Source organism: Homo sapiens, chromosome 10, assembly GCF_000001405.40.
Source record: "Homo sapiens chromosome 10, GRCh38.p14 Primary Assembly".
Lineage (NCBI taxonomy): Eukaryota > Metazoa > Chordata > Mammalia > Primates > Hominidae > Homo > Homo sapiens.
This window is the reverse complement of record NC_000010.11, coordinates 5341494-5836164: the sequence shown is the minus strand read 5'-3', so window position 1 is coordinate 5836164 and position 494671 is coordinate 5341494. Positions and strand designations below refer to the sequence as shown.

The 494671-nt window shown below is 45.0% G+C and overlaps 8 protein-coding genes, 8 long non-coding RNA genes and 2 pseudogenes across 29 annotated transcripts, besides 54 other annotated features; 12 read left to right on the top strand and 6 right to left on the bottom strand.

Moving 5' to 3' along the window:
* Nucleotides 17243–17292: an enhancer, noted in NCBI's record as "active region_2931". NCBI's record gives its function as "activates an Ori minimal core promoter by ATAC-STARR-seq in GM12878 lymphoblastoid cells {active_cell/tissue: GM12878}" and the evidence as "EXISTENCE:reporter gene assay evidence [ECO:0000049][PMID:35858748]".
* Nucleotides 18391–18510: an enhancer, noted in NCBI's record as "active region_2930". NCBI's record gives its function as "activates an Ori minimal core promoter by ATAC-STARR-seq in GM12878 lymphoblastoid cells {active_cell/tissue: GM12878}" and the evidence as "EXISTENCE:reporter gene assay evidence [ECO:0000049][PMID:35858748]".
* Nucleotides 18531–18600: an enhancer, noted in NCBI's record as "active region_2929". NCBI's record gives its function as "activates an Ori minimal core promoter by ATAC-STARR-seq in GM12878 lymphoblastoid cells {active_cell/tissue: GM12878}" and the evidence as "EXISTENCE:reporter gene assay evidence [ECO:0000049][PMID:35858748]".
* Nucleotides 21961–22060: an enhancer, noted in NCBI's record as "active region_2928". NCBI's record gives its function as "activates an Ori minimal core promoter by ATAC-STARR-seq in GM12878 lymphoblastoid cells {active_cell/tissue: GM12878}" and the evidence as "EXISTENCE:reporter gene assay evidence [ECO:0000049][PMID:35858748]".
* Nucleotides 22124–22716: an enhancer, noted in NCBI's record as "NANOG-H3K27ac-H3K4me1 hESC enhancer chr10:5855412-5856004 (GRCh37/hg19 assembly coordinates)". NCBI's record gives its function as "activates a minimal SCP1, AML or CMV promoter by ChIP-STARR-seq in primed H9 embryonic stem cells {active_cell/tissue: H9 hESC(primed)}" and the evidence as "EXISTENCE:reporter gene assay evidence [ECO:0000049][PMID:30033119]".
* Nucleotides 22124–22770: a biological region, named in NCBI's record as "NANOG-H3K27ac-H3K4me1 hESC enhancer GRCh37_chr10:5855412-5856004".
* Nucleotides 22261–22440: a silencer, noted in NCBI's record as "silent region_2088". NCBI's record gives its function as "represses an Ori minimal core promoter by ATAC-STARR-seq in GM12878 lymphoblastoid cells {active_cell/tissue: GM12878}" and the evidence as "EXISTENCE:reporter gene assay evidence [ECO:0000049][PMID:35858748]".
* Nucleotides 22501–22770: a silencer, noted in NCBI's record as "silent region_2087". NCBI's record gives its function as "represses an Ori minimal core promoter by ATAC-STARR-seq in GM12878 lymphoblastoid cells {active_cell/tissue: GM12878}" and the evidence as "EXISTENCE:reporter gene assay evidence [ECO:0000049][PMID:35858748]".
* Nucleotides 22717–23309: an enhancer, noted in NCBI's record as "H3K27ac hESC enhancer chr10:5854819-5855411 (GRCh37/hg19 assembly coordinates)". NCBI's record gives its function as "activates a minimal SCP1, AML or CMV promoter by ChIP-STARR-seq in naive H9 embryonic stem cells {active_cell/tissue: H9 hESC(naive)}" and the evidence as "EXISTENCE:reporter gene assay evidence [ECO:0000049][PMID:30033119]".
* Nucleotides 22717–23450: a biological region, named in NCBI's record as "H3K27ac hESC enhancer GRCh37_chr10:5854819-5855411".
* Nucleotides 22731–70942, top strand: GDI2 (GDP dissociation inhibitor 2). Of its 2 annotated transcripts, NM_001494.4 has the most exons (11): nt 22731–22951; nt 35460–35567; nt 39303–39402; nt 41146–41280; nt 50115–50313; nt 50892–51023; nt 62224–62323; nt 67781–67952; nt 69527–69671; nt 69870–69924; nt 70013–70942. In NM_001494.4, the coding sequence occupies exons 1-11, from the start codon at nt 22907–22909 to the stop codon at nt 70157–70159; spliced, it is 1338 nt and encodes a 445-aa protein (NP_001485.2). In that variant the 5' UTR covers nt 22731–22906; the 3' UTR covers nt 70160–70942. The 2 variants fall into 2 exon arrangements, with proteins under 2 accessions (NP_001485.2, NP_001108628.1); NM_001115156.2 differs by lacking the exon at nt 41146–41280.
* Nucleotides 22911–23450: a silencer, noted in NCBI's record as "silent region_2086". NCBI's record gives its function as "represses an Ori minimal core promoter by ATAC-STARR-seq in GM12878 lymphoblastoid cells {active_cell/tissue: GM12878}" and the evidence as "EXISTENCE:reporter gene assay evidence [ECO:0000049][PMID:35858748]".
* Nucleotides 22968–33074, top strand: LOC124902367 (uncharacterized). The gene is made up of 2 exons (XR_007062041.1): nt 22968–23850; nt 24209–33074. It is a non-coding gene; the product is annotated as an uncharacterized LOC124902367 (long non-coding RNA).
* Nucleotides 53632–53832: a silencer, noted in NCBI's record as "peak855 fragment used in MPRA reporter construct". NCBI's record gives its function as "represses an SCP1 promoter by STARR-seq MPRAs in K562 erythroleukemia cells {active_cell/tissue: K562}" and the evidence as "EXISTENCE:reporter gene assay evidence [ECO:0000049][PMID:32103011]".
* NRBF2P5 (nuclear receptor binding factor 2 pseudogene 5) lies at nt 57391–60250 on the bottom strand (annotated as a pseudogene).
* On the bottom strand, nt 72425–151327 carry TASOR2 (transcription activation suppressor family member 2). 6 transcript variants are annotated; one of them, NM_001387328.1, is made up of 24 exons: nt 143247–143367; nt 126502–126635; nt 123626–123771; nt 123247–123342; nt 121958–122030; nt 118415–118506; nt 115497–115621; nt 115391–115410; nt 115195–115294; nt 112388–112488; nt 111632–111735; nt 109208–109280; nt 109042–109104; nt 104962–105678; nt 100619–100861; nt 95668–96547; nt 93639–94068; nt 86138–89986; nt 79427–79552; nt 78492–78645; nt 77173–77278; nt 74694–74875; nt 73519–73633; nt 72425–73136 (listed from the first exon to the last, which is right to left on the bottom strand). In NM_001387328.1, exons 1-24 carry the CDS (start codon nt 143249–143251, stop codon nt 73133–73135), a joined length of 7938 nt encoding a protein of 2645 aa, NP_001374257.1. In that variant the 5' UTR covers nt 143252–143367; the 3' UTR covers nt 72425–73132. The 6 variants fall into 6 exon arrangements, 5 of the variants coding, with proteins under 5 accessions (NP_001374257.1, NP_001308712.2, NP_001308713.2 ...); NM_001321783.2 differs by lacking the exons at nt 123626–123771; nt 126502–126635; nt 143247–143367 and adding an exon at nt 150990–151327; NM_001321784.2 differs by lacking the exons at nt 118415–118506; nt 123626–123771; nt 126502–126635; nt 143247–143367 and adding exons at nt 115768–115905; nt 150990–151327.
* Nucleotides 83670–84284: an enhancer, noted in NCBI's record as "H3K27ac-H3K4me1 hESC enhancer chr10:5793844-5794458 (GRCh37/hg19 assembly coordinates)". NCBI's record gives its function as "activates a minimal SCP1, AML or CMV promoter by ChIP-STARR-seq in naive H9 embryonic stem cells {active_cell/tissue: H9 hESC(naive)}" and the evidence as "EXISTENCE:reporter gene assay evidence [ECO:0000049][PMID:30033119]".
* Nucleotides 87355–87649: a silencer, noted in NCBI's record as "tiled region #2494; K562 Repressive non-DNase unmatched - State 17:Gen3'". NCBI's record gives its function as "represses a minimal TATA promoter and a strong SV40 promoter by Sharpr-MPRA in K562 cells {active_cell/tissue: K562}" and the evidence as "EXISTENCE:reporter gene assay evidence [ECO:0000049][PMID:27701403]".
* Nucleotides 143272–143501: a silencer, noted in NCBI's record as "silent region_2085". NCBI's record gives its function as "represses an Ori minimal core promoter by ATAC-STARR-seq in GM12878 lymphoblastoid cells {active_cell/tissue: GM12878}" and the evidence as "EXISTENCE:reporter gene assay evidence [ECO:0000049][PMID:35858748]".
* Nucleotides 150484–150663: an enhancer, noted in NCBI's record as "active region_2927". NCBI's record gives its function as "activates an Ori minimal core promoter by ATAC-STARR-seq in GM12878 lymphoblastoid cells {active_cell/tissue: GM12878}" and the evidence as "EXISTENCE:reporter gene assay evidence [ECO:0000049][PMID:35858748]".
* Nucleotides 150884–150933: a silencer, noted in NCBI's record as "silent region_2084". NCBI's record gives its function as "represses an Ori minimal core promoter by ATAC-STARR-seq in GM12878 lymphoblastoid cells {active_cell/tissue: GM12878}" and the evidence as "EXISTENCE:reporter gene assay evidence [ECO:0000049][PMID:35858748]".
* Nucleotides 150974–151233: a silencer, noted in NCBI's record as "silent region_2083". NCBI's record gives its function as "represses an Ori minimal core promoter by ATAC-STARR-seq in GM12878 lymphoblastoid cells {active_cell/tissue: GM12878}" and the evidence as "EXISTENCE:reporter gene assay evidence [ECO:0000049][PMID:35858748]".
* Nucleotides 151284–151393: an enhancer, noted in NCBI's record as "active region_2926". NCBI's record gives its function as "activates an Ori minimal core promoter by ATAC-STARR-seq in GM12878 lymphoblastoid cells {active_cell/tissue: GM12878}" and the evidence as "EXISTENCE:reporter gene assay evidence [ECO:0000049][PMID:35858748]".
* Nucleotides 151534–151773: an enhancer, noted in NCBI's record as "active region_2925". NCBI's record gives its function as "activates an Ori minimal core promoter by ATAC-STARR-seq in GM12878 lymphoblastoid cells {active_cell/tissue: GM12878}" and the evidence as "EXISTENCE:reporter gene assay evidence [ECO:0000049][PMID:35858748]".
* Nucleotides 169567–169636: a silencer, noted in NCBI's record as "silent region_2082". NCBI's record gives its function as "represses an Ori minimal core promoter by ATAC-STARR-seq in GM12878 lymphoblastoid cells {active_cell/tissue: GM12878}" and the evidence as "EXISTENCE:reporter gene assay evidence [ECO:0000049][PMID:35858748]".
* Nucleotides 169570–197298, top strand: ASB13 (ankyrin repeat and SOCS box containing 13). Of its 3 annotated transcripts, NR_037164.2 has the most exons (7): nt 169570–169656; nt 183115–183302; nt 184802–184952; nt 187061–187195; nt 193612–193692; nt 194204–194395; nt 195335–197298. NR_037164.2 is itself a non-coding variant. In NM_024701.4 (6 exons), the coding sequence occupies exons 1-6, from the start codon at nt 169614–169616 to the stop codon at nt 195460–195462; spliced, it is 837 nt and encodes a 278-aa protein (NP_078977.2). In that variant the 5' UTR covers nt 169570–169613; the 3' UTR covers nt 195463–197298. The 3 variants fall into 3 exon arrangements, 1 of the variants encoding a protein (NP_078977.2); NM_024701.4 differs by lacking the exon at nt 193612–193692; NR_024581.2 differs by lacking the exons at nt 184802–184952; nt 193612–193692.
* Nucleotides 169937–169986: a silencer, noted in NCBI's record as "silent region_2081". NCBI's record gives its function as "represses an Ori minimal core promoter by ATAC-STARR-seq in GM12878 lymphoblastoid cells {active_cell/tissue: GM12878}" and the evidence as "EXISTENCE:reporter gene assay evidence [ECO:0000049][PMID:35858748]".
* Nucleotides 174421–175157: an enhancer, noted in NCBI's record as "H3K27ac-H3K4me1 hESC enhancer chr10:5702971-5703707 (GRCh37/hg19 assembly coordinates)". NCBI's record gives its function as "activates a minimal SCP1, AML or CMV promoter by ChIP-STARR-seq in primed H9 embryonic stem cells {active_cell/tissue: H9 hESC(primed)}" and the evidence as "EXISTENCE:reporter gene assay evidence [ECO:0000049][PMID:30033119]".
* A 5841-nt stretch (nt 197299–203139) lies between the features above and the next one.
* Nucleotides 203140–211768, top strand: LOC107984199 (uncharacterized). Its single transcript, XR_001747344.2, has 2 exons — nt 203140–203938; nt 211340–211768. It is a non-coding gene; the product is annotated as an uncharacterized LOC107984199 (long non-coding RNA).
* On the bottom strand, nt 204410–204688 carry RN7SL445P (RNA, 7SL, cytoplasmic 445, pseudogene; annotated as a pseudogene).
* Nucleotides 211769–217956: 6188 nt separating the features above from the next.
* Nucleotides 217957–219547, top strand: LINC02677 (long intergenic non-protein coding RNA 2677). Of its 2 annotated transcripts, NR_184031.1 has the most exons (3): nt 217957–218234; nt 218765–218864; nt 218978–219547. It is a non-coding gene; the product is annotated as a long intergenic non-protein coding RNA 2677 (long non-coding RNA). The 2 variants fall into 2 exon arrangements; NR_184032.1 differs by having other exon boundaries at nt 218765–219547.
* A 5952-nt stretch (nt 219548–225499) lies between these two features.
* On the top strand, nt 225500–228561 carry LINC02678 (long intergenic non-protein coding RNA 2678). Its single transcript, XR_001747275.2, has 3 exons — nt 225500–226057; nt 226368–226478; nt 227434–228561. It is a non-coding gene; the product is annotated as a long intergenic non-protein coding RNA 2678 (long non-coding RNA).
* Nucleotides 238687–239559: an enhancer, noted in NCBI's record as "H3K4me1 hESC enhancer chr10:5638569-5639441 (GRCh37/hg19 assembly coordinates)". NCBI's record gives its function as "activates a minimal SCP1, AML or CMV promoter by ChIP-STARR-seq in primed H9 embryonic stem cells {active_cell/tissue: H9 hESC(primed)}" and the evidence as "EXISTENCE:reporter gene assay evidence [ECO:0000049][PMID:30033119]".
* Nucleotides 239845–240139: an enhancer, noted in NCBI's record as "tiled region #6566; K562 Activating DNase unmatched - State 8:EnhW". NCBI's record gives its function as "activates a minimal TATA promoter and a strong SV40 promoter by Sharpr-MPRA in K562 cells {active_cell/tissue: K562}" and the evidence as "EXISTENCE:reporter gene assay evidence [ECO:0000049][PMID:27701403]".
* LASTR (lncRNA associated with SART3 regulation of splicing) lies at nt 240047–241181 on the top strand. The gene is made up of 2 exons (NR_134491.1): nt 240047–240154; nt 240586–241181. It is a non-coding gene; the product is annotated as a lncRNA associated with SART3 regulation of splicing (long non-coding RNA).
* Nucleotides 246642–246811: an enhancer, noted in NCBI's record as "experimental_13345 CRE fragment used in MPRA reporter constructs". NCBI's record gives its function as "activates a minimal promoter by MPRAs in K562 erythroleukemia cells, with activity observed for the introgressed 10:5631402 variant allele {active_cell/tissue: K562}" and the evidence as "EXISTENCE:reporter gene assay evidence [ECO:0000049][PMID:34662402]".
* Nucleotides 247937–248744: an enhancer, noted in NCBI's record as "H3K27ac-H3K4me1 hESC enhancer chr10:5629384-5630191 (GRCh37/hg19 assembly coordinates)". NCBI's record gives its function as "activates a minimal SCP1, AML or CMV promoter by ChIP-STARR-seq in primed H9 embryonic stem cells {active_cell/tissue: H9 hESC(primed)}" and the evidence as "EXISTENCE:reporter gene assay evidence [ECO:0000049][PMID:30033119]".
* Nucleotides 250427–251626: an enhancer, noted in NCBI's record as "CDK7 strongly-dependent group 2 enhancer chr10:5626502-5627701 (GRCh37/hg19 assembly coordinates)". NCBI's record gives its function as "activates an origin of replication core promoter dependent on BRD2, BRD4, P300/CBP, MED14 and CDK7 cofactors, with strong dependence on CDK7, by STARR-seq in HCT116 cells {active_cell/tissue: HCT116}" and the evidence as "EXISTENCE:reporter gene assay evidence [ECO:0000049][PMID:35650434]".
* Nucleotides 252233–252761: an enhancer, noted in NCBI's record as "H3K27ac-H3K4me1 hESC enhancer chr10:5625367-5625895 (GRCh37/hg19 assembly coordinates)". NCBI's record gives its function as "activates a minimal SCP1, AML or CMV promoter by ChIP-STARR-seq in naive H9 embryonic stem cells {active_cell/tissue: H9 hESC(naive)}" and the evidence as "EXISTENCE:reporter gene assay evidence [ECO:0000049][PMID:30033119]".
* Nucleotides 261440–262055: an enhancer, noted in NCBI's record as "H3K4me1 hESC enhancer chr10:5616073-5616688 (GRCh37/hg19 assembly coordinates)". NCBI's record gives its function as "activates a minimal SCP1, AML or CMV promoter by ChIP-STARR-seq in primed H9 embryonic stem cells {active_cell/tissue: H9 hESC(primed)}" and the evidence as "EXISTENCE:reporter gene assay evidence [ECO:0000049][PMID:30033119]".
* Nucleotides 262498–262667: an enhancer, noted in NCBI's record as "experimental_13268 CRE fragment used in MPRA reporter constructs". NCBI's record gives its function as "activates a minimal promoter by MPRAs in K562 erythroleukemia cells, with activity observed for both the introgressed and non-introgressed 10:5615546 variant alleles {active_cell/tissue: K562}" and the evidence as "EXISTENCE:reporter gene assay evidence [ECO:0000049][PMID:34662402]".
* LOC105376381 (uncharacterized) lies at nt 269284–273004 on the top strand. Its single transcript, XR_001747274.2, has 2 exons — nt 269284–269629; nt 270860–273004. It is a non-coding gene; the product is annotated as an uncharacterized LOC105376381 (long non-coding RNA).
* Nucleotides 271995–272221: a silencer, noted in NCBI's record as "fragment chr10:5605907-5606133 (GRCh37/hg19 assembly coordinates)". NCBI's record gives its function as "represses an EF-1alpha promoter that drives an FKBP-Casp9 reporter gene in an ReSE screen in HepG2 liver carcinoma cells {active_cell/tissue: HepG2}" and the evidence as "EXISTENCE:reporter gene assay evidence [ECO:0000049][PMID:32094911]".
* Nucleotides 274934–275435: an enhancer, noted in NCBI's record as "H3K4me1 hESC enhancer chr10:5602693-5603194 (GRCh37/hg19 assembly coordinates)". NCBI's record gives its function as "activates a minimal SCP1, AML or CMV promoter by ChIP-STARR-seq in naive H9 embryonic stem cells {active_cell/tissue: H9 hESC(naive)}" and the evidence as "EXISTENCE:reporter gene assay evidence [ECO:0000049][PMID:30033119]".
* Nucleotides 278092–278414: a silencer, noted in NCBI's record as "fragment chr10:5599714-5600036 (GRCh37/hg19 assembly coordinates)". NCBI's record gives its function as "represses an EF-1alpha promoter that drives an FKBP-Casp9 reporter gene in an ReSE screen in HepG2 liver carcinoma cells {active_cell/tissue: HepG2}" and the evidence as "EXISTENCE:reporter gene assay evidence [ECO:0000049][PMID:32094911]".
* Nucleotides 281618–282140: an enhancer, noted in NCBI's record as "H3K27ac-H3K4me1 hESC enhancer chr10:5595988-5596510 (GRCh37/hg19 assembly coordinates)". NCBI's record gives its function as "activates a minimal SCP1, AML or CMV promoter by ChIP-STARR-seq in primed H9 embryonic stem cells {active_cell/tissue: H9 hESC(primed)}" and the evidence as "EXISTENCE:reporter gene assay evidence [ECO:0000049][PMID:30033119]".
* Nucleotides 282141–282664: an enhancer, noted in NCBI's record as "H3K27ac-H3K4me1 hESC enhancer chr10:5595464-5595987 (GRCh37/hg19 assembly coordinates)". NCBI's record gives its function as "activates a minimal SCP1, AML or CMV promoter by ChIP-STARR-seq in primed H9 embryonic stem cells {active_cell/tissue: H9 hESC(primed)}" and the evidence as "EXISTENCE:reporter gene assay evidence [ECO:0000049][PMID:30033119]".
* On the top strand, nt 284088–286547 carry LOC105376380 (uncharacterized). The gene is made up of 4 exons (XR_930611.3): nt 284088–284135; nt 285023–285164; nt 285355–285521; nt 285784–286547. It is a non-coding gene; the product is annotated as an uncharacterized LOC105376380 (long non-coding RNA).
* Nucleotides 289294–289793: an enhancer, noted in NCBI's record as "H3K4me1 hESC enhancer chr10:5588335-5588834 (GRCh37/hg19 assembly coordinates)". NCBI's record gives its function as "activates a minimal SCP1, AML or CMV promoter by ChIP-STARR-seq in primed H9 embryonic stem cells {active_cell/tissue: H9 hESC(primed)}" and the evidence as "EXISTENCE:reporter gene assay evidence [ECO:0000049][PMID:30033119]".
* Nucleotides 296530–297029: an enhancer, noted in NCBI's record as "H3K4me1 hESC enhancer chr10:5581099-5581598 (GRCh37/hg19 assembly coordinates)". NCBI's record gives its function as "activates a minimal SCP1, AML or CMV promoter by ChIP-STARR-seq in primed H9 embryonic stem cells {active_cell/tissue: H9 hESC(primed)}" and the evidence as "EXISTENCE:reporter gene assay evidence [ECO:0000049][PMID:30033119]".
* CALML3 (calmodulin like 3) lies at nt 309394–311204 on the bottom strand. Its single transcript, NM_005185.4, has one exon. The coding sequence runs from the start codon at nt 311077–311079 to the stop codon at nt 310630–310632; it is 450 nt and encodes a 149-aa protein (NP_005176.1). The 5' UTR covers nt 311080–311204; the 3' UTR covers nt 309394–310629.
* Nucleotides 309499–310199: an enhancer, noted in NCBI's record as "H3K4me1 hESC enhancer chr10:5567929-5568629 (GRCh37/hg19 assembly coordinates)". NCBI's record gives its function as "activates a minimal SCP1, AML or CMV promoter by ChIP-STARR-seq in primed H9 embryonic stem cells {active_cell/tissue: H9 hESC(primed)}" and the evidence as "EXISTENCE:reporter gene assay evidence [ECO:0000049][PMID:30033119]".
* Nucleotides 309919–321921, top strand: CALML3-AS1 (CALML3 antisense RNA 1). 2 transcript variants are annotated; one of them, NR_120496.1, is made up of 4 exons: nt 309919–310032; nt 311745–311856; nt 314036–314249; nt 318653–321921. It is a non-coding gene; the product is annotated as a CALML3 antisense RNA 1 (long non-coding RNA). The 2 variants fall into 2 exon arrangements; NR_120497.1 differs by lacking the exon at nt 311745–311856.
* Nucleotides 310200–310899: an enhancer, noted in NCBI's record as "H3K27ac-H3K4me1 hESC enhancer chr10:5567229-5567928 (GRCh37/hg19 assembly coordinates)". NCBI's record gives its function as "activates a minimal SCP1, AML or CMV promoter by ChIP-STARR-seq in primed H9 embryonic stem cells {active_cell/tissue: H9 hESC(primed)}" and the evidence as "EXISTENCE:reporter gene assay evidence [ECO:0000049][PMID:30033119]".
* Nucleotides 321922–336594: 14673 nt separating the features above from the next.
* CALML5 (calmodulin like 5) lies at nt 336595–337468 on the top strand. The gene has a single exon (NM_017422.5). The coding sequence runs from the start codon at nt 336727–336729 to the stop codon at nt 337165–337167; it is 441 nt and encodes a 146-aa protein (NP_059118.2). The 5' UTR covers nt 336595–336726; the 3' UTR covers nt 337168–337468.
* Nucleotides 342145–342439: an enhancer, noted in NCBI's record as "tiled region #10902; HepG2 Activating DNase matched - State 8:EnhW". NCBI's record gives its function as "activates a minimal TATA promoter and a strong SV40 promoter by Sharpr-MPRA in HepG2 cells {active_cell/tissue: HepG2}" and the evidence as "EXISTENCE:reporter gene assay evidence [ECO:0000049][PMID:27701403]".
* Nucleotides 342739–342917: a silencer, noted in NCBI's record as "fragment chr10:5535211-5535389 (GRCh37/hg19 assembly coordinates)". NCBI's record gives its function as "represses an EF-1alpha promoter that drives an FKBP-Casp9 reporter gene in an ReSE screen in HepG2 liver carcinoma cells {active_cell/tissue: HepG2}" and the evidence as "EXISTENCE:reporter gene assay evidence [ECO:0000049][PMID:32094911]".
* Nucleotides 355897–356725: a transcriptional cis regulatory region, noted in NCBI's record as "candidate enhancer chr10.222 targeted for multiplex CRISPR interference". NCBI's record gives its function as "positively regulates NET1 gene expression with high confidence in K562 cells {active_cell/tissue: K562}" and the evidence as "EXISTENCE:mutant phenotype evidence [ECO:0000015][PMID:30612741]".
* Nucleotides 355994–356043: an enhancer, noted in NCBI's record as "active region_2924". NCBI's record gives its function as "activates an Ori minimal core promoter by ATAC-STARR-seq in GM12878 lymphoblastoid cells {active_cell/tissue: GM12878}" and the evidence as "EXISTENCE:reporter gene assay evidence [ECO:0000049][PMID:35858748]".
* Nucleotides 363557–363808: a transcriptional cis regulatory region, noted in NCBI's record as "candidate enhancer chr10.219 targeted for multiplex CRISPR interference". NCBI's record gives its function as "positively regulates NET1 gene expression with high confidence in K562 cells {active_cell/tissue: K562}" and the evidence as "EXISTENCE:mutant phenotype evidence [ECO:0000015][PMID:30612741]".
* Nucleotides 364922–365493: an enhancer, noted in NCBI's record as "NANOG-H3K27ac-H3K4me1 hESC enhancer chr10:5512635-5513206 (GRCh37/hg19 assembly coordinates)". NCBI's record gives its function as "activates a minimal SCP1, AML or CMV promoter by ChIP-STARR-seq in primed H9 embryonic stem cells {active_cell/tissue: H9 hESC(primed)}" and the evidence as "EXISTENCE:reporter gene assay evidence [ECO:0000049][PMID:30033119]".
* Nucleotides 365494–366065: an enhancer, noted in NCBI's record as "H3K27ac-H3K4me1 hESC enhancer chr10:5512063-5512634 (GRCh37/hg19 assembly coordinates)". NCBI's record gives its function as "activates a minimal SCP1, AML or CMV promoter by ChIP-STARR-seq in primed H9 embryonic stem cells {active_cell/tissue: H9 hESC(primed)}" and the evidence as "EXISTENCE:reporter gene assay evidence [ECO:0000049][PMID:30033119]".
* Nucleotides 366066–366637: an enhancer, noted in NCBI's record as "NANOG-H3K27ac-H3K4me1 hESC enhancer chr10:5511491-5512062 (GRCh37/hg19 assembly coordinates)". NCBI's record gives its function as "activates a minimal SCP1, AML or CMV promoter by ChIP-STARR-seq in naive H9 embryonic stem cells {active_cell/tissue: H9 hESC(naive)}" and the evidence as "EXISTENCE:reporter gene assay evidence [ECO:0000049][PMID:30033119]".
* Nucleotides 368467–369103: an enhancer, noted in NCBI's record as "H3K27ac-H3K4me1 hESC enhancer chr10:5509025-5509661 (GRCh37/hg19 assembly coordinates)". NCBI's record gives its function as "activates a minimal SCP1, AML or CMV promoter by ChIP-STARR-seq in primed H9 embryonic stem cells {active_cell/tissue: H9 hESC(primed)}" and the evidence as "EXISTENCE:reporter gene assay evidence [ECO:0000049][PMID:30033119]".
* Nucleotides 377109–423608, bottom strand: NET1 (neuroepithelial cell transforming 1). Of its 3 annotated transcripts, NM_001047160.3 has the most exons (12): nt 423345–423608; nt 409444–409510; nt 406936–406995; nt 384228–384335; nt 383640–383807; nt 383245–383307; nt 382819–382915; nt 382605–382681; nt 381643–381900; nt 381047–381217; nt 379892–380078; nt 377109–379577 (listed from the first exon to the last, which is right to left on the bottom strand). In NM_001047160.3, the coding sequence occupies exons 1-12, from the start codon at nt 423470–423472 to the stop codon at nt 379171–379173; spliced, it is 1791 nt and encodes a 596-aa protein (NP_001040625.1). In that variant the 5' UTR covers nt 423473–423608; the 3' UTR covers nt 377109–379170.
* Nucleotides 389518–389747: a silencer, noted in NCBI's record as "silent region_2080". NCBI's record gives its function as "represses an Ori minimal core promoter by ATAC-STARR-seq in GM12878 lymphoblastoid cells {active_cell/tissue: GM12878}" and the evidence as "EXISTENCE:reporter gene assay evidence [ECO:0000049][PMID:35858748]".
* Nucleotides 393742–393911: an enhancer, noted in NCBI's record as "experimental_13225 CRE fragment used in MPRA reporter constructs". NCBI's record gives its function as "activates a minimal promoter by MPRAs in K562 erythroleukemia cells, with activity observed for both the introgressed and non-introgressed 10:5484302 variant alleles {active_cell/tissue: K562}" and the evidence as "EXISTENCE:reporter gene assay evidence [ECO:0000049][PMID:34662402]".
* Nucleotides 414782–414951: an enhancer, noted in NCBI's record as "experimental_13203 CRE fragment used in MPRA reporter constructs". NCBI's record gives its function as "activates a minimal promoter by MPRAs in K562 erythroleukemia cells, with activity observed for both the introgressed and non-introgressed 10:5463262 variant alleles {active_cell/tissue: K562}" and the evidence as "EXISTENCE:reporter gene assay evidence [ECO:0000049][PMID:34662402]".
* Nucleotides 423267–423696: a silencer, noted in NCBI's record as "silent region_2079". NCBI's record gives its function as "represses an Ori minimal core promoter by ATAC-STARR-seq in GM12878 lymphoblastoid cells {active_cell/tissue: GM12878}" and the evidence as "EXISTENCE:reporter gene assay evidence [ECO:0000049][PMID:35858748]".
* On the top strand, nt 431337–443064 carry TUBAL3 (tubulin alpha like 3). 2 transcript variants are annotated; one of them, NM_001171864.2, is made up of 4 exons: nt 431337–431375; nt 435198–435321; nt 440690–440838; nt 441704–443064. In NM_001171864.2, exons 1-4 carry the CDS (start codon nt 431373–431375, stop codon nt 442646–442648), a joined length of 1221 nt encoding a protein of 406 aa, NP_001165335.1. In that variant the 5' UTR covers nt 431337–431372; the 3' UTR covers nt 442649–443064. The 2 variants fall into 2 exon arrangements, with proteins under 2 accessions (NP_001165335.1, NP_079079.1); NM_024803.3 differs by having other exon boundaries at nt 435078–435321.
* Nucleotides 450478–451096: an enhancer, noted in NCBI's record as "OCT4-NANOG hESC enhancer chr10:5427032-5427650 (GRCh37/hg19 assembly coordinates)". NCBI's record gives its function as "activates a minimal SCP1, AML or CMV promoter by ChIP-STARR-seq in naive H9 embryonic stem cells {active_cell/tissue: H9 hESC(naive)}" and the evidence as "EXISTENCE:reporter gene assay evidence [ECO:0000049][PMID:30033119]".
* UCN3 (urocortin 3) lies at nt 461473–471199 on the bottom strand. Its single transcript, NM_053049.4, has 2 exons — nt 470935–471199; nt 461473–462450 (listed from the first exon to the last, which is right to left on the bottom strand). Exon 2 carries the CDS (start codon nt 462442–462444, stop codon nt 461959–461961), a length of 486 nt encoding a protein of 161 aa, NP_444277.2. The 5' UTR covers nt 462445–462450; nt 470935–471199; the 3' UTR covers nt 461473–461958.
* Between the last annotated feature and the right edge of the window lie 23472 nt (nt 471200–494671).

Genomic DNA, 494671 nt, shown 5'->3' with positions numbered 1-494671 from the left:
CCCAGGAGGTCGAGTGAGCCCGGGAGGCTGCAGTGAGCCATGTTCCTGCTACTGTGCTCCAGCCTGGGCAACAGAGTGAGACTCTGTCTTAAAAAAAAAAAGAAAGCAAAAAGACCGCTAGTCCCAGGGCCTTGCCCAGAGAGTAGCTTAAGCAATGTGTGCAAAGTAATTCATGTCATGAATAAATACTAGTTGTTAGGTGATCTTGTGACGCAAAATGGGATTCGCCCGCAGCGTTCATTGCATTCTCTCCTACCTGCACCAACTCTTAGCACTCTGAGCCCTAGGGCTCGGCACAGGGAATAGGCGGACTGGACAGGCAATGGCATGGAGAGCAGGGTGGCTTACGCTGACTCTGTGTGGTTCGGGTGGGGCTGCCCAAGGGTGATCATTGGCCAGGCTTGGGTCATCAAATGCTCCCTGATGGGTTTAATGATATGACCCAAACAAGGTCAGCCAAAGCCCTCTCCAGGCCACACAGCAGAAGCTCTTTCTAGGCCGGATGTGGTGGCTAATGCCTGTAATCCCAGGACTTTGGGAGGCCAAGGTGGGCGGAGTTGGAGACTAGCCTGGCCAACATGGCGAAACCTCATCTCTACTAAAAATGGAAAAATCAGCCGGGTGTGGTGGCGTGCCTCTGTAATCCCAGCTATAGGAGTCTGAGGCAGGAGAATCACTTGGACTCAGGAGGCAGAGGCTGCAGTGAGTCGAGATCATGCCACTGCATTCCAGCCTGGGAATCAGAGTGAGACTCCTCAAAACAAACAAGCAAACAAACAAACAAAACTCTTTCTAGTTGGGTGGCTGGCATAGTCCTGAGCTGGGGTGACCGTGAAGCCTGCATCTTGAGAGAGCAGAGGGACATCTGCAGATGACAGAGCCCCAGCGGCGTCATCTCAGCCTTTGCATTTACATAGCCATGTTTGAAGCGTACATGTAGACTTTGCAGTTCTGGGATCCCCAACATTCTCCTCCTTGTTTAAGATGCATTGAGTTGATTGGTTGATTGAGTTAGATTTACTTTTTTACTTTTTTTGGAGACAGGGTCTTGCTCTGTTGCCCAGGATGGAGTGCAGTGGCGTGATCCTGGCTGGCTGCAGCCTCGACCTCCTGGGCTTAAGCAATCCTCCTGCCTCAGCCTCCCTAGTACCTGGGACCACAGGCACATGCCACCACGCCCAGCTAATTTTTGTATTTTCTGTAGAAACGGGGTTTCACCATCCAGCCTAGGCTGGTCTCAAACTCCTGAGCTCAAGCAATCCTCCAGCCTCGGCCTCCCAAAGGGCTGGGATTACAGGCATGAGTCACCGTGTGCGGCAGGTTTGAGTTAGATTTCCGTTATTTTCAACAAAAAGATTAAAGAGCCCATATTTGGATGTCACACACAGCTCTGTTTGAATCCCAGCCCTGCCATGTATTGGTGGTGTTACCTTGGGCAAGGCACTTCACCTGTCAAGGATCCAGTTTGTTCATTGGAAGAACAAGGATGATCGCGAAGCCCACCCTATCAGAGCACCGTGTAGAGTGCACGAGTGTATGGGAACCCTGAGTGTGGACCCACCCAGCACTTCCATCATAGGCTCCTGTCACACATGTGCCATTTCCAGTTGCTTATGCCATGTCTGGCTGTCATGTTAGACTGTGGACCCTTGAAGGCAGGGCCTGCAACCGCCGTGTTCACCACTCTGCTTGTGTCCTGAGCACAGTCCCTGGCACGTTGTAGTCACACAGTGTTAGTTGAATGACTTTTCCATTCACTGACTGAATGACCGTAGCACATTGCTTACTCCCACTGAAGTCAAAGTCTCTGATGTCCCCACCTGCCCATAAGGAAGGTCACACTGAGCAGCTGGTGGAATCCCAGTGCATGGAAATGCAGTTGGTTTGTTTCCTCCTTTCCTTTTGTCCCATGAAAACTTACCAGCTACCTGTCCTGGAATATCCATCTTTCTCCCAAATCCCTCCTGAAAAAAGTGGTCAGTCTCCTGTTAATTTTGCATTGATTCCTAAATTCTTTCCCTTTCCTGGGAATCTCCTGGGGTCACCCTCGCTGGCCACCTGAACGTGGTCCCTGCTTTCATGAGAGTCCTTCAAGTGTTGCTGGCCTAATTCCCCACACAAGCTTGCTAAGTGCTGGGACCTGGCTTGGCTATAAATATCCTCAGATGTAAGTGACCTCAGAGCTCGGACCCCAGCCCCTCCCTCTGCAGATAACAAAACGTATTTCTCAGAGCCTCCTTTGGAGGCTGCCCCTGGGGAAAAAGCAGGTCCCCTCTGCCCTCCCGATTACATGGAAAATGCAGTCCCAGCTGACGCCTGAAATTCTTTCCTTAGGGTTTAATCTCTTTGATTTAACCAAGTGATCCCTATCAAAATGTCAATGCCCAAGGAAAGGTTTCCGCTCTCTGGTCTGTCCCTCACATTCTAAAGTGAAAGGAGGATCCAGACAGACACACATTAGCGGCTAGGGGTGGCTCCTTTTCAGATTCCTTTTCTCTTTCTTTTTTTTTTTGAGACGGAGTCTTGCTCTGTCGCCCAGGCTGGAGTGCAGTGGTGCCATCTCGGCTCACTGCAACCTCCGCCTCCCGGGTTCACGCCATTCTCCTGCCTCAGCCTCCCGAGCAGCTGGGACTACAGGCGCCCGCCACCACGCCCAGCTACTTGTTTGTATTTTTAGTAGAGACGGGGTTTCACCATGTTAGCCAGGATGGTCTCAATCTCCTGACCTTGTGATCCACTCACCTCGGTCTCCCAAAGGGCTGGGATTACAGGCGTGAGCCACTGCGCCCGGCCCCTTTTCTCTTTCATCTGATGCCATCAGCACAAAAACGTGGCAACAAAGTACTGGGGAAATTGCTCTGTCTCCGTGCACCCCCGCAAGTCTTGTCTGCATCCCAGGAGCTCGTGGTCCCTGCCGTGCCTGCCTGCCCCTGCTCCCTGCAGCCTCCATCCTGGCTCCCTCCGCCTCTGCGCACCCTCCTCTGAGCACCTCCCTGCCAGCACCTCATGGACTCACAGCACCTTTGGCCAGGACTCCAGTTTGCCGGGTGTGGTCAGGGGCCTGTCCTGGTCCGACTGGTTCTCAGGGAACTGGCTTGAGTGGCAGCGCCTTGTTCTACAGGGTGGCAGGGGTGGGGGAGCGGGAATCTTAAATCCCCACCCGGCGCAGTGTGGGGCTTTGTGACCTGACACTGGTGGGATGGGGCAGGGGGTGCCATGAGAAGGAGCTGGCATCAGGAGTTATTCTCTGAGGCTGTGGGTTTTTAATTTGCTTTTGATGTCTGTAATGTTACCTTTTACTGACCTCAAGGCCTGCTTGTACTGGCAGGTCAGCACGGTTTTGAACTGCTGAAATGGGTCAAAAAATGCATCTGGGGATCATCAAGCTCTTTCTGAGTGGTTCCACGCTCGCTCCTTTCAACTTAAACAGCCATGACCTAGTATGGGCTCAGCTCATCCACCAATACTTAGGACACCCAGTCTGGGCCCATGAGGAATACAGTTTAGAAAGTGTGATGCCAGCCAGGTGCGGTGGCTCATGCCTGTAATCCCAGCACTTTGGGAGGCCGAGGTGGGCAGATCACCTGAGGTTGGGAGTTCAAGACCAGCCTAACCAATATGGAGAAACCCCGTCTCTACTAAAAATACAAAATTAACCGGGCATGGTGGCACATGCCTGTAATCCCAGCTACTAGGGAGGCTGAGGCAGGAGAATAGCCTGAACCTGGGAGGCGGAGGTTTCGGTGAGCCGAGATCGTGCCATTGCACTCTAGCCTGCAACAAGAGTGAAACTCTGTCTCAAAAAAAAGAAGAAAGAAAGAAAGTGTGATGCTGACTGGGGTAGTGGCTCACGCCTGTAATCCCAGCACTTTGGGAGGCTGAGGCAGGCCGATCACTTGAGTCCAGGAGTTCATGACCAGCCTGGCCAACATGGTGAAACCCTGTCTCTACTAAAAAATACAAAGATTACAAGGCCGGATTTGGTGGCTCACGCCTGTAATCCTAGCGCTTTGGGAGGCCGAGGCGGGTGGATCACGAGGTCAGGAGATTGAGACCAACCTGGCCAATATGGTGAAACCCCGTTGCTACTAAAAATACAAAAAATTAGCCAGGCGTGGTGGCAGGCACCTGTAATCCCAGCTACTTGGGAGGCTGAGGCAGGAGAATCACTTGAACTTGGGAGGTGGAGGTTGCAGAGAGCCAAGATCACGCCATTGCACTCCAGCCCAGGTGAGTGTGAGACTCCGTCTCAAAAAAAAAAAAAAATTACAAGCAAATACAAAAATTTGCTGGGCGTGGTGGCCTGTGCCTGTTATTCCCAGCTACTCCAGAGGCTGAGGCACAAGAATTGCTTGAATCTGGGAGGTGGAGGCTGCAGTGAGCCAAAATTGCGACACTGTACTCCATCCTGGGAAACAGAGTGAGACGCTGTCTCAAAAAAAAAAATAGATCTTGGCTTCACAGAGCTCCGAACCCATCGGAGAAACAAGATGTCCACACTGCCATGCAACAGGTGGACCACTAGCATCATCAAAGTCACCGTCCCCCACGGACGGGTATAGGACTGGGCTGGGGTCAAAAGGGCTTCCTAGGTACACAGGAAGCAGCGATGAGAGGGGGTGCTGTCTGGCAGCCCACAGCATCTGGCAGCCCATTGATTTGTCTGCTCTGGAATCCTCTCCTGCTCTTGTTAGGTCTGGCCATGGTCTCTCCTGCTTCCAAACAGATGGCTGACAGGGGTGGCATGGTGTAGGCCGGAGCCAGGCCCATCAGAGGCCTTCCCAAATCCAGTGTCCAGCCCAGGGACAGAGGCAGGAGTGAAGCCTAGTTTCTCTGGTGGTGGGGCCCTGAGGCCGCTGCGCGCTGCTTCACCAGTGGTTTAGCTACAGAAGCCAGCAGCTTCCCTGCCCCAGCATGGGATGGTCGTGGGCTTAGCAGGCAGGAGGTTATTAGGGAGTGTCTTGGGGTCCACAACCGTGGAAGGGAAGGTGAGGAGGCAGGAGTGGGTCAGGGAGAAGCTGTGCTGCCAAGGAGGCCAAGGCCAGCCCAAGGACACTTTGCAGAGCTAGAGGAGTCCTTCAGCACAGTAGCGGGAGAGCCCTGGGGCTTAGTACTCCTGGGATGTACTTAGTACTCCACAGTGATGGCTGTGGCCCGGGAAGAGCTCGGCCTTGCACCAGTGACTCTCTGCAGCTGAGGGCCTGCCAGCTGCACTTCCAGCATCGGGGTGAGAGGTTGCTTCTGGGTGGCATATCCTAACACCCAGCACTTTTTCAACTGAATTTTATTCCCAAGAGTCCTGACCTTTTGAAGGCAAAATTGCTCTTTCTGGTTCAAAGCAGTCATGGTGTTTCATGCTGACTGTCACAGAAAAGCACCAGGTGACCACAAGAAAAGAAGTGAGCTGACTTTGGGCACACTACATATAAGAAGCAGAGTGCAGTGGCGTGATCTTGGCTCACTGCAACCTGTCCCTTCCGTGCTCACGCAATCCTCCAGCCTCAGCCTCCCAAGTAGCTAAGGCTGCAGGCTCGGGCCACCACACCCAGCTAATTTTTGTATTTTTGTTTGTAGAGGCGGGGTTTCACCATGTTGCCCAGGCTGGACTTGAACTCGAGCTTGAATGATCCACCTGCCTTTGCCTCCCAAAGTGCTAAGATTACCACACCTGGCCTGGAAATTCTTAATTATGCCACATTTCCAAACAACATGCCTTCTCATGCCAACAGTCTGGAAACTGTCAAAGGTGGTAGGGATGGTGGGGCTGTGGGGGTAAATGTCCCAAGGAAAGGGGCAGAAAGAAGGCAAGTAAAGTAGGGAAGGGAGATGGGCGCGGTGGCTCATGCCTGTAATCCCAGCACTTTGGGAGGACGAGGCTGTTGGATCACCTGAGGTCAGGAGTTCCAGATCAGCCTGGCCAACACTGCGAAACCCTGTCTCTACTAAAAATACAAAAATTAGCTGTGTGTGGTGGTGTGCACCTGTAGTCCCAGCTACTTGGGAGGCTGAGGCAGAAGAATTGCTTGAACCTGGGAGGCAGAGGTTGCAGTGAGCCAAGATTGTGCCATTGCACTCCAGCCTGGGCAACAGAGCAAGATTCTGTCTTAAAAAATAAATACATAAAAAATGAAATAGGAAAGGAGGAGAACAAGAGAAAGTGTGGGAAACAGATGAGGAGAGGAAACAGGATTTGTCTTAATAATTCCAGGACAAACTGAGTGGCCCACTGACCTATCTTTTAATCTCCCAGCCATCTGCTCCTATCAGTTACTGCTGCCTAAATGCTTATGTGAAAAATAAAGTTTTGCTTAAAATAATAAAAGAATGCTATACAGAAAAGCTATAGGCATCAAGCATACAGAGTCAGTGCATATATTTAACTTGTATTTTGGCTGTTTTCTTTTTTTGCTGCCCAGGCTGGAGTGCAGTGGTGCGATCTCGGCTCACTGCAACTTCTACCTCCTGCATCCAAGTGATTCTCCGTACCTCAGTCTCCTGAGTGGCTGGGACTACAGGCGCGCACCACTACGCCTGGCTGATTTTTGTATTTTTAGTAGAGACAGGGTTTCACCATGCTGGACAGGCTCGTCTTGAACTCCTGACTTCAGGTGATCCGCCCGCCTTGGCTTCCCAAAGTGCTGGACTTACAGGCATGAACCACCATGCCTGGCCATTGGCTGTTTTCTTGCTGTGCCAACAAATAAGATAACAAGTAAAGCACACAAGCTAGTCGGGCCAACCTATCAGTTTGGTCTCCTGCAAAACAAAGATAAAGCCCACTGACAGCTTTTCTGTGTGAATAGTGGCTCGGAAGTCATAGGACTGAATGTTGAAGAAATTCTCTGGGTCTAACTTTCAACCTTCAAAACATAAAGCAAGGCTTCACGAAAACACAAAGTTGACAGGATCCCACCGGAAGAGAAATTTAATTTAATTAACCAAGAGATGACAGTTTAGGAGACAAGTTATGTAAACTTCTTTAGCTATAGGTTTCCTAGTGGAGAGATTAAATGGGATCTCAAAAGTGCTTTCTGGTCTCTTTCTAGAGTCTAGTGGTTCTAAATTGTTTGACGATTTGGAGTTGCAGAGGTGAACTAGGAACAGCAACTCGACAAGCCAGCACTGCAACTGTGACGGGAAGACTGTCCGTCTCATGACAGCACAGAAACACGAGGGTGGGCTCATCTGCGTTGGAAGAACGGCGAGTAGAAGGGCCACAGCGTAGGTCCACAGGTTAACGCAACAGGCTTTGAAGCACGTCTTTCAAACTAACACAGGCCCGGGTCAGTCCCTGTCTGGAAGGTGCTTTCATTTTCATGGAAGAGAGGAGGTCTCTTGCTTTTAGATACGCTTGCTTGAGAAGCCAGGTGTGCCCCTCTGACCATAGCAAGTCAGAGCAGCCAGGGAGGCCTTTTCACTCCCAGGATCGCGGACGTGCTCAGAGCTCCTGCAGCCAGGGAGGTCCGCACAGTGCCTTTCACCGTCCTCCATCTCAGTTTCTATGGGCCAGGTTCGTTCTCTGTGCTGGAGTCCTTGGATCCAGGGACTTTCTTATTTAATTGTTTTTTTTTAACTTTTTTTTTTGGTTTGAGACAAAGTTTTACTCTTGTTGCCCAAACTAGAGTGTAGTGGCACAATCTCGGCTCACTGCAACCTCCACCCCCCCGGGTTCAAGTGATTCTCCTGCCTCCCAAGTAGTTGAGACTACAGGCCTGCACCACCATGCCTGGCTAATTTTTGTATTTTTAGTAGAGACAGGGTTTCACCATGTTGGCCAGGCTGGTCTCGAACTCCTGGCCTCAGGTGATGTGCCCGCCTCAGCCTCCCAAAGTGCTGGGATTTTAGGCATGAGCCACCATGCCCAGCCTTTTTAAAACTTATTATTTTTTACTTTTTTAAATCTTCCTGTCTGCTATCGAAGGATCCAGGGACTTTCTTATTTAATTTTTTTTTAAATATTCCTGTCTGCTATTGAAGGATCCAGGGACTTTCTAACTCTACCTCCCCACTGGCAATGCCTGCCCTTGGGGGTGGGGAGTGAGGGTTGCAGGAGAGCTCCTGGACCCCAGCTGCTCTTTGTACACACCTTCAGCTAGCGCCCCGTGTCTACCCTAGCTCAAGCCTGTCCAGCAGAGACAGCTGCTCCCTCAGGCCCCCTGTTTTTTCTGGGGTCCTGCAGCTCCAACGAGTTTGCTTCTTACGCCTCTCCTCTATGCTGGCCTTCAGATGCTAACGTTCTCTGGTCTGTCATAGTTGACCGTCTACCTTCTGTCTTTCAGGATTCTATCAGCTTCTTTCAACTGCAGAATCTCCTTGTCTCTTTGAATTCATTGGTTAATTTTTAAAAAAAAAATTCCTTTAATGCCATTTTAGCAGACTTTTGGGAGAGAATCAAGATAAAGCCACGTGTTCAATCTGCAAAATGTCATCTCAAGATCAGTTTTGTATGTTGTTACTGTTTTCTTACTGCTTCCTCACCCCCACTACACATTCAATGTCTTCACAATTAAACTTGACTCATGTACTTAAACATAAGTGTATTTTGAAAATGTATGTAACTGCCGGGCGCAGTGGCTCATGCCTGTAATCCCAGCACTTTGTGAGGCTGAGGCGGGCATACCACTTGAGGTCAGGAGTTCGAGACCAGCCTGACCAACATGGATAAACCCCGTCTCTACTAAAAATACAAAATTAGCCGGGCGTGGTGGCAGGCACCTGTAATCCCAGCTACTGGGGAGGCTGAGGCAGGAGAATCGCTTGAACCCAGGAGGTAGAGGTTGCCGTGACCCAAGATTGCACCATTGCACTCCAGCCTGGGCAACGAGCAAAACTCTGTCTGAAAACAAAAACAAAAACAAAACAAAACATAAAATGTATGCATCTTAAAATTTTACAATAACATTATTGTAAATACATCTCATTCAGCTTCTTGTCTCATTCAGTAACTATTTTCCAGCTTTCTCCTACACTTCTGCTATGTCGTGCTTTAGTCCTGATTGCTACAGGATTGTACATCTTATTTCACTTATCCATCCTTTTAGGAGGGACAAGTAGCTTACCTTTAACTCTGCTACGATATGTTACAATAGAGTAAACATTTTAGCGTGTCTTCTTATGTGTCAGGAAATTTATTATTATTATTTTTTTTTTGAGATGGAGCCTGGCTCTGTCGCTCAGGCTGGAGTACAGCGGCACAATCTGGGTTCACTGCAACCTCCGCCTTCCAGGTTCAAGCCATTTTTCCACCTCAGCCTCCCAAGTAGCTGGGATTAGAGGCATTTGCCACCATGCCCAGCTAATTTTTGTATTTTTGGTAGAGACAGGGTTTTGACATGTTGGCCAGGCTGGTCTCAAACTCCTGACCTCAGGTGATCCGCAAGCCTCGGCTCCCAAAGTGCTAGGATTACAGGTGTAAGCCGCCCCACCCAGCCTATTTCTTTTTTATTTTTGAGACAAGTTCTTGCTGTGTCGCTCAGGTTGGAGTGCAGTGGTACAATCACAGCTCACTAAAGCTTTGACCTCCGGGGCTCCAGTGATCTTCCTACTTCAGCCTCCTCAATAGCTGGGACTACAGGCATGTGCCACCATGCCTGGCTAATTTTTGTATTTTTTGTAGAGATGGGGTTTTGCCATGTTGCTCAGGCTGGTCTCGAACCATCTACCTGCCTCAGCCTCCCAAAGTGCTGGGATTATAGGCATGAACCACCACACCCAGCTAGAAAATTTATATTAGATATATACCCAAGAATAGGTTGTGGGGACATAGGATTTACACATATTAAATTTAAACTACCAGATTTATTTCCAAAACGGCCATGGCAATGAACATTTCTGAACCCTTAACATGATAATTGGCGCTGGGACTCTCCCAGAGGAGAACGGAATATGCAAATTTATATGACCGTGGAACTCTTTCCTTGGAAAGCATCCTGAGGCTCTACTTCCTCACAGAATGCTGGGAGATACTGCTGTTGATTAAGCAGGAATGGAGCACTGTTTGGGAGATGGGGAAAGATTAGTTTCTATTGAACCATCTTTTTTTTTTTTTTTTTTGGAGACGGCATCTCGCTGGCTAGAGTGCAGTGGCGCCATCTCGGCTCACTGCAACCTCCGCCTCCCAGGTTCAGTTCAAGCGATTCTCCTGCCTCAACCTCCTGAGTAGCTGGGATTATAGGCATGCACCATCACACCTGGCTAATTTTTGTATTTTTAGTAGAGATGGAGTTTCACCATGTTGGCCAGGCTGGTCTCGAACTCCTGACCTCGTGATCCACCCGCCTTGGCCTCCCAAAGTGCTGGGCTTACAGGCGTGAGCCACTGCGCCTGGCCTGGAAAGATTAGTTTCTATTGAGCCATCTTTTCTTTTTTTTTTATTCATTCTTTTTTTTTTTTTTTTTTTTGAGATGGGGTCTTGCTCTGTCACCCAGCCTGGGGTGCAGTGGCACGATCTTGGCTCACTGCAACCTCTACCTCCTGGGTTCAAGCGATTCTCCTGCCTCAGCCTCCCGAGTAGCTGGGACTGCAGGCACACGCCACTACGCCCAACTAATTTTTGTAGTTTTAGTAGAGATGGGGTTTCACCATGTTGGCCAGGATGGTCTCCATCTCTTGACCTTGTGATCCACCCAGCTCGGCCTCCCAAAGTGCTGGGGTTACAGGCGTGAGCCACTGTGCCTGCTCGGAGCCATCTTGTTTTCAACCTAACAGGGTCGTGCTATATAACCCTCACTGCAGAGCGAGTCCTTATTTGCTGCCTAATGCAAAAACTTGCTTTTCTGTTATCTGGGAAAAGACAAAATGTCCTTTCTAATACTTTGTTGTTAATTTCTAACATGAGTCGAGACTCACCCTGGGATTTTTTTTCCACAGCTATGAGCAGGTGAGATTCAGTGATCAAAACTGTGACTATTCCAGTAAAACAGGCGCATTTGTTCACCAACTACTGATAAGAACAACAAGACTAGCATTCAGTTTAGACAAGCAGATAACACTATATTGTTACAAAGAAGAGGACTGATTTTAACTTTTTTTTTTTTTTTTTTAAGCCAGGGCCTTACTCTGTCACCCAGGCTGGGGTGCGGTGATCTTGGTTCACTGCAACCTCCACCTCCAAGGCTCATGCCATCCTCAAGTGATCTTTCCAACTCAGCCACCACACCCGGCTAATTTTTGTATTTTTTGTAGAGACGAGGTTTCATCATGTTGCCCAGGCTGGTCTTGAACTTCTGGGCTCGGTGATCCACCCACCTTGGCCTCCCAGAGTGCTGGGATTATAGGCATGCGCTACTGCACTTGACCTGATTTTAAGATTTTTTTTTTTGAGACTGAGTCTCGCTCTGTTGCCCAGGCTGGAGTGCAGTGGTGCAATCTCGGCTCACTGCAACTTCCGCCTCCCGGGTTCAAGTGATTCTCCTGCCTCAGCCTCCCGAGTAGCTGGGATTATAGGCATGCGCCACTATGCCCGGCTAATTTTTTGTCTCGAACTGCTGACCTCAAGTGATCCGCCCACCTTGGCCTCCCAAAGTGCTGGGATTACAGGCGTGAGGCACTGCACCTGGCCTGATTTTAATATTTTTACATAAAAAATAATAATTAGCTATCGAAGGTAAAATGGCTTTGAAAATGTATCAATCCAAAGTAGGGTATGTGGAAGATAACCTGTCCTAACCATGAAACAGAACCTCTGTGAAGACAGGGCCCAATTCTCCTAGTTCAGAAAGGCCTAGCCCAGCACCTGGCACAGAGGAGACATGATAACACAGTGTCAAACAAATACATTTAAAAATTGCATATTTTCAGTTTAAAGCCCTTATAGTGGAAGATTTTCAATTAAAAATTGTCTTCTCATCTTCTGCTTATGTAAGATTAAATTTTTTTTTTTTTTTTTTTGAGACAGAGTTTCGCTCTTTCGCCCAGGCTGGAGTGCAGGGGCGCTATCTCGGCTCACTGCAACCTCCGCCTTCTGGTTTCAAGTGATTCTCCTGCCTCAGCCTCCCGAGTAGCTGGGATTACAGGTGCCTGCCACCCTGCCCAGCTATTTTTTTTTTGTATTTTTAGTAGAGACGGGGTTTCACCATGTTGGCCAGCCTGGTACTGAACTCCTGACCTCATGATCCGCCTGCCTTGGCCTCCCAAAGTGCTGGGATTACAGGCATGAGCCAACGCGCCCAGCTGGATTAAATTTTTTTTTTTTTTTTTTTTTTTTTTGAGACAGAGTCTCGTCCTGTTGCCCAGGCTGGAGTGCAGTGGCAGGATCTGTACTCACTGCAACCTCCACCTCCTGGACTCAAGCAATTCTCAATTCTCCTGCCTCAGCGTCCCGAGTAACTGGGATTACAGGCACTCACCACAAAGCCCGGCTAATGTTTGTATTTTTGGTAGAGACGGGGTTTCACCATGTTGGCCAGGCTGATTTCGAACTCCTGACCTCAAGTGACCCACCCACCTCGGCCTTCTAAAGTGCTGGGATTGCAGGCATGAGCCACCATGTCTGGCCTGGATTAAATTTTTTTAAAGGTATGTAGATATCCTAAATACATCTCTGGGAAAATGTCCCCTAAACCACCCAAGAGTCAGGGTACATAGAATCAGGATAGAAAGCTTCATGTCTAGGATTAAGGACATGGAACTGACACCTGTATTAGGGTATCTGTCCATCCTTTCCACAGGCGTGGATTTCCGGCAGCCATATTTCTGTCACATAATACTGTTAATACCGGACTGATTAATTGAATCAAGTTGGATGCAGGCCCCAAGTTGGGCCAATCAGATTATCTCCTCTGGAAATTTGATACTGAATGATGAAAACCAAGCTAGTCTAGCTCAGTGGTTCTCCACCAAAGGCAATTTTTGCCCACAGGGGACACTGGCAATGTCTGGAGCCATGACGATTTTCACGACTTGGAGGTGAAGTAGAGTGGCTGCTACTGGCATCCAGTGGGTAGAGGCCAGAGGTGCTGCTAAACACCCTACAATGCGCAGGACAGCCCCACGACAAAGAATGACCTGGCCTAAAATGTCAATTGTGTGAGGCTGAGAGACTTGGCTCTAGGTTTGAGCTCTAGGTTTGAGCAAGGGAAGCCAACAAAGTCAACCATAGAGAGAGAAAAAAATCAAGAAGTTGCACAGAGGGGCTGAGCTTAGACACAGCGAGTTTTCTAGTGCCTGATTCCAGTTCCTTCCAGAGACCGGACTACATTTTTGCCCCTTTATTCTTCTAATAAATTGTCCTTTATACCTAAGATAGCTGGATGTGGTTTTAGTTAACTTGTAATCAAAATCACTTTATTTATCTATTTATTTGTTTGTTTGTTTATTTAGAGACGGAGTCTTGTTCTGTCGCCCAGGCTGGAGTGCAGTGGCATGATCTCAGCTCACTGCAACCTCCACCTCCTGGGTTCAAGTGATTCTCCTGCCTCAGCCTTCCGAGTGGCTAGGACTACAGGCGCCCGCCACCATGCAGGCCTAATTTTTGTATTTTTAGTAGAGACGGGGTTTCACCATGTTAGCCAGGTTGGTCTTGAATTCCTGACCTCAGGTGATCTGCCCACCTTGGCCTCCCAGAATGCTGGGATTACAGGCGTGAACCACGGCGCCTGGCCCAAAATCACTTTAATTAACACAAGAAGTATTCAAGTGAATGACTAAAGTGACCTAAGAAACACTAAGGCCTGGGCAGCTTAGAGATCACTCTAGTCTTTAAGATGATACAAAGAAATTAAATGAAATAGTCAGTGGTCATTGCTTATCCATGATAGTCGTGCTAGAATGAGTTGAAGCTTTTTGAAGAGCAAATGCATGTAAGACATGCCTGCACCATGCTTACCAGCCTTTTGGGAATCAGGACACCTGGCTGACTTGCTCTGCCACTATGCACAAGCCCCACTCAATGCCACCAACTCCGAGTCCTTCTATACAAAGCGCCTCACAGAGCTGCTACTAATTACACACTTCCAAGTGATTTCTATTGGAATTGTATTTTCTATTTCCATGTGTATATCAGGTTAGGTGCTGATTTCATTCCCCCACGTACAGAAATTCAATAAACGTTGTGTTCTATGGCAAATAATATAGTTTGGATATTTGTCCCCTCCAAATCTCATGTGGAAATTTGGTCCCCAGTGTTGGAAGTGGGGCCTGGTGGGAGGTGTTTTTGGATTGTGGGAACAGATCCATCATGCATGTCTCAGGGCCGTCCTCACGATCATGAATGAGTTCTTGTTATTAGTTCCTGCAAGAACTGGTTGTTGAAAAGAGACTGGCACCTTTGTCTTTCCCTTCCTTCCTCTCTCACTATGTGATCTCTGCACATGGCACCCCTTTGCCTTCTCCCAGGAGTGGAAGCTTCCTGAGGCTTCACCAGAAGCAAATGCTGGTGCCATGTTTCTTGTACAGCCTGTAGAACCATGAGCCAAATAAACCTCTTTTCTTTATAAATTACCCAGCTTCAGGTGTTCCTTCATAACAACATAAGTGGACTAGAACTGCAAGCCACTGGAAATGGTCTTTAAAAAAAAAAAAATTCAAGTGTAAAAAAATTTATCAGGCAGCCTCCTGAACCAGAATAGGTTCAGAGCAACTCCTGGAAATGGTCTTTGATACTCAATTTTTTCCCACAAGTTATTTTTTCCTTTATCTAAATTGAAGAAATATTGTGAATGAATTCATTTGTCTACATGTATGTTTTCTTAATCATTTCGGAGTCATTGACCCTTTTGGGACAATGGAGCCTGTCTCTGAAAATAATGCCCATCCAGTACAATTATACTCGAGTTAGGAACCCCTGCATTAAATACTTTTTCTTTTTCTTTTTCTTTTTTTTTTTTTTTTTTTTTTTGAGACAGAGTCTTGCTCTGTCACCCAGGCTGGAGTGCAGTGGCACGATCTTGGTTCACTGCAACCTCCGCCTCCTGGGTTCAAGCGATTCTCGTGCCTCAGCCTCTCAAGTAGCTGAGACTACAGGGGTACACCACTGCACCTGAGTAATTTTTTGTATTTTTAGTAGAGATGGGGTTTCACCCTATTGGCCAGGCCGGTCTCAAATTCCTGACCTCAGGTGATCTGCCTGCCTTGGCCTCTGAAAGTGCTGGGATTGCAGGTGTGAGCTACTGTTTCCGGCCCACTAAATACTTATTAACTGCCTACTCTGAGCTAGATGGTGATGGAAAAAAAAAAAAAGATGAATAATGTAGAGTTCTACCCCAGAGCAGCAAACACCCAGTTACAAGCCAGGGTGATACATGGTAAGAGAATACTATGGGAACCCGGCATAAAGGAATTTCATCCAGATTAGGGGATCCAGGAAAGATCCCTGGGGGCTGTGACATGTATACTGAGACTTCAAGCAAGTAGGAGAAAGCAAGGCCCACCCGAAGGATGGGGGCAGGGGTGGGTACATTCCAGACAGAGGGGAAAAGCATGCAGAAGGGAAAGAGCATGGCAGGTGCATGGAACACAGAAATGTTTGGTGTAGCCCAGCCAGTCATTGGTCTGTTAGTTCCCAGCTCCATTCTTGGTTTCGTCTGTATATCTGGGACTGAGAGCCTGCAAAACACATTTCCCAGATCCCTTTGCTAACTGGCTTCTGGCTAGGTGCTGCCAATGGAAGGTACTGGTGGAAGACTGGAGCCAGGAGGAGGAGAGACACTAAGTCCCCTGCTTTGGTGGCACTGCCACCAGTGGTAGTAGCCACCCCAATGAGTGGGGACCCCGGGGCCCAGCAATAGCTGTGGCAGGAGTCACTTCAGTAGCTTCAGAGACAGAAGGACTCTGGCAGTGGCAGTAATGGTGGTGGATGACTTCAGGTTCCACTGGCCTCAGCAGCACAAATCATTGGGAAACACAAGCGCAGGGCAACAGCAGTTTCCCTCTTGCTTCAGCCTAGAGTTTCAGGTAGTTCTACATCTGTGGGCAATGTTATTTTTTGCCACTCCAGCTCTTTCAACAGTTTTGAAATCAATTCCCTACATTATCTCTGTGTAAAATACTTAAAGTAGTTCATGTCTTTCTGACTGGATGCTGACTAATACAGCAACTGAATCAGAAACTATGATGAGTAGTTCCAGCTACTTGGGAGGCTGAGGTGGGAGGATCACTTAAGCCCAGGAGTTCAAGGCCAGCCTGGAAAACATAGTGAAACCCCATCTCAAAAAAAAGAAAAAGAAAAAAATGAACATGGTGAGGGGTGGAAGAGGGTTGCAGTGAGAGATTTGGTGGAATAGGTAATTCACTCAAGTTCATGTTAGGAAACGACCAGGTGTATGGACTTTATCCTAACAGCAGTGGAGACCCATGAAAGATCTTAAAGACATGGTCAACTTGGTCACTTTTGATTTTTATAAAGATCACTTGAGCTATAATACAGAGAACAGGTTTGAGCCACCTGAACTGAACACCAAATGTCCCAATAGGAAGCTGGGGCCAGGATCTAGGAGAGAACTTGCTGGTCTGCACTCGGGTTGTGGCAGTGAGGTTGAAGAGAAGGGACTGGAAGGATTTTTATGAGGTGGAATGGCCAAAATTTAATGGGGTACTGTGGCAGATTAAAGATGGCTACCACTGGACATGGTGGCTCACGCCTGTAATCTCACCACTTTGGGAGGCTGCGGCTGGCAGATCACTTGAGGTTAGGAGTTTGAGACCAGCCTGGCCAACATGGTGAAACCCCATCTCTACTAAAAATATAAACATTAGCTGGGTGTGGTGGTGTGTGCCTGTAATCCCAGCTACTCAGGAGGCTGAGGCACGAGAATTGCTTGAACTTGGGAGAAGGAGGTTGCAGTGAGCCGAGATTGTGCCACTGCACTCCAACCTGGACAACAGAGCAAGACTCCATCTCAAAAAAAAAAAAAGATGGCTACCAATTTATTAATACTCTTCCAACGGAGAGACAGGCTCTACAGTTCTTCCATCTGAATTTTGGTGTGCTCTGTGATTGCACTGACAAACAGAACAAGACAGAAGTGACTCTGGGCCAGTTTCTGGGCCCAGGCCTTAAGAGACAAGCAACTTCCACTTCTTGTTTCTTTCAACACAACCACTCTGAGAAGTGCAAGCCAAACAGAGAGGCCACGCATAGCTGCTCTGGTTGACAGCCCCAGCTGAGCTCCCAGCCGATGGCCAGCCTCAGCTGTCAGCCACGTGGTTGTGCCATCTTGGATGTCCAGTCCAGTAAAACCTTCAGATGACTGCAGCCCAGCCACTAACTGAAGCCATCTGAAAGCCCAGGCAATTACCACCTGGGTGACCCATTCGATCCGTAAGAGATAATAATATGTTTTTTTTTTAAGCTGCTATTTTTTTTTTCAACTTAAGCCACTAAATTTTGGGGGTGGTTTGTACACTAGAATAGAAAACCAGAATAGATGTGGAAGGAGAGAGAGACAGCAGAACCAAGGATGATATCTAGAATTCTGGTTTGAGCAGAAATAAAGACTGGAAGTAGGGCTGGGTGCTGTGCTCCCACCTGTAATGCCAGCACTCTGGGAGGCTGAGGTGGGCGGATCACTTGAGGCCAGGAGTTCAAGACCAGCCTGGACAACATGGTGAAATCCTGTCTCTACTAAAAATATAAAAATTAGCTGGCCATGGTAGCTGGCGCCTGTAATCCCAGCTACTCGGGAGGCTGAGGCAGAAGAATCACTTGAACCCGGGAAGCGGAGGTTGCAGTGAGCCAAGATCCTGCCATTGCACTCCATCCTGGGCGACAAGAGAAAAACTCTGTCTCAAAAATAAATAAATAAATAAATAAAATAAAGACTGGGAGCAGACAAACAGTTTTTAGGGGATGGTTCTGGGTGAATGATCATAAGCTAGGAAATATATATTTTTGGAACTATATTAAAATTCCTTTCTAGAGATCCCACTATGTTCCCTCTGCAGCATTAGCTATCCAGGTTTTACACAGGTTTATGTTTTATAGATACCTATCTCTAAGACTCTTTAAAATATTAGTTTTAATATCTCTTCCTAGAAGAAAAGTTGTATTTCTCCAAAGTATCAAGAGGAACTGGGGCCTGGCGTGGTGGCTCACACCAGTAACCACAGCACCTACGGAGGTTGTGGTGGGCAGACTGCTTGAGCCCAGGAATTCAAGACTAGTCTGGGCAACAAGGTGACACTCCATCTCTACCAAAAATACAAAAATTAGCTGAGCATGGTGGGCACATGCCTGTACTCCTAGCTACTCAGGAGGCTGCGGAGGGAGGATCACTTCAGCCCGGGAGGCTGAGGCTGCACAGAGCTATGGTTGTGCCACTGCACTCTGGCCTGGGCAACAGAGTGAGACCCTGTCTTAAAAAAGAAAAAAGGAAACTAGTACCAATATCATCATATTCAGTCCTTGTTGATCTAGGGCTCAACTTCCAAGTCCCCTATTCATTTGTCAAATATTTACTCATCCTCTACTAGTTGCTCAGCCCTTTACTGGCTGTCCAGGCTTCATATCCCTGCCCCTATGGAGTTTACATCCAATTTGAAAAGCAAAGAACAAGTGAAGAAAATAATTACCCCCTCTAATAAGAGCAGTGAGAAACAAGCAGGGTACTGATAGAGAATGATGGTTGAGGGGAAAGCTGAGACCTAAGGAAGTGGAAAAAGTTAGCTGTATGAAGAAGTGCAGGGGGAAGTGAGGGGTGGTAGCCATGGAACCAAGAGTACAAAGGCCCTCGGGTGGTTGAAAGCTTGACCAGATTCTAGGAACCGAAACACATGCATGTTTGGGGTTTAATGATCAAGGAGCCAAGGAGCACTAAAAAATAGAGTTGGAGAGACATACAGAGGCTAGATTAAGGTATTAGGTCATATTTAAGGATTTACAATGTATCCCTTTTTTTTTTTTTTTTTTTTTTGAGATGGAGTCTTGCTCTGTCTCCCGGGCTGGAGTGCAGTGGCGCCATCTTGGCTCACTGCAACCTCTGCCTCCCAGGTTCCAGCAATTCTCCTGCCTCAGCCTCCTGAGTAGCTGGAATTACAGATGTGCACCACCACACCAGGCTAATTTTTGTATTTTTAGTAGAGACGGGGTTTCACCATGTTGGTCAGGCTGGTCTCGAACTCCTGACCTCAGGTGATCTGCCTCAGCCTCCCAAAGCACTGGGATTACAGGCGTTAGCCACCATGCCTGGCTAGGATCTACAATGTATTCTAAGTACAAAAGATATACAGAAGCCTGAACATGATCTGATGCGTGTTTTTAGAAGATAATGGACAGAACAGATAGGAGAAGAGGAAAAAGAGAGGGAAAAAAGCCTGTTGAGAAACTGCCACAGTGATGCAGGAGAGAAAAAGATGGTCTGGGCTGAGGTTCGCTCTCATTTTCTTTCCTTAGATTAAATCTCTCCTTTTCAAAGGGCAGATGGATGCTTAGTAAAAACAGATCAGCAAACAATTATTCCCATGTACCCAAGTATAAATAAGACTCCATGGATTCCTGCTTTGCATAAAGGTTTGAAATATTTTATTTTATTTTTTTTTTGAGACGGAGTCTGGCTCTGTCACTCAGGCTGGAGTGTAGTGGCGCGATCTTGGCTGACTGCAACCTCAGCCTCTCGGGTTCCACTGATTCTCCTGCCTGTCTCCCGAGTAGCTGGGACTACAGGCATGTGCCACCACACCTGGCTGATTTCAAGATTTGAAATATTTTAAAGATTGATGGTGTCCTGGTTTGATCTTGGGTTTTGGCACCAAAAAATAAAATTAAAAATAAAGATTGATGTTTACCACTCATCTTCACCAACCAACCTACTTCCCCTAAACCTAAGGTTTCACTGTAGCAGGAACTACCATCTGTGGCATGAGATCAACTCAACCAATTAGTGGCTTTCAAGCCTCTTCACCTTAAGCAGTATTTGTCATCTACAAGTTCCCTTGCAACTGGAATGGGTGGGGTGGAAGATCCAAGAAAAGCACAGAATTTTCTTTTTTTGAGACAGGGTTTTGCTCTGTTGCCCAGGCTAGAGTGCAGTGGCATCATCATGGCTTGACCTTCCTGGGCTCAAGTGATCCTCCCAGCTCAGCCTCCTGAGTAGCCAGGACTGCAGGCTCATGCCACCATGCCCAGCTGATTTTTTTTTTGAGACTGAGTCTCGCTTTGTCACCCAAGCTGGAGTGCAGTGGCACGATCTTGGCTCACTGCAACCTCTGCCTCCTGGGTTCAAGCAATTCTCTGCCTCAGACTCCTGAGTAGCTGGGATTACAGACGCCTGACACCACGCCCAACTAATTTTTGTAGTTTTCGTAGAGACGGGGTTTCACCATCTTGGGACGGGTTGGTCTTGAACTCCTGACCTCGTGATTCACCCGCCTTGGCCTCCCAAAGTGCTGGGATTACAAGCGTGAGCCACTGCACCCAGCCTGCCCAGTTTTTTTTTTTTTTTTTTTGAGACGGAGTCTCACTCTGTTGCCCAGGCGGGAGTGGAGTGGCGCGATCTCGGCTCACTTCAGCCTCCGTCTCCCGGGTTCAAGCGATTGCTCTGCCTCAGCTTCCCGGGTAGCTGGGACTACAGGCACGTGCCACCATGCCCGGCTAATTTTTGTATTTTTAGTAGAGATGGGGTTTCACCATATTGGCCAGGCTGGTCTCAAACTCCAAACTCCTGACCTTGTGATCCGCCTACCTCAGCCTCCCAAAGTGCTGGGATTACAGGCATCAATCACCGTGCCCGGCCTCCAGCTAATTTTTTTTATAGGGACAGTGTCTCTGTTACCTAGGCTCTACAGCACAGGCTGGTCCCAAGTGATTCTCCCATCTCCCACTCCTGGCCCCAAGTGATCCTCCCATCTCAGCCTCCCAAAGTGTTAGGATTACAGGTGTGAAGCACTGTGCCTGGCTCAGGTACAACATTTTAGATGCACTCAGTCCGTTAAGGCTTAGTCCAGGTTTGATTGTTATTGTCCTTCTGTTGGGCCATAGGGCCTGTACTGTGAACTAAAATGAACTTCAGTGTTAAGTAAGGAAGGGATCCTTATTAGCCTTAAATTCAATTCCCTTATCTCAGTGTCTTCAAGTTTCTCACAACTCTTGAGTATCGATAAAATAGTCTTCACCTAAAACATGGTTAACATAATTCAGTTGACATGCTTAAATTTCTCTTCAAGAGCCAGAGGCTGATGGCAATTGTGAAAAAAGCTCTTTATTGTTATTGCTAATAAAAAAAAAAGGGCCAATAGTCAGGTGTGGTGGCCTGTACCTCTTGTCCCTGCTACTGGGGAGACTGAGGTGGGAGGATGGCTTGAGCCCAGGAGATCAAGGCTGCAGTGAGGCATGATTACACCGCTGCACTCCAGCCTGGACGACAGGGTGAGATTGTCTCAGAAAAATAAAGAAAAAGGGTTATTTCATATTGGTTCAAAAATATAGGTAGTATGACCCCCTGATGACTTGAAGACAGAGCAACAGAAGGACCTTCTTTAGTCATCATTAGCTTAGCCAAAAGAAAAGTCAGTTACACTCACTGTTGCATAATCAGTTGTATGGTCAACTGTGCACTAATTCATTTGGTCACAAATATATACAATCAAATTAAGGTTGAATGTAAATTTAAACTTTACTTTTGCTTTCTTCTCCCCTCCCCCCCAGAAAGATCCATGGTCCAATATAACATATCTTCTTCAAGTATTTATGGGGTAAGAAACATTTTAAAAAGTTGTTACATTCTTTCCTCTATCTTAATGATTTAAATATGAGCAAGTTCGGTCTATCAAGGCAGGCTCTGAATAGCTACTATCGAGAAGTATTTGAGGAGTTCTTGAATGCCAAATCTTCATTGTCTGCTGACTCTGCAGATTTATCACGTGCTGAAAGCACAGGTTTTCCAACTGTCAACGTCTTTACGAAATTCACCTGCTTAGGCTTTCGTGGGGTCGGCCTCTTGGAGCTGAGAACACAGCTTCTGCTTACACCTGTGTCCTCAATGAAGCCAGAGATTCCTAAGAGAATTCTAGAAAAAGAGGAGCGGGGTAGAAGGCAAGCAAGGAACAGTTTCTAAGCTTAGGGCCTAAACCTTTGCATACAAGGATCAGCTACCACGTTTACAGCGGCTTTAAGTTACAGCCCTCGGTAGGTGCAGATCGGCTTCCCAATGAAACCTGGCTTTCACTTTCATCTCTGTTAAGGGTTACCTTTTCAAAAGAAGCCGCTTTTCCTCCTACCAATTTCCTAAAGCGCCCACCGGCAACGCACTAAACAAGGAGGGCACAGAGCGGGAAAAAGGACACGTGTGATTTCCGAACTCTTCCCGGCGGGCTCCGGGCCCCGGCAAGCCCAGCCCCGCGGGAGGAACCAAGGCCGCCACCCCCGAGAGGCAGCCCGGCCCGCGCTCCTCGCCCACGTGGCCGCCGCACGCGCCCGCTCAAAGTCCAAGGGCGGCGATCCGGCTCTGGGACCTTGGACCGAGCGAGCTCCCGCCCCGACGGCGGGAGTCAGAACGGTGGTGGCCAGCAGTCCCCGCCCGCGGCTCCGTGCACCTCCACCCCGGCCCGCGCGCCGCCTCCCGAACCACCGTGGCAGAGGCCGCAAGGGGAACCGGAAGCCAAAATGGCGACGCCCCGCCCTTTTCCTCTCGCGAGAGGCGGGGAAGGAAAAAAAGTTGTGCGAGCGACGGGGACGTAACCAATTAGAGTGCCGGGAGCGCCTGATTGGCGGCCCTCCCGGCGCCTGCAGGCCCCGCCCCGGCTGCGGAGGCTCAGTCACAGCCCTCCCCTCCTCGCTCCCTCCCCTCCTCTCCCCGCCCAGTTCTTCTCTTCCCGTCTGAGGTGGCGGTCGGTCTCGCCTTGTCGCCAGCTCCATTTTCCTCTCTTTCTCTTCCCCTTTCCTTCGCGCCCAAGAGCGCCTCCCAGCCTCGTAGGGTGGTCACGGAGCCCCTGCGCCTTTTCCTTGCTCGGGTCCTGCGTCCGCGCCTGCCCCGCCATGAATGAGGAGTACGACGTGATCGTGCTGGGCACCGGCCTGACGGTGGGCGCCAGGGCTGAGGGGCCGGGGCTGAGCAGCCGGGGCGGGCGCACCCCCGGCTCCTGCACGGCCCGCGGGTCGCAGCTCCTCGGGGGTCTCGTTCTGCCGTCAGCCGTAGTTTTCGGGACGGGAGTCGTGGCTAGGGGCGCGGGCGGGTTCAGGGGCGCCCCGCGTCCCGGGGCGAGCGGGCGGCTCCCAGTGTGAGGGGCAGGCGGGGAAATGGAGATGCGGGCCGTGAGGCTCGGGGCGGGGTGACGGCCGAGCCCGGCCTCTGCGCTTGCCCCCAGCGGAAGCGGAGGGGAGGGGAGAAGGCCGCCCGGGCCAAGGGTCCCGCTCCCCGGTTTGGGCCGGTGACCTCGCCCGGTTGGAAACCAGCACCCGAGGCGGAGGGGACGGTGCAGGCCTCGCGGTTGCATTTCCTATTCCGCCTCGGCCGCTGCCCCGGGTCAGTCTGGCTGCCAAAGCCGAGTACGGGGTTTCCTGACAAGTCTTGGATAATCACTGCTTCGGAACTGCTAGGGCTTGATTAACTTATATTTTTGGCGAAAACGTGGAAATTAGTCTTTTAATCCTTTCTCCCCCCTGCTAATGAGAAGTATTATTGAATCCTTTTAGCCACCCTCCCTTCTCACTTACTGAGCATCTGTAGAATTGGAATTGAGTTTTTTCAAAACTTGTCCGTCAAATGCTTTCGCACCTGACCTTCGCCGCCTTTTCCTTTTGTTTGGTGGGTTCTCTGCCTCCTTTGTCTCTTCTGGACTGTTTTCCCCTAAGAATTGGGTTGGTGATGGATTGCTAAAAGCCAAGTTCTCTGTACTCCGAAGCTTTCTTCAGGGAGTTGGAAGATAATAACATGAAGAATGCATTGTAATATATGAATGCAAGGTGTACCTAATATCATGGTATATTGATTTTCCTGGTTATCTGTTTCTAAGGGAACTTTAGGTAATCTGTAGATAACGCAGGCAGGTTCTGTAGTTTGTACTTTTTCTGTTCTTTTTTTTTTTTTTTTAAATGTTCATCTTGCAAAAGAATTCACTTTGGAGAAAACCATTTTAACTATCAATTTTTGGGGAAATTTGAAATTCTAACTTTGGGCTGCTTGATCATAATTAAGATGAATACTGATGTAAATCTTGTGTATCCTATGTACTCTGACTTCAAATTCCTGAGTCATTTAATGTAGACTTCCACTTCAAATTTTTTGAAATTTATTATAATCTCTCAGGGTCAAACCAATTTTTTTTTTTTTTTTTACAGGTAACATCCCAAAATAACACTTTTAGATGTCTCTAGGCAAGAGAAAACCTTCGAACTTTTATTTGGCTAATTTTTTAGGAAAGGTTTGTGAAGAATTAGAATCGTGTTTTTCTGGTCTGTCATTTTTCTGTTTATAGTTATATGCAATTATTAGAGAATATTCATTCTGAATACTTCGTTATGTTTGACCAATCCAGGAATAATCCTGTGTCTGTCTTTGAAAAGCTGGAAGACTGTTGGATGCCTAAATGAATAGGCCCTACCCACTGCAGGTTTTGTGCTTTTTTTTTTTTTTTTTTAAGTGCCTAATTGGGATTCCAAGCTGAGCTTAGTAGTTTGTGGTGGATTTTGCCTGTTGGAATGGGTAGTGTTGCTGCCAGCGTGTTTTAAGAGCCGGTTAGTTCCACCGTTTTTCTATGGTTGTTGCTGGTCTTTCAGATTTGCTCACAATTGAGGTCAGTTAAGCATGCACGAGTGAGTGCAAATCCACCATCATGCAGGCTTCCACAAGCCTCGTTCACATCACTTTGTATCAAAGATGGTGAAAGTGTTTTTATATAACAAGTTAAGATAATGAGCTTTGTTTAAATTTTCATTCGGATTGTGAACTCTTTGATGAATGGTAGATGCATACTTAACTAGAAATCAGACCTGTTTCTGCTGTCATTTTGTAGCTGTGATAACTTTAATCTCTGTGAGCCTTCCTAAGTTTTCTGAGATGTTCTTTGATAATTATATCAATTCAGGACAATCACATTATTACCATCATTGATAGGAGTAGTGATGACAGGATGATTTTGATAATGAGAAATCATATATCCTTATTTTTAGTGTTACCAGGAATTAGATGATTAAAAATTAGAAGAAGAGAAAACCAAAGTTAGCACTCAGAATTAACTTTTGAATGTCTGGAGTTAATTAATTTTCTTAAAATTTACTTTAGTGCCTGAGACTTAAGAACCTAAAAAAAGGCAAGTACTTTCAGTGTTAGGAACTTGTTACTTTTAAAGAAGTGTAAGGAAGTGCTGGAGTTGCTGTGTTGCTTAGTGCTGCCATTGTTTGTATGAGTTGTTAAGTCTAAGCTCATAATCACAAATATTGATAGTTATCTTAATCAAGAAGATACAAAACGATTTGGTATAAAGGAGTAAAATCTTCATTCTGTGTGTAAAAGAAATGGAATATTCCACACAATTGAATTTTCTGAGGAACTAAAGGTTATCTCTAAAGAGCACAGCTTTTGGATAATGCCTTTCTAAATGCTGTCACAACTTCTTTAACAAACTAAGAAACATAATTTACTTGATAACCAAGTTTTCACATAGTGAAGATTAACTATTGTGTTATGCTGTAACATGGTGAAGCCATGAAGACCCCGCCAGCTTTGTAGGAACTTTTGCCCCCTTTACTCTCAGGCTGCTATGCTTTTTGAGCTCTTCAGTTTACTCTTCATATTTTTTCCCTCTATCTTACTTTACTGTTAGGCTGGCAACATTTACTTTTCTCTGCTTTCAGCATGTGTAGGCAGCCTCTCACCACATAATTTGCACATAGTTCACTATGGACTTGGAAATAAATTCACGAGTCTTGTTAGACATAGTAGATTAAAACAATAAGAGTAACTAGTTCCACAGCTGTTTGTGCTTCCCAGAGGTTTTTTTCTTCCCATTTTTTGTTCTACACAGTAAGAATTTATGAATAGAAATATATACTTTAGTGATGTATACCAGATGATTCTCAGCATCATATGTTTAAAAACTTGCTTTACATCCCAGATACTTTTCCTCATTTCTCTTTATCAGAATTTTGTGATTTCAGATTCAGAGAAGGTTTTATACTTGATTTTAAAATTCTGAACTAAAATTCAGATTGCCTCTTGGATTTGCTTAATCTTTGATTTGCTCTTTGAGAGTTCTTGCTTATAGCTGTGTTAGAGTTCTGTAGACAAAGGACTTTCTATTCACTACAGTAGTGAGCATAGGATCAATATTTGCAAATGCTGTTACACTTGGGAGCTGTGTTGTAGGCAGTTTAAACCAGCGTTAAGCATCCTGGCCAAAAGAAAATATAAGTGAAATTAGACATATTTTAGCATGTAGAGATGACAATAGTGTGACATTGGTTTTTAAAGACCACTGGTAGATGTTCACATGCGTGATACACTGCAATTACCTCTGTCTTCCCTCCCATGGTACCTGATTGGAGACTCTTACTGGAGTAATAGTTTCAGTTTCAGTTATTTAAACCCAGTGACTATTGTGATCAGTTATGGGCAGTAAAAAGGTAAACACAGAACCTGTCTATAAGTAGCTTGTTCTCGTGTTGGAGAGTAACTAATAAGAATTAGTATGAGAAAGCATTAAGTCCCCTAAGAGGTGCACTTATATGAGTTCAGTCAGGGAATCAGGAAAACCTTCGTAAAGAAGGAGATATTTAGCTGGCTTTAAAAAAATATTGGCAAGGTTTGAATGGAGGAATGATTTTTTAGGCAGAGAGCAGTCAGTGTAAGTCAATGCTAAGTCAAGGATGTATGTAGGGAATGGGGAGTGGTTTGTTTTGCTTGAAACAGAAGCTTTGGAGAGAGATTCTAGGCTAAGAAATGTGAAAATTATCTTCAAGGCAGTGAGAGAGGACTTTGAGCAGGAGAGTGATATAATTAGCCACATTTCAAGAGAAGGTATCTTTTGACAGTTTTTTTTTTTGTTTTTTTTTGAGATGGAGTCTCACTCTGTTGCCCAGGCTGGAGTACAGTGATGTGATCTCGGCTCACCGCAACCTCTGCTTCCCAGGTTCAAGCAGTTCTCCTGTCTCAGCCTCCCGGGTAGCTGGGATTACAGGTGCCTGCCACCATGCCCAGCTAATATTTGTATTTTTAGTAGAGATGGGGTTTCACCATATTGATCAGGCTGGTCTCGAACTCCTAACCTCAGGTGATCCACCCGCCTAGGCCTCCCAAAGTGCTGGGATTATAGGCATGAGCCACCGCGCCTGGCTGACAGTTTTTAATGAGATGCATTAGAGGGGCAGAGTCATTTAAAGAAACATTCTTCATAAAACAGCCATTTTTATTATGTTGCTGTAAGATACTTGCCATTGAAATGAACTGATTTAAAATTTTTCTGGTTAATTTCTCATGTTTCTAGGTAAGTAGTTTTGAAAAGGCACTTTAATATTAGTTATTAGATACTTTGTACTCCTGATCACATTTGTGTGTGTGTGTGTGTGTGTGTATTTGTAGTTTTTTTTTTTTTTTTTTTTTAATAACAACAATACTTTTTATTTCTGAGACAGAGCTCTCTGTTACCCAGGCTGGAGTGCGGTGGTTCAATCTCAGCTCACTACAACCTCTGCCTCCCCGGTTCAAGTAATTCTCCTGCCTCAGGCTCCCAAGTGGTTGGAATTACAGGTGCTCACCACCACGCCCGGCTAATTTTTTTGTATGTTTAGTAGCGATGGGGTTTCACCATGTTGGCCAGGCTGGTTTTGAACTCCTGACCTCAGGTGATCTGCCTGCCTCAGCCTCCCAAAGTGCTGGGATTACAGGCGAGAGCCACCGCACCCAGCCCATAACAGAACTTTAAAATGCAGTAGGATTTGATAGGGTGTAGAGGATTTTTTGTTTGTTTGTTTTTGAGACAGGGTCTCGGTCTCTTACCCAGGCTGGAGTGCAGTTGTGTGATCACAGCTCACTGTAGCCTCAACCTTCCAGGCTCAAATGATCCTCCCACTTCAGCTTCCCAAGTTAGCTGGAACTACAGGAGGCATGTAGTTTGGGTATTTTTTGTAGAAATGGGGTTTTGCCATGTTGTCCAGGCTGGTCTCAAACTCCTGGGCTCAAGCAGTTCTTCTGCCTCGTCCTCCCAAAGTGTTAGGATTACAGGCGTGAGCCACCTTGCCCAGCCAGGGTATAGAGTTTAGTTTGTCACTAGGAAGGTATATCAAAATATTAATAAATTTTGGCTCTATTCCCTTCCAAGTCTAAATTGCTCTGTAATCGGGGTTGGGGAGTGGGCATTAATTTTTCAGCATACCATTGTTACTGGCCGTGGAAACACCATGTAGGTGTAACAATTCATATATAGAAATTTCATTCAGCCTCTTCAGGTGCTTTGTCTAATATATTTGGGTGTTGTCCAAATGAGTTATTCTGTTTTTGATGATTGCAACTCTGGTGGTATGTGTAGGGTGCTGAAGGAAGAGAACGTCAGTATCGCTGATGGTTCTGTCCCCCAGCCCCACATCCACATATCTACACGTACTAGCACTTTGGTGCAATTAAATATTAAAAACCATTTTGGTTGGTTACCTGTTTTTATGTAGGAGAACGTCAAGTGCCAGGTGGGTGGCAGATGCTAGTGTCATACAGAACTTGGATTCTGAAGATGGTTTTATAGTCTTAGTGATTTTGGATGTGAATATGTATTCTTATCCTGCTTAGGTCATTTGTAGGTGAGTTTGAAGTTACAGTGGGTACTCTTACCTGTTACATTTACAACTCATGTTGGTGAATATTCATTCACATACAAGTTTCGTGGTTAAAGTTACTTGATGTACATGATAGATGGACCAGCTTTTCTAGTGTGAAAAAGAGAAGCTTAGTTTTTATGGCTTTAATGTGCTTTGCTTGTGAATATTGTGTATTCATCAGATAGGTTGTAGTAGAATTTAATTTTGAGCTGGTAATTTTGGAAAAATATTAAAATTTTAGGATCATTAATATATACTGTGCCCAGATATGACTGATAAATTCTATCAATTAATGACTTCACCCATGTTTTAAAACAAAGCTTATTATGTTTGTGCTATTATATATTCTTTTAGCAGTGTGGAAGCAGTCTTTTATAATAGTTGGGTATAGAGGAACTAGTGGGCCTGCAGATTTTTTATTAGCTTTAGTTAGCTCTTGTCATATTTGCTCCAAGTGGTGCCTTTGAAGGTAGTTGCTGTCAGCTCTTTGGACTCGGCCACATCTTTAAATTACTGGGCCCTTTATTTTAGGCCTCAGTGCTTGCTTTACGGCCATAGTCCAGTGGGTCATGCTTAGTGTGAAAGGTTATATATAGAAGCTGTGCAACACTCCAATTTGCTTGCTGAGATTTTGCTTTCAAAAGTCTGCAGTCTACTTTTGTCAGCTGGGAATGTAACTGTCTTCCTCTGCTGTGTCATAACTTATTTTTAAGATAGTAAATATTTTATTTTCATATGTGGAACTATATGTTGGTGCTGCTTTAGGTTGTTTTCTTCCCCCACCCCCCAAAAGTAAATTGTTTTAGTCAGTATTAGGGTTGATTTTTGTAGTTGTTAAAATACCTTCATTTCCTTTTATGAAGACATAATGAAGAAAGTGAAAAGGCAGGCCACAGAATGGAAGAAGATAATTGCAGTACATGTAACTAATAAAGGATTTATATATAGTATATAAAGTACTTTTATAAAGCAGCGAGAAAAAGCCCATTTAAAAAATGGGGAAAAATTTTGAATAGGCACTTATCATAAGTGCCTTATCACTTAGCTTGATCATCAGTAAACGTTTTTTTGTTTTTTTTTTTTTAAATTTTCTTTTGTAGAGATGGGGGTCTCACTGTGTTACCTGGGCTTAAGCGATTCTCCCACCTTGGCCTCCCAAAGGGCTGAGATTATAGGCATGAGCCACCATGCCCGGTCCCTAATCATTAATCAACTATTTAAAAAGTGTTCAACCTTATTTGTCCTCAGGAAATGCAAATTAAATCACTTCTTAACTAGAATGGCTAAAATTAAAAAGGCAACAGTGTAAGTGGTCAAGGATTTGAAACAGTGGGGACTCACTGCGGACAAAAGTGTAAATTGGTACAACCGTTTTTGGAAAGCTGTTTGGTAATATCTGTTGAAGTTGAATGTATTTATACTCTTCTTGATATATAACAGAAATGCACACTTAGAAGACACATGCGAGAATGTTGATAGAGCATTATTTGTAATAGTGAAAAACTGGAAACTATCCAAATATCCACCAGGAGTAAAATGGAGAAGTAAATTGTGGTATAGTCATTCAGTGGAATCGTCTACAGCTGTGTTACCCAAAGTGTGCTGCATAGATCAGCTGCATCTGCAACACCTGAGAATTTACCAGAAATGCGGAAGTTTAGGCCCCAACTCGGATATTACACAGAATCAGAATCTACAGTTTAACAGGATCTCCAGGTTATTCTTATATATAATAAAATTTGCAAACACAGCTTTAGTAATTCTTGAAATTGGTCCTGGACCAGCATCATCAGTATCACCTCATCAGCATCAGTGGTGGCTGACACCTGTAATCCCAGCACTTTGGGAGGACAAGGCAGGAGGATTGCTTGAGCAAACCTTGCTTTGCAAGGCCAAGGCTGGGCTACATAGTGATATCCTGTTGCTACAAAAAATTAAAAAATTTGGCAGGCGTGGTGGCACATGTCTGTAGTTCCAGCTTCTCAGGAGGCTGAGGTTAGAGGATCTCTTGAGCCTGGAGGTTGAGGCTGCAGTGAGCCATGATCACACCACTGCACTCCAGGCTGGGCAACGGAGTGAGACCCTGTCTGCATCCTGCCAACCTTTTTTTTTTTTTTTTTTTTTTTAAAGAGCAAATTCTCAGATCCAACCTCAGACCTACTAACTCAGAAGCTCTGTAGATGGGGCCTAGCAGTCTGTGTTTTCAAGCCCTCCAGGTGATTTGGATACAACCTGAAGTTTGGAAATCTGGGTAGAATTTACATTTCTAACAAGTTGGCAGGTGATGCCAAGTCAGGAACCACACTGAGATGCCCTGCTTGCAGGGTTAGCCATACACTCTGAAAAGCTCCCGATAGTAGCCGGGTGCCATGGCTCACCCCTGTAATCACAGCACTTTGGGAGGCTGATGCGGGTGGATCATGAGGTCAGGAGTTTGAGACCAGCCTGTCCAAGATGGTGAAACCCCATCTGTACTAAAAATACAAAAATTAGCTGGGCGTGGTGGCGCACACCTGTAGTCCCAGCTACTTGGGAGGCCGAGGCAGGAGAATCGCTTGAACCCAGGAGGCAGAGGTTGTGGTGAGCTGAGATCGTGCCATTGCACTCCAGCCTGGGCAACAAGAGAGAAACTCTGTCTTTAATAAAAAAAAAAAAAAGCTCCAGATAGTAAATATTTTAGGTTATGTAGACGTTCTGGTCTCTGTCACAGCTGCCCAACTCTGCTGTGGTACTAGGAAAACAGCCATAAACAGTATGTACATGAACAGATATGGGTATTTACCAATAAAACTTCACAGAAATAGCCTTCAGGCTGGATTTGTCTCATCTCTGGGGACCTTTGCTCTATAGCAATGATAATAAATAGACCATGCACAAAACATGAAAGAATCTTAAAACGTGTTGCATAATGTCAGACGCAGAAAGTTAATACACATGATTAGATTTTTAGAGTTCAGAAGCGGGCAGAACAAATCTTTGCTATTAGAAATTATGAGAGTGCTGGGGGATGGTGGTGGTTATGATTGGAATACGGCATGAGGGCCTTCTGGAGTGCTCAGAATGTTTTGTTTCTTGAGCTAAAGAAAGAATGATTCAGGCTGGGCGTAGTGGTTCATGCCTGTAATCCCAGCACTTTGGGAGGCCAAGGTGGGCAGATCACTTGAGGCCAGGAGTTCAAGACCAACCTGGCCAACACGGTGAAACCCCATCTCTACTAAAAATACAAAAATTAGCCAGGCGTGATGGTGCATGCCTGTAATCCCAGCTATTTAGGAGGCTGAGGCAGGAGAATAGCTTGAACCTGGGAGGTGAAGGTTGCATTGAGCCAAGATCGCGCCACTGCACTCCAGTCTGGGCAACAGGGTGAGACTCCTATCTCAATAAAAAAAAAAAGAAAGAATGATTCACACTCCTATAGTGAAATTTGAACCTCATGGTAAGTAATTTAAGACATTTAAGAAATACTAAATGAATAGATATATTATGGAAGAAAACTTGAAATTTGTGTGAATTTTAAAAATACGGGTTTCAAAGTCAAATAGACTTGTAGAGAATAAGATTGTTCTTTGACATCTAGGGTCCTTTGGATAAATTTGAGAAATATTAAAGATTTATAAAGATACATGGAATTTCCTTTGTCTCTTTAAGAAATAAAGCACTGATCACTCAAACCCTTTTTGAGTGATTATATGCCCCATCTCTGTGTTTCTTCACATTAATTGTATTAATTTTTTCCCTCTTCTTAATTTGGTTTGTCTTAGTGTATTCATGCTTGCTTTATCTTTTTCCTGAGAGTGGTCATTTATACTTTTCGGTTGATGGTCAATTTATTGGTGGTTGTCCTATATGCTTTGCTTAGGGCTCTAGTTTTCAAACTTTTTAGTCTCAGGATCTGTTCACGTGCTAAAAAATTCAGGACCTTGAGCTTTTGTTTATAAAGGTTGTAGCTATTGATATTTATCATATTAGAAATGGAGGAATAAATAAATCACTGACAAATAATAAACCGATTACATGTTAACATGTATAACAATTTTAACTGTATATGTACTTTTTTTTTGTTATTGAGATAGGATCTCACTTTGTCACCCAGGCTGAAGTGCAGTGGCCTTATCACGGCTCACTGCACCTTTGCCCTCATGGGTTCAAGTAATCCTCCCACCTCTCAGCCTCTTGAGTAGCAGGGACTACAGGTGCTCACCACCACACCCAGCTAATTTTTGTATTTTTTGCAGAGATAGGGTTTTGCCCTGTTGCCCAGACTGGTCTCCATCCAACTCCTGGGCTTAAGCCATCTGCCTGAGTATATTTTCTAAAACAAAATTGTGAGAAGACTATCAATATTTCACGTTTTCTGCAAATCCTTTAATGTCTGGCTTAATAAAACTGAATTCACATACATGCTTCTGTGTTCAGTTCTGTTGCGATATATTGTCTAGGCTGAAGTATATGAAAACAGGTCTCACACAGACATGTAATTGGAAAAGGGAGGAGTAATTTAAATATAGCCTTTCAGGTTATTGTAGATATTCTTTGGTTTACACAAAAGCACAAGTGGTAGTTTTTAAGAGATAGCAGTATGAAATCTGAAGCCACATTAATGAATGTTTTATATTCTGATATATTAACACCCACTGATCTAGCTTGCACTTTGAATTCCTCTTTTTTCCTCCTGTGTGATTTTGTAATTTCATTCACCCGTTATTTGGAAAACAAGGTTTACTCTGAGTAAAGTGGGTCTTAATGTTGACATGTTTCATTTTACATTATCAAAACATCATATTTGTTAGTATTGTCACTGATAATGTTAGAAAAGTTCTTCATGTATTGGGGAACCTGACGTGTGCCCATGGTGGTAGTTGTAAGTTTTCCATAATTCTTTTTTTTTTTTTGAGATGGAGTCTTGCTCTGACACCAGGCTGGAGTGCAGTGGCGCGATCTCGGCTCACTGCAGCCTCCAACTCCCTGGTTCAAGCGATTCTCCTGCCTCAGCCTCCCGAGTAGCTGGGATTACAGGCATGCGCCACCATGCCCAGCTAAGTTTTGTATTTTTAGTAGAGATGGGGTTTCACCATGTTGGCCAGGATGGTCTCAATCTCCTGACCTTGTGATCCACCCGCCTCGGCCTCTCAAAGTGCTTGGATTACAGGTGTGAGCAGCTGTGCCCGGCCAAGTTTTCGGTAATTCTAATTTTCATTTAAAATTTGACTTATTGGCAGCACGTGTCAGTTATTTTCCTTTAGGTTTTCTTTGAGAAAATGTCAAATACCTAAATCTGAATAATCATAGTTTGTTGGTCAGTTCTTTCAAATAAAAATGATTATTCATAAAAAAAAGCGGCTAGTTCAGCTTACAGATCAGTGGCACAGGTTTTCCCTGAGCTGAAGTGCTGTCTGTATTCTTCCCATTTTTTCACACACAATGTTTAAAAGATGACTATTGAAGGGTATATGTTTATTAAATAACTTTATTAATTCTTTTTGCTACTCAGTCTTGCTCTGTCACCCAGGCTGGAGTGCAGTGGCGTGGTCTCAGCTCACAGCAGCCTCTGCCTCCTGGGTTCAAGCAGTTCTGCCTCAGCCTCCTGAGTTGCTGGAATTACAGGCATGCACCACCATGCCCTGCTAATTTTTGTGTATTTAGTAGAGACAGGGTTTCACCGTATTGCCCAGGCTGGTCTGAAATTCCTGGGTTCAAGCATTACACCCACCTCGGCCTCCCGAAGTGCTGGGATTGCAGGTGTGAGCCACCATGCCTGGCCAATAAAGTTACTTTTTAATGCTTTTATCAAGGACATCCTTTTTTTTGTTCTTGAGATGGAGTTTAGCTCTTGTTGCCCAGGCTGGAGTGCAGTGGTGTGATCTTGGTTCACCACAACCTCTGCCTCCCAGGTTCAAGCAATTCACCTGCCTTGGCCTCTTGAATAGCTAGGATTACAGGCATGTGCCACCATGCCCGGCTAATTTTGTATTTTTACTAGAGATGTGGTTTCTCCATGTTGGTGAGGCTGGTCTTGCTCTTCTGACCTCAGGTGATCCACCTCCCCTGGCTTCCCAAAGTGCTGGGGATTACAGGCGTGAGCCACTGTGCCCACCCTATCAAGGACATCCTTAAATGAATGCCTGGCGATGAAGACTGTAATGATGACTAGTATAGTTTAGAGCCCTGTCTTAATTTGTTTTATCCACCATTGATTTTACATCATCAGTGGAAGTGTCAACACTGAAAAGGTGACTAGGCTGGGCACGATGGCTTACGCCTGTAATCCCAGCACTTTGGGAGGCTGAGGCGGGAGGATCACCTGAGGTCAGGAGTTCAAGACCAGCCTGGCCAACATGGTGAAACCCTGTCTCTGCTAAAAATACAAAAAATTAGCCGGGTGTGGTGGCGGGCACCTGTAATCCCACTTACTCAAGAGGCTGAGGCAGGAGAACTGCTTGAATCCTTGGAGGTAGAGGTTGCAATGAGCTGAGATTGCGCCATTGCACTCCTGCCTGGGCAAGAAGAGTGAAACTCTATCTCAAAAAATAAATAAAAAAAAAAAATTAAAAGGTGACTAATGTCTTAGTGTTATTATGAAACAGTTTTAATCTTGGGATGCATAGGAGCCCACAGACCACACCTGGACCCCTGGTTTCTTAAGGGCTTTCTTCATAAATTATGTCATGTTGCATGAATATAAGTGTAATTACTAAGAGAATGTGTAATGGCAGGCTTGAAAAAAATGATCTGTTTTAAATATGCTGTAGAACTTTCTTTTCAAGGTACTATGCTTTTTCTATAGGAATGTATCCTGTCAGGTATAATGTCAGTGAATGGCAAGAAAGTTCTTCATATGGATCGAAACCCTTACTACGGAGGAGAGAGTGCATCTATAACACCATTGGAAGATGTAAGTGTTAGTCAAATTTCATACGCCTCTCACACTTTGTGAGTATTTCACTTGTGAATCTCTACCTTATTCCTTAGAGATGGTCTTAATTTTGTTTTGTTAAATGGAATATCTGGAGCACTGTTTTTCAGGAGCTTCTGGTTTGAAGCTCATAGAAATTTACATTTTGACTTTTGTTGCTATGTGGAGCAGTTATCTCTTAGCATTAACAGAGAATAGTCTAGGAAGGGAGGGTAGAGGATCGTCTGATGTGCCAGCGCAAGTCCAGTGCTTTCCTCATGGCTTTATTTATTTTCTCAGTCCCTCAAAGATTTTTTTTTTAATCTCCATTTAACATAGTCTCTGTGGGGTTAAAATCTGAGATGGGTTGTAAACCCAAGTTACATGACTACAAAGCTTAGTTCCTTTTGCTATACTGCCTTGTTTCCTACTTTTTTTGAACGTGGACACATAGCATTTCCACAGTGTGTTTTAATATATTGATTGTTTTTCTGCGTGAGGTTTGTTGAACACCTACGTATATGGATATGATGTGTACTGTGTCTTATGGGAGATAGATATCATCAATGACTTTAATCAGTGACTTATTAGACAATACTTACCAAAAAGGATTTTTTTCTATATTCAGTAATACTGAAAAGTTTAAAGAATAATACGATGTATAAAAAAATCTTCCATCAGAGTTCAGCAGTTAAAGTTTGCTGTATTTTTTTCATGTCTCTTTTTTTGTTACTGGTTTTGATCCATTGAAAGTGATAAGACATCATGAGGCTTGAGCAAAATATTTCAGCATTCATCTGCTAAGAATAACATTCTCCTGCATAAGCATAATACCATTATATCATATCCAGAACCATATTCAAATTTCCCAGTGGTCCCAGTAATCTCTTACGTAGCTGTTTGTATTTGGTATAATTTTCTCTTTATTCTCTTATTTATTTTTCTGGAGACAGAATCTTGCTCTGCCGCCCAGGCTGGAGTGCAGTGGCACAGTCTCGCCTCCCTATGGCTTCCACCTTCTGGGTTCAGGTGATTCTTCTGCCTCAGCCTCCCAAGTAGCTGGGATTAAAGGCGTGCACCACCATGCCTGGCTAATTTTTGTATTTTTAGTAGAGACGGGGTTCCACCATGATGGCCAGGCTGGTCTGGAACCCCTGACCTCATGTGATCTGTCTGCCTTGGCCTCCCAAACTGCTGGGATTACAGGCATGAGCCACCACGCCCGAGCGCTTTATTCTTTGTTGTTGTTGTTTGTTTTTAAGAGACAGGGCCTTGCCCTGTTGCCCAGGCTGAAGTGCAGCAGTGCGATCGTAGCTTGCTGTAGCCTTGAACTCCTGGGCTCAAACGATCCTCCTGTATCAGCCTCCTAAGTAGCGGGGCTAAAGATGCATACCACCTGCCTGGCTTATTTTATTTTTTGTAGAGATGGGGTCTCTCTGTGTTGCCCAGGCTGGTCTCAAACTCCTGGCCTCAAGTGATCCTCCTACCTTGGTTTCCCAAAGTGTTGGGATTATAGGTGAGAGCCACCATGCCTGGGCACCTCTTTATTTTCTTAATCTACAAATCTCCTCACAATTTTTTTCTTTTCTTAATTTTGTTTTATTTTATTTTTATTTTTATTTTTTTGAGACAGTCTTGCTCTGTTGTCCAAGCTGATGTGTAGTGGTGCAGTCTCGGCTCACTGCAACCTCCATCTCTTGGGTTCAAGTGATTTTCATGCTCAGCCTTCTGAGTAGCTGGGATTACAGGTGTGGACCACCATGCCTGGCTAATTTTTTGTATTTTTAGTAGAGATGGGGATTTCTTCTTGTTGGCCATGCTGGTCTCGAACTCCTCAAATGATCTGCCTGCCTTGGCCTTCCAAAGTGCTGCGGTTACAGGTGTGAGCCTCTGTGCCTGGCCTAGTATATTTCTTAGCTGATCTTCAATACAATGAGTAAGATTTCTTTTCTTTTTTTTCTCCCCAGATGTATTGAGGGAGTCATGAATTTTTTCTTTTTTTTTTTTTTGAGATGGAGTCTTTCTCTGTCACCCAGGCTGCAGTGCAGTGGCACGATCTTAGCTCAGTGCAACCTCCACCTCCTAGGCTCAAACGATTCTCGTGCCTCAGCCTCCCGAGTAGCTGGAATTACAGGCGTACATCATCACGTCTGGCTAATTTTTTGTATTTCTGGTAGAGGTGGGGTTTCACCATGTTGATCAGGCTGGTCTCGATCTCCTGGTCTCAGGTGATCTGCCTGCCTTGGCCTCACAAAGTGCTGGAATTACAGGCATGAGCCACCGCACCCAGCCAGAATTTTTATTGAATAAATACTTACTAATTTTGCTTATTCTTTTCCACCTTAGCAGTAGGATTCATGAGCTCAAGTGACTGTTCTCTAACTTTATAAGCTTTTTGAAATCTGAGCTTCATTTCAATTCATGTGAATTATAAATTAATTTGAGTATTCTTACCACAAAACATCATAAAAGAACAAAAGGACAATTTTGGAGGTGATGGATATGATTGGTACCTTATGGTGATGTTATGGGTGTACCTTGTGTCTAGACTCACCAAAATGTATGCAGGAAGTAGGCAGTTCTTTATGTATCAGTTATACCTCAGTAAAGCTCAAAAATTATAAATGAACTAGAACTAATTTTAATTATCTTTTCTGATTAGGAAGAATCTAAGGTTTATTTTGAATTCCTTACATAATACAAAAGCAAAATTAAGCCTTTGATAGCTTTTTATTTGGGAGAGAATGAATTTAGATGATTGCTATTTGTCAGTGACACCCTAGTTCTGCATATACAGTCCGTATAGAGAACTATACAGTGTCATTGACAAATAATCTTGTTTTATTTATTTATTTCTTGAGATGGAGTCTTGCTTTGTCACTCAGGCTGGAGTACAGTGGTGCCATCCCAGCTCACTGCAACCTCCACCTCCCAGATTCATGTGATTCTCCACCTCCCAGATTCATGTGATTCTCCTGCCTCAGCCTCTCGAGTAGCTGGGCTTACAGGCACACACCACACCCCGCTAATTTTTTTTTTTTTTTTTTTTTTTTTGAGATGGAGTCTCACTCTGTCACTAGGCTGGAGTGCAGTCACGCTATCTCGGCTCACTGCAACCTCTGCCTCGCATGTTGAAACGATTCTCCTGCCTCAGCCTCCCGAGTAGCTGGGATTACAGGCATCTGCCACCATACCTGGCTAATTTTTGTATTTTCAGTAGAGATGGGGTTTCACCATCTTGGCCTGGCTTTTCTTGTACTCCTGACCTCCTGATCCACCCGCCTCGGCCTCCCAAAGTGTTTGGGATTACAGGCATGAGCCACCATGCTTGGCCAATTTTTGTATTTTTAGTAGAGACGGGGTTTCACTATGTTGGTCAGGCTGGTCTCAAACTCCTGACCTCAAGGGATCCACCCGCCTCATGGATTACAAAGTGCTGGGATTACAGGCATGAGCCATTGCGTCTGGCCTTGTTTTATATTCTTTCTTTTCTGCTAGTGAAAAACCTTACTTCTGCCATATTTGTTAATTTTAACATTTATGAGTTTAGTAATTAATTTACATATATATTGGACCTTGCTAAAAATTTTATCTGATAAAAGATGAAATGCCCTTATACTTTACTAGCATGGTGGTGTTTAGTTATACTAAAAGCACTTAATAAAAAATATGTACATATTGTAATAAAAAATTAAATTTTGTTAACATTATGGCTATGTTTTTCCTTGCTTTTAGTTATACAAAAGATTTAAAATACCAGGATCACCACCCGAGTCAATGGGGAGAGGAAGAGACTGGAATGTTGACTTGATTCCCAAGTTCCTTATGGCTAATGGTAAAGAATTTCTAACTTAAATTTATGACAGTACTTTGATTACAATTTTAATATCAAAACTAACTTTTGACAGAGTACTATTCTGGGTATGAGGAACTGGATTTTGTTGAATGAAACAGCATGGTGAGTAACATGGTCCATTAGATGTCTGGAGTCAATAAGTTAGGAAAGGAAGGAAGGGGTTGTGACTTACTAGTAATTGGTTCTGGAGAAACAAATGATGCTGTGGCATAATACATAACAAGATTGTAAGCCTTTGGCACAGACTTACCTGTTGATGCTTATGACAGTCTTAAATAACTGGGCCTTTTGAAACAGCATTATTTTAATGTTTTTCTAGTTTGTAGGGTTTTAAAATTTTCACATTTTTTTAATTTTAGAGGATCTAAGTTTTCTTTTTCTTTTTTTTTTTTTGAGACGGAGTCTCGCTCTGTCACCCAGGCTGGAGTGCAGTGGCATGATCTTGGCTCACTACAACCTCCGCCTTCTGGTTCAAGCAATTCTCCTGCCTCAGCCTCCCAAGTAGCTGGGATTACAGGTGCGTGCCACCACGCCCAGCTAATTTTTGTATTTTTAGTACAGACAGGGTTTTACCATGTTGGCCAGGCTGGTCTTGAACTCCTGACATCAAGTGACCTGCTCGCCTCAGCCTCCCAAGTACTGTGATTACAGGCTAAGTATTTTTTTAAATTGCTGTAATATTAGTACTTTTTTCTGAGATGACATTGAAAAACTAAATTTTTGGTTATAGGTCTGTTTGTGCACATGAAATAAAGCATCTGCTATCCTTTTTCCTTGTTTGAGTTTATATTCTATTGTTTGTTTTTATTAATTTTTTTTAGAGACAGGGGTTTCACTCTGTCACCCAGGCTGGAGTGTAGTAATGCAATCATAGCTTACTGAAGCCTTGACTTCTAGGTTCAAGTGATCCTCTCACTTCAGTGTCCCACCACACCTGGGTGTTCCACCACACCTGGCTAATTTTTTTGTGTTATGGTAGAGATGAGGTCTCACTGTGTTGTGTGGGTTGGTCTTGGACTCTTGGGCTCAAACAATCCTCCCTCCTTGGCCTCCCAAAGTGCTGGGATTACAGGTGTGAGCCACCTGTGCCTGGCCAATAATACTATAATTCCAAACCTCATATCTCTAATAAATTTTTCATTGCTTTTGCAAAAGCAAGTTGATAGAATTATTAACCTTTAAGTTGTAACATTAAAAAAACCTATGTATTCAACCTTGAATAGGAAAAAAAGATAAAAAATAACAAAAACGTGTAATATGCAGTGCAATAAGTTTGCATTCTGGTTGTCCTATTTAAAATACAGCTTTGGAGGTTATTTTGGGCCAGGCGCGGTGCCTCGTGCCTATAATCCCAGCACTTGGGAGGCCAAGGTGGGTGGATTGTTTGAGCTTAGGAGTTTGAGACCAGCCTGGGCAACATGGCAAAACCCTGTCTCTACAAAACAATACAAAAAAAAATTAGCCAGGCATAGTAGTGCCAGGTACTCAGGAGCGTCAGGCTGGAAGCTTGCATGAGCCCAGGAGGCTGAGGTTGCAGTGAGCTCGTGATTGTGCCACTGCACTGTAGCCTGGGCAACAGAGGGAGACTGTGTCTCAAAAAAAAATTATTTTGTTGGAGTTATTGAACATCGTTAGAAAAAATTTTAGAAGCTGTTAGTATTAGTAAATGTTCTTTATAATTTATAGACTTAAGTTATAGTTTGAATTATGTGACTTTTCTAGGTCAGCTGGTTAAGATGCTGCTTTATACAGAGGTAACTCGCTATCTGGATTTTAAAGTGACTGAAGGGAGCTTTGTCTATAAGGGTGGAAAAATCTACAAGGTTCCTTCCACTGAAGCAGAAGCCCTGGCATCTAGTAAGTAGTTTTATTTTCTCTAGTAACTAGTTTTATTTTCTCAGAATAATGAGATTTTATACTGGAAAAGAGTCTTAGAGAGGACCCAGTCAACAAATATTTATTGAATGTCTATCATGTGCCAGACACTGTTCTAGGCAGTTGGGAACACATCAGTGAACAAAATGTTCAAAAATTCCTACCCGTTTGAAGCTTAGAGTTTAAATGATCATCTATAGATCATGTACCTTGTGGCTGGTGGATCTGAGCTTATCTAGGGTTAATAGTGTTCTTTTCACAGTAATTCATAATAGCTATGCTTTCTGTTGAGTATTTCCTGTGTCTAAAGGCTCTGTACTGAACACTCCATATTGTTTTCTTATTTGACTTCTGAAACATCTCTATGACATAGGGTCTCCATTTTATAGGTGATGAAACTCAGGCCTAAAATTGCATACGTAATAAGTAGCTGGGATAAGTAGCTGGGTTGGAAGTGAAATGCTGGTAGTGTGGCTCCAGAGCCCTGGTGCTTAATCATGTTACTAAGCTTACCCTACGCTATATTACCCAACGTGCCAACAGGAGAAGTACTCATTCTGATGATGCTCATCTTCTAATTGGTCTTGTTAGTAATTCCCAATATCTTTGATTTTAGGAACTCCTGGTGAGTTTTATATATATATATATATATATATATATATATATATATATATATATTTTTTTTTTTTTTTTTCTTTTAAAGACAGAGTCTCGCTCTGTCACCCAGGCTGGAGTGTGATGGCGCGATCTCAGAGGCTCACTGCAACCTCTACCTCCCAGGTTCAAGCGATTCTCCTGCCTCAGCCTCCTGAGTAGCTGGGACTATAGGCATGTACCAACACGCCCGGCTAATTTTTGTATTTTTAGTAGAGATGGTGTTTCACCATGTTGGCCAGGCTGGTCTTGAACTCCTGACCTCAGGTGTTTCACCTGCCTTGGCCTCCCAAAGTGCTGAGATTACAGGCATGAGCCACCGCGCCCAGCCTTGGAGTGATCTTATTCTCTGCCCAACATTATTTCCTCTGTTGCCTCACCAAAGAGTTCTGGTTAACATTTCCTATTTCAGCGTCTCTCTTAAATAGCAAACAGTCCAGAAAAGACCTTTTTGTTCTTCAAGATGTTTTAGTCCTTGTATGGAGCAGTTTGGAGAAGGATAAATTTGTATAACTAAGGGTAGGTGAGGGCTCTAGGAGCTTAGAAGAGGGAAAGTGCTCATAAGTTCTCTCATAATTATTTTGGCATCAGCGCTGAAAAGTTTTCTCATCTGTAAACCTAATTTGAATTATTTTGGCAGTTTCCTCTATTAACTTCTGATTAGGGGAGAAAATATTGGGTATAAAATATTAAAGACATAGCCAGAAAGTAAAAAATACTGCAAAGAATCAGGGCTAGGTTAGGACTGATAATTGGGGAAGGGAAGGAACAGTTTCTCATTCAGTTGCGGGTAGTTAGTAGTGTAATCATGGGTTCGAAATTATTTTAAATCTTTTAAATGACTATGAAAATTTAATCCAAATAAAGTATCTTCATAGAAGTAGGAGTTTGAGTTTGAATAGAATCCTTTTTAACAGTGGTGTGGTGTGGTGGCTCACGCTTGTGATCCCATTGCTTTGGGAAGCCGTGGTAGGAGGATTGATTTAGGCCAGGAGTTGAAGACCAGCCTGGGCAACATAGCAGGACCCTGTCTCTTCAAAAAATAAGAAAATTAGCCAGATGTGGTGGTACATTACTGTAGTCCCAGGTATTGTGGAGGCTGAGGCAGGAGGATCGCTTGAGTCCAGGAAATCAAAGCTGCAGTGAGCTGTGATTGCATCACTGCGCTCCAACCTGGGTGACAGAGGGGGACCCTGTCTCAAAATTTTTTTTAGATAAAAATAAGAAATAGAATTTTTTTTTTTTTTTTTTTTGGACAAAGGTCGTGGGTTCTTTCTTTTACATTTTCTTTCTTGGAGCTCTTACTTATATTAAAGCTTCAGTTACCTCCTTCATCTAATAGAAATTATCGTTTGGCAGTTTTATTTTCTCTGATTTTTTCAGATATATAAAACATTTACAGAGCTTGAAAGTTAAAAGGTATATTTCGAGTCTTGGTCTCATTCTTACTTTTCTACTTCCATTCTTTCTGACCTGTTAGGTAATCATTTTCTGGCTTATCCTTCTTCTGTTTTTTTTTTTTTTGAATAAGCGCATATGCTTCTGTATATATTTTTAAGGCTAGGTTTATTGAGGTATAATTTATGTACAGTAGAAATCACTTGTTTTAGTAAACACTTTTATGCATTTTGACCAAATCACTACCTTATCAGCATCTCCTTATATTAATGGAAAGGATTTTGAAATCTTGAGTTGCAGGCAAGAAAATTCTAGGCAGAATGAAGGAATGGGGTAAGGAAAGGTGGAGAGGTGGCAAAGTTCAAGAGATGGGTGGATAAGTACCAGTTGTTTTATAATTTTAATAAGAACTCAGTTTTTTGAGCACTTACATGCTAGGCATATATGTATTAAGTACTTCATGTGTATTATCTAACTTTACATAGTTCTTCACTGCAATCGTGTGAGATGCAGGTGCTATTACTATTTTTTATTTTACAGATGGGAAAGCTGAGGTATAAAAGGAAAGCACAAAGTAGTATAGCTAGTAACTGGTTTGGAGCCAGGTCTGTCTGACTTTAGAATCCCACACTCTTAACCACAAGAAATACTATATTCTTACGGTATATAAAGCTATTAATATATTGCTTTTTAGATATTTTAACAATGATTACATACCTTCTAATTCTTTTTTTTCCAAAGTAAATACTTGAGTCTCCTTAGTTGTTTCTCATATAATATGCTATCTAGATCTCTTGGCCACTCCTTGGAAATTCTCTAATTAGTCAAGATCCTATATATAATATGGCAGCCAGACCAGAGACAGTATCCCAGATGTTTTCTGCTCATTCAGTGTAAACAGGACTGTTTTTTTCTTTGTCCCCCAGGCTAGAGTGCGGTGGCACAATTTTGGCTCACTGCAACCTCTGTCTCCTGAGTTGAAGCAATTCTCCTGCCTCAGCCTCCTGAATAGCTGGGATTACAGGCGCACGCCACCACACCTGGCTTATTTTTTTTTTTTTTTTCTTTTTTTTTGAGACGGAGTTTCGCTCTTGTTGCCCAGGCTGGAGTGCAATGGTGCGCTCACTGCAACCTCCGCCTCCTGGGTTCAAGCAATTCTCCTGTCTCAGCCTCCCGAGTAGTTGGGATTACAGGCATGCACCACCACGCCTGGCTAATTTTGTATTTTTAGTAGAGACGGGGTTTCTCCATGTTGGTCAGGCTGGTCTCAAACTCCCGACCTCAGATGATCCGTCCGCCTTGGCCTCCCAAAGACCTGGGGTTACAGGCGTGAACCACTGTGCCTGGCCATAATTTTTGTATGTTTTAGTAGAGACCGGGTTTCGCCATGTTGGCCAGGCTGGTCTTAAACTCCTAGCCTCAAGTGATCTGCCCACCTTGGCCTCCCAAAGTGCTGGGGTTACAGGTGTGAGCCACTGTGCCCGGCCCCAGAACATTTATTATTTTATGTATTTATTTTTTTGAAACAGGGTCTCACTCTTGCTCTGGCTGGAGTGCAGTGGCATGATCACGGCTCAATGTAGCCTTGACCTCCTGGGCTCAAGTGATCCTCCTGCCTTAGCCTCCTGAGTAGCTGGGACTATAGGGATACACATGCCTATAATGGTGCAATTTAAAAAATTTTTTGTAGAAGTGAGGTCTTGCTATGCTGCCCAGGTTGGTCTTGAACTCCCGGACTCAAGCAGTTACCTCTCCTCAGCCTCCCAAAAGAGGCATATCCCACCATGCATGCCTATAGTGGTATAATTTTTTAAATTTTTTGTATAAATGGGGTCTTGCTATAATTGTCTAGGCTGGTCTTGAATTCCTGGGCTCAAGCAGTCATCTCTCCTCAGTGTCCCAAAGTCTTAGCACTACAGGCGTGAGCCACTGCACCCAGCCAAGAACATTTATAATTCATGGGAGGAGGTCAAAATACCAACATTAAAAAGAGTTTGGAAGAAGTGAGTTTTAACCCTCTTAGATCACTTTCAGAGATTAAGACTTCAAGACTTTTGACACTTCTGAAACTACTAATAGCCTGTTGTTGAATGGAGGCCATACGGATAACATAAATAGCTAAGTAGTTGATTAACATTTATTTTGTATGTGATTTTTTTTTGTTTTTTGAGACTGAGCTTTGCTCTTGTTGCCCAGGCTGGAGTTCAATGGTGTAATCTTGGCTCACTGCAACTTCCACCTCCCAAGTTCAAGCGATTCTCCTGCCTCAGCCTCCCCAAGTATCTGGGATAACAGGCATGCACCACCACACCTGGCTAATTTTTTGTATTTTTAATAGAGATAGGGTTTTACCGTGTTGGTCAGGCTGGTCTTGAACTTCTGATTTCAGGTGATCCACCTGCCTCGTTCTCCCAACGTGCTGGGATTACAGGTGTGAGCCACCGCACCTGGCCTTGTGATAATGTATTATATACTGTGTTCTTACAATCAAGTAAGCTATAGAAAAGACAGTGCCCTTAAGAAGATGATAAGGAAGAGAAAGTACATTTACAGTACCATACTGGACTTATTGGTACCAAAAGTTTAGGTTGTATGTGTATGAGATGAATTGTCTGTCTGAAATGGCGGGCAACTGCAGCCGCAGACCTGAAGTCAGTTGGTACGTTTCAAGGAATTCAACTTTTTCTTGTAATGTCATGACTTTGCTTCTTGGGAGCACTTCCAGCATCAGTGGCATTCCCTGTGGGTCCTACGTTTTACTCAGTGTTTATGGTGTTGCACTAAACACGATGAAAAATATGTGAGAACAAGGAGAGATCACTTTTTACTGTGACAGATAATTTACTGGAGAGGTGAACTGCTCATGCAGAGATGATTATTGTCACATAGAGTTTTAAGATATTCAAACACTTGAGCTCACCACATTAGCAACAAAAGGTGGCTCCAGAGTTATTACAGTAGTACAGTATGTACTGCAGTTAATCTTACGCAGTTAAGACTTAATACTACATCTTTCTTTGTTTACAGTGGCACCGTGTATGGTCTGTGTTTGTGTGCCTAAGTTTTGTGATTAAATTTTAACTTTGAAATAGAATTGCATATATTTATGATAGTAAATAATATCTACATATATTTTAGCATTCATGACATACATAACTTTTTTCTAATTTTTTTGGTATTTCTAGGCTATGCGGTTCATCTGCAAGTTTTTTCAAATTGTCACAAATCTGCTGGGCATGTTGCTGTGCACCTGTAATCCTAGCCACTTGGTAGGCCAAGGCAGGAGGATTGCTTGAACCCAGGCATTTGAGGCTGTACTGTGCTATGTTCACACCTGGGAATAGTCACTGCACCTCTAGCCTGGACGATATATCCTTATATAGCAAGACCCTATCTCTTAAAAAAAAAATCATTTGGCCGGCTACTGTGGCTCATGGCTGTAATCCTAGCACTTTGGGAGGTTGAGGTGGGTGGATCACTTGAGCCCGAGAGTTCGAGATCAGCCTGGGCAACATAGTAAGACCCCTGTATCTACAAGAAATAGAAGAAAAATTAGCTGAATACCCTGTAGTCCCAGCTACTCAGGAGGCTGATGCAGGAAGATTGCTTGAGCCCAGGAAGTTGGTGGCTGCAGTGAGCTGTGGTTGCGCCACTGCACTCTAGTCTGGGTGACAGAGATCTCATCTCAAAAAGGAAAAAAAAAAAATCAAGTAAAATAAAACGTAGAACTGAAAGAAAAAACAAACCTGGCTGGGCATAGTGGCTCATGCCTGTCATCCCAGCACTTTGGGAGGCTGAGGCAGGCGGATCACTTGAGGTCAGGAGTTTGACACCAGCCTGTCCAACATGGTGAAACCCCATCTCTACTAAAAATACAAAAAAAAATTAGCCAGGTCTGATGGTGCATGCCTTTAATCCTAGCTACTCGGGATGCTTAGGTGGGAGTATTGCTTGAACCTCAGGGGCAGAGGTTGCAGTGAGCCGAAATCGCGCCACTGCGCACTCTAGCCTGGGCGACAGAGTGAGACTCCTTTTAAAAAAAAAAAAACATGCAAACCTCCAAAAATTTTTTCAGTACATTTATTGACAAGAAAAAATCTACATCAAGCTTGTCCTGTCTGTGGCCTATGGGCTGCATGTGGTCCAGGGTAGCTTTGAATGCAGCCCAACAGAAATTTGTTAACTTTCTTAAAACATGAGATTTTTTTTCACAATTTTTTTAAAGCTCATTAGCTATCGTTAGTGTATTTTATGTGTGGCCCAAGGCAATTCTTTTTCTTCCAACGTGGCCCAGGGAAGCCAAAAAATTGGACACCTCTGATCTACATAAAAAGTGGCAGTTCAGATGTGTTATTCAAGGGACAACTGTAAATACAGAAAGGCATATCCCATGGTGATCCATTGCTGTGGGGGAAAGAGGAAGGAGGGAGTGTGAGAAGGACGCTTTAAATAAAGTGATCTGGGAAGGCATCAGCATAGATAAATAGTAGTTGTAAAAAATTATCTACCTAGTAGGGACTAGGTGCAGTGGCTCACACCTGTGATTCCACACTTTAGGAGCCTGGGAGTTTGAGACCAGCCTGGGCAACATGGCGAGACCTTGTTTCTATGGAAAAAAAAAAAACACAGTAGGAAACACGTTATTGATTTGAACTTTTTCAATTAGGAGTTTTTCAGAATGAGCACTGGGTGTTTGAAGTATTTGTAATACAATTATATCTGGTTCTCATGCTGTTAACAGCTAGTCATTGAGATCACTATTTGGCGCCATGCATAGCAACATGGAATTAAGGGATGGAAAAACAGCCAGGACGTCTCTACTGTGCTGTGTAAAACAGGAGTGGCACTGATTTCTATCCCTCTCTGGGTAAGGATCAGGTAATGGAGGAAAATAAAGGAGAGGAAAGAGAAGGAAACATGATAGATTTTTATTTTGATTAAAACAAAAGTTGGTAACAGCAACTCAGGTTTCTATTAAATAAACAAAAGTTGGGAGATACTCCAAAATAACTGTTAGTAATAGCTTTAAGTTCTGACAGGCTGTGCCGACCGGAATATGATACCTAAGTTTTAAGTGCATTGAAATAGTGATTCATGTTTCCTTTTGCCTGTCTTATACCCAGCTCTTACAACTACACTTGTGTCTTAAGTATAGTGCTGATGTGGTAATAGGATATTTCTATTCAGCCTTATGCCTTTACTGTGTGTACATTCTGTCCATTTAAAAGGCTGAATTGTAAATCTTAATTTTAAAAAATTAAATGTAGTCAGTTGTCATTAATAGCCTCATGTTTCTTTTTTTTTTTTGAGACGGAGTCTCACTCTTGTTGCCCAGGCTGGAGTACAATGGTGCAATCTCGGCTCAGTGCAATCTCTGACTCCTGGGTTTATCAAGCGATTCTCCTGCTCCAGCCTTCCAAGTAGTTGGGATTACAGGCGTGCGCCACCACACCCAGCTAATTTTGTATTTTTAGTAGAGATGGGGTTTCACCATGTTGGTCAGGCTGGTCTTGAACTCCTGACCTCAAGCGATCCACCCTCCTCAGCCTTCCAAAGTGCTGGGATTATAGGCGTGAGCCACTACGACCTGACCAGCCTCATGGTTTTAATTTTCAGTTTTGTTGGCTGGAAAATGATCTTGGATGTAATATTAAATCTATCAAAACATTAAGCTGTCAATAGAAACATTTGAGAGTTTGTTTTTAAAACTGTAGTTGTATTTTAAAAATAGCTGTACAGCTTAGGAATGGGGGGAGAAGGGAGATAAAATCAGAAAATTTTCTTTTTTGTTGGCTATTTGTCTATCATCTATGATTAGTTGAAATACAGCCTAGTAATAAAAGCTGAGGATTTATAAAGTGGTAATTTGTAGCTTCTTCATCTGTTTTTTAGTGTAAAATGCAGCGAATTGGTTGCTTATGTAGGACTTCAGTAAAATAAGTGACTAGCAGCAGTAGCAGCAGCATCGAAATTTTATCGAGGTCAATTTGTTCTTGTTATCTTAAGCTGTTATCATTAAGTGCCCGGTTGTATCTTAGCATACAGAGGCGGAAAAGCAAGAGCATTCAGAATTTAGGCAATTGGCTGAGTGTAGATCAGAGTTGTCAAAGGGAGACTCTTCAGATGGGTGGCTTCATGGATACTTGTTCAGAGTCACATTTACCTTGTACCTAGTAAGAAACATAATTTGACATTTTTCATTCAGTTAAGTAGTAGTTTTAATTACTTGTAATTGTATGGTAGAATTGAAGACTTTATAAGTAACCTGTTATAATCGTGTCAGTTTAAGGTGTTGTGAAACTGGAAGCCATGCTGTCCAAACTCCCATATCTTAAATTGCATCCTGCATTTTAGGCGCGGTGGCTCATGCCTGTAATCTCAGCACTTTGGGAGGCCGTGGTGGGCGGATCACCTGAGGTCAGGAGTTTGAGACCAGCCTAACATGGTGAAACCTTGTTTCTACCAAAAGTACAAAAATTAGCTGGGCGTAATGGCGGTTGCCTATAATCCCAGCTACTCGGGAGGCTGAGACAGGAGAATCGCTTGAACACGGGAGGCAGAGGTTGCAGTGAGCTGAGATTGCGTCATTGCACTCCAGTCTAGGCGACAGAGCAAGACTCTGTCTCAAAAAAAAAAAAAAAAAAAAAAATTGCATCCTGCATTCCGCAGTTGATAACAAGGCATGTTTAAACTTTGCTCTCATACTTCGTTCTCCTCAATGTCTGATTGTGAGTGTGCTTTTTGAAAAATTCTTTTTTATTTAGGCCTAATGGGATTGTTTGAAAAACGTCGCTTCAGGAAATTCCTAGTGTATGTTGCCAACTTCGATGAAAAAGATCCAAGAACTTTTGAAGGCATTGATCCTAAGAAGACCACAATGCGAGATGTGTATAAGAAATTTGATTTGGGTCAAGACGTTATAGATTTTACTGGTCATGCTCTTGCACTTTACAGAACTGATGAGTAAGTATTTTGGTTTTTAGATTTGTATTTTTCTTGAAATTCTCACTAAATTTCCCAAGTCTTCCAAGTGGAAATTCTAACAAAACAAATACTTAGCCATATTGCACTATGAATGAAGAGGTTCTAGTTGAAATTAGTGTTGGGACCTTTTAAGTGATTTAAATATAAAGGTAGTGGGCCAGGTGTGGTGGCTCACGCCTGTGATCCCAGCACTTTGGGAGGCCAAGTTGGGTGGATCATTTGAGGTCAGGAGTTCAAGACCAGCCTGGCCAACATGGTGAAACCCCCTCTCTACTAAAAATGCAAAAATTAGTTGGGCGGTAGTGGTGCGTCCCTGTAATTCCAGCCACTTGGGAGGCTGAGGCAGAAGAATCACTTGAGCCTGGGAGGTGGAAGTTGTGGGGAGCCGAGATTGCACCACTGCACTCCAGTCTGGGCGACAGAGTGAGACCCTGTCTCAAAAAACAAAAAAACAAAAAAGAAGATAGCGGATTGAAATCGCTTCAAAAAAAATTATAAATTGAACACCATGAATGAAAACTAAAGCCCTTTCCTAATACTCATTTCCTTTCTTCCAGTTACTTAGATCAACCGTGTTATGAAACCATTAATAGAATTAAACTTTACAGTGAATCTTTGGCAAGATATGGCAAAAGCCCATACCTTTATCCACTCTATGGCCTTGGAGAACTGCCCCAAGGATTTGCAAGGTAAGAGCCTGTGTTTAAAACCTCAGTGATCCAAAACCTCATCTTCAACATAATGTGTATATGAGATATAGTTTAAATAATGAGATGAGATCAGTCTATGAGTAATAAGATGCTTTTTATTTTTATTGAAATAAAATTAACATATAATGATATGCATGGATCTTCAGTTAAAAAAAATCCAGTTTTATACAACTGTAGCTGATGTGCTCTTGTAAGTGCCAACTCCTGGCTGGAGGCCAGCCAATACAAAACCAGCGCACTTAACAAAAATACAACCAAGGACCTTCACAGAATCTACTTCACACCCCTGTTACCTCCACCAGAGTAAGTGCTGGTATCCACGCCTGAGAGACCTGGAGACAGATCACATCACAGGACTCTTTGCAGACACTCTCCAGTACCAGCTTAGAGCCTGATTATCTCCACTGGGCGGCTAGATCAAGAAGAGAAATAACAATCACTGCAGTTTGGCTCTCAGGAAGCCCCATCCCTAGGGGAAAGGGGAGAGCACCACATCAAGGGAGCATCCCTGTGGGACAAAAGAATCTGAACAGCAGCCCTTGAGTTCCAGATCTTCCCTCTGACATAGTCTATCCAGATGAGAAGGAACTGGAAAAACAACTGGGGTAATATGACAAAACAGGGTTCTTTGACACTCTGAAAAGGTCACACTAGCTTACCAGCAATGGATCTAAACCAAGACAAAAATCTCTGAATTGCCAGAAAAAGAATTCACAAGGTCATTATTACGCCAATCAAGGAGGCACGAGAGAAAGGTGAAGTCCAACTTAGCAAAACAAAAAAAGTGATACAGGATATGAATGGAAAAATTTCCAGGAAAATAGCATAAATAAATAATCACAACTTCTGAAAATCAAGGGACACACTTAGAGACATGCAAAATGCACTGGAAAGTCTCAGCAATAGAATTGAATAAGTAGAAGAAAGAAATTTCAGAGTTCGAAGACAAGGCTTTTGAATTAGCCCAATCTGACAAAGACAAAAAAGAATTTAAAAAAATGAACGCAGCCTCCAATAAGTTTGTTAAACAACCAAGCCTAAGAATAATTGGTGTTCCCAAGGAAGAAGAAGAATCTAAAAGTTTGGAAAACAAATTTGAGGGATTAATTGAGGAAAACTTCCCCGGCCTTGCTAGAGATCTAGACATCCAAATACAAGAAGCTTAAAGAACACCTGGGAAATTCATCACAAAAAGATCATCACCTAGGCACATAGTCATCAGGTTAACTAAAGTCAAGATGAAGGAAAGAATCTTAAGAGCTGTGAGTCAAAAGCCTCAGGTAACCTATAAAGGAAAACCTATCAGATTAACAGATTTCTCAGCAGAAACTCTAAAAGCTAGAAGGGATTGGGATCCTATCTTGAGCCTCCTTAAGTTATCAGCCAGTAATTTTGTATCCAGTGAAACAGAGCTTCATAAATGAAGGAAAGTAGTCTTTTTCACACAAACAAGTGCTGAGAGAATTTGCCACTACCAAGCCAGCACTACAAGAACTGCTAAAAGGAGCTCCAAATCTTGAAACAAATTCTCAAAATACCAAAATTGTATCTCCTTAAAGCATAAATCACACAGGACCTATAAAACAATAACACAATGAAGAAAAAAAACAAGGTGTTCAGGCAAACAAATAGCACGATGAATAGAATAGTACCTCAAATCTCAATACTAATGTTGAATGTAAATGGCCTACATGCTCCACTTTAAAGATACAGAATAGCAGAATGGATAAGAACTCATCAACCAAGTATCTGCTGTCTTCAAGAGATTCACCAGACACAAAAGGACTCAAATTTAAGGTAAAGGGGTGGAAAAATATATTTCATGTAAATGGACACCAGAAGCGAGCAGAAGTAGCTATTCTTATATTTTTTATTTTATAACTATATATATTTTAAAAAAAATCAGTTTGATAAATTTATAGACCTATCCCTGTCCTGGGTTTAACTAAAACCTGAGTGAAGGTATAGAACATTTTCCTCACCCCATAAAGTTCCCTTGTGTCACCTCATAATGAATACTGCCCCCCATCCCCAGCAACCACCTCTGTGATTTCTGTCACTATAGATTACTTTTGCTTGTTTTCAAAGTTCATGTAAAAGGAATAATACAATATGTTCTCATTTGTGTCTTTTTCATTTTTTGAGATTCATCCATATTGATGCATGTGTCAGTAATTCTTTTTTTTGGAGATGGAGTTCCACTCTTGTTGCCCAGGCTGGAGTGCTGTGGTGCAGTCTCAGCTCACTGCAACCTCCACCCCCTGGGTTCCAGTGATTCTCCTGCCTCAGCCTCCCAAGGAGCTGGGATTACAGGCATGCACCACCACATCCGGCTAATTTTTTATATTTAGTAGTGATGGGGTTTCACCATGTTGGTCAGTCTGGTCTTGAACTCCTGACCTCAAGTGATCCACCCACCTTGGCCTCCCAATGTGCTGGGATTACAGGTGTGAGCCATTGTGCCTGGCCAATTCTTTTTTTTTAATTGTTGAGTAGAATTCCTTTGTATGAATTATATGAGCATATAATTCTCCTTTTGGTGGACATCTAGTTAGTTTTCAGTTTTTGGCTATTATGAATGAAGGCACTGTGAAATTTTTATGTAAAACACTTTCTGTGGGGATATAGGTTTTCATTTCCTTTTGGGTAAATACTGGGAGTGAAATTGCTGACTAATGTGGCAGATAGAAGTCTGAATTCATAAGAAACTGTAAAACAGTGTTCTGGAGTGGTTGTGTCATTGTGTATACACTCAGCAGTGTATGAGAGTTCTCGTTGCTCCACATCCTTGTCAACATTTAGTATTGTAAGTTTTTAATTTTAATTGCCCAAGTGGGTGTGAAATGCTATCTCATTATGGTTTTAATTTGTATTTCTTGACTCATGTTGCTCACCTTTTCATGAGCTTATTGACCATTTGTATAATTTTGTGCTGTGATTGTTCAAGTCTTTTGCACATTTCTAAAGATTGGATTGTCTTTCTGTTTTTGACTTGTAGGAGATCTTGGTGTATGATGGTGGCAAGTCTTTTGTCATATATGTATTAAGAATATTTTCTCCCAGTTTATGGCTGGTCTTTTGATAAGCATAAGTGTTAACTTTTTTTTTGAGATAGAGTCTTGCTCTGTTGCCCAGGCTAGACTGCACTGGCATGATCTTGGCTCACTACAACCTCTGCCTCCCAGGTTCAAGCAATTCTCATGCCTCAGCCTCCCGAGTAGCTGGGACTACAGGCATGTGCCACCACGCCTGGCTAATTTTTGTATTTTGGGTAGACGGGGTTTTGCCGTTATTGAACAGGCTGGTCTCTAACTCCTGACCTCAAGTGATCCACCTGCCTTGGCTTCCCAAAGTGCTGGGATTACAGGCAGGAGCCACAGTGCCTGGCCTAGAAGTGTTACATTTTGATGAAGTCCAGTATATCAAAGAAAAAATTTTTTTAATGTTTATAGCTTTTTGGGTCCTATTTTAGAAGTCTTTTTTTTTTTTTTTTTTGGAGACAGAGTCTGGGTGTTTTGCCCAGGCCGGATTGCAGTGGCACTGTCTCGGCTCACTGCAAGCTCTGCCTCCTGGGTTCACGCCATTCTCCTGCCTCAGCCTCCTGAGTAGCTGGGACTACAGGCGCCTGCCACCGCGCCCGGCTAATTTTTTGTATTTTTAGTAGAGACGGGGTTTCACTGTTAGCCGGGATGGTGTCGATCTGCTGACTTCATGATCCGCCTGCCTTGGCCTCCCAAAGTGCTGGGATTACAAGCGTGAGCCACTGCGCCTGGCCCTATTTTAGAAGTCTTTTACTTGCCCCCAAGGGCACAGAAATACTCTCCTATTGTCTTTTTTTTTTTTTTTTTAGAAGTTTTATAATTTTATCTGTGCATTTAAATCTGATTCATCTTGAGACAGTGTTGGTGTGTGGGATGAGGTAAGACTTGAGGTTCTTTTTTTTTTTTACATACGAATATTTAGTTGTTTTAGCTGCATTTGTTGGAAAGACTTCCTTTTCTAGGTAGTCGTGGTGCCTTTGTGGGAGATCAGTTGGCTACATATGAGTTTGTTTTGGGACTCAGTTTTGTTTCAGTGATTTGTATTTCCTATGCCAGTACTACACTGTCTGGATAATTATAGTTTTATATTAAGTCTTGAAGTAGGTGATAACACTTTCGCCAACTTTTTCTTCAGAATTTGTTTTGGGTGTTCGCATTTCCATATACGTTTTTAAAATCAGGTTGTCAATTTCTAGAAAACATGCTTGTTGGGATTTTGATATTGAGTTAAATTTGTAGATGAGTTTGGAGAAAATGATCATCTTAATTATGCTGAGTCTGCCAGTCCATAAATATGATTGTTCTCCATGTGGTTTTCTTCTCAGCAGTGTTTTACAGCTTTCACTGTAGAGATCTATCACATTTTTGTTCAATCTCTTTGTACTGATGCCGCTGTTAATGTATTTTGTATTGATGCTGCTGTTAATGAAATTGTCTTAATTTTATGTTGAAATTGTTTGCTGCTGGTATACAGAAATGTAATTGTATGTTGACGTTGTATCCTATGATCTTGTACTTAAGTTTTACTAGTTCACTTACTAGTTTTTCTAGTTTTATATATTTCTTAGAATTATCCTTCTACACAGTCATGTCATCTGTGAATAAAGAGATTCTTCTTTTATAACTTTTATGTGTTTTTCCCCCACTTACCTTTATTGCACTTGTTAGGACTTCCTGATAATGTCGCAGGGATGAGAATGGACGTCCTTGCTTTGTTCCCAGTTTTACGGGGAATCTAGTAAATATTTTACTATTAAATATGTTTTCTATAGTTTTTTTTTTTTTTGTAGATGGTTTTGTCACATTAAGTTCACTTATATTTATAGTTTGGTCTGTTTTTTTGTTTGTTTGTTTGTTTGTTTTTTTTTTTGGAGACACGATCTTACTCTGTCACCCATGCTAGAGTGCAGTGGCATGATCTTGGCTCATTGCAACCTCTGCCTCCTGGGCTAAAGGGATCTTCCCATCTCAGCCTCTTGAGTAGTAGGGACTACAGGCATGCACCACCCCACCTGGCTAACTTTTGTATTTTGGTAGAGATGGAGTCTCACCATGTTGCCCAGGCTGGTGTTGAACTTCTGGGCTTAAGTGAGCATGGTGGCTCATGCCTGTAATTGCAGCACTTTGGGAGGGTGAGGTGGGTGGATCGCTTGAAGCCCAGGAGTTGGAGACCAGCCTAGGCAACCTGGTGAAACCCTGTCTCTAGAAAAACACAAAAAATTAGCTGGGTGTGGTGATGCATGCCTGTAGTCCCAGCTATTCGGGAGGCTGAGTGGGAGGATCCCTTGAGCCTGAGAGGTTGAGACTGCAGTGAGCCGTGATCATACCACTGCATTTCAGTGTGGGTGACAGAGCAGGACCCTGTCTCTTACAAAAAAAAAAAAAGCATCAAACTTTTTTTTTTCCCCCTCTCTGTGCTTCATATCGGAGAATGCCTGTTCATGTGGCTTCAAGTTTACTGACCTTTTCTGCTATTTTCAATAGGCTGTTAATCTCATTCAGTGAATTTTAATTTTTTTATACTGTCTAGATCTAGAGTTCTCATTTTCTATAGTTTTATTTTTTCTTATTTTTTTTTTTTCGAGACGGAGTCACCCAGGCTGAAGTGCAGTGGCGCGATCTCAGCTCACTGCAACCTCTGCCTCCCGGGTTCAAGCGATTCTCCTGCCTCAGCCTCCCAAGTAGCTGGGATTACAGGCACATGCCACCACACTCGGGTGATTTTTGTATTTTTAGTAGAGATGGGGTTTCACCATGTTGGCCAGGATGGTCTCATCTCCTGACCTTGTGATCCGCCCGCCTCAGCCTCCCAAACTGCTGCTTTACAGGCATGAGTCACCGTTCCCGGCCTATAGTTTTCATTTTTGTGATATTCTCTATTTACTTGACTGTTTTGAGTACATTTATAACAACATATTTATCCTTGAATATGTATCTTTGAACAAGGATATTTGTTCTGGAACATATTCTTGAACATATAATATCCTTGAACGTATTTATAATAGCTGCTTTTAAACTGCGTATTTTAACATTTGGGCATCTGTTTCTGTTGTTTGTTTTTCTGTTTTCTTTGGATCACAGTTTTCTGTTTCTTCCCATGTCTAGTAATGTTGGATTGTATACTGGACACATGAATTGATAGTTTGTTGAGATGCCGGATTCTTCCTCTGAAAAGTTGGTTTTGGTTTGAGTAGGCAGTTACATTTTTTTATTGACTGTTCATCTTGCATTTGTGGAGACTGGATTTTACACCTTGTTAAAGTGGGTCCTTTTAGTTTTTCCTTTTGTTGTTTGCTGATTTGTTTTAAATCACAATTTATTGATTTCTTACAATCAAATACTGCCAACTAGCATTACTTCCACTCATGCATCATTAAAAGCAAAGGATATTTCCTCCTTGGTATTTTTAAATGGTACATTATACAATAAACAAAGTTAGAACTTAAAATGCACCCTTATTAATTATGTAAACTGGTAATTTGTTTAAAAAAGCATAACTAATAATTTGGTTCCTTTCTTCATAAAATGGAAATTTAAATATTTCTCCTGATAGTCTTGAGGTGATCATTAGTAGTGCAAAGTGTGGCACACACGTATAGTTTCATCTAGAAAGGTGTGTCTCTTACACAACTTATTTAAACAAAATGCACATTAACAAAATGCATATAGTCAATGCATGAAAGAAAGCATGTTTCAATTACAAGGCAGCCCCTCGGGCCACCATATTATTTAAGTTTTGCATGATCATTTATGGCATTATAGATTAATTATGCATAACATACTTTTATACTTTTTTTTAAATTATACTTTAAGTTCTGGGGTACATGTGCAGAACGTGCAGGTTTGTTACATAGGTATACATGTGCCATGGTGTTTTGCTGTGCTCATCAACCCATCATCTACATTAGGTACTTCTAGTGCTATCCCTCCCTAGCCCCCATCCCCTGACAGGCCCCGGTGTGTGATGTTCCTCTCCCTGTGTCCATGTGTTGTCATTGTTCAACTCCCACTTATGAGTGAGAACATGCGGTATTTGGTTTTCTGTTCCTGTGTTAGTTAACTGAGAATGATGGTTTCCAGCTTCATCCATGTCCCTGCAAAGGACATGAACTCATCCTTTTTTATGGCTGCATAGTATTCCATGGTGTATATGTGCCACATTTTCTTTATCCCGTCTACCATTGATGGATATTTGGGTTGGTTCCAAGTCTTTGCTATTGTGAACAGTGCTGCAGTAAACATAAGTGTGCATGTGTCCTTATAGTAGCATGATTTATAATCCTTTGGGTATATACCCAGTAATGGGATTGCTGGGTCAGATGGTATTTCTGGTTCTAGATCCTTGAGGAATCACCACACTGTCTTCCACAGTGGTTGAACTAATTTACACTCCCACCAACAGCGTAAAAGTATTCCTATTTCTCCACATCCTCTCCAGCATCTGCTGTTTCCTGGCTTTTTAACGATCACCATTCCAGCTGGCGTGAGACGGTTTCTCACATGGTTTTGTGGTTTTGATTTGTATTTCTCTAATGACCAGTGATGATGAGCTTTTTTTCATGTTTCTTGGCTGCATAAATGTTTTCTTTTGAGAAATGACTGTGTTGAGATGGAGTCTCACTCTGTCACCCAGGCTGGAGTTGGAATGGCATGATCTTGGCTCACTGCAGCCTCCGCCTCCTGGGTTCAAGCGATTCTCTCACTTCAGCCTCCTGAGTAGCTGGGATTTCAGGCACCTGCCATCATGCCCGGCTAATTTTTGTATTTTTTGTGGAGATAGTGTTTCACCATGTTGGCCAGGCTGGTCTTGAACTCCTGACCTCAGGTGATCCACCCGCCTCGGCCTTTCAAAGTGCTGGGATTACAGGCATGAGCCACCGTGCCTGGCATAACTTTTATGCATTTTAACCCTGAAGACAAGACAAGTAATTGTTGCTTGAAAAAATTATTCTATGTAGCCATTTGGTTTGTATCTGGAGAAACTGAACCTCCATGAATTTAGTGTGTACTAAGTTGGAATCATTAGCTCGAGTCAGTGAATCAGATACATTTCACAGTGACTGTTTGCCAAGTCCTGGCAATGCCTCTTCTCCCACAGTCTGCCAGATGAAGCATTTCCGGGATTACCCTTCTATGTGGTTTTCCCTTTTAATTTTTTTGCTGGATTAACTGTTTTCGCATTATTTCCTCTTCTCCCCTCTTCTCTGGCCTTCCATTTTAATTATTCATAAATCCTTTCAGAATATCCTCAGCTCCATAAGGGGAAGTTCTGGAGATGGAAAATCCAAGGGAGGAAGATTGGGGATTGGAATGTCCTTGGCTTTCCTGGTATTTGCTGCAAACTTCTGCCAGGTTAAAGAGGCTGTAGCAGTTTCTGAATGTGGCGGCAAGCTCCATAACTCTGACTTTTCTACAAAATCAGCATCTACATCCAGCTCCTTTTCTATTGGACCATTTAGAAGTCTGCCCTTTTCAGCCTTGAGTTGTTTATTTTCTTTCCTTAATCTTTCATTCTCAGCCACAAGGAATTCCACATGCCTCTTCAAATCTGCTTCTCTATAATTGTTTTATCTTTCGGGCCTTTGCTTCTAATACATGGCTCTGCTGGCTCACTCTTTTGCTAAAGTAAAAATAGTAGCGTGTCTGGATCCCTGTCAAAGATCCCTTGAATCTCAGGCAGGCATTTCTCTGTGAAAGGGCTGTGCTTCTGAGAAAGGGGGCTCTGGCTCTCTGCATCCTCAGCAGAGGGTTTGTGAGATGGGCAGCTACATCCTATGTTCTGCTGGGCTTTCAGTCTTTTCACGCTGGGCCCTTTTCCACCTGTCTTGGATGAGGAGGCGCTGTTTCCTATTCCTTTGCAATTCCAGTGAAAAATGAGCCTGCTCAGACTGTCAGCTTCACGGCTTCTGAAGGATATGCCGCAGCCTTTTTGTGACAAGAAATAGCTTCTTTGTAGTTGCTGATAAATGGTCTGTTCATCTGCTCTGTTGATGAGCCAGGTTGAGGGATCCATTATTTTCATAGACTCCGGGGTAAGTGGCAGCCTTAGGAAGGGGAGCAGTGGCGCAGGGGAACATGGAGGGGACTGCAGGGAAGCGCGATGCAGCCGCAGGGACTGTGGCCCCTCTCTGCGTTCAAGAGCCAGCAGCGGGGCGCAGAGGGAGCAACAACCTCACCACTTCCTCCTCCAGCACTGCTCCACGGGCCTGCCACCTGCGCTGCTGCTGCTGCCACGCACGGTGCCATGACGTCACACGCGCAAGTGGCCTCTGCTTATTCTTAAACGTTACTCCTCTGGAGTAAGCAAGCTCCTTTGAACATGGCAATTTTAAACTTCAGACACATTTTTTCTTCTGTCCTTCCTCTATAATCTCTGCTAACCTCTTTGAGCCTTTCAGCTGTTTATTTCTGGTGGATTCCTTCGCTTTTCCCTCCTGTGTGAGCACTTCTGGAGGTAGTTAAGGATTTGAAGATATTTTATCATAGATTTGTTGGCTCCTTCTTTTGAGGCTCCCTCTTTTGTGAAACTTTCCCCTACAATTTTCATCTCCTCTGGCCGCCCCAAATTCTGTCACATCTCAAATCAATAGGACTGCAGGCATTGTGCTTCTGTTGTAGCTGTACCATGTTGCAAGGACTAGGGAAGTTGCTGCCTGAGGGGAAAACCATATAAACTACATAAAGCTCTCACCCACTTGGTTCCTTTCAAGAGTTTCTTCAGTCTCTGGTTTTTGCTGCTTTAAGTCATTCTCCAGTGCTGCCTTTCCCCCCACTTTATTACTATCTTTTTTTGAGACAGCATTTTGCTTTGTTACCCGGGCTGGAGTGCAGTGGTGTGATCACGACTTACTGCAGCCTCGACCTCTCAGGCTCAAGTGATGCTGCCACTTCAGCATTCCGGGTAGCTGGGACTACAGATGAGTGCCACCATGCCTGGTTAATTTTTCTATTTGTTGTAGAAACAGGGTTTCAGCATGTTGCCAAGGCTGGTCTTAAACTCCTGCGTTCAAGCCATCTGCTGGCCTCGGCTTCCCAAAGTGGTGGCATTAGGCGTGAACCACTGCCTTCAGTTCCTTCTGATAGTGTTTTAAGTCCATAGTTTTATTTATATGCCAGAGGATTAGACTAATATAGCTATTACTGGTCAACCCTTCCCTTGGCCTTGCCCTTGCCCTTGCCCTTCCCCTTCCCCTGGGTGTGAATCCAGAGAAATGGCAGATTTGCCTCTGATGTGGATAGTCCCGCGACTGCACAAGGCCATTTTAGAACACACACACAAGGAAAAACAGGAGAATAGACAGTGTGGGGTTTTGGGAAAGAGCCGATTTTAGTTGAAGAAGCAGAGTAAAACCCAGACATCGCATGGCTTTAGGCTTTAGCCTCACCACACTCACGAGCCTCCTGTCCAGGAGGGCCATTAGTGTCTCAGGTCTGCTCAGTGTGGACCCCGAAGAGCCATCCATCAGGGTGAGCGAGGAGGGATAAGCTATGGATGCAGAGCCGCTGCGGCCGAGAGGAACTGTTCCGGTGATTGGTTAGCAAGCGGGAGAGTGGAAAGGGGAGAAGAAAACCGTGTATGGGGGTTGAACGCCTCCAGCCAAAGAAAATGAGGTGTAGAGGTCTCTTACTACTAGGGAATGTATCCGAGTCACACAGCACCAAATGTGTTGCTGGTGGAAGGTAGCCGAGTCACAGGCACCAAAATATGTTACCGTGCTGAGATGAATCCGTACGGGTCTGCAGCAACCTCAGTTCTTTTCTCCTCAGAAGAAAGAATGACCAAGGGGCATAAGGTAGAAGGAGAGACTGAGGCAAGTTTTAGAGCAGGAGTGGACGTTTATTGAAAAGCTTTAGGGCAGGAATGAAAGGAAGGAAAGAAAGTACACTTGGAGGAGGGCCGAGTGGGCAGCTCGAAAGACAAGTGCCTGGTTAGTGATTTTTTTTGACTTCGTATTTATAACTGATTATGTTTGTGTTTTTGACTCTGTTTTCTTGCTTTAATCACTTCTAAGCTGACATCTTTCTAGAAGGAAATTGAACAAATGTATATTGTCTGTAACTCATTAAGATCTAAGAAAGGGGACTTTAGGAGTTGAAACAACTATATATTATTAATTGGGATTTTAAAAATTTTCCAGGCTAAGTGCTATTTATGGAGGTACCTATATGCTGAATAAACCCATTGAAGAAATCATTGTACAGAATGGAAAAGTAATTGGTGTAAAATCTGAAGGAGAAGTAAGTAGCTTTTAAAATGAAAAAAATTACTATGTTCTTGTGAAGAAAGTTGTGTATTCTAAATATTGATTTTGGTGTGGACACTGATGCATATGATTTCTGTATGGGAAGTTAGTATTTATTGTGACTAAGGACTAATTACAGTTGCTGTGCTTTGTTTTAAAAGCATCTTTTTTGTTGTCAGTTGTTGATTATTTTAATATTGAAATATGCATTATGGGTGAGCTCTAAATAGTAAGTATTCTGTATTTATAGAGTTTGGGTTGTGCCTGTCTCCCAAATTTTCATTGAAATTGAACTGTACTTGCAGGCCACCTACACGGGTGGGGTTTTGAGCAGCATTTCTCAAATGTGAATTATATATAAAGCATCATTAATCTGGTTCTAGTGCATGTTCTAATCAGTAGGTCTGAGAAGGCTCTGCATTTTCTTGAAACCTCTTAGGTGATGTGGATGCTACTGAAAAAAAAAATCACAAGGAAAAAAAGATCGTTTCCCTTTATCACCATATGAATTAATTCTTCTGCCATTTGACACTGTTACTATCTGCAACAGTTCTTGCAGTAGAGGATGCACTTCAAAGTGCACTGCTTTACTGTCTCACTGGAATTCTAAAAATCTAAGCTTTATCTTTTTAACATTAAGCTGTGTGGGAATGTAGCAACCTCCTGGGTGGTGGGGTGGGGGGCATCTTCAGTTATTTAGGTCTCACTGGAAAGTTTGAGATCAGAGTTTGGTAGGTGGTGTAAGGGGACAATGAGTAAGGGAGAGAAAATACAGGACTGACTTGGGGCAAAAAACGCCTGATAATAATTTGTGAAGCACATTTTCAAACTCATTTATTCCTTACAAGGATCCTAAGAGGCGGGTATTATGTCCAGGTTATACCTGGAGGCTTAAATGAAGAAACATCTACAAGGGCACACAGTTTAATGAATGGCTGAGGTAGAATTGGAATTAAGGTGTTCCGCACCCACAGCCCTCAGTCGTTATACACCTGAGGATGTAAATTCCTGTGCTGGGTGATGTTAGATTTGTGTGTTTTATCTACTAAAATGTTATTTATTTATTTATTTATTTGAGACATCAAATCGTTTTGCTCTGTCGCCGAGGCTGGAGTGCAGTGGCGTGATCTCAGCTCACTTCACCCTCCACCTTCCAGGTTCAAGTGATTCTCCTACCTCAGCCTCCCGAGTAGCTGGAATTACAGATGCATGCCACCATGCCTGGCTAATTTATGTATTTTTAGTAGAGATGGGGTTTCACCATGTTGGCCAGGCTGGTCTCGAACTCCCGGCCCCAAGTGATCCGCCCGCCTCAGCCTCCCAAAGTGTTGGGATTACAGGCATGAGCCACTGTGCCTGGCCTTCTAGACTGTTACTTAATTGGGTCTTTTGAACATATATTTTAGGCAACTTCTTTATAACCCTGTTTCATCTTGACTGTCGTAGTGTGATTGGCTTATCTGCTTTAAATGAAGTTACAAAGCACAAAAGAAGTCATATTTTGTTTGACATGTACATTACTAGGTTTTGTTAATGCTAACTTAATTCTCAGGTATATCAGCACAAATAGCACTGTTTACCATCCAGGTCCAACAAACTTCACTCAGCCACCTTTGTGGGGTTGGGGTCATCAGTATCACTGTCTTCCATCTCCACATCGTGTTCCACTGGAAGATCTTCATCAGGGACAGTAACACTGCTTGTACTTTCAGCATAATAGTTGTTTAGGAGATAGAGATAAATGGTGTGTTTTTTTTTTTCTTCTCAGTCACCAGGCTGGAGTGCAGTGGCACGATCTTGGTTACTGCAACTTCTGCCTTCCGGGTTCAAGTGATTCTCCTGCCTCAGCCTCCCAAGTAGCTGGGACTACAGGCATGTGCCACCATGCCCAGCTAATTTTTGTATTTTTAGTAGAGATGGGGTTTCACCATGTTGGCCAGGCTGGTCTTGGTTTCTTGACCTCGTGATCTGCCTGCCTCGGCCTCCCAAAGTGCTGGGATTACAGGTGTGAGCCACCGCGCTCGGCCAGGGATAAATGTTTTAATCTGTCTTCTGAAAGTTACTTTTATTCTGTATTTTTCTTTTGTTTCATTCTTTGTGTTTCTGAAACTTCAGGGCTTTGATATGAAAGGGAAGGAGGCTATAATACATTTATCTTGCAATTCAAGTTTTTCTTAGGAAGCATAGCCTTAAGATGATAAGGATTTTAGTCTATGTAGAGTACATTTACTGAGCATTTATTTTTTGTCAGGACACCCACCTATAATGACAGACTTTTTTACACCATTTCATTTAGTTCACTAATGTCCAACCTTTTGGCTTCCCTGTGCCACATTGGAAGAGGAAGAATTGTCTTGGGTCACACATAAAATATGCTAACAGTAATGATAGCTGGAAAAAGGGTCTGTGCATAATTTCGTGATGTCTGCCACCACAAATAAGCAAAAATGTCCTTGCATTCAAGGGGCTGGACGTGGCTGAATTTTAGTACTAACAACAATCCTTTGAGGTTAGGTAGAGCCAGGATTTGAACCCTGATCTGCCCAATTCTAAAACTTATACTTCTGAATACTGTGCAACACAGTTTTCCTAGTATTTGAACAGGATTTACAGTTCATATATCTGTTCAAGGAGAAAATAGTAGGGATAATTGGCAAAGCTAGTTTCAGTAGTTACCGACAGTTTAATAATTACCTTGACTTTTATATTCATTAGATTATGAAGATAACAGATTATATTCAAGGGAAAATTACATTAATATACTGTTTAAAACATTATAGACACTGAATATTAGTCTTTTTCCCTCCATTTTTTTTTTTTGTGATAAAGTACCCATAAAATTTACCATCTTTTTTTTTTTTTTTTTTTTTTTTGAGACAGTCTCACTTTGTTGCCCAGGCTGGAGTGCAGTGGCGTGATCTTGGCTCACTGCAACCTCTGCCTCCTAGGTTCAAGCAATTCTCCTGCCTCAACCTCCTGAGTAGCTGGGATTACAGGTGCCCACCACCACACCCAGCTAATTTTTGTATTTTTAGTAGAGATGGGGTTTCACCAGGTTGGCCAGGCTGGTCTCAAACTCCTGACCTCAGGTGATCTGCCTGCCTCGGCCTCCCAAAGTGCTGGGATTACAGGCGTCAGCCACTGCGCCCGGCCAGAATTTACCATCTTAACCATTGTTAAGTGTACAGTTCAGTGGTATTAAATATATTCACATCATTATACAACCACCACAACCACCATTCATCTCCATAACACTTTTCCTCTTCTTTTTTTTTGAGATGGAGTCTCACTCTGTCGCCCAAGCTGGAGTGCAGTGGCATGATCTTGGCTCACTGCAATCTCTGCCTCCCGTATTCAAGTGATTCTCCTGCCTCAGCCTCCCCAGGTAGCTGGGATTATAGATGCATACCACCACGCCCGGCTAGTTTTTGTATTTTTAGTAGAGACAGGGTTTCCCCATGTTGGCCAGGCTGGTCTTGAACTCCTAACCTCAAATGATCCACCCACCTTGGCCTCCCAAAGTGCTGGGATTTTATAGGTGTGAGCCACTGTGCCCACACTCACTTTTCCTCTTCTAAAGGAAACTACCAATTAAGTAATAACTCCTCGTTCTCTGCTTCCAGCCACTGGCAAGCACCATTCTACTTTCTTTCTCTATGATTTTAACTACTATATTTTATATAAACGGAATAATATAGTATTTGCCTTCTTGTGACTAGTTTATTTCACTTAGCATGATGTCCATGGTTCATCTGTGTTGTAGCATGTGTCAGAATTTCCTTTTTAAGGCTGAATAATATTCCAATGTATGGAAAGATAGACCATAGTTTGCTTATCCATTCATCGATACCTGGATTGCTTCCATGTTTTTGTGAATGTATTGTGAATAATGCTACTCTGAAAATGGGTGTACAAATGTCTCATCAAGACCATGCGTTTAGTTCTTTTGGGTGTGTACCCAGAAGTGGAATTGCTAGATCATATGGTAATTCTGTTTTTAATGTTTGAGAAACTGCCATACCATTTTCCATAGTGGCTGGACCATTTTACATTCCTGTCAGTAGTGGACAAGAAGTTCCAGTTTCTCCATATCCTTGACACTTAATTTTGTTTTGATAGTAGCAATCTTAACGGTTGTGAGGTAGTAGCTCACTGAAGTTATGATTAGTGATGTTGAACATCTTTGCATGTGCTTATTGGCCACTTACATATCTTCTTTGGAAAAATGTCTATTCAAGTCCTTCGATTTTTTTTTTTTTTTTCTTTTGAGACGGAGTTTTGCTCATTGCCCAGCCTGGAGTGCAATGGCGTGATCTCGGCTTACCATAACCTCCATCTCCCAGATTCAAGCGATTCTCCTGCCTCAGCCTCCCGAGTAGCTGGGACTACAGGCATGCGCCACCGTGCCCAGCTAATTTTGTATTTTTAGTAGAGACGAGGTATCTCCATGTTGGTCAGGCTGGTCTCCAACTCCTGACCTCTGGTGATCCGCCTGTCTTGGCCTCCCGAAGTGCTGGGATTACAGACGTGAGCCACCGCGCCCAGCCCTTTGATCATTTTTGAATCAGGGTTTTTTTTGTTGTTGTTTTAGGAGTTCTTGATGTATTGTGGATATTAATCCCTTATTTGCAGATATTTTCTCTCATTCTGTGAGTTGCCTCAACTCTTGATTAGTGTCTTCTGATGCAAAAATTTCTTTATTGTTTTTTTAAAAGAGACAGTGTCTTGCTGTGTGTTGCCCAAGCTGGACTCAAAGTCTTGGGCTCAAGCAATTCTCCTGCCTCAGCCTCCCAAGTAGCTGGGGTTACAGGCACATGCCACCATGCCTGGCTATGCACAAGATTTTTAAAATTTTCATGAAATCCTGTTTTCATGAATTCTTTCCTTTGTTGCCTGTGTCTTTGGTTTTAGATACAAGGAATTACTGCCAACTCCAATGTCATGAAGCTTTTGCACTGTTTTCTCCTAAGAGTTTTATAGTTTTAGATACCACATTTAGGTCTTTGTTCCATTTTTAGTTTTTGTGGATGGTGTCAGGTAGGGTCCAACTTCATTCTTTTGCATGTGGATAGTTTTCCCAGGACGGTTTGTTGAAATGACTTTTTTTCCCCTCATTGAATGGTCTTTGCAACTTTGTCAAAAATCACTGTACTGTGGATGCGAGGGTTTATTTCTGGCTCTCTCCTCGTTTCATTGGTCCATACGTTTGTCATTATGCCAGTACCACACTGAATTGATCACTGTAGCTTTTTAGTGAGTGAGTCCTCCAGCTTTGCTGTTCTTCTTTTAAGATTGTTTTGGTTGTTCCAGAATTCAATCCCTTGGGAACCAATATGAACTTGAGGATGGTTTTTGATATCTTAACAATACTAAGTCTTCCAAACTATGAACATGGGATGTGTTTCCCTATATCCTTGTCCGCTTCAGTGTCTTCTTAAATGCTTTGTTATAGATTGCTCGCTGTAAGCAGCTCATCTGTGACCCCAGCTACGTAAAAGATCGGGTAGAAAAAGTGGGCCAGGTGATCAGAGTTATTTGCATCCTCAGCCACCCCATCAAGAACACCAATGATGCCAACTCCTGCCAGATCATTATTCCACAGAACCAAGTCAATCGAAAGTCAGGTGAGGTTTGAAGACCAGCAGATGTTGGTAGAATTTTGTAAGATATAATTTGCTTTGTGTTTTATCCCAAATTCCTAATTTTGTATGCTGTATTAGTGAACAGACCTTGGTTTACATATGGGGGAAAAAAATCTTTGTACCTCCTCCTGCTCCGGCAGCATTGTGTCAACGCGGACAGATTCAACTCGGAGCCAGCCTTGGACTTGTGTCCATCACCTGTAGAATGAACAGACTGGGCTTGGTGAACCCTGCGTCTCCCAGCTCTAACTAACAGTAGGTTCCTGTGGAGGTTTATGCTTAATAGTTAACTGACCCGAGTATATTCTTGAGCTAATGACATAGCTGCTTCTGTGTCCTTATTTGTAATCCTAGTACCTACATTTGATTCTAGCAGTGTCCACCTTTCATTTCTGTGATCAGGACATGGCTCTAAAATTGCAAGTCCTAACTTATTTGTCTTAGCCAGTTGTTTGTAACCCTTCGATGTTCCCATTTTCCTTTCAACTAGAAGCCCCAAATCTTTTTATTTATCTAAAATTCAGCTTAAAAAGGGTAATCAGGCTTTATGGGACAGGTAAGAGCTATCTGTATAATGATTTTTTTTCCCCCATATAAGAAATGAAATCATGGGAGGCCAAGGCAGGAGGCTTGCTTGAGGCCAGGGGTTCAAGACCAGCCTGGGTAACATAGTGAGAGCTCGTCTCTACAAAAACAAAAAACAAACAAACAAAAATGGCTAGGTGTGGTGGCACACACCTGTAGTCCTAGCTACTTGGGAGGCTGCGGTGGGAGAGGATCACTTGAGCTCAGGAGTTTGAGGTTACTGTAAGCTGTGATTGCATCCCTGTCTCCAACCTGGGTGACAGAGCCAGACTGTTAAAACACAAAAAAAAACCAATCACAAAAGATGATCTGTAGAACAAAGGGACTGGACTTAATCTTCCACAAGGTTCCCAGGCGGGTCCTGGGTCCTTGCAAGTCTGAAAAGAATAAAGGAGGTCCCAGAGTTTTTTTTTTTTGGCCTTTAAATGCTCTCCTATCCAAATGATTTTCTATCCTGGAAATGACACAGTTAACTGGATGAGTGGTATACAGACCAAGTCTAATCGAGAATTCTATCGTTATGCCAACTCAAAAGTGGTTTATGTGGATTCTGCAGTTTTACATTACTGTAATAAGTAAATGAGGACGTCAGTACTAAGTACATCCTTTCTTAGCCATTCAGAACCTTTCTAAATGCAAGGTCCAGAATGGAAGAATCTCCCAGAATAGTTAATATGGTTTGGCAGGTTTTTTAGTTAGGTATGACAGAGCTGTTAAGAGATCTCATTCCAAACTTCAGCAGTTCGCTACCACTTCAATTCTTAATCTCTAGTAGGTTAAAAGAAATTCCTATTGTTAAATATCTGTGTACTTTACATCCAACTCTGTCACCATTTAGAACTTAAGTGTAGAAGATCTTGCCTATTGAGAGTAATTTTAACTCACACCTCATGACATATGGGTGATACCTGAGTATGTTGGGTCCCAGATGGAGACACTTGAGGCAGTGAGCTGGTATCATTTGTTTCTAGATATCTACGTCTGCATGATCTCCTTTGCGCACAATGTAGCAGCACAAGGGAAGTACATTGCTATAGTTAGTACAACTGTGGAAACCAAGGAGCCTGAGAAGGAAATCAGACCAGCTTTGGAGCTCTTGGAACCAATTGAACAGAAGTGAGTTGTGTTCTTTTATATCTGCCGAGATGCAAACTGAGGCCTTTGATTGTGGCTCCATGGTGGGACGAATGTGAGGGCAAGGCAGGTAGCTGCTGGCTGCTCTGTGGGATTCATCTGTACCTCTCAGTTGACCTCAGGCAGAGCCATGGTCAGGTGTGGGACCAGCTCACCTGACTGAATTCTCTCTCCCTCCAGATTTGTTAGCATCAGTGACCTCCTGGTACCAAAAGACTTGGGAACAGAAAGCCAGGTGAGTATGGAAGTGTGAAAGGATATGGGCAGGTTTCACTGGAAGACATCCCTCCATGGTCTTAAGTCTTCGTAATTTTTGTTTTCAGATCTTTATTTCCCGCACATATGATGCCACCACTCATTTTGAGACAACGTGTGATGACATTAAAAACATCTATAAGAGGATGACAGGATCAGAGTTTGACTTTGAGGAAATGAAGCGCAAGAAGAATGACATCTATGGGGAAGACTAACAGCAGTACATGTTATTATGTAATTAGGACACATTTAAAATTTGGCAAATAATGCATATAATGAAATCAATATTGTAAGGCCTGCTTTTGTAATGAAAATGGAGAGAATGAAGAGCGCTGTGCCAGTAAATACTCCCCTTCACCTTTCTAATTATTAACTTGTTTTCATGGAGTGGCTATTCAGCATTGGCAGTTACCACATTCTGTTCAATTTAACCAAACTGGCTTTTTTTTTTTCTAGTGAAGTTAAACAAACATTGGGATACCGACACAGACAACTTGAGACAGTTTTTTTAATCTTTTAATCAGTGTAGCTATGTGCTGCTGCTGCTCAAGAGCTGGATCCATACAGGTTGTGTGTCATCTGTCCTCTTGAGGTTCAGGAGATTCTAAATTGAATATTCCACGGTTTGGGACAGCATCCGGAAGTTTTCCCTATGACTTTATATTTTGTATTATGTCAAATGTTATGGCAGGGCCCAAATAGCATAGCCACAAGTTTGGTTTATGTGGGCATAAAATTCTAACCAAACCCCAGACATAGGGAGTCATTTGGAGAAAGCCTGTATGTGGTGTTTTAACCTAATAAAGTTGATGAGAGAGAAGGGGAGAGGAAGCGAACATAAAGCGGGTCAAGTGTAGTGCATCTTTTGTATCTCAGGCGTGGCTTCTTCAGTGGACCAAGCTGCAATGCAGTATTGACTTGACAGAGCCTCTACTTCTGTCTCAAAATGGCTCCAAATGATTTCTGTACTGCAAAATAAAGCCAAATTCTGGAAACTACTGCCCGGTGTTGGTTTGTGTGTCCTGATTGCAAGGGTCACAGCTGCCGTGCTTCCTTTGGTAGCACTGGAGTCAATGCCAGTCAGAATGCTCAGCAGCGGAAAGCGTGGGTGTCTTCTGATCTGGAAGGATCACAGCAGGTCCTGTCGTCTGGCTTCCCTGTGAGTAGACCTCGAGTTTTATTCTTGACACAGTACCATTACTAGACCTATCATCTTTGTGCAGAAAAAATAGTGTTTAATGATTTTGCTTGTAGCAGCAGTTATAAGGGAGTAAGTGAACTGTCAGGTAGAGTAGGTGCTTTAGTAAATAATTTTTGTGTAGTTGAAATGATAAAGTGTTTACATATAAGGCCCTTTCCCCTGACAGTGATGAGCCTCACGGCAGATGCTGTTGTTTACCACAGATAAACACTGACTCTTCAGAGTATGAAGGAGACAGACTAAGGTAGATGATGTGTTAAAGGAACTAGGGTGGTGATTTAGATTGTTATTCATATTGCCAAAATGATGGAGCTTCTCGACTTCAGTTGATGTTTTGGGCTGGATCATTCTCTGTTGATAGGGTTGATTGTAGCAGCATCCCTGGCCTCCACACACTAGATGGCAACAGCACCATCTTGGAATGACAACCAAAAATGTCTCCAGATGTTGAGAACCACTGCTTTACCTGTATGATAAAATTATCTGAAGTCCCAGCAAGCCTTTTTCTCTTCCCATGCAAAGGCCCAAGCTGGGTTAGTAATAAGTGAAAAAAGAAAAACCACGCATCTTCATATTCTTCATTCAACGTATTTACTGAATACCTTGTGTGCCAGGCCAGTGGAGACAAAGATGATAATGGTAGTTACTGGGATAACTCAGTTTGGTGAACACATGATGTGGTTTGGTTATTAGTAGAGTTACAGAAAAGGTAGCATGGAAACTGAGATGGCCTCGTGGGTGTTGGAAGGCTTTTCAGCAAGGGGAGGTGAATGTTATTAGGTCCAACCTGAAAGGTGCATATTTCAGGCAGATAGATAGGTGTTTGGCATCTTATAACTGCTCACTTTCCTTTTCCTTAGTAATCTGAAAGTAATTCACTGTACTGAATAGTTAATGGTTCCCTTAATAGACTCTTGTCCTTGGAAAAATAAAATGAAATGACTGGGGTTCTATTAGTAACTGAAAAATTGTCAACAATTAAAACTCTAAAACCTACTCATGAGAAAATAAAGCTCTTTTGTTTAGGAATAATAAAAGCCGACTTAATGACTTCTGAAAGAAGTAAGTGTCCCTGTAAAGGCCAGGTGAAACTGCCATTCTTTAACCTGTTACTCGGTGTACTTGACTGCGGAAAGAACCCAGAAACAGAACAGGCCAGGCCCAAAGGATAGAAGTGTAGGTTTCCTCTGGAAGCTTACTGTTCTGCTAAATGACCTAAAAATTGCTAGAACACTCCAGATAAGTCAATTTCTGCTATAAAAATCATTGCAGAAAGAGATTATTTTTAGTTGTCTTTATTTAAAAAATGAAACACATTAGTTACAAAAACCGTTGCTCCAAATAGATACCGTGTATCTTACAAATGTTTTTTGCTTGGTTTTGAGTGTTTACTGTAGAAATTTTCAATATCATAAATAAATGATTATTTCTTTCTCAGAAAGCTGATTTTTGTAGTGTAGTATTTACAAATACCGTAAGTGAAAAATGATAGTTTATAAATTTGTACCATTTAGGAAAAAATGTTTTATGTAGTGTTGTTTGTGTAACAGCAAATAAAACCATTTAAGATTATAGTTTTTACAAGGGTGGTAAAACCTTTAAAACAGAGCATAATGTGCATCGTATGCCTTTCTGACATTAGCATGCAAAAACAAAGCTATTTGTTAAAATAGACTTATTTTTGCTCCAACTAAGTAAACATGTAAAATTATTTTTAATAAGCTCAATAGCTTAGAAGGCATCTTGTTTAAAATGAAAATAATTTAAAACAATATCTAGCACTGCAACCCAAAGCTAACAGACAACTGCAATGCCACTGTGACATATTTCAGCAAAATATAAAAAATGAAAACTTTCCAAGTTGTAGAACATTGGTTTTTCAAATGTAAGACTGTTCACATGTGTATTCACATGTTCACAAGTTTTCCAAAGGGAAAATACTAATTTTTTATTGGCATCATCCATATCCAGGCAGGCTGTAGTTGAGTCACCTGAAGAAACACAAAATTGATAAAGAACTTCTTAAAATAATACGAACAAGAAATATTTTATAAGCGGGATGCTCTAATGGGGAAAACGCCTATGCATTCTAAGGTTACATTATGTTCTGTACTGACGATCCAAGTTAACAGCAAGTGAAAATGCACATTAGATAAAATAGGTAATTTTAGTAGATGGTTACTTCATTTAGTGATAATTTAGGAATTCCTATTTATGCCAAATAGCAATTCCACCCCTAAACAAACACTTTAAATTTATAGCATGAAGTATGTAAACAACAGTTTCCCAACTGTTTCCCTTAGACACAAATGTCAATATTTGCCATCAACAACTCCAACTCACATGGGAAAGTTACATAAAAAGTGTTCTTACCAATAGCTACTCCTAAATGGAGCTGCTATTTTTTCTATGTTTTCTATAAAGTTATTTACATCTGTAACAAGGATTCCACTATTTTCAAAGACTTCTCTGGGGATAGTAGGCTTGTCTGTTAAAAAAAAAAAAAAACAACTTTTGGTTAATATAATTAATGTACTTTTATATAACAGGACCTGGTTTTTTATTTTAAAAAATCTGTGGAACTTCCTCGTGTGAGGGGTAGGGGGAGAAAAGGTGTTGGGTTCCAAATTAAGAAAAGATTTGAAGCTTTGGAAATAGATGCCTCCATCGGGGGTGGTGGTTAAAGTACTGAAAAAAAATCCCTGAAAAATGATAACTATGGTTCTTTACGTAAATTTTTCTTAACACTTTTTTTTTTTTTTTTTTAAAGATAGATAGGGTCTTGTTCTGCCACCCAGGTTACAGTGCAGTGGTGTGATGACGGCTCACTGCAGCCTCGAGCAATCCTTCTGCCTTAACCCAAGTAGCTAGGACTATAGGCACACATCACCACACCTGCCAACTTCTGTAGAGATGAGGTCTCGCTAAGTTGCCCAGGCTGGCCTCAAATTCCTGGGCTCAGTGATCCACCTGCTTCAGCCTCCCAAAGTGCTGGCATTACAGGCGTGAGCCACTGTCCCTGGCTGCCCCACAAATTTTTTAAAAGCAACCTCTGCCTCCGGGGTTCAAGCCATTCTCCTGCCTCGGCCTCCCAAGTAGCTGGGACTACTGGCATGAACCACCACACCTGACTAATTTTTGTATTTTTAGTAGAGATGGGGTTTCACCATGTTGGCTAGGCTGGTCTCTAACTCCTGACCTCAAGTGATCCGCCCGCCTCGGCCTCCCAAAGTGCTGGGATTACAGGTGTGAGCCACTGCACCCAGCCCCAGTATTGATTTAAAAAATAATACGGTATAACTACTTATACTGTATTGAGTATTATAAGTAATCTAGAACTGACTTACATACATAGGAGGATTGTGTAGTTACCTGCAAATACTACATTTTATATAAGGGCTTCAGCTTCAGCAGATTTGGGTGATTCTGGTATCCATGGGATGCCAAGCCATTTAGATACCTGATACTCTTCATCAGGTATCTAACTTTGACATTCCTAGAGCTGACCAATTTTGGCATTAACTGAGTAAAATGCGCCTGTGAATTACCTGTTAGGAGGACAGCAAACCTGGCATCAATATGCTGAATTTGCAGGTTTAGCAAACATTTCAGAATTTCTGCTTTTGTTGATGATCGAGAGTCACACTGGTGATAATGAAGCAATTCAATGATATTTGCACTCTGAAATGACTTCAACATTATGTTCTTCTTATGTGCAGTTGAATCCACTCTGTGAAAGATACATAGGCATATTAAAATATTTTTCAGTTTTATTCTTAGGACTTTTTCTTGCCTTCAGTTTAACCATTCAAACTCATGAGTTCCTCTGCCTTTCTTCTTGACGTTCTTTTTCATGACACACTTTGGTTACCTCAAAACATCACAATTGTACCTACTCCTTTTGTAAATGTGGATTTTAAACATGGGCCTCATTCTAAGAGGGACATCATGCATCTACCTACGACCAATCAAGCCATGTGGCTTGGCAAGCCTTTCATGAATTTCGAGTGGGCCTTATTGCGTTGTATATTTGTAGAGCAATGCACATCTATACTTCTCATACCTTGTGGGCAGATAATCGCCAACTTCATTAAAATTAGGTAGCAGCCAGAATTTTCTTGGTTTCTTGCTTCCCTGAAAATTCTATCACTACTAGGAAAATGTGTTAACTCAGTATGTTTAAATTTTTAGCATTTCTGTCTCTGCTCGACTCCCGTCTCTCTAGTTTTCATCACTTACATTCTCATGCTTGTTGGAGAAAACCCAAATCACACCCATTCCCATAACCCTAGTGATAATCACTCTTAACATCATGAATTAATTTCCTTTCACTTTTTCCTGTATAAATTTTTTATGACATCATACTGAACATAGTTACATGATACCAACTTTTATGCCATCCCTCTTTCTATGAATAGAAACTTTTTACATGCTTCTATTGTGTAAGTTTTGGGTGGGCATTATTTTGTATAAACTTTAAAATATTTAACTGTAGTCTGCATATCTCCCTCCTAGAGATGGAACTGAGGTTGGTTTTGCAATGACTGATAACCACCTAGAATTTTGGGTAAATTCCACAAAAGGTCAAAGGATATGAAGAGTTTTCTAATGAGTTCTCAATAATACATAACGCCTGTTACATAATGCCAGAGTGGTATAATATGAAGAGCATACTGCAGCGCCAACAGCAGTGAGTACGGGCATGTACCACATAATGATGTTTCAGTCAATGACGGACCACATATACAATGGTGGTCCCATAAAATTATACTACTGTAATTTACTGAACCTTTTTTGTGTTTAGACACACAGATACCACCATTGCATTAAATCTGCCTACAGTATTCAGTACAGTCACATGTACAGGTTTGCAATCTAGGAGTAGGCTCTACCATATCAGTTTGTGTAAGTACACTCTATGTCTGCACATAGACAAAATCGTCTTATGACGTTTCTCAGGCTGTATCCCCGTCGTTAAGTGACATGACTTTCTCTACCCAAAGCCCTAGAAGTGCTAGATTGATTTATGCTTATTTTATAGGTGTGCTGTGGTACATCAGAACCTTAAATGTGCTTCTCTACTTACCGAAGTTGACGTTTTTCCCCTCAAGTGCTGGTTACTGAAGTCCGCTGTGAATGGTCATACCCTTGACCTGCTGAAGCCTTTGCACCCTCCTTTCCTGCCAAGGAAACCTCTGTGCTCCTTCTCTCCTTTGCTAGCTCCACTTCAAGAGAAAAGCTTTCTGAGATTCTGTTCCTCAAAGGTCACATACAGCTAACAGTCGTTTCGTCTTTCTGGGATTGAAACCCAGCTTCATAACTTACTACTTGTTTGACCTTGGTCATGTTTGTTATCTACTCTGCTTCAGTTCTGCATTATAAAAGTGAGGATTTGCTATCTAGCTCCTGGGGATGAAGTCTGAATGAAAATGGATGCACCTAACAGTGCCTGAAATCCTTATTTCACAAGGGCTTGTCAGGTCTGCTTTTCCAATTGGTCCTGCTTGTGAGAATGTGGAGGAATCTCTCAGCCCCAGCTCTCTTCAGCCAAGGAATCAAACATGTATTTTTTTCTTTTATAAATTACAGCTTTAGACTTAGTGAAGTTTGCGTATTTATAAGCCTCTTCTTTTAGGGTACAACTGAATTAAGGATAGATTATGGTCTTAATTTTTCCATTCTCCTTAAAGTGGTGGCAACTTATAAGTATCCAAAAAAGCATTAATGGTACAAGTTCCATATATTTTTTAAAGTTTGTAGTAGTAGGGCTTAAATAGAATATGGACATTTCATGACTGCTAAGTTTGACTCCCTTACTTCTGTTAGTCTAGATAAGTACATGCCTCATACTGTTGGCTACGGTCACAGCACATAGCTTCCTTCATTGAATACAGAGCCAGCAGCCCTCATGCTCTTTACTGATGAAGGCCATTCCACTGCAGCACTAGGCTAGAGCCCATGGAACATGAGGCGTTTCTCTGCTACCCCAGCAGGGCAGGAGGAACCATACACACAGCAAGTCCTTACCTTTCATCTTCTTTTAGCTTTTTATTTTCCCTGTAGTGAAGCAACCACTTCCATCTTCCATTTCCATTTAGTTTTTCCAGGATTTTGATAATTTCCTTCAGTTGAACTACAAAACAATAAATGTAGCAAAAGAAGATGACAAGTTTAAGGTACTTTTGGCTCATGCCAAGCCCAGTGATAATTATTTGTAAAACAAGAAAAAAACAGACTAAGACCCATGGTTGAGTACACACCATCACTGTCACTTATGTGGTTGGGCAGCATCCTGCTCTCACAAGCCCCTCAGCCTGGTCCCACCTGCTCACACTATGGTGGGAGATAACTCTGTAGACACGAACACAGTGGAGTGGTCACCAGCAACTAGAGTTCTGTGTACAAATTGTGTGACAGAAGAGAAGCAGGAGGCCCCGATGCAGTAGAGAAATGAAGTTTCTAAATACAGAATCCTTTTTTTTTGAGACAGGGTTTCGGCTGTCACCCAGGCTGGAGTGTGGTGGCATGATCTCAGCTCACTATAGCCTCAACCTCCTGGGCTCAAGTAATCCTCCATCCTTAGTCTCCTTAGCTGGGACTACAGGCACACACTACCACAGCTGGCTAGTATTTTTATTTTTTGTAGAGATGGGATCTCACTATGTTGCCCAGGCTGGTCTTGAACTCCTGATCTCCAGGGATCCTCCTGCCTTGGCCTCCCAAAGTGTTGGGATTACAGACGTGTGCCTACAAATATTTAAAATCCCAGGTTCTGTGTAGAAGTCACACTGGTTAAGGTACATGCTGCTTTTGATCTAGAAGTGGTATCACTTCCAATGTGATCAGAGCCGGGGCAGGTTTTATACATAAAAGTGCCCTGAGAGAAGTAAAGTATGAGTTTTCAAGTAGATGATTAAATAAGCTGACTTAGTAGCCATTTTTTAGATTTTTGTGACATCAAGATGGTAGGGGTGTTGACATCAGAAATGGAGAAGGTTGACTTTAAGCAAACAATTTAATATGGAGCTGCTCTGACTTGGCAAGTGAAGAGACTAAATATAATAAAATCCTGAATTTGTGTTACTAGGAGCTTAGCTGCACTACCGAGAGGGAGGGAACTCAGAAGCAAGTGTGGTGGTAAGAATCAGTTAAAAGAGGTGAAAAGCATTGCTATAAGAGAATCACTGTATGAAAAGAGCACAGCAGACAGCAGAAATTATGCCTCAGTAGGGGGCAACTGATATTCCTTAGAGTTGATCATTTCTTTTGGATGAAACAGTATTTAGGTCACTGGGTGAGAAGTTGATCTGACTTCAAAGAAACAGGAAAAGAAAATAAAGACCAACCTAATGTTACAGCTTCTAGTATCTTGTCATCTGATATCACAAAGCCTCCTGCACGAAACAGTTCTTGGTAGGTGTGATCAAGAACATCTCCAGGGCTGTCTACTCCAGCAAAGATGACACTGGGGAAATGCTTCAGCTTCAGCAAAGAAGGAATCTGCATGACACAAAAAGGACCCCGGTGAAGAGAGGCTCACTGGGCACATTTTCTTAGACACTCCCTTGCTTTTCTATCCAAGAGAGTCAAGGTTCAGGAACAACTGAAAATATTTCAACCTGGATTACCGACTGGTCATTCTGCCCTGCATGAGGCATATTAACTGAGCTCATCATCACCAGGGGCTGCAAACTCAACAAAATTAGTTCATTAAAAAAAGGTCTCAAACTCCCAAAGGTTGGAAATAACACGTCATGAGGGAAGAGGACACATCTGAGGTTGTGGGCACTGAAAAGTGAGGTCACCTCACTTCGCCGTCATTCGTCTCCAGCTCCCCTTGGTGCCAGCACCGACGACTGCCTGCTGATGACGGCAGGTTTATGCACCCAGCCTTTGTCCGTAGTTGGGTCTTCTTGAGACAAGCAATTACTTTGATTCAACTAGCTGGTAAATATAATGGTTCAGAAAATTTCCAAAAGGTCTTTTAAGGCAAGATTTCTTATTGTTAGACATCAAGTGATGCAGATTTATATCTCAGATGAAAAAATTTAGCAACCTCTCACCTAAGTCTCCCTTAGTTAATATGATTTTTTTAACCATCTGCCCTACAAATAACTTGGTAATATTGCAGTATTCTATAATACACCATCTTCCCACTTAAAGGCCCAACAGTAATGTCTGTTAGCTTCTCTTCTACATAAAAAAAGAGGGATGAGTCTGAGCATTACAGAACAACTTATGTGCCTGGAATACGTTTCTTTGTAAGGTATTTCCAACCGACCTGATGCAAATGTGATGATATATCTTCATTTCTGATGATGATGATTAGTGTATCATTCTCTCTGTGGAAAGCTTGACAGAAGTGCTGAGGTTCAATTTCTGTATGGCCTCCTTTCCTCAGAAGGTTCTGAAAGATTTACAAATAGCCATTATTAAAAAAAGGGTACTTCCACAGAACTACCTGTATAGTTTATTAAAATAATGAAAAGCAGTATAGTCTAATAAGGCAACCATAAATGACAATTTGTCTTATTACTAAATAAGCACCTTTTATATATAAAATAAATGAATCAGGTATTGTTAACAACTGGACTTAGAAGTTGATTTCAAAGGTAAATAAAGTATCAAAGGCTGATTTTCTTTTAGAACATCAGAATAATCTACATAAATGAGTTTCATCTGCTTCAAGGCATGAGCTACCTTGAGAATACCAGATATATACTTTAAAAATGCTACCTGTAGTTAAAGCATTTCTAGAGCTTTAAAAAACAATACCCATGTATTTCTTTACCATTAAAGGGGACTGATTTTGGAGTCAGCAGTCCCTTGGGTCTACGTCTCAGAATAAGACAGGTGATGCAGTTGAAACAGCATGCGATTGTACGGTGCCACTGCAGTGCAGCCCAGTACAATCAACACACAGAATGGCTCCCTAATCATCCTGACTGGGAGGGTAAATTTGTGTAATTAAATAAATTCTATAATCCTACACTCCCTATGACTTTGACATTTCTTTGCTTTTTTTTTTGAGACATGGTCTCACTCTGTCACCCAGGCTGCAGTAAAGTGAAACGAACATAGCTCACTGCAGCTTTGACCTCCCGGGCTCAAGCAATCCTCCTACCTCAGCCTCCCAGGTAGCTAGGGCTACAGGTGCACATCACTGGGCCCGGCTTTTTTTTTCTTTTTGGTAGAAATGGAGGTCTATGTTGCTCAGGCTGGCCTCAAGCAGTGTTGCCCAAGCTAGTCTCAAGCAGTTCTCTTACCTCAGCCTCCCAAAGTACTAGGATTCCGGGCATGAACCGTGGCACCTGGCCTTGACATTGACTATCTGGCTGAAGGATTCTGGGTTTCTGTTATGCCCAGAAGACTGCCTGACCATCACTTATTTCCTTCATAAAAGTGAAGTGTTACTTTGATCTGTTTCCCTTGGATCTTTTTTTTTTGAGATGTTGTCTTACTCTGTCACCCAGGCTGGAGTGCAGTGGTGAAATCTCGGCTCACTGCAACCCCTGCCTCCTGGGTTCAAGTGATTCACCTCCCTGAGCCTCCCTAGTAGCTGGGATTACAGGTGCCCGCCACCACGCCTGGCTTATTTTTGTCATTTTTAGTAGAGATGGGGTTTCACCATGTTGGCCAGGCTGGTCTCAAACTCCTGACTTCAAGCGATCCGCCTGCCTTGGCCTCCCAAAGTGCTGGGATTACAGGCGAGAGCCACTGTGTGGCTCCCTTGGATCTTTAAACAACTCAAATTCTGACTATTTCAATTCATTCAAAGTATATGGTATGATTTTCAAAAAAATTCTTATGAGATTTAACGAAGAGCTTACTGAAATATCTAGGCATAAATCTCTAGTCTTCATTTATTTGACTAACAAATTATTTGAATGAATACATTTTCATCAAATCCTGTGGTGGTCTGACCTATTCTGTCACACCCTCAGATTTCTCTTTTTTTTTTTTTTTTTTTTTTGAGACAAGAGTCTTGCTCTGTTGCCCAGGCTGGAGTGCAGTGGCGCGATCTCGGCTCACTGCAAGCTCTGCCTCCCGGGTTCACGCCATTCTCCTGCCTCAGCCTCCCGAGTAGCTGGGACTACAGGCACCCGCCACCACGCCCAGCTAATTTCTTTTTGTATTTTTAGTAGAGATGGGGTTTCACGGTGTTAGCCAGGAAGGTCTCAATCTCCTGACCTTGTGATCCGCCCACCTCGGCCTCCCAAAGTGCTGGGATTACAGGCGTGAGCCACCGCGCCCGGCCGTGTCCACTTTCTCAGTTGACAAGTAGTTTTACCTTTGCACATTTGTTATTTTCTGTTGTAAACAGTGACACCACGTGATAAAATATTATGAAACAATACATTCACTATAGAAACAAGCAAGATATCTAGAAGAACTCCTGCTATGGAGTTCGAGACCAGCCTGGCCAACATGGTGAAACCCCATCTCTACTAAAAATACAAAAATTAGCCAGGCATGGTGGCACGCACCTGTAATCCCAGCTATTCGAGAAGGTGAGGCAGGAGAATCACTTGAAACCAGAAGACGGAGGCTGCAGTGAGCTGAGATCGCGCCACTGCACTCCAGCCTGGGCGACAAGAGCAAAACTTCATCTCAATTAAAAAAAAAAAAGTACTTCTGCTATGAATAAAACTTAGCATTGCCATGCTCTCTTCTTCATGAAAATCATTATCACTTCATCTGGAAAGGAAGTGAGAACTAAGATTACTGCTCTGTTGTGGAGTCTCACTCTGTCGGGCAGGCTGGGAGCACAGTGGCTTACTACAACCTCCACATCCTGGGTTCAAGTGATTCTCCTGCCTTAGCCTCCCGAGTACCACAAGCGCGCGCCGCCACACCCGGCTAATTTTTTTATTTTTAGTAGAGACGGGGTTTCACTATATTGGCTAGGCTGGTCTCCAACTCCTGACTTCAGGTGATCCACCTGCCTCGGCCTCCCAAAGTGCTGGGATTACAGGCATGAGCACTGCACCCTCTGTTGCTTTTTGAGAAGATGGAAGCTGAAAGAAACCAAGTATTTTGCTCACTGTGCCAAAACGTGTACGTGACCAAGATGCTGACTTGGTTGATTCTAGAGTCACTCTATCTCATGTCAGGGTAGAGGATGTATAATTAATCAAATAAAATTAACCTGAATTCAAGGTAAAAGAAAAAAACTAAACTGATTTCCAGATTGCTTTTGGAGGCTGAGGGCCTTCCCAAAGACTGAAGAGAGTGAAGACCATTCAATAACTTTTCAACTACAGTGCTGCTTACCGAAATGGCAAGGAACTTGGAGCAAAGACAACAGAGGGAATATAAAACCAAATCCGGCAACCATTCATTAAGAATCTCGGCAAACAGGCTGGGCGGAGTGGCTCATGCCTGTAATCCCAGCACTTTGGGAGGCCAAGGTAGGCGGATCACAAGGTCAGGAGATTGAGACCATCCTAACACGGTGAAACTCCATCTCTACTAAAAAACACAAAAAAATTAGCTGGGCATGGTGGCGGGCGCCTGTAGTCCCAGCTACTCCGGAGGCAGAGGCAGGAGAATGGTGTGAATGCGGGAGACAGAGCTTGCAGTGAGCCGAGATCGCGCCACTGCACTCCAGTCTGGGTGACAGAGCGAGACTCTGTCTCAAAAAACAAACAAACAAACAAACAAACCTTGGCAAACAAAAGGATCCTCAGCCAGGGAAAAAGAATACAATTAGGCTAAAGAGCAGCTTCCACAAGTTTGAAGAAAACATTTACAGTCATAGTTAGTTGACTCAAAATAGGAGCCACCTTGCAGAACAGAGCTGTGACTCTAGCAACAATGGAGTTTCACGTTAAGGCAGTGACTGTCATTTTTCCAATCTCTTCTCCATCCGCTAAGATATCGTCCTAAAATGCAAATATGATGCTACTTCTTTCTTAAAGGATCTTTTACAACAAATCACAACCAGTTTTTAAAGAATTTAAAAAATCCTTCCCTACTCCGCCTGCTTCACTTGAAAAAAAAACCTTTAAAAACATCTTTTAGAAAACTTCATCTCTGGCGGTCTAGTGGTTAGGAGGAAAAAACCTAACAGAACCTTTCCAGTGGCTCCCAGCGACCTCAGGATGAAGTCTAAATAGCTCAGTGTGACTTAAGGCCCTGCCACTGCCATATGAGGCGTGAGGCTGTTCTCTCCCACAGCCCAGCCTGAGCCTCTGGCTGACATGGCTCACTCACTCTGACCAGCCCTCTGGCACAAGGAGGCTGTTCCCTGTGGTGTTTGCCAGCTACACACCTCCATATGAGAAGAGCAGGGCAGACCAAGAAATCTTTATGCAGCTCTGTGGTTTCTGCAGTGGCCTTAGTACTCCAGATGAGAAGTGGTCTTGTGACCCTGCACCCAGGGGACACTGTGACAATAAGGGACACGTGTCCTTCATTACTAAGTAACTCGTTACTCAGTAATCCAGCCCCCATGGACTCGCCACGTGACATTCTGGAGTTAGCGCAGGAAATCAGCAGAAGTGATGTAAGTGAAGTCTGAGACAGACCCAGTGGGCATGTGGAGCCGACACACGGCCTGCACGTGGCCTGCAGGCCCCTCATGTGTGGAACCGACACACGGCACGTCCAGTTTTGCACGCGGCCTGCAGGCCCCTATGCTCTGCTTTCTGTGCTGCAGCACTTCCTGAGCAAAGACCTCCCCGGCCAGGCCAATCACCCTCAATGCGTCCTCGTGGCACCTGCGTCACATTTACCATCACTTTCATTTCACATTTATTTGTGTGACTCTTTTAATCAGTGTTTTCCTTGTCCCATTAGACTATAAGAATCATGACAAAAAAGCAACATCCCCCCCACCTGCACATGTTGGGGCTCTGAGGTAGATACTAAACAGGACTGCTGACATCTGAATGGAGCTTTCTGCTGCAAGGGTAGGGGGAGGGCAGCTGGCCCGCGCTCAGGTCAGGGAGTTTCGGGAGGTCAGGATTAGTGCCTCAGTGAGGGGTCTCATTATACCTGGGGTTGGGAGGAGGATGGGGGAGGGGGACTTGGGAGGGACAATAAGTCAAAACACTGAGGATAAACAGAGTCAACCTCAGAGAAGGGAGCTCCACACATGGAGAAGGAGGCTAGCACAAACCTGGCAGTACTGGACTAGAATTGGGGATGAGTGTGAACTCCTCTGTTTTTGCTTTTTATACATAAATAGAGATGTAGATATACGTATGTACATATGTATATTTCTTGGCTTTATGTGCTGAGAGGACCTAGAAGCAAAGACACCAAGTGACACTGAGTTCATTCACGCAGTGCCTAGATGGTGGTTCTAAATGCCATTCTTCACTAAAGAGTCACAGCTCCTTGGAGAAATGCTTGACTTCAAGACTAGGGCAAGGAAAATACACGATAAGCCTGGAACATTATGTTACACCCCAAAGTAAAGAAGTGCCCGAAGAATTATGGCGAATTGTCAAAAGGACACAGAAGCCAACTTAAAGGGACTCCCACTGGCTGGGTCTGGGACAATCTAAGTATTAAAATAATGAAGAAACAGATGATAACCCTTTAAGTAAAACAAAATGTGCCATGGTCCATAGTGATACAGATAAGCAAATGAATAGATGAATGGAAAATAAGGGAAAGCTCTATTCTACAGCCGAATACCAACTAATAAATGCAGAAGGAATCTGGTGGAATTTCAGTATCACTATTTGGCAATCATCATAGTAATAACTGATTCAGATAAGAATCACCAGTCGATGTTAAATCTAGTGGATAAAAGTCTGATAAGGAATAGGATTTTACACAGTCTCAAGTTAGCTCCCAACTTATTACTAAGTTCAACATAACTTTACACTGGAGAAACCTGGCAGAAATCATCTTAACCAAGTGAAAAGGTTAATATACCAGTAAGGGGATAAATCAACATCGGGTGCCTCCTGATACAATGAATGCACTGACAAGAGCACTACATGATATCTGAGTATTCTCATCTAAAATGCCTAAGTCATGGAGAAACAACACATGAACACAAACGGAAGGAAATTCCACCAAATAACTGGCCTACAGTCTTCAAAACTGTTAAGGTCATAAAAGACAAGGAATAACAGAGGAACTATTGCAGACTGAAGACATGACAATTCTAGACACCTATGATCCTAGACCTAGATGAGGTTAATGGAGATGGTCACTTTAATTAATATTATATGAACTTCCTGATGCACAGGGTTGTTCTGTGGTTAAAAAGATGAGGATCCTTGAACTCAGGTAATACACATTTAAGTATCAAGAGGTAATGGGACACTGTGTGTGCAACACATTTGCAAATGGTTCAGAAATGTTAATATTGGGGTATCTGGGTAAAGGGTACTATTTCTGCAACCTTTATGTAAATTTGAAATTAAAAACAATTAAATTTTTAAAAATACTGTCTATGCCCGAAATAGAAGAGAAATAAATTCTGGGAGGATAAAACAATGAAGTTAATGGTGAATCAAGACAGGTTCAATCAAGACAGGCTCCGCCCATGCCAGAATTTCACCATGGTTCCATTACTTAAATTTAAGGACTATGTACTCCATGTACTCACCGTAACATCAGTTATCCTAACATTCAAATTCAAATTAAAAATATATCCAAAACCAAAAGAGGTCCTACTTGACCACCCACACTAACGGACAATCTACAACCACTTTTCAAAAAATCTGTATTTTAACATCGGAATGTGTTTGTATTTACACTTGAAGTATGGGCATGTCTACACTGGTAACTTTTTGTGAAAAAAAATTAGTCATTGCCCTAATTCTGGAACATAATACTAATTTTCAAATATAGTACAAATGGCAGATCCTGCAGGAAAACATTTAGTATGCAGATAAAGACTAAGCTGTGAAATTTAAATACTATGTCATACCATGATTTCTTTTTGATGGCTAATATGCTAAATTTATTATTTCTAAAACTAAAATCAGCAATTAAAATAATACGTAAGACGTGGCTGGCACTTTACCTTTGTTCTTACAAAGAATGATTTGTCTTCTGTTTCGACAAGGTAGAACAGGAAGGTACTTTTACAAGCCTCTTTCACAACACTTCTTAGTTTGACGTGCAAATTGGTGCACACGTCTATGATTATGTCTTCATAGGAGGCTGACCGTCCTGGGAAAGGCAGATACATCTCTTGAGCAGTGGCTTCTCCAGAAACATCATTTAGCTCTTTGTCTTGGAAAATGAATTGGTTGCTATTCTTCATCACCTTGTTGAATTCAGCATACTCATTGAGAATAAGTGAAATATCATTCCGAGATTCCTTCACAGTACTGTTGTATTTCAGTTTGTTGAGGTGGAATGAAACAGTGTGATTTCTTTGAGAATTTCTAAGATCTCTATTATGACTACATCTCTCTCTCCAAGAGGAAGAGCTGTCCAGACTGCTGGCTGTGTAGCCTCTCCTGGGCTGCCCCTGTGGTCTGGGATCTGACTCCACAACTGTTACCAGAAGGGGGCTTCTGCTCCTAGGTGCAGGATGCAGAAATGGGGCCTCAGAGATTTTTGTCGAAGGGAAAGCACCAATGGAGATCTGGGTTGGTGACTCCTTTGGAAAGACATTGGCAGAGGAGGCAGAATGCTGAGAATCCCCATTCTTTATGGTCTGTTTTAGTTTATGTGCAAAACGCAGATACTCCAGGTCTAAAGTGTTCTGGGTGAGGTCGTCTGCCACCTGCCAAGTGCTTGTCCAGGAGCTGGGCAGGCCACAGTTTGCACTGAAACTCGGGTGCCTCCTCAGGCCGTGTGAAGTTCTCATGGTATCTTTGAGTTCTTTTGTTATAGAGAAGTTGGCGTAAGTCCTGAGGATCCCGTGGAGATCTCGGATTTGGACGTAAGGCGGCACACACTTCTCTTCTTTCTTTACCGCAGCAGTCCAGTGCCCGGGAGGGAGGCTCGTCTCCATGCCTGGAACCCAGCTAGAGCAGCCCCAGTCCTCTTGGTTGTTGTTGTGGAAGTTCAACGACGACTCATAGCCATCTGTGGGAACATCTTTTTTCCTGGTGTAACTACCTCTTAAAGTATAAGAATCCTCCAAATCCAGTCTGGGATTTCTACAATCACCAAGCAGGTCTAGATCAGAATCTCCAGAGAGTTCATAGTGCATGTCGGAATTCACACCGACCTCTCCATCTCTGCCTAGGGTTTCAGAACCAGCCTCAGCCCTGAGCCCCTCCCCACTGTTCTCAATTTCTACGTGCTCTGTGGCTATTCCACAAACAGAAGTATCAAAGGATTCTGAAACAAAGGAGGCCAAAGGCTCTTTACTGAGGTTTTCCTTGGTGTCTGCTGTATTTTGGTAGGGACCAGCACAAAGGGAGGAAACCCCGACATTCAATAGCTCCTTTGTTTCACATGTTGACACATCTTGCAGCGTGTGGATGGCTTTGCGTTCACCTTTTAGAGAAGATGTGGTGTTGGACTGAGGGCCAGCAGTGCCTGGACCTGTGGTTTCTTTATGTAACTCAGCTTCAGGCTCACCATTCTTAAGCAAACTGGCCATTCTGCCTGCTGGTATTTCCTGTGCTTGAAACACTGGCTCTGCATTTATTGGTCTTACATAATGGGTTAATGTAGCATTGTCTGAGGAAGAACAAAGCGTGGGGACCACTGAGCACATGCATCCCTGTGTAGAATAAGCTCCATCAACCGAGGCAGCTGTCAAGGACTTCACCTGCAGATAAATGCCTTCATCTGTTTTCAAATCACCGGGAAAGAGATGGTTCTGACTGCTTTTAGGGCTAGTCTGCTGTTTTACTGACACATTCACTATACCACTTGGTGCAGTTGTGGAAACCAATGTGTCAGACAAAGACTTATTTTCAATAACATTTCTAGGACCAAATGGAGGTTCACTGGACTCCAAGACAAGATGTTTTAAGTCCAAATTTCTATTCTCTATACTAACTGGCTGCAATGGATTTCCTGATTTTACCAGTTTTTCAGGAGAAGGACTGAAGTCACCTGTGCATTTGGCAGCTGAGGCAGGCTGGTTTAACTCCCTACCATAGCACTGCACCTTTCCTGAGAAAGATAAACCCTCATCATGCTCACTTGAGACAATTTCCTCAGTTACTTTACCAGGAAGGGTTGGTCTACCTGTTCTTCCTGGATGATCAGTTAATATTAGAGGCATTTCGGCAGAGACCTGCATTTGTTGTACCTGGGTAAAGTTATCTTGCCCCACTGGATGGGTAGGACCAACAAAAACATTTTCTTTTTCTGTTATGCCTAAGTCTTCTGACTCACATTGGGAGATTTGGTTGCTCTTCTCACACTGTGTACCATGAAGTTTTAAAATGCATGGAGTCACAGCCTGATATGGTCGTGTCTCTTTAACTGGTACTGGAGGTTCAGGACTAGACGCTGGTGATACTTCTTCAATTACAGAATCAAAGGGAAAATCAGAGGTCACATTAATTTCCTCTGCAATCTCAAGGGTGCAATTTTCTTTAGAAAGTATTAAAGTAACTGGTTGTAAATTATCCCCCTTTCTCTCCTTATTTTCTACTGGTTCTTCTGACACTGAGGGATATACTGACACATTGTCAGCAGAACTCACTTCTCTGCTTTCTGTGAGAGCCACCTCTTCCGGTTCACCTATTTCCTCAGCTACATCCTGAAGTTCTAAATTTGAGAATGGGGCCTCCTCAAATTGCTCTATTTCACCAGCTGGCATTTCTTCTCTGGGACTTGTAGGTGGTGATATTGTTAGAGCTAAGTCAATGTCAGAATCTTCCTCTGATAACTCTAGGCTGACCTCTCTACTCACAGACAGGCTTGTTTGTTTGATAAATACTGAATCAAACGCTTCCAAATTCATATTTTCAGTGTTTGGACCATTCTTGTGATTCTTCCTTAGTTCTAAAGAGTCACCTGATGTGTGGCATCCTGACGAAATGCAGTTAAGTGAACACTGCCTTCCCAAGGTGGTAGAGGCTGATGATGAGTCCACTTCAACCTGTGTCAGTTCTAGAAGCCCTTCTGAAGATAGGCCGAGGAGACTCTGAGTCTGTGAAAGGAAATCCTGAGTGCATCTCACTTCTTCACTGGGTGATAGATGACTAGAACTTTTAGCTAATGATAGTGCCTCCATGACCATTGTTTTATCAGATGGTAGAGAGACTGGAAGGGGCGTCTCCTTCTGTAATGAACACACTGCTTTATCAAGTGTCTCTCCACCTACTGACGAGGCACAAAGGTACTTAGTGCCCTTCTGTCCTGCAACTACTAGAGAGGGAATGTCCCTCAGGCCTTGTGTTCGTGCATTTTCCGAGGTGGATACAGGATGTCTAAGGCTTGCAGCAGGTGATACTTGCTTAATCAACTCCTTCTTAAAGGTTGTACGTTCATCAGCAGTATTTACACCTTCTGTCTGTATTGGTACATGTGCATTTTTTTCAAAGGTGAGAGTAATTGGTTCCGGGTTAATCACTGCACACCCCATATTATCATCCTTTCTTTCCAAGGAAGGGTGACATTCATTGTTTATGGGGCTGCCATGTTGGATAAGGTCCTGTAAAGTACCTGTTTTTGTTTGCACTGCTGCATCAAGAATATCCACTTTGTTTTCAAGGGTGCCGTACACAGAGCTCTGACATATCACTGGCTGACTGCCAGGCCCATCGTAAGTCCTGGTGAATGTGGCTTGAGTAACAGTGCCACTGTAAGAAGCCACTCTTGTGCTATCCAGTGGCTGAACAATTTCTTCTTCACTAGGAACAGAAGGTCCATTAGTTTGTGTACTTCCAATACCCGAAAGCACAAGATTAGAAGTCTCCAATGATTCTTGTTTAGCTTCTTCCCCAGTTACCTGAAACGGCCAAAGTAAAAAAAAAAAAAAATCAGTCATATAAAATGTTTTTTATACGATTATATGTACATGTGAAGAACAGAAAAGATAAAAATTAATTTTAGTTTGTGAATGTTCTTCTGAATTTTCTAGCTAAAAGAATATCACAGGGTACAAATCAAGCAAGTCCCTCTTTTAAAGGCAGACTTAAAATACCCCCCAGTGGGATTTGTTTTCTTTAAAACCACACACAGAAGAGAGCTCCAAGCTTTTTGGAAGAAAAATAACTAGACCACTGACAATTTAAAAGACTTTAAATGCAGCCTGTTTGCTACTTAGCACCGCTTAATCCAGAAGTGTAGCACTAGAGAAAAAGCATTCAATTTTGTTTTTAATAAATGAGATTAATTTTTTTTTTTTCAAGACAGCGTCTTGCTTTATCGAACAGGCTGCAGTGCAGTGGAGTGATCTTGGCTCACTGCAACCTCTGCCTCCCGGGTTTAAGTGACTCTCTGCCTCAGCCTCCCGAGTAGCTGGGATTACAGGTACATGCCACCATGCCCGGCTAATTTTTGTATTTTTAGTAGAGATGAGGTTTAGCCACGTTGGCCAGGCTGGTCTCAAACTCCTGACCTCAAGTGATCCACCCACCTCGGCCTCCCAAAGTGCTGGGATTACAGGTGTGAGCCACTGTGCCCAGCCTAAAAGATAATTTTTAAAAAGCAAATAACATTTTTAACATCCGTTTTCAATTAGACCATAAGTACACCATCATCTGAAACTTTCCCATGAGGCAACAGAGTAAATTAATTACTACCCCCTGTACTCAGAATACATTGATTCTAGTCAACAAAGGCCCCTCATCCCTTAGCTATCTTCTTTGCATGAAACTGGAGATTCTTTCTCATTTGAATACCTATTGTACATGGCAATTGAAAACTTTATCAATGCAGTTTGCAATCATAAACTGAACTAAAGGCACTGATTTAAACAGTAGCAAGCAGGATTTAGGTTAAACATTAGCAGAGCTATCATCTCAGGACAGTTCTCATAACCTCATAAACAGGGTGGTATTTGTTTTTTGTTTTATTTAAAGCCTCAAGCATGGCCTTGTCGAGCATATAATAAAATGAACTGATTATACAACTGATCACACCCCTCTGCAATGCTGGGAACACCATGCTCACAAACTGCGTGCCATGTCTTGAAGCATACATGTTGGAAATCAGGAACTGTGTTCCAAATCTCTTGTTAAAAACATTTCTGTCTTAGGTAGGGCACGGCTTCTCACGCCTGTAATCTCAGAACTTTGGGAGGCTGTGGTGGGCGGATCACTATAGGCCAGAAGTTCGAGACCAGCCTGGCCAACATGGCGAAACCTAGTCTCTACTAAAAATACAAAAATTACCCAGGAGTGGTGGCATGCACCTGTAATCCCAGCTACTCGGGAGGCTGAGGCAGAGTCACTTGAACCCGGGAGGCGGAGGCTGCAGTCTCAAAAAAACCAAACCAAACAAACTCATTTCTGGCTGGAGCAGTGGCTCACGAGACTCTGTCTCAAACAAAACAAAACAAACAAACCAACCAACCATTTCTGGCTGGGGGCAGTGGCTCACGCCTGTAATCCCCAGCACTTTGGGAGGCTGAGGCAGGTGGATTGCCTAAGGTTAGGAGTTATAGACCAGCTTGGCCAACATGGTGAAACCCTGTCTCTACTAAAAATACAAAAATCAGCCAGGTGTGGTGGCAGGCGCCTATAATCCCAGCTACTAGGGAGGCTGAGGCAGGAGAATCAGTTGAACCAGGGAGGTGAAGCTTGCAGTGAGCCGAGATCGTGCCATTGTACTCCAGCCTGGGAGACAAGAGTGAGACTTCTCAAAACAAAACAAAACAAAACAAAACAAAAAAACAGAGTCAACAGTGTGGGGCTGAGACAACAGAGTTTTAAGAGAACAAAGTATTAGAAAAGTCTTGAGAGTCAGTGTCCTTCTGAGAACTTTAATGGCCCTCCCAATCATGTGGCTGGTAACGTTTAGCCTCAGTCCTAAATCTCACCATGACTGTAGTCTTAGTGAAATGCAAATAGTGACAATCTTGATATATTTCTATTTCGATATATTTTTACTACAGGTAAAGTGTAATGCTTCTAAAATAAAGTCTGACAATTCAGAAAGAGTGCTCAACTCAACACATGACTAGCAGCAACATGCTTTTGGTTTCTAGTGCCTATCATGCTAGAATCCTCTTCTTCACATTCCAGTGTGCCAACTGGTGGAGGGAGTGCGATAGCACACGTGTGCCTTTCAAGTACAGGCACAGCATTCAACAAGATGACAAAAAAACAAAAGCCTACGTAAGTACATACTAAGGAGATTGTTAGGAATCACTGATTTGAACAGTCAGGCTTGCCAAAATCATTGCTAAAATTAGTACTGATGATAGTTAATTACATATTACCACGACAAATGGTATTTTATAAGAAACTAGCATGTATATATGTATTAATTTAAATCTCCCTGACTAGACTATATTTTCTTATTCTAAGGTGGTGATTCTTAACTGGATTTTATGTAATTCTTTGAGAATAGGATGGAACTGCTGAACCCCATCTTTAGGGGAAAAAAAAAGCACATACATAGTTAACATTTAGGTTTTCTAGACTGGAATCTTGGCTTGACAATTTTCTATGTGACTTTAGGCAATTTCTTTACTTCTCTATGCTTTAGTCTCGTCATCTATGTAATGGGGAGATTAATAGTCTTTAACTTATTTGAGAATGAACTGAGTTAATATGAGTGAAGGGCTTAGAACTCTTACTTTCTGGCACACAGTGACCCAGAAATCTTTAATTCTCATGATGATGACAATCACTTGAAGATATTCACGGGTTCTATGAGGCTCACCCAAGGACCTCCAAGTCCCCGGTGACCCCGGGTATAGGAACACTGTCTACTCTTTCTTAAGACAGGAATCAGAGATGCTGCCCAAACCCAAGCAATATTATTCTAGAATAAATTTGGGCGGAAAACTTTAAAAGGTAGGTAATTTTGTCAATTCATTTGCTTAGAATTTTGTTAACAACTTTTAGATTTGCTCCAGGTAAAATTTGGATTATCTGGCCTGGTTGAATGTCAGTTGAGAACAAGGAACAAAACAAAGTATATTTTCCATATTTACAAATAGTTATTTGCAATGGGTCTTCTTTCACAGGTCTGGCATTTTACTATTCCAGCATCTGTCTTCAAAAATAATTTTAATACAATTAATTTTAGTTTACTTTAAGGTTTATCAAAGTATATCTAAGATTTATTATTGCTATATTTGATCCTTAAACAATATTCTACATAAGACTTGATAGGTATTAAGTCACCTCTTTTAAAAATTAGGCAAAGAAGCAATTTGCCCCAAATTATGCTGGGCTCCCAGATCATGTGGACCCTGTGACATTTTTCTACTCTGGTTTTTTTCAATCGGGATGGCAGGTAAGCTCTACCTGCAGACAATTCAAGGACACTTCATGAAAACTAGGTTTTTGGTGTAATAGTTCTTTACATACCTTGAGAATTCACTGTCCTAAAATTTAAAAATGCCTTGTTTTGAATGTGATTTTACATATAAACATTTTTTTCTTCAAAAATAATGCCAACATTTAACGGTATTCAGCTTTACATACCTCATTATTGTAAGAACAGATGAAATTCTGGTCTTCTTGGGTGTCTGGATCACACTCTCTTGCAAAAGTTTTTTTCTGTTCATTTTGTACACAGAGTTCCAAGCCTTGGGTAAGTGGTGTTTTAATGAAAGGAAGCAAGCAGTTAGGATCACGGAAGGATACTTCAGCAGCATGAGCCCTGGAAATTTCGTTAGTCTCCAACAGAGAGTCTGCAGAACATTTTTCCAAACCAAGGGACTCCTCAATTTCACGGAGCTCACAAGATTCTAACGTGCTATTTATAGACACATATTTTGCTGGGTTGCTGTGTTCTACAACCTTTCGGGAAGATCGTATGATTTTGTTCTGATTGCTGTAAAACAGAGCTACCCACATATGAAGTAAAAGCTTCACTTCTTCCACATTATCAGGCAAATCAGTATTCCAGGGCCTAAGAGTTTACAGAAAGAACACATGAAAATCATTGAAAATGGTTATTTTAGTTGATTACCTTATCATAAGCAAGTGCCTCCAATATTCCTTAGTTTTTGTTTTTATTTTTAAAATTTACAGATATGAAACATGAATGAGTAAATATGTAGTTGACTTAACAAATAATTATCCATCTAACCCACTCATTTTACAGAGACGGGAACTGAGAATCAGAACATGTAATTGCCTTCTTTCAAATCACAAAACCTGTATGGCAGAACCATGATCTGAACATGGGTAGCACGTGTCTTTTACACCATACAAATTCACTCTGGACACAGAATACTTATTATAGAAATGGTTTCGCCAATACCCAAATCCTCATCACCATGCTTTTGCTAAGTCTGGCTGATTCATTTATTTTCCATTTTTGTGTCTCTCTTCTAATAATTGAGAAAGTCTGAAGATAAAATATCTCTCTGGGCAATTCAACAGAACTATACTATTTTCAGACTACAGTTCTGCAAAATATCCTGAAACAGTAAGGGGAAATAGAAAACATTTCTGGCCACCTGGCAGGCAAAAGGATGGCAGATCGCTGGAGTACCATAAGTCAGGGGGGCTGCAGAGTTGGGCAATAGCTAAACAGGAAGTTCTAAGGAAATGACCCTTATGAGTATATATGAACAGGTGTATAGAAGAAAGCCTGACAGCTGTAGAGTCCATATAGTCAGATGTGAAACAGTTCATTAATAGGGAGCTGAATGTCAATTCATATAGCTAATGAATGCTTGCTAACAGTGATGGTTACCATTTATTACTACTACTGGCCAGTCACTGTGCATCTCAATATATGTAACCTCAGGACACAGCTACATAATTAAATGTTGGCCACAGACTGTCATCCACCATTGATATCACCTGAAAATTTGTTAGAAATGCAGAATGTCAGGCCTCTCCCAAGGAGAATGCATCAAAATCTGCAGTTCAGTGAAATCTCTAGATGAGCAGCACACACAATTAAGAAGCACTGTCCAGAAGCAAGAAACTTGCCCAGGATCACAGGAGGTAAGAAAGGGAAAGAACCCGGGTTCAAATCTAGGTTAGTCTACACTCCAAAGCCTGTGCTGTTCACCACTCTGTTATTACTGACTTGATTCCTTCTTAAGGGAGATCTATAGAACAATCTTATGTGAAACTGCTTACTCCTATCAATCTGACCAATTTACCAAGCTACAGTGATTTTTAAAATGTTTCTTCTGGAATTCAGTCTGTAAAGCATTATTTCTAAATCTCACACTATTTTACATTAAGATCTCATCTAAAAATTGAAATTCAAAAGCCACAAGGGCTTACGAGGGAGCATTGCAAAATGGAAAGCTATTCATTAGGCTAAAATTATCTTTAAAAACTTCTCCACATGAGCACAGGGGGAAAACCAGCCTGTTACTCTTAATTGCCAGGAAACATGTTTGCTTGATGTTATTATCAAATTACTGGTTTTAAACACAACACTTCTTTCTCCTTCTCCAGAGTTTGGCATAAGTTTCCCCATCTCACTACATTCATCTCAACAGAAAAGTTTCATCCATTTTCACTAAGTTTCACTCATACTCACCCATGTAATGCTCTTACTACAGTTTTCTCCAGTGGGTTGTTGGTATATTTGCTGTCTAAACTGAATGCATATTCTGTTTCACATTTGAAAGTGATCTTAACGGAGTCATCACAGCTAAGCACTATACGAGAGCAAGAAGATTTTTTCACACGGGCAGACGGTGGTCGATCCTTGGGCTTCACCACGGGGTCGTCAGGAGGCTTTTGCTGAAGCAAAAGGCCGGGCTGATGCCGAAATGGCATGACTTTCCCCACTGGGGTTGCTGCTTCAGGGCTTTTTGTCCCATTCCTGGGAAACAGAGGGCTTAGTATCTCTCTCTCCTGTAGATGTTTCTTTGAATGTTCTGTAAGGAGCAGGGCATATGAATGTTCCACAGAAACAGAAGAGCTTTGGCTTGCATCTGAAGATTCTAGCATTTCCTCAGTAAGTGCTGACTGGGCTTTAGCAGGGGCCTGACTACAAGGAACCAAGCTTTCTTCATCTTGGCTAACTGTTAAGTCTGATCCAGAATTACTCTTCCTATCAGAAGATGGGTTAGGTAGTAATTCACCTTTTTGAGTTTTAACTCCTCTATGATATTCATGGTCAGATGTACCTCGCAAAGAATTTTCTTTAGAGAGCAAAACATCATTTTGTGGCAATTCAGAGGAACAGTGAAGATTTCTAGCCTCAGATACTGGTGTGGAAGAAGTAGCAGAGCTTAATGCTAGATCGGCTAACATATTTAGGGCCTGGGAGTCATAGTTGACGATGGAGTTTTCAGGAAGATCATTGTGAGCCGCTGTGGTATTTTCTGGTTGAACACTATTTATGCTAATCCCATCTTCTTGACAACCTCTTGAAATTTCTGATTGAAGCTTTGAAGCAGTTTCTCCTTTGACTTCAGTATAAAAGAAAAAAAAAAGAGAGATGTTTGCTTGTCATAGAATTAACTCTCTGCCATATTACTATGATGGTTAATTCAACATGTCTGAGAAAAACTTATGTAACATATATTGCATATTAAAATTTTCTATTAGATTAAGGTCTCTTCCAACCCTCAGATAAAACTTATGTTATACATATTGCATATTAAAATTTTCTATTGGATTAAGGTCTCTTTCAACCCTCAGATTATAATGTGTTAAACCAGAGGGACAAGTCTTAAGGAATGTGTACATTAATTTAGAAAGAAATTATCCTTCAAAAACATATGAACTGATCTACACAGAAGACATACAGCTCAGCTCAAAAAATGTACAAACAAAAAAACCCAAAAAAGATGAGAGTCCTGCCCTTGGGAGCTTACAATCTAATAAGGACAGGAATGTAGAAGTTTCAAGTGTGTATGAGTTTGCTAACATACTTTCTCAGGAACCATTTCCCTGAACAAGCGATTTATTAGAGAAACTACCTAAGTTCAAATGATTTTAACTATATTGATCTTTAATTACATGATGTGATAGAAATAAAAAATTAGAAAAGTCCTAAGAGTATTCAGAATCATCAATTAATTCCATTACCTTTTAAAATTTTACTTTCATTACCAAAAACATTGACCTTTTACATTATCCAAGAAAGAGCAAATCTACTGACAATGTTCCCTTTTACAGATAATCAAATCTATCCATATGCCCTTAATCAGAACATTTACATTTGCCAGTGGTTTCCCTTGGTATTTTCAACGTATTCATTATTCCTTCCTAAATGCTGTTATTATGAAGGATAAACTTCACAACTCTGCTAGGCAATGATTCCCTGCTGCAGGTAGACAGATGACCAGAAAAGCCAACTATGTTCCTCTTTATCATAGTAGCAGGTCCAAAATGAATTAACAACCTGCCAGCCAAGGCCAATGAGTAACACATTTAAAGAGAAGACAGCTCCAGCCTATGATGTCATCAATTAGAACGACAAGGGCATGCACATACATGGGGAAAGGGTTAAACTGATCAACGACTGCCCAGTTTTTATTTAAAACAGCAAACTCAAAGGGGACAGGTGGATGAAAAGGACCCAAAGCAGATAATTGTCTTGTTAGTCCCACAGGTATACTGGAAACATAAAATTAATTTTGTGATCTGATGCTAATTTCATTCTTTGTTAATATTATGGCCTCCATCTACTTATCCCTTACACAAAATATTACTTACCAGTAAGGCCTAATATAAAAGATACTGTATTAAAATAAAGAAAAATGGTAGTTTAACATATTATAGTCTCACATAAATCACCCAGTTATTAACGTGTTACAGGTTCCCAATTAAAAAAACACCACCCATAATTTCTATTTAAGACATACATAAGACAATGCCAAAGGAACTACATTAAAAAAAAGTTCAGTGAATAAAAAGGACAGAAAATCATGTTTCATTAACAAAAGGACTGTCTGACTTCAAAATTATCATTTGATTCTAATTTAAATCAGTAATTTGCAAACTGAGGTCAATGTGGCTATGTTTCATCTGCCTTCTTAAACGTTGATATTTTAAGTATAAGAAGTAAAATGATTAACATAGGTGCTTAAGAAAAAAATTCAGAGATTTAAATGTAGTCATTCAAAAATGTTAACTTGGAATGTGGCTGCACAATACCTACAGACATTTGCAATACAAATCAGCCTGTATTTGAACACACATTTTGAAACTTTAAATTTTCTGGGCTCACTTTTCTGCCAGTATGCAATTATATACCTCCTCGCATTAATCAATTTGTCAATAAACATCTGAAGCCAATTCAGTACAAAGAATGCAAATGACACTGCTAGGAACACAAGATGTTACCTATTCTCATGTTTACAAATTGGAAAGATTGGACCAAGACATGTCAGATGAATTGAAAACAGTATGAATTAAATTATAGAATGTTCTCAAATATCCCAAAGAAGTGAGAGATTAGTTACAGTCACAACATGAGAAAACGCCTCCCTGTGGGGATAAATCTAGCTGCAGGCCCCTGAAGGGCAGAGGTTGCCTGGGGGAGGCACAGAGGGCCGCAGGGGAAGGAGCACGGTGGCAACAGCAGAGGCACAACGCAGAGAGGGGAGGTACAGCCACACCATAAACTCCCGAGAGGGACAAGCAGAAGAGCTCAAATCTGGTATGGAAGCCAAAACTGCAGCATATGGGTTTTTGAATGACATGATGAGCTTTTAAAAAAATCTTCAGTCATAAAACAATCTGAAAAAACTTAAAGAATCTCAGGGTATGCTTAAGTTGAAAAAAAAAACAAAAAAACTAAAAAAAACAAACCTGGCTGGGCGTGGTGGCTCACACCTGTAATCCCAGCACTTTGGGAGGCCGAGGCAGGCAGAGCATGAGGTCAAGAGGTCAAGAAGTTGAGACTATCCTGGCCAAAATGGTTAAACCCCATCTCTACTAAAAATACAAAAATTAGCCAGGCGTGGTGGCATGCACCTGTAGTCCTAGCTACTCGGGAGACTGAGGCAGGAAAACTGCTTGAACCTGGGAGGCAGAGGTTGCAGTGAGCCGAGATCGTGCTACTGCACTCCAGCCTGGTGACAGAGTGAGATTCTATCTCAAAACAAAACAAAACAAAACAACAATCCAATTTCTTTCTCTGAATTCTCACTCTCTGTGAGATAGTAACATCTAGTAATAGATGAGGGAGAAAGTAGAATCAGGAAAACCAGACAGAAAACTCATAGAAAGATAGGAGAGAATGAAGTCTCTCCGTTAAACAAAACAAAAAAAATACACACACACCACAAAAAAATCAATACCAAAGGGAAAAAAAATTAAGGAAAGTAGATCCAGGAGGAAAGCTGGTATTTGTCTCACTAAGGTGACAACAAAACTTTCTAGTACAGAGGTTATATCTAGCAGTTGAAAATACAAAACTGGAGCAGTTCATGTGACTAAACTTGATTCTTTACTTAAGCAAAGTTAAATCAGTAAAACTACTTTTAAAATTAATGCCTTTTAAAACCAAATACAGGATTCTCAGCCAGGCATGGTAGCTCATGCCTGTAATCCTAACACTTTGGGAGGCTGAGCCAGGCAGGATCACTTGAGCTCAGGAGTTCAAGACCAGCCTAGGCAACATGGTGAAACCCCGTCTCTCTCTCTTTTTTTTTTTTCTGAGACGGAGTCTCGCTCTGTCGCCCAGACTGGAGTGCAGTGGCGCGATCTCGGCTCACCACAACCTCTGCCCCCCAGGTTCAAGCGATTCTCCTGCCTCAGCCTCCCGAGTAGCTGGGATTACAGGCATGTGCCACCACGCCTGGCTAATTTTGTATTTTTAGTAGAGACAGGGTTTCTCCATGTTGGTCAGGCTGGTCTGGAACTCCTGACCTCAAGATCCACCCACCTCGGCCTCACAAAGTGCTGGGATTACAGGCGTGAGACACCGCGCCTGGCCAAAACCTGGTCTCTGTAAAAAAATACAAAAAAATTAGCTGAGCATGGTGGTACGTGCTTGTAGTCCCAGCTATTTGAGGGGGCTGAGGTGGGAGGAGCCCTTGAGCCCAGGAGGTCAAGGTTGCAGTGATTGTAAAGTGAGACCCTGTCTCTAAATAAATAAAACTAAATACAGGATTCTGGATTACTGACAGTTTTGGACAGTCTGTTTATAATTCCCTTTAGATAAACTTATAATCTTCTATTTTTATAATTGATAATGGTCTAGAAAAATAATGCCAGATACTACTTGCTTCTGCATTTAGTCATAAATAAGGCCATTTATACTTTAATGCTTGTAGACAATTCATGTTCAGGCTTTTTGCAAAGTAAAAAGTAGGCTCTATGTTTTTGAAGGTTTGAGCTTTTGTACCTTCCTAATTTATTTACATTAGGAAACCAGTTTACTTAGTTTTTTTAATGTCTGAACTGAAAAACACAGAAAAAATTATTGGGACATTGCAACTGCTCTTACACTATTTCAATAAATTATCTTGCACTCTCTGTTAGATCTGTATTGGGGTGTTTAAATTTATAGGAAGAGTATTTCTTACCAGGTTGTAGCTGCTTTCTGTTTCTGGGGTTCTCATTGCCTTTTACTATATTTACTCTCTGTTTTTGTGGAGATTTCTTCACAGGTGGCTTAGCCCTTGGAACAGTTTTGACTGGAGATTTCTCTTGTTTCCTTGCCCTTTTAGCATTTGTTGGCACTGGAACATCTTTAGAAATAGGAGCTTCTTGGTTTTTCCTATCCAATTTGGTTTTCTGTACAAACTGTGCAGTCAGCACTTCCGCACCTTATGTAGAAAAGACATCATTTTTGTAAGGGGTAGGGGCCCAGATACTTAGCATAGCTTTTCCATTTTTTGTTTTGTTTTGTTTTTATTTTGGGGACAGTAACTTTAGTAATGGGGAATAAACTATGAAGTTTCAGGTATTTAATTAAAAGATTTTAACAAATCAAAAGTTAAACATTCTCACATAAATATAATATGAACTTGCTAAGTGTCTGCCTATATCCCTATCAGATGAAGAAGAAAAAGATCAGAGTAATAACTTTGTAACAACTGAAAAAAAAAGAAAAACAAACAAACAAACAAAACTTTGGGCTGGGAGTGGTGGCTCACACTTGTAATCCCAGTATGTTGGGGGGCCATGACGGACGGACTGCTTGAGCCCAGGAGTAGGAGACCAACCTGGGCAACATGGCAAGACACTGTACAAAAAAATAAACAAATTAGCAAGGAGTGGTGGCATGTGCCCATAGTCCCAGCTATTCGAGAGGCTGGGGTGGGAGGATAACTGGAGCCCACACCACTGTACTCCAGGCTGGGCAAGAGTGAGACCCTGTCTCAAAAAAAAAAAAAAAAAAAAAAAAAAAAAATCTTCATAACCTTTCCTGACTAATGTGACAGGTAAGACTGAATATGCTAGATCACAGCCCCAGGATATAGATATTTCTGTTTAAACAAACAGCAGCACAGCTTCCATAAGGTGAAGTGGTTAAAACTATAACCACACTGCAGAGAAGAGTTGTATAGACAGCAATATATTTGGAGAGCCATATTATATATTTTACGTTACTACTTGTAAACATCTAAATTTTAATACCATCTGAAAAACAATCTTTTAAAAGATGGGAAGCCTGAGGAAAGTGTGCACCTGGTTTTATTTCTAACAAATCTGCTATCTTACACAATGATGACTCTTAGAAGCGCTCTGGGAAGCCTGAGGAAAGTGTGCACCTGGTTTTATTTCTAACAAATCTACTATCTTACACAATGGTGTCTCTTAGAAGCGCTCTGCTTTGCTTCTCACATGGCATAAAAATAGCTAAAGGTGGAGCTAAAGGATGGGAAGAAAAAGGAAATACTAAACACCTGCTTATAATGCACAACAGAAAGTGTTTCAATCTTTTAAGAGTTAAAATTAAGCCTCAAAGATATCATATGAAATAATCACACATTTAATGTTGGCAAATATTTTTAAATTACATTATACAGAAGACGCTACTTCTCACTAAGGACACTAAAAATGATATTAAACAGTTTAAGAAACTGATCAGTGTTAGTGAAATGTAGGAGAAAAAAGGAGACCCATTTCATTTCATTCTTTTGGGGGTTAGCGAAATGAATAGTTTTAAAAATGTTTTCAGAATATCTTAATGCTGTACATTTCAAGTCTGATTATCTTCCTCCCTACCAAATTATTATATTAATAAGTACTAAAGCAGCGTATTTTTTTTTAACAATAAGACTTCTTATTACACTCTAATTACATTTTCTAAAATCTTCAGCATAGGGAAGAGCAAAATAAAAATAAATCAGGAAAACAGTTAAGACTAAATTAAAAAGAAAAAGATTAGACAACCAAGACCCAGGGGGAAACTTTCTAATATTTGTACAAACAGAAAAGGAAGATATTCCCAAGTACTCCCAGGTGTTGGGAGAAAAAAGAAAAATGAAACAAAGTGATCCTGCATAGATTGTTTTGTTTACATGTAACATTCAATACCATGCTTCTCAAACTGAATGCAATTAATCCACTGGTGGGTTGTAAAATAAATTCAATGTGTCACAACTAGAATTCTTTCTTTTTTTTTGAGATGCAGTCTTGCTCTGTCACCCAGGCTGGAGTGCAGTGCAGCTCACTGCAACCTCTCCCTCCCAGGTTCAAGAGATTCTCGTGTCTCAGCCTCCCAAGTTGCTGGGATTACAGGCAAGTGCCCCCATACCTGGCTATTTTTTGTGTTTTTAGTAGAGACGGGGTTTCACCATGTTGGCCAGGCAGGTCTCGAACTCCTGGCCTCAAGTGATCCACCCGCCTCAGCCTCCCAAAGTGTTAGGATTATAGGCATGAGCCACCACACCCAGCCCAGAACTCTTAAATGAAACAGAATAGAAGGTATCAGACTGTATTACACATAATTTTTTTTTGAAATTTTTGTTCCAGTCATGTATGAACTTGTAGGTACCGGAATATAATATCAAACATATTTCTTACAGTGGATATAATTAAAAACATCTGAGAAACAGTGACAATTTATGTTGAGTTATAGATAACTGATTCAATACCTTAAATTGGTTCATGCAGAACAGTATGGTTGGCCTGGAATCTGTTTTACAGATAGTTGTATAGTCTGGTGCACTGCTTTATACTACCATACTTTCCACTTACCCTCCTAAGTACGCACATCTCCACCCCGTTCCTCAAGCCACAATAAGCCAGAAACCACTATTTATGAAGCCACAGGATAAAACCAAGGTTGGGTACAGTGGCTGACGCCTGTAATCCCAACACTTTGGGAGGCTGAGGCAGGAGCATCAGTTCAAAGTCTAGCTTGGGAAACATAGCAAGACGTCATCTCTACAAAAAAATTTTAAAAATTAGTGGGGCACCCCTGTAGTTCCAGCTACTCCAGAGGCTGAGGCAGGAAGATCACTTGAGCCCAGGAGTTTGAGACTGCAGTGAGCTATGATCATGTCACTCAACTCCAGCCTGGCTGACAGAGAGATCCTGTTTCTAAACAAAAACAGAAAACTCCAAACAAAAAAAACTCCATAGGGTAAACTCTGAATTATTTAGAATCCTGGGATTACCATACCCTAGACGTTTCTTCTTTAGGCACCAACATTTCCAAATTCAAAATATTACAGATTGGCTTGGCAAACTTTTCTGTGAGGGGCCATAGAGTACATACTTTCAGCTTTGAAGGTCATGTGGCTTCTGTCACAGCTGCTCAGCTCTGCCAACACGGCATGAGAGCAGCCAGAGACGACACAGGCACAACCGAGTGGCCCCTTGGCCATAATGTGCTGCCTTCTTCTCCAAAGGAGTCACCCATATACTTCCCTACTCTTTTAGAGAAAATAGAGTAAAACACAATTTGAGATGACTCTAAACCAAAGTCATATGATTTGCTGTCCTATGTTCACTGAAATACATTTGCCAATACATTAAGTGGCTAGGCCAAAGTCATATGGTTTGCTGTGCTATGTTCACTGAAATACATCTGCCAATACACTAAGTAGCTCAAGACTCTAATTCTCACTCAATTTTTCAGGGAGCATCAAAACCACACGAATAATCCAGGTGCTCACGTAAAAACTCTGTGATACACATAAAGGATTAGAAACTCTGCCCCAGACTATTTTACTTTTGGAGGTCCCAGGCATTTCCCTCCTCTCGATAGGTGTTGAGGCTGTCAGCTATCACGGTTTGCTGGTACTGATGTGCCTGATTTTAGAAGAACCTTTTCTACCTCCATTTGTGAAGAGGATGGCACAGAAACTAGATGGTTGTCTTTCTTAGAATGGAACATACACGTGTGGGTGGTTTTACATGTGGAACATAACATGTTGGTGGTGGGTAGGCTTTTGAGGTATCTTGGTCTTTCCTATTTCTTGGTTTTCAGTTGCTATCTCAATCAGAGCTTGTCAGGCATTAGGAGGCACACAAATTGCCTGGAGAGAAATGATGGTGATTCTAACAATCTTCTAACTGATGCTGCAAAGCTGCAGTCCACAGGGACCAAGACAGCAGAGGGATCGAATACAACAACTATTATTATTATTGAGATGGAGATTTGCTCGTCACCCAGGCGGGAGCGCAATGGCGTGATCTCGGCTCACTGCAACCTCTGTCTCTTGGGTTCAAATGATTCTTGTGCCTCAACCTTCCGAGTAGCTAGGACTACAGGCACGCACCGCCACACCCAACTAATTTTGTATTTTTAGTAGAGACAGGGTGTCACCGTATTGGTCAGACTGGTCTCAAACTCCTGACCTTAGGTGATCCACCCACTTGGTTTCCCAAAGTGCTGGGATTACAGGCATGAGCCACCAACGCCTGGCCACAACTATTATTATAATAACCCACATAAATAAATCGTGCTTACCTCTTTTTCTTTTCTGAGGAAACTGTCCTTTAACTAACTTAAGAGTTGTTGGAGAGTCCGAGCTGTTGTCTGCTCTGGAAGCAGTTCTTTTGGGAAAGGGGCGGCACAAGTTCACCTTTTTACTCTGCACCATGTGGGGCATGCTGGCCTTCCTCTTAGGCTGCACTCTCAGATTTGACGCTGGACTCAATGGAAAAACTCTCTTCTTTGCTTTCAACATTTCTTCAGAATCCTTTTTTGTTTCAGTTTCTTTTCTCACTTCTGCCTCTGAGACAAGAAATTCAGGATCTGGAGTCATAACTAAGGAAAATCCAGCATCACAAATTCCGTCTGAAACACAAGGAGACTGAGGATGCTCTGCTAGCAAGTCCAAAGCAGTAGACACTTCCAAAATGTAAGCACTAGGGTCTGAAAAATAAGAGTTCAACTGAGTTAAAGACTCTGAAGGGCACTTTTCAGCTGGAGGAATCAAGTCAAAACCACTGGGCAGTTTCCCCAAGAATGTAGGGTCTTTCATTCTATCCTGAGGAGCAACACTCAATGAAGGGCTTCTGTCCGCCTTGTACAATTCTTGGAAATGACGCTTTACTAATGTGTTTGGATGGATTCTTTCTTCAGGAAGTGATTTCTTTGTTTCTAGCAGGGCACAATTAAGGGTAGATAAAATAGGTATCACCTTCATTGAGATGTCATCTTCAACTTTCAAATCTTTCACCCCTAGAATATATACACACGTATTAAACATCTGAAGTTTATTTTTTAAAAACAAAACATTCTGGAAAAAAAAGCTTTAGATTTCAAAATTATGTGATGGTTAAATATGTTATAGTATTTCAAATGACAACCTAAATGGCAATTAATAGAAGACTTAGAGGTACATTTAACAAATGTATCTCCATATACTTGAAATTACATACACACACACACTGAACTGAAAAAGAATCATCTGACATGCAATCACTAGGTTAGAACAAGTAAACTAAACCCTGCCTCCAGCTCCATCTCACCTAACAAGGAGCTCATGAGCTCAATGGTTCATCACAGCAGTACCACTGGTCTTTAGAGCTGGCAGATTTGCTTTCGTACTTTTTCTTATTTTGTTTTAAAATTTATTTTACTGTAGCTGTACCTTACTGAACTCACTTCAAATTCTTTTCAGAAGTTAGTGCAAGTCAACTGAACTGAAAAAAGTAGAAGCCCTAAATAATGCTGGAATCTCACTGGAATGATTATTGCTAACTTTATCACCTTTTCTAGCAAATGAAATAAAAACTTCTAAAACTGACTAGTCTATGTTTCACCTCCTCTCCTGCTTTGACTGAAGTGCTAATTTTTCCTTTTTTTTGAAAATGAATAAAGGAAACAGTAAAAGGGAAAAAAAAAGAGAAAAGGTCTGGTCCCTATGAACTGGGTAATAAAATCCTATAAAATTTCAGAGTTGTCAGTAATATAAAGCCACAAGAAACAACAGCCTTCAGGGCCTAGTAAGTGAAAATAAAAATTGTACCATTCTTTTTAAAGAAAAGTAACTTCAGAATGAAACACAAAGTTAGTTCTAGTTAAATACATTAGCACTAAAGCAGTTATTAGAAAAAGGAAATGAAGGACAAATAACAGTAAAAAGGAAAATGTGGCCAGATATCAAAATAAAAATTTTTGTATTTTTTGTAGACATGGGATTTGTCATGTTGCTCAGGCTGGTCTTGAACGAGTGGGCTCAAGTGATCTACCTGCCTCAGCCTCCTGGAGTGCTGGGATTACAGGCGTGAGCCACCACTCCGGGCACAACGTTTTTATAAACCAAATTGTTTTAAAGTTATTGCTCTGGTCTTTTTGTTGTTTTGTTTTGTTTTGTTTTAACTCAGTCTTGCTCTGTCACCCAGGCTGGAGTGCAGTGGTGTGATCTCATCTCACTGCAACCTCCGCCTCCTGGGTTCAAGCAATTCTGTGTCTCAGTCTCCCGAGTAGCTGGAATTATATGCATGTGCCACCACACCTAACTAATTTTTGTATTTTTAGTAGAGATGGGGTTTCACCATGTTGGCCAGGCTAGTCTCCAACTCCTGGCCTCAAGTGATCCGCCCGCCTTGGCCTCCCAAAGTGCTGGGATTACAGGCGTGAGCCACTATGCCCGGCCACTCTTTTTCTTCTTCACCTGATACAAATATAGGCAAAAAGTTAGCAAGTTCATATCATATTTATGTGAGAATTTTAAACTTGCGCTTTGTTAAAATCTTTTAATGAAATACCTGAAACTTTATAGTTTACAACTAAAAAACAAAAATAAAATAAAATGAAATTAGAAATCTTACAGGAGCCAGATCTGAAGTTAGCTGTTAGACCCTGAACAAGTTCAACTCTGAGTTTCTTCATCTTTGAAATCGTTATAGGAGTACTTATTTTATGGATTGCTAAGTCCATTACTTCCACCACAAAACCTGACATGATAAATGCTTGAAAAATGCAAACGGTCGCTGCCAATTATGTTATTATCATGGGTAATGTTTTGCTTATTCCAAAGATGTGATGCCTAGGAAAGCACAGCGTTCTGCTTCAAGTAACTGAATTGTTTTGTTTTTTTTTTTAATTTTTTTGAGACAGAATCTCCCTCTGTCACCAGGCTCACTGTAATCTCTGCCTCCCGGGTTCCAATGATTCCCCTGCCTCAGCCTCCTGAGTAGCTGGAACTAGAGGCACATACCACCAAGCCCAGCTAATTTTTTGTATTTTAGTAGAGACGGGGTTTCACCATGTTGGCCAGGATGGTCTTGATCTCCTGACCTCGTGATCCACCCGCCTCAGCCTCCCAAAGTGCTGGGATTACAGGCGTGAGCCACCCTGCCTAGCCAGTAACTGAATTTTTTAAAAAAACTTTAAAAACATGTTTATATTGGTTATAGCTTTATAAATACTATATAGAGTTTTATGTTTAAACACACACATTGTGATTATACAACAAAGTGACTTTTTTTTTTTTTTTTTTGAAACAGGGTCTCACTCTGTTGCCCAGGCTGGAGGGCAGTGACACAGTCTTGGCTCGCTGCAACCTCCACGTCTCGGGCTCAAGCGATCCTCCCACCTGAGCCTCCCAAGGAGATTGGACCACAGGTGCAAGCCACCACGCCTAATTTTTCTCTATTTTTTGTAGAAACAGGGTCTCAACATGTTGCCTAGGCTGGTCTCAGAACGCCTGAACTCAAGAAATCTACCTGCCTCGGCCTCCCAGAGTGCTGGGATTACAGGTGTGAGCTGCCGTGACTGGTCAACTCTCATTTATTTATTTGTTTAGCAAATATTTATTATTTTATAGGTGCCTGGCATTGCTAGGCACTAGGGATACAGTAGAATACAAGAAGGGTAGGCATTAAATAATTATACAAATAAATATTTAAACTATATGAATGATAAATAAGCATAGGAGTCTAAGGTGAGCAAAGAGTGTTGACGGGAACAAAGAAAGTGATAGTGAAGCCGAGTTTGACAGATAGGAGGAAGAATAAGCTAGATTAGTGTTTCTCAATCTTTTTAGTCATCCTCCTTCCCAGCCCTCTTAGAGTCATTTTTCCCCCATATTGACCTCCAAAATTTTAATACCAGATATACACTGCATATCTGTTTATGCACTGTATGAGTAATTTTTTTTGCCCCCAGGAGCCAAATTTTGGTCCTCTGGGTGGATCAACATCACAATAAAAATGTATGGGCTTGATATGAAAAGGACTAACAGATAAGGTCCAGATAAGGAGAACAGCACCTATGAAGACTCTGAGACATATTTACAGGAGAGACGATGGCAAAATTTAATAATAAATGAATTCAGTTTTAGACATGCTGAATTTAAGGCACCTTTGAGATATCTCAGTGGCAATGTCAGTAGACAAGTGGAGATATGGGACTGAGGCTCAGAGGGAAGCATAAACCTACAAGGGAGGTCAAGAAGGGTGAACCAGTGATGTTAAGAAAAGAGGTATTTAAGAGGAAAAAACAGTCAACAGTGTCACGTGCTGCTGAGAGGTCAAGTCAGATGAGGACTAAATATATCCAACAGACAGAGTGAGCTGGAAACCATTGTATCCTCACCTGTTGACAGGGGTGAACGAAATAAATGTAACCCATGCAGACCCATCTGCTTGCCTCCAAAATCTATGCAGAATGAGAATCAGAAGAAGAAAAGTTAGGTTGTTGATCTTATAAAGCAAAAGTAAACATAATGAAAAATATTTTTTCCCAAAACAGTTCTCCATACCTGGTTCTGATAGTAAGGCTGATGATGTAAGTAAAATGAAAAACCCTCGATCTTCTAAGCATTTGATGATTGCCTTAAATAAAAAGGAAAAATTCAACTGAAGGAATATTCTGCAATCCCTCTCTTCTCCCTCTACCCATACTCATTAGTGAATATTGACCTCAAGAAAAGAAAAAATTCTGCAAATGTTATGGGAATCAGGGTAATTCTGTCCCCAGTATCAGAAACTTCAAGTTCCTTAGCTGAAATAATCTTGGCCCTGTTGGGTCTATATAAAATAACCAGAACATGAAAGGTTAGTTTTAGAACAGTGCTCAAGAACATGGCAGATCAATCAGAAAAGACTTATTTTTTTCACTGAGACAGCTGACATTTCATACCACTGCCTAAACAGCCAATATGTTACCATGTAGTCATTATAAACTCACGATGAATCAAACCTATAAGTAGCATCTTAAGCTCATATTTACATGAAAATTATCCCAAAACGCTGAATCTAAAAAGACTGCAAGATACCATCCAATAGAATACTTCTTTCTATGCATCTTAAGAAATGGAAAATAACAGAAAATAATCAAGTTCCAGGGCAACAAGAAATACAGATGAAAATAAATTCTTCCTCTCTTTTGTTCCCCTCTATTAGAGTCTTCAGTGGACTCTTGAGCTCAAGAAAAAAGTCTTGAAATTTTAATGCTTTCAGTAACTGGGGCAGTTTTGTCCCCAGGCAGCAGAAGTTGTCTAAAAGCTGTTGTTCTAAATCATGAATTTAATAGTTTTTCTTTTCCACTGCTTACCATTTCAAAAATCTATATACACATAAAAGATAAAATCCAATATTAGTACAATAATTTTTCAGTTAAACCACCTAAATAAAATATACCATTTTACAGAACATTTTATTTCAAAACTGAGAGGTGATAAGGCTACAAATATAAATCAATATATTATTTAATCACAATGAATATACAAAATAAGACTTTTTAAATTATTACATTACAATTAAGGTATGACACTAATATCTCACTCTCAAAAAGAATCACTGCTTTGAGTTTCAACAAGATTCTATGAGAGCCCCTATGTGTTGTATGTCACATGATGACTTACATATTTGTCTCCTCCATAGTCTCCTAAGCTCCTTGACTTACAGGAGCTATGATTTAAGAGCCTATTTCTTTAAGAGACAGGGTATCACTCTGTTACCCAGCCTGCAGCACAGTGGCACAGTAACAGCTCACTGCATCCTTGAACTCCCAGGCTCAAGCTATCCTCCCACCTCAGCCTTCGGAGTAGCCAGGACTACAGGTGCAGGCCATTATGCCTGGCTAGTTTAAAAAAAAAAAGTTTTTTAATTTTGGTAGAGATAAGATCTTGCTATGTTGCCCAGGCTGGTCTCAAACTCCTGGCCTCAAGCGATCCTCCCACCTTGGCCTCCCAAAGTAATGGGATTACAGATGTGTTCCACCATGCCAGACTTTAGGGACTACACTACTTTGTATCCTTGCTTCTTGCCCCTCCTGCCCAGTATGTGAATCAATCTTTTTTTTTTTTTTTTTTTTTTTTTTTTTTTGAGATGGAGTCTTGCTCTATCGCCCAGGCTGGAGTGCAGCTGCGCGATCTAGGCTCACTGCAAGCTCCGCCTCCTGGGTTCATGCCATTCTCCTGCCTCAGCCTCCCAAGTAGCTGGGACTACAGGCGCCCATCACCACACCCAGATAATTTTTTAGTACAGACAGGGTTTCACCATGTTAGTCAGGATGGTCTCGATCTCCTGACCTCGTGATCCGCCCGCCTTGGTCTCCCAAAGTGCTGGGATTACAGGCGTGAACCACCACGCCTGGCCGTGAATCATCCCTTTGTCCAGTGTATCTATGCTGTAGATGCTACCCACCCTCTGGGGCAATAGTAGTACTTCATAATGCCTGCACCACCTACCTCATTCATCACAAGGAGTACTCAAGTATAGCATAATAAATAAAATATTTTGAGATGGACAGTCCACACTCACATAACTTTTCTTACAGTATATTGTTGTAACTATTCCATTTTATTATTGTTGTTAATCTCTTACTGTGCCTAATTTATAAATTAAACTTTATCATAAGTATGCATGTATAGAAAAAAACACAGTATACATAGGGTTCAGTACTATCCACAGTTTCAGGCATCCACTGGGGGTCTTGGAACATATACCCCACAGATACTGTATTACATTAATAATATATAAATAAATATTAAACATGAAACTCCTTTCAGCACAACTAATATATATCTATATCGATCTATATCTATATATCTATATCTATATCTATCTATCTATCTATCTATATATATATATAATATATATATATGTGCCATCTAGGCACAACTAATATATATCAATTAAAGAAAAACATAATAATTATATTTTAAATTAGTGATGCTTACCAATTGCTTGTTTTTAATACATTCTGTTAATTTATCTATATTTTCCCCTTGTCTGTTTGACAGTTCTACCTCATACAAATTGAAGCACAAATCTTGAAAACAGACTGTAGAGAAAACCAGAAAAACATTTCTTATTTTTAATACGCTATTATGTACTTACAGTCAATTTGTTCATTTTATATGTTGCAAAAATGAAAGAATAGAAATACTACTCAGAAACCTTTATCATTTACTGTTCTTGGTTATAAAACTCCCTCATAAAACATCACCAAAATAGTTATTTTAAAACAATGCTCTTATTTATACTGACACTGCTATAGGATTAACAAGACAAATACAAATACTACATGAATAAACATCAGTGCTCCATGAATTAACCTAAATGACCAAGAAATTTCCTTCTCATGGTTTTTCTTTGAGTTTAAAAGTACCTCTATAAATAAAACCAACAAAAACTCTGTCCTCGAGAGGAATAGTTACAAGTTTCCAAATGCTTTTAATATCTGCTTGCTTAATTGCATCAGTATTTCTATATTAAAGCTAGCCTTTGTCATCTTAGATGAAACTACCTTTCAGTTTCTAGTTGGCCTCCAAGGAACTGAAGAAAATAGTAACTCTACAGCTTTCTTACAAAAGACTCTTTTAAGAGTCACTTATGATGAAACAGAAGTGTGCATGTGTGAGTGTTTGGAAGAGAGCAGAAAATAACCAGAACAAAGCCCAGGACAAGTAGCGTGTTATTACATTTCAACAGACCTTTCTCCTCCAAGTAATTCTGTTTTCTGAAGGCAGCCTCTGGTAGTCTTTTTTTCAAGGAAGACACTTTCATTACATATTTAAAATCTAGTTCCTGCGGTCTGAAAAACAACACAACAGTATCAAGCAGAATAATAAACAGTGGATCTAAATTTTCTTAAGTTTTGGTTTTCTAATATAAATGTAAACAAAAATATAACCACAAAAAAGACCTTAAGTTGATAAGCTCCAGGTTAAATAATATGTGTATTTTTAAGTAGTACAGATTTTCAAATATATGACCCATAAACCATGGTCTGCAAATATGTTCACATCTTCTCAATACATGTATTTTCAGTACAGACAAAGTATCTAGATGTGTCAAAAAAATTATGTATACAGGAATAAGGAATTAAAAAAAATTATGCTATTTATGAGTTATTTGCCAGGCACGGTGGCTCACGCCTGTAATCCCAGCAACTTTGGGAGGCTGAGGCGGGTGGATCAGAAGGTCAGGAGATGGAGACCATCCTGGCTAACTCGGTGAAACCCCGTCTCTACTAAAAATACAAAAAATTAGCCGGATGTGGTGGTGGGCGCCTGTAGTCCCACCCAGCTACTCGGGAGGCTGAGGCAGGAGAATGGCGTGAACCCAGGAGGTGGAGCTTGCAGTGAGCTGAGATTGTGCCGCTGCACTCTAGCCTGGGCGACAGAGCGAGACTCCGTCTCAAAAAAAAAAAAAAAAAAAAAAAAAAGTTATTTCCTGACTACTTTTTCCTTTTTTTGTGTGTGAGATGGAGTCTGGCTCTGTCACCCAGGCTGGAGTGCAGTGGTGCGATCTCAGCTCACTGCAACCTCTGACTCCCGGGTTCAAGTGATTACCCTGCCTCAGCCTCCCGAATAGCTGGGATTACAAGCATGCCGCACCATGCCCAGCTAATTTTTGTATTTTCAGTGGAGACAGCGTTTCACCGTATTGGCCAGGCTGGTTTCCAACTCCTGACCTCAGGCAATCTGCTCACCTCGGCCTCCCAAAGTGCTGGGACTACAGGTGTAAGCCACTGTGCCCGGCACTCTGTTTCCTTTTTAAAAACTCATTTTAAAATGCTTTTACACTTATACAAAAGTTGCAAACATAGGACAAAGAACTCTTTAATACCCTTCATCCAGATTTCCCAAATATTAACAGTATACCATGTTTGCTTTGTCATTCTCTCTCTCTATACACACGCATTATTTTTTTCTGAACCTTTTGGGAGTAAGATGCAAACCTGATGCCCTTTTATGTCACATACCTCTCTGTGTGATTCCTTTAAACAGGAAATTTTTTCTTTTCTTTTTTTGAGATAAGGTTTCACTCTGTCGCCCAGGCTGGAGTGTAGTGGCGCGATCTCAGCTCAATGCAACCTCCACCTCCCAGGTTCAAGTGATTCTCCTGCCTCAGCGTCCCCAGTAGCTAGGATCACAGGCACGTGCCACCACGCCCGGCTAATTTTTTGTATTTTTATTAGGGAGAGGGTTTCGCCATGTTGCCCAGGTTGGTCTCAAACTCCTGGACTCAAGCAATCCTCCTGCCTTGGCCTCCCAAAGTGCTAGCATTACAGACAGGAGCCACTGTGCCTGGCCCCTAGCAAATTTTCTTATACAACCCCAAAGCAATAAGCAAAATCAACACATTCACAATGATAACGATACTATGACTTAACCTACATCTTATTCAAATGCTGCCAACTGTCTCACTAAGTTCCTTCACAAAAAAAGAAAACAATTTCCAATCCAAGATGCCACAATGCATTCAGTAATCACGTCTCTTTAGTCTCCTTTAATCTGGAACAGTTTTTCAGTCTTTTCTTTACTTCAATGACTAGGGTATTTTGAAAAATATAGACGATTTTGCAGAATGCTCCTGAATCAGGATAGGTCTATCATTAACTTAACTGCTGAGTTAAGATGGTATCTGCCAGTTTACTCCACTGGTAAGTCTGCATTGTTTCCTTTGTGATTAATAAGCAAGTAGTGGGGAAATGTTGTAAGATATGCAAATACTATTAAACTTTCACCTGTTTTTAGCACACACTGGTTGATTATTATGGTGTTGTCAAATGCTGATCTTCTAATTTATCAATCTTTCCACATTTATTAGTTGCACTCTATAATGAGGAAGAACTTTCCCTTCTCTATTTGCTTATTCACATAATTTTTATGTTGTGGGTTATTATACTCCTACCTCTTCTTAAAAAAGGCCGATAGGAAAAAAAAAAATGAATCCTCACAACACATCAGTTTTCACCTTATAATTCAATTAAACTATGACTATTTCTTAATGGTTTTGGGTACAAACTAAGAACAGGATGAACCAAAAAGATTTCCTAAGATGTTCTTCACAGTTCCCCAGGAGAAAATATTAATCATGATAATTGCTTTTAATGTAAATACATGTAACAGCTATTCTAACATTTTTCTAAGAAAATCATGTTAAAATTTGAAAATCAGATACTGCAAATGTTAATAAAAATAATACGATTAAGTGGCTATAATCTGCTATATTTGCTATCAGGCAAATCTGATTTATTTCTTGGGGAAGGTCAAATTTCTAGTATCTAATAGTTTAATTTATCCCAAGAGGTCATTTTCCCATTAATAAATTAGAATTTAGGTTTACTATGTCATACCCTGTGTGCTATACATTTACCCAAATATACCCTCATCTAAAATCAAGAACAGTTGCTGTATTTTACACCAATGCCACCCTTGAAATGAGGTGAGGAAAAAAAACCCCAAAACTTGTAATATAAGCATTAGTAAAGGACATAACATTTAATACTTACAGCTGTGTTGGAATCATTGCACCGTAAGTGGACCAAAGAGCTATATCACATAGCATACGGTCTTGAACAATTAATTTCCCTTTCCATGGAGACATGAGAACTGAAGAAATGAAGGTAAAAAAGAAACTGATTATTTATGATGAAACATTTACTCAAGAAAAAAAAAACCTAAAAGAATCAATGAACTATTTCTTACCATTTTCACTGCGTTCAAGTCTAGCAGAAAAAGAAAGAAAAAGAACATGTTTACAAGAGTAAAAGGAACAAATTCAGTAAAACAAAGCATGCACATAATTACTTACATGCTTTTATGAGCTGGTGGTGCCATAGTTTTAGATTCCCTGTATCGAAAAGCTACAATTACATAAGGACAGATCTGTCTGGGTCGTTCAATAACGGTGTTGCCTGAAAGTTCGTAAAAGTAATACTGAAAGAGGAAAAATAAGTATTATCAGGGTAGCACTATGGAACTGCATATGTACCAAGTTTTTCTCAACCCCACCGAGCCCTGAAATTTAACACATTAGAGTCAGAAATATATCTTGGGTGTTACTCATTCACAGGTAACTATACCTGACTCAGTTCAAAGGCACGAAAATGACTCGTCTTGTTAGAAACCTTGTTAGTATTTTCAGACACGTGGCAATCATAGCCAGAAGATGGCTTAGTATAGTTAGTTGTATAATTCTCAGACACAAACTTGACTTTTCCCTAGAATGAAAATATTAAAACTAATCAGATGCCTTCGAATAGCAATAACCTTTACTCTAGGATTCATTTAGAAGTAGTCTAACAAGGATGCAGATATGTGTCCCCTAACAGTAACTGTATTAAGAACTATACTTCTTAGAAAAACAATTATCTTAAGGCCAAAAATAGTTTTGATTATCCATGAACCCTTAAAAATGGACTCAAAAATTTTGGACATTTGGGCGTCTGAGACAAATATCCATAGTTTTTATCACAATATCAAAGAAATATACGAATCACCCTAAATTTAAGAGAGCCATTTCCTTAAAAGAAAAACTATAGCCCACCATCTTTTATGTTACGGTCACTGAATGGCTCTTTGGTGACTGTAATGTAAAAGAGGACAAAATCTAAAATTTCAAAAGATGAGTTTCCAATCTGAACTATGATCAGTTGTAAATTATAAACTGAGATACTTCTATTATGACAGGGCCCAGCAAGTTAACAAGGAGCAAATATGTAGCAAAGTTCTTAGCAGGCAGCTGGTCCTGGTTGCTGAACAGTCAGCAGTATTTTCCATTACAGAGTTCTCTCCATCAAGGGTTACATGTCTCTCCAAAAAAAAAGAAAAAAGCAAGCAGCTGGGCACAGTGGCTCACAACTGTAACCCAGCACTTTGGGAGGCCGAGGCGGGCAGATCATGAGATCAAGAGATCAAGACCATCCTGGCCAACATGGTGAAACCCTGCCTTTACTAAAAATACAAAAAAATTAGCTGGGTGTGGTAGCGCGCGCCTGTAGTCCCAGCCACTTGGGAGGCTGAGGTAGGAAAATTGCTTGAACCCGGGAGGTGGAGGTTGCAGTGAGCTGAGATTGTGTCACTACACTCCAGCCTGGCAACAGAGCAAGACTCTGTCTCAAAAAACAAACAAACAAAAAAATAAAAAGCAAGTAAGCCAAGTTTACCATTATGATGAAATATGCAATGATTTTAAAAGCTGTTTTGAATAATACAATGACATAAGACAATGTTCACAAGATGTTATTAACTTATATCAAAATGGGATATGGGACTATAGGCAATTTTAATTTTTATAAGAAGAATATAGTTACTTTTTAAAAAAGAAGATGTTTTGTTGTTGTTTAAGTCCTGCCTCTTCATTTACAGACCCACCAAAGGCCAAACCACCAAGCCAAAAAATGTAAATAGTACTTATCAGTAACCAATCATCTCTACCATCTCCTCATCAAACATTTTATGGTTCTGGGTGCGGCTCGATTTTGTGAAATAAAATGAAGATTGAGAGCACAGAGGCCAAAACAGCAATCTCCAGCTAGTGGCAAGAAATCAAGGCTGAGGCATAATCTAAGTAAAAAACGAAATGCTTATTATCTGCATTAGTAGGCATACTTTCTGCAGCACTCATCGCAGAGCAAGAAAAGAAAGATTAAGGGAGGAAAACTAGTGATTGTACCTCAAAGCAATGTTACTCCCCCACCACTTTTTTTTTTTTTTTTTGAGACAGAGTTTTTTGTTCTTGTTACCCAGGATGGAGTGCAGTGGCGTGATCTTGGCTCACTGCAACCTCCGCCTTCCAGGTTCAAGTGATTCTCCTGCCTCAGCCTCCCAAGTAGCTGGGATTACAGGCACCCGCCACCACGTCAGGCTAATTTTTTTATACTTTTAGTATAAAAAGTGGAGACAGGGTTTCGCCATGTTGGCTAGGCTGGTCTCAAACTCCTGACCTCAGGTGATCCACCCGCCTCGGCCTCCCAAAGTGCTGGGATTACAGGCATGAGCCACAGAGCCTGGCCTCTCCCTCCGCTTTTTTGAGAACAAACTTTACAATATTAAGAATTCACAGGCTCTTGTTTTTTTTTTTTTTTTAATTAAAGGTCATTTAGTGCTAGGCTGATAACCAAAGAATTTAAGATAGTAACAAAGCTAAAAAAAAAAACAATAAAACGAGACCACAGAAATGTCCTCAAGAAGCCCAATCACATCTAAAATCAGTTTCCCTTCTGTTTGGGTGAAAATTCTAATTGCACGATTCACTTAACAGTACCATTTAGGACATTTAAGGATTTGTGGCATCATCAGTTCTAGGTAGCACATGAAGCTGTGAAGCTGGATGTCTTATGGAGAAAGAAAATAAAGATTCTATTGACCATTTAAATTAGACAATGAATGTTGTTTTCTAAATTCATCTTTTATAAGTGTAATCACATCACCTTATAAGCAGCTACTTGTTTTCTCTTATTTCATATTTAAAAAGTAGCTCTGACAGGTGAGAGGAAGATTTTTCCCTGCATACCCTTTTATTATTTTTGAAGTTAAAAAAAAGTTTACAATCTAGTAAATGAATCAAAGTTTTCTTTTTAAAGAAAAGGAAAAATAGTTTTGCTTTTCCTGAATTTGGATAGCTAACTTTGGTGAGAACTATGTTCAACTAATATCTACAGAGAATATCAAAGGTAGATAACCTTAAACTTTAAAAGGAAATCACGTAACAGCACATTTAAGCTTTACCTTAATTATATTAAAAATTACAACATAACCAGATTTCCCATGATACCATGGTCTTGAATGAAGACAGTCGGAGTATTTGGAAATGTATACACCTGTAAAAGTATAAAATATAGATTAAGCAGCAGATTGCCCATCAGACAGGAGAAAGTAGAAGCAAGAAGACCAATTAGAAAGAAAGCTACTGTGATAGTTGAGACAGGAGAGGAGGATTCCAACAAGGCAGCAGCAGTGAAAAACGAGGAAGAAAGGACAGGCTTCAGGGCTATTCCTCAACTGAGGCAACTCTTTCGAAACATAAGAGACAATGAGTGAGAAAACTGATACAGTGGAAGAGAGCGCTAATTCTGTGGTCAGAAGCTTGGGTTCCAGGTAAGAATAAGTCACTCAGGTAGGGAGGGTGGGCCTGGGTCACAGACACAAAGACCACAGGGTGCTCATGAAGATATAAAAGATCAATAAGCTTTAAAAACTATTATTAATTGAAAGTATTATTATACACAAAATTATCCAGTTCTAGTCAAGCCAAAAATTACAAAAGACATACAAGTAGTAGTGTTAATTTTACTATCAACCCCAGTGTATGTGTTTTTGAAGAATGTGTATTTGTCAGGAAAAATCCAGTTTCTACTTCCACCACTCTACTGAAGCCAGCCTCTCAAACATCAGCAATGAAATCGTAAGATTGTAGCAATGTAGGAAAACGTCTTTTTTTTTTTTTTTTTTGAGATGTAAGCTGCAGTGGTTATTTGTAATTTACTTTCAGATTCTCCAGAAAAAAAATTAAACAAATGAAGCAAATAATGCAATGTGTATGTTTATATTTATATATATATATATTTATATTTATATACATTTATATTTAGAGACAGTCTCGCTCTGTTGATCTCGGCTCACTGCAACCTCTGCCTCCCAAGTTCAAGCAACTCTCGAGTCTTGGCCACCTGAGTAGCTGGGATTACAGGTGCATGCCACCATGCCTGGCTAATTTTTGTATTTTTAGTAGAGACGGGGTTTGGCCATGTTGGTCAGGCTGGTCTGGAACTCCTGGCCTCAAGGGATACACCTGCCGTGGCCTCCAAAAGAGCTACGATTACAGGCATGAGCCACCGTACCCAGCCAATAATGTATAATATTATCTGCTAAACTTCGGTGGTAGGTATATTATGGTATGCTCTTTACTTTTATGTCTGAATTTTTCATAATGAAATGAGGGTGGGGTGAAAAAATAGGAGAGAAGAAAAAAAGCTGTATGCAGTGTTATCAGCGTTATGAATTTATCACTTTTAACGTCCCTTAGAAGATGAGTTGAATGTAAACTTTAAATTTTTTTGTTTTATAGTTATCATATGACCCAGTGGTTCCACTCATTATATATCGAAGATATATATAATTATGTCCACCCAAAAACTTGTACATGTATGTTCATAGGACCATTATTCATAATAGCCCAAAAGTAGAAATAACCCGTATGTCCATGAATTGATGAATGGATAAAGAAAATATGGTATGGCCACATAACAGAATACACCATTGTATAATATAACATTTTGGTCAACAACAGACTGCATAAAGTTTGGACAGTGATCCCGTAAGTTTGTAATACCATATTTTTACTGTACTTTTTCTGTTTTGATACACAAACACACACCACTATTTTATAACTGCCTGAAGTATTCCGTACAGTAACCTGCTGTACAGGTTTGTAGCCTAGGGGCAATAGGCTACACCATACAGCCTAGGTGTGTAGTAGGCTATGCCCTCTAGGTGTCTCTAAGTACGCTCTGTGATGTTCACATGAGTAAAAAATTGCGGCCAGGCAGGGTAGCTCACACCTGTAATCCCAGCACTTTGGGAGGCCAAGGAGGGCTGACCATGAGGTCAGGAGATCGAGACCATCCTGGCCAACATGGTGAAACCCAGTCGCTACTAAAAATACAAAAATTAGTTATGCATGGTGATGTGTGCCTGTAATCTCAGCTACTCAGGAGGCTGAGGCAGGAGAATCACTTGAACCAAGGAGTCGAAGGTTGCAGAGAGCTGAGATTGCGCCATTGCACTCCAGCCTGGTGACAGAGCGAAACTCCGTACCCCGCCACCAAAAAAAAAACCAAAACTGCCTACCAATGCAATTCTTGGAATGTATCCCCATTGTTAAGTGCTGCAGGACTGTATTATTCAATCATAAAAAGGAATGAAGTACTACTGGTTCATGCTACAATATGCCTTAAAAACATGCTAAAAGAAGTTACTCAAAAAATACCATATATGATATGATTCCACTTATATGAAATGTCTAGAATAGACAAATCTATAAAGGCAGAAAATAGACTGGTGGTTGCCTAGAGCAGAGATGGTAGAGAATGGGGAGTCACTGCTAATGGCCATGGGATTTCTTTTTTGGGTGAAAAAAATGGTCTAAAATTGACTGTTATGATGGTTACCCAACTATGGGACTACACTAAACAATGGGTGAATTCTATAATTGTGAATTATATCTCAATAAAGCAGTTTTTTTTTAAAAAAAAAAAAGGTCAGCAGGAATCTAGCCATGAAGCCCGATAATCTTTCTCAGTTCTGATCTCCACATTCTACATAGCACCTGGCACTAATAAAAAATACCCCTCTTCGTGAGATCTTTCTGCTTTCCGTGAAACTCTATTTCCTAAGTCTCCAGGTAACAGACTGCTCTTGACAATTCCTCGTTCTATCCTCGCTGTACCTCCCCACACCCTGGTCCCATTAATGACCCAAAAGTTCTGTTTTTGCCATCTTCTCTTTCCATGCCATCCCACTAACAATGTCTTAGCTTCAATTCACACCCCACTCCCACAACCCTAGCCCCAAATCTAGTTCTGATCCCTTTCCCAACTATATTTATGACCTATAGGCTATCTTTCAGAAACACTTATGAAAATCTCACTTTTTCTCAAATTCAACTCATAAAAGTAGTACTGTCCATTTACTGAGAACTTACTAGGTGCAAACTCCTGGGCTAAACACTTTCCAGTCTCACTGAATCCTCTCAACAACTCTATAAAGTAGTTTAATCTGTTTTACACATGAAGAAACTGAATCTTCAAAAAAGTTAGTGCTAATTCATTGTTCTTGACAATTAGATAATATTTTTATTTTTAACTCATCAGCTTCTCTACCAATCTGCTTCTCTTCTTATGTACCTCTTTTCTATTAATAATTATCACTGTAGTGTAAGTTTAAAAGCTTATATTTGATTATTTCCTCTCTTACCCCTCACATTCCATAGTTGCCAAGTTCGGTCAGCTCTATTTTCTATTCTTATTGCCATTGTGACAATTTAGAAGAGATTCTCAAGACAATACCAATCTCTTGACACTGAAAAATACTGTTAAGTTTTAGACTCAAATCTCATTCATATGTTTAAAGTTAGAAATCTAAACATTATGAACTGTTTGACATTTAATGAAACTGGCTTTTAATATACATATCTTATAAAACTAATGAAACCTCACTTCATCTTGTAAAAGAAGATTTTTTTTTAAGATTCTTTTTGCTTTACGGACTTACCTTTGGCTGGATCACCCAGAGTGGTAACAGCACTGCTGCCAACACGGAGTCCACACTGACATACCAATTTTGCCTTTAAACAAAAGATTACTTTGCTTCAGTCTTTGAAGCAATGAAAAAATGCTATAATCTGTAAGGTTTTTTTTTTTAATTTTATTTTTTATTATACAATAGAGACAAGGTCTCACTATATTGCCCAGGCTGATCTCAAATTCCTGGGCTCAAGCAATCCTCCCACCTCAGCCTCCCAAAATGCTGAGATTACAGGCATGAGGCACAACTGCATCTGGCCTAATCCATAAGCTTTAAAATAAATAGTCTGCTCACTGTAGGTATTCGGGGCACAAAGAAAACTTATGCAAAGCAATCTGTATTTTGATTAATGGCCCAAACTTTTCATAGAATTTTACCATTTCAATCAACAAAAATGTCAGGAAAACCAAACTAAGCAGGGTCACAGGTAAGTCCACTAGAAGATTTATTTTCCAACTACAGCTTTAGAAGCATGAAATTTCAAAATGTCTTGTTGCCAAATGTCATTTTTAGTAAGAACCCAGAGCGTGTTATTTGAATTCAGACGATTAAATTTCAAAAGGGATAAACTCTTCTGGTATTACTATATAGTCCTTATTATATGTTAGTGCTAATTATCCGCTAAACAAATCTGCCCCCCTTCTTTATAAACCATTAACCTAATCGAAGCACTAACTTTGAATTATTTTAGATCTCTGGTATTGTTTAAAATGTATCTCGGAAGCCATACATATCTTTGGAGACCTACCCTGTACACGGTCCTTTCCTTCTCCCATAATTTAGGTACAGGCAACAATACAGATTTCAGTCTTCAAATATTGAATGAAGCAATTTCAGTTAACCAGGATGCCAAAGTTTATTAAGTTACATGATTTATCTCCCAAATCAAATAACTTAAACCAGAAAAATTTCCACAGGAAACAAAGTTTCGATTAAACGATAATCCAGAATGGAAAAATATCCATTCACTCTAGTAAAGGCCATTATTGACACTAAAGAAAACTGTTTTAATCCAAATTGCACCCTAAGCTTACAAATGTATTTCAGATAAAACTAAAGAGAAACCGTGAAAAGTTGTAGAAATCAAATCAAATCTCCTTCATGACTGGCTTTTTTGTTGCTGTCATTTACATGCCACCAAACTAAGCAACAAAAAACACTGATGAATTGGTAATCTTACAACTCTTACAGAACTGAAGTACCACAATACTTAAGACTAATGATACCATTAATTTTCTACAACCTAATTCCCTTACCTGCTTTTCAGTATCAAACAGAAGAAACCCGTAAGTGTCTTGAAGTTCTTCCTGAGTATAACTACTTGCTTTTTTTTGTTGGTAAAAAGTTTTGTACTGTATAAAGAGAGAACAGAATAACCAAACGCTATAAACATACTATTTTGTCTTGCAAATTTTTAAAAATGCATCATTTGAATTCTTCCTGCCATTAAGACTAAACATAAATGCATTATTTTTCTATTCCCTAGAATAATTACCTTCCAAGTGACTATTTCCAAGGATCTGCTGCGTCTGAAAAATTATAGCTAAAAAGTGCTAGGCTTATATACCAAAAATGATGGGTTTACCTCTTTTAAAACTAAAACAAAACCATCATAGTGTGTACCAAGCACCTCACCTCATTTAAGAAAATGTCATTTTTCACCAAAGTCACTTGACTGTACTGAAAACCATGCTCAGATGAAGAGTCCAAGTAAGAAGTATGGAGGAGTGAAACTGCCCTCTGGAAGAGAGAGTCTGAACTCAAGGACACTGTCTCAAAAACTGTAAAACACAAACAAAAATAACGCAGCTATTTAAGATTCCAAAGGATGGGGTTAAGGGAGACACACTGAATATCACTCAAAACATCACCTATTCCTTTCCTATATAACTAAGAAATATTTGTACTGTCTTAACAAAATTTAAAAGACCTCTGATGTAAAGAAAATAACCTAAATAAATTAGAACTGAAGCTGAATTACTTTTAGTACAGGAGCTAAAATATGTCCTGCCAGACCTGGTATGTCTTTTGGTTGAAAGCTGTGTACTATAACTGTAGTTGGTCAAAAGTGGATACAACTGTAGTGTCAAGGTGGTGGTCAGGAGCTGCTTAGACTTTTAGAGCAATTTCTCATTCTTTAGTTTTTTTCATCCTTTGTTTCTATTCTTTTTTTTTTAAATATATACGCCACACTTGATAAACTTACTCTTTACATATTTTCATTAAATCCCTAAGTCAGCTAGGTCCCTTTTAAGGGACCTACTATTGCCCACTCACCAGACACAATAGAAATCATTGTATCTCTGGGATTTCCTCACCCGTCAAGAAGAGTCTATTGAGTTTTACTTCCTGTGAGTTGTATTATAAAATCACTTTCTTTCATTTTATACAACAGAGCTGTACTTACAATTTTTTGAAGGTGCTTTTTTCAAACCATACCCATGTGAGATAGCTTTGAGGGACTGTGATACACCCTTCCCATGAGAGGCACGTTTCCTAATTGAGAATTACCGACTGGATCCAGTAATTATGTTGACTGACTCTTTGTGCCTTTTGATTTTACAAGTCTCTACTTTAGCAAGAACTGAGCCTAATGACCTACGGACACTCTTGCATCTAACCATTTTAACTGTTCACTCTCCTATTTGTACTCTTTCTATTCTCTTTATTAAGGTTGGGGGGTTTTACAAACCTAGTATTTATAAACAATAAGGAGAAGAGAATGATTTATATAGCACTGGAAGTACTGGTCATATAGTATAAATGTTATGAAGTACAGTAATATGGCTTCCTACTTTTACCAAAACTGCCAAATGTATTAAAGTTCAAAAATTAAAGAGAAAAAAGAATCTCAATTAAAACTAACTTGTAAGTAACCAATATACAAAAACTAGACTATCTCAGAAATGAAAGCAAACATTTTAGTAAGCTAAATTTAGACTAAATTGTCCTAATACTTTAATTATCAAGGCATTTAAAAAATCTTTTAATAAACTTCCAAGTATCAAAATGAAAGACTGTAAATAGAAAAGAATGAAATGTTTACGAATATTCTGAAGTTGATATACATGATTTATATATTCATTCTAAGTTTTACTTTTACTTTTGCTCAGTTTCACTTTCTCCTTCAATATACCAGTGCTTTAAAAAATAGGGATATTCTGAATAGATGCAAATAGCAAAACACCAGTTATAAGAGTTAAAATTAAAGCTTTATTAGCTGCATTACTCAAAACAAACTGGCAAACCTGAGCATTTTCAAATTCATTTTACAAATAATCTGTACTGCTAGCCTAAACACAAATCAAGATTTCTTTAGAAACAATAATTTTGGGAACTTTATATTTGATATTTATAAAAAAGCAAGAAAGTTTCAAAATTGAATTACCTATAGACCAATATTTGAGAAACACATTGTTTACACTGAAAGAAATATTTTAAAAAGTAACTCTGGAAATGAAGACTGTGATTATCAACTTCTCTAAATTCTGTAAGTCATTAATAGGTAGGCACAGATTTAAGTTACATACGTCCTCATTTTTGAGCATCATAATGCACAATAATGAACTGAAAACTGAAGAGATGGTGCAATTAAAAACACTAATACAGGGTTTCCCAAATACATGGTCAGAGAACACTTCATTAACACCAGTGTGGGGAATACTGTTCCCTATATAGCTATAAATAAAGCCAATGATTTAAAACGAAGGAGGAGGAACAAGTACCAAATTATTTTTTGCTTATATATATTTTTATTTCCAGAACTATTTATTTATGGTTAAAAATGCTTCCACTTTAGGCCAGTATTCTTCAATATATAGCAGTATATGCATAAAAGCAGTGATTTTATGGTTAGCAGAGGTATGTTAAAAACAAAGTTGTTGGAAAATCATAGCTAATCTTAAATCTTTCATGGGTTCATAATGACATCAATTACACTCTCAAGAAAGCACAAGTTTCCTGTTCAGTAAATGAGGAGACAGATGAAAATTTCATCTAGAAATTTGACGCTCTCCCTTCTTTACAAAATACACTTTCATTTGAGAGTCCAATCAGTGCACCAAACAATACAAACACTTTATGAATGAATGGTCTCATAACTGCTGAGCAATGCTCAAGCTTTATTTAAACATTCAAGATTACCAGACTATGAAAATGAAGAGGGGGCTATACCACAAAGAAACCTAAAAATCTAAGACGGTAAAACTTGAAAAGTGCTTGCCTATAAAGCATTAAGTATATCCCTTAGGGCTTAAGTGATGAATAAAGAGCATGTGAGAAAGGTTAAATTCAATCACAACAGAGGAACATACGTGTTTTATGTTGCAATTTGAAAAGTTAATCACCTATTACTTTTGGACTAATGATTATTTTAAAAAATATAGGTACTGGAAATCATAATTTTTTAAAGTCTTTTTGTTTTACATGATCTAAATTAAAACTAAAAACATTTTAATCATTCTATTCTGGATTCATTAGTTATGACTTATAGCACTTAGTTTAATACCCACTCTTTTCTGATAGGGACCCTGTCTCGATCTTCTCTAAGAGAGAATGTAGCTGGGAGGGTGGTCTTAATTCATTTTCACCAAGTATACCCTCAGAATTCTTGACATAGTCCTGTTCTCTGTTAATGTCATAAATGCTAAAATGAAGAAAGAAAAAAAATCATAAAGTGAACAATTCTATTTATAGCATATTTACTATAGAAACAAATGTTCGCTGAGTAATTTGTATTAGGAATAATTATGTAATATTTATTTACCTCCTTTGACAAGTATTCTCAGCTAAGGACTTAATTTGTTCTATAAGCTATAACACATAATCTGAAATGTTTTTCCTCCAAAAGTCTTTAACTTCTAAAGAAAATTTTGTACACAGAAATATATTATGCTTAATCGCTTTTGCCTTACTGAAAAAAAATCTTTCAAAATGAAGAGATCACAGAACCACATCTTTATTCCACTAGTTGAAAATAACGGAATCAAGCAGAACACAATTTACAAAAATCTCTCTCCTCCCCCAAATTAGTTGTATATATATTCATTAAACAAAACTATTAGTGGTGACTATTATGCATCCAATATCATGCTAAATCTTGGATTTATCAAGACAAATGGCAAACAGTCTCTATTACAGGGAAACAGGCTCTACATTAAAAAAGTTCAGATTAGGCTGGGCGAGGTGGCTCATGCCTGTAATCCCAGCACGCCGGGAAGCTAAGGCAGGCAGATTGTTTGAACTCAGGAGCTTGAGACCAGCCAGGGCAACAAAGTGAGACCCCACCTCTATAAAAAATACAAAAATTAGCCAGGCATGGTGGAGTGCACCTGTAGTCCCAGCTACTTTGGAGGCTGAGGTGGGACGATGGCTTGAGTCTGGGGGGAAGAAGTTGCAGTGAGCTGAGATTGCACCCCTGAACTCCAGCCTGGGTAACAGAGCCAGACCATGTCAGAAAGAGAGAAAGAGAGGAAAGGAAAGAAAGGAAGGAAAGGAAGGAAGGAAGAAAGGAAGGAAAGGAAGGAAGGAAGGAAGGAAGGGAGGAAGGGAGGGAGGGAGGGAGGGAGGAAGGAAGAGATAGAGAAAGAGAGAGAAAAGGAGAGAAAGAAAGAAAAAGAAAGAAAGAAAGAGAAAGAAAGGAAAGAAAGAGAAAGCAAGCAAGTTAGCTCAGAATAGACAAGGAAGAAAAATCTGCAAAGAAATTAGTACTATAAATGTGTAGGAGTATCTAAAACATGATATAGTGGATGTACAGTGATACAACCAATTTTATGGAGATGGAGCTATGTCAAGAAAGATTTCATGGAGGCACAGATACTTGAAATCTGGAAGATATTCCAATGAGGAAGCCAAAAAAGGAAACTAGTGTACATTTTCTAGATAGCAGAAATAGTATGAGCAAATGAACAGCGGTTTAAACATGATACATTAAAGGAACTGCAAATAGTTTAATATGACTGATTAAGGGAAGAAGGGAGAGAAGAATAAGAACGAAGAAAAAGATTACAAAGGTGGTCAAGTTTTCAGTTTTTATCATGAGTCTGTGGAATAAGGATTTTCATATGCTTCACAAAAACAGCATGTATAGTTTTACAGCACATTTTCCCCCCAAAAAGAACTGGAGGTAGAATTGTGTGGATACATTCAAAATTTTTTAGGAAAAGTAGCTATGTTGATAATAATTCATGAAGGAGGTTGTTTATGTAGGGGAAAATTAGGAATAGGGAGACCAGGGTTCTGGTCTACCTATTGAACTCACTAGGTGCTACCACTAATGTGTTTTGAGACAGTGGTTAAAGACACATTGGATTGACTTCCCAACAATCATGTCCCTTTTACTTCCCTTCCATAAAACCACAATTTTGTTCAGGTATCAGGTTATCCCATGGTTCAGAAGAAGTGTGTGTGTGTGTGTGTGTGTGTGTGTGTGTGTGTGTGTGTGTGTGTGAAAATGAGTGAGGGAGAGTGAGTATGTGTGTGTGTGGGGTTGGGGGGGGAGACAGAGAGAGAGAGAGAGAGAAAGAGAATGAGAATCTTAATTACTCTAAGATCATTATGGTAATTCCACTCCCTTTGAATAGTGTTTGTTTTAGGAATAAACATGTGACTCAGTTCTGGCCAGTGAGATATAAATGGAAGTCTACAGAGAGAGTTCTGGGAAACCTTTCTTAGAAAAGGACTCCATCTTCTAGCCTAGGATCTTGTCTGAAGATGTGTTGCCTGGATCTCCTTGCAACCAAGATGGCAGCCAACATAGAACGGAACAGAACAGAAAGAAACTAGATCCCTGAACTGATGAAATAAACTAACCTGGGGGCTGCCTCATCTTTGGGCTTTATACATGAAATAATAAATGTTCCTTATTGTTTAAACTTTTATTGGAAGCTGAAGACATACTAACTGATGGATTTTGTTAAATTTATACTCTCTAAGGCCTCCTTTAGTTATAATTGCCTTTCTAAAGCTCCTTTCAGTTGTGACTCTACAAGGAACTTTACTGAAGGCTTGCTGTGCATGAGGCATGGTGCACTGGCATCAGATAACTTAGCAAATTCCTTTTTTCTTTGCTGCCATGGATAGAGACGTTATCCTAGTATTTGTTAGCAAGGAAGCTATTGTTATTAATGATAACAATGGCTAACATTTGTTGGGTGCTTACTTTTTTTTTTTTGAGACGGAGTCTTGCTCCGTGGCCCAGGCTGGAGCGTAAGTGGCTTGATTCTGGTTCACTGCAACCTCCACCTCCCGGGTTCAAGCAACTCTCTTGCCTCGGCCTCCCGTGTAGCTGGGATTACAAGTGCCCAGCAACATGCCCGGCTAATTTTTGTATTTTTAGTAGAGATGGGATTTCACCATGTTAGCCAGGTTGGTCTCGAACTCCTGGCCTCAAGTGATCTGCATACCTCGGCCTCCCAAAGTGCTGGAATTACAGGCATGAGCCACCGTGCTAGGCCTAGGTTTCACTACTTAACTGTATGTATTAATCATTGCTGAGCCATACTGTGTAGTCAAGTTCTTTCCTTATACCGTGTTTTGCTTTTCTGAATTTAAAATAGCTTAATTTTCAGTTACCAATCATTATTTCAGCTTGAAATTCTAGAGAACTAACAATATCCTCTGGATAAAGATAGATCAAAGATTTTGTCTGTTTTGAGCAGCTTCTTTTCTTTTTTTTGGAAGGACCTTTCTGGAGCACTATGTCTTCCAGCTTCAATCTGGGCTTGTGCCCTCTGATATTACTGCCTGGCTTTCTAACTTTGCTGGGGGATGTTAAGACACAAAATTGATCTACAGATTCAACACAATCTCAGTTTGCAGAAACTGATGATCTGATTCTAAAATTTATATAAGAAAGATATAAGCCAAAACAATTTTGAAAAAGAACAAAGCTGAAGGACTCACTACCTGATTTTGAGAATTACTACAAAGCTAAAGTAGTCAAGACAAGGTGGTAATGATACAAAGAAAATGCATATAGATCAATGGAACAGAATAGAGTCCAGATAACAGATTTTCAATATTGCCAGTATAATTCCATTGAGAAAGAATATCTTTGCAATAAATGCTGCTACAGAACAACTAAAACGGAGGAAAAAAACATGAACCTCAAACCTCTACCTTAAACCATAAAATTTAACTCAAAATGAATCACAGACCTAAACATAAAAACTATAACTATTTGGCTAAAATTATAAAATTTAAAAAATCATAGGAAAAAATGTACTTGACTATGGGGTACATAAAGTTTTCATAGGGCACAAAATTAGTGACCTAGAAAAATGTATACATCAGACTTCCTAAAAATTAAAACCATCTGATCTTCCAAGGTATCATTATTAAGAAATGGGAAATATTTGTAAAGTACCTGTACCTAGAATATATAAAAAACTCATAGACACATTTCACAAAATAAAGCATATAATAAAAAGAAACATGGGAAATGGGTCAATATTATTAGTTATCAGGGAAGTGCTAATTAAAACCACAATAAAATACTACTGCTCCAGTAGAATGGCTAAAAAGACTGAAAATACCAAGCGTTGGCAAGGATGAGGAGCCTCTGGAACACTCCTAGTAGAAATATAAAGCCAACTGAAAAATTATATAGCCAATTTAAAAAATAACATCAGTTTCTTATAAACACATACTTACCATATGACCCAAAATTCTATTCCTAGATATTTACCCAAGAGAATAAAACATATCCACAAAAACACTTGCACATGAATGTTCAGAGCAGCTTTTTCACAGTAGCCTAAAACTGGAAGCAACTCCAATATTCATCAATAGGTGAATGGATAAACTTGTATATTCACACATAATAATAATCAGCAATTAAAAAAAGTAAAACTGATATATGCATGCATCTCAAAACATTAAACTGGGCAAAAGTCATCAGACACAAGAGTACATACTGTAAAATTCTATACATATACAGTTCAAGAAGCAGCAAAATTAATCTATAGTGATAAAAAGCATTTCATTAGTTGCCTACAGCAGGGGGCAGGAATAGGAAAATTGACTACAAGTGGGGTATGCACAAGGGAACTTTCTGGGGTGATGGACACACACTATTTTTATTGGTGTAGTCATCACATGGTATATACATTTACCAAAATTCACTGAACTATATACTTAAATTATGTTCATTTTATTGTATGAAAATTAGACCTCAATGAAGTTGAGCTGAAAGCCCCAAAACAAAACCTAATGGTTATGAATTTGGCCACAAAGGAAATTCCAAGAGTACTAAAAAACAACTGATCTCTGACCAAAATCAAGTAAAATGACAATGTAACCATAAAAAGTTAATCTCAAAAGCCTCATGTTTGGAAATTTAAATTTTAAAAATCCTACATATAAATGGTTCATAAGTTAAAGAGTAACATGATCTAAGCTTAAGATATTATCTAAAATAGCTATAAGAAACTGTTCATTTCAAATGTATACACTACAAAAGAAAAACATTTAAAGAATCAATAAGCTACGGTCAATTCAAGAACTCAGAAAATGGAACAACACAGTAAACCCAAAGCAAATAAGAGGAGGAAATAAAAAGAGAAGATCAGATATTAATTAAACCGAAGAAAAAATAGCTGAAAAAAGATTAGCTTTTTGACAAAAAATATTGATATATCTTTAGTCAAATTAATCAAGGACAAAACAAGGCACTGAAAACCAACATTACAAATAAAAAGGAGTGTGATTTATATGTACTATAAATTATAAGGGTAATAGAAACAATTTTTATAGAAAAAATTGAAATCATAGAGAAAACAGGGGAATTTTCCAGAAATAATTTATCAAAACCTACTTAAGAAAACAGAATATACCTACAACTATTAAATAAGTGGTAGAGTTAGTTGTTATAGGTATGTAAGTCTCAAGCCCAGAAGTTTTCCCACATAAACATTATTCTCAAGAATAAAAACTTTCTTTTTTTTTTTTTTTGAGATGGAGTCTCACTCTGTCACCCAGGCTGGAGTGCAATGGTGTGATCTCGGCTCACGGCAACTTTCGCCTCCCAGGTTCAAGTGATTCTCCTGCCTCAGCCTCCCGAGTAACTGGGATGACAGGCGCCCACTACCAGGCCCAGCTAATTTTTGTATTTTTAGTAGAGATGGGGTTTCACCATCTTGGCCAGGCTGGTCTCAAACTCCTGACCTCAGGTGGATCCACCCACCTGGGCCCCCCAAAGTGCTGGGATTACAGGTGTGAGCCACCACGCCTGGCCAAGAATGAAAACTTTCTCAAATTATAAGTCTAGCACAACCTTGAATGAAAACCCAGAAAGGAACAACTATAAAAGAACATTTTAAGGTAACATCACCAATGACAACACATGCAAAAAAATCTTAAATAAAAACATCAGAGGCCGGGCGCGGTGGCTCACGCCTGTAATCCCGCACTTTGGGAGGCAGAGGCGGGCGGATCACGAGGTCAGGAGATCGAGACCATCGTGGCTAACACAGTGAAACCCCGTCTCTACTAAAAATACAAAAAATTAGCCGGGCGTGGTGGCGGGCGCCTGTAGTCCCAGATACTCGGGAGGCTGAGGCAGGAGAATGGCATGAACCCGGGAGGCGGAGCTTGCAGTGAGCCGAGATTGTGCCACTGCACTCCAGCCTGGGTGACAGAGTGAGACTGTCTCAAAAAAAAAAAAAAAAAAAATCAGAAAAACCTAAACTAGCAATATATATAAAATATAAAACAACATGATTGAGATAAAGCTTATGCCAGGAATTCAAGGAAGGAAGGTGTAACATTAGACAATTTATTCATAAAATTAATCATACTGAGAGATTTAAAAAAACCTATGCCTTATTAGACATAAAATTCAACAGCCACTTGTGACTAAAAAGAGAATTCATAGTAAATAGATTACCTGATAAACAGATATCTAGAAAGCAGCCTATATATATAATGGTGAGACATTAAAGTACTCCCTTTAAAATTAGGAAGACTATGATCCCTAATATGATCTTCTAGTTAATTATTGAGAATTTAGCAGTTCATTCCTTTGCTGAAGTTTCCTTTTTCATTTACTGATTAGCTGGTATCTGTCTTCTAGATGTTTCCTCAAGAAAGGCTCATATAAAAAGATGTAAAACCCTGAATGTTTAAAACTACCAGCCAGTACATAGTCTTTATACCCAAAGGACACCTTGGCAGCACAAAAAAATATTTGGCTCACATGTTCTTTGAGTAGCTGACATGTAGTTCCTCTACTATTTTCTGGTATTGAATGTTTCTGTTATTCTGCACCAACCTGATTTTCTTTATATGATCTTTTGCCAGTTGAAATTTTTTACCAGAATATGTCTCAATGTTGCGCCAGTTTTCCCTGGAGCATGTTGTGTCTTTTCAATAGATTTAAGTCCTTTCTTTAAGGAAAAGAAACATCTTAAATTATACTTTAAATTATGTATTCTACGGAATCGGTTTTCTTTTTTGGGGCTCCAGTTTTGCCCGTTTTGGATCTCTTTTGGCTGTCGTATCTATCCTTACTTACCAAAAAAAAAAAAAAAAAAAAAAAAAATGACCATTTTAGTAATGAGATCAAAGCTATAATAAAAACTCTTCCATTAAAGAAAAGCCCAAGACCTTATAGCTTCACTGCTGGATTCTACCAAACATTTAAAGAGGAACTAATATAAATTTCTATTTGAACTCTTCAAAAAATTGAAGAGGAGGAAATATTTCCAAACTCATTCTACAAGGTCAACATTACTCTGATACTAACACCAGAGGAGACAATGAAGAGAAAACTACAGGCCAATATCACAGATAAACATAGATGCAAAAATTCTCAATATACTAGTAAATCAAATTTAAAAACACAGTAAAAAGATATTTGCCATGATCAAGTGGGATTCATCCCAGGGATGCAAGGATGGTCCAACATGTGCAAATCAATAAATGTGATATATTAACAGAACTAAGAACAAAAACCATGATTACTTCAACAGATGCTGAAAACGCATTTAATAAGATTTAACATCTGTTTATGATTTTAAAAAACCCTCATCAAACTGGGTATGGAAGGAACGTATCTCAAGTAATAAAGGCCATATATGACAAACCAATAGCAAACATCATCCTGAACAAGGAACAATTGAAAGCCCTTCCTCTAAGATATGGAACAAGACAAGGATGCCTACTTTCACCACTTTTATTCAATATAGTACTGGAAGTACTGGGCAGAGCAATTAGGCAAGAGAAAGAAATAGAGGGCATCCAAATCAGAAAAGAAGAAGTCAAATAAGCCTGTTCACAGATAACGTGATCTTATACTTAGAAAAACCTGGACTCCACCAAAAAAATTGTTAGAACTGATAAACAAATTCAGTAAAGTTGCAGGATACAAAATCAACATACAAAAATCGGTAGCGTTGGTATACACCAACTGCAAGCAATCTGAAAAAGAAATCAAGAAAGCAATCCCATTTACAATAGCTACAAAGAATATAACATACCTAGGAATCAATTTAGCCAAAGAAGTGAAAGATCTATACAAGAAAAACTATAAAACAATGATGAAAGAAATTGAAGTGGACATTAAAAAATAGAAAGATACTCTATGCTCAGGGACTGGAAGAATTCATATTGTTGAATACTACCCAAAGCCAATTTACAGATTCAATGCAATCAATCCCTATCAAAATTCCAATGACATTCTTCTTCACAGAAATAGAAAACAAATCCTAAAATGTATATGGAACCACAAAAGATCCTGAATAGCCAAACCAATACTAAGCAAAAACAACAAAGCTGGAGGCATCACACTACCTGACTTCAAAATTTACTACAAAGCTACAGCACTGGCATAAAAACAAAACACAGACCAAAGGAACAGAACAGGGAACCCAGGTGTAAATCCATATAGAGCCAACTCATCATCGACAAAGGAGCTAAAACATACAATGGGAAAAGGACAGTCTCTTTGATAAACGGTGGTGGGAAAACTGGATAACTACATGCAGAAGAACAAAACAATCTGACCATATACAAAATTCAAATCAAAATGGATTTAAGACTTACATCTAAGCATCTAAGACCCAAAACTATGAAACTACCAGAAGAAAACACTGGGAAAACACTCCAGGATACTAGTCTGGCCAAACTTTTTTTGTTTAAGGCCTCAAAGGCACAGGCAACCAAAGCAAAAATAGACAAATGGGATTACATCAAGCTAAAAAAAAAGCTTCTGCACAGCAAAGGAAACAATGAAGTAAAGAGACAACCCACAGAATGGGAGAAAATATTTGCAAACTACTCACCCGCCAAAAGATTAACAACCAGAATATATAAGGAGCTCAAACAACTCAACAGCAAGGAAGCAAGCAAGCAAGCAAGCAAACACACACACACACACACACAGACACACCCCCACAAATAATCCAATTAAAAAACAGGCAAAAGATCTGAATAAACATTTTTCAAAAGAAGACATAAAAATGGCCAAGAGGTGTATGAAAAAATCCTCAACATCATGAATGATCAGAGAAAAGCAAATCAAAACTACGAGACATCATCTCGCCCCAGTTAAAATGGCTTTTACTAAAAGGACAAGCAATAATGAATGCCGGCGAAGATATGGAGAAGGGGGAACCCTTATACACTGCTGGTAGAAATTTAAGTTAGTACAGCCACTATGGAAAAGAGTACAGAGCTTTCTCAAAAAAATAAAAACAGAACTACCATATGATCCAGCAATTCCACTACTGGGTATATATCCAAAAGAAAGAAAATCAACATATCAAAAAGACATCTGCACTCCCGTATTTACTGCAACACTATTCACAACAGCCAAAATATAAAATCAACCTCAGTGTCCATCAACAGATGAATAAAGAAAATGTAGTATACACAATGCAATATTATTCAGCCATAAAAAAAAAATAAAATCCTGCTATTTTCAGCAACACTGATGCAACTGTAGGTCTTTATGTTAAGTGAAATAAGCCAAGCACACAGAGACAAATATCACATACTCTCACTCATATGTGGAAGCTACAAAAGTGGATTTCATGAAAATAGAGAGTAGATTTGGTGGTTATGAGAGGCTGGAAAGGGTAGGAGGAAGGAAGGAATAAAGAGAAGTTGATTAATGGGTATAAATATATGGTTTGATAGAAGACCTAGTGTTAGATCAGTAGGTTGACTGTAGTTTACAATCTATTATATATTTCAAAATGAATAGAATTTGAGTGGTTCTAGCACAAAGAAAAGAGAAATATTTAAGGTAACAGATGACCCAACTACACTGACTTGATCTCTACAAATTATATGACTGTATTATCACATGTATCCTAAAACTGTGTACATCTATTACGCATCAATAAAAATAAATGTGTACCTGTTTTACTCATTTTTCTCCTGTCTATCTTTTGTTTTCTTTCTTTGCATTATCAAAATTGTGGTAAAATATACTTACCATAAAATTTCATTTCTACTTTTATGATCTTTGCCATGGTGTCTAGTCTCCCTTGTGTACTTCTGAAATGGCTTGATCATTTTTCTCTATTTCTTTTTTTCTGCTGGTTCCCATTTCACACTCTACTGTTGTCTGGCTGTCTCTTCCTTGAGTTCTTGTATTTCTTCTTTCCAGTAGTTCTCCGTAACTTCTATGCTTCATTAATTTTATTTTCTAATACAATGTTGAGATATAATTCATACGGCATACAATTCACCCACATAAAGTGTACAATTCAATTGCTTTTAGTATATCCACAGAATTGTGCTTAGTATATCCACAGAATTGTGCAACCTTCACCACAATCAATTTTAGAGTATTTTCATTATCCCCAAAGAAACCTTCTACCCCTTAGCTATCCTCCTCACCCCTCACTGGTTCCTAGGCCTAGGAAACCATAATTTACTTTCGGTCTCTACAGATTTGCCTATTCCAGACCATTTCCTATAAACAGAGTCATACAGCACGCGGTCCTTCATGATTGGCTTCTTTCACTTAGCCTGTTTTTGAAGTTCATCCATGTTAAAGCATATATCAATATTTCATACCTTTTTATGCCAAATAATATTCCACTTTGTGGATATACTACATTTTGTTTATCCATCAACTGATGCACATTTGGGTTGTTTCTACATTTTGGCTATTATGAATAATTATGCTATGAGCATTCATGTATAAGTTTTTATGTGAACATGTTTTCATTTCTCTTACGTATATACCTTAGAGTAGAATGGCTTGCTCTTCCAGTAAATCTGTGTCTGCTCATCTGAGAAACTGCCAGGCTGATTTCAAAGTGGCTGCACCATTTTATATTCCCACCAGCAGTATACAGAAGGTTCCAATTTTTTCACAGCATTACCAACACTTGTTATTATCTGTCTTTTTGATTACAGCTATCTTAATGGGTATGATGTGGTATATAAATTTATTTTAAAATTTGTATTAAAACCTTAGGTCACATTTTCCATCTACTTCAAAAGGTCAGCAAACTTTTTCATAAAGGGTCAGAAAATAAATACTTTAGGATTATGAACCACACGGTCTCTGTCACAACTACTCATCTCTACCGGTAGAGCATAAAAACAGCCATAGAAAATGCATAAATAGGAATGACCATGTCCCCATATAACTTTATTTACAAAAATAGGCAAGACCACAGGCAGTAGCTTGACCACTTGTGATTTATTTTCTGCTAATATTGTTTTGAAAAATATCGTCTGTAGAAAATTGTGGTTTTTCTCTCTCTTTTTTTATTTTTAATCATATAACTGTTCGGTTAACTAATGTTTATTAACAGACCATCCTGAAGTTCACTGGCTTACAACCACAATCATTTTTTTATCACTCACATCTCTACAGTGTTCATTGAATTCAGCTTAACTCAGCTGGGGTGGCCCTCACTCTCCTATCTCTCATCTTCCCTCAACCAATGAGCTAGCAGAGACATGTTTTTCTCATGGAAATGGCACAGATAGAAAGAGAACAAATAAAAATACCCAAGGCCTCTTAAGGCTTAGGCTTGAAACTGATATGTTATCACTTTTACCTTAGCAAGTCACATAGCCAAACACAAAGTCAAGGAGTAGGGAAATATCTCTGTCACTTTAATGAAAGGAACTGCATAGGGTCATGGAGTGAACATAAGGAAAAGTAAAGCACTAGGGTCAATAATGCAATTGGTAGTGGTGATCATTGCACAACCTTGGGAATAAATTAAAAGCCAGTCAACTGTACACTTTAAAATGGTGAATTTTATGGCATGTGAATTATATCTTCAATAATAAAAATAATATAAAAGAACAAAAAACCAACATAAAACATAAAAAATACCATCTACCAGACAGTCACTGTATGGATGCTGTACATACTATTTTTGTTATACATGTCTGAATGAGATGAATTATCCTGGACTGTTATCAGAAGATTCAGGGTGTAGGGAGGGGTAGGGCACTTGTCATGTTTCTTTAGGGTTCCCTCTGTTCCTAAATCAGAGGACTGCTGTTTTATAATATGGTGCCTTGTTCCTTATCTAATCTCCAAATGTAATCTGGTTCAGGAGGGCCTTTATTGCCAGCTCTGCTTGCCTCTTAGAGACACAACCCTTGCTTTCCAAGGTTATGCACTCATTTCTAGGAGTACTTTATTAGCACTAAGATCTCTGCCTCCCCCATGCCCCACCCAGGCACTTTCTCATTCTGCTTTCTCCTTCCTTGATACCATATGGCTCCTCAGTCTTAGCCAGGTATACGAGACTTCTCTCTTTGGATAGGGCTGATTCTGGATATGAATAAGTTGCTGGAGATACCTGAAATATGCTTCTTCTGCGCAACTTTATCTTTGTCACAGAACTGTTGGAACTTCCCACTGGGGATACCTAACAGCACTTGCATACAATTTAAAGTTAAGGTTTCCTTTTTCCCTGAATTTGTTAAAATGCAGTTTAAGAGCTAGCACCTCGTTCTCTGCCCCCATTCTTCTTTTCAGAAGTAGGAAGAAAATCAATCTGGTCTTGTTCCTTTTGGAACTATACATTCGGTACAATGAAGTTTTGTTTATTTTTTGTTTGTTTCTGTTTTATTGATCAGGGCGCTTAATAGGCCCTTTCAACCTAGAAAGTCACCTTCTTCAGTTCTGGGACACAGATAGTTTCCTTCCACTGTATTAGATGAAGAACCTCCTTGGTTGGCCCTCTAATTTTCTCATCATTTCACTCTTATTTTCTAATTCTTGTGCTCTTCTGGTTTTTTGGGGAGAATTCTTCAGCTTTATTATCTAAACCTTGTATTAAATTTTTAAGAAATTTCTTCTGTCGCAGCAGTTTTTTTTATATAAACTTTTTCATCTTTCACAGATGTAATATCTTCTCTTTAAAGATACTAGTTTTATTTGTTGAAGTTTCTTCTGTTCCCTGAAGTAAATCTATTTATACTCAGCTCCTTTTATTTCCTACTTGGTCTCTTTTTCATTAGAGACTTTCATTCTATGGCAGGCGACCCTTGGCTGTACATTTATACTCAAATGTGAGGCATTTAAAAGCTGACTAGGGCCAGGCACCAGTGGCTCACACCTGTAATCCCAGTACTTTGGGAAGCCAAGGCAGGAAGATCACAAGCCCAGGAGTTGAAGACCAGCCTGGCAACATAGTGAGACCCCATCTCTACAAAAAATAAAAATATCAGCTGGACGTGGGGGCATACGCCTGTATTCCCGGCTACCCAGGAGGCTGAGGTGGGAGGATGGCTTGAGCCCAGGAGTTCAACGCTATAGTGAGTTATGATGGCGCTACTGCACTTCAATCTGGGTGACAGAGTGAGGCCCTGTCTCAAAAAATGAAATAAAAGTTGACTAGAAGCTGTGGTACGTGAACAATGCTTCCTGACCAGCGGCTGTACTCTCCAGGTGATCTGATGGATCCAACTGTTCAATCGGGTGAATTTCCATAGTTCATATCTGTTAAATACTGTGCCATGGGCTGGTAAGTTTCCCCAGCTAAGAATCCGTTAATGTTTTGTTGAGGGGCACGTAAGCCTGATAGTTTGGAAGCCAATCAAAAAAAGACAACCGCTCTAGGTTCAGCATGTTGACCTGACTTTCACTCAATCCTCATTTTCATTTAGGTGCTTCACCCCCACCTTAACCATCTGGAGCCTCCTAGTCTCCTGGGTATAAACCTTCAGTCTTCCGTCAAGGTAGAGGAGAGAGTAGTTGTCTGGGTGTGTGGGAGTGGAGAAGGGGTTCCAGGGTATCAAAATGATAAAGACCATCAACCAACCCTTCTATTCCCACCCCATCCTGTAATTCTTGACTTCAGAAGTCCTGTACTTGATACCCCCAATTCCTAAAACTTTTCCAGATTCTGTGGAAAGAATCTGCTTGCTCCTTGCTGGGTTACCTCTCTTCAGCTTTCAGCATTCTCTAATTCATGAAATCATTTATTACTTGCCCATCTCCTTTCTAGTTTCCCAAATACTGATTTCAGCTATATCTTCCTCTCACCTCCTCTTGATCTTTGTGGATTTATATCCTTATTCTTTTACTATAATCTTAAGAGAGACTTCCAAAGAGTGTATACAATTGAACATGTTAGACTAAAAGTGTCTACTTAACCTGTCTTAATTTCTACCATTAAAAAATGATGCAGCTACCTCCTACAATGGTAGCTACTATTGCCATTATTTTATATTTTGTGTAATTATGAAGACCTCATTTTACTAATGCACCCACCACAGCCCTAATTACACACCAAATCAATACATACTAATTTAAATAATTAGCTGTTAGTGTATATGTATGTACTCAATAGTCATTTACTCAAATGCATAAAAAGCACAATCTAAAGATCTTCAATGATATTATCTCAAAGCATCCTGTCCTTTTCTTGCATGATTTATAATTACATATGTGTAGTTTCTTCATTAATGTCATTTTCCTTAATGAGCCAAGCAATATCACGGCAGGAACCATATCTGTTTTGTTTACTACTGATTACTCAGCATCCAGTCCAATTCCTAGCACATAGTGTTTAGTAAATATGAATTTGGTAACTGAAGAATAAATAATACTTGGCTATTTAATCTGTTCCGAAACTCAGAAAAAGAAATGAAACTTCTCAATTGTTTTTACAAAGCAATCAGATGCGAATACCAAAACTAGACAAAACACATTAAAAAACAACAACTATAGACTGATCTCTTATGAATATTGATATAAAAATCCTAAATATATGCATTGGCAAAGTAAATCCATCAGGACATTAAAATAATAACAGATCAATTAGGGCTCATTCCAAGATGCAAAAATGGTTCAATAAATAGTAAATCCATAAATTTAACCATACTAATAGGTCAAAATAAAAAACCACAAAGGGGCAGCTGGGGTCTGGGATGGGGGTAGGAGAGCCACATGTCAGACTGTCAAAAGGAAGTTACTATATAACGTTCACCAGATGCTTTGTAACATGCAAATTTTTGTTGCTGCACAGTATTTCTTCATTTATGCATGCTATTTTTTACCATACTTAATCCAAAAACAAATTAAGATGCCCCCAAAGAAAACTATTTAGTAACAGTGAAAAATGTCCTACCATAAATTATTCAGGAGAAAGTTCCAAAAGAAGTATATGTGTAATATACCATATCTTAAAGAATATAAACCACAATTTAAACAATGGTCATCTTCTGCACACTTATCAATATCTGGTATTTTTTCTTGTTTATCTGATTGTCCTCCAACCACTAGATTAGTTTCATGAATACAGGGCTTTGTCCTTTTCATTGTTGTATGCCAGTGCTCAGAACAGTGCCTGTTATACAGTAGGGTTTCAATAAATATTTACTTAACAAATTAATCAATTAGTTTTCCAGATCACTTTATTTCTAATTAAAGCCCCTCAGTACCCTCTCACTGCCCTCAGAACACAAAACACACCCTCCTGGCCATGGACAAGTAAAATTTGGTCCCTGCCAATTTCCTATACCTCATCTTGCTCTACTTTTCCCTGACTTACTACTGAGTGGCAGCTACATGGATTTTTCTTTTTATAGCTTTTTCCTCTTTTAAGGCCTTTGTGCATGCTGTTATTTCTGACCAGAATTCTTTTTTTTTTCTCCCCATTCCTCCCATGGTTGAGCTCTTTCTGTTCCTTTAGTGACATCTATTTAAGTCATCCACTCAGATAAACCTCGGATTACCCTGCTGCAAGTGTTTTCTTTAAAGCATTAGAACATGGAATTATTATAAATTTACTTTTTGGTGGGTTGGGAGAGGTCTATTTTCCCCAGCAGAATGTAAGGTTTATAGAGGCAGGCATTGTCTGTTCACCAAAGTCCCCAGGGTCCAACAGAGCTCCTAGCACCACAGTAGATAATCAAATATTCTATGAAGTTATCTTTGGATGGGACAAGTACAGGTAGTTTTTGCTTTACTTTTTACAGCTTTATATATTATCTGAAATTTTAAATAAACATAATCTGGGTGAAATAAAGCTATTTCCACTTTGGAAAAAAGATCTCCTGTAGTCCTAAGTAGCAGCCAGTTATAGTTGTGGTTTTGTGGGGGTTCCCCCCTCCTCCAGGGATGAGGTTGCCCAGGTTGGTCTTGAACTCCTGAAGTTACAGGTTTTTTTTAAATGAAGAAAATGTAGAGAAAACAAATAGCATTTCCCGTAAGTCAAAACAGAGACCCAGAAAACAAAGTGACCCTATTAAAAGCCAAAAAATACAATTTGAGAAATACACAATTTTCACAGAAACTTAAACATTCATTAAAAAATTTCTTGCCACATACGAGTTTAAACCAAGATAATCACGGCACGCACAAAGGGAGTAAAAACTAAGGTAATAACCTGCAAATACTTGAAGCGCAAAGTCAATGTGCAATCCCTGTTCTACATTTCAAAAGATGACCTTAGCTATTGTAGGTTTACATAGGCACACACACAACTAGCACCGTCTCTCTGGCGGTTCTGCAAGGGCTCCACCACTACCACACACAATCCACTCACAATCAGGAGTGAAGTTAAGCCTTCGGGTACCATACAAAAGTGTCTTTCATCACCAGGGCTCTGCTGCGGGGCCTCACTGACCCTGCCAAAGCTTCTCTCCCCACACCCTCACCAGAAGGTAAAACGTTACTAGACAGAATAGGCCCATTTTCTCGGGTCTCCTTCGCACTCAGCGCTGTATTAACAGTCACCTCCGTGGGTGAGCCCGCCCCAGGCACAGCGGGGGTCAGAGCTTCCCACAACAGCATGTGGGAGACCTAGGCCCCTCCCCGACTCACCTCATGGTGTGTTGGGGAGGGTGGCTGTGTCTCTGCTCCGCCGGCAGCCCCTCCGGCCCCCTCCCGCCAGCCAAGGCCAGTGCGCCAGAGCGGGGAACTCCGCGCAGGGCGTGCTGAGCGTGTAGGGCGCGGGGCCGGCGGCGCCTTTTGAAAGTCAACAAGGGCGACGCCGGCTCCGCGAGCGGAGCCCAGGGGCATGGCCCTGACTCGGCGCCCACGGACCCCACAGAACGAGGGGATCCCTGCAAACCCCACTGAGCCCGTACAGCCAACAGGGCTGGGAGATCCCCGCACACTCCGTAGACCCAACGGAGCTTGTAGCGGGTAGGGACTCCACACACCAGGGAACCCTACAGAACCCGCAGGACCCCAGGACCCTGCAGACCTGGGCGGGCTCAGTCGTCAGAACGGAGCACAGGACAGCAAGCCAACTGCCCCCGAGTTCTTGGACGTCACACAGTAACCCCACTAGGAGGATGGTTTTAGTATTATTTTACAAAGCTCACTCCAAGCTCCAATTTCCTTAAGTGTCCTACCCGCAAGCCCCTAGTAAGGATATCTATCAATCTCAGGTCTAATCTAAAATACACGTTCTTTTCACTACAGTGATCTCAAGTTATTATAACTCTTCGTCCCACATCATTTATGCAGCCTCACCGGCTACAGTTTGATGCAGCTTTTTAAATTTACTATGTAGATAATAAAAAATGTATTTATACATGTCACAAAATTAAAAAGTCATAATGAATATGGCTTTTTTTTTTTTTTTGAGACAGAGTGCAGTGGCACAATCTGGGCTCACTGCAACCTCTGCCTCCTGGTTTCAAGCGATTCCCCTGCCTCAGCCTTCTGAGTAGCTGGAATTACAGGTATGGGCCGCCACGCCTAGCTAATTTTTGTATTTTTAGTAAAGGCGTTTCACCGTGTTAACCTGGCTGGTCTCAAACTCCTGACCTCAACTGATCAGCCCGCCTCTGTCTCTCTAAATGCTCAGATTACAGGCGTGAGCCAACATGCCAGGCCTGAATATGGTTTTTTAATACTTCACATAGCTTCAGGAAAATTGATACCAATGCCTGGGGTAGGGATGAGGTCCCTTCCCAATAAGCCATGCAGCCCTAACAAAATTTACGAAAAATTTAATCAAACGGAGGTGCAGGGGGAAGATGAAGTGTTTGGCCTGATCTAAGGACATCTTTACTCATTATGTTTTAACTAAGCAATCTAAGATACCCACATGCATTGCCCAGAAGAAAGCCTAATTAGTAGATCTTATTCATCATTACCATTAGTGTGTTGTATAGCATATAGGATAATTTGAACTTATAAAGCAAGTTAAATTCATAAACAATTATGTAGATTAACAAAGAGCTATTCAAAATAAAAAATTCACTAAGGTATTTAGTATATCCAGTAGGAGACAAATTACCTTTTTTAAAAACTTTTTTTTTGGAATTACACCCCTTGAGTAAAGTGTATTACACCTATGTACTATGACTTTTTCATTTAGCTGTGGCTTGCTTATTTTTGGATTTAATATTCAATTTTTGAAGATTGTTTTAACATTCTCAAAATCCAGTCTACCACAAAAAGTATTTTTGGTAATCAGGCTGATGCTTATAAACACCACAATTTTTTTCCTCCTACATTATGTAAAAACAACAACAAATTCTTTAGAGACCATACTTTTTATATTCAAGATCATATAACTTTCTTTTTTTTTTTTTTTGAGACGGAGTCTCACTCTGTCGTCAGGCTGGAGTGCAGTGGCGTGATCTCGGCTCGCTGCAATCTCTGCCTCCCAGGTTCAAGCGATTCCCCCACCTCAGCCTCCCAAGAAGCTGGGACTACAGGCATGCACCATCATGCCCGGCTAATTTTTTGTATTTTAGTAGTGACAGGGTTTCACCATGTTGGCCAGGATGGTCTCGATCTCCTGACCTTGTGATCCACCCACCTCGGCCTCCCAAAGTGCTGGGATTACAGGCATGAGCCACCGCGCCCAGCCTCAAGGTCATATAATTTTCATTAGAATTATTTCAAAGCTTATATGGTGACTTTTTAAAACATCTCTATACAGTAATGACCATTGTTCTGGCTCCTCATCAACTGGGTTTATGAGTTTGTGCTTTGGCATTAAACCATCTTTTGCCTGTATAAAATGGTTGTATCGTATTCATTAATATACTTATTGCAAGGATACACACTGTTAAGTAGTTTTGTCCCTCTTACAAAAATATCCTGAGAATAAGTTCCTCTCAGAAACAATTATATTTCAAGACCCACTTTTGGGTACTCTTGATTATTACATATGGCAAAAGAGAACGTGACATCTGATTTATGCCAGAATAAAGATAACTATGTATGGCCACCACCTCTACACGTAGCCCACGCAAAATGTCCTGGGCACAGATAAATAGGGGATATGCACAAGGGTAAAGTAGGTGCCCCAACTGGACAAACCTCAGGCATTGGGATCTTGAATATTCCTTCTCCTAATGAGGGAGCAGGTGTACATGAAAGGTTCTAAACAGGGTCTATTTCACCATGCCAAGGAGGGTAGTGAATCTTTATACAAAATATTAGCAAGGGATTTAGTTCTCCGATTAAATGTAATTAAAATCTTACTAAGAGAAAACAAAGTACACTCCAGATACATTTCTTATGATAAAAACAGTAATTTTAAAAAGCAAATTAAAAAAGCCAACTAAGCCAAGCAATAAAAGCAAAAGCTGGTTATTTGTAGAGTAATAATAAAGTAGGTAATCTTTTAGCAAATATAAATAAGTAAAAAGGAAAAAATTAAATATTGAAAGCAAAGACGATACAACCACAAATACAAGGAAGATATTTCTAAAATTATAAATCACCATGTATAATTTATATCAATAAATCTGAAAACTATAAAAATATAATTTACCAACATTGGTCTAAATGGAAGAAACATTTAAATAAACCAATAATGATGAAGAAAATGAAAAGAGTAGTCAAAAACTCTACCCCCTCTTCCAAAAGACTAGTTCCAGAGATTTCCTGTTTTACTTTTAACTTATCAAAAATTATCAAAAATCCACAAGTTTGGCAATGTATGTCTGTTGGGGAAGCTGTGGGAAACAAAGTGAAAGAAGAGTAAAAGACCAGAAGAGAATATTTACTATGTAGATAATTTAAAAAATTATTTATACATTAAGATAAATAACACGAATGGAAATCACATTTAATAAATTATGAATAAACACATTTAAAAACATCTCCAATTTACAGATTTAAGAAGACAATCCCAAGCAAGATACATACATGCTTGTTTTTTTGTTTTTTTGAGATGGAGTCTTGCTCTGTCGCCCAGGCTGGAGTGCAGTGGCGTGATCTCTGCTCACTGCAACCTCTGCCTCCCGAGTTCAAGCAATTCTTCTGCCTCAGCCTCCCGAGTAGCTGGGACTACAGGCGCGCACCCCCATGCCGGGATAATTTTTGTATTTTTAGTAGAGACAGAGTTTCACCATATTGGTCAGGCTGGTCTTGAACTCCTGACCTCTTGATCCGCCCACCTCGGCCACCCAAAGTGCTGGGATTACAGGCGTGAGCCACCGCACCCGGCCAATACATACAAGTTAACAGCAAAGCAGCAAAAAGCTAAAGATCAAAACAAACAACAAAAGAACCCACAAAAAACAGTCAGAACAAAATGAATTGATAGACTGATAGGTGACTTTTCAATAGCAATAATGAAAGCCAAAAGACAGAGGAATAAGAGCTTCAGCATGTTAAAAGAAAACAATTGCCAACTTTTGTATTCAGCAAAAACATCATTCAAGAATGGCTGCAAAATAAAGACATTTTCAGGTGAACAAAAACTGAGTGTTCATCATCAATAGATCTTCAATAAAAGCCATTCCAAAAACTGTACTTTTTAAAGGAGACAGGGTCTTGCTCTGTCACCCAGGAAGGTGTGCAGTGGCATGATGATGGCTCACTGCAATATCAACCTTCTGGGCTCAAGCAATCCTCCCACCTCAGCCTCCCAAGTAGCTGGGAACACAGGTGTGTGCTACCACGCTCCACTAATTTTTTTTTTTTTGTAAAGATGGGGTCTCACTATGTTGCCCAGGCTGGTCTCAAACCTGGCTGAAGCAATCCTCCCAGCTCAACTTCCCAAAGTGCTAGCATCACACGCATGAGCCCACGCACCCAACCAATTTTCTGAAATTATATAATGAAATGTGTCATGTGAAAGAGCTGCACAATTCAGTGAACCAATGTTTTCCAAATGACACATGTGTAGGTAAAAGAGCCCTTGAAAGTGCATGGTAGGCCAATGTTAATGTCAGAGCATGAGAAGTTCATTCATATGATTTGCAATTCTACACTGCAGCTAACGTTTAACAAATTGTTAGGGGCTGGATGTTATAGTCCCAGTGCTTTGAGAGGCGAGGCAGGGGGACTGCTAGAGGCCAGCAGTTCGAGACTAGCTTGGGCAACATAGCAATACTGTCTCTACAAAAAAAAAAAAAAAAAAAAAAAAATTAAAAATTAGCTGGGCCTGGTGGTGTGTGCCTGTAGCCCTAGTTACTCAGGAGGCTGAGGCAGGATTGTTTGAACCCAGGAGTTGGAGGCTGTAGTGAGCTATGATCACATCACTGCACTCTAGCCTGGGCGACAGAGCAAGACACTGTCCTAAAAAACAAAACAGAAACAAAAACACAAAACTGTTAGGTTTTGATGAGTATCAAAAAAGAACATAATCATCTGAAAAGATTATTAAAATATTCATCTCTTTTCTAACTACTCAGCTGAATGACGCTGGATTTTCTTCATGCACTTCAACCAAAATAATACATGGCAACACAATGAATACAAAAGCAGATGAGACTCTAGTCATTAAAGGAGACCTTCAGCGTATTTGCAAAAATGTACAAAAATCCCATTCTTGTCACTAATTTTGGGGAGATAAAATATGTTAAGATGTAATGGGTTATTATATTTAAAGGTACCAATAAATAAACATACATTTCAAATTTATCAGTTTTAATATCTAATACGGTAATTATCAATTGATATAATCCAATAAACAAAAGATCTTTGGGATCTTCAGCAGTCTTTTGAGACGGAGTCTCACTCTGTCACCCAGGCTGCCGTAGAGTGACACAACCTTGGCTCACTGCAACCTGTCTCCCAGGTTCAAGTGATTCTCTTGTCTCGGCCTCCCGAGTAGCTGGGACTACCTGCACCTGCCACCACACCTGGCTAATTTTTGTATTTTTAGTAGAGATGGTGTTTCACCATGTTGGCCAGGCTGGTCCCTAACTCCTGACCTCAAGTGATCCACCTGCCTTGGCCTCCCAAAGTGCTGGGATTACAGGCGTGGGCCACCGTACCTGGCCCCCTCAATGGTTCTTAAAAAGTGTAGAGGGGTCCTGGGAATAAAGTTTCTAAATTGCTAAACTATAGGCACGTGCTTTAACATGAGTGAATCTCAGAAACAATGTTTAACAAAAGTAACTCATAGAATACAGAATGACTTTATTTAAATAAAGTTCAAAAACAGGTAAGAGTAAACAATGCTAGTTAAGGATATCTATATAGGTGATAAAACTGTTTAAAAAGGCAAGGGAATAATTAACACAAAATTAATAATGGCCAGGGTAACGGGGGGCAGGGAACGCATTCCTCCTGGGGTAGAAACACACAAAAGGTTTCCAAACTAACTAAAGTTTCTAAAGCTTTTATTAATTTTTGTTATGAAATATACCATTAACATGTACTGACAAAAAGCATATTTATTACACAGATACGCTTTGTCAGTACATATTAATGACATATTTCACAATAAAAAATTTTTAAAGAAAAGGGAGATGTACATATTCTCTTAGAAGGAAAAACTCAAATAAATGTCTCTTCTCAGATTATATATTCAACACCATCACAAACAATATCCCAAGATTTTCTATAGGACTTAAAAAGATAGTTTTAATTTCTTCTGGAAGAAAAAATGCAAAAGAAAAACCCAAAGCTCTTTTTCAAAAGAAAGTACCAAAATATATTATAAAACTATGATAATTAAAATGCTACAGTAATAGTTACATGGGCGAAAGAAAAGAGAGCTCAGACTCAATAAAAACATCAGCAAATGATATGACCTGCCTAAAAAGATTTAACTTTTGTATTCACCAAGGAAGATAAAAATTAAAACAGAATGTTACTTTCAATTACTAGGTGGCTAAGATATTTTAAAAATACCATTATCATCCAGTGCTGGCTAGCATGGAGATAAAAACACATCTTTTGAGCGAGTGAACATAAAAAGGTACAATCATTTCAGGGCAATTTAGCAACATGGTTATCCAGCACTCTCATAAGGAGTCAATTCTACAGAAATACTATCATGACCACCTGAAGCACTGTTTATAACAGCAAGAGATAATCACTGCAGTATTGTCAGTTATAGGGATATCTTGAAAATAACTTGAATGTCTACCAACAGAAAAATGAAATTCACTTGATAAATACATGCCATATTGATCTATTTTTACTGAATAGATAGTATACTGTATTTAACAAACACCATGTCTCAGTCAAGTTCTTAGGCACTTCACCGATTTTAACCCATTTTAACAACTATGTTTGGACCACAGGAGATGCTTATAATCTCCCTTTAAAAAAATTAGTTACATTTGGGCAAATGTTCTGTATACACAAAACTTCAAATATACCGTCTTGGTCTTCCTTAACATAATTGTGGACCTTTTGTCACCCTTTTTCTGGCCTGGCTTAGTTATTTATTGATGTACAGTACAGGACATACCGCATACAGTCACCCATTCCTATAAGGCAGTTTTTCGACAGAAGGGTATTCTTGCACCGTTAGGGGACACTGCTTTGCTATAAACCTCCTAGGCAGGATTACCGCCAGGCTCACCCCTAGTTTTATTCAGGGAACACTGTAGACTCTAGGATCGCGAATGCCATTCCAATAATACCATACACTTGTACGCCACATATTTAAGTTTTGGATACACTTTCATAAACTTTTCTATTCTAATTGTACCTTACAGGGAGAATAAGGAAGAGTAAGCGTGGTTTGTTTAAAGTTACAGATTTCAAATAGACAAGAAGCGACTAAGAGAAACTTGAGAATTCCCAAAGTAATCTTCCTCAAAATTTCAGTCATCAACCCAGTTCTCCCACGAAACGCTGCTTGGCGCCGCCTTCAGACAAACTTCTGTGTTGCTCGCACCAAGTTATCCCAACGCGGCTTGCGCTTGCTGCTGAAATGACCCTCCCTTCGGAGAGACCTGTTTTACCCTAAAAAGAAAAGGTGGCGCATTGCCATGAAGTCTCGAGTAGCAGCAGGCTTCACGCAGAACCCGCAGGAAATGATTTCCCAGCCGGTGCAAACCCGAAGACGGAAACTTCAGCCAAGAACTTATCAGCATATCCCTGAGGACGCAGCTGTCCCCTGACAGGCGACGCAAACGAAACGCCTCAGAAAGGGGCAAGATGACACGGTTAGGATCTCCCTGCCGGCGACACCGAGCGCGGCCACAGGTTGTAGCGCAGGACAGAAGGTTGAGTCATCTAGAAGGCGCCGACCCCTCCCACCCCCTCACCCGGAGCGCGGCAAAAGGCAAGGAGAACGCGTCGACCCTCGCAGCCAAGCCCCGGCAGCTGCCCGAGCGCTCGGCCTCGGGGACCCGCCGTCCTCCTCGCAGGGTTCCCGGGCGCCCAGGCCGAGGAGGGACTTACCCGTCCTTGGCGTGGCCGCCGCCCCCGAGGACCTGAGATCCCGGCTCGGCCTCCTTCCCATGCTTCTCCCGGCCGTGCTCTGCGTCCTCCCGGGCCCTCGCGACACCGGCGCACGTGGGAAGCACCAGTCGCCGGCTCCGCGCTCCCGCGGGGACCCCCCTCAGGGGCACGCCGTCCGCCCCAGCCCCGGGGTCCTCGCCGCGGGCGCTGACAGGGACGCCGCGGCCGCCCGCGCTCTGTCTCCCGTCAGGGTCACGGGCAAGAGGCAACCCCGGGACGCCCGGCAGCCTGCGAGAACATGCCGACTTTCTCTCTGACCGGCGCTAGCAACCGGAAGCAAAACCTCGCGGCCAAAGGAAAAGAAAAGGGGAGGGGGGGGCAAAAAAAGAAAGTGAAAACTGAAGTGAGGCGTCTCCCTCAGAGATGGGAACCAATCGCCGGGAAGAAACCAAGGCGCAGGCGCGGACCGAGGTCAGCGTCCACGCGGCGCTCGCGTCTCCCCTCTGCGCAGGCGTAAGGCCACAGCTCGCTCCTGATTAGGCGGCCGATCCCAACGAGCGCGTGGTGTCTCGCGTTGCCGACCCTTGACAGGAGGCGGAAGATGCCCTTGGGAAGAGGCGGGAGACGCTCTCTCGGCTGACCTACAGTGCTGTGGCTGTGGCCCACGTGGTCGCCTTCGGGCGCCTTCTCCCTTCTCAGCGTTTCATTCCCCAGGTGCTGCTGCAAGAACAGTTTATTTGTCTGGCCCGAATGCGACATTTTGGAAATTTTGCCCTTGTTTTAATCCATATAGTAGGTGTGGCTGTTACCCCCTAGGAAAGCATCTCTAGAAATTTATAACACATGCACAGAGAGCTAAGGTGACCATCAATAAATTCAGGTTTACCCTTGCCCATGATAAATAGTCATGCAAACATCATTTAACTGTAGGGACACCTTATGAGAGAGATGCCTCATTAGGCAATTTGGTCCTTGAGTGAACATCACAGAAACCTAGAAGCATAACCTACTACATACTTACACCATAAGCCATAGCCCATTACTCCTGGCTACAAACCCATGCTATATGTTATTGTACTGAATACTGTGGACAATTATAACACAATGGTAAGTATTTGTATAAGCATATCTAGACATAGAAAAGGTACAATAAAAATACAGTATGAAAAATAATGGTACACCTGTGTAAGGCATTCTCACGAATGGACCTTGCAGTACTGGGAGTTGCTCTGGGTGAGTCTGTGAGTGAGCAATGAGAATGTGAAGGTCTGGGACATTACTGTACACTCTTGTAGACTTTATAAACACTGTACACCTAAGCTACACTGAATTTATTTTTTTAAATTTTTTCATAATTAACCTTAGCTTACTGTAACTTTTTAACTTTTTAAAACTTTTAAAAAACTTTTTAAGACTCTTTTGTAATAACACTTAGCTTAAAACAAACACATTGTACACAAATATTTTCTTTATATCCTTAATCTGTAAGTTTTTTTCTATTTAAAAATTTTTTTAATTTACTTTTTAAACTTTTTTGTTAAAAACTAAGACACAAACACACATTAACCTGGGCCTACACAGGGTCAGGATCATCAACATCATTGTCTTCACCTCCATTTTGTCCCACTGGGGGGCTGGGATTACGGTGGAGCCACTGCGCCTGGCCATGTGTGCTGTACTTTTATATGACTGGCAGTGCAGTAGATTCATTTACACCAGCATCACCACAAACATATGAGTAATGTGTTGCTGTACGAAATTAAGATGGCTACGACATCACTAGGCAATAGAACTCTTCAGCTCTATTATAATCATATAAGATCACTGTTGGATATGTGGTCTGTTGTTAACTGAAACATTAAGTGACATATGACTGTACCAATGAGAGAGATTAAGTGCTAATGAACATGTATCATGAGTCAAGCACTGTGCTGGTAATACCAAGAGATTCAGTCATTGTGTTTACTGTTTACTGTAACCAGGTGCTGTAATAGACACTGGTTTTACAATCATGAACAAGCTAGATAAGGACCCTGCCTATAATGGAATTTATTCCAGAGGTGAGTGACAAACACAGGTAAATCACCACGACAAGAAAATAGAATCTCAGATAACAATACATGCTGTGAAAACTCACTGGAAATGCTAGTGGATGGGACTGGGGGCTGGAGGCCAAGGGCAGAAGTAGTGGAGCTACAAGATCTTACTGAAATGGGCACATCTGAGGTCAAACCCTAAAGATCAAAACTGATAGAACCAAAGCTTGGAATACGTGGAGGAAGAGCTTTCCAGGCAGAAGGGAAAGCAAGTGCAAAGGACTTGAGAAGTGAAATGAAACCTATTCAAGAACAGAAGAAGGCTGACTGTGGAAGTAGAGAGTGAAGTACAACAACATTTTAATAGTGCACAAAACCGGAATGTACAACTCCATGATTTATCACAAGGCAAATATTCATGAAACCAACACCCCCATCAAGAAATAGAACATTGCCAGTACCCCATCCCTCTTCCCTAGCCTAAGCACTATTCTGACTTCCATGGTACTCTCTTCTTTGCTTTTAAAAGTAAGTTTGCCAACTAAATATGCACCCTGAAACTTTATCATTTAGTTTGCTTGTGGTTTGAACTGTATATAAAGTGAATAATTTTGTGCCTGCTTGTGAGACTCACTGTGTTTTTGGGTGTACTTGTTCTTTCGTTTTCATTGCTGTATATGTAGGCGTGAATGTAACACATTTGCTTTACCCATTGTATTATTGATGGACATTTGGGCTGTGTCCAGTTCTTGGCTATTATAAATAATACTTTTGTGATCATTCTCATTTACATCTCTTGGTGTACATGGGCACTCATTTCTGTTGGATGAAAACCTAGGATTGGGATTTTGGAATGCTAGACATGATAATTTAGATTTTTGTTTCTGCAAATATTTATGCCCTTATTCCCCACGGTTGGCCAAGTTTCCTTCTCTACTTCATTGACGTTGGGCTTGGTCTAAGAGAGGTCTTTTGGCTGATAGAATATCAGCAGACATGACACAGCAGGATTCTTCAGTGTGCTCGTGCTGTTTGAGTTGGCTCCTGTGCTCAGGTGATTCATATGTGGAGAAAATATCTCGCGTAGCTGTTGTCTCTTCAGCCTGAGTCTCCAGAACAAACCTATGTGGAACAGATGTGACACCAACCCACAGTCCAACACACTTTGGATTAACAGAGCCTTAGACATCCTGAAGATCAAGGATTCTGAAAGTTAATGCTGTTATCAAAAGCTAACCGAGTTTGGGGTGATTTATTATAGGGCATTATTGTGGCAATAACAAGGGCATATGTTCAACTTTAGCAGATCATTTCAAACTTTTTGCAAGCTGGTTTTACTAAGTTATACAGTTCCACAAAGATAATTCTAGTTCGTCTACATCCCTGCCAATACTTTTGAATTGTAGCCACTCTGAAGGGTGTGTCATGGTTTGAATTTGCATAGTATACAATGTTGTTCTTTTTCAAGTATGTTTGGCTATTCTAAGTCTTTTTTTTTTTTTTTTGAGACGGAACGTCACTCTTGTTGCCCAGCCTAGAGTGCAGTGGTGCAATCTTGGCTCACTACAACCTCCGCCCCCCACCCCCAGCCCCTGTTCAAGCAATTCTCCTGCCTCAACCTCCCTAGTAACTGGGATAACAGGTGTCTGCCACCACGCCTGGCTAATTTTTTATATTTTTAGTAGAGATGGGGTTTCGCCATTTTGGCCAGGCTGGTCTCAAACTCCTGACCTCAGGTGATCCACCCGCCTCGGCCTCCCAAACTGCTGCGATTACAGGCATGAGTCACTGCACCCGGCCCATCTATTCTAAGTCTTTTAAGTTTCTGTATACATTTTAGAACCAGCTTATTTTCTACCTCAAAAACAACCTGTTGGGATTTTGGTTGGGATTGTGCTGAATGTACATATCAATCTGGGAGAGAATTAACATCTTACTAATTGTCAAATTCTACTTATTCAGGTCTTTAAAAATTTCCTTCAGCAATATTTATAGTTTTCAGTGTACAGCTCTTGCACATATTTTGTCATATTTATCTCTTTGTTTTTGATGTTATTCTTAATAGTACTAAAAATTTTTGCAATAATTTGTTGCTAGTATATAGAAATAAAATTGATTTTTCCATATTAACTTTATATCTTGTAGCTTGCCGAAATCACTTATTATATCCAGTAGCTATTTGTTTGCACATGTGTGCATTCTTTATGCTTTTTTAGGACATTTTCTGCAAATAAAAATAGTTTTACTTCATTGTTTCTAATTCGTATTTCTTTTCTCCTTATTGCATCAAGGCCATTCCATTAATGTAATGTTCAATATAAGGAGTGAAATAAAATATCCCTGACTCAAAAAAAAAAATCCTTGTCTTGTCTCTCATCTTAGTGCAAAAGCATTTAGTTTGTAACCATTAAGCATAATGTTAGCTTTGGTGTTTTGTACCCTTTTTTAGATTTATGAATTTCCCTTCTGTTCCTACTTTTTGAAAGTTTTTCTCATAAACGGGTGTTGAATTTGGTCAAATACTTTTCTGCATCTATTGAGGTGATTATATAGTTTTTCTTTTCTGATCTACTAATATGGTGAATTACATCAATTGATTTTTCAAATGTTAAATCAACAGTGAATTCCTGAGATAAACCCAATTTATTCTGGATTCATTATCCTTTTCATATATTATACTGGATATGAATTGCTGATATTTTGTTAAGGATTCTGGCATTTGTATTCATACAAGATATTGGTCTATGTTTTTGTTTTATTTTTCTTGTGAGGTCTTCAGTTTGGGTATGAAGGTAACTCTGGCCTCATCCAATGAGTTGGGAAGTTTTCTTTCTTAATTTTCAAAATACTTTGATTTAAATTGGCAGTATTTCTTCATAAATGTTTAATATAATTAATCAGTGAAACAATCAGGGCCTGTGTTTTTTATAGCAAGGTTTTTAAGTGCAGGATGTTATATCTTTAGTAGATATAGACCTATAAAGACCTAATATCTATTTCAGAGAAAGAGAGTTCTACCAATGCCACTGTCGTACCAGAGTGATGGTGGGCATATTTAAAGTTGTGTCATCATGAGAAGCACGATCAGAAGCTTAACACTATGTGTGTGGGGAAATATTACACAGAGTTGCGTCAATTTATTATCTAAACTCTAGTTGCCAATCAAGAATTATAAGGCATGCAAAGAAATGGGAAAGTATAACCCATACAATGAGAAAAAAACAAGCAGCAGAAACTGCCCAGAAGATGACCAGATGTCAGATCTAACAGAAAGGATTTCAAAGTAACCATTGTCCATGACTGTATTCCCATCACTTAGTGTGACTCAGAGAATGGAAATCCATGTGCTGAATACACAGACTCCCTCTTCTGGGCTTTCCATATCTGCAGAATGAGAAGGTCGGAGAGGAAAACTCCAATTCCTGACAATCCTACTCTTATTCTCCATTGTATACAATTTTAATAACTAACATGGAAATAAAAGTTCAAGAGAACGACAAGACTGCTTGACACAAAATAATATGGAGCTATCCTCTGTCCTGTCCTCTACCTGATTCCTCCTTGGAGACAAGCACTTCCAATTCTTTTAGCTGTTTCTTCTGCTATTTACTCAATTATTTTTTCCTGCCACTCTTGACTTCTCAATTTCATTCTTCTTATTACTATATTAAATAGAGATGGGGGTCTCACTATGTTGCCCAAGCTGGTCTCGAGCTACTGGGCTCAAGCAATCCTCCTGCCTTAGCCTCCCAAAGTGTTGGGATTACAGGCATGAGCTACTGTCTCCAGTTGACTTCTCAGTTTTAGATAAAATCTTCCTAAAATGGCTAATGAGGACTGAGCTATTTCAGGCAACACCCCGCAAGTGTACATTTGCTTTCCTCCATGCTTTCTATATAGTCATGTCATCATTTTTTATTGTGTGTTTACAGCTAAGCCATAAAAAACATTTGTACAAATTTTGTTTTACTTGATATTAGCAACTGCATCATTTTTAATCTCTGTATCTATCAAAAATATCACCCCAAGTTCTTTAACCACACACACACAGACACAGACACATACACACGTTATATTAGGAGTATGAGGGAGAGAAAATGTGTGTGTATAAAAATGGGGGAAGAGTAAAAGGGGTTAAATCATCTGTAATAATAAGTAGGAAACCAAGAATGTCTCTGTTTTAAGAGTATCCCATTGCCCAATTTATAAAACTTAGCAATACTGCAGGACTTCCTCCAAAAAATGCCGTAAGAAAAATACAAAGTGCTGTGTTTAGAAATTTTTTAAAAAAAGAAGCGCTATGGAAGTGGAGAGAAGTGCAGGATGAAATCTGCTGCCCTCAGGCTGTTCTCAGCCAGGGCCTGAGCGTGGTGGAGGAGGAGTTTGGGTCATTCCTGCCCAGAGCAGGGCTTCTCTCACGGAGAACCTTCATGCTGAGGTGCACATCTCCCAGCTGAGACTTTCCTAGAGCTCCATGGTGGTCTGAGACTCTCCCTACCCAATTCTTCCTCCTCGTTTCCATGCACAAGTGTCAGGTCTGCACCACAATCTGAGACTCTCCCCGCCTACTCTTGCTCTTTCCCGGTTTATTCTTTACAGGCATTTCCCCCAATAAATCGCCTGTATGTCTGCTTTTCAGAGACCAGGAACTGATACAAGTAAATACTAAGAGTGGTCCAAGAAAACAGAAGGCCAGCTGGGGTTTTGGAATTGGGTGACTCACGGTCCTGATGGCAAAAAGGGGCTCATTCCAAGAGGAATGTGAGGTATAGGACAGACCTTGGTAACAAGTGGTGGCCTGAATGGTGACGATTTCACCAGAGTTAACCCAGGAGAAGTGACGATTATGCAGGTGTGAGCTCACAATAAGAGAGGTGGTGACAGAGCTGAGGTACTAGAGGCAGGCGGTCTCCAGGGGCAGGCAGGATCTAGGGTAATAGAGGCAGGCGGGGTCTGATAGAAGCTGTCAGAAGTCATTACTCTAATGACTGGCAGAGGTGGAGAGACAGCCCACGGGGCCTGGCCCTTAGAGGGGGCAGATAGGACATAGTATTCCAAAATAAATAGGCAGCTAGGGAGGGTTCTACATAATATCTGCAACTAGGAGAAGGCCAGGAAGGAGGAGAGGGAAGCTGGAGGTGGAGATGGAGCAGAAGTAGCCCCAATTCCTATCACTTCCACGGGGAGACATCCATTCCCAAACTCCCAAGTTCTGCCAGGGTGGAGATCCTGGTCTGTCTCCAAAAAAGGTGTCTCACATGTGCCAGAAAAAACAAAAAGAAAAAATTAAATAACCCTAAAATGTGTCCTCTTCCCAGGAGACTCAGCACCTGCCCTTCGAATCCCAAGCTAAAGCTGCTGCCAGGGCACTTAGACTCTTGTGTCAAGGCAGCAGCAGGTGCGAACAGCTGTGACTTTCTTGACAGTAGTGATTGCTGCCGATGGGTAGGAGGAGGTAGAGCTGTCTTTGAACACGGGAAGGAACACTTGTACAATCCAGGGGTGCACTTGGGGGCCTCTTGGTACTCCCTTGTCCCATTGTAACTGTTGATGGACACAGGCAGCAATTCCAGCCTTAGAAATGTATGATGATTATGAGTTCAGGCCCCTTGAGTGTCAAGGTTTGAGTCATGTTACAAGGTGAGCCATGAAGACTTATTGAGGTGATAGCTAAGAGGGATAGGAAAATTTAAAATATGGTGGAGGAAGAAGAGGATGAATGCCCATTGAAGCCCTGAGACTAACTGCAGAGAGAGATCCTATTTGTACCACTGACCTTCTGTTTCTAAGTTCCCCATTGAGAGGCTCTTGGGAATCATAAGGAAACTGCTCCCCTAAATATGTACGGAGAAATAGATTTATCTGGTGGAAGGAGGTAGACTGTGGTAGTGATGGAAGTGATCTTTCTAAAGAGAAGCTGCTCTGGGAGCAGAGTTGACTCACAGATTCCAACTTCCACCCCACTGGAGCCACCATGCCTCTCACACTTCCTCCAGGATGTTCCCAGACAGTGGCTGAGCACAGCGGGGATACGAGTGCTGGTCCAAGCCTGCCTGGACCCTCCAATGGGCAACCTTTGCTCAGGCACTCTCCATCAGCCTGGCAAAACTACACTCAGACCTGAGCTGTGATCTGAGACTCCTTATATCCAGACCTTCCTTATTGCTCTTCCTTCACAGATACCAGGCTTTTATCTCCATCTGCGCGTTCTCCCACAATACCCCTGCACCTCCCCGTTTACTCTTCATGGAATTTTCCCTAATAAATCTATTGCACGTCTAGCCCATCTTGGTGTCTGTTTCTTGGAGAACTGAAACTGACACACTGCCCAATAAGCCTTTGGGGAGCACTCCTAACCCTGGCTTATTTCATTGTTTGCTTCCCAGAGAACATAGCAGCACTCTTGTAATCTTACTAAAAATGCAAATGCTGGGCCCCACACCTGAAGTTTCTTTTTTTTTTTTGAGACAGAGTCTCACTCCATTGCCCAGGCTGGAGTGCAGTGGCATGATCTTGGCTCACTGCAACCTCTGCCTCCCAGGTTCAAGCAATTCTCCTGCCTCAGCCTCCCAAGTAGCTGGGACTACAGGCACCCGTCATCATGCCTGGATAATTTTAGTATTTTTAGTAGAGACAGGGTTTCACCATGTTGGCCAGGCTGGTCTTCAACTCCTGACCTTAACTGATTTGCCTGCCTCGGCCTCCCAAAGTGCTGGGATTTCAGGTGTGAGCCACTGTGCCTGGCCTTGAAGTTCTTTTTAACTAGGTAAGGGTGGGGGCCCAGGAACTGGTTTTTCTTATTGGTGTCTCAGGTACCTGTGTTGCAGTTAAAATTAGATGATAGATACTATTTAATTTTCAACACTCATTACTCTAACACTATCAAACTAATATAAGAGTACTGAAATTAATCTTTATATTTAAAAGAAAACAAAAGAAGAAATTCCAGCCAAAAGGCACATGCTTACCCAAAGGGATCTATGGATTCAATGCAATCTGTGCCAAAATACTGATGATATTCTTCATAGAAATGGAATTAAAAACCCTAAAATTTATATGGAACCACAAAAGTTCACAAATAGCCAATACAATCTTGATCAAAAAGAACAAAGCTAAGGCCAGGCTGATGCCTGTAATCCCAGCACTTTGACAGGCCAAGGCAGGTGAATTGCTTGAGTCCAGGAGTTTGAGACCTGCCTGGGTGACATGGTGAAACCCCATCTCTACAAAAAATACAAAAATTAAGCCGTCATGGTGGTGCTTGCCTGTAGTCCCAGCTACTCAGGAGGCTGAGGTGGGAGGATTGCTTGGGCATGGGAGGATCTCTTGAGACAGTGAGGTGGAGGTTGCAGTGAGCCAAGATTGCATCACTGTACTCCAGCCTGGGTGACAGAGCAAGACCATGTCTCAAAAAAACAAAACAAAACAGGCTGGGTGCAGTGGCTCACGCCTGTAATCCCAGCACTTTGGGAGGCTGAGGCAGACGGATCACGAAGTTAGGAGATGAAGACCATCCTGGCCAACATGGTGAAACCCCGTCTCTACTAAAAATACAAAAATTAGCTAGGCGTGATGGTGTGCACCTGTAGTCCTAACTACTCAGGAGGTTGAGGTAGGAGAATTGCTTGAACCCGGGAGGCAGAGGTTGCAGTGAGCTGAGATCGTGCCACTGCACTCCAGCCTGGTCAAAAAAAAAAAAAAAAAAAAGAAATGATAAATGTTTGAGGTGATAAATATGTTAATTACCCTAATTTTGTTATTACTCATTGTATGCATGTATCAAACAATCATACCATACACCATAAATATAGATAATTATTGTGTCAATTTAAAATAAAACCTAAAAAGGTCATGTGCTGTAATATTACAAGAAAGAGCAAAACTTTTAAGAGCTAAGGATGAACTGAAAACATTGATAGAATGTATAAAGAGTGGAATTAATGCCATAAAGCAGGGTTGTCACACTGTGCCCCTTGGTCAAATCTGGTTTGCTGCCTGTTTTTATGAGTTTGTTTGTTTGTTTGTTTTTTTGAGACAGAGTCTTGCTCTGTTGCCCAGGCTGGAGTGCAGTGGCGCGATCTCGGCTCACTGCAAGCTCCGGCTCCTGGGTTCATGCCATTCTCCTGCCTCAGCCTCCCGAGTTTTTATGAGGTTTTATTGGAACTCAGTCATACACATGGATCATGTATTATGTATGGCTCAGTAAACATAAGGAGGCTCTGTAGCCAGACCACTTGGATTCCAATTCCAATTATGCCACTCACTGGTTGGGTGCTCTTGGGCAGGTAATTTAGCCTCTCTGTGCTTAAGTATTGTTATCTGCAAAATGGAGATAGTAACAGGACCTACCTCATAGGGTTAATATGAGGATCAAATGTGATCATGTATATACCATAATTTCTTAGCACATGGCCTGAGAGGTGTTAAAAGAGTTAAAAAAGTGTTATTTTAATGGATCGGTTTGATCATCCCTAGACCAACTCATCAAATTTATTATCACAAAAAGAAGGAAAGCCAGACATCATAGGCTTCCAGATTTAATGCAATTGGAAGTTTACAATCTATGAAGTCTTCTTACCAAAAAACCTGGATCTAATTAAGCATCTACACTATAGATCCACCTTCCAGTGTACAGAAAATACGGGGAACGAAGAACATGTTACATGACACCACAAGGATGCAATCAGCAAAATCTAGAATTTCTTTAAAAAATACATCACAAGTTTGGCACAGTGGTGCGTGCCTGTAGTCTGTTACTCAGGAGGCTGAGACAGGAGGTGATATGGTTTGGATTTGTGTCCCCACCCAAATTTCATGTCGAATTGTAATCCCCAATGTTGGAGGAGGAGGGGCCTGGTAGGAGGTGATTGGATCATGGGGGCAGATTTCCCTCTTGCTGTTCTCATGATGGTGAGTTCTCACGAGATCTGATTGTTCAAACGTGTGTAGCACCTCCCCTTCTTTCTCTTCCCTGCTTCCCCTTTACCTTCTGCCGTGATTATAAGTTTCCTAAGGCCTCCCACCCATGATTCCTGTACAGCCTGCAGAACTGTGAGCCAATTAAACCTCTTTTGTTTATATATTACCCAGTCTCAGGTATTTCTTTTCTTTTTTTTTTTTTTGAGACGGAGTCTCGATCTGTCGCCCATGCTGGAGTGCAGTGGCGCGATCTCGGCTCACTGCAAGCTCCGCCTTCCGGGTTCACGCCATTCTCCTGCCTCAGCCTCCTGAGTAGCTGGGACTACAGGCGCCCGCCACCGCGCCTGGCTAATTTTTTTTTTATTTTTTTTATTTTTAGTAGAGACGGGGTTTCACCGTGTTAGCCAGGATGGTCTTGATCACCTGACGTCGTGATCCACCTGCCTCGGCCTCGTAAAGTGCTGGGATTACAGGAATGAGCCACCGTGCCCGGTCCAGTCCCAGGTATTTCTTTATAGCAGTGAGAGAACGGACCTAATACAACAGGATTGCTTGAGCCCAGGAGTTCAAGGCTGTAGTGTGGGAGGATAGTGCTTATGAATAGCCACTAAACTCCAGTCTGGGCAACATCGGGAGACCCTTTCTGTAAAAAAACAAAAACAAAAACAAAAAAAGGGTGGAGACTGTCAGATTCCAAGTACAGGTGAGGTAGAAGGGATGTGCTGTAAATATAAAAAAACACAGGATGGAAGCAAAAGAATGAAAAAATCCATACATGCAAACATTAATTGTAAGAAAGCTGAAGTGGCCATATTTACATCAGACAATGTAGACATTCTAGCAAAAATATTACTAAAAATTTTACTAAATATTACTAAAAATTTACTAAATTACTAAAATTTACTAAATTACTAAAAATTTACTAAATTACTAAAAATTTGCTAAAAAATTTACTGCAATATTACTAAAAAAAGATAAAGAGGGACATTTAGTAATGATCAAAGGATCAATTTATCAAGAAGATACGGTATTAATAGTGTATGAATTTAGTAAAAAAGCTTCAATAAACATACGGAAAAATGTGACAGAACTGAAAAAGAAAAACACAAATTCAGATTCACAGTTGGAAACTGGCCTCAGTCTCTCAGGAAATTATAGAAGAATATAGAAAATCAGAAGGGTAGAGAAGACTTGAGTAACGTTGTCAAACAATTTGCCCTGACTAAAATTTATAGACAGTTCACCTGACTGCCAAATATATGTTCTATTAGTGTGTATAGGGAACATTCAGTAAGATAGACCATATGCTGCACTATAATATAAATCTTAATAAACTTAAAAGGATTGAAATACTATAGAGTATATTATGTATAGATTCTGTATTAAATTAGAACTCAATGACAAGATGATATCTGGAAAATTTCCAAATACTTGGAAATTAGAACACACATGTCTATATAAGCCACAGATCCAAGAAGAGATCATAAGAAATGTTAGAAAATGTTTTATACCGAATGAAAATGAAATCATAACATTGAACTTGTGGGATGCAGCTAAAGCAGTGATTAGAGGGAAATTTATGCCTTTGTCCACTTTATCAATGCCCAACCTCACTGGCATGACTAACTAGCAGGAAAGCTGATGTTCTTCACCCTGGAGCCAAACACACACCTAAGACTTTGAGAAGCTGAAAATAGGGAGCCAGTGACAGCCAATGGCTGCTTATATTAGAAAACGAAAAAACGTTTGAAATGAGGTATATGTTGCCTTGAAAATCCAAGGAAGCCTGTTTGGTGCCATGTTTCTTTCTTAGTGGCTGGAGGGGTCAGATGCAGCCCCTTCCCTTTACTTTGGGAGGTGTATCTTGACATGCCCCAGATCAATAGAAATTTGAATTTCTGTCCCACCCTCTGGCATGCATGCGTCTTACTGAAATGCTGACAGTAGACACTAATTCCTGCTCATCAGATCCAATCAGCTTGGTATCATCAAAACACTCGATGGGAGTCATAGCCTGGTGAATGGAGAGGCAGCCAAGATTTCTGCAGATCAGATTATGACATAAAATCAGAAGGTTGATAAAGTTCTGAGGTGAGAGAGTGATGGTGAATTGCTGCCCCAGCCAGCTGGAAGCAAACTGTTCCTCATGGTCTTCACTAACCACGTGTAACCACGTAGCCAGAGAACGCATTCATCAGACCAATAGCTGAATACCAGCAATGAAACCGTTTCTGAAACAGCAGCTTCACCTCTGATGAAGTTTATAATAATCCACTGTCATTCTCCCAGAAACTGCCTGTCTTCTGCACAGGCAAAATTATGTAATTTGAATGGAAATGGGGTGGGTGGGAGCAGGGGGAGTCACCATCCTGCATCTTTCATGCTTTTTTTTTTGTTTTTTTGTTTTTGTTTTTTGTTTTTTTATTTTTGAGACAGAGTCTCACTCTGTCGCCAGGCTGGAGTGTAGTGGCGTGATCTCGGTTCACTGCAACCTCTACCTCCTGGGTTCAAGCGATTGTCCTGCCTCAGCCTCCCGAGTAGCTGGGACTACAGGCTTGCGGCACCACGCCCAGCTAATTTTTGTAGTTTTAGTAGAGACGGGGTTTTACCATGTTGGCAAGGATGGTCTTGATCTCTTGACCTCGTGATCCGTCTGCCTCAGCCTCCCAAAGTGCTGGGATTACAGGCACGGTGGTTCATGTTCTTGATGGTAGCACTAAACTCTGCAATTCCTCCAGCAATGTGAAATGCCTTTTTCCTATGTTGGTAGATAGAGGCAGTTTCAGTGCCTTCTGCTTGGCTCAGAGAATCCATGTAGGGACTCTGCCAGTTTCTAGTAGATATATTCAAATGATGCATTCTGGAACTGAAGAAATAACTACAGGATTCAAGAACCCACTGGCTTATCTGAGACGAACCTATGCCCAAACTCGACTGATCATTTTTTCTATCAACTAGTATTCTAGCTGATAGACATAGTGGTATTTTAGCTCTCCAGGAATTAGTGTCAGTTCAGAGCCATTGACCCGCAATTGCTGAGTAGTCGTTATTTCCCTTTCTTCAGTGCATAGTCAATATACAACCTAGTAAATATCCATGAGATTCTTTGGGAAGGTCAGGAGGACGAGTTACAGTACAAACTCTGTGGCTCAGAGTTCAGGTGTACCTGGACCCACTTTCATTCAAGGAGCTCTGGGTCTGTGAACTGGCTCAACTCTAGGAATTGGTTGGGAGGCTGAAACTCCCTATTAAAATGATTTTTCTTTACTGCTCTTCGCCAGACCTAGAGCTTTCCTGCTTGTAAAAATCAAGTAAGGCTTCAGTAGGCTGCCATGTGTTTCAGCTCTAGGGATGCTGTCACTGACTAATCATTGCCCAAGATCTCTGAGGACAGACCATCTGGATGACTGTGCCAGTTCTGCTGCCCATGATGGCAGCTGGTCCCACACTGGCTTTGGCAATTAAGTGCCACCACTCAGTCATCAGATTCTATCATTCCCAGTGAATTCAGCGAGTAAAGCTTAATGACAGCAACTTCCCCACCATCATTACCGACCTAGACTCCCCAAGGATTAAGAAGCCCCCACCCCCGACCCCCACCGTCCTGACAAATGGACTTCTCAGTCTTGTGAGGGGGTTTTCTTCAGATTCTGAGAGCCAGAGTTAGGCGATGGGTGGACAGGTTTTACATGAAAAATCTACTCCAGCATTCTAAGCCTTTAGGAGACATTTTTCCAAAGTGTACTGAGAAAGTTCTGGCATTTCACCTGTAGAAACATGCCTAGCCATTTGAACAAGCAAACTGACTTTAGAATTGTGATGTGGTAAACCTGATTAAAAATTTTGGCCTGATCCAACATTATTTTCCTTCCAATCTAATCCAGTATCCCTTTGATCCATTCCTATATAAGTTCTACAGATTTCTGCCAATGTCACTTGGCAAAAATCTTGCAACTTTTATGGTGCGTGTTGTGCCTTATTAGGCCTCAAACCCCTCTGAACCTTACTTACCTTTCAGGGCCGGGCAGGCCGAGTCTGGGTTACAGGTCTAGAAGCAGTGACAGGTGAGGTGGGGGGTAGATCCTGAGGAGGATCCCCAGCTCTTTGCAAATCAGCTTCCACTGGTGAGGCCATCATAGATTCATCAGGCAAGATTAACCCTCTGAGTAAGCACAGGTGGATTCCTTCTACTGGCCAAAGAAGGCTCAGCAGAATTCAGGGGTTTAAGGTCTTCAGCTTCATGAAAATCTGCCCATTTGCTCCCATTCCATTCTTCAGCATCCCACTCCTTTCCAATTAGTTCTCTACCTTTACCATGAGAGACTCTGCAGAGTTGAGAATAGAATCTGCATTGTTTCAGTCACCTGCAAGCTTATACTTTGAGTTTAGCTTTCAGAAATCTTGGCTGTGTGGCTACGAGAGATAAGGGTTTCTTGCAGGGTGGCCATATAAGATTTCTGGTCCCTGGCCTGGTCTTTGAGCTGGAGAAAACCCTAAACTGATGACTTTGTTTTCCTTAAATCCAATCAGATCAGGATTTCTTGTGCCAGCCAAGATGGTGACAGCCCATTACAGTCTCTGTCTGCCACAGCTACAAATAAAAACCAGACAAGCTACCAAAAACAACTTCCTAAGGGCTTTGTTTTTTTTTTTTTAATTTTTTTTAGAGATGGGGGACTCACTTTGTTGTCCAGGCTGGTCTCAAACTCCTGGGTTTAAGCGATTTTCACAAGTAGCTGGGATTACAGGTGTGTGCCACTGCACCCAGCAACTTCCTAAGGACTCGGAAAAGTTAACAATGGCAGGAAGATTGGAGAGAGGAACCAAAACTTGAAGAACCCTATATATTTTTCAATACTCTTATATTTAGGAATAGAATCAGTCAATATAAATTGTAAATGAAATGCTTCTTCACAGCCTTTGGAGGATGGGTTATACCAGTGATTGCCAAACTTGCAGCAATAGTTAAAAAAAATTATAGGGCTGCCTCCCCGTCTCTCCCTGGAGCCCAGAATCTCCAGGAGAAACCCAGAAATATACATGTTTAACAAAACCTTGATTTCTCGAGTTAGTAAATTTAGGAAAAATGGCTTATCCAAGCAAATAGAATTGGATTTCCTAAAAATTTAGTCCTCACCCAAGCTATTTATTTTGGAGGCAAAAGAAGAGTATCTTATGACCTAGAAGACTCTAAAAATGTGGTATGAAGACTGTCTTTATTAGAAAAACCAGGGGTTAACACATCTCATTTAACAATGTGTAGGGGGTCCCCAACTACACCACTTTCCAAATAGCGGTCTTATCAGATTTTAAAATGCTGATACAAAAGTTATGATCTTATAAAATGACATTTACTTCCAACATGGTGAAACCCCATCTTTACTAAAAATATTTTAAAAACCAGCTGGGTGTGGTGGTGGGCACCTGTAATCCCAGCTACTCTGGAGGCTGAGGCCAGAGAATTGCTTGAACCCAGGAGACGGAGATGGCAGTGAGACAACACGGTGCCACTGCACTCTAGCCTCGGGGACAGAGTGAGACTCCGTCTCAAAAAACAACAACAACAAAAAACCACATGTGGTAGTTAGTTTAAAAATCACAGACCTTAGGCTAGGTAATCAGCAAATATTTGCTAAATGAGTAATAGAAACTTTGTCAATATCATAGAGGTTCTTACAATAGATTCAAAAGGTAATTGGAACCAACATGCAATAAAAAGAGATTAACACAAAAATAGATAAGTGGATTACTATTTAATGAATATTTTTGGAAAAACTCTATTTCAGTTTAGAAAAGAATGAACTGAGCTCCTATATTTTCATTCTACACATTGCAGTGAATTCCAGATGGGACTCAAAGACTTAGCAACAACAACAGAACAGAACAGAATAATTTATATTTTCTGGCTCTTGCTGGGGAAATACATTCTAAATATTGAAGAAAAAGGAAATACTTTCAGGGAATGCATTTCTGAATATATATGTAAACTTTGCAAAGCTTTTTCTGTAATGAAATCTTTTAATATTTTGGTCAAGCAACAGAATGGAGGAAAAACAAATAATAAGCAAATACTTGCTTATTAATATGTTTAGGAAACACTTGGATAACACACATACACATATGAATATATACACACACACATATATATATATGTTCTACATGATCATACTAAAATTTAGATGACACTTCGTCCAGGAAGAAATATTGAAGAAAATGCAATCATACAAACACGACATTGCCACAGGGGAAAACATAACATCCATGGTAAATATAACGATACAAAAATCTGTTACATTTAGTAAAAAGTGCAGAAAACCGGCAAGAAAAATGCAGGAGCCTGATTTTGGTAGAAAGTGGCAAAAAGGCTCTAAATGCCCAGTGCAAATGGCTTGAAATTCCATTCCCAGGCCTGGGGCTCCACATTTCCAGGGGCTCTGCTTTCCAAAAGATATGGTTCAATGTCCCCTAGGTATAGTGCCTTCGGTCTGGACTGCAGATGGAGACCTGGGTCATCCCAGAAGCTTTGTAGTGTGAGAGATCAAACTGGCTGCTCTGCCAGGCCTCACCTATTTCCAGACTGGATGATTCCTGATACTTTTACTTTTGAGCCCAAACTAACTTCTGCATGGAGGTTCAGTACAGGTCAGGTGAGTGACGAATCTCCTGACAGGGCTACAGTGAACTTTCACAAGGTTAAACCTTCTAAACTTGGGAAGCTGCTTTGCAAAAATAAATAAATAAAATAAAAATCCCTTACTCAATTGTTGACTGGGTATTATTCCGGAAACAGGAAACAGGTTTTTCATTTCTGCCAGGTTGTGCCCCAGCTTCCATTTGCTAAGCAGCTTAGGGGAACATTGGATTAAAAACCACCCGTAAAGAAAAGGCATTAAGAAATTGATTTGAACGATTTGAAATTATTATCTTGAAAGATCAAAGAAACAGTGATTATGAACACCGGCTCTGGTGGGAAGCGGTTCTTGAAAGTTAAAGCATGGGGGAACTCGAGTACTCTGGAGCATCATCAGCATCTGTACAATGCAAGTGAACTCTGGAAGCTAGACGCATGCTTTGCACGTGGACACAGACACATGCTTGCACAGGACACATTTGCAATACATACATGTTTATACATGGACACATGTTTTGCACACGCTTGCACAGGACACGCTTGCACAGGACACATGCACAGGATGCATGTTTTGTACAGGACACATGTTTTGCACATGGAAACACATATCCATGCTTTGCAAAGGGACACAGGGAAGCATGCTTACAATGGATACAAGTTTACACACGGACGCATGTTTTGCACAGGACATATGCACAGGATGCATGTTTTGCACACGGACACACACGTTTACATAGGACAAGTGCACAGGACACGTTTTGCACCGGACGTATTCTGTGCACGGGACGCACGGTTTGCAGATGCAAGCACACACACTCCTCGGCGCGACGGGCGAAGCGGGGTGGGCAGCGACAGCGGAGTCCGGACCCAGGGACAGCGCCTCCGGGAACCTCGCCAAGGCGGCGGGAACTACAACTCCCGGCTCGGTCGCCTCGGGACGACGCGCGGCCCAGCGCAGACTGGCCCCGCCCAGCGGCCCCGCGCGGCCCGGCCCAGGTCCCGGCGCCCAGAGTCGCCGCGCGGCCGCCGGTGAGCCGCATGGAGCCCCGGGCGGCGGACGGCTGCTTCCTGGGCGACGTGGGTACGTGCGGGCGCCGCGGAGGTCAGAGCGAGGCAGCGGCGCCGGCTCCTGAGGCCGGCCGCGTATCCGATGGCCTGCGCCGGGGAGGTGGTGGCGCGCCCCGCGCTGGCTCCGTGGGCGGGGGCGTTTGGCGGGGTGGGCCGCGGTGAAAGCAGGGTCCCAGTGGTGCCGCGCATCCCAGACGGGCTCTCATGTCTGGTGCCTTGTCCCAGGCCAGCGCACTGCGGGGTTGCAGTCCGTGCGGCTCGCCAGGTGTGGGGTTTCGCAACCGCAAACCCACCGAGCGCCGCGCGCCCTGGGGAAGGTGCGGGACGCGTGCGGGGCCGTTGCCCAGTGGCGGGGGAGAGCCTGGGAAACGCCCACGGTGCTCCCTCTCGGGGAAGCCAGGCGCGAGCCCACGGTAAGAGCTAAACCCCCCTCCACTGGCGCGGGTGAGGCCGTGGCGCAGTGTCCGAGCATCCTGCAGAGGCGTCCGCGTGACCCCGACTCCGCTCCAGTGAAGGTGGCCTTGGGGCACCCCGGCACACTCCGAAAAGTGCCATCCCAGTTCGCAGCCTACTTTACCAAAATCCGAGCAGCCCAAGAATGAAATGGATTTGAGGGAAGGACACTCTTTGGGGAAGCAAATTTTTTTGCTGCCTATGAAGCAATAATATGGTCACTGAAATGAGCGACGGAAGCACTATGAAAGCCTAAAAAGAAAAAAAAAATCTAAAGCATATTCATCCTGGTAAAAACAGTAGTGCACCTAAGAGGGAAAAGTCTTAAGGGTAAATTTAGCTGAAGAGGAAGTTGCAGTCATAGCAAGGCAAAGATATTTTAATTGACTTTGCAAAATAACCACCTTTGACATGATCAAAGGTATCTAATAAGCATGTGTTTTTACTTGGCATTCCAGTCCAGGCAAGCACAAGACTTTGACCCTGACACTGTGATCTGCATTTGATTAGCTTAATTGAGTAAGCAGTGAATAGCTAACGGCAGAAGCTTATTTAAACACATATTTTAATATTTCTGTTCATGGCATCACTTCTGAGCATGTCTTCTGCATCGTTTGTTATGGAATGCATCTGTAGAAGAAAGGCACATTTTAAACTAATGAATCCGCAACTTTTGAGGTTCACTGGTATTTTTGACATTGTCATTTTTTATTTAATATATTTCTCCCCAAATAAGTTCTGCTGATGTTTTTTATTCCCAGTGTAATGAATAAGCTGAATGTGTTGGATCCAAAACAATACTGCCATTCCAGCAGCACCAGAGGCGAACCGTAGGAGCTTTAGACAATTTTAACATTCTGACCTCAAATTCTGGATGTGTGGTGTACCGCGACCAAAACATTTAGGTTTTGGGCTGTTGCGCAGTCTCTCATGCCTGTAATGCCAGCACTTTGGGAGGCCGAGGCAGGTGGATCACTTGAAGTCAGGAGTTCGAGACCAGCCTGGCCAACATGGCGAAACCCCGTCTCTACTAAAAATACAAAAATTAGCCGAGCATTGTGGCGGGTGCCTGTAGTTCCAGCTACTTGGGAGACTGAGGCAGAAGAATCACTCGAACCTGGAAGGCAGAGGTTGCAGTAAGCCGAGATTGGGCCATTGCACTCCAGCCTGGGTGACAAGAGCAAAACTCTGTCTCAAAATAAATAAATAAAAATACAAAAATTAGCCAAGCATAGTGGCGGGCACCTGTAATCTCAGCTACTGGGGAGGCTGAGGCAGGAGAATCACTTGAACCTGATAGGCAGAGGTTGTAGTGAGCTGAGATCATGCCATTGCACTCCAGCCTGGGCGACAGAGTGAGACTCCGTCTCAAAAATAAATAAAATAAATAAATAAAGAAATAAAGAAATTCTGCATTCCCTATGGACGTCCTTCTGTGGTAGATGAACCTCTAACCTACTGGCTGCTCCCCCACTCCCCCGTACGTTCCCCCCAGGGTCCTCCAGTAGAATTGTTTTTGTTTAAATCAGATTTCAGTGTTGACATTATTGTGACTGTGAATATTGCAGCTGAGCCACTTGCTATGTGGGGACTATGTTTCTCTTTTTGTGTAATGTCTTGCTTTTCTTGGACATGGCGGGTGTTCTTTTTGTTTACCTGTGGGTTCGGTGTTCTCCATGCCTAATCCCTAATTTATCCCCAGACAGTCTTCTTAGGCCCCTCAGGTAAGCAATGAGTCCTGTGTTCTCTCTCTCCTGGTTCAGTGTTTGGAGACGTGTGCCCTGCAGCCTTGGGTCTTCCAGCTCTGCCTGCTGCTGCTCTGGGAAGCCGGGGTGGGGGTGGGGCAGGGGTGTCTTCCTGTTGTTTATGGGGATTTGCGCATCCCTTTGCGTTCAGTGCCCTCCCAGGGGTAGTTCAGATTCCCTGCTCTTTGCTGGTCCCAACCCCGGGTGCCAAGCCCGCCTTCTGTATCCTGGTTAGCCACTGCACCAGCCTGCTCTCCAGCTCCCCCGATGGTCTGGAAATCACTCCCCAGCCTGTTTGTTTTCTACTTGTTTATATGGATTTATGTCTCCCCATCCAGGTACTCTCAGTTGAGTGAGATCTTTGCTGAGGGGCAGAGAAGATCCTCCGTGTTTAATCAGAAACACAGCTCTATCGCTCTTGATTTCAGTGTCAGAGCGGGGAGAGGGAGAATCCACTAGGGTAGCAGTCCAGGGCATTTCTAAAGGGTAGAGAGTTACTTGGAGTGGGCGGCTATTTTATCCTAAAATAGGAATTCAAAGAGGGCCTGTTGACACACCAGAAAAGCCTATTTAGGGCCAATGGAAGTATCAGAGGAAATTAGCAAGTTACAAAGGCTTAGGAAGCATGTTTATGGGCAAAACAGTACCTCTATCCTCCTCCTCGACTCGGCAGCCCTGGGAGACATTGCCTGCTGTCCTAAGGAAACTGAGGCTTAGGTGATTTAGGGTGAAAAGCGTCCCTCAGGTCCCTTAACTGAGACAGGGAGGATGCAGGATCAGAGCTCAGGGGTCCTGAGTCAGGGCCTGAGCTCCCACAGTGCCTTGAGGGTGGGACTGGGGGACCCTCCCCATGCTCCCTGGGCCATAGCCTTTGGGGTGGACCAGGGGCAAGGGAGGAGTCGGGGTAGCAGATAATTGGGTGAGTGATGAGGGAGTCAGGGGAGGAGACATTGAAGGATAATGCAGCGAATCCAGTGTGGTTTTAGCGTCCTGCAGGTGGAAGGAAATGCCTGTTATTCACCAAGCTCTCCTGACACCTTCGGTCCTTTCTCCCAGTTCCTTTACTCCTTAGCCCACCTATTTTCACCTCTTTTCTCCTTGTCTTCTGCTTTCATTTATTCTTTCCCTTTCTTTTCTCCACTCTTACTGAGTTTTGACCATTTTGTCCCTCTAAGAAGGCAAATACTGGCATTTTTGCTTCATTGAACACATCTTAAAATCAGTCTGCTGTTTGACCTCAAGTTTACCGACAAACTATATTTTGGGGATTCATAATGAAAACATTTAAAAAGACATGGTTGAAAAATATCACTGTAGCAACAAAACACTGAGCCCAGACTTGTAAGTGGGAGTTTCTACATAGAAAAATAAAGATCCATATTTTTTTTCCTTGGGTTTCAAGGACACTAAAACTGAAATTTGAGCTGCGCTATTAAAATTTGGTGATAGTGGTTAAGTGCCATGCGTTAGGCACCCTCTTTGTGCTGGGGTTGTCACGTACACTGTCTTTAGTTGTCACCATGAGATCCTTCATTTATCTTTTCCTCTGTGGTCTCTTTGTCTTTGTGGATTTAGCCCCCATTTTATTCCCTTACCGTCACTTGTGTGTGGTTTGGACAGCAGGCAGAGATGAATGGATGCTACATTTGGCTTTTTCTGGGAGTGTTAATCATCCAGGATCTCATCTCTTCTCTTCTCTTCTCTTCTCTTCTCTTCTCTTCTCTTCTCTTCTCTTCTCTTCTCTTCTCTTCTCTTCTCCCCTCCCCTCCCCTCCCCTCCCCTCCCCCCCCCTTCTCGACAGAGTCTCAGTCTGTCGCCCAGGCTGGAGTGCAGTGGCACGATCTCAGCTCACTGCAGTCTCCACTGCTTGGTTCAAGCGATTCTCCTGTCTCAGCCTCCTGAGTAGCTGGGATTATTACTGGGATTACAGGTGCATGCCACCACACCCAGCTAATTTTTGTATTTTTAGTAGAGATGGGGTTTTGCCATGTTGGCCAGGCTGATCTCGAACTCTTGACCTCAGGTGATCCGCCTGCCTCAGCCTCCCGAAGTGCTGGGATTACAGGCGTGAGCCACTGCGCCCAGCCCATCGTCCAGCATTTCTAAGGCCTTTTCAGTTCTGACAGTCAGCGCGTGTTCATGAATCCTTAGCTTTCTGGGACCCTGGGGGGCTATGTCACTCAGGACTCTTGACTTTTCCCTGAGAGCTGAGGATGAGCCCATTGAGAGCAGCATCAGAAAACCCTCCCTGGGGGCTTCCGGTGCCTGCCTTGGTTCTTCCAGGGTGGGTTCCCCAAGTGTGTGCTCGCCCGCCCCAGCCCGGCTTTATGGGTGGGTCAGGGTGGAGGGCCCACCCTCACCATTTCAAGAATGCTTACTGGGGTTTTGCAGGGAGGGCTTCTTACAGAGGCTGCTGGTTGTTTTTGACGCAGAAATGACATTTCTGCAGCCAGGACCCCAGACTCCCCTTGGTGATTTACTCGGAACAAAATTTCTGACTCCAGCAACATTTAAGAGTGCATTCTGGGCTGGGCCTGGGGCTCATGCCTGTAATCCCAGCACTTAGGGAGGCCAAGGCGGGAGGATCACTTGAACCCAGGAGTTTGAGACCAGCCTGGGCAACATGGTGAAACCCTGTCTCTACAGAAAATACAAAAATTATCCAGTGTGGTGGTGGTGCATGGGCCTGTAGTCCCAGCTACTTGGGAGGCTGAGGTGGGAGGATCACTTGAACCTAGGAGGTTGAGGCTGCAGTGAGCCCTGATCACACCACTGCACTTCAGCTTGGGTGACAGCGAGACCCTGTTTCAAAAATAAATAAATAAACAATAAGAAAACAAAATAGGAAAAAAGGTGCATCTTGGGTATTTGACCTGGATTCAAAGCCAGCATGCTACTGGATCAGCTTTGTCTGGAAGGTGTCCCTGGTGGCATTTGAGAATGCTCTTTGTTGGAGTGGGCCCTGACCCTGGAGAGGCCCCAGGCTCGGCGGGGCGGGGTTGGGGGCAAGTGGCTCTGCTGCTTTTATGGTTGCAGTCCCTGTGTGGGTCAAGTGAGGCCCGCCAGTGTGGGTGCAGGCAGGGCAGTGTGGAGGATGGGCTCTGGAGGTGCCCAGCTCTGCAGTGTGCAGGGGCCAGCAGGCCAGCTGCCTCCTAGACACAGGCTCTCTAGGGGGTGGCCGGGCCTGGGCACAGAGCTGCCACTTGGGCCCAACGAGTGGGGCTCTGGCTCTGGGATGACTGAGGAGATACTGGCAAACCAGCTGCCTAGGGGGAAAATAAAGAAAAAGAAACAAAAATAAAAGTCTGCTTTGCTGCTTTCCCTGGTCTAAATACTCACATCCTGGCTGCTTTCAAGCTGCTGGTGGTCTCCGGCCAGCAGAACCTGGCTGTGCAGCAGCCAGCTGGCGAGATGGCCCGGCACACTGCTGGGTGGCTTGCAAGGCAGGGAGCGATGGAGGGGCTCTGGTCTCAGAGGGCCCGGGAACTGAGCAGAAAAATTGGGCAGAGACTCAATCAGTCACCCGACTTAGGTAAGGATTGAGTTACTGGAGCTGGAATGCAAGATTGGGGGGCTTGCTATGGAACAAAGATGAGATGGTAGAACCCGCACCTGCCCTCCCCACAGGACTGGTAGGGTAATAATGACAGCAATGATCCTGGAGCCATGGCAGTGCCTGTTACTCACAGCATTTACAGGTGGCCAGGCACGATTTTCTTCAGTCTTCACAGCACCCATTTGAGGAGAGAGGAGGCCGAGGTTTGGAGAGGGTAAGCTGTGAGACGAGCTTTGAACTCACGAGCAGGGTGGTTCCTGCAGCTTGCCCCTGTAGAGTCTGCTCCCTGAGGGTAGGCTGACCCTGAGCCACTTGACCTGTTCAGCCAGGGCTTCCTAATCTCAAAGGACAGGTCAGTCCTGGGGCAGGGCACAGCCTTAGATGGGAGGGTGTCGGGGCCCCAGCAAAGGGGCAAGAGAGGGGAAGAGGAGCTGGGGTCCAGAAAGGTCCACACCTGGCACACGGTCCTAGCCAGTAAGGTCGTATCGTGGGTGGAAGAGTGGAGAGAACGTTCTGAAGCACGTGTCATTCCTTCTCAAGGTGACGTCTGCCGTAGTCTGCAGTAGATACATAGGTGACATCTGTGAAACTCTAGTTTTCAGGGCAAAGGCTTTTGCTTGGCTATTCATGAGCTCAGGCCTGCAGGCGGCAGGTAAACAGGAGGAGCCATAGTGTGTAACACCGTGACCCTGACCTGAAGCAGAGGAGGAAGTGGGTAGAATCCAGCCATCAGGACTGGGTCATGAGTCACCAGGGCTGCAGCCTTGGCTCTTGTTGCAACACAAGTTCTTCATTTAATGGATGCACGAGCCCCCGCTTGGCCAGAGTGTGCAAGCATCATGTTAGGTCTCAGGCCACTGTCCTGGGCTGGAAAGTGGAGCAGGGGACAGAACCTAGCGGCAGGGGTCCAAGTTCAGTCTGGCAGGGGAAGATGCGTCTGGGGAGTGCTTATTCATTCAGATACCTGCACGAGCAGCCTGTGTGGGGAGGCTGGCTAGCTGTGGTACTATTCCCAAGGTGACAGGGGATGGCCTTAGGGAAGGCCCAGGGAAGGGAGAATGCTGATCAGCTGGTGGTGGGGCAATAGTGTGGAGATGGCGTGGGGGGGTGGGCTGCATGCTCGGGAGGCTTCCTGAAGGAGCAGGGGTCCCCTCAGTCGAGGAATTTCAGCCGGAAGCAAGGTGGGGAATGGGGCTGAGAAGAGCTTTCCAGGCAGGGGAAGGAACAGCATACGCAAAGCATGGGACTTGCAGCCACTGGACTCTGTGTGAGTCGGTAGAGTTTGGTGTCACTGGACACGGCTGTGTGCATGACGGGGAGCCTGGGGACAGGGCCTGTGACTGCATGGTCGTGGACCTTGTTCCTTGCCTGGGTTCCACCCTGGAGGAGGGAGCCCTTGTGAGCAGGCCCTGTCAGACTGGCTTGTCAATCATCTGCATTAGGGAGGGGGCAACCTATTATGTGGCAGCAGTGGGTGGGATTTAGGGGCAGAACGTGAGTCCCGGAGGGAACTCGCCAGCACGGCATGGAGTCTCGGGTTTCCAAGGCGGTGCTCCGCCAAGGGAGAGGGTGCAGGGATTGGGGAGGGGGGGCGTCTTGCCACCACAGGGAGCCTGGCACAGGGGCTGGAAGCAGCCTGCAATCCATCCTGGCCAGTCCATTCACTAACAGACAGCATTTCCTGTGCTCACTCCTCATCCATTTAAGGTCCGTGACCATAAGCTGTCCTTCCCGATTCTTTTCACCTGGGACACTGACCCTGCCATTGCAGGGCTGAGTCACATTGCTCTGTGGTGGTGGGTGCTGGGGGCTGATGTTTATGAAGAGAGTGGGTCTCTTCGCCCCCTGGAAGGGCCATCGGTGGTTTGGGGGTGTCAGGAAAGGTGACGAGGTGCACCCCAGGCACCTGCTGTCCTCTAGCCTTCTATCCCTCCCTTCCCCACTGTAAATCTCCTATGAGGACAGCCTGCGGGTGACAGTCCCCCCATGCTCTAGGTCCTCCAGCTTCTGGTTACTTAAAAATTTTTTTTTTCTATTTTTAATTGTAGTAGAGAGCACAGAACACAAAAGTTACCACCTTAGCCATTTCAAGTGTCCACTTCAGTAGGGTTGAGTACATTTACATTTTTGTGTAACAGATCTCTAGAACTTTTTCATCCTGTAAAACTGAAATTCTGTCCCCATGAAACACTAACTCCCCATTTCTCCTCCCCCAAGCCCCTGGCAACTACCTTTCTACTTTCCATCTCCATGAATTTGACTACTCGAGGGACCTCACATAAGTGGAATCATACAGTATTTGGCTTTTCAGAAATGGCTTATTTGGTTTTGTTTTTTTTTTTTTTTTCAGACAAAGTCACCCAGGCCGTAGTGCAATGGCACGATTTTGGCTCACTGCAACCTCCACCTCCTGGGTTCAAGTGATTCTCCTGCCTTAGCCTCCATAGTAGCTGGGATTATAGGCATGGGCCACCATGCCCAGCTAATTTTTGTAATTTTAGTAGAGATGGGGTTTCACCATATTGCCTGCCTCGGCCTCCCAAAGTGCTGGGATTAGAGTTTTGAGCCACTGCACCTGGCCAGAAATAGCGTATTTATTTATTTATTTTTGAGACAGAGTCTCTCTCTGTCACCCAGGCTGGAGTGCAGTGGTGTGATCTCAGTTCACTGCAACCTCTGTCTCCTGGGTTCATGCGATTCTCGTGCCTCAGCCTCTGAGTAGCTGGCACTACTGAAGCACCATGGATTACAGCCACCATGCCTGGCTAATTTTTGTATTCTTAGTAGAGACAGGGTTTCCCCATGTTGGCCATGCTGGTCTCGAACTCCTAACCTCAAGTGATCTGCCCGCCTCGGCCTCCCAAAGTGCTGGGATTACAGGTGTGAGCCAGCGTGCCTGGCCTAGAAATGGCTTGTTTGACTCAGCATAATGTCCTCAAGGTTCATCCATGTTGTAGCATGGGACAGGATTTCCTTCATTCCCAACGCTGAATAATATTCCACTGGACACTTGGATTGTTGAGAATAATGCTGCTATGAATGTGGGTGTACAAATGAATCTCTCCTCAAGACCCTGCTTTCAATTCTTCTGGAGATATGCCCAGCAGTGGAGTTGCTGGATCATATGATATCCTATGTTTCATTTTTTAGGAACTGCCATACAGTCTTCCACAGTGGCTAGACCATTTTATATTCCCATCATCAGTGCACAAGAGTACCACTTTCTCCACATTCTCGCCAACACGTATTTGGTTTTTTTTGATAATCCTAACAGGTGTGAGGTAGTATCTTATTGTGGTTTTGATTTGCATTTCTTTAATGATTAGTGACCTTGAATACCTTTTTTTTTTATGTTTGTGGCTGTGTGCATCCTGTTTAGAGAAATGTCTGTTCAACTCGTTTGCCCATTTTTAAACCTGGTTATTTGTTTTTTTTGTTTTTGAGTTGCAGGAGTTCTTTATATATTCTGGACTAACCCCTTTTCAGATATATGACTTGCAAATATTTTCTCCCATTCTGTGGGTTGCCATTTCACTCTGATTGTGCCCTTTGATGCACGGAAGTTTCTTTTTTCTTTTTTTCTTATCATGTCTGCTGCTAATTTTTGCCCTGAATTGCTGCAGTAAGACTACAGCAGCTGATGTGATTCACTAGAAATAAGTTGCATTTCCTTTGTAGACTGGTGATACAGAGAAATAAAATTAGATTTTCTTTTAAAAATTTTATGTCTAGTTGTAACTGAACCCAGATTTGGCTGCTTACTGCTCAAAAGCCAAATACGAGAGACAAGAGTTGGTGGCAGGTTTATCTGGAGAGCCAGCAAACCAGGAAGATGGTAGATAAGTGTCTAAAGTGCCGTCTAAGTCAGTACAGGTTTCGGGTTCTTAATTATGTTAAGGGCAGTGGGAAAAAGAGGCTGTTGGGATCAAGAGGTAACCAAGGACCAGTGACATCTGGGCACCAGTGAAGGTCCTAGGAGGTTGGGAACATCTTTGTCCTTGATCAGGTCGCAGTGCTCCTATAAATCTTTAACAAAACATAGCTAGTTGTTTACATGCTTTCCTTTTAATCCCAGAGTTAATTTCAAAGCTACACGTTTGCTCTTTTTGCATATTATCTTAATGCTCTAAAATTATCCTAGCCTCTGTGTAAGAATGGATAAAGGCCCCTCAAACAAAAATGTTAGTTCTTTTGCTGTTTCACTGCTACAGACTTTTTTTTTTTTTCTTGAGACGGAGTCTTGCTCGGTTGCCCAGGCTGGAATGCAATGGTGCGATCTCAGCTCACTGCAATCTCCGCCTCCTGGGTTCAAGCGATTCTGCTGCCTCCGCCTCCTGAGTAGCTGGGATTACAGGCACGTGCCACCACGGCCGGCTAATTCTTTGTATTTTTAGTAGAGATGGGGTTTCACCATGTTGGCCAGGCTGGTCTCAAACTCCTGACCTCGTGATCCACCCGCCTTGGCCTCCCAAAGTGCTGGGATTACAGGCTTGAACCACCTTGACCAGTCAGACTTTATAATTGGTTTTAGTAACTCCTTCCATTCATTTACTCATCCACTCACTCACTGAGCAACCACGTGGATACCAGCATCTTCTTGGACAGTGCCAGGTTCTGGGGTACAGAGGTGAATAAGCGGTGCCTGAGATAGACCCGGCTGCAGCTCTGCGGCCTCTGTGACCTTCCCTGGCCATCCCTGGGCACCGGGGCTCTTAATTCTGAGTCCCTGTCACCAGACATGATCGCAGTTGTCATGTTGTGAATTATCTGCGCATTTATTCCCTGGTCCCTGACTGTGAGCTGCCTATTGCTGCATCTTAGTCATCTTTGCGTGTGGCAGCGGAAGACGCTAAATCCACCTGGACGTCTTGTGAATGGAGGCACGTCGGGAACGCGCCTTCCCGGCTCAGGTGGCCTCCTGAGATGCACTTTCTTTTTTTGCTGCAAGACCTAGGCCTTACCCTGCCTTCCTCTTCTTTTTCAAGTGGCAGCCTCTCCTTCTACCCTTAGGATTTTGCTCCCTGCGGATTGATTTTAAAGTGACACTAAGCCACTTCTCACTAACCTCAGGAGGGCAGTGGGTTACTGTTCATTACTACTGGTGGGGCTGAGGGCCACCTGGAGACGGTGAGTAGAAAGTTCCACAAGCTTGACTTTTACATTTTGTGGGGATCGAATCTTCCTTTGTGGTTCAGTTCTCCCTAGTCCCCACTTCCACTGACATAGGGTCACCCGGGCTCTTTGGCTGTGGACAAGACAGATAGCTACAATTGGAGGCAAAAATACTACAAACAGACAGTGTTTATTGAGCACTGATTCGGTGCCAGGCCCCACCCTTTAAGTGCATCTACCTATTTCAATTCACTGAATGTTCATAGTCCACCTATGAAGAGAAACTATTGTTATCACAACTTACAGGTAAAGAAACTGACACTCAGGGAAGTTGTGTTTTGGGTAAGCTGATAAAAGGCTGAGCTGAGTTTCCACCAAGCAGTTCTGAGCAGTTGTGGCTCCAGGGAACTCTTAACCCTGTACTCAGTGCCCAAGGCAGAGGTGGGGGAAGGTGGCAATGTGGGGATCTCTAAAAGCAGAGTCGTCAGCACTAACTGATGAGGCTACCCACCTGCAGAGGAAATTCGATGCAGACACTTTTTTTTTTTTTTTAAAGACAGAGTTTCACTCTTGTTGCCCAGGCTATGGTGCAGTGGCGTGATCTGGGCTCGCTGCAACCTCCGCCTCCCGGGTTCAAGTGATTCTCCTGCCTCAGCCTCCCAAGTGGCGGGGATTACAGGCATGCACCACCACGCCCAGGTAATTTAAAAAAATATTTTTAGTAGAGACGGGGGTTTCACCATGTTGGCCAGGCTGGTTTCGAACTCCTGACCTCAAGTGATCCGCCCGCCTCAGCCTCTCAAAGTGGTGAGATTACAGGCATGAGCCACCGCACCTAGCCCAGATGCACTGTGTAAAAGTAAGATCTGGGGAAGATCCAGGTGATAGGAAGGTTTTTCAGGGACATGTCAGAATAGTAAGAGGAAACTGCTGATTGAGAAGAGGTGTGTGATGTGATCTTGTCTGCTCGAAGATGGAGAGTTGACAATAAGGATATGTCATCAGCTTTCATCCAGCACTGTTGTCATTTGTGACATTTTAAAGTGTCTGGAAGACTCCTCCGTGTCTGAGATGGGTGCTGAGAAAACACGTGCGTGGTTTCTGCATCTGGGGAGTTTACGGTCTGTACCAGTTAGCGAGCTTTTGTCTGCACCTGGTTTAGACAATAAAGAAACATGACTAAGCCCGGCCATTGTCTTGGCTCCAGGCACCTGATGGTCCTTGACTCGTCCTCCAGGTTCCAGTCCTTTCCCGGCTTTGCCATTCCTGTAGGTCCTGTCTTCAGGCAGGTAGCCAGATGGCTCAGCAGGTCCAAGTTCACATCCAGGCAGTATCCAGGGAAGGAAGGGAGACAGCCTTCCCCTGGAGCTCCTTCTTGGGAGTGAGCAGAGTGTGGAAGCTTGGAGGCCTCTTCGCAGACTCTCCCTCACCTCTGCTTAGCTAGAGTTGTGTTGGATGCTGTATGGGAAATAGGATCCCTATGATTGACTGAGACAAAAAAAAAAAAAAAGAAAAAAAGAAGAAAACCCAGTTAACATCGTCCTTAAAGGTGAATGACTAAATGCTCTCCCCCGAGACTAGAAACAAGACAAGGATGTTGGCTCTCACCCCTTTTGTTCCACATTGCACTGCAAGTCCTAGCCAGAGCAATTCAACAAGGAAAAGAAATAAAAGAGCTGGGCGTGGTGGCTCACACCTGTAATCCCAGCACTTTGAGAGGCTGAGGTGGGTGGATCACCTGAGGTCAGGAGTTTGAGACCATCCTGGCCAGTATGGTGAAACCCCATCTCTACTGAAAATAGAAAAATTAGCTGGGTGTGATGGTGTGTGCCCGTAATCCCAGCTACTTGGGAGGCTGAGGCAGGAGAATCGCTTGAACCCGGGAGGCGGAGGTTGCAGTGAGCTGAGATCACACCATTGCACTCCAGCCTGGGTGACAGAGCGAGACTCCGTCTCATAAATAAATAAATAAATAAATAAATAAATAAATAAATAAATGGCATCCACATTAGAAAGGAAGAAGTTAAATGATCTTTGTTTGCAGATGACATGACCTTGTATATAGACAAGCCTGAGGAAGCCACTAAAGTGGAATAATTAAAACAGGGATTCTCAAGGCACTCGAGTGCAGGAGACACTGTAAATGCAGGGGTCTGAGCGTGTGTGCGTGAGCATTGTGGGAAGTGTTTCCCAGAGAAGTTGTTTTACCTGGGCCCACCTGGAGGATGTAAACGTTTCACCAGGAAATTGCAGAGTGGACAATTGGCAGGGGGGCAAAGGTGGGCATGTCAGCAGAGAAGGATGTGCAACTGCAGGGGAGTGGTGAGCACCTGTGCCTGCAGAATATGCAGGGGCAGGGGTGGGAGGTGGACTGTGGAGGTGAGCGGGGTCCACAGGACGGAGCCCCTTGTAGGCCTTGCCCAGGAGCTTGGACTCCAGCTGTCAGGCAGTGGGGGTGGCTCAGGGATCTTTGTAGAAGTGCTGGGACAATTGCATGATCACGGATGGTGCCTTGGTGGCATCAGGGACCCTGGAGTCTTACGTGTGCTCATTTGTCCTGGATGGAAGTGGCAGGGTCTTAGCCTGAGGTCCCCTTCCTTTCCAGGTTTCTGGGTGGAGCGGACCCCTGTGCACGAGGCAGCCCAGCGGGGTGAGAGCCTGCAGCTGCAACAGCTGATCGAGAGCGGCGCCTGCGTGAACCAGGTCACCGTGGACTCCATCACGCCCCTGCACGCAGCCAGTCTGCAGGGCCAGGCGCGGTGTGTGCAGCTGCTGCTGGCGGCTGGGGCCCAGGTGAGTGGCCCTTCAGGGCAGACCCCCAGACTGGCTGCAGCTGCCAGAATGGAGGAGGTTGACTCAGGAGAACTTGGGAAAGAGGGGAGGATGGGGGCTGCACTGTGTCCACTGCACACAGGTACCAGGAAGCCCATGGCTGAGAAGTGCTCGTGGACCTGGCTGTTAGGAGGTCACGGTGGTGGAAGAAAGGGCAGCCTGAGCAAATTGATGATGGGAGTGCCAGCCCTGTGGTGGGCAGGAGCCAGCAGGCTGGCCGCAGCCTAGACACAGGCTCTCTCAGGGGCAGCCAGGCCTGGGTGCAGAGCTGCTGCTTGGGCCCAAAGAGCAGGTTTCCGGCTTTAGGATAACTCAGTGGGATGCTGGCCAGCCAGCTCTCTGAAAAAAGGAACAAAAACAAAACTGTGTTGCTGCTTTCCCTGGTGTAAATGTTCCCACCCTGGCTAGTATTAAGCCACCGGGGGTTTCTGGTCAGCAGAATTCCTGGCACATTGGCAGCCAGCTCTCCCGAGCTGGCAAACACTGGCCCTGCACACCCCTGGCCAATGTATAAGTGACACAGGGACCTGGTCTCAGAGTTCAAGGGGTGAGGAAGAAGGGAAGACAGTGTACTGTTTACTCTTCCCAAAAGGTTGGAATGGAACCGATTTCAGTGTGTACCCAAATAGAATTTGAATTTGGACAAATGCTAAATAAAATTTGCCAATTTGGGGAGTTGCCTTTTTCCTGGCCTCTGACTTTCTCACTAGGGGAGGCGTGGTAAGCTGTCTCAGGCATTCCTTCCATTGAGGTTAGAGTTTTGTGTGTGTGTGTGTGTGTGTGTGTGTGTGTGTGTGGTTTTTTTTTTTTTTTTTTTTTTTTGAGATAAGGTCTTTCTCTGTCGCCTAGGCTGGAATGCAGTGGCGTGATCATAGCTCACTGCAACCTCATCCTCCTTGACTCAAGTGATCCTTCCACCTCAGCCTCCTGGGTAGCTGGGACTATAGGTGCATGCCACCAAACCCAGCTAATTTTTGTATTTTTTGTAGAGACAGGGTTTCGCCATGTTGCCCAGGCTGGTCTTGAACTCCTGAGCTCAAGTGACCCTCCCTCCTCGCCTTCCGAAGTGCTGGGGTTACAGGTGTGAGCCACTGTGCCCAGCTGAGGTTAGGGTTTTTAAAACTCATTTTTAAAGCCTGCCTTTCCCAGCTTGCAGCCTAGGGTTCCCCTGTCCTGCTCTGTGCTTACTAGGTGTTTGGGGCGGGGGTGGCGAGGGGGCTGCTGAGCTTATCCTGCCCTGAGAGAAAAGAATCCTGAACGAGATGACTTCTCTACTCAGGAGGCCGTCGGTGCTCCGCAGCCACGTGCTATCTCTTTCAGTGTCGTTGCCTAGCACATAATAGCAAAGCAAACCGGTGCTTCTAAGAAGCATCTTAGCAAAGATGAACCTGCAGCAGGATGGGAAAGTGGGTTGCGTGGCATTTCTCTGCCCTTTGACACTTGTTTCTTCCTCCCGTGAGGTGGATGCTCGCAACATCGACGGCAGCACCCCGCTCTGCGATGCCTGCGCCTCGGGCAGCATCGAGTGTGTGAAGCTCTTGCTGTCCTACGGGGCCAAGGTCAACCCTCCCCTGTACACAGCGTCCCCCCTGCACGAGGCCTGCATGAGCGGTGAGTTGGCAGACGGCTGGGCTGGCCCAGCTGGGCTCTGGAAGTTTCCTCCTTTCTGGGATTAAAGGGACTTAGGGAAGGAAGCAGAGTAGACAGAATTGGGAGCCCTTGGCTGGTGAAGGAGAGTTCTGAGTCTGTTTCTGGCTCCTGGTGGCTCAGCTGCAGAGATTCTAAGCTTTCCCTTCTTGAGGTCTTCGTCCAGGGCTGGGGTGGGTGACTCTAGGGTAGGATTCTGTGTCCAAGCCAGGGTTCCCTGGGCCTCTCCACGTTAGCAGGGCCTGGGGGACTCTGCAGAGGCTCACTTGGGCTTTGCTACAGTTTGCTCTGCAGGCCCCTGATTGAGATGGGAGACGACAGAGAAACGTGTCCCAACAGCCTGGGCCAGGAGGCTGTGCGTGGTGCTCTCAAAACAGTGCTGGTCCTGCAGGCTCAGGGAGCAGGTGGGACCTCATCTGCCCCCCAAGAATAGGCAGACTGCAGATGCTGGGAAGATAAAAGGGCACCCCGAGCATGGGGAACATTCCTTGTCCTATCTTACTGCATCAGAAGCTCCCAGTGGAGCAGAGAGGACTGGAATTTAGGGTGAGACCAGCTGGTGGGAAGATGTTTAAATGACAGACTAAGGAGTTTAGATTCTACTCTTTCGAGCAGAGGTTGCAAACTGTGGCTTATATCTTGACCGGCCAGCATGGCCTTTGTCTTTGGATGCACATCTGGGGTGCAGGGTATGGGGTATGTGCCCTTCCACGGTGCTGGCAGGGCCATGGCTGCATGTGGCTCACCCCTGATTCCTGCTCGTAGGTCTTTCCATGTCTGCAGGCCATGGGACAGCTCCAGGGAGCTCTTGAAGGTTTCTGAGCAGATGTCGAGGGTCAGGAAAACAGAATTTGGGGAAGGTTCATTTAGTGGTCCTCCATGTGCAGATAGACGGAGGTGCAGTGGTGGCTGGGGTCTCCTGGAAGCAGAGGGATGAGTTGGGGACCATCGCTGAGATCAAGGTGCCCAGTGCTCAGAGTAGGCTGGTGGAGTGGGATGGTTTCATTTAGTAGGGTTGGGGAAGGAATCCATAGGATTTCGTATGAAGGGGAGGCTCAAGAGGTCAGAAATGAGTCAGGTTTGAGTCAGGAGCAAGGACCCCAGGAAAGGGAGAGGGCTCTAGAGTGGGAGACACCGGCCGGTGGCCAGCACATGGCTCTGGGGCTGGGGCTGGGTGTGAGGCTGGTGGGGAAAATTAGGGAGCTGCCAACAGTGAAGAGGTAATTGAGTGAACGGAAAGGTTGGAGCCTAGACGGAATGTGCAGGGGCGGGAGGATGGGGGGCCTGGAACCCCGCTCCAAATCCGCATTACAGACCCAGGAAGAGGAGCCACTTAAGAGGCAGGAGAGGCCGGGCGCTGTGGCTCATGCCCTTGGTAATCCCAGCACTTTGGGAGGCTGAGGTGGGCGGATCACCTGAGGTCAGGAGTTTGAGACCAGCCTGGCACATGGTGAAACCCTGTCTCTACTAAAAATACAAAAAAATTAGTCGGGCACGGTGGTGCATGCCTGTAATTCCAGCTATTTGGGAGGCTGAGGTGGGAGAATCGCTTTAACCCGGGAGATGGCGGTTGTAGTGAGCTGAGATCGCACCACTGCATTCCATCCTGGGCAACAGAATGAGACTTTGTCTAAAAAAAAAAAAGAGGCAGGAGAGGCGGCTGCCGTGGTGCACAGGAGGATGACCTGCATAAGAAAGTCTGGGGGGTTTCCTGGGAGGCTGGGCTCAGTGCTGACAGCCGCAGGTAGACACAGGGCAGGGGGGCAGCGGGGGAGTTTTCCCTGACCCATTCTAGGTGGTGCCCCATGTCTTCTGTTCTCACAGCAAGAAGCCGGCCAGGCCCGTTTCTCCCACTGCCTTGAGCCCTCCGTCCTCAGCGGGGCGCAGAGCCGTGTCCTGGCTTCCTGAGGGCCATGCGGGTCATGAACTCCTCCCTAGGTTGGGACGCAGGCCTGCCTGGCTTCCCTGCCCTGCACCAAGGATGGAGGCTGCTGCCCCTGCCGCGTCTGTGTGCTTGTTGTCTCCAGTGTCCGTATTCAAGGACATTCCCCCCCTTTTCCATTTATCTTAAGGGAGTTCCGAATGTGTGAGGCTTCTTATTGACGTCGGGGCCAATCTGGAAGCGCACGATTGCCATTTTGGGACCCCTCTGCACGTTGCCTGTGCCCGGGAGCATCTGGACTGTGTCAAAGTGCTGCTCAATGCAGGTGAGTGGGTGTTTGCCCGAGCGGGTGTTTACCTGAGTGGGTGTTTGCCCGAGCGGGTGTTTACCTGCGTGGGTGTTTGCCCAAGTGGGTGTTTGCCCGAGTGGGTGTTTACCCGAGTGGGTGTTTACCGGAGTGGATGTTTGCCCGCGTGGGTGTTTACCGGAGTGGGTGTTTGCCCGCGTGGGTGTTTACCCCAGTGGGTGTTTGCCTGAGTGGGTGTTTGCCCGTGTGGGTGTTTACCTGCGTGGGTGTTTACCCCCGGGGGTGTTTGCCCGCGTGGGTGTTTACCCGAGGGGGTGTTTGCCCGAGTGGGTGTTTGCCCGCGTGGGTGTTTACCTGCGTGGTTGTTTACCCCCGTGGGTGTTTACCCGAGGGGGTGTTTGCCTGCGTGGGTGTTTGCCTGCGTGGGTGTTTACCTGAGTGGGTGTTTACCTGAGTAGGTGTTTGCCCGCGTGGGTGTTTACCCGAGTGGGTGTTTGCCCGAGTGGGTGTTTACCTGAGTGGGTGTTTGCCTGCGTGGGTGTTTACCTGAGTGGGTGTTTGCCTGAGTGGGTGTTTACCCAAGGGGGTGTTTGCCTGAGTGGGTGTTTGCCTGCATGGGTGTTTACCCCCGTGGGTGTTGCCCACGTGGGTGTTTACCCGAGGGGGTGTTTGCCTGAGTGGGTGTTTACCTGAGTGGGTGTTTGCCCACGTGGGTGTTTACCTGAGTGGGTGTTTACCTGAGTGGGTGTTTGCCTGCGTGGGTGTTTACCTGAGTGGGTGTTTGCCTGCGTGGGTGTTTACCTGAGTGGGTGTTTACCCCCGTGAGTGTTTACCCGCGTGGTTGTTTACCTGAGTGGGTGTTTACCTGTGTGGGTGTTTACCTGAGTGGGTGTTTGCCTGCGTGGGTGTTTGCCTGCGTGGGTGTTTACCTGAGTGGGTGTTTGCCTGAGTAGGTGTTTACCTGAGTGGGTGTTTGCCTGAGTGGGTGTTTGCCTGAGTGGGTGTTTGCCTGAGTGGGTGTTTACCTGCAGAGTGTGTATTTATGGATTTATCTGAGAAGTTTGCCTGAATGGGTATATACTTGCAAGGCTGTTCACCTGAGCAGGTGTTTACTTGCACGAGCATTTACCTGAACAGGTATTTACTGTGCCTAGCAGAGAGCTGGGTAGAGGAGTCAGAGGGACCAGGGTTGGAGGCTGGCTCTCTTACTTGCCAGCTGAGACCTCGGGCCTCAGTTTACATATCTGTAACACTGGAAGAATCTATGCTGCAGGTTGCTGGGAGAACTGAGGATGTTTCCCCGGTGCCTGGTGTGTCCTAGTAGGTACTCAACAGATGCCAATGATTATTTCTAGAGATCACAGGCCACTGTCCCCACAGCTGCCTGGTGAGGTTGCTGCCTGAATCCAAGAGAGAAGGGGATGTAATGGGAAGTGGAGTTGGCAGCGTTTAGGAGAATATGGAGCATTTGGAATCCAGGCCATTGTCGGGTGTTCGAAAAGACTCAGGATTGAGATTCCCAAAGAGGGAAAAAAATCAAAACCAAAAAGACCAACCAATCGAGGATTAGGCTCAGGACCTGTCTATACCAAAAGTTTTAGCCAAAGTGACTGTTAGCACAGGGTTTTTATCAACCCAACTTAAATGTTTTGTTGAGGGAAAATTTTAGTTTCATCATCTTATCCAAATTCTGGGTGTAGTGTAGGATAAAAACAAAACTGTTTAGGATGGCTGGGCACTGTGGCTCACAGCCATAGTCTCAGCACTTTGGGAGGCTGAGGCGGGAGGATTGCTTGAGCCCGGGAGTTTCAGCCAGCCTGGGAAACATAGCAAGTCCCCTTCTCTTAACAACAAGAACAAACCTGTTTGGGAACAGGAAGATCATGAATTCCCCCTGATGACAGCCATTTGAGCTTAGTTATGTGTAGTTTTTTATTGGAGAATCTTACTCACTTTCATGTGCCACTTTTCAGTCTTTTTAGTGGAAAAGATTCGTTTTGTGTAGGAATAGTTGTTGAGGTACTTTTAATTTTTTTATACACTGTCTTAGAAGTATCTCCATTGGAAGCAGGTGTAAGCGTTTCCAGCCGAGCCGTTCCTCTGGCAGCTGGATCCGTTTCTATGAACACAGCGCAGTGCGTTCATATCAAGCCTTTATGAGCTCAGTACACACGAGTTCCATTTTTACCTTCGTTCTGTTTGGTGTGGTTGTAGGGAAAGGGATCAACTTAGTGTTTAAAGCAAACATCCTTTCTGTATCAGTTAGGACTTCATGTCAGTTGGACACCTTTGCGAGTAACAGGAAGCCACTTCCACTGGTAAACAATGGCGGGCATTTCTAGTTCAGGTGACTTCAGGGCTGAGACGCAGAGCAGGATTAGGGGCGGCTGGACCGGAGGTTCCGTGGTGTCACCCAGGCCTCAGTTTCTTTGAACGTTGCGATTCTGCTTTCCTCAGTATTGGCTTCATCCTAAGCCTCCGGCCTCCCTGAGCAAGGTCACGGGGCTGCAGTGGCTTCAGGCCTACACGCCAGACGTTTCCTGTTTTAAGCCTTCTGGAGGCTCTTTCAGCGGAGTGGAAAATCCCTTTTCACACACCCCTCCCCAGTCCCTTTGCCCAAACTTTGCCAAATTCTGATGGGCTGAAGCCTGGGTCATTAGAACTAATTACTGTGGTCAGGGGAGAGGGATTGGACTAGGCGGGACCCACGCTGGAGCTGAAGTCAGGTCTGCTCCCGCCCCCACCACATTACCAGGTGGCAGCACAGTCGGGGGTGGGGGCTGGAAAGGAAGGGGCAGCTGTGAGGCCCACTGTCGCCCTAAAGTGGGGTTCCCACAGCTCTCCCCGGGAGTTTGCATGCCCCTGGGGAGTTAGAGGTGAACGTGGCTTTCTTGGGGAAGCCTCCGCACAGTGACTGTTGGTGTTGGCTCGATGCTGTGGGTAGCATCCAGCCATCAGCTCCACGCGGGATTCCTGGTTCCCATCCTACTCTTGGGTGGTCTCCTCTAGTACCCCTTGTGAGAGCAGATGGATCATCATCTTCTTCTTAGAAACCATTTTTTCATTGCGGAAAATTTCAAACATACAGAGGAGAGAGAAACAACAGCATCCCCTACGTCCTCACAAACAGATTTTTAAAAAGTAGTGATTCTGATCTTTTGGGGTCAGGTCACAGATCCCTCGGGAAACCAAAGGAAAGCCAGGGACCGTGTCTCTAGAAAAACAGAAGAGTGGAAAGTCCCTTTTCCTGCACCCCTCCCCAGTCCCTTTGCCCAAACTTTGCCAAATTCTGATCGGCTCAAGCCTGGATCATTTGAACCAGTTACTGTGGAGAGGGGAGAGGGATTGAACCAGTCGGGGCCCACATGAGTGCAGGTGCTTTCATGTGCGGTTTGAGAGCTGAGCTGTGAGGCAGAGCCACGTTGCACCCCACGGGGGACGTGGAGACCGTTGTTCTTGTTCTTTGTAGGCAGTGAGGCGAGTCCAGGAACCAGATTGTATTTGCAAAGGAGGAGGGCTGGGGAGGGTGAAAGTCCGGTTATGATGGTGAAGTAATTTTTAATCTGATCACTGACAGTGAATGTTGAACTCTGCCAGGAGTGTTCGGAAGCGGCTCCCTGAGGACGGTCCTGCTTCCACCTTTGTTCTTAGCACTGGCCCTGGCACAATTTAAAAAATTTTTTTAAAATTGTTGTTTAATTTTTAAAAAATTTTTTAATTATAATTTTTTAAATTTAATTTTTTTTTTCAATTTCTCTTGTGGTAACAAGCACCTATTGAGCTATTTGTGTTTATGTTCCAGGATTGTGCCAGTCTTGGCGTGCTAAGGTCTTAGGCGGTCCCGTCACGTCACTGGCCACGGGTTCTCTGAATCCACTTTAATCCTATTTTGTGTTGAAAGCAGGATTTTGGTAATGAGCCTGTGTTGACCCCTTTTCTCTGAAGCACGAAGTTCAGAGCTTTTAATTCCCTGCTTGTTTCCTGGCTCCCTGTCTTTGTCTCTCTCTGTCTCTGTGTCTCTGTCTCTGCCTCAGTCTTTCTCTTGCCTCTCAGTTCAAGGTATGTTACCATCCTTGCTTCACACAAAGTTACTTTCTTTCCCTCTCCTACCCTCTTTCTCTCTTCCTTCTTTCCTCTGTATCTGTTCCCTTCTTTCTTTCTTTTTTTTCTGAGATGGAGTCTCGTTCTGTCACCCAGGCTGGAGTGCAGTGGTGTGATCTCTGCTCACTGCAGCCTCCATCTCCCTGGTTCAAGCGATTCTCATGCCTGAGCCTCCTGAGTAGCTGGGATTATAGATGTGCACCACCACGCCCAGGTAATTTTTGGATTTTTAGTAGAGACGAGGTTTCACCATATTGGCTAGGCTGGTCTTGAACTCCTGACCTCAGGTGATCTGCCCGCCTCAGGCTCTCAAAGTGCTGGGATTACAGGCATGAGCCACCGTGTCTGGCCCTGTTTTCCTCTAACGAGTACCTGTTTATGTTCTCTTTCTCACTATGGGCCTCACTCTGTCATCCAGGCTGGAGTGCAGTGGTACGATCGTGGCTTGCTGCAGCCTCAACCTCCCGGGCTCAAGTGATCCTCCTACCTCAGCCTCCAGAGTAGGTGGGACCACAGATGTGTGCCATCACGCCCCCCGGGTAATTTTTAAATTTTTGTAGAGCTAGGGTCTCACTATGTTGCGCAGGCTGGTCTCGATTTCCTGGGCCCAAGAGATCCGCTCGCCTCGAATTCCCAAAGTGCTGAGATTACAGGCGTGAGCCCTGTACCTGGCCCAAGCATATATTTTTAATGAACATAGCTGATCGAGTTTCATCTCTGACTCTCTTCTTGGCTCACTCAGTGCTATACTTTCAGGATCCATCCATGTAGCTGCCTGCACCCCTGGCCTGGTGTTTCCCTTCAATCCCTTATTCACAATTTCATTTCCTTCCTTATTCACCTTCCTTCCCTTCCACCCAATCAAATGATGCCAAACACACATTTTGAAAAGATGTACATTGGGAAGGCTGCCTCCCTGCAAGAGCCCCTGGCCAAGGCCTCGTCTGTGGAGCGTGGCAGGGAGCGTGATTTTTAGAGCTCTTTCCAGCCATGGTTTTCTCCCTGATCGTGAGAGAGTAGCTGTGCCTCCCTTGGGCCTCTTTCTCTGTTTTTCTTCTTTTGTTAAAATAGAGACCATCTCTTTCTCTCCCAATTGGCAAGAATATTGCCAGAATTAATGACATGAGAGAAAGCTACTTGAACTTTAGATTCTGTGGATGGTACAATTTGTTTTTCATTACAAGCATATGTTTAGTGTTAAAATTTACTTCGTGTTATGATTGCAACATTATACTGGAGGAAAACCCCTTATGTGAAAGAGAGGTTGAATTGTGGGGAAATATTTCTTTAATCTATTGCTTTTGAATATTATTTTTTTGTAGTACATTTCTGCCAAATTCAGGACATAGATAAGTTAGCATTTTTCCTAGTTGAGAGATCCTTTTCCTGTTCTGACTTCTGAGTTTTGGCTGCGGGAAGTGGAAAGAACTTTCTTAAATTATGTCATCACTTTGGAGGGCTGGGGCGTTCTTAGGATCCCTCCACGAATGCTGTTATGAGCATGGTTCTTATGTGCTTTTAGGGGATTAAAATATTTTAAAGCAGAAAGCGGGATTTTTCCGATGCTTTTTGAGCTAGAGGAACTAGAAAATGTAAAAGCGTTCCACCTCTCAGCTCCTCTTTTGACCCTCTGAGACTGTCGGGAAGTGATGGCATGCTAGTGTCTGATTGTTTTAAAATCCCACTTTTGATAATACTTTATGTTTGTGGTTTGAATCTATCATTTGGCGAATTATTTTACTGATGCTGGGCGATTTGCTTGGCTTCTTTAAAACACTTCTCTTTTATTTGTTTTCTCTTATAACCTCCTTTGTTACTTGAGGAACAGACTTCGAATAAAATGGCATTTTCTTTCAAAAGAATTCTGAAGCCCTGGGGGATTCCATTGTATCGGATCAGTGATGGCTGTGCCCTAAGAATGATGTGTTACAAAAATCATATTTTTATCAAAATTTTTTTTAGTGTGTTGCAAAATGCCATATGTGACCAGGTGTGGTGGCTCATGCCCGTAGCCAGGAGTTCGAGACCAACCTGGCCAACACGGCAAAACCCCGTCTCTACAAAAAATAGAAAAATTAGCCGGGCATGGTGGCACACCTGTCATCCCAGCAACTCGGGAGGCTGAGGCAGGAGAATCGCTTGAACCCTGGAGGCGGAGGTTGCAGTGAGCCGAGATCATGTCACTGCACTCCAGCCTGGGCAACAGAGTGAGACTCTGTCTCAAAAAAAAAAACCCAAAACCAGCCATATTTAGCTACTAATTCCTTGCATCTTTCTGAATGTCTGCTCTTTTTTTTAAAAAAAAATTTTTTTTTACCTTTACTTTTAATCAGCTTGATGAATGTCTGCTCTTATCGTGAGAAAGTTGAGGAGTGCAGAGCTTACTCTCTTCTCTGAATTGCCTACTGTTTTGGGTACGTTATCTGTTTTCCTTTTGTAAAAGAATATGCATTGTTAAGGAACATTTATTCTTTCATTCAACCAGTATTTCTGGAGCCTCCGTCCTGGGCCCGCAAGAGGAAGAAGCAGTGTGTGTCTGTGCTGGAGGCCAGGCGGGAGTGCTTGAGTGGCTCTGGTTTGAGCTTCCGGAAATCTCAGGACCCCTGAAGGCAGATTGATAGGGCATTAGAACGGTTGTTTAACTCAGGACATTTTTCGTTTTATTTTTCTTCTTTTCGGTTCTATTTCTAGTTATTTCTTTATTATTGCTGCCTACCTTTATCTCTCATGAGTGGGGACAGTAAGTAGTTCCTGCTTTTGGATGTTGAAAAACATTTTTGAAAGCTACGGTAGAGTCTGTCCTGATTTTGTCTTCTGGGTGGGGATTGCTTCTGCCACCGTGCTGTGTGACGAAACGGACCTGATTGTCCCCCTGACTTCAAGTTCTCTTCTTGGTGAAATCTCTTCTGCACTCTTGACCTCCAGGGGCCAACGTGAATGCGGCAAAGCTTCATGAGACTGCCCTTCACCACGCGGCCAAGGTCAAGAATGTTGACCTCATCGAGATGCTTATCGAGTTTGGCGGCAACATCTACGCCCGGGACAACCGCGGGAAGAAGCCGTCTGACTACACGTGGAGCAGCAGCGCTCCCGCCAAGTGCTTCGAGTACTACGAAAGTGAGACACCCCACCGAGCGCACCCCATCCCCTCCAGCCTTCAGCCTGGACCCCTGACGTGCCGGCTCCCTGTGGGCTTCCGCGGAGAGCTGGGCTGTTAGTCCTGGCTCCTGTCCTCTGCGCTAGGACAGACCCTTAAGCACTTTGCGGGGGCTGTTTGTGCTGTTGCCCCAGCTCTCCCTGGGTTCCCTGTGGCCCGTGGCGTGGAGCAGCAGAAGCTGTGGCCGACACCTGCCCGGGCACCAGACCTGTGCCTCCTGTGCTGGACATTTGACAGATGAGCCTCCTAGCTGCAGATTAGTTGTTTGATGACAAGTTTGGGTGCTGAAATATAATGCCGTGTCTCAAAAAACCAAAACCATGGTTTTGAAAAGGCGCAGTGGCTCACACCTGTAATCACAGCACTTTGGGAGGCTGAGGCGGGCAGATCACCTGAGGTCAGGAGTTCGAAACCAGCCTGGCCAACTTGATGAAACCCCATCTCTACTAAAAATATAAAAATTAGGCGGGCATGGTGGTGGGTGCCTGTAATCCCAGCTACTCGGGAGGTTGAGGCAGGAGAATTGCTTGAATGCAGGAGGCGGAGGTTGCAGTGAGCTGAGATTGTGCCGCTGCACTCCAGCCTGGGTGACAGAGTAAGAGATTCTTGCCTCTGTCGCTTTTTTTCTGTCTCAAAAAACAAAAAACAAAAAACCTCAAAACCAAACAAACTCCCAAAGCCCACAAAAGGCAATCCCAGTGGACATCATGCCCCGAACTTCATTTCCTGGGCTCCCTTCCTCGGGTTCCTGGCTGTCCTTCCAGAGAAGGCCTACAGGACACATCCCGGTTCCAGGGGAAAGGGAGGCGTTTCCGATTCCCTCTGAGTTTGTGTTCCATTGCAGGTGTTGTGCTTCTTCCTGAAATTAACCTCACATCCTTCCTTGCTCCCTTTTTCAGAGACACCTCTGACTCTGTCACAGCTCTGCAGGGTGAACTTGAGGAAGGCCACTGGCGTCCGAGGGCTGGAGAAGATTGCCAAGTTAAACATCCCGCCCCGGCTCATTGATTACCTCTCCTACAACTGAATTGCAGGTGGGGTCCGGACCGTGGCTGCCCCCGTTGTGCCCAGCATTGCCCGGGTGAGGGCTCTGCCTGTTCCTCTGAAGCAGCGTGATTGCTGTAGATAGAACAACGCTCCTTCGAGTCCCTTCCTGCGATCCTGTTTAGGCTTCTCTCCTGGATCCTGGATAATGTTTCCAGGGTGTTGGGAAGGCCTGCGTCTCAGGTCACAGTTGTGGGTGTGGCCCTGCGCTGTTCTACAGAACCTACCCTCTCAATGGGCATGGGCCCAACCATCCAGTTTTCCTCTTTTACGGACCATCCTCAAAGGCACTCTCAGGACAGACGGCGTGGGGAGCACAGAGGAGGCTGGCAGAGCTGGGGACTGAGGGCATTGTTGCTGATTCTCACTCACCGGGGCAGCCTGCCGCAGATGCACAGGCCCCAGGTGCAGGCCACCACCTCCGGGTCGGCACCAGGACTGCCCTCGGTGCTCATAGGGAATGGCTGGGCCCACGGAAGGTCGGCCTGGGATGTGGCCTGGGACTGCTGCTCTGCTGGCTGCTGTGTGGATGCTTTTCCTGGAGCACTTTCCAAGGCATCCCCCAGCCCCAAGCCTGCGCGCATCTGTCACTCAGGGACTTTCTATGGGTCTTTGTGGGGGAAGGCCCTGGCTTTGTATTCCCCACAAGTAGCACTGAGTTTCTTAGGAAATTTGTCTTCAGTATTAGGTCTCCAACTCTTGTAAAAAGTTTATATGTAGGATAAAAACCTTTTAGAGGACACGTAGGCGGTACCACTAAGGTTTTGGTAATGAGCCATTCAAACCGACAGCAGTGTGAAGGTGTGTCAAGGTGTATATTCTCGTGGCTCGGCATTCTCAGTGCAAAGGCCTGTTTGGAGACTCTGTGGGAATTGTTTTTCATCTGTTTCTATGGTTGTCAAATGAATTCTTCACCCACCCTACAGTTTGCTAACTCCTTGAAGCTATCAAATTAGTAAGACCATCTATCACATCCAGCATTGTCCCAGTGCTTTGAGTTGGACGGGAATGGGACTCTGCAGCCAAGGCAGGATAAGAAAATCTTGCAATCCCGTCCTGCAGTGATAGAAACAGGTCGTTCTGCATTATAAGCCATAGGTGGAGCATTCGGTAGCGTATTCAGACTGCATGGGCCGGCCTAGGAGTCTTTGCCTTCATAAATTTTAAGAACCCCGCCCACAACAGGGAGTTAAACTGGAGGACTTTGCATGATTAGTTCAGGGATGAGTGGTTTCTGGGGCATCTGAGGTCAGGAGTTTGAAACCAGCCTGGCCAACTTGATGAAACCCCATCTCTACCCATTCTGGAGAACAGGTCACGCCTGTCCTGGAGACAGTGTGCCGGGAAAAGGGAACGTGGTACTCACTGGATGCACCCAGGCCGGCCCGAGCCTCCCACCGCAGACAGTGTGGAACAGAGTGAGCCTGAGCTGCCCAAGGCGATGCCCTTTGTGCTGTATGACTGGAGGCCTCTCCGCGTGGGTACTTGGGGGTGGGGCCACAAATCTGGCGAAAAACTTCATGCTGGCCGCCGTGAGGTTTTACTCCAGCGTTCCCGCCATTGTCATGGCGGGTCTTCGTCCTAAACTGAGAAGAAAAGCATTCCTGTTTGATCACCGCCTTAGTTACCAGTTCTGGATCAGTCAGTGTTTCTGCATGGAATAACAACCATTAAAAAAAGCACTGGGTTCTGCCCTTTCATCTTTGTAAGAGATTCTTGCCTCTAGCAATGACAACCTGTGATGTCTCACAGTAGAGCACTTAGCGCAGAATCAGGTCCCCACGGCTGTTGCTCAATAAAAGTGGCGGAATAAAGTGCATCCCTGTGTTCACACGACTCTTTTCTTATGGGGCAGAAACACCAAGATGGGCGCATCCTGTGTGGATGGAGAGGGGTGGCTCTCGTCTTGCTGTGTCCCAGGTCGTTTGGCAGCGCTGTGCTTGCCAGGGAGCCACACTTTCCCATCTCTTCCCCAGGTCTCCTGATGCCAACTTCAGCACCCCCCTTATGTGGACTTTTCTTGGGGGAGACAGACGCTGTCCACGGGACCAGGTGACTGGGATTTTGGGTCCTCCCCTGCCCTTATGCAGGGCTGTGACTGCACACAGGTTTATCTGCTTCTCTACTCTGAGTTGTTCCGGAAAGCTGCAAAACCGAGATAATGGATCAGACTTGGAGCATTGAAGGGGTCTTGATGACCAACCACTGAGCCAAGCCCGTCACCTCAGGTGGACGAGATTGGGTCCCCAGCGTCAGGTTTTGTGTTTTTTTTTTTTTTTTTTGAGGTGGAGTCTCGCTCTGTCGCCCAGGCTGTAGTGCAGTGGCACGATCTCGGCTCACTGCAAGCTCCGTCTCCTGGGTTCACGCCATTCTCCTGCCTCAGCCTCCTGAGTAGCTAGGACTACAGGCACCCGCCACCACACCCGGCTAATTTTTTTTTTTGGTATTTTTAGTACAGACGAGGCTTCACCATGTTAGCAAGGATGGTCTCGATCTCCTGACCTCGTGATCCTCCTGCCTCGGCCTCCCAAAGTGCTGGGTTTACAGGTGTGAGCCACTGCGCCCGGCCGCCTCAGGTTTTTATGAGGCTGAAATTAAATGATTGAAAGATGCCTTGGCTGGGTGGGGTGGCTTATGTCTATAATCCTAGCACTTTGGGGAGCCAAGGTGGGCAGATCACTTGGGCCAGGAGTTTGAGACTAGCCTGGCCAAGATGTTGAAACCCTGTCTCTACTGAAAATACAAAAATAAGCCAGCTGTGGTGGTGTATGGTTGTAATCCCAGCTAGTCAGCAGGCCGAAGCAGGAGAATCGCTTGAACTTGGAAACGGAGGTTGCAGTGAGCCAAGATCGTGCCACTGCACTCCAGCCTGGGAGACAGAGTGAGACTCTGTCCCCACAAAAAAGAAAAAAAAAAGATGCCTTGAAAAGCCTAAAGTGGTCCCCAAATATGAAAGTTACATTGACTGTTGTGTGGTTTTGTTGATGTTTGTAGATCTTGCAGCTGTGTGAACTATTCCCGCCTTAAGATCATACCATCTATTTCAGGAGTCCTGCAGTCATAAGACTTCTCAGTTTACATTTTCAAATGCAGTGTGCAGTGGACAGATTTGGAGCAGATGTTTGCAACATATATAACAAGTAATTGGCAAGCAAAATATATAAAGATCTTATGATAGATCATTAAAATGGGCCAGGTGCTGTGGCTTATGCCTGTCATCCCAGCACTTTGGGAGGCTGAGGCTGGAGGATTGAGCTTAGGAGTTTGAGACAAGCTTGGGCAGCCTAAAGAGACCCCATTTCTACAAAAAAGAAAAGATAAACAACCCAATAGAAAAAAACTGGGCAAAGAATAAGAACAGGGCTTTATAAAAGAGGGATCTTGAAATGTCCACTCCCAGGAAAGGATGCTGAGAAGTGATCAGGGAAATTCAAATTAATATTTAATTCAACAAAGTGATTACCATTGAATGTCGCCATTGAGACAGTCATTGAAAGGTCTGAGTTTCACAGTGTGGATGGGTGGGCCATGTGGGCAAATGGAAATGCACAGGCTGCTAGTGGGGAATACATTGATGATAGGTCTGTTTTGGAGAGCTATTGGCTGATATTAATGCAATGAAAAATGTGCATACCCCTTGTCCCCAGTAATTCTACTTTATATAAATAATACCCTAAAGAAACTCTCAGGCAATATCACAAGGAGACATGTATGAGGTTGTTTACTGCAGCGATACCTGTAATAGTGAAAACCCCACCAGTTGGGAGTAAGATGTAGAATATCATATACATCTTACATGTCATACCTACACTCGATAAAAGTTAAGATGGATTAGAACTACACGTTTTAACACGAATAGATCTCAAAAATATAGTGGTCGATCAAACAATTGCCAGACTTTTCTGTGTATGGTATGAGTCAATTTGTATAATTTTTTTAAAAAGCCCATCTAATAATTCATACGTATGCAGTAAATACATAAAATCATGGAAACCACACACTGGCATCATGGGGATACCAGTGGCTTGGGGATAGGAACGCAGGGAACTTCACCTCTGTTGTATTGCATTTCTTAAAAAGTGATGTTGGCCAGGAAGAGTGGCTCACGCCTGTAATCCCAGCACTTTGGGAGGCTGAGGCGGGAGGATTGCTTGAGCTCAGAAGTTCGAGACCAGCCTCGGCAACATAGTGAGACCCTATCTCTAAAAAAAAAAAAAAAAAAAAAAAGATACGAAGCACATGATAGAATGCTACTATTTGCTCATGTTGGGGGGCAAATAGAAACATGGGGTTACTCTCCATGTGTTTTGATGTTTGATTTTTTCATAATAAAAATTGAATGCATAGAGGAACAACGAAGGGCAAAAAAACCAAAAAATTAGAAACTCGGTTGTGCTTACAAACACCTTTCAGATTCCTGTTGGCCACAACGGCATGGTTTTGGTTATAGGAGCTTGTATTCCACAGTGGGTGTTGACACTTTTTTTGGAACTACTCTCAGACAAACTAGGTATGCAAAGCCCTGTGTCCTGAGGTTTGTCTCACAGAGCCGACCCTCATCTCCTCTGTAGGAAAGTGCTGGGTAAAATGCCTCTCACTGATTGGCCTCGCTGCGCTGGTATGGCTCCCTCCCTGGACAATGGTGCGTCTTCTAGGTCTGGCTCTGGGCAAAGTCCCTGGTATCAAACCCTCCCCTTTGGAGAGGTCATAATTGAGGGGCCATTTCACAGTAAGAAAATGCAGCTGCACCCTCTGTCCCCAGCCCGTGGAGGCGGGGTGCTGCCCACCTTCTGCAGGTGGGAGGCGTCGTGAGGGAGACAGCAAGAGACCCCAGTGGGATCCCCAGTGGGATCTCTTGCTCAGCTCTGGGCTCCCCGTGGTCTTCCAGGGAGGGAGTGGAATCTCGTCTACTCCTGGACCATAGCAATGCTCCCTGTGGTATCCCATCTGTGCTACCAGGTGAGTCTGCAGAGAGCTCTGAAGTCATTTGGGATGAAAAGAATGCCTTTCCCTGTCCATTTCATGCCCTGGGCCACTTTGTTAAACTGCTTGTGCTTTCTCTCCAGTGGGCAACACCTGTTTCTTCTAGGCAGTTGAGTTCCTTTATTCGGAAAAACGAGCGTAAGACTGGCTCTGAGAACAAAGCTGGACAGCTTGCTCATCTTTCGAGCAGCTGTGCCGTGGAGAGATGAAGGTGGGGCGCACAGGGCCCTGGCAGGGGCTGTGCCCCCTGTAATGGCTGAGAAAATATTTCCAGACCCTGGAGTCTTTGCCTTTTCTCTTTTCTCCACATTAGCACCACATGACAGTGACAGCGAGGCCTCAGTGATTTTGGCTTGAAGGTCTTGTGATCTCCGACAAGTTGAATGAAAAGATGTCTTAAATTGGTCCAATCTAAAGAGTGCCTCCTTTTTCTCCAAACCATGAAAAAAGGCAGAAAAGATGGATGATAGGCCTCTCTGCCTGTCTCTGTCTCTCTCTCTCTCACGCACCTGTGTACACATTTATTCGTTCAAATACAATTTCACTCTAGCATCTGGCCTCCAGGTGTGCGGTTGTTGTGCACACGGACTTCATGGCTGGGGAGAATCTGCCACTGGACGCTGAGCCAGGATGTGCACTTAGCTTCACCATCTGCACTCTGAGTGATCAACAAAGAAAAGTCCCTCCGTTCTTGGTGTGAATCCAAATCCCGAAGCTTGTTCCACTGTGCTGGGGACAGAGGGTAAGACCAGAGGAGAAGCAGGGACATCCTCTTGCTCCTTGGTCCTCTTCCCCATCTTCCCCATCCAAGCCCACCCATCTTCTTCTTTCCTTTTTTTACCAGTTGTTCTATTTTAAGTTCTCTGCTGGGCACTAATGATATGAGAACACATAAAAGCAAATCTTGGCCCCGAGCATCTCAGAGTCTGTTTTTCAGGGAGCAGGTATAGGAACAGATGTTGCACCTCATCATGTGGTGAGCTGGGGGATGCTGTGGTCTGAATGTCTGTCTCTCCCCAGATTCCTGTGTTCAAATCCCCACCCCCACAGTGATGGTATTAGGATGTGGAGCCTCTGGGTGCTGATTAGCTATGAGGGCAGAGCTCTCTTGAAAGGGACCAGTGCCCTTAGAAAAGAGGTGCCAGGCCTGGTGCACTGGCTCACACCTGTAATCCCAGCACTTTGGGAGGCCAGGGTGGGCTGATCACTTGATGTCAGGAGTTTGAGACCAGCCTGACCAATATGGTGAGACTCCGTCTGTAGTAAAAATACACAATTAGCCAAGCATGGTGGCGGGCGCCTGTAATCCCAGCTACTTGGGAGACTGAGGCAGGAAAATCGCTTGAAGCTGGGAGGCAGAGGTTGTAGTAAGCCGAGATCGTGCCACTGCACTCCAGCCTGCACAATAAGAGTGAAACTCTGTGTCAAAAATAAAAATAGGTGCCAGAGAGCTGCCTTGCCCCTTCAGGCAGATGAGGACACAGAAAGAAGTCGCTGTCTATGGAGAAGAGAGCAGTCATCACCAGGCAGGGATCCTGGACTTCTCAGCCTCTAGAACTTTGAGAAATAGATTTCTGTTGTTTAAAAACCACCAGTGTTTAGGTTTTGTTTGCTTTTATTTGAGCCGGGGTCTTGCTCTGTTGCGCAGGCTGGAGTGCAGTGGCATGATCTCAATCTCCTAGGCTGAAGTGATCCTCCCACGTCAGCCTCCTGAGTAGCTGAGGCTACAGACGTGTGCCACCACATCTGTCTAATTTTTTAACTTTTGTAGAGACAAGTTCTCATTATGTTGCCCAGGCTGGTCTTAGGCTCAAGGATTCCTCCCTCCTCAGCCTCCTGAAGTGTTGAGATTACAGGCATGAGCCACTGTGCCCAGCCATATAGAATTTGTTTTAGCAGCCTCAGCAGACCAGGACAAGGCATGAGCAAACTTGACTCTTAACTCTGCCAAGGACACTGGAGAAGACAGAAGAGGGATGACTGCTGACCTTCTAAAGTCTTGGATTAATAAAGTCAATTACATAGCATAAAGAACAACTTCATTTTGATTCCCATGGTGCTCTGTGGTTTACAAAGCTTTATAACGACTTTGATTAATGGCAGCACTCTTCTGGGATGAGGATGAAGAAACAGAAGATTTGTTGAAGTGACTTTTCTTTTCCTTCATACTTTTTCTACCAGGCACGAAGAAGAGAGTGAGACTTAATTCCATGGAATTTTACATGTATAACAGGGCTTACTGTAATCCTTCTTATGCTTATGATTTTCAAAGACCTGGGAGAGACTTTGATCATAAAAGGCAAGATTTGGCCATCCGGAGAGCGTGGGATTTTGCCTACGAGCCTCTAGGAATCTGTGGGCGGCAGAACAGAAATAGGTCATTTATAAAACTTGACTGAGCCATAGGAAAAAAAATCCATCACAAGCTGACTTCAAAGAGTCTAATTGTTAGATTTTTTTCCTTCTTCTTTGGTGTCAGAGGGGTCCCTTGCTGCTTCTAAAATAGCATGGAGTATAAACTTGTATTCAAGAAATATAGGTAAGATACGATTTAGGTGCAGTTTTGGTTAAATACAGCATTGATGAGAGCAGTATTACTCAAGAGGCTGGGTGCTACTGAGTTCCCACATCCAGCCCCCAACCTGTGCTTGTCCCACCACATGTGGCTCCCACATCCAGCAGGCTGAATCTAAAACTGGCCTGGTCTATAAGGCCGTTCCTCAGATGATCTGACAGCCCATGGATTAATTCTGTGTCACTTTCAAACAGGGCAATAGAGTTGTCAAGACTTGATAAAGCCCAATAATATTTCTAATAACAAGTAAACTGAAAGCCCAGCTGGGCACTGATTCTTATTTTGTGTTGGGCTCCCAGGCCAGCCTACAACGATGTGTTCCTTTGCATTCAACAAACATTCACAGCCAGGCTTCCTAAGCTGGAGTCCCTGGATGTGTGCTTTGCAGATCTTGGCTGTAAAGTATCTCACTGGTCTTTCTCTCTGGCACCTCTTGTTATGCCTCCAGCTGCAGCCAAGCATCTGGGCCTTGGTCACCGAGTGCTGTGATTGCAGGCACTCTGTGCTGACAAGTGACTTGGTTGCCTCAGACCAGGTGTGACTCATTATTTTCCTCCTGACATTCCAAGCACTGAAGTAAATGATTGATGGAGGGAAAGATCCAAAGTGTCAGAGAAGTCTCTCTCTTGGCCGTGAATAACAGGCTACCTTGAATTGGTGTTTCCTTTGCGTATTTTGTTTCTAAGCAAATCGAGTCCCAGGTAGAGTTTTGCCCTTGAGCAGCTTCATGAGGTCAAGGAGGGGCGCTCACTCCACTCTGCACGGAAACACTGAGTGGAATGAAAATACAACCGGAGAGAATGTCCTCCCCACCAGAAGGTCGCCTCGAGACAGGCCTCCACGCATCGTTGCTGACCTCACACAGTGATACCTCTGCATGCCGGGGAGCAATTCCATCCAAGTAAGTGGTGGGTGGGGACAGTTTCTCTCCCTCTGGGGACATGCCAGACTGAGTCCTTGGCAGTACTCTGTTTTCCCGGGAGGCCCTTTTGCCCAAACTGGGACATCTGGTTCCATTAGGAAATCAGAATGTTCCTCTGGGCTTGTGGCGTGCTCCCAGGTGGACACTCCTCTGGGAACGCAGCTGCCTAGGGCAGGATCATTTCACAGGACCTCAGGAAATTACAGGAGGAGCTTGGACCCAAATCCTCCCCAGTGCAGTCAGGAAACACGGCTGAGAGAGTGTTCCCTGCAAGGCCAGAAATGATGGCTTTAATATTACCTCTCTTTCTCTCTCATCTATCATCATCTATTCCTTCTCTCTATCATCTATTATCCCTCTATCTACCTATCCATCCATCAGTCATCTATCTATTCATTTATCTATCCATCCATTGATTATCTATTATCTATCATCTTTCAATTTTTTTTTAGAGACAGGGCCTCACTATCTTGCCCAGGCTGGAGTGCAGTGGCTATTCACGGGAGTGATCCCGCTACTGATCATTATGGGTGTTTAGACTTGCTCCATTTCCAATCTGGGCTGGTTCACCCCTCCCTAGGCAACCTGGCAGTCCCTTGATCCTGCGAGGTCACCATATGGATGCCAAACTTAGTGTGGACCCCTGATCTGTGTAGTGTACCACAGCTTGGAACTTCTGGACTCAAGCAATCCTCCTGCCTCAGCCTCCTGAGTAGCTGGTATTACAGGTGTCAGCCACTGGCTATCTATCTGTCCATCAATCATCTATTTATCTGTTTATTATCTATTGATCTATCATTGATCATCTGTTTATATATCTATCATCAATCAATCAATATATCTGTCTCTTGAGCTATCATCCATCTATTGATCTATCATTGATCTATTATTTAATGGGCACGTGTTGAATGTCTAATACATGGCTCTGAACTGAGTCTCGGGAAGGGAAATGCAAAGATCTTGGCTTCCCTTTAAGACCCTCCCATTTAGGAGAGGATAAAAGATGCATCAGCTTTATCAACATCGTCTCAACAGAAGCCAGAATGGAGTGAATGCCACACAAGAGGAAAACAGTGCTTGAGAATTCGTTGTTTTTAAAAAATGCATCATGGAGAAAGGGAATCTGAGCTCTGTATCTCCAGTCAAGGAATGATATGAACCGAAACACACATGTTCTGGAAAATTGATCAGATTGTGGCGTGTGGTGTAAACAGGCAGCTGGCAGAGCTGGAGGCCAGATATGGAGTTGGGAGAGGCGGTGAGAGAGGAATGTGAAAGCCAGGCCGTGCCTGCCAGTGCAGAGATGGACTGGACCGGACTGGGTGCCCAGGTGGATGAAGCCTGGGTGGGCGTTCAATAGCTGGGACACAATCTTTTCTCTTCAAATAGAACACCTATCAAGGGAGATCTCAGCATCAGGTGCCCCAGCCTGAGCAGTGCTTGCTGAAGGTGTGTGGAGCAGCAATGGTTGGTTGTCTCAGCGGACACAGGGGCTGTCATGTCTTTATCCTCCAGGCCTTGGAATGATGCTATTTGCTATGTGACATTTGAATCTCTGGAGCACTGACCTCGAGCCACCATGTGGTCTATTTAAATTGTGTGTTACTTGGCTATGGCTGCCATAACAAAAGACCACAGATTGGGGGCCTTAAACAATAGAAATACATTTTCCCCAAGTTCTAGAGGCTGGAAATCCAAGATCAAACTGTCAGCAGGTTTGGTTTCCCCTGAGGCCTCTCTCCTTGATGTACAAACCACCTTCTTTCTCATGGTGTCTTCACGCGGTCTCTCCTCCGCGTGTGCGCATCCTGGGTGTCTCTTCCTCTTCTTATAAGGAACCAGACCTATTTGGTTTAGGGCCTCAGTCTTATGACCTCATGTAACCTTAATTACACCCTCGAAGGCCCCAACTCCAAATACAGTCACATTGAGGGGTAGGGCGTCCACATATGAATTTGGGTGAGGGACACAAGTTAGTCCATACCATACGGCTACTTGGTATATTTCTTTTATCCTATAAGCTTCTAAAGACCAGGGGCCATGTTGTATTCACTTTCCACAGTGTCTGACACAGAGATAATCCCCATATACTGGTTGAATTAATTGGCTGCAGGATGAAGCCAGAGATACAGGGCTGCTGCCTCCAGCTGCCCAGGCTGTGCACTGCAGAGCTCCACCTAGAGGACGCCGTGAATATTGCTGCTTGGGGTTGTGTAGGGCTATGTTCTGCTGGTTGGCGATGATTTGGAATGTGTCTTTTTTCTTAATTTTCTAAACGTTGCCATGTTCTGCTTCCACAGCTGTGTAAACTCTGAGTGCCTCGAGTGTAAACAGTATTATATCTATTAGTCTGTGAGTAACAGAAACGTTATGTTAAACACAAGAAACCTCATGTCAAACACAAGAGGATTTTTTTTTTTTTTTTTTTTTTTTTTTTTTTTTACATAATAAGTCTGGAGATAGGCAGTTACTGCCTGTGGTTTAGAGCAGAGGTTTATAATTTTTTTTTTCTGATAGTCAATATTTTTAGCATTGTGGGCCAAGTGGTCTCGGTTACAACCACTCCCCTTTGTCATAGACAGGGCAAAATTAGCTCCAGACAAATAAATGAGCATGACTGTGTTCCAACAAAACTATTTACTAAAACAAGTAGTGGGCCAGATTTGACTCATGGGCTGTAGTTTGACAGCCCTCATGTATACCACAGCCAAAGCTTTTGCAGTTTTTTTGATCTTTTGACCATGGGACCCTCATGGTCCCAAGATGGCTGCTACAGCTCTGGTCATCATGTCTATCTTCCAGGCAGGAAGAAAATGGAAAGAGCTTGGCAAAAGGAGTGTCTGCCAGCCAAGCAAGCCTTGTGTATTTTTTTTTGATGTGTTTGTTTTACTTTGGGCACAGTGCCATCCCAAGCAATATAAGGTTTCTCTTACTGAGGAAGAACAGAAGAATAGACAGTAAGTAGCACCACTCAGCCCCTAGCACCACCACTTTAAAAAAAAATCCTCCAACTCCTAGAGTAGTACTGTGCTGAGCACACTGCAGGAAATCCATGAATAACGGCTTCTCGTTTCCTCTCATACTTGTTTCTGGTCACCTCTGGTCTCTTCACTTCATTATTAAATCCTTAGAGAGGACTACAACCTTCGCAGTCTAACTTTGTAAAAAGATGACTCAAATTTTCCGATTCTTGGTAAAAAAAAAACCACACACACCTCAACAGCTCCTTTCATGCTATATAGATTTCCAGGCAGGGAACAAAAGACAGAAAGAGACGGGAAGGCAGAAAGGAGACTATTATGCATTGCTGGCTCAGCAGTAATTGTTGGCAGCTTTCGGAGAGTCGGGAGGTGAGGGCTCAGGCGGCTTTGGGGCGTGATTGATGGGTTATGATGGGGACCAGGAGGCATCTGTCCTGTGTGTTTGAGGATTTGGGGAAGCAGATCCTGTGGTGCGTCTCAAGCATGCATTCTGATGCTGCCTCCTCCAGGAGTATTTTAGGAGAAGGCAGGGATTCTCCGCAAAACTCAGGCTCTGCTCTGTTTTCCATGAGTGTTTCCAAATCCCAGAGCTCAGACCCTGATGAAACTCTTTCAGTCTTGTGAGGCGTGGGGTGTGGCAGAAAGTCCCTAAGCTCCCAGACCCAGGGAGAGCAGTGTTCTCCGGGACCTACAGCGTAATAGTTTCTCTTTCTGCTCCCTCTCCTGCCATCCCTCCCCGCTTTCCAGAATGAGTCTATGGTGAGGACTGGATAGGACAGGAAGAAAGATGCCTGGAGTTAGTGTAGAATCAAGGAGATCTGACACAGAAAAGAAGGAGACGACCCTGGACCCGTCCAGCCTCTTCCCTTGATTTGGGAGTGGCCCGGAGGATGATCTGGGTCCCTGGTTTTCGAATCTCTTTGGCAGTTCTCTCTGACACCCGTCCTGGCCACAGCCCCTCCCTTTCCGACCCTTTCCTCACTGCATTCTCTTTCCAACCTTCCGTGTTTTTTTTTTGTTGTTTTTGTTTTTTGATGCATTGCTGGGAATGCCTGCTACAGACTTAATTAGGCCTCCTCCAAATTCATATTTTGAAGCCCTAACTTCCAATGTGATTATATTTGGAGGTAGGGCCTTTAAGGGGGTGAGTAAGGTTAAAGGAAATCATAAAGGTGGGACTGTTCTCTTCAAAAAAACTGGTGTTCTTATAACAAAAGGAAAAAGACACCAGAGATCTCTGTCTCAGACAGAAAAAGCTACGGGAGGACACAGTGAGAAAGTGGCTGTCTGCACGCCAGGACAACAGCCCTCACCAGAACCCAACCACACCAGCACTTTGACCTTGGACTTCCAGCTTCCAGGACCGTGAGAAAATAAATGTCTGCCGTTTAAGCCATCCAGACTGTGGTACTCCGTTATAGTAACCAGTGAGACAGTACCCACCCCACCTGCAGTCCTGGAAGGCACAGGTCAGTGTGTGGGTTCTGGATATTTGTGGCTTTAGCAACTGGAATTTTTATTTATTTATTTGAAATAGGGTCTGACTCTGTCACCCAGGCTGGAGTTCAGTGGCGCAATCACAGTTCATAGCAGCCTTGAACTCCTGGGTCCAAGTGATCCTCCTGCCTCAGCTTCATGAAAAACTGGGACCACAGGTGTGCACCACCATGCCTGGCTATTTTTAAAAATGTTTTGTAGAGATGGGATCTCGCCATGTTTCCCAGGCTGGTCTTGATCTCCTGGGCTCAAGAAATCCTTTCACCTTGGCCTCCTAGATTGCTGCGATTATAGGCGTGAGCCGCTACGTTCGACACAACTGGAATTTTTAGATGCCAATGTAGTCTCAACACTTTCTCCAGACATCCACACTAATGTGGTGAGGTGTATTGCTGGCTTAAAACAACAACAGGCCGGGCGCGGTGGCTCACGCCTGTAATCCCAGCACTTTGGGAGGCCGAGGCAGGCGGATCACGAGGTCAGGAGATCGAGACCATCCTGGCTAACACGGTGAAACCCTGTCTGTACTAAAAATACAAAAAAATTAGCCCAGCGTGGTGGCGGGCGCCTGTAATCCCAGCTACTTGGGAGGCTGAGGCAGGAGAATGGCGTGAGCCCTGGAGGCAGAGCTTGCAGTGAGCCGAGATCATGCCACTGCACTCCAGCCTGGGCGACAGAGCAAGACTCTATCTCAAAAAAAAAAAAAAAAAAACAGCAACAACACACCACAACAACGCCAACGTGTTCCCTGCCTATCCTCCTTCTCACTGTGAAACATATTTCGGACTGTGGAGAAAGCTTTCTAGTTAAGCAGGAAATTCCTTTCCATCTTTCAGGGCCCAGCTCATTTCTGACCCTTGTGAATGTTCCTTAATTTCCTCCCAGACTGAAGAATCCTTCTCTTTCTGGGTTTCCAGGTACCTTGCTTGTAACTCTACCCAAAGCACTTTGCTTTTAATTCTATAACAGTTCCTATCTTTCTTGATTCGAATACTTTATTCACGTGCTTGTAAAGTTTCCCAGACTGCAAGGACCTTGAGGCTAGAGGCCAGGTCCTGTCTGCCCTCACCCCAGCAGCTCCATGCCCAGCACACAGCCTGGCTCAGAGAATGAGCTCCGAACATGTTTGCAGGATGAGGGCCAAGGTGAACAGTGGCCTTCAGGGGCCCTGGCTGCTGGTGCCATGTGGGAGGGACATCTGTTGGTTCCCATCCGTCATTCCGGTTGCACCTGGCTGCTGCGCTCATTCGGCACAGAAGGCTGAACCGGGCACCTCAGTCATTTTTATTTTTTAACCATCATTTCCCAGGGTGACCCTGAGCCGGGCCGCAGCAGTGGAGGGAGCCCTGTTGTGGGAGCAGGTCTGGGATGACTGTGTGCTGAGGGCAGTTGTGAGGTCAGTGGGTAAAGGGAGGAAGTTGCCCTTTGGCAGTGTTTAAAATCTGGAATCTAAGTTTTATTCATGGTGTGGTGTAGATGAGTGAATATGCAACTATCTGAGTGTGTTCCCCACACAAGGGAGTCATCCCTCCCAGCAGATTTCCAGAACCTCTCGGAATAAACCTTCTGGCCCGTGTGTGGATCAACAACAGCTGCTCTCTCACAGCTGCCACAATTGTAGCTGTCCTTTAGGGCTTCTAAACTTCCAACCAGGGTGCCCTGGCAGAAAGCACTTCATGACGAGTCCAGAGTGAGCCCAGCATTGGGAAGGCTGCAGCACCTGTCTCCAAGCCAGAGTGGTGGCAAACCCAGAGACCAAGAGGGGCAGCCTTGCCATCAATGATGTCGCCTTTGGATCCCTGGGCATCTCCAAGGGGCTTCACCTGCTGCCCATGCAGGGCTCCCCACTGGATGCGGCCTGGCTCAGGGTCCACCTGGGAAATGAGAGCAAAAGCACATTATTATGATGGCTCCACTCTTTTCATGGGAAAAAGTATATATTTAGGATTAGCCAGCTGGATGCAGTTTATTTTATTTTTTAATTAATTACTTTTAATTTTTGAGATGGGGTCTCACACGGTTACCCAGGCTGGAGTGCAGTGGTATGATCATGGCTCACTGTAGCCTCAACCTCCTGGGCTCAAGTGATTCTCCCACCTCAGCCTCCTGAGTAGCTGGGACCACAAGCGTGAGCTACCATGCTGCGCTAATTTTTAAAAATTTTTAAAAATTTTGTAGAGATGAGGTCTCACTATGTTGCCCAGGCTGGTCTTGATCTCCTGGGTCCAAGGGACCCTCCCACCTTGGCCTCCCAAAGTGCTGGGCTTACAGGTGTGAGCCACCATGCCCAGCTCTGGACACAGTTTAGATGACCCGGTTTTGTGGGCAGCATCCAAACCATCTTAGCCAGGTGCCAATTGAACCTCGGGCCTGAGCAGGGTATGGGCCTTGGGCATACCGATGTCGGAGGGCTTCTTTCCAGCCTGTTTGCCCAGCGCCTGCCAGCTTTGACATCCATAAGAAGCACGTGTGTGGTTGTCTTCTGTTAGGCTGGTGCAAAAGTAATTGCGGTTTTTGCCATCTAAAGTAATGGCAAAAACCATGATTACTTTTGCACCAATCTAATAACGTCTTTATGGCGGACTCGGGTTGGGGACGCTCCTTCGGGTGCTCTTCCGAGGATAGCTGGGCTGTCTCCGGAGCTGCAGCGTCTTGGGCCGCCGGAGGGTGGCTGACGGCGGATCTACTTTTTGTGGCTGTGGACACCTTTCAGCACCGCCTCCTTGGTCCTCAAAGCCCCTACTGTGGCTTGGGCTTTGGGAGGGGCAGGCGCTTCCTTCATTACCTTGGGCGCCATCTTGAGAAAAGGGTCCTGGCAGTTCCGTTTCCGGTGCCTCCCGCGGGTGGCGAGCCTTCGAGATGGCCGCATCGGGCAAGTGCTGCTGTCTTCTCTGCTTTACAGATGTGGGGAGGTCTGGGAGGTTAAACCGTTTCCTCCAGATCACATTCCCGGGAAGACGAACCCAGCTGTGCCTGACTGCTCCTTTCTTCTCACTGCTTCTGCGGAGGTGGAGACGCCCGCGTAGCCCGTGTTGTCTTCCTCTGCCCACTCCAGGCCAAGCATCCCCCTTCCTGTCACGCGCTCTTTGATGGCTTCACTGTCCTGGACACCCCCTCAGATCTGTGCTGTCTCAGAGAAAGCAAGCGAGAATGGGCCCACGGTGCTCCTCGTCTTTGGAAATGGATTTTACCTTTATAAGTGAGAGCTTTCAGAGGCACAGAGTCCTGGGGCTGCATAGGAACAGGGGGCCTGGTCGGGGCTCTTTTCCTTTCCGGGACCTCTTTCTCTATAAAGAAAATAAAAATGCGATTTGAGGACTGTTGGTACAAATATGAATGTAATCTAGGCTGGATTCATAACTGTATATTATTATTATATTAAAATTTGACTTGAAAAGAAGTGGGGGCTGGGCGTGGTGGCTCACGCCTGTAATCCCAACACTTTGGGAGGCTGAGGTGGGTGGATCACGAGGTCAAGAGATCGAGACCATCCCGGCTAACATGGTGAAACCTCGTCTCTACTAAAAAATACAAAAAAATTAGCTGGGCGTGGTGGCGGGCGCCTGTGGTCCCAGCTACTCGGGAGGCTGAGGCAGGAGAATCGCTTGAACCCAGGAGGCAGAGGTTGCAGTGAGCTGAGATCAAGCCAGTGCACTCCAGCCTGGGCGATAGAGCGAGACTCTGTCTCAGAATAAATAAATACATTAATTAATTAATAAGAGTGGAAGTAAGAACGTTTTCTTGGGTCCCTAAAATATTGTGGGCTCCAGACACTGGAGGATAAGTCACCCCGAGTGTCCTACCCTTTATAATGAGTGGGAATTTAGCCATGGGGCTGGGCCGAAAGGGGCTGCTTTGGGGAAGTGATCCTTCTGGGATCCTGTAACTGCTGAAGATCAGAACAAAAGGGGAGATTGTTGAGGTTAGCTTTTTAACTTTTTTGAGACAGGGTCTCACTCTGTCACCCAGGCTGGAGTGCAGTGGCGTGATCTTGGCTCACTGCAGCCTTGATTTCTCATGCTTAAGCAATTTTCATGCCTCAGCCTCCAGAGGAGCTGGGCTGGGACTACAGGTACACACCACCATGCACGGCTGATTTTTTAATTTTTTGCAGAGACAGGGTCTCCCTATGTTGCCCAGGCTGAGGTGAGCTTTTTAGTGTCACCATTAAGCTGCTTGAAGCTCGGGGTCCTCTGCATGTTCTTAGTTTTCATGAATGAGCTGCAGGTTCACCCCTAAATATTTGCCAGCCACTGCTCAGGCACAGGTTTGTGGTCTGAGTCGTTGGTGCGCAGACGTCCTGAACTCCATTGGCCCTGACCTGCGGGTGACAGGTGCAGCAGGCTCAAAAGCTGCCCAGGTCCATTTGCACCCTCCTGGTGTTTAGCGTTTGGCCACACGGGGGCACGAGCGGGACAGCCTAGATCGGCCTGCGTCCCATCTGGGCCGTGGGAGGAGCCGCGGGAGAAGCCTTGGGCCTCGCCAAGCTGACTGTGGCCTGGGCCCAGGAGGGTGTCATCTAGAAGGCCCCTGCTCCCTGCCACCATCAGTAATCCCCAGCCCTGGAGGCATTGAAGGCAACTCAGTCCCAGGGAGCCACGGGCTGGGTGGAGCTGGGCCACCCTGATTACAGGTCGTTCAGAGCTGGTGGCCTGGGGGTGTCACACCCCGGGCCTCGGACTTCTTACCTGAAACACGCAGGGTGCCTGCGAAAGGTCTCAAAGGTCACTTTATGCTCTCAATTCTTCTAAAATTAAAATTAATTTAAAAAGACTTTTTCAGCTTTATTGAGGTATAATTAACAAATAAAAATTGTATATATTTAAGGTGTACATGATGCTTTGATATATGTATAGACCGAAATGATTATCAGTCAAACTAATGAACAAACCCATCAGCTCACGTAGCGACAGTATTTCTGTGTGTGTGGTGAGAACACTTAAGATAAAATCTTTTAGCAAATTCCCAGGATACAGTATTATTAACTGTACTCATGATGCCATACATTAGATCTCAAATAACTTACTCATCCTGCATAGCTAAAATGTTATACCCTTTGACTGACTCAGATCTTAATTCTGCAGAAAATGCACCAGGGCTGAAGTGTAAGGAGACAAGGAGGGTCTCCAGGGACCACCATAGGATTTTTTTTTTTTTTTTTGAGACAGGGTCTAGCTCTGTTGCCCAGGCTGGAGTGCAGTAGTGTGATCACAGCTCACTGCAGCCTTGACCTCCTGGGTTCAAGTGATCCTCCCATCTCAGCCTCCTGAGTACAGCTGGGACCACAGGTGTGCGCCACCACATCCAGGGACCGGAGGAATTTAATCCAGTTGAGCCATCAGCCTGGGTTACAGCCTCCTGCCCTGCAGCCTACTCTTCCCAACCCTGGGTGGAATGAGGCCACCCTGTTGGTCAGAACCAGCTCCTGAAAGACCCTGGCAACTTAGACGTGAATCCCAGTGAACTTTCCTCATGACAATGCTAAGTCTCTACCCTGGAAAAGCTGCAGCTTCAGGACCATAACATGCAACCCATGTGCTGGCATGATGACAGGGTCCTGTGCCACAGAGACCCCTGCTCTACATGCGACGATGCACCCTCTGCCCTCTCCATTGCCCCATAATACCCTCCTGTCACTTTCCCTTGGAGAGACACTGCTTTGAGAATATGCCCAGTGCCCTCCTTATTGGAGCCAAGTAATAAACTCATGGATCAAAACTTGCATTCTCACAGAGAGTCATTGTTGCTTGACAGGGGAATGAACCCTGCTATTTTTCGGGTAGCAGAAGCTCATGTTTCATGGCACGGCCAGTTTCTGATACCTGCTTGGCCATTACCTTGGCTGGGTGACGTGAGGCAAGTCACCTTTCCTCTCAGATTCTCTCTTTGTGTGTTGTTGGCCCTGTCATTTCATTTTTTATTTTTGTTTTTGAGACAGTCTCATTTTGTCACCTAGGCTGGAATGCAGTGGCATGATCTCAGCTCACTGCAACCTTCGCCTCTTGGGTTCAAGCACTTCTCGTGCCTCAGCCTCCCAAGTAGCTGGCACTACAGGTACACACCACCATGCCTGGCTAATTTTTGTATACTTTGGAGAGACGGGGTTTCGCCATGTTGTCCAGGCTGGTCTTGAACTCCTGAGATCAAGTAATCCTCCTGCCTCAGCCTCCCAGAGTGCTGGGGTTACAGGCGTGAGCCACCGCACCCAGCCAGCCCTGTCCTTTCAATGGACCCTAGCTTGTCTGGGAGCATTCTTTGTGGGGTGAGAGGGGAGTCCATGTAAACTTTGTTTTCTACCTCCATCCCCCACACTGGCTGAGGAAGTTCTGGCTGGGGGCTGTCTCAGAGGAAGGGGGCTGCCTACAGGGGGCCAGGTGATTCCATCACCCGGAACCTCGAACCTTCCACTGTCCTGCTGCTGAGGCCTGGAGGGACAGTTGAGTCTGGGGAGAAAAAAAGCCAGGAGAACTGTGCCTGAAGTAGAAAGTCCACTAATTTGTCCCACAACCATAACCCTGCACCCCCGGCTCCCACGCGGCTTCGTCCGGACCCGGCAATGAACCGCTTCCCCAGGTGCTTGTTATTTAAACTGTCTCCACCATCCTGTGACTTCTCTTAAATTTAACCATCTTGGTGTCTTGCCATCCGGCCCCGAACAGGGGTGTGGAGGAGTTAGCTGGGTGCTGACGGATGAACGCAGAGTTCTGGGTCCTGCTCCGGGTTCGTTTTGTAGAAATGTATCGAGGGAATGAATCATTTTCATCAATGGGTGTTTTCCCTCCTATCTTTTCATTTCTTTTTGTTTTAGGACATCTTAGTATCTTGGAATTCTGGGAAGGAGAATGTAAACATTTTTCAGAACCAGCATTTTCCCGTCTTCTGTTTGGTCTGGGGCGTGTCTTGGCCTCTCCTGGGATGTGGTGGCTGTGGAAGGCTGGTGGGGGTGCACCTTCCACAGCACCCCGAGACCCTGGGTAGCTCCCACGTGCCTGCTCTTGCTTTCAGCCCTAAGGGCCAGCTGGTGGGGCCGCCACTCAGCTCAGGGCTGGTGCAGGGCGCTCAGGGCATGTCTTTTGTCCTGATGGGCTCTGGAGGCCGCAACCTCAATTCTGCCTTTTGGTTTTCCCAAGTGAAGGAGAAACACCCAGCCCGGGGTGGGTGGGATGACGCTCGGCTCCGAGTGGAGGCTGGAACACAAAGTGAGTTTCTCCGGAGTGTGGGTTCCTCCTCTGCCATGTGGCAGCCTCCCCATTTCTTCCTCCTCCCCCTGTCCCACGCACTCATCAACCACCTAAGCCTAAACCACTTTCCCAGCGGCTCCCTCCTCCTTCCTCTGTGGATCCTGGGACTCTGTGGCCCATGAGATACCTCCAGCTTCCCTGACCTGGAGGCCAAGGTCACCTGCCCAGTAGCCTTAACTTTGGCAGGGCAGGTGTCCCGAGACCTCCCTCCCTGGGACCCCAGCCACCTCCCCCACAGCCTGCCCATTCTCCATCCCCCCTCCCTGTAAGCCAGGCTCCAAAGCCAGTCATAACAAGGCACAAGAAAGGAAAGCGGAGAAAAGGAAAAACGTGTATCTTGGCCTCAACACAAACCTAGAGACGATTCACTTCCAAACCACTGAAAACAAGGACGTGCCAGGGCTCTGATGCAAGGGTCTGATGCCGTGCGCTCACTCCTGGCCTTGCAGAAAGGGGTCTCTGTTGGGGGTGGGGGTGAGAATGGGGAGCGACAAGGGAGGAGACAGTCCCCCCACTCCGAAGCAGGGCTGAAAGTTGAGCCCCCATAGGGCTTCCCACATGGAGCAGGCACAGGGGAGGAAGTGGCTGTCTGGAGGGCAGACTGTCAGGCAGCCTTTGCCAGTCCTGGCCCCTCTTCCCCCTCCTCAGCCCTCCATGCAACCCCAGCCTCTCCCAGAGGGCCTGACTGTGGTTTTTCCTGTTAACTCCGCCTGTTCTTCTTCTGCGGCCTTTGAAGCTCAGCTCTTTCCTTCCATGCTGTAACCTCAAATCCCGGCCCCTCCGCTTCCTTCGGTGGGGGATTGTCCTTTCTTTCCAGGTCCCTGCATCCTTGTCCAGGAGCAGCCATCAGTGTGGAGCTGGGGCTTGGAGATCTTGCTCCCCGCTGCCTCTAGGGCTCAGGGGCATGGCTGCCGACCACACAGGGGCAGGTGGGTATGTGTGCTCCCTGCAGGAGGACAGGTCTGGCATGAGTCAGATGCCTGCTACTGTGGTCTGTGGGACTTGGAGGGGTGTCCCTGACACTGAGCAGCTCCTTTCTTCTCACACAGTTCTGGAAAAGCCCATGAGGGTGGGGCAATTGCTGCTTGGAGATTGTCTCTTACGAGGGAAGAGGAGGAAGGATTCATGCATTCCTTCACTCACTCACTCATTTACTCCTTGATCATTTCAGCACTGAGTGGGCACCTGCACTGTTCCGGTCTCTTTCCATAGATTGAGAGGTGGGCTCTTCCAGATTGACAGATGGGCTTGACATAGTCTCAGGCTCTGTGCACGGGGCTCCTGGGGCAGCTCAGAGCTGCAGTGCAATCAGGTTATACCCCATAAGGAGAAGCTGCCTGGGACCTTGACCCCTGGCCAGCAGAACAGCTGCTGCAGCTGTCACTGATTACCGAGCCTGCGTGGGCCTCGGGGTCGAGTGTCATTTGTCACTCCGGAGAGGACATACTGATGCCTCTCACAGCTTGTGGAGGAAACGTGCAGGCCCGTGGGGTTTCATAGGCTAGCGAGGGCCCTGCAGGCATGACCCAGGCCAGGAGCGGCTTTCTCAGTCTGTCCGTGAGGCCCTGGTCCAGGGAGCCTTCCAGGGCCCGGGCATGTGGCCACCCACTTTCTCAACCTCCTTCCTGAACAAGACACACTTTTTAAGGCTCAGTCTGGAGCTGACCTTCTCCCTGTGATACTTGGTGATGAGAAGTCTTTCCACCTCCCGAGCCTTGCCCTTTTTGGGGGCATGAGATCCTGGGATGTTATTAACCCTCTGAGGCTCGGTTCCTCATCAGCAGCTTGGGAATCATTGTAGTTCCTACCTCCAAAATTCTTAAAAGGCCTGTTGTTATCATTCAACTCTCCAGACAGTTTAAAAGAAAAGTGCTGGAGAAACAGATCATGATAACAGCACATTTTATTGTAGTCTTCTGACGAGCCATGTAGTGAGGTACACCCACTACTTTCTAGGTGTAGAGAGTAGAGAAATCCGCTCAATCCTGAGTTTGATAATGAGGAAAGAGGCCCGGAGAAATTAAGAAATGCATATAAGGGCACACACTGTTAAACAGTAGAGCTGGGATTGCCACCTAGATGTTGGATGATGGAACCCACGCTTAACCACTACCCTGTCCCACCTCCCAGCGAGGGGAAGAGAAACAGCCACAGAGCCTCTGCCTTCTTTTAAAGCACATGGCTTCACCTTCAGAGTGGAATGCTGAGCCCTGCCTGGGCTTGCCCTGCGGCGTTTGGGCGAGGAGCTGAGGTCCTTGCAAAGAGTGGTGTGGTTGGTGCATGGTTGCGTGTGCACTGCCCAGATGCAGAGTGTGGACTTTGCTCAGAAGCACAGCATCTGTGAAGCTTTCGGAAATTATCCCTCTGGCTCCAGCCCTTTCTAGAGATCTCCACGCACATCTCTGCATGAAGGTTTCAGAGTCACTGGATTTCCCAGGGCCTTCTCTTTGCTAGGAATGTCTGAGACGCGCTCTGCAAGATGAGTTGGCAGCATCTCTGTGCCTCTGGTTTTGCCAGGCTCCACCAACATCCCGCTAAGAACTCTTCACCCTCAAGGTAAAACCCAAACTCCTTAGCACAGTATTCAAGGGCCTGCTTCCCTGCCTACCTGCCCGCCTGCCTACCTGCTTACTTGCTCACCTGCCTACCTGCTTACTTGCTCACCTGCTTACCCGCTTGCCCGCCATACTTACCTGTCCAGCTCATCTTCCCCGGCCCTCCTGCTGCTGTTCTGCGTGGGAACTGCCGCTCTCCCATCTTCTCCAGCCAGCCCTCCTCTCTACTGCCGCATCCGCGGCCCTTCACTGTCCTCACGACTGATGCATCCACCCTGGTCCACCTGCCCCAGATGCTCCTTAGGGCAGCAGCCCCGCTGAAGCATCTTCACATTCCCATAGAAAACTGTGGGATGCCAGACAGGGACAAGCACCTCCAAGATGAGGGGATCAGAACTAGAAATGAAAAGGGATTTGTCGTTCATCACCAAGAAAACCAACACGAGAGGCGGGATTGGAACCCTGTCCCATGGCATCTGGGGTCGATTTGTTTAGGGGGCCACGGGGCTTTTTCTCCCATGTCCACCTTAGTGCACTGAGGGGAACCCCAGTGAAGGCCAATGAGGGAAACCACACATCACTGAGGGCCGACGGAGGCCCCCAAAGCTCAGATCGCTGTGCTCGCCAGTAGGTAAGCATCCCCTGTGAAGAAAGCCTACCTTCTCTCTCCCTCCCCAGATCCCCATATCCAGACAGAGTGAGGAAATGCATAAAAACAAAACACAAAACACACTCCTTCCCCAGGTCCCCAGACACCCTTAACACAGCTATCTGCAGGATTGAATGATTGCTGGGACCACACAATTTACACTTGGCTCTCGTGGTCCGGAGGGGAGGACTGCGCCAGCATGAGAAGACCAGAGAGCAAGTAAATGGAAATTTGGCGAGATCCTGTGGCTGCTGTTGGTGGCTGCAGCCAGACAGGAAAACTGAGATGGTGTGAGCAGAAAGGGCTGGAAGGAGTTGGCTTTTTCCAAGAAATTACAGCGGAATCTTCTTCCAAGAGGCTGGGGGCCTCTGCAGACATGATCTCATTACTTACCCCCCAAATCCCCCAGCTTCCCTACGGACCAAGGACCAGGGGTCTCTGCCCAGTCCTAGCTCCAAGGAAACTCACACTTGGCAGATTTTCCTAATCGGAGCTGGCCTTGAAGTTTGCTCACTGATAATCACCAGAAAGTCACCCCAACAATGGGTGATGCCAGAGTGTCCTCAAGCTTCAAGGGTCCGTAAAAACACTTGACTCCCCCAGGACAAAAATGACTGGGGGAAACATGCAGTTCTTCAAAGAGAACGGTTTCATTCTGTACCAAAGGGTGTCTTAATTTGCCTTGGCAAGAGAGGCAGCACCGTGTTGTGGGTGGACAGCACTCGGGGGGTGGACGGCACTCGGGGGGTGGGCGGCACTCGGGGGGGTGGGCGGCACTCGGGGGGGTGGGCGGCACTCGGGGGGTGGGCGGCACTCGGGGGGGTGGGCGGCACTCGGGGGGTGGGCGGCACTCGGGGGGTGGGCGGCACTCGGGGGGGTGGACGGCACTCGGCTGGGTGGGCGGCACTCGGGGGGTGGGCGGCACTCGGGGGGGTGGACGGCACTCGGCTGGGTGGGCGGCACTCGGCGGGGTGGGTGGCACTCAGGGGGATGGGCGGCACTCAGCGAGGCGGGCGGCACTCCGGGGGGTGGACGGCACTCAGGGCATCGGCGGCACTCGGGGAGCCGACCACCCACATGTTGGAGCCTCTTCTCTGCCACAAGCCCTTTGCCAGACACTGACCATTGACACAAGGTGCGTCAGAGCTGGGCCTTAGCAAGCAGGGGCAGAGTTGTGCTTATGATAGGGGCTAAATGAAGTCCTGGAGTTGGTGCAGAAGAAGAGAGTCTAGGGGTCCCGGAAGGCTTTGTGGAGCTGCCGTGCTAGCTGCCATCCAGGGTGCCAGCTATGGGCAGGCACTGTGCTGAGTGACCCCTGGACATCAGCTCACTTAATCTCTGTAACAACCCGGAGTCTGCTCAGAGCATGGCCCATTGGCTACCTAAGTGCGGTGCCAGGCACGGGCCATGGACGTTCCCTGGGTGAATGGCTGACCATGATACCCACTGCAAAACAAGGAGGCTGAAACCCTGGAAGAAAAGAAGCTCATCAGCAGTCCCTGAGTCCGGGAGTCAGATGACAAACCCAGGACCCCAGGGGTTAAGAGTCCAAGCCTGGACACCAGAGAGGCCAGGCTGGATGGGGCTGGGCCTGTGAATGCATGGGTTTGGATATGGAGATAAAAATATTTCAGAGGCTGTTGGGAGAATGAAATAAAATATAAACTTGCTCAGCACAGGCCTGGCCTGCAGTCACCGTGGAATAAATTACCATTCACAGAGCTGCGCTCTGATGCTGGGTCTGTGGGTGCCTGCTGCGGTCATGGTGTGCTTTCCCTGGGCGCTTTCCAGCATCCTCCCTGAGAGCTGCTTCTTCCTAAAGCTTTGGGCTAGGTTTACACATCCTCCTGTGTCAATACAACGTGACGTGTACAGGAACCTAACTACGGCTTTTCAGTGAAGATGTTCATGTTTCTGAGAAAAACAGGCCTATTGAAGTAGCCTCTGTGTTTAAGTTAGAGCCTGGCTTTAACCTGCTGACTGTGGTCATTGAATGACAAACAGAAAAAGTGACCAAATGGTTTAGTAACTTACTCTATCTGAATACTTTGGGAAACAAAATGGACATTTGGGCTAACAATGAAAGGAAGGAAAGAAGGAAGGAAAGAAGGAAGGAAGGAAGGGCCAGGCACGGTGGCTCATGCCTGTAATCCCAGCACTTTGGGAGGCCGAGGCAGACGGATTGCCTGAGGTCAGGAGTTCGAGACCCGCCTGACCAACATGGTGAAACCCTGTCTCTACTAAAAATACAAAAATTAGCAGGGCGTGGTGGCGTGTGCCAGTATTCCCAGCTACCCAGGAGGCTGAGGCAGGAGAATTGCTTGAAGCGGGAGGCAGAGGTTGCAGTGAGCCGAGATTGCATCACTGCACTCCAGCCTGGGCGACAGAGCAAGACTCCATCACAAAAAAAAAAAAAAGAAAAAAAGAGAAAAAAAAGAAAAGAAGAAATGGCTAAAACACCACAACCAAGAAGAATGACAATGAATTGCTAATTAGGGTCCCTTCCAAATATTGGTAAGGATGGGATGTATCTGTTAACTTGGTTAAGATTCTATAGCTTGAGTTTGGTTACTTCAGGAAAGCATGGAATGAATCCCAGCTTTGGTTATGAAATCTGAGATCTGTGAAATTCCAGCACTTTATCCAGCATAGTGAAAGCAACATTCTTCCCCAAGGAAACCAAAGCCCATCCTTGATCCCCACAGGCTCAACCATGCCCTAATTAGAGTGTCTGTTAATCATTTTCCCTTGTTTCCCAGGCTGGTGGGCGGAGAGACCCACATTTGGGATGGTGGGGGAAAGACACCAGTTTCTCCATGTGTCTGTTCATTATGGCGCTCTGTGGTTTGAGATAGATGAAACACATTGGCATGTCCCAGGCTGACAATCTAAGGAAACTGGAGGAATCTTAGCAGCCAGGAGCTGGAGCTGGCCCTTAGCTCAGCTGGCGTGAGCAGCTAAAATGCAGGTGGTGGCTCTGTGGAGAAAAAGAGGCAGTGGCCGCTCCCTTGGAAAAGTCCTCCTCTGTTCCAATTCCCAGTGTTTATTTTGGCCCCAGGCAGAGGGCCCTAGTGGAACAGGGGCAGGGAGGAGGCATTTGGAAACCACAGGGTTACTGATGAGATGGTGCAAAACACACCTAACCAAAATACTGGCCCTAGGGTGGATCAGGGTGGTGCATTTCTGGACTGTTCCATGACCGTCAAGGCCAGTGTGCACAGCTAAACGCAACCAGGTTCCTGGTTCCTGGCAGACCTTGATTTCCTGAAAAACCTTCCACAGAGTGGTCCCAAGCTTTAGCTAGAAGGCCATATAAATCTCCTCCCTGCCCCCACTATGGCCTGCAGCTTCAGGGTGGGTGAATTTGCCTGTGATAAGCAAGGCTTCTGGAAGAAAGACCTGCTTAGGGGAGCAAATGCTTCCTGCCTAGGGGAAGGAGTGCCTTGTGCCCTGGCACAGATGGGAGCTGGGACCTGCGTCCCCCTCTGGCCCCTAGTCCCCCATCCAGGCGCTTAGGCTGGGGAGCAGGGGGTAGCACTTCTCTCACCCCAGCCTTTGATGTCACACAGAGCCCGGGGTTCACTGGAGTAGGGCTGCGGAGGAGGAAACCGTGTGGTCGGGGAGGGGACTGGAGACCTCTGCCCGCCCTTGGAAACGTGCATCTTTCCTTCTGTTTGCTTGCAGGGAGGAGAAGGTGAGTATAGCAGAGAACTGGAGGGGACTTCGGAGTCCGTCTCCCATGGGGCCTAGTGCTGAAGAACTTTTCCCGGTGGAGGGTGGGGTAGGCCCAGGTCATGAAACAGAGCCATTTTTTTTTTTTTTTTTTTTTTTTTGGAGACAGAGTCTTGCTCTGTCCAGGCTGGAGTGCAGTGGCACAATCTCGGCTCACTGAAACCTCTGCCTCCCGGGTTCAGGCAATTCTCCTGCCTCAGCCTCCCAAGTAGCTGGGACTACAGGCACACACCACCATGCTGGGCTAATTTTTGTATTTTTAGTAGAGACGGCGTTTTACCATGTTGTCCAGGCGGGTCTCAAACTTCTGACCTCAGGTGATCTGCCCACGTCGGCCTCCCAAAGTGCTGGGATTACAGGTGTGAGCCACCATGCCTGGCCCACAGACATACTTTTAAGATAGCAGAACCAGGACTGCTGCAGCCTCATACCCAGCTAAGCCTTCGGGTTTCCAAGTAAGACCCAAAGCAGTAAAGATTTCCCTCAATCGGCCAAGTCTTCAGACTGCTCACAGGCAAAAGAAGTGGACAGGGACTCAGCTTCTACACAGCTTCCCTGAACCCTCCCCTGCAGCTTTCTTTTCTTTCTTTCTTTTTTTTTTTTTTGAGATAGGGTCTCACTCTGTAGCCTAGGCTGGAGTGCAGTGGTGTGATCTCGGCTCACTGCAGCCTTGATCTCCTGGGCTCAGGTGATCCTCCCACCTGAGCCTCCCAAGTAGCTGAGACTACAGGCGTGTGCCACCGTGCCTGGCTTTATTTTTTTGGTTTGTTTTTGTTTTGTATTTTTTTCTAAAGACAAGGTTTTGCCATGTTGTCCAGGCTGCTCCTGAATTCTTGGGCTCAACTGATCCTCCCGCCTTGCCTCCCAAGGTGCTGGGATTTACAGGCATGAACCGCCATGCCTGGCCACCCCTGCAACTTTTGATGTCACTTGAAGGCAGGTTCTTTTCTCCCAGCTGAGCTCCAGCTTTCACCTTGAGGGCAGGGGCAATGCCTGACTCTCCTTTTGAATCCTCAGTGCCTTGAAATCTAGCCAAGATGGGTGCTCAGAATGTCCAGTGAATGATGAATAAGGGGCAGGAAAACATAGTGGGGGAGGAGGGAAGGGGACAGAAAGGTTGCCTGCAGGGAGCCTGCAGGGTGGGGAAGTGGAGATGGGAAGGGCACAGGAAATCTTGCTGGTGAGGCTGGAGGACACTTGTCTCTCAGCCTTCTGATGCCATCTGCAAACCTCACAGGTCCCCTTCTGCAGCCTTTCCTGGAGGTTTGCTTAAGAAGGTCGAGAGAGGGAATTAGCCAGAGACAACACGTTTCTCTTCGCAGTGGTTGGAAGTCAGTAGAAGCTGGATGGGGAAGGGCTGGAATGGGAACCCGACTTCAGGTACGTGCGTTCCTCATTCATGCTGAGCCCTGGGCTCTGGACGGCACCACACAGGCCTGCATGCTGGCGAGGCTGGTGCAGAGAGGTGAGTCATCCATTCTTCATGGCACAGCTGTCGCCTTCCTGAAACTCACATTAGACACGCGCTCATAGAATCAAATGTACCACATGCAGCCATTACAGACGGGCACACCAACCCCAGACTGCTGTTGCCAGGTATGTGCGTGGTTCCTCTCACTCGCTGGTCCTGCAGAGCCTGGGGATGTCTGCAAGGATGAAATGAGGTACAGATAAGGTTCACTGAGGCCACTTTTCTCTATTTTTGTGCTAAAGTGACCAAGAATAAAAACTCTGGTCACCTGGTAGCCCCTGCACTAGAGGCCAAGTGTGGTGGCTCACACCTGTAATCCCAGTACTTTGGGAGGCTGAGGTGGGCGGATCACGAGGTCAAGAGATTGAGACCATCCTGGCCAACATAGTGAAACCCCATCTCTACTAAAAATACAAAAATTAGCTGGACGTGGTGGTGCACACCTGTCATCCCAGCTACTCGGGAGGCTGAGGCAGAAGAATTGCTTGAACCTGGGAGGCAGAGGTTGCAGTGAGCCAAGATCGCGCCACTGCACTCCAGCCTCATGACAGAGAGAGGCTCCCTCTCAAAAAAAGAAAAAAAAAAAAGTAAGTCTACATATATTCCAATCAATGGATGCCTGCGAGACCGTGAACCAAACCTAAGCACCTAGAGGCTCCAGTGCATCTGTTTGGCCGGCACATTGGTTGTATCCACTTAGAGAATAACCACTCGCTTAGGAAGCATCCAGCCAGCCCTCCCTGCTGTGTGCCAGGCCTGGGCTGGGTGCTGGGGTGCAGAAAGAGGCAAGGCAGGTGGTGCCTCCCCAGGACCCCGGCTTCTCTCCATGTCCCATCGGGGGGTCTCCTGAATCTGAGCATTTCCCCAAAGCGAGTGCATTTTAAGTTCTTTTACAAATAATATTTCCAAGGACTGAAACCAAAAGGCCCCAGTGGAAAGAAGGGGTTTATATTACCACTCTCCCAGCCCTGCTGCCTAACCTAGAAGCATCAGAGGCAGATGGCTTCTTGGAGGTCACCCAGTGCAGGGTTTCTTTAGGTCAAAAGAGAGTGTGGTGACAGTGTTGTGATGTGTAATGCATTCAGGAGGTGTAACTCAGGCTCTACCTGCAAACCCAGGGTACAGTCTGCTGCTGAGAGGCTGTCAGAGTGGTGAGTAGCCACTCATACCACCTGTCATCAGAGAATGAGGAGCGAGCAGGGGAGGGGCAGGCCGTGTGGCCTCCGGAGATGGCAGCAGACGGAGATCCGGGCAGAGGCAAGTTGGACTTTGTCCCTGGCTATGCCACGGACTCTGATTCACCATTTAGAGAGGACTCACTGGTTTTCTCTTCCTGGGCCGTGCGTGCGTGCGTGCTTGCTTGCTTGATTTCTTTCTTTCTTTCTCTTTCTTTCTCTCTCTCTTTCTTTCTTTCTTTCTTTCTTTTTCTTTCTTTCTTTCTTTCTTTCTTTCTTTCTTTCTTTCCTTTCTCCTTCCTTTCTTTTGTTTTCTTTCTTTTCTCTTTCTTTTTCTTTCTCTCTCTCTCCTTCCTTCCTTCTTTCATTCTTTTTCTTTCCTTCTTCTCCTTTATTCCCTTCCCTTCCCTTCCTTCCCTCCTTCTTTCTCTCTTTATTATCCTTTCTTTCTTTTTTTTTTTTTTTTAGAAAGAAGCACCTGCCTTGCCTCCTTCCCTCCTTTGCCTGTCCAAAGGTGAATGATATGAGTCGGGCAGTGTGCATGTCTTCCCAGAAGAAAAAATGAGGCTCAGATGTGACTCGGTGTCCCCGGTGAGTGGGTGCATCATAAATGTCAGACATTGACTGCACCGAAAAGCCTTCTTGGGCTGTCTTCACCGTCTTGTTCTTGGCTTTGGACTCCTGAGCTGCACAATAAGGATGTGCATGGTGCTGCTGACCGTATGCTCCCCCGACAGTTCCAGGAAGGTGCAGAGTGCTGACAGCCACGCCCTGGAGCTTGCGCTTGCCAGTGCTTAGTGAGTAAGGAATTGTGAGACTTGTACAGCTCTGACAGCTTCTTAGGGATCACATAGCTCAGTAGGTGAGCCCAGCAGTTTCTGGGTGGGGGAGGGCGCTGAGTGAGCCAGCAGTGGAGAGGGGCTGGACAAGATCCGCTGATCACAGAAGAGGAGAGGGAGGTTCTGAGTGACCCACAGCACACTCCACACCCTTGGAAGATGGAGAACCCTTCCTAGCCCCCCACTGAGTCCTGGAGGCAGCCAGTAGAATGTTCTGGGTCTGAGACCCAAGTCATTTTTCACCCTGATCCTGCCCTCTCCTTGGTAGCTCTCAGAACTGACTCCTGAGGGAAGGCAAGTGTTTGAATTGACTTTCTCCAAGGTTCTCACTCTTAGGAAGATGCAGGTGGAGTTATCTGTGATTCTCCCTGTAGGTCAGGTGAGTCCTCAAACTGCTTCCCTCATGGTGATAAAGTGGCTGCCAACACCTTCCAGGCCACATGTGTCTTCGTTCATATCTAGGAGGGAGATGGCTTCACATCCCCCAGACATAGAACAAAGCCCCCAAAGAAGAGGACTTGCTGGTTTTCCATTCTTTGCTTTCCTAGTTCCTTAAGTCCTGGAGGTAGTGGGTTAGAGTCAGAATGGACAAGTAATTCGTTGTCCAGATCAGGCCCTTTCCAGAGTGATGGGATGGGTGGTGCATGTGATAATGGTGCTGGGATGGCAGAGGGAGCCGGTCACCTTGGCCCTTGTGGGGGACCCAGGAGAGCTGAGTGGAGGTCCAGCTCTGCCACTGGACTTCTGGGGCTCAGTTTCCTCCTCTGTCAAATGGTGTCATTTGATTGTGATACTTTTTGTCTCTAGTTTCCTAATGAATGCCAGCTGCTTGACAGAATGCATCTCATTTTGAAGGGAAATGTCCACTGCATTTGTTTTAAAATATCTCCTGGAAAAGGGAGACCTTCTTAGCAGAATTTACCATTTAAGGAGCCAAGTGGTATTGCCAGCAGCAGGCACTGGTGACATCTGCCCGCACGGCTGGCCGGGGTTTGAGAGTGAAGCATGGGAATCCTGTCTCCTCTGCCCCTGCTGCCTTGAGCAGAGAAGGAATTTCTCAGGCTCTCGTTCCCAGAAATCATCCCAGTTACGACTCGAATGCAACCTCCCCCTCCCTGCCCACCCTATCGGGCAAAACAAACCTAACAAAACTGCAAATGATCTAAGACCAAAATAGATCTTTCTGAATTTTAACCTTGAGGGCATGGTGGTTCATTGAACCCAGCTGCCAATTCGTCTTCCCAGCATGCGTGGCCTTTCGGTTTCACCCTCTTCTGTGCCCGTGACTGACATGTCCCCTTTGTCCTAATGCTGCCAGCCCTTCCTCCTTGCAGTGTCTCTGGGATGCCTTCCCCTTCCTTGACCTCCATGGGGCCTTCCTCAGCTGATCACTCACTGTTCCTGCCTCCCAGCCGATGGCTCTGATTCTCAATGGCTTCTGCATAGTGAATGCTGTCAGGCAATCTTCCTGGATATCTCCTTCACGACGTTGCTCCTTCTGCCTGAGAATCTGTAACGAGCACGGAAGGTCTCTGGATGTTGTGGGGACATGCTGGGTTGTTCTGATGGGCCTTTTGGGGGCTCCTGTCCGGTGCCCCGGGAATGTCTGTGTGGGAGGACTTGGTGTGGCAATCTGGTTGGAAGGGAGGGGTTACTGTTGTAGAAAGCACACCATCTTTACCTCCTGCGTCGTCATAAAGCCATGAAAAGAGTAAAAGTTTCTAAAGGTGATTTTATTAGAGTGCTTCACAGTCCAGCTACAGAACATCCACATCCAACGACTGTCAACAAGGGCTTTGTCAGCTCCCACAGCTAAAACACACCAAGGAAGTTCAGGCATCTGGGTTGATTTTCTCCAAAGCTCTTGATCCTATGAGGCTGCAGGTCGAGTTATCTGTGATGCTCCCTGTGGGTCAGGTTAATTCTCAGCCTGCTTCCCTCATGGTGATAAAGTGGCTGCCAGCACCTCCTGGACCATGAGCATCCTTGTTCACATGCAGGAGGAGGGAGACATCTGCCCTCACGGCAGGCCGGGGTTTGAGAGTGAACCTTCCCCTAAACATAGAGCAAAGCCCCAAGTTTCCCTCTGAAAGGATTCATTTAGGTTTTTCGTCCATCCTCGAAACCACATCTACAATAAGAGAAGTCACTGCAGGTGCCCGGGGTGCCCTCCTGGAGCCTTGGGGGTGTGAGCACCTACCCCACAGGCCATTGCTGAGTGACCGTGGGTTGGTGGGGGAGCCCTGTGTCACCACAGCGTAAGATGGAGAAACCACATCACAGGGGAGCAACGCTAAGGGATGGCCTGACCGAGAGGTAGGTGGAGACTTTGTATGTGTGGGGTACACACACCCCAGCTCCTGCCCAGCCCCAAAGGCTGTTAACTGGGCATGAAAGTGCTGGCCCAGGGCTGGGTGCAGGCTCATGTCTGTAATTCTAGCATTTTGGGAGGCCAAGGTGGATGGATTGCTTGAGCCCAGGAGTTCAAGACCAGCCTGAGCAACATAGTGAGACCATGATTCTACAAAAAATAAAAAATTAGCCAGGTGTGATGGTGCATGCCTATAGTCCCAGCTACTTGGGAGGCTGAGGTGGGAGGATCGCTTGAGCCAAGGAGGTCAAGGCTACAGAGAGCCAAGATCGCACCACTGCACTCCAGCTTGGGCAACAGAGCTCTGAATTTGTGTGATCATGGCTCTCTGCATTGATTCTGTCGCCAAAAATAAATAAACAAACAAACAAATAAATAAACTAAATAAATAGATAAATAAAGTTCTGGCCTAGAAAAGGAAGTGGGTTTGAGAAATAGTTGGGGTGGGGAAGGAGCTTTCCTGAAAGAGCCACCTTTCCTTTGAAAAAGGAGAAACGATGGCTCTGGAAGGACCCCCTCTGGAGTCAGACTTGAGTCCAAGCATACTTTTGAGGACACATCAAGTGTACGGAAAACGAAGGAGGGGGTACAGGGTGGGGCCTGTACCTCCCGGGGTTCCCCAGTTGATGGCATCCTGTGCCTGCCTTTCAGGAAGGAGCGGGTTTCCTTCTGGTGCACAGCTCTGCCTCCCTGGTTGCCTGCTGCCTTTCTGAAAGTCCCCTCTTGTGTATGCATCAGCCCCCGATTGATACGGCCACAGAGTAGGTGGACACCTGCATGCCTCAGTTTCCTCACGGAAGAAGCAGAGATGCGTTCACAGGGAACCACGTAAGGAGCTTCTAGATACAAGCCTCACCCCTGAGGACAAAACTGACTTTCCTCAGGACCCAAAAGTCCCGGGGATTTTGGTTTCTTTATGGCCGGGAGTCAGGAAAGACCCTGCCTGCCCAGTGGCGAGGACACGTGGCCTCTCCTTCTCTGCTTCCTCGGGACAGGAAATGGCAGGCAGCACCTCGCTTTAATCCATGTCCAGCCCAACACCCCTTCCTATGTTGGAAAACTCATAGAATCCATCCGGGGAAGAAAAGGTGCTGCAGTTCCAGTTGCAACGACACCCTCTGTTCACTGCTGCCCGGGCCCTGTGGCACTGGGTAAGATGGTGGGTGGTGGGAGTGGCTGTATTTTGGGAGGCTCCCATGCACGTTGTGTGACCGTGGGGTGGGGCACACAGTGGCCCCTCAGGGGCATGTGGTTTGGTGGACTCCAAGTTCACAGCAGTGAGACCCACTGAGTCAGTGGCGGCAGTGAGGTTCCAGGAGCCTGGCTTTTCAATGCCAGAAGACATATTGCTGAGGGTCACCTGAAGCTGGAATTGGACCAACCCAGGAAGGATAAATGAGACACTTGCAGAACCAGAAGGACCTTAGTGATCCCCAGTCCCCTCCTTTGAGTTTATACAGAGAGAGACAGGGAGACCCAGGGAAGGGACAGGATTTACCCACAAAACTAAGCACTAGAAAAGGTTGGAATTTGACTTGAACTCTTGAACCTATTATGTCCTCATCTCCAGTCCTGGGCCTGTTATTGCGAATACATTATGTAAATGGAGAAACTTAATGTTTTAAGGAAATTATGGCTCAAATAACATACACTATTAACTATTTTAAGGCCTAAAAAACAAAAGAAAAACAGGTTGGGCAACCTCATCACTTCTTTGTTCTTGGTTTTCACGTCTCAACAGGGTTCTTCCTAGTTGGGGTGGTCTGGAGTCAGAAAGGCCCCCAGGGTCTCCCCAGATTTTAGAATTCTAAGGCCTAACCCACAAGTCTGTGGTTTGGAGTGAATTTGTATGGGTTGGGGGTCTCCTTCAAGTCACTTAATGCTTTCAGAAAATGTGAAAAAAATTAGTGGGGCATGGTGGGGTACACCTGTGGTCCCAGCTACTCTGGAGGTTGAGGCGGGAGGATTGCTTGAATCCAGGAGGTTGAGGCTGCGGTGAGCTATGATAGCGCCACTGCACTGCAGCCTGGGCAACAGAGCGAGACCCTGTCAAAACAAACAAACACACACAAACCAACCAAACAAAAAAAGCAAGAAAATGTGACCACATGTGAGAGAGGAGAAGGAGGAATGAGGATGTTAACATGCTGGTGAGGTCTTTCGGAGGCCTTTTGGTCATCAGGGTTTACACTGGGGAAATTACGTGCATAGAATGGGAAGTAAGAGAACGAAGAGGGTCTTTCGAAGGTCAGCCCCACGAGGTCCACGCTCGCTCCTTGATCATGATTTTGGTTTTGTTTTGAAAGCCAGTCTTCCCATTTCACTGCCTTATGTAACTGCATGGGCTTGTTTTGAAGCTGGATTTAATTTTAGGTGAAGTTATACATATTTAGACTTATTAGGCCTCATGAGGAGTGAAACTCAGTCTGGCTGGTGCTTGCCCTGGGAATTAATGTGGTGTTTTCATCCGAGTTCTGGAAATCAACTGCTGCAGGAATATGTCTTGGATCCCATACTGGTGTGATCCCACCCACCCGGGACGCTGTGCAGAGCTGGCCCCGAGCCTGCACCTGTCTTTCGTTTTCCTACACTCGATGTGTCCTCAAGAGTGTATTTGGACTCAAGTCTGACTCCAGAGGCGGTCCTTCCAGAGCTACTGTTTCTCCTTTTTCAAAGAAAAGGTGGCTCTTTCAGGAAAGCCCCTTCCCCCCACCAACTACTTCTCAAACCTACTCCTTTTGCTGGGCCCAAACTAACTTTTTCTTTCCTTCCTTCCTTCCTTCCTTCCTTCCTTCCTTCCTTCCTTCCTTCCTTCCTTCCTTCCTTCCTTCTCTTTCTTTCTTGCTTTCTTGCTTTCCTTCTTTCTTTCTTTCTGTCTTGTCAATGCAGGGAGCTATGATCACACTGCTGCCCTCCACCTCTGTTGCCCCAGCTGGAGTGCAGTGGTGCAATCTCAGCTCTCTGTAGCTTTGACCTCCCTGGCTCAAGCGATCCTCCCACATCAGCCTCCCAAGTAACTGGGACTACAGGCATGCACCACCACATCTGGCTGATCCCTTGTGCCTCAGTTTTCACCTCACCTTTCAGGCCTTTCTAGGAAAAAATCCTGCAATGAAGCTTGTGGAGATCCTTGAAGATGAGACCAGTGGAGCCTGGTCTAACCCCAAGGCGAGTGGGGAGGCCCGGGCAGGGAGTGCGTGGGGGCTGCACTTGCTGTTTTCCACGCAGCACCAAGGATGGCTTCCCTCCCAGGATCCTGCCCTGGCTAATGACATTGAACCTGCATCATGCATCTGCACCGCCTCCCGGAGTCCGAGGACCGTGCTGCACAGCCTCCTTCTGGGACTGAAGTTGGAGGAGTGAGAAGGGAGGGTTCCCTCCTCCTTCTGAAGTCTGAGGACAGGCTCCTTCTGACTGAGGAAAGGAAACATCATTATTGCTTATGAGAGGATGGGAAGGGAACCACCCCCCACAGAAGGCAAACCAGTCTTGGCGTCTCCAGGAAGCTCGGCATCTGGAGAGTGGTTGGCTACGCTGGTGTCTCCTCTCTCTCTCACTTTTCCTCGACTGTACTTACAGAAAAGTGTGCATGCCGTGAGTGTTCAGCCAGTTGAAGTTTTATAAGCGGAGCCCACTCTGAAGCCATGCCCCGCCGGCATCCCAGACCCTATCCGCGCCCCTGCCCCGGGCGGCCGCCATCCGGTTCCCAGAAGCAAGGCTGGCTCTGCCTGTCCTTGGACTTCATACACTGGCAGCAAACAGCGTGTGCCCTTTTGTTTCTGGCTCTTTTGCTCAGTGGTGTTTGTCCCACCTCTTTGGAGGGATCTAAAACCCAAGCAGGGTTACCAGTGTGTGGGTCCCACAGGCAGCTTCCCAGTAGGATGTCAGGAAAAGAAAGGTGATGAGCTCAGAGGCAACTTAAGCCCAAAGCCAGAGAGACCAATGTTGTCTCCAGAGCTGGTCCCCACAATGTGGTGCAGAGCTCTGACCACTTGTCCCCAGCATGCAGGCTGCGCAAGGCTGGGGGAAGTCCTCCTGTCCTGGTGGCCCCAGAAGCCAATGGAAGAGGCGTGACTTCTCAGGGCCCCCAGCACTCTGTCACATTCACACACGCTTTCCTGGTGCTAGGAACTGAGTGTTTGTGTCTCCCCCAGATTCCCACGTTGAAATCCTCACCCGCGTGAAGATGGTGTTAGGAGGTCAGACCTTTGGAAGGTGATGAGGTCATGAGGGTGGAGCCCCAACGAATGGGATTAGTGCCCTCATGAAAGAGACACAAGAGAGATGATCTCTTTCCTCCGATTGAGGACACAGCAGGAAGCCTGCCCGTCTGCAACCAAGAAGCCAGCCTGCAGCAGAATCTGACGGTGCAGGCGCCCGGATCTCAGAACTGCCAGCCTGCAGAACTCAGAGGAGAGACATGTCTGTTGTTTGTAGGTCACCCAGTCAGCGGTTCTTTTTATAGCAGCCTGAACTGACTAAGACACTTGGGAAGGCTTGTTCCTTTTTGGTTTTGGTTCTTGTTTTGTTTTAACCTAACCAAATTCTTGACCCAGTTATTTAGAAAAGAGAAGCCATGTCTTCTGAGGCGCCAGTCTTCAACAGGGAAGGCCTCCAGTGGTCTCGGAGTCTGCTGTTTGCTAGGTTGGGAGAAGCTCCTGCACTTCTTAAAACCCTTCTAAGGCAACTTATAGATCATGAAAGCCATGAAATCATTGTTTTTTAATTGTTTCTCACACTATTAATTCAGGAGGGAGATCTTTACCTTTCATCCTATTTTGTGCACGAGGAAAAAAGTAGGAATTGAGGTCAAGTTAGGCAGGGACCTCGGAGTCCTTTTGGGAGTGTAAGGGCTGGCCATGCCAACAGATAAGATGGAGCTTTTTACAAAAATATTTATTTATTTTAAAATAGAGATGAGGACTCACTAAGTTGCCTAGGCTGGTCACGAACTCCTGGCCTCAAGCAGTCCTCCTGCCGTGGCCTCCCAAAGTGCTGGGATTACAGGCGTGAGATGGATCTTGTTGTGACACTGTCGGCATGAGTGTGCGGTCGCCACACAGTCTTGGTGACTTAGCCTTTCATGTTAGCTGTGATTAGGGTTGTGTCGTTCATGAGAACAGCTCTGGAGAAAGGCCTTGGGTAAGGCATGAAATGGTTTTTCTCTTCCTTGAGCTTCATTTATTTTTCCCCCTCAGGATGCTTGCAGATGTTAGGACTACGCCCACATGCTAAGAGCACCTGGGAAGGTGATGGGATTCCTGTGGGCTCCTTATCAGGTGGACTCAGGAAGGTGGTGGACTTCCTGTGGGCCCCTCTTCAGATGTGCCTGGGAGGGTAATGGACTTCCTGTGGTCCCCTCATCAAGTGGGCCTGGGAGGGTGATGGACTTCCTGTGGTCCCCTCATCAAGTGGGCCTGGGAGGGTGATGGACTTCCTGTGGACCCCTCATCAGGTGGGCCTGGGAGGGTGACAGACTTCCTGTGGGCCCCTCGTCAGACGGGCCTGGGAGGGTGACGGACTTCCTGTGGGCCCCTCGTCAGACGGGCTACTTGCCCACCCCGTGTCTGCATTGAGGCTGCAGCAGGAATAGCACATTGGAGCTTAAAGCAGAGTGCTGATGTGTGCACCGCATTCTTCCAGGGCGGCTGTGGTGTTGAAAGCTCATTTGGCCAGGGTTGAATTAGCAGAGTGCATTGAGAAATGGAACTCAAGCCCAGTGTGATCTTCTGGGAAAAGCTGACACCAGGTAGGCCAAAAGCCAACATCAAATCCACACAGTGGCACCACCGACTGCAGTCGGGGAGAGAGCCACATGCTCCAAATTGGGTGAAGGTGGGGTCTGGAGAAGGCAGATTAGGAACAAATGAAGGGGGCTCAGGGGCTTCTGTGGCTGCTTTGAAGATTCCAGACCAGTGTTACGGGCAGGGGGTGCAAAGCCTGGCTGGTGTTAGGACTCCTGGGTCCCATCCTGGCAAGTGAGGGCCTGGTCAGGGGAATGCCAGCTGCAAGGGGCTCCCCTCTAGAGTCCCAGGGCAGAACTCTGCTTTGCTAGTCTTTCCCAAGCAGGAGGATGGCTTTGCCAGCCTCAGCGCATGCACCCAGTTCTGAGCGCTGTCTGGCATCTCAGCAACTACTCGCTAAACGTGCCGATTTGGTTGAGTCCTAATAGCCAAGGGAGGAAGTGGTCAGAGTGGGCCAGCCCTGAGTGCAGCTCACTGGTGGGGATTTATCGGGGCTGTCTATTGCTTGTTCTCCTCCATAGCAGCATGTGGGAAACAGAGGCATTTCCGGTGTCCAGGTGACCTTGTGAAAGGGTCTTTTTAGTATTTTTTAAGATAGGGTCCGCTCAGGCTGGAGTGCAGTGGTGTGATCATAGCTCACGGCAGCCTCCAATTTCTGGGCTCCAGTGATCCTCCCGCCTCAGCCTCCAGAGTAGCTGGGATGACAGGCTCACACCACCATGCCTGGCTAAGTTTTGTATTTTTTGTAGGGATGCAGCCTCGCTATGGTGCCCAGGCTGGTCTTGAAATCCTAGCCTCTAGTGACCTGCCTGCCTTGGCCTCCCAAAGCTCTGGGATTAAATGCGTGACTCACCATACCTGGCCCCAAAACGTCTTAATTCCAGACCCTCCTTGCTCACTGGAAACTCCTTTTCTGATGCCTTGGGTGAGCTGTGGTCTTCATCGTGGCCTCCCTTTATTTTTTTTTTTCCAGCTATCTACATTTTCACTTATTATCTGATTTTGAGGAGACTTGGAAATTTATAACATTTCTCTATGGCTCACCCACCATCTTGGGTCTCTAAAATTCACTTCCAGCAGGGCCAAGGAAATATTGAAGACTACACTGTTGTTTTTCCAAATGTTATCACAGGAGCAAGAGCTGAAGACCAGAATCTTCCTCCCGTCTTCCCTTCATGCTCATTCTCTCTCTCTCCCCCTCATTCTTCCCCAGTCTCTCTCCCACCCCTCTCTTCTCTCTTTCCCTGGGCTACACAATGATAACATACAAAATAGAAACAGAAAACTAAAATTAGATGTGTGTGACCAAGGATCCTGCTTTGAGCAAAGGAAAAATAAACCATACCCACATTTCTATTTTTCCCAGGACTTGAAGAACAACCTTGGCTATTTGGGCAGTTGGCTATTCCTGGGAACATTTCAGAAATAACTCATGTTTGTTTATTATTGAGTATTTATAACAGTTTCAGAGTAGGTTTCCAATAGCCCCACGGAGGACAGCGTGGGCTCCGGGAGGGATGGGCAGGAGGGCCTCTGGCCAGGAGGCGGGAAGGGCACCATCACTGCTGGGTCTCACACCCCCACCTGCTCCTTCAAATTTCTGCTTGCTGAGGCCACAACACAGGGGTGACTTCCCGAAACACAGGGCTCGGAGCTTTGTTTCTCTGTGAGTCTTCCCTGAAAGGACGTAAGAGCCTAAATTGGATTACTTCTTGCATTTGATGGAGTGTGGTGCACACACACACACACACACACACACACACACAGGCAAACACTCTGTGCTCAGGCATGGATTAGAGGTGACATTTCTGGAGGCATGAATGGATGGCGGATTCCTGAGCAATCACCCACAGACCTGTGCGCCCAGGAATGCCGCCGGCTGCAGGGCGCTGACATCACCCCTCTCCTCCGGGCCCTGGGAGAAGTGCTCGGACCCCAGGTCTCAGGGCGGTTATTTTTCGCCAGCAGACCGATGCTGTGGCATTCTCACGGTGTGCTCCAGGGAGCCAGGCTTTCGGGGAGGGCCCCTTTGGCCTTTTGAGCTCCCAGTCTCTGCCTCTGCTGTGAAAGAACCAAGAGTTACAGGTGGTTAAAGGTGGAGGGGACTTGGGACCCGTTTGCTCAGCATCTTCCACTGGTAGATGAGGCCAGAGGTCAAACAGCCTACTCAAGGTCAAACAGCCTGTTCAAGGTCAAACAGTCAGCGACAAAGCCACTGTCCCCTTCAGCTCGCCCCTGCACTGCTCTTTGTTTATTACAGTGATCCTCAAACAAGGTAGTCTCAGGACTCACTTTGTACTCTGAAAAACCACTGAGGCTCCCGAGGAGCTCTTGTTTATATGGCCGCATCTATCAATGTATGTTGCATTAACAATTACAGCTGAGAAACTTAAAAAATATGCATGTATTAATCTATCAGTCGATTAATAAACCTGTTGCACACCAACATCAAATATTCTTATAGGAAATAATTATATTTTTTCAAGACAAAAGAATTCAGTGAAAAGAAGGGCATTATTTTACATCTTGCAAGTCCTTTTAATGTATGGCTTAATAGAGGACGTTAAGGTTGTCATATCTCCTTCCGCATTCAATCGGAATTGAACCGCGTGTCATGTAGCTTCTGGAAACTTCACTGTGAGAGAATGAGAATGAAGAAGTCAATTAGTGTCTTAGGATTATTATGAAAGGATCTGGAACCCTTCAGCTGTTCCTCGGTGACACTTTGAGAACCACTGGCCAATCGTATGTTTCTGTTGCCTCTCCGGCAGCACTCTTTTTGACTCTGGCCCACGCAGTCGTTCGATAAACATGCATTGAGGAACTACCAGGTGTTAAGCTGGGAATTTAAAAACAAATGTCGCATATGTAAATGCTGGTCCAAAAACTCAGTTGCAGAAGAAATAGAGCACACTTTATTTTCCTGTAGTAACTTGACATCTGAGTGCAGGTCCGGGTGGCAGGGTCCTGGGAAATTCCAGTCAGTCCTTCCCCGGCTTTCTCCACCCAAAGACTGTGGGGTAACCTTGGGGGTCTCAGGGCCCTCATTTCCTTGTGGGGCCTTTATGCTCTGTGTGCACGGGGGCAGCTGAGACTCCGAGGCCTGGTCTCATGGCACTCTGGCTTCCCGGGCAGGAGGTGAAGGAGGTGGGGGGGTCCATCTGCCCTCTCCAGAGTTCAGCTCTGTCCCTCAGAGGAGCTGAGAACATGGGCACAGTTCCCCAGGGTGCATGTTCTCTCTCTCCCGTCTCATTCTCTCTCGTTCTCTCTTGTTCTCTTTCTCTCTCCTCTTGTTCTCTCTGTCTTGTTCTTTCTCTCCTGTCTCTCTCTTGTTCTCTCTCCTTCTTCTTTCTCTTGTTCTCTCTCTCCTCTCTCTTGTTCTCTCTCTCTCGTTCTTCTCTCTCCTCTCTCTTACATTCTCACTCTCTCATCTCACTCTCATTCTCTCCTCTCTCTTGTTCTCTCTCTCTCGTTCTTCTCTCTCTCTCCTCTCTCTCTTGCATTCTCACTCTCTCATCTCTATCTCATTCTCTCCTCTCGTTCTTTCTCTCTCTCTCATTCTCTCTCCTCTCTCTCGCTTTCTCTCTTGTTCTCTCTCATTCTGTCTCTCTCATTCTCTCGTTCTTCTCTCTCTCTCTGCTTCTCTCTCTTGTGTTCTTGCTCTCTCTTCTCACTCTTATTCTTGCTTTCCTCTCCCTCGTTCTCTCTCTTGTTCTCTTTCTCTCTGATTCTCTCCCTCGTTCTGTCTCTCTCGTTCTTCTCTCTCTCTCCTCTCTCGTTCTCCTTTTCTCTCATTTTCTCTCTCCTCTCTCTCTTGTTCTCTCGTTCTCTTTCTCTCATTCTTCTCTCTCTCTCCTTCTCTCTCTTTCCCTCTGTTGTTGTTTCTACCTCTCCCTTGGCTGCTTCCTATCAGGCCTGATTAATCTCTTGTTGGGGAGATCCTTCTCCCCTCAAGCTTCTTCAAGCCCTCTCTGCCCACTCCACCTTCCCCTTTCTCCCAGGGGCTTGGGGTTTTAGAACCAAAAGCTAGAAAAATGTGCAGGCTGTTTCTGCCCCGGCCTGCCTCACGCCTCCCTCAGGATTAAATGAGATAATAGTACATGTGCCTGGCTCACACAAGGACCCACTGAAGCCGCTGTTGGTGTCCTTGCGATTTGTACTCAGGGATATTGAGGCAGAAAGGTAAACAGGGAAGAGGAAAGGGGAAAATTCAGGGAGAGGAAACCTGAGGCATTCACATTTCAACACAGGCCATGACAGCGGCCCCTGGTCCCTGGTCTTCTGCAGCTGCTGGGGTCCCTCAGTACTAAAGGGAGGGGTGGGGAGCATCCCCCCATGAGGGGGGCATCCCCTGCTGCCCTCTCCTCAGCCACTCTCCTTTCTCAGGTCATGGCATGGATTTCATTTCCAGGAAATCCACTTCTAGCTCACTCGTCAGCAGGCCCAGTTGAAGGGACACAGCCTCATGGGGTCTCAGCAGGCCCCATTGGTGGAATGAAGCCTTGTGGGACCAGCACTCCCGGTTGGTGGGACGCAGGCCTGTGAGCTCAGCAGGCTCATTTGGTGGGACACAGCCTCATAGGGTCTCAGCATCAGCAGAGCTTTGGAGCCTCCAGTCCCCTCTGACACTGCCCTGCTGGGACTGCCCAGCCTCTGCTCAGACGCTTCCAGGGATGGGCCCTTCCTTTCCGGCTCCTGAGTCCTCCTCCTGGTGACTCGCCTGCTGCCCCAGGCGTTTTCAGGGGTGTCAGTCCCTATGTGTCCTCATCTGTCTAGGACCAGTGCCCCTGGGAGCACATGCCTGGCCGTCTGCTGGGAGCCGCTGGGCCAGCCCTGGGTAATTTCTGTGGGACATGCAGACCACGGCGGGCGCACCCTGTAGGTAGTCAGTAATGGCTCACGGATGACGGGTGTGAGCTGGAGCAGCAGTGGGCAGGGGCAGCTCACCTCTTTGCAGGAGGCGGGTGGGGCGGCCGCTCCGGGTGGCTGAAACCGATGGGGCAGGGCTGTCTTGACCACAGCTCGGGCCCAGGCTGCTCATCATCACTCCCTTTGCCCACCTGGATGGGGCTGCTCATGCATGGCCACTACGAACTGCACTCTGCATGTGTGTATGTGTGTGTATGTGTGTATGTGCATGTGTGTATGTGTGTATGTGCATGCGTGTGCGTGTATGTGTGTATGCGTGTGTGTGTGTGTGTGTGTGTGTGTGTGTGGTGGCCTGCGCTCTGTACACACAACCGCCCAGCAGAGAGAAAGAAGAGCACGGGATGGGAGAATCTCCTTTCTTTCCTCTGACGCTGTCAAGCCTTGTGGGTAAATCTGGAAGACGTGGTTGGTGGACAGTTAAGATTCCATTAAAAATGGGAAAGAGCCCCTGCATGTTGCCTTTAGGCCGTGATGCTCACAGCTGGATGAGTGTCTCGCCTGGCTGGTGCTTGCTTCCTTTGAACTCCTTTGCGAAGCAGGCTGGTGGTCTCCCGTGTGGGGATCAGACATGGCATTGGGTCCTGGCTGCACCCCACAGCTGGACCCCGAGCTCTTGTGAGTCTGGGCAGCGTCACCCTTCTGTTCTCCTGGAGTGGAAACGGGAGATGGGTGGATATGTTGCAGAAAAGCAGGATGACGGCAAGCCCCGAGGGCCCCAGCCTGGGTTTCCTGCACAGGCAAAGCTACTTGTGGGGGCTTGAGTGAAGAAGCCACAGTATATTACAACTCAGGAAAAAATCCACATTGTCTGTCCTGAGCAGCCTCATGGGAGGTGAATTAGAGGTGAGTCAGATGCCTTCGGGGGAGGAAATGACTTATCAGGCTGAACTTCCTTCAAAGTACGTCCATCCATCACTTGCAGAAAACAAAAGAGAGCAAGAGAGAAGACAGTGGGTGAAGTCCTGGTTCCAGACTCCCCTTTTTGCCGGGATATGATGGATCTGTCAGCTGGTGAGGCCCCTCTAAGAGGGGTGGTATCTTCGGGCCAGGTCAGGCCCATCTGGGAGGCTCAGGCATTTCCTGCAAGGGTGAAGGCCGCTCTCCATGCACTTTTAGGGTCCCCTGCTCCCACAGCGTAGCCACCCTGGCTCTTCTCCTGGTGAGAGTCTGCCTTGAGGGCTGAACGGTGCCACTGAGGAGCTGGAGAAGCTATAGCTTCCCATGGCAGCTTTTGTGGCCGGGAGTCCTGGTTCAGTCCTGTGCCTAGGGATTCTTGCTATTGCATGCATGCTTGTCTTAGACGGAAAGCTGGGGGAGGCACAGGACTTTCTGTCCGAAATGTTTTGTGCAGTGCTCAGCATGGTTCACCTCTCCTCACTGCCCCAGTATGATGATTTCTGCAAGAGTTTATCCTGATGATTCTATTTCCCCACTTTATAAAGGTGCCTAGAGTCCTAGAGAGCTAGAGATGGAGGGAAATTCAGATCATCTAAACCCTTCAGCCCTTCACTGGACAGAAGAGGAAACTGAGGCTCCATCTGCATGACGTTCCCAGAGTCACGGCACAAATTCATGGAAGAAGCAGCAGGAAACTCAGTTCTCCAGTCTGGGTCCAATGTGTGTTTTAGAAATATCTCCACAGGGTTAATGACTCAATTTTTCATGCATGATTGCTAGTAATGACAATCATGTTATGTTTGTTTCTGTAGCTTTGGAAATCACTCCTTCCACTTGAGTTTCAGGTCCCAACTGTCCACACCTGCAGGAGTGAGGTTTTGCTGAGACTGATAAGGCACTCACATTTTGTGGGAGTTGAATTGTCTCTGTAGCCTAGAATCTAGATTTTTTTCCCTCCTCTGCTCTCAGTGAACGGAGAATTCCATCTCGGTACAATCTGTGAACCATTCTGCAGTAAGATTGTCATCGTCTCATTCATACTACCTGGTCGGTAACACAAAGGGCTGTAATTGATGTGGTTCAGAGACTCACATCCAAGCAATAAAAATGAATCCCTTATGGTGGTCTGCAGCAACGCAAATGGATCCAGTGTCTGGCTTTAATGGGAGTGGGGAAATTGCTAACAGATGACGGTAACTTTCAGAGACAGACAGACACAGAGAGAGAGAGAGAGACTCTGGCCTTCCAGCTGAAACCACTTCTGATGGCAGCTCTTCCTCCCACATGTGCCTCACAGACGTCGAATATTTACGGGATGCCCTGAGCCCAGCCCTGCTCAGGGTTTAACAGCAGGGGCCATGTGTGTGTGACGGCTGAGGTCACGCAGTCGTTCATTTCAAGCTGTAGAGACATTTGGTTTTAAAAACCCCAGTGCCTCCACTGGGATTGGCTTTCGGAGAAGAAAAACAGCTCCTGAGTTCTTTTCCTGTCCAAGCCCGGGTGGGATCATGCTGCATTGCCAGCCTCCATTAACCCTTTGGGGCTGAGAAAGTTCTTAAACCTTGTGACTTTCTCCCGGTGATTTTTGCCTTTTTGAGGAAGCTGTGTGAGCTGCAGTGATTTCCTGTGAGCTCAATGAAAATGTGTCTGATGTGTATGCACCTGAGCTAGAAAGCCCAAAGACTGCTAAGAAGCCATGTGAGGGCTCAGAAACAAACATGTTGGGGCTTCGAAAGCCTGTTTTTGGAACCACTTTCCCTGTCTGCAAGGCAGAGGGAGGGAGGTACTCTGTTATTTCTAAGTCTCTCTTGAGCTCTTACACTGTGCAAGCCCATGAACGTATTTAATCGTGCATTAGACAATTGTTTTTAATCTATGCCCTGCCTCTCCCAAGATCAACCTTTCCCTGAGATCGGGGCCCCCTCTGGGTGCACAGGGATATTTTTATTTTTTGAGTTGGAGTTTTGCTCTTGTCACCCAGGCTGGAGTGCAATGGCATGATCTTGACTCACTGAAACCTCTTCCTCCCGGCTTCCAGTGATTCTTCTGCCTCAGCCTCCCAAGCAGCTGAGATTACAGGCATGCACCACCACACTCGGTTAATTTTTGTATTTTTAGGAGAGATGGAGATTCACCATGTTGGCCAGGCTGGTCTTGAACTCCTGACCTCAGGTGATCCTCCCGCCTTGGCCTCCCAAAATGCTGGCATTATAGGCGTGAGGCACCGTGCCCAGCCCATAGGGATATTTTTATATACTTTCCTGCCCCATGGGTCAACTGTTCTTGAACCAAAGAAACAAGAGGCGGGGAAGTTATAGGAAGCTTTTAAAATATGCTTCTGTGCAGCACTGCTCGCAGCGTGTCACAGATGTGCGGTATTGGAAGACGAAGGTGAAACTGCATGGAGATGATTGTGTGGGGGATGAGGAGGTGGTGGGTAGGGGACTTGGCTTTCTTCACACAAAGACATCCAGGCAAATGGTAAGTCCAAAAGCCGTGTGACAGATAATGGCCATTGTTCCTGCAGGGTGACTCTTTTCTTTTCTTTTTTTTCTTTTTGAGGCGGAGTCTCACTCTGTCATCTATGCTGGAGTGCAATGGTGCGATCTTGGCTCACTGCAACTTCCGCCTCCCAGGTTCAAAGTATTCTTTTGCCTCAGCCTCCTGAGTAGCTGGGATTACAGGTGCCCACCACCACGCCCAGATAATTTTTGTATTTTTTTTAGTAGAGACAGGGTTTCACCATGTTGGCCAGGCTGCTCTTGAACTCCTGACCTCGTGATCCGCCCGCCTCAGCCTCCCAAAGTGCTGGGATTACAGGCGTGAGCCACCATGCCCGGTGACTCTTTTCAGTCCAAAGAGTCATCATTGTCACTAGACCACCTTTGAACATGGACAGCAACAGCACTATCTAATATTAACTTTCCCTGAATCAATACCCTCGTTTGACAAATTATAATTTAACAAAAATATGTTTATGTGTAGAAAAAAGACTAGAAGGATGCAGTGTCTCCGTGGGTGAGAAAACACGTGATTTCTGTTTTATTCTCACTCACTTATATTTTCTAAATTTCCTACTGAAAATGTTAATGAATTATTTAGGTAATGAGAACACAATCTTAATCATGTTTAATTGGTTCATAAGGAACGACAGAGCTTGGCAGCTTCTTGCAGGGTGCTTTCTGCCATCCCCAGCTGAGACACCAGTGGGGCTCGGAAGCTGCCCTCCAATGACAGCTGGTGATGACGGGGACACGGCCAGCTCCCTTCTCCTCCCTCTCCGTTGTGATCCGGGCAATTCCATGTACTCCTTTTCCTAAATCAAGAACACTCTTGATTTCTGGCATTAATACCAGCTCCTGACATAGGACCATGTTGCTCCCTCCTTCAAATCTTTCAGACTTCCCTGCACCGTGGCCCTGAAGGGCCCTCCCCTCCTTCCATGGCACTGAGCTTCCAAAGAGCATGGTGGACACCAGGCCACACTCTTTCTTGTGCTGTCCTCTTAATATTTCAGGTCCATTTGTCGGCCACGCCTCCCCGAACCTTCCCACATACCACCTGAGAGAGAGTGGGAATCATGCCATCTCTTCCATTAATGGTAAAGTTAGTACTAATGGTCTAGCTTGGTGCTTCATGTATATTAAGCTCTGAGAAATAAAGGCAAAATGCAGCTGTGTTTGAACTGCACAGATAGCATCGTGCCTGGATCCTGAGAATCTATAAGATGAAGACTTCAAAGCACGGTGGGCAGTTTGCCAAATATCCGAGGAAGAGAAAGTTTCCGGAAAGCAGGGGTCTAACCCCTAGGAGCAGGCATGCATGGGGGCTGGGTGGGAATCCATGCTGGCCTCCATCACCTGTTCACATGTGTCCCTGGGTGGCCGTGGAGAAGTTGTTGCTGGGTAATGGGGGGCTGGAGGTGCTCCCAGCAGGAAGCCCGACGGGAAGTGCAGGCTAGGGTTTTCCTCGGGTACAGGAGAAAGGGAATGGGAAGGATCTTCTCTGAGGTACAACAGGCAAGAACATGGTCCAAGATCCTGTGACCAGCATTGGTCCAAGCTCAGTCGACATAAGCTCCTAGCAGCGGTGGCATCTGGAGTTTGGAGGTTGTGAGTCCCTGCACCAAGTGGCTCCAGCCTGAGTCTCTGCCACGTTCTAGGGATACATCTGCCAAGGTGTGTGTTTGTGTGTGTGTGTGTGTGTAGTGTGCGCGTGCACGTGCAGAGGCCACACAGAGGCTGGGCTGGGGGCTGATGCAGCCTTCCCTTTGCTGCTAGCCCTGCTCCGGCTCACTCATCTCCCACAGCTGTCAGGAAAGAGAGCAGCAGGTGAAAGCAGGCCCGGCTCCTTGTTCCTGGGGAGGCTTAGCTACACCAGCCACCCCTCTGCCTGCCGTGTGGACCTCCAGCTCAGCATTGTCCCTGCAGGAGGCCAGCCCTTGGGGCACCTGGGCCTGGAAGGCTGAGGTACTGCACCCACCCTTGAGGGTTCCCCGCATCTATGCCAGGAACACTGCCTTGGGCTTCCTGAGGGGCGCCGTGAGATACAGGGACAGATGCGGGCAGCCCTCTGGGAGCTCAACTGGGGCCCTGCGGGCTGTGGGGTCAGAGAGCGCATTCCACCTCTGCAGGCCGCCCTGTCACCCAGCAGGGCAGCCTGCGGCACTTAGTGTCTCTGGTTGGTTTGTCAGCTGCACCTCCCTGAACCTTCCAGCGCGCCACGTGAGAGTGGCAATCACATTCTCTCTTCCCCTTTAAGTTAGCGCTAATGGCCTAGTGTAGTGCTTCATGTATATGAAGCCTCAAAAAGTAAATGCAAAATGCACCTGTGCTTGAACTGCACAGACAGCATCATGCCTGGATCCTGGGAATAAGGATCTTATTATTCCCTGGATCCTGGGAATGATAAGATGAAGACTTCCAAGCATCCTGGGCAAAGCTCGACAGATAGGACAGAGAAAAAGAAAGACATGTGAACACCAGGGCGTAGCCCCCAGGAAGGGACACATGTGCGGGAGAAGGGAGGAGCAGGCGTTAAAGCGGGGCAGCCTGGAGGGCCTGGGTGAGGAGTTGAGTCTGGATGCTGGGGCTGCACTCACCCCGCCAGTCTGAAGGGTTCCTGGGCTTTCTCACCCTCCTGACCCCGCCCTCCCCCTGGCCCCTGGAGCGGGAGGGCTTCTGGCTCTGCTTCCTGCTCGAGTGCCCTCCACTCCATCTCTTTGTCATTGCCTTACTTTTTGGGGTGAGTACGAGGACAGAGTTGTAAGACAGTAGATGAACAGTACAGTGAGGTCTGAGACTAGGGGTGCATTTTGGAGAAGGGAGGCAGTTAGGGAGGGCCTGGAGCCCCCAGATCGGGAGAAGGAGGATAGGATAGTATAGAAAGCCAGGAAAAATCTAATCAAGCATAGCATCCAGTTACACTTCAGGTAAAATTCATGAGTCCTATCAAAAAGGCCTGGGGTTGGTTGCAATTAAGGGAGAGCAGCCCCCTCCCATGTGTGGGGTCCCCCGAAACCAGCCAGAGAGCCCCACTGGCAGGAATGGGAGGGTTCCAGGGAGGGGGGGCGCGGTGGGGGCTGGGGCTTGCCTACTGCCGGGTGGAGATTTTCTTTTTCCCTCCCCTGAGGGCCTTTTTCCTTCATGCTGGGTCTCTTTGGAGCAGGTTCGGGAAGTGAGTGGTGAGATGCCACGGTTTACCCCCAAACTTCTGCCTCACCAGCATTTGGAATTCCTGGTGTCAGCCCACTGCTCACTGAACGTTTTGCAAAGACGACATTTCATGAGACTGCTTAAATCAGCCACAAGGGGCCTGCCTGGGTTTGCTTGATCAGATTCTCTAGTCTGGAAACTGTGGGGTGAGGCCCAGCTTTGTGGCCAGATCAGGGCCCTGGAGATGACTTCCTGCCTTTATTCTTTCTAGCTGTGGTCCACCCTGCCCTACATCCAGATTAATCTTTGGAAAACCCCTACCGCTGTTCCTACCGCCATCCCCCTCCCTTTAAAACCTCTGACTCACCCACTACCCACAGGATTGAGACTAAGCTCTTTCCCTGGGCTTCAAGGCTGTCCCCAATTCCTCTCCCACCTTGTGATCCCTCCAGCGCCCCCTTACAGTTCACCCAGCCAGGAAGACGTCTTCATCAGGTCCCCACGAGCCCTGCCTGCTTCCACCCTCAGACCTCTGCTTCCACGCTTTCTCCATGCTGAAGGGAAGCTCAAATTCCATTCATGTCCCAAATCCTCAATGAAGCCTGCCCCGAACAACCTCGGCTGTGATAACCCTTCCCGGAACTTCCATCCCTGCTGTTATTGCAGCAACGCCTGTTTGCTTCTTACCGTTTGTTGCACTGGAAAGCCATAGATTTTTTTGATTCACGTATTCTCTCTAACTAGATAAGAATTCTGTTTTGGTTAAGGACTGTATCTCACACATAGGAGGCTCTGGTGCATGCACTTAATAGTTTCGCAACCCTAAGTGGGGCTTAGGGACAACAAGGCCACTAGGAACCAGGGCTGAGAGGGCTCAGAGGAGGTGGCCTCACATCTCAGGCTCTGGGATGATGCCTGATGAACTGGGGGCTGACAGGAGTCCCAAAGCACTGACTCCTCAGCCGCCGCAGATCAGAGCCTCGGGCTGGGGCTGGGCCATCAGGAATTGCTACAGGTGTTAGGTTGCAGCAGACAGAACCTTTCACCTTGGTTGTTTTCCGTGGAATACTATGTCAAGGAACCTTTGGAAACCAGAAGCAGGGCTGGGAATTGGGCAATGGGAGGGGACCCGCCCACCAGTGCTGCAGATGTGGGTGATGGTGCCTCCAGGACCAGCGGTGCCTGGGCTTCCTGTGCCTCACCCGGGCGCATCTCTGCACGGGCAGAACCTGCCCTCCTGGAGACTGGGCTCACCGGTCACCAGCAAGTCACTCCCCACCCACCTCCTCCCAGCCAAACCTTTGAGTGGCAGGAGGTGTCTTGTGGTTCCGCAGAGCCAGCCAGAGGCCCTGCAGGTGGGGTGAGGGCCTCCAGTGAAATCCACCTGCTCTGCCTCCTGCTTCTCAGTATTGCAACCCCCTTCCCGGTTCCGCTTTCTCTGCTGTTCCTTTTGTTCCTACCTCTGGCTAACCCAGCTTTGTCCCAAGCTGTCAACTCCATCATCTCCCCATTCCCAAGTGCCTCCGAGGGGCACCAGGAAAGCATGTGGGACCCATCCTGGCTGCCCAATAAATGGGCTTCAAAATAGCTTTGCTTAAGCTCCCTGGGGACACTCAGCCTCCCTGGCTCCTACTCCCCCATTTCTCGGTCACACAGTCCCAGCTGTGCCCAGGGAGAGGTTGTCACTCAACAGCCTGGGGCACAAGCCTATTTTTAGGTAGCCCCTGGTCTTCCCCAGCCACCTCCCCAAGAGCCCTCAGGTCCACCCTCCTGGGCTGACAGTGGCTGCATGTCCCTGGGTCTCCTTTAGGAAAGGTGGCCTCGGCTAGAAGCGTCCCGTGCCTAGCAGAGGAAACAGACAGGGAGTAACAGGAGAGGGGTCTTCTGGACAGAGAGGAAGTACTTGCTAAGTTCTGGGTGGGTTCTATGTGGAGTGGAGTTGGGGGACAACTGAGGCTGGTGACACCTGCCTTTATTCTGACTACAGGGGGTCCCAGAAGGCTGGGAAGGGGCCCCAAATTCAAAGAGGTTCTTTCCCTCAGGGCTGTGCAATTCTGTCGAATTCCTCATGACTCTCCTCCTCGCTTCCCTCACCAGTACATGGGTGGCCTTACTTGGTGGTAGGGCATAAAAGGGAAAAGCACTTGGAATGAGCGGCAGAGTGGCTGCCCTTTGATGGATCGCTTCTCTGGGTCTCAGTTTTCACATCTGTCCAGTGGGCATAATGAAATTCCAACCCCATCTATTGTGCAGGGTTGCTGTGAAAACACAACCTCGTACCTGAGGTCACAATGCCAGTGGGACATGATGTGTTTGCGTCACCTTCAAAATGCCCTCTGGTTTCTGGACAGGGATGCAGGAACAGTCCAGCACTGGAGAGAAGCTGCCTACTAGCTGAGTGCAAAGCCACGAGGGTGGTGCCTGTCACCTCGTCATTTTTCCAGTAGAGTCACACGTCAGTCTTCACCCACCGGTCTCTGAGGGCCCCTGGGTGAGGACCCCAAGTCTACGGTAGGAGGGGGCGCCTGGCTGTCATATTCTGCAGAGCAGACCTTGCTCTAGTGAACACTGAGGGTCTCTCGAAATGAAACTCTGATGTCAGTGCTCAAAGTCAACCCCCCAACAGGGGCAAGGAGGGGAATAAACAACAGCCAGGCCTGGGGAGCGCTCGCCCCTCCTGCCATGCGTGGCGTGTGAGTGAAGCCCCTGCCAGCATCAGGCCTCTGACATTCCCGAGGACATGGCTGCAGCCCCCGGAGGTGCTCCTGGTCCTGGAGCAGCCCCACCTGGTCCCAGGGGCTCAGGCTAGGTGAGCTGTGAGAGGGGAACTCAGAGCCAGCCCGGCCAGTGCCAGCTGTTGTTCCCCCGCCAGCTTGGCATCTCGAGGAGGGGTCATAACAAAAGAGACAGGGCCACTCCCTGAGCTGCAAGTTCTGGCCGGGAATCCAGTGGCGTCTGGGGGCCCCGCAGACAGCAGCCTGCCTTTCATGTGCTGAGCTGGGGGCCTGGAGGAAACATTTTCCATGCCTGCTGCCAAATTTCCTCAAAGAACAATGCAAGAGAAGATGCTGTTTTGCAGTCAGGGAAGCTGGAAGGGGGCGGTGGTGCAGGTTTCAGGAAGGTCAGAAGTCAGGCCATGAGCCTCTGGGAAGCTGCGCCCCCTCCCCTAGTAGAACAGGCATCCTGAGACTGTTCCCCTCCCGTGCCCAGGCCCTTCTCAGGGCAGGAGCTGCCGTCATTGTCATTTGCAGGGCACTTGGGCGGGTTGTAGGAAGCGGCTGCCCCAGCAGAGATGGCTGGTTTCCCCTGCTTCCCAGAGCTGTGGTGTCTAATTAGTGAGATGGAGGTGAAGGACACCTCTCAGTCATTGCTGCTGCTGCGAACAGCTGCCAACGTCATCACAAGGCATTTGTCAGGGGCCTGCAGGACTCACTGTAAGATGTGTGAACCCAAAAGTATCTGAGACAGGTCTCAATCCATTTCGAAAGTTCATTTTGCCAAGGTTAAGGACATGCCCGTGACACAGCCTCAGGAGGTCCTGACAACAGGTGCCCAAGGTGTTTGGGACTCAGCTTGGTTTTATACATTTTAGGGAGACATGAGACATCAATCAATATGTGTGAGATGTACATTGGTTTGGTCCAGAAAGGTGGGGCAACTCAAAGTGGGGGCTCCCAGGTTATAGGTAGATAAGAGACAAACAGTTGCATTCTTTTGAGTTTCTGATTAACTCAAATTAGCCTTTCACTGAATACACAATTTACATGTGAGAGAGGGGTAGGGGAACAATCACTGATGCCTCAGTCTGGCTCAGTGAATCTGCGTTTTTACATAGACAATAGAGCAGAGGAAACCATCACATATACACTGGTCTCATATGAACAGAGGGATGACTTTGAGTTCCATCTGTTCTTTGTCCACGAGGAATTTCCTTGTGGGTAAATTGTGAGCAAGGTATGTAAATTTTTGTCTGTGTAGTGATCTTATTTACGAATAAAATAGGAGGCAGGTTTGCCTGATGCAGTTCCCAGCTTGACTTTTCCCTTTGGATTAGCGATTTTAGGGTCCCAAAATGTATTTTCCTTTCACAGATGTTTTATGAAGACACTATCTCTGCTTTCTAGAAGATTCTAGTCTACATGGAAAAGGCAAGCAAGCATGGCAGAGTGAAAGGCAGCACTGTGGGTTAAGACCATGGACTCTGGAGTTTGCTGCCTGGTCTAAATCCCTAGTTACTTATGGGTCATGTACCATGCCTCAGTTTACCCCTCCAAAAATGAGGATGAAGATAACAACAGTGTCTCCTTTATGGAGTTGTTATAAGGATGAAATGAGTCACTGTTTGCAAAGCTCTTAGAACAGCATCTGGCGTCACACACCTGCAGTGTTTGCAAAATAAATAATACAAGAGTAAAATACAAAATTGGGCCTTGACAACTGGGATGAGACCACATTTAGTTTTGAAGATGAGGTTTGGCAGTTTTCCATCATGAGGGTTTTTTTTTCTAAGCATGGTTTCCATTGCTCCAAATCTGTTTTGGGTTTGTGGGAAAGGCAAATGGGAAAGAATGTGATTCTGAAATGCAGGGAACTTTACAAAGCTTTCAAAGATCACAGCTTCACCTTCCCGAGAGCAACTCCTGAAAACAGAGACCTGTGTTTCTGCAAAGCACTGTGCAAGTCGCCTCTCCAACAAGTCTGGGTGGATGGAGAAGTTTCCAGGCTCCCCTGAAATCAACACTCTCGTGTTGATGGGGAGAAATTAAGAACAAGAGGATTTGGCTAAGGTCCCAGCGTGCGATGGCGTCTGAGCTGAAGTGCTGGGCTGCCTACAGAAATCTCTTCTAGAGATTGAGCTGGAGTAGGATTTCTCTCCTCTGAACAAGTAGATGATTATACAATGTTCCATTCTCAGGGGGTAAAGCCCTCTCCAGTCTTCCCAAGACCCAGTGAAGAAGAAGAGAGGGTTCCTAGCTAAGGAAGGGAGACAAGGGTGGTGGCTTTCCACGGCTCCCGCACGTGCTGGGTGTGAAGCTGGTAGTGGAAGTGTGTTTCCTCAGCAGCTGTGAGTCCTCAGAATACTGGGTCCCCACGGACCAGCCAGCAGAGGGACAGCCCTTCCTTAGTGGGGCTCTCCAAGGGCCATAGGAGCACCATGGGCTGGTGCATGTGGCCTCGGGCTGCTCTGGGGAGAGGGTCATTGGTCCCTCTTACTCACCTCCTGTCGGGAGTGGCCAGACACAGCCTGACCATACAAGGGTGACTAGGAGTTTAGGTTCGAGAGTATTGAGGGTGGCCAGGCATTCCGAGTCCAGGGCCCTCCAGGCAAAAACAACTCATCAACCTTTTGAAAGCAACAGCTGAGTCACTAATACCATTAGCAACCAGAATTTGCACTTTCGGTGTGCCGGCATTCTTCTGAGTGTTTTACCTAGAGTCACTGACTCAATTCTCACTGAAACCCTAGGAGGGAGGCAGTGCTATTGCCTCCATTGTATAGATGAGGCAACTGACACTCAGAGAGGTGAAGTAACTTCCTCAAGGATACACAGCTTATAAACACTGGGATTCACACCCAGTTAGTTTGGCTCCAGCATTCCTGCTTTTGACCCCAACATTACACAGCCTCTGATTTATACAATTACAAACATTTTAAATACTGGAAGCTGAATTCAAACTGCATCCACCAACTTGACTTCTAAGACCCCATACACTTTACCTGAGGGGTGCTCAGCCACCAGGCAAAGAATGGGCTGCAGTGACACACTGGCACACGTGCCTCCCGCTTGCGTCTGTGTTCTAAGCTGCTGCGTCCCTGTTGATGTGCACTGAGCTTGCGAGTGATTTGGACTCTCGAGACAATTTCTTTTTTCTTTTCTTTTTTTTTTTTTGAGACGGAGTCTCGCTCTGGCTGGAGTGAAGTGGCGTGATCTTGGCTCACTGCAACCTCCACCTCCTGGGTTCAAACAATTCTCCTGCCTCAGCCTCCCAAGTAGCTGGGATTACAGGTGCCCGCCACCATGCCTGGCCATTTGTTTTTGTATTTTTAGTACAGACGGGGTTCTACCATGTCGGTCAGGCTGGTTTCAAACTCCTAACCTCAAGTGATCCACCTGCCTCAGCCTTCCAAAGTGCTAGGATTACAGGCCTGAGCTACCGCGCCCGGCCTCTCGAGACAATTTCTGTTCAGCCAACTTTTCCTATATCTTTCTCAAAATTATTAGTTTCCGCCCACTGTTCCAATCGAATATGGTCTCTTTTATGAATACCAGCTCTGTCGCCTGCAGCACATTTGCTCTCCCTGGAAGCTTTGGGTCATTTGTGGATCTGGACAGCGTGTTTTCACTGAAGCCGCTGGGTGAGAACAGTGGAGGCGCAGGCGCAGGCTGGGGGCTGGGCAGACACTTCCTTTAGGTGCTGCTGTGTATTCAGCTATGGATCCATCCACTGTGCACTCCCATCCAGCCGGTTTGTCCCAGAGGTGGTGGTAGGGAAGTTCCAGGACATTCCTGTTTCCTCCGCTGCCTTCTCTCTTAGCTGAGCCCTTTCTCACCTTTCCTCCCAGACCCTGTTCCCTCCCCTTACTTGCGGGGCATCCTCGGGGACAGGTTCTGAAACCACAGCTGTGGGCCAGCGTTCCACCTATTGTCTGCGAGCCAGCAGAGCAGAACAAACCTGCCTGAGATTCTCATTACAGCTTGTGATTTGGGAGACGGGCCAGCTGCGGCTGTTGCCAGGGCAACCAGTGGTGCGGAAAAAGGTAACAAAAAAGAGCCTGGAGCCTCTTGACCGGACTTCAGGAGTGAAGGAGTGGAGGGGAGGGCTCGGGCTTGCCATTCAGGAGCGATTGTTGACATGTCAACTGCAATCCCTCTGCCCCTCTCCAGGCCGGGACAGCCCCCAGCACAGCGCCCTGCCATGCACCACCAGCATGTGCCTGCTCTGTGTCTGTGTTTTCAGGGGTCCACTTGGCCCTGCGTAGCCTTTTCTCTTTTATGCATTTCCCCACTCACACTTGAATGTCTTCAATTCCTTCCTCCCTTTCTCTCATTCTCTTCTGCAGCCCCTTTCCCTCTCCTTTCCCACGTACCAGAACATCAGCCTCAAAAGATTAAAAGAAAATTAGCCAGGGGTGGTGACACGTGCCTGTAATCTAGCTACTCAGGAGGCTGAGGTGGGAGGCTCTCTTGAGCTCAGGAGGTGGAGGCTGCAGTGAGCTGTGATTGTGCCACCGCACTCCAGCCTGCGCGACACAAGTCCCCATGTCTCTAAAATAAAATTTAAAAAAATAATAAAATGAAATGTAAATAAGGCACGGGAGGGAACTGATGGTCCTGTGCTGGCAGATCCTGCGGCCTCAGCACCTAAGCGGCCAATGGGCAAAGGTGGTGAATTCAGCCTGTCTAGATAACCTGTGATTCATTGGTTGGGCAGTGATTTGTGACGAGCCCTGGGACGGTTTCTTTCCAGTTACCCACTGGACGTCTTGTGCTGCCATATCCTGGGGAGCCAGAGGGGGGCATTTTCCTTTGAAGGCTTTGAGAGTCATAGCCAAGCCCTTTTCTCCATGGCGTCCCTCCCTGACCCCACCCAACATTTCAGGAGTTAACCTTCCTAAGAGCCGAGCTCTGGCCGTTTTACTCATCGAAGAGGGAATCCCCTACACATTTTAGGTACTCACGCAGCTCGCTTGCCTGAGCACAGGCTTCGACCTTTACCTCACTTCTGGTAGGAGGTCTGTTTCATTCCCATCCAATCTGCAGGTTTTTCCCTAATCCCTTAAGGAAGCAGTAACTTCATGTTTCTCAGAATATCCTGATTGGAAGAATCACTCGGCAGCTTAGAGCACAGATTCCTGAGCCGCATCTCAGACCTACTGAATCAGAAACTCTGGGGAAGTTATCTGGGAATCTGCTTTAGAAAAATTGCCCCCGGTGATGCTCATGTTAGGAGAGGTTTGGGGAACAAAGCCCAAGTGCTGATTTTCGCTTCTCGGGCTCAGCACTTGGGTTCTGTCTGGGCCTCAGGGTACTCTTTCATCTGCAAGGTGGAACTGATCCTCACAGCTCTGCTATCCTGCCCACAAACTTCCCAGACCAGGGAGGCTCTGGGGAGGCATGGCCGGCCTGGTGCTGGCCCAGTGTGGTCAGGACTAGGTCATGCCCCTGTTGCCCATGGCTCACCATGCTGTGGATATCACATCCATCCATGCCTATTGGCTCATGGCAGCTTAAGCCCTAGAAAGAACAGGTGGGAGAACTTTAGCTCTATGTGCCCACCAGGGATCTCACACCTCCTGGCTGCAGGAGCTGGACGGGAGGTCACCTGGCTTTGATGTAAGCTGCCACCTCTTTATGCATCCATCCTGCGAGCACTTGACATGCTATTGCTCTGCGGCATCGTGGCAGCGCTGTATACCGAGAGGAATGCAGGGTTTAGGGCTCAAAAGCTCTGGTTGAATCCTGGCTGCCACTTGCTACCTGTGGGGTCCTGGAGCACTTCCTTTCCTTATCTGTAAAACATGGATAACAACCAACTTCACAGGGTTGCTGTGAAAATTAAGTATGAAAAATTTCCAGCAGAGTGCTTTGCAGATAGAGAACTCGATGCATGTCAGTTCCCTTTCTGTTCATTTTCTCTCTTCCTGTTCAGGTACAGGCTGATTCATTAAACCTCTCTCACTTCTTCTTTCAGATCCCATTAAAACACTTCTGAAGAAAGGTCAAGATACAAAAATCAATTGTATTTTCATATAGTAGCACCAAACATTTGGGAACTGATATTTAAAAAACCAATTCCATTTACAATAGTGTCAAAAAACATAAGATAATTAGCAACAGATTAATAAAAGATGGGAAATATTCAATATCAATACTGAAAACACAAGATGATGCTGAGAGAAATTAAAGAAGATGTAAATACATGGAAAGATATACTATGTTCATGGATTGGACAACTCAGTATTAATATGTCAGTTCCCCCTAAGCTGAAGTATGGCTTCAACACAATCCCAATAGGCTTTCATTTAAAACAAATATAAATTGACAAATGAATTTTAAAATTTGGAAATGTAGAGACTTAGAATAGGCAAAACAATTTAGGAAAAGAAGAAAAAGTTGGAGAGCTTACACTACCTAACATCAAGTTTTACTGTAAAGCTAGCTATTTAAATAGTGTGGTATTGACCTAAGAATAGACAAATAGATGAGTGGAGCTCAGAAGTAGACCCACACTGACATGAACAATTGACTGTTGACAAAATTATCAAAGCAATTCAACAGGGAAAGGATGGCCTTTTCAACAAATGGTGGTGGTGGTCAGGCGTGGTGGCTCATCATGCCTGTAATCCCAGCACTTTGGGAGGCCAAGGCAGGCGGATCACCTGAGGTCAGGAGTTCGAGACCAGCCTGGCCAACATGGTGAAACCCCATCTCTACTAAAAATACAAAAATAAGCCAGGCCGGGGGATGGGGGCACCTGTAATCCCAGCTACTTGGGAGGCTGAGGCAGGAGAATCACTTGAACCCGGGAGGCATAGGTTGCAGTGAGCTGAGACTGCGCCATTGCACTCCAGCCTGGGCAACAAGAGAGAGACTCCATCTCAAAAAACAACAAACAAACAAACAAACAAAACATCCCCTCCCCAAAAAATGGTTCTGGAACAGCTGAATATCCATGGGAAAAACATTAACTTTGACTATTCCCTCGCCATACACAAAATTAAGTCAAGATTGGTCATAAACTCAAATATGAAAGCAAAACCCATAAAAGCTTTTTGAAGAAAATGGGAAATGAAGGATAATATCTTTGTGGTCAAGGAGCAGACAAAGATTTCTTTGTTAGAATACAGAAAACAATAACCATGAAATAAACAGTTAATGAATTAGACGTTAAAAAAATTAAAAACTTCTGCTCATCAAAGCAAGCGTCATAATGGACAAGCCACAGACTCAGAAAAATATTTGCATTTGCAAAACCTGTGTCTGACAAAGGATTTATGAGAATTTATAAAGAACTCCTACAACCTAATAATAAAAACACAAACAGCCCAATTAAAAAATGGGCAAAAGTCTTGATGGCCCCTCCTTATTTCTTTATAGAAATATATTAGGGTCAGAGGCAGTGGCTCACACTTGTAATCTCAGCACTTTGGAAGGCTGTGGTGGGCGGATCACTTGAGGTCAGGAGTTCAAGACCAGCTTGGCCAACATAGTGAAACCCTGTCTCTACTAAAAATACAAAAATTCGCCAGGTGTGGTGGCACATGCTGGTAATCCCAGCTACTTGGCAGGCTGAGGCGGGAGGATCACTTGAACTCAGGAGGCAGAGGTTGCAGTGAGCCGAGGCACTGTACTGCAGCCTGGGCTCAGAGTGAGACTCTATTTCAAAAAAAAAAAAAAATATATATATATATATATACACACACATATATTTTCAACTGGCCAATAAATAAATGAAAAGATGCTCAACATTATTACTTCTTAGAGCAATGAAATGAAAACCACAATGCAATACTACGTCCCCCACTAGAATGGCTAAACTTAAGAAGCTTTACGACATCAAGTGCTGGCAAGGACAGGGGGCAACCTGAACTCTCTCATATGTGGCTGGTTGGAGTACAGGATGGTGTAACCACCTTGGAAAAGGGTTTGGTGCTTATAAAGTTAAACAAATACCTACCCTATGACCCAGACATCTCACTGCAAGATATCTATCAAAAGGAAATGAAAGCATATGTCTACAAACAACCTGTACAAGAATGTTCATAGCAGCTTTATTTATGATAGCGAAAACCGGGAAGCAACGTCTATCAGAAAGAGAATGAATGAACGAATTCTGTTATATTCTCATAACGGACTCCTGCACCACAATGAAAAGAACTAAAAAGACATGGATGAATCCTGCAGACATGGCACCGAGCCAAAGAAGCCGGATACAGAAGAGTGCACGGATGTGTGGATGTTTTTTTTTTTTTTCGAGATGGAGTCTCACTTTGTTGCCCAGGCTGGAGTGCAGTGGCATGATCTTGGCTCACTGCAGCCTCTGCCTCCCTGGTTCAAGCAATTCTGCTGCCTCAGCCTCCTGAGTAGCTGGGGTTACAGGCGTGCACCACCATGCCCGGCTAATTTTTGTATTTTTAGTAGAGAGGGGTTTCACCATGTCGGCCAGGCTGGTCTTGAACTCCTGACCTCAGGAAATCCACCCGCCTTGGCCTCCCAAGTGCTGGGATTACAGGCATGAGCGACAAGCCTGGCCCCCTTTTTTTTTTTTGAGACAGAGTCTTGCTCTGTCTCCTAGGCTGGAGTGCAGTGGTACGATCTTGGTTCACTGCCTCCCAAGTTCAAGTGATTTTTGGTCCTCAGCCTCCCGAGTAGCTGGGATTACAGGTGCCCACCACCACACCCAGATAATTTTTGTATTTTTAGTAGAGATAGGGTTTAGCCATATTGGCTAGGCTCGTCTTGAACTCCTGATCTCAAGTGATCTGCCTGCCTCAGACTCCCAAACTGCTGGGATTACAGGCGTGAGTCACTGCGCCCAGACTTGCTTCCATTTAGATGGAGCCCCAGCTCAGCAAACCCAGTCTATATTGAGAGAAATCAGATCCGTGGCTGCTGCTGGGTGAGAACTTGGTCAGGAGGGGGCCAAATGGAGCTTTCTAGCATGGTAAACACATGCCATATGACTTGGTAGGGATGTGAGCCGCATGCATGGATTGTACATTAAAATGCACTGGACTGTACATTTCAGGTTTCATTGTGTGTAAATTTTACTTCTGAAACACTATGAACAGATATTGACCCTGGTGAGTAGGTTTGCTTTTCTCAGTGGTAGGGGTTAACAATTCTGAAACCATTTTCTGTTTACCAGAGGTTTAAGCAAGTGAGAAAACGTAATAAAATGGGAGGCAGCCTTCTGGCTGGGAAGGGGCAGAGTATCTGTGACCTTCTGCTGGTTCCCGATAATGGCCTTGGGGTCCGTCTCCCAAGCACCTCTGCTGGGGCTGCCCCTCAGCCCTCCCGCGTGTTGGGGCGGTGGTGGGGACAGTTCCCATGTGTGTTCGTGAAGCCCGCCCAGAACTTCAGCACCTTGGGCCGGGCACGGTGGCTCACACGTGTAATCCCAGCACTTTGGGAGGCTGAGGCGGGCAGATCATGAGGTCAGGAGTTCAAGACCAGCCTGAACAACTTGGTGAAACCCTGTCTCTACTAAAAATTACAAAAATTAGCCGACTAAAAATTACAAAAATTAGCCGGGCGTGGTGGTGCGTGCCTGTAATCCCAGCTACTCAGGAGGCTGAGGCAGAAGAATTGCTCGAACCTGAGAGGCGGAGATTGCAGTGATCGGAGATCGTGCCATTGCACTCCAGCCTGGGCGACAGAGTGAGACGCCATTTCAAAAAAAAACGAAGAACTTCAGCACCTTTAACATTGGGCACACGCTGAGCTGTAAGTAGGGGACGGAGGTGCCAGAGGAGGGACAAAGGATAACCAAGGCCTCCTAACACCTGGGCCATGGGGGTTTAGGCATGCATCGTTTTTAGCTTCTTGTCGTGGAGATCACGCTGTGTATTTCATTATACATACTTTGCATTCATTTAGGTTGCTTGCTTGGTTCATATACACACCCTTTACCTCTATGGGGATGATGTGCTGAGGAACAAGGCGTGTGTGGGGTGTGTGTGTGTGGGGTGTGGCTGTGGTGTGTGTGCGGGGTGTGCGTGTGTGTGGGGGTGTGTGTGCGGGGTGTGTGTGTGGGGGTGTGTGTGCGGGGTGTGTGTGTGGGGGTGTGTGTGTGCGGGGTGTGTGTGTGTGTGGGTGTGTGCAGGGTGTGCGTGTGCAGGGTGTGTGTGTGCGGGGTGTGTGTGTGCGGGGTGTGTGTGTGCGGGGTGTGTGGGTGCGGGGTGTGTGTGTGCAGGGTGTGTGGGTGCGGGGTGTGTGTGTGCGGGGTGTGTGTGTGTGCGCGGTGTGTGTGTGTGCGGGGTGTGCGTGTGCGGGGTGTGTGGGTGCGGGGTGTGTGTGCGGGGCATGTGTGTGGGGTGTGTGTGTGCGGGGTGTGTGTGTGGGGTGTGTGTGTGGGGGTGTGTGTGCGGGGCATGTGTGTGGGGCGTGTGTGCGGGGTGTGTGTGTGGGTGTGTGTGCGGGGTGTGCGTGTGCAGGGTGTGCGTGTGCGGGGTGTGCGTGCGCGGGTTGTGTGTGTGCGGGGTGTGTGTGTGCGGGGTGTGTGTGTGGGGTGTGTGTGTGGGGTATGTGTGTGCGGGGTGTGTGTGTGTGGGGGGTGTGTGTGCGGGGCATGTGTGTGGGGTGTGTGTGTGTGCGTGCGGGGTGTGTGTGTGCGGGGTGTGTGTGCGCGGGGTGTGTGGGTGCGGGGTGTGCGTGTGCGGGGTGTGTGTGTGCGCGCGGTGTGTGTGTGCAGGGTGTGTGTGCGCATGTGCATGTGTGTCTGAGTGTGTCAGCATGTGCCTGTGAGCGTATACATGTGCAGGCGTGTGCAGGCTCGGGTGTCAGCATCTGAGCATGTGCACACTCGCAGGGGAGCTCTGGGGCCCAGGGCTGCCTTCTGTTTCCCTGAGTACAAGGTCCTGAGCTCAGGGACTAGGCCCTGAGGAAACAGGAGCCCAGCTCTTGGAACGTCCCAGGAACCCCTACTAGAAACACGTGCGTTTCAAGGAAAAACTGAAGGTTTTTCTTTGGTGTCTGGCATCTGCGTCTTTCCCTCTCTTTAGCCCCTGACTGCTCCTCCTTGTCCCCACTGAGAGGGAGTGGCAGCAAAGGTCTGGGGGGACCAAGGGCAGAGAAGCTGTGTGTGTGCAGGGAGTAGGGGCTGTGGCCTCTTCACAGGAGTGAGAGACGGAGACAGAGACAAAGAGAAAGACAGAGAGAGACAGGGAGAGACACAGAGAGACAGTGAGAGAGAGTGACAGAGACACAGAAAGAGACACAGAGACAGAGACCGAAAGATGGAGACAGAGACAGAGAGAGACAGAGAGAATGAAAGAGAGTGACAGAGAGACACAGAAAGAGACACAGAGACAGAGACAGATGGAGACAGAGACAGGGAGACAGAGACAGATAGAGACAGAGAGAGACAGAGACAGAGAGACAACGAGAGTGAGAATGACAGAGAGATACACAGAAAGAGACACAGAGACAGAGGGAGAGTGAGACAGAGAGAGAGAGACAGAGAGAGAGGGAGAGACAGGTAGAGAGGGAGGGAGGGAAGGAGGGAGGGAGGGAGTGGGCACCATGGGTCTGAGGCTGTGTTTGGGGGAGGGTGGCGCAGCAGGCAGGAGAGCCCAGGAAAGGGTGGGCCTGGCCTTGGCCTGTGCTGCTCCTGTGCCCCTGCTGAGGGAGAGACCTCCTGGCATCCGCTGCGGGCGCTGGGCCCACCCCCGAGCTTGTTTCTGAGCTGCCGGGCAGAGGACATACTGGGCAGAACAGGCCTCGGTCTGGGGCAGGTGGCAGAGGGGAAAGATGCCCCTCTCACCCGGCCCCCACCCAGCTGGCCAGGAAGGCCCCTTGTCCCCTCCTGAGGCCCACCCTCAGCCACCTGGTCTGAGCAGGTGCAGGTGAGACCGCGGAACAGCCAGGTCCTCTCCAGTCACACCTCTCACCGCTCGCGTTCTGTGTGGCTCTGGCGAGCCCATTAGTGCCTGTCAAGAGCCTCCCTCGGAGCCACAGCTTCTCTCCGCCAGGTCCTGCTTTGGGGTCACAATAAAGCCCTCACCTTGTGGGGGGCTGGTTTCTGTGACATCCACGCCGTTAGATTAACGACAGAAATGAGGTAGTTCCCCCTTTAAGGAATTAGGCACAAAATCAGCATGTGACTCATCGGCCCCCACAAGTTTACAAGGGAGTTGAGTAAAAGCAACCTCACAGGGATAGAGCAGTGCCAGGAGAAAATGGAAACATCTTTCCTTTAACTCTGGAATGTGTTACGGCTCTTCCTGCTTTCTGAGCGCCGCCACCTTTCGAGGGCCTGTAATTAGGAAGGAACCTTTTCTCTTGGGGTTATTGATGCTTTCCCTTCTCACTCGGCACAAATATTCAAGAACGATCTCTCTCCTTCACCTACAGACCACCCAGTCTGTGCCGAGTGCCTGCCTCCCGGGGCCACGTGGTGGATCAGAGACCACTGCTGTGCTGGGTGAGACCAGGTGCCATCCAGCCCAGGAGCAGCGAGAGTCTCAACTGCACGGGGCTGCCACCTGCCTCACACACACACTCTAATCCCAAGGCCATGGGACTTTATAAATGGGGAACCAGAGGCACAGAGAATGAAAATGCCATGGCTAGTAAACGAGATGAGGGCCAAGCCACGCTCCTACCCCTGCCAGGATGGCCTTGTGGGAGTGACGGGTCAGAGAGGGCTCATCACAAGCAAGTGACATCCATGTGGGGGCCCAAGCAGGAGGCTTTCCAGAGAAGGAAGGCATGGAGAAGAGGGACCTGGTCCCTGCAGTGTGGGTGGGGCAGGAGGCTGTGCCCTGCAGGGGTGTGGGAGAGCAGCTTGGACCTGGGCAGGCAGCGTCCGAGCGTCTGCACGGGCTGGCTGTGCATCTGTGGACGTGCCTTTGAGTGTCCCGTAGCCTGTATTATTTAAGGTCACTGCGCGTTTACGATGACTGCCAGAAAGCAGCAGGTGCCTGTGAGTGCAGCTGGGACCCTGCCCTGTGGCCTTTGGATCCTGAAGAATGTGCTGGATCATGAACCAGGTGCAGGGGAGGGTGAAGTCCTGCAGCAGAAAGGCATGTGATGGAGAGGAGGTCTCCCTCGCGGCGGGACCCCAGGCAGGCCACTTTCTGTGAGCCTCGGTTTCCTCATCCATGACACCGGGCCCTCAGGGGTGGCTGAGAGGATGGAATGGGTTAATAGATGATCAGCATTTGTCCCATGAGCGTTCTCTGTAAGAGCTGGGGGGTGGCGTCATTGCGTTGCTGTGATAAGGGTCGGGACCCCTGGGTTCCAGCCTTACTCTTCTTACTCAGTTCCTCTCATCCCCGCAGCCTCTCTGCACCTCTCTCTTCCCCTTCTTGGTGCCTTTCACTCAGACTGTGACTGGTCCAGAGAAATCTGTGTGTGCCGGCCCTTCGAGGGGGCTCCTGCATGGGGGCAACCCCGCCGCCCCACCTGCTGACCTCATGAAGTCTCATAACCTGATTCTTCTTTCTCGGCTGGCTGTGCAGCAGGCCTGGGCAGCCCGGGAGCTTCTGCCCGTCAGATAATTAAATTCCTCGTGTATTTATCAGGCCGAGAACACCCTGTACCACTCACTCTGGTGGAGCAGCTGCCTATTGTCCTGAACCTCCTGTAAGATGACCTCGTAGCAGGCCCAGGCACTGCAGGAAGTTGCTGGGTGCGTGGAGGTGGATGCTGTTCTCAGATGTCACACACACAGAGCCAGCATCTCACGCCAGTGACAGAGCCGCTGAGGTGTGATGAAGGCCGGATTTGCAACTTAATGGGCCCTGACCTAGGAACCCAGTTTGGCTGCTAGAGGTTTCTGGTCCTCAAATAACAATAACCACCTCCTGGGGCTATCATGAGAATTTTATGAGATAATGCATCAAAAACTCTTAGCAGAGACCTTGACTCATGGCGAGTTCTCAGTAAGTTGTGAGACTATGCACCAACTTCCTTTACGGGATGAATACGGAACACTGGTTGATTTGCTCACGTTTCCAACCTGGGACACTCGATGCCACTGACTTATATATCTGCATAGCCCGCCAGCCTGCGAGTCCTTCCAGCTCTGCTTGCTAAATTGTCACATCTGCCCTAGAAGATGTCAGTCACCCAGTGGAAATGTCTCCAGGGAAGTGGATATTCCTGCTAGAAGTGGACTGGGTGGGAGTTGGGAGTCTCAGTGTATTCTCTGGCTGCTCTCGTCACTTGCCCGCTGCATGATTTCTCTTTGCTTAATGTTTAATTTCTCTCAGGGGCCTGGATGAGCTGGGTTAAATAACTCTGGTGAGGGAGCCTGGAGGATCACTGGGGAAAGTCATCGTCTTTGTCCTCAGCAGTGTATTTAATCCTCTGAACTTTAGGTTTCCCTCTCTTCCCTCCCTCCCTCCCTCCCTCCCTCCCTCCCTCCCTTCCTTCCTTCCTTCCTTCTTTCTTTCCTTCCTTCCTTCCTTCTTTCCTTGACAAGGTCTCATTCTGTCACCCAGGCTGGAGTGCAGTGGCATGATCTCAGCTCACTGCAGCCTTGACCTCCTGGGCTTAAGCGATCCTCCCACCTCAGCCTCCTGAGTAGCTGGGACTACCTGTGCACACCACCATGCCTGGCTAATTTTTGTATTTGTTGTAGAGTCAGGGTCTCACTATGTTGGCCAGGTTGGTCTTGAATTCTTGGGCTCAAGTGATCCTCCCACCTCGGCCTCCCAAAGTGCTGGGACTACAGGCATGAGCCACCACACCCAGCCAACTTTAAGTTCTTTATGCTGTCATGCAGGCCTGCATGGCCCAATGGATCAGCTCCAGACTTTGTGGCCATAAAAAGCCGCGTGAGCAAGTGCATCACAAGCACATGCCAAGGAGAGGCAGAAGGAAGCATTTTGGTGCTTGTCTGGAGAAGGCTGAATGGAACTGGGGAGGAGGTTTTTGGATCTGTGTGAGCCCATCCCAGTGAAGAAGCAAAGAGCCACTCTTTCTAGTGCTGGGCGTGTAGAGCTTGGGGCTTTGCAATCCGAATGGGTTTGAGAAGTGGGCAGGCCTACAGCTGTTGGCCGAGTGCTCAGAGGCTGCAGACATGCTTGTTCTTGTATGTGAGATGTGGCAATGACAAGAAGAGAGAGGTTAGGAGGCTGATGCGGCTCCTCCAAGCCTAGGGATGGACTCTTGGGGTTCTGCCTCCTGGAGGGGCAGGAGTGACCCAGACCCTTCTGCAACAGCTCCAGCTCCTGGAGGATGGGGCGCCAGCTGCCCTGAGTGGTGCTGGCCACTGTGCCACCTGGCTGTCGCCCTCTAAGAAGGTCCTGCTGTCATGCCTTCCTCCTGACTGCTGACAAATATTCTCGGGGGAAGAAGCTGGTACGGAGCCTACTGGTTGTGCTCTGAGAAACCTCTTCCATGGCTAAAACCAAATTTCAGGATAGATAAGAGCAGCTCCTCAGAAGAGAAAGTTGGGAATCTCTGACCTGGATCAGGAGCAAACACATCCAAGCCCCTAATGGTGCATAAGCGCGGTGTTAAACGGCTCTGTTCCCGGCCAGCCCGGACCAAACCTACAGCCCAAAGGGGGAAGAAAACCCATCAACGAAATCACTTTTAAGATCCATGGTTGTCCCCCATTCGATAACCATGAATCGACTGTCCAGGCTGCATTTATCCAGCTGCAAGAATTCTAAAGAGAATGAGTTGCCCACTGATGCCCCTGGGCTGGGCCCAAGGTGTGGGGCCAGGTGTGAGGAGCTGTACCGGCCCCAGGAGGCGCCCATGTGGAGAATCTCTGTCCTTTGCACCTGGACCTGTGGGCTTTGAGAGCTCGGGCCCCAATTATGGCCAGAGCTAGGGTTGGTCTTCCTCTGCCCTGCAAATCCCAGATGTAGTAAGCATTCAGTACATTGTGTTAATAAATATCCATAAACTTGCATCAACTTATAAAAAGTATTGATAAATTTTGCTTCCATTCACCTTAGTGAGTAGATGGTCCATGGGATGAACCTTGATCCAAGAACCCTTCCGTCTGACTCCACCATCCAACGAGTTTTGGCTGCCAGCAAACTACCTCCTCTGGACCTTTGATCTCAGGTCCAGAGAACAAAGGCTGTGATCAGGAACGCAGGGTCCCCGAGGATAAGGACCTGGGCTCCTGTAGGGGCCTGGCGCTGGGCCTGGGAAGCTCTTTGTTTGAGTGTCCAAGCCTGGAGTGTGCGGGTCCCCACCCAGTAAGCACACCACTCACACTTGTAAACAAGGCATAAAACACACATTTGTGTAAATGCATGAACAAAAATGCAAGGAGGTTCAAACTCTGTCGCTATGAATAGATAGGACTTTGTTTACAAAGCAATGGGTTCTATGAACAGAAGGGACCTGCTGAACCTCTGAGCCCTGTCCCTCCATCTGTTTGCAGCTGTGAAGGTCAAAGTTCTCTGGGACACCATGATCTTGGGATCCAGTCCCTAGGGCTAGACTGTCCCAGGATGGAGAATATTATAATACTAGTTTCTAGATATCAACCACCGCCTCTGTTCCAGTGCATTAGGTACACGAATCCTTCTAATTACTCTGCGAGGTGGGTTTTGTAAATCCATTTAGCAGTTGAGAAAACTGGCACTCAGAGAGGTTGAGCAATTTTTCTGTGATCACACAGCTGGTAGAACCGAGATGCTTCATCACCTCTTTTTGAATCAGATGAGGGCAAAACAACCCCAAATCATTTAACTTGTTTACACTTAGAGTAGAAGTTGAAAAAAGGGGAAAAGAAGGGGTCATGGTTGGGTATCTGGTATCGATGATGGCAATTACGTTCATCTGGATACACAGGAACCAAACCCACACCCGGATAAAGGGAAGAGAGTTTTGCAGATGGTCATTGCAAATCAACAAAGCCAGCATCACTGAATGCTTCCTGTGTGCAGGTGCTGGCTGGGCCAGGGTCCCTCTTTTTGTTAACAACCAGTTGATGTGAACCCCTTGATGGGGACCTCTGTCTAATGAGAGAGATGGAAGAGCTCATCTTCTCACTGAAAGGAGCATTCAGTTCAACTTAATGAATGTTTACCACATACTTATTGTAGGCCAGGCTTGACGACAGGCACTGGGTGCCTGCAAAAGCAAGGCAGGGACCCTGCCTCCAGCTAGTGAGGAGGGGGACCGATGTCCAGGAAGAAGAATTAGCACTCAAAGCCCTGGACACTGGGCTTCCCTGACACCGCCCCACCGGCCTCCTTGGGCCAGATGAGACCTGTGATGCAGCTGGACGCAGTCCCCGAAGGCTTCACAGTCTGGTCCCCATCCAGCCCTGCGCCCTCCGCCCTCTGCCCCATCTGCATGTAACGGAAACAGATGGGCGAGCTGGCTTCTGAGTCTCGTGCCCCTGCATGCAGACCCGGGCCCTGGAGGAAGTGTGCCTGCCTGGCTTCAAAGCCATGGCCCACCCTTTCCTCCAGAGCCAGCCTGGCTGTGGCGCTGCCTGGGCTGGTGGATGCCAAGTCTGTGCCTGGACATCAAAACAATGCAGCCTCCCTCTTACCTCATCTCTCCGCCTTTGTGGCGGACAGCTCACGGCCCACTCTGTGCTGGAGAGGGCAAAGCTTCACCTCTGGCGCATGTGCCCCTCCTTCAAGTGTCTCCCCGTCGTGCCGGGTTCCCAGGCAGCTCTCCTCGCAGACCACGGATTTTCCACCAGGCCTTGCCTGAGATTCCACACCTGGGCTCATCGTCAGATTCACCTGGTGGGCTTCTCGGAAGTATCTGCTTCTTGTTTGGTCCCTCAAGAATATTTCCAAAGGTTTCGGGGGAGCCTAGAGATCTGTTTTTTTGAGAGTGTCCTGGGGGATCCTGGCAGCAAACCAGGCTGTAAGATGCATGTCCCAAGCCAGGCTCCCCAAATGCACATTTTGCTGGGCTGCCGTTCTCTTGTGAAATGTTTCCCAGAAACTTTGCCTGCAAAATCTTCCTTTCCTGGAGATTTGTGATCACAGTGACACACTGAGGGACTGATGAGCCTTTACAACAGATAGCTGTTGTCTAAAGGTAAACACACTCTTTTGAGAGAAGATAATTTTTTTTCCTGGCATCACAATGGTTTTTTCTAGGACTAGAGAGGAAAGTCTTACTCCAGATGTTTTCTTACTTCTTCCCTCTTTTCCATAGACACATACCTACCTTGTGCCCATTCTTTCCACGGGTGTCATGGAATCATAAGGGAAAAATGACTGGAGAAATGAATCCTGTGCCATTCATTAACTCATTAGTGAGTTCTCACCTCCCAGGAAAGATAGTTCTGTGATCCAGTTTAAATATTTACATTTCCATGATGCTTTTTAATCGAGGATCTTAACTTTAGAAATATCAGACTTTATGACAGATGGAGAAGGGATTTGGGGGGGACTATGAGCTTTTGAGAGCAAAATTTATTAATTCATTCAACCAGCCAACAACCAATCAACGAACCAACCACACACCAACCACACACTCATTCACTCACCCACCCACCAGCCAACCAACAAATCACCAACTGCCTATAAACCACTAACCATCCAAGCAATCAACCACCAACCAGCCAACCAAGCACTCACCTACCTACCAACAAACCAACCAACCACTCACCCACCTACCAACCAACCAACCAACCACTCACCCACCTACCAACCAACCAACTAATCAACCACCAACCAACCAATTAGCCAATCACCAACCAACCAGTCAAGCACCAACCAACCACCAACTAACCAACCAACCAAAAACCACTTACCCACCAACCAGTCAGCCAACAAACCACCCGCTAACCAACCAACTACTTACCCACCAATGAATCAACACTTTATATTAAATAAGGTGCCTTTAAACAGAAACATACATAAAACAAAGTTATATATGGATTGGTTGACAAAAATGCTATGGTCAGGGCTGGTAGGAACATACCCCATATTTCTCCTGGGAACAATGGTTCAGCATAATTGTCTCTTGGTATCCTTGGGGGATTTGTTCCAGGACCATCTGCGGATACGAGAATCCAAAGATATGCAAGGCCCTGATATAAAATGGCATAGTGTTTGCATATAATCTATGCACACCCTCCTGTATACTTTAAATCATTTCTAGATTACTTATAACACCTAATACAATGTAAATACCATGTAAATAGTTGTTATACTATATTGTTTAGGGAATAATGGCAAGAAGTAAAATAGACATGTTTAGTACAGATGTAACCATCATAGGCCTAATTACATTATCAATCCAGGGTTGGTTGAATCTGAGGTTTTGGAATCCATGGATTCGGAGAGCTGACTGTATTTGCTAATTCACTGTTCTTGGTGACTTTAGAGAACAGAAGTACTGAGAATGACAAGCATTGACTGTACTTTGTCTAATACTGAGAATGAAGGAGAATAAATGAGAATTCAGGAAGCATAAAACAAATTAGTTTACAAAGTCTGAGATAAGCTGGCATTTACTGATGATTTGCTTAGATACAGATCTCCCGGCCCTTAAACGTTAACTACAGTTCACAACCGTGTTGCCTGAGCCCCTAGTTGTTCTCCCTTCTAGCTTCTCTCCATAATTTGGGAGGAATTTGACACTTTTGTGGTCAAAAGCAAGAGAAACTGAGACCCTCTCTGAGGTTCACTGATAATTTTATTCTGTTTTTAAAAATAAGGCCAAGATATAATAAAGTGCACAAATCTATACAGTTTGATGGACTTTTGTGTATGTATACAAGCATGAAATCATCCCTTGAACCAAGGTTTAGGGCATTCCTCCTTAGATTGTTGTAGGTCTGAGAGACACACCTCCTTATACCTGGTGTATTCATCAGAAATGATCCCATGTGACCTTCGGAGAGATATCGCCTCCTATAGCCACAGCAAGGATGTGGTTTTTGTCTTCAGGCTCATTAAGAAGTCCATATATTGATAAAATATATAACATTCACATCATAAAACAAAACAAACCATGCAGATGGATAGGAAAAGAAGGGGTATTGCCTTAAACTATGGTGGAAGACAACATTGTTATTTATTAGTTAATGAGCTGATTCTTTGAAAATGATTAACTTCTAGAATATAGATGTTGAACAAGGTAGCATTCCTCCTTATCACTGAGCAAATATTTGTGGATGGCTATTTGGATGCTAATAAAATGTATTGAGATCAATACCTTCTTCATAATTTTTGGCTCGTAAACATTTTGTTCATATCCTGGAGACTCATGTGTGCAGCACGTGTTTTTCACTGGATGTAGCAAAGCTTGTGGGGTGGCTTTCCTTCATAATTGTCTTCTGTGGATTTATGGTCAGCTTTTGTTTCAACAAAATCAACTACCAAAGAAGCTTGTGACCATGAGTTTGTGAGAAATCTTCAAATTCATTTTTGTTATAGGTGGTATTTAGTAGGTTTTTGTTCGTTTGTTTGTTTGTTTGTTTGAGACGGGTCTGGCTGTGTCACCCAGGCTGGAGTAGAGTGGCGCATTCTAGGCCCACTGCAACCTCCGTCTCCCTGGTTCAAACAATTCTGCTTCAGCCTCCTGAGTAGCTGGGATTACAGGCACATGCCATCATACCCAGCTAATTTTTGCATTTTTAGTGGAGACAGGGTTTCACCACGTTGGCCAGGCTGGTCTCGAACTCCTGACCTCAGGTGATCCACCCATCTCGGCCTCCCAAAGTGCTGGGATTATGGTGTGAGCCACAGCACCCAGCCTTTTTCTGAGAAAAAAAGATAGATATGTAATAATCTTGCATGATAGGTTTTTTGTTCTGTAGGGTTCTCTGGCAGCCCCTGTTTTATCCATTGGACCAACTGTCTGTAAAGGCAGGTAACTTACTTACTTCTTTCTCCTGGAGAAGGACTTTTTGCCCTAACCGAAGCACACTAGTCACAGAGTTGTCCTAGTGACAAAGACACAAATTGAAGCTGCACTCAGTACTCATGGCTGATCAAGGGAAGTGAGCTCATCTCACCTTGACTCACAGCGATGACAGGTTCAAGCCCCTGCATGTGGGCCCGTTCCTCAGAGGATGTTTGCAATGGGGGTGGGGGTTGCCATGGTGATGCCCAGTCAACAGAATGGAGAAAAGAGAAATTTGGTTTGAAATGAAATTTGAGTCTTGAGAGAGGGCTGATATGAAGGAGAATCAAACAAGCCACATGGGAGCATCTGAAGGCCTGGAGATAAGGGCCTGTTGCATGGCTGTGAAAATTTGGCCTTTAAAATAACTAGGCATGGGCCAGAAATCACAGCCGGCGGCTGCGACCACCCAAGTGAGTCAAAGGGAGCTGGATGAGAAGGTGGGGGGCACGCCTGGGTTAGGGTCCTTGACAGTTTTGTCCAGATTGGGTTTGAGTGTGGGGTGTCCTCATGGGACTCTGGTGAGTTGGGGGTGGGAAAGGCGGTTGACTCCTTGGGGGCTGGTCACCACTCAACAGCTGTTCTCCAGTGGCACTTTATGAAGCAATGTTAGCAATGGGAGCTCCCCTGCCAAGATGTGGGTGGTCGGTACCCAGTGGCTTTCAAAGCCAGCAACCCAGGGATCTCACAGAAGTCCATCAGCCTGAAGGCAGGCACGTGGGAGATGACTAAAACCAGGTGATGTAGGCAAGAGGTACCCTCAGAACGCCCTCGAGTTGCCCCATTGTTCTTTTCTGTGCTGCCTGTGTGTGCAGCCGCTGAGCTCCTTGTGTTTTCGGGAGGTGGAGTATGCACCCCTGTGGGCTCATCCATCCTCGCCCTCATCATCCTCCCTGGCACCGTGCAGACTCTGAGCTTCTGCCCGCCCCACCCAGGTGTCTCATCCCACCTGCCTCGGGGAGCCTGGCTGAACAGCAGGCACCACCCTGAGCCACCCCTTCCCAGCCAGAGCAGCTCCGGTCGGAGGCTTCCTCCCAACAGGCGGGCTTCTTAAGCCTCCTTAATCTGCACGGAGGAAATTCAGAAATCCAGTCATCCTGAAACCATCTTCCTTCGGGGCAGGACAGAACCCGTGTGTGTGGGTAGATGAGTGTGGATGGTGGGGGTGGGAGGCACATTTGTCATCGTGCTCAGCCCAGAACTTCCCAGATGTTCAGGCCAATCAGGGTGAACCCTTGAACTTCCCTGGGCCTCTGATGCCCGGCTAGTGCCTCAAAAAGCCTCATCCGCGGGTGCTTAAAAAAAAAGACTTGAGGCTTCTTTACAGACACAGCTCATTCTAGAAATCTTCCAGCCCCAACATCACCAAAGGCGAAGAGAAGAAGGAAACTCACTATTCTAGCAGTCCCTGGGCCAAGAGCCTGTTAAGCCATTTTACGAGCCGTCCCCTAAAACATGACAATTCTGCCAGGCAGGTGTGGCAGAAGCGGGGCTATGTCTTTCCCAGAACACTGCAGCTTCAGCATGTCCTGCTTGCAGCCGGGGCCCCTGGGAGTGATGCTGGAGGACACCACCTCCAGGCTGCCCCAGAAACCTCCTGCCCAATACTCACACCGTCTCTCTTCATCTGTTGACCACTTTAGGGCAGGAGATCCAGCGGGGGACTATGGAGCTCAGTGGAGCTGCGGCCTGGGAGAAGCCCACCCAAGAGAACCATGTAACTAGAAACCATCACATTCGGCTTCGTGTGAGGGAGAAGCAGGTGTTTCATTGCACGCAGTTACTGAGATCTGGGGTTGTTTGTTATTGCAGCAAGGACCCACCCTAACACACGAGGTGTTATATGCATTTTACAGATTGCCAAGATGGTACAGACAGCAGAAGTGGCAAAACAACACTTAAACTCAAACCTGCCCAACTTCAAAGTCCACGCCCTTCCCTGGGCTTCAGACTGCCGTCTTTGATGCTATCTTTCATTGAGATGTTGTTTGCATTAAATGGGGGATCTTGCGGCACACGGTGGACCTTGCCCAGCACCCACTCTTCCTAGGGCCAGCCTTACTCTGTGGGGTCAGCCTTTGACCGTCTGGGCCATGAAGGTGGCTGATGAGGCCCCTTCGACAGCCAAGTTGGGGCACAATCTCCTCCGGATGTTGTTATTCCTTCACAGTCTCATCGCAGGCGGGGAGGAAGTCAGAGGGCTGATTTAGAGGACAGAGATACAAACAGAGTGAGCAGAGGATGTTTGGCTGCAGTTGCTCCAGAGTTTCAAGGGAGAAAACACAAGCATTGCTGAGCGGCCATTAGGGGCTTGCACGCTCAGCTGGGCACATGTCCACACCGAGGCATCACGTGCGGTCTGAGCTGAGCTCTCATCTCTGGGTTTCAGGACTTTCAGCACAGTCCTGGCCCTTCACGTTTAGTCTGGGTGATCAGGGATGTAAACCAGCAATTGCAAGGTGGTGAAGCACCACCGTGGAAGGGCACCAGCCGGGCCCTGGGGTCACAGAAGTGCCCCAGGAAGTGTGGCCGTTAAGCCTGGTGAGAGGAGAGCGAGCCGGGAGGACGGTGAGAGACAGGCATGACGGGGCGGTGAGTGTGACTGCTGCTGAGCATGTCTGAGACGGCAGGCAGTCACCAAAGGCTTGTAAGCAGAGGCAACACCCTGACTTGTGGTTTGGAGAGATCATGGTGACTGCCGTGCAGGGACGGAATGGAGGCTGCTCCAGTGACTCTGGCCGTGGGCAGTGGTGGGCGGGTGAGGGGACAGAGGAAAGTGGATGGAGTTGCTGCCCCCACAACCCTGCTGAGAAAGTGCCCACGGGACCTGGCGGGGTGTGAGTCACACTTGGGCTGCTCTGCCTGGCTCTGCACCTATTTCGTGAGCTGGAAGGGACAGCCTGAGCCCCGTCCCTTGGATGGACATCAATGCAGGAGTAAGGGTCTGTCTCTGAAGCTCTCTGAGCAACGGAAGGGAAGGTGCCCACTGGGCTCAATGCAGAGATATTGGGGCTGATGTGGCAGGAGGGGTGGGTGTGCAGGCCCGGCGGGGAAGGAGACTTCCAAACAGACGGGCTGCCCCACGGGGAATCTGGCTGGGGCCAGTCATTCTCAGAGTCAAACCATCTTCATTCAACTCCGAGGCTGCCCCAGGCCAGTAGCGTCCTTCCTGAGAGCGCTTCCTGCGAGATTTATGAGGCAGGGGCCAGGCCTGGATCGTAGAAAGCTAGAGAATGCCTTGGCTGCCCAGGGAAGTCTGGAATTTCTTCCAAACCAAGCTTCCAGACGTCCCTCTGGACTCCTCTGTCTGAGAATGGGCACTTTAAAGGCCCAGGAGAGAACTCCCATGACACCGTTTTCCAACCTCCCATCTCCCCTCCCCGGCAGCTCCCCATTTCCGGCATCTCGGCTTGGCAGGACCCCTCCAGGACCTCACTCCTCTGAGACGCACTGCAGACCTCACAGGTGACAGCAGCGTTTTGCTGACTCAGAGGCAACTACCACGATGACCCTCCAGCCCGTGTCCAGACCTGGGGCAGCGACTTGGACAGGGGGCTGCAGAAGTGGGTCTGTGAGGGGGACCTGACGGGGGGCTGCAGAAGTGGGTCTGTGAGGCGGACCTGGGGGGGCAGCCCTGGGGTGGGCTCACTGGGGTTCACTCCACCTCGAAGACTTCAATTCCAGCTCTGGCTGGTTTTGTTGGATTAGGAACACACAGCCAGCCAAATCTTGGTTACTAGGGTGCCAGAGATCACGTGGAGAAATGAAATAAAGAGAGAACCCCCAAACGGTGGTGCTGCCATGCATTGGAGCCTCTCGCCCCAACAGCATTCTTACTTTATTTATTTATTTCTCATCCACATTTTGCTGGAAGATTTTGCGCATTCATAATGGCAAACAGAATATGGCGATAAGCTTCTGTGTACACTATCATCAACAGCTTTCAATTCCTAATTAACCTTATTTTATCAATATTCCCCATAATCCCCCATGCTGTTTCTTGGCAAATCTAGATGACCCACCATTCCAGCCTTAAAAATTTCAGTGTATAACTGACCAAAGCTTTTTATTAGAATTGCTAGGTAGGGAGGAAATTTAAGTTTCTATGACTATGCCTAGTAAAGTTTGAAAAGAAGACAACGGGGGAAATAGACATTGACAATTCATATTGAATAATTGCACAGAGACAGTTCCTTTGTTTGAGGCTAAACCGAGACAGAGCCTCAGATACCCTCACTCACTCCTCTCTGGCTGAGAGGGGAGGAATTTTCGTCTGGGTCAGGGAGCAATGAGGTGGGAGTTTTGTGCTTCGGTTCTGGGGTGGAGATGGAAGGTCATAGGTAGCAGTCCAGTAACTGGCCCCATAAATGGTTCTGTGAGGCAGAAGCAGCTGCTTTGTGGAGGACTTGTGAGACTCTGAGGGAGGAGGAGGGAGGGCTCACGCACACCAAGGCGGCCCCCATTGTTTGGGTTTTGGGAACCCTGGGAGACAGTGGCCGTGGTCTCTGGTTCCCCTCACTGGGGCTCCAGGAGCAGTGGCCATGTTCAGACCAGAACAAAGGGGTCAGGACCAAGAGGATAAAGAGATACAGGCATGGCTGCTGGTGGGACCTGGTGGTCTGACAACAGAACACCACAAGACATCCCTCAGGGACCGTGTGTCCTTTAGAGACACTTCCCTCCACAGGGATGTGGCCATCAGATGTCTGTCCAACCCGAGAGCTAGCTGTGCAATGGGCCCAGTGTGGAGGTATAGCCAGTGGGAGGGCTGGAGCCATGGTCGGGAGTGGAGGGGTTGCCTGCAGTGCCTGTGGACGGGAGGGGCACCAGGAGAGGAGGGTCTGGAGGGGGACACCAGGAGAGGGGGATCTGGGGGGAGATACCAGGAGAGGGGGATCTGGGGGTATACCAGGAGAGGAGGATGGCGGGGGACACCAGGAGAGGGGGACCTGGGTTTTACCAGGAGAGGGGTACCTGGGAGGATACCAGGAGAGTGCACCTGAGTGGGACACCAGGAGGTGGAGACCTGTAGGGGGAATGCCAGGCGAAGGGGACCTGGAGGGTAACACCAGGAGAGGAGGACGGGGGTGGGGGGACGCAAGGAGAGGGGCAGGGCTTGGAGTCACTCTGCCATCTTGGGCTCCTCAACTTTGGGATGCCAGCTCAGCCTTTCTGAGACTGGGTTTCCTCATCTGTAAAATAGAGGGATCTCCCCACAGAGCGTTTGTGAGGATTAAAGGATCAATTCCAGAAAAAGGCTCAAAGCAACGCCTGTCCCGCGCCCGGCCCACAGTGAAGCTGGGCGTCGTTACTCCTGCTGTGGTCACTGGTGGTGTGAGGACCGCAGCACAGGGCAGGAGGGACACGGCCCACAGGGCGTCCGGCCTCCTTGGCACCTGCTCCAGGGCCCTTCCCGTCACCTCCTGGCTCCTCCGTGCACGTCTTGCTCCAGCGCTGCGTGGCCGCCTGTCCCCATTGCTCCGGAGCCCTTTACATTCATTTCTCCTCACCTGGGACCCTCTTCCTCCCCTCTCTGCAGTGGAGGCTCCCAGCCTTGTCCAAGGGCTTCCTGGGAAGTCACTTTCCCTCCGAAGCATCTCATGCACCCTCCGGGCACCCTCACCCCTCCAGAGGTCCTGTGGCTCCCCAACTAGTGGGTGACACTGTCCTATTGCTGGACGCCATGGCTTCGAGGGCCTGTGTTACCCTTGGGCAGGGCCTTTAGTCCTGCAGGCTTGGACTCTGTCTTATTCATCCAGCCCCTGCATGCCTGGCATGGGCCAGGGCCTGGGCTGGGGGCTCAGGAGATGTAGTTGGATCTGAATGCTGGGTTGGAGAATTCTGTAAACACATAGGATGCAGGGTGAGTGGCCGTATGGGACATGAGCAAAGTCCTCTGGGAACCTGAGGCGCAAACTCTGAGTTCATTTTCACACCCTCCATGGTGCACACTGCCATATACCAGCAGGTGCCCCCAAACGCACAGCTGAATGACAGAGAGAAGTCAACCCGTGCAGGCTTCATCTGACTGTCTCCAGACGACTGGGTCCCTGGCCCTGGGCGAGCCCCTCCCGGAGGGTCTCCCTGCATTCTCTGCCAGGTCTGGGCCCAGGACCATCCTCTGGGGGATGGGTGTGTTGACTGCTGGCTGTAGAGTGTGGCCTGTATCTGCCCCTCTCTGGGTCCCACCCTTCTGGGACTGTCTCAGATTTGAGGAAAGGAAGATGGATGTTGTCTGGTCCGGTCCGTGCCTCACCGTAAGGTGTCGTGTTGTGCTTTTGGCCACTGAAGATTTTCCCTGGTCTCTGGAGCTCCAGCCAAGCTCTCTGAGCGCCAATATCATGTTTCCGTTTTCCCGCTGTTCTCAACAAGCAGCTATGGATTGACTGGTTGATCGCAAGGCTGTTTTAAACAAAATAGAATATATTTCTTTCAAGAAGTCCAAAGCTCTCAGAAGAGCATTTCCAACTTATTTCCAATAATCTCTAATCTCTGAACAATGTCAACCCATCACTCCTAGATCTTTCAGGCACTCCCCATCCCCCCACGCTGACCCTTTCCTGTCTCACACACACTGTCTGGAGATAAAACTGTGGGGGGCGGAGGTCTGGGAAAGAGAGAGAGACACATACACACAGAGAGTCAGAAAGAGAGATCAGAGAGACAGAGAGACAGAGACAGAGACAGAAAGAGTTAGTGAGATCAGAGACAGAGATTCAGAGAGATCAGAGAGAGAGTCAGAGAGACAGAGACAAGAGAGAGGGACTCAAATATGTTTCAGACAAGAACCTGAAGCAATTGAGTCAAAGTTCTGCAAAAAAAAAAACCCACGAAATTTAATTTTAGATGGAAAAAAAATGACGAACCCCTTTGAGGCCTGCCTGTTAGTTTTGGTTGTGTGTCATTGTTTAAATATTCTTTGCATTTCCCCTCGCCAAAGACTCTAGTTAAATTAGAGCCAGCTTAAAGCACGCTTTATTTATGGCCGTGCCTACCCCCAAGCCTCGGGGTTGTTTTGAGCCAGCAGGGAAGGTGTACTTAATATAGAGCAGGAGGGTATGTGTGCAATGTTCTTTGAATGATGATTGCAAGGTGCACAGAGAAGATTTGACTTTATTTAGACATTCGGTTTCTTCACAGTCTCCTCTCTGGAAGGGCTCTTGGCTTCCTCTCCAGACAGCATGTGTGTGGTAAGGAAAAAGCCTGCATGTGGAGGTCTGTGGGAGGAGGTGTGACTGCAGGATCGGGGTAAAAGATTTTCATTATGAGGGAGGGTGCGTCACCCACACTAGGAATTCCCAGGAGGTGCAGTTTGATTAAATATTTGTATGGTCCAGGTTACCCTCAGCTACCCCGATAGTGGGTGCTCCCCGAGGCAGTGTGTATTTTGGGGAACAGTAAAAAAAATCCACGCTGCTTAATCAGAGATAAAACATTCAGAGACGGCAATGATTGGTGCATACCTGCGTGGAGGGTCTACACTCTAAAATATTTGCCAGCATATTATTCTCAACTTATGAAGCAACACACCAAGGCATTCTGGGTAGAGGGGGAGACCCATAAAAAAGCTTGTGCCTTTAATAAAATGTGTACCGGCCGAGCGCGGTGGCTCACACCAGTAATCCCAGCACTTTGGGAGGCCGAGACAGGAGGATCTCTTGAGCCCAGAAGTTTGAGGCCAGCCTGGGCAACACGGTGAAACCCCATCTCTACAAAAAATACACAAATTAGGTAGGTGTGGTGGTGCATGCCTGTGGTCCCAGCTACTCAAGAGGCTGAGGCAGGAGGATCACTTGAGCCGGGGAGGTCAAGGCTGCAGTGAGCTGAGGTCGCACCATTGCACTCCAGCTGGGGTGACAGAGCAAGACACTCTGCCTCAAAAAACAAAATAAGCAAAAAAACCACGTACTTTCATAAAGCTGAGTTGTGTTTGCAAGGACACGTCTCCCCTATAAGGAAGACTTGGGAGAGAATTGATGCTGAGAACACCAGAGCTATCCTCAGACAGTGCACTCCTTGTTTTAAACTAAATTCAGTAAATATTTTGGAGGATTTTTGATGTGTCAGATACACTCACTCTTTGTCCAGGGCAACTGGGAACTGGACGAAGGGCAGGACCTGGGGTTCCTGAGTCTGCTCAGTTACTCAGGAGCAGCCCAGTACCACCCGGGCTCCAGAGAGCCTGTTCCCTCTGAGGGGACGTCGGGGGCCCTCCAGAGGAAGGCGACCTTAGAGGTGCACCTGCCAGATAGGTGGGTGCTCTTCCTGTGCCCTGGCACAGCTTGAGGGTGTGAAGGCAGCCGAGTCTCCTTCCTGGGGACAGTGGCCTCGCCTCTCCCTCCTGGGCAGCAGCTTGCCTCCAGGAAGGTGGCCGAGGGCACCGACTCCTTCCCCAGTGGTGGAGGATTGGGGCTGCAGTCAGGGGTGGGGGCAAATGGCTAAGGAGGCAGCGTGGGGGTGGCGTCCAGCCCTGTGCAGTGCCCTTGCCCCCACCGCTTGCCCTTCTAGCTTCTGGACTAACCCCTGCTGCCTCCGCCCAGGCTCCTCTGGGGGTCAGAGCAAAGAGGACAGGGTGAGGGGACATGGTGCTGCTGGTTCCGGGTGCTGCCTTCACCCTGGGAAGCTGGCGCCAGCTTTCTTGGGTGGGGGCTGCATTTACATAATGGTGAGTTCTCTGGAGGAACACCCCCAGCAGCATACGGGGTCCTCAGCACCACAGCATTCCCTGATGGGCAGATGACCCCTCCGGCCTCTCTGTGCCTCCTGCATCTTCCTGCCGTGGTCACCCTGGCCACCTCCTTCCCGATGAGCCCAGCCCTTCCCCGGCCACCTCCTTCCCGATGAGCCCAGCCCCTCCCCGGCCACCTCCTTCCCGATGAGCCCAGCTCCTCTGCAGCACCCACTCAGCTCCGGGGACCCTTGCGCTCCCCACGACATGCCACAGGGCACACTGTTGAGTGACGCTGGCCGGTTCTCCTGGTTCTGCCCAGAGACCCCCAGGGGCGCTGCTCTCAGGCCTCTTCCCTGGAGCACTGAGCTTCCCGGCCACGTGTCGCACAGCCTCCTGGCAGCCTCAGGGACAGATACCCCTCAGCCAGGCAGCCCAGCGGGGGGTCTCAGGACCTGCTCCCTTGGCTGGTAGTTGGAATGCGGGGGCAAAGAGCAACTCCTTTCCTACCCTTCCCTCGGGGAAAGGGGAAGACATGCCCTGTCCACTCCCAGACCCTCCCAAGGGAAAAGAGGCTGCAAAACACCATTTGGTGAGAGGCCTGGTGGAGCCAGGAGACGCAGGCGCTCAGGGAGAGACAGGCCCCTCCACACCGGGGCCTCCTTCTGGAAACTTAGTTAGAATTTGTCCCTGAATTATAATAAGACAGCCTCTACTTTGAAAAGAAACCGGCTTTGATGTATTGTTTGGCGGCAGCTCCCCAACACTGAGATCTGACGTGCCCCCAGATTCCCTGGGCTCAGAAAACAGGACACGCCGAGGACATAGAAGCCTGGGTGAGCAGACCCCAAGGGAAGCCCCGGTGTTAGAGAGGAACCTCCCTCCGGAAAGACGCCGGGTTCCTCAGAGGGCCGTTTTCATGTGAGATGGGGATGTTTTATTGGGTGCAGTGGCAGGACCAAGGGCTGGGAGCAGGGAACCTCTGGGCTTGCCCTGGAAGCTTCCATATGGGGGCAGCCAGGCAGAAGCCTGTGGGGTGAGTGCTGCATGCCACAGGGGTGGAGGAGTGGGCTCCCTGGAGGAAGATCTCCTGATCCTCAGGCCTCCTCCAGCACCAGGCGCAGAGCTTCCGCCACCAAGGATGTTCCAGCAGAGACCACACAGCCGCGTGGCCTGGACTCGAAGCCATCGAAGTTTTGAATCTCTAAGTCCTTATTTCTTGCCAGCCCAACTATTAATAAATCAAAAGCTCCTTGGAGCGTTGGTTTTTATTTTCTTCTCCCCTAGAACAGTGTGGAAGGAATGAGTGCCTGCTGCCCATGGCCAAGAGACCCCTGACCCCTGGTGATGAGGAAGCTCTTGCTTGTCACTCAGCCCCACATGGTCTGGCATTCACGAGCCCAGTCATCACTTTCTAATCAGGAGATGTCTTATCCTTTTATGGTTTTGTTCCCACCCTTGCGAGGTCAGCTGAGGGTTGACCCTTTGTCTCAGGAAGGTGGCAGGAGCCAGAGAGGAGCAGCCCGAGGTGCTCGGAATTGTACCTGCTCAGGAAGCCAGGCATAGAGTCCACGAAGCTTCACTCCTGAGCCCCTGGGGAGCATTCCTGGCAGCGTCGGCACAGGCAGAACCATGGAAGGAGTCGGCGTCCACCCCGGGACTTGGTGGTACCCAGTCTTCTCCTTGCACACAAATGCCACCGTGCCTGTCATTCAAGTATTGCTTTACCTAAAAGGCTTGAATTTGGAGGGGGAGGCAGGGGACATTTTCATCTCCTAAACAAGGTATTTCTATAGTATAGTCGTTGCTTATCAAAATCACACCTTACTTTTGAAATTTAAAAACATGCAAAAAATATATTTGAGCAGTTCTCCCTTGGAGTAAGGGGATCCCCATTACAAGTGCAAAATCCTCCTTGAGGGGTAGAACCAGCTCATTAACCCCGTCACTCCCTCCGAACCCTTAAGCATGGCTAGTTTGTTAGATTACATACCACAGAATGATCTGGAAAGAAGGATTGCATAACTCGTCAAGGAGAGTGTTGGTTTTGGGCATGGCATGGGGGTGGTGGGTTGGCTGGGAGGGAGATGTGTAGGTCTGAGGTCCCTGAGAAATCCCAGTGTCACAACATGGCTGAGCCCAGGGCATTTAGGAGGCTGTGGGCTAGAGGGCCAGAGTCTTCCAGCTGTGCTTCTCAGAGACCTGGGGGTCGGTGGGAGGTCTTCTCCCATCCCCTCTTCAACTGCAGCTTGGCTGCTTGGCTGTGCTTTATAGACTGGCTTAACTCATGAGAGTCCATCGGAAGGGCTCTTGGCTAAAAAAAAGTGTTGCCAGGTGCCGTGACTCACACCTGTAATCCCAGCACTTCGGGAGGCCAAGGTGGGAGGATTGCTTGAGCCCAGGAGTTTGAGACCAGCATGGGCAACATAGCGAGACCCTGTTGCTACAAAAAATCTAAAAATTAGCCTGGTGTGGTGGTGCAGGCCTGTAGTCCCGGCTACTCAGGAGGCTGAGAGGCAGGAGCATGACTTAAGCTCAGGAGTTCAAGGCTGTGGTGAGCCATGATCATGCCACTGTACTCCAGCCTGTTCAGCGTGCAATGGCACAATCATGGCTCACCACAGCCTGTGCCTGTGACAGAGACTCCAAATCTAAAACATAAAGAAAGGAAAAGAGTGTGAAGCTGCTGATGCAATCCCCTTGTCTCAAGTGATAGACAAGATGTCTGGGGTTCAAGATTGCCGATGTGTCCACGGGCATGGGGTGTTGGTGCAGCCCTGGACCTGGGGCAGGGGGCTGTGTGCAACCAGGCCTGGTCAGCATTGCTGTCGCTACTACTCTTGTGCAACAAGTGGGGACAACACAGCGCAGCACGGAGCGTTTTCTGAGAAAGGCCGGGGGGTCCGGAGTGTGAAAGGACACCTCAGGGCTGGGGCATGGCAGGGAAGGCTCTGGGTGCTGAGTGCTTGCAGTCCAGGGGGCTTCGGAGCTGCTGAGAGAGGACGAGCCTTGGGTGCTTGACAGTTCTGCGGACAGTTCAGAGGCTGCAAACGCTTCCTGACTCCCCAGGACTGGTATTCTAAACTTGGAACTCGCAGTGCGCTCTTGGCGGGCTTCAGAAAGTTCACGAACACCCTGAACTTGTACCAAAACATTATGTGCATGGGCGTTTCTCTGGAACCGCGGTCCAGGGCGAGGGAAGTTTGTGATAATTGCATTTTTGAAGGAGCAAAGGACCCCTGCTGGGGTACGTCACATGGGGACCCAGGGCCCATCCTGTCTGGCCCTTTTCTCTCCACTTCAGCAGGAAAACACACACACACACACACACACACACACGAGTCTTCAAACTTGGAATAGTGATTGCACTGCTAGAATGCTTATTTGTGTGTGCAGGTGTAGCTTTAGAGATGGAGGCAGGGAGAAGGACTATGCATTCTGAGAGAGGGAGGGATTGAGAGAGAGAGAGAGAGTGTGTGTGTGTGTGTGTGTGTGTGTGTGTGTGTGTGTATGTCAGCAGGAATCTGAAAGTACAGCTTGGTGACTGTAAGGGCTGGAGGTGTCGGTGTTTTCTTGCCTGTTCCTTCTCTCTGAACAGAGCTCTCTGTTTGGAAGACCTGTCTTAGCTGTTCCTTCAAAAGTTCTGTGTGTTCTCCTCTGATCTGAGCTGACTTTCGGGGCATGGCTCCAATGGTTTGCCAGCAACTTAGGCCAACGGCAACAGCGGAAACCGAGACAGCTCTGCAAAAATATTTGTTTAATTAGCAGAAACGATCTGTGATCAGAATCCATGTTTAACGACCTGGCTTACAGCCAAGCTCAACACATTTTCCTTCAGGACTGTTTTTGGTGTTGAACTGAGCAAATTCAGCTCTGACCTTCATCCTGGCTGGGGGAGGGGAGACGCCCCACCCTGCTCAGACCCTGGGCTTTTTATTGAAAGGCAGTGCCAGGCACACTCTGATGGGTCTTGGGGGAGACCAAGGGTGCCCTGCTCAATGTCAGCCCTGACTCTGTGCCACGTGCACTCAGCTCTGCCACGGAGGTGCATGGCTCTGTAGACGTGGACGGTGAGCTGGGGAGGAAGGTGGTCTTGGAGAGAAATGCCCCATGGGGAGCTGAGACCTGTGTGTCATGGGATCATCCTGGATTTGGCTTAAAATCCACGTGGCTGTGGAAATCCCAGGGTGCACCGAGGATCTGTGGGGGAGCAGGGGTAAGTCCAGGTGAACCTCGAGCTGTTCTCAGCCCTGAGGTTTGGGTCACTCCGAGAGCACTTGGGTCTCTGCCGAACGGCACAGATCATTCTCAGGCCCTTACAACCATCCGGGTCACTCTAGAATTCCTTTTAGGACTCCTGGGCTGGGCTGTGGCTATTCAGGACTCTGGGTAAGAGCCCTTGGAGTCACCTGGGAGGTAGAATCGCCATTTTCTAGCAGCCATCTTGAATGGCAGATTCCCTGCAGTTCAAGCTGGGGCTGCCCAAGGGGTTCTGGGGGGTCCTGGGTGCCTTCCAGTTGCCCCTCCAGGTGCACCCCCTCCTCCCCCAGGACACTGACCGGCGGGGGCCATCGTGGGGGACCTTGTGCTCTCTGGCTCTGGCTGGCTCAGCCAGTGGGAGCCTGTGGGGCTGGGAGGGAGGAGGGTGTGATGAGGCATCTCCTTCCCGCTGGGCTCCTCCCCACCTCTTTCCTCCTTTTCCAAGTCCCCTGACCATCCCTCCCCTATCTCTCCAGGTCTCTTAAATTACCACGGTGCCAGCTACATGGCCCGGGTGGGTGGTTCCCCACACTGCCTACCCCTTCATACCTCGCCCCATTACACCCTCCTGGAATCATTCTCACTGGAGGCTGCACCGTTTCCTGCTGCCCACGATGAACAAAGCAGGAAACTGTCTTTTCCAGACTTCCCCACGAAGTGAGGTTTTGACGACCTCATTCTCCAAGAGCAAACCCAGCCCCTGGAGTCCGTTCTTTCCCTGCGCGCGTGGACACCCCTGCAGCAGTGGCTCCTTTTGGTGGCCGCTCTTCAGACACGTGCTAGAGAGCAATCATTGATGACAACGTTTTCTTTCAAAAGGCCCAGAAAACAAAATTAAATCTTGGGACTCGAAGCTTCCTGGGCCTGTGCCACGAAGGCCCATGCTTAGCCGGTCTGGTGCCAGGCTCTGTGACGTGTGGAAACCAGGCCCACCGACCACACAGCAGTGGCTGAGGATGGCTCCCTCCTCGGCTACTCTCTGAAATGGTAGAGGCCACTCTCATGGCTGAGTGGTCTCCGCCGTTCTGCAGAGGTGTGGATAAGAACAGGAGTTCCTGCTTGTCTCCTAGGGGTCCGTATTGAACGTTGGCAATCAGTGGAAATCCTGTCTCAGGCCCTCTCGGGGCCCCACACTGATCATTGTATTTAAATCCTCCCAGTGTCCTGCAGACACCTACCTCCCAGACCAAAGAGGGACCTTGCTGGTGGCCAGGAAACAAGCTGAAGCACAGAGAGGAGAGAAAGAGACAGAGTTGGGTCCTCGGGTCACCTTAAAAGGCTGTGAGACTTTTTGCCAGGGCAGGGCCTGGCGGGTGGTGGAGATGCAGGATGAAGGACTTAAGGAGGGATCTTTTACTTTCAGTGTGAAAGTGACCTGTGTTTTTATGAGGGGGCTAGAGAAATACTCAGAATCTGAGAGCAGGCAGTTGGAGTGGGATCTCAGCAAACTTCCGTGTCTGCATGGTCCTGCAACCATCGCCCTGGACAGAGGTCTCAGCTGGGTAGAGATGGACGGTTGTCAGGGCACAGCCTGTCCTTAGGGGGTGCTAGGAATGGGGATTGGGGTGAAGAGGAGTTCAGGAAAGAGGGGTGAGGCATGGGGAACCTGCTGGCTTAGAGGATGCAAAGGGGCAGGTTTTATGGACGCTTTATGCAGGTCCCTTTCATAAAGATACTTGCCCAGCCTGAGCAGAAACCCACACCCTAGAGTTTGTTTCTTCCCTGTGGGCACCCCCCGCCCCCGCAGCAGCGGCTTCTTTCAGTGGCAGAGGCTGACTCTTTTTGCAGCTTCTCCAGCACTTGCAAATGCAACTTCCTTGCACCCACTTCAGACACTTTACAGCTGGAACCCCTTCCTTCAAGGTTAGGGGCCCAGGCCCACAGCCCCTACCTCCAAGTTTCCACGTTTGAAGAATCCCAACCTTTTCCCTTTGCCTCCTCAGCCTCAGGGGTGACACCTCAGAGCTCCTGTTTACCTCTTTAGCCACCAGGTTAGTAATTTTACACCCATGCAAGTGTGTACAGGAATCTTCCGGATCCAAGTGGCTGGTGTGGGCGTTGTCTTCTGTCTGAACCCTGGCCCTTGTCTGTGCAGATTCCTCCCCTCCTGTCCGGGAGAGAAGAGACAGTTTCGATGTCATGTGGAGACAGGAGGCTGTGGTCAACGAGGGGAGGCTGTGGTCAACGAGGGGAGGCTGTGGTGGGGGGTGGCGTTCTGAGTCACTTGGCTGGCTTGGGAATGTGAGCTGGGCCAGGTGCACCTTAGAGAGCCTGGGTGGTGCTGGGGACCTTCAGGCTCTGGAGTCCTGGGTGACCCTGACAGGTGCATGTACCCACATCTCCTTGGCCCCTGTCTCTGTTGCTAATGTCCCTGCACAGACCCCCCCCAGCCGTCATTTACAGATTCCCAGCAGTGAAGCACACGGGCTTAGGTTAAAATCACTGAGCCCCTTGCACAGCGGCCTTCTGGTCCCCTCTGCTGTAAGGCAGGACCACCTGTCAGCCCCTGTCTTCTGGGGACCCCACTAGGCCTAAGAGATGAGGCTGTGGGGTTCTGTCTTCTGGAGGCCCCACTAGGCCTAAGAGATGAGGCCGGCGGCGGAGGTCTGGCCTGGAAGAGAAATGTGGTGAGTCACCCCAGGCCTGACAGATTCACTCAGACCTGGTCCTTCTGCTCCTAGGCTGAGCCATCTCTCAGGGACCCTCCTGCCCTCCTTCACCTCTCACCTGGCCTGCCCCAACCAGTTCTCCAGGCAAGCCCAAACCAGTTCCACCTGGTTTGTGACTGTGTTTGGAAAGAGGGTCTTTGCCGAGGTAATTAAGTTAAAATGAGGTCATGTGAGTGGGCCCTGAGCCAGTCTGATGGGTGTCCTTACAGGAAGACATTAGGACTCCCAGAGGGTGACTCCAGGGGCAGGTGGCTTGGAGGACTGGCCGTGCAAGGAGGCAGCAAAGGGGCGGCCATCTGCAAGCTGAGGGCAGAGGCCTTGGAGGAAGCAGCCCTGCCAGTGCTGGTAACTGTGAGTGCATCTGTCTCTGTTGGTCAAGCCGGCAGCCTGGGGCATTTTGCTGAGGCCGCCCCAGCCGCCTAGCATAGTCGCCAATAAGTCCCCGAGGTTCTGGTGTGCTCTCTGGACTAGTTTCCTGGGGTGGCTGCAACAAATTGCCACAAACACAGTGGTTTAAACCACGCAAATGTCGCTCCCGCAGCCTGCAGGTCGGAAGTCCAAACCAAGGTGCTGGAAGGGCTGGTTCCTTCCGGACCCTTCAGGGGAGAATCTTTCTGCCTCTTTGGCTTCTTGAGGCCCCTTCCTGGCATTGCTTCTTTCTCCACTGACTCCTACCATCAGCGCTGAGTCCTGCCTGCCTCTTATAAGGTACTTCTTTCTCCACTGACTCTTACCATCAGCGCTGAGTCCTGCCTGCCTCTTATAAGGCGCTTCTGGGATGACTCCTGGTGCACCCAATAATCCAGGGTCATCTCTCCAGATCCAGGTTCATAACCCAATCACCCCCACAAAGGGAGGTCACGTGTTCCCAAGCTCCAGGGATCAGGAGGAGGGCATCTTTGGGGGTGATACTATGCAGCTGACCACAGCCTCTCTCCACCTGGGCTCCCACACCCACCCTATTCTGCAGATCTTCAGAGGCCACCTGGGATGTCAGAAGCTTCCAGGAACCAGGAGGTAGCTGCATCTCCTGTCCCTTCCCTGAGTCACCTTGCTGGACTCCACAGTGTGGTGCAGACAAGAAGCTGCAGGGGACAACATGGAAGGAAGCGGGGATGGAGGAGATGGAATGGGATGGGCTCTGGGCCCGGCCAAGCAGAGCAGGATAGGGCTGAGAGTCATCTGAGCACAGGTGGTTCAAATGGCAGAGAAGCTCCACGCTGGAGCGGGGAAGAGCTTGGGCTTTCCGGCCAGAAAGCGCAGGTTTTGGCCACGGCTCTTCTGCCACTCACTAGATGTGGGAGTTTGGAGGCGTTACCCGAGCTCTGAGCCTTACTTTCCTCATCTGAAAAATGGGAATAATGGTAGGGTTAAATTAAACCAAATTTGGTCTGAGGATGCCTCTGCACTTTGAGTCCAACTGCGACCTTAGCAGCAAATGAACTGCAGGCCTAGCTTAGGAGTGTACTTTTGTAAGAAATAGCCGAGTCTTAGCCAATCACAGCAGCTGAGCTTCTATAAATCGCAGGTGGCTGCTGAGTAGTCCATGTTCAAACACGGCAAACCAAGCTGTGACCAATGAGCTGTCTCTGCAGCTCACTTCCATTTTCTGTCTATAAACACTCCCTGCCCACACTGTGGAGTGGAGCTCAGCCCTTGGAACCTCTTCTGGTCTGAGGGCTGCCCACTTCATGAATCCTTTGCTTAATTAAACTCAATTCATTTCAAATGAAACTCAATTGATTGCTAGATTAATTTAAATTTAATTCGTCTAAAGTTTTCTTTTAACAGTTCCTACCTTGTTGAGTTGTCGTGGGAATCAAGTGGAAATTTCTTTTTCACATGGAAAGGGCTTAGCATAGCCTGGCACGTGCTGAGTGTTCAGTGCACACTGGTTATGATGATCACAGTTAGTGTCTCCATCTTTGGTCTGTTCAGCGCTACAGTGTTTGGGGGCCAGCTAGGCAGTGCTGCAGCTGCAGCTCTGTGTGTGTGTGTGTGTGTGTGTGTGTGTGTGTGTGTGTGTGTGTGGAGGGGGCTGTGAGATTGGCGGGCTCAGGAGAAGATGACTACTAGCTGTTGCCAAAGTTTCTTTTCTGCAAGGGAAAGCCACAAGTCACTGGCTCCAATGTGGACTTTTAAAAGGCCTTCCTTCCTTTCTCTCTTACTTCTGGGGAGCCCATGGATAGGAAATGGCACTAAACTGACTTCATCTCTGTACCCTGATGCCTCCATCGCCCTCAGAGTTTACGCCCTCGATGAATCACTTAGAGTGAACTGGGAGCTGTGTATGAGGTGACGTCACCCTGAGATAGAGCTCTGTGGTCACTGGGAGGTGGCTGTGTGCGTTATCTCCCTGTGGCATGCCAGGAGGCGTGTGTGTGTGCACGAGTGTGTGTGTGCATGCATGTGCATGTGTGTCTTTGTGTGTGTGCAAGTGTGTGTATGTGTGTGGATAAGGGAGAGGGAGGGAGGGAGCTGGGCTGTCTCCCCTTCCCCACAAGTGGACCCTGCAGCTCAGAGCCGGAGGTGTGAGCTGAGTTTGGCGTTTGTATGTTGCTTGAGTTGGAATTTGAACTCACAGGGGACAGGAAAGGATGCCTGTCCCCAGGACTGACTAACGACATCAGGCCTGGCTATTGAACTTCCTGCTCTGCAGATCCTGGGTTCTGGGAGGATGAGGAAAGGATGAGCGAAGGCTGGGGGATCTCTGGGGTGGGGGTGGACTCAGTGAGTGGAAAGAGTAAAGGTGTTGGGGGTGGACTCCCTGTCTGTGTGACCGCTGGCAAAGTCCTTGACCTCGGCCAGTCTGCGTTTCCTGATCCAGGCAGTGGGGACATGGTCCTTTCCCTCAGAGGGGTGGTGAGGATTCAATGAACTCCTTTAGGTAGAGCTTGCTCAGGAGCATCAGCTGTAACACCTGTCCTGGAAGGTTGCTAGGTGCCCTCACCCTTTGTTCTGTGCCCACCTCTCTCCACCCCCTCTTCAGCCCGGATCCAGACGAGGCCTGGGGAAAGTCTCCCAGAAAGCGCCCTGACCAGGGCGGTGCCAGCTGGGTTCCTGTTTGCCTAAACCCAAGCAGCAAGCTCTTCAAAGGAACCTAACAAACCGGACAGAGAGCTTTGTTTTTTTCCTCACAGCAAAGGAGACAGAAAAGTTTGCTGAGTAAGTCAGACACCATTAAACTCACAAAAAGGCTCTTTGTTCCGGCCTGAGAGGGGGTGAAAAAAATAAGCGAAGTGGTCGAAGGGCGTGTGTTTGCTTCCGTGTTCTTGGAGTGTTTGGGCAGGGCTCACCCAGCTCACTCTTCCTGCTCTCCCCCATCTCTGAGTCCTCTGCCCCTGGTGATCCCACCTGTTATATCAAAAAATTGCACCACGGCCCAGCCAGAAGGAACGGCTAAGGGCTGTTAGTCCAGCCAGAGTTTCACTTTTAAAATGATGCTACCTAGTACTTAAGTTAGACGCTCCCGCAGGGCTTTCCTGTGCTTTTTCTTGTTGGAAGTGATGTGACCGAGGCTCTTGCCAAAGGTCAGTTAGTTGCTGTCTGAGCTGGGCTTGGGACCAAGCCCCTCGTACCCAGCCTGTTGTCATTTACTGTCATCCCTAGTGCTAGCTGTGGAAAAGTCTGCTTGATTCTAACCCTTTTGTCTCTAGTACAGTGAGATCTATGCTAAGATTTGTTTGTCCTCATTAAATTATAAATTCTTCCAGGCAGGTCACTATGTGGCTGGTGCCCCCCTGCAGTTGTGCAGTGTGCAACCTGTCAGACTGAACATGGCAGCCCTGCTTCTGGGGTTAATACAATATTATTGATTCATTCTTCCAGCAGATGGAACAATGCCTGTGGGGGGCAATTATGCCTTTGCTTCTAAGACTCGTGCTTGTAATGCCCAAAATCCAGTGTCACTGAGCCCAGCTGTGCTGAGAGAAACCAGCAAGTGGGCCAAAAAGAAAAGGTCTCCTCCTCCCAGACACACTGGCTGCTGGAGAAAGCCTGTGTGTTCTTAGGTGGCTGGGCTAGGTGGGGGCAGGCTCATGGGCAGGGGAACCAGTCTCTTAGGTGGGCATTTCTGGGGGGCTCTCATGGGGTGGAACTAACCAGCCAGGCCCAGTTCTCTCCTTTGGCAGCCAGAGAGGGGAGAATGTCAGATGTTTGTGCCTTGACTCAGCAGGTGACGTTGTGAACATTTATGAGCTTTTCTTCCTTTGGGCTCATTTCTTTATCTGTTAAAAGCAGGCAGGGCAGTGCCCAGCCCGCACCTGCCCAGAAGGACAGACAAAACATAAAAGGGCGGGGTGATTGTGAAATATCACTGGGCATTGTTCATGTCAGAGCTCCTGGTGCAGTGCGATGCCCAGGACTTTGTGTGGGCAGGGCTGGTGCTGAAGTGCAGGAGAAGACTCAGCTCTGGCTGAGCAGGCGCTGACCCACACTGCTGCTCTGTAACTCACACCGTTAACAATGGAAAGCGTTGCCTTGTTGTCTGTTTTGTGCATCCATGTTTTCATTCCGATTTTTAGTCCACATCTCTGGAGGGCAGAAAATCTGTCTTATGCTTCTTTTTCCTTCAACTGCATCCTTGGGAGGGTGGTAGATAGAAGACAGACATTCTTTACACAGGTGAGGCCCGCAGGAAGAACCAGGGCCAGTCCTCATGGTCATCACACACCTGGAGAGGGAGGCTTCTGTGACTTTGTGTGTGGTGACAACGCTGTGCTGCTTGGTCTTCCGAATGGTTGGACAGCCTTTGGCATGTGCTCTAGGACGCCCAGAGCTGCAGGTTGGCCTTGACTCCTCTAGCCTTGCCAAGTCCCTCAGGTAGATCAGCCCACTGGTACCTTCAGCCGGCCGGCACCCTCCTGCCCAGGTGGGGCCATGCCTCTGTTGGCTGCACTGTCTTTCAGGAGGGTGTCCTTGGCTCTGGCATTCTGGGCTCCTAGAACAGAACTGCAATGGTTTTCCTCAGCCTGCGTTCCTGACTTCTGTCCAGCTTGTGGTCTGCCTTGTGGCTCCCTTCCCTGGGGACCGTCCCCTCTGTCCCCCACCAGGAGGGTCATGCCTGCCACACACTGCTCCTAACAACCCGCCCTGTGATGGCTCTGGCTGGTGACCCGCAGCTGCTGGCCAGGCTGGGCTGAACCCGGATGGCTGCGGATCAGCAGAGCACGCGCCCCACCGCGTTGGGCCTGCTCTCGGATATGCTGCTGGTGGACTGACTCATAACTAGCGCTTCCTCTCAACAAAAACAAACACCCAGGGAGAGACTCAAGGGCCCTCCTTGGCTAAACAATTCTTGAGATTGAGTTGGAAGGGAAAACCCATTACACAAAGGGCTTTGCAGGGGAAGAGGGGAGAAGGCGAGAAGCCAGAACAAACACAAGAAGGCCCAAGCCACCCAGGGACTGGGAGAGGGACTCCGGCTCAGGTGGGCGCGGCCATATCCACCTTTTTGGGACTGAGACACTGAGCACATTTGCTCACTGCTTTCCCTCCGACAGCTGTTAAAGCTGGTGCTTTGAACCCAGCCCTGGGCAGGGTCCTTGCTGGCTCCGGGAACCTCCATTCTTGCTGGGCTGACCCTTTGCACAGCGGGCTAGGGCAGCCCTGGGTGTGGGGCTCCAGCTCACAGACAGTGTGATCATGAAATGAGGAAAGTGTGGGCTTTGGAGTCTGTGAGACCTGGCTGCAAAGGCTGCTCTGCTGGCCCTAGCTTTATGGGCTCAGGCAAGTGACTTAACCTCGCAGAGTCTCAGTTTCTTTATCTGAGAAATGGGTGGTGATGCCTACTTGGGAGATTGCTGTGAGGATTAAAGATGACCTATGTACAGTGCTGGAACATAGGAGGCAGTTACTACCTAGCAGCTAATCTTACTTAATTAAATATCTTCCCCTCTCAAATAAACCTTCTGGGTCTAGCAAAGAAAGTTGAGTAAGATACAGGCCTTCTCCACTGGACACACACAGCTCCTTGGGGACCATCTGGTGGGATCTCATTCCCAGGCCCCAGGCCAGATGCTCATCAGCACCCAGTGAGGCCACAGCCAGCCCTGATTCCAGGTCACTGGCCCACCTCTGGTCATAGTGGCCTCTTCTGTCTTCTCATCATCCCACAGTTAGGCAGGACCTCCCATGAACCAATGGAAAAATGCCCAGTAGTACAGATGCCAGCATGCTGACCAGGGAACAGGCACAGGTCACCTTGGGCTCGGTGTGGAGCCATCAGCTGGCCAGGGGGACCTCACTGTCCTCCTGGTTGCAGAGGAAGGCACTGGGCTTGTGGGAAGAGTCTTAGAGAAAAACTTTGCAATGGGGCATGGCCACAGGACTGAGGGCCAAGCAAAGACTACTGATGAGAATTTCTGTGGGGGGAGAGTTTCATTTCAATGGAAGGAAGAACTTTTATCAGTAAGAACAAAAACTTCACTGTTGAAGAATAGATTCAAGGGCACCTTCACCTTCTTTGTCCCTCCTTGACTTGGCCACTGGTGGTAGTGTGTGTGCACATGTACGTGGGTGTGTGTGTGTTGTTCAGCTTAATAAATAACACATCAAAATCATGCAGTGCAGTCAAATTCATATGAGAAAAAAATTTGTTTGTTCTCAAGTTCTGTGAAAGTAGATATACCTGAACCAGCCAACCACTGACCTCCAACTACCAAGTTCTGCCAAAAGTTGTGACACTCAGAGGACAAACCAGTTAAGCAGTGTTTGTCAAAAAATATTCCCTGGACAAGACTTATTCCTGTCTGGGTGTGTCCACGTTACAAAAGCATGTCTACACCACATTGCTACATCGATCTTCAGAACGTCTGAGTGAAGTAGGCAGGAGGGTATTGTCTTCCTTTTGCAGAGGAGGAAATAACTTGCTCAAGGTTACATGGCCAGCAAGTAGCAGGCTTGGGAGAACCAGGTCTTCTGGCTGCTTCACAAAGCCTGATCTAGAAAAGGAGGGGGCTGCCTCGTGAGTCCCGTGGACCCAAACTGAGATCAGATGACAGAGGATCAGATCATGGAGACCTTCTGGAGTTCATAATTGTACCATGAAAGCATTGTCCTGCACGACAGTGAGAGCAGAAGTTGGCACAATTTTTAGATGTGTAATTTGGCAATATGAATCAGAAACCATAAAGGTGACTATGGGCTTTGACCAATTATTTTCATTTCTAGGACAGTGTCTTCAAGAAATAATCAGAAATGGGCACCAGGTTAAAAAGTTACACATAGGGTTACCGTATGACCCAGCAATTCCACTCTTGGTGTAAGCCCAAGAAAATGAAAACATGTGTCCACACAGAAAAATTGTATGTGTTTATAGCAGTACTATTTATACTAACTGAAAAGTGAAAAGACCCCAATATTCACCACTATTGAAAAAATAAAATATGATCTATCCATATAGTAGAATATTATTCTGCTGTAAAAAGGTATGAAGTAGTGATATTTGCTGCAACATGGATGACCCTTGAAAACACTGCGCTAAGTGAAAGAAGCCAGGCACAAAAGACCACATCCTATGACTTTGTTTATATAAATCCAGAATAGGCAAATTTGTAAAGCTAAAAGTAGAGTAGGGTTGCTTAAGTTTGGAGTAGGAAAGTTGGGAAGATGCAGATTCATTGCTAATGGGTATGATGTTTATTTTAGCAGAACAAAAATATTCTAAAATTAGATTGTGGTGAGGGTTGTACAACACTGAATTATTTTTAAAATGTTAAACTGTACACTTTAAATGAGTGAATTACATGGTATGTGACTTATATCTCAACAATTTTTTTTCTAAAAAAAAAGGGCACCAGGAAGTTCTTCTCATCAGTTTTCATAATAATAAAAAAATTTGAAACAATCCAAGCTCATAAGGAAAAGAAATAATCAAATAATTATAGTACACCCATAGTTGATGTATAAAGAAATCAAAAAATATAATACATAAAAATATTTTAGACAATGAGAAAATGCTCATGAAATATTAAAAATTATAAAATACAAATGTATGTTTAGTGTGATTTCCATTTTATTTTAATTTTTAAAAATTAAATGTTTTATCTTTTAAGAAAGAATTTTAAGAAAGAATGCAGAGATCCTGTGTATCTTTCACCAATTTCCCCAGATGGGAGCAGTTTGCAAAACTGTAGTACAAGACAGCAACCAGGACATTGACCTTAATATGGTCAAGCAACAAAACATTTTCACCACTGCAAGGATCACTTGTGTTGCCCTTTTATAGCCATGCCCCCTTTCTTCCTGTGCCATTCTCACCTTAATCCCAGGAAACAGCTAACCTATTCTTCATCTCTATGATTTTGTTATTTCAAGATTGTTATAAATGGAATCATATAGTGTGAAACCTTTTGGGACTGGCTTTTTTCACTCTACATAATTCACTAAGACCCATCTAGGTTGTTGCACTTATCCTTAGTTCGTATTTGTTTAAAAACCTGTACACAGCGTGTGTAGTAGTTTTATTTGTAATAGCCCAAACCTGGAAGCAATCCAGAATTCTCCAGGGAAACCATCTGGGCCTGGAGATTTCCTTTTTTAGGAGGTTAAAAATTACCAATTAAATTTCTTTAATAGTTACAGGGCTATTCAAATCATCTACTTTATATTTGATGAGTTGTTATAGTTTACATTTTTCAAGGAATTGGTCTATTTCATCTAAGTTGTCAAAATTTACGTGGATAAAGTTTTTGTGGCATTCCATGAGTATCCTTTTGATATCTGTAGGGTCTATGGTAATATCCTTGTTTTATTTCTGATATTTGTAATTTATGTCTTTCCTCTTTTTTCCTTTGTCAGTCTTACTAGAAGTTTACCAATTTTATTGATCTTATAAAAAAACTAGTTCTTGATTGATTTTCTCTATTTTTTTCTGTTTTCAATTTCATGGAGTTTGGTTTTTATTTCTTTATTTCTGCTTTCTTTGGATTTACTTTTTTTTTAGGTTCTTGAGGTGGAAGCTTAGATTATTTATTTGAATTTTTCCTTTTTCTAATATATTCATTTAGTGCTATGAATTTTCCCCTCAGCACTGCTTTAGCTGAGTGCCACAAATTTTGATATGTTGAATTTTCATTTTCATTCAGTTCAATGTATTAAAAAATTATCTGGAGACTTCCTCTTTGACCTCTGGGTTATTTAGAAGTGTGCTATTTAGTTTTCAAGTGTTATGAGATTTTCCTATCATTTCTCTGTTATTGATTTCTAGTTTGATTCCATGTGATTGGAGAACACACGCTATAAGATGTGAATTCTTTTGAATATGTTGAGGTTTGTTTTGTGGCCCTGAATATAGTCTATCTTAGTGTATATATTTTGAAGTATGGGAAAATGTTCATGATATATTATATAAAAATATAAATTATAAAATGTGTGTATAGTGTGATTCCAATTTTATGTTAACTGCCCTTTATTTTCCTCCTTATCCTCTTCTGAATTATCTAAAGTTAAGAATTCTACCTTTTATGATCAGAAAGTTTTTTTTTTTAAATGGAAAGAGCAGTGGGTAGTGTGTCATAAGATACAAGTTTAAAAACTGGGCTCTCATTTTCTAGCAATGTGACCCAGGCACTGCATCTCATTTTATCTAATTGAGCCTCATTTCTAAAATCTATAAAATGGAAATAATAAAATGCCCACTTTATAGAGTTATTGTATTAAACAATCCAAAGCCAGCATTTATTAAATGCCCAAGCAGTGTGCACACGGTATGGTGGTGTTTCTATTACAGTGAGGAAGCTGGACTCTTTTATCTCTTGGGTCCCTTGCGACTATTTGCTTTTAAGCCTCTGTGATTCTTTCACTGAGGAGCAGACAGAAGTCTGAAACATATTGTGTCTGTGGACAGAACTCTCCATAAATTGCTGTTCTCCAGATATTTCTGGAAGCCTGGGAGTATAATTGGGATGTAACAAATTTGGACTTTTTAGCAATGTTCCAATTTCAAATGTTCTGTCCTCTTGCTCCCCTAGTATAACAGTAATGTTTTCACCATGCAATTTCATTTCTGGTTAGAAAAATGTGGATATTAGGTTAAAAGATTCACCTGAAAGGAGAAGAAAAATTCTTGGTTGTCTGCCATACCCTTTACTAGAAACCTTTCCCCTCTTCTTAGGCCTGTGATTGTTCTCCAAAGCAGGTGATTGTAATCAAGCTCCCAAGAACCAGGTTATCAGTCAGTTTTACAGCCCTAATTTCTCAATGGCAGGAAAGGAGTGGGGCCTGTAAGATGAGTCAAGGAGGGACAGGGTTTCCTTGGTATTACTTAATTTTAAAGTCCTTTTCCCTGCCCATGCATGACTCCCAATCCACCGCTGGGCTGGCCTCTAGAAGAACCGCTGTAGGAGCTCTCACCCTGCCAGGGCCACCTCCGGTCTTCTCTCTGTGTCTTCCACCCTTCCTTGGCCAGCAGACAGTCTTCTGGTTTTAGAAGTGTCTTTTCTTCCTACTTGTGTGGTATTCCCTTCCAAATCCACCCTATCCATGTGGATGGAGTCTTCTTGACCAAGAGAGCCAGGGTCCAAGCTTTTCTAAGGATATTCCAGAGGATACTAGGGTCTATTCAGCCAATGAACCCTTAGCCCTGCTTCCAGACTCGGTGTACTACCATCCCTCTCAAAGCTCCCTGTTCATCCAATGTGTAGTATCTACTGATAATTCAGCATCCCGTGCCAACCAGTCATGCCCCACTCTGTGATCTTAGGGTGGCGGATGCCTATTTATACATTGCCCTTATTTTATTTTACACCCTTTATCACCTGGGTCTGTGAGTTTCTTGGGTTCAAGGACTTTTCTCATTTGTTTTTGTTTATTTTGATCAAGGTAAATATATAGCATAAAATTTACCATTTTAGGTACACAATTTGGTGGCATTAAGTGTACCATAGTCTCAATGCCTTAGTCTCAACACTAAGTCACATGAAATCAAACTAGAACTGTCACCACCATCCATTTCCAGAATTTCATCATCCCAAACGGTAACTGTCTACCCGTCAAACAACAACCCCAGCTGGGCGCAGTGGCTCATGCCTGAGGTCCTAGCATTTTAGGAGGCCGAGGTGGGCAGATCACTTGAGTCCAGGAGTTCCAGACCCGCCTGAGCAACATGGTGAAACCCTGGCTCTACAAAAAATACAAAAATTAGCCAGGAGTGGTGGTATACGCCTGTAGTCCCAGCTACTGGTGACGGGGGAGGCCTGGGAGCTGAGGTGGGAGGATGGCTTGAGCCTGGGGAGGCGGAATCTGCAGTGAGCCGAGATTGCACCATTGCACTCCAGCCTGGGTGACAGAGTGAGATACTTTCTGAAAAACAAAAAAACAAACCAAAACAAAACAAAACACCCCAACAAACCCATTTATTTTTGCATCTTCTGTCTTCTATGTGAGGACCTTTGCCTAGCACACATCCAGGCAGACATATTGTGACATTGTCCACAGACATGAGACATACTGTGAAGGTGCCCTTGAGTTGTGCAAGACAGTGGTCAAGCTCCCATCCCACTTCTTAACACATGGCGGGACCTTAAATGTTCTTAAAATTGAACCAACCGGAAAGCAGGATATTATGGGCACACTTTTAATCCTTGGCTCTTGGGGTAAACTGCCCTCAAGAAAGACCTTGACTTTCACCCTGGGGAGAAGATCTCTCTTTCATGGCCTTCCAAATTCTGCGATCTGTGGCATTAATTCTGCTCAAATTGATTTCATTTGTCTAATATTTTCAGCCTAATGAGACAGTGGGCTGTGCTACGTGACCGAACCAGCAACTAAAGCAACAGGGCCTTCCCCTTGGGGTGTCCATTCCCCAGGGTCGGGCGATAGGAACTTCCTTCCAAGCGACTGAACCAGCAGCTACAGCAACAGGGCCTTCCCCTCGGGGTGTCTGTACCCTACGGTCAGGTGATAAGAACTTCCTTCCATGCGGCTCTCGTCTTTGAAATCATGACTTTAATGGTGGTGATAAGACCACAGAAACTTTTGCTACTTGAATCCTCTCAAGGGCAGCTTAGAAAAAGTCAATTTTGCTAGAGACATGGGGAGACACAGAACTCCTCCATATGAAATACATCATCCCTGTTTTAGGACAAAAGAGCGGGTCTGTGGGTATGAAGTGGACGGCACCCTCCTCCCTTCAAGCGCAGCCCAGCCCTCCTCTCCCCTCCTCTCCTGCAAGGTGTCGGTGATTCCTCCGGCTTGCCCTGGGCTCTCCCTTCTCAGACCAGGCGCCTCTGTGGTCAGCATTGTGCGTCTGGTTGCTTACATGCCCCTGCTTGTTTACGGTGATTGTTTTGTGTCCACAGATCCTGGAGAATGAGCTATTTGAGGAACAAGACTTAACTTTGCTATGCATAGCTCATCGAGGACGTTCCAGCAGAACTTATTCCCTGAGTGATAAAGCATACAGGGTGTAGGTTTCTGTAGAAAGTCAGACAGAAACAGATGGAACTAAAGAAAACACAGTTAGAGGGGTCCCCAAATAACTGACTTGTGCTTGTCTCTTTGGCTTTTGCATTATCTCTGAGACGCAGAATGTACCTGGAACATTCCCCTGGAGGGCAGGACCTGTGAAAACAGGAGCAGGAGGAGCTGGCATCAGCTGTGCTTGCTCCCAGTTCTGCAGCCTGAAGGGAAAAGGCTCCTGAAGCTTTCTTACCACAGGAAGGAAAAACAACTTGCATTAAGGCTGTGTCCCAAGATCAAAGACATTCTTAAACAATGAATGAGTACCAGGGAAAAATATGTTAGGCCAGAGTGGAAGTTGGGTTGTATTTGGAAAGAAGTGGCGGTACCGAGCAAAGATGGGGAGAGAGGGTCAGGAGTAGAAGAAACAGGCCGGGCACGGTGGCTCACGCGTGTAATCTCAGCACTTTGGGAGGCCGAGGCGGGTGGATCACCTGAGGTCAGGAGTTTGAGACTAGCCTGGCCAACGTGGTGAAACCCCATTTCTACTAAAAATACAAAAATTAGCTGGGCATGGTGGTGCATGCCTGTAATCCCAGCTACTCAGGAGGCTGAGGCAGGAGAATCGCTCGAACCCGGGAAGCAGAGGTTTCAGTGAGCCGAGATTGTGCCATAGCACTTGAGCCTGGGCAACAAGAGTGAAACTCTGTCTCAAACAAACAAAAAAAGGAGTAGAAGAAACAGAAGACACGAAGGCAGTAGTTACGGAGAAAAAGCAAAAACAGAGAGCAGCGGAAAAGAGAGAGGGCAGAGATCTGGATGTAGAGAGATGGTGAAAGGAAGAGAGAGAGGGAGGGTGAGTGAGAAGGAGGAGGAGGACAAAGGAAAAAGAAAATGGGAGAGGAGAGCACTGGCAGAGCAACCTAGGCTTTAAAGAGCGAAGAATGGACCAGGCGCGGTGGCTCAAGCCTGTAATCCCAGCACTTTGGGAGGCCAAGGAGGGGAGGATTGCTTGAGCCCAGGAGTTTGAGACTAGCCTGGGCAACATAGTGAGACCCTGTCTGTGCAAGAAAAACTGTAAAACTAGCTGGGTGTGGTGGCAGCGGCACACACCTGTGGTCCTAGCTACTTGTGGGGCTGAGGCAGGAGGATCGCTAGAGCCTGAGAGATTGAGGCTTCAGTGAGCCAAGATTGTGCCACTGCACTCCAGCCCAGATGACGGAGCAAGACCCTATCTCAAAAAAATTAAATTACATTAAATTAAAAATTTAAAAAAGTGAAGACTGGAAAAACAAGAATGAGATTTACAAGAGAATTAAAGGCGATGAGAGTTGGAAATACAAAATGGACAGCATGAGAAGTCTGGCAGAGAAAAATTCCCATGTAGGGAAATTGAGTTGGGCCACAGAGAGGAAGGCAGGAGGTCAGATGGAAACACAGAAGAAAGGATTTAGGTCACCACATCTTTTATCGGCCATTATAAAGAAGCCTGACTTCAGTCTGTGTTTATGGCTCTTGAACACAGACCCGAGGCAGCCTCTAGGGTGCAGCATCTGGGCAGGTGAGATGACCTTTGTCCTCCACAGGGAAAATGTGGTCAAGAATATTCAAAGGGCCAGGCGCGGTGGCTCACACCTGTAATCCCAGCACTTTGGGAGGCTGAGGTGGGCGGATCACAAGGTCAGGAGTTCAAGACCAGCCTGGCCAACATGGTGAAACCCCGTCTCTACTAAAAATACAAAAAGTAGCTGAGTGTGGTGACACACACCTGTAATCCCGGCTACTTGGGAGGCTGAGGCAGGAAAATCGCTTGAACCCGGGAGGTGAGGTTGCAGTGAGCTGAGACCATGCCACTGCACTCCAGCCTGGGTGACAGAGCAAGACTCCGTCTTGGGAAAAAAAAAAAAAAAAGAATATTCAAAGGGCTGGAAATAGGGTAGACATTCACCATCCCTCCACCTGGCTATGCAGCCATCGTGATGAAAACTTGGCTTCTGTTTCAGATCTTCTTTTGTGGGACCCCTCCCTAGGCTCTGGGAGGAGCCCCACAGAGTATTCACATAGTCATATGTTTTTGTAAAATTTGCAAAACTAATGTTTCAACTGCTGTCAGCCATACTATGGTCCTGAGGCAGTCTGCAGTCTCTCCTCGTACATTTATATGATCTCTAGAAGCTCCAGTGTAGACACAGCCTCAGGAATGCTCCTACCACCCACGGGCACCGCAGCACAAGGGTCCTCTGGACCTGTGACCTTATTGCCATGGGATGCATCCCACAGTGCTGGGCCCTAGAAGGATGGTGGAAGTGGAAGAGACAGAGATTTGAAATGTAGGCAGCCAGAGGCTGGACCATGGAATTCTCACAACCATCAGACGTAAGACAGCAAGTGGAGGATGCGGTTCCTATCAAGGCCTGATAATCACAGCTGAAGTTCTCCCCTGTCAGAAAGAGCCACAATAATGGTGCTTATGCAATTACAAATGCATCGTGCACCTTTTTTGTCCTCTCTTGGATCCCACAGCCAATATTGGAGTGATTTTAGTTCCAAGATGTGTACCACGCCTGTTTGTATGTTGTATTAAACAGCCTGCCTGAAGGCAGGAGGCTCTCGGTGCCTGGTAAACAGCACAGGGCCTGGTCCACAGCAGATGCTCAACAAATAATTGTAAGACTGGCGAATGCATGAATGAATGAAATATGCATTGAAATAAATCTCTGATTTTTCATTCTCTAAATGCCATCCATATATCTTTGTGTTCATTACAGCAAAAGAGGCCATAGCAATAAAGATAGAATCACTACTTATGGGGGGGCCATTCTCTTTTCACACCTACTACCTTCCCTTCCAGAGGGCTGATGCAGGGTTAGAAATGAGAATGTGAGGCCAGCCGCAGTGGCTCACGCCTGTAATTCCAGCACTTTGGGAGGCCAAGGTGGGTGGATCACCTGAGGTCAGGAGTTCGAGACCAGCCTAGCCAACATGGCAAAAACCCCATCTCTACTAAAAATACAAAAATTAGCCGGGCATGGTGGCTGGCACCAGTAATCCCAGCTACTCTGGAGGCTGAGGCAGGAGAATCACTTGAACCTGGGAGGCAGAGGCTGCAGTGAGCTGAGATCATGCCACTGTATTCCAGCTTTGGTGACAGAACAAGACCTGTCTCACACACACACACACGCAAAAAAAAAAAAAAAAAAAAAAAAAAAAAAAAGAAAGAAAGAAAGAAAAAGAAAGAAAGAAAGAAAAGAGAATGTGGAAGGGAATAGATTCCAGCATCACGCTCTATTTTCCTTGCTGAAGCCTCTGTGTTCTAGGTTAAATAAATCTGTTTTTAGCCTTCCTTCTTTGGAGTTTCCTGAGGTCCCTGCAGGTTTTTTTTTTTTTTTTTTTTTTTCGTTTTTTTTTTTTTTTAACAGAAGGCTTGGTTATTGCAAAACCTCTTTGCATGTTTTTGTTCTCTTTCAGTGGAGACTCTGTTTGGCAATAGAACTAAAGTTTCCTCACAGGTTTTGGGTTACAGATAGGGTCTTACTCCATCCCCAAGTCTCCTTTGGGATCACAGTTTTTTAAGAATTGTGACTGTGCAGAACCAGGGCTTGCATAAGGCCACCAAGACTCTGGATTCAGAAATGGAAAATTTCCTTTTAAAATTAGGTAGGGGAGTTTGAACCAGGATTTTTATTTGGATAGCCTAATTCTTGGAAATGCAGCTGGTATCCCTTGGGATATTCCATAAAAACTTTCACGCATAGCTTCAGGCATTTACTTATTCCTTGTAAGTCTTGATGGAGAGAGGTTTCCACACAAAGTGCTGTGATCAGGACTTCAGGAAACACAAAGAGGCTTTTTTATTCTGCGCAGGCCAGGTTCCCACGCAGGTGAACTGTTCTGCAGTTTGGTTTCGCCTGCAGACATCTCCAAATCTGTGCTATGGTGAAATTCTTCCTCAGGTCGAATCAAAATCTTCTCTGTTGATGTTTAAGACCACTTTTTTGTTTAAGGCCATTTAGTTTTTACAGGAAAAGAGGAACAGCTCTTTACCTTCTGCCTAATCTCCCTTTCTGAATTGAAAGACTGTAATCTAATCGCTGTGAAGTATTTTCTTTCCCAAGCGAAAGAATCACAATTCTCTGAGCTTCTGCTCTTTGGCGCATTGATAACCACGGGCGGGAAGAGTGTTGGGCAGCGTTTAGAGTCTCTGGCAGGCTGACCACACACTCTGGGTTGTTAGAAGCTCTTTCCCGACTACATCTGTCGTCTAGGCCGGGAGAGTTCAGGGAAAAGTTCTGGGGCTTCAAGCCTGCTGTGCAGAGGGAGAAACTGAGGACCAGGTATGAGCCGAGCCCAGCCTGGCCGACGGGTCCTGCGGGTGGCGCAACGTGAGGCGTCGCTTGGTATCTGGATTCTCTCGAGTCCACAGGCAACTGGCATCGCTTATTAGTCACCCTCCATTCAGTGTGTAACCTGACAATATCAGCGGTGCTTTCCGGACAAAGAAGCTAACAGAAGAAAGCCAAAGTTGTGTCATCAGGCTGGGCGGAACGAACGCGAGCCCATCAGCAAAGAGCCTGCTTTGATCTTCATCGTGGGAGGATGGAGGGTCTGATGAAGCCGCGACAGTCTGCGTCTGGGTGGGGCGGGCCCTGCCCTGGGAGCGCAGTGGGACGTGGTGAGCAGGGCAGGCACATAATTTGGGGGGCTTAATGCAAAATGAAAATGCGGGGCGCCTTGTTCAAAACTCATTAAGAGTTCAAGGCAGCAACAGCAGAGCCTTAAGCCAAGTGTGGGGCTTTCCTGAGAAAGGGCCTGTGCGCCTGCGAGGGAGCGAGGTGGGGGCATGTGGTGACCCTCCCACCTGTGGACCGTCTCTCTCCACGCTCCGCACCCTCCCTGGGAAACTTCATCCATTCTTCTATTTGGAAATCCTATTACCTGAAAATCAACGAAAACCTAGAATTTATCATCTGATCCCCCCTCCCATGTCCTCCAACCATCAAAATGTAATTGCAACCCATTTTCCTTTTTCTGACATTGTTCCCTCCCAGTTGCTACAACCTTGCTTCAAGCCCAGATCTCTCACTTGGGCCATTCCCAGGCTTCCTAATGAGTTTCCCTGTCTCACCCTGACCCTAATCTTCATCCCCTAACAGCTGCCAGCGTGCTTCCCATCCACCTCCTTCACACGTGTGACCCATGACTGTCCACTGCCCCTGGAGTTGAGCCCAGGCTCCGCAGGATGGCAGTGGGTGGGCCTCATTGCCCAGCACGCCTATCTCCCCACCGTCCTCGCCAGCATCTCCTCCCAGAGCACACCAGGCTGCCCCATGCATCCAGTCCACACACGCACTCAAACGGCCACTAAGCCAGGTTCCGCTTTAGATCTTGGCTGTGAAGACGCTAGCAAGAGGAGCTGATGCTTCGGTGGGGAGCAAGGCGGAAAAGAAACCCTCATGGGAATGGATCGAGGTGAGTGCCCGGGTTCCGGATGTGCAGGTGCAGGGTCTCCAGACCAGCCTGAGGCCGGAGGTCAGGGCTTGGAAAGTCAGGAGGGGCTTCCTAGAGGATCTGATGTCAGGATCAAGGGCATCAGGATGGGTAGGAAGTGGTCGCTCAAGAGGAGAAGAAGGCCTGCTTCGGGCCCTGTGCCTTTTCCCACACTGTGCTTCAGCCTGGGACACCCGACACCGCCTTGGCCTGGCTTCCCTGCAGACCTGGCGGACAAGTCCCTTCCCTGTGGAGTCTTTCCCGGTACCCACTCTGCTCCCTCCATGTGCTGAGCCATGGCAGACACCTCCTCTTCTTGGCTCCAGGGCACTCTCCCAGCCCTTGTGAGTGTCTCATCCTCGTCTGTTCACTGACCTCCCCTGTTATGTGTGAGTCTTTCTCTCTTGGCATCCCCTGAAGCTCACACACATGAGCACATGCCCGGCACTCAGCAGCATCGCAGAATGTGAGTCTGCATTGAGCCACTAGCTTTATTCTTACAAATGCTGTATTATTCAGAGCAGGGGGAAGTAGCTCTGGCCACAGGCACTGGTCCCATCTTCAAGGAGGACTCTGAGAAGCTGACACGTGTCCCAAGCTGAGCCACCACTGGGGGATAAGGGAGGAACCTTACCCACTGTCAGGTAAGAACCTCTGGACAGAGCCTGGAGAGGAGAGGAGGCCATGTGGAGCATGAAGGCACCTGCTGCTGCCGGAGGCACAAATACGTGGACACATGGAGAGGGGCTGCTGCTCTAGACTCTCACAAACATAGAGAGAATAAAGGGGCCAGTGGGGGCAGTTACATGGAGGCACCTTTCAGACCTGTTTAAGGAAAAGCTTTCCGGGGATAGCAATTTTCCAACCTTTGGGCAACTTGCCTTGACCTCCCTACCATGGTCGCATTCAAGGTCGTGCACACCTGCCATTGCTTACGATGTCATCACTCATAGGCCTCTCATCCTGCATGGGAAATTAGGCCAGATAACCTCTATGATGCTGTGCAAACCTAGGCGTCTACAAGCCCAAACGTTGATCTCAGCCTGACTCTCACCCAGCCTCGGGCCCTGCGGTACCACGTCTGTGCTGTCTTCATGCCCAGGTTGCATCCCAGGCGGTTACACCCTGTGCATGGCTGTGCCGCCTCCAAGGATCCTTCACTTCCTCAGCAGAACTGGGGTTGGGAGAGCAGGGGCTTTCCTGGGATGCTCCGCTGCTCCTCGGCAGGGCCAGACTTTGAATCCCACCCACGCATCTACGGTCTGGAAAGACACACCAGAATTTGTCAAAAGACAGTTTCCCATATTCAAGGGATTATTTCCCTCCTTCTCCTTCCTTTACCCTTGGATCCTCTCCAGAATCAAGTGGATCTGACTCCCTGCATCCCCCGGGGAGTCACTATGAAGTCAGAATTGGACTCAGACAAAGGACGGCTCTGGACCAAGTCCCCAGCAGCCCTTGTGGACCTTGGAGCAGGGAGAGAGGCCGTGAATACACCTGACCCCCTTACAGTGGATGCTTGGGGGCTGCCATAACAAAGCACCACAGATCAGATGCTTCAACCACAGGAAGGTCTCATCCACAGTCCTGGAGGCTGGAAGTCCAAGGTCAAGGTGTTGGCAGGGTGGGTTCCTTCCAGAGGACTCTGGGGAGGGGCTGTTCCAGGCCTCTCTCCTGGGCCTGTGGACAGCTGTCTTCTCCCTGTGTCGTCACACTGTCTTCCCTCTGGGCATGTGTGTCCACGTGTCCCACCCTGACAAGGTTATATTGGCTGAAGGCCCACTCTCATGACCTCGTTGTAGCTTGATTATCCCTGTAAAGACTTATCTCCAAATAAGGTCATGTTCTGAGGTCCTGGTTGGTAGGACTTCAACATATGAGTTTTTGGAGGCAGGGGGCACAATTCAACCATAGTAGGGTCATGTGGCTTTTTCTGACTGCCCATCACCTGCACCCCGAGATGTGAGTTTGGATGAGAAGCTGAGAAGCCCAACACCTCCCAGCTGCTCTGCAATAATGAATGGTGAAGGTTCGTGTAGCACTTTGGCTGCAGACAGATGCGCGTGTGTGGAGCAGGGAGCGGATTGGGACCTCCTGTCGCAAAGATGTGCCCACTGCAGGATTCCCTCTTGTTTTCTGGGACTGCAGCGGCCCCAGCACCTGCATGGGGTCCAGTGCTGGGCCAGAGGGGCAGTGAGACATCACGTCTCACGTGGCAAGTGGGCAGTCCACCAGCACTCCCTCTGCAGATGCCCACACCCAGACACAAGGGGTCCTGTGGCTCCTGGATATTCCTGGCATCGATCAATTCCTTTTCTTTTCTCTAGGTCCTCTCTGCCCAGACAAATTCTGCCTGACAGCTGTTTCCCACTTCCAGGCCTTTCCTACCGAGATCTCTCCAGCACTCACCGCCTCTGTGAGCTCAGCGCCTCTCGGTTTCAGGCTCCTTGCTCTAAGAACTCCTCTCTGGCACAGTGGGAATAGTGTGAGCTTTGGGGTCGGTCAAACCCAGGGTCAAACTCTGATTCACTAGATGTATGGCCTTGGATAAGTTATTCAAAGTCTCAAAGTCTTCGTCTTTTCTTCTCTGAAACAGGCTAAAACAAGCTACTGCACTGACTTGTTTGGAGGATTAAAGGAGCTAATGAAATGCAAGACAGGTGCCTCCCGACAGTGTGCCCCAGTGAAGGCTGAGCTTCTATCATGGGGGGCCTTCAGACCAGAGTCTTCAGGTGTGCAGTAGGCTATAGGTGAGACTGGTTTGGCTAGTGATGACAGGAGATGAATTTCACCATGGGCCAGCAGGGCCACATGTGGTCAGTCTTCAGGAAGTCACTCCCTGGATGTTCAGCTCCCCAAGGTGTGCAGGGCCACCCAGTTGGCTCTCTGAGGCCTAGGCCCACCTGCTATTCACCCTTCAGATGTTCCCCTCCTTATGTTCCCTAAGAGCCTGGCTCCTTTCCCCTCCCGGGTAGTTCGCACACACTACAAGACGTGAAAGACCTGAAGAAGGTGTTTAGGGGACTGCATGTGGTTCCTTCTGTTATTATTCCGATAGGTACTTTCTCCTCCAATTATGGAAACCCTGCCATTGTTTCTAGGTCTATTTAAAGCTTCTCACTTCCCTGCACTTTGAGGAAGGTGCTTGTCCCACCCAGTACTCAGCACCCAGCCTTGTCCCTGTTAGAAAGGGCTCAGAGGAGGCCTTTCCCAGGCACTTCCCTTTCTTGCCCAGTCCAGACCCCTGAGAACCTGTTGCTATGGAAATGACTACCAGAAAAGCAAGATGGTGAGGAGATTGACACATGGTTTGGGGCCAGACCTTTCTCAGAGGTGGTTTTTGGTCTTGTTTTACTTTATGTAGCTTTGTTTTTTGGTGGAGAAACACAACTCATATTCCCCATTGCTACCATTCTTCATGGAGCAGTCTCACCCCATACACGAGTTTTGATACCACATTTCTCTAGCGGAAGCCGTGGGTCATTTTTAGCTGGCTGGTTCTGGGAGCCTTTGAACAGGCCTTTGGAATCTTTGAGGATAAACAGGAGCCGGCAGGGCTGGGCTGCATTCGATTTAAAATTGGAAACACGGGAGTCAGAGGCGAGCTTTATATAGTCTGGGAGTGCAGGAGCCCCAAGTCCTGATTTATGAGGGAGCTCAGTAAAGCACATGGAAGCCAAGGTAATATTTATAAATTCCTTTCCCCTAGGATGGCTGGAATGTTGTTTTGAGCTGCAGTCAGATTGCACCTTTTTGGGGGCTGAGGGCAGGTTGTTTAAATTAGGTTATTCAATGACTGAAAAGAAAGGGATATGCCAGTTGGGCAACTGCCTCTAAGTCTCTGCCACAGAAAAACACAGGGTGGAAGAAAGCTCCACCCGCAGGGCTGGGTCCCTCTGGAGAACCCTGTTTGCCCATTTGGGTGGCTCCTTCCTCCTGCTCCAGCCCCCAGGCCTCCCCTTGCCTATGTCCAACAGGCGAGCACCCACCCCTGGCAGCTGGAGTGACCACATTTTACCAACAAAAAAGTTTACCTTGACATCTGGGTTTGGGGCAGGCTCTTTGGAAGTGCTGACCAGGGTGGGAAAAAGGAAGGGAAAATAAGATAAGGGGAGATGGGGAGGAAGCTAAAGACAGGCCCAGGTGTGACCTAGGTAGACCTGGATCCCGAGGCTGTTGTGTGAGAGGACACACTCACTGCCGTGGGTGAACTGAGTCAGAGTAGCTGATGCCATGCCGTGGAGGTCAGCAATGCTAGCCCGGTGAGAGATGCATTCATACTGTGGGTTTGGGGTCTGCTGGTGAGGGCAGGGGGTTCCCTGGGCATCACGCCCCGTGAGGCAGAAGGAGCCGTGCCAGAGAGCACTGTCAGAGCTGCGTCCCCCTCTGGCCTGGTCTTCCTTACCCCAACACAGAAGGTTGGGAGGGGGCAGAGCCATGTGGCAGCAGACGGTGCTCACTGTGGTGAGGGCAGTGACCCAGCTTCAAGGAGAAGGGCAGACAGAAGATGTTACTGAACAATCATATTCAGGGCCGGGCACGGTGGCTTGTGCCTGTAATCCCAGCACTTTGGGAGGCCAAGGCAGGAGGATCACTTCAGGCTAGGAGTTTGGGTAAGACTGGGCAACATAGAGACCTCACCCCTCCAATTTTTTTTTTTTAATTAGTGGGTCATGGTGGCACGCGTCAGTCCCAGCTACTCTAGAGGTCGAGGTGGGATGATCACTTGAGCTCGGGAGGTTGAGGTGGGACCATCACTTGAGCTTGGGAGGTTGAAGCTGCAGTGAGCTATGATTGCACCACTGCACTCCAGCCTAGGTGACAGAGCAAGATCCTATCTCAAAAAAAAAAAAAATGTGTTTAAACACCAAGGGGGAGGGGAGGGGTCATTCACCTTTGCCACAGGACGCACTTTGACCTTGCTGCCTCTGGCTTCTGTCTGTATAAAGAAGACACCTCCGGCCAGGCGCGGTCGCTCATGCCTGTAATCCCAGCAATTTGGGAGGTTGAGGCGGGCGGATCACGAGGTCAGGAGATCGAGACCATCCTGGCTAACACGGTGAAACCCCATCTCTACTAAAAACATAAAAAGTTAGCCGGGCGTGGTGGTGGGTGCCTGTAGTCCCAGCTACTCGGGAGGCTGAGGCAGGAGAATGGCGTGAACCAGGGAGGCAGAGGTTGCAGTGAGCTGGGATCACGCCACTGCACTCCAGCCTGGGGATCAGAGCCAGACTCTGTCTCAAAAAAAAAAAAAAAAAAAAAGACACCTCCACTTACTACTCTGCTTCTGAGGACTCCCCCTCAGGGAGGATCTGGGGCTGCCAGTTCTAAGCTGAGAGCAGGTAGGACCTTTCCACCACCCCAGCCAGTGCCTGCCTGAGCACAAAGAGCTCTTGATGAAAGGCTCCCAGCACCTGCAAAATCCAGGCCCAGGTGGCTCCAGAATGACTGGTGTGTGGGGTTGCAAAAAGACCTGCCCTGGCGGAATCGCTGGGAGGCTGGGAGGAAGACAAATAAAGACACTGGCGTGCCCTCCTGGCCCAGGCATTGGCAGTGCGTAGGTCCCAACCCTTGTAAGAGCCTCAAGCCTGCACCTGGGAAGAAGGGGCTTAGATGTCAAACCTCAGCCACGTGTATGACAGTGACTACAAAGATGCCCTGTGCAGGGAGACCTTGGTTTCTCTCCTTCCTGCAGAATTTAGGAGACATTCTACAAAAGGTACTCAGGCCTGATGTACTATTCCTTTTGCCTGGCGGTCAGCAGCCATGTGGGGGCTTCTGCCTGCCCCTCCTGCTCACAGCCCCCCACCCCCTGGGGTGCTGCTGCCCAATGAACTCTAGACACTCTGTCCATGTGTTTATGAGGCTTGTTCCCAAATCTTCCCCAGGACGTGTCCAATCAACCCCGACTCCTGAGAGTGGCAGGGAGGGGTGGGGATTTGCTCAGCAAGCTGAGCCTTAGCTTGCCCTCTGCTTCTGTTCCCCTGACAGGAGTACCTGCAGTTACACCGGCCCTGGGCCAGTGCTCACCTGACACCCCACCATCCAGCATCCCCTCAGGAATCCAGCCCCAGAGCACCTGCTTCTGCCCCTTTCTGCTCTTGTCTTGTTCTCGAGCTATGGAGAGGGGTGACTACCCTGGACAGTCTTGCAGTATTAGAGCAGGAAGGGATCTTGAAGGTGATGGTAACAGTAGCTGCCATTATTAAGCACCTACTACATGCCAGGTGTGTTAAGAATGTTGTTCTGGCTCCTCACAAGTGCTGGAGAGAGGCGCTACCGTAGTTACCATGATGGAGGCACAGGTTGGTGTCAGACCTGTAGCTGAGTGGTCAGGGCACAGACCTGACTGAAATCCCAGGTCTGCCTCTTACCCACTGGTGGGACCCAGGGCTGCTTTCTAAAGCCCTCTGTGTCTCCACTTCCTCGTTTGTAAGATGAGGAAGGTAATAATAGTGGCTGCCCCATAGGGAGGTGCCAATTGTCTATGCAGGCCAAGTGCTTGATGGTGCCCTGAGCCCAAGCAGGTGGCATGAGGGTCCTGTCATCCTGGAGGTCCCAGTGGTGCAGTGATGATGGCAAGGCCGGGGCTGGGGCCCAGCTCTTTGTTTTACAAAGGAGGAAACACTGGGTGTTGGTGGGCGGGGGTGGGGTGTCAGGGAGAGAGGATACATCCACCATGGCCTTTTCTGATGAGCTCCGTCTAGTGCCCATCCCGCAAAACATACCTCCCTTTAGAATTGAAGGGATCTCTGGCAGGGCCCCTTCGACCTTCTCTAGGTGTTGCCAGCAGCTTGCAGGGCTAGTGCAGGACTAACGGCTCTGAATTGCTCTTACACTGTGTGTGCCCAACTGCCCCCCAACCCCTCACCATCTCTAGTGCCTGGCACTTCACAACCAGGGAGCACTTGCCAGGGGGAATCAAAGCAATCAGCAGGTCCCTTCTCAACGTAATGGACTCAGGTCTTTCAAGTCCTGATGGACTTTTAACCACTCTTTGCTGCCAGCGTATCCATTTGATTGAGAATATTCAATATTTCCCTCATCCAGACTTGTCTCTCTCTGAGGCACCTTTCCCGCTCCCCCGTATAGGAATTCATTGCATTTTCAAAAAGCACAAAAATGGAGATTCCTGCCTCGTTTCAACCCTGAATTTAACAAGGATCATTTCCATGGAAACCAAAAAAAAAAAGGAAATGAAATAAGGACGAATATCTCATTTATTTCCCTGCAGCTCTCATCCCCTGCTCATCCAAGCCTCCCTCCTTCCAGATGAATAGGAACAGGTTACAGCTGACCCAGTTTCACTCCCAGCTTCAGAAGATGAATCACGGTGGGTTGGCGGACAAGGAATGGGGCAAGCTGGGGCAGCGCGGAAGGCAGTGCTGTTTTCAGGAGGCCTGACCTCTGTGGCCAGAGTCCCCGTCAGCACCGCTTACTGCAGGCCAAGATGCCTCCCACCCTCCAGAATCCGACCGCGGAGGGAGCTTCCAGTCCAGGAGCCTGCGGGAATCCTGGCGGGGGCTGAGGGCTGCAGCCCCCCTGGCCTGGGCATTGGGTGCCTCTTAGGGATCTTGCCTGGGTGCCCTAAGGGGTCACCCGGTGTCCGTCCTGGAGGGCCGCAGAGTCAGCGCAACCTGCCCTGGTGCTCGGTCCTAAGGTCAGCTCTGCTTCTCCCGAGTGGGGAGGGCGTCACGGTTTGCCTGCAGTGGGAGCGTTCCGTGTCATTCAGACGAGCAGGTGGGAAGGTCGGCAGGAGTGCAGAGAAGAGACGCGGGAAGCGGGATGCAGAGAGGTGGGCTGAATCAACCAGGCGCAGGAGGAAGCCACAGTGCCCAGGGGAGGCAGGGGGATGGGGGAGGAGGCGGGAGGCCCCGGGTTCTTGCCCTGTGGGCCGCGTGGGCGCCCAGGAGCATGGTGGGCGCCGGCCTCACTTGGACACCAGCACACGGACAAACTCCTCGTAGTTCACCTGTCCGTCTCCGTCCGTGTCCGCGGCCCGGATCATCTCGTCCACCTCCTCGTCACTCAGCTTCTCCCCCAGCCGGGTCATGACGTGTCGCAGCTCGGCGGCGCTGACGAAGCCGTTGCCGTCCTTGTCGAACACGCGGAAGGCCTCGCGGATCTCCTCCTCGTTGTCCGTGTCCTTCATCTTCCTGGCCATCATGCCCAGGAACTCGGGGAAGTCCACGGTGCCGTTGCCGTCCCGGTCGATCTCACTCATCATGTCCCGCAGCTCGGCCTCCGTGGGGTTCTGGCCCAGGGACCGCATGACCGTGCCCAGCTCGCGGGTGGTGATGCAGCCGTCCCCATCCTTGTCAAACAGGGAGAAGGCCTCCTTGAATTCTGTGACCTGCTCCTCAGTCAGCTGGTCGGCCATGCCAGGGGTGGGGGCGTGGGTGGCAGAAGAGGCCACTGTGGGGTCTCCCTCCCAGTGCCGCAGCCCGGCTGCTGTCCCAGCTCTGGGGTGGCAGGTGGAGATCCGGGCGGCCGGCGGGCTGTCTCGCCCTGGCTTGAGACGCTGGAGCTTAAGAAGCAGCAGAGTCCTCCCCCATCATTGGCAGACGCCCCTGCCCTGCGGTTGCCCGGGCCTGTCCTGTTTAGACAGGAGTCCAGGGCCTGCGAATCGAGCTGACGCCAGCACCTCTGTGCCTGCTTGCACCTGGACCCAGCAGAGCCACGGGGGCCCCGAATCACACCTGCAGTCAGGGCGTGGTGGGTGAGCTTTGGAGCAATCCACGCTGGACTCCTTCCTCCTGAATTTCCCTTTCTCTCCTCCCTCCCCGTCTCCCACCTGCCGCCTGTCTCCCACTCAATAAACTCCAGTGCCCTTTCTTCCCTTGAGTGGAGGGCTTTTTGCAGGATGAAAGGCAGATGAAAGAAACGTCCTTGCCTTTGGTTTCTAAAGCCTCATATAGAACAGGAGGGTTTTTGGAGGAGGAAGGTTTTCCCTTCAGGTAGAAGCAGCGAGTTTTCTTATCTTCAGAATGGACATGAATAGGGAGGGGTTTCCTCCAACCCATTCACTCATCCACCCTTTCACAGATATTTGAGTGCCTACTAGGTGCAGTGTCACTCTGGAAGCTGGGAACACAGTGGGACCGGCAAGCCACCCCCAGTCCTCGTGAGGTTAACTAGCAAGACAGCTAGTTTGCAGGTCAACTGATCGAGGAATGCAAACAAGGTGACTAGGGATTATTGATAAATGCTGATGGACATACAAGGTGGTGATGGACAGGACCCCGAGGTCACCTTTCAGCCTGGTCAAGGACAGACCTCCTGCTGAGAAGCAGCTGTCTAGGCCGGAGTGGCCATGGCAGGGCCAAGGGCTGGAAGATGATCAGTGGGGCTGCAGGCCTGTGAGGGAGGGGACAAGGAGGAGAGACAAAGGAGACCTTGAAGGGCTCAGCCAGGAAGTCCCACTATCATTCTCTGGTCCACATTGCCCCAGGAGCTCCGGGCAGCATGGAGCTGGGGCTGTGGAGCGGCCTCTCCCAGAGGAGACCCGCTTAGGGGGATAGTGGGGTGTTCACAGCACAGACTCGGCTCCCACTCCCAGGGGGCCTGGAGACATGACCCCCAGAGAGGCAGGAGCAGGCGCTTCACCTGTGGGAATCCAAGAAATCCACACTGGGGGAGAAACATGGAGCCCACTCTATTTTTTGCTGGGTGTGTGGGGGTGGGGTAGAGACCGGAAAGGGAAAGAAAGTGTCCTTTTGAGGACCTGGACTTGCCGAGGAGAGACTATGGCAGGAGAAGGGCTCGGATATTCATTTTTTTTCTCTCTGATTTTCCTTCCCTTCTCTATTCAAGTAGAGGCAAGTGTGTCCTTCTGGTCTGGAGGGGGTCTGTGGTAGGGGGAAAATTGAAGCCACCTGCAAGACACCTTCCTTCCTACCTGAGGGCTCCCACAAAGCCTGTGTCCTGAGGGTTTGGGCAGGAGGAAGCAGGAAGGTTGAAGAATCCCTCCATCCCCATGGAATCTTTTCCTTAGAAGAGAAGTTTGTGGACCCCAGAGCAGCAGGGCTCAGGGATGTGGTGGCCACAGGCAGCCTTGGCAAAGAGCCCTGGGGCCCAGGGGTGGCGTGGAGGGAACGAGGTGATGGGCATCTTGGAAGCCACGTGTGTGGGTGACACTTTGGTGACCAGATCCCACCCTCCCCTCCTTTCTCACCCCAGAATATTCGGCCTTGCCTGAGACCTCACACCCCAACAGCTCTAGGGGAGTGGGGAGATGGGCTGGCCAGGACTCCCTGGGGTAGGAGAGGGGCTGATAATAAAGTTTAGATTTAGAGAGAAAAATGAGGCAGCATCTCCATTTGCAGGCTGGGAGCATGCCCTGGGCCCAGGTTACAGCTCTGTCCACAGGGGGCTGCGCAAGAAAGAGTGTGTGCTTTGCTCCTGGGAGCCCCGCCCTTCCTCGAATATTCTGGAGATCTCTTTTGTGGTGGGGAGACCCAGCAAAGGCTGCACACACAGCTTGCTCAAGGTCACCCCATGAAAAGTTCAGCTGGGGATCAAGGTCCCTTTTTTATTTTGGGGTTTTTTGGGGGCTAATTCTGGGACATGGGGACCTTCTGTCACCTTCTGAGAAGGGCTCTTGATTGTACACTGGTGCCTGATGCCTGAGTGTTAGAATTCATATCCCAAACGCACTTTAAAAATATTTAAATATCTCCGCTCTAGATCACCCGAATACCCAAAAATAGCAGGTTAGTAACAAATACCTGAAATTTCCTCCACACCATGAAATAATACACAGCCTTTAAAATGAGGATGAGGATATAACAATGGAAAGGTTTCCATGGAAAATTTTTAAAAAGCAGATAGAAAACTGTATATGTGATATGATTTCATGTATTAAACATTTATATATGTTTATTTATATACATTCACAGAAGAAACGCCTAGATAATCATGTACCAAACTCTTAATAGTGGATACTTTGGATAATAGGATTATAAGTGCTTTTAATTTTCTTATAAATGTAGTATCTTTGCTCATTTAAAAATGTTTTATATTTGCCATATATCATTTCTATTATTAGGGGAAATGACTGAAGATTCAAAAACCATCCCTGATAAAAAATATTCCATATCTTACTGAACTCCCAATATTCTTTCTCTTTCTCTGAGGTTAGGTAATGTGGAGGGCCTGGTAATATTGTCAGCTTTATATCTCTCAGAGATATGAGACTATGGTGAGCATAGCTATTATTATGTATAGAAAAGCAGAATAATTAATAGCCAATAACCACACCCCCTATTTGACTGCCAGAGTGACCATCTAGTGGAAAAGATGCTATGAAGCATTTTTCTTCTACTTTCCCTGCCTAGGGGCTGGAGAGACTTCTTCATGAAGGAATACAGGGACAGTCACAGGAGACAGGAGCACCAAGGGATTCGGACATGTGGCTGACACAGTCTTCTGGAGAGCCCCGGATGGCATCAGGGGGAAACCTGGCCTGAGACAGTGCCCTGATGGACAAGGACAGGAATACGGTCATACCTCCTGCCCACTTGACCAACGACCAGGATGAGAAGCCAACAGGTAACTGCTGGTTTCTGGGTCATGGCTCTGTGGCTCAAACATTAGCTTTTACCTAAATGTCCTTCTCAAAAAGGCACACTGAAAGAGGACTCAGTGCCAGGTGCAGTGGCTCACACCCATAATCCTACCACTTTGGGAGGCCGAGGCAGGCCTGAACTTGAGGTCAGGAGTTCGAGACCAGCCTGGCTGACATGGTGAAACCTCTACTAAAGGTCTCTACTAAAAGTACAAAAATTGGCCAGGCATGGTGGGTGGTGCCTGTAATCCCAGCTACAGCTACTTGGGAGGCTGAGGCAGAAGAATCACTTGAACCAGGGAGGGAGAGGTTGCAGTGAGCCAAGATCGTGCCACTGCACTCCAGCCTGGGAGACAGAGCAAGACCCTGTCTCAAAAAAAAAGAGGACTCAGAATTTTAAACAGCGTTGCTTAGTGCAAAGTGACTCACAGAGGACCAGGACCGCCTTACGATGGGCCATACTGTTGCAACTCGCTGGTTGGGAAACTGTGACAGAGGGAATGTTTTTTATTTTCTGTTTAACTCTCTCCCTGCAGCCTCTCACCCCAATATAGCAACTCCTTTCCCTACAGAATAGATATTATTTTGGTCTCAGGATACATTTAAACATTTAAAAATTATTGGGGACTCCAAAGAGCTTGTGTTTATGTGGGATATATATATATATATATATATACTGTGTTTGCAACTAAAACCAAGAAATATTTAAATATTTAAGTATATTTTTATATATTTATAACTTAATAGAAATAAACCCATTACTTGTTCACATAAAACCATATTTTTCAGCAATCCCATTACTGGGTACATACCCAAAGAAATATAAATTGCTCTATTATAAAGACACATGCACGCGTATGTTCATTGCAGCACTGTTCATAATAACAAAGTCATAGAATTAACCAAATGCCCATCAATGATAGACTGATAAAGAAAGTGTGGTACGTATACACCATGGAATACTATGCAGCCATAAGAAAGAACGAGATCATGTCCTTTGCAGGGACAGAGATGGAGCTGGAGTCCATTATTCTTTCAAACTAATGCAGGAACCAGATACTGCGTGTTCTCACTTATAAGTGGGAGTTAAATGATGAGAACACATGAACACAACACACACTGGGGCTTACTGGAGGGTGGAGGGTGGGAGGAGTGAAAGGATCAGGAGAAATGGCTAATGGTACTAGCCATTAATACTTGGGTGATCAGGCCGGGTGCGGTGGTTCACGCCTGTAATCCCAGCACTTTGGGAGACCGAGGCGGGCGGATCACGAGGTCAGGAGATCGAGACCATCCTGGCTAACACAATGAAACCCCGTCTCTACTAAAAATACAAAAAATTAGCCGGGCCTGTAGTCCCAGCTACTTGGGAGGCTGAGGCAGGAGAATGGCGTGAACCAGGGAGGCGGAGCTTGCAGTGAGCAGAGATCGTGCCACTGCACTCCAGCCTGGGCGACAGAGCAAGACTCCATCTCAAAAAAAAAAAAAAAAAAAACTTGGGTGATAAAATAATCTGTACAACAAACCCCCATGATACAAGTTTACCCACGCAGCAAACCTGCACTTGTGCCCCTCAACTTAAAATAAAAGTTAAAGAAAAACAACATTTTTAAATGAAAAATCAGTATTTTCCAAGACAAGGAATAGGGAGAAGAGTAGCGTTTTACAAAGTAGTTTTGCAAATATCTTTCATGCTTGGCTTTCCAGAAGCAAATCTGCATCTATGCTCAATCTGTGGCAAAATGTTTTGGAGTGTATGATTACCCAGCCTCACACAGGTATGCAGCTGGGGAAGGAGGGAGCATTTGAATAGTCTTGTCAAAAAATTGTGGATATTCTTCTTTGATACTACATCAAAATTTGACAAGTGGTAGTTTCTGAAAGATGAGTTGCAGTGTGGAATCTGAGACCATGTCAGAGACCTTTTCATACTGTTAAATGAAAATCCATTGGTTTCTTTTGCCCTTTGAACAGATCTGTTACCTGTGCATGGTTTTGTAATGCCATGCATTGGTCACTTGGAAAATACTGGTTCACTGGTTGAACAATTACATACATAACATTTAAAAATCCCATTCATTAGGTCAGGTATGGTGGCTCACACCTGTGATCTCAGCACTTCAGGAAGCCGAGGTGGGAGGATTGCTTGAATCTAAGAGTTCAAGACCAGCCTGGGCAACATAGTGAGATCTCGTCTCCACAAAAAATTGAAAAATTAGCCAGGTGTGGTGGTGTGTGCCTGTAGTCCCAGCTACTTGGAAGGCTGAGGCAGGAGGAGGATTGCTTGAGCATGGGAGAGAGATCGAGGCTGCAGTGAGCTGTGATCATGTCATTGAACTCCAGCCTGGGTGACAGAGTGAGACCCTGTCTCAAAAAAAAAACACACATTCATTAATGTCACCACCAATCTCATTAGAAAAGCTGCTAAGTACTGGAGAGGCTCAAGTTCACGGTGACAAATACAAAATTTCAAAAATTCCAATTTTCATTCAGAAGCTCAAAAATTTTTAATGGCCACAAATACTGTCAGTTGTTTTCCTTGAAGTGACAGGCTCACTTCATCCATTCTCGAAAAGATGTCTGCCAAATACTAGGTCTGAGTGATCATGGTTTGTCCATCCGCTGTTCTTTCCAACAAAAAAGATGTTCCATGAAAAAAGCTCACCTTGCTACTCATTTAGTCAATCACACAATGCTTTCCTCATGACAATCATCACACTTCAATATCAGCAGACTATTAAAAATGTACAAGTAAGCTTTGAAATTTAATAAAAATAATTCTGCTGCTCCAAGGATATTTTTAAGTGCAACCAGCTTTTTTGTTTGTTTGTTTGTTTAATGAGACAATGTGGAGTGGAGAGCGTCATGATGCCTAGCACAGGGTTCCTAATTCATGCTAAGGCACTGGTTTTACCCCTGTTGCTTTTGACCTCAGCGCAAATATCAACACAGTGAAAAGGGGAAAAAACACTGGTTTATTGTGAAAAAGTTTTGACCTCTCAGGCCCTCAGTAAGGGTCTTGGGACACCCTATTCCCAAAGAGATCCATGGAACAGGCTTTGAGAGCCAGGTGCCTGGGGTGCTGGGACTCAGGAGTGTGAACTGGGTGTAGAATTCCCTGGGCTGCAGGCATCAGGTAAGGACTCTGGAATTGTGGTGGGACAGTGCTGGCCTTGCAGAGAATAGTATTAACAAAGAATCCAATAGATACAGATAGAAGGAACCCCTACCCCACCCCCCACACACACCAACTGCAGCTGCTTTCTTTGAAAACTAGAAACCCTAAAGCCAGAAGGCCCAAGGTGATTTGCTTTTCCCCCCATGAAGTGGTGTTGTAATAGCCTTTGTTAAGAAGAATTTGTTAAGTGTCCTTTTAAATGTGCCTCTCCTGCTGGGTGATATAAAGATATGAAGATTCTCCAATCTTTAGCCAGTTCCATTCCTGTGTCCCTGCTGGAATGGGTGTGGCTGAGTAGTTCTGAACGCTCTCTCTTTTCCTTGATAAAGCCATCCACCAGCCCTAACACCTGCTCATCAAATTCCTTCCTCCCCAGTGTAAATATTAGCACTTTTATGTAACTGAACCCAGCTTCGGCTGCTCACCGCTTGAAAGCTGGACTCAAGAGACAAGTGCTGGTGGGAGGAAAAGCAGGTTTATCTGGAGAGCCAGCAAATAAAGGAGATGGTGGTGAGCTAGTGTTCTAAACCATTATACCATCTCAAAAATTTCAGGCTCGTCGGGGTTTGTTTTTTTTTTTTATGGGAGGGGGATATGGGGAAGAAGGGAGGATTAGCATCAAAAGGTGATTGAGGACTGCAGACATCTGGGTGCCCGTGAGGGTCCGAGGAGTTTGGGAACTTTTTTGTCCTTGGTGAGGTCACAAGGACCTGCTGTAAACCTTTAACAACACAGTTAATTGTTTATATGCTTTACTTTTAATCTCAGAGTGAGTTTCAAAAACTATAGTTTTTGAACTATATATATATACATATATATACACACATATATATGTATATATATACACACATATATACGTATATATACGTATATATACTATATATGTGTTGAAACTATATATAGTTTCAACACATAGTAAATCTTTAACAACACATGCAAGGACTCCTGTAAATCTTTAACAACACATAGTTAATTGTTTATATGCTTTACTTTTAATCTCAGAGTGAGTTTCAAAAACTACATGATTTCTGTGTTTATGTATTATCTCGGTGCTCTAAAATTATCCTAGCATCTGTGCAGGAATGGGTAAAGGCCCCTTAAACAAAAATGGAGTTAGTTATGTTCGTTCTTTTACTGTTTCACGGTTACATTTATAATGTAAGACATGGATTTGCTGACTATCCTTTGTGTTATGTCTCCATGTCACAGATGATGAATATGAATTAAAGTTGGACAACTAGCAAGTTTAAAACTTGGACTGGGACCTAGATCTTCCGATTCCTACAGCTAGCCTCCCTTTCCATCTTCTCTGTGGTCATCACTAATGCAGTTTTTGACCGTCTTGTCCAGAAGCTGCAAAACAGACAACAGAAGCCAGGACTGGCCCTGCCTTAGATGGCTTTCAGTGCAGGAAAGTATCAAGACAGTCTTGTTCGTAGCGTATATCTCTCTCCACCTTTTCTGCTAAGCACCTCATGTATGCAGCTGCCAATGTAACACCTCCATTTGCGTGTTTAATCACCATCTCAAGCTAATGTAACCAAGCAGACTTCTTGGCCTTCATCCCTGCCTCCTCTAGTCTTCTCATCTCTCTCTCTCTCTCTCTCTTTTTGAGACAGAATTTGGCTCTGTTGCCCAGGCTGGAGTGCAGTGGCACCATCTTGGCTCACTGCAACCTCTGCCTCCTGGGCTCAAGCCATCCTCCCAACTCAGCCTCCTGAGTAGCTGGGTCTTCCCATCTCTTTAAAAAACAATTCAATTGTTCAGAACAAAACCCTGGAGTCATATTTAATTCCTCCCTTCCTCTTGCACTTCTAAACCAATCATTCATCTCTACTTTGAAAATGTTTCTTTATTCATCCAGTGCACCAAGCCACCATCACCTCGAGGCAGGAATATTCAACGGCCTCATAAGTGGTCTCCCTATTTGTGTTATATTCAATGCATGTCTTTTCTTACTCAAAATCCTATAAAGGCTTCTCTTCACCATCCACGACTGTTTCCTGCCTTCCTCACTATGATCCCATCACTGACCCCTCAAGACTATGTTCCAGCCTACTTTCTGCTCCTTGACCAACACCCTTACTCTGATTCCCACTTTTGTGACTTCACATGAGTCCCCTGTCTGCCTGGACACTCTGCCCCCAACCTTGAAGTGCTCACCCTTCCCTGTCACTCAGTTGAAAGTCAAATTCCATTTCCTCATGAGGGCTTCCCTGAATACCCACTTTTAATTAACTCTCTGCCTCCTCCCATCACTTCTGTTTTACCCCCTCTTTTAGTTCCTTCCTATCTTAGTTTCATAAGAGCCAGGGCCGTTTCCGACTTCTTTCCCCGTCAAGCCTCCTTAGATAGGACAGGTCCTCTGCCTCACCGACTTTAATCAGTATTTGCTAAGTAAACAGAGCACAGGAGGATCCTGTTGTCATCAAAGAGCAGCTCTGCCTCCAATGGCGAAAGGATTGTTGGAACCTCATCCTTCCTTCAAGTTCTGGTTCAAAAAATTCCATGCTATGCCTCACATGGCCTTGCCCAGGTGCCTGTTTGATTTGCCTGGGTTGTCTGTTCTTTCTTCCCCACTGTCCTCATTTGCCATGTGGCTCGGTGGTGGCTGGAGACCTCCATGCTGGCCCCTGGGAGCAGCTGCTAAGGCTCGGCGCCTCAGGACACCTTGGCACCTGTGGATATCGACCACCAGGCTTCTCTTCTGTTCATGTCTCTGCAAGAATGAGAACCTGCCCCCATACCATTTGTGCTGTGTAGGCCTCAGGAGGCATGGACTCACGCATCCAGCTTCCTGCAAGCCCTCTGGTACATCGCAGTGTTCACCCCCAGCTTTCTATTACAGCCACCACCCAGGGACTCTGGTGCAGGCTCCTTAGAGAGAGGCCAGGAAACTGCCGAGGTGATAAGTGACAGCAGGTCTCAGGGGAAGAGAGGACTTCTCTCCTTAGTAAAGAACCTGTCGAGGTCGGAAAGACACTCCAGGCTCAAAGCCAAATTTGAAAGTTAGGCTGACAGCCCAACTAGGGCAGATTGGAGGAGCCAGGTGGAGAGAGGATGTGGGGGAGTCAGGAAAGAGGTGGAAGGAGAAGCCTGGAAGAGTGGCTCCGCTCCTGGAGTATGGCCAGCGGCACTTCGTCAGGACCTCGACCTTCACCCACTAGTGGGAGGGTGTTCCTCGCATGACTTGTAGGATCACCTGGGAAACACACAAATGGAAGAATTTAAAAATATCTGCTAGGACACCCCGTGTCCCCCACAACTCATCACAGAGCAAACCCATCACAGAGCAAACTCCTTGGCTACTTCTTGTCTTGGGCCGTCTTTTCATCTGGCCTGTTTGCCTGACTGGACTTTGGGGTCTTTGTTCCCAGCATCAAAATTTCCTACCAGCGACTTTCCATCACAGCTCCCTTCCAGTCTTCTGGAAATTGTCAGATGTGCCTGGATTTGCAGGGCCTGCACAAGATATGCTGTCGATCTGGGATTTTTGGGGATTTTTGCAGTTCACACTCCAATGTGCAACAGCAACCAAACGGAGATGGAGGACGTGAACATGAACTACTGGAGATGCTGATGAAACGTGTGTAAGGACCGCAATGGTATCTGTGTCCTGCTCGTGAAATTGACCAGATACAGCGGCTTCCTTTTGCTTCCGAAGGCCCGGATTGACCTGACAATTGATATGCTTTGCTCTATACTCCAACTCCCATTGACCATGGGGTGAAAGCACCCTTTCTCGGTCAGCCTCACTGCTTCCCCGCAGATGGAGGGATTTTCTGCAGGAGCATGGGCCCTGGGCCTTCCTTTCCCACTGTCTCTTGAAAGCCTCCTCCAGATGTGCTGCCTGGCTCAGCTCTTTGGGTGACTTTTGTTCTGTCTCATGTGACCCATCAAGATTCACACAGGGCTGTGTCCCGGGCAGGGCTGGAGTCGACATTCAGGGAGGAGATCACTGTTCTGGAACAGAGCAGTGATTGGTTTAATTGAAATCTGATAGATCATCATGTAAAAAGCTGGCATGTAAGCATGCTCCCGGAGCCTGCAGGGCCCTGCGCGGCCTCTTGCCTGGCCATCACGTAGAGGCGGTCCTCTTGCATGGTTGGGGGCCTCACCTGCACCACGGGCCCCCAAGCCAAACAGTGAGATTGTACGGAGACCATCCTGGTCAGGTCTTGCAGTTTGCACCAGGTAGCCCCAGGCTATCCTGCCGTGCAAGAGCTGCCTTCTCAGCACAGTGGAGTTCTACGGCTGCCTCGGCTGCAGAGGTCAGCTCTGGAGCCTTGCTGAGCACCTCCATGGATGCATTTTGCAAAGGGCCGAGTAAGAGGCATTAACGTGGCCTGTGCTTAGTTCCTGACAGCAAGCGGGATTAAACCCGGATTAAAGGATCAGCCCTAAACCAAAGCAGACCAGTAATAGGTCTCATGATAAAAGCAGCCAAATAATAATAGTAAAAATCTATTCTTGGACTTATTACTTTCCTGGGAAAAGGGCTATTTCTTGTGAAATATGCAGCGATTGGAACTTTCCCCGACAGCCCACCGTGAGCTCACTCACTGCCCCTGCCTGTGCTGGGGGGTGGTGGGTGGTGAGAGGTGCAAGTGAAGGGTCTGGACAGAGGCAGAGGGAGGAGAGGGGGCAGGGGGATGGGGAGGAAGAATGGGGGGTTCGCTCTGGGATAGCTTCATGATCCACTGAACCTTTCAAACTTGATGCTTGACGTTTTGAAAAAAATGACAGAAAATATGGGCTGGGCACTGTGGCTCACGCCTGTAATCCTAGCACTTTGGGAGGCTGAGGTGGGCAGATCACCTGAGGTCAGGAGTTCAAGACCAGCCTGGCCAACATGGTTAAACCCCGTCTCTACTAAAAATAAGCCAGGTGTGGTGGCACATGCCTGTAATCCCAGCTGCTTGGGAGGCTGAGGCAGAAAAATTGTTTGAATCTAGGAGACAGAGATTGCAGTCAGCCGAGATGCTGCCTCTAAACTCCAGGCTGGGTGACCAAGTGGGGCTCTGTCTCGAAAAAAAAAAAAAAAGTGTACTAGGGGGATGTCGTTGAGGGGCTTAGCCACATGCTACAGATCTTTTTATACCAAGATGCATTCAATGATTAGCTAAGTTGGACAGTTTGTTACTTTAAGCCTCCACAACCAAAGGGGCAAGATAATTATCTCCCAGAGAACAAGTTGATCTTCTTTGAAGGATAAGGAGTTCCCCAAGCAGCAGGAAGAGCTTCTGTTCCCAATTCCAGCCTTTGAAGTTTAAGCTTCAGAAGAAAACCTTAGCATTTAATACAGGAAGGCATGCACGTGTGTGTGCATGTGTTTGTACCCACACATGTGGCTCAAGCTTCCCTGTGACAATGGGTTGCCTGCGGGTAAGCGTGGGATGTGTGGAGAAGGCAGGAGGGTTTAGGGCGTGGGCTCAGTACCCTGATGAGAGATTTAAAGCAGGCAAAGGGATTCGGCAAAGTGCAGCTCCCATTTCATCATTTCTTCAGACCCTGCCTTAGTTATTTACTGCTGTGGTTTTAAACTCTGCTCTTCGAAACCCTTGGTTTCTGCAGAAGTCCTTCGAGAGGTTCGTGGGGGCAAAGGAAGGTGAGGGGCAGGAGCCCAGGCCACCCGGCCTCCTTCCTTTCCCCACGTCTGCTTTCAACTGTTTCATATGCATCATGCAAATCGCAGCTGTCATGGCTCAGGTCCTCATGTGTACAATGGGCGCCATGGCAGCGTCCAGGTCAGAGGGTGACCAGAGTGACATGAATTAAGACACGAGAGGACTCCAAAGAGTGGTCAGGCCTCTCACGTCATAAGATCTCCATAAATGGTCACTATTATTTTGTGTTATTAGGGGTACGCTTTTCATTTGTAAGATGACTTCCATGGGGCCCCACGCCTCATGACCCCGTCTCACCCCCTGCAAATACCATCCCATGGAGAGGCAGGACTTGAGCCTATGAATTTGAGGGGTACACGGTTCAGTCCAAACCTTTTGGTGTTTCTGTGTATCCATTTCTGCATGTGTAAAATGAGGAGAACAGACAGCTTCCGACCTCATCTCCAAAGGCGCACGGAGGAGGTGGAAAGGCCCTCGCCGGAGACTGAGCACTGCAGCCAGCGCAAGGCCGGATTTGCTGCTTCCGCGCGGGGACGCCCTCGGAAAGGTGGCAGGTGCCCACGGCGAGGAAGGGGCGGGAGTGAGGGGTGCGTGGCCCGAGAGAACTCAGTGAAGAAGGCCATTAGGGAGGAAATAAGGGAAACGGGGTGTGCGAAGCTCTGAGCTTTTTCTGCCCGGTTTGGCTGAGGACACGCCACGGGTGAGCATCTGCGCGAGGGGAGCTTGGTGGGTGAGGAAGGAAGAAGACACGATAGAGAACTGGAAGCAAGAAGGGAGGAAACCAAAAGGAACGGGGAGGAGAAAGGGCTTCTCTGGAGCTGCTTGCTTTTCCCAGATTCTCCTGCCATTCCTGGCTCCAGGGAGTCCTGAAGGAACGATGGTTAGGGCGGAGAATCCTGCAGAGGAAAGGAGAGAAAGGACTAGAGGTCACACACGGCTTCTTGGAGGGGAGCGGGGAGCAGGGGCTCCGAGGCTGCGGGTCGCAGGCTCCAGGGCAGGAAGCTCTCCATGGGAACCGTAGTATGAATTCCACCGAGGTGCGTCCCGGCACAGACCCGAAGGCAGCCACATTTGTGGAAATAAGATTTGACGTGCATTTCGGATCCGCAGAGAAGGTGGACTCTGTTTTGCAGAATGGACCAGCGGTGGGGGGTGGGGTGGGGGGCAGGAAAAGACTTTAAACGCTGGCAGAACTTTGTATTCCACTCATTCGTGCATGCATTCATTCAGCCATCCTTTCGCTATCATTCATCAAACTAGCGCGCACTGAGGCCACTTTGTGTCAGCGCAGCGCCTGGCCTGAGGACCTCAGGGTGGTGTCGGCAAAGTTCCGCTGCCAAGGAGTTCACGGGCCGTGTTTCCTGCCAGGCCGCAGACACTCTCTGCGTGGAGCCCGAGGAGGTTCTGTGTGAGATCTCACCCTGCGGGAAGAAAGAGGCGGAGGCTCGGGGTTGGTCCAATCACACCCCTGATGGTGAGAGACGGGCGGGCGGGGCCTGACGCCCACTCCCAGCTGGATGCCTGTCTCCCACCCCGCGTGTCCTTTCCCAGACCCCAAAGCTTCCTGCCTGGTCTCAGTTCTTCGGAGAAGAGGGATTAGAAGCTGGAACAGGTATTTCTGCTAATGGGGCGTGGCAGATCGGCATTTGCGGGGGCTCTGTCACCCCGTAAGATGTCCCAGCAGGAAGCGTGGCGGGTCTCCACTGAGAGCTCCACGGAGCAGCTTTGGCTCCCTGAGAAGTCGAGGTGTGAGCAGTAGCGGCCTTCCCTTTGCAGAGAGAAGGCTTGGGGAGAGAAGACCCTGGTGCCATCTTCATAGGAGGTGGAAAGGAAACTGTATGACAGGAGAATGAATCAGGTTTGGGGCTCAAGGTGCCGGCCACTGGGAAAAACAGCTGCCCCGAGTTGCAAAACTCTGGGTCCTATATGTATAAACTATGCCCTGAGGAAGGAATCTCAGGCGTATCTTAGGAGAAAATGTTCTAGCTTGGGAAACAAACACAACAGGACCGTGAATCCAAATATTTCAAGTGGGTTTAGAGGACTGGAGTTCTAAACGCTGCTTTTACTGTAAGTGATCACGCCCCGGAATGTGCTGAAGAAAGGAAAATGAGCCAGTATCGGCGAGGACTATGGGCAAGGAAAACGAGAGTGTGCGATGTGTCAAAGCAAGACATCTGTGTATAGTAATATAATCAAGTAATAGATAGTCATAGAATCAAGCTGATGTATTTGGCAGGGGCCGCGGGAGGATGAGGCAACTCCCATCAGATTAGAAAGATGTTAACACTGTAACAAAAGTGGGGCTCGAGGAAGGGGAAAAGCGCAGCTCTCTTTTTAAGACGCCAGAAAGTAGTCAGACATGCTAAGAACAAAACAAACACAAACGAAAACCAGCAAAGAAAGCTCTTCGAGAAGAGTAAGGCTACTGATCTTTAGGAATCAAATCATTATTTCCACACATGTCATGAAGAACACAGACATTAAAGCACAAAGGAGAAACTTAAATGAAAGTAGGAGGGAGAAGTCAAAGCTCAAGTAAAGAGATTTTTAACCTAGAGAGGCTGAGTTATCAAGGAAGAAAGAAGGCCAAGCCAGCTTGTTGCAGAATGTTCCAGAAGATAAGATAATGATAGACTTAAATAAATAGGGACTGATCAAGGTGATAGCGAGTTCTTGGTGAAATTGCTTCCAAGGATTTTATAGAAGTGTATTTCATGGAAATGTACAGTAACCGGATGACTGTATTAAAATTTTAAAACTGCTGGGTGTGGTGGCTCATGCATATAATTCCAACACTTTGGGAGGCCAAGGCGGGTGGATCACATGAGGCCAGGAGTTCGAGACCAGCCTGACCAACATGGTAAAACCCTGTCTCTATTAAAAATACAAAAATTAGCAGGGTGTGGTGGTGTGTGCCTGTAATCCCAGCTACCTGGGAGGCTGAGGCAGGAGAATCACCTGAACCTGAGAGGTTGCAGTGAGCCAAGATTGCGCCACTGCACTCCAGTCTGACTCCGTCTCAAATAAAACAAAATAAAATAAAAATCTAAAACTGACTTAGGCAGTTAAGTGTGTTTCCAAAGAACGTAATTGGTGGGAGGCAGAGCGGGCCCGAATTGCCACCTCTTCCCGGCACGGCCAGTGCTCTTCCTCCCACTCCCGGCCACCTCCGCAGGCCCCTGCCCGTGCCAGGACTGGGTGAAGCTGTGAATGTGCTTCTCCACTTGGGGGTGCGGGACAATGCTGGGGCCCTGGGCTGGGTTTCTGCCCTAGGAAGCCTCACTGTTGAGTCAGGGGCTGCTGGAGCTGAGTTTTGTCTTCAGTGGCTTATGAAGGAAAGATGAAGCTATCAGATAATGAGCAGACGCTATGGTGCCCTGGATAAGAGCCTGGGTTCTGGCATCAGGCAAACCTAGATTCGCATTTCCACCTCTTTGATGAACTGGTTTTGTGACCTCACTAAGCCTCAATTGCTTCATCTGCTTACTCTTATTTTAATAAGAATAAAAGGAGAGGAAGAATGAGGTCATGCATCAAAGCCCTCAGCACAGCGCCTGGCACATAGAAAGGGCAGGTGCACATCGCCTGTCCTCCTCAGGTAACCGGGGCAGCGGTGGCTTCGATGTGGTTCTGCCCAGTTTGGGCACCGAGGTGTGGCCGGGCTGCAGTGGATGTTTGAGTAAAGGATAAAGCTGGTGGCAGCTGACTTTACTGAGCCCTGGTGCAGGGGGTTCTCGGAAATCCCACCGCAGAGGGTGGCATGAACCCCAGGGCTGGGGTACATACAGCACAGAGTTGTTCTGTATCTAGGGAACTTGAGGACTTCACATCAGCATCCCACCCTCATGAACTAGTTATGAACTAGTGACTTCTTGTGAACTGGCGGAAGCCAACTTGAAGCTCCAGAACAGGGAAGAGCAACTTCCTGAAAGAAGGAAGCAGGAAGGAGAAACAGCTCGGTGCTAGGAAAGCCATGGTTGACTGAACCCATTGTGGGAAGGAGAGGGAAGGCAAGCTACAGTGGTGCAGAAAGGGCTGTGGGCATCTTATGCCAAGGGAGGAGGAAGGAGGAGACACGGCCAGCCAGGTCCAGGATGTCCCAGCCTCTGGGCCAGCAGAAACGCCAACGCTTCTTAAATGTCACCCAGTTGAGAAGAAGGGGGTGTGGGAGCAGAGCCTGTCATAGAAAAGAACAAAAAGAGTGAAACCGGAGTTGGGGTGAGTGGCGGAGGACATCTGGGTTCATAAGAAAGTGGGATGTAGCAGCTGGGGAAGATGTAGTGCTGGAAAAGAACAGCAAATGTGTATCTTTTACAATTAAACCTCCACCCAAGAGCCGGGGGATCCAAGAAAAGACCTGAAAACATATCTGTGGAAAAGGCGTAGAGTTCTTCGAAGTGGGGTTTTAAAGACAGCCAAGTCCAGTGGGGATGGACCCTGGGTAATGGTCAGGCGCGGGCAGAGAAAGAGGGGCCCAAGGAGCTGTCGACCCCTGGTTGCGATCAGGAGCTGAACGTGCCCGAGGAAGGGCCTGGACCCAGGGCAGCCGGTGAGGGACGAACACCACGTGAGTCCGGGGCCTGCGGGTGAGGGACGAACACCACGTGAGTCTCGGGCCTGTATTTTGATTCCAGCGTCCCTTTCCGAGGGGCAGCTCCTTCTTTTCATTCCTTGGCTTCCCAGTCTCTGAAATGGGGTTAACCATGACGGCTGCCCTGGGCCTGGCTGCAGGCCTGGGAGGAAAGTCTTGTTCATGAGTGTCTGGTGAGCACGTCCACGTCAGCCGAGGGCATGTTTACCTGGAAGCACATTCCTTCTCCTCAACCCACTCACTGCACAGTCAGAAAATCCCAGGACCAAAGAAAGGGCTGAAGGTTTTCACAGGCCACTGGCACTGAGCTCTGGGCAAATGTAGAAATTGAGCCGAGAGGAGGAGCAGGACTGGGTCTCCTGCCTGGAAGCCCTGGTTTGCCCTGCTGCACTTTCCCTGCTTCTAAGCCCAGAGCCCAGCAACTGCTGATCAGTCCACGTGCATTGGACCCTGCGAGGCTGGGCCTCCAGTCCAGGTGCATTGGACCTTGCGAGGCTGGGCCTTGGGTGAAGGGTGGCTTTGCCAGGGGCACTGTGAGGTTACTCGGTCAGTGCGCCTGACCCCTCAAAGTGTTGTCTGTGACCAGCCCCGACCAATTCAAGGGTGGCAGGGAGAACACCCCTGCATTGCGGCTGGACTTCAGCCCAGCAGGTAGGGGAGGCGACAGGTACACAGACATCCCCCCGGGAGGTTGGGGCAAAGTGCTGCGGGTGCAGGAGGGCAGTTGTGGCCCGCGGGAGGGCAGAGCTGCTTTAGGGGGCTGCTTGCATCTGGATGGCCTGAGAAGGGTGCGGTAAGGGGGTCCTGGGAGGAGAGGATGCAGCGTGGGGAGGCCCAGAGAGGGAGGCTGGGTGGGACGGCAGCAGGGTGGTTTTGGGAGCGGGATCTTCCTGCCCTCAGTCCCCCTGGCCATTGCAGGCTTCACTTCCACCAGTGGCCTCTTGTGGGACCCAAATTCATTTCCACTATAGACACGGGGCCAGACTTGCTGGTAACCCAGGTTCCTGTCTCTGGGCTCCCCTCCAAGAAGCCTGCAAGGGCAGGGCACCCCTGTCCTTTTCTCCCCCTTCCTTCTCTGGGGCAGCCATGCTCTCCTCCCAGGACGCAGCCCCACCCAGGGCACCCTGCAGCTAAGCTTGATGCCTGGACCTGCTCTGGCCTGGAGGGGACACACATCAATCCCTGCAGATGGGTTGGCTCCCACAGAACAGGTTTCCCTTGGAAAGAGCTCCTGAGAGGCGGGGAGCGGCCAACCCTCCCCTGGAACTACACTGAGGACCCTCCTGTCGAGGGGACTGAGCCTGTGGGGTCAGCAGGAGTGGAGCATAGGCACTGGGCTGCTGTCGGGCCAGAGGGAGGAGGCGGCTCTCCCAGGCTCACTGCTCTGCTGAGTCAAAGCCAGTGCCCTTCCTGTCTCTGCCAGGCCCATGTGTCCAATGGCAAGTGCAGAGGAGAGCAAGTGCCGGGGGGAGAGCACACCGTCTGGCAAGCCCTGTCCTCCACAGACGGCCCTATGGTCCTGCATGGCACCTGCCTCCTTTTCTCTCTGACCACAAACCCACATCTCTCTTGCTTTCCTGGCCCATGTCGGACCCCAGGGCTGTCGTCTCCTTGCTTGGCACTGTGACCCCAGAGCCATCGTCTCCTTGCTTGGCACCATCCGGGTATGAAGAGGCACGGCACGGAGGTGTTGCTTCCTGAAAGCCTCTGAGTGGCCACCAACTTACTGGACGGGCCACTGACCAGGCACCCGCAGCTCCTGGTGGGAGGTGGGGTCTCAAGAGGGTGGAACTCACAATGTGGGGGAAGACTGGTCCCTCGCCTTTGTAGGGTGCCTTGCAGGCTACAGGCACTTTCCCATTTGCTTCTTACAGCAGCCCCATAGCAGGAAGAGGTAGGGATTCCTAACCTCCTGTACAGTGGATGCAACCAGAGCTCCTAAGCCGAGGGCCTTCTTGTCTCCAGCTCTCCCTGGGATGGGCCCTACTCGGGAGCCTGAGGTGGGAGGATTGTTGGAGCCTGGGAGGCACAGGTTGCAGTGAGCCAAGATTGTGCCACTGCACTCCAGCTGGGGTGACAGAGCAAGACACTGTATCAAAAAAAAAAAAAAGGAAAAATAAAAATAAATAGGAAATACTTAACAAAACAAAGATCCTTTACAAATGTTTTATCCAGTTTCTCATACACACATACACACAAACACACACAATGGCCATATCATTCAGCCTTTTTCATCTTTTCACCCCCTTTTCTGCGTATTGGTATATCTGCAACCCATATTAATATCCTAGATTTTTGTTTATAGATGTATAATCCTGTTATTAGTTGTAATACATGACACATTGCCAGATTACTTAGAACAAAGCTGTCACATTTGACCTTTTCACCGGCAATGTGGAATGATAAAAATTTCTTCACATCTTCTCTAGCAGTAGGTATTTTAATGAATTCAATGTTTGCCAGCTAGATTGGGCATGAAATGACGCCTCATTATTATTTTAATTTGTACTTCCTCCTCTACGGCTGAATTTATCATCTTTACTGTTTGTTGGCCATTTGAATTTGCTCTCCTGTGAACTGGCTACTTACATCCTTGGCTTATTTTTCTATTGTTTTTGTTGTAGTTTTAACAATTTTAGAGCTCTTTATATATAAAATCATTTGTATAATTTTCATTTCCTCCAAGATCTATCATTTTGCTTTATCTAGATATAGTCTTTTTTTGCTGCTCACACAGAAGTTTTTATCTTTTTTATAGGTAGTCAAATACATCTACCTTTTCTTTGAGAACTTCTGGGTTTCCAGGATTATTTAAATAGATTTCCCTCTCGCCTCTCACTTTGCACATCCATCTACTTGCATTTAGTTGTTTGGGTCTAAACTTCCCCAAAGGGTTTTTGTACATATGTGTTATAGCAATGAACAGGATCATGATAATCCCTGATCCTGTCCAGTGTTCAGGCTCACGGCCATCTTCACGCTTCAAAATATGGTCCTGAATCCTGAAATACATCGGCAGTCCGGAGCACCACCCTCAGAACCACTGCTCTATTACTGATTTTAGACGAAAGCTGCTGATATTTTTTCCTGACAACTGAGTTATGCCTTAAGTTCTGCCAAAACTAGCTGTGAAATGAAGAGGAGCTCAGAACATACTGAGAAGACCCATGGGAGAGGGAGAGGGGCCGCCTACCCCACGACGGCAGGTGGGAAGGTCCACCTGGGAAATCACCACGAACCAGGACCGTCTCACGCATGGCAGACCCCACACAAACCTCTGCGCAGTGAATGGAGGGTCCTAATGTATCATTTTAAACCACTGGGATTATGCTCCATCTAATTTGTTTAAAATGATGGGGAACAAAACATGTAATCCACCTTAGATTTCCATCCAATACGGTCCGAGTTGAAATGTTTCAGTTCTTGGATAAGTACCTCTCTCAAGACACTTCTCCAGGAGGTGCTGGATAATCAGGGATGGGAGATGGGGACCGATAAACAGGCTCCGGGTCTGGGACACAGAGCCAGGTGTGTCCTGCCAGGTTCCCAGGTGTGTCATTGATGGGTAAGAGTCTGGGGGAGGACCGCTTTTGCCAACTAGCCCAGCAAGTCTAGACAGATTGTGGGCACTGGGTAAATAGCAACCCACACCAGCCCCAGAGCCTCTCCTCACCCGAGAACGCACAAGCATCCTCTCCAGGAGAGGGAGTCGGGGGGCCTCTGCCCTTTGTCCAGGGAACCCCCTGGCGTGACTTCAGGTTGTTGTCGCCCAAGAATCACACCATTGATTGGACAGGAATCTAGACTGGAACAGAGCTCTCCACCTTCCGAGTCCTCACCCTGTGATGGTTTCCTGTAGAATTATAAGCCTCTGTCAAGCGTGTTCCACACACGTGGAGCACGTGGGGGACCCCAGGAGTGCAGTGGACAGCAAGGTCGATGCTGTCCATGGCATCAGTGAAATCAGGCATTTCTTTACTCAGCTGAAGCCCTGAGAACTTAGAATTGCCACCCAGGTCTGCAGTGAGGATACTTCTGCTTTGCCCAGGAAGCAGCCTGGCATGTCACCCAGCAGAGAGCTGGCGCAGGCAGGGGGTGCAGGAGCTAGCAGGGGCTCTGCCTACTGAGTGCTTGCTCTCACCAGGTGCTGGGCGGAGGCTTTCCTGCAGGGCTTTGCCCCTCTCAAGTCTCCTATAAGGCAGGTGCTAGTACCATATTCTTCACCAGAGAGGCATGCAGCGTTTAGGGGTGAAACAGCTCACCCAGGCCACACAGGGAGCAAAGTGCAGAAGCCAGGAGCTCACCCCCAGTGATCTTACCACACGCTGTTGGGAAGACGTTGTGTGGTGTGTAGGGAAGGTGTGTGGTGTGTAGGGGAGGTGCGTGGTGTGTAGGGGAGGTGCGTGGTGTGTAGGGGAGGAAGGTGTGTGGTGTGTAGGGGAGGAAGGTGCGCGGTGTGCAGGGGAGGTGTGTGGTGTGTAGGGGAGGTGTGTGGTGTGTAGGGGAGGTGCGCGGTGTGCAGGGGAGGTGTGTGGTGTGTAGGGGAGGTGTGTGGTGTGCAGGGAAGGTGGATAGTGTCTAGGAGTACCCAGGAAAGGGGGCTCGGAGCCAGCTGCCTGTGCAACCAGCACAATCGCTCATCATTTCTATTTCTCATTGCTGAGGATAATCGCAAGGGAGATGAGCTCTGTGAAGCTGGGTCCCCCGTGTTCTCTTCCACAGATCACACCCTCCACACAGGCCCTTCTCATTTCCCTGGGGCTGCCCTGTCCTCAGAGAAGGTCAGGGCTGTGCCAACACTGCAGAGACAGCACAGGTGCCAGGTGAGATCAGTTTCTGCAAACACAGAAGTGTGAGGAGTTTCTGTGCTGGTTGAGGCTCCAAGGCCTGTTTGACTGGTTTCTCCACTCTGAGGAGCCAAAGTGTAGTGGAAGTGCCAGAGTGTGTTTTTGTTCCCGGGGTGAGTCTGGTGTGAAAGCTAGAGCTGGCCTTGCCTGAACAGGACAGCCACCCTACACCCTGCATATCTTCTCCCAACACACACACACATACATGCATGCACACTTGCACACACATGCAAACTTGTGCTCACATGCACACACAAACTCAAACCCACACACACATACATGCATGCACACTTGCACACACATGCAAACTTGTGCTCACATGCACACACAAACTCAAACCCACACACACATGCACACACAAATAGACATATACATACACACACAAAAACACATGTGCACACAGCTAATGCACAAGGCAGTCCCATGACTGATGATAACTCTCCCCTTCCTGCCTCTGGGGACCTGTCCAGCCACCTTGGAGAGGTTTTCATCCTTTCTATAGCAAGTTGCAGACGTCTTCAGTCCTCCTCAATGAAGGAGACTCCCTTTCTCCTCCAGGGTGGCAGGGAGAGTTGGCGTCTCCATGAGGGGCTCAGCTGACAGGCGCGGGAGAGGGGAGGAGAGCCCACCTCCAGCACTCAATCACAAAGCTGCCATCTCCCTGCAAACCCCCCCACTTCCCTCTTCTGTGCTGATCACGACCTTCTCTTTCTCACCTGGTCCCTGGATCCTTCTCTGCAAACTTCAGCCTGTCCCTCTGCTGCAGTTCTTCCCAGCCTTCTGCACCTCCCTTAGGCCCCTCGCACACAGCTCCGGGGGCAGCCACCACATTAGGGCTAGCTGGGGTATCTTCCTTCCTCTCACTTCCCTGCTGGGTTTGCTTCGCACATGGCCCCTGGGTCGGGGGAGCTCAGCTGTGGGATGTGGAGCCAGCGGCTGGGCACCCCAGCTTCAGGCTCCTTATGGAGTGGAGGACGGGTGATGCCCTTGGCCCCTGCATCACACAGGGATACACGCAGAAGGCGTCGCCTGAGAATGCACCTTAGCTAGAAAGAAGGGTTTCTCCCTCCTCAAAGCCAGGCTCTGCACCCAACTGCCGTGCTAAACCAGCCAAGGCAGAGGGGCTTGACCAAGCTTGCCTAGATTTGACAACAAATGCCATCTTGTCCCTCTTCGGGAGCCCCCATTTGGGCTGTGCCAGGCCGTCTGTGGTGCGGGTCACTCAGGCATGGCCGTCCTTGGTGTCCCTAGTGCTGAACCCAGAGGAGGGGAGTGGAAACTTCACCCACAGAGGCTGAGCCAAGGCAGCTGACGGCTTGCATACTTGCAAGCCACTTGTGGTGGGAGGCTGAGGGGAGGATGAAAAAAACAATCTCAGTGCTTGTACATGCCCTGAAAAGAGAATGTGTTAGGGAGGAAATGACCCCGGATGGGGAAACACGCAGCGGGAAGTCAGGGGACTTTCCCTATGGACACGGCCTCTCTCCATCTAGAAAACGCACATCGTGAGAATAGTGACCATCATCCTGTCTCGTGATGAGACAGCCTGAGGCTTTTTCTAAATAGGTGCTTCTGCTCTGCATGGAACTGCCTCTGTCTGGAGCTGACACTGAAAAGTCAGCTAATGCTCTGAGCCTTGGCATGTTGGACTTAACTAAACCTCGAGGTGGACGCATTTAATTTTTCCGTTCAATCAAAAGAGGTATAATCACAAAATTGTGAGATTCCCCTTCAAGTAGATGTTTTCCCGAGTGTTGGTTTACATCAAACATGAATCAGCTCGTTATTAACATGAGGTTTATCATAGAATAATAACACCTGCTGCTGGCTCTGTACTTAATATTCTGATCCTACACGCTCCGATCAGATATGGTGGGTGCATCATCCTAGTTTATAGATGTGGATATTGAGACACACGTTTCCACATCACTGACAAAACTGGAACCGGGAGCTCAAGTCTCCTAATATTGTTTGCAAAGTAGTATTTAATACCTGGGGAAAATGACATGAAATAATTATTAAGCCTTTGGATTTTAATCACAGGTCCCATCAACAAGATCAGAAGGAAAGGAAATTTCAACTATAGATTTAAATCTTCAGGTATTCTTTAAGGAAATAAAACAAGGAGCTGGGCTGAATCCAGCTATTCAGAGTCCCGCCCTCCCTGGGCCCCTCACCAGGCAGGATGCTTCTCTGTTCTCATCTCCTGGCCAGAACCACGTTCTCCACCCCAAACCGGTTGTCAATTTCATTGAGAAATTGGTTGCTCAATATTTATTGAGGCCTCTGTATTATTCCACCACTGAGGTGAGCTAGAAAATCTTCAAGCTATCTTTATAAAATGAGTTAGACAACTGGGACACTGCTCTCTGCATCTCTCTGTCTATGCTGGGTCCCCCTGAACTCCGGTGGGGTGACCCCCTTCCTTCCCTCTCCCTGCTGACCATGACCTTCCCTTTTGTACCTGGTCCACGGAGCTCCCTCTCTGCAGACCTCAGCCTCTCCCTCTGCTGTGGTGCTTCCGAGCCCTTTGCACCTCCCTCTGGCCCCTCACATGCAGCTCAGGGAGCAGCTGCCACACTAGGGCTGGCTGGGGCATCTTCCCTCCTCTCACTGCTCTGCCTGGTTTGCCCCTTGTGTGGTCCTGGGGGACTGAGCTGTGGGTCATGGAGTGCGTGGTTGGGCACCCCAGCCTCCGGCTTCCCTTGGAGAATGTGTGCAGCACCAAGGGGCTGGGAGGTGTTTGTCTGGCTGCACTTTAGGGAAGGAGAGGGCACTTGGTCTATTTGATGGGCTGAACAGGAGGGAGGTGGAATGTATAAACTTTCCCAGGGGAATAAAGGAGTTTGTTCCCTGTGTACGGGCAGGGGCTGGGGAGAAGAATGGGAATCTATGGAGATCAGAGGGGACTTGCTTGGGAAAGGCATTTTGGGGACTCCAAGGCAAATGTCCCCTCACAACTGTAGATCACATCAGTGGAAGGACTTGGGGATGGTCCCCCGAAAGCTTAGCTGTTGCTCTAAAAGTTGGTCAAGGCAAGTGGCCCTGGGGGTTTCCTTCCAGAGAACAGATCAGATTGAGGACCCCAGTAGGCTCCCAGATGGGTCTCTGTGCTTAGGGCTGATGCTTAGTAAAACCACAAGGAGGGCCAAGTTTGATGGCAGCCACCTGTTCTGCATCCTCCTGCACCTCTGCCTGCACCTTTGGGGTATGCTGGGCACTGAGGTCCCCCGTGTCTCGCTGCAGCAAAACTCCAGCTGTAACTGTTTGACGCCCTGTGAATGGAACGCCTGCCACTGAGCTCCCAGGGTGTCTGCACAGGGAACCTTGGACTTGGCGATGGAATTGAATTGTAGGAATCCCTGAGCTAGAAGGGAGTATTCTGGGGAGACAAAAAGTCTTTCCCTCTCCTCTGAAACTGCACGTCACATGTTCACTTGATAAACACCATCTCAGCACCAGCTATGGCTCTGAAGGCAGCCCTGGTCCCTTGCTTCCTTGAAGTTATAGGCAGTGAGCCCCATCCTCTGTCTCTAGACCCTGGCCTGGGAATCTCATGATACCCACAGTTGTGCCCTGGCAGAATCAACACTACCACCCACTTCCCTTCCACCAGCCCCAGCCTCAGGGCAAGAGCTAGGCAGTAGCACTGGAGAGAGGGGTACGGAAACACCAAACACTGGGGCCTGCTGTGCCCTTGAGGGAGCCCTCTTCAAGCCACCTCCCCCTCCAGTCTCAGTCTTTGTGAAGTTGCAGAAGCTGTCTTGAACCCCTTGGCTTGGTCAGGATCTCCGAGAATCAGCTGCAGGGGAAACTATCCCTTGGGCAGAATGTTCCTGGAGGGAGGTGGTTGCTATCAAGGCCAGGCGGGGTTGGCAGGCTAGCCATCCGATACCCCGACCCCATGGCAGTTCCCACCTGGCACCTGACAGCTCTCCCAACTCCCATTCCTGCATTTCCTGTCTGCAGCTGATCTGGCCCTCCCTGGGAGGAGGCTCTCACCCCAGGGCATTTGGAGGGTGGGGAGCCTCCCTCCTCCCTTTGTTCCGATTGCAGAAAAGGAGGGGGTTCCCATGCCAAGGCAGAACTGTCTGGGACAGACGCTGCCCGGATCCCTGCGGCTGCCTGCACTCTGGACCACGAGCTCTGAGAGCAGCAGGTTGAGGGCCGGTGGGCAGCAGCTCGGAGGCTCCGCGAGGTGCAGGAGACGCAGGCATGGCCGGTGAGCTGACTCCTGAGGAGGAGGCCCAGTACAAAAAGGCTTTCTCCGCGGTTGACACGGATGGAAACGGCACCATCAATGCCCAGGAGCTGGGCGCGGCGCTGAAGGCCACGGGCAAGAACCTCTCGGAGGCCCAGCTAAGGAAACTCATCTCCGAGGTTGACAGCGACGGCGACGGCGAAATCAGCTTCCAGGAGTTCCTGACGGCGGCGAAGAAGGCCAGGGCCGGCCTGGAGGACCTGCAGGTCGCCTTCCGCGCCTTCGACCAGGATGGCGACGGCCACATCACCGTGGACGAGCTCAGGCGGGCCATGGCGGGGCTGGGGCAGCCGCTGCCGCAGGAGGAGCTGGACGCCATGATCCGCGAGGCCGACGTGGACCAGGACGGGCGGGTGAACTACGAGGAGTTCGCGAGGATGCTCGCCCAGGAGTGAGGCTCCCCGCCTGTGTCCCCCTGGCTGCGCTCTGAGCCTTCAGGGCCACCGCCCGCTGCTGCTTTTGTGCTGGGACTCTCCGGGGAAACCTGGTCGGTGGATGGGAAACTGCCTCCCCCTGGGAGGAAGGCTTTGCGCTCCGGGGCCTGGATGCGGCGCCCTCGGGCCGCCTGCGAGCCCCTCTCTGCCTCCAGACCTTGGGCAGAAGGAGGCCTCCTTGGGCCTGGTCCCCCTTTGCCCTGCAGTGGAATGAGGGCCCCTCAGCCCCGCATTGATCTAAATAAAGGACTGCCGAGTTCCATGTGTGCTTGGTGTTTGTGGGGCGGCTGCCTCCGAGGGCCCCCACCTGCTTCCAGGGTTCCTTCCAGCCCACCCCTCTCACCTGCGGTGGCAGAACTGCCTGGAGCAGGCCCCAGGGGCAGCTCCTGCCTCCCCTGACGCGGAGCAGAGGGCAGGTGGGCAGAGGATGTGTGAGGATGGTGCTGGGCGGTGTCTGTGGCTCCAGGTTCTGCCTGAGCTGCTGGTGAGGACCTGGGCACGTGTCCCGCACAAACAGGAGCGGGCGCCTCGCATGGACAGACGGAGCCCAGCTGCCAGCCTCTGCACGCAGCCTGCCTCTCTTCGGCTGCAAATAATATACGTGTACGTCTGTGTGTGCATCTGTGTGTGTGTCTGTGTGTCTGTATGCGTGTCTCTGTATGTGTGCATCTGTGTGTAAGTCTCTGTATGTTTGTGTGTCTGTGTGTCCTTGTGTGCATCTGCATGTGTATGTGTGTATCTGTGTGTGTGTCTGAGTGTGTCTCTGTGTCTATGTGTCTGTGTGTGTCCATTTGTGTGTGTGTCTTATCTGTGTGTCTGTGTCTGTGTGTGGCTTTGTGTGTGTATCTGTGTGTGTGTGTCTCTGTGTCTATGTGTCTGTGTGTGTTTATCTGTGTGTGTCTGTGTCTGTGTGTGTGTCTGTGTATGTGTTTGTGTGTGTCTGTGTGCCTATCTGTGTGTGTGTGTCTCTGTGTCTATGTGTCTGTGTGTGTTTATCTGTGTGTGTCTGTGTGTGTCTGTGTATGTGTTTGTGTGTGTCTGTGTGCCTATCTGTGTGTCTGTGTGTCTGTGTGTTGTGTGTGTCTGTGTCTGTATATGTGTTTATGTCTGTGCATATGTGTCTGTGTCTGTGTATGTGTATATGTGTGTCTGTGTGTGGCTCTGTGTGTGTATCTGTGTGTCTAGGTATGTCTGTGTGTTCGTGTATGTGCCTGTGTATGTATCTGTGTGTATCTGTGTGTCTGTATATCTGTGTCTGTGTGTGTGTGTCTAGGTATGTCTTTGTCTGTGTGTCTATCTATCCGTGTGTCTGTGTGTCTATGTGTGTGTGTGTCTGTCTGTGTCTGTGTCTGTGTATCTGTGTGTCTGTCTGTGTCTATCTGTGGGTCTGCGTGAATGTCTGTGTCCATGTGTGTCTGTATGTGTCTGTGTGTCTGTGTGTCTTTGTGTGTGTCTGTGTGTGTGTCACTGTCTATGTGTGTGTGTCTGTCTGTATCCGTGAGTCTGTGTGTGTCTGTGTGTGCATGTATGTGTCTCTGTGTCTGTGTGTGTGTGTCTTTGTGTCTATGTGTCCGTGAGTCTGTGTGTGTCTGTGTGTGCATCTGTGCGTCTGTGTCTGTGTGTGTCTCTGTGTGTGTGTGTGTGTGCGTCTGTGTGGTTAGGGTTGGGGGAGGTGGGGAAAGGGCAGAGCAAGGGGGAGAAGGACGGGGCTGAGCAGGCAGGGCCCTCCACCCTGACAGGGCACAGCCCTGTATGGACTTGGGTTGTGTTGGTGCCGTGAGGTTTAGAAACGAGACCCAGGCTCGCTCATCACAGCCTGGCGTTCCCAGGGCTCCCTTTGTCCTGGGTCTCAGATGGTCGGACCCAGGCACCTTGCTTGGCAGATGTGGAAACTGAAGCCCCAGGTGGGTACAGGAGCAGCCCAGGCCAACTTATGGTAGCATTGGGTGAAATCGGGCTTTGGGGAGGTGGCGGCCCTGGCCTTGGAGTCAGGATTCGTCTCTTTCCCACCTGCCGTGCTCTCGGGCAGACCTGCGGGTGGGGGGGTGGGGCACACCTGTGGAGGAGTGAGGTGCGCCTGTCCACTTTATCTCGGCTTCAGCACAAAGCCTGGGGGGCCAGGGGTAGCCCGGGGCACTGAGGCGGGGCCTGGGCGTTTTCAGGAGTCACCATGATCTCTTGCGGTCACTCATTGCGACCTGTTCCTTCTTGCCCGGTGCTCAGAGCCTGGCCAGTGCCCTCCAGGCCCTTCCAGCCTCAGGGCTGGGGTCAGACCTTCCCTCCTCTGCCTGGGCTGTGGGCAGGGAGCACCTGGGGCTAGGGAGAGGAGAGGTGGACACCCCAGCCTCCTCCCTCAGGGCTCTGAACAGGAAGGGCTGCAGAGCGGGTGGAAGAGAGAAGATAAGGAGGTGAGAGGGTAACAGAGCAGAGGCAGCCTGAGACCTGCCTGCTCACCTGACTGAGCAGGAGGCCTGCGGCAAAGTCTATGCCCATCCTGGCTCTGCCCGGAGGTCCTCCAGGAAAGCCCCATCCTCTTAGGCACGCGGATCACAGAGGTCTGATTTCTGAAGTGATGAGTCCTCAGTGCTGAGCTGGTCAAGAAGAGGTTTTCCAGGGTCTGTGTAGGAAAATAAAATAAAATAACAAAAGAAAAATAAAGGCTTTGCGTTCACTTTTTAAATTCTGAGGATATGGTGCATTTTCACCACTGAATTCCTTTCTCTTAGGAAGCTACTGGAATCACAGGAGTTTTTTTTTTTTTTTGGTGTTTCTTTTCCTTCGTGTTCTTACTCTGCACAATGGAGAGTCTCACCATTACACAAATTTCTTTGGAAATGCTCCTGGTCCGGGAGGGTCCCAAAGTCTGAGAACAGCAGCTTAAATCTGTAGAGGGCAAAATCGATTTTCTTTTCTTTTAAAAAATACCTGATTTTGAAGACACATGCTGCTCATACATGGGGAAAATAAACTTCTAATTCAGGACTGACGCTTGCTCTGGAGCAGGCGGGAGGGGTTTGGGGAAGGCATCAGAGGGGCCTCAGCTGGTTCTGAAGGTTTCATTTCTTTAGCTGATGATGTTGATGGTTATGTGGGTGTCCTCTATGTTAGTCTCTATATTTTTATGTGTCTGAAATGTTTCATACTAAAAATAATATGGGCGCATCATGGAAGGTTAGAAATCACAGAGGAGCACACGGGGAAACTCGACCCTCCTGCATGAAGCTTTGCTGGATTTTCCCCTGTGGGAAGGCCCTGCCCCACTGGCCCTGACTCCACAGTCTGTTGACTGACTCAGGAGGAAAGGGCTTGAGTTTTCCATGGAGCTAGCATGGCACCTGACTGTCTCCATTTCTATAGTTGGGGGTTGGGACAGAATCTGGAAGGGCTGAAGAAAAACCAAAACCAAAAAGAAAAAAATAAACAAGGCATTTTTTTTTCTTTTTTTTTCGAGATGGAATCTCGCTCTGTCACCCAGGCTGGAGTGCCGTGGTGTGATCTCAGCTCACTGCAACCTCTGTCTCCCAGGTTCAAGTGATTCTCCTGCCTCAGCCTCCCGAGTAGCTGGGATTATAGGCGTGCGCCACCATGCCCAGCAATTTTTCTTGTATTTTTTAGTAGAGACAGGGTTTCGCCATGTTGGATAGGCTGGTCTCGAACTCCTGACCTCAGGTGATCCACTCGCCTCGGCCTCCCAAAGTGCCAGAATTACAGGCATGAGCCACCACACCTGGCCAAAGAAGACATTTTCTACAGTAGCGTTACCAACTCTAGGGTCAGCATATACATCCAGATTTGTGATGATGGTTAGATCTGGGCTCTCCTTGCAACCGTGGACCAAGGTCCAACCTTTGAGAAGAAAATGCACTGAAATGGAAGTTCCTGGGTCCCAGGAAGGAAGGCCCTGGCCCACCCTCAGAAACACGGTCCTGTTGCCGTCTCTGCAGGCTATGGAGGCATCCGCTAGCTCTTCCATCCCCCTCTCTATCCACTCACTTAGAAACGGAATCAGCTCCACGTGTAAGGGAGTAGGTGAGAGAAAGCAGCTCAGGCTGATTTGCTGCTGGGGGAGTAGCCAGGAGACCAGGCCTGCAGACCTGTGGTGTGGACCACACTTCTGTTCCTTTTTCTGCAGGCAATAGGGGAGCTCCCCCGTGGGCTAAGAGCTCAGGCAATGGGGTGGGCACCATCCTGACTGGCTGGGGTGTAAGGGGTCTTGGAATGCTGGGCTTGCAATGTTAGAACCGGGACAGTGGAGGGCACCAGGGCTGAGCTGATCGACCCAGATGAGGATGAGGGAATGGTGCCCGGTGGCTAAAAACCTGTCCAGAAACTCACACACTTCGAGGGAAATGGGAGTCAGGGCCCCAAAAGCCTTGGTCTGACTATTTTTTTTTTTTTGAGACGGAGTCTGGCTCTGTCACCCAAGGCTGGAATACAGCTGTGCGATCTCAGCTCACTTCAACCTCAGCCTCCTGGGTTCAAGCGATTCTCCTGCCTCAGCCTCCCAAGTAGCTGGGATTACAGGCGTGCACCATGCTGGCTTATTTTTGCATTTTAGTAAAGACGGGCTTTCTCCGTGTTGGACAGGCTGGTCTTGAACTCCTGACCTCAGGTGACCTGCCTCCCAAAGTGCTGGGATTACAGGCAGGGCGAGCCATCTGATTGACTTTTATTGGGGGATCTTTTAATGGGGCAAGGAGGAGGGTTGTAGAGGAAAGGGCAACCTTCCCTGCAGAAAAGTCCCAGGAATTGCCCAGGATGCCAGACTGAAGAAGGATCAGCCTGGTATTGAAGGAGGGCCCAGGAGACTAAAGAAGGATTGAAGGAGGGCCTGGGGAACTGAATAAGGATCAGCCTGGTACTGAAGGAGGGCCCAGGAGACTAAAGGAGGATCAGCCTGGTATTGAAGGAGGGCCCGGGGAACTGAAGAAGGATCAGCCTGGCATTGAAGGAGGGCCCAGGAGACTAAAGAAGGATCAGCCTGGCATCCTGTGCAATCCCTGGGGCCTTTTCTGCAGGGAAGGTCATCCTCTAACCCTGGGCCGTTTGCACATTCCTCACTGACAATATTTACCTTTCTCTAGGTAAACAGCAGTTTCTCAATTTTTCTTCTCCTTCAGACCCAGCCTGGAGCCCCTCAGGGCCTGCAGGGCAGTTCCTAATTCCTGTACCTCCAGGGTGTAGGCTGCTGCACACAGAACGTATGATTTGCTTTGAATAAACAGGGCCACTCCTCCCTCAGTGAATGTTTGCTGGAGGAGGGACCCCCTTGGCCTCCCTGGACTCCCCTGGAGTCTTAGCAAAGACAAGAAGTCTGAAGATGAGAGGAGGGGGCAGGAGGGAGGTCGTCAAGCAGGGAGAAAGTTCTAGAGGGAGCTTCGCCAGTCTCCTGAAGATGAGAGGTCATCGAGCAGGGAGAAAGTTCAAGAGGGAGCTTCGCCAGTCTCCTGTGCGGTGGGCGTTTCTAAGGTGAGTAGAGACCACTCACCTGCTGTTTCTGGGAATTCTGCCTGACAGCAGGAATTCGCTGTGCCTCTTGGAAGCACCCATGGGTGTATGTCTCCCACCACATTCCTGCTTAGCTTCCAGGGATGTGCCGACATTCCACACCCCCGCCCTGGGCTCTGGCTGCCCAGAACCCTCTCTCCCACCTCAGGTGTCTGCTCTCCCTGCCTTCCTGGTTTCCTGGAATCCATTTCTCCAGCTCTCCATGGAACCAAATCCTGCAAATCAGCCAACCCCCACCTCTCCCTCTTCTTGGGCAGGATCCCTGACCCAGCCATGGGTCTGATCCTTCCCGGCTCTGCATGGAGGCAGCACCAATATCAGCGCACAGTTTGGGCAGGCACAGGGGGACAGGAGAGGGTCAGGCCTGGGGAGTATCTGTCGGCCAGTCCCTCCCCAGGCCATATCAGGAGGGTATGGAGTGGACGGGAGTCAGGCATGTGCACTGAGGAAGAGACACTCACTCACACCCACTCCACACACACACCAAGAGCCGCTGGCTTGCGCTGAAGCTTCCTTGTCAGGGGGTCCTTGACTTCTTGGTCGAGCCCACCAGAACAGCTTCTAAAGAATGATGGGCTCTGGTCTTGCTTAGAGGGATGCCATAGTGGGGGTGCTTCAGGCAGCAGGGATTCCAGGTGGTGGGAGCAAAGGGGAAAGGTGAACCCTGGAGTCTCCTGCAGTGGCCAGGCCAAGCCCAGACCCTCCTCCTGGGCCACCATCAGCCTTTCTACCTAGGACTGGTATTGAAGGAGGGCCCGGGGGCAGCTGCTCACAGGCTGGGGCACATTCTCTCAGGCAGTGAAGGGTCAGAGGCCTCACTGGTCTGGTCAGGCCCCAGGCCCCCGTGAGTGTGGAGTCAAGACTCCTGGGCTCCAGGCCTGAAGCTTGGGACGTGCTCTGCTGGGTGGTTTTAGGTCAGCTGCCTCCCCTGTCTGGGCTCAGCTGTGCCTTGTGTAAGGTGGGGAGGCGAGGAGCAAGAGAAACATAGTTCTTGGGAAGGAAAAGGTCACACTGGTCATCAGGAAGGCACTTCAGAATTGTCAGTCCAATGCTCACCTACACAAGCATAGACAGCAGGATAAAATGGAAACAATTTTCTAAGCAAAGACCATGTGTAAATATTTTGGAACATACCCTGCCTTTTTTTTTTTTTCCTTTTCTATCCACTCACATACTTCTATTTCTACATACTTTTCCTTCCCAGAAATGGCATCATGCAGATGACTCTGTAACCATTCTCTATCTAATGCTGTATTGTGGACACCTTTCCTTGTGAAAATAATGGAGACCCACGCCATTGCTTTTAGTGGCTGATCATATTCCATTCAATGGTTGTGTCACCCCTGGAGCCTCCAGAATGAGATGGAGAAGGAATTAAATCCCAGATCCGCTGTCCATGTGGCCTTGAGCAAATACCTTGACTTCTCTGAGTCTCGGTTTTCTTACCTGGAAAATGAGATCAATAATAATACCTGGGCTACTGGGTGCTGTGACACTAGCACTGGGTACACTGCCTGTGGAAGGTACTAGAAAGCACTCAGAGCCCACTGAAGAGCCCAGGCTTCTGGAGCGTGCTGCTGTGAGCATGTCCCAAGGTGGCCTTTGCCTGTGGAGTCCACACGTGGCCCAGTGCAGCCCCTGCCACGTAGCAGGTGCTCAGTGCTCACAGCAGGTGTGACTCATGAGTCCCCAGCCACACACACTGCCCCGGGTATGAGGGTCTAAGTGAAGAACAGTGAAGGAGAGACAGGATCCCCGGCCTGAGTTCGGCGATTCTGTCCCTCTCAGAACATCCATCATGTCATGGGAATACAGTCTGGAATCCCAGAGCCAAGGCCTGCTCCAGGCTTGTGGCCGACTTGGCATCAGGGAGTCTGGGTGCCCATGCCAGGGCTGTGGCCTTGGCAGTTGGACCCAGGGAGGGGGGCAGGGGTGAGCCCCCTACAAAGAGGGCTGTGGCAGGAAGCTCTGTGCTGATTTGGAGGTCTGGGGAATGGGCAATCAGAGAAGCATTAAGGAAGGAGAGAAGTGAAGCCACTCAGACAGCCTAGGGAGGCAGAAGACCTGTCTGGGGCAGACAGAATAACAGAGACAGGGTGTTCTAAGCCAGTTGTTCATTGTTGTTGAGCCCATTCTTAAGAAGGGCTTTGATGGGGCCACAAAGCAATAAGAAAGCAGCAGATTCTCTGAATCTACTGTCCCAAGAGACGAAGAAGGGAACTTGAGGGACTGGAGAGGAAGTGGCTCACTTCAGGTCTTAGAGCGAGGTGCTAAGAAGGACCTGGAGTGGAATTCAAGGGCTCAGAAGGGGGTCAGGGGACTGCCTTCAAGGGGTGCTTCCTGGGCATACTCTGCCCAGGGACTGGTTTTGAGGTGGGGGTCTGGTGGTGGGGTTGGTTGGGACCCACATAGTGGAATGTCTTCCGGAAGCTGGTGACTGTGAGTTACGAGAGATGCACAGACATGGCCTCTCTGCCGACTCTGAATGGCCTTGAAGACCCTCAAGGGCAGAGACCAGGCTATGCTCCACGTCTGGGTCCACAAGGGTGCCCGGTCTCAGCTCAGAACACCAAAGAGAGTAGACAGAGCCCAGGAAGCATCCGAGCAGCTGGCGCAGCTTCAGGTCACTTAGGAAAACCCAGTTCTTTGAAAGCTGCTTCTCTGAAAATTGACTTGCCAGAAGCTTAGTTCTGCAAATGGTAAACGTGCTGGTATTTCCCAACTTACTAAAAAGTTTTTTTTAAAGGATACTTAATAAAGATCACAGAAATTCATATTGGATGAGCTATTCTAAGTTGTTGACTATTTCTTTGACGTTTTATTTACTGAGTTTAAATTTTTAGTTTTGTTCAGTTCTACTTTTAGTAAATTATTTTAGCGGCAGTCAGTTCACCTAACCATTGTACCATAACCTGACAGTGTTTAAAGTTGTCTGTTTTTGTTTTGTTGTTTCATTTTTAGCATTTTGGTTCAATGGTTTTGGAGAAAGAGAGCTTCTGGTTCATTTCAAGATTCAGCCATTGGACACGTCTTCAACGTCCAGGATTTTAGAGATTGGCAGCTTTCTTTCCCCTAATAGAATTTCAACTTAAATCTATTGCTTTAGTACTTCTTTCAATTCACTGATTTATTCACTGGCTCAATCAAATGGATATTTTGCAAGTGGTTTAAGTATTTGGTAAGTGCTTGGAGTCTGAAATATGAATCACACATGAAACTGACATTCAGCAGGGGAGAACTGCACTCATGAAGCTACTGGAGTTGACTTGGGTGGGACAGCATTGGGGAAACCAAAACTAATTTCAAGTAAAGCAAAACTTCCCCCAAATCTTCCAAGAGGTTCTTCAGTAGATTGATTTGTCGGTAGATTGAATTACTCTACTTCTGATCCAAATACATGTTTCAAATTTCATATACGAAATAATACATTTTCTTCATTGGATTGCCCCCTGGATCTTTTAAATCCTAGTTTATATCCATCCTGGTAGGCCTGGTGACCCAATCCTTCTGTTAAGTTCCACATCAAATGCCTCCTGCTTTTGGAAGCTTTCCACAGCCGGGCCTGGCGCAGAGGGGGTTCCTCTGCACCTCTTTTCCAAGCAAATGGCTGAAGGTGATCTCTCCCTATTTGTACAGTTCCTTCCAGAGTGCACCTCTTACGTCATTCCTAGTGGACAAGGCCTATTCTCCATCCTCAGAACCCTGAATAGTGAAATAAAGCCCATCAATGCTTAAACTAGATGACAGGCTCCTCAAGTGTGTTGGATTCTGCATGAAACCCTCCACATGCACTGTGATGGCACGACCTGGCAGGCTCCTTTGCCCGGGAGGCCTCATCTCCAGCATGGGGGAGATGGCTTCCGTAGTGCTGATGGGATTAAAGGAAATCTTCACAGAGTTGTACTCTGCAACAAGAGGAAGAGTCAGAAATGCAACTGCAGAGAGAGGACTCCTGTCTTGTTCTCTCTTTTTGTTGTCCAAGAACCATGAAAATAGTCCTCGTATGATCACAAAATCCCAACTCATCCCCTCTTGGTCCAAACATAGGGAGAATCAAAGGCATGTCACCCTGCCAGGTAGTCAAAGATGTGGACTCCAGACCTCTAAGACCAGCTTTTAAGAGTTCAAGCCATTGTTTCTCTCTCCACAGTGGGTCCCCCTTTTATAAAAACAACAACAACAAAACTCATCAAGAACAGATTCCCAACAGGTATGGTGATCATGTGTTCCAGAAACAATTTAGGTAGAGTATTCTATCTCAGTTTCTCTGGAAATGAGTCCAGCTTTTAGTTTTTGCATGTGAACCACGGCCGCAGTGCCTAGGCTGCGCAGGTCGCCCTCCGTTCCCGCTGGAGAAGCAGGTGAGGCCTTCCCAGCCTGGGCCCAGTGCAGTCAGGCCCTGCCCAGCCCACAGATGCCTGCACCTTGCTCCTCCCCTGGCTTCCCTCTCACGTGGCTGCAGCTGGGGCAAAGGCCCAACGACTCCTTCTGTAAGCTTCTTCTTGCTTTTGCACTGTTTACCATCTCCAGGTGTGAGCTCATCTCTTTCCCCACCACAGGTGGCCCCACCCGATCTCAGCTCTGCCTTTCCCGCCTCTCTGCTGGGTTGCATAAGCCAGCGATTCCCAACCCCGGCTGCACCTGGAAGCTACCCCAGGAGCTTCTGGAGAATGTGCCGTGTGAGCCATCCCCCTGCACTGAGCCCTGGTGGGTCAGCGGTGGGGGCGCCCAGGCGTGGGGGTCTATTTAAAGCTCCCAGGTGCTGTGCGGCCAAGATTAAGAGGCACTGCTCCAAACTGTCCTGGCAACTCTGACTGTACCCGGCACTCCCCACGCCCAACCTCCCTTCTGCCCCTGGGCAGGTTGGCATCCAGTGTCGGGGAGAACCCTGGAGGCGAACGCCAGCCTTATAGAGCCCCACTGTTGGGAGGCCTGCAGGTTGGACAAGGCGAGGTCTGAGTCACCTTGGTTGGGAGCAGATGCTGCCCTGTTGGTGGCCTGCCAGCCTCTGTCCCCACCCCACCACTCAGAGACATGGTGTGCCTGCACTTTCCTGATCCGGGAGCTCCTGCCTTGCTGCCCAGATGACCTTTGGCCTAGGAAGAAGTCAAATCTCAGTGTTTTGGACCGGGCACGGTGACTCACAACTGGAATCCCAGCACTTTGGAAACCCGAGGTAGGTGGATCACTTGAGGCCAGGAGTTCGAGACTAACCTGGCCAACATGGTGAAACCCCATCTTCACTAAAAATACAAAAATTAAGGCGTGGTGGCAGGCACCTATAATCCAAACGACTCAGGAGGCTGAGGCAGTTGAATTGCTTAAACCTGGGAGGCGGAGCTTGCAGTGAGCCGAGATCGCACCACTGTACTCCAGCCTGGGCGGCAGAGCAAGACTCCGTCTCAAACAAAAACAAAAACAAAACAAACAAAAACAAATCTCAGTGCTTTTGATGAACAGTATTTTCCTGCACCGGGAGCCTTGTGGTCGTGGCTTCATGGAGGAGGTGTTGGTGACTTTCATTCACTCACTCACTATTCTACAAGTGTTTCCTTGGGTGCTTCTCCTTACTGTGAGTCTGCAGGGACTTGGAGGGAGACGCTGCGCCGGCCTCTGGGCCCAGGAGATGTAACATAAATGGCCATGCAAAGACAGTGGGTCAGGTCCCTCGTCAGTGGATTCCCATTCGAGGAGGTGCTCAGAGAAGGGGACAGACTTCCAGGAAGTGGCACTGAGGCGGGGGCAGATTTCAACAGGGGTGGGGCGTTCTTGGTGAGGAAACTGCATGAGTGACGGTTTGGAAGTGGGAGCGTCAGTGTCTTTTGGGGAGCCCGCGCTGCCTGGGAGGTAAGGGAGAGGTCCGAATGCCGTCGCAGACAGCCTGATGGTTTGCTGAAGGAGTCTGGATCCTTTTCAAGTCCCAGTGAAGCCTGGTGATATGGCCTTGGGCAAGTCAGTGGCTCTCTCTGCCTCAGTCTCCTCAACTGTAGCTGGGGGTAACAGTGAGACCCGCCTCAACGTGGTTGTGAGGAGGGTGGGGGGTGGGGGATGTGGAGAAAGTGCTAAGAACAGCGTCTGTGGGGCCGCAGAAGTGTTTTGCATAATGTCACCAAGATTAGTGCTATTTCTTCCCCAGAAGATCAGATGGAGACTCACGGAAGGTTTTTAACCTGTGGGGACGTGCGGCCAAATTGTGCTTTAGGAAGCTTATGCTGGCAGTGATGTGTGGTATGAAGGAGGGCAAGGGAGATGGGCCCTGTAGGAGGCAGATTCGGCCACCTAAGCCTGAGCTGATTAGGACAGGAGGGAAGGTGGAGGCAGTCAGCAGAGAAAGGAAGGGACGTGGGGAGGGGAAGCAGAGAGGAAGGCGTTGGAGGGACAGGGCCTGACTTAGTAACCCCGGGGCCTTGAGCAGTTCTGGACGAGGTGGGAGGGGAGTGAGCAGGGGACGGGAGAGACTCCAGCCCCACCAGGCTGAGCCGTGTCCACACCCTGCCGGGTCAGAGTTACTGCTGGTACCATCGGGAGGGTGGGCCAACCAGGCCCATCTGGCCTCTTGCCTGTCAGATGGTGGAAGCATGTCAGAGTTCTCAGAATCCTGGAGCCACTGAGAGCCGGAGGAGCCCTTGTCCAAGACTCAGGCTGTGATCGGAACAGGGTAGAAGGTGCTGCTTCTAACCCTGGGGCCTGCCTGTCTCCAGAATTTGGAGAAAAGGAAAGTCCTGGACTCCTCTCAAGCCAGGAAGGTGCTGACCAGGAGGGGAGGGTCAGGGAGAGGGGAGTCAGCAGGGACAGCTGCCTCTCCTCCGCCTGCAGGCCCAGGCCCTTCCTAATCTCCAGCTCCACCAGCTTCAAGGCAGAATCTGAATCCACACAGAGTCTGAGGTATCTTGGAAACCCTCTCCTTCCCTCTTGGATGTGTGGACTGTCAGACATTGTGAAGAGGAGAAGAGGAAGAGGAAAGACGCTGCCCCCAGTATGCAGACAGAGAGCACCCCGTTCCAGAGAGGCCAGCGCTCCAGGAGTGACAGCTGCTAATGCCCTTCTTCCTTCAGTCTCCCTGCCCCAGCTACCCTCTCCCTCCCTCCTCTCCCTCCTTCCCTTTCTTCCCGCAGCAAAACACACGGAGCCCAGTGATCTGCAGGCACAGTGCCGGGCCCTAGCGCTCCATGGGCACAAGTGACAGCTGTGGCCGAGGTCGGGGAGGGTGCTGGACTGGAAGCCTTGGGAGGCTCTGAGCACACAGGATTTGGGGCTGATACTATTGAGGGTCAGAGGCTGCTGGACTGGGTTGTAAAGCATCTGAGGCTTTGAAGACCATTTGGATAATTGGGTGTTGCAGGCTCAGGGTGAGTTTGGGGCTTCCTGGAGACTTTGGGGTGCAGAGTAGCCCCTTCCCAGGCCGGCTCTCTGCCTGCCTTTGGACCTGGGATGTTTCTGCTGGGAAGCAAGTGGACTGGTGCCTTGGAGAGGATGCCTGTGGGGAGGGGCTGGACTGCTCACAGGGCCTCCTGATCCTCGTTTCTCAGTGTCACTGATGTTCAATTCTGAAAGTTCTGCCTTTAGAGTTATCTCAATAGCCCAATGTGCCTCCTTCCTGGCATGGTTGTCCAGGGGCAGACACCCTTCTGGGGTTGGCCTGTTTGGGAGAAGCCTGAGATCTGCAGAGAAGTCTGCCAGGCGGCCTGGGACTAAAAGCTGCAGAAGGTGGGGCATGAGGAAGCAGTGGGCAGGCAGAAGGAGTGGGCAGGTGGTCTGCTGCTGCCTCGGGGATGCAGCTTGAGCTGGACTTTCTGCCTGGCTCCGTCTTGTCACCGAGTTCGCAGCATAAACGTCATCCCTCAGAGACGCTGACTCGATCTCTAATAAAAGCTATCAGCCTGTCCCCCTTTACTACGAGACCCCTCTTAGCTCTGCAGAGCATCCATCACAGTTAGGCATTTTTGCCTTTTTTTCCATCCACCCACGCTTCCCACCCCACCAGGACGTGAGCTTGGACTTCATCTTGTCATCCCAGCAGCAAGGAGTCGATTTTGCAGGATGGATGGAAAACACAGAGAGGACCAGCTGTTTCATTTCTAGGCACCTCACTTCTAACCTGGAACCGGTTCCGAGAGGAAGGACCAGGAAGACCCATGTGTCGGGAATGGTGGACAGAAGGAGTGTGCTCAGCTGCCGCCGAGAAGACCACACGCTGGGTGCTGAAAAGATGGGGGGACCTGCTAGGAACCATGGCCCTGGGCTAAGTCGGGGATGAAGGCGGGAGCTGCTGTGCTGGACTGCAGCTCAGCACAGAGACAGTGAGCCTAGATTGCAGAGCTGCCCAGGGAGGGATGTCACCTTGGGGGATGGAGGCTGCAGGTGCTCCTCAGACCTTAGGGAAACATTTGGGAGGGAGCTTGTTGAGGAGATACAGGCACCTCAGGGTGGCTGGGCTGGATGGACTTTGATGACCCTTCCTTTTTTGAGACCTGATGGTTCTCTAATTTGGGAATCATTTCCAAAGATGGGTCTAAAAATCCTTGTTTCATTGGAAATAATGAGTTTGCTATGATGCTTAAGACCAAGCATGTCACCATTTGTTATTACTGCACTTTTCCCTGCCGTTTTCCTTTCCTTTTATTTTTAATGGATGATGTTAGGTTGCAATGACATTTTGTTTCTATATAAATATTTAAAGGTCTTCATAAACATATAAATGTCTTCATACATTTTTGTTTGCTTCTAGAACAATGTGTATCCTACTATTGTATTTTTGCTACAGTATATGAACGTGGAGGTGTGCATAAGACAGTAAAACACTATTCACCAAAAGATAAAAAAGAGATATTTGCAGGATGTGGAATTATGAACATTTTTTTGTTTTTATATGTTTTCTAATTTTGCTTCAACAAGCACATACCTGTTTTTACAAAAGAAGAAAAACAGATGATGAATAACATAGGTGCATCATTTATATCCACGATGAGCCAGAGCCAGCTCCTGACTCATGAGACTGACTTTGTGAGCTCTTCACTGCTGCAGGGATACAGCTGCATGAAATACAATGAATCAGCTGTATCACGTTGGCAACTTGAAACTGGCCCTGGTGGTAGTATTTACACCACAGCAATTGGCAAATGCTACAAATCAGGTCCTTTTTCCCTTGGAAAGCTGGTTGTTAACCATGTACCAGTCCACCGCTATTTATATTATTCATCAATCAGTAAAAAATATTTAAGCAGTAGAGGGGTATGGGGTATGGTTTTCAAAATCCGTAAATGACATGAAAAATAATTTGTTTTCGAGTTTTCCATAACTACAGAGCTTTACAGTTTCTATTCCTCCCTCACATACATGATCTCATTTAATCCTTAGGACAATGCTAAAATATTCTTATTTTATAGATGAAATACTTATTTCAGATTTTATGACAGGTAAACTCTGGTAGAATTGGATTGTTCTAGATGAACTGGATGTTCTACTAGAACATCCACATTGACTTTGAGAAATTCGGAATGCCTCTAAAAGCCACCTAGAACTGGAGTTTTCGTCTTTTCTGAGAGTTTTAAATGTGTAGGAGAACTTTTTGAAAATCCTCCATCAGTATAAAATCATTTCAATTGTGTTTCATGAGGCTGCAGTTGTGTAATTTTGACATTTCTTTCTCAGTGTCCACCCCTTCTCCGCTCAGCCTAGCACCATGTGCATCCCACCCTCGTTCCTTCAAGACCTTTCCTGTGGCCTGATTGATTGTGCTAAGGGCCCAGTTTGGTCTGGACAGGAAGACAACAGAAGGGAGTGAGGTCAGAGGGGACCGTTGGATGGAGGGTTGGAATGTGAAAAGGGGTCACCAGCAGATTTCAACACAGGTACTTTTTGCCTGGAGCATTTAGGACCTGATGCATTCCAAATAAACAATAGGTTTTTGCTTTTGTTTTTGTTTTTTTGAGACACGGTCTCTCTCTGTTGCCCATGCTGGAGTGCAGTGGCACATTCCTAGCTCTCTGCAGCCTCAAACTCCTGGGCTCAAGCAATCCTCCCACCTAGGGCTCTTGCGTACACAGGACTGCAGGTGCACACCACCAAGCCCAGCTAGTTGTTTCTTTTTTTCTTTCTTTTTTTTTGTTTTTGAGATGGAGTCTCATTCTGTCACTCAGGCTAGAGAGCAGTGGCACAGTCTTGGCTCACTGCAACCTCCTCCTCCCGGATTCAAGTGATTCTTGTACCTCAGCCTCCTGTGCAGCTGGGATTACAGGCCGGTTCATTTTTGTATTTTTAGTAGAGATGGGGTTTTGCCATGTTGGCCAGGCTGGTCTTGAACTCCTGACCTCAGGTGATCCACCCGCCTCAGCCTCCCAAAGTGCTTGGATTACAGGTGTGAACCACCGCGCCCGGCCTTGTTTCTTTTTTTTTTTTTTTTTTTTGTAGAGATAGAGTCTTGCTATGTTTCCTTTGCTGGTCTTAAACTTCTAGGCTCAAGGGATCCTCCTGCTTTGGCCTCCCAAAATGCTGGGATTATGGACCTAAGCCACCCTGCCAGGTCCAAATTTGATGTCCAAATGCAAACAATCCCAGTGACTGAAAATAAACCAACAATGTATTTGGAAAAATTAGTATGATACACAATTTAGGATAAAATGTTTGGGAAGAAATAAGCAAAAGTTGAGGATATGTTGCTGTCATTTGTGATGTTGGCATGAATATCATGGTGGGTCTCATTTTGAGTCCCTTTAAAAGCCACTTTGTTATTTTTATGCTTCTGATACTTAGATTCCCAGAGAAATAGTCATCTACTGTATTTTAGAAAGTAGAGTGGAAATTTATCTTAAACTACAGAGGAGAAAAAGGTCAAACTTCAGTATTTTGAGTTAAATGTACACATTCATTCAGTAAATGTGTTTGGATAACTGTTGCGAAGGCTCTGATGATGTGATATGAACAGGACAGAAATGGTCTCTGTCCATGCAGAACTTACCGTTCACTGGTGAGGGGGCCGTGGGTTGAAGGGGGTCTCCAAAAGGGTATGTCCAGGCTCTAACACCCAGTCATGTGAATGGGCCCTTATTTAGAAATAGGGTCTTTGCAGATGTAATTAAGGATCTCGAGGGGAGATCAGCTGGATTTAGGGTGGGCCGGAAATCCACTGACTGTTGTCCTAAGAGAAGGGGACACAAACACAGAGACCCAGAGACCGCGGTCATGTGAAGACGGAGGCAGAGACTGCACGGAGGGGTCCTGGCTGCCCTGGATGATCAGAGAGATGTGGAGGGATTCTCCCTCAGGGCCCTGCCTGTTGCAGGTGGTTAATCAGGCACCAGCCGGGCAGCAGAGGGCTCCCCTGCCACCCACCAGGAATGTCAGGGGATCATCGGGTGAGAGTTCAGCAGTTATCCCACCGCCTATCTAAAAACAATCATTGATCACAGGCTCCAGGGAGAGGTGATTCCCCAAACAGATAAAAAGTCTCGAGATGTGTAATCGGCTTCCAACAAAGTCTCAGAAATGGGGCGAGTAGGCTCGGGGATGGGCATTAAGAGACAAAACGGAGGAGTACGGCCTTTGAGGGCACTCCACTGGAAAAGGGAAGAAAGTCTCAGGGAGGGACACCCACCACTTCCTAAACTCAGGGCTCGGTGTTGGCCTCCCGGGGCTGAGGAGGGCACCGCGTGTGCAGGCGGCCCACCCTGAGGGAAAAAGCACGGAAGAGGAACGGGACCCCGGAAGGATGCCAATGTTTCCAGCCCCAAATCCAAAGGTCAAAGGCTGCACTCGTCCTTCCAGGGGTCCGCTTGGGTCTCTTCCAGTTGTTCTTCCCTTTGTTTCCTGCTCCAGAGCTTTTTAATAAACTTCCACCGCTGCTCTGAAATTTGCCTTGGTCTCTTTTTCTGCCGTATGCCCCTCTGTTGAATCCTTTCTTCTGAGGAGGCAAGAATTGAGGTTTTTGCCGACTTGCCAGTAACTCGGATATTTGCCACCCCTAACATTCCCACACCTGTGGCTCAGACTTCTGGCCCCCAGAACTGAGAAACGACACATTTCTGCTGTTTCAGGCCACCCAGTCTTGGTACCTTGCTACATAGTTGTAGGAAACCAACACAAGGGGGTAAAAAAGGGCCAGACATGTTGTTACAAGTGCATGTCCTGAGGAGAAGCACGCTGGTGCCTGTGGCGTCCTCACCGCAGAGCGACCTGCAATGAGTCCGCCGCTGCCCAGGTCTCCTCCCGTGTCCTGGATCAACACAAATTAGGAAAATGAAATGAGTGGTTACACAGCAACTGTGTTTGGTAGAAAGACATTTCAGGAACACGGGATCCTTGGCCGGAAGAGAGTTGGGAGCCGTGCACCAGATGTTCTGAGAGCCCCTCCAGCCGTGAGGACGGAGCCCACCAGATGTTCTGAGAGCCCCTCCAGCCGTGAGGACGGAGCCCACCAGATGTTCTGAGAGCCCCTCCAGCCGTGAGGACGGAGCCCACCAGATGTTCTGAGAGCCCCTCCAGCCGTGAGGACGGAGCCCCCAGGCCTCAGGGGGCGAAACGTGAGGCCCTGAAGCAAGAGCTGGGGAGTGGGGCCGGCCACGGGTTCATCTTGAGCCCAGCCCTGCTGACAGCTTCTGAGTAAGAACGGGAGATGGGGCCTCCTGTTCTGCGTGGCCTCTCAGAAAGTCCGAGAAGGATCTCAGCACAGGAGAAGCTTCATCCCTTGGTGTCCTTGGGGCTGTCACTCATGACCTGCCACCCCAGGGTTGGATAGGGTGGGTGGAGATGGGAGGTGATGACCTCGGGGCCCTCCAGGGAGGGGAAGGCAGGAGGGGTCAGCCCAACCACTGCCAGGAGGGGAAGCCTCAGGACCGCCCTGTGAGGCGGGAGGGCCTTCACCAGACTGACTCTGCCCTTCCCACTGAGGGGCTCAGATCAGCTTCATGAGTGGCAGTGGACAGCTGAGCTACTGAGTTCTAGAAGGCACCGGGCATTGGTGGGGCAGAGCCTCACGTGGACCCACGTGGGGAAAGAAGCAGAGGCTCCGTCACGGGGAGTTGTCGTGACCTTGAACTTGGCATCATCTTTGAAGAAGCTGAAGGGAAAGAAGGAATGACAGGTACGAGAGGGGGTCAAAGTGTTTTGTGCGTGTTTGAATTGGAAACACGTGCCTGGGTTCCATGTTGGGCAGAGCCTCTTGGACATGGTTTTCTCATTTGCAAAATGGAGACAGGGACACTTCTTCCTCTGCTTTATCACGCAGTCCTGGGTCAGGGCCACTCTGGGCCTGGTGGAGTGTGGTGCAGGTGCCGTGGCAGGGGACAGCTGTGGTTGGTGGAGTGTGGTGCAGGCACCATGGCAGGGGACAGCTGTGGTTGGTGGAGTGTGGTGCAGGCGCCGTGGCAGGAGACAGCAGTGGTTGGGGTAGTGCTGTGCACATGCCGTGGCAGGGGACAGCTGTGGTTGGTGGAGTGTGGTGCAGACACAGTGGCAGGGGACAGCCGTGGCTGCACCTGTGTCTTCGCAGGACAGGTCCCTGTGAGTGGGGCACTCATCTCCCGCCCATCAGGGCCCTGGGCTTCGGGGCCTGGGGCCCCGAGAAGATGGGCTGTTTTTATTTCTGTAGCTTCGGGTGGAGGCTGCCTAGTCTACCCAGGCCACTCGGCTTCCTTCTCTGGGTTTTCCATGAGGCAGAGGGGATTTCCTATCAGGAACCACCGTGGTATCTGTCAGGGCCTGTGGGGAGGGATGTTGGAAACAGAGCCCCTTATCTCTCCCAAAACACAACCCTGGTGCCTTGCTGTGGGCGGGCGCTGGAAAATAAAAAGTCTTTTTAAGCAGGTACTTTTAGACCAGAGGATTGTATTTGTGGGTGTGTTGTAATTATCACGGGGAAGTAGCTAAGGCATCTGGGGAGGAGAGGGGAGAAAGAAACAGAAGAATAGTGAAAATAGTAGCTTTGAAATGGACCACAGAGATCTCCAAGGGTTTGCCAGAATTTTGCTATGTGCCACTGATGGTGTCTGAGGGATTTCAGGGCTTGTGAGGGAAACAGAAAAGGAGACAGCAGACCCTTCTCAGAGCCAGAGAGGCCCAGGCAGCGCTTACTGACATTATTTTGTTTTCCGTATATACTTATTATCATTTCCTTCTATATAAAGCAAAGGAAGCTGGTTTTCCATTTAGAATAATCACATAAAGTGTTCATTTAAATTACGTTCACTAAAGACAGAAACTGTAGATTTGAAACTATTGAGTAGATAATGAATGAAAAAGTGCAAAACTGTGGCAGTGGCACAAAATTAGTGGGCCTGTGGGAACGCGATGTAATCCCAGCCTCTCATGTTCCTGGAGAAGAGGCCAAGACCACGGCGGGGGGCTCAGCCAGGGGCCTCCAGGAGAGAAGGACGCAGTGCAGCCAGGGTGTGAGGGGGCTGGAGGAGACGGACAGAGACATAGGCCTCAGAGGAGAATCGCGAGGGTACAGAAAGGGACCTTAACCGACCCAGACGCTCTCATGGATGGCTCTTGCCCAGCTCCAGGGGAGCCGAGGCCATAGACAGTTGCAGGTGGAGGGAGAGAGGCCCTCGGCGGCCTAGCTCTGGTCCTGCAGGCCAGGCGGCCCCCCTGCCCTGGCTCCTCAACACCTCCTGGTGAGGAGGCTCCCCTGGGAGAGGACACAGCACCGCTTACCTCCCACCCCTTGATCAAGTCCCGGGGACAGCCCCCAACCCATGCCAGAGGCAAAAACCTGGCCCCAGCCACAAAACGGACTTTCTGAAGATACAGCTTCCAAATCTTGTGATTCATTTTGCTAGAGGTTTTCAAAAATTCTTTGAGGCCTCAAAACTGCTTTTGCTTATCAAGAAAAGAGCGGGGGCCATGTTTTGTCCATGACCCATAGATTTCCAGCCTACCCAAAGGGAGGCAGAGGAGCAGGGAGACTAGAAGAGGTGGGTGCCGTCTGTCCTGAGGTAAGGAAAGAAGAGAGAGCACTCAGTGGCCTTGTGGTCTAGGACAGCTGGAGAACGGAGATAAACTTAAACAAGTCCAGGAGGAATTCAGGGTAGATGCCCAGGAAGGTCATGTGGTAAACCTGCGTGGGCTCTGCAGGGGCTTGGACTAAGTCACTTCTGGAAGCCCCTTTATGCCCCAGAAGTCTCTCTAGACAGAAGTCTCATGTGGGGGTGCAGGAAGGCAAGTGATTTTCCCAAGGCTGGTCCTTTCTCTCTGCATCTTACTGCCCGGGTATGCTTCCTGCATACAGAGGCCAGGAGCGTAGCGGCTGAGAGGTGACTCTGGCTCTGGTGGAGCCCTCTCTGCAGAGACTGCAGCAAGGACTGGCCCCCAGGGCGGGGCGGCGGAGGCCCTGCCCAGGCCCAGGGCAGGGGGTAGCTGAGTTTAGGGGTCCCCTGGGGACCACCAGGTGATACCTGCAGAAGATCACAGAGCCTCACAGGTTGGGACTTGAACCTGGGACTTTGGTGAGGTGCACGAGCTCCCCAGAGGGGTCCAAAGGACAGATGGACAAGGGAGCAATGACTGTCCTTAGAGACTAAGGATCCTCAGATGGCAGGACTCGCTCACTGGACAGTTTTCCAGGCCTGTGCTTAGCTGAGTAAATTAACACGTCTAAGGACAGAGCGTCTCTTTGTCAATGGGGCACGTGGATGAGGGGGTACCTGAGATACGGACGTGGGAGAGGGAGAGCCTGCAGGCAGCCGCGCACGCCAGTGTGCAGGGAGATGGCATCTTGGCTTAAATATTTCAGTCCCAGCAGCTGATACCTTCTCTCATGGTGTTAGCTGAGCAGCTGAGAAACTTTTCTTAAATCCGTGTAAATTCCTTTCATTTTGGTTATGCTATTTACCATTTCCATGGACTTCAAACATTTCAGCAGTGAAACACTTAAAAAAAATCAGGTCACATGAGAAGGACCCAGAGAGAAGTGGTTATGGGTTAGTATAAATTCATTTTGCTAGAGGTTTTCAAAAATTCTGAGTATGAATTTATTCCTAAATTCAGATCTGGAACACGGACTTAAGATGAGCAGCCTCCCGGCCTTTCCTGGGAGAACTGCTCAGCACAGTTAAGTCAGTTAATCCCCATGACTTCACCCCGTGGGTGTCGGAGCTGGATCACAGCCGCTCTGAGCAGAGCACTGGGGTTGCAGCTTCTGACTGGGGGCTGATATTTGAAGCCCCCATTTGCTATCTCTGTCCACGGCACCTTGACATGTAATCCTCATGTCTCCATCCCAGTCACTTGGTGAGGGACTGGGGTGCTCAGCTGCGGAGGGTCACGGCCCATCTCTTTGAGATGTCTGCTAATGCCCTCCAAGCTTCCCAGAGTAGATTTCAAAAATACCCAGCCAGCGAGTTCAGGTCAGACCATTCCAGCCTGACCCTGAAACTCAGGGAAAACATCTCTCTGGCCATTTTTTTGTGATGCAGAAACGGAGAACAGGAGCTTATTTATTTCATGCGCGTCCGTGTAAAGAGACCACCAAACAGGCTTTGTGTGAGCAACAAGGCTGTTTATTTCACCTGGGTGCAGGTGGGCTGAGTCTGAAAAGAGAGTCAGCGAAGGGAGATGGGGTGGGGCTGTTTTGTAGGATTTGGGTAGGAAAAGGAAAATTACAGTCAAAGGGGGTTGTTCTCTGGCGGGCAGGAGTGGGGGTCGCAAGGTGCTCAGTGGGGGAGCTTTTGAGCCAGGATGAGCCAAGAGAAGGAATTTCACAAGACAATGTCATCAGTTAAAGCAGGAACAGGCCATTTCACTTCTTTTGTGGTGGAATGTCATCAGTTAAGGCAGGAACCGGCCATCTGGATTGTACGTGCAGGTCACAGGGGATATGATGGCTTAGCTTGGGCTCAGAGGCCTGACATTCCTGTCTTCTTATAGTAATAAGAAAAATAAAATGAAAAGTGTTGGGACGGCGAAAATTTTGGGGGATGGCATGGAGAGATTATGGGCGATGTTACTCAGGGCTGCTTCGAGCGGGATTAGGGGCGGCGTGGGAAACTAGAGTAGCAAAGATTAAGCTGAAGGAAGATTTTGTGGTAAGGGGTGATATTGTAGGGTTGTTAGAAGAAACATTTGTCATTTAGAATTATTGGTGATGGCCTGGATACAGTTTTGGATGAATTGAAAAATGGAATAAGAAAAGGAGAAAAACAGGTATTAAAGGTCTAAGGATTGGGAGGACCTAGGACATTTCATTAGAGAGTGCCTAAGGAGATTCAGCATAGTCCTGCCAGCGAAGATTATTTATTTACTTGAAGAGTTAAGAGTGGCAGTATGGGGATAGCACCAGGAGATATCAGCTGTGATGGCTTGGAGAAACAGTGTAAACCAGCAGTGTAAACAAGAGCAGGGCATGTATGAGTAGTTGAGAACGGTGAATAGGAGTATGACTAGACAGAAGATAGTAGGGATGACAAGTTTTTTTGGGGGCACAGTCTAAGTTGGTCTGGTGTCTGGAATGAGACTGGGGCCTAATAAAAAGGAGCGTCCATACAGGAGCTCAAATGGGCTGTACCCTGTAGCATTCTGAGGACAGACCTGAATTCTGAGAAGGGAAAGTGGTAAAAGTATTGTCCAGTCCTTTATAAGTTGGTGGCTGAGCTTGGTGAGGTGTGTTTTTAAAAGATTATTAGTCTGCTCTACCTTTCCTGAAGACTGAGGACCGTAAGGGATATAAAGGTTTCACTGGATACTAAGAGCCTGAAAAACTGCTTGGCTCATTTGACTAATAAAGGCTGGTCTGCTATCAGACTGTATAGAGGTGGGAAGGCTAAACCGAGAATTGTCTGACAGAACGGAAGAAATGATGGTGGTGGCCTTCTCAGACCTTGTAGGAAAGGCCTGTACCTATCCAGTGAAAGTGTCAACCTAGACTAAGAGGTATTCTAGTTCTCTGACTCAGGGCATGTTGAGTAAAGCCAATTTGCCAGTCCTGGGCAGGGGCAAATCCCTGAGCTTGATGTGTAGGGAAGGGAGGGGGCCTGAATAATCCCTGAGGAGTAGTAGAATAGCAGATGGAACACTGAGAAGTTATTTCCTTGAGGATAGATTTCCACGATGGAAAGGAAATGAGAGGTTCTAAGAGGCGGGCTAGTGGCTTGTACTATAGCATAGCCTGCCTTTGCTGGTGTGTGGCGATTAGGCCTGGTGGAACCGCCATCAATAAACCAAGTGTGATCAGGGTGAGGAACAGGAAAGAAGGAAATAGGGGGAAATGGGGCGAATGTCAGGTGGATCAGAGAGATACAGTCATAGGGGTCAGGTGTGGTACCAGGAATAATGTGGGGGTCCGGATTGAAGTCCGGGCCAGGAACAATGGTAATTGTGGGAGACTTAACAAAGAGTGAGTACAGCTGAAGGAGCCGGACAGCAGAAAGTATATGGGTCAAGTGTGAGGAAGAAAATAGATTTTGGAAGTTATGAGAACTGTAGAGAGTGAGTTGAGCATAGTTTGTGATTTTGAGGGCCTCTAAAGTATTAGAGTGGCAGCAGCTGCTGCACGGAGACATGATGGCCAGCCTAAAACAGTAAGGTCAAGTTGTTTGGACAAAAAGGCTACAGGACGCAATCCCAGTCCTTGTGTAAGAATTCTGACTGCACAGCCCTGCACTTCGGCTGTGTGTCATGAAAAAGGTTGGGATGAGTCATGGAGAGCTAGGGTGGGGTCAGTCTCTAAAGCTGTCTTCAAGGAACAGAAAGAGGAGTGGGGAAAGGATTTAGGATCTATGGGGTCAGCTAGGTTTCCTTTTGTGAGTTTATATAATGGTTTTGTTAGGATAGCAAAACCAGGTATCTAAAGTCGAAAGTATCTAACCATGCTTAGGAAGGAAAGGAGTTGTTGTTTTGTAGAAGGGGTTGGGGTCTGAGAGATCAGCTGGACATGATCAGCAGGGAGAGCACGTGTGTTTTTATGAGAATTACACCAAAATAGGTAAGAGATGAGGAAGAAATTTGGGCTTGACTGAAGTAATGGGGGCTGTCTGTGAAGCTTTGCGGCAGTACAGCCCAGGTAATTTGCTGAGCCTGATGGGTGTCAGGGTCAGTCCAAGTGAAAGCAAAGAGAGGCTGGGATGAAGGGTGCAAAGGAATAGTAAAGAAAGCATATTTGAGATCTAGAACAGAATAATGGGTTGTGGAGGCAGGTATTGAGGATAGGAGAGTATAAGGGTTTGGCACCACGGGGTGGATAGGCAAAACAATTTGGTTGATAAGGTGCAGATCTTGAACTAACCTGTAAGGCTTGTCTGGTTCTAGGACAGGTAAAATGGGAGAATTGTAAGGAGAGTTTATAGGCTTTAAAAGGCCATGCTGTAGCAGGTGAGTGATAACAGGCTTTAATCCTTTTAAAGCGTGCTGTGGGATGGGATATTGTCAATGAGCAGGGTAAGGGTGATTAGGTTTTAATGAGATGGTAAGGGGTGCATGACCGGTCGCCAAGGAGGGAGTAGAGATATCTTATACTTGTGGGTTAAGGTGGGGGGATACAAGAGGAGGACACAAAGGAGGCTTTGGATTGGGAAGAAGGGCGGCAATGAGATGTAGCTGTAGTCCAGGAATAGTCAGGGAAGCAGATAATTTAGTTAAAGTGTCTCAGCCTAATAAGGGAACTGGGCAGGTGGGGATAACTAAAAAGGAGTGCTTAAAAGAGTATTGTCTAAGTTGGCACCAGATTTGGGGAGTTTTAAGAGGTTTAGAAGCCTGGCTGTCAATACCTACAACAGTTATGGAGGCAAGGGAAACAGGCCTTTGAAAAGAAGGTAATGTGGCATGGGTGGCCTCCATTTTGACTAAGAAGGGGACGGACTTACCCTCCACTTTGAGAGTCACCTAGAGTGTCTGTGATGGTCTTGTAGGCTTCTGAGGTGATCGGGCAGTGTCAGTCTTCAGCTGCTAAGCCGAGAAGATCTGAGAAGAAGTCAGTCAGACAGCCTTGGGCCAGAGTTCCAGGGGCTCTGGGAGTGGTTGCCCCGTGAGTTGAACAGTCTGATTTTCAGTGGGGTCCTGCACAGATGGGATGTGGCTTAGGAGGAATCCTGGGCTGTGGGCATTCCTTGGCCTGGTGGCCAGATTTCTGGCACTTGTAGCAAGCTCCTGGGGGAGGCGGGCCTGGAGGAACACCTGGCCACTGCGGTTTAGGTGTTTGGAAGTTCTTGTGTGCTGGAGATGTGGCTGGCATTTGTCTCACAGTGGAGGCAAGGAATTGCAACTCAGAAACATGTTGCTACTTGGCTGCCTCTACTCTATTGTACACTTGAAGGCTAGGTTAATGAAGTCCTTTTGTGGGGTTTGAGGGCCGGAATTTAATTTTTGGAGCTTTATTTAATGTCGGGAGCAGACTGGGTAATAAAATAAAATGTGTATTGAGAATAAGAAGGCCGGGCGCAGGGGCTCATGCTTGTAATCCCAGCACTTTGGGAGACCGAGGCGGGTGGATCATGAGGTCAGGAGATCGAGACCATGGTGAAACCCCATCTCTACTAAAAATACAAAAAAATTAGCCGGGCGTGGTGGCGGGTGCCTGTAGTCCCAGCTACTTGGAGAGGCTGAGGCAGGAGAATGGCGTGAACCCGGGAGGCGGAGCTTGCAGTGAGCCGAGACTGCGCCACTGCACTCCAGCCTGGGTGATAGAGCGAGACTCCGTATCAAAAAAAAAAAAAAAAAAAAAAAAAAAAGAGAATAAGACGGCCTTCTGACCTTTCAGGGTCTAGGGCTGTAAAGCGTCTCAGGGTTGTTGCCAAATGAGCCATGAACTGGGCTGGGTTTTTTATATTTGATGAAAAAGAGCCTAAACACTAACTGATTTGGGAGAGGTCGGATAAAGAAAAAGGAGCATTAACCTTGACTATGCCTTTAGCTCCAGCCACCTTTTTAAGAGGAAATTGCTGGGCAGGTGGGGGAGGGCTAGTCACGGAAAGAAACTGTAAGTCAGACCGGGTGTGAGGAGGGGAGGTGATAAAAGGATTATCGGGCGGAGGAGCGGAGGCTGAGGAAGAATTGGGACCTAGCTTGCCCTGGCTAGGAGGAGAGAGGTCAGATGGGTCTGTAGAAAAGGAAGATTAGAAAGACTCAGCAATGCTTGGGGTTGGGACTGAGGGGAGAGGCGGGAAGGAAAGAAGGAAGATTTGGGACCAGTTGCGTTGGGAACAGAGGCTAGGGAGGGACTGATGTGTAAAAGAATGCCTGGACGTCAGGCACCTCAGACCATTTGCTCATTTTACGACAAGAATTATTTAGACTTTGTAGGATGGAAAAAATGAAAGTGCCGTTTTCTGGCTATTCAGAGCCATTGTCAAGTTTGTATTGGGGCTAAGCAGTGTTGTAGAAGAAAATAAGACACTTAGATTTTAGGTCAGGCGAGAGTTGAAGAGGTTTTAAGTTCTTAAGAACACAGGCTAAGGGAGAAGAAGGAGGAATGGAGGGTGGAAGTTTGCCTATAGTGAAGGAGGCAAATTTAAAGAAAAGGGAGAGTAGAGACACGGAGGGAAGGGGTTTGGGGGTTCTTACCCTCTAGAAAAGCGGGAAAAGGGTCAGGGCACGGAAATAAGTGGTTGGGGCGCAGAGATAAGAGGTTGGGGCATGGAAATAAGGGGTTGGGGCACAGAGATGGGGGTTGGGGCACAGAAATAAGGGATCGGGGCACAGAGATAAGAGGTTGGGGTGTGGAAATAAGGGATTGGGGGTTCTTGGCCCCTAGAAAAGCGGGACTTGCCACTAAGGGTGAAGGAGAAGGGGTTGAGGGGTTCTTGCCCCTCCCCCAGAAAAGTGGAGAAGGGGTAGAGACACAGAGAGAACGGGTTGAGGTTCTTGCCCCTCCCCCAGAAAAGTGGGACTTGCCACTAAGGGTGAAGGACCAAGGCAGGCATCCCCGTGTGGTCAGACACCTCTGAAACGTGGGTGAATTATCAGAGAGGCATCCCTGCAATGATTAAACACCAAGGGAAGGCTGCCTTCCCAGTCCGTGACCAGCGCCGGAGTTTTGGGTCCACGGATAAAATGTGTCTCCTTTGTCTCTAACAGAAAATGAAAGGAATTGAAATTAAGAGAAGGAAGAGATTGAAGTGTGGTGCCAAGATTGAAAAGAGAAAGAGGTTGAGGGATAGTGAGGGAGGTTGGAGAAGAGAGTAAAAAGAGGCTGCTTACTGGATTTGAAATTGGTGAGATGTTTCTTGGGCTGGTTGGTCTAGACCTGAGGTCGTAGGTGGATCTTTCTCACGGAGCAAAGAGCAGGAGGACAGGGGATTGATCTCCCAAAAGGGAGGTCCCCTGATCCGAGTCACGGCACCAAATTTCATGCATGTCCATGTGAAGAGACCACCAAACAGGCTTTGTGTGAGCAACATGGCTGTTTATTTCACCTGGGTGCAGGTGGGCTGAGTCCGAAAAGAGAGTCAGCGAAGGGAGATGGGGTGGGGCTGTTTTATAGGATTTGGGTAGGTAAAGGAAAATTACAGTCAAAGGGGGTTTGTTCTCTGGCGGGCAGGAGTGGGGGTCACAAGGTGCTCAGTGGGGGAGCTTTTGAGCCAGGATGAGCCAGGAGAAGGAATTTCACAAGACTATGTCATCAGTTAAAGCAGGAACAGGCCATTTTCACTTCTTTTATGGTGGAATGTCATCAGTTAAGGCAGGAACCGGCCATCTGGATTGTATGTGCAGGTCACAGGGGATACGATGGCTTAGCTTGGGCTCAGAGGCCTGACAACTTATATTAATGAAAATAAAGTTAGTAAATGGAAGCAATGCAGCATCATGGGGAATGCATGGAATTAAAACTGGGAAAAATGTGTGATGATCACAGGCTCCTTCCAGCCACCGCGCCGCCAACATTTGCACCGAACACTCATGGGTCCTCCCTGGCACAGGCTTGGTGGGACCCACTCACCACTGTCCACTAACACGTGCCCTGGCTCCCAGCCACCTTAGGCACAGGCAGAGGAGGGTGTCCTGGCAGGTGGTGGCTGTCATCATGGACACTGCAGATGGGGGTGCTAGTTTCCTGGACTGTCCCCTTGGGCTTTGTCACTGCAGCCACTGATGCAACTCTGGGCCTTCCAAGTAAGGCAGCACCAAGCAGGGCCCTAGAAGGGCCAGAGATGCTGCTGCTCTGTCACCTCCAGGGAGCTTGCTTCTCCCTTCTAGAGCAAACACACGGCTAAACCATGGAGGAGTTTCTCCCTGGAGGCTGGCGATCTGGGGCCTTGCAGATCAGCAGCGGGAGAGAGCCCAGGAGGGCCTCCGTGAGGGGGACCCTACCTGTCTGCCCGCGGCCCCATGGTTGCCCACGCATGCTTAACCGGGATCTGAAGCAGAGTGGATCAGTAGCAGGATGGGCCAGGGGTGCTAGGCCTGGACTATCCCCCCAGTACCCTGGCTGCCTGCTTTCGCGGCTGAGAGCCCTGTCTCTGGTCCCTCTGTCCTGAGCCGTCCTGGGACTCTAGGCTTGAGTGGCATGGTAGGGCCCGGCAGTGACTCCACCCTAAGCCTCTTTCTTCTCCTCCTCTCCTCCCTTGTGGGCATGGTCCGGGCCGCCTGTCCCACTCCATTGGTCTCAGCACCTGGAAGGCTTAGCATCCGGACTGCCTGTGGGACCAGGCGTAGCTGTGTGCCGCCCCTGGCTCTGCCGCCCACCGGGCAACCTTGAGCACATCCCTGAAGCCTCAAACCTTCAATCATCATGAGGATTAAATAAAATAGTGGGTTGTGTTTAAGGTGCCTGGAAAAGTCCTCTCCTGGGACCTGGATGTTGGGCCTCTGCTCCTGATGGCCCTCACTGTGAAGACTGCGGGAGTCTCTCCAGCCCTCCCACATCCCCTGAGGCCAGAGCCTGCTGGGGCATGAGGTCATGCCAGCCAGAGCATCCACCCCACTTTTAGAATGTGTTTCTGGCGGGGGTTGAGGGGAGCTGGATTTCCCTTCCTGTGTTTGCTTCTGACTGTGGGACTAGCTGTGTGGGGTGTAGGGTATGTGGGCAGACATGGGGTTGAGGGCAGGGCATGTGCGAGGCCTCTCCGTGCAGGACAGAGCTGGGTTGGGAGGAAGGGGACAGACTGTGGGCTGCTGGCCTCCACTTACGGTTCTTTTCCTGCACCCTGCGGAGAGCAGGAGCAGGGCTGGGTGAGACAGTGGGTGTGCATCAGCGGTGGCTCTCACTGTGTTTCTATTGAACCATGATGCTCATGCATCTGACAAAGCCTACACTGTTGTTATGCATGGGGATTAGGATGATCAGAAGCATTCTGGTGTGAGAGAGATGAGGGGGAAGGAAGAAGAGACAGAGGAAGGAGGAGGGAGGGAGTGGAGGGAGAAAGGAGGAAAAGCGACTGAGCCCCACACTGTTCATTGTGTGGCCGGGGTGGCAGTGTGACCAACACTGAGCTGGAGGGAGGAACTGTGCTTGTCCCCACGTCCGAGCCACCCAGGAGCTGTTGCTAGAGATGCATTGATTCCCTCCTGGGTCTGTTTCCCCTGCCATGAAATGAAGCAAGGTTGAGTAAGATGGGGACATTCAAGGTCAGCTTATTTGCTGGTGTTCCCTGGGACATGGGATCCAGGGACAGAGGGCAGCCGGCCTCAGGCCTCAGACTGCAAGCAATGCCTGATGAGTGTTTATGTGGCCTGCTTGGCCTGCTCCTCTGTTTTGGGCCTCAGGGGATGAGGTCTTGGTGCCTTTTCTTGAGATTTGCTGCTTCTTTATTCTCTCTGGTTTGGGCCAAATTAGAGAGCTCTGATGAGTTCCTTCTGGCCTGGCTTTCCCAGTGGTGCACACCATGGTGACAACCCAGCCAACTTTCAGGACTTGGAGTCCTTACCCATTGCTGCACAACAGACTACATGAAAATCGAGGCTTCAAAGCACAATAAACAGGCATTCCCCCACATTTCTCTGGGGGCTGCTCAGCTGGATGGCTGTCTCAACATCTCCCATGAGGCTGCAGCCAGAGAGCAGCAGGTGGGGCTGCATCATCTGAAGGCTCGACTGGGGCTCCATCATCTGAAGGCTCGACTGGGGCTCCCTCCTGCAGCAGGCAGTGGGTGCTGGCTGTCTGCGGGAGGCCTCAGTTTTTCCTGTCTTGGACCTCTCTGCAGGGGAGCTCAAGTGTCCTTATGAATACTGGCTTCCTCCAGAGCAGGAGGTCCTGGACAGGGTAAGCAGAGGCAGAACTGTCTCTTATGGTGTAGCCTCCGAAATCACATTCTATCCCTTTTATCTTACTCTGTTGGCCTTGCTCTAAGTTACTGGCCCTGACACCTTGTGGGAAGGGTGTGAATCCTGGGAGGTGAGGTCCTCTGAGGCCTCCTGGAAGGCTGGCTCCTGGAATGCTGGGTCTGAGAGGCTCTGAGTCCCTGAGCAGCTTGTTCGCTGAGCCATGGACTCTGGCTCATGCAGAGCTGAAATCAGTCAGTCTTTACAGCTCACTCAGCAAACAAGTTTGAACACATTCTGTGTCACGCAAAGTGGTAGTTTAGGGGGACACACAGACCAATAGACTTGGAGACTTGTAGAGAGGGCAACACCCAACCTGGGAAGTGTTTGATGTTGGGGGCAGGAACCTAAGACCAGAGCATGGGGTGGGGCCCAGCAAGTAAAGAATGGGCTTCCCCAGGGACTCAGGGAAGGCTGCCTGGGAAAGGGAAGGCTCAGCTGCATGTGGAGGGGTACAGGGGATCCCGGCAGAGGGTGTTGGGGAGGGGGAGGCACAGCCCTGCAGGCAGGGGGACCACAGTGAGCAAAGGCACAGCCGGCCTGGCTGGTCAGAAGATTCAAGGTGCTGGGCACTGCCGGAGTTAGGGTGTCATTTCTCCACAGTATGCCCGGATTCCAGAACCTTCCAAAACAACAAAAAATTTCTCCTGCTTTGTAAAAATCCTGTTAAGTCAATGGTTAACTTGTTTGTTACTGCAACCAAGAAGCTCATTAGAAAGTTCTGGAGAGACTCAGCCCTGGAGGACCTGGGTGTAATGTTGGGCCAGCCAGAATGAAAGAAATAGTTTCCATCATGGAAAAGATTGTCTCAGGCTCCTTCGCTGCAGGCGAACATAGCTTCGTGGCTTTCGGGCCCCCTCCCCACTTGCTCTCAGCTAGGGTGTGCATGCATGTGTATTTATAGGCCCATGTGTCATTTTCCTTTGTTTTGGAAGAGCGTACTACCCACAGGGATCAGCAGAGGCTGCAAAGAACCCGAGGGACTCACGGGCCTGCTGGGGCTGGAAAGTTTAAAGGCTGCTTTGAGCTTTCGGTTCCATCTGCCACCCCATAAAATGCACATCTATGCGCATTTGATGGATGGAAAATAACACACCATCTATTCATTTGTACGCGTGGTGTGTGAGCTGCCGAGGCCTCTCCCTGTGGTCTGTCTGTTTCAGAGCTGCCTGTCTTGGATTATATATTCCTAGTGGGCAGAGACATTCTGCTAATCCTAACCCTCCTGCCCGGTGCACAGAGAGGCACGCGTGAAGTTTTGCAATGTGATAGAAAACAGGAGAGGCCTGCAGGCTACGTCAGCCCCATTGATGTCTTGTTCCCCTTTATCAGAGTTGCCCTGGGAGGCCCTGGCCCTCCCGGCCTCCCCCTCCCCTCCTTGACAGTCCCTCCTGGCTTCTTTCCTTCCCTTCCCCCACCTTGGGTAGGGAGCAGAGGGCTGAGCTCACACCTGGAAATCGCCCAAGACAAAGAGAACCTGCCTAAGAGTCTGCCTAAGGGGTGGGGACAGCGAGGCCTGTGATTGTAGTTGGCAAAGGTAAGTGATGTCAGACAGCAGACGTTTCTCCAGCCCTGCAGCAGTTTCCAGGCGTGGAGGGAGGCCTGGCGCCAACTTCTCAAGTCACGTTCTTCAATGAACAGTTGTGGTTTGAACTGTGGAGAGTGGGGCCTGCAGGGGAGAGAGAAATGCACCAGCCAAAGGCTGCAGCCCGACCCTCCTGATCTCATCGCTCAGCCCTGCTGGGGAGGAGTCTGGGGCTGCAGCTCTGGGCGACTTCAGAGTGGACTGAGAGAGGAGAGGGCTGTGTTTCTGACTGCAGCAGGCGGCCTGCTTCCTCTCTGCCATGAGGCCGGGAAGAGGAGATACAAAGACAAGGGGAATCTGTCCCCAGGTTGGTTGACTCCAGGTTACCTGGAGCAGAGCCCAGGGACACCCACAGACTTGCCTGGGGGAGGAGGGCGAGGCTGTAAGTTCCCTCATCGCCCAGATCAGGGTGCTGCTGCTGAAGGCTGTGATTTAGGAAAACGCCAGTCCTTGCCTTTTACCTGGTTCTTTTGCAACCCCGCTCCCCGCCCACCCCAGTGAAAGGTTCACCCGCACAGGCTAGGGCGGCCTGGGGTTGGGCCCTGAGGCTCCTAGGCCTCTGGATGTCGAATTTTCCTAAGTAGTTATTGTCTGAGAGTGAGAGGTTGCAGCCCAGACCTCCAGATGAAAACAGCCTGGGCCGCTTTGCTCAGCATTTAAATTCAGCGTTTGTAGAATTTGCATGGTATCATTCCAGTTTTGATCTCCATAGATATGACTTGAAGGAAGTGTACTAATGCCATCTATTTTTCTGGGTCTGGATTTTTTTTATTGACTTTATGTTTTAAAGAAGTTTTATGTTCATAGTTAAATTGAGTGCTAAGTACAGAGTTCTCAAGCCTCCTCCGCCATCAACATCCCTACCAGATGGTGCGTTTGTTACAATCGGTGAAGCTACATGGACACTTCATTGTCACCCAGAGTCGACAGTTTACCTGAAGGCTCGTTCTTGGTGTTGTACATCGTGTGGGTTTGGACAAATGTATAACGACATAGCTCCACCATGATAGCATCATACTGATCATACTGAGTTGTTTCCCTGCCCTAAAAATCCTCTGCACTCTGCCTACTCATCCCTTTCTTCCCCCAACCCCTGGCGACTACTGATCTTTGCACTGTCTCCATAGTTTTGCCTTTATCAGAATGTCCCGTAGTTGGAGTCTTATAGGAAGTAAGCTTTTCAGGTGGGCTTCTTTCACTTAGTCATATGCATTCAGTGTTCTGTGTCTTCGCACAGCTTGATAGCCCATTTCTTTTCAGTGCTGAATCGTATTCCATTGTCTGCATGTTCCACAGTTCGTTCATCCATTCACTACTGTCTTAGTCTGTTCGTGCTGCTATAATGAAACATTGGAGACTAGGTAATTTATAAAGAAAAAAAATTCATGTCTCATAGTTCTGGAGGCAGGAAAGTCCAAAATGAAGTTGTTGGCAGATTTGTTGTCTGGGGAGGGCTGCTCTCTTGTTTTCCAAGATGGTGCCTTGTTGCTGCGTCCTCTGGGGGAGGTGGACACTTTGTCCTCACATGGCAGAAGAAATGGAAAGGAAAGAACCTTCTCACTCTCCCCAGCCTTTTTATAAGGGCTCTAATCCCACCTGTGAGGGCTCTGGCCTCATCACTTAATCACCTCCTAAAGGCCCCACTTCTTACTACTATCACATTGACCATTAAGTTTCAACATACAAATTTTCATGGACACATTCAGACCATACGTAGCACCTGCTGAAGAACATCTTGGTTCCTTCCAAGTTTTGGCAAGTATGAATAAAGCTGCTATAAACATCTGTGTGCAGGTTTCTGTGTGGATATAAGTTTTCAACTCAATTGGGCAAATACCAAGGAGCAAGATTGCTGGATTGCAGGGTAAGAGCATGTTTAGTTTTTTAAAGAAGCTGCCAAACTGGCTTCCATTTTGCATTCCTACCAGCAGTGAATGAGCGTTCCTGTTGTTCCACATCCTTGCCAGCAGCTGATGTTGTCAGTGTTTTGGAACTTGACATTCTAATTGGTGTGAAGCGCGATCTCATTGTCGTTTTAATTTGCAATTCCCTAATGACATATGATGTAGAACATCTTTTCATTTGCCTATTTGCCATCCGTATATCTTCTTCTTTTTTTTTTTTTGGTTTGTTTTGAGACAGAGTTTCACTTTGTCACCTAGGTTAGAGAGCAGTAGTGCAGTCTCAGCTCACTGCAACCCGTGCCTCAGCCTTCCAAGTAGCTGGGATTAGAGGCCTGTGCCACCATGCCTGGCTAATTTTTGTATTTTTAGCAAAGAAGGGGTTTCATCATGTTGGCCAGGCTGGTCTCAAACTCCTGGCCTCAAGTGATCCACCGCCTTGGCCTCCCAAAGTATTGGGATTACAGGCGTGAGCCACTGCGCCAAGCCTGTATATCTTCTTTGGTGAGATGTCTGTTCAGGTCTTTTGTGAGTTTTTTAATTGGGTCATTTTCTTATTGTTGAGTTTTAAGAGTTCTTTGCATATTGTGGATAACTGCCCTTCATCTGGTGTGTCTTTTGCAAATATTTTCTTATAATCCGTGGCTTGTGTTCTCATTCTCTTGAAGTAACTTCTTTTTCATACTTTCCTGAATTTTCCTAATTTTCCATGATAAAAATGTATAATTTTAGCATCAGAAGAAATATGTTTAAAGCTCTAATATTTTACTAAATCGATATTTTATCATTATCTAATTTTTGCTTTAGAAAGATCATTTGGCTGCTATATGGAGGATGGATTGAAGAATGGTGAGAGTTTGGGGACCCGTGAAAGGCTAATGCTGTACTTCAGGCAAGAGCTTTCTGCAGCTAATAGTGTTTGGAACAATGAAGGCAGTGGGAAGTGGTAGAATTCTGAATGCATCACGGAGCTGACACAGCCTATGGATGGAGTGGTCAGGGAGCATGAGTAAAGTAGAGGAATCAAGAATGGGTGGAGAGTGGCGCCGTTTACTAAGATGTGGAAGACTGGGGGTGCAGAGGATTCAGGATGGAAAAGCTAGAGTCCTCTCGGGTTCTGTTAAGCATGAAGCACATCAGACTTGAAGAGGACATGTCAAGTAGGATCTGGGTAGCAAGTCAGGAGCTCAGAGGGGTGGTCAGAACTGGAGATGTAAATCTGGAAGTTGTCAGGTGTTGGTGGTTAAAGCCATGGGATGGATCAAACTCCCCAGTAGATAAAACAAGATGTCTGGGAACTAAGCCATGGCTTTCCAACATTTACAGGTCTGGAAGAACAGAGGTCCAAAGGGAGAAGAGGCGAGGGCGGTAGGAGATGAGGAGAGTGTGCTGGTACCCAAGAGCGGAGGAGGTGTTCCAGGTGCTGCCGAGGTTGAATCTGATGAATTACTCCTGGAAGCTGCCGGCTGCTGGAGATGGGAGCTGGGGTTGAGGGTGGCTTAGAGGAAGGTGGGGGTGGGGGTGGCCTAGAGAAAGCTGGGGAGTCAGCGTGCAAAGGGAGCAGGGACGTCTGGGCACGAGTGCAGTTGTGTGAGCTGATGATGGAGGGGGAAGGGGTGCAGGTTTAGGAGGCCGACCCTGGATACTGGTACTTGGGGGAGAATCGGAGGTGGGGAGCATGCATGGTAAAGAGCTGCTTTGCCCTGGGAGGGCACCACTGAGCCCAGCATTTAGAGCATGGCCTGGGAGTTTGGGGTAGGGTAGAATGGGGCAGGGGGACCACATCTCAGGCTGGAGGGAGGGCAGGCTGGACGGGAGAGGAAAAGCCGGTGCCTGGTGGGACAAGGTGAAGGAGGGAAGGAAGAACAACAAATACAGGGGCACTCAGATGCATTTAATCTCAGCTTTGCCACAAGCCAGCTGCCTGATCTTGGGCAATTCACTTGATGTTTGTAGATTTCAGGTTCCTCAGCTGGCAAAGGGGATCAGACTAAGTGATCCATGTGGGTTTCCAGGTCTAACTTGATAGATCTGTCCCTGCTTGTCCTGCCCAGTGAAAGAGGAAAACAAAAGGCTATCCCACCCGCCCCCAGCAGCAGCTGTTGAGCAATGTCGATTCTATGGGAGATTATCAGATTCCTCTGAATCTAGCTAATTTTGCCTTACTTTCCAGTCTACTCAACAGCAAACATTTCCAGGTATTGTAACGCTATCTCCTTTCTTAGAAGACGGTAATGCAGCTAGTGCACTGGCCGTTGGTGAAATTCTCAGGGCCAGGCTGGGTGGATTGCTTCCTGGGGGGCCGAGGAGCTTCCTCAGTGTCTTCTCATTGCCTCAGCTCACACGGAGTGTGGCAGCCACGTTTGTGTGGCAGAGAAAAAGGTGTTGGCAAAGGAAACAAATCATGGTAGAGAGATACAAGGAGGAGAGGAGAGGGAGGAAAGGGGCTGTATTAATGAAGCCAGAATCCAGATTAGCCTAATATGACTGCCAAGTTGTAATGGAGAGAACAGCAAGTGTGAAATTCAGGCAAAAGGTCTGCGTTTCTGTGAGACAGTAGATAGCAAATGCAGTATTTTGAAAAGCAAAGGCTGAGGGTTTGGCGAGAGTTAAGAGGCTGAGGAGCTGGAAGCATTATAGATAACTGGAATTCCACAAGTTCTTTTCTTCCTTTTCGTTTTTTAAAGCGGTGGTTTCTTCGCGTGTCGCCCAGGCTTAGTGTAGTGCTAGTCACAGGCAGGGTCATGGCTCACTGCAGCCTCAAACTCCTGGGCTCAAGCGATCCTCCCATCTCAAGTCTCCCGAGTAGCTGGGGCTACATGTGCCACCACACTTTCTTTTTAACTTCTGCTTTTTTAGTAAAGAATCTCCAATATACACACAAATGTGTGTAAAGAGTATGATGAATTTCCTGTGTGTCTGATCCAGCTTCAGTGATTCCCAACTTATGGCCAATCTTGTTTCATTTTTGTCCCAACCATTCTCCTGCCTCGTAATTTCAAAGAAAATCCCAATTGTCGTTCAATTTTACCCATAAACATTTCAGTAAATGCCTCTATGACTCTGATCACAGTGCTATTGTTAAACACGAAAATCTAACAGTAACTGCTTGACTTTAAACATACACTCAGTGCTGGATATTTTCTTATTTAAAAAGTTTGATTTAGCTCTAAATGAGGGCGATGCATTGCAATTGTCTCTTAGGTCATAGATTCCCCTCCATCTCTCCTTTTTCTGGTTTCTATTTCATTGAAGAAATTCTACTTGTCTTAGTTTCCTGGAGATCAGATTCATGTGTGACCTTGGCAGGCCTTAGCTGGGATGCGGGTCCCTCGGGAGTTAGTGGCTTGTGTGTTCTGTGCCTTTGATGATCCTTCAATGCATCAGGGCTATGAGATGGCGACACTACCATTCCTTCATTTATTAGCTGGGCTGCTGCTCCACAGACAATCTCCCCTTTGTTAGCTATTTGGTTGCTCTGATAGTCTGCAGATGAAATAGGAGGATAAATGCCTGATTCTTTTCCTTTATTTACAGTTTTCAAAGCCCTACATTCGTTCCCTGAGATACTCCAAAGGAAATCAAAGTTTTTATTTTGTGAAGAATCATTATGTAGCTATGGGCTTAAATGTGTCTGATGTTTCAATCCATGGTAGTTATTATCCTAATGAGCTCTAATTGTCTCAAGCACTTTTAAATTAATGCCCCACTCGTCATGAGACACCTGTGCGTCTCTGTACAGGACCGTGTCATTCCAGGCTTAGGAAAGGCACCTGCTTTCACTCAAGTCTGCATCCATCCGTCTCACAAGCAGCCCACCTTCTAAGAAAACAGGCACATTTCTTGACTGAACAGGTCTTAGAAGAGAGAAGTATTCTGAAGCTAAGGCTATGTGGTATCAGATTGAAAGTACTTTACAAAAGCATACTTGATACTTTTATATTATCCCAAAGAAACATATTCAGCACGGTCGAATGTGTCACAAGTGTGACTTAGCAGACCAGCGAGAAGTGTGAAAGGTTGATGTTTTTGACTCTTCTTTATATAACAAACGTGATGTCAGTGCACGGAGAACCCACAGGAACAAAGTGAATCCGTGTTCCCCGGCAGGTTCCCTGGAGTCCTGTCAGGACAGACAAGAGGATCTCAACTTGGCATCCACAGGGTGGTCTGGGGAATATCCCTGAAGTTCCAAAGTCATGTGGATGTGGATGTACATACATTTTCCTGGGGAGAGGGTCCTGGCTGTCATTAGAACCTCAAATATGCATGCTGTAAGCGTAAGTACCACTGGACTCGAATAACCGTCCCTCCGGGAGAAGTCTTTGGTCTTGCAGTTGGTCCTGGGGATTGCTGAGTGCAGACAAAATGAAAACTTCTCTGGGTCTAGGGAGATTTATTCTTGAGGACATTCCTCGCACCGGAGTTAGATTCCGTGGACAAAGGGGTATTACTCTTTCATCAGTGTTCTCTCATGCCAATTTTAGAAAGCCCATTTGGGCTGGGCACAATGGCTCATGCCTGTAATCTCAGCACTTTGGGAGGCAGAGGTGGGCTTATCACCTAAGGTCAGGAGTTCAAGACCAGCCTGGCCAACATGGTGAAACCCTGTCTCTACTGAAAATACAAAATTACCCAGGCGTGGTGGCACGTGTCTGTAATTTCAGCTACTTGGGAGGCTGAGGCAGGAGCATCAGTTGAACCCAGGAGGCAGAGGTTGCAGTGAGCTGAGTTTGCGCCATTGCACTGCAGCCTGGTAAACAAAAGCAAAACTCCATCTCAAAAAAAAAAAAAAAAGAAGAAAAAAGCCCATTTGAAGGCTGAGATATCATCTACTTTGAACCCCTAGGACTCCTAAGTGTATACTTCTTAGCCAGTTTCAGCTCTAGCGACAGGCAGGAATTTCAAGTGAGGAATATGATGAAGGCAAACTGTAACATTGCCACTTTAGGTCTTTCTGCCTCTGTCATCAACATTTACAGATGGGGGCCTTAACTAGGCATTTTCTGATGCTTGTAAAATTAATTACTAGCATTATAGCCATATATATTTGAAACAAATATCATGCTGTCTGCATACTGAGAAAAGCATTAAATACAAAGTAGACCCAGCTACCACAAAAGTCGCTGAACACATCTGATGGGTCAGTTGTGTCCTGATAGATCCCAGGGTGATTTACCTGTGATCCACGGATGGCTAATAAGATGACCTGGTTTCCCTTACCACTGTGCATACACACATCCTGAGACGGACCATGAAGTTTAAGAAGATTTTCAGGGCAGAGACTATTCTTTGCTGAAAATATGTAAGCACACCCACTGGAGAAAGGTAAAAAGGCAGGGAAATTAGACTCTCTTCAGCTCTGACTCGGAACAGGTTAAGGCAAAAACTAGGAATATGGTGGATACATGTTGACTTATTATATAGCAGTTACCCAAAGGGGGCTGATATATAATAGATGAGTGAATACTCAATGCTGATCCAAGGAATTCACAGCACTGGAATTGCTAGGAGGGATGCTTGCGAACAGAAACAATCAGCCCTCTACCCTGACGCCCCACAATCTGGATTCAGTAACATGGTGTATATGGGGTTGCAGCGGGTATGTTAGGGGGTGAGGCCCAGTTACTTTTTTTTTTTTAAAGCACCTCTAGTGATTGTGATACCCAAAGAAGTTTGAGAACTAATGTGCTAAATCACTGAATGCTCTCAAACACAGGTGCTATTTCTGAAGAACATTCATTTAATAGATTTACTCAGATTCTGGGTCTTATTTTTACCTTTGAGGGAACCAAAAGAAGATACGGTTTTAAATAAAACATAATTCCATTAACAACACTTGAACTATTACTTGCTTCTTAAACTTCAGAAGCTGATCAAGGTAACTCTGGAATAACTATTCTATACAACACCTCTGGAAATGATTAGAAATCTTGCTTTCTGGTGTTGCAGATCACAATCATTGGTGTAATATACACTTATGAATGTGAATTTCCAAAGACAAGAACCTGAGGTACTTACATTAAAATCTGAAATTAATCAGGATCCTTTGCCACTACTACCCTTACTATCCTATCCAGAAAGTAACAGGTGTTCAGTTATTTTCAATACAATTGCTGTGTCTGATTACACCATGTTCTTAAAAGATTTCCTAACACAAGACTTACCTACCTTTCGCTGATTCATCAATGATTTCAAAGGTTGAACTACAATTTTTACTAACTTTTATGAGGCTTACCACTACCTCCTTTGCCACACCAGCATATTTTGCCAAATGCCCCCAACATAGCCACCAGGCAAGAAACCTTCAGGGTGATTATGTGTGTGCTTTTTTTTTTTTTAATAGTATCATTCATTTGTACAGAGAAATCATTTGGATGGATCTATTTACAGTCTTTTCTGATTATCATTTCCACTGGCCAAATATATTTCACAGAATAGTCAACACTGACTTGAATTGATCACCATTATAATCGGGCTTTTACTCCTCCTCCCCCCTTTCAAAGATGATGATCCCATTTTAACAGAAACATTTTGTAATAAAAGATTCACCAGTCTTTTTCCATCTTATGACTAAATCCACGAAAATTTATCTAATATGGTCAAATTTTTAACACATTTCATTGTTTCTTTTCAAACTCATTATTTGCAGGTATTGCAAACCAAGGCAAATAAGTCCACGTCCCCTCGAGCCTTCTACAACTTACTACACGCCCTCAAGTTGAGCTTCTCCTATCTCCTTTCACACTTGTGAAATGTCTGGCACAACCAGACATTTTACTTGAAGACAAAACTACTCTCTTTTCCTCTCTTTTTCTTTTAACTCACTACCAATCACCTTCCCTCTTGCATTTCAGACAACACTAAAACTTTCAACAAAATCTTTGAAGTGGTTTTCTTTCAGTAGTCTAGAATACATCAAGCCATTTCATGGGTCTTTACCCTGAAATGCTACACTTTAAAAATGGCAATTTTCTTAATTGGCTCAAAAACAGTATGGCTTGGTTTCACTTGGTAAAATTAATGTGATTTAAAAATATATATATATATACACACACACACACACATACACACACATTTTTAATCAGGAAGAAAAATACTTTAAAGACATGCCAATTTGAAAAGGCATCAAAGTAAAAAAATAAAAGCAAATGCTAAAAACTACTTTACAATAAAAAAATTAAATAATCGGCAGGTTAAATGAATGTAAAATGAGGAATGTACAGTGAAAAACAAACTAATATAAAGCATTCCAGTTGATAAAAACCTCCTCAGGCTTATGGTTTGTTTTCCAAGGAAATTATGTTTCAATGTAAAGTTTGAAATACTCCAGACATACATTCCATGTAGGTTTTGGGTGCCAATGTTAAAATTTCAAATTTTGCATGCAAGGCTTAGCAAAGAAACACTGGCAGAATTCCAGCATTTGCAAAATTCTAAGTTTTGGTGAATATTGTAAATATTACAATTGGTATTAGAAAGCCATGATGAATCCAGAATTAAGAGAAAACCCATTTCATAAATATTTTGTTTGATTAAAAAATACCAGGCTTACCATGTTCTAAATAATTCAAGAAAATATCTTTAAAAAAAAAAGGACTGCAATTTAACAGTAATCTGTATATCTTTAGCTGCCATTAAAAAAAGAAAAAAGAACAACCAAAAACAATGAAAATGTTACAACTGGTATAAAGTAACCCTATGATGCTCCCCTTACGAGAAAACAAAACTGTACACATTTATAAACAAACAGTCTCTCCCATCAGTTAACACACAGAGCCTTCTCTACACCAAAGTCTCTTTCCGTTTGCCACCAGAAAGGGCTTTGTCCCTCGCTCTTCGGATGCCGGGCTGTGTCTGGTGTGTCTTTAAGCTCTTGCTGTCCTCTGCCATCTGCATGCCAGAGCCACATCTGTAAGCGTTTTCATCAACTTCTACCTGAGTAACACTGGAAACTGTGGATGCCCTCCTCTGGGCTGTGAGTTTCCTCGCAGAGGGGTGGTTCCCCTCACACTCTTCGTGCAGCTCCGGCAGGCCCTGCAGCTCAGGTGGACTGCCTGCCGACTGGAAGGGGGCAATGGCCGCTCGAATACAGTTGAACCACTGCTGCTTGTGGAACACGTCATTGGCTTGCAGAGTGTGAGACTGGGCTGGAGAGGGGTCATGGAAGCGAATTCTAAAGATATTTTTAGCTGAAAAAAAAAATTGGAAAAAAAAAAGAAATCAGGCTAAAAAAAGGTTTATTCTAGACAAAGTGGTCATACAATCTTAACGTGACTGTCAATTTATGGCAATTTATTTATGTCAATGTGAATACATTAAGCCTATGCATTATTTCTTAGATACACCTGCGGGTGTTCGAGCTGGGAAGGCCTGGACAACTCAATGGATGTAACAAGTATAGGACAATGGAGCCATTTCATCTCTAGAATTCTTAAAGGCAAAACTAAATTCACTTCAGTTCTGAGCTTCTATTTCTTTAAATTATTGAAGGCCTGCATTTTACCTTTCTCTGAGTTACTGAAAGCTCCTCGAAAGGAGCCTCCCATTCTCACATCTCCATCCTGCAGGTCTTCTAGGACTAGCTCTTGGACTGGGATTGGCTGCCGGTAAACCTGGTAAGAGTGCCGTTCGTTCCGTGTGACGGGCCGAGTCAGAACCAAGATGTCTTGAAACAGGAAAATGTAAAGTTTCTGGAGAAATGGGAAACAAACGCTAAATAGGAAACTTGTGTTTTTAAGTGACTGAAATATATTGCTAAAATAACTCGACATTATTAATTTCATCAGATTTATTTTTCGAAGATCTCTCTAAGTGACAAATCTAGTAATCCATAAAGATGGCAATTTCAAGGCTAAGCATGTTCTATTTGGAAAGTTTTTCCAATCTCAGAATAAATAAAATGTTTCTTATTGGTATGTAATATCAGATTAAGCAGCAGCTAAGTGAATGCTCTGCATCACAAAGACCTATTAGTAGCAACATGACTTGAAACACTAGCGTTGTATACCACAGTTTTCTAACACGAAGGAGGGATTAAAAATGCAAGCTGGTAAAATGTTAATGGTTCTATTTTGTCCCACACAAATTTATACCTTTATAAATTTTCCCCTCGTGAGGGAAAAATCAAAGATGTCAGATTTCAAATTTTTTTAAACAAAACTCCAACTTATAAATTGGGCTTTTGAAAATGCATGATGAAACAAAAATACCATTCCGTGACTGCACTTAGTTCTAGCAGGTACTTTTATAATTAGCATTTAAAAAATACATTTGCATTCATTCAATCTGCTTCAGAAATTTGTTATGTAGTGCGAAAAACCACTTTCATAAGCATAAGATAAACTCTTAGAAGTTTTTTTTGAAGGATGCTTTTTTATTAAGCATTATGGAACTAATACTGTATTTAGACAGGAACCCCTGGCCTAACAAGTTGATTTATGCTTCGAAACTAAAAAATAAAGTATTACTGATTCTCCACTGAGACATTTAAGGTATCTTCTTTGTTGGCTTTATCAAGCTGGTAATATAAAATTAAAATTGGCAACCTTCTTTTACTATGTCATGACTTTCCCTTTACAAGCCTGCTTCATAACAAACGTGTAAAAGTTAAAGAGGCAGGAGGGAAGGCTGCTCTGCCACGGCAGCAAAAGTCACCTACATGTCCACTCTTGCTCCGCAGCTCCCCATGGCACAGCAGCACTTTGCTCGCTTCGATTCTGGGGTCCCTCTGCTTTTCATCCAGGTACTCCAGCTTGTCGATGTAATACTGGCACTCGGATTCACCTTTCTTCAAGTTGATATCAGAGAGGACTCCCTGTATTATCAATATCTGAAAATGATAAATAAAATTGACAGAGCAGCTTCAGTTTATTAACTCATTCTGCTTCCTGCAGAGCAAAAATGTCATATGGAATGGAAGAACTTTAAAGCTTGAAGGGACTCTAGAAATCAGTTAATTCTGCCAGTCTGTTCATTTTATAGATCAAGAAACAGTCCTAGCCAAATTGAGTGATTTGTTCAAAGGTGACAAGGTGAGATCAGATGAGAATCCTGTCCCTTAAGATACAAAATGTGCGAAGTCCAGCATACACAGCTCCTTATTGCTTAGTGCACAGCGTACTAACGCACTGGGTACTTAAAACAACAAAACAATTCACTATGCTGATGTGAATCAGCATCTTCAGAAGATAACGTTCTAAAGCAGCCTAATGTATAAACTTAAAAAACAAAACAATCACTTAAGGGACTACTTACAGCATCCTCCAGAAGCTGAACATCAGGGTGCTCTTTTGGAGTGTGTTTAAGAATTTCTTTTAACAGTAAAGGGTATTTGACTAGGCGACTTCGAGGGATATCTAGGAAACTCCAAAGATCTAGTTTTCGACTGAAGGGAGACTCGAGACATCGCTGGAGGAAGTCTTGGACTCTTGGATCCTGTTTCTTTTGATCAAGAAGAGCTTTGGCTGCCAGCTGGTTACTACAGTAACCTCTGTAGGCATTCAAGCGCGGTAACTGAAGAGTAATAAAAGAAAAGGTATGATGTGTTCCTGTTATGACCGAGTGCATTAACAAGCCTGCAAACATGAAACACAAAATGTACAGCTATTCTTGAGAGTTTTAACAAGCTGTGGACATTTTCTGGCAGATAATAATGGAAGCTGAATAGCATTTTAGCAATCATCAAAATGCTCTTCAAATTTTCATAATTTGGCTAAATCCAAGTGAAGATTCATGACTTCTACTCCCCTCCAACCTCAGACACTGGCAGTCTGTGCTCCCAGGACACTTGAGTGTCCTCCATTTGCCACCAGCCCTGAGACTGTTTATGTGCTTGGCTATTCCTTCACTAGGCTATAAAGGCAGAGACTGCCTTTCATCACTGACTCCCAGCGACTCCTCCTCAAACAGTGCCCCGCATTTGGCATGCGCTTAAACATACATGACAGAATGCAACGGATAATCACACATGATGTGGGAATTCTATCCAAGCAGGAACGTATTTGTAACACAAATGAACCTATAGCATTAATGAAGGTGTTTTTTTTTTTTTTTAAACAGACTGTAACTTCTTATGTCACTGTAAATTTGTTCAGTTTTAACGCCTTATGTGTTTGTAGAACAGAGTTGTGGGATCAAATCTGTCTCATATTCATCAGAAACTGCAACATGGCACATCTGTAAGAAACTGTATCTGGGGTCAACAACTCACTACATACCCAGCTCACGAGAATGTGACCAATCTGCTCCACTGTTCCATCAGGCTTGGTTGCTTCTCCTATTCTTGTCAACAAATCTGAAGTGATAAAAAAGCATAAACACCATTAACAGGTTTATTTAAAAAATAGGTCAGCACTACATTAGAAGTTTAGACTGAAAATTACATGCACCGCTGCTCTTTAGATTTAATGACAATTAAGTGGCACATCTAACCTTCATGCAGAGGTATGTAAGAGTCCAGATCACCAAATATATGTGTGAGTTCCTCTTCTGACATGATGGACAACTTTAACATGGGGTCATGATAGGCCTGTCAGAGGGGAGAAATGTGTCACAGAGAGATCATGTGAGGAAAACATGAGGGATCTATACTTGGAAACAAAGAGAATTAATTACATAAAAGCTAGCGTGGATTCTGTTTGCTACACATAAAATAAATTAGTATGTATTAATCCCCAAATAAACTCTCTTACTAATACTTGTATTTGAGGATGTGTCTAGACCTCACCTAAAAAAAATGTATTCACCAGTAGATATTTTCTATTCTTCTACTTCTAAAGGTTAAGAAAACTATCCTTTAGATTTTGTGAAATGTAATTTTTAAAAACTAGGGCATCTGATAAAAAGTTATTTACTGACCTTTCTTGCAAGTTTGAGATCCTCAATTAAATCCTGTTCACCTCGGGACATTTCATATATTGCCTAAAAACATCCAGCAAACATCAGAGGTCATTCCTTCGAGAAAGGAAAATTATATACAACTGATAATTACATTATTTGATGTTTTGAACGGCATTTTAAAAAGTAACTCAGTCTGAAAATTGTAATTCAGAATGGAATCTCAAATACAAGGTTGCCGTATGTTTGGTAAGTTTACCCTATTAGAGTTGTTTAATTTGACCACCATCCATCATTAGGTTTTGTTCACCATGTATTAGGAATTGTTGCTCAAACACAAAAATCCAAGTTAATTTTGCCATCGGCATCAATTTGCTGTTCTTTTGGGAAAACATGTACACTGAGTGCCAGCATACCTCCTGCCGTCTGATCTCCCTGGTGGTGAGAGACTCCTTCATGGTGATGTCCAGCATCTCTGACCACAGTGCACTGCTCCTTCTCTTGGCGGGTGTTGGGACTGTTGACCTGCTAGAAAACTTCTGGGCAGAGGCTGGGGATCTGTGGTCACCACGAAGGGTAAATGACTTAAAAAAGAAAAGGTGAACAAAAGAGAAAATAAGATTTGGAAGAAATAGAATTATTCCCATTTTCTTTTTTTTTAAAGTGAAGAAAGACAAAGTTCTGAGAATTTCTCAATGCAGAAAACAATAATTTATCCAAGTTTCCACCTACCAATCTTAAATATTTATCAGCTAAAATTACATTTTTGGGAATAAAAACTAGCCAAGACTATGCATTATAAGATGCAAATTAATATAAGATGCAAATTAATATAATGAGGCTACACATTGTTCTGGAACAATATTCCTTACTAGCATATTCCAAAAAGAAAACTATGTTTAAATATAATAATGCAAACTTGTTTGTACAGCTCAAAGACAACTACAAATTCCAGGCTTCTATAAAGTCCGCTGACTACATTACTCTTCCTCCTCTCTTTTTACCTGTATTGTTTGACCAAAACGTCTGACAGCTCCATTTCTTACAGGAGAGATTAAATTTGCCAAGGACGTGACACGAGCCAGAGGTCGAACTCTTTTATTGCTTGGCTCCTATAAAAACAAACCAGATGACACTAAATATATGTCTAGGTGCAATGATTTCATACAAACTTGGACAAAGTAAAGCCCTCTCACAAAACAATTTTTGTACATTATAAAATACAGAAACATGAAAGTAAGAGTTGTTCTTCATTGTCAAAACAATAAGAACTCTATTGAGTAGCAGTAACTTTTCAAAAAATAAGTGTGTAAGAAAGGCCAGTCAAATATTTCCAATAGGGGAAAAAATTAAAATTCAAACAAGGAAATTACATCCTAAAATCTAATGAACTTTTCAGTTTAATGCAGGGAATAACTTTTTTTTTTTTTAAAAAAAAGCCTTATTGTTATGAAAATTTTCGAACATACATGAAAGTGGAGAATGGCATAATGGATCCCATGTGTCTATCGAGGGGCCTCCACAGTGTCTGGTATAACAATTTGTTTCATTTTTGTCCCTACTTAAATGTTTTAAAGCAAATCTCAGACATTGTATCATTTCATTCTTAACTACTTCCGTTAGAAAATACAACCTTTCAATCAACATGTCTGACACTGGAATGGGCTGAAAAATATTGAAGCCAAGGCAGGGAGGAGTTAAAAGAGCACCCAGGCTCTGAAATCTGACTGGGCACAAATCCCGGCTCTACCACTTGCTAGGGCACACCCTTGGCATCAGTTTTCTCATCTATAAAATGGGGCTAAAAGTAGCACTTCTCTTATGAAGTTGTTGTGAAGATTAAATGAATAATATGGCTTGAAACAGTGCCTGGCACATACTCAGTTTGAGCTATTACTAACAGATTTTAGGAATATTTCCATTTACTACATAAACACTGGGATTCATAGATAAATTAGATCCTCTCTCAAACAGTAATTTATTAACTTAAAGGAAAGATATATACAAATCGAGAAGAAATAGTTATGATTCTACATGTTATTGCTTTTAAATAATAATATAGCAAACACATCACTTATTCAAGGATTTTGAAACTTTACAAAAATTGCATTATTCTAATTTTATCGCTAGAAAAATGGAGGCATACCAGTAGGTGACTCACACAGTTACTGAAATGAAGAATGCCAGATCATAAAACTAGCAGGTCTATTCTTTATGTCTATGGAGCATAACTATTTGTATTTTGTGCTTCTGACAATTGTGGCATACTTGACAAAATAATTTTGATGAGAATCCAGGAGGATATATAATTTAAAATTATATTAAAATTATCACTGAAAAATAAGACATCATTTAAAAATAACAGAAGAAGCAACTTTTTCTAAAAATTCTTTGACATGACTAAAGTAATATAAAAAGGAAGGGGTGTAGAAAATGAGTAAAAATAATGCCTTTAAACAACTGAAGACTATATTGACCATTTTTGGTTTGGGTAAAAAAAAATTTTTTTTAATTAATTATTTAAGAATAAACTGATAGGAAAAGTTAACATTATTTGGAAAGAAATGTAAATAATTTGAATATCCAAAGAAACAATTAGACTCATTAAAGCTCCTAAATGTATACATATGTATCAGAAAGGAATGTGAACTATTAAGGAAACTTGGTAGATAATGAAAGAATTTGGAAATCTGAAGGCTTTAAGAGGCAGAGTTGTAGATCAACCCCTCATACCAAATAATCAACTCCAAAGTAAAACTTTGAATATAAACTAACTGCAAAAGAAACCTTCGCGATATGTAATAAGATGGCACACGCTGTGCTTCTGAGGACATGTGTGGATGCCTCCCCCACGTACATCTGTGCTGACTGACTGACACACGCGTGTGCAGGGGCCAGCACAGGCATTCCTTTCCATTTAGTAAAGACAGCACAAAGAGTCTCCTGTTGGACTGAAGATAGAATTACCTCACAGAGTAAGAAATGCCGACATTTCACTGGAACAAAGCAGTTGTCAGAAAGTTCTGTTCCGCTTTTTGGGAACAGAGGTTAACTCCTCTTCCTTGTTTCATGCATAACAAATTTGACTTCCCAGAAAATATAATATTTAATTTCAACTTAAAAGGTCTTTGGAAAGGTGCTTTTCCCAGTGAATATGAAAGGAAAATTTTGTTAGCAGGAAATAAATTTTTGATATCTATTTTATCACATAAAATCAAATTAATGATAAAAATTTATTATCTTTATAGGACCAGTTACTGTACAACTACTAACTTCCTGGTAACTCAAAATTATGTGATATTTTAAAACTACAGAATTTAGATTTAGATAAGTGAATGTAAATATATCTAAAGCATACTTCTGAAACGAACACGGGTTTTGTTGATGTGGTCTCTTTAGGGTGGCAGCATATTATGCCAAGTGGTATTTGGTGGTTAAATATGTTCCACAGTCCTTTAAAAATCCAACTATAATCCCACTTCTCCACAAAGGAAATGCTGCTTTTCAGAGTTTATCAAATCTAGGATGTCTTGGGAAGTATGATGCTTACTCAGGAAATACAGGTTGGGAGAGGGAGAGAAAGGAGGAGGGCACTTTGCACTTTTTCACATGCTTTTGGGGATGATGGTGGATAACTTTCCTGCCTCACTCAAAGGACATACATGAAGAATGTTTGGCAAATACAAAACAAACTTTTAGTATATATATTTTAAAAGTATGAACAATTTTAATGACTAAAATAACGAAAAGTGTGATTATGAAATGTAAAGGTATAATGCTGCTACTAATTTCAGGATACATATACTATTTGAAAACAGACTCATACATGAAACTTCTGTGGAAAAGTGACATGGTTTAGGCATTCACAGGCCACCTAAAAGATTGGGACAAAAATTTGTGTCTTTCGGAATACACGTCAGAAATTGGCCCATGTGAGCCGAAACCAAAAGTAGTTTTCTTTAGAGGTCCACATGAACTATCTTAATAATCTTGATTTGACTATTAAGAACCTAAATATTTGCAGTCACAAAACAGATTCCTAATACAATATTTAGATAGGCCAGACACAGCATTTGGAGGTGATGAAGGGGGAGTGGAACAGGCGCTTTCTATCTCACCACCACCAAATGGAAGGCACCCATAGTTCCACTGCTAGGATTGTTTATTTTTTACTTTGGAGTCCTGGAAACACGTTATGGCAAATTCAAGAAGCTTAAAGAACAGATACGAATACTGGAACCTTACTCTCCTCAAAAAAAAAAAAAAAAATCCAAAAATCCATGGGAATAAACAAAAAAATGCCAACAAGCTTTACATGCTCAATGAATTTTCTGCTGCAGGGAACCTTTCACCAGGGCTAAAGTTCACTTGGAGGGAAAAAAAGTCCAACACTCTCTAACATAAGTTTATGTTGTCAATTTAGGTTAATTTTTAATCAGACTAGGTTAGCCAGGCAGTCACATACATTATTATAGGCAATCTGTCCACAGATCAGGGTATTAATTAATGTTAGTAATCCACTTGTAGTTAGATTTTATGCCTTAAAAATTTCTCGACATCTATAAACAGAAAATTGTTGAGAATAAGTTAAAGTATTTTTCAGGTTATGCCTTACAGCTAACTGCAACGACATGGAAAAATCCTGTTGAGAAGTCAGCATTCTGTAGAAAGGCTTTTTCTTCTAATGATGCCAGTTAGAGAACATATTTTAGGAGGGTCTCTTCTATAACCAATCATATCAAGACACTGAATAAAAAAAATAGTATGCACCTGGGTCTATTCCTTTGGGTTATAATAGTTAAATAATCTTCTCTTAAAATCTTTAGCAAAACTTTAAAATCAAAAGAAAATAAAAGTTATTTTTAAAAAGATAAAAACGAGTTATGATCACATGGGATGAATTCCTTTTCTAGAAATACTCAAATTATTTAGAGCTGTGTCACTAGATCTAAAACCGTGACAACATTCCTAGTGCTTGTAACTTAGAAATAAAGGTAAGGCAGAAACACAGCCCATGCTGATACTAAACAAAGGCCAGCTTCTATGGGCCCAACAGATGATAAGCTGCAGGATTCACACTAGTGACTGTGGATGACTGCTCTACTCAAAGGAAATACTTACACATTTTGAGAAAACCGACACATAGGCAAAGACCAAAACCAAGAACAAAAACCAAAGCCAAACCACACCAAATAAAAGTGTACTTCCTGAAGACGGCAGCTATTTTAACTACCAAAAGGTGTGTGTATGTGTACACATGACAAGCAACTTTGCTGGGGTATTCAGTAAGCTTTACATATTTAAAATGCACAATTAGATAAGTTTTGACGTGTGTATAGAGACGGAAACCACTACCACAATCAAGAGATACACAGTTAACTGAATGCAGGAACACTATTCCTAGCATATAAGTGACAATGTAGTATATATTAAAGTATATAGTATAAACAGAATATCACACAATGTTAAATCAAGATTACATAAAATGGCATAAAGTAATTTGATTTATATTGATAAATGTTCATAAAGACTAAAAAAAGACTCAGACAAAGCAAGGAGGGTAAAAATAATGAGTCACTGGTTTAAATATTCTAACATGCCTCTTTCCTTCTGAAGAAAAAAGTGGCATACAATGAACTCATCAGATGGAAGAAAAATGCACACCAGGTCAGACTAAACTTTAGTTGCAATTTGTTCACTAGCATTGATTTACAAGAACGGGATTCTTTTCCTCTTGCTCCATTAAGGTAGTTTCTAAGACTGGATGATATCAATTCAAGTTAAAAAAACAATTATATTAAGCATCAGAAATGTGACAAACGTAACCCGAGTAACATATACATTTAAAATCTTTTCCTTTTTTATAAAAGCTGTGTACACTCAAGCTATGCTATGTATAAACTATTTAAACTTAGACCACAGTCCCTAAACACATTTCAAGCTTGCACATAAATCAAGAACATACATTGTAATAATAAGATCAAAAGTTTAAAATTATACTGTTAATACCTTGTTAAAAATTTTAAAAGCTCCGTGGAGTTAGAAAACATTCCTTTTGCCTAACGTTTCTCTTAAAGTCTTACCTCTTGTTCTCTGAAGGACTGGTTATTGACATCTAGGACTCGTATGGTCCTTTTAATAGGTAGGAGACCTCCAGTCTCATCATGTGCCACCATGCTTCCCAAGTACTCCCTCAAACCTTTCCAATCAATCCACACCGAGTCAGCGCTGTAGCGACGCTATGCAGAGGCACACGGGCTTTTCTTCCCAGAGCTCGGCCACCCTCGGCAGCCACGTGCCCATGCCTCTCGCCGCGGTGGAGCAGAGGCTTCTGAGAGCCGCAGGCAGCAAGCACCGACCCCAGGGCTCGGGGGCGGGGCCACAGCCAACCGGGCCCTGGGGGCGGGGTCCACCACCACGTGACTTCAGTTAACTGAGAGCTGGGCACACCTAGGCCTCTCAGCTTTCGCCCAGGAGGAGAGTGAAGCTGGGTTCAAGTAGGACAGAAACTTCTCTTCCTGATTTAAAATGCATTCCCGAAGTAAAACAAATTGTTACGTTATCTACTCTGGTGCTTAGTCACAGACAGGCAGACTTTTCCCATAAAACCCTATTGCATGGGAATAAGTTCAGTATGGACAACTTGACAACTCAAATAAGGAAATAGAAATTCTTATTCGATAGGGCTGAATCAACATATATAATGAAGAAAAGCCTAATTTTCCAGGAAACCTGCTTTTATTTTACAGAAGTGCAAGCATATTCACAATTATAAAATAGATTATCTAAGTCTTTAAATAGTTCCCACTTTTTCTTAAGACTAGCAGGGTAAATACAGCAGGTGCACTTCTGTTACCTCTCTTCCAGAAGAAAATCTCCCATGAGGTTACGGGTAAACTGGGCTACTTCAGATTTCAAAATTCAGTATTTCTTAGAGGTAGATATTTTTTCTGGATCTTTTTAAAAACTTGATTATCTGTGTACTAGATATTTTATAACAAAGGTGATTTCTGTTCTCTATATTGTATACATAGTATGTAATTGTGTATATATTATATATAAGTGTATAATATAACAGGGTCCTTCTCTAGACTGAATTAACTGATCTTGATATAGCTCGAACAGGGTCAAAAGACTGCTTAAAAAGTCTTGCATTTTACAGGTGAAGAAATGAGGCTAACAGAGGTGAAGTGACAATAATGACAGTGACCAGTGACAGTCTCCAAATTTCTAGCCTAAGTCTTTTCCTCTATGGAACAACACTACTTTTGTTGGCTTGGCAGGCCTGCTGTGAAGCAGATTTCCTTTTAAACACAAAATTCGTTATTCTATTTGGAATGGTAAAATTTTACACTATAAACTACTATAATATGATGGTAGTATGTTGGAAAAATATTTCTAGTCTGAGGATTTATAGAATCAGATAAATCTATTATATAAAAGTCACTATTCTAGATACTTGGGTAATAAAAAAAAATAGGCTTCATATCTGCTAAAGAGACCATTGTGTAAAGGTAGGCCACATGAAGAGATAACAGAAGATAGCTTTTGCAAATTCAAAACTAAGGTGTGTAGCTAATAAGTGCTACAGGAGTTCTGGAAGAGAAACCACTTCAGGTAGTTTTCTAAGCTAAGACACGGCTGGGAACAATGCCAGGAAGAGGTTTAAGATGTTATGTCTGTGCGGCCTTGAATGTAATATTTTTCATAGATTTGAACAAGAGAAAATTTCAAGGAGGACAAGGGAGTGAGCCCACACTGAGATCACGGGCTGTGCGTAAAGATGGAACAGATGGATGTACTCAATAGGTGAGAGAGATAATGAGAGCTATGTTGTAATAAGATATATGTGACTGGTGTTTAAGATGGTTGAAAGATGACTGAAAACATCATGCAAAAATCACAGTCGGGCAACAAGAACTTTGCCTAAAGTAGGACCAGTAGGGAAGAAGGAAAAGGATATAAGCAAGAAGTCACAGACGCCTACAATTCTTTAAATAGGAGGGGTAACTGTTAGTGCAAATCAAGAAATAAGAAGGAACAAGCTTTGAAAGAAAATTCTAAGTTACATTTTAGATATACTGAGTGTGAGGCGGTGGAAGAACATGCAAATGAAAATATTCTGCTGGTAGTTGGAAATGTTGGACAAAAACCTGAAAGAGGCTGGAGGCTAGATTTAGACTGGAGAGTCAGATACAGAGATAAAAATCGAAGCTATGGGAGTGAATGAGATGACTGGGAGAGAAAATTTGGACAAAAAGAACATGGTCCAAGGATCTAACTTTGGAGGAAAGCCAAGGGAAGGAAAATTCTGCAAAAGGAATAGTTAGAAGGAAAGAAACAAAGCAAAAGCCAAGGGAAGAAAAAAATGTTAATTACAGCAAAGAGGTTAAGGAGGGTATGAAAAAAGCCACGGATTTAGTGATTACAAGTTTAATGAGGATCTCAAGTGTGCTATTTCAGTGGAGTAAAGACAGAGGCAAATTACAGGGGCTGAAGAGTGAATACAGAAGAATAGTGGGTGCAGACTATTTATAAAGACAAATAATCTATAAAAAGTAATTGCCTAAGGTTTGCAGGAGAGTTGCTACTTCTTGCAGGAAGGACCACCACTGCCCTTCTGTAGCTATGTGTGTTTTATACACGAGATGTGGTAATAATTCATCTTTCTGCTTTGAGTTTATTTTTTAAAGTAATGGAGATTGGCTCTGTTTCATCATCTACTCTATTGTCCAGTCTGTCCTGGGCAGTATGTGTGATGTGGTTGGCCTTAAGAGTGGATGACTGTAGAAGATATTTCCATATAGCATGAAAGTAGAAGCACCTGAGCGATTGTGGACTCCTAATTTTACTCTTAATTTTAAGAACAGTGATCTACCTACATTCTCAGAGCTAATATGAACAGCCTAGGCTAGACCCCAGCAGTCTGGTTCAGTTAGCTTCATCAGTTAAAATATGGCGTAAGTAAGGCCAATACTTTACGGCCACATAGTTTCTAAGGGAATAAAGGATTATGTGCAGTGGGAGTTAGGAAAGAAGCAGCTAGGAGTTCTCCTGGGATTCTTACCCGATGTCTTTCTTGAAACTGTTTTTCCACTTAGTTCCAACAGAAATGAGCCAAGATAATGAGAAGGGGTATCTTTCATTCTCTCCTTCAGCTGGGGACCCAAGAGGTAAAGGTAGAAGTCTTTATATGTAAATACAGAAATAGAAAACAAATAGGGTATACTGATGACAGCCATGTTCACAAAAGCCCCAGCTCACCAACACTAAAATCTTAGTTTCATTTTGAATGTGCAGGTTTGGGGTCTAAATGTAGACAGCATCTAAAAAAGGAATGATGAACATGCGGAAGTTCAACTGGACTCAAGAATCTTGAGTCTTGTCACAATGCTGCATAAAACCAGAGGACTAAACAGGCCCTCTGAGATCATTCACCCATCCTCTTCAGTTTTCTCATAAGGAAACTTAATGGGTGGTGGTGAAAAATAGAAGAAAAATTTAAGGTCTTACTTTGTGCTAGAGTTCTATATGTTATTTAATCAACTCTATGAAGTACTTATTATCTCAATTACTTTGTGCTAGAGCTTTATACATGTTATCTTAATCAACTCTATGAAGTACTTATTATCTCAATTTTAGAGAAGGAGGAAACTAGGACTGACCAAGTTTAAGAAACTTGTCCAAAGGTACCTTGTTAATCAGTGGCTTAACAGACCTGATGACTCTGTTCTGCTCAGCTGTTGTGACACTGTCCAGATGAAGATAACCCATATAAAACCTTTAGCACATGTTCTGAGACACACTAGGTGCTCAGTATATGTTAGTGACCTAAGTTAACAGTAGACCTAAGTTTAAAACCAAAGTCTCCTGAGTCCCAGGCTAGCAGTATTCACTAAATTGCCAATACTTTTATAGAGGAGGAAACCATAAAAACGGTTGAGAGATTAGCTGCCTTATAGCCTTTTTATAACAAGACATGGGGTAGGTAAAAAGATAATAAAATAGTTCCAGTTGTGTAAGTTTAGAAGAGTTTTTTTCTTTCTTTCTTTTTTTTTTTTTTTAAAGACAGGGTCTTGCTCTGTTGTCCAGGCTGGAGTGCCATGGCACAATCTCAGCTCACTGCAACCTCTGCCTCCTGGATTCAAGTGATTCTCATGCCTCAGCCTCCCGAGTGTGCCATCACGCCTGGCTAATTTTTGTAATGTTAGTAGAGATGGGGTTTTACCATGTTGGCCAGGCTGGTCTCGAATTCCTGGTCTCAAGTGATCTGCCTGCCTTGGCCTCCCAAAGTGCTGGAATTACAGGTATGAGCCACCCTGCCTGGCCAACAGCAACTATTTGTATAACTTTCTACAAACGGCGTAACTGAGGCACAGATTGGTTAGCGTCTTTTCTTTCTATAGAACATCTAGAATTTATAAACGTAACTGAGTTATGTAAAGGTAAAGAGAAAGATGTTTCTCTTATGTATAGAAAAGGAGTGTTAGGTTACTTGTTCTCCCCTTTCAAGTGAAAAACTGCTTGGAATTTAGAAATAAATTAGAGCTTAGGAATAATCATTACTTTTTTTGGTCTAGGCATTATTATCTACTTTTACCTGGAACAATAACAAGCAATTGGAAATTAGACTAGGGAAGCCATACTACAGGCAAAGAGAAAACAAAATCTAAGCTCTCTGCTGCCCTCTACACGAGATATTGTGAAATGCAATTGTCAACCTGTTTTTCAACTTTGTAATTATATTTGTAACGACATTACATAGATGACTACATAAACAATCTCTTAATTTGTGGAAAAATATGACCAGTAAAATCTGTATTTTCAGTCTTTGTACAGCCTTCATGTCTTATATTACTAAATTAAACATATATTTTAAAATGATACAAGTATATGAAAAAGATTCCACAATTCACAAGAAATATTTTAAGAACTTTTTCTAAATATAAGAAAACTACATTCCATTTTAAAACTCTAGAATTCAAGATTACAAGCATATACTCTGTATCTCACTAAAAATAGGTTAGTTAAAAATAAAATTTTAAATCTTACTAAAAAGGAAGTATTAATTGAAAAGTGGAACTTTTGAAAAACCATAGTTCCAAAATATCTAGTAATAACTTAAAAACAAAAAGAGTTACATTTGAACTGGATAAGTACGAAAGAAATTAGTAATGAAGTTATATGTGATTTGAATCTCCAAGTTTAGTACTAAGAATTTGGTTTGGGGAAAAAACATCAGTTTAGACCAATTAAGTATTATTAGACACACTTTAAATAAAATAGTCTCATAGGCTAATAAGTTTGGTATTGTCAAAACAATGGTTCTTTTGTGCGATGACAACACAAATAGCCAATCAAATGGGGTATCAGCACTGTTAGTGGTGACTTTTTATCTCAGGTAACGAATAACTTCCAGTATAACGTAAGACCACTTAGTCTTCTGTAACAAGCTGTTGAATGGGATTCCTCCCATTTTTCCCTGAACTTCAGCTTAAGGCCCCAAACTAAAGACAAAAGGATATTGTGTCTTGTGCCCAGCCTCCTGTTTTCTCAGCCCAATTTGACATTGCCATAGCAACTGGCTCCCCACAGGAGTGACCCCACAGTCCCTTGCCTCAGCTGCACTGTGTATCTCTTGCCTTCCACCCTGGGCTTCTTGGATGCTGCTGTGTGGCACATGCACATGTGTAGCCACGGGTGTGTGGGATGGACACCCGAAAGGCCACTTGTTGACTAACGGAGCACAGAAGCTGCAGGATAAAAGCTCCCCTCTTCAGTCCGTTGAGAGGAGAAGTCTGTGGTGTGTTTTACACAGCTCTTCAGAGGGTTCCAGAGAGATCTACCCCACTGCCCACAGTAGTGACAGCTTAATTAGACACTGCACGGGCCTCCTCTCTTTCACTTCTCCAGCTTGTTCCCTGGGATCATACCTCAAGAAAGACACCTGTCAATGAGTCCTCGTTTTAGGCTCTGATTTCTGGAGGGAGAACCCAGGCTAAAATATGGACACTGAGATTGGTCCTAGAGATCAGAAACACAGGATGGGACTCTGAAACAGACTCACTCACTAGTAAAATGGTGATAAGGACTACAGGTATGAATAGGGATGAGACACAGAGTAGTGAGGCAATGCCTTACATAGTAGTGGTGGCAAATGAACAAGAGAGGGGCAGTGGTAATTGTAATGATTGTAGTGTTTACTGGCTTTGGCTAATTGCTTTAAAAGATTTGAAAAAGCAGCTGACAGAACTTTCATAATGTTCTCAGCACCATGGTGGGAATAGCTAAGTGGGAGTCCCTGAAATTTCACCCCTTACACCTGGGCCAAGATGGTAAGTCAGAAGCAGTATTGCACACCAGGAGAAAATGCAGAGATCAGCCATCAGAGTTACGGACTGCACAAGTGATAGTCTCCACTAGATCCTCATTCTGTTTATCTGAGTGCCTCTTACAATAATGAGGTGGACTGTGGTAAATGACAGTGGACCACTGTAAACTTAAGTGGTAGTTCCAACCTCAACTGTTGTGCAAGATGTAGAGTCTACTGGAGCAGACCAACAAATCATCTAGCATTTGTTACATGGTTATGGTTGTGGTTACTGATCTGGCCTATGTGTTCTTTTCAATCCTCATTAGTAAGAAGGGTCAAAAGTAGTTTGCTTTTAGGTGGGAAGGACAGCAGCCTGTGATTGCTCACGTCCTGAAGCTGTTCACTTTGTTTTCTGTCACAAAGTCGGCAAGGACCGGATATTTCACAGAACATCATACAGGCCCACTGTATTAATAACATTATACCAAAAAGACCTGGTGAATAGGAAGTGGAAAGTATTTTGGATATCCCAGTAAATCAAACGCATGCCACAAAAATTCAGAGGTTGCCATGTTGGAAAAGTTTTAATAGATCCAACGGCCTGAGGCTTTCTGGGATCTCCCCGCTACAGGAAAGGACAGGTGTTGCACCTTGCATCTTCTAGGCACAGTGCTAGCAGGACTCTTCATCTTTTGGAGGCAGTATCTGCTATATTTGGGAATGTTGCTGTGATAGTTTTGAGTAGGTCCCAGAGCAACAGAGGTCTCTGTAGCAGGTCCTCCAGGCTGTGGTGCAAACTGCCCTGCTGTTCAGGCCATGTGACCTGGTATATCACATCAAGGTTGGGTATTTATGGTAGACAAAGATGCTGTGTGATGCTCTGGCAAGGCCAGGAAGAGAACTGCAATGCAGAGCCTTAGGGTTCCAGAGCAAAGCTCTGCTTTCCACAGCAGAAAATGACTCCGGTTTGAAAAGCAGCCCCAGGTGTGGGGCAGACCTAGTTAGAGTGAGGCCCTGGCTACAGGACATCATTTAACTGTGCGATCAGAGGTGCCCAAAACAAACAGGGTCACATCAACTGAGTCAGAAGGTTGGGAGGTACAGCAGCCATCTGTTATACAAAGGAAATGGTCCATTTGTGATTGGCTTAAGGAAGACCAAAGGGCATCAGTATATAACATGAACAGATGGCCCAGACTGCCATGTAACCTAGTACATTACACTGGTACTTCTCTTTCAACTCTTCATCTAGGGGTGGAGTAGGTCTCTAAAACCACTAAGAGAAAAATTTGGCCCTCATTCACACATGAATTAGCTTCATATGTTGGTATGAGCAGAAAATGGACCACTATTGCACTGCATCCCATTCAGGGGTAATCCTAAAGAGAGCGGCAAAGGAGAACACTCCAGTGTCAGTAATGCACTTGGTTGTTCACTCTGTGTGAAGGGAGAAATGGCATGACATACAGATATACACAGGCTCCTGAGCAGTGGCAAATGGGTTGGCTGATTGGTCAGGAGCTTGGAAGGAACCAAGATTGAAAAGGTAGAAATCAATTTTGGAGAAGAGGCATATGGATGGGCCTATGAGAATGGCCACAAAGTGGAAGGAGCCTTGTCTCTCATGTTAATGCTTACTGAAGACTCTAAGGTGCTAGTGATTTACGTTGTGGATTCCAGTGCTGGTGCAATAGACCCATGAGCACAGGAGCCATGATGGCAGGCATGAAGGTTCAGTGTGCTCCAGCAGCAGGGGCGCTCTTTTACCAAGGCTGGTTTAGTCACTGCCACTGGTGAATGCCTAACCTGCCAGCAGCTGAGAAATGGTGTTGGTCTATAGTTTTCTTTTCTTGTAGTGTTGGCTTTAGTTATCAGGATAATACTGATCTCTTAGAATGGCTTAGAAAGTATTCTATTTTCTTTGATTTTCTGAAAGAGTATGAGAAGGATTAATGTTAATTCTTTTCTAAATGTTTGGTAGAATTTACCAGTAAAGCCATCTTATTCAGAGCTTTTCTTTGTTGAGAGGTTTTTGATTACAGAGTCAATCTTTTTACTAGTTATAGGTTTAGTCAGATTTTCTCTCCATGATTCAGTCTTGGTAGATTGTGTGTTTCTAGGAATTTGTCCATTTCATCTAGATTATCCATTTGTTGGCATACAATTATTCACAGTACTTTTATTAATATTACCCTTTTTATTTCTGTACAATATGGTAGTAATAGCCCCACTTTCATTTCTCATTTTACTAATTTGAGTCTTCTCTCTTTTTTTCTTAGTCTACCTAAAGGTTTGTTAATTTTGTTAATCTTTCCAAAGAACCAAATTTTGGTTTTACTCTATTGTTTTTTGATTCTATATTTTATTTATCTCCACCGTTCTTAATGAATTTCCTTCCATTTGCCAGCTTTGGGTTAAGACTGCTTTTCTTTTTATTACCTCCTTAAGGAATAAAGTTGGGGTACTGATTTGAGATATTTCTTACTTTCTAATGTAAAGTGTTTACACCTGTAAGTTTCTCTCTCAGCAATGCTTTTGTTGCATTCCATAAGTTTTAGCATGTTGTGTTTTCATTTCCATTTGAAGGTATTTTCTAATTTCCTTTGTGATTTGTTTTGACTCATTGATTGTTTAATAATGTGTTGTTTAATTTCCACATACTTATAAATTTTTTAGATTTCCTTTTGTTACTGCTTTTTAGTTTCACTCTCTGTGTTAAAAAAATTAGTCTGTATGATTTCAGTCTTTATAAATGTATTAAGACTTGTTTTGCAGCCTGACATACCGTCTATCCTGGAATGTTCTACATGCACTTGAGAAAAATGTATAATCTACTGTTGTTGGGTGAAGGGCTCTGTATGTCTGTTAGGTCCATTTGGTCTGAGTGCTGTTTAAGTCTTCTACTTCCTTATTGATTTCCTGTCAGGTTATCTATCCCAATAGTTGGTTAAAAAAAAAAATACTAGGGAAAATACAGAGTTGAAAAGGGTACTCGGTTATGAATATTATCATAAACCGATAGAAAAGTATCAATTTGGCAAACATTTTGGAAGGCAAATAGACAATATTAACAAAACTAAAACTTGCAACCCACTTCTAAACATCTATAATAGAGACACAAACATGGTCCCTCCTTGTGCACCAGAAGGTAAAGTACAGCACTGTTTTTAATATGAAAAAAATTAGAAATATACAAAAATAGCCATTCTTAAAAGACTGGTTAAATAGATTATGGTACTTTAACACACTATGGAATACAATACAGCAACCAAGAAGAATTAGGGAGCCTGCTTTATATGTACCAATAAAACATAAATTAAAAAAAGCAAGCTATAGCATATATACAGGATAATCATATATCTGTAGTCATTACACATACTGTATGAAAATAGATAAATAAAAAGAAAACAATCTGGACAAACATCAAATAATAACTGGATACTTCAGAGGCTGAAGGCAGTAAAAGAGGTCTTTAAAAAAACGGTTTCAATTTTTTGCCAGAACAATGTATTCATGTATTAAAAAGGAGACATAAGTATTTAAATACATTGCAGTCTAGGAATGATTAAGCTTAAAGATAAGTAGCTCTGTATTGCTCAATGGCTTCTCAGAGCACTAATCAGCAATAATTGTTTTGTATTTAACTTTTATTTTTGGCCAAGAACACCATTTTCTTATATCAACACCTGAACCAGCAGTTGGCTTTCTTTTTTGGACCTCTGTCACAGCAAAACAATGTTTTATTATCTTATAAGGCAACCAGTAGAAATCATAGCTAAATCAAAGTGCAGGTGGAGGGCAACAGTAAGCTAGGTAAGTCACTAGGTTTCACATGCCAGCTAGCTTCACACTATTCAAATCTGTGCTTTGCAACATGATCAAATTACCTGTCATGGTTCTAAGAGGTTGTTTCTCAAAAGTGGTATTTGGAATGTTAAATCAGAAACTGCCAAGACATTATTATAATTATAAACAATCACAATGCTTTTAAAATTATTTATCATTTATATGTTATTTATTAGGACTAAAACACTTATTATTATGTTTAATCTAAAAATGGCAGAGTATACCAATACTCAAAATATAACCCCCAGGCTGGGCGCAGTGGCTCGCACCTGTTATCTCAGCACTTTGGGAGGCCGAGGCAGGTGGATCACGTGAGGTCAGGAGTTCGATACCACTCTGACCACCAGAGTGAAACCCTGTCTACTAAAAACACAAAATTAACCCGGCTACTTGGGAGGCTGAGGCAGGAAAATCACTTGAACCTGGGAGGCAGAGGCTGCAGTGAGCAGTGAACCGAGATTGAGCCATTGCACTCCAGCCTGGGCAACAAGAGCAAAACTCCACATTAAAAAAAAAAAAAAAAAAAAAAAAAAATATATATATATATATATATATATGCACACACACACACACACACACACACACACACACACACAACACACACACACACACACACACACCTCCTTTTAACTTCTAGGAAAACGGAAAACTGAGATCCTAAATTTGAAGTTTCAGAAAAAGAACATACTTTAAAACATTTCTTTAGAAGTGTTCTAGTTTGTGTTATAATCACTAACTATCAGAGTTAAAGAAATTAAGTCACAAAAATATGCTCAGTATACTCATGCCAGTGTTATTTCACATTAACAAAGTCAACAGTCACTTTTGACTCTTCCTATCAAAATAAAAAGGAAAGATTGTAGTTGCTAACATACACAGCTGAGAAACACATTTGGAAAACTAATACTGTGTTCTTTTAAAAATGAATAATTGTATATATAATACAGAAGTAAGTCAGCCTAGTAAGACAAGGCTGAAATTTTACCTAGAGAAAAATTTGATAAACAATCACAGCTTCAAGACAAAATAGCTAATGATCCATAACATGAAAATTCAATTGACATCAGAATTAAATTCTTCATATAAGATATCCAAAGTCCAAATACGTAATACAATGATCATGTTATATGCTTATGTAAGTCCAAGGTCTTATGTCATTCATTTGACCTGTATTATTAATATTTCATTCATTAATTCAATATTTACGGAGTATCTATTTTATCTATCTATCTATCTATCTGTCTGTCTGTCTATCTATCTATCTATCTATCTATCTATCTATCTATCTATCTATCTATCTATCTATCTCAGGCACGGAGGCATATAAAGTAGAATGGCTCCTAGCAACAGGCATCAAATAATTGTACTAACAGATTATGTTTAGCTTATTACATAAAAACTGTTGTATTTAGATGTAAGTCCAAGCAAAAATCAGGGGGAGGGAGGAATAACTTTAAGAATGTCACATTCTAGTTTTTAACTCTAGCTATACATGAGAATCACCTGGTATCTTTAAAAAATAAAAAGAAAAATCAAATGTTCCTAGGTCCCAATGTCACTTATCCTCATTTCCTCCCCTATTCCTCCATTCATATATGGAATTGGTCTGGAATAGGTCCCGTAGCACACTTCTCCTGCTACACAAGCCACCCTCAGGTGACTCTGATCTGCAGCCAGGGTTGAGTATCTCTGTTTTAGCCAATCATTATTTTCAAAGTATAAATACAGCTTAATGCTACTGGGATCATCAGAACTTCAAGCCTTTTGTTTGATTCACTATTTGTACTGAGCAGGCTTTTCTATAGCTCTGAAAAAGTAAAAGTTAACTCTGTAGAAAACTCACAGCAATGCAAATAAATTTTGTAGGTAGAGATGCAGATGAGGATATTAATATTTTATATATAATTTGGTAATCTCAGTCCACCATTCTTTCCTTCAGTGACTAGTGTATGTCAGTGTTTCCTAGTCCTTTGATCAGCTTTTCTATAATGTTGGTTAACTCATTAATAAGTTAATTCTTTGACAGGTCTTTACTTTTAAAGAAAAAAAAAAACAGAGCAACTAGCATAACCAAAAAAAAAAAAAAAGAAAACCCACAAATAAAATCCACAACAAAGAGAAAGATTCCCCTTAAACCTCAAAATATGAGCAGAGTGACAAACCAGACAGTTATGAGGCCCACAAAGTATCAGCATTTGTGTATGATGAGGCAGAGGGAAGGCACGGGGTTTTTCTGATGGCCCTGGGAACAGGAGAATCCCTTCAACCTCCCCTGAAGCCTCAATGGCATACTAGTCTCAGAATAGCAGCCTCATCTGGGAAAGGCTCTGAAGGATCTTGTTCTCAGGCTGAGAACAAGAACAATGCCATGCAAATAGGTGTTAGAGCAGTCTGGGCCATGTAAACTCTTGAAACTGATACTTCTTTTAGAAAAACTCCTAGGAGTAGACTCCAGACTGAGAAGAACAGGGCAACAGAAGCAAAGACAAGAAAAGTTCCAGATAAAAGAGAAAGGGAGCAGAAAAGATCTCAGAAAGGATGAAACCATACTTTGAAAAATCACCTTGTGAACACAACACAAGAGGGAGCTCTAGAGTTATGAAGCTGAAAAGGCTATCCTGGCCTATTCCTCTCACCATACAGGAAACTTACTGCACTGAAAAATGAGCGACAGAAGTATTAAGAATTCCACTTAAAACTATTATAAGGAAACACAGACTGGAGTAGAATCATGTCTCTACAGCGTGAAGTAAATTAAGAAAATTACAGAAGCTCTGAAGAAACATAAGACTCAGAAATTAGGTGACTGGAGAAGGAATTGAAATGAGAGGTGATAGAACTAAGAATTAAAAATAAAAAAAATTATTTCAGAATGAAAAGTACAATGCTTAATGCATTAGGGAAAAAAGGAGGATGGCTTTAAAAATAAAAAGATAAAAAGTTTTGAGAAAAAGTAATAAATAGAAAAGATTTTAAAAGATGAAGATCCAAGATAATATAAAGGGTACAGAGGGGAAACAAAATACAATAAATACCAAAAGGTATAATTCAAGAAAAAAAAAGTTCCTAAAACAAAAGATGACCTGAAACTACACATTTATTATGACTTTGAAAAGACATAGTTTATGCCAGAACACAATGGAGTAAAATATTAAATATACTCAATGAAAGAAAAGGTGAGCCATGGGTTTCATATCCGTCCAAATGAACCTTCAAGTATAAAGGTTGCAAACAAACTGAAAAGAACATGCAACATGCAAGTACTTGGGGAATACCATGAACACTGCCTGAGAATCTACTCAACTCCAGGGCAGGGGTCAGCAAACTTTTTCTGTGAAGGGCCAGAGAGTCAATACTTTTGGCTTTACAGGTCCTATGGTTCCTGTCACAACTGCTCAGCCCAGATACTGCAGTGTTTACGAAGGCAGCTATAAACAAAACATAGAGAGATCAGTCACATATGGCTTGTGGGTCATGGTTGCTGACCCCTGTACTAGAGAATGAGCTTCAGAAACCAAAACAAACAAACAAAAAAACTAGAAAGGACTCAACATGAGGACTGGTGCTGAGAATTAAATATATATTTACCAGTAGAACTAAGACTACCTGATGGTTATCAGGGTCTACAGTATAGCTCGTAATGGCTAAAAGCTCTGACAAACTATTTTTAAAAATGGGAGGAAAGTGGTGAATGTACATGAAAAGTAAAATAAGCTCACTTACTGCCTTAAATGCATTAACTACAAGTCAAGCAATAGTATTTCAAATCAGAAGAGAAAGAGGGTAGGGAGAAGTGCTAGTTAACTAAATGCTCATAGGAATTAACCCATTTATAGTAGCCCAAAAGGTATTACATAAGGTATCAGTATAAAGAACCATTAGAACAAAAACACAAACCTACCTAAATATCAAAAGATATACCAAAGCAAAGAGCAAACATACAAACAAAACATTAAGAAAGACAGTAGGCTACATACAGTTCATCCAAGAAAGTGGAATACTATATATATATAGTTGCTTATATATTTTAAAAGTGGAAGGATAAACCATAAAATTAAAAAAAAAAAAGATTTCATCTGAAAGAGTGAGTAGGGTAGAAGAGTCAGGAATATGAACAAGAATCCTCTGTAGAATGACTTCAAAATTCTACATAATTCTGTCACACAATTATAAGATAAATTTAAAAAGCAGTAATTCTTAAACAATAAAATTTTTTTTAAAAACCAAATGAGCTGTTGGTGTAATTACACACAGAAGTGAGTGTAATAATTTAAAAACACAGTAATTTGACTGTACATCCCTACTATGTTATAACCTATAGGTTTAAACAAAGCTGAAAAATGCAAGAAAACATAAAACGTTTTCAGTAATCAATAATAATGCAAGCTGTTGTCTTTGAACTGTAGTATAAATCAAATGCATAATTAAATCAATGTCTCTGGACTTTTGGTGAAGTTGAAGGAACTCTACATAGTAAGACTGATAAGATTAAGTTAAATCCCTTTATCTTTGAATCTGAAATTTCAATATAAATTCATATTTTGTTTTGTTTTTCTAAAATTATATTTATCTCCTAGCTCTATTCATTAAAAAGTCCTATCAACAATGACCAATCCAGTAGAAGGGAGTATTCCCAATGCCCAGATTTTAGCCTCTACCATTTCCCAAAGCAACCAGACTCCTTTTAGAAATGACTGATTCCAGGCATAGAGCAAAAAAATAGGACCTGCAATAATTTGTCATCCTAGAAGACAAGGAGGCTATTAAGCCACTAGATGTGAGATAAAGGTCATGTCAAAAGGACACAGGAACCATCCTGAAACAGCATCCAACAGCCAAAGACAGATATGTGAGGCATCAGTAAGAATAACTGAAATGAGGCCAGGCGTGGTGGCTCATGCCTGTAATCCCAGCACTTTGGGAGGCCGAGGTAGGAGCACTGCTTGAGACTAGGAATTTGAGGCCTTCCTGGCCAACATAGTGAGACCCTGTCTTTTCTACAAAACAAAATTTAAAAAAAACTGAATCCATGTAAAACAAGTATTTATATGCATGAGTTCATAATACTAAGGAGAAAAAAAAATCATTACTTACTTTCAGAGAATGCTAATGAATAGAATTCGTTATTGTTGAAAACTGACAAAGGAAAAGAATCAAGCACTTGTTCTGCTTTTATTATAAATCAGAACTTCAGAGTAATCAAATGGCCGACAAGGTGAATTTTCTCTTTACAGATGTATTCCAGTTAATAAACAGAGGTCTGATAAAGACATGTCATCACTTTGCAACCACCAAGAAAAAAATGCATGTAGGCAATGAGCATCCATTTTGAGAGCATCACAGAAAGGCATTACATACTTTTTGAGGTAAGTACATGGCCCAAAAAACCCACACTGGATCAGCTCTCTAGATCTAATTACCAACTTGTCAGAAATACAGGGAATAGAGGAACATAGTCAATGATACCATGGGGATGCAATCATAAATATTCAGGCTATAAAAAGATCTATAGGAAAATCCTGCATGACATGTTTCTTCAACAACAAAAAATTCCAAGAAAATAGTTAGAGGGGAAACCAATGAACTAAAAGAGACTTAAGAGATATAGTTAAGGCCGGGCGCGGTGGCTCACGCCTGTAATCCCAGCACTTTGGGAGGCCGAGGCAGGCGGATCACGAGGTCAGGAGATCGAGACCATCCTGGCTAACACGGTGAAACCCCGTCTCTACTGAAAATACAAAAAATTAGCCGGGCGTGGTGGCGGGCACCTGTAATCCCAGCTACTTGGGAGGCTGAGGCAGGAGAATGGTGTGAACCCGGGAGGCGGAGCTTGCAGTGAGCAGAGATCGCGCCACTGCACTCCAGCCTGGGCAAAAGAGCGAGACTCTGTCTCAAAAAAAAAAAAAAGAGATATAGTTAATCATAATGTATGTGTCTTATTTGGACTACAAACAGGCAAAATGAACCCCAAACCAAAAAAAACCTAAACAAACAAAAAACCCCACAAAAACACACAAACAAGATCAAGAAAATGCATGAATTCTGAACTGAATCTGATATTAAGGAATTATTTGTACTGTTTTGTAGAAAGTGTATTTTATTATGTTTTTAAAAAGTTCTTATCTAAGGTCCGGCATGGTGACTCACACCTGTAATCCCAGCACTTTGTGGGGCCGAGTCTGGAATTCAAGACCAGCCTGGACAACATGGCAAAACCCTGTCTCTACTAAAAATACAAAAATTAGCCGGGCATGGTGGCACACACCTGTAATCTCAGCTACTCAGGAGGCTGAGGCAAGAGAATCTCTTGAACCCAGGAGGCGGAGGTTGCAGGGGGCCGAGATCGCACCACTGCACTCCAGCCTGGGAGACAGAGCGAGACTCCGCCTCAAAAAAAAAAAAAAAAGTTTTTATCTAAGACAATAAAGATAGTAAATGGAATATTTACAGATGAAAGGACATGACATCTAGGATTTACTTCAAAATAATTCATATATTGATAACTGCTAAAGCTTAGTTGAAGACCACGTATTTTACTGTGGCAAACTACAAATACTATTTCTGTATTTGATTTGATTTGAAACATACCTAAAAATAATCAAGGTTGTCATTTCATACTTTTTTCTTTTTTTGAATACAAGATATTTTAAATGCAACTAAAACTGTTTTGCAAAATGCTTACAACTTAAAACACATAATTCTTCTATGAAGACACTGTGTACTAAAAATAAGAAAAAAATTGACTTGCTGGATTTGTTAAAATGTTGATGAGCAGATTATAAAAATTTAATTTTTAGAAAATATCTTGTCTTTAAAAAGAAACAGCAGCTGCTGCTGTTAAACATAATATGAAACATTTTTAAAAATCACATTTAAAAATGTACAACTCTTTTATAACCTTAAAAAAAGACTCTCCAAAACCAAGATGCTACAGTAAAATTTACTAACTGGCAAAAATGATGTTAGTAATTCCAAAGATACTAGGTTTTTGGACTTAAGTACAATTTCATATAAGAAAACTTCAAGTATTTTAAAGTGTGTGCTGAGTGTTAGTTTATTCTATGTCACATACTTGAAGCCTTGAAGCCCATGGGCCACATATGACTTACAGATAAGTTATTTTGCTTGCATGTATTTTTTAAGAAAAACTGACTCAACATTTAAAATTCAGGAGATTTCACATAAAAATCCAGGTTTTGACAGTCCTACATGTGACAGTGGGCTAGAACCTGGGGCTCTCCTTTTCACCACCGGCCCTCTCTTACCTCGTTCCTTCGCACAGATTACAGCCTGTCTCCTTAGCATTTGTGTTTGTGATCAGTAGTTATAGCCTAACATTTTGAGAGTGGTTTCTCCCTCATTCTTAACAAAGAAGTAGAATAGCAAAAAAGACGGTGTCTATGAACTAATATTATTCACTTTTGCACTTACAAAATGCAAAAAACAAAAAAACAAAAAAACCCAAACCAGCATTTGTTATTCTTGCAGCACAGAAATAAAATGCTATCTGCATATTTTTAAATGCTTTTCTTTAACAGGGCAGCAGGGCTTACCTTCAGATCAAGGCTGCTAAGGCTTACAACATCATCATCTTTCTCTCTGCGTTTTCTTTTCTAAAAGAAAAATAGAGATTTCATTCTCATATAAAAGGAATGCATATTACCTCACAAAACAAAGACTCTATAAAACTAGAAAAATCAATTTAAAAAAGTTAAGCCTTTGGCTATAGTCACAAGAAAATTACTTTGAGGCCAGGCGCGGTGGCTCACGTCTGTAATTTCAGCACTTTAGGAGGCTGAGGAGGGCGGATCGTCTGAGGTCAGGAGTTCGAGACCAGCCTGGCCAACGTGGCGAAACCCTGTCTCTACTAAAAATCCAAAAAAAAAAAAAAAATTAGCTGCGCGTGGTGACACACACCTGTAGTCCCAGCTACTCAAGAGGCTGAGGCAGGAGAATCGTTTGAACCTGGGAGGCAGAGGCTGCAGTGAGCCGAGATTGCGCCACTGCACTCCAGCCTGGGTGACAGAGCAAGATTTCCTCTCAAAAAAAAAAAAAAACAAAGAAAATTATCTTGAGGAGAGACGCTCATGAATTGTCTTTGGAATAGATACTATCTGAACAGTCTCCCCTGACTAAGTCATCACTGCTGTGAAGTGGCTACCCTATTAAAATACTACTTAAGTTTTTCAGAACAGAACTCTTATGTAAATCAAGGGCTGTCTGTACTTGTTAGAGAAAAAGTAAAAATTTTTTAAATATAAAATCAGCTAGTTTTTTTTTTTTGAAAAGGAACACATTATTTATCTTGGGGGCAAGGTCTTCACTAGAAAAAAAAAATCCTTTTCTCATGGCCCAAAGTAATTAAGATTTGTTGCCTGAGGCAGGATTGATTAACTAGAAGGTGAACAGCCATGTCCCTGGAGTACTTTCCACTTACCATTTATCACTTTCATTCAGCCCTTCTGGCACCAGTAGTGGCAAAACTGTGTACATATCTACCATTTCTGGTACTTAATTAATAGTGAATAAGCACCCACGGGTAACACTTCATTTTCCCACATCTCAAAATAACTTTTCAGGTTACCTACACAGCTTACTTCTTGGTAACTCTTAAAAAGTGACTAGTTAGGGTTCCCGTCAACTTCCTGGCCCCACAGTGAGGAGAAACTGCTGGGAATTGAATCAAAATTGAACAAGATAGGGCCAATAGAGAAGAAAAAAAAAAAAAAAAAAAAAAAAAAAAAGGAACGGCAAAGTCCAGATAGAAGTGGAGAAAGTAACAGAGCCAGGCAGTCTCAGAAAGCAAGCTACCATAAAAAACAACACGAAGGAGGGTTGTGAAGTCAGAAAAGCTATCTGAACCAAGATTTTGTGTACAAGTTGAAAACTAAATTCACACTAAAATGAACAGAAAATTCTCAAAGTCAAATTCTACACAATATCATTCTATGAAAAAAGAAAACAAGGAACAGAATCTATCCCCTAGGAAATGACTGCACACCAGGAGGAAATGCTCAAAGCAGCAGAGCAAAATTATAACACACTGTTTTGAATTGAGCTAAAAGACATTAGGAAAATGATCTAAGACATGAAAGAACAATATATATCAGAATGGAGGTGTTGGAACTCAAGAAATATTTTACTGATCCCAAGGTCATACCCAGAAGATACAGAAAATTATGAATAATATGATCCCAGGTTTGAAAGGCCAACTAACCATAAATCCTGCTTGTGTATTTATCTGTGAGCCTCTTTGTGTATATTAATGATATGAGCAAAATATAGAAGGATACATATGGTACTGTTGACATGGTTAGAGCAGAGCCTGGGAATGGACTAATATGGAGAAGGAGAAGAAGTGGGGAGGAAACTGCCTAGCAATATTAGACTGTACTAAGGGGAAAAAAGCACATATATGATCATACTTATGCATTTATATGAAATTATATTTTGAATCACTTTTGCTATTTTTCCTAGATAAGCATAAGAATCATGATCTATTTGTACGTACTTTATATATGTATTATGAGCTAATAAGTTTTAAGTACAAAAAGAATCAATTTTCTGTTATCACTTCACACAAAATTAAATGCCTCTGTAAAGTCCTGCTATAAAAATAATAGAGTCCCTCTATGCTGAGATGATTAATAGCAGAAAATCATTCATTATATATATTAAATATATATACACAATGTGCAATCAAGCATTTTTATATTTTCAACCAAGAAAAAAAGGCAGTAGAGGATGTATAAAAATAATTTCATGTTTCATAATATATTATCAGATTTAACATTGAAAGGAATAAGAGAAAGGATGGCATAGAGTTAAAGATTAATAGATGTGAGTACTTTGCAAAATATGTTTTATATTTACTTGAAACAAAAAGTTATTACAGCTTGTTAGCAGAAAAGGACTAAATTAGGCTGCCAAAGATGGTTACAGGAATTCTGTTCCTCAAGACCCTCAGAAGTAAGGACCACTGATCTGTGTAACAGACTGAAAGAAACCAGGGAATTAATTCTATCTAATGTCTCGAAATAAAAACCCAGGTATCTACTCACCAAAGTGAAGTCCCAGTTGGGGCCAGGTGTTAAGAATGTGAAGGAGCTGCCTCTCCGAAGGGAACATCTATTAATGGAAAATTCAAACAATAAATAAAGAGATTGACTTTAGCATAATAGAGCATCAAACAGATAAAAAGCTATACTTTTCATACTTTCAAAACCGTTTAAAGTGGCCTGATTTGTCATTCAATCTTAGTAATATGAGAGATGGTCTATATATATATAAAAAACAAACAAACAGGGTATAGGTTTTGGTCATTCTCAGCATCTTTAGAGTGAAAAGGCCTATATAAAATTAGTGAACAGATTATTTTAAAAAGTAATTTGCCAAACTCAACAGAGTTTACCTTAGGAACATACATATAGTTCAAAAACATGAAATATATTAATAGGTTAAATAAAAAACAGCAAACAAACTTCCTAAGTGCAAAAAATTTAGCAACATATTCACGTATAGTATTTTAAAAAACAAAAATAAAAGGATACTCTTAACAAAACCTAACTTCACATTATCTGCATTTCATGTAAATCCCTAATTTTTTAAAACTGCAATTTAACAAACAAAATACAAAGCTATGAATAACTACATTTGAGACAAAGATCTCAAGATTAAAATGTGATTAGAATTTTGTTCTTTACTATTAAAAGATTTTTCTGTGTTTCTTTTCCATTCAATGTAAACACATAAAGCAAGAAAGTCTTATGACAAAACCTGTCTTCACCTTTCTAAAATATAAGCCGCCATATGTTTATAAAGTATAAACCTCTGTGTTTATAAAATATGTAGAAATTACAAAAACATAGCTAGCACAAGAGATAAAGGCAGTTTATAAAGTGTATTTATTATTAATTACTTCAGATGTAAACAAATGTAGAATGAACACATTATTTTTTTCCTTGTGGAAATAAATGAAGATCAACCAAAAGAGAAAAGCAAAGGGTATTTATTCAGTGCTTGCTACAACAAGGGAGTCATCTATCGTCATTTGCATCTTGACAGAGACTAAAAGACAGGTAGACGAGTGTGAAGTTTCATAATGGAAAAAAGAGAAGGCTCAGGTATGGCCTGATGGAGGCTGTTGGCCTGTGGAGCTGTAGGCAGGCTAACTAGAAGTGGAGGCATCCTACTGTGATTGGTTAGGGGTATATCTGGCTTTCACAGGTTGGTTATGAATTGGAAGTGTGACAAAAATTAGGAAGCTGGCAGTTATTAATGAAGTCCTGGACATTTTAGGTCAATTGTTATGGTAGTTATTTGGCTTCTTGGACTGTGAAGTCATTGTCTGTTTATACATGTGATCCTTAAGCTTCATAGTCGTTGTTCATCAAGTTATAGAAACACCACTGATGAGTGTCTTTCCTGCAAAAATGTACAAGCTTAAACCAAATCAAGGGCTTCTGGAGTTTTCTAAGCTAAATATGAAGGAGAAATTTTGTTGTTGTTGTTGTTTTTGTTTTTTTTCCGACAAGGAACACAAAGGAAACTGGCTATAAGGTAAAAGAGGAGGTCTGGAAAGCTTCACAGATGAATTAATACTTAAGTAATACAAAGTATTACTGAATCTGAAAGAAAAATAGCAATTAACAAAGCATTAAGGTGGAGTGAAATGAGTTACATTCTGGAAACTGCAAGTAGTTCCTCACATTTGAGTAAAGAAATAAGGACGGGCTAAAGCATCATGAAAGGCCTCACTTACTGCACTCAGAGAGAATGGCCTTGATCTTGAGTATGTGTGGCAGCCATTGAATCTTAAGTAACGTGAACAATAGATTGTAAGAAGGCAAGACTGCTCAGTTGGGAGGCAGCTCTAATATTGCTTACAAAAGATGACTGGGGCTCTGGCAGCAGTAACAAGATTAGAGAGGAGAAGCTGATTTGAGAGACGGTTCGATGTCAAAATTGCCAGGAAAGACTTTCCCCTTTTCCTCCCTAAACCTGTTCAGTTATTACCAAGGTTCTTGACCTGGGGAAAATATGATGCCACTAACAGAAATTAGATGCAAAGATCTTAAGATATTTAAAACAAACATTTCCTAAATAATTATTTGGAGAAGATCAAAACACAGGAAGACTACTCATGGAGCTCAAACTATTTTTGACGGCCTCTTTAGTGGCGCAAAACAATCTAAGAAGCTGATTATTCCATCTTTTCTTGCTACTGCAGAAAAGTCAAGCATCAACAAAGAAAATGGTATTTTTTTCTTGAGAAAACCCTGGAACAAAGTATTTAAACAAAAAAAGTCATCTGAAATAAATTATAATTTGTATCAAGAAATACATAGGATTACTATCATAAACAAATGGTAAAATATTATGGAAAGACAGGACCTCTCTGTCATGAGTCCACAGATCACACTTAAAAATACTGCTCTAGGAATTAATACTCTTAGTGTATTAGGTGCTACTGTATGCTACATGGTTAGCAGGAGCCATCAGTGGGCACTGGCTTAAGAAAAAACAATTATGATGTCTCAGGTTATTTTAAATCTAATACAAATCTACATTACAAAGTGGCATTAACTGTGGCACTTAAAATATTCAGTAAATACTTCCTTTCAGGTTTAAGTATTAGGGAGCATTACAAAACCAAAGCTACTAATTTCTTTATTCCCTAGAAATGACCACACTAACCTCAGAATGCATTTGGCATCTAAAAGCTGGAAAGAAAAATGGTTCTTAAGAATTTTTAAAAGGTTAACTGGAAAAATATTTCCAATCATATGATAAAATTCTTTCCAGCAGTATCTGTAACCAGCTTTACAGTAATGCTATTTTTTCCCACTTCAATAACAAGATTCTATTTATTTTGAATACCCATGGAAAAAAGGAACCCAAAAAACAAACCGTGCCCACAAAGGATGTGAGACAGTGCCAACTTTCACAAATCTTGGAAAGACATATACTCATTTTTTCACAAGCGTCAGACTCAAAATGTAATAGCTATTTTAAATCCTTGTGGGGAAAAAAATGATTTCATAAAACATTAAGATTGCAAGTTATTTTTCCAGAGGATACACAGAATAACCTCCTAAAAAGGAGGGCTTAAAGGATGAAATGTAGAGCGAAAAGTGGCAGTCCACCTTTTCAAGAATTTTTGTCCATATATCCAATGTATTTTTCTATATATCCAAATAATTACAACATTTAAGGAATAAAATAAACTAATACATTAAGGAATTAGCTTAGTGTATTAAATTAAGTTCCCGATTTGACTCCTGTAGATTTTCCTTGGCCTTTAATGTTTTCCTTTCATATCATTTGGTATGTTTTTGAACAATGTATTTACACTAAATTAGGTTTAGTCTAAAGAAATCATAATTAAAATGATAAAGCTGCTGTTCAAAAGAAAAGCATCTTGTTAATTCATTCTTAAGCCAAATTATGTTTTCAGAGTTTCTGATTTGTGTCACCACCTCCTCCATCATGCCAGATAAGACCTGACCTGAAATTATAAATATTTTCAAAAAACGTATTGAAAATTACTATTACCAACAGGAAAAAAGCATTCTTAAAAGCATAATTTACCCTCAAGATGCATTCACCATAAAAAATGGATGTAGAATGAAAACGAGTTTCAGAAAAAGATTTTAAAAAGGATAATGTTATCATTTATTGGGTGCCTACTATGTGACAAGCACTGTACATATACTCTTATCCTAAAAATAACATTTTTTCCAATTAAATAAAAAATGTAATCTGTAAATGCCAAACATATAAAAAGAATTATACCATACATGTAAAAAGAATGGTATAATTTATCCTCTGCAGTTAACACTTTTTACATTTGGGGTGTGCCAAGCAACTGAGGTTCTCAATTTCTTTGCAAATCAGGCAAAAACAAACTAAATTATTATAGAAACAATTCATTTATTTGGGTCAAATATCTGATGTAGTAGACATCCACTACTGTTTTGGCTGTTCAGCATCTTTGCTATTAAGGAGTTGTCTCTTCTTCCACTTCTGACAATCATGTAGACTATGTCTCCTATCATACTAGGGTTTTCTCATCTGCATGAGAGTCTCAACTAATACATACATCTTGGAATATCTTGTCTAGAACACAGTTGAGCATCTAGAAACCAGCAAACACCACCCCCAAAGCACCCCAGACATCCTAATGTCCTGCATTAATTCTCAGGCCTTGCCCACAGCAGCAAATTCAGGGAAGAGGGAACAGGGGATAATGACAACAGCAAGTAACAGAAGGAAAGAGAAATTCTGAAGGCTTCCATCATTAACAATCCAGTACTCTTTGGAAACAGTGTGGCAATTCCTTAAGATGTTAGTGGTAAGTTTACCGTAGGACCTGATAATTCCACCCCCAAGAATTTACCCAAGAGGAGTGAAAACGTATGTCTACACAAAGACTTTTTTTTTTTTTGAGACGGAGTTTTGCTCTGTCACCCAGGCTGGAGTGCAGTGGTACGATCTCGGCTCACTACAACCTCCGCCTCCAGGGTTCAAGCGATTCTCCTGCCTCAATCTCCCGAGTAGCTAGGATTACAGGGGCACGCCACCATGCCCAGCTAAATTTTATATTTTTAGTAGAGACAGGCCATGTTGACCAGGCTGGTCTCGAACTCCTGACCTCAGGTGATCCACCCGCCTCGGCCTCCCAAAGTGCTGGGATTATAGGCGTGAGCCACCGCGCCCAGCCTACACTAAGACTTACATGCAAATGTTCATAGCAGCATTATCCATAAAAGCACCAAACTGGAAACAAATCAAATGTACAACAGCTGGTAAATGGAGTTGACAAAATGTAGTATATTCATATAATGGAATATGGTTTGGCAATAAAATGAAATACTGATGTAAGTGAAAGAAGGCAGAAGCAGAAAGACTACACATTGTATGATTCCACTTGTATGTCCTGAAAATAGAAATTTATAGAGCTAGAAAGCAGATCAGTGGCTGCCTAGGGCTGGGGTGGGAGCAGGGATATTTGGGGTGATGAAATGTTCTAACAATGGATTGTGGTAATGACTGCACAACTCTATAAATTTACTGATAATTACTGAATTGTTCACCTACAAAGGGTGAATGTTATGATATACAAATCATATCTCAATAAACTATTTAAAAACATAGTCAACTTATTTGGGACCACATGGCCTTACAAGCTTCTGTGAGCATGCCTTTTATTTTTGGCAACTACTACTACTAATAATAAAGATCCTGGGTTGTCAAGAATTGATTTAAGGCTATACCTTTAACTGGATATCCACTGTACAAATCCATCAATTAATTTTACTGGAAAAACAAAATTCAAAGAGTAAGCCTTATCACTGTTGGTAGATCATAGGTCATACTATTATTTTTCTACCAATGGACAGCATTATTTCAAATCTGCAAAAAAGGAAAATATAAAATCCTTAAAAGGATCAGTATGTATTTATATTTCTGCCATATGGGTGATATGTAAAGTTCTATGGCTTTCCCTAAGGCCCCGAAAGACAGAAATAAAATTATTTAAACATTACTTGTGTCCAATTTTCAGGACCTTAGACATAGGTACTATGAAGTGAGATTTAGAGACTAAGTAACTTGCCCAAGGTCCTTAAGAGCCAGAATTTGAACCTAGGAAGTCTGACTGCTTTTAATGCCTAAAATCTTTAAACGTTACTCTTTGTCTATGGGTTCTAGTCTAAAAGAATGTTAAAAGAATATACATTCTCAAAGGAGAAGACAGAAAATAATTAGGTAAATCAAAGCTGAGGCCAGAACAGACTTGGTATCAAAAAAACTAGGCCAGAAAAGCAGTCCTCGTTCTGAGCTCTCAATCATGTAGTATAACCTAGGGTTCTTTAGAAAGACCCTTGCTGGCCGGGCACAGTGACTCATACTTGTAATCCCAGCACTTTGGGAGGTCAAGGTGGGCGGTTCACGAGGTCAGGAGATCAAAACCATCCTGGCCAACATGGTGAAACCCCGTCTCTACTAAAAATACAAAAATTAGCTGGGCGTGGTGGCGCTTGCCTGTAATCCCAGTTACTCGGGAGGCTGAGGAAGGAGGATCACTTGAACCAGGGAGTCGGAGGCTACAGTGAGCCGAGATCGCGCCACTGCACTCCAGCCTGGCGACAGAGCAAGACTCCATCTCAAAAATAAATAAAAAAATAAAATAAAAAAGAAAGACCTTTGCCTACTACCCAGAACTGGGAGGTGAGGAGAAAGACGTTAAGAGGCCTGTCATATTGTAGGGAATATCTACATAGAAAACATAACTGCTGCCCCAGAGAAACTTGCACAGGTGTATAGAGGAGATGTATCAACAAACAACCTAAAATCCCAAATACATCTTATACAACATACCAAATATATTCCACCTGAGTTATAAAAATTGTATATTATAATATCTCACTGTACAGAATATCATAATGTATTTAGCTTCCTCCTCCTGTTTTTTCTAACCTTTCTACTACACAAATGTGCTAGGATATACTTTCTTGTACATACATCCATGTATACTTGCCCATTACTTTAAGATAAATTTCTGTGGGTAGAACTGCTTGGTTTAAATATTTGCATTAAAATTTTGTTTTATTTGCTATATTTCCCTTCAAATACACATAATGGGAATATCAGAAAGAGAGGAAAAGAGAAAAGAGCAGAAAAAAACTTCAGAGAAACAATGGCTGAAGCTTCTCCAAATTTATTGAAAAACAACCACCTACACATTCAGAAAAAGCTCAATAAACTTCAAGTAAGATAACACAAAGATATCCACAGACAGACACATCATAGTAAAAATGGCAAAAGTTAAAGATAAGAAAATCTTAAAAGCAGCAAGAGAAAAAAACACTTGTTATTTACAAGGAACCCCAAAAAGATTCTGACTTCTTAACAGAAACAATGGAAGACAGAAGCAGTGTGATAACACATTCAAAGTGCTCAAAGAAAAAGAAAATTTCAGCAAAGAATCCTATACTATCAAAATTATCTTTCGAGAATGAAGGAGAAACAAAGACATTCCCATAAAAACAACAACAACAACAACAACAACAACAAAACAAAGAAAAAAAACAAACAGAGAATTTGTTGGTAGCGGACTTGCCTTACAAGAAATACCATAAGAATTTCTGGCTGAAAGCCAGTGACCACAGACGGTAATCTGAGTTCACATACAAAACCCAAAAAAGCCTAGTAAAAGCAGTGTCAATGAAAAAAATCAGTAAAGAAATTCAAATGCTATAAATTAGAAAATTCTCACTTAATGCAAAAGAAAGCAATAAAGGAGGAATAGAGAAACAAAAGACATATATAACACGACAAAATGGCAGACATAAATCCAACTATATCAATAAATAACGTTAAATGTGATTGGAGTAAACAACCCAATCAAAAGAAATGGACAGCCAGACAGGATCAAAACCAACCAACCAACCAACCAACCAACCAACCAACCAACCAAGATCCAACTATATGCTGTCCACAGGAGACACACTTTAGTTTCACAGATATAAACAGCTTGAAAATAAAGGGATAAACACGTATCATGCAAACAGCAAGCCACAAGAAAGCTAGAGTAGCTATATTAACATCAAACAAAATGGCCTTTCAAAGAAAAAAATGTTACCAAAGAGGGATATTTTATAGTGATAAACAGATTGATCCATCAGGAAGATACAATTACAAACATATGTGCATATAAAAACAGCACAATCTCAATAAATGTAAAAGGATAGAAATAATACATAATACAAAGTGTATTTTCCAGCTGCAATGTAATGAAATTAGAAAAAATTTGTGAAAGTCACAATTATGTGGAAATTAAACAATTCATTCCTAAATAACTAATGGCTCAAAGAAGTCAAAAAGAAATCAGAATTTGAGATTAATGATAGTGAAGACACAATATATCAAAATTTATGAGATGCAGCTAAAGCAATGCTCAGAGGGAAATTTATAGCTGTATCCCTATATTAAGAAAAAGATCTCAAATCAGTAACTTAATCTATAATCATGACACTGGAAACAAAAAGGGCCAACTAAACCTAAAGCATGCAGACTAATCTGAGCAGATTACTCAGATTACTAAGCAGGAAGAAGGAAACAATAAGGATTAAAGTGAAAATAAAACAAAGAATAGAAGAACAAAGAAAATTAATGAAGCTAAAATCACATTCTTTGGAAAGATCAAGATTGACAAGACTGTAGCTAGATTGACCATCATCATAAAAAGAAAGAAGACACAAATTACAAGAATCAGAAATAAAAGAGGGGACATTACTATTGACATTACATGAAAAGGATTATAAAGAAATACTATGAACAAGGAAGGGTACACCAACAAATTAGATAACTTTGATGAAACAAATTCCTAAAGAGATACAACCTACTGAAACTGACTTAATAAGAAACAAACTATCAGAAGACACCTACAACAAGAGATGAGATTGAATTAATAATAATAATAAACTATCCACAGAGAAAAGTCTAGGCCTAGGTGGCTTTACACTGAATTCTACCAAACATTGAAAGAATACCAATTCTTCACAAACTCTTTCAAAAAAAACAAAACAGTAGGGAATACTTCTTAACTGATTTTATGAGGCCAGTATTATCCCAATACCAAAACCAGACAAGCATAGTACAAGATAATAAAACTACAGATCAATATCTTATGAATATATATACAAAAATATTCAACAAAATATTAACAAAATGGATCCAACAATATATTTAAAAAAGCTATACACAATGACCAAGCAGGACTTATACCAGGAAGGCAAAGTTGGTTTAACATCCCAAAAAATCAATTAATGTAACACATCAGTAATAACAACAACCACATGATCATTTCAATAGACAAAAGAAAAAAAACCCTAAAACCTTTCATGATAAAAACCACTCAAAAACTAGTAACAGAATGGAACTTCCTCAACCTGATAAAGGACATCTACAAAGCTTACAACTAACATCATACTTAATGGTGAAAGATTGTATGCTTTCCCCTTAAGATCAGAAACAAGACAAGAATTTCCCGTCTCTCCACTTCTGTTCAGCGTTGTACAGGAGGCCCTACCCAGGGCAATTAGGAAAGAGAAAAAAGTAAAGGGCATCCAGAGATTGGAAAAAGAAGTAAAACTATTTTTATTTGCTGATGACATGACCCTGTACACAGAAAGTCCTAAAGAAACCACTAAAAAACTATTAGAACTAATGAGCTCAGCAAGGTAGCAGGATCCAAGATCGATATACAAAAATCAATTGTATGTATTCCTATACAATTGAAATTATTAAACTGAAAATAAAGTGATACAAAGCGGGGCAGGGAAGTGCTGCGTAGAGGAGAGCGTGGTCCCTTGCTAGGGCTCCATCCCCAGGCCTGGGCCCACGGACCTAAGTGAGGATAGGCATTTCTGTTTTCCTACCCAAATGTTGCATTTCCCAAGACCACCCTGGCTCACCACACCCCCATCCTGTGCCTATAAAAGCACGCCCCCACCTGTGCCTATAAAAACCCCCCGAGACCCTAGCAGGCAGACACACAGGTGGCTGGATGTCAAGAGGAACACATCGACGTGGGAGTACACCAGCACGCTGGCAGGCCAGCTGGCAGGCCATCGATTCGCAGAATGACGCAGAGCTTGGCCAGGGAGGTTGGAGGAGAATCGGGCAACCTGACACCAGGGCAAAACCATTTCCCTTCTGGCTCCCCCATCTGCTGAGAGCTACTTCCACTCTATAAAAGCTTGCAATCATTATCCAAGCCAACGTGTCATCTGATTGTTCCAGTACATCAAGGCAAGAACCCTGGGATACAGAAGGCCCCCTGTCCTTGAAATAAGGCAGGGGTCTAACTGAGCTGATGAATACAAGCCGCCTACGGATGGCTAAACTAAGAGTACCCTGTAACACAAGCCCACTGAGGCTTCAGCTGTAAACATTCACCCATAGACATGGCTATGGGGTTGGAGCCCCACAGCCTGCCTATCTATATGTTCCCCTAGAGGTTTGAACAGCAGGGCACCGAAGAAGCGAGCACACCTCCAGTGCACGCCCTGCGAGGGGGAAAAGGGAACTTTTCCCATTTCAAAAGAAATGAATCCATTTACAACTGCATCAAAAAGAACAAAATACTTAGGAATAAATTTAGCAAAACATGCAGAACTATACTCTGAAAACTACAAAACACTGTTGAAAATAATTAAAGATCTAAATAATTGGAAAAACATCCCTTGTCCATGGATCAGACTACTTAACTCTCTGTAGAGGGCAATACTCCTGAAAATGATCTACAAGATTTAATGCAATCTCTATCAGAATCCCTGTGGACTCCTTTGTAAAAATCGATTAAGCTGATTCTAAAATTCACATAGAATTGCAGGAGACCCAGGATAGCCACAACAATCTTGGGAAAAAAAGAACAAAGTAGGAGGACTCACATATCCCAATTTCAAAACTTACTATACAAAGCAACGGTAATCAAAACACCATGGTAATGGCATAGGGCTATTACATATAGATCAAGAGAATAAAAGTCAAAGTCTAAAAATAAACTCTCATGCTTAAGGTCAACTGATTTTTGACAAGGGTGCTAAGACTACTCAGTGGGAGAAAGAACAGTCTTCAAAAAATGGTGCTGGGGTACCTGGATAGACACATGAAAAAGAATTAAGTTGGACCGTCATCTCACATTATATACAAAAACTAACTCAAAATGGATTAAAGACCCAAATATAAAAGCTAAAATGATAAAATTCTCAGAAGAAAGCACTGGGGAAAGGATTCATAACAATGGATTTAGCAGTGATTTCTTGGATGTGACACCAAAACACAGGCAACAAAAGCAAAAATAGACAAGTAGGACTACAAACTAAAACATTTTTGTGCTTCGAAGCACATCATGAAAGTGAAAAGACAAACCACAGAATAAGAGAAAATATTTGCAAATAATCTATCTGATAAGGGACTTGTATCCAGAATAAAGAACTCTTAACAACTCAATAAAAAAGAAATTTAAAAATGAACAGGGCCAGGTGCGGTGGCTCACGCCTGTAATCCCAGCACTTTGGGAGGCCGAGGCAGGCAAATCACAAGGTCAGGAGTTCAAGACCAGCCTAGCCAACATGGTGAAACCCTGTCTTTACTAAAAATACAAAAAATTAGCCACACGTGGTGACACATGCCTGTAGTTCCAGCTACTTGGTAGGCTGAGGCAGGAGAATCACTTGAACCCGGGAGGCGGAGGTTGCAGTGAGCCGAGATCATGCCACTGTACTCCAGCCCCGGTGACAGACTGAGACTCCGTCTCAAAAGAAAAAAAAAAAAGAGCAAAGGATGGCCCACCAAAAATGGCCACACACATTACATAAATCCATTCATATGCAATGTCCAGAACAGAGAAATTCCTACAGACCGACAGATTAGGTTTTAGGGCAGAAGGGGTAGGAGAGGAACAATAGCTAAAGGGTACAAATGCTCTTTTTGAGGTGATGAAAATGTTCTAAGTAGTACAATTTAAGTGGGTAAATTGTACTGTACGTATTTGTCTTTCAAATTAGTTTATACTGAGTTTTGCCTGCAGAACGTTTTTCAATAGTCACATAATCATACACACAAATCTTTTTCCTTATGATTTCTGAATCTGATACAGTGCTTAGTTGCTTCTTGCCTCACAATTAATACTATCTTGTAATATTTTACGTATTCTTGTAGATGATCTTACATCTTTTCTGGAAAAGGAATATGTTATTTAATTCTCCATTTTCTCTCCATGGTTCTTCTAACTGTGTCTCACTCTCCTCATGCTGCCTGTGTTACTACGCTTTTCTCACAATGTATCATTTCCTACCTCACACAAAAAATAGAGGCCTGGTGGGAAAGTCCTCAAATTCCTGCTCACAACACACCCCATTCTTCAAAACTATATATCATCCATAGCTTCTTGTTAGGCTAAATCCTCTACCTTGAATTTGGATTCTGTCCTTTTCTGCCTTCTTGGATCCTTGTTCAACCATTTTTCTCCTCTACTGTCTGTTCAACCTCTCCCTCTATTTGTTAACTCAGCACAGCACATCAAGGGAATTTATTCTTTCTTAAGAGTCTATCCCACAAAATTGTGTTATTTCTCTCTATTCTTTCTTGTCTTCCTGTTGCAGTGAAACTTCTCTTCACCAATCCCATTGCCAGCTATCAGATTCGAACAATCATTTTTTCATTTAGACTACTGCAGACTGATTTCCTACCAATCCATCAGCTAAACTTGGAAATTTTAATTTGGTATACACAGCTGGGTCCACAAATCTCCTGAAATGTTTATGTATATGTGCACATTTTTGGGGAATAGTTTTCATAAAATATGAAGAGTGAGATGACTCCAAAATGTTGCTTATTTTTCTCATGGAAGGCAAACTGATCTTTTAAAATGCAAATATGTCATGCCATTGGCTCATTTAAAGTCTTTCAGTATTTCCCCATTACCATGAAGATAAAACCCAAACTCTGTCAAGGCATACAAGGTCTCTTCATGATGTGGCGCTTACCTCTTTAGCATCATCTCTCATGACTACCTCCTCCTTCTCCCCATATTGGTTTCCTCTCCTCTATACAAATATCACTGTTAATATAGTAATAAAATAGAATATATACCCAGAACTCATCAGACTCATTTGCTTCAGGGCCTTTCTACATGCTTCTCTGCCTGAAATCATCCATTTACATCTGCTCTCTAAACTGGTCCTTAAAGACTCAGGGATTACAATAGGAAATCATTTCCTATTCTCTCCAGTCAGGATTAAGTGTTCCTTTTAATCTACGGCATTCTGTGTATATCACTATAATAACTTTTATCACATATTATAATAATTATTAACCTACTTATCTTTCTTCCCCACTAGATTATAAATCTTAAATAGTAACAAGAGTATTTTTCCATTTCCATATTCCTAGTGTTGGCACTCACATTATTTTCTGAACAAATCGCACATTCTCTTCTCAACCTGTTGCAAAACACTCTAAGTTCGATATTGTAACCATTCTTGGAAACCATCTAAGATCAATACTCTCTTCTCATTACCAAATTTAATTTTCATTCCTCATCTAGCTTAATCCTCATCTTATTTTACTTAATCCTCATTTTATTTGACCTATCAATAACATCTGACATAGCTCGCCACGTCCTCTTCTTGAAATTCTTTCTTCATTTGGCCTCCTGGATACTGTTCTCACTTGGTTCCCTTCCTCCTAATTCACTAGCTATCCCCTGAGCTTCGCTTTGTGAAATTTCACTGAGCCAAACACGAGTCATACACTCTCATTTCAATGTATACTTCCACAAAAAGTAAAAAGAAAAAACACGAAAATGGTTGTGATGAACTCTCTAATAGGCATCTCATAACATATCCCGAAGTCAACTTATCCCTTAGTCTTTTCTTTCTCAGGACATGGAAGCCCATTCTCGTGGTGCTCACCATGACAGTTTCGGTCTGAGCAAAGGCATTTGGGAACGCCAGCCTACAGCCAGTTGGGTGTGCAGAACAAAACCATTGTGGTTTTTCCTAAGTCTCCCCTGAGAAACAGTCAGGAGGCGAGGAGACTCAATAAACCCGCCCCTTTGCCACAGGCAGGGAAAATCGCAGTTTGGGGTCTCAGGACCGACCTCGGTCCAAGGCCAGGCACACTGTCACTCCAGCCTGTGCCACCCTCACTTCCAGCGGCCCCCGTCCCCCCCCCCAACCCCGCGGTCACCTCCCCCACCCCCCACTCACCTCCCAGCGGCCCTCGCCTCCCCCTGGCCCTCACCAACACCCCCACTCGCCGCCCCCCACATCCAACTCCCGGCCAGCCCTCCCCTCCCCCCGGCCCTTGCCTCTCCAACACTCACCTCCCGTTCGGCCCTCCGCTCCCCTACACTCACCTCCCGTTCGGCCCTCCCCTCCCCCACACTCACCTCCCGTCCAGCTCCGACCCGGAGGTGTCGGCCGAAGGCCCCGTCGCTCCCTCCGTGCTGAGCCCAGAGGCCCGGCGGCTTCGCCTCCGCGGTCGAGGCTGCTTCTGAGCCGCCAGCTCGGGCTCCATGGCACGGAGGAGGGGGTGGGGCGGTGGCCGGGTGCCCGGGAGACCGGCAGGGACGGGCACGATGCCCGCCAGCCTCTGCCAGGCAGAAAGCGCCTGTCAGCGGACTGCAGCCGCCACCGCCGTCATCCGGGGATTTGAAAATGGCGGCTGAGCAGCGATCAGCCAATCAGTGAGCGCGCAGCGGTTCCTAGGAGACGTGGAGTCCCGCCCCTCCACCGCTCCCGGGATCTACTTGCCTAGGAAAGAACCTAGGAAAATTTGCCCTTAACTCCTGAGCGCATCCCTGAGTCCCTAAGGCCCGGTACCTCCTTCATTGTTCATTAGGACTTTCACTACAGGCCAAGGCAAATGGACTGGAAGCATTTTAATTCACCAGATCTTTCTTAGCATTTGAGGAGAAGAGAGGTCCAAACTAATGACCTGTAAACAAGGCATGTTTATTGGCCATATTCACACTGAATTATTGTGCACGTGGCCAATATGAGATATATTTCCAATTACCAAAGGTTATGCAAGTGTGTTCCCGGGACTGTCTCTAGGGAACCAGCAAAATCTAATTATGAGCCCTTATGTCTTCCAATAAGCATGACACAGTCTCTCCCTAGCAAAACAGAATGAAGTGACTTCATCCTTTGCTTGTAAAAGTCAGCAAAAGACATAATATAAAATAAAAGACCGCTTCAAGTAAAAAAAAAATTGTTAAACAAATTACACTTTCTTTGATTTTAAATATTGCTTTATATGTGTCAAAGTCTTTAAAAATAGCTTCTCCTGACCGGGCGCTGTGGCTCACGCCTGTAATCCCAGCACTTTGGGAGGCTGAGGCAGGCGGATCACGAGATCAGGAGATCAAGACCATCCTGGCCAACATGGTGAAACCCTGTCGCTACTAAAATACAAAACTTAGCTGGGCAGAGTGGCGCATGCCTGTAATCCCAGCTACTCAGGAGGCTGAGGCAGGAGAATTAGTTGAACCAGAGAGTCGGAGCTTGAATTGAGCCAAGACCGTGCCACTGCACTCCAGCCCAGTGACAGAGCGAGACTCCGTCTCCAAAAAAAAAAAAACAAAAAAACACTTCTCTTTTGCCAGTATATTTCCACTTATGGAAATTTATCCTAAAAAATAAAATTATATAAACATGAAGCTATTAATGACATTGTTTATAATAGAAACATTTAAAACAACCTAAATAAACAATGATTTATAGCTCATCCACTGAGAAGAATATTTTCAGCCAACAAAAATGAAGTGTGAAGTATGTAATAGTATACTGGTAATTTGAAATAAAAACATGAAGTATAGAGGTATATTCAGTATATTCAAAGTTATGAATTACAAGAGATTATACAAAGAAAAAAGATAATGTATTAAAATGTATTAAATGTATTAAAAAGTCAATGTATTAAAATGTCTCTAGGTAGACTTTAGGTATTCAAAATTTTTATTTTTATTTTTTGCATTTAATTTTTTTAAAAATAAGGACATATTGAATTTGCAGTACCTTTATAACATGAGGGAAAAATGTTTTTGTTTTAAAAAGAGTAAGAAATTAGGGAGTAACATTGAGATGTGAAGCCAGCTAGACTTCCTGGGTAGAGTGGGGACTTGGAGAACTTTTCTGTCTGGCAAGAGGATTGTAAAACACACCAATCAGTGCTCTGTAGCTAGCAAGAGGATTGTAAAATGCACCAATCAGTGCTCTGTAAAAAGCACCAATCAGCAGGACCCTAAAAGTAGCCAATCACAGGGAGGATTGAAAAAAGGGCACTCTGATAGGACAAAAATGGAACATGGGAGGGCACATATAAGGGAATAAAACCTGGCCACCCCAGCCAGCAGGGCAACCCACTGGGGTCCCCTTCCACACTGTGGAAGCTTTAGTTCTTTCACTCTTTACAATAAATCTTGCTGCTGCTCACTCTTTAGGTCTGTGCCACCTTTAAGAGCTGTAACACTCACCATGAAGGTCCATGGCTTCATTCTTGAAGTCAGCGAGACCATGAACCCACCGGAAGGAACCAGCTCTGAACATAAGTTGACCTTGGTCAAGAACCACTTCTGTTCTACCTTCCCCATCCCTCCCCAAAAATTAAAGAAGAAAGTACTGCTTTGTAGCAGTTAGAGTGTAAGAATACAGAAATGTTCTTAATATTTGGGGAGTTGGTCTCCACCAAGACAGAGCTTCAGAGGATGCAGATGTTTAGATTATGAACAAAAATAAACCTGTAAGAGCAATTCTTCAAGTCAGGTCCCAAGTAGGTCACAACTACTCTGTGTCCAGAAAACTCACACCCCTTTGGGATTTTCACAATTTACCCGAATTGACCAATCAGGGCTCACCTGATGTAACCGATCAGAACTCATCTGCTTTATCCAATCAGGGTTCAGCTGTATTACCCAATCTGAACTGAGCAAGTCTGAATCTTTCCTTTGCATAAACACATCTGATTGGAAACCTGGACAAGAACTTTTTCTATAGAAGCCAAACCCTCCCCTTTATTCTCTGGAATCACCTTTCTTTTACTCCGAAGGCTGTGTCTCCCTGGTTTGCAAACTGTTCACTAGAATAAAGTCTCCTTTCTCCAAACTTCCTTTTCAGAGAACTTTTGTTCACAAGATAGGACCATGTGAATCGCTGACGCTTGGTCTTTTTACCCACAGAAACAGCCGTTTCATATTAATAGTTTCAACATACTTCGGTGAGATCCTCAGAATTCAGGGTCTGTCCTCAGCTTTGCAGGTCCTGAAACTGGTTTTGATTGTGTCATCAGAGGTGGTCAGTCCTTTGGTAACTTGTAATAACTACTCACAAAATGATAGATACTGCAGGATGTCAATGTGGGGATTCCAGTGGTGGGGGTGGGCACTTCTTTCCAGTGACCTGAATACTATTGTTTTATGCAGAGCAACTGTTTCCAATTTTCATTCACTTGAGAACTTATGATTTTGTTCAATTATTCACAAGAATTTATTAAATTCCTGCTATAATATGCCAGGATCTGTGCTAGACATTAGGGAAATAAGGAATAGAAGACAAATTTTCATCAGAAAATGGCTGGGTACCATAGAAGAAGAGCAAAGAAAAGTGACCGCTCTGAGGGTTGGTCATTGAAGACCTGGGAAAGGCTGGTGACATCTCTTGATCTTACAAGAGATCAACTTTCTGGTGTCTGAATGCCATTGTCCCCATGTTCTATGTCTTACACTGTATAGAACAGTCCCAAAACCATGACAAATGTTCTCTGAATCCTCTCTCTTTCAGTTCCCCACAAATCATCCTTCTCCCTTAAAATATTCACCGGGATAGGGTTTGAGGAAATTGTTTTGATTTCAGCTTTCATATATATAAAATCAGACTCTAGAACTCCCTCTCTGAGAAGATATTCCTACTAACTTGACTAGAGCAAAGTGTAACCCAAACTTTTTCAACCATGGATTTGCAAAACAAATATTCTTTTGGGGAACTTCCTCAAAGATTATTTCCAAAACCTTCAGCCCTATGTGATGACACCAATCATTTTGCAAGTTGATATTAAATAAATTCAACAATCAATAAATGAATGTAAATTATTATGTAAATCAATAATTTAAAAACCTATTTTCTTTCATTATCTAAGTAAATCAAACTATTTTTGCAAAACTGCTTACCAAGTTTTATATATATATATATATATATATGTATATATTAGAGTACAAAGTGTTCATCAAAACACTTTATTAATTTCCAAATTATTTGATGATTTTGATGTGATATTTTGTTTGCCATTGCTATCACTAGCTAAATGATTCCCCTTTGGTCTGTAGGCTCCCATAGAAAAATGTAGCAAATTTGCAAACAATGACCTACCATTAGAAAACTAGTAGTCTTAATAACTAGAGAATTGCCCTTTGCATCAACGTTTTTCTTTTTTGTCTGAATCTTCTCATAGCTTCTCATGAACTAACAGCAATTACATTCAGGAGAATGAATGTCTGTATGTGTGCATATACATATAATTTATATATAGAATGTTATAATAAAGTCTGAAATTTTTAAAAATATATTTACTATATCTACTATTGATTAATTTACAAAACTGTTTATTAGACTGTAATTTTTAATTGGGTCAAACTTAATTGTTCCTGCCAAATGAAAGGGAGTGTAGTCCAACAGCTAAGTATGTGGACTGCATTGATTGTCATTCTGACAAGCAGAAGTGTACTTATAGGCACAATAGGGCAGAATATTTGAAATCAGGTTTGTCATCCCTTAAAATCTATCACTGTGTGTGTATGTGTGATGTGGGGGGAGGTTGTTTCATTTTTTGCCTCAATCAGTCAATCAATCAATCAATCATCTATGAATCATTTGTTTACCATATTGGTTTACTCTTAGGTATTCCAATGAGGAAAATGGAAAACTCCAAAATCTAGCTGTTGAGCTTAGAGAACAATAAAATTTGAGATGAAATATGTGTGGCCAGAGAAGGTGCTATTAATCCAAAGTAGACTGTAATTCATTTTTCTTAACGCTTAGACTATCTTCCTAAAGACATTGCAGGTCTAAAAGACTGATTTATATTAGTAGTAGGAGAGGAGAACAGAGGAGGAAGGAGAAAGGGGTTTCAGTGCAATGGTAGGGGCCAGAGAGAATGGCAAAGGACAGTGATCTGGCTGTGGTTGTGAGGCTGCCAACAGAGAATTACCAAAGAGAACTTCAGAAATGTCAGAATGTCAATCAGAATTATTGCTCAGAGTTGAATAATTTTTTTTTTTTGTAACAAATTTTCATGCTTAGAAGGTTTTGTTTGTCTCATTACTTGGCCAGTGAATTGACTGGCTCACAATGAAAAATACTTAAGAAAGGAACTTTTTTTTTTTTTTGAGATGGAGTTTTGCTCTTGTTGCCCAGGCTGGAGTGCAATGGCGTGACCTTGGTTCACTGTAACCTCCGCCTCCAGGGTTCAAGTGATTCTCCTGCTTCAGCCTCCAGAGTAGCTGGTATTACAGGTGCCTGCCACCACACCCGGCTAATTTTTTGTATTTTTAGTAGAGATGGGGTTTCACCACATTGGCCAGGCTGGTCTTGAACTCCTGACCTCAGGTGATCTGCCCACCTTGGCCTCCCAAAGTGCTGCGATTACAGGCATGAGCCACTGTGCCTGGCCAAGAAAGGAACTTTGAACAAGGACATCGTAACTATAAATACCACACTTTTATCACTCTGCCATTTTTTCACCCTCAGAACCTAAGGGTGGCCACCAAGTATGTCAGAGTCAGTATTGTGTGTGTGATTTATTTTAAGGAATAAGTTAGTGTGATTGTGGGGCTGTAAAGTCTGGAATCAGTAGGGCAGGCTGGCAGACTGGCAGGCTGGAAACTCCTGAGTAACAGCTAAAGCTGAAACTAAAGGTGCCATCCTTAGGAGAAATTTCTTCCTCAGAGAAATCTCCATTTTACTCTTATGGTCTTTCAACTGATTGGATGAGGCCCACTCACATTATTGAGGATGATGTCCTTTACTTAAAGTCAAAGTTTACTGGAGATGTTCACCACACCTCCACAATGCCTGCACAGCAATACCCAGACTAGTGTTAGATTGGATAACTGGGTGCCACAGCCTAGCCAAGTTGACACAAAAACTATCACCCCAGAAGGCCTCTTCAGACGTGAAATTCCAATTATTATCACTTGAGGAAACTTTTTTCTTTAAGACTTAGTCTTTCAAAGAAATAAGGAATTACTAAAAGATAAGATGCATTTCTTAAATTATACTACAAAAGAGATTTTTCTAGTTTCTTTCTAATTCCTACGTAAATCTAAGTTAATCATAGCTCCATGTCAGACTGACAATTTTTAAAAGTTAATGAAAGATACTGAGTACATCAGTGGACTAGAAATGAGATACTCACATTATCTGATTTTTCCCTCATCTTGTTTCAAACTGAAAATATCTGGGACCAGTGGGAGAAAATTTGATACAGCAACAAAATAAATATCATTCTGATTTTATAAAATGGAACTGGCTTAATTTTTCTTTTCATTATATGGAACTACCAGGATGCTAAACATTTGGGGAGTTATTGACAGAGACAGATAGGATTGACTTTATGAAGATCAAAATGAGAGAAAGTATAATTTATAATAAGTTCAGGAGAAAATTGCTGAAGAACACTATGGTTTCTTCATTTTCTCAAAGTTGTAAGGAAGAATTGGTAGAAACCAAGATTCTTGAGTAACAGAAATTTTGTTTTGATTACTGAATAATAAAATTGTTACTATGCTAACAAAACATGTCATTAATTCAAAAGAAGATCAGGAAGAAAAGAGAACTTAGAAAATGGAGACAAACAGAAAGCACAAAATAAAATAGTACTCTATATCTAAACCCAACTATATTAGTTATTATATTAAATGTAATGAGCTGAATTCTCCAATTCAAATACAAAAATAGAAAAAAAATTCAGTTATATCATGCATACAAAGAACACATCCAAAATATGAGAATATGGAAAGGTTTTAAGTTTCTAAGAATGTAAAACGATGGGAAAATACATCATTCAAATGTGAACCAAAAAACTGTATTAAAGTAGTAATATTAATATTTGATCATAAAAACTTTAAGGTAGGCCAAGGCGGGCAGATCACGAGGTCAGGAGATCAAGACCAGCCTGGCCAACATGGTGAAACCCTGTCTCTATCAAAAATACAAAAAAATTAGCTAGGAATAGTGGCACACACCTGTAATCCCAGCTACTTGAGAGGCTGAGGCAGAAGAATCGCTTGAACCTGGGAGGTGGAGGTTGCAGTGAGTTGAGATCGCACCATTGCACTCCAACCTGGACGACAGAGCAAGACTGCATCTCAAAAAAAAAAAAAAAAAAACTTTAAGGTAAAAATAATTAATGTATATAAGGAGGGTAATTTAAAAATAAAAAATTGTTAAAGTTTTTGAAAATATAATAATTTAAAATTTATGTGCTCTTCATAACATGGCCTCAAAATGTATAAAGGAAAAATTGACAGAAAAAGAAATAATGGGTAAATTCACAATTATAATGAAAACTTTTAATACATCTTTTGAAATAATTGATACGTAAAATTTGGACTACACAATAAATCCATTTGATTTAATAGATTGATTGATTGAATGATCGGTCTATCTAAAATATTGCATCCAACAAATGTAGAATGCACATTCTTTTCAACACTCATGGAATATTTTCAAAAATTGACCATATAGTAGAATATAAAGGAAGCTTTAGCAAATATATAAGGAGAGAACTCAGTTAAGATGTGTGATCTGATCTTAGTGCAATTAATAAAAAATAATAACATAAGTATATATTATGTATAATAATATAAAAGTTCAAAAGACAATAATAATAAAAACAGAAAATTCCCATATGTTTGGATGTGGTAGTGGTTGAGAGGCATGCATAGGACACAGATGTAAAAAGGACACTGTCTTGGTTTGCTGTATGTATTCAGGGATTGTTTAAATTTATTTAAGAAGATATTCACATAGTACTCATGCAATAGAAAAAGCTACTTTGCTGTTGCAGAAAATTTTACTCATACTCCTTCCTTTTCTCTGCCAATGCTAAATAAATTCTTAACCCAAAAGGGTGATTTTTAAAAGACACATGTTCTTTTCAACATAGTTATAAGTTGGACGCAGATTTGGATAAGCTCTCAGTAGTTCATCTGCAGCTGTGTACAAACTTTATCCCGGGTTGTTCAGGCCCAACACAGCTACTCTGAGACCAGATAACTAAAAAAACTAAAAAGAAGCTATACTGCTTTAAGTGAAGAAAGCTCCAGCCCTCAGGTGGAGTCATTTCCGGGCCCTGTGATAAAGCTCAGCTGGGAGGCTCCTCAGTCATTACTACAGGGCAGGAAGGGCACGTTCTCATCAGCATGGTAAGTGACTACACGCCTATGCATTGTTGTAGGAAATTTTACTAATCATATTTGGCCCTTTTCCCACAGCAAACAATTCTTAATAAAATTGTAATGCAAGAGAAGACATTTGTAAAGAAACATTTGTTTCTTTCAATGTCCAAGTAGATGAGTTGGGAGCAGATGTGGACAGGCTGTAATCTATTCCTCTGTAATGTTGCTTCTTTCAAGGTAAAGCTCAGTTGATTTGCAGTAGCTCACTGCCATTAATTGAAGCACTGAAGCAAAAACCTTTCCTTCCTTTAGTTTTCACCTTTGTTTTAGGCCCAGAGTGCTGATTTTTCTGTAGATATTCATTGCTTCACTTTTCGTTAGGCTGTTAAGAGTTTCTGAGGACTTCAGACTTAGGTAACCGTGGCTAACCTCATAAATGCCTGGCAGGGTAAAGTGCGCAGACATCTTCTTTGCCCTCCCTTGAGTTTAGTTCTTTGGGCACCACAATGAATAGAATAACTTACAATAATTCTGTTTTGGGATGACCTTTTCAGATCCATTTGCCCTTTATTTTTTTCTGTGCCAGTTTTTCAGTATCTTTGAATTTTTAATTCTTCAATGGAAGCAACATTTCGAACTGCTTCTTGATCTTTGATTTCTCACCCCATTGGTCTCTCTGTCCAACATTTAAAAAATTTTAAATTGTTTTGCTTTTAAAAATTATGCCTTTCAACATGAGAGAGACTTGTGATAATAGCATGTTCTGTATCTTATCACTGTCAACATTCTGGGTGTGATTTTGTATTATGGTCTTGCAAGATGTTTCCACTGCGGGAAATGGGTAACGGATGCAAGGGATCTTCCTATGTTATTTCTCACAGCTGCATATCAATCTACAAAGACCTCAAAATTGAAAGTTTAACTGAGAGTTATGCTTTTCTAGTAATTCAAATAATCCTTATAGCAGCGTTTAATAATGTGCTATGACTTATCAGTGTTGACGTTCAGTGGACATTTTATAGTCTTCTACTTTATAGTGTGACTAATATTTTCATAGAGAATTTGGAAAAAAAGGGAGAGGCTAAGAGAAGAATAAGGCAAAGATAGTCTTCTACACCCTTGGACAGAGTTATGTTATAAGCTAAGCTCCTTCAAAGACGAAGGATGCTTGTTAGTCCAGGCTATTCGTGCTGATTTCAAAAAGAACAGCATCACTCTGCTTTCTGAGTCACTTGAACAGACCACGTGAAGAGGAACAATCTTTTTTTTTTTTAATGTTAGTGATTATTTTTACTGTGACTATTATGAACAAATACCACATGTACACCTGAATTTTACTCGTCACTGTAACACAGGACTGGGTGGTAGCCAGTGGAGAAGACAGAGAAATCTACATGTAAACTTTACAAAGTAAGAGGTTTTAATGATGTAGAAACAATGAACGTTCACCCTCTCCTTTTAAAATGTTAACTTAAATTTAAGGAGCCAAGTTTTGATCAGATTACAGCAGCTGATGTATTTGCAGCACTTTAAGTCCGACAGAAGGGGAGAGGAATAAGATTAAGGTTATCTGAAGCCTGATAAGGGGTATTCGAAGCCTGTTTATAACAGAATATGCTGTCTTGAGAGGTGGAATATTAGTTTGTCCTAAATGAAGTGCTTTCTAAATTAGAGAGACTGATAGTTGCACAGAAAATAAACAAGATGGAAGCCCTACTAAGGTAGTGAACTTGAATTGGTCATGAAGCAGAGGGCTGTTATGCCTTGTGAATCACAGAGACAAAGTACAAAGGTTTGATGCCATTGAGCATGAACAGAGTCCAAGTCAGATTGCAGGGGTGTGGCCGACCAGAGCCCTCTCCTTACTTTCCTCTGACTAGTGGTCTGTGTAGACCAGTGGTCCTCAACTTTTTGGCACCAGGAACCAGTTTTGTGGGACACAATTTTTCCATGGAGTCGGCAGTGGGGATGGTTTCTGGATGAAACTGTTCCACCTCAGATCGTCAGGCATTAGTTAGATTCTCATAAGGAGCACACAACCTAGATCCCTTGCATGCGCAGTTCACAATAGGGTTAGTGCCCCTATGAGAATCTAATGCTGCCGCTGATCCGACAGGAGGCAGAGCTCAGTCAGTAATGCTCACTCACCTGCTGCTCACCTCCTTCTGTAAAGCCCAGTTCCTAACAGGGCACAGACTGGTACTGGTCTGTGGCCCGGGGGTTGGGGACCCCTGTGTAGACCACAGGTGAGGGATTGACAGGAGGCCTGAGGTCTTTCAGTAGTTGAATCTCAGGCTTTAGGGCAGTGTAGCCATGAACAAGGGCAGGGCTCCCCTCAGCTTATCTGGTCAAACAGCCCAAAGGGTCCTGATGATGCAGAAGACATGGGGGTCTCATTCTACAAGACCCTCTAAATAGATTTGTTTCAGCACCACAGTCAATCAAACCACACCAATATTAAGAACAGCGATTGCTATCACCTCAGATTTCTTAGAATTTAGCTTTTACTTTCCTTCTCATTTTTTTTCTTTCCTTCTCTTAAAAACGTAGATCATTGTCTGTTTAACAGAATAGTTGTTTGCCTTAAAAAAAAGATGATTTAAAGTGGGATGGGGGAATATGAAGGTGGAAGAAATAGTAAAGTTTAGACAAGAAAATAAAATCACTACCCAGATATTACTAAACTTAATATCTTGATGCATTTTCTTTTAGATTTTTATGCCTATTTTTGAACATATTGGACATCATACTCTATATGCAATCATGCATCTTATGTGCTTTTTACTTAATATGTTATCATAAGCATTTCCCATGTCATAAATCTTTTTTTTTTGGGAAAACGTTTAAGGGTTGCATAACATGTCATTGTGTTGATGTAACATCCTTTAAATGCTCAACAATATATAAATGGTTAGATTAAATAGATTGGTTTTTGGTTTTCATGCTTATGAATTGTGATGCTTGTGAATGCCATCAGCCTACATCCTTGCATTTTAGAGTCTTTCTTTTGTAATTTGTTTGTTTATATCATTTGCCTAGCTAGTGGATGTCTTAAGTGTTTTTTTTTAGAAAGTTGATGTATATAAAATCAATTTTTATCTCTATATGTTTGTTATAAAACTTTTACATTTTGGAACTGTTAAATCTATTGCATTTTGCCTTGTAAAATTTCCCACTAGTTTTAAGTTTAGTATATCCATCCTTATTCAGAGTGCATATGAATGGTAAAGATAACATTTTAAATTTATCTGCGATGAGTTTTAGTACTTGACAAGGCTATATATTGATTTTAGTTTTATTTCTTTCCAATAACTAGCTAATTTTATTTCTAGACAAGCCCACTTGATATATATAACTACACGCACACACACACACACACACACACATCTCACCTATATTGAAAGAATAAAGTAAAATTAGTTGTATTTTGATTTGCATTGTGTGTGTTTGTCTTAATTCAATTCTTAGCCAAGTACAGAGTAGGTGCTTAATTTATGTTGTTAAAATAAACTTTTTAATGGAATTTAAATCCCAGGTTTAATTTTCCCTGAAGCTTAGCTGTACCCTGGGTCTTGGTTTCCATGAAACGCTTTTGATTATCCTTATAACACATTCCTCCGTGGCCTTAAGCTAGCTTGGTTTCTGTCATTTGTAACCAGAAGGGCTGAGTAACAGATCTCCTGTTTTCTAAACACCTGCTCAGTTCCAACTCACCATGACTTATTTTAGAGGGAGTGCCTTTCCATCCACATCGGTCAAGCTGGCATCCAGATTGGGGACGCCTGCTGGGAACTCTATTGCCTGGAACATGGAATCCAGCCAAATGGCGTTGTTCTTGACACTCAACAGGATCAGCTGGAAAATGCAAAAATGGAGCACACAAATGCATCTTTCGATACCTTCTTCTGTGAGACAAGAGCTGGGAAGCATGTGCCTAGAGCACTCTTCGTGGACTTGGAGCCAACTGTTATAGGTACAATAAATGTTCCATTCTAGCATACTTAACTGGAGCCACACTCAAACAAATCAAGTGGATGGGATTAGCAGATTATACAGGTCTATCTGAATGGAATCACATGGACCTTTCCCAAATGTAGAGGCTTACTCAGTGGCCATGGGTGATTAACATGACAAACACACCCAAAGGGAAGACCAGATTAGTGTTTTTGAATTTAAATTTATTTATTTATTTATTTTGAGATGAGTCACTCAGGCAGGAGTGCAGTAGCGTGATCTGGGCTCACTGCAACCTCCGTCTCCTGGGTTCAAGCAATTCTCCTGCCTCAGCCTCTGAGTAGCTGGGATTACAGGCACACACCATCATGCCTGGTTAATTTTTGTATTTTTAGTAGAGATGGAGTTTCACTATGTTGGCCAGACTGGTCTTGAACTCCCGACCTCAAGTGACCCACCTGCCTTAGTCTCCCAAAGTGCTGGGATTACAGGCGTGAGCCACCACACTTGGCCTAGGTTAGCCTTCTTTACCTGTGTGATGAAATGAATTAAGACCTGCTAATTGATCCACACATATATCATAATAGAACACTAAGTCTTTTCCTGGGTTTGAGAGCCATTTGCTAGAAGGCACTGGCAAAGAATCAAAAAGTTTTTCGATAGCTGCTTAAAAAGAGTAGAATATTTGAAAAGAATCCTAAAGGAAAAAGAGGCCAAATATATACCCTAGTTATGGGAAAAACAGTACAATTTTATGATTACTAACAATAGACTTGTAGTATGTCATGCAAAAACTCTTGAAATGGAGCTAGAAAAATAAAGGAGAGAGAAGGGGCTCTTACTGACTTAAGAGAAAAGCTAGACAGTGGGGTAGATTTGGGTTTGATGTTGTGCATCCCATTATTTGTTGGCGTGTAATAAACTTCCCCTACATTTAGTGGTTTAAGGCAATAATGATTGCTGGTTTGTTCATGAATCTACAGTTTGGGTGGGGCTCAGAGGTGACAGCTCGCCTGTGCTCCATGTGGTACCAGCTTGGAAGGCTCAAGTGGGAACTGGGGCATCCACTTTGAAAGTCACTCATTTACATCGCTGCCCCTTGGTGCTGGCTGTTGACTGAGAGAGTGGGAGGGGTGGAGAAAAGGAGAGGCTGACGAATTCAAGGTCATGATAAGAAGGAATTGAATACAACCCCATAAACACTTCAGCTGGGTGATAGAAGTACAAAGATGAATAAATGTTGATTTTTGCCTTCGACGTGAAGATGCCTGTCTTGGTCAACTCGGACTGCTGTATTGGAACACCATGGACCCGGTGGCTTAGACAACAGTTGTTGATTTCTCACGATTCTGGAGGCTGGAAGTCTGAGACCAGGGTGCCTGGTGGTTGGCTTCTGGTGAAGGCTCTCTTCCCAGCTTGCAGATGGCTGCCTTCTCACTGTATTCTCATATGGCAGAGAAATAGTCTGTGTCTCTTCTTATAAGGGCCCTAATCCCATAATGAAGTCTCTACCCTTATGACCTAATTACTCACAAAGACTCACCTCCAGATACCATCACATCAGGGATTAGGGATTCAACGCATGAATTGTGGGGGGACACAGCCATTTAGTCCACAGCAGCTATTGTTTACTAGTTGGGGAACTGCACAGGTATTTTCCTCTAATTCTTTCAACACTCTGTCAGGAGACATTATTATCATCCTCAATTTATAGATGAGGAACTTTATAAATCTTGGGGAAGTCAAGGAACTTGCTTAAGATCACTGAGTTATTAGAGTAGAGCTGGGTTTGGTCCTAGGTTTGCCTTCTTATTAAATCTATTGTCTTTTAACAGGAAAGTAGCCTAATCTAGTGAATAAGAAAAAATAAATAGTTATAACAACACTGTTGAAATTGAGCCATATAAAATTGCCAGTATATGACTATTTTTTAATCTAAAAAAGTTAATTGTATTGTATATGATACAACTTAATAGACATTTCTACAACAAGTGTGTCCAATAATTTGACCTCCCTGGGACACATTGGAAGAAGAAGAATTATCTTGGGCCACACATAAAATATACTCACACTAACAACAGCTGATGAACCAAAAAAAAATATTGCAAAACGATCTCATAATGTTTTAAGAACGTTTACCAATTTGCGTGGGAATGCATTCAAAGCCATCCTGGGCTGCGGGATGGACAAGCTTGCTCTGCAAGGCAGAAGGAATGAATAACCGGGGAGTCATCCAATATGTTTGTTTGTTTGTTTGTTTTTTAGAGCGAGAGAGACTGGGTCTTGTTCTGTCACCCAGGCTGGAGTGCAGTGGCGTAATCATAGCTCAGTGAACTCCTGGGCTCAAGCAGTCTTCCCACTTTGGGGTCCTGAGTAGCTTGGACTACAGGCACATGTCACTACATGTGGATAAGTTTTTTTTTTTTTTTTTTTTTTTTTTTTGAGACAGAGTTTTGCTCTTTTTGCCCAGGCTGGAGTTCAATGGCACTATCGCTGCTCACTGCAACCTGTGCCTCCCGGGTTCAAGCAATTCCCCTGCCTCAGCCTCCTGGGTAGCTGGGATTACAGGCACATGTCACCATGCCCTGCTAATTTTGTATTTTTAGTAGAGACAGGGTTTCACCACGTTGGCCAGGCTGGTCTTGAACTCCTGACCTCCAGTAATCCACCTGCCTCGGCCTCCCAAACTACTGGGATTATAGGCAAGAGCCACTGCACCCGGCCAATTTTTTGTTTTTTATAGAGATAGGGTCTCACTATATTGCCCAGGCTAGTTTCAAACTCCTGACCTCAAACAATCCTCTCACCTTGGCCTCCCAAAGTGCTGGGATTCCAGGCATGAGCCACCACACCCAGCCTCACACACCTTCTCATGAGGTGACAGCATTTGCAAATTCAGAGTCATGAAGGAATGCCCCGCAAGTGTAACCAGGAGTTCAGCTTGGCCAGGCATAGGTGTGAGCAGGAGCTCAAAGCAGGGGATGAGTCTGGGAAGATGGTCTGGGGCAGGCTCAAGGGTGAAGTTAGGGCAAAGTGAGGAAGTTGTGGTCAGAAAAAGGAATTTGCATGTTTAAGATTTTGGAAGTGGGAGAGTTCTGAGTGATGATGATTGAAGTGGAATGCAGCTGACTGACACCGTAGTTAAGGAAGCTAAGGAGCCATCATGTAATTGTTCAAAAGCCATTGATGTCTCTGAGGATATTGATTAAGGGCACCATGCTGGGTAGTAAAGCCCCTGAGCAACCTGTGCCCGGGAAGTTAGAGTGGATGGCATGGATTACTTATGAACGGCAGGTGCTGCAACCACTATGCCCTGAGATAATGGATTTTATGGAAATAAATTATGAACCTATTGACCCTCAAGATCCCGACTCAACATTGTCATGAAGAAGGAAGCTTCCGTAAATTACCTTCTTAGCCTGAATGCAGCCTTATAGCTTCAGATAAGAAGGAAATAGTCCACCCAGAATTACACTTTCACTTATATCTTGTTTATAAATATATCTTTTAAACATCCTAGCTCTGGGGGAGGTTTGTGTGTAAGCTAGTTAAAAGTTATTTAAACTCAATTTCAATAAATATTATTTGAGAGGTTGCAAAATTGGAGTTTAGAAATTCATGGTCACGCACGGAAGGCACGGTGAATTGAAAAACAATCGTGCTCTTATTAAACAGAAACACAATGCATTTCTCCTTAGGCTGTGAGCTTCTAGGACTGGCTCAGCTATCTGCTGCCAAGGCTGGTGGTGTATAATGAGGTAAATCTGCATAAATGCATGTCATGAAGCCAGTTCTATCATTGTTACTTATAATTGCTGTTGTTATATGGGCCGTGCGTTGTGCCCTATGTTCTCGTAACAGCTCAATGGGGTAGATCTTGTTATAATCCTTATTTATGAGCTAAAATCATTGACTAAGTAACTTCTCTCTAGCTTAGTGAGGAAGGCAAGATAGGAACCCAGGAAACTGATTCTTGAAACATGCATTTAACTACTAAGCAATGCAGTATCCCACAGTAACCAGGGCAGCCGTCCCAAAGCCTACTTAGCCCTGAAACACTGCTGTTTAATCATCAGGAATAATGCTATTTGAGTAATTCTAAGGTGGAGGAGTAGGGCATGCTGCCCAGGTTTTTAAAAGGCAATGAGACCTGGCAGGGGCTACCCTCAGTTGTATTGGATACTGCCAACATCTTAACGCCAATTGTCCTGCGTCATGCATTTATGCACTCAGCATTTGGGTCGTGTGGGCATTTGAGTTTGCCGTGCCTTCCCTGTTAAATCCTCTTTTAAAGCAGATTTAAAAGATGGATATTCCTTTATTTTTTAAAATTCATTTTATTTTATTTTACTTTTTTTTGAGACAGAATTTCACTCTTGTTGCCCAGGCTGGAGTGCGATGGCGTGATCTCCACTCACTGCAACCTCCTGGGTTGAAGTGATTCTCCTGCCTCAGTCTCCCGAGTAGCTGGGATTACAGGCACCCACCACCATGCCTGGCTAATTTTCTGTACTTTTAGTAGAGACAGGGTTTCACCATGTTGGCCAGGCTGGTCTCAAGCTCCTGACCTCAAGTGATCCACCTGCCTCAGCCTCCCAAAGTGCTGGGATTACAGGTGTGAGCCACTGTGCCCTGGATATGCCTTTCTGTGTGCCTTTCCAGCACACAGTTCGCAATTTGTAGATAAAAATACTTGTCTCAAAATGCCAATGTGTCCTAGGGTGGGCAGTGGGTTGAAGTGTGTCCCCCCAAATTCATACCCATCTGCAATCCCAGAATGTGACTTTATTTGGAAACAGGGTCTTTGCTGATGTAGCTAGTTAAAATGAGGTCCTCCTGGATTAGGGTGGGCCCTAATGCTAAAGAATTGTGTCCTTATCAGAGGAGAGAGCACAGACACACATACAGGGGAAAAGGCTTGTATGCCAGAGGTAGAGATTGGAAGGGGGTAGCTAGAAGCCAAGGAGAGCTAAGAATTGTAAGTCACCCGGTGCCAGGAGAGATGTTTGGACCAGACGCTCCCTGGGGCCTCCAGCAGGAACCAAGCCTACCAACGCCTTGATGTTAGACTTCCAGCCTCTGGAGCTGTTAGGAAATAAATTCCTATTGTTTTAAGCCATGATGTTTGTTGTCATTGGTTATGGCAGCACTAGGAAACTAATAAGGGGTGCATGGTAGAAAAACATACTTTCCATGTATATGTAAAAAATTCCACTTCTCCTGGACTAAGACGGGCTAATTCAGCACTATCTAAATTCCATTCCTGGACCACAATATTGAGAGAAAGCATGGGAGTCAAGTACGGGGAGGCTCCAGGAGGACTAGCAGCAGGTGGACGGCTGAATTGCACTGGGTGAGTTGCACTGACCTCCTTTCACCCTCTGCAGATGGGATCCGGACGGGCCAGCACCGTTCACTCTTCCACCCCGAGCAGCTCCTTAGCGGAAAGGAGGATGCTGCTAACAATTACGCGCGAGGCCGTTACTCTGTGGGGTCGGAGGTCATCGACCTTGTGCTGGAGAGGACCCGGAAGCTGGCAAGTGGCTCCCCCTCTCCTCCGAGTGGGCTGTGCCTGGGGCATGTGGGGTCCTGCGGCAGAACTCACAAGCATTATCTGCTGTCACCATCGCCACCAACCGTCTCTCCCTGGGCTCTGGTCTGGGTGCTCAGAACTGGGGAGGGGTTCTCATCTTGGCTTTGATTTCCCCTTGTTACTAGGAAGGAGACAGAAACTTTTATACTTACTGGGGGGTCCCCTGATCACCTGATCATCCCTGGTTCTCCTAACACAGGGTTCATCTTGTTACGAGAGACTCCCATAGCACTCTAAAACCTGTCACTTTCCAAGAGTAACCTGTCATTTTCCAAGAGTAACTGATGTTTATGAAGTTAGCAAGAGGCACTCCCTATCTGGAGATGCGTGACTCTATTTACTGATAATTAATTCCTCTTTAGGGGCCTGAGTCTGGAGACCCTTTGCTAAGTAAGAGTTTTGGTGTTTGTCATATTTGTTAGCTACTACAACACCTTTTACACCAGCATGCCAGATGGAGCATAGACGTGGGGGGAATGTTATTTTGCTTCAGTGTTTTGTCATTTTCTTTGTTATTGATGAAGGCCTTGTTTGCGATCACATACCGATAAATGCACAGAGGTCAGTGAAAGACAGGTGGATATTTATGCTCTGCTTATAGTAAAGCTCTGAAGTGCTTTGCCTACTCCAGAAGTCCCCTTGAGAGTATTTCAAAGTAGCTATGTTTGTTGTGGAGTTAACAAAGGCAAAGGAGTCCTTTCTGAAAGATTTTGTTTTGGGGAAACCTGTTGTATCCTGCCACTACTGTCCAATTCACTGCTTCTGGATTTATTCAGCTGAATTCTCACATCTCATTTACTTTCTCCAGGCAGAACAGTGTGGTGGACTTCAGGGATTTTTGATTTTCCGAAGCTTTGGAGGAGGCACTGGTTCAGGGTTTACGTCTCTCTTAATGGAGAGGCTCACAGGAGAATATAGCAGAAAGACTAAGCTGGAGTTCTCGGTCTACCCAGCCCCCAGGATCTCCACTGCTGTGGTAGAGCCTTATAACTCTGTCCTCACCACCCACTCCACCACAGAGCACACGGACTGTACCTTCATGGTGGACAACGAGGCCGTCTATGATATATGCCATCGTAAACTCGGTGTTGAATGCCCCTCTCATGCCAGCATCAATAGATTGGTGGTTCAGGTGGTATCTTCCATCACTGCCTCCCTCCGGTTTGAAGGGCCCTTGAATGTAGACCTAATTGAATTCCAGACCAACCTGGTACCTTATCCGAGAATACATTTCCCCATGACAGCCTTCGCCCCCATCGTCTCTGCTGACAAAGCCTACCATGAGCAGTTCTCTGTGTCAGACATCACCACTGCCTGCTTTGAGTCCTCCAACCAGCTGGTCAAGTGTGATCCTCGGCTTGGGAAGTACATGGCCTGCTGCCTACTCTATAGAGGGGATGTGGTCCCCAAGGAAGTGAATGCAGCAATCGCAGCCACGAAGTCGAGGCACTCTGTTCAGTTTGTAGATTGGTGTCCAACTGGTTTCAAGGTGGGCATCAACAATCGGCCGCCCACGGTGATGCCGGGTGGGGACCTGGCCAAAGTCCACCGGTCCATCTGCATGCTGAGCAACACCACGGCGATTGTGGAGGCCTGGGCCCGCCTGGACCACAAGTTTGACCTCATGTACGCCAAGAGAGCATTTCTGCACTGGTACCTCAGAGAAGGCATGGAAGAAGCAGAGTTCTTGGAGGCCAGGGAAGATCTGGCAGCCCTGGAGAGGGACTATGAGGAAGTGGCGCAAAGTTTCTGAGGCATGTATGATGGGTGCAAATGAATGTCAAGTTAAAATGGCATGTTTTCTTTTCAAGCCGTTATATGCCTAGTGGGTAGTTCCCCTGATGAGCAGAAAAATGAACTCAAATCAGGCAAGACTCTAGGTTCCACACTAAATTAAGTGGGTCAGTACCAACAATGAACACATTATTTCCTGGTCTACTGGTACAAGTCAGCTCTGCTACCTGGGAGCCTTTGGAAGCTTAGAGTCCTTTGAACTGCTGAGTCACTTCTAGGTGGGATTTTTTTGTTTTACCAAGAGACAATGAAATCCTGAAGTTTATGCTTTTCCTTTCTGGTACCGGAAGTAGAAAACAGCACATGTTGATTACGAATGTTTTTTCCCCCATGTCTACATTTTTTACACTGATTAAATCATAAATATTTTCAGTATGATTCTTATTCTTCTTTGAAATGTGTGCCCAAAGGGCTCAGTTTGCTTTTTATGTAAACAAATTTGGGTCTTTCTAAAACTTGAATTTGGGTGTCCTGCACGTCAGAGGTGAGAGCCGTCTCTTCCACTTCCCTTTCCTGGAGGTGGTGTTCTCAAAGTGTCGCCCGCTTAACTCTGTGCCAGAGTCACTTCAGAAGTTTAGTAAAAATGCAGATCGTTGAGCTTCTCTATTGACTTGCTAAGCTAGAATCCTGGGGGCTGGAGGGCCTGTGTCCTAAGGAGTTGAGATATACAAAAACACTAAATGGAATTAATTTTTGCCACCGAATAGTTCCATTTGAGAAAATAATTTACTCTGGACAAAGCTATAAATGCATTAAAACCACTAGTGAGATTTTAAATAACCACAATATTTTGTCTCACTAATACTTGGAATTAAGGCAACTTAGATGCTGCAAAGGTACTGAGTTGGGCTGAGGTGTTGCTCTTGGACTGATGGTAGATAATCCTCAGGAGCCTCATCCACCTGCACTGTTTAACCTGTCAGCCCTCACCCTTCAGCTATACTCTTGGCCTCAACCGGGTACATGCTTTTGGCTCAGGTAGACATCGGAAGATAGGAGGCACTAAAGCCTTGGCTGGAGGCATGAAGTTGTGTATCTGTTTTGAGATTCCTCAAACTACAAGGCTACTACCTTCTTGCTTGTGCAACTGGACTCAAAAATGAATGCTCTGTATTGTTTTTTTTTTTTGGTAAGATCTATTTTTTGAGTATTTATAGGTTCTCAGCAACATTGAGTGGAAAGTATAACCCTCCATTTCTAACAGTTTCTTGGGAGATTCTTTTACATACTAAAATCACTCCCCTGAGATGTGGCCTTTAAGAGTGGTACTCAAACAATGTACCATTTTGCCTGCTTTCAGTTGAAACCATTCTCACCACGGAAGCCAATGACCACTGTTTGGTGGAAATGATATTTAGCTACTCTTCAATGCCAGTAAGGATTTTTTTTTTTTCCCAGCACAGACAACTATCGCTGAGTTTTTGCTCAGTCGCCAAGTCTCTAAGTATCTGGCTGTGTCCCCTTTGGACTCCACTTCCAAGCTTCTCTGCCAAGGGCTCAACTTCTGTTCACATGAAAACAACCTCATAGCAGGGTTGTGTTTGGAGCCTGTTAATTGAGATGTGCCAGGATTCCTGGTATAGTAACAGGGAAAGGAACATGACTGTCATTCTCATGTCTCTGACTTGATGGGATCAAACATTTGGAGGAAAGTAAGTTAAAAAAATTATTTTGTCCAAACAAAAGGAATGATTTGGTGAACTTTAGTGTGTCTTCACTATATCCAACATAGACCAACAATATCTAGAATTGGCTCTTTATTGAAGTGTGGAAGAAAACTGTTACTGAGCAAAAGGGCTTGCTGCCTAATGTGCTAGAAGCCAACAGTGTCACATTGCGTTTTTGAGAAAAGAAAGGCTTTTATTGTGAATTGACCAACAAGAAGATAGAAATTCAGCTCAAATCTGTCTCCCTGTGCTGGGTCTAAGACAGTATTTTTATTAGAAAAGCTTTAGTGGCTAGGTTCTGGGATTAGTAGGTGATTGGTGGAAGTAAAGGAAAGGTCTGGAAGGTCTTCATGCTTCCTCATGGGTTATTTCCTCATGCTTCCTCATGGGACGCATGTACAAAATGAGGAGACGTTAGTATGAAACATGGTAGAAGTTGCGGCTGCTACATCAGCAAGCTCATTCTGCACAGACTCTGGTTGGCCATATTGGTTCAAACCAATTTCAGCTAGTTAAAAAAATATCTTATAAGCAGAGGTAGTTTCAGCATTTTATCAAGTTCTTTCTTTTCTTATCTGCCATCCTGAAAACTCAATAATTTCTGTTAGTCATTGGTTTCTTCAACTCTTTGGAGCACAGTTTCAAAACCTTGTTCAATGGAAAGAATCTATACTATTATTATCATTGTTTTAAATAATGGATGTTGGCTTAGATTTAGCCTCCTAGTTTAGTTCTCTGGCACTCTTCATTCCTTCTTGCATTACTATGCTTCCATCTGGGATTATTTCCCTTTTGACAAAATAACTCATTTTAGCAATCTTTTAATGTAGATCTGCCAGCAGACAATCCTCTCTATTTTTATTTTTCTCTAAACATGTCTAGGTTACCTTCATCTTTAAATGATATTTTCTCTGGGTATAGAATTCTAGGTTGACAGTTACTTTGTTTCAGCATTTTGAAATACGCCATTCCATAGTTTTCTGGCTTTCATTATTTCTATTGAAAAGTCAGCTGTTGATCTTATTGTATCCTGGAAAGTAGTGTTTTTTGTTTTGTTTTGTTTTGTTTTTCCTTTGGTGATTTAACAGTGATGTGCTTGGGTGTGTTTTTATTATGTTCATCCTACTTGAACTTTTTAGAGCTATTAGAATCTGTGGCTTGATGTCTCCTATCAGTTTTGGAAGATGCTTGGCCAATAGTTCTTCAAATATCATTTGAGTTTTCTTTCCTTTCCTTATGTGACTTAGACTACACATATAATTCCTTTACATTGTCCCAAATGTTGCATGCACTTTTTTAAAAAAATATGTTTTATCTTTTTTCTACCTCTCTACTTCCAACTATATATTTTCTACCTTACATAAGCTTTGGAAAATACTATGTGGAAATAATTTGATCTGTTCTATTAAACCCCAAAGACATTTCAGTTATGTTTGTTGGTAGTTGTTAGATCTTTCTTTTTCATTGAAAATCCAATTGAACAGATACAGATCCATGTAATTTATGAATAATTCTATTACTGAATATTTTGCATACAGGCAAAAGTCCATTTTTTAGTAGAGTTTAAAGTAGCTATACTTTTGACAATTTATTCCAATGATAGTTGTAAAAACTATGAAGAGTTGATAAGAATGTTTGTGCTTGGCAAGACAGAAGCCCAGGGACATGAAATAACCTGCTTAATGTTATAAGTCCATAGGATGCATTAAAGCAATGAATTAAATATTGTTTTATAAATTCTATGTAACTTTCAGGGCCTTAGTTCTATTTATCTTTGGGCATTACAAATTCTCTATATTGTTTTTATTTTCATTCTTTTCTTATTTCTTCTATGACACTCTTTCAAGAGAGCAGAGCATTATTCTTAATGTTTGTAGTTTTGGCATCTGACACAGTGCCATGCATATAGTAGATAGTAATGTCTGTTGAAGATATATTGATATTCCTGAAGGATCTAGGAAGCATATTAGGGTATATATTATCCCTCTTATTGTCTTATTTTTTATGGTTCTGTACTTCTTAAATTTTGCATTTATGAGAGGTGGACCAAGGACATTTGAAAAGACTCAAGGATTTGTGAAGTAAGATATGGCAGAAGCCATATTTTATATCAGCAGTTAAATACAGGAAATGACACTATGTTCTAGCCCAATATTCATTATCAACACTGTCTGTTGAGACTTTGGCAAACTCACTTAATGTACTTTGGCTGAATATTTAACATTGGGGTTAAGAAGGAATAATATTTGCCTTTCTCCCTCAAGGAGTGAGGAGGAGGTCATTGGAATAATGGTTGAGATAACTTTGAGGACTATAAACACTAATTAAACGTGATCTTGAGGTAGGAGATACCGTATTCATCTGTGTATTTGTAGTGTCAGGCATATTGCAGGCACTCCAATATTTACTAAATTGGAAAGTACCTTATTTCCTACCCTACTGTAATCACATCTATCTGATTTTAACTTCTAATATTCCTCTTCAATCTCCTCCTTAAAATTATTTTGAATCTTCACATATCCTCTACAGTCCCTGAGGAAAAATATTCTTTCCAAGACCATTGGTTATCCATGCACCTTCTCTCCTGACTCCTGCCTTCTAGGAGGCCTTGCTCCTTTGATCTCTCTTGTACATTCCATCTCCCTTTCTCCATTGATTTATTTTCTGTCCCCTACTTATAGGTTCAGTCTCCCCATTCAGAAAACCACCTTTATTCTGGATTCTGCTATCCCTGCAATGTGCTATCACATCTCTCCACTCTACGAAACTTTTAAAAAGGATATGCGTGTGACGCCTCCAGTGCATCCTCTGTTTGCTCCCAGCCTTTGTAATTTGGTGTCTTTCCACCACTCTACTGATGCTGTTGTCTTGAAGATCACCCATAATGCCTTATTCATCAAAGCAATGACTTTCTCAGCCTTCAGGTTGCTTGACCTTAATCATTTGCTGATTCTCATGAAACCTTTCCTTTGACTCTGTGACACTACTTGGTGCTTTTCCTATGTCTGAGATCTTCCCAGACTCTCCTTCTATACTGTCTCATTTTTTAAAAAAAATGTATTATTATTATTTGACATGGGGTCTCACTCCATTGCCCAGGCTGGAGTGCAGTGGCGTGTTCATGGATCACTGCAGCCTCAACCTTCTGGGCTCAAGTGGTCCTCCTGCCTCAGCCTCCTGTGTGGCTGGGATCACAGGTGTACCCCACCACACCTAGCTAGTTTTTTTTTTTTTTTTGTATTTTTTGTAGAGACAGGGTTTTGCCATGTTGCCCAGGCTGATCTCGAACTCCTGGGCTCAAGTGATTCTCCCTCCTCAGCCTCCCAAATGCTGGGATTACAGACATCAGCCACTGCATCCGACCTTCTAAACTGCCTCCTTGTCTTCCTCTAATGGAGACACACTTGGTTCTCTCCCCTGCCCTTATTTATGTTACTCACAACCACAGTATCACTATGCGGTAACTGTTACAACTGTCTAAGTTTTCTTTCTTTCTTGAGTCTTATACTAAAATTTCCGCCCACTTGTTGGACCTATCCTCACAGATGTTTTAGCTACACTTAAATTTAACTTCCCCCTGGAAAAACTGTTTTTTCAAATGAAATCTGTTCTTCCTTCAGTGGTTATGGCATCGCTTTCCCACTTAAGCAGGTCCTAGGCAACATCATCATTTTTGACTGTGCCCCAGCCCATTGCTTGCTCTCTATGTAGTATTAGATTACGTTCAGCCTCCCTACGTATTGTAAGTTGGGTCTAAATGTTTCTCTGTACATGGTGTAAATGAAAAAAGTATCTGAGACAGGTCTCAATCAATTTAGAAGTTCATTTTGCCAGGGTAAAGGACATGCTTGAAAGAAATAAACATGGAATCACAGAAACAGTCTGCAGTCTGTGCCTTTCTGCAAAGATGACTTTGAGGGTTTCTTTTTTTGAGACAGAGTTTCACTCTTGTTGCCCAGGCTGGAGTGCAGTGGTGTGAACTCGGCTCACTGCAACCTCTGCCTCCTGGGTTCAAGTGATTCTCCTGCCTCAGCCTCCCGAGTAGCTGGGATTACAGGCGCATACCACCATGCCTGGCTAATTGTATTTTTAGTAGAGACGGCCTTTCTTCATGTTGGTCAGGCTGGTCTCGAACTCCCAACCTCAGGTGATCCGCCTGCCTTGGCCTCCCAAAGTGCTGGGATTACAGGTATGAGCCACCACACCTGTCCGAGGGTTTCAATACTTAAAAGGGAAGGGTGGGCTGGAGATGAAAGAGAGAGGGTATGGTCCCATTACCGGATCCACATGTTCAGGAGAAAGGGAGCACGTGGGCGAATAGTCACTGATATTTTCGTCTTGTGCTCAGTAAATTGCCACCTTATATAAGATAAGGTAACCCTAGAGTAGCTACCAGTGAAGGAGATATTTAACCTTTTGTCTGTAGCTGTCTGAGTAAGAACAAAAGGAAAGGCAGCTTGTTGTATGACTCAGCTTTCAGCTTAACTTTTTTCCTATGGCAGAGTGAATTGGGGTCCTATGTTTTTATTTTCTTTTCACAATTGTGAACTGTGACCTAACGGGATGTGTCAACAGTCTGTCACCTTCTCTCTCTCTTTATTATTATTATTATTATTATTATTTTGAGACAGAGTTTCACTCTTGTTGCCCAGGCTGGAGTGCAGTGGCGCTCTCTTGGCTCTCTGCAACCTCCACCTCCTGGGTTCAATCAATTCTCCTGCCTCAGCCTCCCCAGTAGCTGGGATTACAGGTGCGTGCCATGGCTGGCTAATTTGTGTCATTTTTAGTAGAGATGGGGTTTTGCCATGTTGGCCAGGCTGGTCTCGAACTCCTGACCTCAGGTGATGCACTTGCCTTGGCCTCCCAAAGTGCTGGGATTACAGGTGTGAGCCACCATGCCTGGCCTGTCACTTACTCTTATAGTTTCAGCCAACTGCATGTAGCCAACTGTTCAAACTGTGTTCAAAGAAGGCAGAGGCCGAGGTGTAATCCATCCAGCTGTACCTCACTTCCATTTTCCATATGTCACTGTCCTTTTTCTGTGCATTAAATCCAACCATGTGGCTGCTCTGGAGTCATTCTGAACCTATTCTGGTTCCAGGGCTGCCTGATTCTTGAATTGTTCTTAGCTCAATTGAACTCTGTTAAATATGATTTGTTTAAAGTTTTTATTTTAATAGAAGAATGAATTCCATCAATTCTACTTTGGTAATGTGTCCAGAACACATTCCCTTCTTTCTCTTCAACTATTCTCCCCTTCACCAGTGCACTGGGGTCTAAATGCTCTTCTGCTTTTCGTTTTGTCTTCCTGACCCAACCGACCCACTACTCTCCGACTGAACCTTCTGAAGCACAGCTTGGATTACCCTGCTCCTTCGCTCAAAGCTTTAATGATTCCCCATCGCCTGAACCTAAGGCCCAAACTCCTGTGTGTGGCACGCAGAGACTGTCCCAGCAAGCTCTGACTCAAACTTCTCTTCCATTCTTCACTGTCATTGTGTGCGTTCCATTCCAACCAGACTTGCCCCCGTTTCCCAGCATATCCTTTTTCCTCCATGATCATGTGATGTGTGGGGGCCACGGCCATTGGTCCCCTCAAGGTTTGCTGGAAAATCACTGGCATGAGGCAGATTGATTAACAGGAGAAAATGCAAACAAATTTGTTTAATGTGTATATACGGGAGCCTTCAGGATGAAGACTCAACTGTTACCGGAAAGGGGTCCTGATCCAGACCTCAAGAGAAGGTTCTTGGATCTCGCATAAAAAACAATTCAGGGTAAGTCCACAGGGCAAAGCAAAAGCAAGTTTATTAAGAAAGTAAAGTGGTGAAAGAGCGGCTACTCCATAGACAGAGGAGGATGGTCCCGAAAGTAAGAGGAGGAACCTGTCTACCCTAGGTATAATACTTGTTTATATATAATATTAAATCATCATGGGAGATATGCTCTGCTACAAGGATTTGTGATAAAGGATTAATTTTCTAATTACTATATTTTGCAAAAATTGATATTATTATCATTAAAGGAAAATTAGGAATGCTTCTGTTCTCAAGATATCGGGATATCAGGACACTCCTAAGTCTGCCTCTATTTAGTAAACATTAATTATCTGTTTCCTTGACCATAAACATCTAGAGACTACGAATATCTAACTTTCTGGGAATGCAGCCCAGCAAGTCCCAGCCTCATTTTCTAGCCCTCACTCAAGATGGAGTCGCTCTGGTTTGAACACCTCTGACACAACTTTCCAAAGAGGTACAGGAACTTATGTCCTATCTTGAGGCCACAGTAAAGAGGGCAGACTCGGAGCAGGGCCAGAAACAGGTTATGTTGGTCAATGAAGTTGAGTGGCAAGACTGTTGATGAGAGGGAGAGAGGAAGAGGCTTGGCTAGCACAGGTGGCCTTGTTATGTAGATGAAGTCTCCCTCAGAGAGAATAGATAGTAAATGCTTCTTTTAGACTTTCAAGGGTCAGAATCCCAACCTCTCCTGGATCTGGGTAAGATAAAGGAAGTGGGGTGGGGTTATGGCTGCATTCATAGAGATCCTCTACAGATGCAAAATTTCCCCCCAAAAGCCCCAACTTTGCAAGGCCACTTCCATTTGCTGGCCTAGTGGCAGTCATTTTAAAAAAAAATGTTAAATGGCTGGATGCAGTGTTTCACACCTGTAATCCCAGCACTTTGGGAGGCCGAGGCGGGTGGATCATGAGGTCAGGAGTTCAAGACCAGCCTGGCCAAGATGGTGAGACCCCTCCGTCTCTACTAAAAATACAAAAAAATTAGCCGGGCATGGTAGTGGGCATCTGTAATCCCAGCGACTTGGGAGGCTGAGGCAGGATAATTGCTTGAACCCAGGAGACGGAGGTTGCAGTGAGCCAAGGTCATGCCACTGCACTCCAGCCTAGGCGACAGAGCAAGACTCCGTTTCAAAAAAAAAAAAAAAAGTTAAATATTTTGGGGTAAAATATTTTAATTTCCTGCAGATGTAATTCCTACTTTAGAGCCCAGTTCTATTGTTACCTGCTCCATGAAACTTCCAGAATCTTCCTCCTTGTGTCCTCTCTGAGCTCCCAGAGCACCTGTCTGCTCCACCCCAGGGTTTATGGACAGTGGAGACACACCATGAAATGTCTCACTGCATTGAAAATTTGTAGTAAGTACTCACTGATGAAAAAAATGTTTAATGTGTATGTCCTACGTAGTGCCTTACATTTTTATTAGGCTTTTACTAAGTATTTAACATTTATTGGCCAGGTGCAGTGGCTCATGCCTATAATCCCAGCATTTTGGGAGGCCAAGGAGAGAGGATCACTTGATCCCAGGAATTCGAGACCAGCCTGGGCAACATAGTGAGACCCTGTCTCTGCTTAAAAAAAAAAAAAAAATTAGCCAGGCGTGGCATGCAACTTTGGTCCCAACTATTTGGGAGGATGAGGTGGGAGGACCACACGAGCCCAGGATGTTGAGGCTGCAGTGAGCCGTGATTGCACCACTGTGCTACAGCCTGAGCAACAAAACAAGACTGTCTCAAAGAAATAAAGTAAAATAAAATAAAATTTATTCTTCAACGTACATGTGTTGTTTCTCTGTTCAGCCACTGGAGGGCACTAGTGAAGTCCTTAAATAACTGATCCACTGTTGAGATGAGTTTTTCATGCTCTAGAGGTTGTGTGTGTGTGTGTGTGTGTGTGTGTGTGTGTGTGTGTGTGTGTGTGTGTGTGTGTACATGAGTACTGACGCATCGAGAAAAATACTATTTATAGATTTTCTTTTGTTTTTAAAAGTTAATAATCTACTAAAGATAATAACCACAGTCTTTCTTAAGGTTTTGCATTCAGCTTGTGAATCTTATTATTCATAAGCCTAGAAAATTTGTATAATCACTTTTAAAGGGAATACACATGAATTTTGGGTCTCTTTTACAGTCTTAGATAAATGCTCTTAAATATTTTAGGTTGCCTATAAATTTAATATATTCTATTTTCTTTTGAGGGTTTTGACAAACTTTCCCAAGTACTGTAAATAATTCTTTAAAAATCTAATAAATTAAACTATACCTATGGTAATTAAGTACTCTTCACTGTTCTAAAGCTGTCTACAAGTGATTAAGATTTGTACTTAAGATCACAAGTGTAAATTTATTGACAACATTTACACTTCTAAAATTGGAATTACATGGCTGACTACGATTGTATTAGGCCAAACACTCTTAAATATTATAAACGCTGTATTTGAAATGCCAAGTTGGCACAGCTTCCTTATCACAGCAGCTTCAGTACATCCTTATTTAATGGATTCACTTACAATTATTTATTGAGCACCCATCACGTGCTCGTCACAGTTCCAGACATGGGGGACACAGCATTGAACAAAACAGAAGAAACCCCAGTCCTCATGGAGTTTATGTTGTAGTGAAAGACAATAAACACTATAAGGTAGTAAATTATACCACAGGTTAAAAGATGGCAGGTGCTCTTGGGGAAAAGTAGAGGACACTAAGAGGGAATGGATTGCAGCTTCAAAAAAGTGGGCATTGTAGCCTCCAAAGAAAGCAGCTTTGACAAGGACTTCAAGGGAGTGACAAGGGAGGCAGCAGATATTTGAGGAGAGAACATTACTAGTAAGAGGAACTATTAGAGGAGTTCAAACCAGACCGACTCCATCCTGAGTGAGCGCTAGGAAAATGAGGCTGGGACTTGCTGGGCTGACTCCCAGAAAGTTGGGTATTCCTGGCCTCAAGATGTTTATGGTTAAGGGAACAGATTGATAACATTTACTAAACAGACTCAGACTTGGGAGTGTCCTGATGTCCTGATATCTTGAGAACAGAAGCATGCCTAAGTTTGCTTTAAATATAATAATATTGATTCTTGCAAAAAATAGTAATTAAGAAAATTAATCCTTTATCACAAACCCTTGTAGCAGGGGACATCCCCCCAATCTTCTTTTGTCCTATATATAAACTAGCATTGTACCTAGGGGGGACAGGTTCCTCCTCTTACTTTCGGGACCATCCTACTCTGTCTATGGAGTAGTTGCTCTTTCAATTCCTTTGCTTTGGCCCTTGGACTTGCCCTGGGTTCTTTTCTGCATGAGATCCAAGAACTCTCTATTGGGGTCTGAATCAGGATCCCTTTCTGGTAACAGAACCAGCAATGAAGATTTAGAAGGGGGAGCCACGGAGGGAGAAGGAAAGCAGTGGAGTGTCCTGGAAGCCCAGTTGGAAAAAAGTCTATCCAGGAGGAGGTCATGGTCGTGGTCCCATGTGTTACAGGATACTCCTAAGTCATGTGAGTGAGGGCTGGGGCTTGGGTGCTGGATTTAGGCTGACCTTGAAGAGAGGGTTCAGTGGAATGATAGGGATGCAAGCCGGATTAATGGGGGTTGAATGGAGAGAGAAAGAAGAGAGTATAGAGAAATTGTCAGAGCGTTGCTGTAAAAGAAGGCAGAGTAACGTGCTACTCTCTGGAAGAGGCGATAAGTCAAGAGTTGTTGGCTGGGTGCGGTGGCTCACACCTGTCATCCCAGCACTTTGGGAGGTGGATGCGTGAAGATTGCTTGAGCCCAGGAGTTTGAGACCAGCCTGAGCAACATAGTGGGACCCTGTCTCCATTTTTATTTTTTAAAAAGTATTGTTTCTAGCATTGGAGAAAGAAAAATGGGTTTGCTTGCTAGTGTGAATGATGCAGAGGGGGAGGTGGCATCAAAGATGTGGGAGGAAGACAGAAAGGTTGTTGGATCCATGTCTTAAGTGGGTGAGAGGGGATGGGAACTTAGAGTGTGACACAGAGGTTGTCCCTACACAGATGCACGGACAATTCAACTAACTCAATAGGAAGGAAGGCAGAGTGTGTGAGTACAGGTGCTCTCCGGGCGAAGACACGGTGGTGAGGTTTCTGTGAAATCGTGCTTCTGAAACACCCCATTTTCTTAATGAAAAGGGAGTAAAGTCAGCAGCTGAGGTTGGAAAGGGAAGGATATACTAGAGGTCTGCGGAGAGAAGAAAATGAGTGAAAGTCTAAGAAGTAGGGGCAGGAGTGGTGAAGGAAGCGTGGTGTAAACGCTGGGCCATCTGAAGAGCCCATCTGAGGAGTCCAGTGAGGATTCTAAGGAGAGATCAGTCTGTGTGTGTGTGTGTGTGTGTGTGTGTGTGTGTGTTGTGTGTATGGTGTGGTATGTGTATGTCTGTGATATATGTGGATGTGTGGTATGTGTGTGTGGTGTGTGTGGTGTGTGGTGTGTGTGGTGTGTGTGTGTGGTGTGGTGTGTGTGGTGTGTGGTTGGTGTGTGGTGTGTGTGTGGGGTGTGTGTGTGGTGGGTGTGTGTGGTGTGTGTGGGGTGTGTGGGGTGTGTGGTGTGTATGCGTGGGGTGTGTGTGTGGTGTGTGTGGTGTGTGTGTGGGGTGTGTGGTGTGTGGTGTGTGTGTGTGGTGTGTGTGGGGTGTGTGTGGGGTGTGTGTGGGGTGTGTGGTGTGTGTGGGGTGTGTGGTGTGGTGTGTGGTGTGTGTGGTGTGTGTGGGGTGTGTGGTGTAGTGTGTGCGTGGGGGGTGTGTGTGTGGTGTGGGGGGTGTGTGTGTGTGGTGTGTGGTGTGTTGTGTGTTGTGTGCATGTGTGTGGTGTGTGTGTGTGGGTTTTAAGCTGTGTTAAGCTTCAGGGTTCAAGGGCAGAATAATGGCGTGTTTGAATGAATAAAACAAGGCAAATGTGGAACGAGGGAATCTCAGGTGTGCACAGTGAGGGATGATAAAATCCACTCTGGCATTTAGACGGGCAAGGAGGGAAGAGAGGTCGGGACGTGGCGGGAGGGATGGTGGATGGTGAAAAGGTAGCAGGATCCGTGGATTATTGGCTTCGGGGAGGTTGGGAGATGGTTGGAGTTGCTGTCCTAGGAAGGGTGAGCTGGAAAGACAGGACATGGTGGTCAGAAAGTTTGTGACTTGTAATGACAAAGTCATGGGAGCGAGTGGTGAGGCAGGAGGCAGGTCAGGGTCATGGGAGTGGAAATGTTTAAGGAGCTGAGAGGCCAGGTGTGGGAGAGGTCATCTACACGTGTACTGAGATTACCACAGATTAAGACAGGAGCCCCGTGAGCGAGATTGACGAGCCAAGAGCTAAAGTGACAGAGACATGAGGTGCTGTGGGAGACCGAGGTGGGTGGAGACATGAGGTGCTGTGGGAGACCGAGGTGGGTGGAGACATGAGGTGCTGTGGGAGACCGAGGTGGGTGGAGACATGAGGTGCTGTGGGAGACCGAGGTGGGTGGATCACTTGAGCCCAGGAGCTCAAGACCAGCCTGGGCAACATGGCAAGACCTCGTCTCTACAAAAAATAGAAAAATTAGCCAGGTGTGGTGGTACACGCTCGAAGTCCCAGCTACTTGGGAGGCTGAGGTGGGAGAATCGCTTGAGCCTGGGAAGGTTTAGGCTGCACTGAGCTGTGATCACGCTGCTGCATTCCAGCCTGCATGACACAGCAAGACCCTGTCTCAAAATAAAATAGAATAAAATAAAAAAGAAATGAGGTGGACTGACCCAGGTGTTGGTAGGTGATAAAAACAATGGCAGGTGGGGAGATTCAATCTGATGACTTGAGGTTCACACTGGGGAATGATAGCTGAGGCAGGAAGGAGAGAGAATATTAAATATGCTTTCCCTTGAAGAAAACAATATGTCATCCTGTAGCTTTGGGGTTACCTTACAAAGATATATGTTTTGTCTCTTGCTTTCTTAGCTTGCTGAGGCTTCTTAATGATATTGACCAGGATCTGACTGCTTTTGGCAACTCTAATGGAGTCCCAGCAATCATCTATCACAAGAGCTTCATTCACTAAAGAATGAAGTGGTCCCTAGCCCACTCAGATTTGAGTCATGTTATTATCTAATTTTCAAGTCAGATTACATCTGTAATTCTTATGAAGTTAGCTAGCTGCATCATTTGATTAGATTTTATATTCCTTAGGCTCTTGCCATATGTAAATGTCTTTTTAGTTTAATATTAACTACTGTTGAACTTGTGTATTTCATATTTCTTGAAATTATTTAAAAAGTCTGATCAAATGCTGGGTATTTCTCAGCTTTCCCTATTTGGTTACAGCTTCCAAAATTATTGTACTGTTATGAAGCAGGAACCTTTGTTTGTTGTTGATATTTGTTTTCAGGATTCCTTGTTAGATAGAACATCTAGAGACCATGATATGGTTTGGCTCTGTGTCCCCACCCAAATCTCACCTTGAATTGTAATAATCCCCATGTGTCAAGGGTGGGACCAGGGGGAGGTAATTGAATCATGGGGGCAGATTCCGCCATGCTGCTCTTGTGGTAGTGAATAAGTCTCAGGAGATCTGATGGTTTTATAAATGTGAGTTTCCCTACGCAAGCTCTCTTGCCTGCCACCATGTAAGATGTGCCTTTGCTCCACATTCACCTCCTGCCATGATTGTGAGGCGTCCTCAGCCATGCGGAACTGTGTCAATTAACCACCTTTCTTTTATAAATTACCCAGTCTCAGGTATGTCTTTATTAGCAGTGTGAGAACAGACTAATACAGCCCATATCATCCATTCATGTGTCTTGCCTCTTTGGAGATTTACGTGCCTATTGATCCTCATTTTATTCGTAACAGAGACCTTAAACTAATTTTTAAGGGAGTTTGAACCAAAGTAAGTAATCTGACTGGGATTGTGTTTAGAATTTTCACTTACAGAAACTCATTTTTGTTCCCCAAAAAAGCACTTCCAAATTTTGTATTATGTTTCTTTTCTTTTTATTATTTATTTATTTATTTGTTTTTCTGAGATGGAGTTTTGCTCTGTCACCCAGGCTGGAGTGCAGTGGCGCAATCTCGGCCCACTGCAACCTCCGCCTCCTGGGATCAAGCAATTCTCCTGCCTCAGCCTCCTGAATAGCTGAGATTACAGGCACCTGCCCCCACGCCTGGCTAATTTTTGTATTTTCAGTAGAGACAGGGTTTCACCATGTTGGCCAGGCTGGTCTCGAACTCCTGGCCTCAAGTGATCCACCCACCTCAGCCTCCCAAAGTGCTCGGATTACAGATGTGAGTCACTGTGCCCAGCCTATTTTTTTTAATGAGCCTAATATGTCTTTATTTTCATTCTTTATTTTTATTACATACTTTTCTCTCTTCAATGGTGCAAACTCCTTTCCTGTCTGTGATTACTGGGTGCTTCCGTGTTTTTATTTTTATTTTTTAAAACTACTTTTAAAATATATATGGAGATGGGGTCCTACTATGTTGCCCAGGCTGGACTCTAACTCCTGGACTCAAGCGATCCTCCTGCCTCAGCCTCCCAAAGTGCTGGGATTACGGGTGTGAGCCACCATGCCTGGCTGCTTTAGTGTTTTGTTCGCACGCAATATCTGACTGATTCTTGACAAGGAAAAATCACCATCCCCTTTGATATCATTTATCCAAGTATTTCTACTCACAAAGCAAAACATTATTACCACCATTATTTTACTGTTACTTTACTTTAGTTAATTAATTAACTAATTTTTTTTTTTAAGGCAGAGTCTTTCTCTGTTGCCCATGCTGGAGTGCAGTGGTGCAGTCTCTGCTTACTGCAACCTACATCTCCCAGGTTCAAGCGATTCTTGTGCCTCAGCCTCCTGAGTAGCTGGGATTACAGGCATGTGCCACCATGCCTGGCTAATTTTTTGTATTTTTAGTAGAGACAGGGTTTTGTTGGCCAGGCTGGTCTCGAACTCCTGGCCTCAAGTGATCCACCTGCCTCGGTCTCCCAAAGTGCTGGGATTTCAGGTGTGAGCCACTGTGCCCAGCCTACCATTATTTTAAAATTTCTGTTGGCTTTAGAGGGAAGTCTTCAGGGCAAACATAGTCACAGTCCCTCATAAATAATTCTTTGGGGAAGTCCTCTAACTTTTGCAAGATAAATTAATCTGTTTTTAGTTTTTAATTTGAAAAAATATTTATTACACACAATATGTTAATCGAATTCAGTTCTATTAGCTTTTTCCCTCTGCCGTTCTTTTCTAGACAGTTTCTAGTGTGTCCATATATTACAGTTGCAGCGCAGAGGATCAGGTGTGGTTCTCGGATATATTCCTCAAACAGAATCAGATAGAGCCTACGTGTACAGAGCATATCTGAGAGCTTTGTGCGTTGCCACATTCGTCAGTAGTTTCCTCTGCAAAAGGCAGTCACGTCTAGCTGAAAAACCTAAGCAGTCCTCTTCAGACCTCAAATGATGTAGGACCTGTGTGGTCATTAGCAGACAGCAACGGAGTCGCTTAGAGACAGAGACGCTGGGTAATAACTGGGCCCACTCACTAAATAAATAACTTATTATAACTTATTCATGCACATCTGCCTTGCAGAGTAATTCAAAATTGTGTTTCAGAAAAATGACAAATTATTATACTCAGGAAAGTTCCAAACACAGTATTAAGTTCCGTGTACTCAGCCGGGTGCGGTGGCTCACTCCTGTAGTCCAGGCACTTTGGGGGGCTGAGGTGGGAGGATCGCTTGAGCCCAGGAGTTTGAAACCAGCCTGGGCAATACAGGGAACCTCTACTCTACAAAAATGAAAATAAAAATAAATTAGCCAGGTGTGGTGGTGCATGCCTGTGGTCTCAGCTACTTGGGAGGCTGAGGTGAGAGGATCACTTGGGCCTGGGAAGTTTAAGGCTGCAGTGAGCTGTGACCTAGCCACTCTCCTCCAGCCTGGGCCACAAAGCAAGACCCTGTCTCAAAACCAAAACCAAAACCAAAAAACCCTATGTAGTGGAACCTCACTAATTACCGGGGTTTGCCATGTTCTACAAAATTCTCTTTAGCCACAGCAGCTTGCTGTGAAATTGGATCGTTTGATTCTTACTGCTGGTGAAGCTATTCCGTTTCTCTATCCTTCCCTGACAGAGGAGGAGGGAGGGGCGTCAGAGAATTTCTTCCTTTTATGATAATAGGATCAATATTAGTTCTCCTTTCCCCCCAAAATGTGTGGTAGACTGAAACCTGGGGGGCAGATAAAGGTGGTGGAGATCTTTGGATGTGGTTGTCTCTACCTTCCACCTGTTGTTGATGTCATCGTGAACAGATGCTTAGAAGCACTGCTTGCTCCCAAATGAAGCTCTGATTCTGCAGGAGCTCAAACACAGCGGGATGCTGGACTTGCAGGCCGGTAGCTGTCCAGCAGGAAAGCTGTGCTTTCCCAGCTGCGGTGGGTGGGTTCCAGTTTTGGCCAACTCTCCCTAGTTCATTAACCATCAGAGCCTTACAGATGACACTTATGCTCATCACAGCATCATCTGTAAGGCTCTGAAAGCATTCCAAATACCAGACCCAACTGCTGGGGACAGAAAAGTCACAACCCCAATCTCTGAGCGGTGCTTTTTTGTGCATAGTTAATCTGAGCCTTGGGATAGCCCTGTGAGGCAGGGGTGGCTGGTGTTTCATGCCCTTTGTGTCAATGAAAGGTCAGCCCTTTGTGGAGGAAGGAGAGGGTTTATGACCAAATCTGATTCTTTCACTTAATAGCACAGAGACTTTGGACAAGTTCTCTGGGCCACAGTCTCCATCTTTATAAGGTAAAATATAATAACCTTGAGATATAATTGTGGCAATTAAGTGAGATGATGCTGGTGCAGCCCTTGCCATGATTTCTGGTGCATCAGCGTCTCTGGAAGTTAGAGAATTTGCTCCTGGACACACGATATGAAGAACTTAGTCATGGGTGTTCTGGGGCTCGGGACAGGATGTTTTCTGCTCTACCATGTGGTTTTTCCAGGGTGGAAACTGCTGTTGCATTTTCACTTTGTTGGAGGATAGGTCCAGTTAAGAGATGAGGACTTTTAATTTCAATCTTGACTTTTTTAACATTTAAATGTTAGCTTTTTTCGGTAAGATAATGTCTGAGAGAAGCAGGATTTCTGGATTAAAGGAAAAATGAATTTGTGATTGTAATAAGAATTGACAAATTGTCTCTCTAGGGCTCTACCCCCTCCCAAAACCAGGAATGGAGGAAAGTGGCCATCAACCTTGCCAAATGGAGTGTACTGCCACACTTACAGACTTTTGCAATGAGATGGGTAAGAAGTTGTATGTCAGTGCAGCTGTTATGAATGAAACTGAGCATCTTTTCATGTATCCGAGAGCCATCTGTAATTTTTGTGTGTGTATATGTGTGTGTGATGTATTCGTGTCCTTGCTTATTTTTCTTCTGGGTTAGTTCTTGTTCTTTTCAATTTTGAGTAGCTGTTTGTATATTTGATCAATCATCCATGTGTCTTTTATATGAGTGGCAAACATTTTTTCAACTCTATCATTCATTTTTCTTTTGACTTTGCCTCTGTTGGTGGTGGTGGTGTTAGTTGTTGGTGTGTGTGTATTTGTGTGTGTGTGTCTGCGTTGTTTTACCATGCACAAATTTGTTTTATTTACTGCTGATTTCTTACCACGCAGAAGTGAGTGGGACCACAGCCCCTCTTTTGGGAATCTGGCCTGGGCTTTGCTGCCAGGAGGCCATCAGAGCTGCTGCTGATGTTCATTTTGACGGGAACTTTGCTCATATTGAAGGTTCTCCTCTCTGCACTCCTCATATTTATATTTTTACGCTAATTGCTCTCACTTTGCAGTTCATCATCTATATGCTCCATGGCGGTGTTTGCTTCTTTTTAAGTTCTGGCTTTGTCCATCCACTGAGGTCATTGGCTGGGGGAGTGCAGAGGCCTGGCCTGGACATCAGTGTTGGCCGCAATACCCAGCTTAGCACAGGGAACTTACTGTGGGTTCAGTGCGAAAGCCATGGAGGGCTAGCGGTCCCCAGGCCCTACAAGCCATGGAGGAGTTTGAGATGTTTCAAGGGGCTAACTGAAAGCTCCCTCCTCCTTTTAGCCATGACATCCACTCTGAAACAGTTCCCAGGTTGTGTCTCTTGGTGGGACCGGGTCCCAGGGACGGGTCTAGACCGAATGACTCTTAAGTTCTCCTTTACCCCTGCTAAGGTCTCCCAGACCCATTTCCCCCCGAGAGAGAATGGGAATTGGCTCCCCAGGACCCTCCCTCATCCTCTTCCCTGTCCCAAGCTCAGAGTTTGAAGGCAGTGGGGCTGAAGGAAGAGGAACTGAGACAAGCCAGGAGTTGAAGAAGCCATTGTTTTAATGGGGTGAGGAGGTAGGGAAGGATTCGGTGGCAGGAAGGCGAGTGCTGCAGCTCCTCTTTCTGCCCTGGAAGAAGTTGATGTGTGGGAGAGGAGCCCTGAACGCTCTCTTCTCAGGCATGGGGTCAACAGAGAGAAGACTGGAGAGGAGGAATGCATGAACTTTGCCTCTTGCTGTGGGGAGGGAGGAAGGAGACGCTGAGTACAGGGAGGAACGTTAGCTGCTTTGTGTCTGGGAAGGTTGGACAATACTGCACTTCTGTGTGTACAGACAGAGCAGGAGGGAGACAGGGTCAAAGGCCAGAAGAGATCAGAGGGGCTCAGCAGTGCAGCAACCTGTAAAACTGACTGATCCCACAAAACACAAACCAGCAGACAGCACCCTCCCCCTCCCCTCCCCCCCTCGCCCTCCCCTCCCCCTCCCCTCCCCCTCCCCACCCCGCTGCCCTCCCGTCCAGCCTCCGCCTCTACTTCTTCCTCCCAATTTGCGCCATCAGGTGGGCATTGGCGGCCGCCTGGGCACGCAGGTTCTTGGCCTTGGCGATGTTGAAGAGGAGGTTCATGATGTTGGTGGGGACGTCGAGGGACAGGGTGAACTTGGTGCGGTGGGGACTCTTGGCCGTGTCCTGGCGTGGCTTTCCCCTGGGCTGTGCTTGGGACACGTATCTGTACCGGGTGCCTCTGGCTCCACCCCTGGCCCCAGAGATGGGGAAAGTCTTTTTCTCTTTGCCCTCCTCCTCCTCTCCCGAAGAGGCGTCTCTGCTGCGCAGGTAGTGGAAGCTCCTCTTGCTCAGCAGGGATGCATCCTCCCACTGGCCCTTCTCAGCCTCAGACAGGGCGGTGTTGAGGCAGCTGAAGATGGGCTTGGCTTTGTAGAACTTGTGGGGGAGGCCTGTCCTGGGGCCCCCCAGGAGCAGCAGCAGGAGCAGCAGGAAGTGGACCGGCATCAGCATCTCTCCCTGCAGCAGAAAAGAGGGATGTGGGCAGGGGCATGGGAGGGGCGTGGTGCTCTGGAGGACCTGGATTAAAATCTACTAGGGTGTTGTTAATGTTCCACTACAAGGGTTCTCCAAGTATGACCCCCAGACCAGCAGCATCAGCCCGGGCTGGGACTTTGTTAGAAATGCAAATAATTCTCAGGTCTTTTTCCAGAACGAGTAAATCAAAAGCTCTGGGGCCCAGCTGCCTGTGTTCTAACAAACCCTGCAGATGATCCCAGTGATCACTGAAGTGTGAGAACCATGACCTCATTAGTATTTATGGGTTTTATTTAATTCAGCTTTGCAGGCAGCCTCTGCCCCTGTAAAGCGAATAACTAATATACTAAGTAAGCACCTAGCAGCCTACCATAGTTGATTTTAATGGTAAGTGAATTTTATGTTCCTTCATCATTGGCAAGGCTGACTGAATATATCCCTGTTGCTTAAAGACCATGGCTGGGCGTCTAGTCAATGTTTCTAAGTCAGATCTTTAAGGCTGGTTTCTCGCTAGGCTATCCTAGTTTCTTGAGAACAATCAGATTTGTTATTAATAACTAGGTTGGTTTTACTGTAGACTTTATGATTTATGAAGCCAAAGTCAGCTTGGTCTTTTTGTCAGACCAAGTATCATCCAGGGAGCACCAACGTCCTCCAACCGCAGGACCTCAATGCCAACACTGTCTATGATCTCTAAGATGTGTGGGATCCTGGTTATCAGTCAGACTGAGTCAGGGTGATTGTCCAGGGCAAGAAGGAAACACTGAGAGCTCGGAAAGGATGCTAGTCTCTAGGGACCCATTGAATCCATTCTTTTATTTAAAAAAAGAAAAATAAAAACTGGCCAGGCACGGTGGCTCACACCTGTAATCCCAGCACTGTGGGATGCCGAGGTGGGAGGATTGTTTGAACCCAGGAGTTCAAGAGCAGTTTGGGCAACATAGTAAGACCTCATCTCTACAAAAAAAAAAAAAAAAAAATTAGCTGGGCGTGGTGGTGTGCACCTGCATTCCCAGGTACTCAGGAGGCTGAGGCAGGAGGATTGCTCGAGCTCCAGAGGTCGAGGCTACAGTGAACTGTGATTGTGCCACTGCCTCCATCCTGGGCAACAGAGCAAAACCTAGTTTCAAAAAAAGAAAAGAAAAAAACCCTAAGCATTAGCATATGGACTGTTGTGGCAATACAAACGTCCGACTCGATGACCCTCATGTTCCTTGGACTGTTCAGGCTTTAAGCGTCATAGACTCTTGCTGGTTCACTGATCAACAGTGTCAAACAAGACATCAAACTGCCATCCCCATCAGGGGAGAAGGGCTTGTGCTGAGCCACCTGCACCCTCCCGCCGGGCTCCTTCACAGTAGCAGCATCAGCTGTGCCAGAGGCCGTCAGAGTTCAGGTTGCCCATGGCCACTGTCCCTGAGGATATTGTGAAGTGGGCAGAGTTGACTTCCTGTGCCCTGAGATCAAACCCACCATTCTGCAGTCAGTCCTTTTTGCCTGGTCTGCGGGCACACACTCTCCCCAGCCCTGTAATAAGGACATCACGTTTATTTATTCATTGTTGTCCTTCATCATGCACAAGGATGAAACAGTGAGGGGCACATGTCCGGAGTGTTATCTAAACACCTAGAGAAAGCACGGCTGCCGTCTGCGGGCCCCGCTCACACCCCGACATGCCTGTTCTCTCATTGCGGTGTGAGGATGAACCATCCCCTGGGCTATCCTGTGAGATAGAAGCAGTGAAAGGCTCTGCTATTTACATTTGAGGGCTTTTCCTGAACTCGAAGTTCACTTTATTACCGAAGACATACTTGGCTTTCACAAAAGCAAGCAAGAAACATGTGGTTCACTATCAACTTGGGAGAATCCTTTTCTTACGTTAGTTTTTCAAAATAAATAAGAACAATTGGGTAAGTAAATCACCTGGTGATTCGCCTGGGCCTTCAGCAGCGTGAGGCTGGCATTGGGTCATTTTGTTCCTTGCGGTGACAGTGCAGAGCAGGGCCAGGCAGGGCTGGCAGTCGGTGCTCAAGCTCCAGTCTCTGCTCTGCAGCTCCTCATCAGTGTGGCCTTGACGAGGCCATTTCCCACACATGAGTGCAGTGGACCCAACCCAAGCCCAACCAGACAGCCTTAGGCTGTGAGCGATGGACAGAACCAGCGCTGACCCTTAGCAAAGGGAGCCTGGGTCTCTTTCTAAAGGAGGATCCTGTAAGTCCCCGCTGCTTCACTTACCCTGGAAACAGACACACACACAGGACGCACAGGAACATAGACAAGCACACATACAAACAGGTACACATACACATACACATGCACCCACATACAGATACACACATATATACATGCACACATGTGCATATACACACCTTACACGTACATACACATACATATAGACACATGCACACACATATATACATGCACATACACGCACACACACCTCACACATACATATAGACATGCATATTTATACATGCACACATATGCACACATACACACCTCACACGTACACATATGCACATACATACACATGCACACACATATACATGCACACATATGCACACACATACATACCTCACATGTACATGCATACACACAACCATACACATGCACACACATACACACCTCACACGTACATACATACACACACATACATATAGACACATGCACACACGTATATATATGCACACATATGCACACACATACATACCTCACATGTACATACATACACACACACACACCTTACACACATACACATGAACACACATATACACACGCATATACACACGCATATACACACGCATATACACACGCATATACACACACATACACACGCACACACACGCGCACACACACGCGCACACACACGCGCGCACACACACGCACACACACATATACACACGCATACACACACACACGCATATACACACGCATATACACACACATCATATACACACACATATACACACGCATATACACACACATCATATACACACACATATACACACATACACACACACATACACACACATACACACACATACACACACATATACACACACATACACACGCATATACACGCATATACACACGCATACACACACACATATACACACATATACACGCATATACACACACATATACACACATATACACGCATATACACACACACATACACACACATATACACACGCATATACACACACATACACACATATACACACGCATATACACACATATACACACACACATACACACGCATATACACACGCATATACACACACACATATACACACACATATACACACGCATATACACGCATATACACACGCATATACACACACATATACACACGCATATACACACGCATATACACACACATACACGCATATACACACGCATACACACACGCATATACACACGCATATACACACGCATATACACACGCATACACACACGCATACACACACGCACATACACACACATACACACGCATATACACACGCATATACACACGCATATACACACACATATACACACACATATACACACGCATACACACACATACACACACATACACACACATATACACACGCATATACACACGCATATACACACGCATATACACACATATACACACACATACACACGCATATACACACGCATATACACACACATATACACACACATACACACACACATACACACATATACACACGCATATACACACGCATATACACACACATATACACACACATACACACACACACATACACACACATATACACACACACATATACACACACACATATACACACACATATACACACACACCCACGTGGATAAATGTTTACCCAGCACATTTCCTGTCAAAGCCTGTTCCTTCCCTTGGTTCTCCACATTGCAGCTGTTGCCTTTCTTTCCTTTAATTTTTTTGTCTAAGAAATCAGGTTTTGCTTTGTTTGTTCCATTTATTTTGCATTACAAAAATTTTGAGAGCTTATTTTATGCACTAATATTTTTCATAATTTATGAGAAAACACATGATCCTCGCTTTAAATAGTCCAAACCTATGAACTAGCCAGATCTGGGCATGTTGCCTGGCGAAGTGAGAACAACACAGGCTTTGGAGTTAGACACAGGCTCGAATTCCTTCTTCGTCCTTATTTCCTTATTTGCCTGAGGGTTTGGGCCGATAACCTCTGTGAATTTCAATTTCCTTCTCTGATAAATGGGATGGCAATAACCACCTCATGAAGGTTAAGTGAAGGATTCGATGAGAAACGTCAATGTGTGTATGAAAGCTCCTTGTCTGAGCAGATGCTCAATCAAGGCTGACCCACACCTGAATAATCTCCAGGTCTTCTTAGGAGAAGATCTGGTCTGCACACAACCTTTTCAGAAGTGCATTTTACACACACAGTTGTGTATACACAATACACATATGTACAGAGAGACCAGGAAATCTGAGCAAGCATTTGATCCTGCAGAGCAATGTCCTTGTTGTATCGTATCTCTGGCTTGTAGCTTTTGGCTCCATGCTACCCTCTCCACCCTGACCTGTGCAGACTCCTTTTGCCCTTAGTCTAAGTAAGCGGTTCTCAACTTTCAGGTGCTTTGGACTCATGTGAAGGCGCGGTTCAAACACAGCCTGCGGGGCCCCGTCCCAAGAGTTTCTGAGTCACTGGGTCTGGATGCTCCTGAGAACATGCATTTCTAGCACAGTCCCACGTGATGCTGATGCTGAGGTCTGAGGGCCACACTCTGAGAACCGCTGCTCTGCGTGCTCTGACCCGACTCTGGACTCCTTAGAGCTGTACCCCGGAGTTCCAGGGGTGCACTAACCGTCCCTGTGGAAAATGGGCTTTTCTTTCCTTAAATGTTGCATTCAATAGGCAGACCTTCAGCTTTCTCATTTACAGAGGACCTAATGAGTTGTTTTTCATAAATAGAGTATGAAGCATGGTTTTAGCTGCCTTATACCTTGAAGGCATCTTAAAGCTTGGAAATTATTTCGAATGGCTTGCTAACCCTGAAAGGGTTTAAAAAAACAAAAACCAATTTGGAAAGGTTAATACTGGGGGGAAAGTGGTGGAGAAACTTTGTCTCTCTGTCCCTTTCTTCCTTCATCCCTTTTTTCCTTTCACTACCAGACTCAGTCCTGTCCCTCCCACTCACTAGCTCATGCCTAACCGCCCAGGACCTCACTATTTTCCTCTGTGAGAGCAGGGGATTGAGTTCGAGAATCTTTGTTCTGATTTCTTTCTTTTTCTACTTCTGAAAGCCAGAGGTCCCTCTACGAAAAGCACTGGGAGAATGAAATGAGTTCTTGATTTTCACCAAATGAAAGGCGCCTGGACTCTGGGTGGGTGTAAGCTAAAATAGAGGGTGCTGGCCGGACTGGGTGGCTCACACCTGTAATCCCAGCACTTTGGGGGGCCGAGGCAGGTGGATCACCTGAGGTCAGGAGTTTGAGACCAGCCTGGCCAACATAGTGAAACCCTGTCTCTACTAAAAATACAAAAATTAGCCAGGCGTGGTGGCACACGCCTGTAATCCCAGCTACCCAGAAGGCTGAGGCAGGAGAATTGCTTGAGCCTGGGAGGTGGAGGTTGCAGTGAGCCAAGATCATGCTACTGCACTCCATCCTGGGTGAAAGAGTGAGACTCTGTCTCAAAAAAATAAATAAATTAAAAAAATTAGAGGGTGCTGAGATGCAACCCTGGAGCTACCCTCAGGCCTCCCTCTGTGGGTTCCACATGGCTCTCTCCCCACTGCCCCACCACCCCATTTGTTTATTTTGCTTCCTCACTCAAACCCTGCACCCCAGCCCAGGGAACCCCTCCCTGCTCCTTTCTATTTCCTTCCCGGGGCAGCATTCTGCATTTACCCTCAAGCACTTAGAACTTTGCAGAATAATTGCAAATATTACTGAGAACTCAGACTACTTTCTGAGTTCAAGCCCATCTTGGGGCTCTGCTCACACGGACTGGCCCTTTAGTGTAAATCAACACTTGAGTTTACCTGTCTATCTCCACCCCTTAAAGACACTTTGGGTGTTATATTTCTTTGGTGTCTCCATTTCTGCTAAATATGCCAAGCCTTTCACTATCCCTCTGGGTCATTTGGCTCTCAGCAGTGACTCAGGATGCTTGGAAAAGCCTGACATGGCCAATAGTGCCTTATACTAAATCATATTCTCAATCAATATTTGTTGAATGAATTGAAATTCAGATTAGTATTCAGGCACTTAATTAAATCAATTTATTTTCCAAAGCAAAACAACCTCTTTTAAATTCTTTCATGGATGTACATTCTCTCTGCAAATCATGTTGTTACGTATCACAGAGGAAAAAATCTTTTATATGGCATACTTTTTTGGTTTTGTTTTTTAATTATGAAATCATACATGTGTACCTAGAGTCACTTGAAAGATGAGGGCTTCTGAACATGAAACAGCCTCGTCTAAGTAACTTTCTGCAATTTTCCTGTGAAAAAGTTCAGGTTTTCCCTTGCAATGGGCTAGCCTCTGGATGTGTTCCCTGGAAGTGCTACCTGTCTCATCTCAGTTACAAAAGCAAGGCATTGGGGAGAGGGAGTGAGATCCCTTTTACCTCTATATTTACTTTTTCACATTTTTGGGGTCAATTTGTAAATACTGTGCCTTTTAAAAAATGCATTACCTTCTTATTTTTCAAATCCCAAGTCTACCATCAGAGAAGAATACTGTAATCACGGCTAGGGTGCTGAAGGTGTGGAAAAATCTGTGAAAGTGTCAGGGAGCAAGTGTCCTGCGTGGCGCTCTGTTCTTGGTGCATCTGCAGGTAGCAGACCTTTCTCTCTCTGCAAACCCTCAGCTCTAGCCTGCACACGGTTGTGAGGGTATTGAAAGGTGTCCCCTTACCATCAGCAATGATGCAAAGTTACACAGCAAAGGAACCTCCCAGAACTGTGAATTGGACATGATAGGGACGCCCGGTGCTGAGCTTAGTTTTAGATCGTTTAAAATGTAAGGGTTCTTTGCAACCCTGGATGGTTTCACCATCAAAGTGTGTGAGTGGCTGGGGGCTGGAAGGTAGATTCAGATTTCTTTCCAGGACTTTTCTTTTTAGGATCTGTTTAGATTTGTTTAGGGTTTATAGGATAAAAGAAAAGGAACTCTCCCCAAAGAAGAAAAGATACTCTGTACTTCCCACATAAAGTCTAATTTTGCAAGTTTCTCCTTTTACATTCCTTGGACTCTTCTGCCATATTCTTGGTGAAACAGCACAAAAGTTTAAGATTTCTCTGCAGTCTGCCACGAAAATAACTGGGCACCATCTAGTTATTAATACATTTGAGGGGCAAAGCTCTACACCTGTATTTTTCTCTGGGTGCCTGAAACTCAACCATTCCTTTGGGCTATGGTGACAGTAGCACTTGTCGAGGATGCTGTAAAGAGACACAGTTACTTCTGGGAGCTGTGGCAGAGCCAAGCACTGAAACGTGAGGGACCTGGGTCAGCCTCCAATTCCCAGCACCTCACAGGGAGAGGACAGGACATGAAGCAGCAAAGGCAGGAGGCAAACAGTACTGATCACACATCTCTGCCAAGTGCAGAGCTATTCCTGTGGGCTCCGTTTGTCTGCAAACACTGATAAGAAGTTAAACTGAAACTAGACCACTTAAAACGTTTTAAAAATCTCACATTTGTTATTTTTGGTAGGTGGCTATGCTTGGGAAAGAAATTGCGAACAGGAATTTTCAGAAAACATAAACATCAAACATCCATCTCCCCTTCACAGGTAGGAGTTAGCCATTGTAGGTATCTGCACACACCCCCGCAATGTTCCTAGTGTGGCAAAGGGCTCTGGGCTTTGGTGGCAGAGGACCTGGCTGGGGAAACTCCCTTGCCTCTGACTTTTCTTGGGTGAATCCCTTAACCTGCATTTCACTTGCCGCGTCCTAGGAAGGAGACGTTACCTGCTTCACAGGTGTGCCCGAGAGTGACGGGAGATGGCACAGGTGAAGGTTTGTGGCACAGGTAAACAGTAAGTGCAGGTGTCCTCGCTGCTTTGCAGGCGGCGTGGAGTCATGTCCTGTGGCTCCCATTAGCCCCGGCATCCCTACCCCATCCCCATTTGTAAACTGTCTCCGAGGACTGACTTTCCTGTGCACAGCTGTGCTCTGTTCAGAGAAAACAGATTTGTGTGAACACCTTCTGCCTCTGATCTAACACCTTTGGAAAGAGGGTCTCTCTATACCAACGTGGGAATGTGATTGTGCCTCCCTGAGAAACTTCCCCTGGTCCCTTTGGGGCTGATTTCTGCTGATTGGGTGGGGGGCGTTCAGCATCGCTCCCTTGGGCTTCCACCCAGGGGCGCTAGCAGCTCTCATCTCTCACACCTGTCTAGTGCATGGCACCTCCTGCTTAAATTAGGGCAGATACATTTACCCTTCATAAGTCAGTCCCAGCCACAAGCTTACCCGAGAGTGGACTTCCCTCCGCAGCGAAACGCTCAGGGAGGCCGGCGCAGCTTCAGGGCCAGGAGGGCGGCCCCGTGCACGTCCCCATGAACTTGTGGCTGCTCCGGGGTCTCGGCTCCTGCTTCTCCGGTATTGTTCCTAAGTGGGCTGTGATATTCCCTCTCTATGGAAACGGTCCCCTCCCCTGTGTGTATATAAAAGTGACAGATCACAGGGTGGATCGTAATTCCAGACGTGGTGTCTACGCTGGGATGAGATTTCATTTAAAATACAACCAGAACCAGCCGTCCACGTCATGCAGACGACAGGTGCTCCAACCTCGACCCCTCCCACCTCTGCTTCCCACCCCGCCCTTCTACCCCCCAACTCCTTTTGCATCCTAGCAACTTGCTTCATTGATAAAAGCAAAGAACAAAAAAGAAAAAGAAGAAATAAAAACTCAAAACAAAACAAAACAAAAATCCTGGTAAAGTGAGAAGCAGTGTCTTTGAAGAATTTTATTGCTGATCTTAGTTCTAACTAATTTCAGTTTCCCCCACATTCCCCTTGCCCTAACTCTCCTTCTGTAAATGTAGAGCCTGGACCTGCTTTGAAAGCAGAGAAGGGGTTTAAAATCCACCTGTTGCCGTGTTGTTTTGTGGGTTCTGACCGTGCAGCGTCATCTGGCCGCACACGTAGCCCCTTGTGCTTGTCACACACTCGGTGCCTACTCCCCACATAAAGTCTAATTATGCAAGTTTCTCCTTTCACATTCCTTGGGCTCTTCTGCCGTACCCTCAGTGAAACAACACGAAAGTTTAAGATTTCTCTGCAGCCTGCCGCGAAAATGACTGAGCACCATCTATTTGTTAATACGTTTGAGGGGAAAGCTCTACACCTGCATTTTTCTCTGGATACCTGAAACTCAACCATTCCTTTGGGCTATGACAGCAGGTCATCATACACCAGAGGTCTGGAGGTTTTAGTGGGAAATGGCTTGGATTTTACTCGTTTATGCATCCTATATTTATTGAGGACTTACTGTGTACCAGGTATTGCCAAGACACCCACGAGTTCAGAGATAAGTAAGTTGTGGCCCCTAACCATACAGGGCCTCATGGTTTAGAAAGGTAGGGAAGGCTGGGTGCGGTGGCTTATGCCAGTAATCCCAGCACTGTGGGAGGCCGAGGCGGGCAGATCACGAGGTCAGGAGTTCAAGACTAGCCTGGCCAACATGGTGAAACCCCGGCTCTACTAAGAATACAAAAAAAATTAGCCGGGCATGGTGGCGAGTGCCTGTAATTCCAACTACTCAGGAGGCCAAGGCAAGAGAATCACTTGAACCTGGGAGGTGGGGGTTGCAGTGAGCTGAGATGGCGCCATTGCACTCCAGCCTGGGCAACAGAGTGAGACTCCATCTCAAAAGAAAGAAAGAAAGAAAGGTAGGTAAAAAATGCTACAGAAGAGAGCAGTCCTGTCTACTCAAGACAGGAGAGGAGAGCAGGAGGGGTTTCAGACAGAAAGGATGGATCAGCATGGACTGAGCCAGGGCTGAGAGGAACGGGAGAGAAGGAGGACGATGGGAGGGAGGTGTTGGTGGGTGCAGAGGCTGCTCTGCACTAAGGTGCTCCAAAGGCCTGCGGAGTTGGGAGTTTATTCCATATGTAATGGGGAGATGTGGGAGACTACGGTCTGTTGACCCCTTATTCACAGATGAGGAAGCTGAGGCTGTAAAAAGTGACCTGCTGGGACCCCACAGGCCCAGGGTGACAGAGTCAGGTGAGAACCAGGCCTGACGCTGGGCTCAGTGCTCCTTTCACTGGGCTGAGCTGATGACAAGGGGCCCTGCAAGACCGGCTGGCTGTCCCTAGCCCTCCTCCCAGACGGCTGCTCCACTCTCGTGAATTCCTGCAGGTGAAGAGGTAAGAGGTCTTCTGAAATTACCAAAACTCTTTAAAGCCCATGAGCATTTGGAGGAACAAATGGAAAGCTGTTGTGGGGAAGGACTTCAAGACTCTGTACTCCCCATTTTAAGTCTCTTTATGGAGATAGGAAATTGGACCTCCCTCTCTTCCTTCTTTCAGAGCTGCCTGGGCTAGGATCCTCTTGAGATTGGAGGCAACATGAAACTGAATCTGTGTTTCAATTCAAATTCATTACTTCATTCATTCATTCATTAGTTCATTCATTCATTCATTCATTAGTTCATTCCTTCATTAGTTCCTTCATTCATTCATTTGTTCTAGTTTTTGTGAGGTTTTTGTTCTGCTTTCCATTTCAGATAATGATGCAGTAATGGAATTTATGCAGGTTGAGGGGTAGATTTCCACCTGAGTTTAACTCTCCTGTCTGCCTTATGGGCTCTGAGATGCCAGGGATCTGGCAACGTTGGTCTCCCAGGGCAGGGTTTCCCATCCTCAGCACTGTTGACATTTTGGGTGAGGTAATTCCTTGTTGGCCTTGGGGTCTGCCCTGAGCTCTGGAGGAATTTAGCAGCATCCTGGGCATCTACCCATTAGATGCCAGTAGCACTCCCCTCTTTGTCTGTGACCATCAAAAATGTTTCCAGACATGTCCTCTGGGGGCATGAGGACCACTTCCCTACAGTATGGGGTTTAGAAAGAGAGACGATGAACCCTGGCTTCTTTTCTTACCTTGTTTCCTCTGAACTTCCTAGAAATCCTCCTACCCTGAGGCCACCTCGCTGGGACTGAAGGGTCTTGGTGTTGGTGGCTGTTCTTGGAGCCTGCCGTCCCTTCGTCACACAGAGCAGGCTCATCGGCTCCCACTGGTCCATCCTGGGTGGGCTTTGGCATTGTCCAGTGACTTCTGCTAGCCTGGATGGAGTTCCACACAGAATGTTTCATGGACATGAGCAGCTGTAAGGGTGCAGTCCAGGGTGTAGTTTTCTAGAAATGTCAAGAAATAGTACATTTGCTTTACAACTTGAATGACGCATCTGGTGGGGGACTGAACAGAGGCTTGGGCAGCAAGAAGATGATGAGTAGCAAAACCTCTGGAGTGTCATTTCTAGCAAACAACGATTTCCCTCCCTCCCCATGGCTGATGTGTGAATGTGGCGTGTTTCTACACTTGCACTTCTCTCTGGCCTTTGTGAGTCATTGGTATCTTCCGTGGACTCAGCATGAGCATGTTGTTCAGGGATGTAAATGTCCTGTAGAGGGTACAAAGAGGGCCAGGGTGAGAAGAAAAAGCTGATCAGCTTCTCAGGTGAATAGAAATGGCTCATATTTATAAAGCTCATTTCTCCAAAGTGCTCAAAGCACTTACACTTAATAACATAATTATTTCCTCAACATCTGAGCATGGCGGTAAAATAAAGATAGACGAGAGAATTAGCAAAGTGTGAGAGAGCTTGACTTATAGGAGAGAAGTTTTACTGAGGAGCCGGGAAGGTCCGTTTTCATTTCTGCCTGGGTTGCTAGCATGGCTGTTTGATTCTCACAGACACCCACATTCCCTAGTCCTCTGTCTCCTGTATTTTAAAATGTAGATTGCTGTGCCTTCCCTGTTTGTTTTTAGCAAGGTTGATGTCAAGATAGTATTGCAATAACTTGATAAAGTTGTATGTGAACACAGAATATTAGCATCATCTTTCTTCTTCAGTTCTCCCTTATTTTCTCTGACTGATTTTTTGTTCGTGATTTCTCACTTTTAGCAGGGTGTGTGTTTACCTCCTGTTGTGTTTGTGGATTGTCAATTTTTGTCTTGTAAGTCTGTCTATTTCTGTTTTATATATTTGGAGTGTTTGGCATATATAAATTCTTCATGTTATCATCTTGCTGTTAACCTCTTCATCCTAAATAATACTTCTCATAAAGTTTGCTTTGCCTGATATCAAAATAGCTATCCCAGCTTTCCGTTGGATAACTTTTGCTTGCTGTATTTTTCCAGTCTTTTCTGTTTCAGAATTACTTTGTAAATGGTATATATTTAAATTTTAAAAATTAAATCTAACAATCTTTGTGTTTTAACCAAGGACTTTAATAAACTAATGTAAAGATACTTGACTCCTGATGTATTGAATTATTTTCTACCATCCATCTTACATTGTGATTTCTATTTGCACAGTTTTATCCCCCTTTTCTTCCATTTATTATTGTTTTTTCTTTTCTGCCATCTGCTGTATTGATGAAGTCTTCATTTTCATTTTCCCTGTATTTTACAATCTAACCATCTAAAGCTATTTAATATATAACTTTTCTTCTAAGCATTGGTTTAGCCACATGCCACAAGTTTTAATGGGTTGTATTTTCATTGTCATTCAGTTCAAATATTTTTAAATGTTTTTCTGTGATGAAGGGTAGCCAACTATGTGACTCCAAAATATACCATATGGCATAAGGATTATTTTGAGCTGACGACAGTTTAGGAAAAGCAGATACTATTGATAGAAAAGCTCTTACCCTTCCCATATTTGCCAAGGCAGGACATGCATTTGTAAAGGTGTCTGCCCTTCTCTCTACCAGGAAGAACAGACCTAATCCCCTGAGACAACCTAGAGTTTTATTAGCCGGGAGGAGCCAGAGAAATCTACCTAACAAACCTTACTCACTAGCCCTTATCTTTCATTAGTTTCCTCGTATATTTACCTTCCTGCAATTTGCCTCCCCTAAAAACTCAAAGTATTTTATCTTGTCTTGTCACTTCTCTAAACATTTATTGCTCTGTTGCTAAGATGCTCTAGAATCCCAAGTTCTAACCACCCTCAGAGTTCCTCATCCCTGAGTTATCCTGCGGGCGTGCAGGATGCACCGGCCAACAAACTTGTGTTTGTTTTTCTCTTGTTAGTCTGTCTTCTGTCAATCTAATTTACAGGGCCCCAGCTAGGAGGGTGGAGAGAAGCCAGGAGAGTAGAGGGAAAAATTTTTTTCACTTTTCCCTTTGTAAATCTGGTGACGATACATTATCTTAGTTTTCTTTTATCTGACAATGTCTTTACTTCCTTTTTACCATTGGAGAATAAGTTTTCTGGGTATGGAATTCTGGATTAGCAGAGCTTTCTCTTTTCTTTTGGCATTATAAATACATTGTTTCCTCATCTCCTCCATTCCATTTCTGATGAGTATATAGTCATTCAATTTTTTCCCTGCATCTAATATATCATTTTTCTCTGGTTGCTTCAAAATTTTCTCTTTCTCTTTGACTTTCAGCAGTTTGGATATAATGGGCCTTGGTATGGACAAATTTATTATGTCTAGAGTCTGCTAAGGTTTTTAAACTTGTGAATGTCCTCGTTCACCAAATTTGGGAGGTTAACTACCATTTTTTATTCAAATGTTTTTCTGCCCCAATTTGTATCTCCTCTTTTTCTGGGACTCCAGTTATCAACATGTTGGCTGTTCTGAAATTGTCCCACTAGCCTCCGAGGCTCTGTTAATTTTTATCTGTCTCTTTTTTCCCTTCTTCTTCTGATTGGATTATTTCTATTGTTCTACTTTCAGGTTCACTGAATCTTTTCTGTGATCTCCGTTTGCCATTATATTAAGCCTGATTATTTTTATTTCAGATGTAATATTTTTCAATTCTAAAATTTTATTTTAAAAAATATTTTCTATTTATTTGCTAATATTTTATATCATTTCCCTCATTAAGAACATGTACTTTACCCCACTGAGCATAGTTAACATTGCCGTTTGTCTGATAGTTCCAACAGCTGGGTCCTCTTGGATTTGGCATCTGTTGAATGTATTTTCCCTTAAATCTGGGTCACATTTTCTTGGCTTTCCATACCCTGAAAAATTTTGGATTCTCTCCTGGGCATTTTAAATGTTAGGTGGTTAGAGATTCTGCCTCTGTTCTATTGGTCTTAAGAGTGTTGATGATTCTGTTCTAGCAGAATTTCACCGCCAAACTGCAAACCGTCGTGGCTCTGCTTTTAATTTATCTCACATGGATATATTTCAGGTGTCCGCCAGAGGTTTGGGCTAATTTTGTACACAGAATCTAGGCTTCTACTTCTCTGGGTCTCTTCTCTCTGGAATTTTCCCTTTACTCCGCAGGAATCCTGTTTTTCGATCCTGTTTTTCCCTGGCTCCTCAGGCCGGAGAGACAATGGGCTACCGGTGGGGTTTTTTTTTTTTTTTTTTTAGAACAAACATTTTACTATTAAAATAAACTTTTGTATAAAAGCATTACAGATCAAAAGCTGTATTTGCGCTTACTGATTCAAGGTCCAATACAGTGGGGTTTTAGCTGCTTTGCACTACTGCCTCCATCATGGCCCCAAGTGTAGCCACCCTCGGGGCCAAGCCAATAAAATATGGGGAACTCACTCCTTGGCAGTCACTTAAGTCACTTGCTCCAAATTTTGACTGCTCTCCAAAATCTGTCTGTCTTTGTTCAGTCACAAAATCTCTCTAGGAGCTGTTTCATTTTTATTTTATTCTTCTATCTGTCCAGTGTTTATAGATGCTATTTGTGTAAGGATTGGTTTGTTAGGTCCTCATTCCTCTATATGGAAAGTGGAACGTCCCCCTATGATATTATGTTTTATTTTCTGTCTTTTAATGGTTATTTGCAAATTTTTGGGTATGTATTTGATGTAAGGAAGTTTAATCAGTATAGCTATCCTCATCTTGAACAATAAAAAGGATCTCAGACCAATTATGAAAATTAATTTTCTTCTTATATGCTATTGTTGTCTAATGTTTCAGGTCCATCTTAACTGTTCACCTTAGTTGTATCAACCAAGTTAGTCACTGATATGATTTTATACACTCAATACTTGTTTAGATTTACCCAAACGTTGATCAATTTCTTTGCTTGCCACTGTTCTTTGAATCCTACTCCTTCCCTCTGGCTTCAATTTCTGTCTACCTGAAGAACTTCCTTTATTATTCAGTGAGGCTCCTGAATCATAAACTTTCACAATCTCATTTGTCTAAAAAGTCTTTATTTTTTTCCTATAGTTTATCAGGCAATGCACTTCTAGATTAGCAGACATTTTCTCCCAACAGGGGCAAGATATTATTACACTGTATTCGGGCAAGATATTATTCCACTGCCTTGTCTTCTGGTTGAATTGTTGCTATAGAGGTCTTCTGTAGGTCTAAATGTTATCCTCGTTTAGATAATTCATCTTTTATTGCTGGATGCTTTTGATATCATCTTCTTTTTGCCTTTGGTGTTCTGCATTTTCATGAAAATATTTTTATATTTCCTGCTTGGTATTTATTTTGTTTCTCAGATTCAAGGATTTATTAATTTAATGATTCTGGAAATTTACTAGTTTTTATCTCTTTGGTATTGCCTCTCTCCCATTCTCTGTTATTTCCTTTGGTGTTCCTACTTGACATAAACACAAAGTTGTGGTTGCTTTATAATGTGCTAATGGGGCTAAGCTGAATTCTGCTTCCCAGAATTACCTTCCCTGTATGCTTCTGGTTAGGGGTTGGCCAGAACTCCTAAAAGAAATCTGTGTGACTGGAAAAGTTGAAGGGAGAGATGTGGGTCCCGCTGCTGCCCAAGCTAAAAGGTGGACCCCGACTGATACAGAGGACTTCTCATTTTCTCCCTAAATGTCTTAAATTCCCTTCCATGTTTCTTATTTATTTTGGTTCTTTGTGTTATATCTGTAACATAATTATGTTACATCTAATTTCCAGTTCACTGGTTCTTTCTTTAACCTCTTCTAATGCATTATCTTTCTTTTTACATTTCAGTTACTTTATCTTTTATTTCAAGAAGTGTTATTTATTTTAAAAATTATTTTTAAAATCTGCCTATTTAAAAATGTGTCTCTTTTCTTGTGATTTCGATCTCCTCTTTTATGCCACTTCAATAATTAAAAAATGTGTATTTGTTCTAAGGTGGATGCAAAGTCCAGGGAAAATAATTTCTAATAGGTCTTAGGGAGAAAGATTTGGAGAACCTGTATATCAGAAAGGAGTGGGAAAATTGCAGTATGGTGATTATGCTATTATTGCAGGAGTGCTAATTAAGAGCTAACAAATTTCTCTTATCCAAATTTCTTAGAGTTCCAATCCTTCAATTTGTGTGTGTGTGTGTGAGCTGACTCTCATTCATGTTGAGCTGTTTCTTTGCATATTGATTAATTTGGATTATTGGCTCATTTTAAGAGCTCTAGTAAGCTTTCCTTGTAGAAATACATTGTGTTTGTTCCCTCTAGTTTCCCTGGGGAAACAGGATGCTTTGGGCCAATTTTCATGTTAGTTTCTCAGTTTGGAAGTTCTTGGACCACAGTGATGGTGTTTAAAATCAAACCTTAAGCCTGAGGGGCACAACTAATGTTTCAATTTCTTTGGTGAAGACTTTTTTTTTTCCTCCTAGAAACTAGGCAGGGGCAAATTTTTCTATGCCACTGGTGATTTTTTAAAATTTGTTTTTATTTTTTTTAGTCCATCATCTTATTAAGGTTGTGCTTCTCTAGAGTACTTTTAGCAGGCATCTCAGTTCTAATATGTAACCTTGTATCGGCCCAGCACCCCCTTTCCTGGCCCCCTGTAGATGTTAAAACCAATGTCCCTGAGTAATCTTCCCCCAGGGCAAATATGGCCTCAGTTTATATATTTGTAACTTTAATTTTTAGTTCTTTCATGTCCTTGTACCAGGAGATAGTCTCTTACTCATTTCCTCTTGCAAGCTCAGAAATACTATAAACTGATGTATTTTTATCCAGAATGTGTAATGTGTTCATAGTGAAAAGTTTTAGATTATCACAGTCTGTCATCTTGCCCAAATTCAAAGTTCTTATTTCTCTCATGCTCTTTCTATCATACCACAAAAGAGGGGAAAAGGGAAAGGAAACTTGGTGTTACGAAAGGAAAGCTTTCAGTCATAGCTTCTGGTTTCCTGTCTTCATTCCTTCATTTGTTCATTCATTCATTCATTCGTTCATTCATTCATTCATTATATATCATCGCAGACTCTGTATTTGCAATTTACTTATTCGCTACAATTTGTTTGTAATTCCAAGATTAATACTCCTGGCACTTTTGTGGTGATTCACAGATATGCAAATGTACAGAGTGGTATAAAATTTGAGTCACCTGATGTGCACATTCTCAGCTAAGGTTGGACAAGGCGACTCTCTGCCTTCCTGTTTTGGCTTTCATACTGTAAACAAGTGTTGGTTTTGCAGTATATTTAGCACCATGTTCATTTATTTATTTTTGTGTTTTTGTGCTTTTTGTTGGTGTTTTTGCTTTTTAAAATGGCACCTAAGTACAGTGCTGAAGTAGTGTCTGATGTTCCTAAGAAGGCTGAGATGTGCCTCATGGAGAAAGTACATGTGATTGACAGGCTTCATTCATGCATGAGATGTGCTGGTGGCCATGAGTTCAATGTTAACGAATCAACAATAGACATTAAGTAAGGTGTCTTTAAACAGAAAGTCACATAAAACACAGTTATGTGGTGGTCAGTTAACAAAAATGTGACCAGAGGCTCATGGAAACTTGATCCCTCGGAGAAATGGTGCAGTCTTTGCTAATTCACTGTTCACAGTGACTTTATAGACCATAACTACCACAAATCATGAGAAGGAGCTAGAATTGCTAAGTTCCTACTGAAGTACACGAATTCTGCTGGTTGTACGTACTTGTCCCTGGGGATTCCATGGGGGGTCAATGTTAGCCTCCAGCTGCTTATTGTAAAATAGACAAATGCAAGGACGGGTGGTGACTAGCTCCAAAGCCTAGGCCTGCCACGGGAAACCGAGCAAGAATCACGGCAAATAGTCGCATGCTGGTTTTTATTCTTTATTGATTAATTGGTTGATGGATGGATTGAGCACTGTAGACATGGGGACAGAGGTTCCAGGAACAGTTTTAGTGCCAGAGGCAGTGGCTAGCAGGGAAAGAATGGTAAAGGTGAGTGCTTGGGAAAATTTGGAAGAATCGACCACCGCAATCACTCATCTTCTGCCTCCATGGAGAATTTGGGGAGAACTCACAAACCTGAAATTCTGCTTAGGAGCAGGCTGTGCAGTTTTTATCAGTAGTGAAAACGTAGATGCTTACGTGCATCTGTTGGTATGAATCACTATGTCAAGTGAATAGACTATTGCGATTGGGCCCAGGGTTGGGAAAGTGGCATGTTAGAAGCCATGCATGGCTATCCAAAAAGGCACACCCACCTGCCCCCCAGAGAAAGACAGAAAGCTTTTGATTCTCTGTATCCTGTGGCCCTGATAGAGGCAGCTACATCTTTCCCCAAGGCCCCTGGGAGCGTTGCTCTATGAGTCAACCAGCCACAGAAGTCCAATAGAGGGTTCCATAAGGCTTTTGCTAAGCCACTAGTGCCCCTGGACATGAGATAGGCCTGAGCTTCCCCGCCTGTGTTCAGTGCTGCTCCTGGTTCTAAGGTAGATGCAAAGTCCAGTGAAAATAATTTCTAGTAGGTCCTGGGCAGGAAGTTTTGGAGAATCTATGTATCAGAGAGGCCTGGGAAAACTGCAGCGTGATGATTGTGCTATTATTGCAGAAGTACTAATTAGGAGCTAACAAATCAGTCCTGCATGTTGAGAGAAACATGAGTCAAAGCCAGACTAGAACAACTTTACCTGGTTAAAAGCAGGCTGTTGGTAGGAGGGAGAAGAAATATGGAGAAGGCAAGAATAGAAATGTCAGTGGGACTTTGGCAAAAAGACTGGAAGAAGAAGTAAGGGTTTTAGTTGTATCTCTGACTTTCTGGGCTGTGATCTCATGATATAGTTTTGGCAGTTTTGATGCAGATTATTAGATTCATTTGCATCAAAGAGACAGTGAATTTTAAATACATCCTTGGGTAGACGGGATGGTTATTTTCATGCACTGATATCCTCCTGTATGTGTAGAAACAGTAGGAAATTACAGCAATTATCCTGCTAAGAAAGAACAGGCATTTATTTGTCTGCCTCCCTCGCTAGATTTTGGGTTCCTCGAAGGCAAAGATTCCTCCCTAAACCACACTCACCCCTTATGCCTCTGTAGGCCAGTGTAGTGCCTGACATACAGCAGCTGCTCAGTGACTGAATGTGGAAGTGAAAAGAACTTTCGAATGCCTTAAATGCAAAATTGGCTCCTGGTGAGAACTGAATAGATTGGTGAAGTTAGGGTATTTGCTTAGAATGCTAGAATTTTAAAAAATATGATTTGGAAGATTGTGCTAAATAGTCTGCAACTTTCCAAATCATATCATTATCCAAACCTTCAAAATCAAATCAAATCATATCGTTATACAGCCCCTTCCAAATCAAGGGGCTGTATAATGAGAGCTTCTTTTCATAATTTTTCTCTAGCTCTATGCTGTCCTGTATGATAGCAGTTAGCCACATGTGGCACTTGAAATGGGATCAGTTTAAATCGAGATGGGCTTTGAGTGGAAAAGCCACACTGGATTTCAAAGACGTAGATTAAAAAAAGGTAAAATGTCTCCTTAATTTTTAATATACTTATTTATTGAAATGAAAGTACTTTGAATATATTGGGTTAAATAAAATGTATCACTCAAATTAATTTCACTGATTTCTTTTTTACCTGTAAAATCTGGCTACTAAAATTAAAATTTCACATAACATTATCACATTATGTTTCTGTCGGGCAGTGCTCTTCTAGGTGAATAATGCACTTTCGGGGGTCAAAACTGCTGTGGAAAAACACTGTGTGCTTTGAAATCAGGAGGGTTTGTTGTTACCACCTGGCTGGGCTGCATTTTAAAGTGAAAGATCCGATCCTTTGCCAGTTATTTAGGTTCTTTGGGTTTCAGATTCCTCATCAGTAAGTGAGGATAATTGTACCCAGCATGTCCGGCTGCTGTGAGAATCAAGTGAGATAATGTATGTTATTTTCTAGCACAGGATCTAGGCTGAGAAAGGTGCTTACAAGATGTCAACTCCCTCCCTCTCTTCTTGGCAACTGAAATAAGAAGTCTGCTAACTTAAGCAATAATGCCACTGTGGATGAGAGCACCATACCCTTGGTGGCTTTGAATATTAATATTAAGACAGTATTTTCTCATTTGTTTTAATTTGCTTTTCTTGGTATTCATGAGGTGGGACATTTTGCCGGCACTGCTGGTGGTAGCGTAAAAGTTTTCTGGAAAGATTTCATCAAGAATCTGCAAAACATTCATTTACCCTTTTATCCAATAATCTGTTTTCTCTGAATTGATTTTTAAAAAATGGACACATAGATAAAGAGAATGTTTAAGAATCTAAGGTGTGCTCAGAAATTTTTATTTTTCAGATCAGATTAAACTTGTTAAGTGTAAGTTAAATTGGATTTTTTTTTTTTTGGCAGCCGGGAACTGAGGACTGGAAAGGATGGCTCTGTGTGTGGGGAGGATGGAGGGCCATGCAGGGCTTGCTTGAGCTGAGGCCGGGCAGTGGGGCTCCCTGCTGTGACGTGCCCTCTCCCACATTGGGCCTCACTCACCTTTCTGTTCTCATCCCCTTTTTCTCCATTTTTGTTCTCTCTCCTTCCTGCCCACCACCCACTTTTTTAAAAAAAATCTTATAGCTTCTTTCCCCTGTTAGTACAATTTTTAAAAAATTTAGATCCAGGGGGTAGATGTATAGGTTTTGTTACATGGGTATATTGCATGATGCTGAGGTTTGGGCTTCTAATAATCCTGTCACCCAAATAGTGAACATGGTACCCGATAGGTATTTTTCAACCTTTCCCCCCTTCTTTCCCCATATTTGGAGTCCCCCATGTCTATTTTTCTCGTCTTTATTGGGTGCATGTGTACCCAATGTTTAGCTCCCACTTATACCTGAGGACATGCAGTATTTGGTTTTCTATTTCTCTGTTAATTCACTTAGGATAATGCCCTCCAGTTGCCTCCATATTGCTGCAAAAGACATGATGTCATTTTTTAATGGCCATGTTATAATCCCTGCCACCACCCACGTTTAGCCTGATGAATGTTTTTTGTTTGTTTCTTGGGTAGAGGAGACCCTCATTTTGACTCTTTATGATTTTCCTAAACCTTGGTTTTATTTCCTGTCTTCTATGTTTGGGTCTTTGGAAACCAAAGCCAGGAAAACTTCTTGTTTATCTCCCTATCCCATCCCTCCCTAGAGTTTATTGACATCAGCCTAGCCCAACTGATGGAAAAGGAGATGTGGAGAGAAAAGTGACGTCTTGATATTATCGCTCTGCACACATTATGGAGATATGGGAGGGCAAGACCTTTGCTCAGGAGTCTCTGTTGCTCACTTGCTTAATTTGCAGAGTAATTAATTTCCTTATGGTTATAAGTGTGGTAAATAAAAAGGTACTGTAATTCATAAACAGGATATTGATTATTTGGGCGGTAGATTGAAAGTAATAAGGGGAAAATTATCCCAGGAGCAGGATCTTTTTCTAGACTCTGCTAACCCTCATCCTCTAAAAGGAGGGGCATTAGTGGAGCAGGCCTCATGCCTGTGCCTCCCACAGAAAGGAACTTTAAATCTAAGAATTATGAACTACTGCTGCCATAAGTGAAGAAACACGTGAGGGCCTCCGTTTTCCATCTAAAAGATGAACTCAGAAACACACTGCAAAGATCAAAATAGATATTTGCAAATGTATCCTCAGGAGATAGGATGCTTGATGCTTTCCTTTGTAAAGTTTTTCTATTGCAAAAGTTTTAAACTCTGGTGTCCTCATTAAGAGGGGGAGAGAAAAGCTCTAGATCATAGAATAATGAAAAATACAAGGCTCATTTATTTTAGCATGCTGTTAAGCATGTATGTATTCACAGCATGGTTTGCATGCCTGTGTGTGTGTGTGTGTGTGTGTGATCTATTTGAAATATTGCTGATAAACTGGAGCTTGATTTAAAAAGACTGAATAAGATGATGAAGGACCTGAAAATATATTGCAGTGGCTAAATAAATTGGAGAGATTTGTCTGAACAAGAGAGGAGAGAGGAGATAAATGTTAGCCAATATTGGAAGGGCTTCATTTGAAAGAGGTGGTGCTTTTTTAAAAAATGTCATTCCACTTGATAGAAATAGGTTTAATAAATAAGAATTACCAAGGAACAAAATTTTCTTAGGACTGAACCTTTAGATTCCTCCTCCCTCACCAAAAAAGTGCAAAAAAGTGTCTGTCCCTGTCACTGAAAGTGAAGAGTGACGCAGTGACCATCTACCAGGATACTGAAGCTTTCTAAGTGGGGTTGGGTGGGAGTGGAAGCGAGGGGGTGTCGAGGAGGTGGACTTTCATGTTGCCGTCCATGCTATAATCAGGATGTCGACTTTTCTCGGTTTTATATACTGGGGCTTTGCACAAAATGTTATTTGGAACTAGGCTTTTATTACTACATCAAATTAAATGAAATAAACCCAAACCAAAATGAAACAACCTTTCCAAGCCACCAGTCTGAAAAAGCCGATGCTGGAAACAGGATTGGGTCAATGTGAGCTGCGCCATGGTGGGTGCTAAGGTGGTTTTGAGTCTGTGTGTGCGCATGTGTGCACGTGTGTGCATGCAGCTCTCATTGAATATTAGTCACACTGGGAGTCCATTGTGGACTGTGAAAGGGACGCAAGTCACTTGGTTCCTAGACCTGTGTGCTAGATATTTTCACCTGTTTACTCTGCAAAATCTAGAATGAGATAGAACTAGTGAAATTATGCACAGTTGACCCTTGAACAACACAAATTTGAACTGCGTAGGTTCACTCACACTCAGACTTTTTTCTGTCTCTGCCACCCCCGAGACGGCAAGACCAACCCCTACCGTTTCTTCTAGTCATCAACCTCCTCAATGTGGAGATGAGTGTGATAAAGACCTTTATGATGATCCATTTCTATTTAATGAATAGTAAATATGTTTTCTCTTTGTTATGATTTTCTTAATAACATTTTCTTTTCTCTAGCTTGCTTTATTGTAAAAATACAGTATATTATGCACATAACATGCAAAATACATGTGAATCAATTGTTTATATTGTTAGTAAGACTTCTGGTCAATAGTAGGTAGGTAAGTTTTCGGGAGGTAAAAGTTATACAAAGATTTTGGACTGCACAATGGGTAGGCACCCCTCACCCCCACATTGTTCAAAAGTCGACTGTATATGTTAGTTGCAATCACGTGTACCTGAACAGATACTCTTCTGATATTTTAAATGCTTTTGTTTTTTGTTAACTTTTCTAGAATCATAGAATGTTTAGCCTGAAAGGGACCTCATCATCTAGTTCGGTCTCTTCATTTTTCGGAAGAGGACACTGAGGCCCAGATGTGTTAAATCACTTGGGTGGCTCTGTAGTCAGGCGATGGTCAGAGCACAGGGCTCCTGACATCAGCATGTCTGAGGGTCATGTTTTTGCTGGATGACTCTGCCTTTCTGACGGCAAGGAGAGAACAGAACTTTACAGCAAGAGTGGGTGATTATTTGAGACGTGGAGCCTGTAATTGAAGATAATATTATAGAAATGAAATAAAAATGAGAGATTATTAGATATTTATTTAAAAAGACAAGTATGGGGAGGCAGATGATACTGAGATTATATTTTATCTCTAACAATTGAGGGAGCCTGAAGGATGTGTGTTTTGTTCTATGAAGATCCAGGGCTAGGTTAAAAGGTAGCAGCATCACTAATAGTTTGCTTTCAATAGTGCAAAACCATGCAAAATTAATTTTCATTGTAAAAGCAGAAGGAGCAATTTAAATGGAAAGGATTATGCTTGTGTGTGTATGTGTGTGTATGTGTGTGCATGTGTTCTAACAGAGAGAGTAAGGAAGAGTAAACAATGACTAAATCTGCAATTTTTGCCAGTAATTTTTTTTTTTTGAGAGAGAGCCTCACTCTGTCGCCCAGGTTGGAGTGCAATGGTGCTATCTCAGCTCACTGCAATCTCTGCCTCCTGGGTTCAAGTGATTCTCCTGCATCAGCCTCCCGAGTAGCTGGGTCTAGAGGTGTGTGCCACCATGCCTGGCTAATTTTTGTATTTTTAGTACAGATTGGGTTTCACTATGTTGCCCAGGCTGGTCTTGAAATCCTGACCTCAAGTGATCTGCTGGCCTTGGCCTCCCAAAGTGCTGGGATTATAGGGGGAGCCACTGCACCAGGCCTTTACCAGTAATTATTATGAGGGTAGGGATAGAAGCTGCTGTAAGTTAGGAAAACAGGCTCCTAGGATGCCACAACCCCAGGCAGAATGGACAGCCCTCAATTACTGATGTTCTGCCTGGCTTTCCTGCATACCACTTTGCTAGTTGTGCTTCCAGCCAGCAATGCTCTCATAACTCCAAGGAAAAGGTAGAACATGAGTAGGATGAAAAGCAGATATCTTGACAAAGCTTTTCTTCTTTATTCTACCATTGTAGAAACCTTCAATAAATTGAGGCATCCTTTCAAAACACGTTTATTAAATATCTGTTATGTATGAGAAATATAGGTACTAAATACGCTAGTATTTAGTCCTAAGTATTCCAGGATCTGGCTACTCAAAGTGTGGTCCATGGACCAGCAGCATCAGCACCATTGGGAACGTGCTAGAAGGTCCCACTCCAGACCTACAGAGTCATAATCTGCATTTTATCAAGAACCTTAGGCAAGAAGTTCAGCTATAGGAAGCATCGACCAGTGGCTTTATTATAGGAGTGTTTTTGAAGACTAACTTGAGAAATCACACAATATAATGAGAAACAAGCCCTCAAGAAGATTAGAAATGGTCAACTTTTTAATTCGTCATGGAACTTAGCTTGACTTCACTGCAGTAAAAACTGATGAGAATATCACTCTGGTCCCATTAGGGTATGTGGCTTTGCAAAGGACATCCGAAGCATGAAAGTGGGAGAACGTAACAGTGCTGCTTAGCAGTTCATGTAAGACTTCCCCAGAAATAGAGGGGTCCCAAGTTATTGAGGCGAGGGCCAAAAGGAACTTTTAGCCTGAGGACGCTTGGGTTCCATGCGTTTGTAGCCATAGCATAGCTATTATTTGATATTCTGCCTTTTATTTTCATTCCCACTGCATTTTCAAACATTAAAAAGTCAACTCTTTCTGCTCACCTGAGACTGATTTTCCCACTCGGTGTCGTGGGAGTAATTGCATTACTGTTCTCATTTCACACTCTGCGTGTCAGGTGGACGGCCCACTGAGCCCCCGGGGCTCCTCAAGCTCCCTGCAGAAAAGGCGCTTGAACACTCATCTCGGTAAGCAATGGGCATGCGGGCAGGTCCTGGCATTTGCGGAAAGTTCACTGACATCAAGCCCACATGAAACGCAGAGAAATCTGGGCTGAACCCGAGCTGCAAATGAGAACATCGCTGCTCTCTAGAGCCTCTCTCAGCAGCTCAGGAGTGAAAATGAGATTTCCTAAAACAATCATTCATTGTCCATTCCCGACTTGCTTATCTTTCTCTCCTAGGCTTATTTTCAAACATTCACATTTTGTTATGAAGAGAGACTAAACCAGTCTCCATTATTTTAACATAGTCTTTTGAAGGCTAGAAGTTCTACATTTTGTCCAGGCGTGGTGGCTCACAACTGTAGTCCCAGCACTTTGGAAGGCCGAGGTGGGCGGATCACCTAAGGTCAGGAGTTCGACACCAGCCTGGCCAACATGGTGAAACCCCGTCTCTACTAAAAATAAAAAAATTAGCCAGGCGCGGTGGTGGGTGCCTGTAGTCCCAGCTACTCGGGAGGCTGAGGCAGGACAATTGCTTGAACCCGGGAGGCGGAGGTTGCAGTGAGCTGAGATTGCACCACTGCACTCCAGCCTGGGCAACAGAGAAAGGCTCCATCTCAAAAAAAACTTCCCAGTTTTAATGTTGATTATGATAAGTATTAATAGATATAGCCCCCATAAACAAGAGCTCTTTGGGGTCCTCTTCAGAGTGTAAAGGGGTCCTGAGACCAAAAGTTTGAGAACCACTGCTATCAACAGTGGATATTATAGGACATGAGCACCAGCATTTTCTGTAATTGTATGAGCCAAGTGCTCTGTGGGGAAAGATCCTTGTGCAAGTTAAGGAAAGGTTGTTTTAAGATCAGTTTGGCTTTAATTAAATACTTGGGTTGAGTCAGGCTTTCCAATGGACCCTAATGACAATTGCTCCCTATTGGGTACTATTATTTATTAGACTCACAGGCAATGCCACTTATTCCAGCAGGTGCTTTAGACCCACTTTATTCTGGAGCGGTGCTCAGTGAGAGGAAGGTGAGCCTTCCCAGATGAGTTGGAAATGCCCCAGGCCTCTGGTTTCTGGCTGGTTGATGAGTGTCATTGCATGCTCACCGGTTCAGGAGCCACTTGACTACTTTTTGGACTTGGTTTGTGTCCATGGATCTGGAGTCCCAGACTAAAAACCGTTTTCTTTGTCACCAGTCACGGGGATAGTTCTTTGCTGAGTGCTAAAGCAGGCCTCTGATTCCTTTACCTCTCTTCCTGCTGAGGCATTCCTGACGGAAGCTCTGTGCTCACCTGGCTCTGTGGTCCTCAGTCATGTCTCCCCTGCCCTAACCTTTCCTAGCACTCCTCCACAGAGTGTGGTCGGGGGAGCATTAGATGCAAATGAGGATTCCTCAGTCTCTGAAATAGACTTTTTGCAGAAATGTTTGCAAGAGGGGAGCAGGTGGGAGAAGAGCCTAAATGTCAGTAATAAATATGTTGTAGTTTTCAACAAAGGACGGGGTTCAGAGATACCCGGTGTGGTCATTTGCCATTTCAAAATTACAGGGCTGGTTAATTGTCCCACTCGGAAGAAGAATATGATGGATTTTCTAAAAGTGCATTTTACATTACAAAAGAAGCCTGAGTTCCTGGTAAGGTCATTTATTTGCATAAATATTGATTGAGTGGCTGTAGGTGTGAGAGGCAGCCCTGACTTCTGGGGATTGAGACAGGCTTCACAGTCAAGATGCTTGCTCCCAGAATAGCATCTCTCAGAATAATCTAGAAATTTATTTCCTGTTGAAATGGATAATTTCCATTCATTTTTTTAATCCTCACATGTCAGGTTATGTGTCTAAGAACTGTTGGATCAAGGTATCTATACTTTGATACTTTATAAAAATATTGTAATATTTAATAAAGATTGCCAATTTTCCCTCTTCAGTGGTTGTGCCAATTTACAGTCCAGGCAGCATTAACAAGACTGAGATTTAAGGTCCATTGAACCTGATCTTTGGGAAGACAGCTGGTGTGGCAGTGAGGGGACTGCCTGCAGCTATGGAGGGGAGCCCATCTGCTAGGAAGATGTCCAGGAGGGGACTCTATCCAGTGTTGGGGCCAGGGAGAGGTTCTTGGACACCTAGGCTGATATTTAATTTGGGAATTGGAGGAGGACTGATCCATTTCCAGCGGGAAAGAAGTTCATCATTTACTTGGAGCAATGCTGCTGTCTTCTTGTCTCAAATTCCTTTCTCTTAATATTTGTTATCTGTTTTTACTGATGCCTAATAATTGGGGTACATGCAATATGTACCAGTAAGTAGCAATGGGGTTTCGATACATGCATACACTGTGCAATGATCAAATCATAGTATTTAGGATATCCATCACCTCAAGCATGTATCATTTCTTTGTGTTGGGAACGTGTAGAATCTTTTCTTCTGGCTACTTGGAAATATACTGTAAGTTGTGGTTAACTGTAGTCATCCTACTGTGTTATAGAACACTAGACTTTATTCCTTCTATTTAACTGTATTTCTTTTTTTGTTTTAATTTTATTATTATACTTTAAGTTTTAGGGTACACGTGCACAATGTGCAGGTTTGTTACATATGTATACATGTGCCATGTTGGTGTGCTGCACCCATTAACTCATCGCTTAGCATTAGGTATATCTCCTAATGCTATCCCTCCCCCATCCCCGCACCCCACAACAGTCCCCAGAGTGTGATGTTCCCCTTCCTGTGTCCATGTGTTCTCATTGTTCAATTCCCACCTATGAGTGAGAACATGCGGTGTTTGGTTTTTTGTCCTTGTGATAGTTTGCTGAGAATGATGGTTTCCAGTTTCATCCATGTCCCTACAAAGGACATCAACTCTTCATTTTTTATGGCTGCATAGTATTCCATGGTGTATATGTGCCACATTTTCTTAATCCAGTCTATTGTTGTTGGACATTTGGCTTGGTTCCAAGTCTTTGCTATTGTGAATAGTGCCGCAATAAACATACGTGTGCATGTGTCTTCATAGCAGCATGATTTATAATCCTTTGGGTATATACCCAGTAATGGGATGGCTGGGTCAAATGGTATTTCTAGTTCTAGATCCATTTAACTGTATTTCTGTGCCCATTAACCAATCTCTGTTTAATCCCCACCCCTGTATTTCTGTACCCATTAACCAATCTCTCTTTAATCCCCACCTCTTCATAGCCTCTGGTAACCATTAACTACTCTCCTCTCTATACAAGTGCTTCTATATTTAATTCTTCCTTCCAGAGAAGAAGGCAGGGAAAAGTATTGTGAAAGTTTGGTAAACTTAAAGATGTGTTACTTGTTGTATCATTAACAGAGCTAATATGCAATCTAAAATTATTTACTTGAATAAGTAACTCATCTGTATGTTTAAAAATATGAGAAGTATACAAAGGCACACTGTGAAAAATCTACCTTCCACCCTTGTCCCCTGGCCATCTAATTCTCTCTTGGGAGGAAACCAAACTTACACATTTCTTGTATTTCCTTCTGGGGACACTAAAAAATAACATATATATAATATGTATATATACATGTATATTCTTTTGCCTCCCCTTTTACCACAATGATAAAAAACACTTCCTGAATCTTTCATACTCCAACTTAAGATGTCTCATAATTAATTAAAGCAGTCCCATGTTGATGGTCATTTGAGATGTTTCCAATCCTTTGCAATTACAAGTAAACTTCTGCATATGTATATCTGTAGGATAAGTTCCTAGGAGAGGAATGGCTGGATCAAAGCATCTGTACTTTTTATAATTTTGAAAACTATTGCCAAATCTCCCCCATGGATTATGCCAATCTATACTCTTCAATGGGAATATATGAGAATGCAACCTAAGGCCCAAAGAGTAGAATTTTGGGGATAAAGACAGGAGGAAATAATTATGCAGTAGCAGCAGCAGCTGCTTGGCCTCCTGGTAAGCGTGACACAGCACTGGACAACAATTCCCATGTGGCTGGGCCTGAGGGGTACGTGCCAGCACCAGCCCAGTGTGGATGTTATGGCCAGCACAGAATCTTCACGAGAGCCAACCCTGCAGTTATGTGATCATGACACTCAGAGAACAAAGGACAAATACGGTGCAAACTTTATAATAAAGTTATATTTCTATATCATTATAATCAAAGATTTCAGGCTTACCAGCTGGGAGAGTTTAGATTGATTCCCATTAAAATTAACACAAAATTCTCACTTCCCATAAGCTCCCATCCAACTGAGAAAAGTGGGTCTTTCATAGACCGCCTCCCCAAATATTTCTGGGCTTCTGCTGGGGTGTGTGCATGTGGTAACCAATCATTCCTGCCCACTGCTCACTGCTTCTCTTGCCAGCCGTGACTCTGGGCCATGACTTATAGAATCCACAGGGGGCTCTGCTGCTCCAGGATGGTGACATGTTCATGCCACACGTCCGCTGGTCCAGGAGCACACCATGAAAACCACTAACCACTAATGAGTTCTCAATCTTGGCTGCCCATTCAAATCATCATCTAGAGAGACTTAAAAAATATTCCTCCCTGGCCCCTACCAGCTCAGAATCTCATTTAAAAAGTTTGGAGTGCACCCTCAGATATCAGGATTTCTTAAAAGCTACACAGGTGATTGTAATGTGTAGCCAAGGCTGAAAATCACTGCACCAACCCCCCTAAAATCCTTCTCCAAATTTCCCCCTAAAGGCTCTCTGCTCCAAATTCATTATCCCTAAATGGACCGTGTCTTCTCCCAGCTATGTTTGCCTTTCACCTCTCCATTAGGACACCCCAGCTAAACCTTCCCCGAGTTTACTTCCACCAGCAAATTCATGAGCAGTCTCACTTTTGCGTTACTCATACCTGGCCACACCTCCACCCTAGCTTGCACTGTGATTGTTGGTTTTCTTTTTCCATTTATGATATATAATAATGTTTTATGATCCTAAATGTCTCAAAATGGAGTCACTTGTGACATGTAACTCAGCTGTGAAAAGCAAATAAATCTCAGGACCCAAAATCACTAAGCCAAAGGGAAAAATCAAACTGGGAACTGCATCAGGCAAATGTGCCTCCAATTGTATTCCTAAATAAGATAGTGGTGAAGTTAAAAAAAAAGCTACATGCTTCCCTCACAGTTTTCCCACTAGGAAATGCCTTGTGGACCCCAAGATCTTTACCCAAAAAACCGTTCAGTTGAATTTTACCTTGACAATGTCAATGATAGCTTATATTCACAGGTTTGGGACAAAGGATGGAACTCAAATTTAGCCCTCTGCTCACCTGGGACAAATGTGCATCTGACTGCCTCCTCTGATATAAAAATGCAGATTTGCTGAGCTAGAGGAAGGACTACATGAGTGTTACTCTACCCTTCTTTCACATATAAATTGTATATTTGGTGAATGGAATCCTCTGTCTTTTATCTACCCACATCTTTAAAAAATTTCTTCCTCTTTCTCCAACATCTGCCCTTTCCCCTTTAAATTTTGAATCCCTCAACATCATCTTTGGAGAAAGGCACCTGCCTCCCGGGTGTGCATCCTGAACCTTGGCCAAATAAGCATTCTAAATTGATTGAGACCTGTCTCTGATAATTTTTGGTTGACATGGCCCACAGTGAATTGCTGACCCCTGAAAGTGACAAGCATATGTGTGGTGGACTGAGGTGATGACACCTGCTGTGGCCAGGCACCCCGGAGAACTGACAGGAAAATGAAGCTAAAACATGGCTGAGTTAATGACCATGGACCCTCCTGTGGAGGCCATGAAAACAGCAAAGAGACTAACCCTGGCCAAGATGCCTGCAGAAACTCTGCCCCTGAGAATTCTGAGGCCTTCTGTTGATTTTGGAGGGAAATTTGGACCTGCCTGTCTGGTCAGTTAGTGTGCTGGTCTCCCCACCTACTTACTGCCACGGTTTGTTGCCCCTCTCTCTTATCACTACTTGTGTGTATTGAATATATTTGCATGATTGTTGATGTGTGTGAGCCTCACAATAAACTGTTTGAAAACATCTAATTGGCCACTGAGTCATTACAATGCCCCTCAGACCCCCATCAGAGTTAGCAGAACTAGGCTGATTTGAACCTGATGTGATAGCTTCTCAACCAGAGAAGGATCTATGTCTTGTTCATCTCTGTATCACAGTGCGTGGAAAGTAATAGGTATTTAATAACAGTTTGTTAAATGAATAGTTCTTTATGTAGCTGTTACATTGCAGGCAAGATACCTGAATGGAAAAGGCATCGTGTCGTGAAGACAGAACTGAACTAGGAACCAAAGTGTTTTGGTTGTAGCCTTGGCCGGTGCCTTGGGACTCTGGGGCTAGTTTTGAGGGGGTTGTTTTCATTCATTAATTCACTCCTCCCTACAACCCTACAGGGCAGATATTATCCATCTCAAAGATAAAGAGAATGGAATGATAGTTTTTCCAGTCTGTTGTCTCCAAATATTTCCTTACTTAATCTCTTGTCCGTTACCCCTTACAAGTGATCTCTTGGCTCTGGGGTGCTGGTCTCTTCTGGTTCTCCAACTTCTCTGGCAGGTCCTTCTCAGTCTTAATTCTTTTACTCACAGCCAAGCTTGTCTTGTCATACAGATTTTCTAGGGAGAATTCCAACTAAACTGCAGCTTCTTTCTCTAGGTAGTGACTCCTTGTGTAAATTTATA

Excerpts from the sequence above, each read along its gene's own strand:
- UCN3 (NM_053049.4), bottom strand. The coding sequence starts at position 462,444 with ATGCTGATGCCGGTCCACTTCCTGCTGCTCCTGCTGCTGCTCCTGGGG.
- TUBAL3 (NM_024803.3), top strand. Across the intron at positions 435,322-440,689 it reads CTTGGAGCCAACTGTTATAG|ATGGGATCCGGACGGGCCAG; the intron begins GTACAATAAATG and ends CACCCTCTGCAG. Across the intron at positions 440,839-441,703 it reads TGGAGAGGACCCGGAAGCTG|GCAGAACAGTGTGGTGGACT; the intron begins GCAAGTGGCTCC and ends TACTTTCTCCAG.
- GDI2 (NM_001494.4), top strand. The coding sequence starts at position 22,907 with ATGAATGAGGAGTACGACGTGATCGTGCTGGGCACCGGCCTGACG. Across the intron at positions 35,568-39,302 it reads CTATAACACCATTGGAAGAT|TTATACAAAAGATTTAAAAT; the intron begins GTAAGTGTTAGT and ends CCTTGCTTTTAG. Across the intron at positions 39,403-41,145 it reads CAAGTTCCTTATGGCTAATG|GTCAGCTGGTTAAGATGCTG; the intron begins GTAAAGAATTTC and ends TGACTTTTCTAG.
- NET1 (NM_001047160.3), bottom strand. The coding sequence starts at position 423,472 with ATGGAGCCCGAGCTGGCGGCTCAGAAGCAGCCTCGACCGCGGAGGCGA. Across the intron at positions 409,511-423,344 it reads GGGTCGGAGCTGGACGGGAG|ATGTTCCCTTCGGAGAGGCA; the intron begins GTGAGTGTGGGG and ends TTCCATTAATAG. Across the intron at positions 406,996-409,443 it reads CCAACTGGGACTTCACTTTG|AAAAGAAAACGCAGAGAGAA; the intron begins GTGAGTAGATAC and ends TTTTTCTTTTAG.
- CALML3 (NM_005185.4), bottom strand. The coding sequence starts at position 311,079 with ATGGCCGACCAGCTGACTGAGGAGCAGGTCACAGAATTCAAGGAGGCC.
- CALML5 (NM_017422.5), top strand. The coding sequence starts at position 336,727 with ATGGCCGGTGAGCTGACTCCTGAGGAGGAGGCCCAGTACAAAAAGGCT.
- ASB13 (NM_024701.4), top strand. The coding sequence starts at position 169,614 with ATGGAGCCCCGGGCGGCGGACGGCTGCTTCCTGGGCGACGTGG. Across the intron at positions 169,657-183,114 it reads CTGCTTCCTGGGCGACGTGG|GTTTCTGGGTGGAGCGGACC; the intron begins GTACGTGCGGGC and ends CTTCCTTTCCAG. Across the intron at positions 183,303-184,801 it reads TGCTGGCGGCTGGGGCCCAG|GTGGATGCTCGCAACATCGA; the intron begins GTGAGTGGCCCT and ends TCCTCCCGTGAG.
- TASOR2 (NM_001387328.1), bottom strand. Across the intron at positions 123,343-123,625 it reads ATGACATTTTCTTAAATGAG|TACAAAACTTTTTACCAACA; the intron begins GTGAGGTGCTTG and ends CTCTTTATACAG. Across the intron at positions 96,548-100,618 it reads CAGAAAGCAGCTACAACCTG|TCAAAGGAGAAACTGCTTCA; the intron begins GTAAGAAATACT and ends TTTATACTGAAG.